Here is a 487,587-nt window from a genome sequence, read left to right on the forward strand (position 1 = left end):
TCCAACTAGCCCATTGAGCTTTTCTGGAAACACAAGCTCTGAGAGGGGAAGAGGAAGCATCAGGGCTGCCTGGAGGAAAACCACAGCGGACTCAGAATGCCTTCACCCCAGATGGCGCATCCACCTCAAGGGCAAGACTTCAGATCGCAGTTTTGGGAGCTCCCAATTATAATCCCAGGCCTCCCACTGATACCATCATCAGTTTGCACACAAAAATGTAGCTCTGGCTTAACTTTAATCTTTACAAGGCTGTTTGTTTCATCTTGTGAGTTTTTTTCTGGACCCCGGGGGCTGGACAGGTCTCCAGGGGCTTGAGAAAATGCCAAGATCCACTCTCTCTCTTAGCGAACGTGCTGCTTGACTTGCTGACGACAATTGTGTTTGTGAGCAGGCACGTAGTCCAGGTAGACCAGACATCAGTCGGAGGCCTGCTCTCCTGCTTCTGAAGCCCCAGCAAGACTTCATTTTCATTTCCCTAAAACAGCAGTGATTCCGTTTTAAATATGTGTGTGTGTGGTATACTGTGTGTGCTCACTCAGTTGTGTCCAACTCTGTGACCCCATGGACTGTAGCCCGCCTCTGTCCATGGGATTCTCCAGGCAAGAACACTGGAGTGGGTGGCCATTTTCCCTACTCCAGGGGCTCTTCCCAACCCAGGGGTGGAAATTATCTCTCCTGGGGCTGTATTAGCAGGTGGATTCTTTACCACTGTGCCACTGTGTGTGTATATGGGAAGCCCCATATACATATGTGTGTGTGCATATTCTTTTTCAGATTCTTTTCCATTATAGGTTATTATAAGATATTGAACATAGTTTTCTGTGCTATACAGAAGGTCCTTGTTTAGCTGTCTTACAAACTCATTCCTTTTTAAAAATGATTATTGAAATATAGTTGATTGACAGTGTTGTGGTAGTTTCAGGTGTACAATAAAGTGATTCAATTATATGTACATATATAATTATATATAATATATAATACATATAATCATTTTTACATTCTTATAAGTTATTATATAATATTAAGTATAGTTCCTTGTACTATACAGTAGGTCCTTGTTGGTTATCTATTATATATAGTAGTTTGTATATGTTAATTTCAAACTCTTAATAATTTATTCTTCCCTCCTTCCTCTTTGGTAACCATAAATTTGTCTTTTATTTTATAAACTCATTCTTAATAAGCAAGAAGCCAAGGCCCAGGAAGGGACTCAGTGAGGACTCTGTTGGCCCCTGTTGGAGAGGCCTCTTGGTTTTCTAGAATGGCAGTAAGCACCCAGCAGCATCTGTCTGGAGGAAATAGAAGCAGTTTCCTGTGATGAGAAAGCCTGGTTCCTGGATAACAAGCAGGTGGTGCACAAGGAATTTGGAAATATATATTCAAATAACAAGAATTTGGTAGTTTTTCCATCTCTGTCTATGAATAAGCAACACATAGTATGAGGGCTATTAGGACCAGCAAGGTGTTCCTTGTGCTCAGGCATAACATCTGGCACAGGCAGGTATTGCGATATTTGTTCAAAAAGGAGAAAAAAGAAGAGTCTGGCTCAGAGCCAGGGAACTGACTGTGGGCGCATAATGATTTACGGAGGAGCAAGCACCCAGGTTTAGCACCCACCCTGGCCTTCCATGGACTCGATAAACAGGGAGGCAGGTGTGTGAGGATGGGGTGCTGGGAGGCAGTGCACCCCCTTTTCTCCTGCTAAGACAGCTGCCCCATTACCTTGCTGACACATTCACTGTCAATGCTGTGAAAAAATAAAACTTGCTTTAGTTCTGAGCACTTTGCAAGGAAGTCGGATGGTAAAGTCCGCAGGTGGATCTGGGTGGGAGCGGGGGGATGTGTGGGGGCCAGGACAACCCGCCTCCCATCCTGACGCCCGCACCGGGCCCTCACCTGTCCAGTAGCCAAACTGGAAGCCCTGCAAGTCCATTCCTTTAGAGCAAATGCTGCCTTCACGTTGCCAGCCCGGTGGGAACTCTGGAGGCCACAAGGCCTGCAGGAAGCTCTTCCTTCTGTGCTGAGAGCACACGGCGTTGCCTGAGTCTTTTTCGTGTTGAAAAGATAGATTCCAGGGAATTCCTTGGCAGTCCAGTGGTTAGGACTCGGTGCTTTCACTGCCGAGGCAAGGGTTCAGCCCCTGGTCAGGAAAATACGATCTTTCAAATCTGTGTGGCACAGCCCCTAAATAAAAGATAAGATTCCAGAGTTTCACTCCTGGCAATTTTCAAGCAGGACCTATTTCATGAAGGTGTCCCTGGTGATTCTGATGGGCTGCCTCATTTGGAAACTGGCCCCTAAAAAGCCCCATAGAATTCACTGCCTTCTTTTGCTAGATGGGAATGTGAGGGTGACAGCTGGCCTGGGACACCTGAGACCATCTGCACCCAGTGGCTCCTGAACCCTGATTCGGGAGGCCCCCTCCTCTTCATCCGGGAGGCCTCCCACCACACCATCTGCCTCCTTCCAGCTGCACCTCAGGCTTTCCCAGATCCTGGTGACTTTGCCAGCTCCAGACTTCAGACGTCATTAGTTATTCTCAGTTCTGGAAAGTCAGCACACCCATTATCCGTAGGAAGAGCTGGTTACATCAGGAGGTGTTTTTTTTGGCGAGGGGGTTCCAGTGGGAATCGATAGTTGCACACATAAAACTGGTTCTACTTCCTCTCGGGTCTGGAAGCTCTTTTGTTCCACACCCAGAGAAGACTGGATGAGCCAATCCTCCCCTGAAGTTTCTGAGGTGCTTCCGATTGCCTTTGTTGTCAACAACAGTAACACTAAGAAGCAACGTGCAGATGTTCAGCAGCAGACAGGTGTGGTTCACTGTCATGTGAAGCAAAAGCAAGTCCCCTTGAATCAAGGACCTTGTGAACCCATCTTGGAGGATAGGAAGACTGTAGGGCTCTCTGGACGGCTCAGCTCTCTCCAGCCAGATCAGAGAGGCCAGACTTTGGTACCAGGCAGACCAAACGTGGTCAGTGAGACCCTCCCCCTCCAACTCCATTGCCGTGGGATGCGGGAACTCTCCATCAATGCAGGAGTCCCTCCAACTCAGGTGTCAGGGGGCTACCCTGGTAGGTGAGAGGCCGTTCTGGGTGTCACTGTGCAAAGGTGGTTTCTATGCCCTCAGTCCAAATGTCAGAGCTTGGTTACCAAAGCCTGAGGGGAGCCCATGGGTTATGACTTAAATGATACCCTTACTGTGTTTGTATCCAGAGAGGGACACTGTCCGACACTCAATTCTGGAAAAGAAGTCAGAGGCATTGCAGAGCATCCAGGAGGATGATTGCAAAGATGGGGAGGAAGTTGAGAGCATCCACTGACATCCATTTCTGAGGTTCGCCCTTCTAGGTAAGGGAAGAAGGGCTGAGTGGAGATGAGACAGGAGGTTCTATACTAGAGACTTTTCTTGATTGTAGAATTACTACCAGAGTGCTGTAATCAATATCCTATGATAAACCATAAAGGAAGAGAATTATAAAAGAAGAGTATGTATATAACTGAATCACCTTGCTGTATAGCTGTAATTAACACAACGTTGTAAATCAACTATAGTGCAATTTTCAAAATGCATTAGAAAAAAAAGAATCACAACCAACCTTGTGTGTCTTCAAAGTGCTCTGAAGCACGATTCAGTCTATCTGACTGGGGCTGATCCAGCTCCCCTCATGGCCCTGATGGTTCTGCAGGCTGCTGCGGGCACAGGGGTGGGCATCCCCGCATCACACCCGGGCCGGGGAGGGGCTCGTTCAGGCCCTGCCCTCCTGGCACTGAGGACCCAGCTCCAGTGTCCACAGCTGGGACCACCTCTCGGAAGGGTCCCCGAAACCAGCTCAGCCCCACAGAGTCTAGCTTGATCCTCAGCCAGTGGGGCCCAGAGCGGGTGCTCCTGCATCTCTGCCCCAGGTCTCATGCTCCGAGGTGTGATCAACGCCTGACGCAAACAACTCCTGCCTCCGGGAAGAGGCCGACCACGCGGCCCGTGAGGCAGAAGTGCCCTGGAGACCAGCAGACAAGGACGGGACCCAGCCGGCTGCTGCCAAGGTCAGGTGCCAGGGAGAGAACAGGGGCAAGTGTGGGGAATTCCGGGCCACGTGCCACCCCCGACCACCACGTGAGCTCCGCTAACCGAATAATCAGGATGCAAACCTGCCGCGGGAACACAGGGAGGATTTCTCCCCGGCCTGTCCCTCCAAACCCCTGCCCTTTCTCAGAAACAAATACTGCTTCCATTTGATGGCTTTCTGTTAGTCTCCAGGCTTTCCCCTCTATTTACATATGTGGATACACACACACGTAGATTTTCTTTTTCTTTTACTCGACACTAATGTGCTTAAATCTGAAGTTTGTCCCTGAAAAGACCCTGACCCATGCTTTCTCAGGCAAAGTATGTTAATGATCCCGCAGAAAGCAGTGAGGGATGCAGGCCCTCCTGACCTGGCCCCAAACTATAAACAAGGCCTTGAGTCTGTTTTCAGACTCAGCAGAATGGAATGGAAATAGCAGCCTTGGACCCACATGAAGAGGTAAACCGAGATAAGTTCAAAATTGTCGAAAAGATGTTTATCAGGAACAGCAGTAATTACATCAGGGCGCACAAACTGTAGAAGCCATAAGTGAGTCAGTAAAAGGTGTGGGGTAGGCTGTGTTTATGGCCAGGAAATGTAAAGAAGGGAGAGTAAGTTAGTCTATTAAAATAAAAATCAGTTAATAAAGTACAGAGACCAGCCCTGAAAGTTCCCTGAGCAGACAGAACCAGCCCAGGCAGCAAACAAAGCTCAGATTAGCCTAACCCAGTTCATTTCTTTTTCTCACCTCTGGAACCATAAGCAAACTTTCCAAGCCTGGTATGAGGCAACCTCTGACCAAGGCCCTCTCATTTAAGAAAACTGTATTATTATCACTTTTCTGTAAACCGGGCATTTACAGAAACTCTGTTTCTTAGTCCTGAAGTTTTATTTTTCTGCGGGCACATGCATGAGATTTTCCATTTTATATCTTCCGGTTCCATTTCAGATTGAAATCCTTTCACAAACGTGGGCTGCGGCATTTAGAGAGGGGCCATCGTTGGGGTGCCAAGAGGTTGGGGAGCTCTCAGGAGTTGAGTCCAGGGAGTTCTGGGGTCCTAGGAGACAGAGAGTTAACCGAGGTGCAGACAGGTGTATTAGTCAGGACGTCTGCTGTAATGAAACACCCAGGCTGGGAGCTTGAAGGACAGAAGCTCCTGTCTCCTGGTTCTGGAGGCGGCCTTCTCGCCATGTGCTCATGTGGCAAAGAGAGCAATGAATCTCTTCCTCTGCTTATAAGACTACCCGTCCTACAGGGATGGGGCCTTGTGACTTCTTTTCAGCCTTAATTACCTCCTTAAAGGCCCCACCTCCAAACACAGGGCTTCAACATGGGAATCTGGGGGACACCATTCAGTCCATGGCAGCACTCATTTCATTCATTTCCTCCAGCAACTGGTCATCTATACCGGACACCAGACTCTCCTGGGAGGGGAGATGATGGGGGTCTTCATGCGGCCTCTCCCTCAGACCTCACTGACGTCGGGGGACAGCCAGCATGCAAGAACTCGACAGGAAGGAGGTTGTAAAAGGGGCAGCCCAGAAGTACCAGCCACTTTTAGGGCGAGGGGAGGTCAGGGAGGACTTCTCAGAGGAGGTGGCTGGGAAACAAGAGAGAGGCTCCCCCACGGGAGCCGCCAGCCCCCCGGGAGCAGGGCGCCTTCACTCCTGCGGCGCGCAGCCCATGGTGGTTGGGTCACAAGCATCACTGAAATGCACTCAAGTGCGTCTCTGATGCAGAGTGCTCCACGCTCAGCATTCATGCAGGGCAGTGGGCTGGCCTGGGGCCCGTGAGCCGTCAGTGCAAGTGGCTGCTCTTACTCTCGGGAGCGCCGCACACATCAGGTGCACTGCCAATCCCTCCCCTGATCTGTGTAAACACCACAGACGCCAGCTGTCCCGACCTGATGGGCTCTGTCTGCATCTCCCTGCTTCACAGATGGGGCAAGTCCAGCCAAGAGGTTGTCCCGGCCATGGTGCCAGGCCCTGCAGCTCCACAGAGGAAGCGGGAGGGAGACGCGAGGGCTGGGCCTCCCGGGAGCCTGGAGCCCTGCCGCTGATGAGGAAGGGAACCACCGGCTGGAGGCTCACGTCTCTGTCCTCTTTCTTCTCGTCCAGTCACCTCCCCCCTCTCTTTATGCTCCCAGCTCTCCACCTTTAGTCACGTTCTGGGCTCACATTCTGCATCTCGGGAAACCCAAACCAAGACAGACACTCCTTCTGCGGAAATGTTTATGCAACTCACCACCATTTCCCCAAATCACCTCTTCCTCCAGGTTATGGTACCTTGGTCCTGGACGGAGCCAGGAATCTAGCTCAATCTGTCTCCTTCCGTGTCTGGGGAACTTTTCCTTCTTAACATCCCTTCAATCCATGTCTCCTTTCTTCCCCCCTTCACGACCTTAGTTAGGACCCTCATTGCTCCACCAGCTCCTCCCTTGTCCTCCCTAGTCCAGTCTTGTCTTTCTCCACCCACACTTCCCTGAGATGGTTTCTAACAAGGCAACTGGCTTGTGTATTTCTCCTGATTCAAATCTTCCAAAATCTCCCTATCGCCTAAGGAGGAAACCAAAGCCAAACTCACACACACTCCCTCAGAAACCAGCCTTGTTCGGGGGTCCTCACTTGCTGCCAATCAGACCACCTAGCGAGTGCCATGGTAACAGCCTGTCTGCTCTTCCATCTCCTCAACTAGACTTTGCAGGAAACCAACATAAATCTTGTTCCTCACTGCACCCCAAGACTCTAAACATCACCTAGCACATAACAGGAACCAAATATACACACTTAATCAGTGAGTGAAAGGATAAATGAATACGATGAACTCTCTGTTCCTTCCCCTAAATTTTGCTGGGCACTTAAAACCGCTCTGAAAAATTTGTCTTGACCAAAGGAAAAAAAAAATGTTTAAGTGACAGAAGAAGCTCATGGATTATAAAAGATTTGAGAGACATTTTGATTTAAAAAAAGCAACACCAGCCAGAAACTAGAAAGACTAGTATTAGTCAACCTTGGGGCGGAAGAAAATTCCATCCCTAAAGGCTGGAGGAAAGGCAACAGCCGGGCTTTTGTGAGGGACGAGGGTGAAGTCTTGGGCACCGCATGGAGAGCGCAGCTCAGCTAAAGGCCTGGCTCAGTGCCCCCGGGGCCACCTCTCCGGCTCCCGGAGCCTCTGGCGGGAGGGGTTCCAGCGTGCACTCCCGTCCCAGAAACTCCCTCTGAGCGGCTCCGGGGACCCAGAGCAGAGCAGGCGGGAGGAGCCGCCTCCAGGCCTGCAGGCCGAGCTCCAGATCCAGCTGCAGCCGGAGGGAGATGCGCGTCCACGTGACTCCCCGACGACTCAGGGCTTGACGAGAAGGGTTATTTATTAGAATCTCTCCCTGGCCGTTGGACGCCGCCCTTCACGTCCGTGTGTGCGGTTGTGCAATCCTCCAGCCCTATAAAGGCGGTGACCCTGCCGCCTCTGGAGCCTCTGGAGCCTGGCCTCCCCTGAGCCTCCCTCTCAGGGCCTACGGCCACCCGCCGCCACCATGAGGGTCCTCCGCCTGCTGCTGCTGGCCCTCTGCCTGCTCCTCTCCCAGCTGGGCCCAGGTGAGCCGGGACCCTGCAGCACCCAGGGCTGGACCCCGGGGCCGCGTCTGAGGTTGGCCGCCTCTGCGACCCGAGGCCGGGGCAGCAGGAAGGCCTCCCCGGGGCTGAGTGGGCTGTCTGGGGCAGATGGCGCGGGGCGGTCCGACCCAGGGGTCCAGGCCATCCTGAGTGCCTGCCTAGAGCCTCCTGGGGCTGGTTCTCCCGGGAGCCTGAGGGCAGCTGAATGGCAGGAGGGCCGGACTCCCTTCTCTCTCTCCTCTCTCCCTCAGGGCTCCCTCCCCTTTGCCCTTGGCGGGGATGTCGGGTGCCAGGCAGCCCCCACACCCCCAGCCCCGTCTCTCTCTTGGGCATCCAGAAAGTATCCTCTGTGAAGGGGACCCCTACTCCATCTGCAAGATGCCCCCTTACCCCTGAGAGGTGCAGCGTCCCAGCCAGCCCAGAGGTGCACCCTGTCTCTCGCCAGGTCCCAGGGTGGGTCATCCCGGGTGTTCTCCTGCAAGCAGGTGCCACCTGCCCTGCCCACAAGACCAGTTCAGCCGGAGTCTTTGACTCATCTGCGTGCAGGCACTCAGGGATCCACCTTCCTTGAGAAATCCGCTCACATCCTCCAGGGTGGGCCCATTCCCCAGTGCACCGCAGGGGAGCTCTGTGTCAGGCCCAGGGATGCCAGTTCCTCGGGGTCAAAGCAGCAATGCCCCTGGTGTAAGAGAAGGCGAGCCCCTGCCTTCCAGAAGAATCAAGAACACAGTTTATCCCAGCCCCGCCACTCACTCCCAGGTCATCTCCAGCAAGTCACCTCTTCTGGCTTTTAGTTTCCTCTTTGGCAGAGTGAGTGGGCTGTGGCCGAGGGCTCTAAGAGCGTTAAAGCTCTGGAATTCTCTGCAAGCCCCGCTGTGCTTTCCTCCGGGCCGGCACGTCGTTGTGCAGTTGTGCCTCATTTACTCCAGGGGTTCCTCGGGGTTCCCCTCGGCCAGCTGGGTTCAGAAGTATTCCAATGCAGAGTTTTAATGTCTCCAGTCGGGGCCCTTAAGAGAGGCAGAGGAATCCGTGCAGTCACTGTCCTGCTCTGGTATCATACTCACAGCACGTGTGTTCATGAGCAGCCGTACAAAGTCTCTTACCACAGCTCAGCTCACACTCAAAATGTTTGAAAGCCACTATATTAACATGAAGAGCTGTTTTCAGTTGGTGACGTCTAAGTAGGATTACAAGCATCTCATCCAAAGCCTCAAAAAAGAGTGTTCCCAGGGACACGCAGGAGGAACTGAACTTACTAATCACTCCTTACAGAAATGGCAGCTGATATGATGGAGCGCCCAGTGTAAACTGGACTGGCTTAGGTACTGCCCTTGGACGACAGGCAAGCCCTGTCTGCACAGAAGCAGCAGTAAAGAGGGCCTCAGGATGGGGACCCTCCGGACTGCTCGCCGAGCCCAACTCCTCTTCTAGAAGGGGCGGAGTGGGGTCCTCCCCACCTCTGGGCTGGAGCTAGGGGGGCCCTGAGCTGCGGGGTCCCTGCAGGTTGAGCACCCGCTCTGAGCCCTGAGATGCTCACACCTGGAAGGGGGGCTGCAGGGATGGGCAAGCTCAACACCACATTTTCTGGGGGATGTCGAAACGTCTGGAGGAGAGGAAGAGCCCAGGTGTTTTCTGGGTCAGAACACACCGGTGTCCCCAGCCTGTGTCCCAGGGCCGAGGTGCCCCGCACACAGGCGCCAGCTGGGGTGTTTCCCCTCCTTGTGGTTGCGTCCTCACTGCTGTGTGCTGGTTGTTGCGGCCGCTGCAGCCGCCCCTGTAATACCCGCCCTGCCAGCAGGCTGCCCTGACGCCTGGGGCTAGTGCAGGGTGGGAGGCGGCACTGCTCAGCCACCCCGAGCCCCCACAGGGTCAGTTTGCTCCTTTTCTGGAAAAGCCCTCAGACCGGGTCGTTTCACAGGTGGGGAATCGAGGCCCGGGGGAACCAGCGCTTTGTGGTCACTGCAGGAGATCCTAAGACTCGGTGTTCTCTTGAGCAGTTTTCATCCTGGTCAGAGAAAAGGGCCTGTGTCGCGCCCACTATTAGCTTACATGGATGGTCTTTGTGTGAACATGGAATGCTGTCATGATGGCAAGGGCACCCAGGTCCCTGCAGAAGCTGGACGGGAGCCCAGCAGAGGTGCTGAGAAAGGCTGAGGCTGTGTCCTCACTGTTCAAGGAGTATCCAGCTAAGAGCTGCTGCAGGCAGGCATTGCCCCGGGATCAGGGGACGCGTCGGGGAACAGCCCCGGAATCCAAGACCGCACATTTGAGAAGCAGAGCACAAGAAAGCCGATTACATAATTCCTTAGCTAATGACAATTATGCTGTGAAATGCTGTTAAGGGCACAATGCTAGGGGGACACATGACGATGAGAGCTGATGGGGTCTCGAGGAGCCAGGAAGGCTTTGTTGAGGAAGCTGAGAAGTGAGGGAATGATGAAAGTCATCTTCAAGTTCATGGAATTTTCAAAAATAATATTTCTTTTAACTCTCTCCCAATTAAAAGTCGGGATATGTCACACACAAAAAATAAGATTTTTATCTTCTTTTCTTAAAAAAGTTGTAAAATTTTATTTAACTTTTAATTTTATATTGGAGTATACTTGATTAAAAATGTGATATGTTCAAGTGTGCAGCAACATAATTCAGTTGTAAATATACATGTATCTACTCTTTTTCAAAATCTTTTCCAGTTTAGGTTGTTACATAATATTGAGCAGAGTTCCCTGTGCTATTCAGTAGGTCCTTTTGGTTGCATTCTCAGTGACTTCAGTCAAAATCTGTCTCTGTGACTCCATGGGGTGTAACTCGCCAGTCTCTGTCCATGGGATTCTCCAGGCAAGAATACTAGAGTAGGTTGCCATGCCCTCCTCCAGATCTTCTTGACCCAGGGGTTGAACCCACATTTCCTGTGTCTCCTGTATTGCAGGCAGATCCTTTACGTGCTAAGCCACCAGGGAAGCCCTTTTGGTTATCCACATCAAATATAGCAGTGTGTACATGTTATCTTCTCTTAAAGACACAACAGATGTGGCAGATTCCTGCATGGCAACCGTGAGCTGCAGCTAAAGAGTGGCTTTGCCTCCACACGGGATGCACTCCTCAGGACACCGCAGACCCCACCGGTCCCTACTGCCTCACCTCAGCTCATTTCACAGAGCTGTGTTATCTGCCTGGCTGTGGTGGGAATCTGGATTTTCAGCCCCAACTTAACTAAACCAGTGAAAGTGAAACTGTTGGGAGTCATTTTTAGCCGGGGGTGTTTCTGAAGAGCTCTGGTACCAAAGTTCTTTATATCTTGGCCCAGAGAAGAATTCAATAAGAGGCAAAGTGATAGAAGTGATTTATTAGAATATGACATTTGTGAGGTTTAAAAGTGGGCAGGCAATGGGGTGCTGCTTTATAAACAATGGAAAAGTGGGGAGGGGGAGAAAATCTTCTTTGAGTTTCTTAGGTGGACATCATGCTTCCAACATTGCTCCTCCTCCAGGTTGAGCAAGGGAGTTTTCTCATCCCTTCCGGGTCAAGCTAGGTCCACAAATGAGTTTTATCATGTGTGTAGACAGCATGTTCTGGGGGTCTTTAACTTACTGAGCTCGCTGGGCAGGATGTGGGTCTCATGCCACCGTTGTTTACTGTTTTGAGGCATGTCTGATGCCTCTGTTGCACAGTTTTGTTGCTAAGCAAGCCTGCTTGGTTTTGTGGTTAAACAAACCTGCTCTCTCAAGTGATCATTAACTTCCAGGGGTCTCCCATATTTTTCTACTTTCAATCCCCTAGTGGGATTAACTATTTAATCACCTATTTTGTCTCTTCACTCTGCCTCTATCAAAATGAGAGAGGGGCAAGGACAAACCACATGGGAAGGATAGCTGGTATGAATGCCCAGGACGTAGGCAAAGCCGCTCAGTTGTGTCCGACTCTTTGTGACCCCGTGGACTGTAGCCTGCCAGGCTCCTCCATCCATAGGATTTCCCAGGCAAGAATACTGGAGTAGGATGTCATTTCCTTCTCCAGGGGATCTTCCCCCACCCAGGGGTTGAACCCTGGTCTCCTGCATTGCAGGCAGACTCTTTACCATCTGAGCAACCAGGGGATCCCCTTGAAAGCCCAGACGTCCAGATAAAAAAAGAAAAAACAGAGCTGTCACTCTTACTTTAGTCCTCCCAGCTCCGCAATGGGGAGGAAGAATCATTACCCCATTCTGTGGCTTAATAACTTGGCTAAAGTCACATGATCGGTAACAGAGCAGGGACTCAAACGCAGGCCATCAGCTCCAACACCGCAGGGCTGTCAAGGCACAGAGAGTGCCGGGACCGGGGTAAGGGGTCAGGAGAGGAGCCAGAGATGTAGGGGAGCGCAGGTCAGTCAGGCCTGAAGAGCAGGAGACCCCATCTGTGTTCAGGCGGGCCCCAGAGGCTTCCAAACCAGACAGTCACAGACTCAAACGTGGCTTCTTCTTTGTAAGGATCTATTAATTCCTTTTGGCTGTGCTGGGTCTTCGTTGATGTGAGGACCTTCTCTAGTTATGCAGCGGGGGCTGCTCCTTGCTGCGTGTGCAGGCTTCTTGTTGTAGTGGCTTCTCTTGTTGGGGATGAGCATGGGCTTTCTGGAATATAGGCTTCAGTAGTTGCGGATCCCACACTCCAGAGCACAAGCTTAGTAGTTGTGGCACGTGGGGCTCAGTTGCTCTGAGGCATGTGGGATCTTCCTGGGCCGGGGATCAAACCCATGTGTCTCTTGCATTGCAAGGCAGATTCTTAACCACTGGACCACCAGCGATGCCCCACACACGGCTCCTTTAAGTGATTTGTCTCCTGGGTGTGGAGGCTGGTCAGAGGAGAGGCCCTGTAATCTGGAGTAGTTTTTTATATATTCTGCATAGGAGCCCTGTGTCAGCTGTAAGCATGACAAATATCTTCCCTCACCTTGTGCCTTAGTTTTTCACTCTCTGAATTTTCCACATTATTTTAAGGGGGTTAAGTGTGTTGTATTTTTTCCTTTAGGGTTAGTACTTTGATGCCTTAAGAAATCTTCTTCTAGCCCAAAGGTATGAAGAGTGTTCAGTGTTGTCTTCTGAGGGCTTATTGATTTTCCTTTTACATCTAGGTTTATAATCATCTGGCACTGATTTTTAACATGCACGTATGGTGTGACTAAGGGTAAAGGGTTTATTTTTTCCATTGTGAATATTTAATTGTTCCAGAACCAAGCACGAAAGAGAGACCATTTTCCTCCACTGTTATGCTGAGCCACTGTTGTTCAACTTTCAGTATCTGCATGGATCTCTCTGGGCATCTTCTGCTATTCTATTTATATATTTGTCTGCCCTGTTCCATTGGTATGTTTGTATCCTCACCACCTGGTCTAATTACAGTGGCTCTATAATTAGTCTCAAAATCCAGTAAAGCAAGTTCTCCTGCCTTCTTTTCTAAGACTGCCTTAGCTATTCTTGGTCCTTTGAATTGCCACAAAAGTTTTAGAATCAGCTCATCAAGTTTCACTGAAAGAATCTCCTGGGATTTTCACGGTTTGGGGCTAGCACTGAAGCTTAATTGGGGGAAAATTAACATTTTAAAAATAATTAATCCTCCAGTGCTTAAGCATAGCATTTCTACTTATTTAGGGCCTCTTTAAATTACCAAGAAAAAAAAAAATACTGTATTCTTTACAGATAGAGATATTGGACATTATTTTTTAGATTTGAAACCAGGCATGTTTTATGCTCTTCTATAAGGTGTTTTTATTTCTTTTTTTTCCCTATAGATTGCAGAAGTAAAATTCTTTTTTTTTTCTTTTTGTATATTGATCTCATGGACAGCAAATTTGCTAAGCTTTCCTGTTAATTCCTTTTAGCCTGCCTACATATAATCATAATATCTGCAAGTAGAGACAGTTTTATTTCTTCCTTCCAAACCCTTGTACCTTTTGTTTATTTCTTTCTTATCTTATTCCCCTGGCTAGTACTTCAGGTACAGTGTGGAATAATAAGGACAATAGCAGTTATGCTCGTCTGATTGCCAATCTCATGGAATGTTTTCAGTGCTTGACCATTAAGTGTACAGTGTGCTGTAGGCTTCCGTTAGTACTCTTTATCAGATCAAGGAAGTTTCCTCCAGTTCCTTATTTGGTAGGAGTTCTTTCTTTTTTCTTTTTTTTTTGTAATCATGAATCAATGTTGAATTTTTTCCAATATTTTTCTGCATCTTTTAACATAATATAACCATTGACTGATTAAATAATGAGAACATTTAATCTCAATTCCTCTGTCAGTTAGTTAGGAAAAAGTGATACATTTCTTGGAGAATTAAATGCAGCCATAATGGGATGGACATGTACACACTGCTATATATAAAATGGATAACCAACAAGGACCTATTGTATAGCACATGGAACTCTGCCCAGTGTTACACGCCAGCCTGGATGGGAGGAGCATTTGGGAGGGAATGGATACATGTATATGTACGGGTGTGTCCCTTTGCTGTCCACCTGAAATAATCACAACATTGTTAATCAGCTATACTCCAATATAAAATAAAAAGTTTAAATTTGAAAAAAGTAACCATAAAAGTGCTATTTCTCCACCAAAAGAAAGATGACCAGCCTCAGAATCTTGAAAATGAATGAGATCACAGAATCTAGTCTCCTTAATTTTAAATTTGAGAACTGGGGTTCAGAATGTTTGAGTGCTTTGCTAAAAATCACACAGACTCTTTCTAGAATAAGGAACGTAACCAAAGCACTCTGATGAGATATGTTGCTATTCCTTTTTGGCCCTATAATGTACTGAATCTTCAAAGATAATGCCAAAAAATGAGGGCTCGCTAAGGGTGGAGACACCATAACCCACCAGTATTGAGGGGGCTCTTCAGATCCCGTGTTTCATGAGCACACACATCTTGGTGTGAAGCTCTTGCAAGGGAAACCCCTGTGATGTGCTTTGCAAAGGTCTGTCTGTCCTGCTTTCCCCAGAAATCCCTGTGGCCACAAGCCAGGAGTCTGACACGCTTGCTTTTCCCTTCTCACAGGTGCCTGCCATCTGACGATTCTCGGCCAGCGGACTGACAGCTACATATGTGCCAGGAAAGGGGGGACCTGCAACCTGTCGCCCTGCCCACTCTACAACAGGATTGAGGGCACCTGCTACAAGGGCAGGGCCAAGTGCTGCATCCGTTGACTCTGAGATGGGAGCGATGGCAGAGGGGATGAGGAGCCATGTGAAGTATTTGTAACCATTGTTTTAATAAAAGAAGGATTTTGTGAGGCATACGTCCTTGAGCCCAGAATGAGTCTTGTGTCTCCTTTCGGACGAGGTTAAGAAAGTTTGAAGTTTGAAAGGGCAGACAGGCCAGGCAGCAAAACCCACCAAGTCCAGGACTGGGGGATGCTGACGAGGCCGTGAGCCATGCCACCTCCACTCTGATTTATCACCAGATCTACAGGTGAGCGATGCAGGGGGTCCAGGTGAGACCGAGAGCACATGATAAATGACACAGCCTCAGGCCCCCCTCATTCGTAGCAGAAGCTCATCCCAGACCCAGCAATCTCAGCAGCCTGTCCATCTGCTGAGCCCAGAACGGCTGCCCCTTCCCCTCCTTGGGCCGGGACAGTGGGTTGTGGGTTGGTTAACCTTAGCATTTGAGAACTTTCATTAGGAACATAAAACTATCCTGAGTAAGGAGGCCTAAGAGCTGGTTCATGGAGGACCATTTCTAACTCCAGCAGTCACATGATCTACTTACACATCACTTACAGAAGCATTCTCCAGGACCACTGCCCCTTTTGTCATTTCTGCACCATGAGGCCTATAGATACCCACTGATGGGAGAGAGGGTTGCCTTCCCTTTTTTCCCATAAATTTCTTACAACTCCTGATGATACACACACTGTCCTCTCCTTCATCTGGCAAGAGCAAGTCCACATTCCACTTCGATCAATCACAAGCACACATAAAAAGCAGTATAAAAACATAGGGGAATTCCCTGGTGGTCCAGTGGTTAAGGGAGTGGGTAGTATCAACTAAGTCCTCATGGTTTATGAGACAACAGATGGTGTTTAAAGTTGATAAGTGAAAATAAGAGGGGTGAGCATGTCATTCAGAGAAGAAGCAGAGCTGAACGTGAAAAACAGTGAAAGGCAGTGGCTTCCTGTTAAGTACCTTTGAAGAATTTCATTTTCACAAAATACATGTATATTTGTGTAAAATGTATGCAGAGTTTGTATGCAGAACATATATTTTGAAGATGCAAGACATGATTGTTGTCCAATGGAAAAGCCAAAGTCATCTGAACACAACATGACCAGTTCCCCTCCTCAAAGCAGTATCTATGAGATTTGCATCTGTGTTGTTTCCTGCATTGACATTTTGCTGAAGAATGGCCTGTTCCCAGGAGGTACAAGTTGAAGTATTTAGGGCTGGCTGAAATGTCACAAAGCTGGCAACTTCCTCTGTAATCGCTCAAAGCAAATTAAACTTGCAAAGCAATTACAACTTGTGAATCCAGAGGGAAGGTGTACAGGTACACACTGTACTAATCTTGCCTGTGTGTCCATCTGAAGCTTCTCAAGATGAAAGTCAGGTTGGGGGGAGGATGAAGAAAATCATCAGAACCAAGATTTTTGACGTAAGAGAAGATTCATGTAAAATTTAAAGGTTATATGAAAATCCTATAGCCTTAAATTTGAATTGGATGTATTAATATAAAATCCTGACTTTTCCTCTTTTAACAAGTGTGTCTTTCTCAGCCCCAACCCTACAAATGCAGAGACAATGAAGTATCAATGAGTGCCCCTAGCACACAGGCCATGGATGTCTTATAGAAACAGCAGGTTCCAAATACGGAGCATGAGATGGACAAGATGAGTCTGGGATATCTCGTTGTACTAGATAGTAGAGAAGCTACCAAAGGCTGGTGAATGTCTAGAGAACACTGGCTCCAATCTTAGGGGGACCCCGTAGGCTAGGATGGAGCATTTCCCATCCTGGCAGAGAATTATGACTACAACTGGTTAAATATATAAAATATATAAACACATTAAAATACACAGAAATATAACAGTAAATTATATTTTAAACACAAAATATAGAAAAATCCATGAGGTTGTACTGATACTTAAAATATTATTTATACTTGGAGTTTGTTAAGGTGCCAACTTATCACTCTGGAAGTTGGTATATAAGAGAAAAGATTAAGCATTTATTCTGCCCTTCTTGTAGAAACTGTATTTTAGGGTAAACAACCATTCAGTTCAGTTCACTTGCTCAGTCGTGTCCAACTCTTTGCAACCTCATGAACCTCAGCACACCAGGCCTCCCTGTCCTGCAACTCCCAGAGTTTACCCAAACTCATGTCCATTGAGTCGGTGATGCCATCCAAACATCTCATCCTCTGTTGTCCCCTTCTCCTCCTGCCCTCTATCTTTCCCAACATCAGGGTCTTTTCAAATGAGTCAGGTCTTCGCATCAGGTGGCCAAAATACTGGAGTTTCAACTTCAACATCAGTCCTTCCAGTGAACACCCAGGACCGATTTCCCTTAGGATGGCCTGGTTGGATCTCCTTGCAATCCAAGGTACTCTCAAGAGTCTTCTCCAACACCACAGTTCAAAAGCATCAATTCTTCTGTGCTCAGCCCTCTCTATAGTCCAACTCTCACATCCATACATGACCACTGGAAAAACGATAGCCTTGACTAGACGGACCTTTGTTGACAAAGTAATGTCTCTGCTTTTTAATATGCTGTCTAGGTTGGTCATAACTTTCCTTCCAAGGAGTAAGCGTCTTTTAATTTCATGGCTGCAATAAAAAAAAAAACAACCATTATATGAGTGAAATATTTATAGAAAATTCCAGCTAATAAATGAAGAATGGATAATAGAATTGGAAAATCACCATTTTGCACCCCTGATTGAAATCATAGAACTAAAACAATGTCAATGGATGGCTTTAAAACATCCACTGGAAAGCCTGGCAGGAAACTTGATGATAGAAAATTAAGGCTGAGACCAACTAAACTCAATGATCAACCTTGTCCTCACTGCAAGCAACAGGACTAGAGGTTCATGGACTTCCTATTGTGATTCAGAGAAGCGCACAACACCACCCAAGAAATATTCTGGCCAAAAGCATGTCCACTGAAAAAAAATGCACAACCAAAAAGTTGAGAATTATGTATATTCGGCCGGCATTTTTAGGGAGATAGCCTCTCAGATAAAACTGTTTGGAAGAGGAACTGGTGAACCCAGCATATATGCCAGGATATATAGGAGTTTTTGCAATAACAACACATAGAACAAAAGGTTACTGTTAATAAAAGAAAAACAGATATACCCAGTTAAGGAATTTAGCGCTTTTCTATGTATGGCAAGATGCCAGAGTTTGAGCTCACTGAAATCTTTCCTCAGCTCTCTGGAGCCAGGACCCCGTGTTTTCTCATTCTGAGTTTCCTCAAGCTGCACCACTGGGGGTGGGTGCAGTCTGATGGCTACTAGATAGTGGGTATTTCTTGTTTCCTCCCTGAGTTCCCTCAGGGCTCACCAGCAGTTGAACCTGAAACTAATGAAGTTTCTACATCTAACTAACAATTTACAGGAAATGCAAAGGTTAGAGAAACAAGTAAAACAACTGCTCAAGGAAGCAATAAGTCAAAGTCAGAACATGAGATGCTGTACAGGAAAAACAATATTTTTTAAAAAAAAAACAATGGCCTGAGGAGAAAGAAGGATTACCATTATAGAGAGAAAAGAGGCAAAACAACCAACGGGTGGGCCTTTTTTGGATTCTGTATCAAAGAGACCAGTTGCAAGAAAACATTTTTGAGAGGGCCAGATACGTTTGAATATGGACTGGGTAATATCAGAGGCTTCTTATTGACTTGATTAGGGTGCCAGCAATGTGGCAGTTATGCTGGAAGAGAAAGGGCCTCATCAGCTAAAGAAGCTCACTGAAGGGCTGATCAGTGAAATGACACGGTACCCTGGATTTGCTTCAAAACAGTCTAGCAAAAAGAAAAATAAAGGAGAAATGCTCTGTGGTGACCTCAGTAGGAAGGAAATCAAGAAAGAAGGGATACATGTATTCATGCAACTGATTCACTTTGCTCTGCAGTAGAGTAACACAACGTTGTAAAGCCACTACAGTCCAATTAAAAATTAAATGAATACATAAATAAAAATTAAACAATAAACATTTCTCATTTCAGTCAAAAAAAAAAAAAAAAGAAAGAAAGAAAGAAAAGGAAGAGAGAAATAAAGACATGAAAAGTACAGAGCTGAAAAAAGATTTGTATATGTTGAGAAATACCAAAGCTAGGAAATAGGAATATCGGGATTCCTTATGTTTGTGTGTATTTGAAGCCCCTTCAGCCGCAGGCTCACCTCCGCCCCCCAGCCCTGTCCCTCAGGCGCCGTCGTGTGAGGAGGACGCCTCCCCACCCCAGCCCTGTCCCTCAGGCGCCGTCGTGTGAGGAGGACGCCTCCCCACCCCAGCCCTGTCCCTCAGGCGCCGTCGTGTGAGGAGGGCGCCCCGAGCCCCAGGCTCCGCCCCCACCCCCGGGTCCGTCCGGGAACAGGTCCGGACGCGCCCGTCTCACTGGAGCGGAGCGCAGGTCTGCTCGCGAAGCCTGCTCCCTGGCACTAAGTCGTCCTTGTGGGTTTGGGTGTGAGTCTCCGAGTCCTCTCCTGCTCTCTGCTCTTCCCAGTGAACAGCCCGGCTCCACTGGACCAAGAAGAGGAGCAGGAGCTCAGCGCTGCGGGGAAGCGCGCGGTGTGTCGGCGGCTCCGCGCGCACCCCGCCCGGCCCTCCGTGTACAGCGCCCGCCTCTCGCACCTTTCAAAGGAGGACCGCGGGTCTCACGTTCCGCCTGGCGCTCACTCCGCCCTGTCAGTGAGCACCTGCGTCTCACCGTTAACAGTCCGTCTGGCCAGGCTCTTCGCAGACTCGCGTTCAAGAGGAGTCCGGTCCCGCCTGACGCCCGTGACGTGGACCCGCCCGGTCCCTTCTCCGGCGCCGCCTCGTGGCGCGCACGGCAAGGCGGACTCCAGGGCCGCCGGCACTTTCCGGTCCAGGACCTCCTCAGTAGCTGAAAGCCAGTGCTCTGAGTGTTCGAGTCTCCGTTTTCCAACTTGCCAAAACCTCTTGTAGTTCAGGGCCTCGAGGAAACGTATTTCAGACGACTGAGGGACTTGATGGATTCCCAGAGGTCAGGTCTAACGGCCACAGACTTGTCTGGACCGCGTTCCGCCGTCAGGGAGGTCTCCGGGGGGTGTGGTCGTGGGGCGCGTTTCTGTTGAACAAGAGGAGATCCGAGCCTCCCCTCATGGTGGCCCCGCAGGGACCGGTCCCCTGGAACGAGGGCCGAGGGCTGGGGCTGCTCCAGGCGGGACCGCCGGCCTCTCTGGACGGAGCTGAGTGCAGAGATTAGACAGACCAGCAGAAACGCGGCATCCTGGGTGGGGGTGTGGGAAGCCCCTCTCCCGCTGGCCCTTGGCAGCCGGTCGCAGGGAGGAGTGGTGAGATGCTGTAGGAGAAGCAACAAGGCCTGAGGCTCGCAGCCTTAGGCAGTTGGAGCCCACGATTTTCTTAGAGCTGTGTCCCAGCATTGATGTGGGCGCGAAGCTGAGTCCCGCCCTGGCTGGAGGTGAGTCAATTTCCCTGGAGGAAACCCAGTGCCCCAAATATTCCTGGGTTCTGGGAAGAGCACAGACAGAGGCTCCTGTGACAGATGACTGATACTTAACTTTTACAAATTAAACTGCCAGGTAAACTAGCTGAATAAACTATGTCCTGTCCTTTACCCCTACCGGAACAAAGGCACATCCACAGCAACCTGGAGAGCCAAGTGGGACAGAGTCTTAGGACTCCTGAAAGTCCCTCCCGATGGGCCGGGACAGGAGAGCGGATGTCTTGGCTGGCACCCCCTCCCTTTCGTCATACCCTCCAGACCACACATCACCCCAAGGGTCTCCTGCACTCCTTCACAGAGACTGTGCTTTCTTCTTGGTGATCAGTAACTCTGGGGTCACCAGGACCCAGAGAATGATCAACAGGGGAGAAGGGACATGGGTCTGGCCAGAGAGGAGACCACCCCCCCACCACCGCCCCGGCAAACACAGGCCCTGGGAAGGACCCCCCTTGCCTGCACAACTGAGACAGGCAAACTCAACTGAATCTAAAGGTTGAGTCCTGAAAGCTCCCTGGGTTGAGCGGTGGCCCCGAAAGTAGACTAACTAACCCTAATCCAGCTGAGTGGAAACAGATTCCCATGAGAGATGTCTCAGCCCTGCTACTAGTCAACAGAAAAATGTAAGTTCAGGGTGTGTGCATGTGTGTGCGTGCACATGTGTGTATGTGGGTATACAGTTGTGTGAGTGTGGATATACATGCATAGATGTCTCTTGTGTGTGCAGGGGGATGTGTGCGTGTGAATATGTGTGTGTGCGTGTGTGTGTGATGTGGGTATACAGGCACAGATATCTGTGTGTTCCAGGGCTGTGTGTATGTGTGTGTGTGTGTGTGTGTGCATGTGGGTATACAGGCACAAATATCTGTGTGCTCCAGGGGTGTGTGTGCACATGTGTGCACAGGTATGTGTGTGAGTGTGGATATACATGCATAGATGTCTCTTGTGTGTGCAGGGGTGTGTGTGCGTGTGAATATGTGTGTGTGCATGTGTGTGTGTGTGTGTGTGTGTGTGATTTCCTCTCCCAATTCCCGCTTCTTTCCCCCTACTGACCTCTTCAGTCGGCCTGCAGGCTGGTTCTGTGTGAGGCCTCGATCTCGGCCACCTGCAGACTCTTAAAACAAGAGGTTGATAGACATTTCTGCCCATTTTCTGGACCCTGCTGTCTGCAGTCTCTAGAGCAAGTTGAAAAGCCTGTTCAACTGGATCTAGGGGCCTGCAGCAGTCCAGTTCTGTTATTTGAGTCTTTTTTTAAATCCTTTATAGGACTTGACAAAGGATTTTCACCCCTCACCTTTTCTGGTTTATTTCCAAACCGCACTGTGATGTGAACCTAGTGTCCAGATGCTTTCACCCGACGTGGGAGGGGAGGCCTTGGAGTGCAGAGATCCAGGGCAGGCCCGGGGGCCAACCTAGCCCACCCGCAGCCATGCCCCGCTATGGTCCACACATCAGACCTGACCAGAAACATGCTTTGCTGCTTAGAGGAAACTTATCTACAAATCTATAAGCTTACTAAGAGACTTTCTAGCAGATTCCAGGGAGCCAGAGGCATGAACACAGACCTACCCAGACTTCTCCCTCCTGCATTGATCCTTCACCCTCATAGAGGTGAGTCATTCTTCTCTGGATCCAGGAGCATCTGCTTCCTCACATGTGGAGACACCTCACCTGAGCCAGGTGAGGCCCCACAAAAGTGCCCAAAGGAAATATCTTGGGCCCTTTGCCTGCTGCAGCAGTTTTGATCTGCTCCTCTTAGTGGTGAAAAGTGGTCCCATTCTTGCTGGGGTGGAGACTTCAGGGCAGAAATCCCAGGTGTGAGGATGACTGTCATTCCATACAGCAAGCCTGCTACCTTATTATATGAAATGCGAAATTGCAAAGAACGTAAAAAACATGCTCTTGCCTTCAGTGACTTTGCTCTGCCCTTGACAATATAATCCTCCTCTGTGAGCCTGGGCTGAAATCACTTTTCACTTCACTTTAAAACTTGTGCTACCATAATTATCCACCCAAGAAACCGACCTTTCATTCACACATGGTCAAAGGGGAAAAAATACAGTTGCTGGTATTCCTGGAGGCTGTTTAACAATGAATGTAATAGAGAGCTCACCTTCCTCCAGCTCTTTGGAGCTAATAGGTCTGTTTGGCTCTTTGACTGTGGGAAAAGCCTACTGTCAATCTCCTCTGTCACTGTTACCTGTGCGTCCTTGGGACACAAGTTCTCCTGGGAAGGAGAGGCCAGTGAGAACCAGATCGTTCTGGGTCAGAGAAATGGAAAATATATCCTGAGGGGTTTGATGTGAAACTGCACCTTCCCCCAGGCTGAATTTAGAGGTGCACGCTCTAGTTTCATCTAAATAAAGTGGATCTCCCAGGAGGCACTAGTGGTAAAGAACCCGCCTGCCAATGCAGGTGACATAGGACACCCGGGTTTGATCTTTGGGTTCCGAAGATCCCCTGGAGAAGGGCACGGCAATCCACTCCAGCGTTCTTGCCTGGAGAATCCCTATGGACAGAGAAGCCTGGCGGGCTACAGTCCATGGGGTCCAAAAGAGTTGGACATGACTGAAGTGACTTAGCATGAAAAAGTTTCCAACTGCTGCCAGAGGCTTGGTCCTGGAGGCAGGAAGTTTCCAGATGAAGGTGTAGGTGGGTTTGTTTTCTCCTGAGGCCACCATCCTTAGAGTGTAGACACCACTCACCTGCTGCGTCCTTCTCGGCCTGCCCCTCCTCAGGCTCTGGTGTGTCCTGCTTTTCTTCTAAGGGCACCAGTCTGCTGGGATGAGGGACCCACCCTCAGGGGAAAACTTTAACCTAATTAATGTTTTATCTGCCCCTTCCCCATAGACAGCCCCATTCTGGTCGCTTCAATTTTTATTTATTTATTTTTAATTTTTGGCCACACCCTGCAGCATGTGAGATCTTAATTCCCTGACCAAGGATCAAACCTGCTGTCTCTGCATGGGAAAGTGAAATCTTAACCACTAGAACCCCTATCAGGGATGTTGCATTCTGGTCTCTTCAACGTGAGGGATTCAACATACGAATTTGGGGGAGGGGACACAATCCAGTTTATAAAGTTCATTCATTTTATGTGTTTTTTTGGTTTGTTTTTAAACCTGCTCTTATTTTTTATTGATTTTTTAAAAAATAGAAGTACAGTTGACTTACAGGATATTACTTTCAGGTGTACAATTTACTACTTTGATATTTGGATGATGATAATAGATCATGTTGTTGTTCAGTTGCCCAGTCATGTCCGACTCTTTGTGATCCCATGGACTGTAGCACACCAGGCCTCTCTGTCCCTCACCATCTCCCGAAGTTTGCTCAAGTTCAGGTCCATTGCATTGGTGATGCCATCCAGCTGTCCCATCCTCTGACACCCTCTTTTCCTTCTGTCCTCAGTCTTTCCCAGTATCAGGGGCTTTTCCAATGAGTCAGCTATTCGAATCAGATGACCAGAATACTGGAGTTGCAACTTCAGCATTAGTCCTTCCAATGAGTGTTCAGGGTGATTTCCCTTAAATTTGACTGGTTTGATTTCCTTGCTGTTCCAGGAACTCTCAGGAGTCCATAATGGATCATACTCCATATAAAGTAATTATAAAATATTGGCTATATTCCCTATGCTGTGCATTGCATCCCTGTTAGTTATCTGTGTCATCCCTGTTTCATACCTTGATTATCTGTTAGTAGAATCAAGTGTTGATTCTGCTCCTGGAGGCCAGTTTGGAATATTTCAGGAAGCTCCTCAGGAGAGAAATACCATGTGGTACAGCTGGAAACACTTCCCCAAAGAGCATGTCCCCTCAGCATTGTATATTAACAACCACAATGTACTATAATAGACAGTAATAGGAATAATGAAGATTAACGACAATAACAGTAAGGGCGATGATGAATGTGTGGAGGGAGATGTGCTTATTATATTAATGATGGTGATAAACCTATAGCAAAGGGGATTAAGGGACAGGCTTCCCCAAGTGCGTGACAAGGTCATGATATCAGTCCTCAGGGGCAGCAGAGGTCTAGATTTAACAGGGAAATATGTTCTGGGGGAAAAGCCTAGGAGCAGGGAGGGAAAGGAATCCACGTCCACAAGAGGGCATGGGGGCTCTAACCCTATTGCCAGTCATGGAAGGAGGGGCTTCTGGGCACAGAGAGGCCTGGTCCGGGACCCCCACAGGACACCACCAGCTCTCTGGAGTGAGGACAGCTGGCTGGCAGGGCGGCTGCCTCCTGGGACGTGCAGTTCCCAGTTTGGTTTCCCCCTAACCCCCCCACCCCCACCAATCGCAGCTGAATTCCGGCCATCTGCCCTGACTGGGCCTGCGAGGGTCTGACATCAAGACTGCCCACTCTGGCCACAGAGAACGGAGGATGTTGTCCTCAAAACTCTCTGAGCTGCAGGGTGATAGGGACTGTGGAACCACACTCCCTGGGGGACTTTACCAGTCAGCACACGCAGGGGGTGACTCATTAGTAAAGAGCCACCTGTCTCAAGGTGACACCCTCCCTTGCAGGGCTGACCACGGGGATGGAGGTCCGGCCCTGGACATTTTGGTCTGAATAAGGACACACACGAAGGGCCATGTAGGCGCAGTGGTCACTGTGCTTGGCCAGCGCTTGCTGTCGGGCTGAGGTGAAGCCAGGCTTCCTGACTGCATGGATTTCTTCCTCCTCATCCTTTCCCAACATGTTCATCTTGAGATCTCTCCTGAATAAATACCCAGCACATGAAGCTCCATCTCCTCTGCCCTCTGGTATCCAAAACTGTGACAAAAGTGATAAGATTCCAGGGAAAATCAGGCTCACAACAGAAGGAATCACCTTCTGCTCAGGATGGAAATAACATGAAGACTGATGGCATCTCATGAGACTTGAATTTTGATCGGACGTTAGCTTTGCTGGTAAGAATCATGTCTATGAATTAACGGGGACAAAACACAAGATTGAGGTGGGGAGAAATGCTAATAAGCTCTACCCTCAACCTGGATTAAAGAGGGTATGGGAGGGAAACCATTAGAAATAAAAGGAATCCAAATTGTTTGCTTATCTTTTTTTGTTTCATTTAAAATTTTAGGTTGGGTGATGCCATAACATATTTAAATGCTAAGAGGAGGGTTCAGAGAGAAGGAGCAGTTTAAAGTGTATATGGTTGGTTTGCAACTCATACAACTCAATATCAAAAAAACCAAACCAAATAACAATTGAGCAGAGGTCTAAACAGACATTTTTATAAAGAAGAAATACGCTTGGCCACAGGCACATGAAAAGATGTTCAACAATGTTAATCAAAGAAATGGAAGTCCAATCCACAATGAGATTTCACCTCACACCTGTCATGGCTATCATTGGAATCCTATGTCTAGCAGGTGTCGGCTAGAATATGGAGAGAAGGGAACGCTCCTACATTGTTGGTGGGAATGCAAATTGGTGTAGCCACTGTGGAGAGCAGTATGGAGGCTCTTCAGAATACTAAACAGAACTACTGTATGATCCAAAATCCCTCTCCTGAGTAAAATCTGAGAAAAGGAAAACGTGAATTCTAATAGATACATGCACCTCTCATGTTCACATTAGTACTGTTTACAAGAGCTCAGATATGGAAGCACCTAAGTGTCCATCCACAGATGAACCAGTAATACCCTCCAGTCCACCCTTGTTGCTGCAAATGGCAAATTGCTTTTATTTTTATAACTAATATTGCACTGTATATTATGCCAAGTAAAATAACTCAGAAAGACAAATACTGTGTGTTATCATTTATGTGTGTAATTTGAAATAAAATAAAACAGAAACACACAGATAGAGACTACAAAGTAGTGGTTACCACTGGGGAAGGGGAGCTAGGAGGGGCAAGTTAGGGGTTGGAACTTAAGAGGAGCGAACTGCCATGTATAAAATAAATGAGCTGCCAATATATATTACAAAACGCAGTGAATACAGATAATATTTTACAATAACTTTGGTGGGGCATAATCTATAAAATACTGCATCACCATACTACATCTGAAATGAATATCATACTTTACACCAACTATCTTTAAAAACTAGATGAAAATAAAATACAGTGCATACATTTTAATAACATACATTGTGATTGCCAGGAGAAAATAGGGAAAAACACAGGTAGAGAAATAAATTCCCGAGTGAGATGAAAGGCAGTTCCTTTCCTTCCATGTGGGAGATGGCATAAATAATGAATGACCCTACAAGAGTTCTTTAAATCTTGCGGTGGAAAGTGTCCACTCTTAAAATGATCTATTTCATTTAGGAAATGGTCTATACAGAATCTGATGACAAAAAGGGAAAAGGATGAGCCCTTTGGAGATTGAGTGGTAATGGTAAAAGTTTAAAATATTCTTTTTTTTTTAAATTATAGTGGATTTACCTCAATATACTAGCTTCAGATGAAATTTCTTTAATGAACATGGGAGATGGAATTGAAATGCATGAAACAATAGGATTCCCAGGCATTATATGAGGTATAAGCAAAATGTCCTCAGATACAATGAAATACTATGTCCTCTGGTTTAATTTTTTCCATTTGGGAACCAGGAACTTTTAGCTTAAAGAACCATTGCCACACCAGTAATATTTCTACTCCAATATAGAAATCAACTGTGCATGGCATGGAAGTAAAATAAATTACAATAGTTTACTATGTAGGAACATTTTTTGTTGAATTCCCCACTAACCAAGAAATAGAGTATAAAATTGTCTTCCCATTTTCTGTGCACAGTTAATAAATTTTTAACATGTTCTTGAAGGCCCTGTGTGGCCAGTGCTTTAATGAGTCCTGCTCTGCAGTCCAGCAGTAGGTTTTATATGGTCACCTCGTTATTTATCTTTCAAGTGTTCGTCATTCTTCATCTTGCATTTTATTTTTAATTTCTCCCAGAGAATCCCAGCTTCATTTCCTCAGAATCCCAGTGTGTCTGATGTCCTGCTTGTTTTGAAGACACAGTATGGTTCCTGGTGCAGAAAATGCACTCAAAATATTTATGGATGAAGAAGGAAATGATGGATCTTCTCACTGTCCCTGGACAATGTCATTACATCCTTGCTCTTCAACATACCTGAGGGTTATACTTTCCTATTAGTATGGAAAACCTAATCAAATTGAAGAGGGTTCCTGATAGGTGATTGGATTATAGCCTAGATTGGATTATAGGCTGTTATTCAGGTATAAAAGGAAGTCAAACAGGCAGACGGATGCATTTGTTCAGAGAAGAAGCTGGACTGCTTGGGACCTTGAAAGAGAAATCAGCTGCTTGCTGTGGAGTCCTCAGAATCCACTTGGCTTCACCGGCTCATCCCATTTGGGGTTTTGGTGAGTCCTCCAAACTGAGATAGGAGTGTTTCTTTCCTTAAATGTTATGTTTTAACTGTCTCTAGACACTGGTGTCAAATCAGCCTCTTATGGTCTCTGAATCATAGTGTATCAAAATCATCTTTGCCACTCTCATTTCCAACCTTTGTTCACATCCCTGTTTTTCAGCTCTAACACTGTTGTCTTAAATCTATGTAATTATTTCATCTGCCTAACCGAAGATCCTAACCATGTGCTCTCCAATACAGCCCTATGTGGCTGGAACATTTAAATTCATGTAACTGAATAGCTAAATTTCACATCATTGGTAGTGCCATCCAGATTTCAAGTCTTCTGTCATGATACATGTGTGGCACGGAGGTTTCTGTATCATACAACGCTGGTATGGAGCATGCCCTCTGTCTTGGAAAGTTCTACTGGCTGTTGATCTCCATCTGATGTTTTTACTAACTTGTTTCTAATTGCTTCATTTTCTGCCTCTCTGAATTACTCTCCTTTTATGGGTTTCATCAAGCGATTTTCTTCATTTCAATTCTTATGTGACTTGAGATAGATTTTCATGTTGAAATAATTATTTAGAGATGGAATATCTCTTGAAATGTCTCCACTGGTGTGGCTGCCCTTTTGCATATGACTGGGATTTCCTTCGTATCATAGGAATTTACCTGTTCCTCTTATCAGTAGAAGGAAAATTCTAGGAGTGAAAAAGAACATGTCACTTCACTCTGAAATTGTCTTTAAGTCAAAATGAAAGGCAAATCTTGATTAGTTTTCTTGGACAGCCCCTTATGATCCATGGGGTTGCAGAGGTGGACATGACTAAAGTGACTTAGCAAGACGCAAAGACAGTCCATCCCACCTGGTTTCCCCAGGTGCTCCGGATAATCCAATCAGTGATTCAGTCACTCTCTTGAGTGGATTTGGGGGCTTGTGCTTTGTCCTAGACACTTGATTCCTCTCCACAGTTCGCAGAGGCATGGATCCAGGAATTCATTTCTGATAGGAAATGATCCCTAGGCTTTCACTTTGATTGTGAAGGGAGGACTGGAGAGCAGGAGCCTGAGAGCAAATATCTTTAGGGAGATTTCTGTTTCAAGACAGAGGGGATGTGATGAAGGGATCGACTGGATATATGGAGAGGTTCCCCCCATGGGTGAAAAACATGAAGAGAGATTACAGGGAGCTTCTTCTGATTGTTAATGTTAGAGGTCATATGACAGGTAAAACCAGGGAGACCTTTGTTACCCTAAAGGAATTTGATCAGAGGACACTGAGCAAAATTAAATGACAGCTGCTCCTTCCTCTAGTGTAACTCTGTCATCTTAAAGTGTTTGGAATCTCTGGGTGTCATTTGTAAATTGGTAAATAAAGCAATTTCTTCCTAAACCTCAGTTTTTCCATATTTTTGAACATCATTTATCTAGAGAACTGCAACAGTCTATGACAGTAACACTGTGACTCTTGGATTCCGGCTACATTCTGGTTCAGAGGATGTTAAGGACGAGGCTGGCAGGGTGGGTGCCATGGTTTCTCCAGATGGAATAAGTCCTCCTTTTAACTCCATCTAAAATAGGTCCTTGGGTAACTGATATTCATATGCATGGGGGACAGAACTAATGTCAGGTTGAGGGAGAGCTGGAAGGCAATATGAAACACACTGCCAGGGCTGTTGGAGAAGCACTGTGGGTGCATAAGGCAGGAGATGACTGGGGCCTTCCAGAGTGTTTACCTACAGCAGTGAACCACCACCTACCCTGGCGAGAGTCGGGGTCCCCGAGGGCTGGGATCAGGGGGGACACTGAGTGACTCCGGGCGCCATGGGCTGATGAACACAGTCAGTGCCGAGCACGTTCTTATTTGCGGACTCTCTGAACTCTGACTGTGTGTTAGCAACCGCAGCTCTAGCTCCTTACATGGGATCTAGGAGAGAAGCTTCATAGTATTCCCTGGACGCACCACTGGTTTCCGAGTGCTGGGCTGGGGCTACACCCAGGTGAAGGTTGGGGGCTTGAATTCAGGTGGGTCTGGAAGCACAGGAGTAGGGTCTTGTGGCTTCTCCATCCTCAGATTGGCCTGCCTAGTGCTTGGATCGGCTGTGAGTGAGATCCCGAGAAAGGCTCCCGGTGACTGAGCTGTTGAGCATGGAGCCCCTGGTGAGTAGTGATGCTTTCTTCTCCTGAAGCTGCACCCAGTCCCCATCCTTCCTCAGCTCAGCCGCCCACTCTGGACAGCACTAGGACTCTGTCTAAACCAGAACATCCATAGTTTTTTAGGAATTGGTGACATTTAAAGATGTAGCAGTCAACTTCACCCAGGAAGAGTGGAGCCTGCTAGACAAGTCCCAGAAAAACCTGTTCCAAAATGTGATGATGGAAACTGTCACCCACTGGTCTCTGTAGGTGAGTCTGTCAACAGGGACATACCTGCACCTGTGTCCATTCTGTTCACTCACTCACTGAACAAGCTATCCTGAGTCCCACTCCAGCTGCTTCCTGATTCTCCGATAGTCCTCATAATTAAGAGGAAGACATTCCTTTTCATGGCACTTGTCATTACCACAATGAAAGGTTATCTTGGCTAGGTTTCATATCTTTATTGATACTCAGTCTCAACATTCAGAACAGGACTGGGGATTCAATGGATATTTTAATGCATAAATAAAAGGATCAAATATTTAAAAATAATTCTTTTGTTCCAATCACTTCATGAAGGCTTAAGACCAGAGCCCTGTATATGACATAATTTTGATTCTTCCTGTAAGGTGAGTCACTACTGGATCCTGTTTGACAGAAATACTCAGCCCACTGTAGAGTCTTTTGATCTTTCCCATTTGGAAAAGACTGAGGATTCTGTGGCCTCTCTCTGAACTGGTGCTCAGGCATCAGCCCCTAGACAGCTTCACTGTTCTTGCTGCTGCTTTGGGTTTCCTCCTGGTCTGCTGAAGGACCTTCACTGTTCTGTCTGGTGAAGATGTTACCTGCACCGACCTTCAATTATCTCTTTACTGTTTTCACTACCTTACCCATGACTTGAGCACAGCAAAGGGTAATTAGCCCACACTCAAAATCCACGTTTTGTTTTTTAATCAAACAAGCTATCAAATTAGCAAATCAGATGTGATTTCATAGCTGGAACAAGGAAAAGAGCTGTGGAGTGAAGCAGCAGGAGGCCTCCAAGGTCAGAGTCCAGGTGAGCGTCAGGGGCCTGAGCTTCAGGGCAAAACAATTTCAGCCGGTGTGTTAAGTCCGTGGAGACACCAAATGAAAGTCTGATGAAGGCAGACATATATTCCAAAGTGGAAGTGAGGACATTGGGGCATATTCCTCATGTTGTTATCATTCTGGGCCCCTATCATCACAATTCATATTACTTCCTGCCATTTTCTCTTCTTTAAGGAAAAGGGTTCTTGTGGAGTTATTGCACTTAAATTTTCACATAGTGATTCTTGTCCTGATCCTGCCATTTCATGTTTTTTCCACCATTTTCTGACCCAATGTCTCCTGACCACATTACATTTTTATATTTTAATCCTGTTTTTCTTTTCTAATAGACAATGACTTTTAAAATATTTCTTTCAAATACTACATTGAGTATTTCTTTGCTATAAACAGTTTCTCCAACTGAGTGCCAATTTTTGAAACATACTCACATGGACTGTGGTGGTTGTCTACATTTTATTTCCCTAATGCCATTCTAAAATCTATGTTTTTTCCATTCTTTAGGCAGTGAAAGATCCCTTAAACAATAAGAAATGATATTCTTGCAAAGTGTCTACAGAAAGAACATATCCTCTACTATGTCAGTAGTAAGTTTCAGGGGTGGGAACCTCAGTCATCCAAATGAAAGACCCAGCGGTGTGATAAGTTGGTAATTGAGCACAGTTGCCTGTGTGTAAGTTGAGATAAAGTTCTTTCAGAGCAAATTTTTGGATAGCCTGAAATTGGTTAAGTTAATATGAGCTTAAAGCTGTAATGTAAGGAAAAAAGTCAATAGCACAAACATTGTTAATCTCCTAGTCTTTAGAACACACTGAAGTTTAAAAAATTAATCTGGTATCTGGGGCTTGGAAACTATAAAAGAGAATGTTTGTGCTTGAAGGGGAGTAACACAACATGTTTGCAACTAACACAGGAGACATATTACCAGGAGAACTATTACTGGCTGATGCTCTAGGGTGAACATGTAGATGATTAAGTGTCTGCCTGGACATGGGCAAACCGGTAACAGCCTCATATCTCCTTTCCCAAAACAGGTTTCTCACCATCAAGGGGATCCTGCTGGATGCACTAACTTGAGAGATGAATTAGCTTCTAGATCTTCACCTCAACATTCATCAATTCACTTAAGAAGGAAACATGTTAGCAAACAGTGTGGAAAATCATGTAGTCAAGGACCATTTCTTAATGCACAGGGTCCTATTCACACTAGAGGAAAATCATGTGAATGTCCTCTGTGTAGAAAAGTCGTTAATAATTACTTTAACCTCAGATGACACAGGATGATTCACACTGGAGAGAAACCATACAAATGCGGTCTCTGTGGAAACGGCTATTTTCTAAGTTATGATCTTAGAAACCACAACCAGGTCCACACTGGAGAGAAACGATTCAAATGTCATGTGTGTGGGAAACTCTTCAAAGTTCCTACCTGAAACATGAAAAAACACACAGGAGAGAAGCCCTATAAATGTCATCTGTGTGAGAAAAGTTTTCATCGAATCTCTTACCTTAGAAAACACGAGACAATCCATCCCAAAGAGAAGCACTATGAATGTTGTCAGCGTGGGAGTCTTTAGCCAAAGCCCTGGCGTTAGTCAGCACAAGAGAATCCACACTGGAGAGAAACCTCACGTGTGTCTTGTGTGTGGGAAGGCCTTCAGTCAGAGTTCTGAATTGACTCGGCACAAAAGGACCCACACAGGAGAGAAACCCTATCAATGTCAGCGGTGTGGGAATGCCTTCAGTCAACATGCAGACCTGAGAAGGCATGAGAGAACACACACCAGAGAGCAGCCCTATGAGTGTCAGCTCTGTGGGAAGTGCTTTAGTCATGGCTTTTCCCTTAGACGACACGAGGGAACCCAGCACCAGAGAGAAAATCAGGAAGGCCCTCAGTAGACTTTCTCACCTGACATGACACGCTGTTCCTTCCACATTCCACACATGAGGGATGTGGGAGGAAGAGTAGCCATAGTGTTAGTATTTAAACTCACCAAGTTCACACTCACTAAATAACTGTCTGTAATCAATATGGAGATTCCTTCAGGCATCGCACTCCCCGGACCAGACAGGAATCACCTATGGACATGGATCCACATGTGCGCTAACTCTGTAGCTAAGCCTTTAGTCATTGGCCTGACTTCAGGTAACTTAGCAGCTGCTGCTGCTAAGTCGCTTCAGTTGTGTCCGACTCTGTGAGACCCCATGGACTGCAGCCTACCAGGCTCCTCCATCCCTGGGATTCTCCAGGCAAGAATGCTGGAGTGGTTTGCCATTTCCTTCTCCAATGCATGAAAGTGAAAAGTGAAAGTGAAGTTGCTCGGTCATCTCTGACTCTTCACAACCCCATGGACTGCAGCCTACCAGGCTCCTCTGTCCATGGGAGCTTCGAGGCAAGAGTACTGGAGTGGGTTGCCATTGCCTTCTCCGGTAACTTAGCAGAACTCCCTCTAAATACAATATGGGTGTTTTCAGCAACAGCTCCCAACTCTAAAAACCCTAGAGGATGTGAGCAGAGTATGAGAATGCCTAGTTGTTCTTTCATAATTATTGTTCAGTGTGAGCGAACTCCATGTGGAGAACCACTAGGACTTTGATAACTGTCAACAAACATTCAGCCAAGCCCCAGGCTTGATGTGCACAAGAAATTCAGTGAAAAAAAATAAGCACTAAAACAAGAACAAAGACGAAGACCCTTAAGAAATACTAAAGTATGTTGAGCAGCACCAAAGCATACTTCTGAACAATTTATCCTAGAGAAGTGATTTCACTGAAGATTCTGAGAAATTCTTTCTCCATAGAGCAACCCTTTTGGTCCACATGTACTCAGACTATACATGACCGTCAGGGTCATGAAGGAAGGGAAGTCTTCAGTGATCACTTATTTCTCAGTCAACACAAACTTATTACACTGAGGATGCAGCAATCCTAAAATCACAATGGAGTTACAGCTAGATTTAATATCATGAAAAAAAAAAAAATCCTGTGTAGGAGGTGTAGTGTTAGTCGCTCAGTCGTGTGAGACTCTTTGTGACCCCATGGACTGTAGCCCACCAGGCTCCTCTGTCCATGGAATTCTGCAGGCAAGAATAGTGGACTGGGTTGCCATTCCCTTCTTCAGGGGATCTTCCTAACCCAGGGATCAAACCCAGGTCTCCTGCATTACAGGCAGATTCTTTGTGTAGCAGGGCAAGCCCCTAAAAGATTCTTTGTGCAAGCCCCTAAAAAATCCTGTAACACACAGTCAGGTCTCCATGGTGGCTGAGTGGTAAAAAATCCACCTGCAAATGCAGGACACATGGGTTTGATCCCTGGGTCCAGGAAGATCCCCTGGAGAAGGAAATGGCAACCCACTCCAATATTCTTGCCCAGAGAACCCCATGGGAAAAAGAGCTTGGCGGGGGGGAGTACAGTCCATGGGGTTGCAAAGAGTTAGTCACAACCTAGCAGCTGAACAACAACAACAGCAAACATGAGTAGATTATAATTTGGGGAAATACCTATTCATGAAAACGTGGCATAAAACGGAGAACGAAGAGACCTGGCAACATGGAATGTAGAGTTTTGTAAGAAGTTAAAATTTGTGTGTACAATAATAGTTGTAAATATTCAAACAATCGTTTGTGGCTAAAGGAGCTCAGTGTTGCTGTCTGGTTTCTTTGGGCCCCTGTAAACACAGGGACGCAGGTCTGCACTCTGGGAAAGTGGGCAGAGACTCAGCCCCACTCTCTGAGCCCCCCTTTCTCCACTGTTCTTTCCACACAACTCAGCTCCACTCATTTCAACATCTCCCTACCCCATCTACCCCTTCAGGCCCTGGGGGTGATACAGCTCTGATCTTCAGCTCCACTGGCCAGGTTTCCCAGAATGTCATGATCCTGCTCAGGCAAGCTCCTGGGGGGAGTCTCAGAGACATCTGGCCCGACATTATTTGAGGCTCTTCAACCTATGTCTGTAGCGAGAAACCACCAGGGGCTCAAGAGACAGACATCTGATCTTTGCCCTCCCAGACCTCAGAAATCTTTGCTATTTTGTCCCCAGACCTCTGAACTGAGCCAAGTGGATGAAGAATTCCTTCCATGATCATACCGTCTATCTTACTCAGCTGATTCCTGAATTATGCACACAGCAGTCTCAACAGAAACCCAGTCTTGTTACCCTCACATAAGCTCATGGGAAAAATCTGCAAGAATATAAAATACCTAAAACTATCAGCCATCACACAAGCAGGTTTTTAAAATAATTAGTGCAATGTCTTTTTCCAAAGAAAGAAATGAATGTCATCACAAAGCAAATCTCCCCTCTTGTCTATAGGACCTGGAAAGTTATCCTTTGACACACATCCATATTGAACCCATATCTCCATGGAGAGTCTTCCTGGATATCCACTCGGATGAGGTGTGTTCCTGCCAAAGCAGTACAATTCCCCAAGAAGGCCTGAGTCCACTCACAGAAACACACACAAGGATGGTACTGATACCTCACTACTTTTCTTTTTTTCCCCTTACTTATTTACTTAATTTTGGCTATGCTGGGTCTTTTTTGCTATGAGGGCTTTTTCTCTAGTTGCAGCCAGGGCCACTCTCTGGTTGCCGTGTGCAGAGCACAGGCTCTACACTGCATGGACTCACTAGTTGTGTCTCCCAGGCTCTAGAACGCAGGCTCAATAGTGGCACATGGGCTTTGTTGCTCCGTAGCATGTGGGATCTCCCCAGACCAGTGATCGAACCCATGTCTCCTGCATTGGCAGGTGGATTCTTATCCACTGAACTACCAGGGAAACTCCATCATTCGCTTTCAAAATCTCCACAAGGAATTCTGGGGACAGTCAGGTGGTAAAACTGAGTAAGGGTAAGGAGCAACCAATTCTGTTGTCTGTCTATTGTCATGCATTTCATTCCTTTAGTATGGAAGGCTCAACAAGGTCATGTGACCTTGGAGTAGCGTGAAGGTCAGTTTGCAAAGACAACTTTCCCCATGGGCACATCCTCGGCCTCCTGAGTAGCTTCATGTCATCCAGTGAAGTTTGTCCAGCACCCATTTTTCTGAGATTCTACTGACAGATAGGAGGAGTACAGCTGGATTTCAGGTTGGTTTGATATATATGTGGTGTTCAGCTAAACCCCCAGAGAAATGGAACAGCAGTCAAAATATGCAGTGTTGTGGCTTTAGACAGGGGAGTAAAGGTTCTTTAATTTTTTTTAATTTCATCTCTATGTTATACTGAGCTATCATTCAGTTATAATATTAGATGAGTTTTACATTTACAAGTGGATTTCAGCTCCTGCATACCGTACGCCTGCCCAACACCAACATGTTATTTTCCCTCCTTTACTCTCCCGTGACTGTTTACCCTTGGGCCCTCCCACCTGCCAATTCCCCCCTGTATCCGCCACTCAGTTCTGTGTGTCTCTGTGTGTGTTCTTGTGTCATTTATTTAGTTCCTTAATTTTTTTTTTCACTTGTTTTCTTTTTGTTTCTTGGTTTCTTCCTACTTCACACATGAGTAGAGTCAATAGGTGTTTCTCTTCTCTTAATCTGTCTTCAGACATGGAGGGAACAAAGTTGATATATGACTTGGATTGGTCAGGAAAATCTTAACAAGGTAACATGACCTTGGAGCAGTAACAAGTCAGCTAAGTAAGGGAAATTCCACCACAGACCCTCAGCCACCTCCGAGGCTGCATCTCCTCCAGTGAAGGGTGTCCAGCATCCAACATTCTGAGCATCTACTGATAGATGGGAGGTACACAGCTGGATTTCAGGTTGTTTCTTTTTATATGGTGTTCAGCGTATCCCCCAGAGAAAGAGGACATAGACAAAATAGGTACTCATGTGGCTTTATGCACTGTTAAAGTCACTCAGTCATGTCCGACTCTTTGCGATCCCAAGGACTGTACAGTCCATGGAATTCTCCAGGCCAGAATACTGGAGTAGGTAGCCTTTCTCTTCTCCAGGGGATCTTCCCAACCCAGGGATCGAACCCAGGTCTCCTGCATTGCAGGCAGATTCTTTACCAACTGAGTCACAAGGGATGCGCTGAGGCATGGATAATTTAATTTTTAAGTATTTATTTTTCTAGGGTATCATTGGGTTACAATATTATATGTTTTATTTGTATAAAAATAGATTTCAACTCTGGTATGCCATAAAACTGACCAGCACCAAAAACTGAGAAGTTTTTTCTTTTACCATCCTGTGGACCTATTTTACTGCTACCCTCTAATACCTACTGCTCTGTTCTGTGAATGTATGTTTATTTTTGTGTCATTTGCTGTCTCTTAATTTTTTTTACTTATTCACTCTTTTTCTTTGTATTTAGTGTTCCATATTTGAGTGAATTTATAAGAATAGACACTCTTTTCTGAAAGTGTCTAAAAGATGTTATTAGATCAAAGGTGATACTTAACTTTGATTGGATTAATAAAACCTCATCAAGGTCAGGTGATGTTGGAGCAGAATCAAAGGCAGCAGGAAAGGGAAATTACCCCACTGACCCTCCTTAGCCACCTTCAAAGGTGCACAAAGTGTCCAGCACCTAACATTCTGAGCATTAACTGACAGGTAAGAGGTATGTGGCTGAGATTAAAGTTGATTTAAATTTGGTGGTGTGTATCCATCAGAGAAATGGGACAGTAGACAAAATAGGTACCAGTGTGGTCTAGGCAATGGGATATGGATACTTTAATTTTTAAATTTAATTATTTTTGTAGGGTATTATTCAGTGAAAATGTTAGAATAACCTTTATGTGTGCAAAAAATATATTTCAATCCCAGTATACCATAAAATTGGTTAGCACCAACAATTTAGGTGTTTTTGTTACCATCCTGTGGACCCATTTTACTCATCAGCCATCCGCTTGCCACTGTCCTCTGACATGCCCTGCTCTGTTCTGGGCGTGCCCTGAGAATGTTTGCTTTTGTGTCGTTTGCTTTCCTCTTTTTGTTTTTACTTATTTGCTTTTGAAATTTGTGTTTAGTGTTCCACATCCAAGTGAATTCACAAGATATTTCTCTTTTCTAAATGGGTCTTCAAGACACTGATAGATACAGGGCGATTTTTGTTGTTCAGTTGCTAAGTTGTGTCTGACTCTTTGTGACCCCCTGGACTGTAGCCTACATAATGTTGATTGGTTAAGAAAACCTCATCAAAAAAAAAAAAAGGAGAGAAAAAAACCTCATCAAGGTCATGTGTCCTTAGGGTAGTATAAAGTCAGCGGGAAAGGGAAATTTCCCCACTGACCCTCCTCAGCCACCCTGGAAGCTGCATCTCCTCAGCTGGAGCGTCCAGGACTCATGATTCTGAGCATCTTCTGAGAGACTAGAGGCTCACAGCTGAATTTCAGGTTGTGTGGTTTAAATTTGGTTTTCGGCTAGTCCCTCAGGGAAATGGGACAAGAGTAAAATCATGTAGTGATGTGGCTTTAGGTAGCTGGGGATCGATTCTCTAATTTCTTTTGAATTTAGTTTGAATTTTTTCTAATTTTGGTATTATCCCATTATAATTTTAGTGAAGTTTTAGGTGCATAGCCATACATTTCAGCTTCTGTGAACCACACACCTCCTCACACCAAAGAACGCAGTTTTCCTCTGTTACTATTTGCTGCCCCGTTTTGTTTGAGGCTTCTCTTCTGGTTTCCTTTACTCAGGTCTGTGTATCTTTGTATTTGCTATCACGTCAACTTTGTCTTCTTTAAAATTCTTTTTACCTGTTTCCTTTTTGTTTGTCTTTTGTGTTCCACACATGAGTGAAATTGTGAATTATTTCTTTCTCTTAACATGTCTTCAGATGTCACTTGGCTAAGAAACTCTCGACAAGGTCATGCGACCTTGGAGCAGCCTCAGGTCAGCTGGGAAAGGAAAATTCCTCCTTGACTGGTCCTCAGCCAGCTTCAAAGTTGCATCTCCCTCAGTGAGGGCATTACTCCCCCACCTCTCTGATCATCTCCTACAGAGAGGAGGAGCACGGCTGGATTTAGGTCGGCTTTTTAAATCTGGTGTTCAGCATATCGCTTAGAAAAAAAGTTCATAGTAAACTTGGGTAGTGATTTGGCCTGGCAATAGGGTAAGGTGTCTTTAACTTTATAATTTTAATTTTTAAATTGAGTTAATGTTGATGTTAATATTAGATGTTTTATCTGTACTTTCTTTTCTTTGCAATTACAAAGCTAATTTTAAAACTTTGGGGTGAACCCCACAGGAATAAAAAAGACTGGGAAAGGATAACCCCTCACCCTCTGGGAGTGGCCCAAAGAGAGAAGGGTTACCTGAGGGGAAGGAAGCAAAAAAGGGACCGGCTGCAGACGCAGGGCAAGGGGAGCGCCGTCAGTCCCGGGGCCTGTGGGCACGCCTGCAATCCTGTGAGCACTGCAGCAGGAAACTCCAGCGTGGGGGCGCTGGCTTCAGGCACACAGGCAAAGGGCAAGAGGCTTGCACACGAAGCCACAAAGCTACCTGGATTCCTGCTGCCCTTTTGCCTTTGTCAGCTTCTGCTGCATGATCTGCGTGTCCTCTGTTTGGGGGACAATCGCCCCATCAGCTCAGTGCTTTCCCTTAACCAAGTTGCTCTGCTTTTTCATGTTCTTCTGGTGGGCAAGCTCCTGCTGCTTACCTCGCGTGATGATGACTGCAGTGACTCTGCCCTTTTGCACATTATTACATTTCAGCTTTTTGAACCTTTTTCATGCTCACCACCCAGATTTTCCTCTCTCACTGTCACTACACATTTGACCACCGTTACTATCCCGCCTTCTCCCCTGAAGCTTCCTCCCTCAGTTCAGTTCAGTCGCTCAGTCGTGTCTGACTCTTTGCGACCCCATGGGCTGTAGCACGGCAGGCCTCCCTGTCCATCACCAACTCCCGGAGTTTACTCAAACTCATGTCCATTGAGTCGGTGCTGCCATCCAACCATCTCAGGCTCTGTCATCCCCTTCTCCTCCTGCCTTCAGTCTTCCCCAGCATCAGGGTCTTTTCAAGTGAGTCAGTTCTTCCCATCAGGTGGCCAAAGTATTGGAGTTTCAGCTTCAACATCAGTCCTTCCAATGAACACCTAGGACTGATTTCCTTTAAGATGGACTGGTTGGATCTCCTTGCAGTCCAAGGGACTCTTGAGAGTGCAACTCCACAGTTCAAAAGCATCAATTCTTGTGTGCTCAGCTTTCTTTATAGTCTAACTCTAATATCCATACATGACTACTGGAAAAGCCATAGCTTTGACTAGATGGACCTTTGTTGGCAAAGTAATGTCTCTGTTTTTTAATATGCTGTCTAGGTTGGTCATAACTCTTCTTCCAAGGAGCAAGTGTCCTTTAATTTCATGGTTGTAGTCACCATCTGCAGTGATTTTGGAGCCCAAGAAAATAAAGTCTGCCACTGTTTCCATTGTTTCCCCATCTATTTGCCATGAAGTGATGGGACCAGATGCCATGATCTTAGTTTTCTGAATGTTGAGTTTTAAGCCAACTTTTTCACTCTCCTCCTTCTCTTTCATCAAGAGGCTCTTTAGTTCTTCACTTTCTGCCATAAGGGTGGTGTCATCTGCATATACAAGGTTATTCATATTTCTCCCGGCAGCCTTGATTCCAGCTTGTGCTTCATCCAGTCCAGCGTTTCTCATGATGTACTCTTTATATAAGTTAAATAAGCAGGGTGACAATATACAGCCTTAACATACTCCTTTCCCTATTTGGAACCAGTCTGTTGTTCATTGTCCAATTCTAACTGTTACTTCCTGACCTGCATATAGACTTCTCAAGAGGCAGGACAGGTGGCCTGGTATTCCCATCTCTTTCAGAATTTTCCACAGTTTGTTGTGATCCACACAGTCAAAGGCTTTGGCATAGTCAATGAAGCAGAAGTGGATGGTTTTTTTTCTGGAACTCTCTTCCTTTTACGATGATCCAATTGATGTTGGAAGCTTCCTCCCTATTGTCTGCTAACTGTTCTGTGTATCTGTGTGATTGCTTCTGTCTTCTGATTTGTTCATTGATTTGTTGATTTGTTACTTTTTTGTTTGTTCTCACTGTTCTACCCAGGAGTGAAGTCCTTTTGTGTTTGCCTTCAGCCTCTGACTTAATTCATTAGCATCATAACAATAATGTCTCTCCATGTTCTGGAAAATAATAACATCTCAACTTTTTTCATTTTTCTTTTTTCTGGCTGATTAGATTTCCATTGAATATGCATACTATTGAAAGCCAAAAACATTATTTGTTCATCCTTTGTTGAAACATGTATTTCACACTAGCTAGGTAAAAATGAGACGCTGAGGACAAAAGTTTCAGAAAACAGACCCTCAGCCGTGAATCATCTAATCTGGTAGAGAGAAAGATAATTTTAAGTGAATTTGTACTTGAAAATTGCCTTCTCTGATGTCGAATGGGAGAGTCCAGTTTTCAAAATTAATCACACTTATTTTTGATTTTCAAATGCCTATTCCTTAAAATTAAATGTAGCTTTCCCCAAATATTTGTGTACATGTGGGGAGATCTTTTATATCCTAGACTGTGATACATGTAACCCCAGTCTCTAAACTTAGTCTTCTGAGGATGCAAATCCAAATGCATGCTAGTCTGGGTCCTAATCTATGTGTCGGTAATCAGGGGAGAATACAGAAATGTCTGGGCAGTTCAGTTCAGCCGCTTAGTCATGTCTGACTCTTTGGGACCCCATGGACTGCAGCACACCAGGCCTCCCTGTCCATCATCAACTCCCGGAGCTTGCTCAAACTCATGTCCATCGAGTCAGTGATGCCATCCAACCATCTCATCCTCTGTCATCCACTTCTTCTCCTGCCATCAATCTTTCCCAGCATCAAGTCATTTCCAATGAGTCAGGCCAAAGTACTGGAGTTTCAGCTTCAGCATCAGTCCCTCCAGTGAATATTCAGGACTGATTTCCTTTAGGATTGACTGGTTGAATCTCCTAGCAGTCCAAGGGACTCTCAAGAGTCTTCTCCAACACCACAGCTCAAAACCATCAGTTCTTCGGCATTCGCTTTTGTTTATACATGACTACTGGAAAAACCATAGCCTTGACTAGATGGACTTTTGTCAGCAAAGTAATGTCTCTGCTTTTTAATATGCTGTCTAGATTGACCATAGCTTTTCTTCCAAGAAACAAGTGTCTTTTAATTTCACGACTGCAGTCACCATCTGCAGTGATTTTGGAGCCCAAAAAAATAGTCTGTTACTGTTTCCCCATCTATTTGCCATGATCTTAGTTTTCTGAATGTTGAGTTTTAAGCCAACTTTTTCAGTCTCATCTTTCACTTTCATCAAGAGGCTCTTTAGTTCTTCACTTTCTGTGAAGAAAAATATCTGGGCAGGAGAAGTCAAATTGTCAGAAACCTGGTCACAATGTCATGATCCCCATTTAGGGTCAATAGGGCAGGGATGTCTCTGTGTCTCTGCATCAGTATGACAATTTTTTCTTTCTTTTCACAGAGGAAATCCAAAAATTAAGATTGAGGAGAATCTCCAGTAGGTGTGGAAGATGGCTGGTCATTACGGATGGCTGAGAGCCTGCCGACTCTTTCAAGACCAGAAAGTGAGGAAGCAAACCCCGGGACCTGGGAGGCAGATGGCTCTCCCACTGCAGGAGAAAGACTCCACGGTGAGTGGGGGCTTGGACCTCAGGGAATCTGTGGGTAGCATGGACTGCGGAGACAGGGTTTAGACCTAGAATATTCTGGGTCCATAGCTCACTGGTGCATTCCCATCCAAAGATAACTGCCATGGGACCTCATTCCCCAGCAGATCGGGCCATTCAGAGGCTGGGAGGAAATACTTGGGCTCCTTGGGGTTATGTCTGGCCTGGCTTCATCCAGATCTTTCAATGGGGCTCTTACTGCTCACCTTAGACTGCCAGCCCCTCCTCCTCTGATGCTCCTGACGAAGGCTTTGGGGACCACAGTATTGTAAATATCCTGGCCCCTGAGGGACTGTGTCCTTTCACCAGAACCAGCATTCAGCCCTCTCCATCTGTCCTGGGATTCACTTTGGACTCATGCCTGTGGTTTCTGCTGACTAACTGACCTGGTTCTTCTCCACACACAGGTGAAGTGTAAGGACTGTGGAGCCTTTGGACACACAGCAAGGAGCCTCAGGTGCCCCATGAAGCGCTGGCAAGGGGCGCTGGTCCCCCTGCCCTTGGGGTCCAGACTCGGTAAGGAGAACCTGGAAGCACGGAAGCTGCAGGACCCACCGACCCCAGGGACCCCTAACACGGCTGAGAGAGAGGAGGAGGAAAGGCAGAGGTGAGTGACGGGGAGGTGGGACCCAAGGTCTGGGCTGAAATCTGGAGGCAGTTCCTCTCCTTGTCGACACCGTGCTGGGCCATCTCTAGAAAGGACAGGGAAGCTGGGGAGACAAAGACAGGGGCCTCGTCCTCAGGGGCCACACTCGGGCTCACACTATGCCTGAAGTCACTAAGGAGTGTGGGGAACACACACAACTTTGCACCTGACCGGCCCCAAAGCCATAGAGATGGAGAGACGGGACTTCCTGGGAGACCCTGGAGGGGTCTCAGGAGTTGGGGGAGGACATGAGGGTCTGCACAAAGGCAGAGGGGTTCAGGTCTGGTGTCACCCCCAAACTAGGAAAGGGGCTGGGCCACAGCACCGTTGTCCCAACTGTGCCAAGGACACTGGGTTTCTGACACTTGACGTGTTTGTGTTTCAGGAAAGAGGAGCAGCAGAGGAAGCTCCTGCAGCGATTTCCCAGGAGGCCCCGTGGTCGGCAGCCGCAGAGCTGGAAGGAGGAGCCGGAGCCCGGCCACTGCCTGAGGGTCAGTCTCTGCTGGGCCCCCTCTTTAATCCACTGGCCTCAGTCCTTTCTGTGGGAGGAAATGGTTCACATCCTTTCCTGACCAATGTTATCATTTATTTTTCAGATACCATTTTTTGTGGTGCCTTTGATTTTGCATTCTTACTTGCATATCTGGGAAGAAGCTGGCAGGGACATGGAAGTGACTTTATCAGTAGCTTCCATAGCAGAATCCTTTAAGTTAGAACGGGAATCTGTAAATTGTGATTCATCCTCCAAAACTGGCCATGAAAACTCATTTTGCCATCAAGGCGCCTGCAAAACACCAATCTGTGTACAGTCTCGAGAAGAAGGTATACCAAAAACTTGCTTCCCTTTACTTAACAAGAGACATTGTTAGAACATTTCCATTTGCCATTTGATGTATAAATGTATCAAGGTCACATAAGCACCCTGATGTTGAGTATCTTATCATATAAAATTAATTCCTATGAGGTGTTTTACTGGATGGAGAGGAGATTCTCACACCTGGCCTCTCTCTGTGGTCTTCTCCTACAGCACCCAAACATGCCCGTGCTTGTCCACACATCCAAGAGGATATCCCTCCAGGATTCAGGTCACCCAAGAGGGTCACTGACCAGGAAAGATGATGTGAAATCCACCCTCCCCGCAGTGTCTCTCATCAGCAGGAATTTGGTCCAGGCCTCCAAGGGCAGCATCGAGGCTCCAGGCAAGAGATTTGTCCAGACCCCCACCCCGACATGTGTGAACCCCCCAAAGAAACCTAGACTCAGCCCCGTCCAGACACCCCCAGAGAGCACTCCGACAGCAGATCTGGGGGCCTTCCTGAATCTCCCTCCTCCACCCAGCAGCACAGCTGGACATGGACCGAGAGTGGCAGCCCATGTATCCAGGAAGACACCTGCCCAGGGGCAACGCTTTGACCTCCAGCCTCCACCGGACAGATCTCCCTCCAGGAGCGTCTGCGCTGTCTCCGCAGCCCACCCCGCGCCCATCATCCGCGTCCCGGGCCAGCCTCTCAAGATGCTCTTCCTGAGAGAGGGTGAAGGCCGGTGGAGCTGCCGGTACACGGCGCCCCCCTCTCCACAGCCTGCGGAGTGGCCAGCCCCTCCTGCTCAGAGCCCTTCCGTCGACCAGGAGCCCAAGGGACACACTGTCCCCGGGCCCCGGAGCATCCTCTACGATGACCTCCAGGTGTCTTCTTCCTCTGAAGAGAGCGACTGGGACGAAGACACCAGTGGCAACTGAGACTCGTCCTCCAGCCCCAGATGCCCTGACGTGACTGTGACTCTGGCGGGTGGGGTGGGTGTTACAGGGAGCGGCGGTTCCCGATGAAGCAGGACTCCCCGCCCTGGTGGGCGAAACAGCAGGGGGACCGGAGCACCCTGGGGACACAGCTGCCCACTCTGCACTGTCTCCTCATGGAATCCGAGTCTGTCACAAGGCACTTATCAAACTGAGTGTCAAGCTGTCAGCCTAAGTCTATTATAAGCAATTGAGGCAAATTCTTGGAGTAACTTTTAACCATTGTGTAGATAGCAAGTGATGGCAGTATCTGTAGTTGATGGTAGTACCTGTAGTTGATGGTAGTAGTTGTATCTGAACATTTGGAACCTGCCTAAAGGGCCTGACTCTGCTCTGCAGAAGGTCAGCCGCGCCATCCTGAGACGAGACTAGTGGGCTCTGTGGAGTCTTTCACTATAAATCACAGTGGGGAAAATTCCCATGGCTGTGCTTACTATGTTTCATTAAATGTTACTATAAAGCTTTGTTTTAAAAAATTTCTTTCTGTGTTTACTTGTTTTCTTTCTGTGTTTCTGTGTTTTCTTGTTTGCAGAACAAACAAGAAAAATTACACAATCATCTCAAGAGATGTATAAAGATCATTTGGTCATATTCAACATCCTTGTCAGGCAGACCCTGTACCCAGCCCCAACAGGGCCTTCCTTCTGCTCTAAATCAAATCACCAATAGGTCAAGATCCATTTTATATGTATATATAATTACATACTGTTGAATTTAATATGCTAATAGTTTATTAAGATCTTTTTTATTTATGCTCATAAGGAAATTTTTGATTTTGTTATTATGTATTATTTGATTTTGTTATCATGTAATGCTATGCTTAGTTGCTCAGTCATGTGTAACTCTTTTGGACCCCATGGACTGCAGTCCGCCAGGCTCCTCTGTCCATGGGGATTCTCCAGGCAAGAATACTGGAGTGGGTTGTCATGCCCTCCTCCAGGGTATCTTCCCAACCTAGGGATTGAACCCAGGTCTCCTGCACTGCAGGTGAATTCTTTACAGACTGAGCCACTAGGGAAGCCCTATTATGTAACACTGGTATGAAAAACTAGTTGGAATAAGTTGCCACCTTGCTTTTTAATGATAATTTTGGTAGGATTAATATAATGTCTCCCACAAATTTTATAAAATTTACCAATGAAAAAATTTCAATTTTAATAAAGTTTTACCAAATAAAACATTTTGTTTGTGGTTTTTATCTCTAAGCCTTGAAGATCATCTTAATATTATTTTTACTCAAGATAGATCTTGTAATTGGGGGGAAGAGGAGCATGGGAGGACTTTATTAAAAACACAGAATCAGGGCCTCCCAGATCCCCAGGGCCACTTATGCACGTTAAAAACTCACCAGTGTCAGTCCCCTGCATGGAGAATGTGGTCAGCCTGTGTACTGCCTACAGCCACAGGAAGCCCCAGCATCGAGGTGCCCTCTGCCAGCTCTTCCTCCAGAACCCCGGGAGTCCAGACAGCAGGCTTCTGAGTATCTCAGCAAAGGACAAGAAAGTGTCAGTGACTGTTGTTCCTGGACCAACAGGGGGCAGCAGAGGCCACAACGAGTGGTTCTAGAAACTCCCTGACCAACCAGGCACTTATCTACACTTGCTCAGGCTGAGGGTCACCACCCCCTTGCCTCTCAGTGAAGTAAGCGAAAGTCGCTCAGTTGTGTCCAACTCTTTGCGACCCCATGGACTGTATTGTCCATGGAATTCGCCAGGCCAGAATACCGGAGTGGGTAGCCTTTCCTTTCTCCAGGGGATCTTCCCAATCTAGGGACCGAACCCAGGTCTCCTGCATTGCAGGAGGATTCTTTACCAGCTGAGCCACAAGGGAAGCCCAAGAATACTGAAGAGGGTAGCCTATCCCTTCTTCAGTGGACCTTTCTGACTCAGGAATCAAACTGGGGTCTCCTGCATTGCAGGCAGATTCTTTACCAACTGAGCTATCAGGGAAGCCAACTTGCCTCTCAGCACAGTTCTATTTCCAGGTAAGTGTTCTTACCATTTACTTAAGCACTGAGGTTAAAATTATCGGCTACTCATGTGTACCCACTTTCATTATAAATGTCATCATGGCCCCATGCTTTGTCTCTCAAACATTCTTGCTCCTCCCTCTATACACACACATTGTTTTAGTCTGGAACCTAAATTAGCCTCTATTACTGCAAAAGCCTTCTTCCAAATAGATTGCTCTGTCAATTTAATTATTCCCCTGGCCAGCTGTCTTTGAAAAATGGACTCTAACTTGGCACAGATTAAGGTGTGCAATTTACCTTTGTGTGCTGCCTACAGGCACGCACACACACATACACACCTAGATACACACACAGAATGTTGACGTCAGTCATAAAAACCAACCACAAGATTTACTCAGACAAGAGCACTTGGGATACTCTAATGTAAGAGCTAGAAAGGAGCTGAGAGATGATCTAAGGTGACATATTCCACTGAGTATTCCAGAATACACTCCAGAATTGGTACCTGGGAACTGTGTTAAAAATGCAGACATCCAGGCTCCACTGCACCCTACCAAACTAAAACTTCCTAGAGTGGGTCTAGGTGTCTGCATCTTGAAGCAGCTTTCCCAGTTGTTTTCATGCATGATCGAGTGTCTCCTGATCAAGGTGCAGCAGATCTGAATCTATGCAGGTGCTGCTGAGACTCCGGGAAGACGGCTGGAGTCTGCCGATGGCCGGACGTCTAGTGAGGGGCTGGCCTAGAGACTTGGACCTGAACCCTGACCTCCTGCCTCCATGTTCAGAGGTATGTCCATTTCCCTGCCCCACCAGCGTCTGACCTGCTGAGGTTCTGAGAGTAAATGACCACAGGATTCAACTTCCTCCTCAGCCCTGAGGAGCAAAGCCTGGTCTCAGCAACAAGCTCACAGGCTCACTGGCGGCAAGTGTCTGGGAAGCAAACTCACATGCGTGTCCAGAGTACACTGTGAGCAGAGCACCGTGGGCCTTCCGACCCGGAGGGAGAAGGCGACTGACCGTGAGGATGGCCCGTAAAGCCCGGAAGAGCTCACTAACGTCTAGTCGCTGAGGAAGCCAGCCCCGCTCACTGGACCTGAACACAGACGGCTCCTCGCTCAGACCCTTTCATCCGGGGCCAAAGCATTTGTAGCTCGTGTTCCCATTTAACACGGTTTTCTGGTCCAAAGTGCGCGCCCACAGGCTCCCAATGCTCTGAGCGTCCCACGAAAGGAGGATTCTCCGGCTTCCTGCGAAGGCCGCCCTGGGCTCAGAACAGCTCTGCGCGGAGCCCCAATGAGGCGGAGGAGCGCGGACATCCGGCCCCGACGTCCCGCGGGCGCCGGAGCCGCGGGCGGAAGTGGCCTCTGCCTCTTGGAGACGAAGCCAGGCCGTGTCCTCTCTCCAGCATGACCGCTGCTGTCCCCGTGTTCACCGTTCTCTTCTTTATGAGCCACGTTCCACCAGGTAACAACAACAACAACAAAACCTTGCTGACGCCTTGGTAAGAGTAGAGCGCCTGAGACCTTGAGCAGATCCAGTGATCAGAGCAACGTCGCCATCACCTCTGCCTGAGGAGGTGGGAAACCTCCTGGGAAACCTGGAAAGACCCGCAGCCTCCTGACTCAGTCATTCCCCACAGACTGTTAGATAGACAACACAAGGTCAAGGGCGTTTCAAGGGCTTGAAAGACACCCTCCTGGCTCCAGCACTGAAGATGAATTATTTAGGCAAGTTTACTAGCAGTTTCTAGATCTACGTGGCAAAAAAGGGGGCATTATTCTACTAAATTTGGTCTCCAGAACTCCACTACTTTCAGCAAAAATTAGAATCTTAAGATACTTAATATGAGAACTATTCCAAAGCTACAGGTGCCTGGCAGGTGGATAGGTGAAGGGTCTCCTTGAAAGGCCACTCTGAGTCAGTGTGTGTGTGTGTGTGTGTGTGTGTGTGTGTGTGTGTGTGTGTGTGCGCGTGCTTAGTCTGTGTCTGACTCCCGAGAGACCACTAACCCATTGCCCCTTAACACTGCTGGTCTCCTGGCTTGATGATGTCCCCGAAGGCTCCATCCCAACCCTGGGCTTCATCTGTTCTCCTGGTATTAATAGAACTTAAACACAGGGATGAAGATGGCACTGCGGTGGAGTCTATCCACCTGCATGCTGTGTGGTGTGCCAACACCCATCAAAGGGGCAGGCACAGATGTTTATCTCCAGGACGTGTTGATCTAAGGAGGCATGAGCGACTCACTGCTCTACGTCAACAGGACTGTCTTATCTTTTCCTGAGAATTCTGGGTCTCAGCGCTGGGAAGGAGTCCGAAGGTACACAGATGGGTGAATGTGGACAGTCCCCTTATAAGGAGCTGTAATCCCAGCCCTCTCATTCGTCTCAGATCCCTTGTGGAGTGTGGGGCAGTGGGTATATTTCACAGACAGGCAAAGTGCATGTGTGTGTACACAAACACATACAGAGACTGTTACTATTCTGGGAATAGGGGAAAATGCAGATGAAAACCGTGAATGCACAGCCTTACTTAGCACTAATCTGATCCCATAAATTTCCTTCCAAAGCCTGCTCCATCCATCAGATTCTTTGAGGCTTTGGTGCTTTGAGTTCTCATCCCCTGGGACACTTAACACTGTCTTTATTTCAGTCGTGTTTTATTTACCTCTGGCTCTCACTTACCAAACCTCTTCTTCATCCTCGGGCCAACATTCTACTTTGAGAGCTAGTTGACTCTTCCCTGGACTGTCTAGCCACGAAGATGACTGGACCATGATATCTTAGAAGTCAAGGGCCATCATATTTTTTTTTCCTTTGGAAGCCTGCTCCCCAGTAAGGGCCTCCCATTCAGTGGATGCATAACAAATATCAATTAGTGATTGTTTTGTGAACAGTAAAGAGTTAAATTCAATTTAATCCATTTGATTCCTTTGAATTCAATGGACTTCTGTTGAATTGCCACAAATGCCCTACACTGATTTGAAGCTATTCAAGAGTTGGCTTTTGTGTTCTGGAATAGAAAAATCTAGAAGTGCTGGTTTTGAGACCTTTTTTAATGCCAGCAAAGAGTTTCACAAACTGTCTTGGGAAAGGTGCTTTTGTTACATATGGAGACTGCTGAAATGAAGCCGCTTTCGAAACTGAGCCCCTCATTGTGTGTGACCCATTTCCAGAACACTAATATATTAGGACATAAGTCAAATACAAATCAATGTTTTTAACAAGCATATGTGTTCAGCCCTTGAAAGTGAAAGTCACTTAGTTGTGTCTGACTCTTTGTGACCCTATAAACTGTAGCCGGCCAGGCTCCTCTGTCCATGGAATTTTCCAGGCAAGAACACTGGGGTGGGTAGCCAGTCCCTTCTCCAGGGGATCTTCCCAACCCAGGGATTGAACCCAGGTCTCCCGCATTGCAGGCAGATTCTTTACCATCTGAGCTATTAGGGAAGCCCAAGAATAATGGAGTGGGTAGCCTATCCATTAAGAACTCAATGGACACAACGATTCCTGCAGCAGTTTGCAACCTGGAAGAGCAACACCAGGGAGAGAAGCAGTGAGTGCCCCCTCATGATGCAAGAAATGCTGACGTGGGCACTATCTGCACATTACATAGGTAGGAATATCGTTCCCTTCCCCCAGAAATATATCCTGTCTAATAATTTCCTTGTGTACATTATCTTTTGGATCTGTATTTCAGTTCCACTTTTGAAAGATACACAAACACACAGAAAAACAGCTTTCTCTAAAAAGTTTTTTCTACTTTAGAAAAATGAGCAGTATAAGACTCATAACAAATAAAGACTGACTTCTGCCATCAGTGTCAGGAGATGACAGGCAGTGACAAAGACGGGAGGAGCTTTGATGTGTGTGAGCCCCAGAGCAAGGGCAGGGCTGCCCATGAGCAGTCTTTCCTTTCTTAGATGTACTTAATCTTGCCAGATATTACAAGAATGCCCCCAATCCAAATTTTTTGTGTGAAAGCAGATTTTTAAGGGGCTCTCCCAGGTACTCAGTGGTAAAGAATCTGTCTGCCAAACCCTGGGTTTGGAAGATCCCTTGGAGAAGGAAATGGCAACCCACTGCAGTACTCTTGCCTGGGAAATCCCATTGCATGGAGGAGCCTAGCAGGCTGCAGTCCATGGGGTCGCAAAGAACTGGACACAACTTAGCAAGTAAACAACAAACAGATTTTTAAGAAAATCGAGTAACAGTGAAAAATCCATACAAGCTTGTTTCCAGATATTCCTTCACTGCATGTAATTCAATAAAATTTAAGGAAACCAGTAAACAGTAACCATCACCCTCTTCTCTGTGCAGGCAGCGCCAGTTTCAGGGAGGTCTGTGAGCGTCCAAATGGGTCCTGCCAGGAATTCTGCCTCGACTCAGAAATCCATTCTGGGCGATGTCTGGATGGCCGCCCATGCTGCTTGCCCTTGGTGAACGTCCCTGAAGTCGAGCCCACCACACCCATGGTGCGCTGAAGGCCTCCTGAAACTTTTTGTTTGTTTGGATGTTTTATTCTTACTCTCCTGACCTTTCACTCTTGCCTCTCTGTCTTTTGTTCTCACAGGGATTCTTAGTGAGTTCTCAATAAATAAAGAATCAAAATTTGCAAACACAGAACCTGTTCTAAGAATCCTGTGATGTAGCCTCACTTGGCTGTGGTTTGGTTTCCATCTTTTTATCTGGCCTGGATGAGCTCCGGTTGAGGGCAGGAACTTTGTCTCACCTCCTGTTTTCACCTGGCCCTGCAGCCCTCTGCCCTTCATCTGGGGAGACGAATCCCTTTTCCAACTTGGAGAGTGCACCACTTCACTCCACGCAGCCTCATGGGGTCTCCCTTCCTGACAATAGGGCAGCTCACAGGAAATCTTCCCGGACGTCACCAGCAAGCTGAATCACAGACAGAATGACACCCAGATAAAAGACAAGATCTTCTCACACCCTCTTCACAGCCAGTGCTCTGGGTGCCCCTTTCCCCACATTCTCAACAACACTTTTTCTCTTTTATTTTTTGACAATAGCCATCCTAACAGACGGAGAAGAGCCTGGCAGGCTACAATCCATGGGGTCACAAGAGTTGGACACGACTTGGAGACTAAACTACCACTACCATCCTAACATATAGTTAGAATTTTTTTGCATACATGGTGCAAACTTTTAAGATCTACTCCCTTATCAATTTTCAATTATACACTAAAATGTTGTTAACTATACACAGCAGGCTGTCTATTAGCTCTCCAGAACTTATTTACCTTATAACTGGAAGCTTGTACACTTTGACCACCCTCACCCCTTCATCCCACCCCCAACAACCATCAACCTATTTGTGGTTTCTATGAGTTTGGATTTTTTTTTAATTCCACATAAAAATGAGATCATATAGTATTTGTCTTTCTCTGACTTACTTCAGTTAGCATACATTCTCAAAGTTCTTCCATGAAAATTTCCTTCTTATTTTTTTATAACCAAACAATATTCCATTCTGGGACACCTTTTCATTTATTTCTGCCTTCTTCAATTTCCTTTATTATTGTCTTATATTTTCAGTGTATAGATGGTTCAATTCTTTGGCTAAATTTGTTCCTAAGTATTTTATTGTTTTTGATGCTATCACAAATAAAATTGATTTCTTAATTTTTCAGATAGTTCATTTTTAGCATATAGAAATGCAACTAAGTTTTGTATGTTGATTTTGTATCCTGAAACTTTAATTCATTTATTAGTTCTAACAGTCATTTATGGAGTCTTTAGGGTTTTTTATTTTTAAGATCATTTCACCTTAATGAAAACAGAGGGTATTTTAAAAATAAAACTACCATATGATGCAACAAATATTCTTCTGGGTTCTTTTTTTTTTTTGAAGGAAACAGAAACACTAACTCAAAAAGATATCTGTACTCCAGTGTTCATTGCAGCATTATTCACAATAATCAGATATGGAAAACTTAAGTGTCCCTTGATAGATGAATGAGTAAGGAAAATGTGATATATATTAATATATAATGAAATATTATTAAGCTATAAAAACATGACAACATGAATGGACCTTGATGGCATTATGCTATGTGAAATAAGTTAAATATTGTATGATCTCATTTATACATGGACTCCAAAAGAAAAAACAAGCCAAAAAAACAGTGAACAGAGAACAGATTGGTGGTCATTGGAGTGAGGGTGTTGGAGGTGGGTAAAAAGGGTAAAATGGTCAAAAGGTACAAAGCTTCATTATAAAATAAATCCTAGAGATCCAGTGTACAGCATGGTGAATATAATTAATAATACTGTATTGCACACTTGTCCTGCCAGGCATTCTGCCTTGACTCAGAAATTCATTCTGAGTGATGTTCAACACTTCAACACTTGAAAGTTGCTAAGAGACTCAATCTTAAAGTTCTCATTACAAGGAAACAATTTGTAACCATGCTTTGTTGTTCCATGTCCATGTTCCATGTTGTCATGTCCAACTCTTTGTGACCCCATGGACTGCAGTACACCAGGCATTCTGCCTTGACTCAGAAATTCATTCTGAGTGATGTTCAACACTTCAACACTTGAAAGTTGCTAAGAGACTCAATCTTAAAGTTCTCATTACAAGGAAACAATTTGTAACCATGCTTTGTTGTTCCATGTCCATGTTCCATGTTGTCATGTCCAACTCTTTGTGACCCCATGGACTGCAGTACACCAAGCTTCCCTGTCTTTCACTATCTCCCGGAGCTTGCTCACCATGCTTTTTGATGGATGTTAATTAGACTTATGGTGGTGATCACTTCAAAATACATGCGTATATTAAATCATTATGTTGTACATCCAAAATGAATATAATATTGTATGTCAATTATATCTCAATAAAATAATCATTTCTTTTTCAGTAACAACTAAAATATGAGGACCAAAATTCAGTAAGTATATAAAAGTCCTGGACAATACTAACAATCAGCTTAATCTAATTAATATTGTTTAAAACCTTCCCACAACAACAGTAGAATAAACACTCTAAGTGTGCATTTAGAGATGTAAACTGTATTCTGAGCCACAAAATAGTCTTGATAAACACAAAATTATCGAGATCATACAAAATATGCTCAATAACCTTACTAGAATTAAACCAGAAATCAATATTCAGTACTTGGAAAGTTCCCATATATTTGAAAATCAAACAACAAATTCTAGATAAAAATGAATAAGCATGCAACTTGAGTAAAAATAAAAATATGATATAACAAAATGTGTGGAATAAAGCTTACAGTAGCATTTTGAAATAAATTTATAGTATCCAAATGCTTATATAGTCAAAGAAGAGCATATTAAATCTTTACTATTTAAAGCATATTTAATATTTATTAAATAAAGGAGGAGATTAATGTAAATAACAAAAGAAATTAAACAGAAAATCAATAGAAAATAGAAATGAAATCAAAAGCTGGTTCTTTGAAAAGATGAATAAAATTTATGTGTCTTACCATTCTGATCTGAGAGACAGCACACAGTTTACCAATGCCAGCCATGAAAGAAAGTACATTAGATCCTACAGATAGAAGGTGAACAATCAGACATTATTAGGCATAGCTTTACGTACATAAATCCAACAAGATCAATGAAAATGGGTGAATTCTTTGAAAGAAACAAACTACCAAAACCTCACTTAAGCAGAAACAGATAAAAAAGAAGACAAAACAGACTATAGGGACAGAAAGATAAGATGTTGTCAGGGGCTGGGAACAGGAGACGTTGGACACAGAAGAATATGATGGGGATTTTGTAGGTGGTAGAACTGGTCTAGGTATTGATTATGGTGGTGGTTATACAGCTATATGCATGTTTAAAAACTCATAGAAATGAGCTAAATTTTAATGAAAATAATTCTATTGTGAAAGACGTATCTCAATATATTTGATTTAAAAGACAATGCAAATATCAGTTCTGTTGCTTTCTTCAGCTTTTAGAGCTCCCTTTGACTCCTAACAGCTTGTGGCTTCTTTTCCTCAGGCTTGTAATGTCAGGAGAGAATTCACTTATGAGAACCTGCTGCATTCCTCCACCCAGAACACGGCCTTCCTGAGTGACCACGGCTTCTGCCCCCAGAACTTTCCTGTACCTTTGAGACCTGGCACCACCACGGGGTCAGGTGAAAATCTGGAGGAGTTCCAGTCATGCAGAGAAGTCCTCATCATCATCTCTTACAGTCTGAATTATAAAACGGTGGGCCCTGATACTGAGTGATGGAAAAAACCCTGTCTAGCTCTGCTCCTGATGAGATCATATAACCCCAAATTTTACCTGGGTTCATTCAAAGTCAGCTCCCATCTGATAACCCTACAGCCAAACCTTGGCCCTAAGGAGTGGTCCAAAAGTAGAAGAAAAACAACCTGCATGAGGACTTAGATCCTATAAACCAGACCTCTCACCTGGAGATGCTTTTCTCCCCAGCACACAGTTGCCAATGTCTAGAGATACCTTCAGTTGTGACAACCAGAAAGATGCTACCAGCATCTATTAATAGTAGCCAAGAGGCTACCAGCCAAGGATGCTACTAGACATCTTACAATGACAGAAATGACCTTCAAGACAAAGAATTATCTGGCCCAAAATATCAACAGTGCTGAGGTTGAAAAACTCTGCTATAGGCTTTGACACAACGATAAGAACCAGAAACCAGAAGGGGCTAAATATCTTGCCTCAAAAACATGTTGTAGCCTCCCTACAAAAGCCCTAAATAGGTGTGAGGCACCCACCCACTCCCATAACTATCCTTCAGAATGGTGAGCCTTTAATTCATGGACAGGCAGCATAGGAAAGTGGTTCTTAGATACTCCAGCATAACTGATAGCATTTTTCATTCTTACGTATTGCTTCTCTCGTTTTTGCTTCTTTTTCAGGGTCTAACCACCTTCTGGCCCAATTATCATCAGATCCCACTGCCAGAATGAATCTGATTTAGTTCATCCCCAGTTCAATATCCCTCCTTGTATTTCACTCTGGAACATTGTTTCCCTAGGTGACTTAAAATCTAAGAAAAGCAGAATGAGTTTACAACATAATCACTTGAAACATCTGCATGTTGGAAAAAAAAAATCTGACTGCTTGAACTTTCTAACATTGCATCCGCTGTGGCATCACTTCCCCAGAGTCTCTTTGTTCCAGTTGCCCTCTTTGACACCATGCTTCACAGGAACTCGGGGACCAGGAAGGTGCAGATCGCATTTCCCAGACTCCTTTGCCAGTTGACTTCAAGGACGGACTCTCCAGGGAGAGTTAGAGCTTGGAGAAGGGGGATGGACTTCCTCCCTCACTTTTGTTCCTGTCACTGTTGCTATAGCAACAATGGCTTGCATCCAGGAGCAACAGTGGCCTCCTGGGTCCACATTCTCATGGGGCTACAGAACCCATCTCACAATGTCCTCAAACAGGTGTCCGCAACAGCTAGTCGATGCCCCTTTTCACAGACCTGAGGACTGACTCTGAAAGGCCTCCCCTCACGTCTGCAGAGGCACCAGCATGGCTGGGCAGCATGCCCCCTCCTCTGAGGCCTGAGGACCACAGGAGTCCGCCCCTGGCTCCTGGCTTCTTCCATTTTGTTGTCTCACTGAGGGGTGATGTCCACTGCCTGCAGTTGCTTCTGGGTTCCCTCGGCGTTCTCTTTGAACAAATCCTGATGTAAGTCCCCTCTGTAAACCAAAGCCCTACTCTGTTCTGATTGGCTGGATCCTGACTGATAGAACTGCTCCCACTGTTATCTCTCCTGCTGCTGTCACTGATACTATTGCTGCGTCATCCTGGAAATCTAGGTAACAGGTCTCGTCGCCTGCTGAGTCTCTTCAGGCGTGCCCAACTCTTTGTGACGCTATGGACTGTAGCCCACCAGGCTCCTCTGTCCATGGGGTTCTCCTGGTCTAGTTACTTCACAATAAATGAACCAAGAGTAACACAGACATTTCCTGACTCACAATTGGTAGATCAAGTAGGTGAAAAATACCATTAAGACTTTAGAACAGGCTTCCCTGTTAGCTCGGTGGTAAAGAATCTGCCTGCCAGTGCAGGAGACATGGGGTCAATCCCTGATCAGTGAAGATCCCAAATGATGCAGAGCAACTAAGCCCATGGGCCACAACTATTCAGGCTGTGCTCTAGAGCCCAGGAACCACAACTACTGACCCCACTTGCCCCAACTTTAGAAGCCTGAGCACGCTAGAGCTTGCACTCCTCTGAAACAAGAGAAGCCACTGCAATGAGAAACCTGCTCACTGTAACTAGTGAGTAGCCCTTGTTTGCCACAAATAGGGAAAAGCCCACACAGCAACGAAGACTCAGCACAGCCAAAAATAAATAAAAAAAATTAAAAAAGACTAGAGCAACTAAAACAGCAATTTTAAAGGCAAAATGTGCAAACACTTTCAATTCTAGACATTATAAATGTGAAACAGAACTCAATTTCTATTTTCCATGTAACATAAAGAGGAACTGACTATGTCTTCATCGGCTGACTGCTAAAGTCATCAATCCCTTGCTGGGAGGGTCTCCCCATAAGGGAACACAGCAGACAGCTCAGATATCCTGACTCTGGGAAACCCATGGCATCAGCTTCTGCTTTCTCATCTGTTGAGTTTCCACCACACCATGTACTTTTTTCCCTGGAGATTTCCTGTGGAAGACTGTGTTAACTCTCTTTTGGATAGGCTCTACTAACCATGGAAAAACCGCAGGCCCAGGGGACACCATAAAAGGCCACGGACCTGCCCGCCCAGCGATGACCAGCTCGAGCCATGCTGACGCTCCTCCCCTCCAGCTGCTGTTCACCCATTAGGCTCCACCTGCTGCTCTCTGCGCTCTTCTTCTTGATCCTCTTATCCCCAGGTAAGGTGGCGGCTGGTTACCTGGGTCCACAGTTCAGAAAGCTGTTGGGAGGGTCAGACAAGACCCTGGAGTCAGTCTTGCAGATTCATAAACCTCATAGGATGACAATAGGGGAGGACGGTAGAGAGATCATTCCTTCGCTGTTAACCGAATGCTCGATGGCATCACATTCGGCTTTATCCTTACTTTGTAGCTTGCGATGTCTAGGTGAGGCACAGTGACCCATTGGTAGGCAGGTAGATCGGAAAGGATTGAATTCCATCAGCATCTATTGTTATATCTATTCAGTAGGTCAGAAAAAGATGGACAGAGACCTATCGACAGGATTTAGTGCAGAGAATGCATCCTGGGGACTCTGTCCTGTAGGTTTGCCTCCTGAAGGAACTGACAAATCAGCATAATGATGAGCACAACTCTCATTATGGGGGAGGTGTAGCCATGATTATAGATGTAGGACGAACATTTAAAGAATCGGAACTACACATCTTTGGAAAGTGAAAGAAGCACTTATCACTGTATCAGGACTAAGGCATAACCCAGACCTGTCTCATTTAAACTGGCCACTGGGCCACGCTATGTAAATGGCACAGACCCAGGAGAGGGTTTCAGAAAGAGAATTAGAGTCCCCAGTAAGGGGTTACTGAGAAGATCAAGTGCTGGTCCACATTTTAGGAAGGGCTTCTTGTGTTAAACAGTATCGCACAGAATAGGTACCTCAATATAAATCTGGAGGCAATTAGGAGGATAATAGAGTTTGGAATATTAATACATGTGCGATGTGGGAAGAAAATGATTGGGCTGGGAAATGGAGAGACCCTGTGACCTTAGATCCTTAGGGCAAAGAATAAATATAAGACCTTTGAGAGGAGCCCGAAAGACTGTAAGACAAACCACCCACGCCGCTATCTCTGTGTCCTCACTGCCCCTCCCTTGTGGCAGGTCAAGGGAGTTTGGATTTTAGTTAATTAGCTTTCTTTGAGAGCCCAGATCTCTGAGGGACTCTTAAAAATGTGATCTATAAATTCCTGAATGGCTCAGATCGTAAAGAATCTGCAATGTGGGAGACTTAGGTTTGACCCCTGGGTTGGGAAGATCCCCTGGAGGAGGGGATGACAACCCACTCCAGTGTTCTTGCCTGGAGAATCCCATGGACAAAGGTGCCTGGCCGGCTATAGGCCATGGGGTCACAAAGAGTCAGACACGACTGAGTGACTAGGCACACACACATAAATTACTCAGCTTGCTTTCTTTGTCAAGGCAAGAATATATTTATTTGCTCATATGGGTGATTCCCATACCTTTAGTCTGTGAAGGTCCAAATATGTTATTTTTCCATTAACGAGTACTCACAGTGTCTTACCTTCCTGATCGTTCATAATAAATTCATTGCTTGTACTGGGTTTGCCATGTTCTTATGGTCTCAATTGAGAATGTGTTTCTGCAGCCATCCAAAGCTACCACTGTAAACCTCTCCCCTTCTTTATCTCAGTTCCCGGGTTCCAGTCTTAACCAAACAGCAATATGCAAAACCCAGGAGTCAGTCCCCATGTTAGGACTGGTAATCACAGCATTGAACTTCCAGGAAACCCTCCACCTACCAAACTGACCAATACAGAGGGCCCACTGCTCAAGTTTCAGTTCACAGACTGTTTTCCTTCAAGAAGGAAGTATTTTAGGAAATTGACCTATCATTTTCAAGAATAGAAATATTTCAAAGATATTCTTCAGGGTCCGTTTATTTCTACAATAGCAGTCACTTCAGAGCACTGAACCTATAATCTGGGCCAGAGTTTAAATCTTTCTTTCAACCTGATCATATTTGGTTTGTGCCTTTCAGTTATTTCTCAGTTTCTGATGCATTGATGGTACCCTGTGATTTCTGGCACCCCTACAGATTCTGTCAAAATGTTACTTACATCGTTCCCATGGCAACTGGGGAGATACAGAAGGAGGGGAAAAAACTGTAGGCTCAAGTCATCACAGAGTTTCCTTCTTACGACTTATGGCATGGCTCAAAAATTTCAGAACTATATTCATATAGTATTGACTGGACATTCTTCTCTTCTTTATGATTTTCATGGGATTGAAGCTAGTATTTTACTATGAAACATTATCTGGATTTTTGTGTGCAGACAAACTTTAACTTGGTTAAGGCAATACTCTTCCTATTTAAAAAATAATGTTTATCAGATGTCAATGTTGATTTTCTTTTCCATTCTCCCCTTCAAATACATACTTAATTTACTTGATCAAGTGGGTATATTGTCTATGTAATTCTGTTACAGTAAACAGGAACATCACCACCAAATTTTAATCAGAAAATATTGATTTATCATTCTTAGCTAGGAATGGCTTCAACAGGCAAGTATAAAACAATTAACGTGATGATACTAAAAACCGTCTTATTTAATAGACTCCATCCACTATTAAATGGACCTCATATTATTTCTTGAGTGGTAAAATCTTGACACTACGAAAATTCTCAACACACAGGTGAGTCCAAGTGAAGCTATTAACTGTCTGTTTCTTAACTCCAGCTCTAGGTGGATTTTCCACTAGAAGACCAGTTTATTTAGCTCTGCCACTAGAGAGCTACTTAGTAAAATAACTTTTCTTCTGTATAAGTCACCAGGAGGAAATAATGGTCTGGACATAATGACCAATTTTCAGCTTTCTAATACCCTTTGCTTTTTAAAGATATAATTGAAAGGATCATTTAGCATGTCCACAAATTTAAGTTTCCTCTGATATACTCCATGATGAAAATTTCTTTGTCCCTTTAGTTAGGTAGATCATATCTAACTTGGAAAGAAAAAATAAATTCTACTTTCTGAGCTGATTGAAACATGCAGATTGAGAGGTTTTTTATTAGTTTAGAATAAACTGGTATTACATCTGAGTGGTACCAGATGTAGTACCAGATGTGGTACCACTGGGCTTCCCAGGTGGTGCTAGTGGTAAAGAACCTGCCAGCCAGTGCAGGAGATGTAAGAAACATAGGTTTGATCCCTGGGTCAGGAAGATCCCCTGGAGAAGGGAATGGCAACCACTCCAGTATTCTTGCCTGAAGAATCCCATGGACAGAGGAGCCTGGCCCTCCCATAGGGTCACAAATAATCGGACATGACTAAAGTGACTTAGCACACAGCACATCTGAGTATCCACAGAGTTGTTTTTCCTGAAACTTCCCCCATCCCTTATCTAAATGGATTGGAGGAAATAGGAGGTGAAAATGCCAAACATTTTAAAAGAAGAATAAGCACAGAGAAGTTGACGGAAGAAAACTGCAGTATTAACTATATGAGTCTGCAAGCTTCCTATGACCTACAACCCCAGAATGATCTTGATCCCATTTAATCAAGGTCATCTCATTTCTTATCAAACTTATTTTTTCCCAATATGTTCCATCCACATAGGTCGTTCTGTTCTTCAAACAAACTAAACAAAGGACCTTGCTCCCTATACACCTACCATACCTTCACGTGGATAACTACCTGTCTGTTTCATTTTCATCATTCAAATCTCAGTTTAAATGCTATATCCTGAGAAAGCCTTTCTTGGTCCATCTTATCAGCTCCATCTTCCAGACTATATCTGGCTTCTTATTGTATTCTAACCACTTAACACTTTGTGAAATTATCTCGTCATTCTATTTTTGTATGGTAAACTTTTCCTCACTGAATATAAGTTGCTGTGAGGATATGAAACATTTCTGCCATTTTCACTGTTCTATTGCTAGTACAAAGAAAAATGCCTAGTGAATAGAAGACACTCGGCAAATACTGGTTGAAAATCCATATAAAGAAGTAAAATAGTAAGGATATTGTGTATTTAGAATATACATTTTGTCCATCCCTTTGTTGTTTCACTTCAACATTTACCAAAGTTATTTTTGAAGCTTAAAGATATAAGGAAAGGAGGGGAGTCTGTCAGTATTTTGGCTCTTGGGTAAAAAGGAGATAGTGAATGTGATGGAGCAATTGGATGGACATTTTGTCCAGTTTCTTTCCTCCGTGTAGAAATGCTCATGCTAGATCTCATCTAATCTCACACCTAGATTTACAGGTTTTTTTCCCTTCATGGACTAATGATTTTAATGGCTCTTCTTCTGCAGTAAGAAGTGGTATGAGTTCTGCGCGAAACAACTGTCTCAATCTGCAAGGCAATTGCAAAAGAGACACCTGCAGACTAACAGAGGATATAATTGGCTACTGCCAAAGAAGGTGGAAATGCTGTCGCTCCTGGTGGATTCTTTTGCCAGTTCCAACGCCCGCTATCTATTCAGATTATGTAGAACCTATTAAGCCTAAGATAAAATGAAACTTGGAAAAGCATCAAACATGAAACATGTTTGTGTCTGAAAATTTTAGAATATACACATTAAACACTGCTGGCTTTATTATCAACTTCCATCATCCCTTGTCAATAAAAATAAATAACTATATACTGATTTCAAATCAACCCAAATACTACTTCTTTGAAACTCACTTCAATCCAGAAAAATCCTCTTTGAAAGTAAGAAAGATTGATATTGACATACATAAACAACAGTGTGTAAAGTAGCCAGTGGAAAGTTATTATAAAGCACAGGAAGCTCAACTGGGTGCTCTGCGATAACCCTAGATGGGTCGGATGGGGGTGGGGGCGGAGGCTCAAGAAGAAGGGGATGTGTGTATACATAGAGCTGAGTCACTTCATTGTATCGCAGAAACTAACACAACATTGTAAAGCAATTATACGCCAAACAAAGCATAATAAGAAAAAGTAAAGTCTATTTATGTAACAAATTTTCCAAAAAAATTATCTTAGAAAGATAAAAAACTTAACCAACAGTTTGCAAAAATGAAGACATCATTATATATGCAACATAACTGAATAGACACACAGAGAATTCAAAGGAAATTCAAAAGCCGAATATAGAGGAAATCTAGAAACTATCTGGGAGTGGAGGAGATATAAATAGGAAAATGCGAGAAAACTGGAACGAGGCAAGAGAAAATAATTTGGGGTGATAACATAAGGATTGTAACTGCATGGCAGATAACTCGAAAGAGATGAAACCAAAAAGGAGGGAACAAAAAGTTGAAGACCAACAGAAATAAGTATACTAACACATAAAATCTCAATTAACAACTCCCCCCCCCCAAAAGATATTTATGTCCTACTGCAATGAGGAAATATTGTGATCATACAGAGATTCTCAATTATTTTACTCCTCTACACAAATAATTTGCTTTTCTAGAACCTAAACATTTTAGTGTAGAAAACATAGTAACCTCTCTCAGGGTATGCTGTCAATACCCCTTTTAAACAGACTTTTGATGTGTCACAACTTCTGACTACAACTTCATCTTCCTCCCTAGAGTCATACGGTCTCACTTTCCTTTCTTGAATGCTCTTAGGACTTGAGTTCAACAACATACCTCAAAGTTATTCTTAGAAGGAGTCAGTTTTCAGTCATATGGAACACTTTGATGATTAAGGAAGTGTGGTTTGGTAAGTGAAGACTCTCCATCTCTCATCCTATAATGCAGTATTTATGAAATCAACTAATGTTTGACATGGGAGATAAGAATACTCAATGGGAAAACGACAATCTTTCAAACAAATGGTGTTGAAAAAACTGGATAATCACATGGAAAACACTGAAATTGTACCCCTGTCTTATACTACAAATAAAAAAATTAACCTGAAATGAATTAAAGACTTAAACATAAGACCCTATATCATAAAACTCCTAAAAGAAAATAGGGCAAAACTCCTTCACATTTGCCTTGGCAACAAGATTTTTTGGAATATGACACGAAAAGCACCAAGCAAAAATTAACAAGTGAGACTTGATACATCAAACTAAAAAGCTCTGCACTGCAAAAGAAACAATCTACAAAAATGGAAAGGCAATCTACAGAATGAGAGAAAATATTTGCAAACTATATATCAGATATGGGTTAATATATATAAATACATAGGGAACTCATACAACTCAAAAACAGAAACCAAACAACCCAGTTTTTAAAAAATGGACAGAGGAACTGAACAGAAATTTCCCCCAAAAAACATACAAATGACCAACAGGTACATGAAAAGGGTCTCAACATCACTAATTATCAGGAAATGCAAACAAAAACCATAATGAAATATTACCGCACACCTATTACAATGGCTAGCATCAAGAAGACAAGAGCTAACAAGTGTTGGCAAGGATGTGGAAAAAACAGAACGTCTGTGCACTGCTGGTGAAATGTAAAATGATTCAGTCACTATGGGAAACAGCGTGGAGGTTCCTCAATAAAGGAAAAATAGGGGGAAAGGCTGGGAGATGGTCCTCTTAAGCTTTTGGCACAGAATCTTTAGACAATACATGGTGACTGAGGAAATACTGTGCTCTTTGACTCTCCTTTTCTCACCAACCTTGTCATATGGGACAATTATACAAAGGGTTATAACGGATGAGAAAATTTTAGTTTTCAATGTGAACTAAGTGTATTTACCTTTCAGATTCTACTAAGAACATAGTACATTTGTGATATTGGCCTCTCTTTTAAAGAAATAACTTAAGTACAGCTTCTTTTTTCCAGAAATGGACCTTGGGCAATTATTTTCTCCCTCATGTGGAAAAAGAGTCCCTTTGCAACTCAGAGGACTTTGGTAACAAGGACTTTACACTCAATGACCCTTCAAAAGATGCTGGCCAGAGATACTGACCTCTGAGAAACATGAGAGCCCACAGAAAAAGTACAGGATTAGCAATCTGGTCTCCAGTGGTTAGGTTAATTTGTCACCAAATTTAGAGAGCCCAGGGTTTGGAAACATTCCAGCAGAAGCTGTTTTATTTTCTTACTTGCTAAACTTCACTGACTAAAAGGACTCTTGGTCTGCAGAAGTAAATAAAAGGCGCTGTATCCTGCTGTTCCTGATTACTCACTGCTCTACCAGGCATTCAACCATGAGACTCCGTTTATTGCTTTCTGTTCTCCTTCTCTTTGACTCTAATACCAAAAGGTAGGTGGCAAACAACTGTTGAGCTGGGTTTCTTAGGAGACCCACTCGGACACTGAGTTATACCATGGCCATCTTGACTGAGACCCTAACGCACAGTCTCAGGGATACAGAGGTCCAACATGAGTGTCCTCCTTAGAACTGATGGGGTCCAAATTGGGAAGAAAGACAAGGATTTCCACCAACAGAAAACAAGTTCCAAGAGCTCCATGATTACAAAAGGGGGCTCAAATACAGGGGGGAGGGGGAGAAGCCTTGACATTTGACACAAGGATACAAATCAAGTAGCTTTCACAAGGGCCCCCATCTCCAAAAGAGACAGTTGGAATGGCAGCTATTGGGTCAGACTTGGTTAGTGAATCAAAGTGACCTGGAGTCTATTGGCAAAGGAATATTTGTGAAGGGTGCGTTAGGTGTGTAAGACAACTCAACAACAACCACACAAAAAAAGAATTCTATCAAACTATTAAAAACCAACAGGAAGGAAGGGAATTTGGAAAAAGCATGGAAATTTGGGATGAGCTTCAGTGGCAAAATTATAAGTATAATGCAAAATAGGAAGGAAGCATTTTACCAGTCTGAGATACATCCTTGGTGCTCATGATTGAGAAGCTGGAATATTAAAGTGTAGATAAAGGAGAAAGGGAACGTGGTCATCATCAGGCCAGTTTGTTCAGATCCTTGTAAAACTGATAAGACTGTTTTCTCCACTGTTCATGACAGGATATTCCAATCCTTCAAAATGACATCTGTGTTCATTTGGGTAACTCTCCCTCTTCCTTGAATCATCTATTCAGCTCAGTTCAGTTCAGCCACTCAGTCGTGTCTGACTCTTTGTGACCCCATGGACTGCAGCACACCAGGCCTCCGTGTCCATCACCAACTCCTGGAGTTTGATCAAACTCACGTTCATCGAGCTGGTGATGCCATCCAACCATCTCATCCTCTGTCGTCCCCTTCTCCTCCTGCCCTCAATCTTTCCCAGCATCAGGGTCTTTCCCAATGAGTCAGTTGTTCACATCAGGTGGCCAAAGTATTGGAGTTTCAGCTTCAGCATCAGTCCTTCCAATGAATATTCAGGACTGATTTCCTTTAGGATGGACTGGTTGGATCTCCTTGCAGTCCAAGGGACTCTCAAGAGTCTTTTCCAACACCACAGTTCAAAAGAATCAGTTCTTCAGTGTTCAGCCTTCTTTATGGTCCAACTCTCACATCCATACATGACTACTGGAAAAACCACAGCTTTGACTAGACAAACTTTGTTGGCAAAGTAATGTCTCTGCTTTTTAATATGCTGTCTAGGTTGGTCATAGCTTTTCTTTCAAGGAGCAAGTGTCTTTTAATTTCATGGCTTCAGTCATCATCTGCATTGATTTTGGAGCCCCCCAAAATAAAGCCTGTCACTGTTTCCATTGTTTACCCATCTATTTGCCATGAAGTGATGGGAAGAGTCTTCAAATACAATCGAAGATATCCCCTTGTTTGATCTTCGCCTGATCTATGAATATCTTAGGATCTCTGACATACAGTTGTCCCCTCTTAAGGGAGTTCACATAATTCTCATCTTGGCCTCAGTTCTGTCAGAAGATGACACACTTGCAGTGATAGCCACTGTAAAATTATATGATGTTAAGGACTTAAAATTAGAAGGTAATTTAATGCTTAATTCTTTAATTTTACAGATAAGAGAATTTACATCAACCAAAAGAAAAATATTTAACTAAGGTCATGTAGGTAGTGGCAATTGCAGCTGGAAACAAGTGTTTTTAAAATTTTTTTATTTTGAATTGGAGTGTAGCTGATTCTTTCTACTACTTTCTGTTAAAGAGCCTTCGTTCTGTCAGATCTCCCTCAGAAAATCACCTACTTTCTGTCAGAAAGTGTCTTCTTTCTGTCGACTTTCCTCATAAATCACCTCCTTTTTGTAGGAAAGCACATTCATTCTGTCAAGGTACCCCAGAAATTGCCTCATTTCTGTCAAAAAGAACATTCTTTCCATCAGGTTGCCCTCAGAAAACCGCCTTCTTTCTGTCAGGTATCCCTCAGAAATTGCCTCCCTTCTCTCTGAAAGCTCCTTCTTTCTGTCAGGTTTTCCCTCAGAAAATCACCTCCTTTCTGTCACATTTCCCTCAGAAATCACCTCTTTTCTGTCAGAAAGCGTCTTCTTTCTTTCAGGCTTTCTTCAGAAAATGACCTCCTTTCTGTCAGAAAGTGTCTTCTTTCTGTCACATTTCCCTCAGAAATTACCTCCTTTCTGTCAGAAAGCGTCTTCTTTCTGTCAGGCTTTCATCAGAAAAATCACCTCCTTTCTGTCAGCAAGGGTCTTCTTTCTGTCAGGTTTCCCTCAGAAATTGTCTCCTTTCTGTCACAAAATGCCTTCTTTCCATCAGGTTTCCCTCAGAAATCAACTCCTTTCTTTCAGTAAGCGCTTTCTTTCTGTTAGGCTTTCCTCAGAAAATCTCTTCCTTTCTTTCAGGAAGTGTCTTCTTGCTATCAGGTTTCCTTCAAACATCTCCTTTCTGTCACAAAGTGCCTTTTTTTCTGTTACCGTTTTCCTTTGAAATCGCCTCCTTTTTGTCAGAAAGTGTCTTCTTTTTGTCAGTTTTCCTTCAGAAATCACTTCCTGTTTGTCACCAAATGCCTTCTTTCTGTCAGGTTTCTTTATGAAATCTCCTCCTTTCTGTCATGATATGCTTTCTTCTGTCAGGTTTCCCTCTTAAATTGCCTCCTTTCTGTCATGAAATACCTTCTTTTTGTCACATTTTCCTCAGAATTCACCTCTTTTCTTTCAGACTGCCACCTTTTTTCTGTCTGTTTCCCTAAGAAATCTGGTTATAACTGATGGAGATGAAACTACATTGTGTATAAGGAACAGCATGAAGGCCCATAGAAGGGAGTAGTAGTTTGTTTCAGAAAATGCGCATGGGAAATCTGTGATTATGTCAAAGTAAAAGCTGCAGGATGCAATGCTAAATCTGTAGGAATACTTCAAGAATAAGGTAACTTCTTCTAATGGTGTTCCAATGGATAAAAACCTGCCTACCAATGTAGGGGACATGGGTTCAATTGTAGTCCAGGCTGATTCCACATTCCACAGGGAAACTAAGCCTGTGTGCCCAAGTACTGAGCCTGGTACCCTAGAGCCCATGATCCACAAAGAAGAATCCATTGCAATGAGAAATCTGGCAGAGCAATGAAGAGTAGTCCCCACTCCTCATATTATAGAAAGCACAGGCACAGCAACATAGACCCAGTGCCACCAAAATCAAATAAAATAAAATGAGGACAACAAGGACAAGGCCTCTAGACTTTATACTTGGAAGTAGTAATCACCTGCATTGCTATCACCCAGGGGTTTCAGTTTACCCTCAAAGTAGGATCAAGTAAGAGTTTTAAACAGCCTAGAAGAACTATACAGAAAAAAGATCTCAATGACCCAGATAACCATGATGGTGTGATCACTCACCTAGAGCCAGACATCTTAGAGTGCAAAGTCAAGTGGGCCTTAGGAAGCATCACTAGGAACAAAGCTAGTGGAGGTGATCGAATTCCAGCTGACCTATTTCAAATCCTAAAAGATGATGCTGTGAAAGTGCTGCACTCAATATGCCAACAAATCTGGAAAACTCAGCAGTGGCCACAGGACCAGAAAAGCAGTCTTCATTCCAATCCCAAAGAAAGGCAATGCCAAAGAATGTTCAAACTACTGTACAATTTCACTCATCTCGCATGCTAGCAAAGTAATGCTCAAAATTCTCCAAGTTAGGCTTCAATAGTTTGTAAACCGAGAACTTCCAGATGTTCAAGCTAGATTTAGAAAAGGCAGAGAAACCAGAGATCAAATTGCCAACATCTGTTGGATCATCGAAAAAGCAAAAGAATTCCAGAAAAACATCTACTTCTGCTTCATTGACTAGACTAAAGCCTTTGACTGTGTGGATCACAACAAACTGTGGAAAATTCTTCAAGAGACAGGAATACCAGACCACCTGACCTGCCTCTTGAGAAACCTGTATGCAGGTCAAGAAGCAATAGTTAGAACTGGGCATGGAACAACAGACTGGTTCCAAATTTAATTACAAGCTTTTATGGCATGCAAAGCTCAGAATGCAACCCTTCTTTCTAAATAAAGATGCAATCCCATACTCATCAACAAAAAAGGCACCTATTTTGAGTGATTTACTTAGGGTTACAGTAAATCTGTATTCAAGTATACCTCCCCCCGGGCTCCATTTAGAGTGTACGACCGGCATTTGCAGCTCAGTTACCAAATTTAGAAGTCATAAAACATAACTATGCCTAGAATTTGAGGCTTTTGAGTAATGTCACTTCAGAGCTATGCTAATTTTGTAGTGGTTCTGTACCAAGTTGCCACTGATACCATAGCTTAAAACAGCAAAGTGTATTATCTTAGACTTCTGTTGGTTTGAAATCCAATGTGAGTCTCACTGGGCTAAAGTCAAGGTGTTGCCAAAGCCACATTCCTTCTGGAGGCTCCTAGATACCACCCACATTGAGCCTCCTCAATGGTTGCATCTCCCTCTGGCTCTCTTCTGACTCCATCCTATTTTCCACTTAAGGACCCTTGTCCTGACACTGGACCCATCAGGATAATCCAGGATAATCTCTCTATTTTAAGGTCATCTGATGAGTAACCTTAATTTCATCAGCAACCATAATTTCTCTTCCCACAAAACCTAACATATTCACAGGTTCCACAGACTGCACATGGACATCCCTCATGGGTCTCTGCTCTGCCCACTCAGAGCTTTGACTTATGCCTCATTCTATAGAGAAAGAGGAGCCCAGCATTGCCATGCACTCATCACACACACAGTTAACGTAAGTCCTTTAATCTCTAACTCATCAATGAATGTATCTTTATTGGCAATCCATGGTAGGTGCCGTCAGGATATAAGACACTTGAACAAACTAGAGACCCTGACATCCGAGGACTTACATGCTAGTGTTCACCAAGTGTGAACTTGGTATATGAGGAAAGGATGTCAAAGTCAAACAAGAACATTTCTCAAATCTTTACTTGGCAACCCAGCAGAAGAGAATAAAAGCAATCATGGCCATTGTAATAAAAATGTATAAGAACACACCAGCAAATTATGACTGTATAAATAAAGCACAATCATATATTTTGGAGGCGTGATTACATAGCTATTAAGAACAAGGTGTTTAGTCTTTAGATAGAGCTGGTTTCAAGTCTTGACTAAAACTTTGGAATCAAGTAGTTATAAAATCAAGTGTTATAAAAGCCTCAGTTTCCTCTTCAATAAAATGCAAATAATACCTATTATGATGAGTCTTGTATAAAGCATATGTACAGAGCTTAGAGCATAATGTGGCTCCTAAAATGTGTTCAATAATTACAGTAATTACAATCACTAAAAGTTGGAATTTACGGGAGATTATACACCACAAAAACTTATCACTGAACCTGAGTCATAAAATGAAAGTGTAAGAAAGGAATGAATTGTTTTAAAAATGTCTCAATAACCTAAACTCACCCATCTAAAGAGAATCTAGCTGAAAAACTTAACTCCCTGATATTTACACAAATTACATTTAAGACTCCGGGAATAAAAAGGGACTTCTTTCCCCCTATTCTCCACAAAAGAAAATGATAAAAAATGATTTTATCAATCAGAAGTCAATCTTTCTAGATGCTAATGGAGGACATCTTGATATATACAGAATAGCCTTAGCTGGTAAATCATAAAAATAGAGTTATAAGAATGGAATTTCTCCAAGTAACTTTCTGTTCAAATGTGTAAACTCATATTTGACCCCAGAGAGTGTGTGTATGTGTGTGTGTCTCTCAAGAAATATGGTTTCATGATATGTAATAAATCAACAGAAAATTAGGATTTTGTCCCCACTGTCACTTTGTTCTAGTTCTTTCTTCATAAAAGGTTCATAGCTATAAAATTGCTGCTTACATTTTATATGCCCATCCTCATGAAATTACACAATGCAAGGATTCTATCGTGCATGGTCAAGTAAATGATGTTTAGAGAATAATAAAATCATTTGGTGTTGACAGGTAGAGCTCTTCCCCACTGACAGTTTTGTATTGTATTGCAATACAAAATTCTTCTAAACACACTCGAGGGACTTCCAATGCAGGGGGCTTAGGTTCAATCCCTGGTCAGGAAACTAAGATCTATGCAGTATGACCAAAAAATTTAAAAAAATAGTAGTAAGAAAATTAAACATACTCGAGTGGAATGTTTGATCCCTCAGACAAGCACAATCTGCTTTCTTTGTATCCTATTAGAAAGTGAATCTAGCCCATTAAAAGAGTAAAATGGCAGGTCACTCAGGATAAAGCAGCTTTAAAATTATTGCCCAATCCAACACAGACATGTTTTAAAGATTGGGGCAGGTGGGCCAGGAGAAAGGAACTGGGACTGTGGGAAAAGACCTGATGAATGACCCAATGTGAGAAGGACTCAGCGTGTCTCTGTCAGCTTAGGAGACAGAGGACAGGAGCATCAAGCCAAGGAATGTGGTGGTGCATGTGCGTGCGTGAGCACTTAGCCACTCAGTCATGTTCAACTCTTTGTGACCCTGTAGACCATAGCCTGCCAGGCTCCTCTATCCATGGGATTCTCCAGGCAAGAAATACTGGAGTGTGCTGCCATTTCCTTCTCCAGGGGATCTTCCTGATCCAGGGATCAAACCCGTGTCTTCTGCATCGGGAGCCAGGTTCTTTACCACTGAGCCACCTGGGAAGGCCTATGGTGGCCTCTAAAAGATGGTAAAAGGAAGTGGATTTCCTGCCAGAATCTTCAGGAGGAGCACAGCTCTGGCAATACCTTTATATTAGCCCAGCGGGACCTGTGTTGGACTTCTAAACTACACAACACTGAGAGAACAAATGTGTGTTGTTGTTAAGCCCCTAAGTTTGTGGTCATTTGTGAAGGCAGCAACAGAAAACCAAGACAAATATTAACTGAGAGGCTTATGATATCCTGAGGTGAACCATAGAGACAGGGAGATTCAATCCAGTTTATCTAAGCTTTTCAGCAAATATTCATTTCTAGTGAGGTTTGCCAGATAAAATACAGGACTCACAGTTGAATATAAACTTCATATAATCAATGACTATTTTTTAGTAAGAGAATATGCAGTATTTGGTACATATATACAACAAATTGCCCATTATGTCTGCAATTAAAATTTAACCATGTCCTGTAATTTTACTTGCTCAATCTGGCAACCTTATTTTTAATTCACATATGTGGGACATTCCAGCGATTGCCTCTGCTCAACAGAACTGTTTCCTGCCAGCCACACTGAAACCCACTTCTTAACAATTCTCCCCCTGTATTTCAGGTCTAATTTATCATGCACAGCCTGTCTTTCTCTGTGATAATAGGGTTGCTAGCTTCCATCTCTAGTAATGGCATTACTGTCATGAATTGCAAATAAAGGTCTGTGGAGTTTTTGCTAAATGTGGCAGCCCTAGAATCATCTGGAGCCTCATACGCTTTGTCCTTCTTGCATTTCACCCAATTTGAATTTCTCCTCTGCCAAAATACATGACAACCATCAGAACACCGCTTAGAGAGTGATATTCAGGCTCCGACTCTGGGCATAAACATTCTCCCTCTGCTTGTTTTAAATAATTTCATCCCCACTGCAGCTGTTGACTCTGCTTTGCTGATCTGATCCGTTGATTGTCTGATAAAGCCCTTCAGTTTGAACAAATTAGTGTGTCTTTTCCCATAGCACCTTCCTCTGGCTGATAACTTACACTTAGGAAAATTATGACTCATGCAAAACCATACATGTAATAGTCTAATGTGTTCCAAAAGAATCACATATTTCCTTTCAGTGGGTTCTTATATTACCAAAGAATGGGAGGATAGGTTTTCTGTTTCTGTAGTCAGAAAGTGTAAAGTGGTACATGCTCACTTATTACAAATTGAAGAGTTTCTATTCTTATAGAAGTTATTGATGGAAATAATTTGCTCTTTTGAAAGTTAGTCACTCAGTCATGTCCAACTCTGTGACCCCATGGACTGTGGTCCTCCAGGTTCCTCTGTCTATAGAAGTCTCCAGGCAAAAATACTAGAGGGAGTAGCCATTCCCTTATCCAGGGGATCTTCCTGACCCAGGGATTGAATCCAGGTCTCCTGCATTGCACATGGATTCTTTATAGTCTGAGCCATGAGGGAAGCCTGTAACTTTTTTAGCAGGATATAATGAGGAAGGTAGGATGTTAATTCTAAACAAGACTTAGGGGATAATTAATTGTACATTTATGTTAGAGTTACAGCTTTCCATTAATACACTTGGGGTTTATTCTAGGATGTGTGCTTTTTTAATGGTATAAGATATTTAATATAGATTCCTCAGGTAGCCTTATGATTTGTAACAAAATTATTTTTTAATAAATGAATAACGTTCAACCATGAATAATGTTCATTTCTGTTCCATGAGTTTTTGAATGAAAGTGTCGTTGTCTTTTTAGAGTTTGCGGACAGATTCTAAATAATACTTGATAAAACTTTCACTCAACACAGTATAATTTTTTACTATATTGCCTATACAAGAAGTATTATATGCAGTATAATTATAATTCTTACTATATTATGTTTTTCTTTTAAACAATACTAAGGTAAATGGTTAGAGAAGGGCATATCAACCCACTCCAGTATTCTTGCCTGGAAAAACCCGTGGACAGAGGAGCCTGGTGGGTTACAGTCCATAGGTTAGACATGACTGAAGAGACTTAGCACAAGCTTAATGATGGCGATATTATTATAAAAGATAAATCTCTTGCAAACATAAACTGCTCTAAATGTCATTTTGACAAGTGAAGGAAAAAGATTCTAAGACGTTAAGGCTCTTGCCTGTGGATTTATGGTGGATGATAAGGTTAAGGGTTTATTATAGATAACAAAGATGTAAGTTGTATTGATAAAACATAAAACAAAAATAGAAACAATGCAGATTGTACAGCAAGAGAAGAATCATAAAAGGTTGAGAAATGAGGGTAAAGACTTAAATACCATAAAGATAAATATCTTGTTTGAAGTGCCCCCACAACCTTGGCCTGATGCTTTCTAGAAGCCAAACAGCAAAGTGAAATACTGCCACTTGTATTTTTTTTTAAATAAGAATCAATTGACTTGATTACTAATTGCTTGCTTAGGAGAAGCACAGATACTACTGATAGTAATGTTAAGACCCCAATTCCTGCTTGAGCTCTTCATAAAGACAATACCAAATAACACACAAGCCAAATATCTTATAAACTCCAGACAAGAACCAAGTCTAAAACCCAGATCTGTAGATTTTCCACCTCAGTATGTAAGTATGTTAGTTTCGGATTCTTCTCAGCAAAACTGTAGATTCCCTTTACATCATCAGTTTCTTCCACCCTTCGATCAAGATAATATACATGGTTTTTCTAACAATGACAATTTCTTCAGATCATATCTCAAGGTAACTTTTTATTATATGTTAACATAATAAACAAATTTAAAAAATGCTTAATGTTAAAAAAAAGTTTTTTTAATGTTAACCTAGACTGAAAGCTCCCAGATGATGTTGTGTTCCAAGGATGGAATGTAATATAGACAGAAGTCAATCACTTTGATGGATGAGTTACAGACCACTGTTTTAGCTTTAGTATAAATGGAAAGAGGCTTCCCTGGTGGCTCAGATGGTAAAGCGTCTGCCTACAATGCAGGAGACCCGGGTTCAATCCCTGGGTTGGGAAGATCTCCTGGAGAGGGAAATGGCAACCCACTCCAGTACTCTTGCCTGGAAAATCCCATGGAAGGAGGAGCCTGATAGGCTACAGTCCATGGGGTTGCTAAGGGTTGGACACGACTGAGCGACTTCACTTTCATAAATGGAAAGATCTATACTGAGATCCTGGTCTCAGGTTTTTGCATAGATACACATGAAAAGCTGCTGTAATTTGGCAAATGCACTCATTAAGTTTTGGTAAGGATTGCATTTTTAGACAAAAGTGAAGCTGGACAGGTCATAGCACATAGATTCTGTGAATGAGCTTAAATGGGATCCTGTAAAGCTGCCTTAGACAGTGTCCCCCATCTTTATACCAACAGCCTGGTTATCAATCTGCCATACCTCCACGATGGAATTGAATAAGCAGGAAGATACATCATTCCAAAGTGTAAATAAAATGCTTATTATCTTGATCCCAGTTGAGTCATTTTTAAATGCAAAAATTAAATACTTGAAAATACAGGATTCCTTCTAAGCAGGCTATTAGTTGAAATAAAACATCAACCTAGGATTTTCCTCTGCTGCTTCACATAATTTTCCTGCTTTGTACCAAGGAGATCAAACCAGTCAATCCTAAAGGAAATCAGTCCTGAATATTCATCGGAAGGACTGATGCTGAAGCTGAAACTCCAGTACTCTGGCCACCTGATGCGAAGAACTGACTCATTGGAAAAGACCCTGATACTGGGAAAGACTGAAGGCAGGAGGAGAAAGTGATGACAGAGGATGAGATGGTTGGATGGCATCACTGACTCAATGGACATGAGTTTGATCAGGCTCCAGGAGTTGGTGATGGACAGGGAGGCCTGGTGTGCTACAGTCCATGGGGTTGCAAAGAGTCAGACATGACTGAGCGACTGAACTGAACTGAACCTATATTCATGCACAGAGTTAAAATAGGGTTCATACTCTGAGGTATGAATTTTCTGAATAGTCAATGATGGACTAAATTTTATACTATCAAGAACATCACTTGTATTCATTCATTCTATCAGAAAGTGGGTGATTTATTTTAATATCTACAGCCTTTTATTATTTTTTTTAATTTTGAAAAGTATCAACGATCCACAAAAGTAGAGGGAACAGTACAATGAAATGCCATGTATCTATCCATCATCAAGTGACAACCATTAGCAATCTGTGGGCACATCTGTCTCTGCTAAAGCTTTACCTGCTTTCTTTCCCCCACACAATTACTGTGAAGCAAATCTTAAAGACTATGTCTTTCCATTAAGTATTTCAGTATATTTTTTCAAAAAGGTAAGCACTCTTTTCTTAAACACCAAAACAATCAATCCGGTTATGGCACTAAAATATTTCACAGTAATTCCTTAATACTTTCAGATACTCTGTCAGACTCCAACGATCACACCAGTATACAATCTCATTAACGATTTCTCACATGTGCTTTGTTTCAGGGCTTTTGACAAATATTTACTACAAGCTAGTTTGGTTCCAGGTGATGTGTGGCACATTCTAATGTGTTTTATTATATTTATTCCTTCATTGTAATGATCTATCAAGTGCCTAATATATGTCGGGGGAAGTTGAGGATCCTTGGAACACATCAGTAAATAAAACAGACCGAGTCCCCACCTTCTTGGAGCTCATGCTGTAGGACGGTGAGGCAGGAAATAATGAATAAAAGTAATAAAAGTAAATCTGCCCATTGTTAAAAGGGGACAAGTGATTCTGGGGGGGAAAAAACTACAGCTGGCTAAGGGTTATTTGCAAATCGTGGGCAGAGATGCAATTTTAAAAAGCAGGGGAAGGCTGATTGGAAAGGTGTTTTTTGAGGAAAGGCTTAAAGGAGGAAAGTGAATTAACCCTGCAGATATCTGGAGGAAAAGTGTCTAAATCAGAACTAGCTCAAAATCTCTAAGACAGGATAAGATTGGTGTGTTCCAGAAACAAGAAGACTAAAATCTTTGACATTTAATAAAAATAAATGATAAACTGAGGAAAAGGAAAGAGCCACAGGAATGCATGAACAGAATAAACATGACCCACTCTGCTCAGTGACTATGACCAGGGATATTTAGGAAAGCAGAAACAGCGGAATGTTATCTTTTATAGAAAGCTTGAATTACAAACATTCAAAGATGGACACTCAATGTTTAACCTGCTCAGTCTATCAAATCTCTAAAAATGTCAAGTTATTTTTAAAAGGTGGTCTCAGTTTTATATGTATTTAGAATGCATATCACCTTATTTACTGCTGCCTATGTGACATTTTCCTGAACAATCCCATTCACTTGGATAGTTTTGCCTACTTTTTCTATAATACAATGACCACCCACTGTCTATTTTCAGAGGCCCAGACCTTACTCTAGTGCTGTTAGCTTACGGTATGCACCGTGGATTGAATACCTTCATCTGTCCATACTTGGTATCACCAAACATCACCATGACCGTCCCCAATATCAAACGCAGAAATCTGGTCTTCATCTGGCTTCTCTCCTTTTAGCCTCTTGCCAAGTCCAGGAGGTCTCTAAACCCTGCTGACTTCAAGTCCACACACTCCTAGGATGTATATATATTCAAACATTTCAACCACTGAGACCCATGTGGAAGGAAGCGAATTTCCTTTAGCCACATATGGTGTATTACTGTACTGAATATTTGGCTTCCCTGATGGCTCAATGGTAAAGGATCTGCCTGACAATGCAGGAGACACGGGTTTGATCCCTGGGTGGGGAAGATCCCTTGGAGAAGGATCTTCAGAAGAATACTCCAGTATTCTTGCCTGGGAGATCCCATGGACAGAGGAGCCTGACCGGCTGCAGTCCATGGGGGTCACAAAAGAGTTGGACATGATTTAGAGACTAAACAACAATATTGAATATTTATATATGGTAATATATGTTATAGACATAATAAATGTTATATGTGTATATATAGTCATATTATTACATTATGTATTATGATATTGAATATTTATAAATAAGGTAATTTATGTAATATAAGGTAATACGTGCATAATAATGTTCATATGAGGTATGTTCATACCATAAGTATATATATATATGTAATATTTCACACGCTGCTGCTGCTCAGTCACTTCAGTGGTGTCTGACTCTTTGCGACCCTATGAACTGTAGCCTGCCAGGCTCCTCTGTCCATGAAATTATCCAGGTAAAAATACCGGAGTGGGTTGTCATGCCTTCCTCCAGGGGATCTTTCCCACTCAAAGGATTTATGTCTTCTGCTTTGCAGGCGGATTCTTTATTGCTGAGCCACCAGGGAAGCGAAATATTTCACATATTGTGCCCCAATATATTGGCATCAGGAACGCTGCTCTATTTGTAAAATGACACGTGCACCAGGCTCAAACAAAACACGCATCCGGACTGTCTGCAGTGGAGGCTCTGCCCAGCGTGGCGGCGGTCAAAGGCCTGCAGGGTCTTCCGCGGGGCCTTCCCCAGAGCTGCGCGCCCGGCGCAGGGCGGCTCCCCACGCGCCGCCGGCACGAGCTGCGCGAACCTGCACACCCAGACACCGCAGGCGTGGATGCTGACCCCGGCCTCTCCGCCTGACGCCGCCCTTAGCTTCCAGGTCATCAGCCTTCAGCTTCCGGGTCATCAGCCCGCACACCTCCAGAAACACTTTAAGCCAGCTCCCCAGAGATCAGTGACGCTGCTAGTGGTCAGGTCCCCTTGTCCTCAATGCTGCAAGGCAAACCTGCTCAAGGACAGGTGCTGGGATGGAGGCTGTGGGGGCCTGGCTAGAGCCCTGCCCACTGGGGTTAGGGGACGGCGAAGGGCCTACCTGGAGAGCCGGGCCGGCTCTGCGGACACAACTTGGCCGTCAGCCACCCGGGGGCAGCCAGGTGCCCACAGAGCGCGAGGAGCTTGGCGCTGCCCTGGACCGACCTGGGCTGACCTCGGACCGGGCTGGCTGCGTTGGACCAGTCCCCAGGCTGTGGCGGCCGCGCTGCCCCTCAGACAGATAGGCTAAGCTCCTTGGGCCGCGTGAACTCCCTTTGAGGCCCGAGGCAGGGGTTCCAGGGCCCGGCGGCCCGGTGGGGTCTGGTCCTGGAGACCCCGTGCACCACTGATCCCCGGGCGCCTACCTGGGCGGGCCTGAGTTCCCCATCCAGGGCAGCCTGTGCAGTGCGCGCCACCTCGCGGCCGTTCGTGGGCGTGCACCTTCAGCACTTGGCTTCAAGACCCTCTCTGACAAAGAAAGAACAAGGGGGGAAAAAAGGACTGCGTGGCTTAAAACAACACAACATACACTTATTTCTCACAGTTCTAGAAGCTGGGAAGTCCAAGATCAAGGTGCTGGCAGATTCTGGGTCCGATGAGAGCCAACTTGCTGGTTTGTAGAGGGCCATCTTCTTGTATCCCCACCTGGTGGAGAAGGAGAGAACTGGCTCTCTGGCTGATTGTTAAAGGGTTCCACTCTCATGAAGGAATTACTTCCCAAAGGCCCCACCTCCAAACACCATCATATTAGGGATTCAGATCAGTTTAGTTGCTCAGTCCTGTCCGACTCTTTGCGACCCCATGAACCGCAGTACACCAGGCCTCCCTGTCCATCACCAACTCCCAGAGTCCACCCAAACCCATGTCCATTGTGTCGGTGATGCCTTCCAACCATCTCATCCTCTGTCGTCCCCTTCTCCTCCTGCCCCCAATCTTTCCCAGCATCAGGGGCTTTTCAAATGAGCCAGCTCTCCGCATCAGGTAGCCAAACTATTGGAGTTTCAACTTCAACATCAGTCCTTCCAATGAACACCCAGGACTGATCTCCTTTAGGATGGACTGGTTGGATCTCCTTGCAGTCCAAGGGACTCTCAAGAGTCTTCTCCAGCACCACAGTTCAAAAGCATCAGTTCTTCTGCGCTCAGCTTTCTTTATAGTCCAACTCTCACAGACATACATGACTACTGGAAAAACCATAACCTTGACTAGATGGACCTTTGTTGGCAAAGTAATGTCTGCTTTTTAATATGCTATCTAGGTTGGTCATAACTTTCCTTCCAAGGAGCAAGTGTCTTTTAACTTCATGGCTGCAGTCACCATCTGCAGTGATTTTGGAGCCCCCAAAAACAAAGTCTGATACTGTTTACACTGTTTCCCCATCTATTTCCCATGAAGTGATGGGACCGGATGCCATGATCTTAGTTCTCTGAATATTGAGCTTTAAGCCAACTTTTTCACTCTCCTCTTTCACTTTCATCAAGAGGCTTTTTGGTTCCTCTTCACTTTCTACCATAAGGGTGGTGTCATCTGCATATCTGAGGTTATTGATATTTCTCCTGGCAATCTTGATTCCAGTTTGTGCTTCTTCCAGCCCAGCGTTTCTCATGATGTACTCTGCATATAAGTTAAATAAGCAGGGTGACAATATACAGCCTTGACGTACTCCTTTTCCTATTTGGAACCAGTCTGTTGTTCCATGTCCGGTTCTAACTGTTGCTTCCTGACCTACATACAGGTTTCTCAAGAGGCAGATCAGGTGGTCTGGTATTCCCATCTCTTTCAGAATTTTCCACAGTTTGTTGTGATCCACACAGTCGAAGGCTTTGGCATAGTCAATAAAGCAGAAATAGATGTTTTTTCTGGAACTCTCTTGCTTTTTCGATGATCCACCAGGTGTTGGCTATTTGATCTCTGGTTCCTCTGCCTTTTCTAAAACCAGCTTGAATGTCTGGAAGTTCACGGTTCACATATTGCTGAAGCCTGGCTTGGAAAATTTTAAGCATCACTTTACTAGCATGTGAGATGAGTGCAATTGTGCAGTAGTTTGAGCATTCTTTGGCATTAACTTTCTTTTGGGATTGGAATGAAAAGTGACCTTTTCCAGTCCTGTGGCCCCTGCTGAGTTTTCCAGATTTGCTGGCATATTGAGTGCAGCACTTCCACAGCATCATCTTTTAGAATTTGAAATAGCTCAACTGGAATCCCATCACCTCCACTAGCTTTGTTCGTAGTGATGCTTCCTAAGGCCCACCTGACTTCACATTCCAGGATATCCAGCTCTAGATGAGTGGGAGTGATTACACCTTCGTGATTATCTGGGTTGTGAAAATCTTTTTTGTACAGTTCTTCTGTGTATTCTTGCCACATCTTCTTAATATCTTCTGCTTCTGTTAGGTCCCTACCATTTCTGTCCTTTATTGAGCCCATCTTTGCATGAAATGTTACCTTGGTATCTCTAATTTTCTTGAAGAGATCTCTAGTCTTTCTCATTCTATTGTTTTCCTCTATTTCTTCGCGTTGATCGCTGAGGAAGGCTTTCTTATCTCTCCTGGCTATTCTTTGGAACTCTGCATTCAAATGGGTATATCTTTCCTTTTCTCCTTTGCTTTTTGCTTCTCTTCTTTCACAGCTATTTGTAAGGCCTCCTCAGACAACCATTTTGCCTTTTTGCATTTCTTTTCCATGGGGATGGTCTTGATCATTGCCTCCTGTACAATGTCATGAACCTCCATCCATAGTTCATCAGGCACTCTGTCTATCAGATCTAGTCCCTTAAATCTATTTCCCACTTCCACTGTATAGTCATAAGGGATTTGATTTAGGTCATACCTGAACAGTATAGTTGTTTCCCCCACTTTCTTTAGTTTAAGTCTGAATTTGGCAATAAGGAGTTCATGATCTGAGCCACAGTCAGCTCCTGGTCTTGTTTTTGCTGACCCTATAGAGTTTCTCCATCTTTGGCTGCAAAGAATATAATCACTCTGATTTCGGTGTTGACCATCTGGTGATGTCCATGTGGAGAGTCTTCTCTTGTGTTGTTGGAAGAGGGTGTTTGCTATGACCAGTGTGTACTCTTGGCAGAACTCTGTTAGCCTTTGCCCTGCTTCATTCTTTACTCCAAGGCCAAATTTGCCTGTTACTCCAGATGTTTCTTGACTTCCTACTTTTGGAGTCCAGTCCCCTATAATGAAAAGGACATCTTTTTGGGGTGTTAGTAGAACCGTTCAGCTTCAGCTTCTTCAACATTACTGTCCGGGGCATAGACTTGGATTACCGTGCTATTGAATGGTTTGCCTTGGAAACGAACAGAGTTCATTCTGTCGTTTTTGAGGTTGCATCCAAATACTGCATTTCGGACTCTTTTGTTGACTATGATGGCTACTCCATCCAATGGAGAAAATGATATTAGGGATTAGATTTCATTATATGAATTTTGGGGGCACACAGACTTTCAGCCTATAACACTACCAAAGGAAGAACAGCACTGTGGGGCCTGGAGAGGAGGAAGAAAATGTGAAAGTAATTATAGCATGTACCCTAACTTGATTTAGGGCTTCCCAGGTGGTGCTAGTGGTAAAGAACTTGCCTGTCAATACAGGAGATGCAAAAGACGAGGGTTCCATCCTTGGGCTGGGAAGACCCTCTGAAGAATGAAATGGCAACCTACTCCAGTATTCTTGCCTGGAGAATCCCATGGACAGAGGAGCCTGGCGGGCTACAGTCTGTGGGGTCACAAAGAGTGGGACTGACTGAAGTGATTTACCGTGCATGCTCGAACTTGGTGTATCATGGCAGACCAGGGAAGGCAAAATGACAATGAGTTGGATAAAATAAGCAAGTTTAGAGTCAAGGAGGTTGGGCTTGCCACTGCATTTGAAAAGTGGGAGACCAGGAGTTTTAGGAGTGAAGAGTTCGGTTAGTTTCTGAACACAGATAAGAAACAGCTGAAGCTGGCATTTCAGCACATCTTGTGGTAAGAAAATGGAAGAGAAAATGATAGGTGGATCTCTGGTTCCAAGAATATCTACAGAGATGTGTGAGCGCAGTTGCTATGGTTCAGGTAAGACTTGAACTAAGTGTGCGTTCCAACTGCTGCCTGTGTCTGCTTCCTTCTTCCTTGAAATCTGGCTTTTGCCTCCACGAATGACATTGGTCTGGAAAAGATATTTCTTTTGATTTCTGTGCTTGAGTGCTATTAAATCATTTGGGCTATCTGTGTACCCCAGATACGAATGAAAGCTATAAGTATCAAAAATTAAAGGCATAACAAAGATGTTCCATCATATTTATGTAAACTTTGTGTCTCTAAAAAGACACAGACATAATCTAGGTAAAAAATTTGACAGAAAGAAACAAATGTACTATACAAATGATTACTTAGTCGTGGTGAGTGTGATCTTATGAATTCTTTAGGAGATCTTTGATACTTATTTCTGAAATAGATTCTTGATAAGGAAATAAACTATTATCCAAATAACCATTTGCTTGCCTGACATGTTTGACATGCACATCTTTTTATTACATAAGTATGTATTTTTATCTTAACATCAATTATGACTTATTGATTCTGACAGAAATTAATCATCTAGATAGGAAATACTGTCACTCTTAGTGATGGCACCTTGAGCTCCAGCTCTGTAAGTTGGCCATGCATTTAAAAAGCAAAATAAGTAAAGCTAAATAATGCTCTGGTTCCTGGATGAAAATCAGACAAATTTTCCAAACAGTATTTACTGGTATCCCATTTAACTAAGTCACTTCTAGCACTGATAGCAGATAGCAAAGTAATGATTTTTCAGCATTTTAAATTTGAGAACTGAAGCTGTAATCAGGTGCATGAACATTTCAGGTTGCTATGTCTTCTTGTTGAAAATCCACTTTGTCTTATATTTAAACAGTCATGACAGCCTTCTTTTGTTTAGGTTTTCTGGCATCTCTTGCTTGATCATCTTGCTTTTGACTTATCTAAGGCCACCTAGCTGTGTCTTCAGAAATAATATATAGTTATGTCTTGCTTTCTTTTATTTTTTTAATCCAACCTGAAAAGAGTATTCTTTTATTTAGTATCTACTGAATTTGTATTCAATTTGATTACTGATATGATTGGATTTAACCAGCATCTTCCTCTTTGATCTGTTTCATCTATTGTTTTTAAAATTTCTTTTGATTAATTTTTTTGCTAGTACATTTAGTATGTTCTTTTAGAACTCTCATTGTATTATTTTAGTGATTATGTGTCCATAACTTGTAAGAGTACCTTAAATTAGAATTTTATCACTTTCCATAAAATCCAAAATCTTGCCACAATTTAACTATACTCACTCCCTTGGCTTTTCTTTTATTGTTGTTATATAGTTAACTCTGTATCTTGTAAAAACACAAGCATAGTTTTGAACATAGCAATTATTGTTTCTTCAGGGGCTTCCCTGGTGGCTCAGCTGGTAAAGAGTCTGCCCACAGTGCTGAAGACCTGGGTTGATCCCTGGGTTGGGAAGATCCCCTGGAGAAGGGAACGGCTACCCACTCCAGTATTCTGGCCTGGAGAATTCCATGGAGTGTATAGTCCATGGTGTAGCAGAGTGGGACACAACTCAGAGACTTTCACTTTAAGTGGTTATTATTTTTTTCATATTTTCCCATCTATTTTCCCTTTCCAGTGTTCTTTATTTCTGCTTGTAGCTTTGAACTTCTACTTGGAATCATTTAAGTTCTACCTAAATAATTTAATGCTTCATACAGTGCAGTTCTGGACTTCCCAGATAGTGCTAGTGGTAAAGAACCCATCTGCCCGTGAAGGAGGCTTAAGAGACTTGGGTTCATTTCCTGGGTTGGGAAGATCCCCTGGAGGAGGGCGTGCCGACCACTCCAGTATTCTTGCCTGGAGAATCCCATGGACAGAGGAGCCTGGTGGACTGGCTGAAGCACTTAGCACTCGCTCATGCGCGGTGCCCTTCTGTTGGACATGAATTCTCTCAGCTTGTGGCTATCTAGGAAAATAATCATTTTGCCATCGTTTTTGAAAGATACGTTGCTGAGCTAAAATTCTAGGTTGACAAGTTTTCTAAGACTAGTAAACTATTTTATTGTAGTTTTCATTGTTTTAGTGCAAAGGCAACTGGACGTCTTATTGTTGCCTCATATGCCTTTTCATCCCAGCCGTGGTTGGTTTTGAAGTTTTCTCTTTATGTTTGGTTTTCAGCAGTTTGGCTACATGCCTAGATGTGGTTTGTTTGTCTTTATCCTGCCAACAGTGTGGTGAAGTCGTTCAGTGTATGCATTGTATCTCTCATCAGTTTGAAGAAAGTCATACCATCTATCGTTTCCATGTTGTTTTCGTCCCATTTTCTCTCTTCTTTCCTGCTGTTACCCAGTTACACCAAATTAGGCAGTGTGACTGTCCTACAAGTTTTCTACACTCTGCAATCCTTCAAAAAGAAGAAAATAACTGCTACCAGCTTATTTAAAATAAGTGAACTTTCTTACGTAGTATGGCATCTTATAGCATAGCATAGATTAGAAGACACATTTTGTAAATGGAGAAATATCATTTGAAAGTTTCATGTATTTTCAAATTTTCAATCCAAGGGAAAACATTTAGAAATACAATATTGTTGTATAATTCCTTTATAGACAGCTATAAAGTAGATGTTTTTATTTTTTGATTTTGTTATACCTAGTGTTAAATGCATATTACTGGTCCAGTAGGCCATAGTACCATATATTGCAGTTGACTTCATGTGAAAAAAATTCATTTTTCTGGGCATGTTTTTTCCTTCATCCCATAAGCCCAGCCTCACATCAGGGACAGTTTTACTCTTGCGTTTTGAACTCATTAGAGGAGACCACCCACCTCTGTAATGCTATAGAGATTTAATTACTTAACACTCTAGAATCCCCACTTCTGCAGCTTCTCTTTTTGGTAGTCCTGTTACCAACTTGCAGTGCCCTCAGAATCTCCCTTCCTTCCTTAATCAAAGCCCATGTAGAGAAAAATCATAAATCCTCCCCCCCCGCCCCCCCCCCCCCCCCCCCCGCCGATATATTAGAAATCAGAAGTGCTCAAGCATTTTGGCCTTGGAAACTCACTGTACTCCTAAAATTTATCAGGCACCCTAAAGAGGTTTCGTATATGTGGGTTAAATACATTGATACTCACCATCAGAAACTAAAACTGAAAGATTTTTTAAAAATCTTTATTTAGCGGTTAAATTTAAAGTACGACTAATGAACTATTGTGTTTTAGCATCAGCCACACTTTTATGAAAAATAACTTTATTTTATAAAGTTAGAAAAAAGTGACAAGAGTGACACTGTTGTACATTCTTAGCAAATCTCTTTAATGTCTAGCTTAATAGAAGAGAGTGCTATTTTCAGATCTGCGTCTACATTCAGTCTCTTGTGAGTTTATGTCTTCTAGAAGGCTTCTGAGAAAATGGGAATTTTAAAAGGCAAAAAATGTCTTGGTATAATTATGGAAATTTTTTTCACCTTACAGACCCTGAACGAGTCTCATCAACCCTTCAAAGGTCCCTAGAACATGGTTTGAAAACTGCTGATGTAGGTATTAAGATTTGTATGACTGGAAGGTATTTAATTCAGTATACATTCCAATGCCATCACTTTAATGAGGAAACTGGGAACTAGGGGTTGAGAAATTTTTATAAGTTCCCTCAGAGAGTTGATGGCAGAGAAGCAGAACAAAGACCCAAATCTTTTGTTACCTCTGGCGCTCTTTACAGGAAGTAAATGGAATTAAAATAGATTAGATAGAGGCACAGAATATTAACGATGCAACCTCAGGCCTGGGTGGACAGATTGGGAGTTATTTTTGGAGTAGCAATATCTTCAAAATCAAACCAGTGAGACGGTTCCACACTTTCTATCACATCCAATGCCACCCTGTCCTATTTTCTATTGTGATACAAGCATGGAGAAATTCTGGCAGAATAATAATAATGATGATAAAAAACAAACAGCAAAAAGTCTCTTGATGTCTGTTATCACAGATATAAAAAAATCAAACGAGAGCAGGAGTACTCCCCCTACTGGTAGTGAGGCAGGTTGCAGGTCCTTGGCTTGGTCCACTGTTGACTAGTACTTGAACTTTGTTACAGTCTCTCAGTCCTGTCCGACTCTTTGTGACCCCATGGACTATAGCCCGCCAGGCTCCTCTGTCCATGGGACTTTCCAGGCAAGAGTACTGGAGTGGGTTCCCATGCCCTTCTCCAAGGGATCTTCCCGACCCAGGAACCGAACCCAGGTCTTCTGCATTGTAGGCAGATTGTTTACCCTCTGAGCTAATTAGTACAGCAGAGACCAATTGGATCAGGTCTGGATGACCTTCAGTGCCCCCAAGAGACTATGTGCTCTTTCACACCAGTGCCTCAGGATATAACTCACTAGACTGAAAGAGTATGGCTCAGCAGTGGGATCACACGTGGCCTCAGCAAGATGAAGAGAAACCCCATCTGGTACCTTCACTGAGTGGATAGGGATGTTACCCTGCAGAGTCTCTGTCATGTCACATGATAATGTAGCAAAAACTGTGTGCATTTGGGAGGCAGGCTGCTAGAGTTTATATCTAAAATCACTGTTTTTTGGTTTGTTTTTTTTTTTTTTTTACAAATTGAGTGATTAGAGAAACTTTAATTAAATTGTAACCTTAGACCATGCTCTGGAATTAATAAAGAGCAGTCACTGAGGGGGAATTTCAGCTAAGTGGCACAAACACAGAATACATGCCATGGTAGCATACTTTGGGTAAATTTGTTTGATGTAAATACAAGCATGTTTGTATGATACAAAAGTCACAGTGCTTTTCTTTTAATGCCAAAATATCATGCCATCTTGTCATGGTAAGAGCCACAGCAGGTTCTTTCCAATATTTACTAACAATAGTTTGCAATTGCTTCATACCAAGAGATGAAATCCATTCTAAAACTTAGTAAGCAATTATTTGTGGAAGCATTTCCCGCAAAGAAGATGACCAGTTTAAGGGATATTATGCGCTAGTGAAAGTTATGACCAACCTAGATAGCATATTAAAAAGCAGAGATATTACTTTGCCAACAAAGGTCCGTCTGGTCAAGGCTTTGGTTTTTCAGTGGTCATGTATGGATGTGAGAGTTGGACTATAAACAAAGCTGAGCACAGAAGAATTGATGCTTTTGAACTGTGGTGTTGGAGAAGACTCTTGAGAGTCCCTTGGACTGCAAGGAGGTCCAACCAGTCCATCCTAAAGGAGATCAGTCCTGGGTGTTCATTGGAAGGACTGACGCTGAGGCTGAAACTCCAATACTTTGGCCACCTCATGCGAAGAGTTGACTCATTGGAAAAGACCCTGATGCTGGGAAAGATTGAGGGCAGGAGGAGAAGGGGACGACAGAGGATGAGATGGCTGGATGGCATCATCGACTCGATGGGCATGAGTTTGAGTAAACTCTGGGGGTTGGTGATGGACAGGGAGGTCTGGCGTGCTGCGGTTCATGAGGTTGCAAAGAGTCGGACACGACTGAGCGACTGAACTGAACTGAACTGAAAGATTAACATGGCTACCTATTTCAAACAGTGTTGAGGGGAAAAAAGCAAACTATATAAACTTATGTACTGTGTTAAAAGTATACAAATTTGTCTCAAATACCTATTCAAATATGATAATATATAGGAATGATGTAATTCTCTTCATGGTAGCAGTTAATTCTTAGGAAAGCAAGGGGGAACAGGGTTAATTCTGATAAAGACAGTGCATGTAGATAGCCTCCATTACTATGTAATTTTGTTTATATTTTTAAGGAAGAATAATTAGGAAATTCTTAAAGTATCCTCTGTATAATTTTCCAACTAGATGGAATGATTTAAGTATTAATGAAACATGTTATAAATTAATACTGGAATGGCAGTGAACATCAATAACTCACCTCAGTTAACACTGCACCGAAATGTATACATTTAAGTTCTACATCTGGTTGCTATTATCAGGCACAGTACTTCCTTCAGGGACCTTATTTTATTTTTTTAAGATGATAAAGATAGCACATTATGCATTGACAAACCTGGATGATGAAGTTGTGTGTGTTTAGTATAATTATGATTTTCTATTTTAACATAGATGAAAATAAAGATAATACACAAAATTAAAATAATGCATCTAAAAAGTGAAATAAGCTCACACCCACATGAAACCAATGAGTTGTCATCAAACTAACTTGAGGAATATGGATGAACAATGGTGACAGCTATTCTGGGGGCATCCTTTCCAGTAGGGTTGGTGGAGCACACTTGAGGAATATTTTGAGCTCCAGAAGAGTTGAGTTTCAAAGGGATTTGGTTCCAATAGCACCAGATCCTTGTATTTTCTTTTTAAAAAATAGCTAAAATATAGTGTTTTGAAATAGATACAAAGGTACTCCAGCCTATGGAATCCCTATGTATGATTCAGTTGAAACAGTCTCCTAAAAGACTTTGACAATTTTCAGGAAAATGCTGACTTTAGAGGGTTCCAGCAAACCTAATCCCAGTTCACTCAAATTAACAAGTCATCCCATCTCTGAGCTTCAGTTTAGGAATTTTTTTTTTTTTGGCCATATTCCAGTCATCAAGGTATGTGCCTGAGTGTGGTGGTTATGCACTTGGGGAGGCAAAGTGGGTTTGTGGAGAAGACAGAGTAGAAATTTCTAGATTTCCCCTCTCCTACAAACTCTCTGATAGACCTGTAAGTTTCAGATGCCCAGGTGAGCATAAACGCCAGACCTTCAGATCATTACACTCTGAAGTAGGGACCAAAATCTGCATTGCCCCTGGGAGCTGCAGTCTGTGTTTGTCCTCCTTTTTTCTTTTTTTCGCCTCTCACATCTCTGACAGCTTAACTTGGCAGAGTTCATGAATAAGAGCACCAAGCTGATTACTTTGCATTTTCCTGTCACAGAAATGTTGTCTGTGCAGTCACTTGGAAAAAATGAATGTAAATTCCACAAAGGATCAAGTTCGTGCTTAGGAAGCTTTTTGCAAACTTATTAAATTGATGGTTTTTGGAGAGGGACCAAGAAGAGAAGCCTGATGGGGAAAAATTGTCAAGAAAGTGCTCAGTGTAATCTTCTTTCTAGAATAAGGTTTTTACTGTGTATAATGACCAATGGGGAAAAATATACATAAGGCTTAGAGAAATGTAGTAGCAGTAAGTATTAAACTAAAATTATAACATGCAGAAAAGGAGGGAGGGAGGAAGAAAATAAGTTAAAATGCATTTGACAAAACGCGAGCTAAGTCACTTCAGTCATGTCCGACTCTGTGATCCTATGGACTGTAGCCCACCAGGCTCCTCTGTCCATGGGATTCTCCAGGCAAGAATACTGGAGTGGGTTGCCATGCTCTCCTCCAAAACATCTTCCCAACTCAGGGATCGAACTTGTGTCTCTTACATCTCCTACATTGGGAGGTGGGTTCTTTACCATTAGGGCCACCTGGGAAGCCCTTTGCCAATTAGCCACATACATTAATGTATATCCTTAGAAATACAAACTCGCTAAGATGTGATAAATGCCAAATACTCAAAGCAGAAAGGTTCTAAGAACTATTACGGGGCCACCCTTTTGTGTGTATAACATAAACCATTGTGGTCAAGCAGGCAGAGCTGAAAAATGTAGGGAAGCACTCAAAAATGTCAGAAGATTTTATCTCTCAAGAGGCTTATTTCAGATTACAAAAGGTCTAAGTCAGGGAACAGCAAGGCCATTTATAAAGATGTTCTCCATAGGAAATGAAAAGGATGCGCTTTCTTCAGCTTTAGGCAGAATGTGGAGTAAAACTGATCCTGAACTGTACGTTTCCCTTCAGCTTTTCATTCTGTCTAAGTATCTGCAGAAGTTTAACATATAAAGGACCATGATGGGCCATCAAAATAAGCTACATGCGTGTGTCACAGGTGTGAGTGCAAAGCCTGTAAAGAGGAAGCCGTGCAGTTGTGCTTTGTAGCGATGTTTCTGAGAGCCACCAGATGGCAGCATCCGATAACTCTCTGAAAGGGGCTCTGGCTGCCTTTTTTATTTTTCTCTGCGACAGACTTTCTGTTCAGCCATTTTCTCCATCCATAGAGAGAGTAAATGAGAAATTGTATAACATTTTAAATAATCCAGATAAAAAATGTATGAATATCAGCAATTCATTGGATGTAACTATTTTCCAGTCCCAAATTTACGATATGTTAAGCAAAGTTATTAGTAAAAATATCAGCGTGTGTGTGTGTGTGTGTGTGTGTGTGTGTGTGTGTGTGTGTAACGTACATTGCCGTGGTATGAGAAAGAACCACTTCAAACATATTCTTATTCCCTTAAGCTCTTAACAAGTGCTTTGTATCTGCTGCATCATGGGAAAAATGAGGATATCTGATTGTTTCTTTCCTGTTTTCACTCTTTTGTAAATTTAGCCCTTTCTACATTTTGTGTGGTTATTTTCAGATCTCTCAACATTTCTGCAGAGCTAGTACTACCTTGAAGGCTAGAAAAGTCTCTTGCTGATCACATGTGCAGGGTAAAATCAGTGAATTTGTGAATGAATCAATGTGAGGAATTAATTAATTCATCCTAGGGAAATAATTTAAAGAGCAAGTCACATTTCTTAAGCCAGACCACGCGTTTTGAAGAAGGCGTGTTGGAGAATCCGCATCATTAAATTTCTCTGGACTACAGGTATTCTGAGTCTGCAGATGACAACTAAGGATTTACCATTTGCCTTTCCCCTTATGTCGCTTCCTCTCAGCACCTGACTTTAGGGAGTGGAGAGCCAGACAGGAAGCCTCTGTCTTTCTCAACTGTGAGATATAATCCAGTGAGACCCATCAAAGTCCTCTGCTTACAGTCGACAAACGAATATTATACAAAGTCTGTGTATGTGCAGGCGGCAGTTTTGGGGAAAGGGGGGCACAGGACTAGGGAATTTTGACACTCAACAAAGGTCCTAAAGATTAGTTATGCAGTGATTTCCTGCTGAGAACTGGCTACAGTTTGGGCATATTTATCCCTCAGTTCCTTGGGTGAGGTCACTCTTTCAATCCCAATTCTAAAACAAGGTCTCCCCTTTTCTCTGAGAAACTGTAGCTACAGAATGAGATTGTAAAAATCTATTCATTTCGCAGATGTGTATTCAGCCCAGCTCTCTGTGAAGCACTGTGCTAGGTTCCATGGGGGGATACAAAGATGTATTCAAAACAGCCCCTGTTTCAAGAAGCTTAAAATGAATCATCTAATGAAACGACAGCATATTTTAGTCTTAATGTTCAAGAATTCATTAATACTTGAAACTCCTATAGCACAATTAGGAAAAGGACGCCGAATCATCTTGCAAAAAAATCCTCATTGGTATGTTTAACATACAGTGAAATTAAATCTTACCAGCTGACTTTTTATGATAAAGTAATTGAAGTTTTTAGAAGAAAATGACTTGCCTCAGGCTATGGAGTGAGCTGAGATTATATAACCATTCTCACAAGCAAGCTGCTGCCAGTCTGTTCTAACTCCTAGTAAATCATGATTAAAAACACTTTGTTAGGCACCAGGTACAACAGAAAATGGAAATTCTTGGGTACTTTTACATTCCATGTCACTGTTAATATAATAATTCTGGAGTTGGGTTCCTGGGCACTAACTATTTGGCAGGGGAGAATTTATTTCAGTTTATCTCAGAAGGATATGTAGGATTTACCTCTTCTTTTACTTCAAGTTTGTGAAACTGAAGCACTTCCCCACTGTTAGCTGTTTCCCCACCAAATCTATCCACTTTTTAGTAAATACATTAAAGCAGCGGCCCCCAGCTTTTTTGGTACCAGGGACCAGTCTTGGGGCAGACAGTTCCATGAACTGGCAGAGGGGGTTTTGGGGGATGACTCGGGTGCCCTGTGGTTCTCGTGCACTTTATTTCTATTATCATTACATCAGCTCACCTCAGATCATCAGGCACTGGATCCCGGAGGCTGGGGGCCCCCGCAGAGCATAGTGCAGGGGGGGCTCAGGTGTGTCTGTGTGCACCTGGGAACGTTTTCTCCCTCCTGCCACTGAACGGGGGGCCGGCAGGAGCAGAGCCATCACTCAGACAAGAGAACAGATGGGTGAGAACATTCCCGCATACAGCTCTGGGGGGCTGGGTGGAGAACAGATTCCACGCCCATTTAGTTTTCAACCTGCCTTCACATCATGTTTATGATTTTGCGGGGAAAAAAAAAATTTCTAGTTAGGTTAACTGAAGGCTGAATTGAATTACCTCCTAAACTTGCATTCTGACCCAACAATAACTCTTCATGGACCATAAGGAAAAAGAATCCCAGACTCACACGGCCTGTATGTAGACTTCAGTAGACTTGTAGCTTGCAGGTTATTCCTTATTTGTGAATATTTGCAAACATGATATTGACAAGATGATGGAAGAGACCCATTAGTGCTAGAAAAATGACATGTGTATGTGCCCGTGTGTATCTGTCATTTAATAAAATAGAGATGAAAGACTGATGAAAATAAGCAAGAGAAAATATTTGGAAAAATAACTAGCTATCAGTTTGAGGATAAATAACTAACCAATTAGTTACTGAGCCTGCATAACGCACCATACTGAGCAAGGGATTCATTTGAAGACGGTTGAGCCTATGACACTATTCATTTTATCTGTGTGCTTCAGATACTCTCAGACATTTGAAAGGAAAAGTATGTGAAGGAAGGACTAACAATTTTTACTGTAGAGAAATGCTTTGAGATACAGAGATAATATGATTTTTTAAAGTTGGTTATTCACTGAAATTAAAAAACATTTTACATGCTAATGTAACTAACTCATGGACATCCAGTCTTATAGCTCCTATAGGCAGGACCACGGCATGACAAATCAAAGGAATAAGCCCATCTAATCTTTGTACATTCCTCTCAATTTTGCTGTGAACCTAGAACTGCCCTAAAAAAATAAAATAAGGTACACTGTAGGATCTGTACTAAAATGTTGAAAAGAAATTGTCATAAAAGATATTCTTACCTTTTCCTGATCTCTGTGCAAAACATTTATCTTTCACTCTTATGTGCCATCATTGCTGTGGGTATTTGTAAATCCTCTTTATTTTAGCTTGATGAAGTTGCCCTTTATTCTTAGTTTCTTAGTGTTTTGATCACAATGGGTGTTGCACCTTGTTAATTGCTTGCTCTGTATTAGTGAAGATAATTATATGTTCCTTCGTTTAGTGTATGTGTTGATGTGGTGAATTGAAATGTTTAATTTTCAAATGGGAGACAAACCTTGTTTTCCTGAAATAAATCAGAATTGAATTGTTCCTTTTTCTATTTTGCTGGATTCATTTTTGCTCAAACTGTGTTAAGTATTTTTTCATCTCTATTTCTTGAGACATGTTTGTCTCTGTTGTTGTTCTGTTTGTAATGCTGGCATCCTCTTCTGTCAACTGGAAAATTTGCACAAGATTGACATTACTTATTTTTTTAAACAATTACAGTTGTATATTTTCTTTGTGGGACCGTTTTAAACTACAGATTTAATTGCCTCAGTTGACAAAGGACTATTTAAGTTAGTAGCTTCTTAGTAACTTTTGTCTTTCAAGGAATTTGTATGTTTCATCTTTGTTATCAAATTTATTGATGCATAGTTTTTAAAGATACTATCCTTTTATCATTCTACCTTAAGGATCTATAACATTGTCCTCATTTTCTTTCCTGATATTGGTAATTCATACCGTTTACTTTTGGGGTTTTTCTGGATAAATGTTTATCAATTTTATTGAGCTATTCAAAGAACCAACTTTTCAGGTCATTGACTTTTCTCTGTTTTTCTGTTTTATACTTCATTGATTTCTGCATTGTCATTACTGCTTCCTTTTGCTTACTCAAGGCTTGATTTGTCCTCATCTTTATAGTTTCCCAACACAGATTAGTTTTAAGACCTTTCATGTCTTCTAACATAGGGATTTAATGCTATAAGCCCATTTTCACCTGAATTCTACAAGTTTTGATGTGCTGTATTTTCACTACATTCCGTTTAAATATGAACTGAATACAAAATCAAACTTTCTGTTTTGAATTTTTTTTTGACCTATGAGTTATGTAAGAGTGTGCTAATTTATTTCCAAATTTGAAAGACTTCATCAGATACTATTCTATATTGACTCCTAGGTCATTTTGTTGTGGTTACAGATCACATTTTGATGGTTTTTCAATTTATAGCAATGTGTTACTACCCAGAATATAGTTTATCCTTGTGAAAGGTCTGCATGATCTTGATAGGATTAGTAATTTCTGTTGTTGAATCAGGCTTGCTTTGGAGATGTGCTTAGGATTGATCAAAGCAGCCTTTGGTCCAGGGCTAACCGATGCCCCCTGTGGAGCTGATGTTTCTCTCAGGCCTGCGCCCAGTGCTCATTTATTATGAAGTCTTTCTGTTCGGGGATTTTCCCTGCATATGCTTCAAGCAGTGTTTGTTCCATCGCTTTCTGGTCTTTTTCAATCTTCTGGTGGTGCCCTTGTACACATTTGCAGATCAGTAGTCCAAGACGTATGTGCATCCCTCGGCTGACACATGGAGTTTGTCTTTTGTGACGCTCACTCCTCTCAGATGACCTGCTTCACACACTGGGGCCACCTTGTTGGACTCAAAACACCAGTCTGTCTCCTCAACTGATAACTACTGCTTGGCTTCCCCAGCCTGTACCATGGCTTCCAGACCACTAGTTGAGGCAGGTACATGGTGGGCTTGATTTGTTCCTTAATGTCAGGAGTCACAACAAACTGCTGCCTGTGGTCCAGTGTTGGAAAAGTATTCTTTCATTTTTGTCTAGTTTTTTAGTTGTTAATGGCAGGACAAAATTCCCAGGTCCATGTACTTGACTGTGTTTAGTCTTTTTGCAACCTTCTGTTTTTGACCTACATTTGTTTCAAGTTCACATTTCTCACAATTACACCTATCTTTGAAAGAATGACAATTAATTCCATATTTTACAGAAGAGAAAATAAACTTTAGAGAAATCAATAAATGGGCTAGGCATAATATTTTCTTCCTCTTAGGCTGTACCCCACACTGACTCTCTACAACCAGAGTTCTAGGAATTTGAAATCAGGCAGTTGTAGTTTTGAATACAGTACCATCACTTAATAACAAATTAATATCTCTGTTTTCTCATATGCAAAATGGAAATAACAACAAAAACTCTCAGTAGTACCTCATGATAATAAGCATTGATACATACAGAGTTACAATTTGGATGATAAAGATGATGGTTAAAAATTGGTGCTCCCATAACTGGTCTTCATATCAACATTCCATACATATTCTGCATTGCTTCTCTCTCTATATTAAAATTAGTGGTAAAAAAGGGATTGAACTCTAATGTCTTCATTGCTCATTTATGGCTCAACTTAATACATATCTTGTTTTATATTTTATCACCTTGAGCTGTCCAATCTGTCACATGAGTGTGTGATGACTATTTTTGTTCACCATCAGTGAATATTACCGTCAACTTTTATTTGTGCTTAGTTCATCTTCTTAAAATAGTTCATTTCAGTCACTCAGTTGTGTCCAACTCTTTGCGACCCCATGAACCACAGCACGCCAGGCCTCCCTGTCCATCACCAACTCCCGGAGTCCACCCAAACCTATGTCCATTGAGTTGTTGAGGCCATCCAACCATCTCATCCTCTGTCATCCCCTTCTCCTCCTGCCCTCAATCTTTCCCAGCATCAGGGTCTTTTCCAATGAGTCAGCTCTTTTCATGAGGTGGCCAAAGTACTGGAGTTTCAGCTTCAACATCAATCCTTCCAATGAACACCCAGGACTGATCTCCTTTAGGATGGACTGATTGGATCTCCTTGCAGTCCAAGGGACTCTCAAGAGTCTTCTCCAACATCACAGTTCAAAAGCATCAATTCTTCTGTGCTCAGCTTTGTTTATAGTCCAACTCTCACATCCATACATGACCACTGGAAAAACCATAGCCTTGACTAGATGGACCTTTGTTGACAAAGTAATGTCTCTGCTTTTCAATATGCTGTCTAGGTTGGTCATAACTTTCCTTCCAAGGAGTAAGCGTCTTTTAATTTCATGGCTTTAATTACCATCTGCAGTGATTCTGGAGCCCAGAAAATTAAAGTCAGCCACTGTTTCCCCATCTATTTGCCATGAAGTGACGGGACCAGATGCCATGATCTTAGTTTTCTGAATGGTGAGCTTTAAGCCAAGTTTTTCACTCTCCTCTTTCACTTTCATCAAGAAGCTCTTTAGTTCTTCACTTTCTGCCATAAGGGTGGTGTCATCTGCATATCTGAGGTTATTGATATTTCTCCCAGCAATCTTGATTCCAGTTTGTGCTTCATCCAGCCCAGCATGTCTCATGATGTACTCTGCATATAAGTTAAATAAGCAGGGTGACAATATACAGCCTTGACATACTCCTTTCCTGATTTGCAACCAATCTGTTGTTCCATTTCCAGTTCTAACTGTTGCTTCCTGACCTGCATACAGGTTTCTCAAGAGGCAGGTCAGGTGGTCTGGTATTCCCATCTCTTTCAGAATTTTCCACAGTTTGTTGTGATCCACACAGTCAAAGGCTTTGGCATAATCAATAAAGCAGAAATAGATGTTTTTCTGGAACTCTCTTGCTGTTTTGATGATCCACCAGATGTTGGCAATTTGATCTCTGGTCTCTCTGCCTTTTCTAAAACCGACTTGAACATCTGGAAGTTCACGATTCATGTATTGCTGAAGCCTGGCTTGGAGAATTTTAAGCATTACTTTACTAGCGTGTGAGATGAGTGCAATTGTGCGGTAGTTTGAGCATTCTTTGGCATTGCCTTTCTTTGGGATTGGAATGAAAACTGACCTTTTCCAGTCCTGTGGCCACTGCTGAGTTTTCCAAATTTGCTGGCATATTGAGTGCAGCACTTTCACAGCATCATCTTTCAGGATTTGAAATAGCTCAACTGGAATCCCGTCACCTCCACTAGCTTTGTTCGTAGTGATGCTTCCTAAGGCTGCTTGACTTCACATTCCAGGATGTCTGGCTTTAGGTGAGTGATCACATCATCGTGATTATCTGGGTTGTGAAGATCTTTTTTGTACAGTTCTTCTGTGTATTCTTGCCACCTCTTCTTAATATCTTCTGCTTCTGTTAGGTCCCTACCATTTCTGTTCTTTATTAAGCCCATCTTTCTATGAATTGGCTTCAAATTAGCTTTTGCTTGTTGCTTGAGGCTAGTCATTTTGGGATTACATACTTTGATAAAGCCTGATGTAGTTACTATAGTCGCTTTTTATTCATTAAATTGGATTTTATCCTTTCAAAACCAAACTATATAGTAGTTTTGACATAACATTATTTAAGATAACAAGATACTTGCATTGATGTGCAGCGTTTAGCCTCTGCACATATGTCATCCAGAGCCAGAAACCAAGATTTTCTTGTTTTCAAAAAGGCTTGAACATTCAATCTGCTGTTAAATATTTTGTGCCTACTTAATCCTTGTGTAATCCTTGCATAATCCAATTTCTTGAGTTAATTGGTTCATTTATAAATGTTTCCACAGCATTTAAAATTAAGAGCTAATGTATTTCTAAAATAGAATTGCATCCTTCATAAATATAAAATGACTTTATAGTGAAGGTATATTTATATATTGTGGTTCAAGATTTTTCTAGTTTTAATGTAAGCAGGCAGCATTCCGTATTACACAGAACTGGACCAGCTGGGACCTGAGTCCGTCCTGTAGTGAGTTTTGGAGTCTGTAGTGATTTGTTGCAATTTTCTTTCTGGTGAGACCCACGTGTGCACCTTGGAAGCTCATGACGCCCTCGCAGCGACTCCCTCCAGCTTCTCATTCTGTTTCTCTGCACAGTGCTCACCAGTTTCCCCTGGGCTCTCCTCACTTCTCCAGCTTCTAACTGGAGGCTCCTCTGCCTCATTCTGTCTGACGTGTTTCTGTCATTGCCTCTGCATCTGAGGCAGGAGGACAGGAAATTATTTAAAGTGCAATAGATGATCATGCCATCCTCTTAAGACAATAGTCCCTTCATTCTGCGAGAGGGACGCCTCTGTCATGGCTGTCACTCCACTACCCCAGGTTGCTAGGGAGCCGAGGTGTGAGAAAGCAAAGAAAATGAAACTAAATGGGATTTTCTCTTACCTCCTTCCCTGGTGGCTCAGATGGTAAAGAATCTCCCTGCAGTGCAGGAGACTGGGGTTCACTCCCTGAGTTGGGAAGATCCCCTGGAGAAGAGAATGGCTGCCCACTCCGGTATCCTTGCCTGGAGAATCCCATGGACAGAGGAGCCTGGAGGGCTCCAGTCCCTGGGTCGTGAAGAGTTGGACATGACTGAGCAGCTAACATTTATCACTTCCCTTGTGTGTTAGGAGATCCCCACCGTGCTCCTCAAACCAGAGCTTGAGGACTCCCCTGGAGCTTCGTCTTGGTCCATGGTGATGCCACTTCCAAATCTGAGGCTGCATTGAGTCAAGACCAAAGATAATAATTGGGGAAAAAATTAGGTAAAACCACCACTATTTGAGGTAGTTCATATTCTAAGTTAGTTCTTTAATAAGCCTATTACTATTTACTTTTTTTAAAGCTGGACTTTATTTTTTACTGTAGTTGTGGGTTCACAGCAGTATTGAGCAGAAGGCAGAGGCTTCCCACATACCCTCCAACACACAGCATATACCCTCCAACAAGACGGTACATTTGTTCCAACTGAAGAGCTATACTGACATATCATTATCACCCAAACTCTATAGTACATACTAAAGTTCACTTTCAGTGCTGTAAATTCTGTGGGTTTAGAAAAATTTATAGTGATACTGTTTGCCATTTTAATGTAATATGGAGTAGTTTTACTGCCCTAAAAATCTTCTCCACCTAGTAATCCTTCTCCTCACTGACCCGCTAGCAACCACTGATATTTTACACACACACACACACACTCTCTGTCTATATATATATGTGTGTGTGTGTGTGTACACCATAGGATCCTCTCCTCTTCCCAAATATGTTTATTAGCATAATGAAAGCTGAAAGTTGTCACTGAATTCTTCCAGGTAGAAATGTTTCTCTAAAGTTATAAAGCGAAAATTAAGACATACACAAACTGAACAATGATATTTATAGACTACATCTCTTATTAAACATGCACACTGTTAACATGTTTTTAAAGGAAAATAGGTAAGCTAACACAGTTTCAGAAAGCTAGTAGACAAATATTCCCTTGTAGCATATTGTCATTGGCCAAGACAAAGCTCTACCAAAGTGTAGATGCATTCCGATATCTCTGTTGTTATGAAATGGAGACTTAATCATTTTCTTAGGCAGTTTATTTGCCGTCCCAGGATCAATACTTTATATCAGAGAGTGAGCTTACCGCGACAGCGTGACATTTGAGTTGGCTCTCCTTCAAGTGCTATAAAGCACACTAAAGGAAATCAACAAGCCACAGTAAACATCCCCTCAAGTACAATTTTAATTGAAAATAATAAGCCAAAATAGAAATATAACAAAATGATATATTAATTTGCTACCTCAGGTTTGCATCCCAAAGTTAGTTGCAAAATTATCCTAAGACAGGTCATTTAAAGCTACTGATGTCAGTTTCCTAGATATAAATCCTACAAAATAATGGTTCCACAGAAAAGTGATGAAAAATGTCTAAGTACCTTTAAACTGAAACGTGTTCTAAAGTGTTAGATTTGATGACAATGCAGAGACATGCTATATTATTGATCCCAGAGGTTGAGCCATGTAATGAGATGACCAGGAGCAAGCATGAGTTTATTTCAAAGTACAGGATGGTCACAGACCTGCTCTGTCATCGGGTTCTGACAGTGATTCCATAGTGCCATCTTAAAGTATGAAGAATGCGTGCATGCTAAGTCACTTCAGTTGTGTCCAACTCTTTGCGATGCTATTAACTGTAGCCTGCCAGGCTCCTCTGTCCATGGGGTTCTCCAGGCAAGAATACTGGAGTGGGTTGCCATGCCCTCCTCCAGCAGATCCTCCCTACCCAGTCATCGAGCCCGTGACTCCTGTATTGCAGGCAGATTCTTTACTGTTGAGCCACTCAGGAAGCCCATGAAGAATAATAAAGGCTAAAAAAAATAAGCTTTCATTGAAAAGTAGGTTACATTGACATCAGCTTACATGCTAACTCATCTTCCTATTTTAATTCACTCATCACTGGAAATCTTTGTTCCGAGGTTTAAGCTATTTCTTTATCACGAAAAATCTGAAATGATGGGACAACTAAGTACACAAGGTTTTTCAATCCAAAGCCTCAGACTCTCCCAATTTGTCGTTTTTTGGAACTAAAGGCTAAAATACAGGATACTATTTATGCAAACAAAAGTAAAGACATACCCTTTGGTATACACAATCCAGTATTGTGACTGGATCACCTTCAAGTGATTGTAATCATTTGTAAACTCCTTTACAGAATATTATTGTTGAAAGGACCACATGATGAAGGAACTTTTTCCTTCAAAAACCGATACTCTGTTTTTTATGTAAAATAATTGTCATTTCAAACATGACTAATTTTTAAACACTGATTTTACAAAAAAGACTGCAACTGTTTTTTGGGAGGCCAACTGTTTTGCCTTTTAGCACAAGATTATAAATTATAAACACATAAATTTCCCCCATTTTTTTCATGAACAAAATGGGAAAATGGTAAACTGCTAAAATAGTCATTTGGGCAGATGTCTGTGAAATAGTTGTAATAAAGAAACAAGCTGTCATCAGTTTAATCTATTTGGTTATATTGTTCCTTTAATTTTTCTACAGAATGCTACATATTCACAGTGAAATCCTGAGTCCAGCGTCCTGCAGAAGTCACAGGAGCAAAGAAAAGATGACATGATGTTATCCCCTTCATCTACTCCTCACCTCATGTGAATCATAATGACAGAAAACCTGAAATATAATTCAAGGTGGTTTAATAAATTATTATATTTTGGGGGCAATTCATTTAATGTCTCTGAGTTTATTTATAAATGACAAATTTAAAAAAATGATCTCTATAGTCCTTTTCAATCCTCAAATGCAATGATTATAGTGACATAGTTAACCGTTTAAGACATAGTAATGTAATCAGATCTCAAATGTCAGCTACTTCACATACATCATTTTACAAAACGTTTTGAAGTGGGTACTATTTTATTCCGATTTCAGTTTCACAGATATGGCTGCTGAGACAAAAAGAGATGCATGATCACAAGGGCAGAAACAAGATATGAACCCAAAGAGATGTTCTCAAAGGTCTGCATTTTCCTTCTTGTGCCTTTCATTTAGCTTAATTCGATTTTTAATGCAAGGGAGTCATCATGTATCACATACATGAAATGAAGTTGATAGACTGAAGTGTATAGGCTCATTACTTTGGACAAATGTGTGCATCCATATGGCCCCCACCCCAATGAAGATCTGAGTACTTTCATCAACTCAGGAAGTTCCCTCCATAGCTTTTGAAAGAAGTGAGGTGTCTGATGACAGCCCACAAGGAATCCTGCCGCAACACTGTGGATGAGTGAGGAAGCTACAAAGGGGCTCCATCCCAGGCGAGCTTTGAAATGGGTGAGGTCTGCTACGAAGATCCAGAGCCAGATGACCTGGATGGTCTAGATAAACTGTGACTGGACTGCTGACCTGCAGAAACATAATACCTGTTGCTTTAAGCCACTACCATTGGGGTAATTTGTTAGGCAGCAATAGAGAAGGACACAGCGACAACAGGCTTGTAGTGAGATTTGCATTTGCTTTGGGAGACTCAGTGCAGTGTTTGAAGATGCATCCTCCAGACTGGAGGCTGTCAGAGTGAAGGCAACTCTATGGTTGAGCATCTCAATAGTGTTTATTTAAAAGGCAGGAAGAACATGGTGCCCTTAGAGGCCAGGTGGTAAAGAAGCTGCAATCATTTCCATTAGCAAGGACGGAGAGAAGTAGACATGTGAGGCTGGTTTGGACAGTTTTTGTTTTGTATTATGCCCAAATAATTCTGGAATGCTCTTTGTTTTGCCTTGTTCCATCATCGTTGATTGATTTATTTTTGATTTGCTGATCTTTAAAATTGTTTATGTTCATCTGGAGAAAATTTCCAATAGCCAAACCAACTGCCTCCCAGTTGACAGCAGTCAGGGTTCTTTTCTTTCTCTTTCTCAATCCATAAATGTGCTCCAGACATTCTTGTACAACTCTTTTTTTGTGGACTGCCCCCCCCCAAGAAGTTAATTTCTCTTGAATAATATCTAGAAGTAGAGTGTTCATAGTCTAGGCAGATGTATAACATCATAAGTATATTCTTTAAAAATTTTATTTTAATTAAAAATTTTTTTTTTACAATTTTGTGTTAGTTTCTGCCATACAATTATATTCTTATCAGTAATCTATGAGAATTACAGATGCTCTACATTTTCAAAACATAATGTTGAAAATTTTCAATTTTAGCTATTCTAATGAGTGCAAAGTAGTGTCTTATTTTGGAAATGATTTTAATTCCCCTGATGATTAATGATATTGAGCATCTTTCCAGTGCCTATTTGGCCATCTGTACATCTTTTTTAAAATTTATTTTTATTTGGATGATAGTTGTTTACAATGTTGCATGTACATCTTCTTTCTCAAGTTTCAAGTCCTTTGCCCAATTTTATCGGATTTTCCTTTCCTTACTAATTTGTAGGAGTTCTTTGTACATGTTGAATATATTTCCTTTGTCTTTTATCAAATATATGCACAATGAGTACTTTTATCCAGTTTGTATCTTTTGTTTTCATTTCTTTGTCCTTTAATAAGCTAAGGTTTTAAATTTTGATGAGTCTAATCCATTACTGGCTCCTTTAGACTTTCACAACCTGTCTAAAAATTTTGCCTATCCAAGGGTCAAGATGATATTCTTCTCTGTCTTCTTCTAGAAGCTTTATAATTGTAACGTTTATGCTTGGGTCTATAATCCACTTCAGATTCATATTCAAGCATGGACATGGAACAATGGACTGGTTCCAAATTGGGAAAGGAGTACGTCAGGGCTGTATATTGTCACCCTACTTATTTAACTTCTATCCAGAGTACATCATGTGAAACGCCCAGCTGGGTGAAGCACAAGCTAGAATCAAGATTGCCAGGAGAAATATCAATAACCTCAGATATGCAGATGACACCACCCTTATGGCAGAAAGCTAAGAGGAACTAAAGAGCCTCTTGATGAAAGTGAAAGAGGAGAGTGAAAAAGCTGCCTTAAAAGTCAACATTCAGAAAACTAAGATCATGTCATCTGGTCTCATTATTCATGGCAAATAGATGGGGAAACAATGGAAACAGTGACAGACTTTATTTTCTTGGGCTCCAAAATCACTGCAGATGGTGACTGCAGCTGTGAAATTAAAAGACGCTTGCTCCTTGGAAGAAAAGCTATGACCAACCTAGACAACATATTAAAAAGCAGAGACATTACTTTGCCAACAAAGGTCTGTCTAGTCAAAGCTATGGTTTTTCCAGTAGTCATGTATGGATGTGAGAGTTGGACCATAATGAAAGCTGAGTACTGAAGAATTGATGCTTTTGAACTGTGGTGTTGGAGAAGACTCTTGAGAGTCCCTTGGACTGCAAGGAGATCCAACCAGTCCATCCTATAAGGAAATCAGTCCTGAATATTCATTGGAAGGACAGATGCTGAAGCTGAGACTCCAATACTTTGGCCACCTGATGCGAAGGGCTGACTCATTTGAAAAGATCCTGATGCTGGGAAAGAATAAAGGCAGGAGGAGAAGGGGACGACAGAGGGTTAGATGGTTGGATGGCATCACCGACTCGATGGACATGAGTTTGATCAAGCTCCAGGAGTTGGTGATGGACAGGGAGGCCTGGCATACTGCAGTCCACAGGGTCGCAAAGAGTCATATAAGACTGAGTGACTGAACTGAACTGATGATTTTTTTCCATTGGGTTACTACTTTGGCACTTTTGTCAACAATTTGTCATCTATCTATCTATCTATCTATCTATCTATCTATCTATCTATAAGATCCCAACTCCTGTCCATTGGAATATTTGCCCATTTTTACTCCCAAATTAATTTTTATTATGAGAATTTTCAAATAAATCTTGATGTCAAGTGGTATAAGTGCTCCAACTTCATTTTCTGTTTTAAGTGTATTGCAATTATAGATCTATTGCATTTCTAATTTAGAGTTGATTTTAAATTTGTTCTTATTGTTGTTTGCTTGTTTAAAGATTGGAATAAGCCATTAGAGAGTGAAACTGATGATTCAGGAGAGACTCGGGGAGGGAAAATTTGCTGGAGTGATCTTTACCCTTCAGTAGGTGACAGGAAGTGGGATCAGGAAGTGGGATCTAAAATACATCAAGTGTGTCTGGCCTGAAAAACGTGAGCAATTCATCCAAATTGAAAAGAGAAAAAGCAGATATTGATACAGATAGATTAAGAGATTGGTGGTGTGGATTCATGGAGATGTTGTTCTGTTTCTCATTTCTCCCTGAAATAGGAGACCATTTCTAACTGAATGAAAAGAAAGCACTAGAAGTTTGATAAGAGAAAACTGTGATACAGGAACCATCCAGAGGATGTAAAATGCTGAATGCTCTAGGGCAAAAGTCAGTAAATTATGGACCTCAGGCTAAACATGGGCCACCATTTGTCTTTGTAAACAAAGTTTTATTGGAATACAGCTATACCCATTTATCTGGAGAAGGGAATGGCAATCCACTCCAGTATTCTTTCCTGGAGAATTCCATGGACAGAGAAGCCTGGCGGGATACAGTCTATGGGGTCACAAAGAGTTGGACACGACTGAGTGGCTAACACACATGCCCATTTATTGACACATTTCAATTGCTCTTCTTAAATTATAATGTCAGTTAAGAAGGTACCATAGAGAGTTCATGGCCCACACATAAATCCTTAAATATTCACTATGTGATCGTTCACAGAAAAAGTTTCCAACTCCTGTTTTAGGAAAATAGAGTTGATTTCTTGACAACTCCTAGAGCTCACCTAGACTTAAGTGATGTTGGTCAGTCTGAGCATGTGATTTTCTCCAGTCATGATTAGTTATATAGGTTCAGATGTGGACAGAAGATGAATTAAAGCAAGGATGGCATTTTACCCTGTGAGTTTAAGGAAGAGAGAGGGTCAAGGATGCTGAGGGTTTGCCAAGGGAATGGGTACAATAATGGGTCATGCAATATAAGTTAGTTATTGGAGGAGTTGAGGACATACAGGAGTAAAAAGCTGTAAAATCGAGATCAATAGATACATGGTCTCAGTAGAGTAAATAAGCAGGAAAGATAGCAAATAGGAGTTAGAATACAAACAGTTTAGATTATACAGGGTTGACAGTTATTGAAAATGATGAGTTTGGGGATTAAGCAGTGGCAGTGGGTCTCATTTAATCAGGAGAAGGATATTTACATTTGAACTAGCAGCATTTTATACCGACTTGCCTACACTGACTTGGAATAATCTGTCATCTAAAAACCTTGCTTATATGCATAGTACATCATGCAAAATGCCAAGCTGGATGAATTACAAGCTGGAATCAAGATTTCCAGGAGAGATATCAATAACCTCAGATATGCAGATGACACTACCCTTATGGCAGAAAGCTGAGAGGAACTAAAGAGCCCCTTGATGAAAGTGAAAGAGGAGAGTGAAAAAGCTGCCTTAAAAGTCAACATTCAAAAAGATAAGATCATGGCATCCAGTCCTGTCACTTCATGGCAAATCAATGGGGAAACAATGGAAACAGCGACAGACTTTATTTTCTTGGGCTCCAAAATCACTGCAGATGGTGACTGCAGCTATGAAATTAAAAGACGCTTGCTCCTTGGAAGAAAAGCTATGACCAACCTAGACAGCATATTAAAAAGCAGAGACATTACTTTGCCAACAAAGGTCTGTTTAGTCAAAGCTATGGTTTTTCCAGTAGTCATGTATGGATGTGAGAGTTGGATCATAAAGAAGAAGGCTGAGTGCTGAAGAATTGATATTTTCTAACTGAGGTGCAGAAGAAAACTCTTGAGAGTCCCTTGTACTGCAAGAAGATCAAACCAGTCCATCCTAAAGGAAATTAATCCTGAATATTCATTGGAAGGACTGATGCTGAAGTTGAAGCTCCAATACTTTGGCCACCTGATGCGAAGAACTGACTCATTTGAAAAGACCCCGATGCTGGGAAAGATTGAAGGCAGGAGGAGAAGGGGATGACAGAGGATGAGATGGTTGGGTGGCACCACCGATGCAATGGAGATGAGTTTGAGTAAGCTCTGGGAGTTGGTGATGGACAGGGAGGCCTGGCGTACTGCAGTCCATGGGGTCACAAAGAGTCGGACATGACTGAGCAACTGAACTGAACTAAAATATAAGCATATATTTTTACATAGAGAAAAGAACTTTTAATTTTTCAAAGATTAAATTATTTCATAATGATCAGTTTTGAAAAGCATATATCATGAAATTTTTGTTCATGTTGAAGTTCTTTAACATTTAGTTCTTTATTATCTTGTGCTATGCCTAGAAGGGCTTCCCAGGTGGCACAGCGGTAAAAGAATCTGCCTGCCAGTGCAGGAGATGCAGGAGACTTGGTTCCGATCCCTGGGTCTGGAAGATCTCCTGCAAAAGAAAGAGCAATCCACTCCAGTGTTCTTTGGGAAAATTCCATGGACAGAGGAGCCTGGCAGGCTGCAGTCCATGGGGTCGCAAAGAGTTGGACACAAATGAGCACAACAACAACAAAGTTAAGCATCTCATAAATATGGAAAGAATAAGAATTATTATTTCATAAGGTTTGAATAAGGGATAATTTTTTTTATTGTCGTCAAAGTGATTTTTTTAAAAACAAGACATTTTCCCATGATCTACTTATAATTATTGTAGCTATTAGTAATTTAACTTTATGAAATTTCCAAATTGTCATTTACAATTATACATAAATGAAGAATAATATAATTCCTTAGGTTTTATGAAAGTTTAGGTTTTTTAGATAACTATTTTATCATTTGTAAATTGCCATTGCTTGATTTGGCCAGAAGAAATTACATCCAAAACAAATGAAGTCTGGAAAAAAATTTTTTTTTCATTTCATTCGTCTCACCTTGACATTTGGAAGCAAACCAATAAATCATTTTTTCTTTCTTAATTGCATTAGACATTTTTGTTTCTCTACTAGTTTATGAAACACTAAAGAAAACACAAAACAATAAACATTAGGCAAGGAAACAGAATAAACTGGGAATCGTTATCATTTGCTAAATGGAATGGCCTCCACAGCCTCCACTTCACCCTCTCCCCTCTCCCCAGCATTCCCCCACTGTAGGTCACGCACAGACTTTTCATTAAATTGTGAAGCATTAGGTTGGATCAACCAAGGCAATAAGCATCCTAAGGAATTAGCACCGATTGAATTGGAAAGAATGCACACACAGGAAAGAGGAATAAACAAAACAAGAAAGAAAAAAACAAAAACACACTGCAGAAACTAATAATAAGTACACAAAGTACACAAGTGTATTTATTACATTTGCAAGCACTTTGTTCTACATTTCAAAAACGCCACCATCAAGCTGTTGGCACATTTATGTACAAAACAGATTAATTGTAATGCCTGCTACAAAGCACTCTTTGTGAAAATACAAACTCTAATACCAGAAAAAAAAAAAAAGCCAAAAACATCAACATCATTACATAAGTTTAAAAGACAGTTTTAAAAATCATCACAAACTGTTAAGACACAGAACCGAAACACTATAAGATAGAATTTAAAGAAGCCCATTAATACTTTTGCTGAATATCTGTAATACTGCATATATCAGAAAAATGTTGAACCAGTAAGATAACCTAAGTGTAAAAAAAAAGAAGCAAAACCCCAAATTAATTAAATAATACTACAGAATGTATAATCATGCCACAGATAAGCCTAGTAATACACCCCCTACCTACTACAAGAATTGTAAAATTATGGATGATGCACAGCTAGTCATTGTACAAAGATTGTTTCACTCAATAAATTTTATTAGAAATGCACTTACACTGAGAAAAGATTTCACAATGGTCAAATAGTGCACAATACTACCTAGTTTTTATACACTGGCAAGAAAGTCTTGTCAGGCTACATCATTTTAAAAGACACTTTACAGCATTCTTGTAGCATTAGAAATAACCCGAAGAAGAGTTAAGGTTAAAACAAACACCAAATTTGGTCCAATAATACTGATTGTTTTTTTTTTATTCCTTTGATATAGGTACGTCTTATAAATGAATACGAATGAACATTTGGTTAAAATGACTTCCTTGAAATAAAAACACAAGATATCACTACACTTCGAAAGGATACATTGTATAGTGGCCTCTGACCTCACTTTAAAAAACACTACAGGTAAACCAACATAGATTGGAAGGCTGCAAGCAAAGCTATTATATTAATGGAAGCCTTTTCAAATATATCATACACATTGGAGGGATCGTTTACAGAGGTGCAATCCATTAAAATGCTTTAAAGTAGGTAAAACAACTTCGGAGGGGTTAGTGTGCTTATTTTTAATATACCACCTTCATAAAGGTAATTAATGTTCCACATTAGCATATTAAAAGTTCCAATCCAGCCACTGCTTAAGTCACAAAGCAATCATTCGTCAACAGTTCATGGTAGTTATTTCTGTTAAAGTCGTCTCTATACTAAACTTTAAAAGGTAAGCCTGGTGTAACTATCTTAAAAAGGTAACTAGCCATGCATTAGCATCACTGTTTCTACATGCTCACAACAGAAACATGAGTCATCAGAGAGAAATGCTTTTAGGTACATCAAGAAAAAAAAAACAGTGTTAACAAAGATAAGAAGCACTTTTTTTAAACCTACCTTACAAATTTAGAAATTGCACCTTAGATTGATGAAAAGATTAACCAGGGCCTATAGTGACACGGCCACTGATCTTCAGACAGGACTTTTGTGTTTTGAGTCATGATATCATTTCTGTCTATTGTCATAATGTACAGTGGTCCCTTTGAAGGTTACCTGTAGTTAAACTAGTTACTGAAATCAAAACTAAAAAGTATAAAAAGCTACTTTTCTTTTCAAAACATAAGAAAGAATGCAAAAGGTTTAATGTATAACACATGGAAGTGGTTAGAAATCAAACTTCTGCATCTGACAATGTTAGTCTCTTTGATCTTACAGAATTAAGTGAGTTTGAGAAATTAAAAAAAAAAGGCTGGATAGGAGCTTGTAGAAGAGATCTGATTACACCAATTGAACAAATTAGGAAATGAAGTGCTACACAACAAAGACGTGTATTCGGGTAATTCATAAGTCACCCCCCCATGTCATTGATGAGAAGCACTTTCATTTTCTTTTTCAAAAGATTGGATGGTTGGATGGCCCTTAGTTAAACACCAATGCATTTGAGTGATAGAGCTGGAAGGTGGTGTTTATGTGTACGCATTGAGCCGCTCTTTGGAGCGAGTAGAGTGGATATCATGAAGCTCCTGCTCCTCCTTTGATTTGATGTCTTCATACTTCTGCATCCGGCAGGCATCCTTCACATAAGCCCAGTTGGCAGACAGAACCATAAGGTAGTGGACCTAATCAAAGACAAAGATAACTGATGCGGGAAGTCTGTCCCATGTCTTCACTACACCTTGCTATTAGGAAAGAAATGTTCAAATGATATACTTCTGTAGAATATGTTCATTAACAAAATGGGGTGAAGATTTCTGCTGTAATAGAATATAAATAAAATATATTCCCTCCTCACTCCCCCAATGATGACAATATCTTCTTGGCTCACTTTTTTCAGAGTCTCTTTCTTCTTATTCAGCTTGGAGGTATCCAAGGGTCTTAATTCAGTAGTTTAAAGCTTTTGTGTGATGCTTCCTGTCTTTCTGCCCTCACTTACTCAAACTGAAGACTACACATTTTATGGTTACGTATTTATGTTTTCTATTATAGGAAACAGTCTCACATACAGTGGAGTCCAGTGAACTGGGACTAATGAGATGATACACTGCCCAATGTGCAATAGAAAATGGGTTCATGGAAACCCCAACATAAACCTGTGGATTTCATTATGTTAATTTTCCATTCAATGAATTCTGCACTTTACGTTGCGAACTACAAGAGAGCAAGCAATGTGTCATGTGAATCTTGTATTATTTTGTTTAAATTTTTTAAAAATGTTTATTTGTCTGCACTGTTTATTTAGTTGCAGCATGCCAGCTATTCAGTCTTCATTGCACCATGAGAACTCTTAGTTGCAGCAAGTGGGATCTAGTTCCCTGAGTGTGGATGGAACCTGGACCCCCTGCTTTGGGAGAATGGAGTGTTAACCACTGGATCACCAGGGAAGTCCCTGAATCTTGTACATTTATATACATTCATAATAGCTAGAATAGTTCAAGAAGGAAGCTCTCTATTTTTCCTGAGGAATAAAGTATGAAATAATGAAGCTCCTGGTTTTACCTGAATAGACTGAGCAATGAGATCACTTATTTGTTTTTCTTTCTTTGCCTTCCTTGTAGTCTTTGAGAGAGAAAAAGACATTTTCCAGTTGGTGGATTTTGATGGATGAATAGGAAAGAGAAAGTTGTCGAGTATGTAATTTCTCTGAGCCTTAAAGGGTAGCATTATTTCTACTTAAAATAAAGTAATATAGAACAGGAAAAGTTTTTATTGAATTATAGTGATATTCTATATTATGTAAGTTACAGGGATACAGTATAGTGATTCACAATTGCTAAAGCTTATGTTCCATTTATAGTTATTATAAAATATTGGATATATTCCAGTGTTGTACAATATGTCCTTGTAATTTATACATAATAGCTTATATCTCTTAATCCCCTGCCCCTATGTTGCCCCTCTTCCTTCCCTCTCCCCACGGGTACCTACTAGTTTTTTTTTTTTTTTTTTCTGTGAGTCTGTTGCTTTTTTGTATATTCACTAGCTTGTTGTACTTTTTAGATTCCATATATAAGTGATATCATCCAGTAGCTGTCTTTCTCTATCTGACTTATTTCACTTAGCATAATACTCTTCAGGTCCATCTGTGGTGTTGCAAATGGCAAAATTTCCTTCTTTTTTATGGTTGAGTAATATTCCATTGTATATATGGAATATTCCATTGTAACGGAATAGTAATATTCCATTGTATATACACCTCATCTTTTTCCTATTCATCTGTTGATGGACAATGAGGTTGCTTGCATGTCTTGGAAATTGTAAATAATGCTGCTATGAACACTGGGGTTCATCTATCTTTTTGAACTAGTAATTTTTCTTTTCAGATATATACCCAGGAGTGAAGTTGCTGGGTCATATGGTAGTTATATTTTTAGTTTTTTGAAGAACTTGAAAATTTTGATTAGTCAAGATAGGAGCTAGGCTCATTCTAGAAAAGTAGGGATGAACATAAAGAATGCAAAGTAAATTCTAAACAGTGACTACTGTAGTATGTTCGTGTTCAGGCCATCAATAGGCAGTAGAAAGGAATTTTGACAAAATAATTTTGATACAGCAATGCAGTAAAGCAATGAAATTCCTCTCAAATTCTGTATTTTGTTTCATTTGTTTAGAAATTGTAAGCCACATGGAAGTAGGAGCTCTGAATTATATTCTTGCATTTTCATAGTGAAAGCTTAATCACTGTATGTATGTGGATTAAGTAAGGCTTGTACACATAGCCAAATTTGTGTTGTTGTTGTTACTGTGAAAATATCAAGGGCCTTGGAGAGTGCTTATCAAGCAGCTGATACTCAGAATATTTGCCATAGGAAGGAATTTATTCTTAGATGTTTAGAAACTTTCTCTTTGAAATCTGAGAAAAATATGCCCCTTAAATTATTACTAAGAATCTATGAGTGAAATACTGAAAAGAATGTCAACGTTACTCTAGAGACTGGAGTTTCCCAGCAGGTTTTCAGATATTTCACCTGGCCCTAGGTTAATGCAAGCTCCAGGCTTGTTACTGGACCTCAGCAGATGAATCCTGATCACCGAAATCTAGAGATGCTAAGTTGACTACTTTTGTCAGCAGACAGACCTTCCTAACATAATAATAAAAAATAATGGAGTAGTGCTATGCCCTGCTTAGTCGCTCAGTCGTGTCCGACTCTTTGTGACCCTATGGACGGTAGCCTGCTAGGCTCCTGTGTCCATGGTGATTCTCCAGGCAAGGATATGTGAGTGGGTTGCCATATCTCCGCCAGGGGATCTTCCCGACCCAGGGATTGAACCCAGGTGTCCCGCATGCAGGCGGAGTAGAGCACACATGAATCTTAGCCCACATTCTTACAGCCCTTGTCTTAAATTACAGAGGATTTTTAAATACCTTGATATTTAAGAGTGAAATTCATCTCAATTTTCTGATCTCTAATATAGAAATAATTATGGTAGCTGTCTTGTGAGAGTTGGATGAGATATGTTGAGGTTAATGACAGTTGCTATCTTACAAGTACTGATAAAGCATTTGATGGTAACTTCAACCAAGTATATTTTAAAGAAATGTTAGCTAATAGCAGTGCTATGGTAGCTATACTAATACTGGGAACAACAGAAGTAGTTCTATCAGTATTTTCCCTGTTTCCAGAAACATAAACTTGGGATGTCAATCAATATTTAGAAGTTATTAACTTCTTAAGGAACTTATGCTTTGCCTTTATATAGATAGCTAAAAGGATGCTTAGTACTTAAGAAAGTAATCTTCTAAACTCTTGCTGTTTGAAATAAACTTCATTTATAAGTTAATTCCTAAATCTATACAGATTTCTTAAGAAATACATAACATTTAAATTTTCTATCATCTTAAAGTCTTTTGATAATAGAATCACTTTATAGGAAGCATTTTTAGAGTCATTTAAACACTATTTTGTTCAGACAGGTATTTTCACTAATGTGTGCCTGAAGGCATGTGTTTTTACACAGAATTTCACACACACATATGTTGCAAATGCAAACAAATGCTTTATTATGTACTTCTTTTCAGAAAATGATTTGATAGATGTTTTATACATGGGTGTGTATTGCTTGAAGATACACGACCCTAGATTTATCCATTGTGCAGAGATGTGTGTGTGGATGCCAGTGGACATATGTTTCCTGTTGTCTCACAGCTGGGCTATTTGGGATTACGGGATCTGGGATATCACTGCCCAGAACCTATGGATAATTCTATGTTAAGAATATAAGGCCTTTGCTTATTGTTTTATTGTGACCCCTCAATTACTCAGGCAGCGAGATCTTGTTAAACATCTCATATTCTGAAGTGAAATTCTTATGGAGACGTTTATACACCAAATCTACAATGTTGAGCAATTAGCATGATATTGAATTAAAATATCTGAAAATCCACTATTGCCCTGATATGGCTATTTTTGTCAGGTATTTTTGAAAATAGGGTGGTGCTAGTGGTAAAGAACCTGGAGACATGAGAGATGCTGGTTCCATCCCTGGGTCGGGAAGATTCCCTGGAGAGGGGCATGGCAACCCACTCCAGGATTCTCGCCTGTAGAATCCCATGGACAGAGGAGCCCCATCGGTGGGCTACAGTCCCTGGGGTTGCAAAGAGTCAGACACGACTGAAGTGACATGCATACACATCTTTGAGAACAGTTTTTATAAAACAGAGTCAGGTCTTAATACAAATTTATTTATGAAGTCACTGAAAATAACTGGTCCGAAGTGGCTCACCAGCACATTGTCTCTGCTTTCCTGTTTTCAGTCTTTGACGAAAGAAAAGCACTCATTTTTTCCCGAATGTTCCTTTCACCAACACATTGGACAATGTATTGGCACCATAAGGAAAGGAATTAGATAGTTCCAAATTAACTCATCATTTCTGGGTATTGAAGTAGCTATTCCATAGCTGAGGTTACTGGGCACCTTCGAGAGCTCTCTGCTACTTATATTCTAGGACACGGAAATAAGGACTGAGGAATCCGGCTGCAAAAGCTCCTACAACGGGCAGGGTCCTTGTTCATTGTTGCCACTTGGCCTTCCACTAAACAAATGGAACTCGTGGTGAGTTACAAAGAAGAGACTGGATCTGGCAAAATTCAGGTCCTCAAAACTTGGTAAAACCTGACTTTCAGGACTTGTTCTTAATATTTTTTAAGAAAGTTATACACAGAAGACATGACAAGAAACTACTAAGGTTTATGTGAAGAAAAATAAATTAATCCTTTTTTCATAAATGACTCCGTAAAGAGGGAAAAAGTGTAACGTAAGATAAGGAATTGATTAAATTATTCAAATATCCCATTGATGTATATGTAGTATATGCTAAATAAATGATTTTTTTAATGTTATTAGTAGTCTCATATTTAAAATGTTAAGGAATTTACTTATTTTGGTTAGTGTTACCAATATTATGGTTACCAATATTACGAATCCTTCAACTGATTACTAAATGTCAATTCTATTGTAACAAATATCTTTCTTTAGATTAAGCCTTATTTTTCACTTAATTATTTGCCCATTCCCCCCTTCTCTTTTTTTAAATGGTGCTAAAATACATATGATTCCTACAGACTTTGGATATTAGAGGCAAATGATCGTCTCTACAGGCAAAGTGAAAAACCAAGCCTCAGAGCTTTGAGGTCTTACCATAGCAATGACTGCAGCCCCAGCTCCGGCAAGGGCAACAATAAACAAGTGGAAGGTCATGTTCAGCTGCAAAGAAACCAGAGAGAAACAGACATGCATCAGGGTTACAACAGAAGCGTGATAAGGCGTCCGTAGCCTTAGGAGTAAGAACTCGGCGCATCTTTAACAGAAGCGCACCTCACAATATCTTTTCTCCTGCAAGTTGTTTAAATCTTTGCAACTACACCATTTTAGTATAACTTCATGTTAAAGATGAGATCATGATTAAAAATGATGGTTTCCAGTAATATTATAACCACGAAGGCTATGGCATATCTTTTAAAATATAGCCTTATGATTTTTCAACTTTCATTAAAATGATAGTTTCTAGAAAAAATTTTTATCATAAGTTTTTATTGAAATACGCAGAGTATGTCATTCTTATTTATCTTCTCATCCCCCTGCATAACAACATTGCAAGTGAACTTGCCTCTGAAAGAAAAAGGCGGGAATTCGATGTCGCTTTAATTATATATTCAAGTAACAAAATGAAGCTCAAATTCTAACAAAATTAAAGGCTGTAACAACACTCACCTCAGTGGATTCACACATTCTCAGGAAATTCTCAGAGACGGTGCAAATTTTCTTTTCCTCTCCAATTGTCACAATTCCTACAACATTCAGAAAATTACAGTTTAATATTTTACGTATTTTCAGGATCCCAAAGAGAAAAAAAGAAACTTGAGTGGATAAAATATAAGTAAGTTTCCTTTTATGTTATATTGTAATGGAAAAACTCTTCCTCAGCTTTCATGGCTTGACAATAATCATGAAAAATAAAACTAAGAATGGAAGATCAAGACTATTCAAGCCTTAAGCAATTTAAAACATTTTCAGTCTGAATTCAATGGGATCTAGCCACCAGAATCTTCAGATTCAATTGTAGCTACTTCATTGGTTTGGTCCATTAATGTCATGGTGTAGGCATCAGAATTATTTGGATAACTATGCTCCAGATGAAGTCGGGATCTAAAAGTATTCTGCTTATACAAAGCCTCCGTTAGTCTATAAAAGCATATTGCCCAAAGGAACAATTTCTCTCTGCTAATGCTGAAAACAGTGTTATTAGTAAGAAGAAATAAAAAGCTGCAATTTCACTCCTATTTATCCTTGCTCCAGTTGGTTTATGGATCAACTGAATCAGAATCTCCTGACTAGAGATCTCTTCAAGAAAATTAGAGATACCAAGGGAATATTTCATGCAAAGATGGGCACAATAAATGACAGAAATGGTGTGAACCTAACAGAAGCAGAAGATATTAAGAAGAGGTGGCAAGAATACACAGAAGAACTGTACAAAAAAGATCTTCATGAGCCAGATAATCAGGATGGTATGATCACTCACCTAGAGTCAGACATCCTGGAATGCGAAGTCAAGTGGGCCTTAGGAAGCATCACTATGAACAAAGCTAGTGGAGGTGATAGAACTCCAGTTGAGCTATTTCAAATCCTAAAAAATGATGCTGTGAAGGTGCTGCCCTCAATAGACCAGCAAATTTGGAAAACTCAGCAGTGGCCACAGGACTGGAAAAGGTCACTTTTCATTCCAATCCCAAAGAAAGGCAATGCCAAAGAATGTTCAAGCTACTGCACAATTGCACTCATCTCACAAGCTAGTAAAGTGATGCTCAAAATTCTCCAAGCCAGGCTTCAACAGTATGTGAACTTCCAGGTGTTCAAGCTGGATTTAGAAAAGGCAGAGGAACCAGAGATCAAATTGCCAACATCTGCTGGATCATTGAAAAAGCAAGAGAGTTCCAGTAAAAACATCTATTTCTGCTTTATTGACTGTGCCAAAGCCTTGGACTATGTGGATCACAATAAACTGTGGAAAATTCTTAAAGAGATGGGAATACCAGACCACCTGACCTGCCTCCTGAGCAATCTGTATGCAGGTCAAGAAGCAACAGTTAGAACTGGAAATGGAACAACAGATTGGTTCCAAATCAGGAAAGGAGTATGTCAAGGCTGTATACTGTCACCCCGTTTATTTAACTTATATGCAGAGTACATCATGAGAAACGCTGGGCTGGATGAAGTATAAGCTGGAATCAAGATTGCCAGGAGAAATATCAATAACCTCAGATATGTATATGACACCACCCCTGTGAGAGAAAGTGGAGAACTAAAGAGCCTCCTGATGAAAATGAAAGAGGAAAATGAAAAAGTTGGCTTAAAGCTCAACATTCAGAAAACTAAGATCATGGCATCTGGTCCCATCACTTCATGGCAAGTAGATGGGGAAACAATGGGGAAAAGTGGCAGATTTGGGGGGAGGCTCCAAAATCACTGCAGATGGTGACTGCAGCCATGAAAGTAAAAGACACTTGCTCCTTGGAAGAAAAGTTATGACCAACCTAGACAGCACATTAAAAAGCAGACATTACTTTGCCAACAAAGATCTGTCTAGTCAAAGCTCTGGTTTTTCCAGTAGTCATGTATGGATGTGAGAGTTGGACTATAAAGAAAGCTGAGCGCTGAAGAATTGATGTTTTTGAACTGTGGTGTTGGATAAGACTCTTGAGAGTCCCTTGGACAGCAAGGAGATACAACCAGTTCATCCTAAAGGAGATCAGTCCTGGGTGTTCATTGGAAGGACTGATGCTGAAGCTGAAATTCCAATACTCTGGCCACCTGTTGTGAAGAATTAACTCACTGGAAAAACCCTGATGCTGAGAAAGATTGAAGGTGGGAGGAGAAGGGGATAACAGAGGATGAGATTGTTGGATGGCATCACTGACTCAATGGACATGAGTTTGAGTAAACTCCAGGAGTTGGTGATGGGCAGGGAGGCCTGGCATGCTGCAGTCCTTGGGGTCACAAAGAGTTGGGCACGACTGAGTGACTAAACTGAATTGCATCAGAATCTCCTGGGGACTATCACAAATTTGTATCTCTGGATCCACCAGAGGACTATTCTATCAGAGTCTGTGAATGTTTGCCAGGACTATTGCATTTTTAACAAGCACATAGGTGATGCACTGCCACAGACCTCATTTTACAGAAGTGATCAAGTTTATCCTAAAATGGGTCTTTATTTTGTTTTGAGAACTCCTGAAGTGTTAAACACATATATACATGAAAGAAAAAATTCACAACTTCTGGGCAAACTAATACCTCAGCTTTTAGCACTTGCTGCATAGCAATATATGGACATATTATTTAGTTTTAATATGTACACATATTCACACATTCTTAGCTTTGAGGTGCACCATCAACTCTCCGTCTACTGATCTGCCTATACCAACCTGCTTTGCCAATAGTATGGGCAATTATTTCAGTTAAAAAAATCTACTTGCAATATCTTGAATTCAGAGATCCTTCTCTGGGACCTTCCTTTTTTGCCACGGTAAGTCTAAGAGGGGTTAAAAAGAACCTCTGGAAGATGTGTCTAAGAAATCATCATTAGTGAGAAATCTTCCCAGGAAGGCCATCTTTCTCCTGCTGATCTGTTGCAGACTTCGCTCATTCACATGAAACAGCCTGGTTATGCATGCATTTCATTGCCTATTTCTTTATTCGCATTTGCAGCAAAACTTCTAGGAAGTGTTGCTTAGGCTCAGTCTACAATTCCTTTCTTTCCATTTTCACTTAAACCCTTCCAGTCAAATTTCACCCCAATCCTCCATTGAAACTTTCCTTATGAAGATTATTCATGCGCTCCACATTGTTAAAACTGAAGATGAATTCTTAGTTCACCTTCTATTCACCAGTCAGCAGTATTGGAGGCAGCTGATGACTCCTGCAAGGCTTCCCTGGTGGCTCAGTGGTTAAAGAATCTGCCTGCCAATGCAGGAGAAGTGGGTTCAATCCTTGGGTTGGGAAGATTCCCTGGAGAAGGAAATGGCAACCCACTCCAGTATTCTTGCCTGGGAAATCTCATGGACAGAGGAGACTTCCATCCTTCCTGGTCTCTTTATTTGGATTCCAAAATCTACATCCTCCTGTTTTTGCCTTTCTGTTCTCACTGGCTTCTTCCTCTCAGTATCTTTGTTGGTTCCTCCAGTGAGCTAGGATCTCTTTCAGCGGTGCTTCCCAGTGTTCGGTCCTCAGTTATCTGTCTCCTTTGCTGACCTCAGCCATTCTCAGAGCTTTCAACTTTAAACATTATCAAGATTCCTAAATCCATACAGGTGGCCCCATACTTCTCTCCTGAAACCAAGACCCAAATATCCAATTTCTTACCTGACAACTCTATTGAGACTTCTAATAAGCAGCTGAAAAATAACACCGCCGAAACTGAAGTCTGATCTTCTCCCTTGCCTGCCCCACCACTGAGCAAGCTCTTCTGGCTGGCTTTCCCATCTCATTTGATAGCTAATCAACCTTCCCAGTTGCTTAATCAAAAAGATGAATTCCTTCTTGAATCCTTTTTTCCTGTCAACCCCTACATACAACCCATCAGGAAATTCTGTTGCCTCTGTCTGTACGCAGTGTGATCCACAAGTGGGGGGTTGGTTTTTTTCTTTTCTTTTTTTTTTCCATTTATTTTTATTAGTTGGAGGCTAATTACTTTACAATATTGGAATGATTATTGCCATATTACTCAGCCATTGAAAAGAATTCATTTGAATCAGTTTTAATGAGATGAATGAAACTGGAGCCCATTATACAGAGTGAAGTAAGCCAGAAAGATAAAGACAAATACAGTATACTAACGCATATATATGGAATTTAAAAAGATGGTAACGATAACCCTATATGCAAAACAGAAAAAGAGACACAGATGTACAGGACAGACTTTGGGGCTCTGTGGGAGAAGGCGAGGGTGGGATGTTCTGAGAGAACAGCATCGAAACATGTATATTATCAAGGATGAGACAGATCACCAGCCCAGGTTGGATGCATGAGACAAGTGCTCAGGGTTGGTGCACTGGGAAGACCCAGAGGGATGGGATGGGGAGGGAGGTGGGAGGGGATCGGGATGGGGAACACAGGTTTTTTTCTTTTCTCATGTCCTTTGTTTATAACTTGATTGCATATGCACATTAAGGATTCTTATTAAAGACGTATTATTTGGAGGGTAAATAAATGCTATCCAGGCAGTAGATTCTTTGTTAAGAGCAAACAGAAAGCTGTGCAGATGATGTGAAAGGTTGCATGACACCTCTTCACATCACAGAGAAAAGCTAAGCCTGAATAAATCCTGGATGAAAGTGTACGAGGAGAGTGAATAAGTTGGCTTAAAACTCAACATTCAGAAAACTAAGATCATGGCATCTGGTCCCATCACTTCATGGCAAATAGATAGGGAAACAGTGACAGACTTTATTTTTTTGGCCTTCAAAATCACTGCAGATGGTGACTTGCAGCCATGAAATTAAAAGACCCTTGCTCCTTGGAAGAAAAGCTCTGATCAACCTAGACAGCATATTAAAAAGCAGAGACATTACTTTCCCAACAAAAGTCCATCTAGTCAAAGCTACAGTTTTTTCCTGTAGTCATGTATGGATGTGAGAGTTGGACTATAAAGAAAGTTGAGAGCTGAAGAATTGATGCTTTTGAACTGTGGTGTTGGAGAAGACTCTTGAGAGTCCCTTGGACTGCAAGGAGATCAAACCAGTCCATCCTAAAGGAAATCAGTCCTGGGTGTTCATTGGAAGGACTGATGCTGAAGCTGAAATGCCAATACTTTGGCCACATGATGTGAAGAACTGACTTATTTGAAAAGACCCTGATGCTGGGAAAGATTGAAGGTGGGAGGAGAAGGGGACAACAGAGGATGAGATGGTTGGCTGGCATCACCAACTCGATGGACATGAGTTTGATCAAGCTCCAGGAGTTGGTGATGGACAGGGAGGCCTGGTGTGCTGCAGTCCATGGGGTTGCAAAGAGTCAGACATGACTGAGCAACTGAACTGAACTATGCCGTAACAGGGCTAAGGTTCAAAGAGCACCTTTAATCATAGTCATGCTTTACACTTACCAGATGTATGTTCCCTACAATATCTGGGATGTACTGGACTAAAAAAATATATTGCTTATCAGAAATTCAAATTTAACTGGTGTCCTGTAATTTACCTGGCAACCCTCTCTGTGAGACTAGCCACATCTCTTCCAATTTTAATTTTTCAGATTAGAAGAATTAAAGGAAGACATTTTAGTTGGGGGCTGGGATGCTGAAGTTAGGGCTGTGGTTTCCCGAGCAGCTATTTTCCAGTGACCTCCAGCAGTAGGTGCCAAGGCTTCCTTGTGCTTGCTGCTGTTGCTAAGTCGTTCCAGTCGTGTCTGACTCTGGGCGACCCCATAGACGCCAGCCCACCAGGCTCCCCCGTCCCTGGGATTCTCTAGGCAAGAACACTGGAGTGGGTTGCCATTTCCTTCTCCAATGCATGAAAGTGAAAAGTGAAAGTGAAGTCACTCAGTCGTGTCCGACTCTTAGCGACCCTATGGACTGCAGCCTACCAGGTTCCTCCGTCCATGGGATTTTCCAGGCAAGAGTACTGGAGTGGGGTGCCATTGCTTACATGGACATGATTCCAAGGTTAAAACTTTCCCCAGGGAAGACCTGTCCACGTTCCTTCCATCATCTTCTTGCCAAGAACCCCATGTACAGAGCAGATCATCCTGATTTTCATCTGCATCACACAATGGGGGCTGGAACTCCTAACAAGAGTGTAGGTGGACACTGTTTTGGAACATAGGGCTAGCTGGTGATGGACTGGTTCGACCATACCCTGCAGTCTGTCTACAGTCTAACCTCAGAGCCACAGTCTAACCTTGCAATCCCCTCTACTGAACTGTTTCCCACTTGCCTGAAGCACGGGGACACCCGCATTAGAGAAAAACATTTAGAACACTCTATTAGATTTTAAAGGTCTTCCCTGGTGGCTTGGATGGTAAAGAATTCACCTGCAATGCAAGAGACCTGGGTTCGATCCCTGGGTCAGGAAGATCCCCTGGAGAAGGGAATGGCAATCCACTGACAGCTGTGTTGTAGAAAAAAATCAGCTTGAGCACATGACTTTGTATATCTTCTATAAATTCTGTAGTCCCCGTATTATTACAAAGGATGGGATGGAATTCCGAACAGGTTAGGTGAGATTAGACTCAACTTTCCACATTCATAGTTTAGTACTTGTTTCAACAAGTGAGGCAGCTCACTTTGAACCAAAAACAGACTCTGAAACTGGATGGAGTGAAGCTGGTGCGGTCACTTACTAGCTCTGTCACCTTGGACAGGAAATTTAACCTCCTGGGACCTCAGTTTTGTCATTTATAAAGAGGATAACCACAGCATCCACCACAGAGAATTACTGTGAGAACTAAACAGCAAACATATACAAACCATTGTAAGCCCTATACACATAAGAAATTATTATTATTACATGAGGTTTGGCCCTAAATAAAAATAACCCAAGAGGACTACTGACTGATTTAGTATTTTTTGATTGTTTTTTTATTATGAAATGGTAAAGTTTAGTTTTTTCCCCTGTTTCAGAAAACAATGAAGTATCTATTTCTTAGGTGATCTTCATAGCAGACTTCACAGACTATATAGTTTATCAGGGGAGAATGAAAATACTATGCAAAAAACACTACACGGTTCATGTCATAGCGTAACTTGCAATCACTGTGAAATTCCCTTAGTTTGGTTTTAAAACAATGACTTAAACATGAAGATTCTGATACATCTATCTCTTTGGTAGAAGTAATGATGGTTCCAAAGTGGTTTACACTAGTCTGCTCAGTTGCTCAGTCGTTTCCAACCCTTTGCGACTCTTAGGACTGTAGCCTGCCAGGCTCCTGTGTCCATGGGACTTTTCAGGCAGGAATACTGGGGTGGGTTGCTGTTTTCTCTTCCATTACACTATTTTAAAATGAGGCAAACCCAATGTATGACAAAACCCACTGAAAAACAAATAAAATAAAATAAAATGAGGCAAACCGTATGAGGTGCTGTATTTACAGCCAGGGATCCACCTACCAAACTGACGAAGGTCCAGGCAGAGATTCGCTCCCTCCACTAAGGTGGTGTTTCGGCATATGGTCCACAGGTTGAAATACATGTAAACCGGCAGTGAGGTGAATGCCGTGACTCCCAGCCAGGCCAGCATGAAAAGGTATGTCAGCATAATAAACTGCAACAGAGAAAAAGTCGAGACAGAAAACATATTCCTTCAGAAAACATCCTTCCTTCTACTGGGAAGGAGGGATTCTATGTTTAACCTACACAGCTCAATATTTATCACAACTCCAGTAGGTCCTGTCACCAGTAAAGACGCTGAGAGATGGTGAAAATCATGGATCACGAGAAGAAAGGTGCTGGAAAACTGCGTCACAGAGGTTCTGATGGACAAAGGAAGAGTTCGTCCATTTGCATCTTAATGCCTGTTTCATTCATGTATTGATGTCAATAATCTCACCACCCATGTTTTAAACTTTAGAAAACATTAACTGATAAATTTAAGATGTGATCCTGCAGATTGAGTTAAAACTTTGCCAATAGCTTTGTATGACAACTAAATGGGCACAATTTCACATCATAAATATTTAAGCTACTTAATCATGCTTACATTTAACATTCTAAGTACGATGACTCACAGGTCATTTTGGTATATACTGATATGAGTGTGTATTTCTACTCCTCTTTTTTAATGACTTTTGTAAACGTTAAGTCTTAAATCTTCTTTCATGCATATTCATTTTACCTTTGATTGACTGATTGATTTATCAAGCATTGATATGCCACTCATGTACTGTGTCCCCAGCCTAAATGTCACAGTTGTTTAGCAAGAAAGGGAGATGTAGAGCATGCTGGTTAGAGGCACAGATTTCTGAACTGGATTGAATCTAGGCCACTCTTTATGCCTCTTTGTGATTAAGTTAGCAGAGCATGCCTGCTAAACTGATCCGAAATTACAATCACAATTGTAATCCACAGTTACAATCACAGTGTGATTGTCAAGAGGCTGGAATGAGATGACCCGGTGAAAGCACTGAGTGTCAAACCTGGCACCTAAGAAGCCCAGACAAAGTGTTAGTACTCTTTATTCTAGGTAGTGTTATTGTGATTATTACTACTACCACCAAACATATATCTTGCCTGAATGATAGGAATGTATAGAATAAGGAAATTAGGCTTCATTTCCCGTTTGGAGAAAATAAAAAACATGAGAAGTTCTCACGTCTGGGAAAATTATTTAATGAGGGCTTCTGCTGGCAAGAAGAAGGCTCTCGAAAGTCTGGAAACTACCCCAAACTGAAGAAATCTTGTTAATGGAAATCCTGGGAGGAAAAAGCTCTGTTTATTAACATTTTCATTATTCAGAATTGTAGACCTCAACACTAATTTACAATCTCAAGAATAATGAACATGATCCTGCCACTCCAGACGCAGTCCTCTGGAGGGTAATAGCAACTCAGAACCCACAGGAGAGTAATCAGCATGCCTTTGGCTACATTCTACCCTGTTTTCCTTTCTGACCCAGGGGACTTTTTTTTTTTTTCCATTTATTTTTATTAGTTGGAGGCTAATTACTTTACAATATTGTAGTGGTTTTTGCCATACATTGACATGAATCAGCCATGGATTTACATGTGTTCCCCATCCTGATCCCCCCTCCCGCCTCCCTCCCCATCCCATCCCTCTGGGTCTTCCCAGTGCACCAGCCCAGTTCTGATGGTGCTGTTCACTGCAGAATGGGACTTTGAATTTGATGGGTTTACATTCAAACTGGCCTGGAATTCTCTGAACTGTGTTGCTGCTACTTTGCAAGGCAATGGAAGGAGTGAATTCTGAAACCGTATTTGCTATAATGTCACAGCACAGTAATAAAACTGCATTTTATAGAATCAATCTTTGCTGCGAGAACATGTTTTCATGAGGACTAGTGCATTAACTTTTGTTCTAACATACAAAAGACTTTACATCTGAGTTGGAGTACAAAGCAGTTACATTTTTAGGGAGTTCATAATCACTAAAGTATCCATACTAAACATGCTAAAAGTATGTCTATATTCCTACTTTATGTTTTCCCTTAGAATCTGATAATTACTAAGATTGAAAAATTATTTGAATTGATAAAGTGTGATTCTAGGTAAAAATTCTCTATATGTAATAAAATATCCCATGATTATCATCTTATTTCTAGCTTTCCACTGCTAGTAATATGACAGGTATTTTGTTGTCTGAGCATTAAATAAATGAGCTACTCTTTTTTCTAAACTGAGGTATAATTGATATATATCATTATATCAGTTTCAGGTGTACAACATAATGGTTTGATATTTGTATATATTGTGAAACGGTCATTGCAATAAGTCTAGTTAAGATCTGTCACCATAAATTGTTATGAAATATTTCATAAACTATTTATTCATGTGTGGTGTTTATTGCCTTGAACAACAACATGTTTTACTTTCTAAACTAAACAGCAGTGGCCCTGTTTATAGAAAGGAGAGACGGATGGGTCTTATGGAAGTCTGATATATAAAGTGGACTCACTGGCTTTTCCTATTTCAGCCACAGTTTAATGTATCTCTCACTTATATTAAAACACTGACCATTTCCTCCTAATTCACAAAGAAAAATAACTCAGTAAAATTTCTTTGGTTTGGTTTAGATTAGTTAACTTGTCGATCTTGGATGGCAAAAACTGTCATTTTTTAGTGACATTAATGTCATTTAATGCCATTAAATGATAAAGACTGGGTGCCAGATTCATAATTAATACCCAGCAATCTTATTATCACATCATTATTGAGCACCATTGCATCAGAACATGCAAACGACTTTCACAATAGGCACCTTCTTGTTACCACAGTTCTTGTTTCGTTTTTATTTTTATTCAAAATACATTTGTTGAGGGTCTAATACATGTTAGTATTACACTCAACAATCTTGCTGTGAATTCCTTCTTAGTGGCTTAAAATTTTAAAAAATATGTATTGTTGTTTTGATTTCAACCTAGATGTTCTAATTATTGTTTGAAATTTAGAAGGGAAATTGAAATACGGAACTGCAAGAAACAAGGTTTTCTTAGTCTTTGGAAGAAGGTTAAAACAGATGATTACCCCTTGCTGATGCAGCTTTGAGATTACAGTGTATTTAACTTGAGAGTGACTCGTAAAAGGTAATTCATTTTTCATCTGAGTGCCTATGAACTTAAGCTTGATGTCTAAGAAAATCACACTTGGTTGAGCCATAGACTTTCTGGGGGAACTTCAGCAGATATGTACCTGGGTACACATAGTCTGGGTAAAAATAACATCTCAGATGTTAGCTGAACTGATAAAAAAAGAGTCAGCTGACTCTGACTCCAAGAGTCTCTAAGGACTATGTAAACACTGAAAAAGTTAGCCATGTATCAAATTTAATATTATGATATAATGAATAAATTCGGGCATAACGCAGACTCAAACTTCAGTAAAATGAATTAAATGGATCTATCAGTTCAGTTCAGTTCAGTCGCTAAGTCGTGTCTGACTCTTTGAGACCCTATGAACCATAGCACGCCAGGCCTCCCTGTGGGTATATGCAAACATATACCAAACATATACTGTTGGGTTCCACTCAGCACTGTCTATAAAGTCTCTTTCTCATCAATGTTTTACAGCTCAGCTTATAAAAATACTTAAAGTATTTTTTAACTCAGAGCTCCCTCATTTCACAAAAATATGTTTTCAATGACATTTCCTCATTGGGAATGGATTTGTAGAGTATCAGTTCAATCATGTCCCCATTTGAACAGCAAGAGGAAACAGCTGTAGATTTTAAGGCAGAAACATCTCTGGGTTTAGAGATCTGGTCATCCAGCAGTCTTGTTGGGTGAACGTGAGCTGAGGGTCATGGCCTCTGACAGTGGTTTCCAACCGTGGACACACAGTAGTATCATCTGGCAAATCTGAGAAAGAGATCAGGCTTTGCTCATGACAACTGTATCTGAATTTACAATATCTTTGCAGACAATTTTAATGGGCATCTGACATGAAGAACTACTGCTCTATGGGAATCAATAAAGCTCTCATGAGTACATTTGATGTGAAAACTTCTCTGATATTTTCCTTAGCCTCTTCAGGGTACCACACCTGAAGTCAAAAAAAAAAAAAAAAGCACAATTGGAATGATTTGCCAGAAATCCATGCCAATGTCAACAAAATAGCCAAATGTGTAGATGAGTGAGGGACTAATATGAACCAAATTTGAAATCAAGAGTTCGCAGATTCAGCACTATTGAAAATTTGGGCCAGAATATTCTTTGTTATGGATTGTATTGCAACATGTTTAACAACATCCCTGGTCTCTACTCAATAGACAATAGTTACATAACCAAAATTTCTGTGTCCTCTGGGGGGGAGAAGGCAAGGAGTGGGGAAACGGCATGTGGTTGAGAGCCACAGCTCTAATACGAAGCAAACGGACACCTGAATATGCTATCACTAAGAGTGCAAAATGAAACAGCACTAACAATATTGAACTCAGTAGGCTGTGAAAAACATACAGTGTAAAGTTTACTGAAGAAAAAAATTACTCACGTTATAATGTAAATTACTTGAAAATATGCAATCATCATTATTGTCAACGTATGGCCTAAAACTATCTTGGCACAAGTGGTGATCAGAAACTTGCTTTTAAAAAAAACTATTTGCCATGTTTATACCCATTTTATCCATAACTGTCAAGACGTGGAAGCAGCTAAAATGTCCTTCAGTAGCTGAATGGAGAAATAAATTGTGCTACATTCAGACGATGGAATATTATTCAGCTCTAAGAGAAATGACTTATATAAAGCCACAGAAAAACATGGAAGAACCTTAAATGCATATGACTAAGTGAAAAAAGTCTGAAAAGATTACATAACGTATGATTCCAACTATATGACATTCTGGAAAAGGCAAAACTATGGAGACAGTTAGAGGGCAGGTGGCTGCCAAGGGTGGAGAGAGGGGTGCAAACAGGTGGAGCGCAGGATTTTCAGGGCTGTAAAAGTATTCTGTTTTACGCTATAGAGGCAGATATGTGTCAGATACTTGTCTAAACTCACCGCATGTGCAACACCAAGAGTGATGTCTAGGGCAAATTATGGACTTTGGGTGATTATTATGCATCAGTGTCGGGTCATTGATTGTAGCAAATGTACCACCTGATGCAAGATTTTGAGAGTGAAGGAGGCTGTTTATATGTCGGGGTGGGGGATATTTAGGAAATTTCTATTAATATATTTTCTGTTCAATTTTTCTCTGACCCTAAAGTTGCTCTAAAAAATAAAATCTATTAAAAATATACTAATTGTAATGCTCTTCTTTATTACCTTGCATTGGTCTTATGCATTCAACAAATCAAACTAAAATGCTTCAGAATATAGTACAGGATTCATCATGAGTTTGCGGTTGCCCTATCTGACACTTGGATGATTGCAGTATTCTAAACAGTTCATTCTAATTTGCACCCTTCAGGTTACTTATAGAGCTTCTTTCTATTTTCCAAACCCTTGATCAAAATCCTTTACTTTTTAATTCATTAATAATTAAAACATCCCCTGTGTCAACAGTGTGTACTACATAAGGCCTTGGGTATATACTGGTCAACAACGTCTTTCAAAGATTTTAAGCACTCTCTGAACAAACACTGTAAGCCATCCATGTTCATCAATGTGCTCAGCATGTGTGTGCTTATGGAGGCTTTACTTTTTCAAGTGAAAGCAGAATTCAAATCAAATCAAATCAAATTTTATTAGAGATAAAAGCATCGCCAGCCTCCTTTCCAACAAATATTACCATAGAGGAAATTACCCTTTAGTGAATGCTATTTTATTGTCAGTTACTTTGTGAATATCTGAGAAATGGTCTTCTGACCAAGAATCCCAATATAGGCTTAGACATGGGCCTTCCTGGTAGCTCGGTGGTAAAGAACCACCTGTCAATGCAAGAGATGTGAGTTTAATCCCTGGGGGGTGGGACTTGGGGTGGGGAACATCCCTTAGAGAAGAATATGGCAACCCAATCCAGTATTCTTGCCCGGGAAATCTCATGGACATAGGAATCTGGCGGGCTACAATCCATGTGGTCGCAAGAGTTGGACACAACTGAGTGACTAAACCACCACCACAACCAGGCTTATTCATTCCTCAGTGAGCTTTTGATTTTTATATCCTTAATATATATCATCTCCCCATAAAGTAATTAAAAAACATAAACTATGGTTGCTAATCCTAAAATGAGAAAAAGAGATAAAGAAATTGAGTCTCAAAAATGTGGTAAATTTTCATGTTTTGTAAAACATTACTGGTTTACAGGCAAAGTCAGAAAGATGTAATTCCTTTTTTCCCTAAAAGAAATTATAAAATAAAAATCTTTTGTGTGGAGATTATTCCCAGTACAGTGGGCATGAGCCTTCTGATTGGAAAAGACAGGTATCTACTAAACAATAAGTATTGGCCAAAGACTATCTGTAATCCACAGTTATCACTGAATCCCCAATCCAGTAGCCTGTTTAAATTATAACTCTTACATGTATGGAAATATTTGGCACATTAAAATCAATCGAACCAATTTAAAAAAACATATTTCTATTTGCAGTGTCACCTGAACATATAAAATCGAGGTTACTCACAGCAGAAGCAGTTGCTGTGAGTGAATGGATTCAGATGCCACATTAGGATTCACAAAGTCTACGAACTGGAGGATATTTTCTATCCTTAAGGTGAATTTCTAGCTTTATTATAAAATTTGATTAAAAAATCTATATGTGAAAATGACTTCATTTAAACTAGAATATCTTTATAAGCAGAAATTGAAAATTCATTAGTTATAGATATATTTCCTTAGAACTTTTCAGTTTAGTTCAGTACAGCTGCTCATTCGTGTCTGACTCTTTGCGATCCCATGGACTAGAGCACGCCAGTCCTCCCTGTCCATCACCAACTCCCAGAGTTTACTCAAACTCATGTCCATTGAGTCAGTGATGCCACCCAACCATCTCATCCTCTGTTGTCCCCTTCTCTTCCCGCCTTCAATCTTTCCCAAGAACTTTTCAGTGGGCATCAAATTATAAAATTTAACTTTATATTAATTAAATAAAAAACAGGGCTTTAAATATTCTGTAAAAATGAAAACGGAATATTATCCTGCTATGTACAATTAATCTATGATAACTGTATTTTAACATATTTTCCCCCACATTTTATTTTATTTAGTTACTTTGGTTCCACTGCATGGCATGTGGTATCTTAGTTCCCTGATTGGGGATTTTACACTTACCCTCTGCAGCTGAAGCACAGAGTCTTAACCACTGGACCTCTAGGCAAGTCCATCAACAATTTATTCATTCTGTATAACTGAAAGTTTGTGCCCTTTGATCACCGTCTCCCCATTTCCCTACTCTCGGCCCCTGGCAACCACCATTCTACTTTGTGCTTTTATGTGTATAACAGGATTGCTTTTAATAGAACTATTTCATTTGGGAAGACATGAACCAGAGAGTGTTACTTCAGGTCTCTAGCTTCCTTTTTCAACAGTGTATTAAATGTACGAGAAATGATGTGATGAGAAAGCAGTCTCTGTAGTGTTCCTTCCCAAAGTCCAAAGCCCCAGTTCAAATCATGAGAAATACACCAGGCAGATTTCAATTCAGGTGCATTCTATAAAATGCCTAACTGCTACCCCCACAAAACTTTCTAGACCATCAAAAACAAGGAAAGTCTTGGGAAATGCACAGATCAGAGTAGCCTAAGGAGAGATGACTAAACTGTACCATGCTATCTGTACTCCCCGAGTGGGGTACTAGAAGAGAAAAAGAATGTTTGGTTAATAAAAACTAAGGAAACCAGCCTTGGAGGGAAAGTTATGACCAACCTACACAGCATATTAAAAAGCAGAGACATTACTTTGCCAACAAAGGTCCGTCTAGTCAAGGCTATGATTTTTCCAGTGGTCATGTATGGATGTGAGAGTTGGACTACAAAGAAAGCTGAGCGCTGAAGAATTAATGCTTTTGAACTGTGGTGTTGGAGAAGACACTTGAGAGTCCCTTGGACTGCAAGGAGATCCAACCAGTCCATCCTAAAGGAGATCAGTCCTGGGTGTTCATTGGAAGGACTGATGCTGAAGCTGAAACTCCAATACTTTGGCCACTTGATTCGAAGAGCTGGCTCATTGGAAAAGACCCTGATGCTGGGAGGGATTGGGGGCAGGAGGAGAAGGGGATGACAGGGGATGAGATGGCTGGATGGCATGAGTTTAGACTCGATAGACATGAGTTTGAGTAAACTCCGGGAGTTGGTGATGGACAGGGAGCCCTGGAGTGCTGCGGTTCATGGGGTCACAAAGAGTCAGACATGACTGAACAACTGAACTGAACTGAAGGAAACCGAAGCATGGACTTTAGTTAACAGTAATGTTTCTACATAGGCTCACTAGTCGTGACAAATGTACCATGCTAAAGTAAGATGTTAGTAGGGAAAACTGAGTTTGAAACTCTCTGTACCATCTTCATGGTTCTGTACATCTAAAACTATTGTAAAATTAAAAGTTTATTTTTGAAAAAATGCTTTAGGATTTTAAAAATATGTGTGTGCATTAATTACTTAATCATGTCTAACTCTTTGCGACCCCATGGACTGCAGTCCACCAAGCTCCTCCATTTGTGGGATTCTCCAGGCAAGAATACTGGAGTGGGTTGCCATTTCCTTCTCCAGGGGATCTCCCTGACCCAGGGATCGAATCTGGGTCTCCTTCATTGCAGGCAGATTCTTTACCATTTGAGCTATAGGGAAGTCCTTTAAAAATATAAGGAGCATTTCACAAAGCATTTCATGAATGTTATGAAATTATATCCTAGGATGATCTGATATATAGAGAAGTCTAATGAGAATTAAAATGCCACTGAATATACAAATGTAAAAAAGAACAATTTAGCAGAAGAGTATATTTCATGATTTGAATAATCAAAAGAACAAAAATGAACACAAAACAAAACCTTGGCTCAATATTTTTGAGAAGTTATTTTTATTTGAATTCAATTCCAACCACGACCTATGGTGACTGGAGAGGAAGCAGGATAATTCAGACTTTTTTTTTTTTCTTCCAGTTTTTGCTTTCTAGCAGTTTTAAGTATTTTGAATTAAAAATTCCAACACTAAATTTACTTTTTATAAGAAATTTTCCCATTCTGTTAATGTCATCTCTAAGGCTAACCGAAATTTTTTGTTCATTTTTATGCTCGAAACCTGAATAGAACGAGACCATGTTTTCTGTTTTTGCCATAATTTATGTACCAGCACAGTTAATGACTGCATGGTCACACTGAGATTGGTCCACTGTCCTGTATTTACAGTCCAGTTCTGAAACCATAAGTGCATGCATGAGATCTACTTCAGATACTTGCGGCAAATATTTCTAAATATTACCACTATGCTTGAAGCAGTTTATGTTCCCCCATACCCCTTTATGCCCTACTGAGAGAGTGCTAAAGTGTATTGCTATAATCTGAAAAAAAAATGATGTTGCCTTCTTGAGGTTAGATTTAGAATATCCTAGAGAGAGACTAAGCCTTATCTGAGGAACTTGGCAGTCTTGGATCAATGGTATCATTATTTTTTAAAATTCACTTTTGAAGACACTGAATTTAAGAGATAGACTAGAATGCAGAGTTCCTTGATGACAACTTTACTTAGAAACTTACCTTAAGACTCTTTTAGAGGTTGTCATCAAAATTGACTACTGAGTTATTTCACCTTGCACAGAGCATCCTTGTCTTATAAAAAGAGATAATTCATGATTTTGGATAAAAGTCAAGGTTAAAATGAGGACATCTCTGCCATGAAAGAACTTTCCAGTCACCAATGAATGATATCACTAAAATGTAAGGGGCTGGTGAATTATTAAAAACTCTCACAGCCAGATAATTCTCCTATGAAATTAGCCCAAATTAAACATAAATGACAAGGCAAATCTTGATTATGAGGTTAGTGAGGGACCCTGTGCCACAGGCTTGAATGCAAATCTGACTCCACTACCCACCATGTACTCATCTCTTGGTGGCAGATTCATCATCTGTGAAATAAAGGTAATTATTAATATTTACATCACAATAATACTGGTACCTACTCACATAGTTTGGAGGATTAAATATCCTAGTATTTCGTAAAGTCCCATGCATGGCAACTGGCATATATAAGTACCTAACAAACATTTCCTATTATTAATACTGGATTTATTATTAAAACTTAACTTAAAGTTAGGAAAATGAGCCATGAGTCATGAAACGCTCTGTAAAGGTAATTCTACAGAATATGTCTTATGAACACTAGTCTAATATGCTGCAGTCAAAATCTTTAAATATCTGAGGCTAATAGAAAAGATTAAAATAACAAATATAGCTGGTCTTCCTTTTTGACATCCTTGAATTTAACCAATGATGAATGGAAAATATTTTTTAAAATATGCCAGAAAGTTCCAAAAAGCAAAACTTGAATTTGCCACATGCCAGCAACTATTTTATAGCATTTATACTGACAATTACAGAGTTTATATTGTATTAGGTATTATAAGTAATTTAGAGATGATTTAAAGTATACGGAGGGATGTGTGTAAGGTTAAATACAACACTACACTGTTTTATATAAGAGATGCAAGCATCTGTGGGTCTTGGTCTCTATAGGAGTCCTGGGACCAATCCCCTCAGATACAGTGGATGACTGTAAATACACATGCTTCTTTACCTGTAAAATGCGGTAAAAAGTAACGGCTTATTTTTGTTACTTTAAATATTGTGTGTGCTTCCCAGGTGATGCAGTGGTCAAAAATCCACCTGCTAATGCAGGAGATACAAGAAACATGGGTTCAATCCCTGGATTGGGAAGATCCCCTGGAGCAGGAAATGGCAACCCACTCCAGTATTCTTGCCTGGGAAATCCCATGGACAGAGGAGCCTGGTGGGTTACAGTCCATGGGGTCGCAAAGAGTCGGACATGTCTAAGCACACACACACACACACACACACACACACACACACACAATGCAACATAAACACTGTGTGTGGCATACTGTTGCTGTTATAAGACTCTTGCTGTTCGTTATGAGTCAAAATTGTGTTCCTCTGAAATTCATATGATGAATTCCTAACCCCCCGTACCTCAGAATGTAACCTTATTTGGAGACGGGGCCTTTGCAGAGGTAAGCAAACTAAAAATGAGAATGCTAACCCAGTGTGACTGGGGTCTTCAGAAAGGGAAATCTGAGTAGCAGACATGTGGACCGAACACCAGGTAAAGATGAAGGCTGTGGTTGGGGTGATGCTTCTACAAGCTTGGATCGCCAAAGATCACCAGCGCCCACTGGAGCTTAGAGGAACAGAGCTTCCTCATGGCCCTCGGGAGGAACCAGTCTTGCTGACACCTTGATCTTGGACTTGAAGCCTCCAGAAATGTGAGACAATACGTTTTTGCCGTTTAAGCCATTCAGTTCATGGTACTTTGTTACGGCAGCCCTAGCAAATGAATGCATATACTTTAAAATTTTTTATTGTCTTATAGAATACTTAGAGCAGGTAGATTTATGGAAAATAAATATATTAATTTCCAAGGAAAGCATCACATTTAAGAATTCCGTTACTTCAAAGCTGTTGGGCTTAAAATTCTGATGTGTCAGAACTAGCATAGATAAAATTTGAACTCCATATTGCTGTCATAACGAGGAATTTTTAGAACAAGATAACTTAGTGATGGGTGTAACAAGTATCCCAAAATTTCAAGCTGTGAGCCACTGAATAGCTCCAAAGTTTCAACCGAATAAATGTATTTTTTGGTTTAAAAACTTAATGGGGAAGAAATTTAAAGGAAAGAAAATATTTCTATATTTATCAAATTTAAGTTCACATTTAATATATTCAGCAACATTTGACTTGTACTCATGTTGGTGCCATTTACTACTTAATTTAGATAAAAATTGTTACTTAGAAGAGTTAAATAAATTTTCACATGTTTTTAGTAAACTAGTGGTCCTCACCCCTAAAAGTTAATACCATGCTATTGTGTTTTATGTGCCTCACATTTAGAATTTCTAGGGACAGCATTAAAAATCTGAAATAAATTTGAAGTGGTCTTGATGCTGCATGACAGAAGTGCATAATGCAGGTCAAGTTATGTTTTCAAGAGATTCATCAGGAAAAGAGAATAGCATTTAGCATCTCCTATTCAGAGATGCAATGCCTCTTTAAAATAAACTGCATTTATGCATTGGGCACAATTCCATCTTGTGAGCAGAAATCAGTTACTAGTGACCACTTTACATTTTATACAGCATGAAAAAACAGGGGTAGAATAAAACTTTTCTTTCAGCACTAACTCTGAAAGCTAATCCTATAATATTATAATATGGTTGTTTCAAAAAGTTTTTTCCACCTGTTAATATCCCTCAGAATTCCAAATAGAAACTCATCAATATATTTTCAAAAAGACATTTGTAAAGCTAAGGAAGACTGATTAAACAGGCTAACAGGTGAACTCATAAAACAAATAGTAAACTGTAAGATACTATTTACCTACAAATTGGGGGGTGGAAAGCAGCAGAATGGAAACGAGAAAGCAAAAAACCTAAGCAGCAGGACACTGCGACTGATAAAACATTATTATTTTTCCCCTCTGAGTCCATGGAGCCCTGAGTCCTGCAGGGAGCTGGGTGAGCGGCGGGAAGAGAGGCTGGCAGGGCTGTGCCCTGCGCGGTCCGCAGCTGCTGCTGCCCACCTCCGGCGGCGGAGCTGGTCTCTTTCTGCAGGCGCTGGTCCCCCGCCTGGAGCCCGTGCTGGGACAGCCCAGGCCTGACTCAGCGCCCTCCCTGCTGCACTGATGCTTCTGCAAAACCCACAAAGCGCAGCTCTGCTTCTGCCCCGGTTCCGCTCCTCCCTGCGTAGGGGGGTGCTCCTGGAGCGTCTGGGCTCCGGTGTGGGTCCCCGCCGCCTCCCTCTGCGGGAGCCCACGCCGCTGCCGCCACCATTCCGGGCTGGTAAGTGGGACCGGTACTATTATAGAAAAAAATGTGGCTCCTGGGTTTGCTTGAAAAATCCTTATTTGAGATATCTTTGAAATGTTTGAATGGCAAGCAGATAATCATTCATGACACATAGGCGGTTTCTTCCAGGCCCTGCGTGCAATCCTATGCAGAAACTTCACAATCTCAATGAAACAACAGAATCAGTTGCCCTCTTCCTGGCACAAGTTCACTCCTCAATGGTAAAAGTGTGCTCAGAGACCCTTTTTCTCTGTGATTCTAGCGCTTCAGAATGAGGGACTCTTCGAGCTAGACTGCGCTTTAGAGATGATCTAATGTCTTTATGATATAAGAGAGAAAATTGTGCTCTGGAGGAGTTAAGTGATTTGCTAAGACAAAGAGTGGTGTTATAATGATACTGTCCTAATTATAAGAAAAAGTCTATCATTAATTGAACCCCTCATACTCTATTGGCACAGTATTTGTTGCCGCTTAGTGACTTAAGTCATGTCCGACTCTTGCGACCCCATGGACTGTAACCCGCCAGGCGCCTCTGTCCATGAGATTTCTCAGGCAAGAATACTGGAGTGGGTTGCCATTTCCTTCTCCAGGGCATCTTCCTCACCCAGGGGTCAAACTCACGTCTCCTGCATTGGCAGGTGGGTTCTTTACTGCTGAACCACCAGAGAAGCCCTTGGCAGAGGACAAGAGAACCTAAAATCACAATGTCCCTTCTTAATAAAGAAATCCCTTACGTATCACTAAAAATTGGCCCAGTGAATATTCATATCTTACTTATTAATCCAAGATCTTTAACTTACCTTCCTTTGGGTCTGTAATTTGATATTGCCGACCCTAACGCTGAGGTATTACAAAAACCAGTGTTCTCCAAAAGAGCCTTACAAGAAATTATTGCAGAGACAACAACAAATACCCATAACATGGGCAAACTATTTTCTCATGTTATTATCATTGTGGACACTGAGCGAATAATACAACTTTTATGAGCTGGTGGAAAAAACAGTTGGTGTTTTCGAACTTTTCTGTAAGACTGAAATAAATGACACCATCCTTATTAGAGACACCTTACATAATAGGAAATATATGCTGTAATTAAATATATATTCTCATATAATATTAGGAAATAAGAAAAAATATGTTAGTTAAAAATGGAAGCTCCCAAGTTTGTGAAAATTATTCTGCACAAACATATGAAAGTACTTTAAAGCATATTACTCTTAATTTTCATGTCATGTGGTTAAATTTTCTGCACGGCATTATCTCGACTATAAGTTTGATTTACCATTAAATATCAATAAAAATTTAAAACCTAAATAAGTATAATATATGGTAATTCTTACCTTACATCAAAACTAAACAGAAGTTGCAGTTTCCACCCAAATTTACAGTAAAATATAGAAACATATATTTAAGGAGGAGAAACACATTTATCTATAAATTGCAGACGGATTTGTCTATTATTCTAAACATTGTATGGGAAGCCCAGGGTCATTTGGAAAAACAAAATATAAATCAGTCAACAGTTTGCTGCCTCCAGAAGCAAAACGAGTTGTATTGCACATGATTTGAGAATTTGAACCTGAATTTTCACATGTAATAATCTTAAATTAGAAAATAATATCATTAAAGATTTTAAATAGCCATCACAGGAGGGAATGTTACTGTGTTAAAAAAAATATATATATTACTTCCATTTCTGGCAGATGAACACAAACACCAGAGTGCTACTGAAATAAACCCACATGAAGCTCTGAGCGCAGACAGAGAACGTACCCACGCGCTCACGCATCTGCCGCAAGTGGTGATTTTGAAATCCCCGTAGAGATCTTTGATAGCCCCGGTCGTGAAGAAGCCTTCCACCATCAGCAGAATGCCGTACACAAAGAAGGCAGCTGCAATTCCGTAGATGACATACTTGAAGATGTCAATCCTGGAAGGAAAGAACAAGTGATTTAGTTCAGCAACTCTTCACAGCTGATCCACAGCAGCGGACGCCCACGTGCTCAGGGTCCTTTGGAACGAAAGCTATGGAATATTTATGTTCATGATGAAGGCTGGATTTTTAAAACACTTTTCTTTATATGCCTAATGCTTGTACATTTTCTTCTGCCACTTCCAGGATTTGTTGGTTCCTCTTGTTTCTAAGTTTCTTCCTCTTCCACTGCACCACCCCCTCTCCCCTGGTTCACACCAAGGTAGCCCTGGGTGAGCAGTGGATCATACTGGACTTTGCTGAGATGAATTTGATAAGTAGGATAATTACCATATACTTTTAAAAAAATTATGACAAAATAGCAGATACAAAGGTTTAGGTATACAACACTTGAGTTTTTAAGACGTTATGACATTACAAGAGGAAGAAAGCTTTATGGCTAATGATGCATTCGTTTCTGATAAAGTTACAATGTCATATTTTTCTTATAGTCAATTGTAATTATGTTTTATTTCACACTTACTGTGATGGTTTCATCACTAATAGTTTTTGTTGACAATAATGAAAAATTATGGTTTTATAGCTAAGTTATAATTTTGACAATTAAACTTTTAAGGTAGAATCACTAATGGAATATTATGTAATGGGATTAACTGGGCCTGAGCCAAATTATAGAATAATTCCACAGAGAAATGGGAAAGTATTTTTTTCTCTTCTGACAATTGAGTGCCCATGTATTGAAGGGGGAGAGAAATACGTATTGTCTATAAATTGCAGATGGATTTTGTTGTTGTTGTTGTTATTCTAGATATTGTATGGGAACCCCCAAACCCTTTGGAAATTAAAAAATCATAAATTAATCAGTTTTTCTGCCTCTAGAACTAGTAGTTGTGGAGCTATAGTCTGTGGACCCATAGTATGAGGAGCGATATACATATTAGCTGCAGTTCTGTGTTTGTGGTCTTCATATCCATTTGAAAGAGAATTTCTCTTTATTTCACTGGCCAAACTTGATTTTTACTCTCCTCAATAATTAAAGTGAGTGTAACAGATAGGGTGGCAAGAAATGAAGGACAGATGCTGTTGAGTTTATACAAAGGGGGAAAGAGTGAATAGGAAGCTCGCTTACACTGATGGAGCATTAGAAACTGAATGCTATGACAATTTAAAAAAAATATATGTAATAGCATAAATGAACTTGTTGCATGTAAAAATAGCAAGAAGAGTTTGCTAACATTCAGTGTACCAGAGCGATGGTTTAGTGACTGATTCCCACTGTCCGAAAAATCTAAGTATTCCACAATTCTCTTTGTCATGGGCAATGAGGCAGATGACGTGAATTGCATCAGCCTGATGCAATTGCATCATGCGTGTGAAACAATCTGAGGATTTCAACATTCAGATCCCATTTGACATCACTAACACTTTGAAGAGTTTAGTTAAACCAAACTTGTATGGGTTTGTCGATACAATGCTTAGGTTAAAATAACCTATTTTGAAATATATTTTAATTTTTATTTGAGAATGAATTCACACTTAAAAGAAAAGTTGCAGAAAATGAATAGTACAAAAAATCCTGTAAACCCTTGATCTACTTCATGGCATTTTCCCTCATTTACCTTGTGTTTTTCTCTTTTGGGATAATTTTATCTGAATGAGGGAAATTCTCTGAAGTACAATGATCGATCTTAAGAAATAGAATGTTTATAAAATAGACAGCCAGTGGGAATTTGCTATATGAAGCAGGGAGCTCAAACCCAGTGCTCTGTGATAAACTAGAAGGATGGGATGGGATGGAAGGTGGGAGGGAGACTCAAGAAGGAGGGGACATATGTATACCTATGGCTGATTCATGTTGATTCATGGCAGAAACCAAGAGAATATTGTACAGCAATTATCCTCCAATTAAAATGAATTTTAAGAAGAAATATAATGTTGATAGAGTACTTGTGTCAAATCTATAATTTGTATTCTATATACAATTCTATATATAATTTTTATTAACTGGACTGACCCATAGCATTTCCCCCTTGCAACGTGGGATCCAGTCCAGAGGTAAGTACTGCATTCATTTGCCATGTTTCTCCCTAGAGTCCTTTAGCTCAGAACACATCTGCAGCCTGTCTTTGTCTTTGGGACATTAACATTGCTGAGGAATACAACCCACTTCCTCCTTCCTAAATACACTATTCTTCATCTGGGGTTTATCTGATGTATCCTCATGGTTAGATTCGGATTATTCATTCTTGGCTACATACTAGGTAGGTGATAACTCTGTCCATCTGATACTATAAAATTAGTAGTAATGCTGTTTATCATTTAGTTGGTGATATTTGATTTCTGTACTGACTTCTGAGTTCTTCTCAAAACATCCTCTGCCTGTCTCTCATAAGGATATATGGGATTGCTTTTAGTGCCTACCTGAATACTGCAGGATAATTTTCTCTTCCCAAGATCTCTAACTCAAAACCATTTACACCATATAAGGCAAAATTCACTATTTTTGCCACATAAAGTAATATTTATAGGTGTTAGGGATTAGGAAGTTAGTGTATTTAGAATGAAGCATTTGTTTTTTAATGTATTGCAGTAGCCAAGATTGCTTTTTTTCCCTCTTGTAACAACTGTTGCCTGTAAAAACTTTTTCTAGGCATAAAAATATAAGTAACTTTTAGAGATATATGAGCAAAGTAAATATGCCTGTACAGTTCTTTCTGGAGGTACTTCTGATCCCCTCTATTTTTACTGTGAGAAGGATCCATGTGGGCATAAGCAGCAACCTGGGACATGAGAATATGTACGCACCGAAAGGCAAAGCATCTTCCTGGATTCAGAGACTAGAGATCATTTTTACAAAATCTAAAATGTGCACCCTGACAACCTCTTACTGATTGTCTTTATTTCAATCTGTGTGTTATTCCAGTAAAACCACTGTGTTCCCTAAAAGATCCTAAGAAGTAGAATGGGTGCATTTTTCATAATGGAGTAAGCGTCACAGTCCCAAACCCAGGATACCACTCACTGAGGCATTCCAATTCAGTCACAAGAAAACCGTGAATAATCTCTGCTTCTGTTCCACACTGTTTTGGATGGACTAGCCCATCAGAGGTCATCCTGTGTTATATAATCACAAGGTCCTAGTGATCAGTGAACCAGGGGTGCAGGAAAGTCAGGGTCAGATGCAGAGAGAAATCTGAAGACGCTCCACGGCTGGCTTTGAAGAGGGAAGGGGGCCCTGAGCCAAGGATGCAGGTGCCCCTGGAAGCTGGAGCAAGTGAGAACGTGGATTCTCTCCTGGAGCCACCAGATGGAGCGCGGTCCTGCCAATCCCTTGATTTGACCCCATTTCAATAAGCCCAGTGAGATCCATTTCAGACTTCTGACCTCAAGAAATGTTAAAAAACAATAAATGTGTTTTTCTAGTCCACTGGATTTGTTGTAACTTCTTATAGCAGTAATAGGAAGCTACGCTCCACTCTTACAAACATCATTTAAGATAAATCCTTGGGCAGTGTAGGTCATTTCTCTGGGATAAATTCCTAGAAATTTTTACGGTATGTATTGTGAAAATAGTGTCCAGAAAGTTTGTGCCAAAATAAAAATTCATGGATAACTAGTAAGAGGGTCTATTCTCTGTTTCGCAATACTGAGAATTACCATTTAACTTTTCTAATAAACTGATAGTTTAAAAGCAATGGCATTATCATTTTAATTAATTTTCTTGGTTTAGTGGTATGGATAAACATATATTTACAAGCTATTAGTCATTTGTATTCTATAAGAAACATGTTTTTATATTTTGCCAATTATTCTACTAGAATATGTATCCTTTTCTTGAATTTATTCTATTAAATCTAGGAAATCTTGTAAGTGGTAAATATATTTCTCAGCTTTTAAACACCTTTTAACTTTTTATAATACTTTAATGAGTCAAATTTAATTTTTATTATCTCGAATCTATATATTCTTGTAATTTCTTGTATTGTTTACATACTTCTTGCCCCTTAAATTTTAAATCTATACTTAAATCTGTGTGTGTGTGTCAGTTGCTCAGCTGTGTCTGACTCTGTGATCCCTTGGATTGTAGCCCACTAGGCTCCTTTCTCCATGGAATTCTGCAGGCAAGAATACTGGGTGGGTTGCCATTCCTTTCTCCAGGGGATCTTCCTGACCCAGGGATCGAACTTGTGTTTCCTGCATTGCAGGAAGATTATTTACTGTCTGAGCCTCCAGGGAAGCCCCATTTAAATCTGAACTTTTACATATTAGTTTACTCTTAAAGTTTAACTTTAAATCCATCTGAAAAATTTCTGGTAAAAATGTGAGTAGGAACATAATTTTGTATGTACTTATAAGTACTTATAGGTATGTCTGTGCTAACGCCATGTGGTATCAATTATTGCAGCTTCTCAGCTTTCTCTACTTCATTAACCTGATGCATCCTCGAAATCAGCTCAAGTACTAATTACCATTATCTGATTCATATCTGTTGGGTCTAATGTTTCTGAACTGTGGTGTTGGAGAAGAGTCTTGAGAGTCCCTTGGACAGTAAGGAGATCCAACCAGTCCATCCTAAAGGAGATCAGTCCTGAATATTCATTGGAAGGACTGATGCTGAAGCTGAAACTCCAATACTTCGGCCACCTGATGCGAAGAACTGACTCATTTGAAAAGACCCTGATGTTGGGAAAGATTGAAGGTGGGAGGAGAAGGGGGAGACAGAGGACGAGATGGTTTGATGGCATCACCGACTCAATGGGCATGAGTTTGAGTAAACTCTGGGCGTTGGGTGATGGACAGGGAGGCCTGGCGTGCTGCAGTCCATGGGGTTGCAGAGTCAGACACCACTGAATGACTGAACTGAACTGAACTGAGTCTAATGTGGATGGCACTTTGCTAACGTAGCTTTCCTATGTCAGTACAAGAGGAAAAATAATTTATCCTGTTCCACTTTGTGTTCCTAAAGATTAGCACAGTGATTTGCACAGAGTATAACCCTGTATATTTGCTAAATGAATTAATTAAAAAACAAACCAGACTAAAGACTGTCTTGAAAAAAAATGTGAATATTTGAAAAGAGGTACATGGTAGAAGTATAATAAATTCAAGGAGTTTTAAATCTATTTCCATACTTGATATTTGCAATAACCCAAACAGCAAAATAAACACTAATCCTAAAATAACTGTTCTTGAATATAGAAGACTGAGGTTTAGCAAGTGAATATAGATTGTAACGTGTAATAGGTAAATATAGACTTTATTTTCTTGAGCTCCAAAATCACTGTGAACTGTGACTGCAGTCATGAAATTAAAAGATGCTTGCTCATTGGAAGAAAAGCTATGGCAAACCTAGACAGCATATTAAAAAGCAGAAACATTACTTTGCCTACAAAGGTCTGTATAGTCAAAGCTATGGTTTTTCCAGTAGTCATGTATGGATGTGAGTTGGACAATAAAAAAGGCTGAGCACTGAGGAACTGATGTCTTTGAACTGTGGTGCTGAAGAAGATTCTTGAGTTCCTTGGACAGAAAGGAGATCAAACCAGTCAAAGTTCAAGGAAATCAGTCCTGAATATTCATTGGAAGGACTGATGCTGAAACTGAAGCTCCAACACATTGGCCACTTGATACGAAGAGCAGACTCATTAGAAAAGACCCAGATGCTGGGAAAGATTGAGGGCAAGAGGAGAAGGGGACAGAGGATGAGATGGTTGTATGGCATCACTGACTTGATGGGCATGAGTTTGAGCAAGCTCAGGGAAATGGTAAAGGACAGGGAAGCCTGGTGTGCTGCAGTCCATGAGGTTGCAAAGAGTTGGACAGGACTGAGCAACTGAACAACAGAGATTGAAAGCATCTCAGTATTGGAGGTTCATTACTAGCCTTGTCTAAGCACATTCACTGACAGCAAATCACTACATTCTAAGGAGCCCATGTGTTCTTTAGAAAACTCTGACTTCTGAAAACGCTACCACTTCTCAGCCACTATGTGACCTTGGATGTACTGCCTGGTTTAATCATACCCAGGAGTTACTGGTACACATCTTCCCTCTGTGTTTTCATGAACTGTTTGCCAATAGGAAGAGGGTTTGAATTCATTCGCTAGCTTCAAAGGGCTTAGGATAAGGGATTTTAGTTATTTGAAATATGAAAAGAGAGAATTTGAGCACTTGCTTTTATTCCAATCTAAATGGCATTCTTCTCATGCCAAAGATGCATTATTGATTTCACATTTCACTCCCAATATAGGAGATCAAAGGTTAAAGTTCCAAAGTTAGCATATGACCTCTGATTTTTCTGCTGCACCCGCGTATGTGCAACCCTGTGGAACTTTCATCAAGGTTTGTGCTCTATAAAGGTTTGTTGTCTAAATGTCAGCTAAACATGCTGGCAACTGGTTTTCAGTAGATTTATACAGTCAATCATTCTGTGCCACTTATTAAGCTTCTTATTTCTTCCAAACTTCTATAACTAAAAGTTAGCACTTTGGATGTAGCCTAAATATAGAGGATCTGTAGATCTTAAAGACATCTGCGGTAGCTTAAAATAATGCACAGTGAAAACATATTTTGTCCAGTGTAGGCTGAGATAAAACTAAAAAGAAAATGTCAGTATTGTCACATTAAAATATATCTGTGGAATCATTTGCTTAAGGCTCTTTGCAAACCAAAATGTAATAATCCAAAGCATTTTCAGATAGTTTAATTATATTCCAAATGATGAGTATCATTCATAAACTTTCAAGGATCAATTCATGTTATATACCTAATTCAGTGTTAATCAATAAACTGTCTACTACAGGCTTAAAAAATTCAATTTAATGGATACCGCTGAATTTTCAGAATTTGTAAAATAAAGTTACACTGGGAAATACAAGGGGTATAATTTCCTTATTTCTTTTTTCATTATTTTTAAAATTTTCTATTTATTCATTTCCATTTGTCAGTGACATTGACGAAGTTCTAAATTGATGCTTCGGAGTTAGGGGCTATTTTAAAATAATCTACCTTCCTATCTGAGTGTCTAATCAACAGCTACCTCCTTTTAATCATTATGTGTGTGTATGGTTTGGGGGTGGGGCATTATCACACACATGTTTTGTTATGTTTCTTATTTTATGACCAATCTGTCTCCAATCTTAAGTGCCAATATATTTTAGATAAACATGAATTATTTCAATTTTTCCTGAAAATTTTGTTATCATTATGTCCAAGGGGACATGCTTTTCACCCTCCCTAAAAGTATTTTTTCTTCTGTAAAATACTGCCTCGCGTATCTCTAGACCCGTTTATTTAACACACAGCATTGAGCACATACGCTCTCAAAATGAGAGGCGATACCAGAATGACCTACATGGTAAAGACGTCCAGTGTATCTCCAGCAGTCCTGGCCATCTCAAAGTAGGTTTGCAGGATGTTGACAGTTCCAGAAAGTGCTTCATGACCACATCCACAGAACAGGGCGACCCCAGCATACAGCAGGATGGTGGCGATCAGAGAGGCGTAGGGAATGCCGCCCAGGCATTTAATACAGCACTCAAAACACCCTGCAAAAGACCAACAGAAAAAAAAAAATTAGAAATTAATATTCCGTGTTAATCTAATGAAACTTTTTCCCAAAGGAATATGGAGCATATTATGTATTGCATTTATAGATGACATCAGATCAACCACACAAATCCAGTCCTATGGTGTCCTGGAAAGTATAAAAATCAAATTTCTTAACTAGCAACCATCCTCCACAGGCAAGAGAAGGCTTACTTCTGCTGGGGGTTTCCTCTTCTACCCCAAAATTACAGAAGCCCTTCCTCCTTAAATCAGATTTCCATTTTTTTTTTTTTTTTTGGCTGCTCCACAAGGTATGTGGGATCCTAGTTTCCCAACCAGGGATTGAACTCACGCCCCCTGTGTTGGGAGTGCAGAGTCTTAGCCACTGAACCGCTAGGGAAGTCCCAGATTTCCTATAATAATTAATCTTCACTATACATGCATATCATTCTATCTTGACTGTATTGCTCTCAAATTTTACATTTTGGTTTTTATTTCCATGACATTTATTCTTTTCAACTCCCTGGGCCTGTTTCTTTTACACAGTGAGTCAAAACCTGTTAGTTGTGTGTGAATCCAATTTAGTGAACGTTGACCAGCATTTATTAAAAGTGAAAGAAAATGCAGGAAGGCACTGCATGTAGGAAGGCACATTACTTCTGAATCACTTTGAGTTTAGAAAAGAGAGACCTGAATGGGTTAGGGACTCCACCCTTCTGTGTTTTAGGGTGAGGTTATTCTTCTGAATTAATCATTTGTAAAAGAGTGACAATAAAATGGACTCAAATGGTTCTTGTGAGCATTAAATGAGCTAACAGAAAACAGTGCATGACACAGACTAACTAATCAGTAAATGTTACATCTATCATTATTGGATATATCTGTTAACTATTATACAGATTAATTATTATTATGTTGTAATATGGTTTCCAAAAATCGTTTGACCACAGTAATTATTTTTGCTTTTAGAAGTTTCATCATTTTAGTCTTCCATTTTCAAAAGATGGCCTTAAACTAGTCTGAAACATCACTTAACCTTGGTTGTTGATATTCAAAATAAGTATCAGAACTCTCTAGTCAAGTCAGATATGTTCTTCTAAGGCATTAACTAGAAATGCCTAGGTATATATGTTTTGCCACAAGAAATACTGATGAGATACTGTTTCTCAGCCACTGCTGAGAAACGGAAGTTCAGGTTAGATGGGCAGCAAGCACAGAGGAACTCTATCAGTTTCACCTCTGTTCCCCACTGCTTCTCCACACATATCCTATTTCAAAAAGTTCCTCCGACCTATCGTCTTTTGGAAATTTTGGATCAAATTTCCTTCTGTAATGCTGAAACCCCTCTAACTCTCTCCATGTTATTGACTTTTCATCTCTTCAGAAACTAATAACAAATAATATTGGAAAATGGGTTGTTATGTACTGTACTTCATTCATGGGAAGATCTGTGTTGTTTTATCTATAATGTGTATATGTTTATAAGCTACATATGAACCATGCAGTGATTGCAAAGTTCCTGTGTGGGGTAACTTTACATTCAGAGGGGGGCTAGTCTGCGGTTTTAGTGTTCATTGAACTAGCCTCCTTAAGAGAATTATGGATCATCTTATCTGTCCCACGAGAGGTTAAAAAAAGAAGTTTGAACACCTTCCCACTTCCACAGCTCTTGCTAGCACAGGCAAAATTATTTCCTGAACATTCCTCCCCAGACACACATGATACACACAACACGCATGTGCATGCAATCACAACACACATGTGCATGCACACACATATACACACACAATGTGGTTAAGTAGAAAAGGTTAGAACATCTTGCCACCTCCTGTGATAGGAAGAAATTTCACTGGTAGTTGGGTGAGACCAGTGTGTGGAGTATCTGAATGTCACTGAACACAGTTTTGAGCAGAGATTAACAGGGTAGCAAAAAAGAAACAAAAAATCTTTGGACTGTTTAAAAATAAAGAAAAATCCTAAAATTGGTACCAACCCAAAGAAGAGCTACTCAATTTTGGCAAGTGTCCCCAAAAGCCCCATGATCTCAAATCCTTGTCCTTTGTACTTTCTCTCCCGATTTTTCTTGAAGGATCTAAATGTGTGGCATTTCTACTGCAGACACTGAGGTGTCTGATTAAAGTATCCACGAAACCCTTAGGAACAGGAGTCAAATATACAGGAAAGAGTCCAAACACCAAATTCATAGATAGGAATTACCTTTGCTGATCCTACACCTCAAGCTTCTAAGAGAGTAAAGATAAATTGTGACAGTCTCAGGATCAAAGGGAGTGGTAAGTCCACTGGTGGTCACCAGACTGTCATGAGTAACATGGAAACTCTCAATACCATATGCAAAATAGATAGCAAATGGGAATTTGTTACATGACTCAGGAAACTCAAACAGGGGCTCTGTAATAATCTAGAAGGGTGGGATGGGAGGGAGATGGGAGGGAGGTTTGGGAGGCAGGGGACATGGGTGTACCTATGGCTGATTCTTGTTGATGTCTGACAGAAAACAATAAAATTCTATAAAGCAATTATCCTTCAATTAAAAAATAAAGTGGCAAAAAAAGAATTTCTGATTAATTTTGTTACTAATTCCGGTCAGTTTCTGCTTATTTCATGTTTTCTCTGTTGGACCAATTCTAGCCTACAAGCAACCAAGCCTGGTTGCCTAGACTCTATATATATGGTGGGAGGGGAAATGCTCTTTGTGCCATAGTCTGTGTAGTATAAAGTATAAAGTGAAAGTGTGAGTCGCTCAGTCACGTCTGACTCTTTGCGACCCCATGGACTGTAGCCCACCAGGCTCCTCTGTCCATGGAATTCTTCAGGCAAGAACATGGGAGTGGGTAGCCATGTCCTTCTCCAGGGAATCCCCACCCAGGGATCGAATCCAGGTCTCCAGCATTGCAGGCAGATTCTTTACCATCTGAACCACCAGGGAAGCCCAAACATTAAGTATAGCTTTCATTGAAAACTGCCTTTTAAATTTAGGAAAACATGAGAGAAATTTCAATACTGAGTAAGCCCAAATCGACAAGCCTGAGTTAACGGGCATTTCCAGATGAGCTTAAAATCTCCAAATTAAACAAGTATTTCTTTAACTTTCTATTTAAATGCTGTCACTTAAATCCCTCAGACTGACGATACCCTTATGGATAAGTACCAATTCCTCTAAACCTCCTTTACCGTCAGATCAGGTTATGAATTCATTCAGTCCTGTGAAGTGAGAGTCACTCAGTCGTGTTCGACTCTTTGCAACCCCATACACTATACAGGCCATGGAATTCTCTAGGCCAGAATACTGGAGTGGGCAGCCTTTCCCTTCTCCAGGGGATCTTCCCAACCCAGGGATCGAACCCAGGTCTCCCGCACTGCAGGCAAATTCTTTACCAACTGAGCTACTAGGGAAGCCCCATTTTCAGTCCTGATCCTCTGCAAAACTTTTACTCAAAGTAAGAAACTTTTAATGCACATTTTGCACTCGTAATGGGCTGGGTTCTGATCGCCCCACTCTTCTGAGACCTGAGTTGCCTATTGGCTTTTAAAGGCGGCTTTCAGAACTCCCATCTGGGGAAGCAGTGCACCATTTCTGTCCAGCTGCCAGAATCCCACGTAGCTGCTGGCAGGGGAGCTTCTTTCCTCCCACAGAGAGAAGCAGCCTTGGCAGAGCAGCAGAGTTACCATGGCAACTGTGCTCCGGGGCCCAGGAGATGCTCCCAACAATCATCTTCTGAGGCTGAGGATTCTGCTGCCACCATTGCCATGTTTCTTACTGTGCCTCCAATGAGAAAGCACGCTCTTAAATGATACCAGGGAAAGCAGAGTAGGTGGAGGGCTGGCACTGGGGAAAATACCTTTTCTTGAAAACTCTATTAAAACAATAAAATGACTTTCCCAAGGAAACATTTCCAATATTAGATATGATGAAAGTAGGGCCACTGATTCTCAAACAGAGCTGATGGTTGAAATCCTGAACCCAGAATTTACATGCTGTAGACATACCTGTATACACAAACAAGCATTTCTACAAGAAATCTAGTTCCTGTTTTTTGTATTTTCTCATAATGAATTAATGCTATGTTCTTACTGTCACATAGAAGAAGAAATTACTAGACTTTCTTTTCAATACACTCTGAAATATTAGCAACTGTATCAAAATTTCAAAGAAGATAAAAGCTGTATTATATATTAGTCTATAAAAATAGTCTATTTTTTTAAGTGAGACGTATGCTGCTTAATTTTCTTTCATTCAAACATTGTGAAGTAAACACAAGCCTTTTCTCACTCCACAGAGTGCACCAAAATAAAGGGAGAAAAGTCTAAATCAACAAGAAAGAGAACAAGAGAGACAGAAAACTGAGAGAGAGACCAACAAAACGGAGGGCCCTGGAAGGGAGACTGATGTCAGGCTGACGAGAGACTGGCAATGTACTCACTGACTATTTTTTTCCAGCATCATTTACCAAAGAGTTGATTCTTTATCTTCCAACCTACCAGAACACCTTTGTCATTTCCAAGTAGCCACAGAGGTCTGAGTCTCTGCGGGCGGTCTAATTCTGTTCAACCATTGGTCTATCGTCTACTGGTCTGTGCCCCAGCCTTGGAGCTTATCTTGGTTTGTTGTGGAGAAAATTCCCTCAACTTGCTCCTCTTCCTCATGTGTATCATGCCATTGATGGCCCTATTACATTAACATACAAATTTTAGAAACAGTTTGTCTGATTCCACAATTTACCTTATTGGGGTTCAGATGGGTATTTTTATAATGATTGCATGTCTAGAAATTTTGCAAAACCAGTTTTTGATCCTCTGAATTATTTTAGTTCTGTGAATTATTTTGTGTTGATAATTATACCATCTGTGAAATTTTTGAGCTTTCTTTTCATTATTTGTGCCTTTCTACTACTGACCTTTCTCTTGACACAACTCTCTTGTTTGACCATCAAGCATTATGTATGCTATTGGTTGACTGGTTAAAAAGGTATCTTCAGTTTTGAATTCCATAACTGGCTTTTCCCCATCTGTCGAAATAATTTTATGTTTTTCTTTTTATCTGCCATTTCAATATTTTTTTCAATTTTAAATTAAACTTGCATCCTTGAGAAAAACCCAACTGAGTCATACTGTATTTTTTAATATGTTGCTGTATTTGTCATGCTAACATTTTGTTCAATGCTTTTGTATGTATCAGTTCATTCCACAAATAGCTGTCAGGCCCTCACCAGGTGCCAGATACTTTGCGAATTGCTGGTGCTGTGGAAGGAAGTCAAATAAAAAAAAAATTCTGCTCTGGTTCTAGAGGTGGAAGACAGACAAATGAGATGCAGAAGTAATATGTGTAAGAATGTGAAAAGTACAAAGAAAAGCAAAATATGGAAGAGGGGTAGGGAACATTAGAATAATTCAGGGAAGGAATAACTGAGATGACAAATTTTAAAGGATGGGAAGAGGTAAAGGGGCCAGGCAAGAGAGTCTCAGGAGCAGAGGGCTTCAAAGACAGGAAAGGCACATGTGAACGTCCTGAGGAAGGCACCTGAGGATTCAAAGAGTGTCTAAGAAGTCAGTGGTGGTAAAAGAGACTGAAGCTGAAACAAAAGAACATAAGGGGAGATGATATGATGAACGATGTACCGGGTAAGAACAGGGATGCTCATGTTCATGAATGGGACTGACATCTAATTTGTGCTTTCTTGTTTTATAATCAAATTCATACCAGCTTTGTAAGGTGATCTTTTTTCTGCACCCTGAGGTTGTTTGCTTTAGGTTTAGCTGCATAATAAATATTTGGTAAAACCAGCCAGTAACACCATCCAGGGCACTTGCATACTCCATGGAAGAAGGTTAACTACTGATCTAATTCTTTATAGAACTAATCAAGCTTTCTTTTGCTTCTTAAGTTTGTTTGCTAGGTTCAATGTTGTAGGCATTTGCAAACTTAGTGTAGGTTTTCAAACTTTGGATGAAATTTTATGTAACTTGTATAGTATTTTTAACCGATTCATCATCTGCATGTATCTCCTTTTGTTTTCCCTGATGATTTCAGTTCCCTCCCTCCTCCTCTTCTCCCTTCCGTCTTTCAGTCCTTCATCCACACCTTCCTCTCACTCTGCTATTTCTACTCATGGTCCAGTGGCTAGAAAGTCACAGGCCTCCCCCACAGCCACACAGAACCAACAGTGCAATTCTACCACGTATGCACAGGGCAGGGCCCCATAAATACTCAGCCGACAGCCCTAATTGCTAATATAATAAGTAATGTCAGTGGCTTTTAAATACTACTGTCGGGCTTCCCTGGTAGCTCAGACGGTAAAGAATCTGCCTGCAATGTGGGAGACTCAGGTTTGATCTCTGGGTCAGGAAGATCCCCTGGAGAAGGAAATGGCAACCCACTCCAGTATTCTTGCCTGGAAGATTTAATCTCATGGACAGAGGAGCCTGGTGGGCTACAGTCTATGGGGTCGCAAAGAGTGGACACGACTGAGTGACTAACACAGGCGCGCACACACACATTCTTTTCAAATAACCCATTTTGCATGATTACTTTGTTTCCTTAGATTCATTCTTAAGTTTTCCATTTTTACTATCTTCTTATAGTGTGTTCCTGTACATTTCATCATGCCTAGAGAGAATGTGTCTGCTTAGTTGCTCAGTTGTATCAGACTCTGTGACCCCAGGGACTGTAGCCCGCCAGGCTCCTCTGTCCACAGGATTTTTTCGGGCAAGAATACCAGAGTGGGTAGCCATTTCCTTCTACAGGAAATCTTCCCGATCCAGGGATCGAACCTGAGTCTCTTACATCTCCTGCCTTGCAGACAGATTCTTTACCCCCTGAATCAATGGATGCTGAGCTATAAATCTTCAGTCTTTTATCTTTTCTAATATAAACATTTAGGGGGATAAGATGAGTTCAAAATTGTGCTTATGAAGAAGTTTTATACTGTAAGATTATAGCAAACAGAATTTCTAACATTAAGCCTTTGATTAATGACATGATCAATTAAAGTTTTAAAGTGTCCCAGAATATAGCTCAAATAATCATCCAATATTTTTGAAGTGTTAACACTTTATTTAAATATATTTCTGACCAAATAAAGTACAGAGTTAAGGTAAATATTTGAATAATTACAAATCAATGCTTCTTCATTCAGTTCAGTCGCTCAGTTGTGTCCAACTCTTTGCAACCCCATGGACTGCAGCACACCAGTCCTCCCTGTCCATCACCAACTCCCTTCATTACAACTTCACCAACTTCCTTCATTATAGCTTCACCAAGTCCCTTCATTACAACTTCACCAACTTCCTTCGTCACAACTTCAACAACTTCTTTCATTACAAAGGGACAACAAAAGATCTGTAGATATTTGAGGAACACCTCCAACTTGAAAGAAGGAAACAAAATTAAAATAATAATAAAAAATAAATTAAAAAATAAACACAAAAAGAGCTCAGAGAAATGAAAGACAAAGCAGGCAGCTGGTGAAAGTTTAAATGGGTATGTGCATGCACACCCACATATATCCCTATGTTCTCTTAGGATATAATTAAATACATTGTACATGGGCTTCCCCGGTGGCTCAGATGGTAAAGAATCTGTGTGCAATGCGGGAGACCTGGGTTCGATTCCTGGGTTGGGAAGATACCCTGGACGAGGGCATGGCAACCTGGAGAATCCCCATGAACAGAGGAGCCTGGTGGGCTACAGTCCATGGGGTTGCAAAGAGTTGGACACGACTGAGTGACTAAGAAATAAGAGTGGATGCTAAAAATAGGTAACTGCAAAAAAAGCTAAAAGTTCTTATTTAAAAATAGAAGTTTAAAATTTAATGGATGAGCTAAAAGACAAAGAAAAGGAAATCTATCTCAAAGAACGAAAAGGTGAAGATGGAAATTGGAGAGAAAAGATAAGCAACTTAGAAGATCAGATGAGGAAGTCCAATTTTGATATTCAAATGTAATGAGGTCCATCAAGAAGAGCCAAGAAAATGAAGATTAGCAAATTATCAAATACTACAAACAGTTCCTTAGAATCGAAGAACACACGTCTCCAGATGAAAAGGGCTTTTCTTCATGGGCTGGTTTCCTTTCTGGAGCCCTTACTCACAGCCTCATGATACCAAGAAGACAAGTGTCCTGGGGCTGGCTGTGTGCCTCTTCCAGTTACAACAGCTGGGGTCACAGACAATAAGCGTCTTAGACAACACCATCACCAGACAAGAGAAATGGGAAGTTATCCACTAAAGTGAAGGCAGGTGACTTTTCAGAGGACCGTTTCTGAAGACGTTTAACAATTCCATGTGGCCTTAGGATCCTTAAGTGTTTGTGGAGATCTTAGTGACAGGAAGCCAGCCTCGCTTCCTCTTATCCTATTACACAATTCCTTGTCCCCTGGGTAGAAACAGTATAGCCACCATTAAGTCAGACTTGACTGTCCTAGGTTTATTTCACAGGCTCATTCATTGTTTTCCATGCTTTGCTGGCAGCACAGTTACTGAAACTTCTACCAACATACTGTGAATGTTTTTTAAGCACCTACTAGTTCTATGTACTGAGTCTACAAGAGTGAAAGTCACTCAGTCGTGTCCGACTCTTTGCATCCCCATGGACTGTGTAGTCCAGGGGATTCTCCAGGCCAGAATACTGGAGTGGGTAGCTTTCTCCTTCAACAGGGGATCTTCCCAACCCAGGAATTGAACTCAGGTCCCGCATTGCAGGCGGATTCTTTACTAGCTGAGCTACAAGGGAAACCCAAGAATATTGGAGTGGGTAGCCTATCCCTTCTCCAGAGGATCTTCCCGACCCAGGAATCAAACCGGGGTCTCCGGCATTGCAGGCAGATTCTTTACCAACTGAGCTATGAGTGAAGCCCATATGAGGGAGTCTACAAGAGAGACAAGAAATACGACCTCTACCTACCAGTAGTGAGAAATAAGTCCACATACTACTGGGAAATGAAATTCAAAATTTCTAGCACCTTTCTACAAGGTTTTCAAAAAATATTACACCTGAATATTTAGGATTGTTGTGACGTCTTGCATGTCCAACCTGAGCAGCCAGAATCACCATGTTCATCAACCACTAGAAAGAGCGGCAGTGGCCGTGGAGTTCAGTCACTTGAAGGACAGTAGAAAAATGTCCTTGGTGTAAAGTATAGCATACTAGAAAGATGAGCAGTAAGATGAGAGTTCAGAATTGTGCTCGTGAAGAATTTTTTATACTGTAAACTTTACAGCAAACAGAATTTCTAACACTAGACCTTTGGTTAATGACATGATCATGTAAAGTTTTAAAGCATGCTAGAATATACCCCAGATAATCCCCCAATATTATTGAAATGTTATTAACACTTTACTTAAATATATCCCTGGCCTATAAAAAGTACAGAGTTGAGATAAATATTTAAATAATTCAGGATAAAGTGGCATTATAAAGAATATAAACACACACAACAGGTTTTAATGTTAAATACTTTACTCATTGCTACAATACTGTGATTAGATAAATTAATTCCTAACTTTAAAAAGAACATCTCGGAAAAGGAAGAGAATGGGCAGAGTTTGGAAATATTCTTTATACTCTGCTAAGTTGTTGGCTAGGAACCAAAATCACCAGGGATTTTTCTCAAAAACAGAGATCCTAGGATCCCCTCCATTGAAAACACTGCTGTTTTTATCAAGTACTTCAGCTGACTCTGATGTACAGATGTAAGAGCATACGGAAACCATGCAGTATTTTATAAAATCATATTAAATATCTCACATATTCTAAAATGAATTGACAAACCAGATACACATGTAATACAAGGATTAAGAAGGATTTACTCTAGGAATTTTTTTTTTACTCTAGGAATTTTGAACAAATCATTAAACAAAACATGCAGTCTATAACTAAACGACATCAAAAATAATTTTTTTAACTATTCCAAAGCTTCATAAATAGTGCCAAGACTTTTAGTGTACTGCCGGCTGAGTGTCATCTTCACAGTAATACTGTGAAGGGGGTATAATCATTCATTTCTCAAATGATTATTGAGCACTGGTATTGAAAAAGTTTGTGAAAGGCTGTGTATAGTGAATTTTCCAGAAGAATGATGACATTTTCCTTTTAAACATGTTTTTATTATGGACACATTTATAATACTATTTGCAACTCCAGAGTGTAAAAAAAATATCATTAATTACAGAACAATCTGTACTGGTCAACATGACTTAGCAAGAATGTTTTGATTAATTAAGCTCATTTCCCTAAGGCAGAATAATTAATTGTTTAGATAATGATTGCAGCCATACTCTTCTGGCTGTGATAAACAAACCTCAAGGGCGAGGGAACAGTCAGGTAGAGACATGTTTTTGAGATCCAACCAGAGCAATTCCTGGAAGGAAAAAAGTTGAGCCCCCAAACTGGTCTGAGGTCCAGACACCTGTGAGGTATTTGCAGAACACAGTGTGCTTGTATAAATGATGTTTAGAGATCCAGTTAAAACCTTATCTCCTGCTGTAATGAGTGAACCGATCAACATAAACGTCAATTTGGCCATGTCCTCACAATGTTCAGACCTATGTTCAGAATGCCATTAGTTCTGGGGTTGATCCACTGCTGCCATCCCAAAGATGTATTATCTTAGAACAAAAATGTATTACAATTTCTTACAGTTGCATAGGTTTACTGGACTCTGATGGACAGTTTTCACTTGGGATCATTCTACTGCAGCTGAAAGAGGAATGGGGACCGATTGCTTGACTCAGCTGGTTTCTCCACTTGCACTTGGCTAATATGGTGAACCAGGGATTATAAAAATTTTTTTCTAATGTCTCCTGTACAGCACAAAGCAGCTTCTAGAACTGTCCAGAATTTTCAGTGTAACAAGGTGTTCCGTGTTTTGAAATAAAGATGTGTTATAAAATGAAACAGTATGATATTGGGAGATTATTTTTAAGTTTTAAACGGTATATAAGACTTTGTAAAATTACACGTTACATACAGAAGTCTAGAGTCTAGATCAAGTATCATAATATCCTAATATTATATTGTTACTTTAAAAATTATTTGTAGAGTACTTATGCAGTACTATGCTTCCCTGGTGGCTCAGATGGTAAAGCGTCTGCCTACAGTGCAGGAGACACGGGTTCAATCCCTGGGTTGGGAAGATCCCCTGGAGAAGGAAATGGCAACCCACTCCAATACTCTTGCCTGGAAAATTCCATGGACTGAGGAGCCTGGTAGGCTGCAGTCCATGGGATCGCAAAGAGTCGGACACGACTGAGCAACTTCACTTCACTATGCAGTACTATATGCAGAGGACTTATATGCAGAGTACATCATGAGAAATGCTGGGCTAGAGGAAGCATAAGCTGGAACCAAGACTGCCAGGAGAAACATCAATAACCTCAGATATGCAGATGACACCACCCTTATGGCAGACAGTGAAGAAGAACTAAACAGCCTCTTGATGAATGTGAAAGAAGAGAGTGAAAAGGTTGGCTTAAAGTGCAACATTCAGAAAACTAAGATCATGGCATCCGGTCTCAACACTTCATGTCAAATAGACAGGGAAACAGTGGAAACAGTGGCTGACTTTGCTTTTCTGGGCTCAAAAATCACTGCAGATGGTGACTGCAGCCATGAAATTAAAAGACGCTTGCTCCTTGGAAGGAAAGTTATGACCAACCTAGACAGCATATTAAAAAGCTGAGACATTACTTTGCCAACAAAGGCCCATCTAGTCAAGGCTATGGTTTTTCCAGTGGTCATGTATGGATGTGAGAGCTGGACTGTGAAGAAAGCTGAACACAGAAGAATTGATGCTTTTGAACTGTGGTGTTGGAGAAGACTCTTGAGAGTCCCTTGGACTGCAAGGAGATCCAACCAGTCCATCCTAAAGGAGATCAGTCCTGAGTGTTCATTGGAAGGACTGATGTTGAAGCTGAAACTCCAATACTTTGGCCACCTGATGTGAAGAACTGACTCATTTGAAAAGACCCTGATGCTGGGAAAGATTGAAGGTGGGAGAAGGGGATGACAGAGGATGAGATGGCTGGATGGCATCACCAACACAATGGACATGGGTTTGGGTAAACTCCGGGAGTTGATGATGGACAGGGAGGCCTGGCATGCTGTGATTCATGGGGTTGCAAAGAGTTAGACATGACTGAATGACTGGACTGAACTGAACTTTAAAAATAACAATAAGGGAATTTTAAAAATTAATCTTAAAAATGACATTTACTGTTTAAAATTATTTTGGCAAAAAAAAAAATTGTTCCATGTATAAACCATATGACTTAAGAGTATTGATCAGCTTTATTTGAAACTCCAGTGAGAAAAGGCAAAATAGGATCATTTACTAACATAGTCCATGTCATGATCAAACACATGTTTTCTACAGAACTAGAGCATATTTAAAAAATAATTGTGAAATTCGAAGATATTCTTGAAAATAAAAACATATCTTGAAAAGTTAATGGTAATAATTCCAAATTATAAATTAAAGTTGTGAAAGAAAAATTATAAAGCTAAAAAAATACAAATTCTCTTTTTAAACACTGTGAATTACTTATAGAAAGTTTATTTACTCAATTTAGTTTGTAGAAATTCACTGAGACATTTGCAGAGGCAGCCATATTTCTCTAAACATAATGATAGGGTTTTTAATGTAATCTGGTATTTTAAAATTTACACATTTATTCTGAATTTTTTTTTTTCACAAAGGCAGGTATTAACATTTTCTGTTTCAAAGTCCCCTGGTAGCTCAGCTGGTAAAGAATCCGCCTGCAGTGAAGGTGACCCTGGCTCAATCCCTGGGTTGGGAAGATCCCTGGGAAAAGGGCATGGCTACCCACTCCAGTATTCTTGCCTGGAGAAGCCCCTGGACAGAGGAGCCTGCTGGGCTACCATCCATGGGGTCACAGAATTGGACACGACTGAGAGATTGAGGACACACATTTCATAGTTACTAAAACATACACAAATTTGGTATGAGTCAAAATATAAAGTCATCGTCTGAACCATCAAAATGATAATATTTTCAAGTACAATTTCTTACATCACAATGTTACTTCAAAATATATATGGAATAGAGAGCAAAGCAAACCACCTCTGGATAATCACAGTAAGATGTTTTACCGTGAACATTAGCAGAGTTTTTAAAGCAAGTATATTTTTTCCCAATTAGTTGCACGACAAGTCATTGTTTTCAGCCACAAACAACCTGTCATAATTCGTAAGAAGGAAAACTCTGCTTCCACAGTTGAAGCACTATTGAGTATCTAAATTATCTAATGTCTCTTTGGAAAGAGGCAAAATGGCAACATTGCAAAGTAGAAATGTCACTTCTGCAAGTGCTATCTTTTCTCAAGTACCAGAAACTTGAAAAAGCTAAAATATATTTTTAAAATCAACAGAATAATATTCTTCTTTTCTCTCCCTCTCTGGCTTCTTCTCTCATCAGAGGAGCTATGGTTCTCTGCTCTGCTCTCTAAAGACCAGGGAAATACTAGTTCAAAGTCTCCAGTAAATCTTTTTAAATGTTGCAGAAGAAATGTTGATTTTATCTGAGCCAAGCAGAAGCCTGTCATTTTGTTGCTTCTATTACAAGCTGAATGAGCTTTGTGATCACAAAATATACATGCACTGCTTTTTAATTACAGCAATTTTCATCCCTGGCTAATTTGTCCCATGCCACACGTATTTCATGTCCTTTGCTTCTTTTGATTATAACCCAAATGATTCCTAGATACTGGCGGTTGAAAAATAAAGGTTTAGAGACAGATGACTACAAAGCAGCCTTGAACATGGTATAAGGGAAACAGCCTTTAGGTGTTTTTGTATTCTGCTCACCACAGGGCGCATCTTTAAGGGAGCTCAGCCTATGTATGAAAACCTGCACTTCACACAAATCTTTTTATTTCATGTCAGTAATCCTCACAATTTTATGAATACAGACAAAGCTCATTTTCAGTTCCTGCCAGTCATCTCAAGTGGCTGTGGAGTTAAAGTAAGAATTGCTGCCAAAGTAATAGAAGAATGCTCATGGAGAACTGGAAAGGCAGATATATTACACAAAACATTAGATTTTTGTAATCTCTAGTGTATACTCTACACTTTGGTATAGCATGCCTGTGTTGTGGTTTGCAGTGAGCTGACAACGTCTGGTATCAGGGGACTAGGATTTACATATCTTTACACATCCAGGATTTCGTAAAGCTTGGTTCATGCACACAACAAGCGTGGAAAACTCCTGGGACTTATCTTCTATCTCTATTTGGTGGTGTGTTTTTTTCTTGTTTTGATTGCCTATATACTGAAAGGATAAGTCAACTTCAATTTCAACATGTTGTCCATTCAAATTATATTGGAAAAAAAATTAGAGTCACAGCAATAGCATCAAAAGATGCAGTTTAATTCAAGGAAACCTTAGAAGCATATTTCACAATGTAAAGGAAAACAGTCATTTCTGTCTTTGGCCAGGACTGGTCACTGCTGAGATATAATGGAAAGAACCCTGAAGAAAGGAGCAGTAGAAAAGTGGCATTTCTGCTTTTTCTCAGTAAGTAGCAGTTCTCAAACTTACCTAGTGTTTGATTTTGTTTTTTGTTTTTAATAAAGCAGAATCTAATTCTTAAAAACTCGCTTGGGGGGTAGTGTGGGCATACACAACTGGCTTTATTACCCTGAAAGCTGCTCTATGAGCTCACTAGCTTGACGTTTTTCTCTCATCATTGGAAAGTCTAAGGTAGATAATCCTTTTAAGACTCTGTTTACTAAACAAATACATTGTTTGGCCTTAAAACATGGAGAACAATGTTCTGTATTTTTGATAAATACCACTGACACTTCCTGAAGTTTTGACAAGTATATGGGATCAAATTTAGATAACTGAAAGGATTATTTTTATCCAAGATCATCTGTCAATGCTCATGTTAAGACTGAACCTGGAAGTGAGTGAAGGGAACTGGAATGAAAGACATTTAAAATTGTTTAATAAGTGACAGTGAGTAACATATTCCAATGGTCCGGTAATTTTTACTATTTCCTTTGAGCTCTTTTTTTTTTTTTTTTCCCCACACACACTTCCCCCCCCCCCCATCTTTGAGCTCTTAAATGTGACCAAACCCCATGTGATAATTTATGTAATTAAATTATGGATAATGTATAACATGTAAAGATTTCTCTCAACTGGTAAGAATAATATATTTTTTTAAAAAATCCTATTATCATTTTTAGATAATATTATTCTGGGAGAAGAGTTTACAGTAACTTCAGTGATTTACCTGCACAATGAGACTCTAAATGAGACCTATATTTGCTGCCATTTAGTTACACAAACATGATACTTATGCCTAAGATTATTTTCCTTCACTTAAGAAACCACAAGATCTGAAGCATTTCACAAACAGAATTGAATGAGGAAAATCCAGGGGAAATATGTACAGAAGTGACCTTGACCATCTCGTGACCAGGAAGCAAATGCCCGAGGGGCTCGGGCTCCATTTATGTTTGATCCCAAGCGTTCGATGAAAGCAAAGTCATCGTCTGTTGGTCGGGGTTTTCTGCCTCTTTTTTCAGCATTATCATAACTCCCATTTCAACCATATATTTGATTTGTAAACTATAAAGATGTAGCTAACTAATTGGGAGGCCTACCCATTTAAAAACTGAGCAGGTGCTGCAACGCTAAAGAACAAGCAAAAGGGAAGCTTCTGGAGGAGTCTAGCCAGAAGATTGCATTTTTACCAAAGAGTCCTAGAATCTGAGCTGGCAGCCTTATTATATTTACATGAGTTAAAACCTAAATTAAGAGAAAACATGCAACATTCATCTAATAGCTGGTTACTTTTGAAAAATGAAGATGAGTAAGAGGGAGCTGACCTTTATAAAGACATGAGTTACTAAACATCAAATCTATGTCTGGACATACAATAGCTAAACTAACAGAACGTCTATGAGGCCAGATAGTAACACCAATACATTTGGAATTCTAATATTGAAAAAAGCATATTGAAATGTACTATGCAGTATATTTTATATGTGATTTGTTAATGAGTAATACATATGCATGACTGTACCACTGAGAGAGAGCTTGGGGAGGGCGGTCAGATGAGAATAGAAAAACAGGCAGGCCTTGCAGGGGGTGCAGCATATTTCCCTTGGAACAAAGCTAAAAGCCTTACAAAAGGGCTTGCCAGCCGCTGAGGTTCTCCCTCATTATCTCTCCAATCCCTCCCTCTCTCAGCAGCATCTTCCTTCTTGCTGTGAGAAACACCCAGCCTTGGGCATTGCTACAAGCTACACTTTCTCCTGCAAATATTCTTTCCTCGGATATCTGGGCACCCAACTTCCTCACATCCTTAAGTTTTCCCTTAATTTTAATCCCGATTCTCCAATTTACAAACTGTATCCTGCTTTCCCCTATTCATGGCTGTAGACTCCAGAGTCCTATTACCCTGCTCTTCTTTTTCTTATTTCCACGTGACTTTCAACACAATACAAAGTTTACTCCTCAGTACTATCTCTTGCTTGCCTGTATTCTTCTCCTTGGGGCTTCCCTGGGGGCTTAGCAGTAAAGAATCTTCCTGCTGTCAATGCAGGAGACACAAGTTTGATCCCCAGGAGAAGGAAATGGCAACCCACTCCAATGTTCTTGCCAGGGAAATCCCATGAACAGAGGAGCTTAGTGGGCTATAGTCCATGGGGTAGCAAAGAATCGGATCTAACTTAGCAATTACACAACAACAAATTCTCCTTGAAGTGTAGGCTCGTACACAGTTGATCCTCAGTTAACATTTTTTGAATGGGTATTATCTTTTATACACATAGAAGCTTATGCTTGTGACTGCCAAGTAAAAACCTAGAGTTCACAGTCAATACGGAAAATAACAAAAAGAAGTTGCTTAAAAGATAAGTTTCTATCCAATATCCTAACGCATATGTATTTGGAAGTAATATACTTTTATTGGGCAAAGAAAAGATACTTAATATATATTCCTAGTCAAAATACAAAATATAAAAATCAAATCCACATCCATAAAGGTGATAACTTCACATTAAAAACTGCACTATTTATTATATAAACACAAAGAAAAGACTGTACAGGCATTTGACTGGATCTTAGTTTTCCACAATAGTACAAGAGTTCTTACAAAACTCCTAGAAAGTAAAATTATAACATTAGTTGGAGACATTAACAAATTTAGCAATAGGGTCCTTCCACAAAGATAGCACTGCCCAATGCCTACAGCCACCAATCTAATCAATGTGGCTCATACTTCAAGAAACAGAAGTAAGCATAAGATTTAGCTCTCAGTCTCACTCTGTAGAACTCTTCTTCTAATAGCTTAAAAAAACATTCTGTAGAACTCTTCTTCTAATAGCTTAAAAAAACAAAGAAACACATCAAAATAAAAAGCCATAAATAAAAAGTTATGGCTATTATTATTGCAGCCATAAATACTGCACTGTTTACAAAAAAATGGTACAGATATATTTACTATCTAGGACAATGAATTTTAAGCATATGTTCTAAATTATTCGATGGTAGGCAAGACAGAGCTTTTTAAGATTCAGTGGCAAAAAGCCTTGAGTAGGGAGCCAGCAACTTGGCTGCTAAATGAGTTCCACCACAATAGCCTTAAAGTCTCAGGGCAAGTCTCTCAACCTTCCTTCACTGTTATAGGATCCAATGGCTGAATGGTCTCTAAGGTCTCGTTTTGCTTCTAAAATGTTTCTTAAAATATTTTTAAAAAATTCAGTGGGTTTTATTTTCTTCCTCTGATGCTCAGTGGATCCTAACAATGTATTCAGGACACAAGGAGAAAGAGAGTATTTTTAGCCCAGTTATGACTGAGTATCATGTGACGAGAAGGTGTTTCACAGAACCATCCCCACACTCAGGGGGACGCAGGGAGAAATTGCCTCTGGAGGATATAACACTGAGCTTCCCTTCCAGTCTATCTATGATCGCTCATCAAAGAGCACCCGTGGTTCCTTGAGGCTCATTTTTCCAGGAGGTTTTGGGAGGATGAGGGGTGCTGATAAGGCAAGGTGGTCCATTGTTGCCACTGGTTCACCTACCAGACTCTAGGCAGGAAGTGTGTAACATTATAACAGAGTGTAATATTTTGAACTTTAGAGGTCTTTTAAAGAGTAGAGTTTGAAACTGTGTTATAGTGCTAAACCTAGCTCAGTGCTAAAGAATCCACCTGCCAATGCAGGAGATGTGGATTTGATCCCTTGATCAAGAAGATCCCCCAGAGGAGGAAATGGCAACCCACTCCAGTATTCTTGCCTGGGAAATCCCATGGACAGAGGAGCCTGGTAGGCTATACTCCATGGGGTCGCAAAAGGGTCAGACACAATTTAGCAACTAAACAACAAAAAATAAATGTTTTTGCTTTGCAAATACTTGCTGCTACATTTGAAAGCACAAGAAATAATTTAGTATGTTCAGTTCAGTTCAGTTCAGTCACTCAGTCGTGTCCGACTCTTTGCGACCCCATGAATCACAGCACACCAGGCCTCCCTGTCCATCACCAACTCCCAGAGTTTACTCAGACTCATGTCCATCGAGTCAGTGTGATGCCATCCAGCCATCTCATCCTCTGTCGTCCCCTTGTCCTCCTGCCCCCAATCCCTCCTAGCATCAGGGTCTTTTCCAATGAGTCAACTCTTCCCATGAGGTGGCCAAAGTATTGGAGTTTCAGCTTCAGCATCAGTCCTTCCAATGAACACCCAGGACTGAGCTCCTTTAGGATGGACTGGTTGGATCTCCTTGCAGTCCAAGGGACTCTCAAGAGTCTTCGCCAACACCACAGTTCAAAAGCATCAATTTTTCGGCGCTCAGCTTTCTTCACAGTCCAACTCTCACATCCATACATGACCACTGGAAAAACCATTGCCTTGACAAGCAGACCTTTGTTGGCAAAGTAATGTCTCTGCTTTTTAATATGCTATCCGGGTTGGTCAGTATGTTAAAGTCCTACAAAATGTAACATGACTCTATAATGGGAAAGTAAACTCTAATACACATTTTACAAGCCCTAGATATTTATACTTCATAGTTGCACATGTTCTGTCACTTTGTAAGATCCACTCATATTGGGAGAATGAATGTTGGTAATAAAGTATCCATTTTTATATATAAAGCAAGGAATGGTTACTGACAAAGGAGTCCTAATACATTAGCAAAACCGTGAAGTGATTGTCTTTAATAGTCATTCATTGCTTTCATTCAAACAGTTGTGTCTTGGTTTCACTAGATTTTGAGTAATTACTTTAAAATACAGAAATGACTTTAAAGCAGAAATGAGGTTGAAAATCACGACCCACTTGTGCATCCTGAGATTCTAAGTGCTGCCTGCCCGACTGGTAAGTTTATCACTCGAGCTCTTCTTTTTCTGTGGAGGCCTGGCCTTTTCCTCAATTTTTAAATTTGGTAGAAAGAAAAAAAATTCAAAAGAACAAAACATATTTCCTAACAATTCCACCCAATAATAACCACTCTATACATAACAATAACATCTGTCTGTAACTGGATATTTTTGATATACATTCTGTATTATTAATTATCTACATTACATTCTCATCTACATTCTAATACATTCTAATCATATTCAAGGAATGCTTTCATATTTAAAGGTTTGTGTGGTTCTCCAATATAATGTTATATGCTATGCAAATTGTTACATTTCTCCTTATGCAGTCAACATAGAATGAAAGTCTAAAACTTTATTATAATGTATAATGTTGAGGAGTAAGGAGGCATAAGAACAAAACTGGAAAAATGTTACATTAACTTTCTCTAAGAAAAAACATCTCCCCATTAATTCCCAATTCTTAGTACTCAAGAGGGAGAAATGCTCAAATAGAAAATGGATTAATGGCAGAAATTCTACACTACATTTTACATAAGTAAATGAAAACATTACTGAATGACCTTATGCCATCAGTATCATTGACAGATAACTTGCTTGCAATCTGTAACACATACTTTCAAAGAAAACAGGAAGCAATACTAGGCTTCCAAAAAGCAATCCAGCAGATAGAAAAACAAACTGCTACCAAGGCAGTTAGTCTCCTCATATCAGGAAATCTTCAATGTAAAAGAAGAGGCAATAACCTTCCAAAGTTGCAAATGAAAAAAAAAGAAGCTCATTATATTTTTTTTTTTTTTAAGTTTTTCAAAACCATTTTTATTTCCACCCTTTTGTCATATATGCATACCTGTATTCCTAGAAATTACCATTCCATCTAATTATAACATTCCAGGTAGGGCTTGTCTGATAAAAACGTTTCTTAGAAGACTTAAAATTGTAATTAAATTGGAAGAAAACCTTAGAAACCATCTGATCTACACCCTCTTGTTTTCTTTGTTTCTTACAGAAACAGGTTATTATTAGGCCGAGGTCACAAAACCAGTTAGGCTCATTATATTTAATGGGAAAAGAAACACAGCAAAGAGCAAAGTTACCTTGTCTGTAGTCATTCAATATTATAAACTTTTGGTCATGAATCTATGAGAAATATAAGAAATAGGGCGATTTTTGGTCTTTTTAATTAAATAACTCATTTGCCAGAGTATTATGATCCATGGGGAAAATGCTAAACCAATGTGGTCTGGTTTGCTGTGGATCTGTATCTAATAGTTGATTAGACAACCCACTCCCTAGTGATATATGGCCTTCTTGTTACCGACTATCCACTCATTTCTTCTATTAACATCAGTATATAATCACAAAAAAAATGTCTACAGGGTGTGTCTAAGAGTATTTAAAATAATTCCAGATAATATAATTTCGTATATACTTCTCACAGCAACGGAGCAAATCATGGTCCTAGTGACACATTTACTTTTTCATGGTGTCAGTTCTACCTGCCAAATGCAGATAAGGGTGAAAATAAAAACCACTATCACCACCATCTCAACCACTGCTAGAAGTTTCCTAGTTGTGGTGCAGAGACCTACAGTATTCAAAATAACAGTAGGCATGTTTCTTGTATCATTGCTTATATTTTCTCTATGCTCCTTCCAACTTCCCATCCATCTCCTAGCTCTCAGGAGCCCCCCGGGTCTAGCACTTAACTCGGTGTCATGGGCACTATTGGTGCTCTCTTTGTAGGGCATTTGCTCTTAGTCACATGATAGCTCAACTTCCAATATGTAGCCATCTGCATTTTTCCCCAAAAGGTGTCTTCAGTCCCACAAGCATTTGTCTGTCAGTTATGTGAGCATAAGGGAAATTAATGTCCATCTGAGGACCATCCCTATCTAATGATTGACAGGAACCGAGTATAGACATCCTGGTGTCTCTCCTATGGTGAGACGACTCTGCGAAGGTGTCATCTACGCTGGCTCCTAATGTTTCCCCAGCAGGAGGAGGACCCAGCTGTTCAAAGTGATACCTGGCTTGTCACTGCATGCTTTATCAGTGTCCTTTCTCTTCTAAACTTCATTAGCTGCCTCAGTTACCCACTCTTTTAGTTGTATTTCCTTTGCATATCAAACAAATATCAAACCTCAAATCTCTGTATCAGGGCAGTTCCTGGGGGAAAATAAGACAGTGACCAGTAGTTCTAGTACCCAAAAATATCCCAGCTTAATTATTAACAATACCTACATTCATTCCTCAAAGTGTCCCAGTTTGGATGACAAATTGTATGGCCATTCCATTCTAGGGACCACAGAAACCACTGGATTAGAAAAATCTCTTCTTCCTGATGGCAATCACGCCCATTTGCCAACATTTTCACTCTTGACTCTTAATTTTCTCCTATTTTAGAAATGAAAATCCCTTCTCTATTGACAAGTGAGATGATCTCTGTACATATTTAAAGCTAATTACTCCCCCCACCCTGAAATCTACAGATTCTTATACAATCAATATGTTTTTGTTTTTCATGCATATTCAACTTCTTCTACACTGGACTTTCCCACTGACTTCCAAAGATCCTTAAATCTCTTTTTTAGCTTGAAAATAAAATTTCAGAAAGCTCTCCCTTATTTCCACATATTCTGACAGACACCATGTGGCTGCTGTCCTGGATTCCTCCTCCCTCTCGTAGAGAAATGGTTTCTAGCAGCTGCTGACATATTGGCCTCTTTTTGTCATTTCCATCTGCTCAGCAAGCCATCCCTCCAGCTAGGCTTCCCAGTCCATCACTATCCTGAAGCCACTTCCCACGGCTTCCCATCTCCACCAACATACAGGATTCACATCTCCCCTCAACTGACCACCAGTCACCCCTCCCTCGTTCTTGACACTGCTTTTACTTGGATTTCATGATCCAACAGTTGTCTGGCTGCTTAGTTTTCACCCTGCCTTTCTGGCATCTCCTCCTCTATTTCTTTGCCTCTGTCTTCTTCTACCAAGGTTCTCAATCCTGACAGTCTTTGCTGCCACCGTCTCTCTTTTAGATACTGAAAGTATCCTTAATGGGTCTTGCTGCATCCCACTGGCCTATCTTAATCAGAATGCTTTGTTTGGATATAAATTTTATGTCTTTTCTCTGCTTTATAATTCATAAATGACTTACATCTTAGAATAGCATATAATGTTCTTAATTTTTGAATAAGGACAAACTCTTAGCCTGGCTTTCGAAACTCTTCATTCTCTGGTCTCTGCTTAGCTAGATCTTTATCACTTGTGGCAGCTGACATTGGGCTCCTGGAGTTCCTCCCTGACACAGGACCTGAATATACACTGCACTGCCCCAGGGTCTGGAATGCACTCCCAAACACACACACACACACACACACACACACACACACTCTGCACCTTCATTTTTACCTATTTAACTCCTACACACCTATGATCGTTCCACTTAACAGTTACTTCCTGAGACAACCTTCCCTGATCTTCCTGAAAAGGTCATTTCACTCAGAACGTGGTCTCAAGCATATATTTGACTCTTAAGCTACGTCACTATGCACAAGGATAAAGTACAATAGTTTTTTGTTCAATGTCATATTGTGCTTAGCACAAGGCCTGGAAGATATCTGCATGATTTTTCCCTTTACCTCATCTCTGCTCAAAGTGTTATTTTTAGAGTAGTCCCCATCTTTTAAAATCTTATCTAAAACTCCAATTTCCCCATTCCTCAGTATTTTTTCCATAGTAATCATTGCCTTCTAGTATATCTCTAGTATACTATTTAAATTCAATATTCATATGCTTTTAGCATGAAAGATCCACAAGAACTTCTTGCCCACTCTGTTCACTGCTGTAGCTTCAGCACCTAGGACAGTGTCTGGCATAGAGAACATGCTCAGTACCTATTTGTTGATTACACAAAAATCATGATCATTACATTACTCTCGCTTAGCGACTAAAGCAGGAAAAGGAGTCTTAACCCATAACTGCCATGAAGATGAAATATATATTCTTTAAAAATATTATTTTTTTCCATTAATTGCCATTGTAAGCCTGTCATTACACTACAATTGATAAAATTAAATGTTTATCTTTTTTTCATAACAATAAGAAACTGAAGTCAGAACCCAGAGAAAAGGAGCTGAGACTTTATCTACACATGGCACAGACCTGCATACAAAAATAAAGGCACGAGAATCAACAGACATATTTGTAGGACAAACAAAACACATGGAGACCCCGGCAGAGTGTACAGACCGTAGGCATGGAAGCTAGACTTTGATATTTCACTTGGCCTCCTCCATAACCTCTGCAAACCACAGAACATGCACCTCAAACTGCCTTAGCTTTTTTTTCTTTTTTCAGATATAACACAAGATAATGCTGAGTATCTGTGGGACTGGACTAGAAATCAGAAATGAAAAGCATAGCAGAGGTGGGAGCTAACAGACCCAGCTTAAAACTCTAGGCCAGCCACTTCCTAGGAGTATGGGTTTAAACCAGCTCCTTGCCCTTTTACAAAACACCCACCTCTGAGGTCTTTTTGCAAGTACGAAATGTGACAATAAAATATACCTCCCAATTCAGAATACTTTTGAGAATAAGAGAGGGTGCTCTTGATAATTAAACCTAGACAACAGGCAATAATTGAGATTCTTCTGGAAACACTAAGACTATCCTGAAAAATTGGGATACAGGGTCACCTCAATTAAAGGAGACTACATAGCTGGAAAAACCTGGCATCGATCATGTGTCCAACAAATACCTGTCTTAAAAAAGACTCAAGGGAGGGAGGCTCAAGGGGGATGGGACATACGTATATCTACGGCTGACTCATGTTGATGTATGGCAGAAATCAACACAATATTTAAAGCAATTATCCCTCAATTAAAAATAAATAATTTTTTTTAAAAGGGAAAAAAAAGACTCAAATTACCTGTTACAATTGGAACAAATTAATTGCCTAATTTTGAGTAGGTCACTTAATTTTCAAATGCTGTACTGCCCATACCTTTTATAAGGGGACAGGTTTTTTCCATGAGTATTTGTGTGTGCCTGTGTATATGTGTATATGTATATTTACATGTACTCTTTTTCATTAAGGTTTTCCATCTAATCTGAAGCAGCAAGAGATTTTGGAGGATTTACCTTAGTTCCATAAATGACACATTTATATTAATAACAGATAAGAAATATTCTATCCTGTATGTTAAAAACATATAAAGAAAATCTTTTGACATGAAAATATTACCTGTATGCAACTAACTCAAAGATTTAATGCTCCAATTTAAGTAGCTGATACCAGGAAAACTTACTCTTGTTTCTGTATAGTATTCCTTTATATAATGGAAGGTTATCATTAACTGGTCACTGGTCTCAGAAATATAATGAAATAATACTGGGATTTACATATATACAGGAGCTTCAATTTTGAAGAGATGTCCCATCTATTAAGTCAATGGTTACTCAAGAACTTCTATGTTATTATCTACATTTTATAACCCGAAGAAACTCAGCCATGGAGACAGGAACTGATTGGCCTAAGGCCACACAAATTGCAGGATCAGAGCTAAGTTATAAGCCACATCTACTAAGTGTCAGAACCACGTTAAGTTCAGGCAATGTAATGATGAGTGAAACTGACAGGCGACTCTCCTCTTGAAGCTTTTAGCCCAGTGATGAAATGGTTTTTTACTGAAAAACATCACCTCTTTAAGAAAAGTATGCTGCTTCAGAAAAACATAAAAACATTGAGAAATCAAGCTATCTAAACAGTTCATGCTCTTTTTAAAAGTAAAGCTCCATTATCCTTTGTCTTTGCTGTTGTGTTACCTACGTGTGGAGAAATGTCCTTTCATTGACTATTTATTGAATATTTAACTGTCTTTCCTTTAAAAAAGATTTTTTTTTAACATGGATCACTCTTAAAGTCGTTACTGAATTTGTTATAATGTTGCGTCTGTTTTTTTGTGTGTGTGTGTGTTTTGTTTTTTGGCCAGGAGGCATGCAGGATCTTAGCTCCCTGACCAGGGATTGAACTGGCAAAGTCTTAACCACTGGACTGCCAGGGAAGTTCCCCCCCCACCCCGCCCTACAACTTCTTTTTTTTTTTTTTTTTAAAGATTTAACAATCTTAATAGCTTTCTGCAGGAAACAAATGTTTATGGCAAGTCAGCATGTGCTTTTAACTTTACTCATGGGATATCTAAACTCATTCATTTTATCTCTGAGAGACCAGGAGAAGAATAGGATACAAAGACCCAGGTTAGACAATGTCTTATATCTGTGTGTGCATGTGGAGTTCAGTCGCATCCAACTCTTTGCTACCCCATGGGCTATAGCCAGCCAGGCTCCTCTGTCCATGGAATTCTCCAGGCAAGAATACTAGAGTGGGTGGCCATTTCCTTCTCCAGGGTATCTTCCTGACCCAGGGATCGAACCTGGTCTCCTGCATTGCAGGCAGATTCTTCACCATCTGAGCTATAGTTAAAGATTTTTGGCCTGTTTGCATGTTTAAGAATAGTAGGTATACAGAGCACAGACACTTAATTTTGCATAAAAAGTAACCTTAAACTATCTTTAAAATAGTATTTTAATTCCAATTTGAAAACTAGTCTAATTTAGATTAAAATGGTTTCATTCATTATAATAATCATGTTCGATTCTGTGCCACTCTGTGGACAGTAGCCCACCAGGCCCCTCTGTCCATGGGCTTTTCCAGGCAAGAATACTGGAGTGGGTTGCCATGCCCATCTCCAAGGGCTCTTCCCTACCCAGGGATCGAATTCATGTCTCTTACCCACATCTCTTGTCTCCTGCATTGGCAGCCAGGCTCTGTAGACTAGCACTATCTGGGAAACCCCATATTAATGGCATTCCTATTTAAACTTTTGGGCTTCCCTGGCAGCTCTGTGCTAAAGAATCTGCCTGCCAGTGCAGGAGATGCAGGAGACTCGGGTTCCATCCCTGGGTCAGGAAGATCCCCTGGAGGAGGAAACGGCAACCGGCTCCAGTGTTCTTGCTGGGGGAATGCCATGGACAGAGGAGCCTGGAGGGCTACAGTCCATGGGGTCGCAAAGAGTCAGATGCAACTGAGCATATATGTGTGCATTTAAACTTTCATCCTAAACATCTAAATTCATGTCAATGTATGGCAAAAACCACTACAATATTGTAAAGTAATTAGCCTCCAACTAAATAAAAATAAATGAAAAAAAAAAGCCCTAAAGAGTGTGCTGAGTTTGATGTTTTGTCAGACTCAAAATTGTCAAAATTGAACTTTTACCATCTCCTGCAAATTAACTTCCATTATTCCAAGGTAGAAAAATTAAAGTGTATTTTGATTAAATCTATCTCTTTGGTTGCCTGTATTATTTTCTGCCAAGTTTTTTTTTCTTCAACATTTCCTTGCAATTTCCAGTGCTGCCATTATAATTTGTAATTCTTCACTCCTGTTCTGTTTCCTTGCTTTGAGTCATTCTCTTTTCTAATATACTCACAAACAGTCATTAATTAATATGCTTTACCACCATCCATTCATCATTTCCCTATTCAAAAATGTGCAGCAAGTTTCTGTTTTATGTATAATTGTCAATCTTTTTTTGTTGTTGTTGTTAGTTTTCAAGGTTCCTCAACTTACATCAAATTATTTCAAATGTGGTCAGTCAGTCCCTTACTTTACAAAATACTTTAATATTTACCTTATGTAAACTAGTCCTTCTTCTGTTTTGGAATCTCAACTTTTTCTGGAGTTAGATTATACCTTTGAGAATGATTTATTTATAAGAACATTTTCATACTACCTATGCTTTCCAATAAGCCAGTAAGCAATTATTGAATATTTTCTTTAAAAATGTCATGAAACAGTATCTTTATTGAGAACAATGCTTTCTATTCTATATTTCATATGAGTCACTTAGCTCAACCTATAGTAAATTGCCTTCAATGTACAGCCTTCTGGATTTTTCCATTGTTTCAGCATATTTTGAATTAATAGTAACACTTATACTTCCTGGAAAAATGTCTTCCAGAAACACACAGTGTGAAGAGTGAATGTGGGAGTTAAACAGGAAAACCAAAAACAACCGGGTCTAGACTTTAGGAGTTTAAGATCTTTAAGGTCATATAAACAGAAAATTGACTATGGTCATGTTCAGGTTTGGTCCTTAATTCTGTCTGATTTGGGAAACAAGAAGTTGTTATTCCTAATTATTGCTATTAAGTGGTCCATTCTTAGCTTCTCAAAAGGACAAATACTTTCATCAAGCTGTAAATGTATTGGATGCACATAGAATATCACTCTAAGTTTTTCACAAATAAAAATCATGAACCAAAAGAATACAAATTATGGGCCTATATTACAAATAACCATCAGAACTATTTATGAGTCTGAGAGTACAAATGGGCCTGAAAAATAGAGTCATTTAAAAATTGATTTGTATGAAAATATGAATGCAATCACATCCCTTTCTAAACTCAGTCTGGTGGATTTCACCCAAGAGTTTCCTAAGACTAAAAGATTGCTAGCTGACAGAAAGAATTCTTAGAATAAGGCATCTATAAAATGTGAATAAACGAATCTAGAGTCTTGACACATGAGGTTCCACCCACTTATTTTCTCAGATTGACCATCTTGCCATCTAATGATCATTTTCTGGGGCACCAAATAGCAAAAATAACACCAAGTGTGTTTTTTTTCTGTTTGAAAATAATTTAAATGCTTTAATGAAGAAGATACTTTTTTCTCTATAAAAGCGCTTTATGTTGCTGAAATAAAAATAAATTTAAATAATATCTCCAGACAGCTGAACTTATCAATTGCAAACTTCTAGCAAAGCACAGCCTTCAGATTTATTTTTAGCGAGTATTGTTGTTACTAGCATACTTGTATAAAAGCCACTTTTAAAAAGACAGTTATAAATTAGTAGTAATAAGATAAAAACGAGCAAAACTATGCAAATTATTTTAATTACAAGAAAAATTTCATACTATTTTTGTTAGGAGACAGTTCTGGCATTCATTGATTTTGGGGTCAAAAGAATTTTCATAAAATGAAATGTGTTTTCCTTAAAATAAAATTATTATCAAATTCCTAGCTCTATGAAAAAATAGTTACAGACATTATTCAAAATGACACTATCCAGAAACTGACTTCAGAAAGTTAAAAAATTTACTACTAGTTCTATTTAACTGAAGGCATGTTAGTTCCTTTTGCATTTTTGGTATAAATGTGAAAGAGAAAGTGTGATTTTAAGGAGAATATTTTAATAGCTGAAGAGATACATGCCTATTAAAAGCTTATTTATTTCAAATGATGTCTTGATTTTTAAATTTTCATCCAAGAAAAGCATGGAAGGAAAGTTTTAGTCAATATTGAACAGCATTTGTTGAGAACCTGGTGTATACTGAATGCTCAGTTTTGTATAAGACTTTATCCTATTTTAAGATGTTCCTCATCCAGCAAGACACACACAACAGACCCTGATCACTTCTGCTACTGTCTCACGGACTTCACGTCTTCACTCACCTCCAGCCGACATGACCTCCACGGCACTGGATCCCACCCTAACTCATGCCTTTTCACCGGTGTTCCTCTTCCTCAAATACCCGAAATTTCTACCAATCAAGCTCTTTTTCAGATGTGCTCTGCTCACTGGGATGTCCCTAACATCCCCCAAGTAAAACTGTCAGCCCCTTGACTCCTGGGGACCACTTACTCTCCTCCCATTCTTAACTATTTAACTTTTGGGCTATCTGTTTTTAATCACCTACTTCTCTGTCACTTGGGGGTCTCTTCCCATGGCAATGTGAGATGAGGGAAGCAGGGATCCTGTCTTCTTTGTTCACTGCTATTCCCCCGGCAGTACTTGCTTCACAAACGGAACAATTCAATCTTACAGACAGAAGGGAAGCAAGCATTTTTAGAGACAGTGACATTTTCAACGAGCCTCCAAGGAAACCCATCCTGGCTGGTAGCCTGAGACCATGTTTTCTAGGGAGGAAATTATGTGGAATTCAGCCTGCTTTCCTATCCCTGAGGCTGCTTAAAGCAAACTAGAAAAGACTTCTATTGACTATTTTTAACCACATCCACTAAATGGTCTCAAGTTATCACTGACATTGCTTTCGGAAAAGTCTTGACTGTGGGATTCTGTTGCCAATGCCCAAAATAAAAACCATTCTAATATTCTTTCACTCATTTGGTGGCATTTTCCTAACCACCTGGATTACATCTGTGAATGTCACAAAGATCCATGACCCCACAAATCTTACATCCTGGAGTGTGGAAAAGACACAATGAACAATAACCAAGAAAACACAATTTAAAAACACGGAGTAGGTTAAAATGTTACAAGTGTGGTAGCACAGAGAAAACAGCAGAGCAGGATAAGGCTGATCCGACCAGTGAAGGGAGGGGAAGACGGGTCAGGAGCAGCGTTAACAGGGCGGCCAGGGCAGGACAGCAGGCTTCACCGTGCAGGGGAGAGTTAAACAAAAACCGGACACTTGATGGGGGTGGGAGGTGGGAGAGAGTCACCTGTGGATGTTTGGGGAAGAACCGCCAGGGCAGAGAAGCAGCTCCAGCAATGCCTTCAGCAGTTCATTGAAAGAAGAGCCAGGCGGCCACCATTGCTGAACCTGGGAAGCAAGGGAAGGAAGGGCAGGAGGAGATGAGGCCACAGGGCTCAGGGCTGATTGTATGGGACCCCGAAGCCACGACGGGAACACCGGCATTGACTCTGCATCAAGAGAGAAGGGAAGGATGAGATAATCTAGCTTTTTAAGAGGATCGTTTTGGCTGCTCTGTTGAAGTGGAGGCACATCAGACCAGGGAGGTAGCAGCAGCAATGGTGGGGAGAGGTCTGATCCGATGCATTCCAACCCTATCGGAAGGCAGGGTTATAGGGTGTCATCACGGGATGGACGAAAGGACCTAAGAGAAACAGGAGCCGAGGATTTTACTTTGAGCGAACAGAAGGGCGTATTTGCCACCAGCTTGAGATGGGAAGATCTATCACCAGTGGTGGGACAGGGGGTCAGGAAATAGTGGATTCCATTTCAGATGGGTTTGAACTTCTCTTATCTTTAAGATATTCACGTGGAGACCTCAAGTAGGCCATTACACAGATGTGTCTAGAGTTTAGGAGACAGAATCAGTTTGGGAAAACGTGGACAATACAAGAGGCTGGAGAGCCAACTGTGTGGCTTGCTTCCACCTTCATTCTATCACAGGCCTAACTGCGCTCATCTTTCAGCACTGGCCAGGTTATAAGCCTCTGCTATTGGTAATCGAGGTTAGCCTCTGCAACCGTTGATGAGACTAGTGAAAAATAGGTAATCGCTGAGGATCAGGAAGGTAATATTCTTTCCCTGTGAAACATAAATCACAAATTTCATTTGGAGAAACATCTTATTCTGATGGACTTTGAAAATGATTTGAACTTTGTAACTGTGGAATCAAAAATGACAGTTTAGCCTGGATAAATACCAGTGAAAAGATACTTTCTGCCCCCTTGGAGGAGGAGGAGGAAGAAGAGAGTGTAACCTACAAAGAAGGACCTGCTCAGCCTTTGGACTTCATCCAGGTGACCAGGACTTTGTAATCCTGGGCATATGATGCAAGTTGAGTTAATTTAAAAGTTGCTATACAGGTGAATGAAGAGATAGAGCCAAAGCAAAAACAACACCCAGTTGTGGATATGACTGGTGATGGAAGCAAGGTCCAATGCTGTAAAGAGCAATATTGCATAGGAACCTGGAATGTTAGGTCCATGAATCAAGGCAAATTGGAAGTGATCAAACAGGAGATGGCAAGAGTGAACGTCAACATTTTAGGAATCAGTGAACTAAAATGCACTGGAATGGGTGAATTTAACTCAGATGACCATTATATCTACTACTGTGGAAAAGAATCCCTTAGAAAAAATGGAGTAGACATCATCAGTTCAGTTCAGTTCAGTCGTTCAGTCATGTCCGACTCTTTGCGACCCCATGAACGACAGCACACCAGGCCTCCCTGCTCATTACCAACTCCTGGTGTCCACCCAAAAACAAGTCCATTGAGTCGGTGATGCCATCCAACCATCTCATTCTCTGTCATCCCCTTCTCCTCCTGCCCTCAATCTTTCCCAGCATCAGAGTCTTTTCCAATGAGTCAAGTCTTTGCATCAGGTGGCCAAAGTATTGAAGTTTCAGCTTCAACATCAGTCCTTCCAATGAACACCCAGGCCTGATCTCCTTTAGGAAGGACTGGTTGGATCTCCTTGGACTCAAGGGACTCTCAAGAGTCTTCTCCAACACCACAGTTCAAAAGCATCAATTCTTCAGTGCTCAGCTTTCTTTATAGTTCACCTCTCACATCCAGTCAACAAAAAAGTCCAAAATGCAGTACTTGGATGCAATCTCAAAAACGACAAAATGATCTCTGTTTGTTCCCAAAGCAAACCATTCAATATCATGGTAATCCAAGTCCATGCCCCGACAAGTAATGCTAAAGAAGCTGAAGTTGAATGGTTCTATGAAGACCTACAAGACCTTCTAGAATTAACACCCAAAAAAGATGTCCTTTTCATTATAGGGGACTGGAATGCAAAAGTAGGAAGTCAAGAAATACCTGGAGTAACAGGCAAATATGGCCTTGGAGTACAGAATGAAGTAGGGAAAAGGCTAATAGAGTTCTGCCAAGAGAATGTACTGGTCATAGCAAACACCCTCTTCCAACAACACAAGAGAAGACTCTACACATGGACATCACCAGACAGTCAACACTGAAATCAGACTGATTATAATCTTTGCAGCCAAAGGTGGAGAAGCTCTATACAGTCAGCAAAAACAAGACCGGGAGCTGTCTGTGGCTCAGATCATGGACTCCTTATTGCCAAATTCAGACTTAAATTGAAGAAAGTAGGGAAAAACCACTAGACCATTTACGTATGACCTAAATTAAATCCCTTACAATTATACAGTGGAAATGAGAAATAGATTTAAGGGACTAGATCTGATAGACAGAGTGCCTGATGAACTATGGGCAGAGGTTCATGACACTGTACAGGAGAAAGGGATCAAGACCATCCCCAAGGAAAAGAAAGGGAAAAAAATAAAATGGCTGTCTGAGGAGGCCTTACAAATAGCTGAAAAGAAGAGAAGCGAAAAGCAAAGGAGAAAAGGAAAGATATACCCATTTGAATGCAGAGTTTCAAAGAAAAGCAGAGATAAGAAAGCCTTCCTCAGTGATCAGTGCAAAGAAATAGAGGAAAACAACAGAATGGGAAAGGCTAGAGATAGAGATACCAAGGGAACATTTCATGCAAAGATGGGTTCATTAAAGGACAGAAATGGTAGGGGCCTAATAGAAGCAGAAGATATTAAGAAGAGGTGACAAGAAGAACTATACAAAAAAAAAGAACTATACAAAAGAGATCTTCACGACCCAGATAATCACTATGGTGTGATCGCTCACTTAGAATCAGACATCCTGAAATGTGAAGCCAAGTGGGCCTTAGGAAGCATCACTGTGAACAAAGCTAGTGGAGGTGATCGAATTACAGTTGAGCTATTTCAAATTCTAAAAGATGATGCACTCAATATGTCAGCAAATTTGGAAAACTCAGCAGTGACCACAGGACTGGAAAAGGTCAGTTTTCATTCCAATCCCAAAGAAAGGCAATGCCAAAGAATGCTCAAACCACCACACAATTGCACTCATCCTACACACTAGCAAAGTAATGCTCAAAATTCTCCAAGCCAGGCTTTAGCAATACATGAACCACAAACTTCCAGATGTTCAAGCTGGTTTTAGAAAAGGCAGAGGAACCAGAGATCAAATTGCCAACATCTGCTGGATCATCGAAAAAGCAAGAGAGTTCCAGAAAAACATCTACTTCTGCTTTATTGACTATGCCAAAGCCTTTGACTATGTGGATCACAATAAACTGTGGAAAATTCTGAAAGAGATGGGAATACCAGACCACCTGACCTGCCTCTTGAAAAACCTCTATGCAGGTCAGGAAGCAACAGTTAGAACTGGACATGGAACAACAGACTGGTTCCAAATAGGAAAAGGGGTACATCAAGGCTGTATATTGTCACCTGTCTATTTAACTTATATGCAGAGTACATCATGAGAAACGCTTGGCTGGAGGAAGCACAAGCGGGAATCAAGATTGCTGGGAGAAATATCAATAACCTCAGATATGCAGATGACACCACCCTTATGGCAGAAAGTGAAGAAGAACTAAAGAGTCTCTTGATGAAAGTGGAAAAGGAGAGTGAAAAAGTTGGCTTAAAACTCAACATTCAGAAAACTAAAATCATGGCATCTGGTCCCATTGCTTCATGGGAAGTAGAGGGGGAAACAGTGGAAACAGTGGCTGACTTTATTTTTGGGGGCTCCAAAATCACTGCAGATGGTGACTGCAGCCATGAAATTAAAAGACGCTTGATCCGTGGAAGACAAGTTATGGCCAACCTAGACAGCATATTACAAAGCAGAGATGTTACTTTGCCAACAAAAGTCCATCTAGTCAAGGCTATGGTTTTTCCAGTAGTCATGAATGGATGTGATAGTTGGACTATAAAGAAAGCTGAGCACCGAAGAATTGATGCTTTTGAACTGTGGTGTTGGAGAAGACTCTTGAGAGTCCCTTGGACTGCAAGGAGATCCAACCAGTCCATCCTAAAGGAAATCAGTCCTGAATATTCATTGGAAGGACTGATGCTGAAGCTGAAACGTCAATACTTTGGCCACCTGATGTGAAGAACTGACTCATTTGAAAAGCCCCTGATGCTGGGAAAGATTGAAGGTGGGAGAAGGGGACGACAGAGGATGAGATGGCTGGATGGCATCACCAACTCGATGGACATGAATTTGAGTAAACTCTGGGAGTTGGTGATGGACAGGAAGGCCTGGCGTGCTGTAGTCCACGGGGTCGCAAAGAGTTGGACACGACTGAGCGACTGAACTGAACTGAACACAGGCGACCGATTGATAAATAAAAGTCCTTATCACTGGATATGGTATACAGGAAATGCCCAATAAAGATGATCTTTATTTCTGTTTTACAGTGTTCAGAGGCGGCTTGTAGAAATCCATAGCAGTTGGGAACGCTCACCGCTCTGCTCATCTTATAGCCCAAAGCATCTCTCAGTCATCCACCTTCTAACACCAACAGCTCCTGAGAATGCCAGCATGTTTTATTCCCTCACTACCATCTTGCTTTCACAGGGGACATGCACTTGAGAAAATCACCTCCCTATCTTTTCTTGAAAGCACCCCAAACTAACTAAATGCAGACACTGAATCAGCACGCAGAGTCCTAGCAATCCTGTACTCTGCACATTGCCTCTGAAGAGGTTCATGAGAAGGGAGTGAAAATGGCAAAATGGGGCCAGAAGAAATGGGAACACAAAGTGTTCATAGACGGAATGGAGAGTGACCTGAGGGTATTTTTTTTTTTAACCTTAGACAAGTAGTATATAAACACTTTGGTAAACAAAATGTAAAGATAATTTTAAGGAAATTCAGGATTTAAACCAGAGCTGTGTGTACATATTGGTAAAGAATGATGTGTAGTTAAGTCAGAGAAATCCATGAATTTTCATTTCAGATGTATCCTACACGCTACACTCCCACCCTCCCCACACACCATCTGCTATTTGTTTTAGAAATATAAAGTTATAGGTGGGGTGGATATGAAATTGAGTTTTAAAACTCTTAAGAACTCATGGCTTATTTTTAAAGCCTAGTGGTCTGTGCTGTCATAAAAAAAATTAACCATAAAATTGACATAATTTGTGTAGGTGGTCAAATCTTGTTCTAAGACACTAGAGAGCTTTTGGTATAAGTCTAAAGCAAGCATTAAAGAGAGCTGCAGCTGTGCCTGACAAGGTGTTGAATAGAAGGTATTTTATTTTAGTTTTCATTTGACAGGATACATTCCTAATTAGTCTCACTAAATTTGTTGCCTGAATTTAAAAATTGGTATATGTGTTTCTGTTAACTTTGTTCTCTCAAAATTTAAAGTCATGTCATACAGTCAACTAAGGTATATATTTTTGCCAAGAAAATGCAAATTCAATTATAAATAATAAATTAGATGCATGTTGTCAAATATCTATGTGCAGAGGTTTCTTTCAAAAGGTCTCAGGCACAAAATTCTACCTTATTTTACACACACACATACACACATACAGTCTATTCCTAGAAACAAATGTTCTCTCTAAACTTCCATATAACTAATGCCTATAGTTTAATTCTGACAATTCCCAGTTGGAGAACTAATAATAATAACTAAGTATTATTGAAAGGTACTAATTGCATGTATAGAGGAAATTCTTTATATATGAAATGCAAAAGTTGGTAGACTAGCTAAACTGTTCTGAAAATATTGAGCATTTTTTTCTTAGTGAATGTCATTAATGAATCACATTTTTATAAGTAAATGATCCTATAAGATTAAACCTCTAATTCTGGGCAGTAAAACAGAACCATTTAAAAACACTTTGATGAGCTATCAGAAGCCTGAATTACTTGGTGTTTTAAGACACTGTTTCTTAAAACTTTGCTTTTAACACATTCAGTTCAATTCAGTCGCTCAGTTGTGTCCAACTCTTGGCAACCCCATGGACTGCAGCACACCAGGCCTCCCTGTCCATCACTAACTCCCGGAGCTTGCTTAAAATCATGTCCATCAAGTCAGTGATGCCATCCAACCATCTCATCCTCTGACGTCTCATTCTCCTCCTACCCTCAATCTTTCCCAGCATCAGGGTCTTTTCCAATGAGTTAGCTCTTTGCATCTGGAGGCCAAAGTGTTGGAGTATCAGCTTCAGCATCAGTCCTTCCGATGAATATTAAGGACTGATTCTCTTTAGGATTGACTGCTTTGATTTTGCAGTCCAAGGGACTTCTCCAGTCCAGTCCAGTCCCTTTTGCAGTCCAAGAATCTTCTCCAACACCACAGCTCAAAAGTATCAGTTCTTCAGGGCTCAGCTTTCTTTATGGTCCAACTCTCACATCCATACATGACTACTGGGAAAACCATAGCTTTGACTAGATGGACCTTTGTCAGCAAAGTAATATCTCTGCTTTTTAATATGCTGTCTAGGTTTCTCATGGCTTTTCTTCCAAGGAGCAAGCATCTTTTAATTTCATGGCTGCAGTCACCATCTGCAGTGATTTTGGAGCCCAAGAAAATAAAGTCTATCACTGTTTCCATTGTTTCCCCATCTGTTTGCCATGAAGTGATCAGACTGGATGCCATGCTCTTAGTTTTTTGAATGCTGAGTTTCAAGCCAGCTTTTTCACTCTCCTCTTTCACTTTCATAAAGAGCCTCTTTAGTTCTTCTTTCTTTCTGCCATAAGGGTGGTGTCATCTGTATATCTGAGGTTATTGATATTTCTCCTAGCAATCTTGATTCCAGCGTGTGCTTCATCCAGCCCAGCATTTCACCTGATGTACTCTGCATATAAGTAAAATAAGCAGGGTGACTATACAGCCTTGAAGTACTCCTTTCCCAATTTGGAACCAGTCTGTTGTTCCATGTCCAGTTCTAACTGTTGCTTCTTGACCTGCATACAGGTTTTGTAGGAGACAGGTAAGGTGGGTCTGGTATTCCCCTCTGTTTAAGAATTTCCCAGTTTGTCATGATCCACACTGGTAAAGAATCTGCCTGCAATGTGGGAGACCTGGGTTCAATCCCTGGGTTGGGAAGATCCCCTGGAGAAGGGAAAGGCTACCCACTCCAGTATTCTGGCCTGGAGAATTCCATGGACTGTAAAGTCCATGAGGTTGTAAAGTCGGACACAATTGAATAACTTTCACTCACTTATTCACACAGTCAAAGGCTTTAGGGTAGTCAATGAAGCAAAATAGATGTTTTTCTGGAATTCTCTTGCTTTTTCTATGATACAACAGACTTGGCAATTTGATCTCTGATTCTTCTTCCTTTTCTAAATCCAGCTTGAACATCTGGAAGTTCTTGTTTCATATACTGTTGAAGCCTAGCTTGGAGAATTTTCAGCATTACTTTGTTAGCGTGTAAGATGAGTGCAATTGTGAGGTAGTCTGAACATTCTTTGGCATTGCCTTTCTGTGGGATTGGAATGAAAACATATTTTCCAGTCCTGTGGCCATTGGTGAGCTTTCCAAATTTGCTGGCATATTGAGTGCAGCACTTTCACAGCATCATCTTTTAGGATATGAAATAGCTCAGCTGGAATTCCATCACCTCCATTAACTTTGCTTGTAGTGATGCTTCCTAAGGCCCACTTGACTTTGCACTCCAGTATTTATTTAACATGTTAATACAGCTCTAAATATGAAGTGAATTTTTAGAAATTATCAAACTCTTCATATTTTGTTTTCACAAAAAGAGTTTTGCTATTGATCATTTTAGTCTTCAAATGAATGTGAGAATTATCTAAAACTATTACAGAAAATAAGATATAAAGCAAAGTTCTTCAAAAATACCTTTAAAAGTAGTAAATAATGTTTGACTGATAGCTTGCTAAGATAAATATATAGAAAATATTGTCTCTAAAACACAGGGTTTGTTTTTCTTTTGGGTTAACTTAGTTAAATTTTAGGGAGTAAGGAAGGAACAGTTTAGTAAGCTTACATTATCATATCAAACATATTTGTGTTCACCTTATCTAAACAAGAACTCAAAAATTACCAAATGACTGCTGGAAACATACTTTGTTGGGTAATGTATTTGAAGTAAGAATCTTATTAAAATCATTAGTTATAAAATAATAATAATGTACATGGGGAGATGAGTGTCTTAAGACACTCTACTACTACGCATTTTTGGTTGATACCTGGAACCTATTAAAAATTGTGCAGAATCATCATTACATGTAAATTATGAATAGACTTCAAATAATTTATAAATTTCAGTTAAAACCATTAAAAATGAGTTCTTTGGTGGAATCCAGTGTAAAAGACCAGCAAGTGTTATTGCCAACTTCTTCAGCAGAAAAACAACACTAACTTTGTTTTCCCTATGAATGCCTCTGAATAAAAAGAAAAAATTAAAACATCTCAGTATGGAAACATTTGGAGGTGGATGAATTTTGCTTCATATATATATATCTCTCTGCAGAGAGATAAGCAGCTATTAGATTAGGAAAAAAAGCTTCACTTTTATTGTCATTGATTTTACTGTTTTAGTTTTTAGAAGAGTTTATTTCATGTTCATGTTTCTTTCAAAAACTGTCAAATGTAAAGGGCTTCCAAAATAAGCTGAAAGGGTGGCATTTTAAGTAGTGCTACAGAGACCCAGGAAAGGCATTTTAGAAGCAGCCTTCTAAATGTCACCAGCAAATATGAAAGCATGCTCAGATAAATGCATAAAGACCCAGACTGCAAGTTTATTCTAGTTTTCACCGTCAAGAGTTCAACTGCTTAATAAATACTATTGAACTGTCACTCACTACTTTTACTCCCTTTCTTCCCCTAATCCTCAAATTTGAATACAATTTTAACTCTCCAGTTGGAGGTCACCTGATCATTTCACTGAAATGGCTCTCCAAGAGCCCAGTAGCCAGTTATCATCTACATTCCAGATCTATGTGGGAGTGGTGTAGTTGCTAAGTCCTGTCAGACTCTTTGCGAACCCATGGACTGTAGCCCGCCAGGCTCCTCTTTCCATGAGATTTCCCAGGCAAGATTACTGGAGTGGGTTGCTATTTCTTTCTCCAAGGGATCTTAGGGATCCAGGGGTGGAACCTGGGTCTCCTACATTGCAGGCAGATTGTTTACCAACTGAGCCACCAGGGAAGCATTTTTTTCAGTTCCCTCATTGGGAGATTTCCCCACGTACTTTGATGTTGAATGGTGTACATCTGCAATATAAAAATAATTCCCTCTGCTCCTTCTGGGTGGGTTGGTCTGTTCCAGAGGAGCTGTAAATGCTCTATGTATCATGAATTAGATAAATTTGCACAATGTCTCACTTGCTTAAGATGTAAATTAAATACCCAGAAGCATTTATGAAACTGATATACAGAATACATCAATAATACATGGTTTATCGGTGACTTTTTAAATATTCATTTCCCAAAATTGAGTTAAGCTGTCTACTTTTCTCTACATTATTTGATCCTCTTTGCATTGAATAGCTATGTTCACAAAATTCATTATTTTGATTACAAAAGCAGACACAAGAAAATAGACACTTAAATACACTTAGGACTGAGTTACTGGATGTTCAGTTCCAGTTACAAAATGTTTCTTGGAATAATCTTCCTATAGAAAGCAGTCTGAAAGCTAGATAAATATAAAAGCTGTAACAAAAGCATATATGAAAGTCTCTATAAGTAATCGAAGCAGCTAAGATGTAAGGGACCAAGATCCTGGAGAAAAGTGTATCAAGAAAAGCCCTAAATGTGTTGATTTCACAACACAAATGATAGAAGCAGAAGACATGATCTATTTAAAGAGTTAAAGAGGAAAAAGAAAATTTTTTCAAAAACAAAAACAGAAAAAGGGAAAACAAACTATAGGGGTTTTTGTTTTTTTTTCTTTTTATAGTCACAAAAACCTAGAAGGAAAATGATGCCAGAGAGAATCAGGGCAGAGAGAGGGCAAGGCTAAATTTGGGGGTAACTCTAAAAGAATATTAACTGATTTTTAAAAATTAAAGTACTTTTAAGTGTCAATGAAACTACATAAGGAGTGAGGTATGTAGAAACAAAGAGTACAAAGTCTGAAAATCTGTATATGTTTTCTTTAAGGTAGATTCAGATAACTTGAGAATGGCATGTTGTAATTTCTAGGGGAACCAATAAAAGAATTTTAAAAAGGTGTTAATGTTAAAAAAGTAATAAGGGGGAATTTTTAAGAAATATTATTAATATAAAATAAGGCAAAAGGAGAAAAGAATGAACAAAGAGAAGTAAAGACAAATAGAAGGAAAAAATGGTAGATTTAGACATAAATATATTATTAATTCACATAAACAAAAATGAACTAAGTACCACAACTAAAAGACAAAGGTCAGGAAAGAAAATAATATGCTTCTTACAGTTAAAAAATACCCTTTAAATATAAGGACACAGAAAGATGAAAAATAAAAGGGGGAAAAAAAAGGGTATAACACTCAAATACTAAACAAAAACGTCATATGATAATCCTGATATCAGACAAAGTAAACGTTAAGGTAACAGTTATCATTAAAGACAAGGAGGGACATTTCACCTGATTAGAGATTTAATTCAAAAGGAATATAAAATATCCTAAATTTCTATATAACCAATTAAACAGCATTAAATATTGAATGCAATAACTAATTGAGTTAAAAAGGAGAAATAAAGGACAAAATGACAGTTGAAGAGTATAGCAGACATATGTTAGTAACTGAATGAACAATAATGCAAAAAGCCAAGAACAATATACAAGAGATTAACAAAATGATTAACAAATGATTAACCAAACTGACATACACTTAATAGTACAAACACATGCTGTAGGATATAGATTATTATCAAATGCATATGGAACATTTACCAAAATAGGCCACAAAGGGAGCATTAAAGTTTCATTAGATGTCAAAAAAATGGAAGTATATTCTGTTCTCTCACCTAAGTGAAACTGTTACAAATGAAAATTTTTTAAACTAGGGAAAATTTCTAAATATGTCAATTTTAAGCAATATTTTTCCAAATCACTTATGCCAAAGGAGAAATTCTTAAAAATTAGAATGGTATTCTGAAATAAATAATAATGGTAACAGGCATATCTCAAAACCTCTGGTACGTGCTAAATCTCTGTTACAGGGAATTTATGGTCAAAAATACATACATTTTAAAATAAAAAAGTTCTCCAGCCCATGACTGTGCATTTTTATTGCAAAGAACTCTAAATTGTTCAGCATAGTGAAAAGAAAAAGAAGGAAAACTAAGAAAGTTTGCCAGGGCCTCAATGTCTACTTTCACTGTTCCTTTTCTCTAAAGTAAAACCAAAAGCTTTTCCCACACTACAAAGATGAAGACAAGAAATTAATCACCCATGAATTTTGATGAAAAATCAGAAAAGGCATGAAACATCAGATTCTTTGCCACACACACAGTCTTCATGTGCAAAATCTGCTATCCTGACATACACTAAGTGTCTGCCTTTTTGCAACAGCATAACTTGAGACTATAGGCAATGCATTTATCTAGGATACCCATGGCAATTATTCATTAGTCAGCTAATGAATTTCATTGAAAAATGAAGCCTATGAAGAGGGTTTTCTTGGGTCATTTCCTCCATACTGTGTGTCAAGCTGCAGCTGTCCTTGTACTGGGCATGTTTAATGTGCAAATTAGCAAATGACAAAGAGGAAGAACATGAGTTTTGTCAGTCAGCTAGGTGCTAGAAGTACCATTATTAAGAAGAGAAGTCCCTGCCTCAATGGACCTGGAGTAGCTGGCAGGCAGAAGGCAGTCTTCCCTCTAAGATGATGTGATTGTGTAGTTCACAAAATCTTCTTAAAGAGGGAATGCTTGCATTATTGTTATTACATGATACATAGGAATTATTCAAGTAAAGGAAGATAAGATTGGCAGAGAGTGCATAAAATACTTAGGAAACATCACGGTATATAGAGACAAATGCCATCACTGTCGATATAAGCAAAGGGCGGAAAGACAGAATCTGAGTCTGGAGATGTGCGTCACGTGGGGGCAGGGAGAGTTTCTTCATGCTATTTATTCAGAGAGTGACATGGTGAGATTTACATTGGAGAGGGATCTCACTGATTGCTGTGTGGATGGTGAATTTAAGTCGGGGCCAGGCCTGAGGCAAAGAAATTGGGTGTCAGCTTTAACAGCCCGAGTGAGAGACAACTAGAGTTCTTGTTAGGACAGTAGAAACCATAGAAGGAAAAAGGCAACTGGGAGTGGATTTATCACCTGCTGAGTTAAAAGTGTATGTTTTGAGCAGTTCTAGAGAGACAGGCTAAATTTTCCATATAATTAAATGTCCACATCAGCTTCCCTCCCCAAAAGCTTTCATTCAGGTTCAGACATGTACAAGATCTAGATTCATTAAAGAGAGAAAATTAGTATCTGATGGGGAAACTACTAAGAAAAACGAGGAAGAGAATCTAAACAAGACCATTACAGAAACACTTTCTGTAGTCATCTTTGACTGGTTTTTTTAATTCCTTAGTGAGAAAGTATCTGAAGTTGTTTTGTTAATTTCTTACATACAGCTTTGCAAGTCGCCTGTGTGTTAACCTGAATATGTCAGACAATACTATGACCTAATCACTCTCAGTCAACCTGGTGTGGCCTCTTGAAAGATCAGAATTAAAGATTTATATTCTTATAGGTAAGTTTCTGAAATGTGAAACCTATCATAATTAGAATCAAACTTCAGATGCCCAGAACAGACATGTCAGAAACATGATTCCATTTGGAGCATGGACCCTTTTCACACTCATTATTTTTTCCACAAGGACTTTATGTTTATATTCCTAAACCTATACCAGATTATATTTGGTATGAAAAGGTAGAGTTTCTAAGATTAGCTAGATGATAAGTGTATCTTTTGAAACCTTAAATATTACACATCAGAAGAGCTGAAGCTTTACAAAGTGATTTAAGACTAGGCCTATAAACTATTAATATGTATCTAGATTATAAAATACATCAATATCTATAGATATGTAGATTATCAATACACTAACTGAAACAAAATCAGAAAGCCAAACTTATTCTTTTGCCTGATACCAATCAAGTCATTCGGCAAACTGCTAATGGCGCTAGTGGTAAAGCACCTCCCTGCCAATGCAGGAGACAAAGAGACGAGGGTTCGATCCCTGGGCTGGGAAGATCCCCTGGAGAAGGGAATGGCAACCCACTCCAGTATTCTTGGAGAATCCCATGGACAGAGGAGCCTGGTGGGCTACAGTCAATGGGTTGCAAAGAGTCTGACCTGACTGAAGCAACTTAGCACACACACATGCATAACTCGTTAAAATTAAAATAGTCTGGATCATCTCTTATCATGTAGACTGCAGTACTTAAACATATTTTTAAAATAGAAAGAAAGAAACCTAGAACATAGTGTATTTTTCATGCCTTTTGTAGTATTAGTCTAAACTAACTATTAAAGCACCAAATGAGGGAATATGAAGTGGGAGGGTGATCATTTTGTTAAGCCAACAGCTTTCAAACGTATAGTACTGTGTTCTGTAGATCCTTTCTATAATAATTGATGTCTAGAAAAAGTTTTCTCACTCTGCTCAAAGAATGAACAGAGAGTAGAACATTATGTCTTGACTCCCACAACCGCAGAGTTCTACATGACACAAATACTTATGATAAACACATATGTAAAAAGTGATGAGTATCACCAAAGCACAGTTTTGTTTTGTTTTCATTTTTAAGTAAAACATTATGGTTATCTGGACAGGAGTTCTTCTTTTTAAGACATTCTTCTGAAACTATTTTAGGACAATTTCCCCCAACTAATGGGCAAGATGAGCTCTAAGAAGAAGACAGTTGCTCCAGCAGTTTATTCCCTCCACCTCCTTCTGGTCTATCCTCTGGGATCTGCCATTTAACACTTGGTTGACAGGTGAAGTTTTCACAGCCTTAGCCATTTTAGTATGTGTGTAAAGATCAGATCCCATAACCACAGTCCTGTTTAAAATGTCTATGGATGTTTATCCAAAGTACATCTATCTTACTTCTCTGTCGGCCCAATAAACGATTTCTTAGAAATACTGTTGACACAAACAACCAATTGCATTGTAGGCGGTTCTGCAATGCTTCTGATTGAGTCAAGGAGTCTAGTAATCCATCTACCCAGGTCACGTTAATGAATTTGTTTTCATTCATTAGCATTTTACTTGATGACTTCTGTGTATCAGTCACTATGAGCTCAGAAGATCTGGAAAGTAGAATTAGTCATAATCTTTGACACCAATTAGTTTACAGGGAGACAGGAAGGTGCTGGTTAGAAGGTGAGATTAAGGAAAGCTTTTCTAGAACAGACAACTTTGCACTGAGCCTTGAAAGATGAGTTGGTGTTCTGTAGGTGACAGAGAGTAAAAGGAGAAAAGGCTTCAGGATGGAGTGTGTCATCATGGGGCCCAAGGTTGGACACATTAGGAATTTCAAGTTATTCAGATGATTAGGGGTCTAATATGTTCTGGAAGATATGGGAGTTGGATGGGGTGATGAAGGGATCAGTCAAAGAAAGAACAGAGTGTAGAGTTATGTTACAAGATAATGAGAAGTCACTGAAGGAGGCTTTGCAAGAATTTTATGGATGGAGATGCCATGAGAGATAGAAACAAGGGTGAACATTTAAGAGATTAATGATATAGTCCAGTCAGAGATGACAAGATTTGACTTATGACCATGGCAATGGGGAAGGGAAACACGGTCATCTTAAAAGATATTGAGAAGTTAGACTCCACGAAACACTGAGACTGGTACTTCATGTTGAATTTGAAGACAAGAATCTCAAATAACTGACAATGCTTCTCTTGTGCCACTAGGCTATGGTAGAACCATTCACTGAATTGAAAGGATAAAAATTGCAAATGCATTACATAATTTCCAAACCACAGCAGAAGCATGGGGAAATGAGCCGTGTAGCCTGTCCGTAGAAGAAGTGCTGTCCTCGGGGAGGGCGCGGGGCGGGGGACGGAGGTGGAAAGCTGTCAGTCTGATCAAGGCGGTCCTCACTTCTAGCCACTGGAATGACCTGAGGCAACAAATCTACCCTCTCCAAACGCCTTTGTTGTAAATTGTTAGATCAGGATAATATACAAGAGCTACTGTCAGGTTTAAGACACGTATTACTTATTTTAGAACACCCAGCACAAGCCTGAGACATAAAAAACAAAGTGCTTAGCAAATATTCTTTACTTAATTTCCTTTTTAAAAACTGGAAAAGCATAAGAAAACAAAGGCATTTTGCTTTCTCATCAGTAACATCTTTCTGAAAATGAATAACAATTTGTGAGAAGTCAGTACACAGTAATACATTATATGAAAAAAGTCTTTAAAAAAATCTTAAAAAATGCTAGAATCAGTCAAATCTGCTAGCTTCAATAGTTTAATTCCAAGCATGTGATTATTATACACATGAAATATCAAACTGGACAGCACTGTATACATGTGAATTGGTGCTTAAGAGAAACCGGAAAAGGGCATCAGCTGAGCCCCTAGGGAGGAAACAGCAAAACACATCTAGAAATAACCATTTTTGTAGATGCTAAAAAGAACATTGAGAAAACTTCTTGAGATGTATAAAAACAAGGAGCATTTTTTCAGTGATAGCTCCCAGGGTTGGAACAGTATGAAAATCCTGGTTTATAAAAATAAATACGAGATAATGAGCACACCTTCCTGGTCCTCCGCTGGGGCACAGCAGGCAATGCAAATTCCACACATGGGAAACATTCAGTTTACCTCCAGCCTGTAGGAGGCAGCCGGCTTTTTACTTCGCCCTTTAAAAGCCACCAAGACATCAAGTGCTCTTTCCAGTTTCATGTGAATTTATACAAGGTGGTTCATCTCTTCCATTTATAAGCTGATCAAAGGCACAATAACCACTAGACTCTTTGACAGTAGGGAATGGGTTTTGTTTGTAACATATGACACAAAACAGACAGTTATACTATATAAATATTATTGGCCAAAATGAAATCTCTAGCCTATACATTCGGTCACTCACAGTACCCATCAGATACCAGCACAGCAAGAGTGTGGCGGTTCTTCAGGCTCTTCAAGGTATGTGGGTCTCGCTGTTAAGTGTCTGAAGAAAATACCCAGTTATTTAATGCTTGTGGCTACATGCATTTCCTGGAAGTGGTTATCTGCTTCTTGACAGTCATTTCCTCTAGAAAAAGAGTGATTTTGTGACTTTGATGCATGGAAGCAAACAAAATAGAAGATAAAGGAATACAATATGAGAGGAAGACAAGATACTGACTTAATCATAAGTAGATAATTCTTCAAGAAAACCTAGCATTAAAGATAAAAGATCAAGATGATGAGATATCAGATCTTTTAAATAAAAAGTGTAAAATCTTCTCTATACCCATCTTCTCCTTTATGAAAATAGATGGACAAATAATTTTTGTTGTGAATTTTGAGGGTCTTTTATTCTTTCTTGAAAAAGACTTCAAACGTACCCTGGCAGTCTACCTATGCCACTTAAAAAGACAACTAAGTTTACTTACTGACAGATTATGAGTATAAATTGCTATTTGTTTGAATTGAAAATTTATAGACATAAATGAATCTATTAATGATTGTTATCTCATAAATGAACCTCAGGTTTTGGGGAGAATAAAAATGAGACTGCTAATTTTTGTCTGATATATTTTTATAGCTTTTCATATTTTAACATGATTGTGCATTATTTTGTAATAAAAATTTCATTATCTCTAAAATATGAAGAATTTGAATGGAGGGAGATAGCAATTCTCTCAGAAGGAAAGAATTGTATTCTTTGGAATATAACTACAAATATGCTTTATTTTATATAAATCTAAAACATTTTTTCATTAATCAAATTGACCCATGTGTATATTTTTATACCTTCTGACAGTTTCATAAGTAATTCCCAAGAGCAAATTACTGATACTGAATAACAGGTTACTCAGTTCAGATCAGTTGCTCAGTCATGTCTGACTCTTTGGGACCCCATGGACTGCAGCACGCCAGGCTTCCCTGTCCATCACCAACTCCCGAAGCTTACTCAAACTCATGTCCATCGAGTCGGTGATGCCATCCAACCATCTCATCCTTTGCTGTCCTCTTTTCCTCCTGCCCTGAACCTTTCCTAGCATCAGGGTCTTTTCCAATGAGTCAGATCTTTGCATCAGGTGGCCAAAGTATTGGAGTTTCAGCTTCAGCATCAGTCCTTCCAGTGAATATTCAGGACTGAAGGACTGACTTCCTTTAGGATGGACTGGCTGGATCTCCTTGCAGTCCAAGGGACTCTCAAGAGTCTTCTCCAACACCACAGTTCAAAAGCATCAATTCTTTGGTGCTCAGCTTTCTTTATAGTCCAACTCTCACATTCATATGGAACTACTGCAAAAATCAGAGCTTTGACTAGACGGACCTTTGTCGGCAAAGTGATGTCTGTGCTTTTTAATATGCTGTTTGATTTCTCACAGCTTTTCTTCAAAGAAGCAAGTATCTTTTAATTTCATGGCTGCAATCATCATCTGCAGTGATTTTGGAGCCCAAGAAAATAAAGTGTCACTGTTTCCATGGTTTCCCCATCCATTTGCCATGAAGTGATGGGACTGGATGCCATGATCTTAGTGTTTTGAATGTTGAGTTTTAAGTCAACTTTTTCACTCTCCTCTTTCACTTCATCAAGAAGCTCTTTAGTTCCTCTTCACTTTCTGACATTAGGGTGGTGTCGACTGCATATCTGAGGTTATTGATATTTCTCCTGGCAATCTGTATTCCAGCTTGTGCTTCATCCAGCCCAATGTTTCGCATGATGTACTCTGCATGTAAGTTAAATAAGCAGAGTGACAATATACAGCCTTGACGTACTCCTTTTCCTATTTGGAACCAGTCTGTTGTTCCATGTCCAGTTCTAACGGTTGCTTCTTGACCTGCATACAGATTTCTCAGGAGGCAGGTCAGGTGGTCTGGTATTTCCATCTCTTTAAGAATTTTCCACAGCTTGTTGTGATCCACACTGTCAAAAGCTTTGGCATAGTCAATAAAGCAGTTCAGTTCAGTTCAATTGCTCAGTTGTGTCTGAATCTTTGTGACCTCATGAATCGCAGCACGCCAGGGCTCCCTGTCCATCACCAACTCCCGGAGTCTACCCAAACCCATGTCCATTGAGTTGGTGATGCCATCCAACCATCTCATCCTCTGTCATCTCCTTCTCCTCCTGCCCTCAATCCTTCCCAACACCAGGGTCTTTTCCAATGAGTCAACTCTTCGCATGAGGTGGCCAAAGTATTGGATTTTCAGCTTCAGCATCAGTCCTTCCAATGAACACCCAGATCTGATCTCCATCTCTTTGCAGCCCAAGGGACTCTCAAGAGTCTTCTCCAACACCACAGTTCAAAAGCATCAATTCTTCGACGCTCAGCTTTCTACACCATCCAACTCTCACATCCATACATGACCACTGGAAAAACCACAGCCTTGACTAGACAGACCTTTGTTGGCAAAGTAATGTCTCTGCTTTTTAATATGCTATCTAGGTTGGTCATAACTTTCCTTCCAAGAAGTAAGCGTCTTTGAATTTCATGGCTGCAATCACCATCTGCGGTAATTTTGGAGCCCCCCGAAATAAAGTCTGACACTGTTTCCACTGTTTCTTCATCTATTTCCCATGAAGTGATAGGACCAGATGCCATGATCTTAGTTTTCTGAATGTTGAGCTTTAAGCCAACTTTTTCACTCTCCTCCTGCACTTTCATCAAGAGGCTTTTTAGTTCCTCTTCACTTTCTACCATAAGGGTGGTGCAGATGTTTTTCTGGAACTCTCTTGCTTTTTCAATGATCCAACAAATGTTGGCAATTAGAGCTCTGGTTTCTGTACCTTTTCTAAATCCAGGTTAAACATCTGGAAATTCATGGTTCACATACTGTTTAAGCCTGGCTTGGAGAATTTTGAGCATTCGTTTGCTAGCATGTGAGATGTGTGGTAGTTTGAGCATCCTTTGGCATTGCCTTTCATTGGGACTGGAACGAAAACTGACCTTTTCCAAGTCCTGTGGCCACTGCTGAGTTTTCCATATTTGCTGGCATATCGAGTGCAGTACTTTCACAGCATCATCTTTCAGGATTTGAAATAGCTCAACTGGAATTGCTCAACTCAATACAGACCTATCTATAAGATATCTGAGAAAAGTACAAACAAGTAACGGAGCATTCCTTGGGATACTGTTCTCTCTCCTTTACTTTTTCATATTACAGAACTCTGGAGTGCTTCACAAAAACATATTTAGAGACTCTGAGGTTGATGAAATGTGATAAAAGTTTTAAGATTTAAGTTAAGATTCAAAGATAGATTAAAAACTAGAGGACGATTATAGAAAAAGGACATATATTCTCTATACAAATTGATCACATACAGAATATTTGTAAAATTATGGCTCCAGGAGTAGTGAATAATTTAGTCAATAAATGCAGATGAATAGATAGAACATGACAGAGATAGAGATATATATCAAGATACTTGGTTGGGGGTGAAAATATTAAAAAATACTACTCTTAAATTGGGAGATGTTCATCTAGGTATGTTGGGAATGTAAACAGTAACGATGGAAGATCAAAATATACATGTGAGCGTTAAAAATAGTAAAAGCTTATTTTATAGCAGGGTCCTGAATTAAGACAATTTATATGCATTGTTCTTTTGTCAGTCCTTAAGTCATGTCCGAATCTTTGTGAACCCATGGACTGCAGGAGCCACACCTCAATGTCCATCGTCATCCCTGTCATTTATATGCATAAACTCTAGCAAAAACATATTAGGGATATTCATCCTGTCATACTGAATTCAATGACAAAATAACTCAAGGAAAGATGTAAAGAACCATTCAACAATTCAACAAATGCCACACTGAATATGGTTAGACACGAAAACCACACAAATCACCTAAGGGTCCCTTATTACAAACACTAATGTGCTTGCAGACAGCATCAGCTCAGTATATGTGTTGAATGAAAGAAATATGATTACTGTTCTTGGGGGCTTCCCTGGTAGCTCAGCTTGTAAAGAACCCGCCTGCAATGCAGGAGACCCCAGGTTTGATTCCTGGGTTGGGAAGATCTGCTGGAGAAGGGATAGGCTACCCACTCCAGTATTCTTGGGCTTCCCTGGTGGCTCAGCTGGTAAAGAATTCACCTGCAATGCGGGAGACCTGGGTTTGATCCCTGGGTTGGGAAGATCCCCTGGAGAAGAGAAAGGCTACACACTCCAGTATTCTGGCCTGGAGAATTCCATGGACAGTATAGTCCACGGGGCCACAAAGAATCAGACACGACTGGGCAACTTTCACTTCACTAAGATACAGGACCTTCAATGTATATTTCAGATAGGCATTAATTGGTAAAACTTATAATTTTATTTTAATTCTAAGAAAGCAGGAGATTTTTGAGGGAAACCTGACAGAAAGGAGATATCTGACAGAAAAAAGGAGATGTCTGAGGAAAACCTAACAGAAAGAAGGATATTTCTGACTTCTGACAGCAAGAAGGAGATTTCTAAGGGAAAACTGACAGAGAGGAGATTTCTGAAAGAAACCTCACAGAAAGAAAATTTCTGAGGGAAACCTGATGGAAAGAAGATTTCTGATAGAAAGAAGGAGATTTCTGAAGGAACTCTGACAGAAAGAAGGAGATTTCTGACAGAAAGAAGGAAATTTCTCAGGGAAACCTGACAGAAAGAAGATTTCTGAGGGAAACCTGACAAAAATAAGGAGATTTCAGAGGGAAATCTGACAGAAAGAAGAAGATTTCTGAAGGAAATCAGACAGGAAGAAGGAGATTTCTGACACACAGAAGGAGCAGCATTCTGATAGAAAGGAGACTTCTGATGGAAAGATTTCTGACAGAAAGCAGATTTCTGAGGAAAATCTGACAGAAAGAAGGAGAGTTCTGACAAAAAATCTTCACACTTCTATTTAATTTTTATATTTATGTTGGATCATTAAGTCGATGGTAGAGTTCAGACTTTGGATTAAATAACCTGGCAATGTATTATTCTACGATTAATAACATAGTGATAACTTTTAAAATAACTGCAATACTGGAACAATATGTTTCCCTCTCCCAGCAGAAGTTTAAAGATAAGGATTATGTTCCTTAACATTAATTTAACATTTGTACTGTATTAACCTGGTAAATATCATTCAGAATTTCTTAGCTGTCAATAATGAGCTTTATATCCTGATGCGTATCATAGCTTCATAGAGTCTAGTGTTCTCTTAGTGTGCTTTGAATTTCTCATGAGTCTTAGGCTCACCAGACATCTAGTGCATTTGATCAGTTTGCTAGTTTTTAACTGATTCCATTTAATATTATTAACACTACCAAAGAAATACAGCCACAAGCATCTATAACTGGTATTAATAATATATGATATTTTGCTAATATATGATCAGTTTACCATGCTTTTATTTACTCATTCATTTACCTTTCGTTCAGTCACTCAAAAAATATTTACTATATCACTATCATCCCCTCTATTTCATGTATTAATAGCGATGGTGTAAACTCATTATTTGTTGTGCCATTTTGCTGCTCTTTTAGGGATTATTTTTCTATTAATTATGAAATATTTTAAAACTCTCATTGAAATCAATACAGTACATTAATCAGACAAAAATGTAACAAAGGATTCAATGTCCAAATCTAAGTATATATTTCTGGCAGATAAAATGGTAATCATATATACTGTGAAAAGCTGCTAGATTTAAAAAACAAAAGGATTCTGGGGGAAGGAACTCCAGCTGGGGAAAACAAAAAGAGAAGATATGAACATCCTATAGTTGGCCAGAAATAAATACGATTGTTTCTTATTTATGCAGAATAAATTCTGCATAAATGGTGCGGATTGTTTTTTCTTTCCCCACAACCTCCACAGTGTTACCTTAATTCAAATAGTAAGAGCACTAGAAATAAAAGCAAAATAGATTAGCACTTTAAAACAGAGCTGCCCATATACTGAAAGAGAAAGATTTACCAGTAATTACCTAGGACTGGGCTAGTGGGAGGGGAGGTGGGTAGGGAGCCCTGATGGGTAGGAGGCCACTTTCCTGGGTAATGAAAAGGTGCTAAAATTAGACTGTGTTGATGCTTTCAAAACTCTACCTATATGTAAAAACCCAATGAACTGTAATCCTTGGAGAATGTTATGATATATGAATTACATCTCAATAAATCTGCTACCAATTTTTTCATAAACAATCCAATGCTGGACAATTTATTTTGCAGTATTTTTGAAATTTATTTCAGAGCTGTTTCTACTTCCAAAAACACGTGTTGTAAAAAGGAATCTTTCCCTCTGGATGATCATCAGTTGACTCATACGCAGTCAGTTTCCTTCCTTTGATTGCCACCAAGCATTTTTTTCTTTTAAAGATAGGCTATTTTTAATAACCAATTATTTTGACTAATATTATTATAAGTTTTAGGTTTTAAATACAGCATGAGTTACTCAATGACCTATGAAACTTAATTTCACTTTCCACTTAATGATGTGTCAAATTCTTAATATTTGCAATGTGGTCTCATTAAATGTAGTTTATCTAGCGAATAAAATGTAATGATGCAGAATAACCCCAGACTGCTTAACTATAAACTCTTTATTTAACAGTGAAACAGAATATTCTACATGTCTCAGTGATAATTTTTAGGTAATAATGCTGATTTCTTATGGATATAGATATTCTTATAAAAAAGGTAGTTTTTTCCTAAACATTCTATAAATCCAAAGAAAATAACTCCCTTAGAATTTTTCTTCTCTGACAGAAAATTTTTAATTTGAAAAATCCTAAGATCCGGTTAGTCTTAACATAATATAATCAATATCCACATGAAGCTCTGTAGCGGGAATTATTAGAATTGTTTTTGTGCAGTCGCTATGTCATATCTGGCTCTTTGTGACCCCATGGACTACAGAATGCCGGGCTCCCGCAATCTCCACTATCTCCTGGAGTTTGCTCAAATTCATGTCCATTGAGTCAGTAATGTTATCTGACCATCTCATCTTTTGTCACCCCTTTCTCCTGTTGCCTTTAATCTTTCCCAGCATCAGGGTCTTTTCCAATCAGTTGGCTCTTAGCATCAGGTGACCAGCGTGTTAGAATTTCAGTTTCAGCATCAGTCCTTCCAATGAATATTCAGTGTTGATTTCCTTTAGGATTGACTGGCTTGATCTCCTTGCAGTCCAAGGGACTCTCGAAAGTCTTCTCCAGCACCACAATTAGAAAGCATCAATACTTTGGCACTAAGCCTTCATTATTAGAAGTAATCTCCAATAAACACTTTGTATAATTTGGGAAATGCTCTTTTAATCAGTAAATAGTTTATTTGATTTCTTTATGACTGTGGTAAAATGCATATAACATTTAAAATATTTTAAAGTACGCAATTCTATGTATTTAGCATATTCATAATGTTGTGCAACCATCACCACTGTCTAGTTCCAGAATTTTCCATGATCCCTAAAAGAACCTCTATACCCATTAAGCAATAGCTCTCTCTTTCTTACCTCCAGGACTTGACAATGACTTATCTGCTTTCTGTCTCTATGGATTTGCCATTTATATCATATAAATAAAACCACACAATATGTGTCCTTTGTGTTTGCCGCTTGAGCCTTAGTATAATGTTTTCAAGATTCATCCATAGTGTAGCATGCGTCAGTACTTCATTCCTTTGTATGGCTGCATAGTATTCCACCATGTGTATATATCATGTTTTGTTTGTCCATTCGACAGCCTATGGCATTTGGATTGTTTCTACCTTTTGGCTACTATTTTAGCAGTTCATTCTGTTTGCTTTTATAGAATATATAAACACCATGTGATATATTTCTTTCTCAAATACAAATCAAGAAAACATGAATATGAAACCTAGGGAAACATATTTTTTCTCTAAAGAAGAAAAACTTTTGTCCATTAATGACCTCATCCATCACATATCAAACAGAACATGGGCAATTTCAATGAAGGATGAAACCTGCTGAATTTTAAGGATATAATAAAATGCTGAGACTGATAGCCAAGAACCCAGTTTTTATCACCTGGATATCCTGTATACATCTTGTATACATAAATACATGGCTGAATTATTCCAGCTCCACATTAAATTTTCTTTGGCCGTCTTCATTTCCATGAAATGGCAACTCCACTCAGCTAGTCTCAGCCCAAAGCCTGGTGGCCATCCTTAGCACACTCTTCTCTCATTACCAGTGTAAATTCCACCTCCAAATCCTGTATATCTTGGGTACAAAATGGCTTGAACTCCCACTTTTCTTTATTTCCACTGCCATTAACTAGAATTAGTCACCATCACTTGCCATCTGGGCTGTTCCCTCTTGCCTTGACCATCTCAAATTTATTCTTAGCCAAAAAGATCGGAGGGACGCTCCTAAGAATTTAACTAAATTACATCACTCCTCTGCTTTGAACCCTTTGGAAACTGTTACCCCTAAAATAAAATCCGCTCTTTAATACAACCTGTTCATCTCTATAGCTTGGATTCTGACCATAAATTGATCTAATAGCACTCTACCCATTCCTTATTATACCCCATCAACACCAGGCTTTTGTCAGCATCTTCCTGCACCACACTGTTCTATAACTTTGCCTAATGTTGTTTTAATTCTCCTGCCATCACCAACTCTCACTCCTTGCCTAACAACTTCCTAATCACCTTTTAGCCTCTACTCAGATGTCATGTTCTCCAAACCACCTTCCAACACCCCAGTCAAAATTAGAGTGCCTTGATGTTTTTCCTTTGAAATAAACTCACTATTTTTTCCTAGCGTCTAATGTGTTTTATTTATTTATTTTTTTCATGTAATTAGATTTACTTGGCACAATCTAGGCACGTATCTAGGCACAATCATGATGTATTTGTCAGTCTTCTCTGACTCGAATGGAAGATAGCTACTAAAGGATCAAGAAAATCAAGTTATGATAGAGAATGGGACCCACACTTGGCTTTAGACTTGACAGACTTTTGTGATAAAAAAAAAAAGAGAGATGTCATTAAAGGTCGTGATATGAAACTATTTTTTTACTGTACATTTAGCTGGCTGTTTGTTTAATTTCCTATTCCCACAGTAGGTTGTAAAATTATTGGGGGTTTAAATAGTAAGAAAAAATATCTCTCTTTTAAGTAAAACAATCATAACTCAGCTAAGTACATATTATTCTTTGGTTTCTAAAATAGATCATTTATTTAAGATGTTTCAAAAATGTTATAAATTAGCGATTTACCCCCTTTTTCATAGATTTATAGATGAAGAAAACAAAATCCTTGCCAAGGTAAGGATTCTGAAGCATAGCAGGTTGAACTTTGTTTTAAAAGAAATTGCTCATTAAAATTTTAAAATTTGGAAAAATGTGTCTCTATTTGGAAAAAATAATCTGAAGGGATTCAACTCAAATTACATGAGTGACTTCAATTAAAGCAAATCCAAATTACACTAACCAGTTGACTTTTGGTCACTTCATTTTTCCTTCCCTCACTACTCAGTTCTATTTGATTGTCTTTACTATATCAATTTATAAGCTTAATAGAGTTAAATTCATCAGGTACCTCTATTGTTGACATGGTTCTCATCTCACATTATGATTTCCAAAGGAGCGTTAGAATATCAGTGTGTCCACTCACTCTTTACCTCTGAATCTGCCCTTCCAATCACAAAATTTCTCTGCAGTTAATGGACCAAACTAGTTGGCTTTCAGCCATTACCTTTCAGGGAATGGAGAGAAGAAGCAGTCAGAGGCAAAGATGCTGTTCTCCTTTCTTTTCATAATGAATGAGTATGACACAGTTTCTTGAAAGAAAATCTATCAGAACTGTTTAAATATTCTGCAGGCACATCAGTTCTCCTAAAGACACATACCATTCTTCTAAAAGAAGTCAGAGAATTTATAGACATGATCAAGAGCTACAGATGGAACAGGTTTTTGAAAGCCAAGATTCATAATCTGCTCCCCTTTTGGCAACAGAAGGCTACATATGTTGTGTCGAGGTAACACTCCTGTGGGGGGCAGGAAGAGGACTTCTCTGTACTTGAAGATGTCTTGCAATCCAGCCAAAGAAAATGTGTGTTCACTATGTACAGCAAACCTTGGCCCAAACCATAAACCCCTGACTGTGCTGCTTCACAATGAGGACCTGAAAAGATCCTTTACCCAATTCACTGTCTGGTCTCACAAACCAGAAGAAAAACATAGTTTTAAAAAATACATTTTCTCAGAGAGAATATTTTTCACATTTGTTAATTTCTTTTTTTATAGGAGATTTTTCACATTGTGTACTCTTAAATCAAATATGGCGCTACAGCTAAGGCTTCAGCCATTGAATGACACATTTGAGGAGTTTGTAATTTTCTATTTTGTTCATGACACAGACTAGCTTGAAAGTTTGAGTGTGCTGAGGTATGTATATACATCAGACATAGGCTTGGCACCCATGAATTTAGATGTGTGATATTGATACAGAGTGAATGGTTCATTCTAGAACATTCAAAGGTCTCCAAGTTTCTACCACATGGAGAAAATATAGACACACAGATGACATCTAAGATGTCATACACTACAGATACAGAAAAACGGAGGCGTCTGCTTTGAGATTCGAGTGGATATCACAATTTTCAAAAGTTTAGGATTACAACACTTAGTTTGGCATTTTCCAAAATGAACGCTATTTTTATATTCACCCCTACAACTGAGATAAAAATACAACTAAATAGGCACTTCCATTATAAACAACAGCATGCTTCATGTTTATCTCAAAAGTGAAAATCTGTAGTTTAATTATCATCTGATTTTGAATTACTGCTTGATTACAACATAATGCTGCTCAATTTGACAAGTATAATTCTAAGAAAAAGCTTTTACCTGATTAAGGAATGACATGAAATGTGTTGAAGTGCTTTTTAAAAAAGACGCTATTTTTAGACTGAATGTTGTATAAAAGAGTAAAAGTATTCTATAAAGGAAGTATCGTATCAACTTTGTGTCACTTATTAAATACATTGCGACTTCCAGATTTCTTCTCCTGGAAGAAGACATAAACTCTATAGATGTATTAGACATCACATATTGCAAATATAGGAAAAAGAGGCAGTCTGTTGGGGAGATTCAATAGCTACTCCATTTCTTGGTGATTTAGGAGTTACCAGAACAAACAGGACAGAAAAGAAACAAAAAAAACTTTAGTTCTATACAGTGACTAAACTCAAAGAAGATGAGAAAGATACAGTGAAGGTAATGCAAAAAAAAGGGGAAAAATGATCCATTGCCTACAGACTTAATTTGTGACCCAATAAAAGTAGTTTGTGGATTTTTAATTATTATTATACAATATACTCTATTTTACATTGGTTACAAAAGTTGAATTTATATATGTGGGCACCATTTATCATCTTCAATATAAACATTTAGAAGTCAAAATCGACATTTGTGTGTAATGCAAATGAAGAAACTAAGGTACTATTTGAAAGGTAGTTTTTGGAAATATTCACTATATTTCTAAATAATAGAAAGTTAATGCAAAGGTAGTTTCCTAACTGGGATTGCGTATGATCTTGTTTTAAAAGATCTTAGGGCTAAATCTGGACTTTCCAATGAGAGTGTTCAAATGAGTAATGGTGTGAATTTGGATAAACCACATCTTTCTAAGCCTCATATAAAAAAATGGGATATGGATACCAAGGTGGGAGAGAGGGGCTTGGAAGACTGGGACTGAGACATACACACGACTATGGATGAAACATAAGCGATGAGACCCTACTGACATCACAGAGCGCTCTACCCGAGGCTCCACGGGGACTCAGATGGGAAGGGAATCCAGAGAAGAGGGGCTATTCGTACACGTGGCTGATTCAATGTGCTGACAGCAGAAACAGACACAGCAGTGTAAAGCGACTATACCCCAACAAAAATAAATAAAAACATTTAAAAATGGGATGATTTTCCTTACCTTATAGAGTTAAACGAGATAATACATAAAAACTCTTGTTGTAGTATTTATTTCAATTAAGGATAAAGGGCAGCCTGGGTTTGAAGTTGACACAGAGCATAAGGTGCTTAAAAGACAAAGGTGAGTTCACGGATATGGATGGGTGGAAACTTCTCCCCAGCACCTCTGTGCCTCCTGAGGGTTCACTCCACGGTTGGCGATTCACCCAGCCCAGGGTGAAAGCTCAGCCAGATCTGGGAAGCCCCGGGCGGCATGGTGGTCAGCTTTTAGACCATCAGGTATAAGAGGGCTCAGGGTAGCATTTGAGGGTACATCGTTTACTAAATAAATTCTATACTCCCTTATCTTATTTCACATTTGATCATTGGACCTAAAAAGGCCAGGCCATGGATCACATACTTAAGAGTCAATACTGAACTTGCCTGCTAATTGTTTCATTCTGTGATATTTTATATTTTCAGTTTTCCTTCCAGTGTAAAATTAATGTCGAGGAAGAAAGTCAAATTTATACAGTCTCCACAGGTTAGCCATCTCGGCAAAAGGCTGAATTTTATTTCTAAGTGACAACCTGCAAGAAGACTCAAGCAGAAGAATGGTATGGTAAATGTTACAAGATTTTAACACCTTTGGCCTATAACCTTACTATGAGGTTCTGTGAACAAGAAAAGAAGATCTTTTTCATAGTCCTACAACTGCCAGTCTTGCCAGCCTTTAATCTCTTAGCTCTTAATCTCATCTCTCTGCAGCTCTCCAGGGTGACATTTCCAAAATGCTAACTTCCCCATATCACTTACGGTATTAAGGCATTTTCTAAGAGGTTTTCCATGCCTTGAAATGAATTTCAAGCATCTCAGAATGGCTCATAACCTCCATTCTGACGAGGCACTTGCTTAACTGTCCAGCCTCATCTCTCAAACGTGCTTCTTTGCACTTGATACGCTCATAATACTGAGTTACTTTAAATTCTCTTTCTTCAGGATTTTATGTGTGCTATATTGGTGCTGGGAAAACCTTTCCCTTCAACATTTTCCTCTGCCGGTCCTGACTCTGAAGACTGAGTTTTGGCATCCCTACCAAGTCCTGGTCCTTCCCACCTGTCTGAGAGCTTACACGATAGTTCCCACTGCTGCATCTTTAATACCGCTCTTCCTATTGGTTCCTTAGCCATCATCTCCAGACCTGCTCAAGTATGACCTGTATAGACCTTTTAAAATCTCTGCACAAGGATCACCCCTCCTCTTAAGCTTCTGTTCAGTTCACCTTCCCAGGTGACCTTCCCAGGTGAACCACAAGAGGAAAGGCAAGGATATTTGACTCACGAACATCTCCACACACCCTCGGGGCTGTAGACACGATTCCCTTCACATGGGATCAGCATATCTGTCCATCACAACCTATTATAAGTTACTTCAAGTAGGACACTGCTCCTGCACTGTTCCTTAGGAAATGCCAGGTTTTAACTGGGAAGAGAGGGATGAATGCTGAGCAAAAACCACTGTGAAAGAGGCTTTGGTGGAAATCATATCACTAGGAAAGGTTAAAGCACTGGGAGTTATAAAGGATGAAGAACAAGAATGCTGCTTGCTTACAACTGTATATCAGGGGATACGGTGCTCTTTTGCATCCTATCACCAGCTTCCCTGGAAGCTCAGTGGTAAAGAATGTGCCTGCCAATGTAGGAGATGAGGATTCGATCCCTCCGTTGGGAAGATCCCCTGGAGAAGGAAATGGCAACCACTCCAGTATTATTCTCATACTGTTCATGGGGTTCTTAAGGCAAGAATACCAAAGTGGCTTGCCATTCCCTTCTCCAGATGACCATTATATCTACTACTGTGGGAAAGAAGCCCTTAGAAGAAATGGAGTGGCCATCATAGTCAACAAAAGAGTCCGAGATGCAGAACTTGAATGCAATCTCAAAAACGACAGAATGATCTCTGTTCGTTTCCAAGGCAAATCATTCAATATCAAAGTAAACCAAGTCTATGCCCCGACCAGTAATGCTGAAGAAGCTAAAGTTGAATGGTTCTATGAAGACCTACAACACCTTCTAGAACTAACACCCAAAAAAGATGTCCTTTTCGTTATAGAGGACTGGAATGCAAAAATAGGAAGTCAAGAAATACCTGGAGTAACAAGCAAATTTGGCCTTAGAGTACATAATGAAGCAGGGCAAAGGCTAACAGAGTTTTGTCACAAGAACACATTGGTCATGGAAAACACCCTCTTCCAACAACACAAGAGAAGACTCTACACATGGACATCACCAGATGGTCAATACTGAAATCAGATTGATTATATTCTTTGCAGCCAAAGATGGAGAAGCTCTATACAGTCAGCAAAAACAAGACCAGGAGCTGACTGTGGCTCAGATCATGAACTCCTTATTACCAAATTCAGACTTAAATTGAAGCAAGTAGGGAAAACAACCAGACCATTCAGGTATGACCTAAATCAAATCCCTTATGATTATATAGTGGAAGTGACAAATAGATTCAAAGGATTAGATCCAACAGGCAGAGTGCCTGAAGAACTATGGATGTAGGTATGGAGGTTCATGACATTGTATAGGAGGCAGTGATCAAGACCATCCCCAAGAAAAAGAAATGCAAAAAGGCAAAATGGTTTCTGAGGAGGCCTTACAAATAGCTGTGAAAGAAGAGAAGTAAAAGGCAAAGAAGAAAAGGAAAGATATATCCATTTGAATGCAGAGTTCCAAAGAATAGCAGAGAGATAAGAATGCCTTCCTCAGTGATCAGTGCAAACAAATGGAGGAAAACAATAGAATGGGAAAGATTAGAGATCTCTTCAAGAAAATTAGATATACCAAGGGAACATTTCATGCAAAGATGGGCACAATAAAGGACAGAAATGGTATGGACCTAACAGAAGCAGAAGATATTAAGAAGAGGTGGCAAGAATATGCAGAAGAACTATACAAAAAAGATCTCCATGACCCAGATAATCATCATGGTGTGATCATTCACCTAGAGACAGACATCCTGGAATGTGAAATCAAGTGGGCCTTAGGAAGCATCACTCCGAACAAAGGTAGTGGGGGTGATGGAATTCCAGTTGAGCTATTTCAAATCCTAAAAGATGATACTGTGGAAGTGCCACACTATATGCCAGCAAATTTGGGAAACTCAGCAGTGACCACAGGACTGGAAAAGGTAAGTTTTCATTCCAATGCCAAAGAATGCTCAAACTATTGCACAGTTGCACTCATCTCACACGCTAGCAAAGTAATACTCAAAACTCTCCAACCCAGGCTTCAACAGTACATGAACCATGAACTTCCAGATGTCTAAGCTGGTTTTAGAAAAGGCAGAGGAACCAGAGATCAAAATGCCAACATCTGCTGGATGATCGAAAAAGCGAGAGAGTTCCAGAAAAACATCTACTTCTGCTTTATTGACTATGCCAAAGCCTTTGACTATGTGAATCACAATAAACTGTGGAAAATTCTTAAGGAGATGGGAATACCAGACTACTTGACCTGCCTTCTGAGAAATCTGTATGCAGGTCAAGAAGCAACAATTAGAACTGGACATGGAACTACAGATTGGTTCCAAATCGGGAAAGGAGTACATCAAGGCTGTATATTGTCACCCTGCTTATTTAACTTATATGCAGGGTACATCATGAGAAACGCTGGGCTGAATGAAGCACAAGCTGGAATCAAGATTGCTGGGAGAAATATCAACAACCTCATATATGCAGATGACACCACCCTTATGGCAGAAAGCAAAGAAGAACTAAAGAGCTTCTTGATGAAAGTGAAAGAGGAGAGTGAAAAAGTTGGCTTAAAATTCGACATTCAGAAAACTAACATCATGGCATCCAGTCCCATCACTTCATGGCAAATAGATGGGAAAACAATGGAAACAGTGACAGACTATTTTTGGGGGGGCTCCAAAATCACTGCAGATGGTGACTGCAGCCATGAAATTAAAAGACGCTTGCTGCTTGGAAGAAAAGCTATGACCAACATAGACAGCATATTAAAAAGCAGAGACATTACTTGGCCAACAAAAGCCCATCTAGTCAAGGCTGTGGTTTTTCCAGTAGTCATGTATGGATGTGAGAGTTGGACTATAAAGAAAGCTGAGCACCGAAGAATTGATGCTTTTGAACTGTGGTGTTGGAGAAGACTCTTGAGAGTCCCTTGGACTGCAAGGAGATCCAACCAGTCCATCCTAAAGGAAATCAGTCCTGAATATTCATTGGAAGGACAGATGCTAAAGCTAAAGCTCCAATACTTTGGCTACCTGATGCAAAGAACTGACCCATTGGAAAAGACACTGATGCTGCGAAAGATTGAAGGTGGGAGAAGGGGACGACAAAGGATGAGATGGTTGGATGGCATCACCGACTCAACGGATGTGAGTTTGAGCAATATACGGCAGATAGTGAAAGTCAGGGAAGCCTGGTGTGCTGCAGTCCATGGGGTTGAAAAAAGTCGGACACAACTGAACTGAACTGAACTGAACCAGTATTCTTGCCTGGAAAATCCCATGGACAGAGGAGCCTGGCAGTCTACCATTCATGGCAGGCTACAGTTCATGGCAGAGTATAGTCCATGGGGTCACAGAGAGTTGGACATGACTTAGCGACTGAATGACAATCCTATCACCAGTGTCTCACCCAGAAATGAAACAAGGAGATTATAGAAGAAGAAACTTCTGCCAACCCCAAGCCAAATAGCCCCTGTTTAGATGGGCTAAATTTCCTTCCTATCATTGTGCTGAGGTTAAGCACAGGACAATATTCCTAACTGGCTTCTCTCCACTCCCTCTGGGGGAAAGAGGAAAAAAGGAGAAGAAGAGTAGAGATAAAGGGAAGGGAAATAGTACAGAACAGACTGCAGTCTCACATTCTCTTGGGGTTAGCATCCATCTTCCTTTCCTACTGTTATATACTGAAAATGGAAAAGATAAAGAGATTCATCATATAGGAGAAAACACAATTATCTAGTATTTCAAAATCAAATGGAAGCAGAGAAAGTCCAATTACTCTAAAATAATGTGCTTACAGATGGAGGCATCTTGAATTTCCTCTGAACCCCATTGATCAATAAGTCATCCTAGGTCTTGACCAGGTCACTGGAATAAATCAGCATACTAAAAGCTCTTTTATATGGTTATTTAATCAACTGATGCCCTTCTGTTTGTACATCTTCATTCAAAGCCCTTCGTCCTTTTGGTGGAGATTCCATACATCCCTATAGACATTCCCTATCATCTCATACAAGCAAGTGTTTACCAGCCATCTCACACACTGAAAAAGAGCTGAATGGCTTTTCAAGAGATCAGTTTTCTACTTTCAAGGCTTGTTAATCACTACCATCATTGTGTCATGTCAAGGGATAAGATCAGCATATGCCTTTCAGGATTAGTGGGAAAAAAATCTTTATATTCTCATATACTCAAGGCTTTAAAAAGAACAAAAGCCTTGCATTGAAATTAGTATCAGACTCAATGTTGCATCTTCACAATAAATATAGAAAATAGGAGACCCTGTCTGGCATAGACTGATCACCAATTAGAAAAGAAACAAAATCTTAACGTTCAAATTTTTTAAAAAACATTTCTATCTGATACTAAAGAGGACAACTCTCAAGGCAAAGGTTGATTTTGTATTTATCAAACTGTCTTTTCAAATAATAGTAATACTAATCCTAAGCAAAACTAATTTGATACGAAAGATTATATGTAGATTATAACACTTGTGGGGGAAGTGAATGGAATTGTATCATAATGGAATTGTATTAGGATTCCATTGTATTCTGGACTCCATATGAAAGAACTGAAGCCACAATTTTATGTTAATGAATTGAAGGGAAGGAAACTCTGATTGGCTATCACGGTGCACTGTTGGGCAAAAGTGTCTATACCTCAGATTCCTGCAGTTTCCATAGAAACAGGGCAGTGGCTAGCATAAGAGCAATAGTTATCTCTAGACAAAAGACTTGCCTGAGCTTTCATTTCAGTGCATCAAAATCTTAAGAAAAGAAGCCTTTATCTTTAAAAATAGAAAGGAAAATTTTATTATGCTAAATGTCAAAACTCAAATGACATTTCATAAATATCTTTAAAAATAAATCCTTCAACATAAATTAACTGGAATAAACAAAATTCCCTTAATTTTTTCTTTGATCCATATATCAAAACAACGAAACCCAGCTCTATCAAGTTTGTTGCCAACATGGCTCGCAGTTTATGAGCAAAATAGAAAATCCCAGTTGTCTAATGTCCATCAAGGATAATCAAGGTCTGTAGACAGAGTTCTATCAATACCACTGTTTTTAATTTAGATATTTGCTTAATAAATTATGATCCCATTAGCGTGTATGAGGGCTTCCCTGGTGGGTCTGACAGTAAAGAATCTGCCTGCAATGCAGGAGACCTGGGCTCGATCCCTGGGTTGGAAAGATCCCCTGGAGAAGGGAACGGCTACCCACTTCAGTAGTCTTGCTTAGAGAATTTCATGGACAGAGGAGCTTGGCCATCTACAGTCCACAGGGTCACAGAGAGTCGAGATTCAGACATGACTGAGTAACTAACAAGTGTGTATGAAGACATGGGGGGAAGAAATTTGCATTTGTTTATCTCTTCTGCTTTGCCAAAGTCCCTGAAAAGGTCAGCAAATAACCACTGGGTTAATAACACAGTATCTAATATAACTCACCCTGGTAATTAATTAGAAGTATTAATAAACATTCATTTTTTCATATCAAATCTAAATTCTTCAAACAACATGTCATTAGATTCCCCTCCCCACCCAATCTATAATACTAATATTGAAGAATTTGACATATATATTCACAAAATGGGGATATTAATACAGTCAAATAAGAAAGTCAATCTAATTAAAAAAAAAAAAAACTAAAGTCTTTTATTTTGGCATAGAATCCAACAGTACACAGGTTCCAAAGAGAAAATGAAAGCAATCAGGCACTAAACTTTTTAGATAAAGTAATTTAAGTTGTGAGTGAACTTGACAAAAATTTTATACAATGAAGAGTATTACAAGTAATGATAAGATCCTTGTAACAACTAAACAATAGAGCAAAGAATAATTGTTTACATCAACACTGTATCATCAAACTACAAGAAATCAGTAAAAAAAACCTCATGTTACAATTGTGACTGTCTAATAAAGAGCATTTTTAAAGAGCATATAACTGATAAATCAGGCTTTCCTGGTGGCTCAGTGGTAAAGAACCCAGTTGCCAATGCAGGAGCCACAGGTTCAATCCCTGGGTCAGGAAGATCCTGTGGAGAAGGAAATGGCAACCCACTCCAGTATTCTTGCTTGGGAAATCCCATGGACAGAGGAGCCTGGCAGGCTATAGTCCATAGGGTCGCAATATAGTTTGACATAACTTAGTGACTAAACACCAAAACAACAACTGACAAATCACTAAAAAACATTGCAAAATACACTTTCTATCTCTGAAATTATAAAATGATGATGTATAAAAAAACTATGTCCTCGAACAGGCTGAATAAGTAATACGTTGAATTTTATTCATTTATTCATTGTTTTAATTAAGAATGTTCATAAAATAGTTTTTATTTTTAAGGTAACCTGCTGATCCCAAAGTTGTGACCAAGCACCATTTCAATGTAGATACAAAATAAAATCAGGAGGTAAAGGGAGCAGATTTATGCAGTGCAAAATTCTTATTGTCTGTTTTGTATGTGAATGTGTAAAATCTACCAAGATGAGAAGTTTCGCACACATAGATGTTAGGCTAAAACCAATGGAAGCAATTACAGTCAGTCTAGAAATCTGCAAGACCATATAAAATTAGTATCACCAAAATATTTGCAGTTGAGAGAAATATCTGTGTCAAATACAGTATCAACCTCACAAAATTTCAAAAAGTTGAGGAATCTAACCTCAATCATGTACAGAAAACACATCTGAGAAGGATCCTAGACATTTTGTGGCCAACAAAAAACACAAATGAGAAAAAAAAAAACAAAGTATTTCCTCTAAGATTCCTACTTAAAAAATCAATGTAAAATAACAACTATTTCTATAATGGTGTTTCTCCAAAGTTGTGGCCCCAAAAAGAAAGTGAGGAAATCTGATGCTTAGAAATGTATTCAAAATTTTATTAAAATCTCTGGATTTTTCCATTAACCCAAATGTCATTTCAGCCTGCTAGTAATTTTTAATCCTTTCCCACCCACTACCAAATATGTTGTGTTTCAAACTCAAGTGAAAAATATCTGACAATGCAGAGGAAAAAAATGACTCCTTTCTTTCCAAAGTCTTGCCTTCACTACCATTTAAAGGACATATAAAGGACTATCTGGTGAAATTCAAGATACTCAAATTAAAATGGAGAAACACTTCTGATTGTCAAAAACGACACAAATTGTTATAAAGCAAGTCTGGTGTGAAATACATGCCAAAACATAATCGAATGTCTTCAGAAAGTGAATTAAAACCTCATGAAAATAGAGTTGCTTTTTCCTACCATGGATTAGCATGATGTGAAAATCTAGGTTATAAATCTATAAATCAGCCCACTGGGATGAAAGCCCAAAAAGAGAGGTTATATTTTGTTTTGTACAGAATGACACTGAACTAGAATACCAAAGAGGAAACCTTGAGGAAAAATGTAAAAATGTCAAGAGACAGTAATCTATTGACGCTAAATTTGAGGAAATATTCAGATTATTAAAAAAAAAAACCAAGGACACAATATGCCTGGCATCACTATTAATGTGTGGTGTGAGAATCAGCATAAAATGGCAAGGAGTTAAGACAGGAGAGTTGTTTTAAAGGGACAATAAAGGCAATAACACTGAGGAAAGGCTTCTTCAAAAAGAGATCTGTGGCAGGAACCTTAAAAAAACTTTCTTAGATAAAAATTTCAATTCAATATTATACTAATCATTATACTAAGTGTCTATCCTAAAAGTGTCTCCCATTTTTTACTGACTTACCCCCTGTGTTAAGTCAATTTATATGTAAATTCTATGGAGAATTAGGTTAATGTGCCTTTTTCATGTAACTGACAGTAAGAGCAAATGTATCTTTCCACTTGGCTTCCAAACAAAGACCCAGCCAAGCCCTGAAGAGAGGAAGAGAATCTAGAAAAGCAACAGAAACCCAGACTCTGAAAGAGCAAACTGTGCTGATTCATGATGTCAAAAACTTGAGCAGCTGCCAAAAAAGTCAGGTGTGTAAGGGGTCTCTGAGCATCTTTTAACTTAGTCTCTGATATATTCAAACACTGATCTTGGAAGCACGACAAAAAGACAAAGTCTTGGTTGGCAAGAGGAAGAAGCTGCCCTGGAAAATGAATTCCATGAATAGGTGGAGTAAAAATTCCCCCTCTAAATAATATTTAGTTTCACTGTATATTTAATTTCTAACAAAGTTTAATTTTTTCTGTTAAAGGTGACTATTCAGTTTCACACTTACAATATGACTCCCACTTCTAAAAAGATTCAAAGAGTGTGTCGTAAAATGAACTTAAGCAAAGGGGCAAGAAATGACATACCCAAACTTCAAGTTTCTCAACTATAAAACCTTAAAAAGTGGTACCATCTACCTCATTGGTTTGTTGCAAGGCCTGGAAAACAAGAAGGCTCAAGAAGTGCCAGGTAGAATAAGCATTATCACTTTTATTACCAAATTCCACTGTTTAGAGGCCAGAATGTTTAGGCTAACATTGTCCCCTCATCTGGCCTTAATTTTATTTCACAGACCATTCTTCCATTTACCCTGGGACAACAAAGAAAACATTTTTAATTTCTCAAAACTCTTTTTCCTTACCAAACCCGAGCTTTTGTTAAAACTGTTCCTCCTTATGGAATATCATCTCACCCATTTCCACCTTTCAAAGTCTTAACCATCTTTAAACGGTTCACAAAAAACAATCACCTTTACATAGAAATCCCAAACAGAAGGGATATCAGGAAAGTCATATCCAGCCTTGTCAGGTAAAATTTCACACTTAAGACCATCGCCTCCTCCCAATCCCCGCCACTAAACACATGGTCTTCAGAGACATAAATAATGCTTTGTTTATTGTTGCATTCTTGATGATCCTTTGCTAAACAACTTAGCAAATTAATACAACTCAAATGCTGTTATACTCTGCAGTCTACATAAATTCATTACATTTGATTAACCAGCAGAAGAACAAGTAAATAAGAAACAGCACTTTATTATCCCAAAATACTTGCAATTATGGAAATCACAGGTAAGTTGTAAATTACATTATACAACTTAGTATTAATAATTTCTATTCCATTATTTGCATATACCATAAGGAATACAGTCAATTAATAAATAGTTTTCAAAATTAAATAGTTTGTAAGAATTAAGTAGTTATGCTGTTCTCCTTTCTTCTGTTAAGATGTGGTGTTCTTTGAATTACTAAAATACTATTTACATTCACAAAGGAATGTTCAATGATTATCAGTCTAAAATAAACACTTTTTTTGTTCTGAATTCACACAGTGCATAACTGGTAACACTTTGTGTTTGTAATGCATATTTGAAAAAAATATACTGTCCTAAATTATCAGCAACAATCAAACAAAACTCAAAAAGGTAATACTAATTCTAGGTTATTTTCAAAACTTTCTAGTTTAAAAATCATTTATTAAACTTGCTTGTGCCCTTTTTTACTTATTAAAATGAAAACTGCTTTGAATTAACTTTGTATCCTTGCAAAGTAACACTTCTTTCCTTCCTTTGCTATAATAGTCATGTAAAACAAAAGTAAAACAAAACCACAAATTATTAAATAATTAGGCATTGCCTTGACATTCCCATTATTATCTGCATAACAAGCCTTCCTTGAAGTAAAATTTGTTTTAGATTAAGTCATATCAATTTCACCAGTGAAAAAAATTTTTAAGAGTTGATAAAGGAACTGAACAATTGTGAAGTATTCAAGGCAAGTGTCATTTCTTGATTTTAATCAAAAATTTAAAAATTCTTTCTGACTTCCTTATTCTAAAGATGCTATGTAAAAGTCCGAATTTAATAACACAGAAAGAAAACTTGAAACGATGCACAATCTATTAAAGCACATTAAGGCCTAATTATGATTTGTATCAAATTATATGCTTTGATATAACTACAGAAGATGAATGCATATTTTGATCATTAAGGCAGATCTAGTAAATGAAACATGTGGAGATCAATAAAATTTTGTGAACTACATGTGTTGAATATGTTTTGCATTTTAACTTGTAAATAAATTACATTAGGAATTATATGTTGATAAGAATTATTTGCACTGTATTATGGTCCTTCATTTTGCCACATTATCCCATAGAATTTACAGACAAAAATATTGAATAATTATAAAAATAAATTCTGTGGACTAAAAGTTCAAATCTGAGGAGAAAAATCAGGATTTTCTGGGGAGGTTCAGATTCATTCTGTGAATGGAATCAAAAGCATAGCCTTTGAAATATTTATTAATGCTGGTTGGGTGGTTTCAGCACATTCACACATTTTTTGACAGCACTTCCTCTGAGGGGAGAGGTCTGAGTTGAGCTCCTTGAAGATAGGATGGACATAATGAGCCATTTCTAACAAAACCTGTCTGAAAGGGAAGTGGTAGACAGTACAGTATCTTAACCAAGTGACCAAGGATTCCATTTCGTATACTAAGAATACCAACTCTGTGGTTTTCTTCCTCAAAATAAGAAAACATTGGACAAACACAAAATAAGGAAATTTTTTTAAAATACTCTACCAGTACTGTTCGAAAATATCAAGGTCACATAAAACAAGGAAAGATGGAGAACTATTCACCCACTAAGGAAACTAAAGAGACAGGACTAAACTGAGTTTGCTGGACTAGATCCTGGAACATTAAATAGCAACTGTGAATGACATTCAAATATCCAAATAAAGTCTGTAGTTAGTTAGATGGGATTGTATCAATGTTCATTTCTAACTTTTGCCAAGTTATGGAAGCAGTCAGCTAAGCTGGGTGAACCTGCACTGAAACTTTCTGTACCATCTTTGCAATGCTTTGGTAAACTGAAGATTATATCACAATTAAAACACTGAGGAACGAACATATTCCATGAGTGAATAAAATAATCAATGTGAATTGCAATAAACTATGCAAAAACAAAGTATTATATAACTATATGAATATTAAATAGCAACTGTGAATAAGACTCACAGAATAAATGCATATTCAAATCCCTACCATTATCATCACTGTCATCATGATCCCTAAATTTACTGAATGTGTAATACATATATGTGTGTGTGTGTGTAATCACATATGAGAATGATCCATATTGCTAGAGGTGAAGCAGTAACAGGTTGTGACTAAGAGCATATACTCTGGGACTCTGAGTCCTGGTTGCTCCATTTATCATCTATAAATCTAAGTTACCATTTCTTCATGAATCTCTCTCTCCACTTCTAAAATTTAAAAAAAAAAACTAGTAGCACCCACAAGAAGTGGATAGCCAATGATGGTCACTCTTGATTCGTTCCCTCTCCTTTTATGCTGCTTTTCACATTGACGAGTGGGATCTAACTCCCCCCACTTCACCGTGAATCTGGGTGAGCTTTAATAATCCCCCCTCCGATATACAATGTGGCAGAGATGTTCTCAGGTTTCTGAGGCTAGATTCTAAGAATCCTTGTGACTACTGCCTGGATCTCTAACAGTACTTGGTCCTGGGTCGCTCCCTCTCAGAATCCAGCCGCCACACTGAGACGTCCAAGCCACATGCAGAGGCCGTAGGTGTATATATTGACCTCGAGTCTCAGCTAAACTCGCAACCAACAGCCAACATCAACTGAGCACTCTCGGACATTGCAGCCCAGTCAAGACCCCAGATGACAGCAGATTATCTTGCAGCCAATACAACAAGGAGCAGAAGAGTAAATCAGATAACAAACACAACTGTGAAAGAGAAAAATATTATACTATCTTAAACCACTAATTCTCTGGGTAGTATGTTAAGCATCATATTTCCTACCACTGTTTGGAGTTAAAGGAGCTAGGTGCACTTTATCTTAGAATTTTAACTATTGTTAAATAGAATTTTAACTATTGTTAGTTATTATTCTCATGTCTACCACAATTCTCTTAAAAGTGTACCCAGACTGGCAATTCATGTGATTCGCCTTCTCTTCTGCAGAAGGAAAAAAGCAATTCTTTTTTTAGCACTTGCATTCATTCTACTCAGTTTTTGTCAACAGATTTCACATAGACCATTAATATGACTCCACTAAAAGAAATATGCTAGAAATTAACCTTGGAGTTTGAAAAATGCATGCAGACAAATTGGCATTGTATATAATTAACCCATTCATAATTTGGATTAATTCAACAACTAGTTATTGAAGACCTGCCATGAGCCAGTGCTGGTTAGAAAGGATACAGCTATGAACAAGATAAACATGGTCCTCTCTTTGTGAAGTTTGCAGACTCAGTCCGGCAAAAAGGATGGGGAAAAAAAATCACACAAGTAATTATGATAGAGTGCAATATATATTGTGATGCAACAAGAAGAACAAGTTTGAGAAAGCACATCATCAACATATGGTTTCCAGCTTGTGACCCAAGGCACCTACACTGCTGAGCAAACTCACAGGATACCAGTGGATATTTAAAACTGTCAACTGAAAATACCATGACATTTTTTGGACACTGTTGGACTACCATTAATAAGATAACCAGTTAATACATAATGTGCTACGTATTTCTATCAGCCTAGAAACACTACATGTTTCATCAGTTTTCCCTCATATTTTTCCCTTGGATTAATGGAATCTTTCCAATGTGCAGCTTTATCTTGGTCCAGCCTCCATGACTTCCAATCTATAGTCTAATATTCTCCCATCTGTCCTGTACAATACCAGACTCATTTCACCACAACCTCAAACTAATTTCACCAAACTGTGCTTTTCCAACAGAAATATGTAAAACCAAACACACAAAACATGATACACATACATCTTCTTTCTTTGTGTTTAAGAAACAAAATGAAACTTCATTCTTTAAATAGGGATGGGAAAAGGATCCATGGTTGTCTTTCAGGGTTTGTTATGAACCTTTCCAGCTGCACTCTAGATTTTAGCACCTCTCACAACTGACCTCCTTCTTGTTTTATTTTATTTTCTATTTCTCCCACTATCCTGATTCTTCACTCTTCAAATGTATATTCACATCCCTACCATATCAAAGGTCAAACAGCTCAGGAAATAAATGACATCACTTTCATAAGATATGACATGCATGGATGCATGCATGCTAAACCACTTCAGTTGTGTCTGACTCTTTGCAACCCCATGGTCCATAGCCCTCCAGGCTCCTCTGTCCATGGGATTCTCCAGGCAAGAATACTGGAGGGTGTTGCCATGCCCTCCTCCAGGGGATCTTCCCGACCCAAGGATTGAACCTGTGTCTCTTACATCTCCTGTATTGGCAGGCAGGTTCTTTACCATCAGCACCACTTGGGAAGCCCATCTTAAAACTTTAATAATATACTTAACATGGTATGAGTTACAAAGAAATATAGCGGAAAAGGTTTACTCAAGGGTCTCACTGACAATGTAATCTCCAAAGTTACCCTTGACCTTATCTGGTCTTCACAAGCACAGGCTACTGCTGGCCGCTTCTTGTTCGTGACTTCTCTTTGCCTTCCGTCAAAGGCCCCAACACATGCTTTCTGCCCACTTTAGAGCTCTCTTTCCTGTTCCCAGTCTCTTTCTATGATGCTTTCCTGAAGTCTCTATTCTAGTCCCTTCTAGGTCCACAAATACCTTTAGGTTGGTTTAATCAATAACACTATCATCAATGATCACATACAGGTTGATGACTTAAAAGCGCAAAATTTCAACACAGATTTTTCTCCCAAATCTGAGTTTATGCATCAAACTGCTTACTGGACATCACTCATCACATCAGGCAAATAAATTTAACTTATTCAAGACACAACTTTCTGTGAAAAATCTTTTCCTTTTGTTCTTACTTCTGAAAGAAAGATACTTATCAACAATATAAAGCACCATTTTCTAAGCTAAGTTTTAATTCACTGACTATAGGCGCCAGGCAGATGAGGACTCTTGGAGTGTCTTGGAGTGTGTGTGTTCTGATTGCTACAGCCTGAGCAATTCAATTAGAGCTGGCAAAAGTGGGTGCTCATTATACGTTTATTAGGTGATGAATCAATCATCTAATAGGAGATGAAAAAATATAAATATATGCTGCGAAGTTTTAACTGACAAACTTAACATTCCTGTCCACTCGTTTATCCTTTTCCCCCTAGTTTTTCTATTCATAATCTTCTTATCTTTCATTTCAGCTTTTACTTTCCTGCTCATCATTTCTCCATCTCACCCTCCTCCTCCACCCACTTTTTTTGTTCTTTCGAAGATGTTCATTAATGTGAGCTGATCTAGTCAAAGTAACGGGAAGGGGGGAGAGAGGATGGGTCTGAAAGGGAAGGACAAGACAGGGAGAGACCTTTAAAAGGAAGATGAGGGGAAGACCCAGAGGAATCGGGTGGAGAGGGAGGTGGGAGGGGGGATCGGGATGGGGAATACGTGTAAATCTATGGCTGATTCATATCAATGTATGACAAAACCCACTGAAAAAATAAAAAAATAAATAAATTAATTAAAAAAAGGAAGATGAGAAAGGTCTGAGCACAGACTAAAAAGAAGAAACAAAGGAGAATGAAAACAAAGAATGTCAACTGATGTGTCAGAAAAAACAAAAAAGACAAGGAAAGGCAAGACACATGTATTTTCAACCCTGAAATTAAGGAAAATGGTCAATGTTTTTCTCGAAGAAATACCTTTAAATTTGTTAAGATATATTCAGCTCATATTTTGAATGAAATCACAGAAATATAAAATAGAAACACACAGATCACTGAGTTTTTAAAAATACAATATTTTTGAGTCCCAGTACTTGGAAAGATCTAATCAAAACCTCATGAAAATAATACAAGAAAGAAAACACTTGCCTTCAAAACTAGAAAAGTTAAGGAGAGTGCCAATTCTAAAACAAACTGAAGCTAGAATTTATTATCAATCATTGGCTAGCAGAAAATTAAAATTTTACATTTTAATTTATCTGCCAGGGTAATTTCAAGAGTTTATATTGCTTTTCAGAGTTAATATCTAAATACCAATGATGGATAATGTTTAGCCCTGTCCCTCCTTCAATAATTCTTCATGAGCAAATTAGACATTTAAATATAGTGAAAATATGAATATGCCTCTCACAAGTGAAAGAAGCAAAAAATAACACATAAAGTAATAAATTAGAGCAAAAAATAACACATAAAGTAATAAATTAGAGCCCTTAGCTCTGAAAAAGGAGCTATGACAAAGAAAGAAAGGAATTTCAAAATAAAAGAATGTTGCCTTCTCTTGCACTAAATGGACATCTCATGCAACCAGGAAGTTATTATGTTTGACCACAACATGGATGGTAGGGGGATTAGCAGGCATCACGGTGCTATAAAAAGAGCCTGCATTTGAATGAGGCCAGCAGGGTTTTAGGCCTAGTTCTATCATTAATTAGCTCCTTAATCCCACACAGTTAATTTCCTCCTGTAGAGTGAGGATGACCTGTAAATCTCGTCCTCTCAAAAATATTATAATGAATAGTGATTTTCAAAAATTTTCTTCAAAAATAGATTTTTTTATCTTGGCCTATTATAAATTATTTATATTTATATATGATATTTATATTTTCCATTGATTAATCAAAACATCTATACTTGAATTTTTATATAAGCATCCTAATAAAAAAATCAAATTAAAACATACAACCTTCCTTACCTCATATATTGATTGTCAAAACTGAGTTAGAGAAACAGTTTAAATCTGTGCTGTCCATTTTATCTTGTCTTTTAAACTGTATTAGCCAGATCAGAGTAAACTAATTTTTTAAAAAAATCTTGCTAGACAGTCAATTCCTTCTCCTCCTACCACCCTAAATGTTGTCTGTATTAGATATAAAAGAAAATATATGGCAAACAATATGAAGTGTCTTATAAGGCATAATAATTTGCTTTCATTAACTACCTCCAAATTTCTTTTAGGTTAATAGCTATGTATTAGCCAAAGGGGTGGAGTTGAAAAATAGATGAGAAAAAAATGATAGTGAGCCATACCATCCGTCTTTGTCCAATGCTCTGCCTCTCTCGTTAATGATTTATCCTTTCACCATCTCTTCAATCCCTAAATTTGGCTATGGTAATACTGGCCAGCAAAGGCAGTGCCAATCTATGCCATCTGTACATGTCATCTGCCATGTGCTTCATGAAATGGCTTAAAAGGGAAAGAGCTAGATAGAAATGATCATTTACAGCAATTATACTTGTTCTAAAGAATAATAAGTATTTTCTCTAAAAGAGGACTTTGTATTTTAAGGCTATTTCAACCATTTCTTTTTAAAATCCATATAAAATAAAAAATATTTTTGGCAAACATCTAACTGTATTTTTAAAGATCTAGCTTTTTGTACATATTATAAGCTGATCTTATCCATATCATATAAATGAATACAGAATAGCAGAGCAATTCTTAGAATCCTCTGTCCCTTTTGCCATCCTCTGAGCAGGGCTCTCTTCCCACCAAGTTACCATCTGAGGAGCACAGTTTCTCCATTTCTGAGCATGTTTAATCGACCACTGTGGTTGTCATGCCAACCAACGCAGAGAATTCTGAGCTTACATGGGGTATTTCAATACAGTGACCTAATTACTATCTGTAAACAAATTCACCAGCAAAATAAAGGGACTAACACATTAGTAAGATTTATTTCCTGAATCTGAACTGTAGAGATGTTTGCAATAAGACTGTCAACATTTTAAAAAATAATCAGAATGCTATAAGTATCACAACTATGATCCTTTTAATCCTTTGCCTTGGTTATTGTCTTCACGAGTTTCTCTATTAAAAAATGCCTGAAGTCAATATATATTTAGCTTCTCTTTTACGACAAAAGCAAATGCCTTTTGACATTTAGTTATCCTCAATGTAAAGATACCATATTCTCAAAATAGGAAATCACTGAATAGCAAAATTACCTCAATTGTGTATCATAAAATGAAAATTTATGAAGACATGTGTTATGCGATATAATCTTGTTAGCTATTGTTTAAGGAAGTCTTTAGTTCAAAAGCAAGAACAGTAAATTCGAAGGACTGGACGACTTTGCAAAATGATGAAGTCATTAATTGCAAAAAAAAAAAAAGACATATTATTCCTTCTTGTAGAGGAAAAGAAGACCAGCATAAAGGTCACCCTGGGTTGAAAAAATAAATTCAGACTAATCCTTTAGATATAAAACATTCAAAATATTTTACTTTTACTTGACAATTTATTATATTTATGATAGTTTGCTTTTGTTATGTGTGTGTTTATGTGTGTGTATCTGTCTGTATCTGTGTCTGAGAGAGAAATAAAAAAGAAGGGAGAAAATAAATTATTAAAATATGAATGTTCCTATTTTATGGTAAATATTTCTGTATGTTTTGGACAAGAAATCATACTTTAATATAATCATTCTATGTGTAGACTCTATCTAGTACCTAAAAGAATACTGACACTCAGATGAGTTTCTCCTACATAAAACATCAGATGAAAAATGTGCTTATTTTATAAGAAATAAGTAAAGATAAAATAAAATGCATCAATAGAAAATATATTCTACTTCTAGTAAAGCAACAATCTAACAATGTTCTTACATTACCTTTGACATTATCAGGTTTAAAGAGCATGTCTAAAATTCATAGAAGCATAGATATGGAATTCTAGCATATTTCCTTAATATTGAAAATAGGAAATTTAAGGTCATAGAGGTGAAATGGTTTGCCACAGGCCACTCATCCATGCCACCCATTCAGTGGCAGTCACAGAATTTGGAGGTGACTTTATTAGTCCACATGAATTTGTAAAGTTCTTGGGTGTGCTATTATAAATGCTCTTATATGTAGAGAAAAACTAATTTATAAAAGACTAACTTTACTTATGTAAGACTGAACTCAGGAACTGACTGCAATCATCTTAATCCAAGTTAGGAGAAGAGCATCAGTTATCTCTTTCCTGATAGAGATGACACAGAGAATGATGATATTAAGACGCAAGCACTAGTCTCAAACACACAGAAGAAACTTTGAAAATACTTTTTTTATGATAATATAAACTTGACTCTATTCATTCACAATTTTCATCCATTTAGCTTTTCATCCAATTAACCTTCATCTTATAGTTTTTATTTCTTTATCACTCTCTGATTTATGTTATCTCAATTTGGGTATCTTTGGAAACCAATTACCTTCTGGAGTATTTGGGGTTAGATTGCCTTGGTTTAAGACCCAGCTTTACCACTTCCTAGTTGGGTGACCGTGGGAAAATCACTAAACATCTCTGCCTTGGGTTCCTTATCTTTAAAGAGAGAATCATAACATCTAATTGATAGAGTTGACAGGATTGGGTAAATTAAACATAAAGCCCTGGAAACACAGTGCCTAGCAAATAGTGTGACCCTAATAAATGTTAAATTTTGTTATAATTTCTTTTAGATTTACATACGTAAGTCCCTAACAGGAACTAAAATCAAACATTTATCTTGGTCATAGCCCTTCTTTGGAACTTCTACATTCAAGTATTTTTTTTTAAACACTGCAATTACACACAATAACTTAAATGAGAATTCACTTATTCAGTCAGTATTTACTGAATATCAATTGTTATACCACTGTACTCAGAATTTTGAATTCAAAATTAATAATTCGTGGATTTTATTTGGAAGGAAAGTCCAGGAAGTATAACTCAGTGAGCTGAGTGACATGATAGAAACTTACTGGACCTTAAAGAAGTTCATGGCTTGTGATGAATGTGGGCGTCTGGCAAAGCTTCCTGAGAAACACTGGTTGAGCTGTGATTCAAATGGTGGACGAGATTAGCAGGTGAGAAAAAGCATAAAGCAGGAAATCAGGACAGGCCAGAACACATCACAACAGGGCATGCCATGATGAAAGAGTAAGGATTTCTGTGTGTGAAGGAAGAAATCCAAAAACAAGGCTAGTGGGTTGGTTTTCCCAGTGTTATAAAGGGTCTGATATGCCAAAATAAGGATAATGGATTTATTCTTACAGGGAGTGAAAGTAACGCAAGTCTTGAAGACACAGAATTCATGGATATATTTAGTTTGAGAAAAATAATTCTAAGTAAAGCAGATAGAAACTAGAGGAAGAAAAGCATAGTGAAGACAACTGCAACAGCTTAAGGCAAGAACTGACGAAGCCTCAAGACTACAACTGAACAGATACGGATGAGACATCAGAATTAAAAGACATTTCTGAGGAAAAAGCATATGGCGACCAATCTGATGCCGAAGAAAATGTGGAAGAGCTTAGCAGTGACCCTTTGGCTTTCAGGTTTTGACAAACCAGAGTGACGGGAGTCAAGAACAAAGGATGCAGAGTAGATTCAGGAGTAAACGGATTCCTTTCACTCGGGACATGTTGCGTTTGAGGCACAATCTACGGCGTGGCCTCTTACATGGTACCCACAGATCCAGCCCCATAGTATTCACGTCTTTCTGAAATCTCCTTCACTTGAGTAAGGGCTACATTCTTTCATTCACTGATTGGCTACATTTACTGACTTGCTTCTAATGAATAGAATATGGTACAGGTGATGGAATGTTGTTTCAAAGATCACATTATAAAAGCACTGTGGCTCTCAGCTCGCATGATCTCTTCCTTTATCTTTACATCTTTCATTCAGAAGAACCAGCTACCCTGTCAGGAGGCAGACCTATACTGAGAAGGCTGCAGCAAGGTGACGTGTGAGCCACAAAACCAGTGTGCTCTGACAAGTCGAGCCTTCAGATGAGACTGCAGCCATTGGCCAACAGCTGGACTGCAAGCCTCTCAATTCTAAATCCCACGCTGCTTTTCTCATGAGTATACCCTTGATATTCTCATGTCTATTTTATGTGTGGATATTGTTTTAGTTATAGTCTGTATCCATTTCCACATCAAAATCTCCATAATCTAGTTTGCCTTGTTCAGTGACACTTAGAAAAGTGGTTGGCACCACGTAGTTATTCTAATATAATTATCTATGTATAATCACAAAATCTGCAGATTTGATGTGACTTTTAGCAAGGACAGGGAGGCCGTATAACATAAAGGAAAGAAAAAGTAACATATCCTAAAACATTAATAAAAATCGACTTTGATCACCTACGATTTATCAAGTCATTTAGGTGATTTATAAAAGTTATCTCATTAAATAATTTATCAAGTTCCCTGGTGACTCAGATGGTAAAGAATCTGCCTGCAATGTGAGAGACCTGGGTTCGATTCCTGGGTCCAGAAGATCCCCTGGAGAAGGGACTGGCTACCCACTCCAGTATTCTTGCCAGGAGAATTCCATGGACAGAAGAACCTGGTGGGGTACAGTCCAAAGGATCGCAAAGAGTTGGACATGACTGAGCAACTAACACTTTCACTTTCACAGAGATATTGTATTTTCCTATTTTACGAATGATAAAATTAAGACTCTTGATCAGAAGCTAAGTCACTGGACCAAAAACAAAGCCAGTATATGAACAAGTTAAGATTCAAATCCATGTCTGAGCAACTCAGTTCCACCACCTCCCTTCTGACAGTTGAGAGTTTTTCATTACAAACATGTAAAAACTAGAAATATAAGCCATTTGTCCCATTCTATTGCATAAACAAAGCTATTAGGTCATGTTTACCAAAAACAGATCATAATTCAGCAGAGCTATTCACATCTGGGAATTCTGGAAGAGGAGAAGCATAATTCCTAGGGGTAGTACTGATGGAAGACACAGTCTTCAAGCCTTCCATCTATGCAAGCTGTTTGCTGGCTTGTTTTTAAGCCAATGAACCTGTAATAAGTTCCCACAGGCATTTCCTTCCCTAGGGCATACTGAACTTACTCTGAAAGCTGTTCTGATCCAAAACAAGAATTTCAAGAATTTCTATAAGCTTCTAAACAATGTTTTGTGTATGTTAAGCCTATGTCTTCATTATTTTATAGTAAAATAATTACCTTAGGTTCTTAAACATTCTGTTCTCTAAAAAATTACCTAAATTTGACTTCATATTCCATAACAATAAGTAAAAATTGCAATTATTTCATTTCTTTAAGATAATTTATGTACGTTTAATAAGAAAATGCAAAAAAAAAACCACACAAATAAATTATAACACATGGTAATAACTGAGATTTCAAGTCACACTTTTTGCTTTTATTTTGTCAGTAAAACATAACTTGTGATCTTAGTTATAACCAATATTTACCAACAGTGATAACCAACTGACCCAACTAAGTTTAGAGCTGGTCTTCATGGGATCTTTCAGGATCACTGACACAAAATTTCATTTATTTTTGTTAATTAGCTAGTGAGAATGACAATAGCATTAATACCAGCAACAGGTCTTGGCAGCCAGGTATGACATAGAATCATTCTCCTAAATGATTGAACTCTCATGCCCACTGAATACAAGACAACTATTTTATTGGTACACACATAGCATTTTCAGTAACTTTAGGTTTCCTATCTCAGTCAATTTTGCCCATCAACCCATGATTATAATTTTCTCCTACAGTTACTGAACAATCCAGATGGAAAATTGTATATCATCGCACATTTCACAAAACTTTTTGAAGGCTTGCATAACAAGAATTTATGCATGTGATCACAGATTTCAAAAATATGTTTGATTTTCAAAAGCAAAATGTTTGAATTAGTTACCCAGAAAGTTCTAATTTTTAATGACTGCCATTTCTATGTTTTTACGTAGTTACCCAGAAAGTTATTTAAATGACTGCTATTTCCACATTTTTGTCTCAGACTTCAAATCCATGATATCTTTATTTGGATATATATAAATTATAAATCTCTGTTGGGAAATTCACCATGAGTTTTACCCAGTAGAAATAATATACGAGACCAATGGCTCTCTATGTGTAGTCCCATGACTAGCCCCTACCGCATCGCTTGAAAATTGTTGGAAATTCAGATTCTTGGGCCTCGCCCCAGGCTTACTAAATCATAAACTTGAGGTCGAGGGAGGAGGGGCAGCAACCTATATTTTCACACACCCCAAAATAGGTGAGCATCAAGCAAAATAAGACTGAGAACTACTCTGCTAGACTATGGTCCTGCTACACTTACAAAGACACATAACACATAACGTAATAAAGACACATAAATCCCAAAGGCCCCCAAATAGCACATCCATTGCAAAGTACAATTAATAATGATTCTTCTCTTACAAGTTATTCATTGCTAATAGCTTCAGGCAAAATCATCACCTTATCTCTCCCAAAAGCTGCTATGTATCATTTAACAATTTTTAAGGAAACTCAGTTGTTTCAACCTGAGATTATCTTTCAACCAAATGTTCTATGGTAGTGCTCAGTTCACGACTTCAAGGTGAATAAAATTCTGTGTATGACATTTATAATATAGTTACATGGGGGTGCATAAACATTTTCTTTCAGTGCCACTGCATCTAACTAGCAAGACAGAAGCCCTTGGTTCTGGAAAGAAGGGAACTTGAGGAGCACAGTGGATTAACAATCAGTTCATTTCCTTGGAAAAGCAGTTTTACCAAGGGAAATATAGAATGCAATTTTCATGCCACTCCGAAAGAGGTATTCAATATTTTTGTCTGGCAAATCCTCAGCTGTATTCCACATAAAAGAAAATGAAGGAAATTGGAAATCATTGCCAGAGGCTACTTATAAGCAGAAAGTTCAAAGATTTCGATGGCCTTATATATAGTCACTATTTTTTCTTTCTCATTTTGCAAAATGGGAAACAACATTATGCTTTCCCAACCATGCCCTCTAAATAGCTCCATCAGGCTCACTGCCAGCCCCTGAAGACCTTAGGACAGAGTCCACACTTCTCTTTGCTTAGTTCCTGCGGACTCCAGCCAGCTCTCTTCTCTTGACTCTTACAGGCCTCAGGTCTCTTCTGAAATATACATCATTTCTTTTTTGGCACAAACATATACCCATTTCTTTAATGTTTGAATCACTGTCATTTCTTGGCAGTAGCACTCAACAATCTCTTCCAAATAATCCGATGCTGAGTTGATGGTCCTTAAACGTTCCCCTTTCACCCTATATACTACTAGAAATTGCCACAAACCTAAGAATCAGCTGAACACAACTTTGGAACCTCAACTTATAATAAAGACTGATGTTAGCGCAACAAAGTGAAAGTACATACAGTACAGAGATAATATTGACATTTTCATAAATAAAAATAAAATTTTAAATAATGCAGTGAGTGACAGGGTGGGCAGAGTACTATGGATACCTGTGAAAGGCATCTAAGTGTCACCTTAGAAACAGAACATTTTCAAAAATACACAAGCAACCCTTAGTTGAAAGACATGATGAAATACCCTTTCCATAAGGATAGGATTCAAATATATTTTCAGGCTTAGTTCTTTTTTCACTCAGCTTGTTATGGCATGGCTTTTTAAGTGGGATGGATTTTTTTTATAATAAATTCTAAAGAAATTAAGAAAATTTTGTCTCAAATAATGTAATCCTGAGACCACAAAATTTTAAGCTTTAAAGATTTCTAAGTGGTCAGGAAGTGGTTAAATAATTCCAATAACTGTATAACTTGGGGCTTCCTGGGTGGCGCTAGTGGTAAGAGAATCCACTTGCCAATGCAGGAGACATGATAGACATGGGTTCAATCCCTGGGTGGGGAAGAACCCCTGCAGTAGGATGTGGCAACCCACTCCAGTATTCTTGCTTGGAAAATTCCATGGGCGGAGGGGCTTGGCAGCCTACAGTCCGTGGGGCTGCAAAGAGTTGGACACAACTGAGTGAATGAGCACACAACTGTATAACTTGTGATAAATGATTCAATATTTTCACAGAGACTAAAGAAGAATTTCAAATTTTACAAAATGAAAACATAAATAGCTAAAAAGAATATTAAAAATATAAAATAGAATTTAAATTTATAAAACAAAATTTAGAAACAAATCGTACTTGTACCAAAACCTTGGTTAGAGAAGTAAATTGTTTTATTTAATCAATGTATATATGGGTTTCCCTGGTGGCTCCGATGGTAAAAAATCCACCTGCGATGCAGGAGACATGCGTTTGATCTCTGGGTTGGAAAGACTCCCTGGAGAAAGGAATGGCTACCCAATTCCAGTATTCTTGCCTAGAGAATTCCATGAACAAAGGAGCGTGGAGGGCTACAGTCCATGGGGTTGCAAGGAGTCAGACTTGATTGAGTGACTAACATTATCACTTTCAATCAATATATACTAACCTGAGTTGAATTTCATAACATGATTTTTAATATTAATTATACTGAATGCAAAGCACCTAACTTAGGGATGGGACACTCCAACATCTGGGCCAAAACTGGTCCGAAACTATGAGCATCCTGTAGTGAGATGAGAGGCATCCAAGTCTTTTCCATCCATTCTCACTTTTTCTCACAACCACATTTAAAAAATTAACAGATAAAATTCTGTATCTACATAAACTAAAGGGCATTCCATTGTTTTCCAGTGCTGTCCTGCATTATTGGGCACCTGAAGCCTAAACTTTTTAAAAAATTATTATTCAAAATTATTGCTTTCTTATATTTCTAAAGCACAGATAGTAAGACCTCTTCAACGAAAGATTCTGTTTCTTCCACAATAAGCTCTAGTCATGGTAAAGTGAGGAGTATTTCCACACAATATTCTGAGTTACATTCGATATTGAAATGGTACACAATTCTTTATCCCTCAAGGACCACAAACAGTCCTATAAACTTATCTTAGATGATATTAAAAAAAAAAAACTCTCAAAAAATGACATTATCAATTTGTGGGAGCTGAGAGTCCATTGATCATGCCACGTGTATGGAAAATGATCTTTGCAGTTTCATTTAATCCAAAGAAAAACACGGCAGATATTCCACCCAGTCTCTAGAGGAAAGGACATGCCATCTACTCTGAGGCAGGCAGAGTAAATCACAGATCTGGAAGCAGTACGTTGAACAAGTCCCTAAAGTACCAAGCTCACACAACCTCAAAAGTGAAAAAGGTTAGCTTTGAGTTACATATGAATAAACCAATCAAGTTTTTTTGCCAATTTTTGCTTAAAAAGGTAAAAATAGCAAAACAAATTTAATGAGCTCAGAATGATTTTGGAGAAAAAAATACTTGATAAGCTTACTGCATACTCCATGTAGACATGCAAACCATAATCATGTCATATCACATATTATTTTTCTATTTTCTATATAGGAATGATGAACACATTAAAAAATTTCATTAAAAGTAACACACTGATAGTACAGACATATTGAAGTGCCATTTTTTAGAACAAATTGTCTAGTATTAGAAATTCAACATGACCAACCTAATACATCTATAATATAGTCAAATAAGTCATAAATCACCCAGGAGACACTTAAAGTAATTCTTTTAATACCTAAAGACTGAAGCAAAATGAACATACATCAATAAATAGGAGGAAATATGCCAATAATCTGATACAAATGGAATGAAGTGTCTAGTGAATCTGATTTTTTTTTAGTAGAGCATATTAGAAAAAAAAATACACTCTGTGTTTTTAATCTATTTTAAAAACTGTGCATGGGACAGGGGGCAAATAAATAAATAAAGGAAGGGCTTGAGAAAGCTAGGATTAAAGAGTATGGGTAAAAGTATACAGAAAGTGACTTACAGGGAAGGCAAAGAGCCCGGAGCAAACATCATCTGTTCTGGAAACCCGCAAGTTACTGGGGTTATGACAGGTGACTACAAAAATGACTCAGTTCTCTACAGGCTTAAAGTTTATAGAGAGAATCCAAGTATATGGTCTCTGAATTCCAGATCTTACAGCTTACTTACAACTTTCTATTGTGGATGATGGAGTAAAAGGATTGAAAATGTTTTATGTACAGTTATTGCATGAGTAACATTCAAAAGTCATCTTACTGTAAAAGGATGAGTTCTTTTAATTGATGAAAAATTATAATAAAATTTCTAAAGTATTAAATGAATCTGGGTTTAATAACATGGGGCTCTACTGAAGACCTTCAGAACGTCTCAAAGTCTGTTTGCTTTAGTGGACAAATAATTTTCAGTGTCATATCTGAGAGTTCCACAGCTCAGACAATGCTCAATCCTATCTTTTTAAACATTGATTCTAGTAGCAAAATACTGAAAGATGTTTTATCAAAAATATAAACAATTCTTTACTAGCACTGAAAAAGAAATTTTCAGTCTAAAATTCCAAAATTTGTATTTGAATGCTTTTATTATTGGGGGGGGGGTGCTTTTTCTAACTAGACACATTTTTTTTTCTTTGAAATGAAGACTATCTCACTTCATTAAGTTAAAATCCTCCTGGTTCTCTGGATATTTATATAAGATTTTCTTCTAGCTCCTTTTAGAGTTTAGTTTGAATGAAATAATCATTGACTATGAGTGTCCATAAAATCAAAGAATCTTTGAAATTATTACTTAATATATACATGTTGACATTAGATACTTGATATGAAATGCTAAGAACAGTGCACAGAAAATTAAATATTAGCTATTATATTTACTATTTTTCCACAAAAAGTAAATCACGTTAATATAGGCAGTGAGCTATGTTTCAGACGTTCAATCACTAAATTGAAGTGCAAAATTGGCATGGTATAGACTACTACGAATGAAAATGTATATCCACTGATACAGGAAATGTGGAAAGATGTCTCAAAAATGGAAAAAAATTACTAAGCTTTCAAGGAAAGAGATTTGATCAGATACTATTTCTTTATTTGAATTCTTTACTAGAACTTCTCATCAAATAACAATGAAAGAATATAAACAATTATAAGGTTTTTCTTCCACATTTTACATTATTAAGGAAAAACAGCTCATTCATCTTTCAAAGGATCTCTCTAATGGAGAAAATAATTGTTTTTAAAAGAGAAAATATTTATCAAAACACTAAAATTTCTATTATTAATTAGTGGGAAATGATAGCTAGCAAATTTTTAAAATCCTCTCACCTTTACTTGAGAAAAAGCACACATTCTCCATAATAGGAGGCAATGTGAGCAACATGTTTTATCTTCCTAAAACCACTCCCAGGGATCGATTCCACAAAAGGGCTCTCTTTTGTAGAGGTAAGTGTACTATTAAGATTATTACTTCTCTGGTGATAGAAATTTAAGTCCGAAAACATTAAGCAACTTAAACAATGTGCTCAAATGTCTTTCTTTTGAGAATTCTGGTTACGCACAGTAGTAATGCTCTGACGTGTTGACATGTCTTAATACTTGAGGAACACACATCATTTAAAATAGCAGGCTTCCTTCCTTTTCTCTCTGATCTCAGACTGGCTCACATTGTAACTTAATTCCCCAGTGAACTATATACTCAGACCCTAATAAACAAGACTTTCATCTGTGACCAAAGGTAAAATTTCCACTCACAAGCTAAGAGAAACAGCTATCTTCTGTTTTTCTTTCCTTTTATTTTCACAGAGCAAAAAAAGGAAGTTTCTTTCAGATTAAGAAAATCTAAGACAATGGACACCATTTGAGCAGAGAGCACATAGGAAAACATGAATTATTTTTATAATGTCAGCTCATGCACAGCTGTGCCACCTGTTAGTATGGATGCCATCCAAAGGGATTCTGAAAATAAGCCAGGCAGTCTGCCTTCGATGGATGAAAAAGAAAACTGCCAAGCATTTTGCATGCTTGTGGTGGTTGGGGGTGGGGGAGGCAGGGAGGATGCTAAGTGTAGAGGACAACGGAGGCCAAAATCGACAAACCGGAGTCATTTCCTGTATCCTAGGAATCCCACGTGTACCACTGCCTTTGAGATTCAAGAGTAATTAATTTCTAAGAAACAAATTTTAAGATTTTTTTGATGTGAACATTTAAAAGTCTTTATTGAATATTATAATATTGCTTCTATTGCTTATGTTCTAATTTTTTGGCCATGAGGGACATGGGATCTTAGCTTTCTGACCAGGGATTGAACCTGCATCCCCTGCATTGGAAGCTGAAATCTTAACTGCTGGACCACCAGGGAAGTTCCCTCTAAGAACCATTTTGAAGTCATCACTCTACCTACATTCTTCATCAGTATACCATACCCATGTCTCAGTCCAACATACTGTTTTCAGTTTCCTTAAATGTTTAAGATCAAGTTTCAGTTCAATGAGTTAATGACTTGGCTATAATAAGCACCTTCATTTTAAAGTGAGGTCTTTCCTGGTGGCTCAAATGGTAAAGAATCTGCCTACAATGCAGGAAACTCGGGTTCAACCCCTGGGTAGGGAAGATTACCTGGAAAAGGAATTGGCAACCCACTCCAGTATTCTTGCCTGGAGTATTCCATGGACAGATGAGCCTGGCAGGCTACAGTTCATAGGATTGCAACAAGTTGGACACAACTGAGTGACTAACTTTTCCCCCACCATTTTAAAAGATGAATACACCCATTCTAATGATATGGTTGGACTATAAAGAAAGCTGAGCGCCAAAGAATTGATGCTTTTGAACTGTGGGGTTGGAGAAGACTCTTGAGAGTCCCTTGGACTGCAAGGAGATCCAACCAGTCCATCCTAAAGGAGATCAGTCCTGAATATTCATTGGAAGGACTGGTATTGAAACTGAAACTCCAATACTGTGGGCACCTGATGTGAAGAGCTGACTCACTGGAAAAGACCCTGATGCTGGGAAAGATTGAGGGCAGGAGGAGACAGGGATGACAGAGGATGAGATGGTTGGATGGCATCACCATCAATGGACATGACTCAATGGACATGAGTTTGGGTAAACTCCGGGAGCTGGTGACGGACAGGGAGGCCTGGCATGCTGCGGTTCATGAGATCGCAAAGAGTCAGACATGACTAAGTGACTGAACTGAACTGAACTGAATGATATGGTTAAAAACTGACACATATATCCTCTGTCCTAACGTGATGGTGTTGCTTGTGTTACTGAGCATGGGGATCTCAAAGACAAGTAGCACCACAGTTAGAAGAAACCTAATTATCAGCAGAATCGGTGCAAATAAAAGACGACAATTCTATTTACATTCTATTCTAAAACATTAAATCTAAACTACAGAAGTCGCAATAACCAGGACAATGCAGAAGTTCTGGGAATATTTACTAAATTTTATGAGATATATACATAATTTTGCCCCCTGACAGGCATCTTAGAACCACATTTGATAACAACATGAAGTTAATTTCTGAAAGTGCAGCAGACACTAGTAAAGCATAGCTGTCAAATCACAGGACAGTGTTTTCTTATGTTCTTTATAAAATCTGAATCTCTAAACTTCTTCTAGCTTTTGTCCAAAGGCAGAGATGGCATCTGATGATGCTTGTTGAGAATTTTGTCCACTTGGAACTACTGTCTATGCAAGGCAAAACTCCCTTTTTCATGGGTCTACAAGGAGCTGACATCCAAAAAGCAAAAGGAGGCTAATTAATTCCTCCATTTCCATGACTGTTTAAAGCTTTTTGATGCTGTTGTTATTTTCCTAGTTTCAGGTCTATGGATTTCAATGTCAAACCATTGAAGATTCCAATTCTATTAATAAAGCAGACATTTTTGACTCATGCTGGTTCTTTCTCTTGCAATGGTTCTCAAAATATTTTACTACCAATGTTTACTTGGTAAGGTTTAGGGTGAACTAATTAATCAAATTACAAAAATAAAATGATGAGGGAAAAATTCAGCATCACCCAGGATGTGTTTGATAGTAGCAGAAAGTTGATGGTGAAGTATACAATGAGTGTACATTTGGTTCACTCGCCATTTAGCAGGTTAAACTTGGGAAACAGTTCTTAAGATTAAGTCCCTCATCAGATCCTAAAAGGATCTAGACATGTTTTATTTAGAGATCTCTTGATGGCCAACAGAAATTCACATAGATTACCTGGGGGCTGGGCAGCACAGTCACTACATAGACACATGGAGAGATAAAGAGACTCTGCACACACCAAGAATCATCTCCTGATCTCAGGAGAGGAGTCTCATTGACCCAGCCCCTCTTTCTGGAGTCAAAACTTCTAGGTCATAGGTTGCTGGCTCACCTAGGGACTGGTCGCCCTTGGTGAAGCTGTTTCACATCTGGGCAAAAAAAGCCAGAGCTGGTGATAGAGAACAGCCATGATTGCTGTGCTTGGCTGATTCAGGCAGCATTGGGCTCATCTTAAGTGGAATCACCAAGGAGGGGTGTGGCAGGCAGGTCACACTGACATCTAATGCAATGCGGGGTGTATCTGAAAGTCAGACCCTGGCCTCCTCTGTCTGACTGTATCGAACCCCAGCTCTTTCTACATGCTACTCTGAGACTTTGGTCCAGTTAATTAACCTATTTGATTTTTAGTTTTCTCAATATTAATACCAACAAAGGTCATGGTGACGAGTCAATGAGGTAATCTATGTTAAAGTCCCTAGGCCACCGTCTGGCACTGAAATCGCAGGGTAATTTAAGTTGACCAATATCATCTAGTATCACAGAGCTGAAGCCAACTCTCTTCTCATTTATTACAGCGGTGTCTCTTCTCCAGGAAGACGTCTGTCTAAGGAAGGGTTCGGCTCCAAAGTCATCTGGCAAGGCAGAAATAACCCTAGTCAAGAAAAGTTCTGATACAGTAGCTGCAGACAAATACTGTTTGACTCTAGGTAGGAGGTACCTGAAAGTGAAGTGAAAGTGAAAGTTGCTCAGTCGTGTCAGACTCTTTGTGACCCCCTGGACTATACACTCCATGGAGTTTTCCAGGCCAGAATACTGGAGTGGGCAGCCTTTCCCTTCTCCAGGGGATCTTCCCAACCCAGGGATTGAACCCAGGTCTCCCTCATTGCAGGCAGATTCTTTATCATCTGAACCATAAGGGAAGCCCAAGAATACTGGAGTGGGTAGCCTATCCCTTCTCCGGGGATCTTCCCGACCCAGGAATTGAACCCGGGTCTCCTGCATTGCAGGCAAATTCTTTACCAACTGAGCTATGAGGGAAGCCCTAGAACAGTTAAATTCATAGAGTGAGAAAGGACACTGGTAGATGCCAGTGGGTAAGGGGTAGGGAAGGGGAATGGTGACTTAGTGTTTAATGAGTACAGAGTTTCAATATAGGAAAGTAAAAAATATGGAAGATGGATGATGGTGAGAGTTGCACAATAATAATGTACTTAGTACCACTGCAACGTACAGTTAAATATGGTTAAAACAGTATGTTTTAGATGTTATGTGACTTTTACCACAATTAAAAAAAAATTTTAAGTTTTGAAAAGATTTTATCAGCCCATAAATACAGTATATATGCTTTTCTGATGTGTATCCTTTAATGGTGATATATGTGTATACATGTCCATGTAAACTGTATAATTATGAGCAGATGTGTCAAATATAATTGTACAGTGTTGTTAATTATGAGATAGACATTACAACTAAACTGGAAAAAAAAAAAAAAGATCCATGCACTGTCCTTTCACTGAGATACCCCTGTTGGTTTTAGTAAGTTAAGGAGATGCTGATGCCATGTGTTAGCGGTGCTGGGCCAAGGATGAATGAGGCCCATTAAGCAGGGGCCATGTGATGGGTGTTGAGATAAGGAAGCCGGGCTGTTCCCACCGAGTTTGATCTTCTGTGTCCTCAAGTGACCCAGTTTTTCAGGGTCACCAAGGATGGATTCTCAGAGGAAGTCAGTGGTGGACTCTGTTCAGCCAGAGAAGTTGATAGGTATTAATATGCTGCTGGTTAATTATGGTAGAAAAACATGGTGGATAACACTGAGGCTGTTACCTTTTGGGCTGATCAAACATTCCTGGTACACGTAATTTTAAGGCTTTGTTTCATATCATGTTCCTATTCTAAAAGGAAATCAATCAGGTTTTGGCTGTTTGGAACAGTCCTGCCAATATATGAAGATTCCAACTTGCTTGCTCCTCCTGTTCATTGCTCCTTTCTTTTTATCTCTGTATAACCACTCACTTGTTCTAATCATTGATTCATCAGTGACGATCTCTGTGTGTGCGTGATAAGTCACTGCAGTTGTGTCCGACTCTGCGACCCTATGGATTGTAGCCCTCCAGGCTCTCCTATCCACGGGGTTCTCCAGGCAAGAACACGAGTGGGTGGCCATGCCCTCCTCCAGGGGATCTTCCTGACCCAGGGATCAAACTCTCATCTCTTATGTCTCCTACATTGGCAGATGGGTTCTTTACCACTAGCGCCACCTGGGAAGCCCTGACATTCTCTGTGATCTCTCCTAATTCATAATGTGTTCACTAAGGTTATCGACAAAGCCATGGTTAGTCACTTGGTGGGCCATAGAAACACACATTCTCACTAATACACTAACGTTCAGACACCCTCAAATCATTTACTTTTCTTCCCAGAGGACTGGACAAAATGTTCCAGACATAGTTAAATATCTACAAGTTATAAATGTATACCTTTTAAATCTTTGTAAAAAGAAAAACACATGTCTTCATGCACTTTGTTCAACTGTCCATGGTAACTGAAGCCCTTGTTGCTAGATCTGGTGACCATGTATCCTGATTTTTGATGACAGTGGTGCTGGGCTTATGATGGCTGCATGTAAGGGCCAAGTTCAAAGGAGACTCTTTTGTTTTCTTTCTTGTTTTTTTCCCCTCTGATACCAGTAGACTATTGCTTTGATTGAACTTGAGATAAAATAACTGATTTCATTTAGAGGGCATGTTTTACAAAAAACATATTTACTTAAAACAGTAGACTCACTCTCAGCACAGTAAGATACTCACCTTTGGGAGGCTGGCAGACACAGATGGAACAACAGATTAATGACCCACATTTCAGTTTCACATCAAGACAGGGACTCACTGAGCAGAACGGATGGTGAAGTCACCCCCTTATTACTATTCTCCTCCCGAATTGAACACATAGAGTTAAATTAGTGCAAATGTCATAGGATTGCCTTCAGTGCCTTTTATAAAGTAAGTGTAAAAGGGAGGTCTCATTTCGAAGAAAAATACCTTTCTTACAGAAAATCTTTTTAAGTCCTTAAGTATCAACTCTATTCTTTTTCTCCAAACACGTTTATGAAACCACCAACTTTCATGTCACATGGAAGTTGAATTTGGAAGACGACATGACTAAACATTGACATGAATGTAAGTCCTTTAAGTATGTAACAGGAAAGAATAGATTTAAATAGTTACGAAAGGACAGAAAAGCCTCTTTCAAATCCAAGAGAATTCTCTGATATCTGAATTATTATTTTAAAAAATCCAATTTAAGGGAAACAGGATAATGGTTACTTTAAAGTGTTGCCATCGTTTAAGTGGATGGGTCATTAAATCTGTCTACCTGAACTCTTGAAAAATCTCTAATGATTTTTATCTGCTTGTCAAGGAACTCCAACTTAGATTTCATCACATTGCCTCCTGCTCCCACACAAGCAGAAAGAACATTTATATTCAAATATAACAGTCTAACAACAAACTTATATAGGAAAGGTGTCATAAGCATAACTGAAAGGAATGGAAGACTAAAAATGAAGAAAATTAAACCTTCTCTTTCTTCAGTAAGAGAAAAAAAAGAAGCTTAACCACAGATATTTTACTTCTGTATCTCAGTATACTTATAGATCACTATACGACGTTTAATTTTATTGTTTTCCACTACTGTTCCTAAACAAAACAGGCACATCTATGGTGAAAAGAGCCCACTGAGACGGGAGCAGGTGCTCGACCCATCACCCCTGCCCCGACCGCAATGAAGGAATGATTTTCAGTGGTGTTACTGGAGGAAAAAACATCACAACTAATTACATCATTTCTCTTGGTTCCTACATCCACCAAGGCATGCTCAAACATGCTCAGACATACTCAACCTGCTACCACAATCCATGGATTATCTCAAGGTTTCATTTAATGTAATGAATATCATTTCTCTATTTAAAATGATAAACTTCTATTTCCTTAAATAGAATGACTGGCCAAGAAGCAATCTTCCCGTGTGCTATAACAAGGTATTAACATAAGGCATTTTATTCCTAAAATAAGGTAATCAATTGAGAAGCCTTTTATGAAAATTACCAGGAAAATTTGCCATTTCATATCACTGATGAACACTTATGCTATTAGTTCACATAGTAAAGGTAGATGAGGATTTTTTAAAATTTAAAAACATATCATATGATATCTATGTAGATTATTGTGTTTCTGTTACAGAGTATCATTATCAAGTGTGCTAATGTCTAAAATTTGGGTACTGGTTTATTGCCTTTCTCTACTGCTTCTACTGCTTTTATTTATGGAATGTCTCTGGTTATATATATATATGTGAGTACGTGTATGTGTGTGTAAAAAAATCCAGCAAAGCTGAAAGTTTCAAAATAATAAGAAAAAAAAACCCACTGTATTTCCACTCTATTTTATCATGTAAATTAAAATAATGCATTTGTGTACATTCAAAATCAAATTTGATAGCGGAATCTTTTCCATACTGCTCTTAAATATAACCTTTAAGTAGTTTTACCTGTGTTACTGTTTGCATTGTAAGAACACAAGAGTGTTTTCTATAACATTACATAAGCCTTGAAGAGACAGGAGAACGCTGCCAATCCTGGGGTAAAAGCCACAGTTCCCTCCAAAGCTACCCTTGAGACACACACAAATGCTAGAGTGTTGGAATCATTTAAAATTGCTGATATTTGGCCATTTCAACCTTAAAAAAAAAAAAAAAACGACAATTTCACTTTAACTTAAACAGCCAGATATACCTAACAGGCTTAGAAAATGCATCTGAAGATATCCTCGACAATTATTATGCAGAAGTTGGTGACAATCAACTCCACAGAAATGAAAACCTTAACATCAGCATACGCTCTGAAAATTTATGACCCTTTGCTCCATCTTTATTAAAACTCAACTGCATCCACGCAAAGAAAAAACGGATTTTTTTTTTTTTTTTTTTTTTTAACAAAGGTGCACCAATGGAAATAAATACCCTCTCTGTCTTTGTTCTATCAGATGTCCATTCAAAGGTCGTGATTACGGTCACATCGCCAGATTTTTAACTACATCTAGCTCCCAATATTACATTTGTGGCTCACACCAGGAATCCCTTGACCCAGCTCGACAAGCGTGAAAACATGAAATAAATGAAGATTAACAAAGACAGGTCTAAGGGACAGCTTGCACCAACACCGCAATGCCCTCATCACTAATACTCGACTCTGCATCTGGGTACTTGTATCTGAAAGATTTGCAAATAGTGACAACGTTCACACCAGACATGACTGCAAGTGGGGAACAGGCTAAAGGGGAAATAAAAAGAAATGCCTTCCAAGAGAGAAACATTCATTAGCCTTCCTGGCAAGTGTCTAAAGCAAACAAGGAAACTGCAAAATAATGACTTCGTTACAAATAAACCCTTTCGCGCACAGTACCTTTTTGTGTCTGTCCCTCTTCCATATTCTCTTCCATGGCTACCTTTCTTCAGTAGAATCTGGTACACGGAATTAATCAAAAGCTCAATTAGATGGAGGAAAAGCAAGTGATTTCTTTTTTTTTTTTTTCCCTTGGGAAGCTCCCCCAGCAGTGGCTTGGGTAAGTCCTCGGAGCTTAGCTCAGGCTCCCTCGCGCCTCTTGTTTGCTTGGAGACAGGCTGTCAAGTGCAATTTCATTCAAATTACTCTTCCGTGAAGATTATCAATTTTTCTTCTCAAAGCTGCCCATTGTGCACCGCTGTAAGCAGGTATTCAAAGCAAAGAGCCTGAGAATTTTGGGGGGAAATTTGGTCTGAATCCCAGTGGCAGAGACTCTAGGACTGGAAAGGCTTGCTTTGCATTTCAAATGGGGAAAAGAAATTGAGGTTTGTATTGAAATCTGGGCTTTAAATGGGAAGCAGGCTGAGCTGGGAACAGATGGAGGGGTGTCCTCCTAACAGGAAGCAGACCACCAACCCACAATTCCCCCTCTCTGCCACCAGAGTGGGAAAGCCCAGCTCCCCGTGGGTTCTTTATGCTGCAAGCTTGCTCCTCATCCAGTCAGATACCTTGTGAAACTGCGTTTTCCTGTTCCCTCCTCCCCAAGTATCTGGTTAATTTGATTTCAAAGTGCCAAGACAGGATGCAATTATACCATCTCAGGGTTTATCTCTAAGAGGTTATGATGGAGAGAGGACTTGCAAGCTCACAGCTCTCAGATTTAAAAAGATAGAGAAGTATGGTTTTCAAAAGAAGGAGTATAAACCTTTAAGCCTGAAAGATATGCTTAAGTCATTATTTCACTTCAGAGCCACGAGACTCTTAAAGGGAAGGGAGAGAAAGTGAAATGTCTGTAGAAAGAAATCGATGGATGACTTTGTAATCTATCGTGATGATTTTCACCCACAAAAACTGATTTGAAATGGGAATCTCTTGAAAGAGAATTGCTTCAGAGGGTCGTCATTGGGGAAGCAGAAGGAACAAATTCTAGATAAGGAACGACAGGATAAGCAATTTATAATGGGATTCTGCAGTCTGATTTGGAATGCAAATCACAACGCTGCAGTCTGGCAATAAATTAGCATTTGTACTTCAGTCTCCTGAGTGACAGGGCACGATCCCGATCCACCAGTCTCAATACTTCACAAAAAGTAGAGGAAGAAAATAAACAGTACCCCTTTCTAGGGGGCATAAAGCTTCCTAGAAGATAAGGCAGGAAGAAGCCTTGTCTCCGTCTCCATCTTTTAATCAGCAAGCACACAGAGAAACACACATATGTGCGCACACACACAACTAATTCCTTACCTTTCGTGAAAAATAGTTTGCCTTCTAACCATTCACAGAATATGTTTCTCATATTACAGCACATATTTAACATACATTATTTAAAGTGGGTCAGTAACATGTTCCATACCACCCTCGAAACCATGACAAAAGCCACTCTTGAGAAGAAAGGCAATTCTCATACAACATTTCACTTTATTTCTCATTACTACTCCTAAAAGAATGTTTAAGCCTTCTCACTTCCACGATCATTCGCTATTTATTTTCTCTAGTCAAATGATTTTAACCCAAAGGTAAATATAATTCAAATAAATCAAAAACTCATCTCCACTGAATAGGTTTCAATTTGTATTCAAGGGTTCATGAGAGAGCTGCTTGCTCAGGGCACGGACTGAAAGAAGGAAACCATGAGGGAAATCAAAGAGGCAAATCATAGCAGCATTCCTGCTTCCACTTGTCCCCAGGCTGACATAACCTGGCATATAGTCAAAACAGAATGAAGCATCACTTCTCATTAATATTCTCTATTCATTTAATACCACAGGAATCATCAGTGAAACACATCATTAATAGCAACAGCAGTAGAAAGAATAATGCCACTTGAAATTTTCAGAGCACTTTACAATCCACATGACACCCATGCACATGCATAAACCCATTTGCAAAACTAAGAGGGAAAGTGCTGTTTTCGCCCCATTTTATGCTGGAAAAAACTGAGACTCAGGGAGACCCAAGGACTGGGCCAGTGAACAACCAAGTAAGTCTGAGAATCCATGTCAGCAATTCCTCGTCTAATGCTCTGAACCACGGGCAGTTTTATCCCCTCGTGAGTGTCCTCGGAACCTTCACAAGTCAGACTCAGTCCATAGTTTCACCATGTGAACCAACGGAAAGATATGGAAGGGAGACAAAAAGAAAACTGTAAGAAATCTTCACTGGGCAAAGGTAGATGGAAAAGTTACTGTAACTTACTTCCCTTCTGGAAACTTTGCAACAGAGCAACAGACTCCTATAATGATCAACTTTTTTGTCTGCAGTAGACTTTCATGCACAAATCTTTAAAAGAAGACAACAGCAATTTACACCAATTTTTCAAATATACAAAGAAGCACCTCTAATCCGGGCTAAAAAGCCTCTTATGGGGAGAAACAAGCATGCACACAACTTCCTTATGGCAATCACTTCTTAGAGAGTGGAGATTAATTTTTTTATTGTGCTAAAATACATATAACATGAAATGTACCATTTTAACAATAACCTCAGATATGCAGATGACACCACTCTTATGGAAGAAAGTGGAGAGGAACCAAAAAGCCTCTTGATGAAAGAGAAAGAGGAGAGTGAAAAAGTTGGCTTAAAGCTCAACATTCAAAAAACTAAGATCATGGCATCTGGTCCCATCACTTCATGGCAAATAGATAGGGAAACAGTGGAAACAGTGTCAGACTTTATTTTTGGGGTGTCCAAAATCACTGCAGATGGTGATTGCAGCCATGAAATTAAAAGACGCTTACTCCTTGGAAGGAACATTATGACCAACCTAGACAGCATATTAAAAAGCAGAGATATTACTTTGCCAACAAAGGTCCGTCTAGTCAAGGCTATGGTTTTTCCAATGGTCATGTATGGATGTCAGAGTTGGACTATAAAGAAAGCTGAGCACTGAAGAACTGATGCTTTTGAACTGTGGTGTTGGAGAAGATTCTTGAGAGTCCCTTGGACTGCAAGATCCAACCAGTCCATCCTAAAGGGGATCAGTCCTGGGTGTTCATTGGAAGGACTGACGCTAAGGCTGAAACTCCAATCCTTTGGCCACCTCATGCTAAGAGCTGACTCATTGGAAAAGACCCTGATGCTGAGAGGGATTGGGGGCAGGAGGAGAAGGGGACGACAGAGGATGAGATGGTTGGATGGCATCACCGACTCAATGGACATGGGTTTGAGTAAACTCTGGGAGTTGGTGATGGACAGGGAGGCCTGGTGTGTTGTGATTCATGGGGTCGCAAAGAGTCGGACACAACTGAGTGACTGAACTGAACCCTATAGAAGTGGACAGTTTTCTGGCATTAAGCATTAAGCATTAAGCACATTCATGCTGTTGTACAACCACCATCGGCATCCATCTCCAAAACCTTTTCAGCTTCCAAAAGGGAAATTCTGACCCATTAAACACCGTAATTCCTTCCCCCCTGTTTGAGGGCAGGTGAGTTTCTGGGGCTAATTGGTGTGTTTAGAATTATTTTTTAAAGTCTTGTTTTCATTTAAACTAAATCTTTTGAAAAACCAAGTAATTCAAAACTGTTTCAAAAAGAAAAAGAAACATAGTTGTGATTATTGTATTAACCTTATGAATTTGAAAATATACTTCCATGAACCCCTAAGAATTGGCAATTCTCTGTTTTCTAGATTGTTTTTTTAATTTAATTTTTAAATGTCTTTTTTTTTTTTTAACTATCTTGACCACATCGCATAGCATGTGGGATCTTAGTTCCCTAGCCAGGGATGGAAACCCATGCCTCTTGGATTGGGAACATGGAGTCTTAACCACTGGACAACCAGGAAAATCCCTATGTTGCATTTAAGACCTACAAATTGAGATGATGAGACATCTCATCTAACATGCTTTCCATCACATCACATTATGTTTGCCACACTCTATTTTCAGTAGATTAAAACATATAATATTTTATCAATGGGAGTTTAAAAATATGGTACTAAATGTTAAATATGATTTCCCTTTCAAACACTGCCTAAGAAATATTTGTGAAATATATGACATTTTTCCAATGTAAACTAGAAGACACAATTGCTCACTAAATCTAAACCTGTTGTGAGAAGATACTTTGCAAATAGTATATCAGATAAGAGGTTAATATCCAAAATATGTGTAAAACTCATAACTCAACAACAATAACAAAGGAAAAACCAATTTTTAAAATATGGTCAGAGGAGCTGGATTGATGTTTTTCTAATGAAGACATACAGATGGCCAACAAGATGCTTAACATCCCTAATCATCAGGGGAATGCAAATCAAAACCACAGTGAGATATCACCTCACACCTGTCAGACTGGTTATTATCAAAAAGGCAAGAAACAGCAAGTGTTGAGCAGGATGTGAAGAAAGGGGAACTCTTACACACTGTTGGTAAGAATGTAAATTGGTACAGCTACTATGGAAAATAGTAAGAATATTCCTTTTTCTATTCATAAAAAATTATGAATAGAACTAACATATGATGCTTATGAACTGCATATGAACTTACATGCAGAGTACATCATGTGCAATGCCAGGCTGGATGAATCACAAGCTGGAATCAAGATGGGCAGGAAAAATATCAACAACCTCAGATATGCAGATGATATCACTCTAATGGCAGAAAGTGAAGAGGAACTAATGAGCTTTTTGATGAGGGTGAAAGAGGAGAGTGAAAAAGCTGACTTAAAACTGAACATTCAAAGAAATAAGATCCTGGCATCCAATCCCATCACCTCATGGCAAATAGAAGGGGAAAAAGTGGAAACAGTGACATATTTTATTTTCTTGGGCTCCAAATCACTATGGATGGTGACTGCAGCCATGAAATTAAGACACTTGCTCCTTGGAAGGAAAGCTATGACACCTAGACAGCATATTAAAAAGCAGACATAGGACTTTGCCGACAAAGGTCTGTATAGTCAAAGCTATGGTTTTTCCAGTAGTCATGTATGGATGTGAGAGTTGGACCATAAAGAAGGCTGAGCACCAAATAACTGATGCTTTCAAATTGTGGTGCTGAAGAAGATTCCTTAGAGTCCCTTGGACTGCAAGGAGATCAATCCAGTCAATCCTAAAGAAAATCAACCCTGACTATTCATTGGAAAGACTGATGCTGAAGCTGAATCTCCAATACTTTGGTCACCTGATTCAAAGAGCCAACTCATTGGAAAAGACCCCGATGCTGGGGAAGACTGAGGGCAGAAGACAAAAGGGTGACAGAGGATGAGATGGTTGGATGGCATCATCAACTCAATGGACATGAGTTTGAGCAGACTCTGGGAGACAGTGAAGGACAGGGAAGCCTGGCGTGCTGCAGTCCATGGGGTCCACAAGAGTCGGACACGACTAAGTGACTGAACAACAACAATGATCCAAGCAATTTCACTTCTGGGTATTTATCTGAAGAACATGAAAACATGAATTCAAAAACAAACATACACCCCTACATTTATCCTAGCATTATTTACAGTAGCCAAGGTATGTAAAACACCTGAGTGCCCACCAATGGGTGAATGGATGAAGAAAACGTGATACACGTGTACAATTGAAATGCCGTGGCTTAGGAGTTGATGGCAGAATGATACAGATATTTCATAAATGAAACTGTAAAACAAACTGGCAAGTGGAAAATGAGTAATCATATGCCATGTCTCTTTTACCAAGTGCGTGTCACAAGCACTGATTAGTGTAAGGGCAGATAGAAAAATTCAAGAGGAACACTATCTAGACAAAATTAACCCTTTTAAAATAGGAAAAATCTATTATAAGTATTTATTGTAAACCAAAGTTGAGATCCTCAAAGTTACATAACTTTCTCCGGATGACACAGGTTGTGAGCTAAGAAACGGATTTGAATTTCGGTCTTTCTAATTCTACATCCACTCTCACAAGAAGATAAGTCATTCAGTACTTGGTTACCACAGTCATAAGACATGTCATGTCACCATTTCTTCATTTTTGAGTGAAGTGTTCGTGTTAACACTAACGACAATAGTCATAAGTTATACCTTAGCTGAAAGATGGATTTTTTTGCTCCATTCATCTGAATCAAAAGTCAGCAATTCGGAACTCTCAGTTAAGTCCAAGCTTACACATCACACTGGATACTGCAAATGGCAAACCCTTAAAAATAAAAAGCAAAATGGGAATGTGTATGTGTGAGAGAGAGAGAAAGAGAACAACGAAGACAGAGAGGCTAACACAGAGCTTGCAAAGCTCATCAGAAGTGTTGAGTTTTGAAATACTGGTTTTAAATCTTGCTTTGAATGTTCCTGCAGACACAGATGATAGGAAAAATCCTTTGCGAAAGCTGATTACACAACATGGTGCATAAAGATATGATGAGGAAAAATCAGATTCAAGTCATCTCAGCTTTATAATGAGCACTCTGGTCTTTTTGGTTATACATTAGACTGCAAGTCCTTTCATGGCTCAAAAAAATATACTGGCGTCTACTCTTACATTTCTGGAGAGCATCTCGGGTAATCTAAACATTCTTCTTATCTCAGAAAGAGGTTATGCACAGACAGACAACTTCTCTTCAAAATGTCACCTGCTAGTACATACAAATTCAAGACTCAGGCAGGGCACAGCAGGCTTGTCCCAACAGGCACATCAAGATGAAAGACAATTCCTCTCCTCTGTCTAAGAGGGGCAAGTGATTTATGCATTGTTCCTTTTTGGTGAGTTGTACATCTAAGACATATAGGGGGTTCTTAGTCTTGAGCAAGACACCTTTGATCATGATCTACACTCCATGAATTAGAAGTGTAGAAGTGAAAGTTGCTCAGTCATGTCGACTCTTTGCCACCCCATGGTCTATACAGTCCATGGAATTCTCTAGGCCAGAAATCGGGAGTGGGTAGCCTTTCCCTTCCCCAAGGGATCTTCCCCACTCAGGGATCGAACCCAGGTCTCCCGCAATGCAGGTGGATTCTTTACCAGCTGAGCCACAAGGGAAGCCCATGAATACTGGAGTGGGTAGCCTATCCCTTCTCCTGCGATCTTCCGGATCTAGGAATTGAACCAGGGTCTCCTGCATTGCAGGTGGATTCTTTACCAGCTGAGCTATCAGGGAAGCCCTAAGAGCTAAGTCCTTTATGCACCAGAAACAACCAGAAAACTTTCTCCCAAGAGCTGTACTGGCAACGACGTAGGGTCTGTTTGGATGTGATATATAGGGAAGATGGACACACTCAAGCTTTCAAGCACCACAAGAAATTTACATCCTAAAAGTTCCTTTGCTCCATGCGCACAGGTTAAATGAACCCTGGAGAGCACCCCTTGGTTCCAATCTGGTTGTGCAACAGCCACACACAATCCATCCATTTGCGACTATTCTTTAGGTTTGCTGCAGGATGCTCCAGTCATCCCCAGCACCCCACTGCAGATGTCCAAGACAAATGCAAATCTATTTTTAGGATCTGATATTGCAGATATTAAGGGAAAACTGATGTCTTTCCTCCCTCCATTCCAAAGCCTGAATTTCAATATCTTTTGTCTACAACATGTATTTGCCAAGTATCATACATTTTTTCCATTTTTAACATTTCAATACAAATGTTATTTCAATATATATTTCTCCTGCCTGTCATTGAGAGCAGAAGCCATAAGTCACACGTGTTTTCTCTGCAATCTTTCATCCAATGAAGCTGAGGACAGACCTACTTTGAAGTGACAGGCTTCCCAGGGGCCAGGGGGAAACAGTGCAAACAGTGGCTGACTATTTTTCTGGGCCCCAAAATCACTGCATATGGTGACTGCAGCCATGAAATTAAAAGACACCCTTGGAAGGAAAGTTATGACCAACCTAGACAGCATATTAAAAAGCAGAGACATTACTTTGCCAACAAAGGTCCGTCTAGTCAAGGTTATGGTTTTTCCAGTAGTCATGTATGGATGTGAGAGTTGGACTATAAAGAAAGCTGAGCACTGAAGAATTGATGCTTTTGAACTGTGGTGTTGGAGAAGATTCTTGAGAGTCCCTTGGACTGGAAAGAGATCCAACCAGTCCATCCTAAAGGAGATCAGTCCTGGGTGTTCACTGGAAGGACTGATGCTGAAGCTGAAACTCTAATCCTTTGGCCACCTGATGCGAAGAGCTGACTCATTTGAAAAGACCCTGATGCTGGGAGGGATTGGGGGCAGGAGGAGAAGGAGACGACAGAGGATGAGATGGTTGGATGGCATCACCAACTCGATGGACATGGGGTTTGGGTAAACTCCGGGAGTTGGTGATGGACAGGGAGGCCTGGCGTGCTGCGGTTCATGGGGCCACAAAGAGTCGGACAGGACTGAGCTACTGAACTGAACTCAACTGAACTGACTCAGTTTTCTTGTTCAGTTGATAAGTTGTTTTCGACTCTTTTGCAGCCCCATGGATATAGCACACCAGACTCCTCTGTCCTCCACTGCCTCCCAGAATTTGCTCAAATTCATGTCCATTGAGTTGGTGATGCTATCTAACCATCTCATCCTCTGCCATCCCCTTCTCCTTTTGCCTTCAATCTTTCCCAGCATCAGGGTCTTTTCCAATGAGTTGGCTCTTTGCATTAAGGGGCCGCAAGTACTGTAGCTTCAGCTTCAGCATCCAATGACTATTCAGGGTTGATTCCTTTTGGATCAACTGGCTTGATTTCCTTGCTGTCCAAGGGACTCTCAAGAGTCTTCTCCAGCACCACACTTGGAAAGCACCAACTCTTCAGCACTCAGACTTCTTTACAGTGCAATTCTCACATCTGTACATGACTACCAGGAAGGCCATAGCTTTGCCTAAATGGACCTTTGTGGGTAAAGTGATGTCTCTGCTTTTTAGTATACTGTCTAGGTTTGTCATAGCTTTCCTTCCAAAGAGCAAGTGTTTTTTAATTTCATGGCTGCCATTACCATCTGCAAAAGCATTTAATAAATACTTGTGTGGCAGCCACTGTATGTTAGGCACGTTTTTATCTTTCTGATCATTTGCGATCTTGGGAATAACTGGTATCCCTACTGCACAGGTCATAAGACTTAGACTGAGAGAAGCAATTAATTTACAAGGAAACCAGGAATGAGACACAGGCTATCATATGTCCCATTAAAAAAAACCTGCTTTTTAAATAGAATATTCAGGTGACCACTCAGAATTTCTCTGTTGTTAAAAGATTTGTTTCAACACTATGTTGACTTCGATTACATTCACTAAAGAGAGGTAGATACTGACATCTATAAAACTGAAATAGTACACAAAACTGGATCCTAGAAGCAAGTGGTCACAAGTAGCTTCTCTGGATGGTCCAGAGAGAAGAGAATGCAAAACGTCCAATCTGTGCAGTGACATCTAGAATACCTTTGGGAAGTCAACAAAAACAAGTTTCTCATGTCTCAAAAAATACAGCTGCACACCAGTGTTCACTGCAGCAATATTTACAATAGCCAAGATACTGAAGCAACCTAAGTTTCCATCATCAGATGACTGGATCAAGAAGATGTGGTACATACACACAATGGAATGTTACTCACCATTGAAAAGAATGAAATCCTGCCATTGCAACTACATGGATGGACCTAGAGGGTATTATGTTTAGTGAAATAAGTCAGACAAAGACAAATACTGTATTGCTTCACTTACATGTGGAACCTAAAAAACAGAATGAATAAATATGACAAAACAAACACAGAAAAAATAAAAAAGATTTTAAAAATTACCAAAAAAAATTTTTAAATAGAGTTTTTGGAGATTCTTGTCAATGAAGCCATATTATAACCCCCAGGTCCAAATACATCAAATATTGCAACAATAAAATGCAGAGTCTTATTAGTCTAAAACTAATAAGCTCTATTAGTGATTTATTGCAATATTTCTATAGCAGGCATTCTGTCAGGTATTCTTCTCTGAGCTTACCATACCACTACCCACTATATGATTTTGGTCAAGGATGGTCTGTCTCAATTACCTCAAATACAAAATGAATGCATTAACACTTGCCCTGCTCTCTTCTGACTGCACCAAGTTCCAGACACTGTGCTAAGTGTTTTATGTACATCATCTCATTTTATCCCTCCAACATCTTCATAAGATAGGCCTTCATCAGCTGAAGCCACTTAGTAGGTGATAAAAGGAGATGAAAAAGTTCTTCCAACAAACTGTACAAAAATAGTGTAATTATAACCATTGTTAAAAAATAAATATAACCATTGTTAGTAAAGCGTGCTGTATGAAAAATATTAACGCTAGAGTGATATAGAAATTGCAAGTTGACAGCAGCAGATTCGTCCACCTGATACAACTCAGAAAAGCAATGCTAAACATTTAGGGACTATTATATGCCAGTCACAATTCTTAGCATTTGGGGCCATACTTTTGCTCAAGAATCATCAAAATAACCCTCCAAGCACACACTAATGTTATCCCCATTTTACAGATGCAGAAACAGAGGGAGAGAAAGAACTTGCCCCAGGGAACAATGTAAATGGCAGGGCTGGGCAAAGAGACCAGGCAGTCCGATTTCTGAGCCTGTGCTCTTAATTCTAGCACTAAACCACTCCTGTGAAACAGGCTCCAGCAGATGCAAACCAAATAGCTGTTTATTCCCCAGGCTTAGGGAACAAATAGCAGGATTACTTTTCCTCACGTAGATGGCTTTCAGCCATTCTCTGGGCTCACTGAGGTCAGCACGGTGCCCTGGCTGGGCTTGGCTTAGCAGTCAGTTTCCAAGGGCAGCTCTGCCTGCTCTGCACATCCTCCGTGACCTCTTTACAGTTCTGCTTCTCATTTGTAAACTAAGAAACAGAAAGTCTATTCATGGGGGATTTTGCAGGATCCAGTGCATTCAGCACAAATCTTGGCACAGGTGTGGCTGGCACTCGGTACATGTGAGACTCCCTCCTTCCTCGAATGTGACATCAGTTCAAATAATTAACTCTCCCATAAACTGCTTAGAAAAGAAGAGAGCAAGACCTCGGGTTTTGAAGTGTTAGGTTTGAGATGAACTATTACTGTCTTGAGTCATAAGGTAATCCACTTGGCAAAAACAATTTTATCCCGAGTATCTACAAATAGGATTTTTTTTCTTCCTAAAACAGTGTGTAAAGATTTTCTCAGGGGTCAGTAGATTCCCTTTGATAGACTGGGGGATTATTCTGGATTAGCAATCCCTGGGTCAATTCTAGACTTGCCCAGGTCATAGGTCTGCCTAAACCAACTGACCACAAAGCAGAATTGTCTTAGAACTGTTATCAGGAACAGTGGGAAGCATGGTATTAGCTTCCTGCTCATAAACCAAGTTGAAGTAACTAAGAACATGTGACTTTTCATACTATAAACTGTCCAAAGCTTAGTAAAGGGTATATTTTTGTCAAAACCACATTTTAAAACTTTAAGATTTCCTAAAGTAGAAAAGGCTAGGCAGGTGACAATCTTATTATGTTGTTTCAAGACAACAGTTATTCTCTGCAAAGTGGTTCTACTGTTCACAGACCAAATAAAATCCAACAATGATCATGGCAATAATAATAAGAGCAAATGCTCAGATGAGCCCTTTTGATGTGCCAGGCGCTTCTAAGAAAAGGATACGTATTTCCCCCATTTAATCTTCACAATAATTCTATGAGATAGGTAACATTATTATTCTCACCTTGTAGATACCAAAACTGAGGCACAGAGTGGCAGAGTTGAGAGTCAAATCAGGCAGTCTGTCTGCAGGGGCCACACCTGTCCATCCATTTCAAAGAAATGTGTGCACATAAAACAAAGCACTCTTCTTATGGCTGTCGTCGAGGCATGCCACCTGATAGCTCAGTTGGTAAAGAATCTGCCTGCAATGCAGGAGACCCCGGTTCAATTCCTGGGTCAGGGAGATCCCTGGGAGAAGGGATAGGCTACCCACTTCAGTATTCCTGGGCTTCCCCTGTGGCTCAGCTGGTAAAGAATCCTCCCGCAATGCAGAAGACTTGGGTTCGATCCCTGGGTTGGGAAAATCCCCTAGAGAAGGGAAAGGCTACCCACTCCAGTGTTCTGGCCTGAAGAATTCCATGGACTGTGTAGGCCATGGGGTCACAAAGAGTCATACAAGACTGAGCGACTTTTTCACTTTCACTTACCACATTCCTCATCCAGCTCATAAAGGGATCTTCAGTCCCTCATGTTTATATCTTCCCAGCCAACCAAAATCTTTTTGTGTAATAAGTCAAGGCAGGATCATGAAAACAAATAAGTATTTGTAGTCAGGCCTAATTCTGCTTCACATTGTTCCCAGTGGAGAAAGGAAGGTGTACTACTTTCCCATTTAACAAATAGGGAGATTAAGGGACAGAGAGACCTGAAGCAGTGCGCTCCGCGGGCGGCCCTTTGGCACCCAGAAGCCGTGATTCGCTGAGACCCTCTGGCCTTGTCTCGCTAGGCGCCAGCCTCGGACCATGGCGAGGGGCCCCTCCAAGCAGCAGTACTCGGCACAGAAAACCCACAAGCAGTGGTCAGGCCTGAGTGGGACGAGAATGGAGAGAAGAATCTGTCTTACTAAGGCCTTCCTCGGGCCAGTGAGATTTAGGCCACCGTTTTTTTTGAACGGTGAGTAGAGAAACGGGACTAGAAGGCTCCGCGTCCTCCAGAGAAAGCCCACAAGGCGAGGTCTCTGAGCCGCGTGAGGGGAGACAGCCCTCAAGAGAGAGAGGCCGCGAGGGGCCGACACCACAGAAACAGACGCCAGCGGACTCTCGGAGTCGCCCGGGTGCGTTCTGACGACTCAACCGAGAGAGGTGTGGTAAGAGCTACTCAAACACTTGCCAGGTCTTTCATCTGACCATGGTGGCTGGGCTTTCACACGGCAAAGTGAAGAACCTCCTATCAGGAGGTTCCCCAAGGCTCCCTGCCGGCTCCCAGCGCGGCGACCTGGGCGAGGGGCAGGTACAGGCTTCAGCAAAAGGACACAAGGCTCCCCGACCCCCAGGACAGAGCTGTTCAGCCGCTTTTTTCGAGTTTTGTTTTATTCTTGCCTTGTTTGTTCACTCGGGTGATTACAAAAATCTTTCAAAAGCCAGACATGGGGCCGAACTCTCAAGTTCCCCGCCTCAGGGAGGCCGCCCGCGGGGGTGTTCACGGGGCAGGGCTGCACCTCCGGTCTTCACAGGTTGCTTCCCTTCCCCAGCACCTCCGCGCTGAACGCTGGAGTCAACTCACCAGGCTGGTGTGTGGGTCCCACGGCTCTGTTACACCTCTAATCCTGAACGGAATGGAAGAAGCTATCACATTCTCTCACCTACGCACTTTTCCCTTAACAAGAGTTTAAAAGAAAAAAAAAAAAAAAGAAAAACCAACATTTTTTATAAGCTGACGGTGACAAGTGCTGCAAGACTGAACCACAAAAAAAATAATAATTAAATATTAGAATTATGACCATCACTACTATAATAAAACAAGGCATGTCCCTACAGTTTTTTGAAGCAAGCTCTCATGACTTTTTTGCCCCCAAAGAGAGGGAAGAATAAAGAAGCATGAAGGTCATTTGGCTGATGACTTGTCAGTTTAATTCTTTTCGTACCTGAATCCTCCAAATGGGACTGGAAGCCCCCTGACTGGACCTCACGCACCTGCTCTCTCCTCTGCTCTAGCACTTTCTACAGCACTCTGTTCTTCCTTGGTTTTGCTTGTCTCTCCTGGTCAGCATGCCCTCACCACAGGGTCCCACCAGATGTTTGTGTGCTACTGCTGAGAAGAAGGTGTTGTAAATTGTATCTTGTTTTCCTGGATGCTTATGAAAAACTGCCAATTACTGGGAGCTCAGGAAAGCCCACCATGACTACACTGCCCAGATCCCTTTATTATCCTGGAAACACACTGCTATTATATTTCTCCTTAGGAACATATGACTACATAAATAGCACATGAGACTATTGTTGACGAGAATCCATTTAAGTGATTAGGAAGCACAAATTTTATCATATGATGGAAAAAGATAAAGAAACTGAGGAAGAGAGAGGTGAAATAACTTGCCAAGATCACACAGCTTGTTAGGAGTAAATTCAACCCCAACATATCTCTCTGTAGTAATGAATTCTCCAGGGAAGTGGCTGCTGACTCATCAAAGAAAATGGAGGTCTGGTAGGAATTGGATAAATAACAGGAGCAGTGACACTGTTCTGTTCATGTTTCTCATTTTTTTCCTACATAAACTGTACTTATACAACTAACAATAATGTGAGAGTGATATTCATTTTAAATGCTTGACACAGGAGCTGGAGTCTGCTTTTTTTTAAAACTTTATTTAATTTTAATTGAAAGATAATTGCTTTACAGAATTTTGTTGTTTTCTGTCAAACCTCAACATGAATCAGCAGTAGGTATACATATATCTCCTCCCCCTTGAACCTCCCTCTCTGGATTCTGCTTTTTTGTTTTCTTTTTGTTTTTTTTTTTTTTCTTTAAAGAAAATCCTGGTGTATATGTAATGTACACTCCTGGAAAATCTAACACTGCCTTACTCCTAGGTTTTTAAGAAATCTTATTGGGGAAAACATTGAAAGTTGGTCAAGATTGGTGTTTTTATTTAAAGGATAAAGATGCTTGTCCAAAACCAACTTGAAATGATAGGGAATCCATAAAAGGAAAGCACTGCAGATAAACCTACTTGAAAATCTTATTTCCATGACAACAGAAACAGCATTAAAGGGCCAGTACACCTCTGCACTGCTTCGTTGCCAACAGATTCTATCATCAGACACATTTTCAAGAAAAGAAATAATCTTTCACATATATGCTAAATTATAACTATGTATGAACATATAAAAATGCTAGCCCTTTTTAAGAACAGAGATAAAAAGCTGATATCCTTAATAGTAACATATAGACTAGCAGGTTCTCCACTGATGCTGGAAAATGTAGAAATAAAATGCAAGCTATAAACTAACATTGCATACCAAATGAGTTTTTTAGTTTCCATATTTGTCATTAAGTTTATTGCCTTTAAAAAATCCAGTTAATCTGTATTGCCTTAAGATAACACAGAGTGTGCTTGCTCATGAATATATAGGTAGCCAAAATAAATTTTTATTCAGAAAAAATAATATTATTTTATAATATGAGACATACATCATTGTTTCTACGCAGTTTTTCTGAAACATGAGTTTAGTTCTTTTTCGTTTTGCATATAAAAAACATTTGAGAAAATTATGGAAAAATAGCTTTGTTTCTCTAATGTAATAACAATATTTTGTACAGAACTCCTTTTTAAGATAATGTTTCCAAGACTTCCTAAATTTAAAGATTCTTCAAAGGAAAATTTAGCATTAAATTATGTAAAGTAATTTTGAATTTGCAATTTAAAATTATATGTATATTGGATTATAGATTTTAAAGGCATTATGTGATTGAATTTGGTCTTCACAGAAACTTCCAATGTAAAATAGAAAGGTCGGATACCATTATCAACTTATTTTTCATTAATCAGGTATTTGATACTCACAAGCATTACATGCTAAGTGGCCATAAGGAGAATAAACATAATTCTATATATTTCTATGCTAAGCTTTTTCTTTCTATGATGCTACACTCCACACTTAATTTAAAAGACTAAAACTGTCATCATAGTTCAATTTAGTCATACTTTAGTAAGAATGAGTTAATAGTTTTATACAAAAAACAGAACACTCTTAATCTCCAATATTTGCTAACTTAATAAGAATGCTAAGTACTTAGCAACTGATGCAAAATGTGTCTTTGATTTGAGGTTTATCAAAATTATTAACTATGTGCCCATTCTTTATACAATCATGTAGATACAGATGATAGATAGATCTCAATCTTCAAGTAGGAAAGCTTTCCATCTCTAACTCTACAAAGCAAACAGGTCAATCTCTACACCCATGAATTCAAGGAAAATTATTTATGTGCCAAAAATCAAATGCAAAATTCCAAAGATTAAAGTCATGTAACAAAATATAAAGCATGAAGATTATTTCACCTAAAAATAGAGAAGAATTAACAAATGAGAATTTCATTAATAGTTTCTCCACATGTCTTTCCTTTCCACATTCTTTTATTTCCTGCCACAGAAAGTTCTAGAGCTGAATCTGGACCTGGAACCCTACTGAGCAGAGCCCTACCACCAGAGCACGATGCAATGACTTGGAAGGCCCACTGGATTGGACCATTTCATTTGTAATCCTAATTCTACCACTGAAATGCTGAGTGAGTCTCACTGCTGCTAAGTCATTTCAGTCGTGTCCGACTCTGTGCGACCCCATCCCTGGGATTCTCCAGGCAAGAACACTGGAGTGGCTTGCCATTTCCTTCTCCAATGCGTAAAAGTGAAAAGTGAAAGTGAAGTCGCTCAGTCATGTCCAACTCTTCGTGACCCCATGGACTACAGCCTACCAGGCTCCTCCATCCATGGGATTTTCCGGGCAAGAGTACTGGAGTGGGGTGCCATTGCCTTCTCCGGAGTGAGTCTCACAAAACCACTTAAAACTGTTGAGTCTGTTTCAACATACACTTATTCAGGGCTTTCGCAGATCCTACTCTCAAAAAGTTGGAAGCCGGGTCAACTTCATGGATGGGCATCCGTGGGGTCACACAGGACCCCGAACTCAAAAAAGCCAGTACTTGGTTTAGTGATCTGTTGTCACTGTTTAGAAATTGTGTCTTTTTAAATGTAAACTTTTTATTTGGACATAATTGTAGATTCCTATACAGCTGTAAGAAATAATATGTAAAGGTCTTGAATATTAACTCCCTTCTCCCAACGGGAAACATCTCGCAAAAATACAGTACAAATTCCAGAGGGGCATGATGTATTCTGGAGAAAAGGGGAAAAGCCAAAGCTTATTTTTGATTTTATAAATAAAAAATGAGAAGATTAATGCAGAAAAGTCATCGAAACAGAAGGTAGATCTTCAATCTCAACAGGTGCTGCCTACCTGAATCAGACAACTGTGCCCTATCTTAACACAGGAAGTTGCTGTGGTTGCAAAGGATGACCACCAAATCCCACTGAATTTTCTAGCACCATATCAGCGCCTTTGTTTTACAAAGCTTCATTTTGAGCTCAAAAGCAAATGATATTCTTGGAATACTTTTGTTGCCAATATAAACTGTAAAAATAAGAGCCAGAAATCAGTGAATTGCCCTTTGTCGGTTTAAAGCATACTAGAATATATAGAAAAAAGATACAGCAGATAGTTACCATACCAAAATAGTAAGCCAGTAGGAGGCATTAGTTGGCCTAACAGGGGACAAGGAAGAGAATACTCCACTCAATACATAATCGAACAAATGAACTCAAGAATACTTCACTGGAATACAGATTTTCATTCGAAACTATCCACTGGATGATGACCTGCCTTTCTTTTTCTTTTCTTTTTTTTTTAGTATAATTGCTTTACAATGCTATGTTAGTTTCTGCAGTACAAGGAAGTAGATCAGCTATGCGTGCCGAGTCACTCAGTCGTGTCCAACGCTTTGTGACCCCATGGACTGTAGCCTGCAGGCTCCTCTATCCATGGGATTCTCCAGGCAAGAATACTGGAGTGGGTTGCCATGCTGTCCTCCAGGGGATCTTCCCAACCCAGAGATCAAACCCAGGTCTCCCGCATTGCAGGTGGATTCTCTACCACTGGGCCACCAGGGAAGCCATATACCCCCTCCCTCTTGGGCCTCCGCACATCTCCCGGACCCCACCCCTCCAGGTCATCACAGAGCACTGAGCCGAGCTCCCTGCGCTATCCTGCAGCTTCCCACTGGCTGTCTGTTTTACACGTGCTAGTGTGTGCCTGTCAATCCTAATCTCCCAGTTCATCCCAACCCTCTCCCTCCCCACCTCCGTGAACACACGTGTGTTCTCCACGTCTGCGACCCTCCTTTCTTTTGATCCACAAACAGGGTTTCTACATATATATACATATATATATATATGTATGTATATATGTGTGTGTGTGTGTCTATTAAGGCAAACTCCTTTCCTGAAGAAACTCACAGCACGTTTTCTAACCAAGAACAGCATTCTGCAGATGAAATAATAAATTCTTTCATTCTCTCAAGATCATATCTTCATTTCCCTCTGCCTACCTCTTCAATTCCTAGCTTTTTTTAGTTGTCTGTTGGCAAGAAAGTTCACATCTCTTCCTCTTGAATAGTTGTCAACACACCAAGGCTGTCATCTACCGACTCTCTGCCGCCCTGTGCTGAAACAGTGTTTTCTTGAACATTTGCAGTTGTGTATAATGTTGATGACAGCTGGTTTTGTAGTTGTCTTGCCTTCCTAGCTTCAAAGACAGCAGCCGCTAGTGCAAAGAAAAGCCTTTTCTCACATGGACACACTTCCATTTTTTACCTCTGAAAATTCAATGAGTTAAAACTAATAGATGCCTTTTAGGACCCATCAGATGAGTTCTTAACAAGGGGGTCTTCTTTCTCATTTTACATCTTCCTTCTCGTTTTATACTTAAGTTCTAAAACTAACTATCTTACAGACTTTAAAATCAAATATGTTGGAGATTAAGAGGCAAACTAAAGTCGTGATTAGGACCTCTACTAGTCTACCAGATACATGTTATAGCTTAGAGACTAGAGTCAGAAAAAATGTGTATCAAATTCTAGTGCTACCTTGCTCTAGCTGTGGTATATTTGGAAACATCCTATCTTAGCTTCAATTTCCTTACATGTAAAATGAGAATATTAATAATTTACCTACCAAAGAGGAATGTTCTGAAAATTTCAAGAGATAACATACGTAAGATTTTGGACAATGAGTTTCTAGTTCACAGCAATAAATACTGTTATTTACTAACTAATAAACATACAACTTGTATATTGCTATTGTTTTTGCTATTGCTGTAATTATTAAGCAAAGGAGATATTATAATAATTTTAGAGAAAGTAAGAAACTAGTATGAAAATAAATATATACAATTCAGATTCATACTAGGAAAAGTGACAAACCACTCAATTTTAATTTTGGAGTTTTTGTTATTCAACTGATAAAATTAAATGGTATGAGATATTGTTCTATGTATAGAATTCATTAACTTCAAAATTGGTAATTTTATGAGTATTTATAGTATCATAGTATAAAGAATTTTCCTATTCAGAGGTAAGCACTGACAAAGTAAGTAGAGAAACATGATAGAGACAGGGTGTCAAACATTCACGTGAAGCTCGGTTCTTCAGGCACTCTTCAGTTGATTGGGACTTTGTGACTAATTATGGCCAAGTAACTATGATTGTCCAGTCCATCCTAAAGGAGATCAGTCCTGGGTGTTCACTGAAAGTTCAGACTGATGCTGAAGCTGAAACTCCAATACTTTGGCCACCTGATGCCAAGAGCTGACTCATTGGAAAAGACCCTGATGCTGGGAAAGATTGAGGGCAGGAGGAGAAGGGGACGACAGAGGATGAGGTGGCTGGATGGCATCACCAACTCAATGGACATGGGTTTGGGTGGACTCCAGGAATTGGTGATGGACAGGGAGGCCTGGCGTGCTGCGGTTCATGGGGTCGAAAGAGTCGGACACGACTGAGGGACTGAACTGAACTGAACTGGACTATGACTGAACCTACACGTGTCACTTTTAAGCAGAAGCCTAGACAACAGATTTAAGAAACAGAAAAGTGCTTCTACTTTTTTTGATTAATGCAATATTTGGCCCCTGCCCTGAATCACAATGTGAAAATGAGTTACCCTGATGATCCACACTGGATCTGTGCCATTCGCAAAAAATAATCCACTGATGTGTTAAACCACTAAGATTTGCAAATTAATTTGTTATCGCAGCATGATCTAGCCTGCGCTGATTAACACTGGAATGGTTTCACTGACAAAGAGCTGAAAACAATAGCTGCATGGCATTAAGATAGACCCTTGATAACTGCCTTTATCTTTAATATTTGCCAATTTGATAATCTTTCCTTCACTTAACAAACAGATATTGGAACTTGGATATAAGCACTTGTCCTGCCCAAAGTAACTCATTGGTAAAAAAGAGAAGACACATACATTTATAATAAAGCATAGAATCATAGTGACATAAGCTCAGATAAAGTCTTAAATGAATTCTGAGAAAAGAGATACAAGTCCTACTAGAAAATTTCTGGGAAGAGATGCTGAATGGGTTAGTCTGAAAGAATGCGATGCATTCAAACATGTGTGGGTGAGCAAAATATGGGAAGAGCAGTGAGTAGCATTCCAGTATCAGGGACCAGCAGAGAGAGGGACTGGTTGAGTGTAGAAGGAATGAAGGATGCAGATAAATAAATCAATAAAAATTACCATCTCCCCTCATGTACTTCTGGGAAAAATTAGAGGTAATCTAAAATGCTATTGAAGTAAACAGCTGAGAAGAGAGATGGGAAATTTATTCGGTGAGAAAGAAGACAACCTTGAAAGATCTTAATCAGGAGGTGAATATGATTCTATAATCTAAGAACCTTATGCTGCAAAAGGGATGGAAAAGAAACATGACTACTATAGAAAGTTTAGTTTATTATCACTATTATTAATATTCCATATGGAACATAATAAGAAACTAAGGAAAATGGCAAGGGGCTAACATGTAGAATTCAGATGAGATGATGAATTGAAACACTGTTTAGGAATGCACATTCAAAAAGTTCAGGAAAACAAAAATATGAGTATAAAGGTAGTGGGACCAGAAGAGAAACAGATGCGAATCATTAAGGACTGTAATTATAATAAAATATTTAGACATGAAACAAGAGAAACAAATTTGGGATGAGGCAGATTCTGGATATGCTAGCTTTGATATACTAATAGCATTCAGCATTCATATAAATATATATGCATATACATATACAAAACCCAGTATCTCCTACATATATACACATATATATCACATACATATACATATGTGGTGTTGGAGAAGACTCTTGAGAGTCCCTTGGACTGCAAGGAGATCCAACCAGTCCATCCTAAAGGAAATCAGTCCTGAATATTCACTGGAAGGACTGATGTTGAAGCTAAAACTCCAACACTATGGCCACCTCATGCGAAGAGCTGACTCATTGGAAAAGACCTGGATGCTGGGAAAGATTGAGGGCAGGAGGAGAAGGGGGTGACAGAGGATGAGATGGTTGGATGGCATCACCAACTCAATGGACATGAGTTTGGGTAAACTCCGGGAGTTGGTGATGGACAGGGAGGCCTCGCGTGCTGCAGTCCATAGGGTCTCAAAGAGTCGGACATGACTGAGTGACTGAACTGAACTGAACTGAACCTATACATACAGTTCCTCTTTCTCTTCCTATTATTCTCTCAACAATTATTCTTACTCAAAATATCCCTCCCAAGATGTAGTGTATCACTGCAGCCCATTTTCTCCTTTTTTCTGCCCTTCTGCTTTCTAGAGGCTGAACTTTCCAACCTAATACACAAATACTCTTCATGTGCCATGAGAGGAGATACTCTTCGGGTTACACTAAAGAGGGATGAGCACCGAGTCCTCCACCTGGTGTAAAACATGATCATAGATACAGTGGTTTTGGAGGAGGAGGAAACATGAGACCCTCCATTCAGATGGACAGTTTTTTGCAATCACAGGTGGCTAAAGACACAAACAAGTTGTGATTCGCAGGTCCAGTTTATACACTACAGACATTTCATTCACATTCAGGGTCTTATTTGTGTTTAATCATGAATATCAAAAATTTTCTGTCCTGTGTTACCATCTTTCCTCTATTATCCTTTCAGTTCAGTTCAGTCACTCAGTCGTGTCTGACTCTTTGCGACCCCATGAATCACAGCACGCCAGGTGTCCCTGTCCATCACCAACTCCCAGAGTCCACCCAAACTCATGTCCATTTAGTCGGTGATACCATCTAACCATCCCATCCTCTGTCGTCCCCTTCTCCTCCTGCCCCCAATCCCTCCCAGCATCAGGGTCTTTTCCAATGAGTCAACTCTTCGCATCAGGTGGCCAAAGGATTGGAGTTTCAGCTTCAGCATCAGTCCTTCCAATGAACACCCAGGACTGATCTCCTTTAGGATGGACTGGTTGGATCTCCTTGCAGTCCAGGGGACTCTCAAGAGTCTTCTCCAACACCACAGTTCAAAAGCATCAATTCTTCGGCGCTCAGCTTTCTTTATAGTCCAACTATCACATCCATACATGACCACTGGAAAAACCATAGCCTTGACTAGATGGACCTTTGTTGACAAAATAATGTCTCTGCTTTTCAATATGCTATCTAGGTTGGTCATAACTTTCCTTCCAAGGAGTAAGCGTCTTTTAATTTCATGGCTGCAGTCACCATCTGCAGTGATTTTGGAGCTCAAAAAAATAAAGTCAGAAAAAAAAAAAAAAAATAAAGTCAGCCACTGTTTCCACTGTTTTCCCATCTATTTGTCAAGAAGTGATGGGACTGTATGCCATGATCTTAGTTTTCTGAATGTTGAGCTTTAAGCCAATTTTTTCACTCTCCTCTTTCACTTCCATCAAGAGGCCCTTTAGTTCTTCTTCACTTTCTGCCATAAGGGTGGTGTCATCTGCATATCTGAGGTTATTGGTATTTCTCCTGGCAATCTTGATTCCAGCTTGTACTTCCTCCAGCCCAGCGTTTCTCATGATGTACTCTGCATATAAATTAAATAAGCAGGGTGACAATATACAGCCTTGACGGACTCCTTTTCCTATTTGGAACCAGTCTATAGTTCCATGTCCAGTTCTAACTGTTGCTTCCTGACGTGCATACAGGTTTCTCAAGAGGCAGGTCAGGTGGTCTGGTATTCCCATCTTTATAAGAATTTTCCACAGTTTATTGTGATCCACACAGTCAAAGGCTTTGGCACAGTCAATAAAGCAGAAGTAGATGCTTTTCTGGAACTCTCTCGCTTTTTTGATGATTCAGCAGAGGTTGGCAATTTGATCTCTGGTTCCTCTGCCTTTTCTAAAACTGGCTTGAACACCTGGAAGTTCACGGTTCACGTACTGCTGAAGCCTGGCTTGAAGAATGTTGAGCGTTCCTTTCCTAGCGTGTGTGGTGAGTGCAGTCGTGCGGGAGTCTGAGCATCCTTCGGCACTGCCTTTCTTAGGGAAATCCTTCAGCTCTCAGTAAAATCTGTCTCATGCCAAGGACACGTGTCAGCAATGCCTTAAGCAGAAAGAGGGCAGAGGCCACACACAGGTACAGCCACGGCCGGGGGCAGGGGGCAGCCTCAGGAAGTGACTGGATATGAAAAGATCAGTCAGAGCAGGAATTTAAAATAAGAAACAAGGATGCCAAGGAAGCCAGGTCTCAGGAGAGGGTGTTGACCTGCCTACAGTAATTGGAATGGGACCAGCAGTCATCTCATTAGAAGTTAAATAAAGGGAAGAGATCAGAAGGTAAAATCAATATTCCTAGCATTTGGTACTATTCCTGGGACATAACAGATAATCAGTTTATCAGGAATAAACATGCAGATAGGTAGAAATGCAGGAGAACCTGAAGGAGCAAATAGCAAGCAAAAAGATAATGGAAAAAAAGATACTTTTTGGAAGACCTATACCATCAAAATGTACTAGTAAGAAAAGAGATGGACAAGAAAGAAGGGACGATTATAGAGGCAGGCGGAGCACTGGTACAGAGGCTAGTACAATGAGACCAAATATAGACTGGTTTTTAAAAATTTAAGTGTTCTTTCAGGACACAGACTCATCTTCATTTTTTCTCTAATTTGCACTGTATTAGAGTCGGACACGAATGAGCGACTGAACTGAACGGAGAGATGACAAAGAAAAATGGAAACATTCCCTTCCTTGTGTCCTGTCAGAGCTTTATCCCAAACCCTCCCACTCTGAGAGTTCTTAGAGTTCATATTCATAATCTTTCTGCTTTTGAATTAAAAAATGCACTTAGCCTTTAAAAAAAAAAACTTAAGGAACAGAGTGTGGAAAATAATTTCAGAGCACTAATTATGTAACATTCAAGTTTCTCTCCTACTTGTTTAATATTCTGTTGCCTTTGACATATAAAAAGGAAATTCTTTTTTTTTTGCTCTCAGAAAAAAAGCATGAAAGAAAAAAAGCTTTGAAGCTTTAATGAAAATTCATTAATACTAATCAAATAAAATATTTCACAGTCTTACTGCAAGGTGAACATCAGAAAAAGATATGTAGCCTTGTTTCAAACAAGGAATAGATTATGTAAGACCTAGCAGAGTCTGGATCAACACTCAGTAAACACTGTTTTCCCTTTGTTAACATTGGACCCAAATGGGCCATCCAGGTACAGCTGCCATCATATTTCTTCTCAGTTTAACAACCTCTTCTTCACAGTATACAAATCCTATAAAAGTCAGCTTATAGAAAACCACAAGGATAACTGAGCATTACAGGTAACTTGCATTATTTTTCCTTTTTCTCCTTTTTTTAAATTTTATTGAAAGATAATTGATTTATAATGTGTTAGTTTCTGCTGCATGACAAAGTGCCTCAATTATACATTCATATCCATTCTTTTTCGCTTTCTTTTCCATTGCGGCTTATCACAGGATACTGAATATAGTTGCTTGTGCTATATAGTAGGACCATGGCATTTATCCATTCTCTATAAGCTTGCCTTATGTTTCCCCATGATTTATAGTTTAAGGAAAAAATTTCAAACCACTTGGGTACAAAGAGATTAAAGCACTTTAAGACTAATTTACCACTTTTCATCCTTAATAACAAATACATATTTACAATCATTACTTCAGCTCAACTCTTGAGTATGACCAAAATGAGGCTTTGGGGGCACTATATCAAAAAGGATTACTTAATTAAAAAAAAAAAAAACCCTGAAGCTAAGTTTTCAAGAAAGTATTAACAAAAGAAGCTTTTCTTCTTTCCCCCGCTTTTACCTTATCTTACCTAAAAACTTGAGTTGAAGTTTATCACAATGTTAAGGAAGTATTAAATAATAGTGCAGCGCTAATCAGGCAATAATGGGCAAACAGAACAAGCTCTTCTTTTGTTTGTTTTCCTGAGCTTTGCAAATCCTCAGAAACAATGAGATCAAAAAGTAAGAAAATCAGGAAATCTTCATTGCTCTTTACAAAGAATTAATAAGATTACAAGCAGAGTTATTCTATGCTTTTACGTAAGGGGATAGGGTCTAAGGAATTTTTTTTTTTAAGGGAAAGGACAATACCTAACAAACATGAGTGGGGGCAACTTGAGAACTCACATGACTTTACTTCTCAGCAGTACTTTTGTGTGAGGATATTACAGTATTAATATCACTCAGTTACCAAAAATAAAAACTTTAAGCCTTCTTAGCATGTTCAGACAATTGTTGTGAGTCTAAACACTCTTAACTATTTCACTATCAGAATCTTTATGCAATATATTTTATAACTGGTCCATATTAATTTGAACACTAGACACTAATGTTACCTTGAAACGAAAAGCAAGCTCCCAAATGACTTAAGCCAATAAGTTAGATTAAGAAAGAAGGGACTCTCATGAAAGGAAAATAGGATAAACCAGGGAAGCATATTTCTGACTTAGGCATGACAACTGAAAATGTTGCTAAACAGAGTTCTGAGGATCTAATTTTAATTATAAAAGAAGAGATTATTTTGGAAATACGTGTGTGTATCAGCACAAGTTAGCAGAAGGTAAGTAACTCCAGGAGAAAGACCCTGAGACCATCAATTTCAAAAGCAACAATTCAAAAGCAAACCAGAAAAGGAAATAGCAGAAGGGAGGAAACTAAGAAAGTTTTGAAGGTAGTATGAAGAGGTGTCATCCAAAACTTACCAAAGCCTCTTGTACATAAAGATGAGTGAGGTCAGAGCCTACGTGTCATAAAAAGCTGTGTTATCTGATGCCACTGAGAGTTCAAGAGGCAGACATCCCAGGACTTAAGAGGAAGGAAAGTCTTAATGAATGACTAGGGGCTTAGACTGACTAACTAGGATTGGATTTACTCTCAGAGCTGAGACAACCAACGACTGAACACAAGATCTTAAACAAATGATGCTCAAGACCAATGACCTCATGCAACAATAGATGGAGCCTCTGAGAGATGGAATGCAAACGAGGTGAGCTCTGTAACTGCCCAGGTACCACCATGCAAGAACTTCAGAGGTTCCTCTCACGTGCTGAGGAGGGGAAAGCAGGGAGTGCTTGCTGACCTCCCTGGGCTGAGGGCACAGAAAGACCTGGAAGGGCAATGGCCAAAGAGCCAGAGAGGAGAAAGCTGAACAGAGAGGGAAGTCTGGGGACCCCACAGGGTCTGCCATGAGCATCAGCAGCATGCTGCTCAACAAAGATGCGTGAGGAGGCTCCCAGAGGCCAGAAGACGACCCTCGAGAAGACCGAGAGGACCAGCACCACGACGCACGCAGAGCTGGGAAAGGGATTCCTCCACTCCCAGGGAAACTGAACCAGGCATCTTTGGAGAAACGGAAGACTCTAGAACTGGCAGGAAAGATACAGTGTGAGCCTGGAGCATCTTATAGTGCTAGAAAGTCAGAAACTGCTCACAAAAACAAAAATAAATAGAGACTTCCCTGGCCATCCGGTGGTTAAAACTTTGTCTTCCAATGTAGGGGGTGGTGTGGGTTTTCTTCCTGGTCAGACAGCTAAGATCCCACATCCCTCATAGTCAAAAAAACCAGAACATGAACAATAGAAACAGATTCGCAACAAATTCAATAAAGGCTTTAAAGAGAGAGAGAAACAACATGGTTTCCTGGAACAGAAAAAAGAATACCAAGAAAAAAAATCAGAATAGTGTATAGACTTTGATTAATAACAATGTATCAAGGGGACTTCACTGGTGGTCCCTGGCTAAGACTCCATGCTTCCAATGCAGAGGGGCCGGGTTTGACCTCTGGTCAGGGAACTAGACTCTGCATGCTGCAGCTAAAGATTCTGCATGCCGCATCTAAGACCTGCTACATACAAGCAAATAACATTTTTAAAATATAATAATAATGTATCAGTATTGGTTCATCAATTATAACAAATATGGCATACTGATGTGAGAGGTAATTAATCAAAAAACTTGTGAGTAAGCAGTATATGGGAATCCTCAGTACTATCTTTTAAATTTTTCTATAAATCCAAAATTAACACCTAAATTTTAAAGAACATAACTGATTAAATAAATAAAATGTCAACATAGAATGTGACTTTCAGGACACAAAGACAGGTGATAGGAATCCGTATGGGGTGCTCTGGGATTTTTCTGAAGAATATCACAAAACATCAAACTGCTAGGAGCTTGACGCCCAGAGACAAAACCAGCCATGCTGTGTCTCCATGAATTTACAGAAACTATAAGTAATATCTGATGAGCTCTAATGTAAAAAGTAGACAACCTAAAGATAGCTGGAAAAACCCAAATATTTGAAAATTAAGCAATACACTATTAAATGACACATTGGTCAAAGATATTTCATGAGAAATTCTTAAGTGTTTTGACAAAAATGAAAATATAATTTATGGAAATTTGTAGAATTCAGTGAAAGCAGGATTTAGAGGGAAACTTACAACATTAAATTCATATATTTTGTTGTTCATTTGCTCAGCTGTGTCCGACTCTTTGTGACCCCATGGACTGCAGCACGCCAGGCTTCCCTGTCCATCACCATCTCCCAGAGCTTGCTCAAACTTATGTCCATTGAGTTGGTGATGCCATCCAACCATCTCATCCTCTGCCATCCCCTTCTCTTCCTGCCTTCAATCGTTCCCAGCATCAGGGTCTTTTCTAATGAGTCGGCTGTTTGCATCAAGTGGCCAAAGTATATTCAAATTTCAGCTTCAGCATCAATCCTTCCAATGACTATTCAGGACTGATTTCTTTTACAATTGACTGGTTTGATCTCCATGCTGTCCAAGGGGTTCTCAAGAGTCTTCTCCAGCACCACAGTTTAAAAGGATCAATTCTTTGGCACTCAGCTTTCTTTACTGTTCAACTCTCACATCCATACATGACTACTGGAAAAATCATAGCTTTGACTAGATGGGCCTTTGTCAACAAAGTAATGTCTCTGCTTTTTAATATGTTGTCTAGGTTGATCATAGCTTTTCTTTAACAAAAAAAAAAAGACTAGCTTTTCTTTGGGCGAAATCTCTGACTTTGCTCTTATTATTCTAATGGGTCATAGGTAAATGAGGGCTCATATTCTTCCAAATGTCTTTGAGAGGCTGCTACTCCCAGGCTGGTTATAAAACACCAGTGATAATGCTGTGTCCTATAAACTTATTCCACAAACTAACCCAGGAGAGTTCTGACATATTGTCCACATGTTCACTTTCCTAATTTCCATGCTCTTGATCTGATTTCAATATATTCTACTAAATAATTTATCTTGTTCTGTGGGGTTTATTTGCTTTAAATATTTATAGGATATTAAACAGGAACTAGAATGCTTTCTGCTATATATGTTCCACCTTAATTATCCACATTTTTCAGACTTTAAGAAGGGCATCCTGTTTTTTTCTTCTGTTTATAATTAGTTTAAATTTAGCCTACTCAAAGCAGTGTTAGTCACTTAGTTGTGTCTGACTCTTTGTGACCCCAGGAACTGTAGCCTGCCAGGCTCCTCTATCCCTGGGATTCTCCAGGCAAGAATACTGGAGTGGATTGCCATTCCCCTCTCAAAAGGTATCTGTTATCCAAGAAATTGTACATTATAATAGTTTTTCCTAAAACAAAAAATACGTACTCTTCCATTTATTAAGATATATGTGTGAAGTTCTAAGAAACATAAGCCTCCCTAGGACCTTATACTAGTCTACCAGCCGAGAAGAATCTACGGCAAGGTTGTGGTTTAGTAGGATTCAGTTTGGGAGATGAGGGACATGTAACAGTGTATCCTCAAAGGTTCTCATTCCTTTGCCCATGGCACCCTTCAAAGCACAGGATTCCATCTAGAACCCTGGAAACATCCTCTTTTAAATATGAAGAAGTCCTGTTTCTACTACATGATTTCTTGTCTCTCCTAACCTCTCCTCATTTCCATATGTTTTTCTTTGTCAATAAAATTTGCCCTTTCAGCAGGTTTTGTCTCCTTTTTTCTGCCTAGTGATTAAGGGCTCTATGGCTGGACAGCTCAGACATGAACCAATTTCTACCAGCTTGGATCCTGGACAAGTTCCTTGGTCTCTCAAAGCCTTGGTTTCTAGGTTTATAAAATGGAGACTAAATTCTTATTCGAAGCACTTGTTGTAAGGATGAAATAAATACATTCAAGATGCAAACATCTGCAACACAAAAATTAAAAATGTTCAGTAAATGTGAGTCGCTATTATTATCATTTATTATCTTAAGGGTGTTAGCATCATGATTTTAAAGCTTATTTAAAATTATGCATCCTTTTATCTCCATATCTCTTATTTATTTGTCAACTGACGGGTATGTTACCCCAGTCTCTCCTTGTGATTATGGTCACTTTCCCTTTGCCTTAGATAAACAGTTTTAACAAAAATATTGAAATTTTTATCGTCAAAAGAACTCAATTTTACTAACAAAACTGGTTGACTTTCCCCCATCTCTGAATATTTCTTAAGCTCCTTTTTTTACCCTGGTCATTACTTTTGTCTAACTTCTCATGACCTTTATTGGCAAGTAATGATACCAATCCCTACACCAACCCGCACCACCATTTCTTATTTATTTTGATCTTTTCTAACCCAAATATCCTGTCTTTATCTTTCTCCTTATTAGAACATTTTACGTTCAGGATCTTTGGATAAAGGGCTTCCCTTGCGGCTCAGCTGGTAAAGAATCCGCCTGCAACATGGAAGACCTGGGTTCGATCCCTGGGTTGGGAAGTTCCCCTGGAGAAGGGAGAGGCTACCCACTCCAGTATTCTGGCCTGGAGAATTCCATGGATTGTGTAGTCCATGGGGTTGCAAAGAGTCGGACACGACTGAGCGACTCTCACTCATTTCTTTGTGTAAAATACATAACATGGTGATGGCTCTTTCACCTTAGCCCAGTATAATCTATAGTGACCATTTTATATGTGAACATCTGTGATCTACTCACAATTTTTGCTGCAGAAACCAAGCAAAAGTTTTATTTCTTTTTCTCCTCCAGATATTCCCAAAGGAATCATAGACCAATTCATTACTAAAGCTCCACTAACACATTTTTTCCCTGACATGTGCATTCAGAGAAAATGTCTGGCACAATCCAAAGGGAATTTACAATTATGGCACAATTATGGTTTTGAAAGAATAGTCTATGTTCTGTTTTGCTGTTGTTCTCTTATTCTCTTATTTACCTCAACTGGCCCTTCCTGTTTCTCCTGGTAAATTAGTCACGCTAACATGTTGAATTGATAATAAAAGTCTCTCATTTTTACAGATTACACGTGTGCCTATTCACCATGTGGGGGACCCATAGCCCTGAGCTCCGTGCCCCTCTGGGGTGTCTCTGGCCCTCATTCCGTCCCCGGGCCCCAGGCAGCGTCCACCTCCTCTGCTCACCACCGTCTTCAGGCTTACCCTCTTCTCCTCTATTACCAAGCACTTCTTGAAATTGCTACAAAAGCTCCTTTCATTTATTTCTTTCTCTTTGAGGCATCAACCATCTTGGGTTTTGCCCAAGAAGCATTAAAATATTCCTAAAAAGTAGATAGGCTGAATTGCCACACAAATGAAAGTATATAAAACTGAGGCAAAGAGAGAGACTGAAATAGTTCCAAAATTCATACGCTAAAACTCTCTACTTGGCTTTCTTTGAGAATTAGAAGAAGCATATAAATTTCTTCTCTTACAAGGAAATCAGTATTAATACTCTGGTCTTTAAAGTTGCTTTACTATTTGAAGTATGTGGAATAAAAGTTATTCAGTTCTAATTTAGGAAAACAAGGGTTAAAAAGTAAAAATGCCAAAATTTATGTGACAAAAGGTGCCAAAAAGTTAATGTATTTGAAGCAATAAATTAACATGGAGACAGATGGTATAACCTTCCTGCGAAAATAAGATTCTAAAATTCACACTTCTGTGAAACCAAAATGTGATTATCAGAGTTCTCTGTAACAAGTCTTATTAGGATTGATTGAATTATATTCCTCTGGGTTTAGAATTATTGCTAATTAACTCTTATAAAGGACTAAAAAGAAATGGCATGTGTACTGGACAAATAGAAACCAAGTGATTTTATTTAAGGTACTTGGGGGAAGAAGAAGGATAAAATATGAAGGCATATTTAAAAGACTTTTGTTTTTCTGTATATATGTGCATGTGTATGTATGAGTCTGTGCTTTAGCTATTTCCATTAAATGTGTGTGTGTGTATGTGTATACACATAATATGCTGCTTTTCAGATGAAAGGGAGATGCACGTGCCATCCTTAGCTTAATGAGTTAACAATTGCAGTTTTTTTAAAAAAACAATCATTTACCTAGGGCTCCTAATTAAATGTCATATTAAGATTTTTTTAATTAAATTAATGACTTTATCATTTGTAATTTTATGTCTACTGAAAACTTATCTGCAAGTGTGCAACTAGCTTAGTAAAGAAAAAAAGAAAATGGTCACCATAAACATTTTGTATGAGATGTTGTTTAAATTACAATTAAGAACATAATCACATTTTCTGCTATAATAGGAAGCTGTTTACATTTGAAAATGTACATAATTACTACATTTCTTGCTATTCAGTTACATCATTATAATTTCCACAATAATGAGAAAATATTTTCTAGTAAAATTATGAAAAAATATTCTAATGAAAACATGATCAAATTATGAAGCAATTAATTGTAATAAATCAAAGATTTGAAAGATCAACACTGATTTTTCTCATTGATGACTAATAGTCATCAATGAATTAATTTCATTTTTTCCCAAAAAGCACTTAATTCCTAAAATAAAGCTTTAATTTTTAAGAAATAATACAATGTGATATCCCTTGTATCCTTTCAATATGGAAACAGATCCAAATATTTGTAATTCAAAAGGCTCAGTAAATAAAGATAAATACTGCATGATATTACATATGGAATCTGAAAAATACAACAAACTAGTGAATATAACATAAAAGAAGCAGACTCACAGATATACAGAACAAATGTGGTCACCACTGGGGAGGGGGTGGGGAGGGGAAATCAGTGATACAAACTACTGGGTATAAGATAGGCTGAGGGATGTACATACAACATGGGGAACACAGCCAGTATTTTATGACAACCATAAATGGAAAGTGACCTTTAAAACTGAATAAAAATTAAAATTTAAAGAACGAAAGAACAAAAAAGTCAGTAAACACAATTATGTTTGTTTTGAATGTGCTTACATTCATAAAATTTAGTGTGCCTTAACTCATGTTTGATTATCTAACACCTGTCTTTACTGTACTCCACCTTCCTACCTTTCCTCCACTTTCCTTCAATCATGTTAACTTTATTTCATTAACTTTGCAATTATTTTTTGAGTAACTGTCATATAGTAAAAAAAAAAAAAAAGTAATGAAAGAGTCCCATAAACTCCAGAAGCTGACAATCTACAAAAAACTAGAGCAAATATATGAATACCTGGTCTAAAAAGCTAAAGAAAAAATGACATCTTTCATGAAAGAGCTGCAGTGAAATTACAAGAAAACAATAGAGCACCACAGAGCAACACATCTCCATGTGGCTGCAGGTCAGTAAGTGAAGTGAAGTGAAGTCGCTCAGTCGTGTCTGACTCTTTGCAGGTCAGTAAAGGTTGTGGAATAAGAGAAACAGAAGCGATGCCAAGCCTAAGGCTGTGTCACTGATGAACACCCACGTGGAATTTGTTAAGAGAAACAAGACGTTCCAGGAGGAAGACAGAAAACAAGAGGTCAGAGACATGTTAAAAATAGAAAGTAATGCTGTGAAGTCAAAGGAGGAGAAAAGTTTCAGGACAAGACAAGCGGTTGGTTTCATTCGGGGTACAAAGAGGGTGAGGATGGATAAAATGTCTTTCGCATTGGGTCAGGTCTCTGGTGACATGAAACCAGTTCCAAAAGAAAGAGAAGAGGAGATACTGAAGGAGCAAAGCTAGTGGGGATGACTTTTATTTGAAACTTTCACTGAGAAATGGGGCAGATTTGATGGTCCTTAAAGACAAGAAAAATGTTAAAGGCAATATTTTAAAAATAATTTGTAAGTGAGGAGGCCCTTAAAGCTCAAGAGGAAAGAGACAGTGATAATGAGATTGAGTATGACAAAGAAGGTACCAGTGACAAACAGATGCCTCCAGGAAAAAAGTAGATGGGATTGAGACTAAAAGAGCCTCACTTTGAAATACACAGGAAATGGGGGAAGAGGAAAATCCATACAGATGTCCCCAGTGGGCATTCATCTTTCGATCGATCCAGGAGCACGGTCATCTGCCAAGAAGTAGAAGGAAAGGATACTGGATCACTGAGCAATGCTGTTTTCCACACTGCATCCTTTCCTAATTCCCAATACTTCTTTCCGGCTTCAATTTCCTTCTACGGCAGAGCCTGCACCCTGACATTTGTGAATGTGCTGCAACATGAAATCCAGGTGCCTGCTTCCAGGGAAAAGAGCTGAAGAAGCAGATCTTACTTCTCATCACCCCCTCCAGCCAAGAGGAGGCCACGTGTCCTAAGCTCAACCAGATTCACTCCTGGGACACTCCTGGGAACCTCAGTGTAAGACTGGAGACTGGGCAGGGGTACACACTCCCCAGCAGCTGTGCCCACATGTTCCTGCCCAACAACCATTCTCACAGCTGCTGCTTTCTTGCTCCCCAAGCTCCTCAGTCGTGTCCTCTTGAAGGCTGTTTCTCCAGCCTTCCTGCAATTCCATGAGCTTTTGATATCAAGCCAGTACATTTCACTTGACTGAACTTATCCATAAGCAGCTTTATTTCCTGCAACTGGCCCCCACCTCCAACACACACTCAAATGTAACTGGCACAGGAGTTCAAGACGAAAGGGAGAGAGCAAGTAGTCATCACTGTGATCATGAGATAATAAACAGAGAGACAATTCAAAGTGGAAAGATCAGTAGCACTGAGAGTCCAGTTACAATTAAAGGACATAAACTCACAGTTTTACCCTGGCCAAGTATTATATAATGACCTACATGATAACTATTTTCCACATCTTACAATTTTTATAATAAATCAGGTGATGCACTCCAAGATTTAGATGGTCAAGATGCTGGCTACTGGTAAAAGCATTGTGCATGGGTTTCCTAAAGACACCACTGCATTTGCCAAATAAAAATGCAGAAATATCCAGACACAGCAGAATGATTTATGGCACAGTGAATTTTTCAAGGCTCAGCAACCTGTACAAAAGCAGCAGATGATCACTCAAGATTGTTCCAAGTTTCCTTAAATCCTTTTAAGAATGAATGCCTTGGAAGCAGAAATAGCACACTTGTTCTCAAGAGCAGACTCTAAAGAGGATGACCTGTCATTAAGAAATATGACTCCCCTCCGTGTCTTGGAATGATGAAATAAGCAGCAGAAACCTACCAGCAGGTGCAAGAAAAGGAATCCCAGATTTAACTACAAGGGCTGGTTTTATTTCTAATCACCTACTTGACTAGGTAAGTCAGATATCATTTTTTGTCTTTTATTTTCCTCATCTGCAAATTGAGATTTCTGTCAAAAAATTTTCACCCAGCACAAGTCTTCCAGAATCTGTGCTGTGACTTCTCTATGTAGCTTGATTCCCATATGGTACATAAACCTAAAAATAGTCTTACTGTGGGAAGAAACCTAGGAGGAGTGTGGTGACAGTCCCACGAGTTTCAGATGAGCTGTTTTACGAAGTACCTTCTAATAGATTTCTAGAACCCTGACTCTCTTACCAGCATGAGCTACAGAAGTAACAACATGACTCATGCCATGGTCAACATTATAATAAATTCATAAAATAGATCTCAACTAATAAGGACATTTTAAAAACTAAAATTACACTAAGGTATACTGGACTTTATGTCCTCAATTTCTGGGGAGAAAACATGCCAATCTATTTTCAGGTTTTACTTCTGTTCGTGGAGAAGATACACGTCTCTCTGAGAGCTGTTTTCTGAGTACCATGGTAACCACATCCTTGCTGTCAAGGCTGCCCTGTCGGATGCACAATTTAAGACATTTGCAAATGCCACCTAAGATCACGTGAAACAGACCGGAAAGGGTACACTTTCATATGAATGTGGGACCATTGCTGGTGTTATTCAACATGAAATGCCAAGAATGGGGAAGAGGAATGGGATTCAACCAACATAACAACTTTTGCCACGACTCTGAACTACTGCCACGTCTCTCTCTTTTTTTTTTTTTTTCTGTCTATCCTCATCTGTTGTTTGTACCTCTCCTGGTCCTGTACACTGGGGCTGAAGTTTCTCTTTTAAAAAGAGAAGGACCAGAAATGATTAGATTCCAGCTAAGGGGTAAGAAAGGTATAAAAGGACCAACGACGCTGTCCCGATGGGATTCTGCACAGGCAGAGTGTCTCAAGGTCCACTCCTGGAGGCTCTAGAAGCATCACTAGAAGAAGCACACCTTGATGAGTCCTGGCCATCAGGGAAATGAAAGTCAGTGAGTGTCACGTAGCAAATTCAGCACGAAGTGACACCGGCCCTGAGGCGAATGCAGTAGTAGATTGATCCGTGGGCCCCCGTGAGGCAAGGCCACTGTGGTCTCTGCTGGGGAAGAAGTTTGAGCCCTGCTTCAGCTACAGGAGAAGAGGGGTGGTCAGTAATCAGAGTCAATCAACACAAGTGAGTCCAGATGCGGCAGGACAGCAACCCAGCTCCAGGGCTCTCTGCCTTTATGACAAAAAGGCCAGCAATGTTACGTGTGTGTGTGTGTGTATGTGTGCGCGCTCAGTCATGTACAACTCTTGGCGAATCCATGGACTGTAGCCCATCAGGCTCCTTCATCCACGGGATTTTTGAGGCAAGAATACTGGACTGGGTTGCCACTTCTTCCTCCAGGGGATCTTCTCAACCCAGGAATTGAACCCGTGTCTCTTTCGCCTTCTGCATTAGCAGGTGGATTCCTTACCACTAGCGCCACTTGGGAAACCCCAGCAATTTTATTATAGGAGCATTGAAATAGTGGAGGAAATGGCTTTCTTTCCTCTGTTAAATGTTATGTGTAAGAAGTCGGTGTTATTTTTGATGAAAATTTTTGGTTAAAAAATAATGTTCCTTATTATTTAATGTTAGGGAAAAAATCAAGATAATAAGGATAATAATAATATTGAAATAGCTTTTTCTAAACACGCGTCAATCAACAACCAATATATATAAGTTGGAGTCAAAAGAGTTAAAAAATACTTGGTGAAGTAGTTAATTAAAATAACATATCTTATTTTTTTAGATTAATAGTTCATAATACATTTATAAAGAAATATATATTAATGCTTGTAAATAGATGTGTAATTATCATTTCAATACTTAAACATTAATTTATTAGTAGTAATATATTATTATCAATTTAATCAATTAAAATTAGAAACCCTATCACTCATGTTGGGGCTTCCCTAGTAGCTTAACATAAGGAAAGGAGAATATATATTTTCCATTTTGCCAAAGGCAGTATGCTTATTTAATAATAACTATTATCATTTTAGTGACATAATTTGTCTGTAATATTTTCCATGAGGTCTGCTGTGTACTTATCAAAATATTTAAACTCAGCTAACACAATTGGTAATTTAATGCATGAGTGAGCACTGAAATTATTTTATGCTTCTGGATGGTTAATAAAACTATCAGTAAAGAATGATAAGGATTCAATATTAATATCTTGGATTTATATAAAGTGAATTTCATATTAAGTAAAAATTGAGAAGCTCATCCTTTTTCATATTATTTACCCTCCGAGTTTCAACAAACAGTTAAAATTATTCTTCCACAAATTTAAAAAGACTGCTACAGAAACTCATCTTACCATCTTTATAAACTTTGAAAGTTAAAATTTTCCCTTTATACATCTCATCCTCTTTTTGGAATCAGATGTTTTGCTTTATTTTCCTCAATCATGAATTTAAAAATATTAATATATGTATTATGCCCATAAGGAACATCTACCTCCTATTTATACTATGCAAGGAACAAGGCTAAAAAGAATTCACAGGCTGACAGGGAAATAGATTTGTAAAATAAAAAATAATCTGATAAAGGGTAATGAGAGAGGTGTGAGAAACTCACAGTGGTTACACAGAGGGAGATTAACCTTCCACTGGGGAAAGTCAACTTCTCAAACAGGAGAAAACAAGAGGAGAGTCTTGGAAAAATGAGTAGGAGTTCACCAAGCATTCAAAGTGATGAAGGAGCAGCAACAATTCATACAAATGTTAAAAAACTGATGAAACTGCATGATATTAGCAAAGATATTTAAAAGACTCAATTTTTTAATGCATAGAGAAGTAGGTGGGGGAGATCACACTGTGAACAGGAGTCAGAATCTCACCACAGAATTCTACCATCTAAAAGAACTTATATAACTTCTTGAAGCCCATGGAAACCCACAGGATCAAAACATGGGATAATCAATTCAGGATGTTCTGCAACATATTGGTTTGGGACTTTTTGCTCTGAAAACAGGCACATCTAAGCTACTACACTACATTATCACTGTACAACAGAAATATAAAGGCAGTCACACATGTAATTTTAAATTTTCTAGTAGCCACACTTTTAAAAAATACAAATTAGTGAGGAAGTTAATTTCAATAATAAAATTTATTTAATAACCTGATATCCAAAAGAGCCAAATATCATCATTACAAATCTAATCAATATTAGAAATTAAGAAGATATTTCATGTTACGTTTTTTAATTAAGTCTTCATAATCCTCTATATATGTTTCTACCTATATTACATCTCAATTTGGATACTTAATTTTCATCAGAAATACTTGATCTGTACTTACACTTCATAAGGAAGTATATAGGAAAAGTAGATTCACATTTCCAAGTATTCCGAATATACTTAAAAGTTTCCTAATAATTGAACTGGATATCAAAAATCATTTTCCTTTGATTTCTGCAATAATATTAATAAAACTGATTCATATTTGTTAGAATTATAGATTTGGCTTTAAACAAAAGCTTATCAGTCTCAAACCATGTTTCAAAAGTAAACTCTCCAGGATAGGTAAATTAACTTTTGTGTCAACTCAGTGTTAACACCTAATATAGGGATATTGAATGAATTGAAAAGCAATTTTAAATTTATCAATAGTAAAAACATACTACCCCAATTTTTCTTGTTGCCTTTATAGCCAATTTATAATTCTTTTAATTACAATGTTCTACACATTGACTCCTAGTAGAAAAATGTGTAAAATCATCATTGATTTGTATTAGGAAGAATTTTTATTCTGAAAAAAATCCTCACTGCTATCTAGCTAAATCAAAAATATATTTTTACTTTCTTTGGAGGTTCAAATTTAGGTTACGTGTATGCAGTGTGATATTGATGACAAAATGTAAATCACATTGCCATTTTTGTCTCTGATGTTTTAATATTTGGCAAGCATTATTTCTGGTTCAAGAAATTGTGAATGGAGTTAACAGAGCTACAGATTTTATAAAAAATCTTCTATGACTCAACTAGCAAGCATTGGCAAAGAACACAAGATTCTTGAATTCATTGTCTTCTACTTCTTTCAACATTTCCATTCACTAGTGACTATTCAGATCACTTACACATACATTCAGAACCATCTTACAACTGTAACTCTGACTCTTTCACAGAATCTGCTTTAGGAAACTGACCACAAAAATTTTCAAAATGTATCAAACAATGGAACAGAGCAAGAAGCAAAGGTTTAGTCTCTTGAATTAAAATTCCAATAAATCTGATATTAGACTTAAAATATGTCAAGCATCATTTATTGTTAGAGATGTTTTCATATCAAGATGAAACACTTCTTTGACATATGTCAAATAATCAAAAATATCAACTATTGAGTTCAAATGTCATTGTAAGTTTGGAAGCTCTTTGAGACAAAATGGTAAAATCAAAGAGGCAAAACTAAGTGCTGATGAAAATATTGAGCAACTGGAACTCTCCTACGTGTGATAGAAACAATGTCAATTCAAAAACTCTTTTATATTAGGTACTAGATCTGAAAACTAACCAAACTGATCACATGGATCACAGCCTTCTCTAACTCGATGAAACTATGAGCCATGCCATGTAGGGACACCCAAGATGGACGGGTCATGGTAGAGAGTTCTGACAAAACATGATCCACTGGAGAAGGGAATGGAAAACCACTTTATTTTTCTTGCCATGAACAGTATGAAAAGGCAAAAAGATATGACACTGAAAGATGAACTCCCCAGGCTGGTAGGTGCCCAATATGCTACTGGAGAAGAGTGGAGAAATAACTCCACAAAGAATGAGGAGGCTGAGCCAAAGGGAAAACAAGACCCAATTGTGGATGTGACTGGTGATGGAAATAAAGTCCAATTCTGTAAAGAGCAATATTGAGTAGGAACCTGCAATGTTAAGTCCATGAATCAAGGTAAATTGGAAGTGGTCAAATAGGAGATGGCAAGAGTGAACATTGACATTTTAGGAATCAGTGAACTAAAATGGACTGGAATGGGCAGATTTAATTCAAATGACCATTACATGTACTACTGTGGGCAAGAATCCCTTAGAAGAAATGGAGTAGGCCTCATAGTCAACAAAAGAGTCCAAAATGCAGTACTTGGGTACAATCTCAAAAACAACATAATGATCTGCTCATTTCCAAGGCAAATCATTTAATATCACAGTAATCCAAGTCTATGCCCCAACCACTTATGTCTAAGAAGCTGAAGTTGAACAGTTCTATGGTGACCTACAAGACCTTCTAGATCTAACACCCAAAAAAGATGTCCTTTTCATCATAGGGGACTGTAATGCAGAAGTAGGAATTCAAGAAATACCTGGAGCAACAGGCAAGTTTGGATTTGGAGTACAGAATGAAGCAGGGCAAAGTTTTGCCGAGAGTTTTGCCAAGAGAACACACTGGTCATAGCAAACACCCTCTTCCAACAACACAAGAGACAACTCTACACATGGACATCACCAGACGGTCAACACCGAAATCAGATTGATTATAATCTTTGCAGCCGAAGATTGAGGGCTCCATACAGTCAGCAAAAACAAAACCGGGAGCTGTCTGTGGCTCAGATCATGAACTCCTTATTGCCAAATTTAGACTTAAATTGAATAAAGTAGAAAAAACCACTAGACCATTCAGGTCTGACCTAAATCAAATGCCTGACAATTACACAGTGGAAGTGACAAATAGATTCAAAAGACTAGATCTGATAGAGTGCCTGAAGAACTATGGATGGAGGGTCGTAACATTGTATAGGACACAGTGATCAAAACCATCACCAAGAAAAAGAAATGCAAAAGATAAAATGGTGGTCTGAGGAAGGCTTACAAACAGCTGAGAAAAGAAGAGAAGTGAAAGGCAAAGGAGAAAAGGAAAGATATATCCATCTGAATGTAGAGTTCCAAAGAACAGCAAGGAGAGATAAGAAACCCTTCCTCAGTGATCAGTGCAAACAAATAGAAGAAAACAATAGAATGGGAAAGACTAGAGATCTCTTCAAGAAAATCACAGATACTAAGGGAACATTTCTTGCAAAGATGGGCACAATTAAGGACAGAAATGGTATGGACCTATCAGAAGCAGAAGACATTAAGAAGAGGTGGCAAGAATACACAGAAGAACTATACAAAAAAGATCTTCATGATCCAGATAACCACGATGGTGTGATCACTCACCTAGAGCCAGACATTCTGGGGTGTGAAGTCAAGTGGGCCTTAGGAAGCATCACTATGAAGAAAGCTAGTGAAGGTGATGGAATTCCAGGTAAGTTATTTCAAATCCTAAAGATGATGCTGTTAAAGTGCTACACTCAATATGCCAGCAAATTTGAAAAACTCAGCAGTGGCCACAAGACTGGAAAAGGTCAGTTTTCATTCCAATCCCAAAGAAAGGCAATGCCAAAGAATGTTCAAACTACTACACAATTGCACTCATCTCACATGCTAGCAAAGTAATGCTGAAAATTCTCCAAGTGAGGCTCCAACAGAATGTGAACTGAGAACTTCCAGATGTTCAAGTTGGATTTAGAAAAGGCAGAGGAACCAGAGATCTAATTGCTAACATCCTCTGGACCATAGAAAAAGCAAGAGAATTCCAGAAATCATCTACTTCTGCTTCACTGACCACGCTAAAGCCTTTGCTTGTGTGGGTCACAACAAACTGTAGAAAATTCTTAAAGAGATGGGAATACCAGACCACCTTATCTGCTTCCTGAGAAATCTGTATGCAGGTCAAGAAGCAACAGAACTAACAGAAGTTAGAATAGGATATGGAACAATGGACTAGTTCCAAATTGGGTAAGGAGTACGTCAAGGCTGTATATTGTTACCCAGCTTATTTAACTTCTATGCAGAGTACATCATGTGAAATGCCGAGCTGGATGAAGCACAAGCTGGAATCATGATTGCCAGGAGAAATATCAGTAACCTTAGATATGCAGATGACACCACCCTTATGGTAGAAAGTGAAGAGGAACTGAAGAGCCTCTTGATGAAAGTGAAAAAGGAGACTGAAAAATCTGGCTTAAAACTCAACATTCAAAAAACTAAGATCATGGCATCCAGTCCCATCACTTCATGGCAAATAGAGGGGGAAACAATGGAAATAGTGACAGACTTTATTTTCTTGGGCTCCAAAGTCACTGCAGATGGTGACTGCAGCCATAAAATTAAAAGACACTTGCTCATTGAAAGAAAAGCTTTGACCAACCTAGAGAGCATATTAAAAAGCAGAGACTTTACTTTGCCAACAAAGTTCTGTCTAGTCAAAGCTATGGTTTTTCCAGTAGTCATATAAGGACATGAGGGTTGGACCATAAAGAAAGCTGAATGCCAAAGAATTCATGCTTTCGAACTGTGTTGTTGGAGAAGACTCCTGAGAGTCTCTTGGACCTGAAGGAGGTCAAATCAGTCGATCCTAAAGGAAATTACTCCTGAATATTCATTGGAAGGACTGATGCTGAAACTGTAGCTCCAATCCTTTGGCCACCTGATGTGAAGAAGTGACTCACTGAAAAAGACCCTAATGCTGGAAAAGACTGAAGGCAGGAGGAGAAGGGGATGACAGAGAATGAGATGGTTGGGTGGCATCACTGGCTGAATGGACATGAGTTTGAGCAAGCTCTGGGAGTTGGTGATGGACAGGGAGGCCTGGTGTGCTGCAGTCCATGGGGTTGCAAAGAGTCGGACACGACTGAGTGACTGAGCTGAACTGAACAGACTAGATTTGAGAATGTCTAAAGTATGACTCAGCAACTTCACTCACATGGAATACCTGTACGCACAGCAGAAGATGTATACAAAGTGTTCAAAGTAGCCCTTTTCCAGCCCAAAGCCAAACAACCCAAATATCCATTAATGTCAGAAACAGAATGGGGTATAATGATACAATGAAATATCATAAAGCAATGAGAATGAATGAACTACTTCCATAGGCAAAAAAAAAAGGAAGAGACACAAGAAGGTTATTAGGTGATGGAAACCAGATACTGCAGAGTTCCTGCCTAATGAGGACTCATAGGTGTGAACAAACCACTGGCAAGTTTCAAACAATAGAGAAAAGGAAAAGACAGTTTTAGATGGAATAGACTATAACTGTGATAAAACTTTTGAAACAAAACACTAAGAACAATTTAAGTATATTAAAAAATGTTGATGCAACAGACATTTGAAATGTTTCAAGGGAAATAGAAAATTTGAATATCGTTCAGTTCAGTTCCACTCAAGTCACTCATTTTAAAGTATGATTTTTTACATTAGGTCTTTGGTCACATGATGCTTTTGTATGGGCAGGGTACAGAGACATTTGTTTGAAATAGGTGTCTGATTTCATTTTTGGACCATATAGTTAGTCTGTCATCCAGCACATCTTTCCTTCTAAATGATGCTGTTACCTCATTGTTAAGTGAAGTTTCCGAATATACAAGGATTTGTATCCAGGGTCCATATTTTCTTACATTTTTTCAGTTTGTCAATGGCGATATCATCGTGTTTTGGTTATTCCTTGTTCTTCTATTTCTTTAAAACTAATTTACCTGTTTTTGGTACTTTATGTTTCTATATTATCTCAGATTCACCATGCTATGCTCCTAAGGTGCCTTTGGGAATTCAGTGTGAATTGCATTATTTTTTTTAGAATTATGGGGAAAATATTCATCTTTAAAAATCAAGACTTTCTTCCTTGGCAACATGGTATGATATCTGCATTATATTTATAATTCTAATGTTAAAGCATCTTTGCATTCATATGTTAACTCATATGCAAGTATGTCACAGGTATTTATACTTATGTTTTGGCAGCACTACTGAAAAAATTACAATAGCAAATCCACATAATTAAACTGACAGTCCACATATAGACCATTCAGTGTGGCTTATTCATACAATGGGAGCCCATACACACACTAAAAGTTGGGAACCAGACACGTCATTTGTATAAAATTTAAAGAAAATATTGAAATTATGATATAGTAAGCTATATACATATGGATTGTTGTTGTTCAGTAGCTATGTTGTGTCCAGCTCTCTGTAACCCCGAGGATGGATGTAGCCCACCCAGCTCCACCATCCAAGGGGTTTTCCTGGCAAGAACACTAGAGTGGGGTGCCATTTCCTTCTTTAGTACATATGGATACATACACATAAATGTGCAGAGATATACAGATATCTGAAAAAAGAGCCCTTGACATCTGTGACTGGATCTGGTCCTGTCAACTAGGAACCGGCTGGTACTTACCTCTATGGGTTTCACAACACATGGACTTTATGTTCTCCTACTGAACATAAAGAATTTCACAGAATGTCAGCATCAAACAAGACCACACTGTGACCATTAGGGATCAAGAGAAAAAATAAGCCCACTATGAATTCATGTTGCACAAAGGCAAGCCAGGAATATTGACCAAGCATTCCCTATCCCAGCTAATACAATGGACTTGCTTCTTAATCAATTATAGCTTTAGCGTCACCTACTCTCCCCTCCTTTAAGGTAAGATATATTAAGATACCCAGTAATAGAATTATTCCTGCTTCTGAATAGTAAGGAATTGCAATAGTAACGATTCCTGCTTTCTAATTGTTAATAGTAAACCATTCAGAGCAGAGCCCCATTTTCCAATTTTCCAAATCACCTAACCCAATTCCAATCTCAAAGGCCTTTCTAACACCCTCTGAGATTCTGCACACTTCCCTATGATGGTATGCTCCTTCACTGAAAGACACCAACTTATTCAGATGCAGGCATGTTCCTGGTGATCTCTGGACGGCACTGACACATATAAGTAATTAATAGAGAAACATACAAAGGTCTGGTGGCTTAGACGGTAAAGAATCTGCCCGCAATGCAGGAGACCCAGGTTCGAAACCTGGGTCAGGAAGATCCCCTGGAGAAGGGAAAGGCAACTCACTCCAGTATTCTTGCCTAGAGAATCCCATGGACAGAAGAGCCTGGCGGGCTACAGTCCATGGGGTTGCAAAGACTCGGACATGACTGAGCGACTAACATTTAACAACATAAAGAAAAAAACCATTCTAGTTTCAGGACAGTGGTTATTCCTTGGGACAGAATAAGGGGAAAGGGCAGGTGGTGAGAACTTGAGCTACGTTTTGAAGTTATATTGCTCTCTTTTCTCTTTAAAAAATCGTAAAACAGAGAACCAGATTCAGATGGGAATAGCAGAGTCAGAGACGAGTCTGAAGTTTCAACTCATAATTTCAAAGCTCATTTAGATAATTACAGCCTAAATAAAGAATCAAATGAAAAGGCAAGGCTATGATTCATAGCCCTGCAAGCTGTGCTTCGGCAGCGCTGCCAAGAGCAGGGACCAACACGCAGGACTGAAACCTTCGAGGTGGCTTTTCCCCCTTGTTTCACTGCACACTGTCTGAGCTGCCACTGAGAAGGAATGGAATCAGAGGGCTCCTTTGGGAAGTCAGCTACTGTTAAAAACTACCAAGCATGTAACTTTGCCACCTTTTGGTAGCTCAAGCAAACTACAACTTCCCCTCAATAAGAACAAAATTCACAAAATGGCATCTTGTTCATGTGAAATATCCCCCTCTGAGAGATGATGTCCCAGACTTGAATAGGAATTCTAATGTATACCCTTATCCCATTCCAATGGACTGTTACGAGTCTTAAAAATTTCAGATCTAGAAAAAAATGTGCTACTCATTGCTTTCTATCCTTTCCCTGTTTCATTTTTCAGGTCCCAAGGATCATTTAGGCCTCAAAGCTCTCTTCTCTCTGCATGTTCTACCCTCTTCTCACACGTTCCAATCTCTCTCTCCTTCAGTATGTAATTCACGTGCAATTTCATAAATACTCTTGAACAGTCTTACTGGAAGTAATAGGTCACTGGTAAGAAATCCTGTTGCACTTGATTTCTGCTTCACTTGTCTACTTGTTCCTTCTTTCATTCATGTATTCAATAAATACATTTACTCACTTTGTAAGAGGTGCTAAAGAACTAATACTTTTCCACAGTGGCTCTTGCATGTCCTCGATCTCCACAGCTGTGCCCTAACCCCATCCTTGTACATGGCCTTCACCCTGTTCCTTCCCACTCTCTTGATATAACAGAAATGGCCCAAACAATGACAGGAGACGTACCAAGCCAACTCAGACCAACTAGTCTTGCTATTAGGTGAATATCAACTGCGCTCTTTTGTTAAACTTCATTAACTATTCCATCTTTCTTCTGAGCTGTCCTTGCCTGGCACTTTAAAGAAAAGTTTTGTTCATGTTCTGGTTAATCTCCTTCTGTGGATGCTGAGACTCAGATCAGCACTGGGACCCTTCCTCATGCCAGGCACACTGTGGATGTTCTAGAAGCTCCTTGTAACCATGGATGAGCTGTCCTCCTGCTCCTGATCAGTGATCTCGCCCCTCGGCTTGGAAACCCTGCTTAAACTTTTACTCTGCCATCTGTATCGCCCCTGGTAGAAGGCTTTTCTTTCATTTTGTCTCACTACTTAGACAAATGGGATTAGCGGACAGTGGTGGCAGACCCAAGATTCAAAGGCTCCGATTCTCAGATCCTCTAATTTTCAGCCAACTGCCGGGTCATTTCAATGAATCTGTGGGTTGTTGTCCAGCTTCTTAAACTCTGGCTGGGTTTTATCATAGGTAATATTGAATTTGATGGAGCATGCTAAGAGAACGGTATATAAATAAAATAATCATTTCTGAGGTTCCTTAGAAAAAAGGCTTTCACTTAGCTGGTAAAGTATCTGCCTGCAATACAGGAGACCTGGGTTGGATCCCTGGGTTGGGGAGATCCCCTGGAGAAGGGAAAGGCTACCCACTCCAGTATTCTGGCCTGAAGAATTGCATGGGCTGTATAGTCCGTGGGGTCGCAAGGAGTCGGACACTACTGAGCAACTTTCACTTTCACTTTTAGAAAAAAAGGGGGTTAAAAACTGCAAAATTCAATGAGCTACATGTTTTAAATTGTTATGAGGAGGTCTCTAAAACTTGAAATGAGTCCCTTAAAATGACTCATTTGCCTCATGAATCAGTCAGGGCTCAACCCGGAAAACAAAACCAAAAAAACATTCAGTAAGAACTGAAACGAGAGACGTCAGTACAGGGCCAAGATGACGCAGGTGAGGGGCTGTCTGGGAAGTCAGTGGACAGTGAGGGGTCCCCAGGACGAGCAAGAGCTGGAGGTTGATGTGGTCCTGCTGTCAGAGGAAGGATGCTGGGTTCTCAGAGTCCTGGGTCAGCTGAAGTAGCTGAATCTACAATGGGCTTAAATGGCAGGAGCAGCAGCAGCCATATGAGTTGTGAGAGACACTGCTGGGGTCAGAGAAGGAAGAGGATAAACCCAGATTTATGTGGGCGTCAGCATCTCCCACACACTGAGCATGGGAGTGGTGAGGACTGAGCCTTGGTGTGAGCAATCCAGAAACTGGAATGTCTGGGCACTCCCACTGTAACACAGGGCTGAACTACACTCAAACACTGAACAACACTTCTAGCTGCCACTTTGGGTTCTTCTGATGAATTTGCTTCTGCCCAACTGGAAAAATATTACAGAGCCACTCTTTGAAGTGTAAGGTACTTAAGGTCAGGGAGGCATGCAGTGAAGGACCCAAGAGAAAAATGTAGGGCTTGGATACTGCATTTCTGTTCATGGAATGGAACCGTATTGTGCAATATTCATATGTGTGTGCCTTTTCCTGGAGAAGTCTACTAGTCCTGGAAAGCCAGAGACAGGGAAGATCATGACTCTATAAAATATTCCTACATCTCAATAACATAAAGATGAACAGTACATTTTAAAAACAAGCAAAAGGACATGAAGGGATGCTTCACAGAGAAAGATAGACAAATAGATGTGAACACATAAAAAGTGCTCAATATCATTAGTAATCAGGGAAATGCAAACAAAAACTATAAACAACAGAACACTGTTAACTAGGATATGCAACTACCAAACTGCCAGATATTTTTGTTGGGAAATTAATATAGTAAAACTATTATACAAAAAAAAAAAAAAAAGATGAAGACCCAAAGAAGCAGTTAGTCCCAACAGTTTATATACCATTTTAACAAAGAGAAGTAAATTGTGGAGATGAGAAAAAGGAAATAGAGTTAAAGCTTTAAGGGTGGTAAATTGTAGGAAGGTAAATGTATAGGGGGAACTAATAAAAGACAAGGGTTATTGACTAAGGTTTGTTATTCAAATTCCTCTCCTTGTAATCTCTGGGATAACCTGACTCCACCATCCCTAGGGCAAGAGACAGTGGGGTTTGGGTTCATACACAGGGAGACGGATGCCCTGCTGTTAGGCAAACGGTGAGGGTAGAGAACTTTTCTGTCTGTTGCTTCTAACTTGCCTTCAGCTAAAAATAATCCTTCTGCCAAAGTGGCATATTTGGGGGTGTTGTACTTTAATCTCCTTCAGTATATATCTTCTCACATTAAGGAACCATATTCTAAAAGAACTGGTCTTTACGTTACATAAGAATGCTAATGTGAGAAAAATGTCAACTACCAGGCATGCATTACACCGTGAAACTGCAATGCCCTTTTGTCCTTTCATCATTAAGAAGAAAAGAACATTTTAGTGGAGCTTCACAGAAAATGAGCACTTCATTTCTCTCTAAATTAGCCTGACACAGCTGGTGTGGGCTGCATTTCCTTGCCTCTTTGCTTACAAGAAGCATTTGGGAAGTAGAAGGAGTAACGTTTCAGCAGGGACTTCTTTTGGTAATGAAAATTGCAGAACGGCTTCAATAACAGTAAACAATGAAGACCCATTAAGTCATCTCCCTTATTGTGTTTAACACCATCCGATTCAATGAGAGAATCAAGGGCCACAGCTGGATGCAAGAAGCATTGGAATTCAAGCAACTCCCTCCCTGCATCAGTGATAATGTCTAAGAAGTAGCGCGTGAAAGATAAAAAGTCATCACTGAGTTTTGATTGTAGATCAGCAGTCAGTGTAAAGGAAGACTTGCTAGTTCACACGGATTTGTTAAACATAACACGAGTGCTGTCTGGAGGAAGGACAGAGAGCACAAATATTCTTGACTATTTAGCAAAGAGTATTTAAAGATAAATTTATCATTTGCTTTAGAGACAAATGAGATTGTTTAGAGACAATCCTGCAAATCACAGGATCTTTTCATTTTATTAGACAAGTAGATAAAAACCAATCTTAGAAAAAAAAATCTTCAAACTCCAGCGCTCTTATTTTTTCTTTTCTTGTCTCATTATTTTTATAGACTGTAACCATGGTGCTATTTAGAATATAGCTCTGTTCCTTGCATAGCTTCGAAGCTCACAGATCTGAGTTTCACCACCTCCGTGACAGCAGCCCGACTCAGAATCCTTTGAAATCCAGCTTTACCTTTCCTTATTTCATTTCCTTGTAATGCTCATGAGTTCGCTTTGATGCTGCTGACTTAGGGAGACCATCCAACACATCTTCTCCTTCCCGGAGCTATAGGCAATGACACTGCTGTTGACTTGGATGGAAATTTACTCTGATGAGAACCAAATTAAGTGGGGAAATCTCAGCTACAGATGTTTAGGAACATTTTCAACTGTTGAAGTAGATCAAGCGAAAGGCATTTATAGCATCACTAACAGCATATATTGTCTCCCAGCGTCTGCCAATCTATAAGAGCTCATGTAGAGTCAGAGCAGAAACACCACCCACCACAAAGACAGATGACTTGTGATGAGTTCAGTTGAATGGCCAGCATTTCTCCTCAATCATCCTGGACATACTTTGCTTCCCAGTCATCACAGCTGATGAGCTCAGTGGGCGCTTCAAGACTGGTATGTGGCTCGACACCACCCCACCTCTTCCTGGTCGGCCTTACAGAGCACCTGCTGCCTCTTACCTGGTCTTCCTCACCTAATACCACTTGGCTCTGAATTCTGTGTCCCTCCAAAATCTGTGTGTTGAAGTCCTAGCCCCAGTGCAATGGCATCACAAGCAGGGGCCTTTGCTGGATGACTAGGCCAGGCGGGTGGGGCCCTCATGAATGGGATTTGTGTCCTTGCAAAGAGACCCAGAGAGCCGCTGCCTCTTCACCCGTGAGGATGCAGGGAGAGGAAGGCTGCCAGTGGAGAAGTGGGCCCTCACCAGACACCCAGCACCTTGATTCTCAATATGCCAACCTCCAGAACTGTGGGGAATAAATGTCTGTTTTTCCCAGGGCATGGAGTCTAAGGTGTTTTGTTGTGGCAGCACAAACAAAGACGCTCCTCCTCTACCTCTGAGCGTGCATACACACATGCCTAAAGGACTGACTGACACTCCCATAAGAACCCTCTCATTTCATTTCTGCTCTTCTCCCGTCTCGATCCTGACTAAATCCCCTTTGCTTCTCCTTGCCTTTTATTAAATTATTACCAGAGGTATAATTTATTTGAGGGGCCCACCTGTATGGTAGGGTGAACACCTAATTATACAACATCAATCCAAGGAGCTTACAAGCTTTATCTATTGTGATCATCCCCACAACCTAGGAAAGTAGATATTTGTTAAGTTTAGCTCAAAGACAAGAAAAGCAGATGCTCAGAGAGGAAATTCACTGTCTAAGCTGATCTGGAAGGGAACACAGTTATGAATTTTAATTTTTTATTATAATGGTCCTCCTTTTATATATGGCTAACAACCATCTGCTGGTGAAAGTTCCAATATCCTCAATCTACCATAAGACCATAGTGAAAGTAACTAAATGTAGAGTATTTTAATACATCCATTCATGAATGGATTTTTATTAATCTGTTTATCATAAAATAAGTTTACATAATACTATGAACATGAAGGAGAAGGCAATGGCAAACCACTCCAGGGCTCCTGCCTGGTGAGGGAAGAAAAAACAGGAAGGACACAAATTTAAAAGCCATGCAGTAAGTTACATTACACATTTATACAATAAAACACAAATAGGAAAGGAAGAGCGATAAAGAGAAATTCAATACCAAATGAAGTCACCTGGGAAAGATTTAAGAAACTGTGGACACTGTAGAGTTTGCAGTGAATCTTAAAAATTGATGGGATTTGGCTAGGATGACCAGACAAAGAGAAACATTACTCTGAATAACACAGGTTAAACAACACAGTTAATGAGAAACAGCCAAAGTATCTTTAGGGAACAGAGAAAATGACAACAAGACGTTTATGAATCAGAGGAAAAGGAATCAAGTATAACCATTACATTAAACATGAATAACTCACAGGCTATAATGAAAAGCATGTGTATTTTGCCTCCTACTGCACTTTCAAAGTAGTCAGTGTAGCTTCTTATGATCCAATGATGTGCTAGAAAATCACCTTTCTCGGGGGGAAAGTCCTGATTTGTCCCATTTACCAATTTCTGTGCTGTAAATACGCCCACTGTGGCCAATTTCAAGCTACTGATGCTTTACCCGCAGGCTCACATGGTTCCTAAATATTGAATTATCAACCTTCATAAGCCACAAGGTTGATCCCAAATGCTTCTGGCTCCCCCTTCCCTTTGATGAAAATTTGCATTTTTTTCTTGTTTTCTCTGGTTATTGTGAACACCATAAAAAATCCCACAATTTCTTTAAGTTGCAAAACAGTCCAATTTGAAGAATTAAAATGATGAAACCTGAAAGTGAAAGTCGCTCAGTGGTTTCCGACTCTTTGCAACCCCACGGATTATACAGTTCATGGAATTTTCCAGGTCAGAATGCAGGAGTGGGTAGCCTGTCCCTTCTCCAGTGGATCTTCCTACCCCAGGAATCAAACCAGGGTCTCCTGCATTGCAGGCAGATTCTTTACCAACTGAGCTATCAGTGAAGTCCAAGTGAAAGTCATTCAGTCATGTCCAACTCTTTGCAACTCAAAATAGTGGAGTGGGTAGCTGTTCCCTTCTCCAGGGATCTTCCCAACCCAGGGATCGAATCCACATCTTCCACATTGAAAGCAGACTCTTTACCAGCTGAGCCACCAGGGAAGCCCATGTAATAATAAAAGCTTTGAACCTGATTTAAAGCTGGGCAAAGTGCCTTCTCTTTTCCCTCTTAGTGTTACTACTTCTCTGGTTGAGAACTCACTTTCTCAGCCCTCCTACCTGCACTGGACGTGGCTTCTCTGGACATGGCTCCTCTGGCCCAGAGTAACAGGTTGAGTGCAGGAGAGGCTATTACTCACATTACACACCATTACAAACTATTACAGGCTATTACACACATCGAAGGGAATTTTTAAGCTCTGAAGCATCTTCATTTTATACCCCAAAGCGTTCTGTGGTTGATAGACTTTTTCCTGCCTAATAAATCCATACACACAGGGTTTATTTACTATAAGCAATCTTTAGCCAAAGACATCCTGCTAAAAGCATTCCTGATAAAGAGATAATGTCTGTTTCTCTGGGAAACTATCACTCGTCTACAGGAGCCCACTTAGCAAGGAAATGAGACAGGGTCACCTGACTGTTGACCTTGCCTTGGACAGCGGGTAGAGAAAGTCATCTTCCAACTAAACCAAGTGAATGGATCACAGGCAGCTTCTTATGGACTGCCCTCCACAGATCACATTTGTCTAGGGGTCCTAACAGTTAAGATGCCCTCATTTTAACCCCCTAAATTTAACCCACCTAATTTAACCCACCTCCTCCGCTTAGCACTGCCCGTACCTGCACTGCAGGGCCCTGTGGAGGCTGTTGTTGATTGTATGTTGCAAGAAATGAAATATTACCAATAAGTAAGCAAAACAATGAAACATCGGAGCTTGAGATAGCAAATGCATAATCCTAACAAGAACAGGGAAATCCAAAATAGGCTGATAAGATTTTATCTGTCCCTGTATGAAATCATAATAGTGTGGGCAGCTATTAAAAGTCTGCTGAACAGATTATTCTTTTTCATTAATTCTCCTTGATGCAAAATGTATAAAATGCAAGAGGTGGGGAAGGAGAGCCATAATATAATTCAGGACAAACAGGTTAAAAACTCTGAGTTGTTAATATTATATTAGAGTTGATATTACATTAGACTTTATATCTAATAATATTAGAGTGTGGGAGAAATGGGATGGCATTAAAAAATAGGAAAAAATAATCAAGGGAAAAATAATATGAAATGGTTCAAGAAATCTCAACCCAAGAAGAGGAAAGCTTTCAAAGAACACAATACAGACAACAAAGTAGCTTCACAGGTGGGTAATTATTGAGGAATTATGTACTATTATTGTAATGTTTTTAAAAATTGGATCCTTTCCCCCCCCAAGTTCCTTATTTTATGAAACTCAAAACAGCTATCTCATCTTAAAATTCACTGGGAAAAAAAATGCCTTAGTAATAAATCCCACCAGATAAAGTAAATTATAATAATTCTTTTTCTAATATATTATATTCTCAATATGAAGAGTTTCATGGGGGCATAATCTGCATACAGAATTTAAAATCCTGACAACTGAAAATGGAAAAAAAAAAAGAATGAGAGAAAAAAGAGAAACTTTATGATGAAGAGTGTTTTCAGACAAACTTGATAATAACCACATGTACAAGTTCTGAATTTTCTCCAAAAACACTGGACAAACTATAAGGATGTAAACTGGGAATTTGTCAGTTTGTAAGAAAGGGAAAATGTTGCTTAGGTAATGAAGCGGGTGCTAGAAGCAGCAGTTGTTGAGTTATGTGTGGAAGAAGCCCTATGGTGGGGTGCGGGACCAGAATCAAGAAGAAAAATCTTTAAATTGGGGGGGAAAGGAGAGATAATACTGCAGTGGTTTCTGAAGAAACACCTATATATTATATAGGTAATTCTGAGGTGAGTGTTTATTTCTCAGTTGAGACACACTAGTTGATTTATGTGAAAATGATTCTGCAATATCGCTAAAGCAAGAGTTGTAAAAGATAAAAGTACTCTGCAAATGCCATGAGATAGCAAAACTACATATTAGAAAAAAAATTTAAGATTAAACACAAACTGCAAATCATCCAGAATATGCAGGCACAGATTCCATTCAGACTAAGCTAACTTTATATCATAAACATAGTTAAATTAAAACTATCCTCTAAAAAGAACACTTACAATAGACAGCCATGACTAATTTCTTTCCTTCAAAAAAAAAAAAAAAAAGGAATGCCCAAATAGATTATAAATCCATGTGGATAACGAGTCAGGCAATGTAACGGCTTTTAATCTCCAGTCTGTGGATGCCTTCCAAAGCCTGTAAACTGTCTAAGGCGGAAAACAAAATTTCATTTGTACGTGGACAGGAAGACATCAATATTTTAACCAGATTCTCCGAGGGAGTTCATGCCCTGCCCCACCAAAAAGTCAAGGACCATTGTTCCCAATGAAAAGAACAGGATACAAAGATGACTGAATATTCTACAACCTGTGAAGGACCAGGAAATAACTAAATCACCAAGGGGGTCCCAAGAACAGTACTATGTGGACCTAATTTGGGGTCCCAGGGAGTTTAATGGGGCTTCCCAGGTAGTGCTAGTGGTAAAGAACCCAGGTGCCAAAGCAGGAGACATGAGATGCGGGTTTGACCCTGGGCGGAGAAGATCCCCTGGAGGAGGGCATGGCAACCCACTCCATTATTCTTGCCTGGAGAATCCCATGGACAGAGGAGCCTGGTGGGCTACAGTCCATGGGGTCACAAAGAGTTGGAGACAACTGAAATGACTTAGCACGCACACAGTGAGTTTAATACCTTCTGGAAACCCAGTTTTTTATGGAGAAATAGAATGGGACAGATTTTCTGCTACAGAACACATTCAAATATGATCATGATCTATCATCCTGTTTACTATACTAGGTTTCTTAACACTTTCTTCTGTGTTGTTTTTCAATGGGATTTTGCATTTACTTCTTGGCATTTATCATACCAGTAATATTTACATGATAAAATTTTTATAAACCCTTGAGCAAAATCCCTAATTACTAGTCATTTTAAGTCAGCCTAACATAAAATCTAATTGATTAAGACCATCCCTTTTAATTTTCTTTCATTCTTATTTTATTCATTTTTCTCAGTGGAAAGGGATACGGAACTAGCGATTATATATGAAAAACATACATGAGATGGTTAGACAGCATCATCAATTCAATGGACATGAATTTGAGCAAACTCCAGGAGTTATTGGAGAACCAGAGGAGCCTACTCCAGGAGATACTGGAGGACATGGACATAGTCCATGGGGTCACAATCAGTCAGACACAACTTAGTGACTTAACAGCAACATGAAAAACACATTACTGTCCACCAAAATACTGTTGTCCTATAATTTAATCCATGTACTTCTAAGTTCATCTTTATCTTAATATTGCTTTTTTAAAAACTTGTTGTTTTGTATAGGGGTATCACAATAAACTGTGGAAAATTCTGAAAGAGATGGGAATACCAGGCCACCTGACCTGCCTCTTGAGAAGCCTGTATGCAGGTCAGGAAGCAACAGTTAGAACTGGACATGGAACAACAGACTGGTTCCAAATAGGAAAAGGAGTACGTCAAGGCTGTATATTGTCACCCTGCTTATTTAACTTATATGCAGAGTACATCATGAGAAACACTGGGCTGGAAGAAGCACAAGCTGGAATCAAGATTGCCGGGAGAAATATCAATAACCTCAGGTATGCAGATGACACCACCCTTATGGCAGAAAGTGAAGAGGAACTAAAAAGCCTCTTGATGAAAGTGAAAGAGGAGAGTGAAAAAGTTGGCCTAAAGCTTAACATTCAGAAAACTAAGATCATGGCATCTGGTCCCATTACCTCATGGGAAATAGACGGGGATACAGTGGAAACAGTGGCTGACTTTATTTTTTTGGGCCCCAAAGTCACTGCAGATGGTGACTGCAGCCATGAAATTAAAAGACGCTTACTCCTTGGAAGGAAAGTTATGACCAACCTAGATAGCATATTAAAAAGCAGAGATATCACTTTGCCAACAAAGGTCTGTCTAGTCAAGGCTATGGTTTTTCCAGTGGTCATGTATGGATGTGAGAGTTGGACTGTGAAGAAAGCTGAAGGCCAAAAAATTGATGCTTTTGAAGTATGGTGTTGGAGAGGACTCTTGAGAGTCCCTTGGACTGCAAGGAGATCCAACCAGTCCATCCTAAAGGAGATCAGTCCTGGGTGTTCATTGGAAGGACTGATGCTGAAGCTGAAACTCCAATCCTTTGGCCACCTGATGCGAAGAGTTGACTCATTGGAAAAGACCCTGATGCTGGGAGGGATTGGGGGCAGGAGGAGAAGGGGATGACAGAGGATGAGATGGCTGGATGGCATCACCGACTCGATGGGCATGAGTTTGAGTAAACTCCAGGAGTTTGTGATGGACAGGGAGGCCTGGTGTGCTGTGATTCATGGGGTCGCAAAGAGTCGGACACGACTGAGTGACTGAACTGAACTGATAGCCAATTAACAAGGTGGTGATAGTTTCAAGTGAAGAGCAAAAACACTCAGCCATACATATACATGTATCCATTCTCCCCCAAACTCCCCGCTTCCATCCAGGCTGCCACGTAACACTGAGCAGAGTTCTATGTGTTATTCAGTTAAGTCCTTGCTAGTTATCCATTTAAAATACAGCAGTGTGTACAGTTCCATCCCAAACTCCCTAACTACCCCTTTTCCCCATACTTTCCCCCACCAGCAACTATAAGAAACTGTAAGTTCACTGAATTATAATGCAGTCTACAAATGTTATTTATCTAAGGTACTATAATAATAGCACCAGCCACTCAGTCCTTATCCATACCACCACTGATTTTTAAATACCTTTCTCCCAGAAACAAGGGCTAAATCTCTAGCAGTACCTAAGTTAAGCAGATTTAACACATGTTGTCAAAGGCAGTTTTTTATCCATTCAGTTCAGTCGCTCAGTCGTGTCTGACTCTTTGCCACCCCATGGAATGCAGCATTCCAGGGGTCCCTGTCCTTTACCAATTCCCAGAGCTTGCTCAAACTCATGTCCATCAAGTCGGTGATGCCATCCAACCATCTCATCCTCTGTCGTCCCCTTCTCCTCTGCTTTCAATCTTTCCCAGCATCAGGGTCTTTTCCAATGAGTCAGATCTCATCAGGTGGCCAAACATTGGAGTTTCAGCTTCAGCATCAGTCCTTCCCAATGAATATTCACGACTGATCTCCTTTAGGATGGACTGGTTGGATCTCCTTGGAGTCCAAGGGACTCTCAAGAGTCTTCTCCAACACCATAGTTCAAAAGCATCAATTCTTCAGTGCTCAGCTTTCTTTATAGTTCAACTCTCACATTCATACATGACTACTGGAAAAACCATAGCTTTGACTAGATGGACGTTTGTTGGCAAAGTAATGTCTCTGCTTTTTAATATGCTGTCTAGGTTGGTCATAACTTTCCTTCCAAGGAGTAAGCGTCTTTTAATTTCATGGCTGCAGTCACCATCTGCAGTGACTTTGAAGCCAAAGAAAATAAGGTCTGTCACTGTTTCCATTGTTTCCCCATCTATTTGACATGAAGTGATGAGACTGGATGCCATGATCTTAGTTTTCTGAACGTTGAGTTTTAAGCCAACTTTTCCACTCTCCTCTTTCACTTTCATCAAGAGGCTCTTTAGTTCTTCGCTTTCTGTCATAAGGGTGGTGTCATCTGCATATCTGAGGTTATTGATATTTCTCCTGGCAATCTTGATTCCAGCTTGTGCTTCATCCAGCCTGGTACTCCTCATGATGTACTCTGCATAGAAGTCAAATAAGCAGCATAACAATACACAGCCTTGACGTACTCCTTTTTCTATTTGGAACCAGTCTGTTGTTCCATGTCCAGTTCTAACTGTTGCTTCTTGACCTGCATACAGATTTCTGGCATGCAGGTCAAGACCTGCTTCTTGACCTGCATATCAGACCACCTGACCTGCCTGGTATTCCCATCTCAGGTGGCCTGGTATTCCCATCTCTTTAAGAATTTTCCACAGCTTATTGTGATTCACACAGTCAAAGTCTTTGGCGTAATCAATAAAGCAGTAGATGTTTTTCTGGAACTCTTGCTTTTTCTATGATCCGACAGATGTTGGCAATTTTAAAACATGTTGTCCAAGGCAGCCTTTATAGTTACTGACATGTGATAGGGTGAATAATATATATATATACCATACAACTGGAAAGATTATTAAGGTGAGGACGTCCATTCTTTAGCAGAATACTTCACTTCCAAAGGCAGAGAGCCGTGGAAACGTGGAGTGGGAAGAACATGGCATTGAAGCATCCAGGTTCTGGCCATGAGCTGCCTGAGGCCATCAGCTCCCTCACTGAACAGGCAGAAGGAAGCAGGAGCCTGCCACACTCACAGAGGACACAGGAGCAGAGCCTGCTGGGGGGCAGGGAGGTTCCGAGGAGGCTGTTTCCTGCACTTTGCTGTCTCCCTCCCCACCCTGCTCACCTTGCTGCTTCTGAGCTGAGGCCATGGCCACCAGGGAAACACCCACCTTGATGCCACAAGACGATAAGCGCGAGGAGGGACAAAGGTCACAGCTCCCAGCTTGCCGGAGGTTATTTAGGCTTGCCTGGGGGCCGCCACTTTCGTTTTTTCCCTGACTCTCCTCTTTTCAGATAAACTGCCATTATTCCCAACTGCACTCAAATAAGCTAAGATGGGCTGGGCAGCCTTCTTCCTTCCACTTGCTGCTCCTGGCTCAGCCAGGCTAGCCACTCCTGACACAGGCGCAGCAAACGGCCTCTCATTTTAAAAGTCACTTACAGCTAACAAGCGTGGGGGTGCAATGCCAAACCACACGGTCTAGGAAGGAATGTGCCCCCTGATTAAAGGAACGTGCCCCCCTGATTTACTCCCATGATTAAATAGTCTATAACCCGTGAAAGACCAGGAAATTACTAAATCACCAAGAATCCCAAGAACAGTGCCATGTGGACCTAATTTGGGGTCCCTAGGGAGTTTAATAGGGCTTCCCAGGTAGTGCTAGTGGTCAAAAACCCACGGCCCAAAGCAGGAGACATGAGACGCGGGTTTGACCCTGAGTGAAGAAGATCCCCTGAAGGAGGGCATGGCAACCCAGTCCAGTGTTCTTGCCTGGAGAATCCCATGGACAGTGTTTGGAAGTGAAGAGTTAGCTCTCTCTTATCCTGGTTCTCAAGGAATTTATGTATTCCTGCGGAAAAGGCAAACCTCCAGGTCATTCCACCTCAACCCCCTTCCTCTTTCTGATTTCAGCACAAACAACCCCCCAGCAGCTGTTTTATTTTACAGGATGAGCCACTCACACTCCAGAGAGGAATGAACATGGACACAGAAACAACACTCAGTCATTCTCCGCTGAGCCAAGATGCTCTTCTTAATAAAAACACCCAGTAAAAATGGTTCCTCTGATTGAAAACAGCATCAGAAGTTTCCAAACAAAACAAAAGCAGGGCAGTTTAGTTCACAATGAAGATTACCTCCATGTATGTAATCTTTTTATAGAGGTTTTTAGATGAGCTCACATCATCAACAACAAAAAGTATAACATAAACCTCAACTTAAAAACCTTTATAAGCCTATTTTCTGTTATTTTTGAAGAACATTTCAACATGAAGTCATCTTCCTGAAATGCATTCTGGGTAGTACACAGTTTATTTTATGCACCTCACAAGCTAAATTCAGACAATTATACTCAACTTGGTGCGGTTCTTTTGAGTCTCTAACGCTGAACTTTGCTTTGAATTCTTCAGAATAAAAGCTATTCAAATAATTTGAAAACTTCTATCAAGAATCCTGGCACTTTTCCTGCAGATAAAATGGGCATTCCACTCACTCCTCCCACATACCAAACAGTGAAGGCAATACAACAATTTCCCAAACACAGCATTTTTTCCTCTCCATTAATATAATTTTGGCATGATGTATTATTAAACAATTGGGTGTGTGCATGAGTGCTAAGTTGTGTCCAACTCTTTGTGATCCTATGGACTGTAGCTCTCCGGGCCTTTCTGTCCATGGAATTTTCCAGGCAAGAATACTAGAGTGGTTTGCCATTTCCTAATCCAGGGGATCTTTCTGACTCAGAAATAGAACCCATGTCTCTTGTATCTCCTGCATTGGCCTGCGGATTCTTTACCAGCTGAGCTACCAGGAAAGCCCACTAGACAAGTCAATTGATAAATAACTATGTGGTGCCATATATGAGATTTTAAAAACCCATGGCACAGAATATTATAAATTATCCATTACTGTGATGGTATTTAGCTCTTCCCAGCTAATACTTTTTTTAAAATAACAACCTCCAACCAGAAATAACCCAAATGCCTGTCAAAGGGTGACTGGATAAACTGCAAATCCAACTAATGAATTACCATTCAGCATCTAAAAGAAATGGACTTTAAACATCTACAAGGACATGTATGAATCTCAAAAGTTTAATGGTGAGTGAAAGCAGCCAGACACAGAAAGCTATAAATAAATATTTAACTTATATTAAATTCTATAAATTCTGTAAGTTCTATTGCAGACAAAACTAATCCACAGTGGCAAAAGCAGATCACTGACTGCCTGGGGGCAGGGGGGCGGGTGACAAATAGCACAGAACACAATATCATACGTGTCTCCAGGCACATTTACAAATTGTGTCACAAACTTCTCTCTGATGGCCATGTTAGCCATAAAGCGCGGTCCCATTTTTTAGACTGTCACCTAAACTAGCTAACACTGTGTATATTTTTAAAAAAATAATGATAAAATTAAATTATTGTTCAAATCCCCATCTCAAGGTCAAAGGTCACCACTAGGCATAAAATTCCAAGGCGGATATTATTTTTTTATTGTTTATTTATTGTTTGCTATTTTAAGAAGGAATGGTAACCTCTCAGCCCCATGTTGATAACAGTGACTAGCTATGGATCAGAGAGCAAAATGGGTGGGAGAGAGGTCAATGCTGTGGGTCTATGAAGACATTATATATTGGTTTGGAAAAACAAAATTTTTGCCCAATCCAGTATTTGCTTGAATTTTTTAAACAAGTTATTTTTGAAGTGTTGCATTTACAACTAATTTCAGTGAAAATCTAAACAAAGTGAACTATCCTTAAAAAAATAAAAGCATTCAGTTAGCACAAAGCCAAAACTTAAATAGGCCAATTTTCACAATGCAAAACTGCACTTAAATTGACAAATGCCACTGAGATCACAAGCTGAAATCAACAATTAGTTTGATCAGTAAGGTGACTCTCAACAGACCAGTTTAATTTAAAAATTGTTAACCAATTATTTACATACATGTGAGTGACCTCAAGTGAATGGATAACATAGAGTCTGGGTTTCATCTTTTTACTCCTCAGGCTTACTCTCAAATCATTTTATTTTAAAAAATTAAATAATTTAATATGCAAATTTTCTAAGTTTACTCATTAAAATTGTTTTTAAAATACTTGACTTGAAAAAGTCAACCCTGTTTGTTATGATTGCCAACTGACAGTAACTGCATAGAAGTCTAAATTATGTCTGTCACATATGCACTATGGTTTGAATTCAGAAAAAATTCCAAGAAGACCCAACATGGTTCCAGCAAATATAGCTAATGGCACTCAGCTGCTGCAATCCAAAGGAGTAACAAATAATCCTTTTAAAAAATGACAAGCTTGTTTAATAATCTTCATTATGTCTACAATTTCATTTCTGAGTATTTAGAATTGTGAATGATGTAATAATCTGTATTCTTCCTGATGGAAAACCTGTTATCCAAATTAAGAGCTTTTTGTCTCCCTTAACTCAATTCAGCTAATTAACAGACTCATGCTTTCCCAACTGATTTCCATTTGCTGCCAGGCAAGTTAAAAATACCACATAAAAAGCCAATAAATATGTCTTCCCCAATTAACGAGAGGCCCTTCTACCAGTTTAACTGGAAGACTAAATAGTGCACTAATTTCAAAGCTATTTCAGTTAATAACATATACCTATTATACGTGTCCATTAACTGTGATATAAGACTACCAAATGGAAAAAGTCAGAAAAATTCAATTGGAAGTGAAAATTTATTTTGTAATGAACTACCAATGAGCGGATACATATCTGGATGTAGAACCAGAGTAGGACAATTTTAAACAGAAGAAAACGAATCTAGGTTTTGCAACAGGGAAGTTTTCCTGTTTTTAGTCTATATTTCTCTGCTTCAGTCTTAACAGGCAGGAAAACATTTATAGTTTGGCAGTCGTGGGTTTTCCCATAAGCACGAGCGGAACCACAGGGCCTGCTTCCAGGCTGCGAGTATTATTTCTGGGAAGATCACACACGCTTTAAAGATCCCATGCTAGTCAAGGTAGGAACCCAGCAGCAAGTGACTGCCAAACAAGGCCAGATCCATGACGGTGCACGCGTCTCTTTATTATGTTATGATGGAAATATACTTTGTGTGATTACGACCAGTTCTATCAGTGAAATTGAACATGCCTGTCAGACTAGCATTTGTGAAATATGCAGCAGTTTTAGAACCAGAGGAGTCATGAAACACCATACGTTTACTGCTTTAGAAAATGTATATGTCAACCAATGTAAGTATGATTCAAATACATTTGGGAGCATAATCAAAACCCATTTAAAAATTATTTTGAACAATCTAATAGAAAACATTTTCCCATAGGTTTAAGGAGAAGATATATTGTAATTTTGTGAGAAAAAATAAAGCTGTTTTGGTCTGTTTTCCTAAGGCAGAAAAGAGGGAATACACTTGAATTAAGAATGCTAAGAGCATTTTCAAATTATCAACATAAAAGCCCATAAAGTAATGATACTCTAATATCGTTACTGATGATAATTCATTTATATTTTAAAACTGTTACTGAACTGCAAATAATAATAAAAGTGAATAAAATGTCTATAACACTTTTTTAGTATCTGTCCTAACTAGATTGATATAATTATGACACGTAGAAGAGGAGCTAGAATGAATTTTGATGTAAACTGTCCCTTTTTTAAGAAAATATTAATGCTCAAATAGTGATAGCTGGCTCAACTGCTTAGTCAAAACAACTTAATAATTTTGGTTTCTAAATGATGAACATCATTTTAATAATATTTTCTGATTGGAATAGAATACATATTCATTGCTATTAATTAACATTTTAGGGATAACACAAATGATGTCTCACTTGTAATAAACTGTCATCTCTTCCAAACCTTTTGTATCACTTGTTTTAACATCAATCCACTTGACAGAATTATTTTCATCTCAATAAGGATGGCAGAAAATAATAGTTTTAAAATGATGCACAAATGTCTGTTTCAGAATATATGGTATAATAACAAAGCGCCAAAAAACAAGCTGCTTGTGGCCTAAGATATGCAAAGAATTAATTTTTTTGCTGGCATCTACTGTAATTAGAAATGGGTCTGTGCATCATGATTAAACCAGTAACTATGGTAACGAGAGCAGGAAAGCATAAGTGCAGAAAGAGGGAGGCTGAATAAACCAGTGATAAGCTGCTTTTCATCTGTTTATTTTTAGAGTCTTTCTAATAAGCAGATCTATAAAATGCATATTAACCTTATTCTACTTCCTATCATTCGTTGTCAATAGATTAAGACATGTCATTCCTTAAACTGATGCACACATTACCAGGGAGCACCCTGATAACCACGTGCACGCTGCCCCTGTGTTCACGGGGCTGCATGGAGACAGCGACAACAGAAGATTTTAGTAATTCACTTTTTGGTGTCTTAGCCTTCTTGCTATAAATTTATAGCAAAGCCACCTGTTCTTCAGTTGCATGTGGCAACACGCTCACATTAGTAGGGCTCAAACATGAACAGAAGGCAACCAGTAGCTCCATGTCTAGTGCCGGGTCTCAGCAGCTCCCAGGGCAGTCTGGGGGACCGCGGTACACACCTCCCAGCTCCCAGATCTGAAATCCTTGGCCTCTGAGTACATTTTTTAGTCTCAAAACCATGCAGAAATAGGAGGAATATTTAAAGCAGTTTCAAAAGAGAACATCAATCACAACTGATGACAGGTATAAAAAATAAGCCATTTGAGAAGAATTTCTTTTTTATCATTTATTGAGGCTAGAAAAGACTGAGGAAGCCAAGAATGTGAGTGTGAACAGTGATTATCTCTTTATGGAAGATGGAGCAAGATGGAATAGCATAAATTTCAGAAAAACAACCATAATTTATGAAATAGCTTCTTGTACAAGAAACAATGTATCACTAACTAAGCTGTGAGAATCGAGCTGAATTTAATAAAAGACACAGAAATAAAGACATCATGTTCTTTTTTAACGCAATGTGCTCTGCTGTGCTTCAGTCACTTCAGTCATGGTCAACCTCTTTGTGACCCCATGGACCACAGCCCACCAGGCTCCTCTGTCCATAGGGATTCTCTGGGCAAGAATACTGGAGTGGGTTGTCATGCCCTCCTCCAGAGAATCTTCCCGACTCAGGGATAGAACCCGAATCTCATGTCTCCTGCATTGGCAGGTGGGTTCTTTACCACTAGCGCCACCTGGCAAGTCCCTTTTAGCACATTAAGAACTCACTAAACATTTTCCCCACATGACTGAGCGATGTTTTCACTTTAAATTTCATAATTCTGGAAGAGAGCTTCTGTATAAGGAATACAGGCAGGCTTCCCAGGAGTCGGATAGGACTGAAGCGACCGCACATAAAGAATTACAAACTTTTACAGCCCTTATTTCAATGGGAACTAAATTAGGAAGTTCAGTTCAGTTCAGTTCAGGCGCTCAGTCGTGTCCGACTCTTTGCGACCCCATGAATCGCAGCACGCCAGGCCTCCCTGTCCATCACCAACTCCCAGAGTTTACTCAGACTCATGTCCATCGAGTCGGTGATGCCATCCAGCCATCTCATCCTCTGTCGTCTCCTTCTCCTCCTGCCCCCAATCCCTCCCAGCATCAGGGTCTTTTCCAAGTTAAGTGATTTCAAAGGTGAAAAGTCTCAACTAAGATAAGGCACCAAAGACTATTCAACGTTTCAAAAATGCTTTAAGTGACTGGCACCAAAGCATTGATGATAGGGTCATTTTCCATTCAGGTATTCATTGTGTCAACCCAGCTGAGGCATCTGCCAGATGTGAAGCACTGTTCTCGGTTTTGGGATACAAGTATGAATAACAGAGACACATCTCCTGCCTCATGTCACTTCCATTCTGGGTAGGGATACAGACAGGAAACAGGCAAGTTAACTAGATTGTTGTAAGAGCTTTGGGTGGTGTGACAAAGATGAACTGCTAAAAGGCTACTTTGCTAGGCTGGTCAGGGAAGACCTTCTTGAGGCAGGTGAGGTTTCAGGCCATAGGAGCCAGTGATGTGATGAAGAGCATCCCAAGAATAGGGAACGGCAAGGCCAAATGTGCAGCATCCGGGGACATGAGACAACTGCATGTTCGGACCTTGGGGGGCAAAGGGCAGAACAGGATGGTGCCTGGCCAGCAGGGGAGAGCCCACTGGGGACCTGGTTAGCCCATGTTAGGGGCTGGATTCTTAAATGTATCAATCTTCCCAATAAATTGGAAAAAAAATTTTTTTTTTTTTTCCTTTTGAAATCATTTCTTAAAAAGTACCAGTTAGAAAGTCCAAATAGGCTTACTCACCCAGAACTTCTGTTCAGCTTCCTGCAAGGAAGCCAGGATTGTAGCTCCCTGCAATTGCAGTCCAGGATTGCTGTACTGGACACAGAAGAGGAAAGCGGACAACAGCACGTCAGGACCTGTAGCTGAAAGTGTCCCTCGTGGCCCTGCTGAGTGGAGAGGGCTGCCTTCTTTATCGCTTCTTCCAAACCAAAGACGTCTCAACCATCGTCTCCATTCAAATCAATGAAATACCAGAACAGGAGCACAGAATTTTCTTCCTCATTTTCAAAAACTGGCTGCCACAAAATGTTAAAACTCCAACTGGAGAGCCTTTCAAAAATAGCTAACATCTTCTCAATAATTCAGAGTAATTTTTTTTTTTTTTTTCAGTTCTCTTCAGTTTGTTTTCCACTTGTACCATTAGAAACTCCTCGTGTAGTTTCCATAGCAACCACTAGAGGGAGAACATCTCCTGAAGATAGTCATTTAAAAACACCACTTGTTTCCTAAATCTAAAGAACTCCAAAATGATGATGCCTCCCCAAGATGAAAGACTATACAGGCACCTTGCAAATCTCAAATGTATTTTTTAATGAGTCCTGATAATAAGTAATAATATATATTCTGCAAAGAAGGGAATGGCTACCCACTCCAGTATTCTTGCCTGGAGAATTCCATGGACAGAGGAGCCTGGCGGGCTACAGTCCATGGGGTTGTAAAAAGTGGACAAGATTAAAACAACCAACACTTTCATTTCAGAGACTTTTACATTCATTATTGATTTGCTTCTCCAAGTGAATGGCCAAGGGAATAGGTATTACGACCACTTATCTAAAATTTAAAAACGCAAATGATTGAACCGAAGACATACAAGATTTTAATTGAATGATCATATTAGGACTGAGGTCTGAGTATTTTTTTCAAATGCATGATATTGTCTCCTTATCACTTTTTGTTGAGAAAATAGAAAACTTTATAGTCTCAGTTTTCCATCATATTCTAGATTTCTAGATAAATATCTGGAAACACAGGAGACACTTAAATAACTACTGAATGTATGAATGAATTAACATATGAATAAGAGAGTGAATGAATGAAGTTTCACTCTGTTTCTCTGCAGAGCTGTGTGCTAACATAGCACCTAGCAAGAGGACACCTGTTCTCTTTCCAACCACATCTCATTTCCGAGGCAGTAGTTGCAAGGATGCCTAAGGATATTACTTGCAGTTTAATAAGCCCCATGAAGAAGAAGAGAGCTTTGTAATCCTTTCTCCAAGATCATGGAATCCTCATGTCATGGACTGAATGTTAGTGGCGCCCCCAAAATTCCTGTTACTATCCTAACTCCCGTGTGTCATGGTGTTGGAAGGTGGGGCCTTTGGAAAGTGATTAGCTCCTGAGAGAGAAGCCCTCATGAATGGACTAGTGCCCTTAAAAGGAATGAAAGAGGCATGAGAGAGATGTTCTGTTTCTCTTTGCCATGTGAGAATACAAGGTGAAGATGCCCATCTGTGAATCATAATTAGGGCCCTCACCGAGAAATCGAGCATGGTGGCACCCTGACCTCGGGTCTCCAATCTGCTGAACTGCAAGAAAGACCACCCAGTTTATGGTATCTTGTTATGGCAGCTGACAGATACACCTCTTCTTGCTCCACCTTCTCTAGACCGATTTTAGAAAATTTAAACTAGGGAATTTTGATTATTCCACTAAATCTTACACAAAGCATCATTATGACTCAAATACAGAATTCACTCACATGGGTTAACCTCAGATGAAAGAAGAAATAATCAACTAGCAAAAAGAAGACTTAAAACTGTGACCTACCCCTTCCTTTTGCTCAGATGGTAAAGACTCTGCCTGGAATGCAGGAGACCCAGGTTCGATCCCTGGGTTTGGAAGATCCGCTGGAGAAGGGAATGGCAACCCACTGCAGTATTCTTGCCTGGAAAATCCCATGGACAGAGGAGCCTGGCAAGCTACAGTCCATGGAGTCGAAAAGAATTGGACTCGACTGAGCGACTAACACTTTTACTTTCCTTCCTTTTGCAGGAATCTTGAAACATTTGCCACAAAGGTATACTATGGGTCTGTGTCAAATCAAGTAGAATAAAAACATTGATATTATAATAATAAGTAACCAACTGCTATTAGAGTAAGTAAAGGACAGTTATTGAAATCTACTAAAGATCCTTGGGAAAAAAAAAAAAAATTCCCTGAGAAAGACTAGACACTTCTTTTCGAGCAAGAAGGCTGAATCTGGTGGGATGTGTATATGTGGGGATGGGGTGCTGCCTCTTCTCCCGGAGTTAACTTCCTCTGCACAACTAAGCAATCAAGAAACTGGCTCCTAAGAATTCCCTGGAGATCCAGTGGTTAGGACTCCGCACCTCATTACAGAGGGCCCAGGTTTCATTCCCGGCTGGGGAACTCAGACCCTGCAAGCCATGCAGCACAGCCAAAAAGAAAAAAACAAAAAAGACAGTGCCTCCTAAAATGAACAGATAATCCACAGTCTCATATAATTCCAAATACCATAAACGATTTTCAGAAGAAATCCCGAGAAGTGAAAAGTTTTTTAGTGCTTTCCTATAATTTCAATCTGCTTACAATGAAAAAATGAATTAACTTTTTTAATAAGGGGGAAATATTTTTAATTCAAGTTATATAAATTTCATATCTGATCTTAAAATTATCTCTGTTTGGCACATATTTTGTGCAAAAAAAAAAGTTAAGCTGTTTTCTTGTTTAATCTAAGGAGATAAATAATCAAGCGCTACTAGACACAGTCGTACCTAGTACCCCCTGTTTCTTCTTATCAAGAGCTGAGTTTACCAAAGATTCCTTGGAACTGGCAAAGAAACAAGGGCGTCTCCTCTGGCCAGTCCTTCCAGAGCCCGTCACCAGGCTGATTTCAAGTGCACAAAGAAGATAAAGTTGAACTGGTAGGCTTCCTCATATCTGCTCATTCTGCACATTTAGTACATTCCTTGAGTAGCTGGTTTTTAAAAAGATTATTTAAAAGTTATCTGATTTTGTGCATTAAGTTTTCTGGATGATATTTCATGAAATCAAACAGAAAAAGTTCTCGTAGCTCTGTGAGCTCACGTACCATGTTTCTAGTGAATTTTTAAAATCCATGAGTGAAAGGAGACAGTTATTGGTAATCAGTTCATATAACAAGTTCCACTGAATGACAATGATTTTGTTAAAAAAAAAAAAAAAAAAGTCAGAGCCCACTGGGAAAATCTTAAAAGCATACAGAGTTCACCACGAAGAAAAGTAATTCTGTTTACAATGAGTATCAGAGGGGAAAAGATTCAACATATTTTGACAAAGTCAATATATTTGCTTTCTACAGTACTGTGGTATTTTCACAGATCTCTTGTCCATTCAAACTCAGAAACCTAACTTATCATTAGAAAAGAATAAATAAAATTAGATTACCTGGGGGTCTAACAGAGCTCTAATGAGATTTAAGAAATGTTTATATGTATTCAACTTTTATTCACATCATTTTAATCACTTTACAAATTAAATATCATTAAAAGTGCCATTGATATTGAGTCAAAGAAATTCAAGCATATAATAATACTTCCTATATAACTAGGAGGTAATTTTGATATATGAAAATAGGACTATAACACTTGGAGAATTATTCTTAATTTTCAACAAAATGCAAATACTCCAAGTTAAACCATAAATTTCAAACAAAGAAACTGAAAAATAATTTCTGGTCACTGAAATGTGTTTCAGGAGTGAAAAAAATAGCTTCTGGAGCTTTTAGATACAGATCTACTCTCAGGAAAACCTAGGGCACTCTGCTACAGTCAACAGACCAGACAGTGCTCATCAAAGTATTTTTTGCTGTGATTAAGTGGGTGTGTTAGGGGTCGGGGGGGAGGTGGCAGAGGGGGCTGGAATGGGGAGATGAGGGCACAAAACCTTCACTTTAGTTCAGAGAAAAAATACTACTTTAAATGACACATGGTAGTTTTAAATGGCTTTCCCCCGTTGTCTTAAATGATTACCAGCAAGAATCCTATTATTACAGCAAAAATTACCAACCATAAATTCAACTATGTTAATTTCCAAACTATTGAGAATATGTCATATCAGAAAGTTGAGCTCTCAAAATGGAAATATGTACCCATGTCTCCAATAATGTTGAATTTAAAACATGGTGTTTACAAGAAATTTTTTCTTTCCTATGACTATTTAGAAACTTTTTTTTTAATTATTATTTTGGGCTTTTGCTACCGTGAATGCCACCCCTTCCAAAAATCTCTGAGAAAAGAGGTTTTCCTCTCCACCAACTAGAGTTTACTACTCTCATAGGTAAAACATTAATAAATGATGGAAAACCATCTCTCATCTTGCCTACTGATCTCACCATAGGACAAAAACATGTTCCTTTCTCAAGTTGACTCTTTGTCTAACCAAGACTTGGAGCAAGCCATTTTCTATTTTTAACTTTTTTTTTTAATTTATTTTTAACTGAAGAATAATTGCTTTACAATATTGTGTTAGTTTTTGTCATATATTAACATGAATCAGCCGCCCATCCCACCCCTCTGGGTCGTCACAGAGCCCTGGTTTGAGTTTCTTGAGTCATATAGCAAACTTGAGTTTGCTATATGCAATATAGCAATTGCTAATAGCAATTCTCCCACCGGCCCTCTGGTTTACATGCAGTAGCATTTATGTTTCCAAGCTGCTCTCTCCATTCACACCACCCTCTCTCTCCTTCCTTCCTCTTGCCAGTGTCCATTAAGTCATCCTTTTTACGTATATTTGCCTGGAATTTTCAGTAGGACCAGTAAGCGGAAGAATCATGCACCACGAATTCTTTGCTCTTTAGTTACAGTAATTAAAGGCCAGCGACCACAAAAAGGGTGCCGCCAAAGGAAGGCATTGTTATGGCATTAATCAGTTACTTTCCCAATTACTGATTACAACAAGGATCTAAGGTTCTGATTTGTGCAGTCAGTTTAGTCACTCAGTCGTGTCTGATTCTTTGTGACCCATGGACTGCAGCACGCCATCACCAACTCCCAGAGCTTGCTCAAACTCATGTCCATCAAGTCGGTGATGCCATCCAACCATCTCATCCTCTGCCGTCCCCTTCTCCTCCCGCCTTCAATCTTTCCCAGCATCAGGGTCTTTTCAATGAGTCAGTTTTTTGCATCAGGTGGCCAAAGTATTGGAGTTTCAACTTCAGCATCAGTCCTTCCAACGAATATTCAGGACTGATTCCTTTAGGATGAACTGGTTGGATCTCCTTGTAGTCCAAGGGACTCTCAAGAGTCTTCTCCAACACCACAGTTCTAGAGCATCAATTTTTTGGTTCTCAGGTTTCTTTACAGTCCATCTCTCACATCCATACATGACTACTGGGAAAACCATAGCTTTGACTAGATGGACCTGTGCTGGCAAAGTAATGTCTCTGCCTTTTAATATGCTCTGTTACGGTAAGTATTTTTCAAAGAAAAAATTAAAATTCTTCTACTTAAACAACATAAAACTAGAAATATTTAGAAAGTATTAGTTCATTCACCTATCCCACAAACATTTTTGAGTGCCTCTTTTGTGAAAAGTTTTATGAAGTGCCTTTCCAGAGCCCATGAAATCATATAATAATTTAGATGGTGACCCATCTTCTCCACTAATGAGTCCAGTCCTGCTGTAGTACAATGCCCAAAGAAAACAGAAATCCCTTCATCATGCTGCTGCTGCTAAGTCGCTTCAGTCGTGTCCGACTCTGTGCAACCCCATAAATAGTAGCCCACCAGGCTTCCCTGTCCGTGGGATTTTCCAGATGAGAGTACCGGAGCGGGCTGCCATTGCCTTCTCTGCCCCTCATCATGAGAGACAAATAATGGGAAGGTTCTATTTTGACCATGGAATATGGCATGCATTCTAAATATCTACAATCCTAAATTTTATCAGATAAGGAAGGATATTAAGGGCAAGGAGATTTCATTTTCTACCAATCTGTTTCCAGAACTCTATAGTTTCTGCAGCTGAAAAACCTATAAATACACAGTGTTGGAACCTCTGTTATATCATGACAATTTTCCACAGAGAAGTACTCTAAGAGAATAATAATTTGTGCACTAGATGTGAAAATGGCTCAGGAAATAGCACTTTCAGAAATCTAAATTTATATCCATTTTAAAATATATGGTACAAAGGGTTGGGGACAGAGAAAATTCTAACCACAGCAAGAGCAACCAAATGCCTGCAAAGCAGAAATAGAGTAGAAATTTAGTTGATCCTTCCTTTGATTGCCATTATCCTTAGTTAACACAGTAACATCTCTTTCTTTATTACAACGCACTACGCAACTTTGAAGCCTGCAGGTCAACACGGCAGATATATGGTGTATACCACCACGGTGACTCTTAAAAGGGAGTTCACAATGTTAACCCAGCTGGTTTAAAATTATCTTTTTTCAGAGTTGTGATAAACACTGGCAGCAGTGTAAGCTGGGGGATAAAAAAGTGTGCAATTAACTTTCCTTGGCTCATCTTTCCAACCTAGGATGTAAACTGACTCCTCCCAGAGAGGCAGTATAGTCAGGAGCTTCACTAATACGGTAGACTAATTTAGACAGATGATCCTAGGACAGAGAGTTCCTTGGACAGCAGGGAGATCAAACCAGTCAACCTTAAAGGAAATCAACTCTAAATATTCACTGGAAGGACTGATGCTGAATACTTTGGCCACCTGATGCAAAGAGCCAACTCATTGGAAAAGACCCTGATGCTGGGAAAGATTGAGGGCAAGACAAGAAGGGGACGACAGAGGATGAGATGGTTGGATGGCATCACCAACTCAATGGACTGAGTTTGAGCAAACTCCAGGAGATGGAGAAGGACAGGGAAGCCTGACATGCCGCAGTCCATGGAATCTCAAAGAGTCAGACAGGACTTAGTGACTGAACAGCAACAAAAAGTCACAGGTTTACATTTAAATTTTGTAATGAAAATATAGTTGACATATAAAATTAAACTGGTTTCATGTAAATCCATGGCTGATTCATGTCAATATATGGCAAAAACCACTACAATACTGTAATTAGCCCCCGACTAATAAAAATAAATGAAAAAATAAAAAAAGCTGGTTTCAGTGTACAACATAGTGATTCAATATTTGCATACATTATAAAATGATCACCATGATAAGTCTACCGAGTATCTGTCCCCATACAAAGCTATTAAAATATTATTAACCATATTCCTCCTGCTGTAACTCACATCCCTGTAACTTACTTACTTCACACCTCTTAGAGCCTTCAGCTATTTCACTCAATCCCCATCCCTCTTTCCTCTGGCAACCACCAGTCTGTTCTCTGTATCTATGAGGCTGTTTTCATTTTGTCTTGTTTTAAGATTTCACACATAAGTGGAATCAAACAGTACTTGTCTTTCTCTGACTTCTTTCACTTAGCACGATACCCTCCAGGTTGATCCGTGTTGTCACAAAGGGCAAAATTTCCTTCTTTTTTATGGTCTAGTAATATTATGCTATATATGTGTGAAAATACTCTGTGAAAATGGACAAATGCTTCAAATAAGGGTTTACCTCACACTGCCCAGAGAACTGGTTGGTAAACACCACCCCCCCGTGCCCCTGGGGTCACAGACCGGCATGGGCTGGAGCGTGATCGGTCTGAGTGGACCTGACCCACACAAAGCCCAACGCTGAGCCACACAGACTGCATGGGTCCCGTTGAGGACATTGTCAACAAATTTTAAAAACTGTTCTTGGAGAACGCACTGGCCAAAATTCTCCCTTATATATCAGAAAGACACATGTTCTGGCTTGTTTTTATCCTGTGGACCAGGATGTTCACGGATCTGCACCCCTTTTGTATTGGATATTAGAAAAATTAGACACAATTTGCAGGATACAAATTTATAGGATTTAACGATATATACGTATGTGTGTGTGTACGTATACACACCTTGCTTAAGAATCTCACCCAGTTTCACTTCATTTTTCCAAATTAAATTCCTTTTGCTCTGGTTCCACTTTACCATTTTTTAAATCTCATCTTTCTATTTCTTTGTTTACATTTAGAAATTTATGTATCTCTGCAAGGTACCAACATTTTTAAAATAATGTTTGAAATAAATGATTAGGCTGCATAATTTGACTGTCAGATCCAAAATTATTTCTTATTCAAATAAAAAATTTTAATTACTTAGGTACAGATTCCATGAGAGAGGAAGCTATTCCCCAGCTAATCTGTAGACAGAGGTGTTTAATGGATTAGGCTTGGCTGGAAGGTTGATCAAGTCATCCTCTGATGAACCCATTCTAATTTTTAAATATTCAACTGAATAACATATTCTTAAGGAATGTAATGCAATTTTATCCGATTTTATGAAAGCAAAAATACATATGAAACACAGGTGGTGGGGAGAATGAGGACCATTTGGTACAGGTAGCAGAGTGATGGTATTTGCTTATTCTCTAGTATAAATATGAGAATAAAACATTTCATGTATGCTAGTGTGCATATTGTCAGGGGTTACTTCATGATAACTTAGTGGGGAAAACATACAGAAATGACTCAATGGCCTAGACTAAATTAACGCCTACTGAAATATACTTAGTAATTGTTCATATAAATATAGGAAAAAGAGGGAAATGGAAAAAACATACTCTCCACCTGAAAGGCTTGCCAAAAAGACTAGCTTTTACAGAGCATGCAGCTTTGAAATGTTCAGAACTGAATCATCAGGCTTTCAGTAAGTCAGTCAGTTTAGCTGCTCAGTCGTGTCCGACTCTTTGCAACCCCATAGACTGCAGCACGCCAGGCTTCCCTGTCCATCACCAACTTCTGGAGTTTACCCAAACCCATGTCTGTTGAGTCAGTGATACCATCCAACCATCTCATCCTCTGTCGTCCCCTTCTCCTCCTGCCCTCAATCTTTCCCAACATCAGGGTCTTTCCCAGTGAGTCAGTTCTTTGCATCAGGTGGCCAAAGTATTGGAGCTTCAGCTTCAGCATCAGTTCTTCCAATAAATATTCAGGACTAATTTCATTTAGGATGAACTGGTTGGATCTCCTTGCAGTCCAAGGGACTCTCAGGAGTCTTCTCCAACACCACAGTTCAAAAGCATCAATTCTTCAGTGCTCAGCTTTCTTTACAGTCCAACTCTCACATCCATACATGACCACTGGAAAAACCATAGCTTTGACTAGATGGACGTTTGTTGGCAAAGTAATGTCTCTGCTTTTTAACATGCTGTCTAGGTTGATCATAACTTTCCTTCCAAGGAGCAAGCATCTTTTAATTTCATGGCTGCAATCACCTTCCACAGTGATTTTGGAGTCCCTCCCCCCACAAAAAAAGTCTGTCACTGTTTCCATTGTTTCCCCATCTCTTTGCCATGAAGTGATGGGACTGGATGCCATGATCTTAGTTTTCTGAATGTTGAGCTTTACGCCAACTTTTTCACTCTCCTCTCTCACTTTCATCAAGAGGCTCTTTAGTTCTTCTTCACTTTCTGCCATAAGGCTGGTGTCATCTGCATATCTGAGTTTATTGATATTTCTCCCGGCAATCTTGATTCCAGCTTGTGCTTCATCCAGTCTGGCATTTCTCATGATGCACTCTGAGTATAAGTTAAATAAGCAGGGTGACAATATATAGCCTTGACGTACTCCTTTCCCGATTTGGAACCAGTCTGTTGTTCCATGTCCAGTTCTAACTGTTGCTTCTTGACCTGCATACAGATTTCTCAGGAGGCAGGTCAGGTGGTCTGGCATTCCCATCTCTTTGAGACTTCTCCACAGTGTGTTGTGATCCACACAATCAAAGGCTTTGGTGTAGTCAATAAAGCAGAAATAGATGTTTTTCTGGAACTCTCTCGCTTTTTAGATCATCCACCAGATGTTGGCAATTTGATCTCTGGTTCCTCTGCCTTTTCTAAACAGCTTGAACATCTGGAAGTTCACAGTTCACATACTGTTGAAGCCTGGCTTGGAGAATTTTGAGCATTCTTTTGCTAGTGTGTGAGATGACTGCAATTGTGCAGTAGTTTGAGCATTCTTTGGCATTGCCTTTCTTTGGGATTAAAATGAAAACTAACCTTTTCCAGTCCTGTGACCACTGCTGAGTTTCTCAAATTTGCTGGCATATTGAGTGCAGCACTTTCACAGCATCATCTTTCAGGATTTGAAATAGCTCAACTGGAATTCCACCACCTCCACTAGCTTTGCTCGTAGTGATGCTTCCTAAGGCCCACTTGACTTCACATTCCAGGATGTCTGGCTCTAGGTGAGTGATCACACCATCATGATTATCTGGGTCATGAAGATCTTTTTTGTATAGTTCTTCTGTGTATTTTTGCCACCTCTTCTTAATATCTTCTGCTTCTGTTAGGCCCATACCATTTCTGTCTTTCATTGTGCCCATCTTTGCATGAAATGTTTCCTTGGTATCTCTGATTTTCTTGAAGAGATCTCTAATCCTTCCCATTCTATTGTTTTCCCTTAAGGGGGGCCACAAACGAAGATGTAACACACTGAACAGATGAACTTTACCCATCACTAAGCCTCTGATCTGACCATCTGTTTCCATTAACTCTTCTCCAGCCTGTCACCCCAACCTACACCCAGATACTGAGCACAACTTCTGTGCTTCACAGTAAGCTTGGTGCCAAGATAGATGGCAAAGATGCACAACAGGGCACCTGCCCTTAAGGAACTTCATTCATTTATTTTCATTGAACATGTCAGTCCATCAGCCTTGACTTTATACCTGTGTACCTGTGTACACCTTTATACCTATGTACCTAACATACTACAAGATGATCAAGGTGCTCAGAAGAAATAGTGAATTCCTTCCCAGAAATGACCTACAGCCTGGTTGAAAAACCAAATAAAAGAGCTTTTACAACAAACTGAAAACTGTGTGGTCCAGAAGAAGAAGAAGGCTGGACGTGGTGGCCAGACCAAGCTAGGGGAGGGATCAGAGGGAAGTCGGCGTGATGCTAACAATCATAATGACAAAGCTACTCTCTAGCCATTTACTTTGGCTCAGGCATGAAGGTCAGAAATAAGTTTTAGGCTGACTATGTACATAAAGACCCACAGAACTTGTCCAGTAATAGAAAAAGGCAAGGAAGATACTTCTGCTATCTTTTGCGGAGTTCTGCAGAATTCAACAGAGAAGGCAATGGCACCCCACTCCAGTACTCTTGCCTGGAAAATCCCATGGATGGAGGAGCCTGGTAGGCCGCAGTCCATGGGGTCTCAAAGTCAGACACGACTAAGCAACTTCACTTTCACTTTTCACCTTCATGCATTAGAGAAGGAAAAGGCAGCCCACTCCAGTGTTCTTGCCTAGAGAATCCCAGGGATGGCAGAGCCTGGTGGGCTGCTGTCTATGGGGTCGCACAGAGTCGGACACGACTGAAGCCACTTAGCAGCAGAATTCAAGAATCTTAAAAAAGAGTTGTGTCCCAATGCATGTGCATATGTTTGTTGTGCATGGGATGGACGGTAAGTACAAAGGACCTCGGGAAGACAGGAAGCCAAGGGGTAAACACTGCAGAAAGTTTCCAGATCAAAGCATAGAGCAGTTTAGCAGGTCTATTCTGAGATTAACTGTATGAACAAAGTTATGAATATAACAAAGTAGGAAAAAAAAATCACCAACGGGAAGATAAACCTCTACAGAGATTCTTCTACATAGTCTCAAACAGAAAAAGAAAATATTTTGAACAAAATACTGAAGAACACTTGAATAAAAGTACAGAATCACTTTTGGAGTTAAGTCTTAGGGTAACCAAAAATACAAGAAGCAGCTCATGCTTTCAGTAACTGTAACTAACCCAAAGCAAACTGAATTTGTCAGTGTCTTTTCCCTAACACCATATGAAATCTGAAAAACATCAAATAGCATCCCCTTTAAAAATGCAGAACAGAATCAAAACCAAAACTGTTACATGTTGTTATATAAATTTTCTAGATACATAAAATTTAAAGCAATGGGTTACATCTATGTGTTAATTCTCTGCAAAGTCAAAGGAATTTCTTTGTCCTGTGTTGATCTGCACTCAAAACAAATGAAACATAAGGACACAACCTAATTTTTGTTTGTGCCTGCATCTATGAGAACAGCAAGGTAACTTGTGATCCTGGCCTGTGACTACTGACTCTGAATGCTAGATCACTGTGTGTTTTTTCATTTCCTATAAAAAGTGAGTTGAGTCAAACAAAACACTGGAATGGTATCCTTCACATTCAAAGTTCTTTTCAAATGATGGCCACTTAAAGAAATGAATGCCTCCTTAGAGTTAAGGAAACCATTGTTTATTGAAGCAAATTTACTGTTCTACTTTGTAGGATTGGGTTTCAGGTGTAAGAACTGCAGTTGTGCTTAAAAGGTATTTTCAAAGATACTGCCATGGAGAACTATAAAGCAGCTTTCAAGCCCTGTTTCCAAATTCGTTTGCTAAGTGATAGGGCAAAGTGTAAAACAATGGCCGAAACTTTATTCTAAACAGAGATGTTGGTCTTTTTCTTATCCTTTCTTTTCCTGACCAGAAAGACAAGCTTCCAGAGATCCCTGGAGATCTCTGGAGAGCTCTGCCTCTGGTGACTCCGAGTGTATATTAGCAGTCCATTAAAAGCCTGCATCCCGATCATATCTTAAAATGAACTGTGGGGTTATCTGCTTATACTTGCATTGTCTGCTTTGCCACAGCACCAGGGTTCCCGAAAGGAGGCACGGTTTCCACTGGAGGAACGCGCTCTCGTTTCACCCACAGAGCCACAGCCAACGACTGCTCCATCACAATGAACTTCACTTTGGACAAAAAGCCACTGCGATCCACTTGCCTCCTCACTTGTAATGACTAGGATTTGTCTTCGGATCCAATCACAAGCCTGCACGTGAGGTGAAGGAATGAAGAGTGTCCCTGGCATCTGAATACATGCTACATTTGCTTAGAATTTCCAGCTTCAAAAAAGGCTTCCACTTAACCTACTTAACCACCAGAGCCGGACAGTTGCAGTACAGGGTGGCAGAACGCCCCAATCAGCCTACGAAATCAATTCAAGTGTCAAAGAGAGACACTGCTGAAATGAAACACAAAAACAGATAAAATGAACCACTTTGAAAATGTCTGGACAGATGGGGACTGAAGTCCTGGGGAACTCTACATTCACATTCCATACACAGTAATGTCTCCGTCCTCATAGGACATAGTGTAATGGTCCGTATGTGATGGGTGCTCACAGCCCAGCCACCTCCCACACTGGGACAGGATGTGTAGCAGGTTACCTCTGCAGGACTGCCAGTCCATAACCTCTCATGCACCAAGAGATGATCCTCAACACACATGTGCGCGCGCGCACACACACACACACACACGCACACACACACACACCAGGCACATCACATGCGCACAATTCAGTGATTGCTGTAATTATACCAGTTTACTGAACATCATCTAAAAAAACAAGATAAGAGAAAAGGTGAACATCAGATGTTAGTAGAACTGGCGATTTGGGGCCTGGGCTGGTTCATTCACTTCAGACACACGGGGATATGCAATGTCTTTTAAGACTAGACTTGGCTGCCCTGGGTGGCCACAGAATCAGTGATCAAACCTCGGATATATTCCTGCCTCACCACCTCACACACATAGAGTCATACAAAATTAGTGAATTAAAGCAAGAATTCTAGAGCTAACATAGAGGAAACATATACACTACCATACGTAAATCAGACAGCCAGTGGAAATTTGCTATATGATGCAGGGAGCTCAACCCTGGTGCTCTGTGACAATCTGGAGTGGTGGGAAGGAGTGGGAGGTGGAAGGGAACCTCAAGAGGGACGAGATATATGTCTACCCGGGGCCTATTCATGTTGATATATGGCAGAAACCAACATGGTATTGTAGACCAAGTATCCTCCAATTAAAAATAAATAAGTTAAAAAAAAAAATGACCAATCATCCATCCAGGAGAGTTCTAGATGGTTTTAAATGATATTTTTTAAGAATAGTTTTAATGATGGTTTTTAATTTTTGCAGGCTAAAAATGCAAATCCTGAGAGTCTGAGTCGCTGTCCTCTTTAATTACAAATAACATTAATTAGGAAACTACTGCCAGACGTTGTTCTAAGCAATGCATAGACTCAATTTTCTGCAATTATTATAACAATGCTATGAGACAGAAACTATCCACATCCCATTTTAGAGAGGAGAAAACTGAGGAGCCAACAGGTGATTAGATAAATAAATTGTGGTATACCCATACAATGGAATATTATACAGCATTAAAAAGCAACAAGTTATCAAGCGATGAAAAGGAGGAATCTTTCTCTTAGATGCATATAAGTTAAAGAAGTTCATCTGAAAACACTGTATCATTATATGACATTCTGGAAAAGGCAAATGTGTGGAGACAGAAAAAGATCAGTGGTTGCCAGAGGTCTAGGGTGATGAAGGGAGAGATGTATCCATGGAATACGGGGACTGTTACTGTCTGAAACTATTCTGTTTGATGTATAATGGTAGCTACCTGTTTATGCATTTGATAAAACCCAAAGAACATGCAATACAAAGAATGAACTCTAGTGTAAACTCTGGACTTGAGCTGATAATAAAGCATCAATGTTGGCTCATCAATTATAACAAATGTACTACATTAATGCAAAACAGTAACAATTTACCAGAAACCCTGTGTCTGAGGAGGGATGAGGGATAAGTATGAACTCTATACTTTCTGCTCAATTTTTCTATAACCCAAAAACTGCTCTAAAATATGCTTATTAATTTTTTCAATAAATGCAACAGAATAGCACACAGCATTGTTCTGAAGTTGTCTGCCAAGTTGTCTCAGCTGTGCCCAACTCTTTGCGACCCCGTGGACTGCAGCCCACCAGCCTCCTCTGCCCATAGGCTTCTCCAGGCAAGAATATTGGACTGGGTGGCCACGCCCTCCTACAAGGATCTGCCTGACCCAGGGATCAAAGGCTGCGTCTCTTACATCTCCTACATAGGCAGTCAGGTTCATCACTACTAGCGCCACCTGGAAAGCCCTTCTGAAGATGAGCTATCATTAAGTATGAAAAAGAAATCTATAAAATTACTTTTACTCGCAAAGCCAATTCAGCAATAGCTTTCAGATATTATTGTTCTTTACAACACAATGATACTGAAATATTCCACTGTGTCCTTCCTTTTTCCTTGTTTTCCTTTTTCATCAAAGAAAACTTTTCCTACCAAAAAATATTTGGCAAATTCTTTGGAAATAAAAGTCTTCTGCCCCTGTACTTTGCCACCTCATGCTAAACAAGTTTGTTTTCACCGGAAATCTGCTTTGGGGGCTTTTGCAAAAACACACCACGCTTGTGCTTTATAACAGAGAAGGAAACCGAAGGTTGGAGGTCACATTCTAGTTGCAGTGAATACACGGGCCACTTGGCTGCTGAAAGCTTGGCAGTTTTCAGAACTACAATCAGGAGACTCTTGATGGAAAAGAAAACATAAAGAAATCAGGAAAAACGAAGAAAAACGCTAGCAAACAGTAGCAACCGACTCTGCAACATAGTTCCTGGTTGGTTTTTATGTTTGTGGATGTGTGTGTGTGTCTGTGTGTGTTTTCACACATGTATCCACTGAGAAATGTTTATTAAATAGGGAGCTAAAGGAAATGCACACAAAAGCCTCTGGGCATGGTTTCTTTCCACTTTGAAAGAAAAAGCCAATTCGTTCTAAGCTGATTTCTTTTCTTATTCAAATTAGATTTAAAGGGTCATAAGCAGGGTTGTGGAGCTTATCACCATCACAAGTGAAAAACAAGTCCAAGAAAGCCTTATCTTCGAAGTCACAAGAGAACTCCCTTGTGCTGAAATGAAAGGTCACGTTAAAAGGCAGCAATTGTAAGAAACACAAGTTTCTATGTCCTTGGTCACCCTTAATTCAAATGAGCAACCTCTCAGAAGCGTCTTCCGAATGGCAGGTCCACTGCACTACCCCTCTGTCAGCATCAGCTGACACTCACAGCCTTTCCAAGATGCAAGAGCAGGGCATGCAGGACAAAGGAGCCGGCCAGCGCCTGAAGTCACGTCCTGCCGCTGGACCAGCGCGGGGCAGCCCTGGGGAATTCAGCAGGAGTCCCGAACACAATACAGCCTTAGTGAGCAAAGTCAAGGAAACAGACCCCAGAGAGAGACCACTTGCTAGAGAAAGCCTGCTTGTCTTCAGCATCCATTGCCTTCAAGGATTTATCTTCAGGTCAACTTTATAATTCAGAACATGTTCAGGTTTTCTGTGGCCCCAATGTCTCAGCAACTCGGGTTAAAACTGGCCCTGCCCTGCTACCAACTCCGATGAAAACCTGTCCTTCAGGGCTGCATTGAGCTGTTTCCCTATATTTGCTATGAAAACGTGGTTTTTAAAGGAGCCTGCCCTTGCCTTTAGGTTACTACTTATCTAACCCAGATAAGCCTGTTTTCTGAGTCACATTTATTTTCAAAGCTCGACTCAGACAAGGAAATAGAGTAGGTGTCATGCCTAAATAATGTGTAGATATGTGTTTTAAAAATTCATCTCTTCCATATAAAAACGAGGACCAATCACACTCATAAAGACATCCCACAACACCTCTCCCCAATCAACCTCCTCTCCCCTTTATACTTCCCGTCCCAAGAGAGAAAGCAGAACGGGATGCAACTAACAAGAGAACCAAACAGAAAAGGGCTGGAGACGGACAAGGTAATAAAAGAGATAGTACAGGAAAAATAAGGGCCAGAAGCCTCTGACTGAAGCTGTCTTCCCCTTTTTCTAAGGTATTTGACATAGAGCACTTAATGGATTTTTCCAGAAAAATGAAAGTAGGGTAGTGACGGTGCTGAAATCAGCAGTAGGGTATGGCTACAATTTACGGAATGTATCATTTTAGGGGGTTTTGGAAAGAGAAACAAATAGAGATAAAAATTACATCTTGGGGGAAAGTCAGTTCTGAGTTCTCTGGACTTTGGCTGGTGGAAACAGAGTTACTTCCTGGGCACAAAGGGGGCGGGGAGGTGGGCGGAGCCGAGCACCCCCGTTCCCTACTTGAAAAATATTTCCAGTCAGAAGAGAGTCACGTGCGGTGTAACTGACCTAAATTCTCCCTGCTGCTACTATTCATTCTCCCTTCCTTTCACATTATGATTCCCTGCATATGCTTTATTCTCCATCAGTTCATTCAGAGAACCCTAGCTTTGCTCTAAAATTTATTTTAAAAGCCACAATGTTTTTAGATTTGTATCAGATGCAGCTACTAAGCTCTAGAAATTTTGTTTCAAACTTTCTTCAGCCGGAAAGGCATTCACAAACAATACAATATTCCAGTGTATCTTACTGCTACTAATAACAAAACATACAGAGAATCTGCTCAAAAACCATTTTATCTGCATTAAGATGCAAGATCCTTGATGAAGGTTAAGTTCATGCCAGTAATTGTTTCTAGCAAGATCCACAGATAGAAACAACAACAGCAAAAAAAAAAAAAAAAAAAAAATCCTGAACATGGGATTTTAAAATATGAACATATTCACTTGCAAACTGTTTTCCTTTACCAATAATCCTTTTAAATTTTCTTTGAAATCTCTGTTATTGAAAACTGTCAGTTCAAAACTTTTTAAAAATGACATGGGATTTGTTGAAGACAAATCTGGAATCCACACTGCCTAGGCAGAAAAAGGCAAATGAAAAAATATCTCCCTAAAACCTTCCATAATTTAAGAAAGTATAACTGGTGTATGTATGTTTATATATTCTAAGAAATGTGGCCTTTGCATTATTGATACTCAATATAATCCCTGTGCCCAACAACTGCTGAATGGGGAGCTGTGAAAATGAAAACCTCTCGGGTAGAACAGATGTCGCCGTTATTCCCTTTGTTCATCTGGAAGATGAGTATAAATGTTTCCTCACAGCTTTTCTTTACTTATTGGAAGTCTACAGGGACTTGAATCTCAGACTCAAAACCTCTCTCATGTGGTTATTCTATTTCCTTCATAACATATTTTTTGTTCAAACTAGAAAAAAAGTAGAACAGTTCATTACTCTTCCAAAGTGCTTTTATCTTAAGCTGAGACTAAAACCATCTTCAGCTGATTATACATATTTCTCTGGACACTCCAGACACAAGCCTCCCACTCAACATTATCTTCAGAGGCAAGTATGTGGTAGGGTAAATGGTGCTGATCAAGGACGCATCAGAACATCTCAAACAAAACTGTGGCTTCCATCAACCCTGAAAACATCCGTGTTCTCACAAGAGCGGAGCCTTGCCCAAGGATTCACAAAGAGGAACAGAAAATATGGTATCAAAGATAACAGCAGAGAGGCTTCTCCTGTCTCCACTAGGGAGGTCAGACAGTGTGGTTAGAGGCCGAATGACAGCGGGAAGACCCTGCTCTGCCTTTGATCAGCTGCATCACTTTGGGCAAGCCTCATGGCATCAAGCTCTACGCTACAAAATAAGTGCTTTGGGACTAGGATCTTCAAAGAACATTTGTAGCTCTCACAGCTCCAGGGTCTAACTATCCATATTCTATAATCTCATATTTAAAGAGATTGCTCCCTGATAACATAGTGGAAAATAAAAATACAGGATACTTCTGTTATCTTTGTTTCTGGGCATTTTTTCTTTTTTTTAACCTATGCTAATACCTCTGCTTGATTTTTTCTCACTTTTTTTGGTGTGGTTTGGCACACTCCTTTCCATTCTTCAAACCCTTATTCAAAGTTTCCTTCATTGATAATGAAGGGAAAATAAGTCATTCCCTTCTCTATGCTGGGTAGCAGCTACCTCTGTTAATACTGATAATATCATGAGCAATAATATCTATAATCCTTATATATTATTATCTTTGGGTACAGAGGGCAGTAGTTAGTGCTAGGCACAACAGGAATGAATGGGCTAGCACATGACTATCATCTGACTATTAATGCTACCAATACAATGTCTGTGAAGACAAAATGTGTGCATGACAGTGAAGAGCCGCCTCAAAACGATGGTAAAGCACAGAAGCAGACAGGTAAGAAACGTCACAGCAAAATTAATAGGACTTAACTTTATACATAGAGAAGCTTCCAAAGTTAGGTCAAGGATTATAGACATACATACATACAACAGACTTTTCAGTTCAGTTCAGTTCAGTTGCTCAGTCATGTCTGACTCTTTGTGACCCCATGAATTGCTATTACTCAACCATTAAAAAGAATGAAATGAGGCCATTTGTAGCAACAAGGATGCATCTAGAGATTGTCATATTAAGTGAAGTAAGTCAGAGGAGGAGAAACATTATGAAATCCCTTACCTGTGGAATCTGAAATGAAATGATACAAATAAACTTATTTATTTACAAAACAGAACTAGACTCACAAACTCAGAGAACGATCTTATGGTTGCCAGCGGGGAAAGAACATGGGTAAAGGACAGTTAGGGCGTTTGGGATGGACATGTACACACTGCTGTATTTAAAATGGATCATCAACAAGGTTCTACTGTGTAGCACATGGAATGTGGCGGCCTGGATGGGAGGGGAGTCTGGGGGAGAACGGATATGTACGGCTGAGTCCCTTCATTGTTCACCTGAAACTATCACAACATTGTTCACTGGTTATACTCCAACATAAAGTAAAAAGCTTTTTTTTATTTTAAAGAAAGATTAGACAACATTGGGACCACTGAGCCACTGGACACACACTGCCCACTCCAGGTCTTCATACCTAAAGCAATCCAACTTCACCGAAGTTTACCCCACGAGGAAAAGTTTAGTCTTAAAAGAAAAACCTGCAGGATCCAAGAAAGATTTCCCTTCTCATGTAGCCCCAAAATGAATTTCACAGAACCTTAGAATACGGCTTTGCTGCTTGGGCTGCTGTTGTTTTCGGGGCCCATCTCACTGAAGCCACGATTGATGTGATCAAGTCAAAAAAAAAAAAAGAAAGCTTACAAACTATCACAGGAAAGAAAGTGAAAGTGTTAGTTCCTCAGTAGTGTCCAACTCTTTTCGACCCCATGGACTAGAGCCTGCCAGGCTCCTCTGTCCATGGAATTCTCTAGGCAAGAATACTGGAGCTGACTGCCATTGCCTTCTCCAGGGGATCTTCCCGACCCAGGGATTGAACCTGGGTCTCCTGCATCACAAGCAGATTTACCTCTGAGCCACGAGGGAAGTAGATCACAGGAAAAAATAAGTTAATTAAAAGGGTCAAGTAAATAATTAAAATCATTTCCGACTCAATCATACATGCTAATGAGATCGTGGGGCAGGATGAATCAATGAAATTTTCAGTTAATCCCAAACCACAATTAATTGCAATTAAAAAAAAAAAAAATGACTGCTCATTCCTCAGAATGGTGGTTCTGAAAGAACGCTGGGAAGGTCTGATTCAGCTCCTGTGTCCTCCCTCTTGGTGGAAGTGCTAATGAGCCATGGAATGGCTATGAGGAAGCCAGAGATGAAACAGCAAATGTCTCCCAACTGCGCCACACAAGCTCTTACTACTCCTGTTCACGCTGCGTGGCCTCTGCCTTCCGGCATGAAAACCGCCTGCTGAGTAGATCCTTCATTCTGTTTTGTCCCTTTCAGATTCACCCTGCACAACCCTGACCTTGTCAAACTCCTGTTTAAATCCCTCAATGGCTCCATGTTGCTCTCATAATAAAACTGAAATGGACCAACATGACCCGAAGGTCTGTGCCACATGGACCCCACTTCTTCCTCCAGACATGGCTCCCTTCATGCTATCTTTGTATACCAACCTGAACTACACTGAGTTCCCTGAAGTCCACAGTCTCCCAGGTCCCCACCTTCAGCCTTCATATTTATCTAGAATTCTCTGCCCCTCCACGACACATTAGCAGGGGGACAGGCTCTGAGAAGTGGCCACTGGTCCACGATGCTTGCATCTGAGTAAGTCAGTCCAACACAGAACTGAGATAAAATGCCCCCTTGGAGAGATCAGCTAAGATCTTGTTCTCCAAGATCTCTATCAGTAGTGAAAGAACTAACATTTTCAGCTCCATCTCCCAGAGCACTTGTCTTCAATCCAAACTTGAGTGACTAATAAGGGTTATTTTTTACTGGATCCTGTCAAATATTGATGCCTGGGCTGCAATTATCTACTTGTGTTTCTCCCCCATTAATTGATGAATATCTGTGATACCTCTAACCATGTTTACTTCCACCGTCATTATATTTTCAGCTCCTAGAAGACTGCCTGGCACACAGTAGGTACACAATGTCTTTCAATCAATATTTATTTAGTGAGTAAATGAATGAAAAAACAATATCACAACCCAAACTCTTCAGCATTGCATTAATGCCTCTAGAGGTTCAGTTCTTACCAGTTTCTAGCTAACTCTTTAGAAATAGTTAAACTCTTTAACTGCACATGAAAACAAAAGATTTTATTTAGTTAATTTATCACTTGATCTTAGGTTACTGTTTACTTTTATTCAATAAAAAAGATTTATTAGTCAAAGATAAAGTAATATAATTAGAGTCACAGAGTCTTAGTACTTTAATAGTTGTCTATCTGGAAAATGAACTATGCAAAAATAATATTAAATTGATTTCTGTATAAAAGCTGCTGAGGTAATTTAAAATGATTCTGATTCATTCACTGAGGTATTAGAAATAGAAGATGTTTCTTTCCAAAACCATGGTAACAGTTGCTTTGAAGCCCTCACATGCACTAAGAATTAAAACAGGCTATTCACATTTGAAAATTCAGTGATTTAGACTTTTTAATTCAGACTTGTCATCCAATTTTAATAAATCATCTTAAGATACTTTACAGTGCTGCCTTTTACCAGTTTTGGGGTTTTTTACTTAAGTTTCTAACTCACTGTCTGTGGTTTATAATACGACATCTCTCAAACTAGTTTCTTATGTCAAAAACATCCTTTTGTTCACTGCAAGCAATGAAATAAACCAAATGTTGTAGTAGGACATTGCAATTCAGAACCAGAGGTATGTACCACACAAACTCAGTAAGTCAAGTTTACAACAAGGAGCACCAACTGTCATAGGGGCTTGACTGCATATAGATAGAGAGAAGGGTAACGTGGTAGTAAGCTCCACTGGCCGAATCCTGCCACCAGTCAGGGACTAGGCGCTCACACAGAACCCACTGCTGCTCCTCATCATTGTGACCCTAGGAGTAACGCAGAACTGCCACAATGAGAGCTACGGCTCAGAGAACACCAACATGTTACACAAACCGCATAACCAACATGCAGAAGTACCTAGACTTAAAACAAAAACAAACAAAAAAACAGAATTGAATAAAATCAGGAAAATAAAACAAACATGAACTCCTGCATTTCCTAATATGGTTGGATATGAGGACATTTACATAATTAACCACTGCAGACTACCTGGTTCCTTAAAAATCATTAAATCCTCTGCAAACTGAAAGACTAATATGCTTATATATTCATTGAAATCAGTTTTAAATACTAAAATAATATTTCATTCTTTGGATAAATGATTGATAGACAAATCAAAGAAACCGATTTTTAGAACAGCTTGAATAATTAGTGACCAAAATTAATCATATCTGAGACAGAAGAATTCATCAAAGTTACACTTTAGAATATGATATGACTATAAAAAATCAAAATGTGCTAATAATGGAAATTCCAACCATGAATTGAGAAAATTTTCATATCTTCAATATTCCTACATAATAAAAAATATTCACATAAAACCAACTGTTTGGAGTACTTTACTTAGCATTCTCTTGAGAGTTTTCTCAAATGTTATTAAATAAAATAAGCAACTTCAATGCTTTGAATTTAAAATAATAAAAGCCTTATTGCTCTTTAATAATATCTTGGAATGAGGGGTTTAAAATCTGCTTGATGAATGCATTCTATACAGATGGACTTCACATGTTCTGATTTTTAAGATCATCCCTAGACATCTTTTGAGCAGTCTTAATCTTTAGCTTATTCCTAATACTATGTCCTATTCATAAAAGCCATAGCTAATCAGTTTATCCCTAAGAAAACATATGACTACACTGTGCATTGGTTTTGAAAAATAAGCACCAAGAGCTTCCCTGATAGGTCAGTTGGTAAAGAATTCGCCTGCAATGCAGGAGACCGCGGTCCGATTCCTGGGTTGGGAAGATTCGATGGGGAAGGGACAGGCTACCCACTCCAGTATTCTTGGGCTTCCCTTGTGGCTCAGCTGGTAAAGAATCTGCCTGCAATGCAAGAGACCTGGGTTCAACCCCTGGGTTGAGAAGATCCCCTGGAGAAGGGAAAAACCCACTCCAGTATTCTGGCCTGGAGAATTCCATGGACTACAGTCCACGGGGTCGCAAAGAGTCGGACACGACTGAGCAACTTTGACTTTCACTTTCTTTCATCCACAGTTTCCTGTATGATAGACTTTAAAAAATTAAGACTAAAGACTTAGTAAGACAAACTTTCACAGTTTTGTTTATGTGTGTGTATGTCCGCACTCACATATGGTTATAGGTATCGAGTATTATCTCTTAGTCTGACATTGCTAAATTATTTTAATATGTTGTTATTTAGTCACTCAGTCCTGCCTGACTCTTTTGCAATCCCATGGACTGCAGCCTGCCAGGTTCCTCTGTCCATGGATTTCCCAGTCAATAATACTGGAGTGAGTTGCCATTTCCTTCTCCAGGAGATCTTCCTGACCAGGGATCAAACCCATGTCTCCTGCACTGGCAGGCAGATTCTTTACCACTGAGCCACCAGGGAAGCCCTTTATTTTAACAGATTTTTAATAGATTGCATCATTTATTCTTCTGAACTTTAGGTGGTCCAGGGTATTACTATTGTGTCTACAAATAAATAAAATACACTAACTGAAGCTCAGGGAGTTCAGATCACCTTCCCTAAGCAGTGACTCCAGGAGCTGAAAACAGACTTTTCTAAGTCAAAAAATGCAAAAAAGTGCCATGAATTTGCCACGAAAGTTTATTTGTTCAGATTCACTTAGAAATTAATGAACTGGAGAATACAAAATTCTATTCAAGTTGACTTCAAAAGTAAAATAACATAACCTTTTTTCCTCACCATTAACCCATTTGGGAGAAGCTTAAACTTTATATGCCTCTAAAAGAGTCCTTATGTCAGGAGAAATTACAAATATACATGACTTGTAAAATAAGAAAGAAAATTTTCTATTCATATTTTATATCATAGTAGAATTTAATACCAAAAATTAATTACTCACCAAATCTACCTTTCCCTAGAAAAATAAAATAATTATAACTCTTCTCAAGATAGCATGGTCAAGTGCAAAATGTCCTGAGTCTTTGTTGAAAATAAAACCTGAGTATTTGCTGTCATTGTAGCAAGTTCAATGAACTTCTTGTTATTGCTGGATATGTTTATCTTTGTAACCCAAGCAATGGTACCCAACAACTTGGCACTTAATCATTTTAAAATTAAAAGATTAAGTCCACTGAAAGCCTAATTATGAAAGCTGGAAGAAAAAAATAGGGGGAAAAGGAGTGCAAATAATTTCAAGCTTAATACACAAATAAACCTTGGAAAATTCGGAATGCTTAATTAACTCTATGGTGTTGTTCTCCAAGAAAAGAATATATTCATTTTCCCTAGGAAATTAAACTTTTCTGTAGTTAGATATTCAAAGACTAAAGAAACTTAATTGAGATTCTTAGAAGATAGTAAGCAGGACTTGTTGCTATGACTCCAACAACCAGCATGCAGCTTAATCAGCACCCATGGCAATCACTGGGAGGAAATGGCTATTTTAGTTCTTAGTTTTACTTCTAAAGATGCAGGGATCAAAACTGAAATTTGACCTAGAAGCTGTCATGGTTCTAAAGCTGCATGACAAAAGGCTTGGCAAGTGTTAATAAGAATTGGAAAACAACAACCGACAAAGCAGTCAGATTTCTCAAACTTTCAAGACAGTAAAGTGCAGCAGACCAGCCAAGAGCCTAACGGCCAAAGCTTACACCCAGTGTACCATGATGGGCATCCTCACTGCTCTAGTCTGTTGTCAAGGATCAAAGACGCGATGTCTTCTCATACTGAACACCCAATAAACAAACAGTGAGCTATAGCCACTGGGATGGAAGAAGCAAGCCAGTGACCAAGAAAACAGAAGGACCGGCTGGACTTGAGAGCAAACAGCTACCTGCACCTCGATTCTGCCGTCTGCGATGGAACTGAAGGATGAGGGTCAAGTCTGCTGGTGCTTCTGAGCAGTCAGAGGTAGAGACAAGCGGCCCGAACACACCTGCTCCCAGAGCTTCGCCGCATGGAGCTCCACATATGCAGAAAGCCGCAGAGGAAAACGAAAAGACATCCTTACAGATACCCAATTAGTCTCTGGAAATTCACCTACCCAGAACTCTTTAATTATATAGTGTTTCATTTTAACTATGTTGCTTTGGATCAGTCCCTAACACAGAAGATGGGAGAGAACTGAATGAGCCTTTTAACCCCAAGGATATAGTCTTCTTCAAAGATTCAAAGGGAGGGGACATATGTACACCTGTGGCTGATTCACTTTGCTGTGGAGCAGAAACTAACACAACATTGGAAAGCAACTATACTTCAACAAAAATTAATTAAAAATAAAATAAATAACTTTATAAAATAAAAAAGGTTCATCATTTTGAACTTTAAAAGTCAAGGTAAAGCAAAAAAAAAAAAAGGAAAAAACAGAGTGGCAAAAAAAAAAGAAAGGAAATAGAAGAAAGACCCAGAGTTAGGGTGAAATTTAAGGTGTTAAGAAAAAGGATCTTTCTTTGCCTTTCATCTCAAATCATGCACAATAAGTATAAAGACATTAAAAAAGGAGACAATACTGCATAATGCTAAATAATTAGGGATTCAAAAAAATTATTATATCCTCTCATTATCAATACTTAACTATATCACATTCTTTGATATCAAAAGTTTCAAATTTTTAATTTTCAACTCAGTTTGAATAGTGCAATTGTCCATTAAGTTATAATCTGTAATTAAATACATTGAATTATTTCATTCATAATTAAGTGGATGTCCTAACATCTCTGAGTCAAATTTTTATAAATGTCTGATTATATCACACAGTCAATGGGAAATTGGACCTTAAGAGCTTGTTTGAAGGTTCTGTTTCTAAGAAGGGAAGCCAATTGCATACTCTTAGTAAAACACTCTTTCATCCGGAAAGTTTGCCATCTTGCACAGTTTGTAGGGAAAACCATCTGGGTAGCAGGAACTAACAGAGCATTCCTCTGGACAGGTTGACCCACAGAGCAATCCTGAATCCTTGGGTTGACCTAAGTCATACCAGATCATCCCCGTACTTATTGACGTGGGTTATGTGAAGTTTAGTTCATTAGCATTTTCCTGAATTGATAATATTTTCAGTTTGTTTATGTTGGTTCTTGATGGCTTCATCCTCTCTTTCATCAGAACACCACCTTCCGGTTGGTTTTCTAACTGAAAGTTTCTCTTCTCATTATCTCTTCTGATTCCTTCCTTTCTGCTACATCTGTAACTAAATCTGATAATTTCCCTATCACTCCCTGGCTGAAAGGCTACAGCTGCACGATCTTGCATTAGAACCATTTTCTCAATCCTTATATGAAGACTTCCTCCCATCTATGCTGCAGTGATCCAGGTTCTTGGACAAAAAAACATTTGCAAAAGGGTGCTTGGGGCTCTGGGCCATGACTGAATAGAAGGGGAGTAATGATGCTTATGCTGAAGCTGAAGCTCCAATACTTTGGGCACCTGATGTGAAGAATCAACTCCCTGGAAAAGACATTGAGATGCTTGGGAAAGACTGAAGGCAAAAGGAGAAGGGGGTGGCAGAGGATGAGATGGTTAGATAGCATCACTGACCCAGTGGACATGAATTTGAGCAAACTCCTGGAGATAGTGGAGGACAGAGGAGCCTGGTGTGCTACAGTCCATGAGGTCACAAAGAGTTGGACACAACTTAGCAACTAAATGACAGTGATGGGCTAGCGCAGAGGGAAATCAAATGAGGTAGCCAGGGCTCAGAGGACAATGAGTGGGTTTAGAGGTGGAGTACCAGAGTGAGGGGCAGAGGGTAAGATGCTGTGACCAGCAGACCCTGCTTTGCCCACTGCTGGGCCCCATTTTCAGGTGTTCTACATGATTGGAAGCCCTTGGGTGCACAATGGGAATCACACTCTCCAGAGCTGTGGATTATTACTGATGCCATAGCAAGACTGGTTTTAATTTAGACACTCAGCAAATCCCACTTAACAACAAAATCCAGGGGTGAGTTATGAGAACCTGCATCAAGGGAGGGTGGGGAGGGTGGGGAGGCTGGAAATGACTAATCCCAAAAGGGTCGAACACTCTCATAAGCTCTGGGGGTACATCACAGAAGAGCTGACGACGTGTTCTGCAAAGGAACGGGAGTGGCAGGAAGTCAGTCAGTCAGCTGCAGCGGTCAGTCAGAAAGCCAAGCAGACAAACAGCCTGAACATCAAAGAGACAGACTTCCATGAGGGTGGCACTCCATGTCCCAGTCCAGAGGTCATGGGGCGGGGAGGGGGGGGGTGCGTGGAAAAATGCACAGCAGAGAGCTGGAGGGGGAGCAGACTCAGGTGGGCCCCGAGCACACTCAGCCCACCTCCGTGGCGCTGGCCACACCTCCACCCCTCCTTCTGACAGAATTACACAAGCCCAGATTCCCTTCACGGTCCCTCACTCAAAAAACCTCCCTGGATGAATGCAGCCTCCAGGGGTCTCTCCCATTCTAGACTGATGGCTTTAGCAATTATTGCATTAGTCTGCTGCTGCTGCTGCTAAGTCATTTCAGTCATGTCCGGCTCTGTGCAACCCCATAGACGGCAGCCCACCAGGCTCCTCTGTCCCTGCGATTCTCCAGGCAAGAACACTGGAGTGGGTCGCCAGTTCCTTCTCCTTACATTGGTCTAGATTTCCATTATCTAATTTTCTCAAATTCTCAGCTGGTTTTCTTTGCATGTGAGTTTCGTATCTCCCAATTAATATACAAGTACTTTTGGAGCAGACATGAGAATCTGGGCTTTATGCATCTTTTGCTGTCATGATGTGTAGAAGGGCGGGCATGTTTGGTCAAATCAATATTAAAACACACTTAAGAGGCTGCTTGTTTTGGAAGGAGTACTCTTTTCAGTTTTTTACTTTCTTAAATTTTTTTCAGTTTTGATGAGGTATAATTGACAAACTTGTAAATATATATATATATATACACACATAAAATATTTAACACGGTGATATAGGTATACATTGCAAATGATGGCCATGACTAAGTTAATTAACACATCCATCACCTCACAAAGTTACTTCATTTTCCATGGTGAGAAGCTTAAGATCTACCCCCTAATAACTTCACATATACAATATACAGTATTATTTTACTATGGAAGTGTTGGTGGCCTTAGGTACAATGATTCTGTGACAATGATGATTTTAATATGAGGCAATGAGGTTGCTGTCATTCGGTCGCCAAATCGTGTCCAACTGTTTGCAATTCCATGGACTGCAGCACTCCAGGCTTCCCTGCCCCTCACCATCTCCCAGAGTTTGCCCAAGTTCATGTCCACTGAATTGGTGATGCCATCCAACCATCTCATCCTCTGTCACCTCCTTCTCCTCCTGCCCTCAATCTTTCCCAGCATCAGGGTCTTTTCCAAGGAGTCGCATCAGGTGGCCAAAGTATTGGAGCTTCAGTTCAGTATCAGTCTTTCCAATGAATATTAAAGGTTGATTTCTTTTAAGACGGACTTGTTTGATCTCCTTGCTGTTCAAGGGACTCTCTAGCACCACAGTTCGAAAGCATCAACTCTTCATCACTCAGCCTTCTTTATGGTCCAGCTCTCATATCGTACATGACTACTAGAAAGACCATAGCCTAGACTATACAAACCTTTGTCAGCAAAGTGATGTCTTTGCTTTTTAATACACTGTCTAGGTTTGTCATAGCTTTTCTGCCAAAAAGCAATCTTCTAATTATCATTGGTATTTTTAAATTGTTTTTACCTCCTTTAAGTTTAGTTGTCACTTTACCTACCCCCCAGTTAAACAGGATGTATGTATCATGTTATATAAAAGGAATCCTATTAAGGTAATGCTGAGAAATAGTTGAAACTAAATAATAACACTAAGTAGTGATTGCTGCTTCATTTATACCTAAGGGACCAATGACTTAAAAATTGTGCACTTATATTAATAGTTGCTCTGGATTTTTCTTCTTTAGAGACTTCTCACCCTAAGTTTAATTTCTCATCTATAATTAACAAAATTATATTCTTCTTTGTAAATTTTTCTTTAGGAAGGAAAGAATCTGTAAAACAGTGACAATAATGGATCTTTGTCACACATATATGTAGCATCTCATTGTGAATTTTTGTCCTTTTTGTCCTATTTCCTATAAAAACTGAAACAGGACTGCAGAAAACTCCCTTAGTATCCAACATTTGTCATTTGTGCTTCAAATCTAGATTGAAGTAGATAGCTGACTTACCTCAGTAACAGAAAATGTCTATTAAAATAAATATATTACTATGTATCATTAGATTGGCCAAAAAGTGCATTCAGGTTTTCCCATAAGATGGTTAAGGATAAAATGCATGTGAGATGATAGCAGGAAGTGAAGCTGGAGAGGACCAATGGACCAATAAGAACTGTGCTTGCATGGGTCCTTGGATCATCACATGGGGTGATTTGGGAGGAGACCAATTCGGGGAAGTAACTGGCAGTGAAAAAACCACCAACATCCAGGCTGGAGCAGGTGAGGACCCAGGACGAGACAGTGTGGGCATTCAGAAGTGTGATGACACCCGGTCAGCAAGGCCAGGTACACTGGAGTCATCAAGAAAAATAAAGAGAAGGAAGCGGGCAGAGGAAGAGAGGAGGGAACCAGTCAGACTCAGGAAGGAGGAATTCCATCTTGCAGGCATTGAGACTGAAGCCCCAGAGGGGCAGGTGGGTGGACACCGCGGACACTTGCGCACACAGAGCCAGATTTATGTGCACATAAGTAACGCTTGAGACCCTGAGACAGGAAACCATCAGTAATTTTCTGGGGAAGAGTTACCGCAAACTAGAGCACACCATCCCATCAACAGGCTAAGGTGTGACTGGTACGATGGACAGAGGAGCTCAACAGAGACTTAGGCTAAGTCTCAGCAAGGCCCCGGTGAGGAGAAGCAGCGTCACGGAGCTCAGATAGCCTGATGGGGGACGGAGGCTTCTGGAAGAGCCAGTTCTCCAGGCGTGTCCCAGGCTTCATCCTCAACACTGGCTGAACCTCATGAGAGAACTGCAGGTCCACCTCTCAAGCCCAAAGCTTCTGATCTCAAATCTTGGCAGTGGGACCCAGAAATCGGTACTTAGCATATTCTCCAAATTATTGTATTCAGACAATAACCTTAGAGACTCTAGAACAACATGTCTTACAGAAACAGCCAGAGATATTGATTTTGCTATCATTATATAGTTTGGGTGTATCTCAAATATTGTAGAGAAAGTAGTGAGTGAGTATTCTGATGGGTTGTCTTAACAAACTAAAGAATTAACTCCATGTCATCTTACCTTCTGAACTCCTCAGGCACTATTCCAGTTCTGTTGGTTATATAGGTCAGGCCTTTATTTCTTGTTGAGATGTTCTGTCTGTCCATCATGTCATGAGTACCGAGCACAGAGCATGTGGCTTCGTATTATCTATCTCATTCCCTCATCTCTTGTCAAACAGTCGAAAATAGAATGACCTCAAATCAGTCAGGTTGCAGCCATCAGAATCAAATTCTTTTTTAAGATCTCTAAGTTTCTAGGTTGAAACTAATTCTGTTCTTGACTTTAAACCCATCTCATTTACCCTAATTTTTCTTTGTTTTTCAATCATCTAAGGAGAAAGACCTATATTTTTGTAACCATAAATGTCAGCTCTCTCTCTAATTAAAAATAGTAAAATGAGACTTACACTTAAAGTTTTAATAAACTGAATGTTACATATTTAATTTAGAAACATATCTTTAAAAAAAAAGGTATAGTTAAGACTACACTTATTTTTAGTTGCACCATACCAACTGTGTATTTCATACAGTCAACACATTCTTGAAAAATAAAGCAATCTTCTGAACTGTTGACTATAAAACACTTAGTTTAGTGTGACAAGAAGATATTGAATAAAGGATTTATACATTTCAATTTATGACAAACTCAAACTTAGGTAAACTAAACAGTAATTTACAATAGCCTTAGAAACTTCTAGTTGAAATTAAAATAAGAAATACCAGCTGATTGTATTTGAAATTATTCTGAGCAGAGCTTACCCCAGGATTTCACTAACACACTTCCACCCAGGCATGAACTTCCACACTCAAATGTTTTCCTGTGAAACTTCAGTGTGACTATCTGGACGTCTTTACAGTTCTCACGAAAGTATCAACCCTTTATCATACGTGTTTCAGAAATTTGCTGCATGATACAGGGAACTCAAACCTGGTGTTCTGTGACAGTCTGATGGGGTGGGAAGTGGGAGGGAGATTCAGGAGGGAGGAGGTATATGTATACCTATGGCCGATTCATGATGATACATGGTAGAAATCAACATAATATTGTAAAGCAATTATCCTCCAATTAAAAAATTTTTTTTAATTTTAATAAAATATTAAATTTTCAGAGGTAAACCTGATGATGTCTATATAGTAAAACACATTTACCAGGCATCTCTTAGGAATGAGCTCAAGTAGCTGGCTACCACACTTCCTTCTCTCCTTGAACAGGCATGCTCCTCCCTTGAATCTCCCTTGAACCACTGAATCCTCAATGATTTCTGTGAGCAGTAGCATGCAGCAGAGGTGGTGCTCTGGGACCTACGAGGTTCTAGGTTATAAGTGGCCTTGCAGCTTCTGCCTAGGTTTTTCCCTAGAACACTTTTCTAAGGATGTACCCTCTTGGAACCCAGCCACCATGCTGCAAAAAGTCCAAGCCACTTGCAGGCAGTCCCACCTGAACTCCCAGCCAGTAGCCAGCATCCACCGTCAGCTACAGGTGGGAGGCACTTTAAGCGAACAGCCCAATCAAGTCTTCAGATGCCTGACCCCCAGCATATACTGAACTGCAAGGCAGGAGACCTCAAATAAGAACTGCTCGGCAGTAAAGTCCACAGAACCATAAGAGATAATAACAAACTGTTTTAATTCACTAGTTATAAGGATACATGGTATGCAGCAAAGATAATCAAAATATTAATTTATCTTTCTCTGCTCAGCATCAAACTTTTATAATATTCTAAGGCATATAACATACTAGGGGGCTTCCCAGGTGGTTCAGTTCAGCCCAGTTCAGTCACTCAGTCCTGTCCGACTCTTTGTGACCCCATGGACTGCAGCACGCCAGGCCTCCCTGTCCATCACCAACTTTCAGAGTTTACTCAAACCCATGTCCATCGCATCGGTGATGCCATCCGACCATCTCATCCTCTGTCATCCCTTTCTCCTCCCACCGTCAATCTTTCCCAGCATCAGGGTCTTTTCCAATGAGTTGGTTCTTCGCATCAGATGGCCAAAGTATTGGAGTCCCAGGTGGCGCTAGTGGTAAAGAACCCACCTGGCAGTGCAGGAGACATAAGAGACACAGGTTCAATCCCCGGGTTGGGAAGATCCCCTGGAGGAGGGCAACCCACTCCAGAATTCTTGCCTGGGAAGAATGGACAGAGGAGCCTGCAGTCCTCTGGGCTCCTCTGGCAGGCTACAGTCCATAGGGTCGCAAAGAGTTTGCCATGACTGAAGCGACTAAGCACAGAAAAGTACATAATACACTAGAGGCCAACTGACCCTTCAAAAGTTTCAACTAGTAGTAAAGCATCTTTAAAATATTCTTGGTTTGCTTCAAGAAAATAGTTCAAGCTTATCTTTTTACATGTTTTTATTAATTATTAATAATTATTATTAAATCAAGATCTGAGCTACACAAATGTATAGAATCACGCATGACCCTTCATCAAACAAAAGAGAAAACAGGATCCCCAGTGCCTGCATAATCCACCTAAAGATTATCATTTGCTTCTCCGACTTCAAATCCTGGCTCTCTGAACCTTGTTCATAACTACCTCTAGGGGGTCATACTTTCCTGAAAAAAAAAAAATGTATGAATTCGAGATGATACCATGTGTCATTATTCTTGGCTTAAATTTGCAAATAATTTTCAGATCCTTAACCAAGATCCTTTTTACTGAAACTGAATGACATCAAAAGATTTCCATCTGATGTTCTCCTCTTGTCAAAATTTGTGGACTCCTAGATCTAACACTGAATGTTAAAGATGTCACACTTCACTGTTCTAATTTCAGGGCACTGATACGTGTTATGTGGTTGATATTTCTCTTCCTGCAGATAGTGTTTATCCTCCTTCCCTTTCCCTCAACCAGCCCTCCATATACCTACCTGTTCACCTCCAAACAGGTAATTTATTACATAGATTTACCACTCACCAAAGGTTGATGACCTTCTAACCTTTATTTTCCTTCTTATTCTTGTGCTCTGATTAATTTCTGACTATATGTTTCCAATTTACTAACATATGTGTTAACATGTTTAGCCATCACCATTTAATTAACATCTCAAAAATGAAATTTATCTTCTGTCCAAAGCATCTGGAAAATAAACCATCTGTTTTATCCTTTAAAAATCCTATCAAGGGACCTACTATATCCCCAATCCTCAAGATTTCAAATCTACAGAAAATGCTTCTTATTCATCCTCCTTTTTATCACTTAATTTCCTAATTTTAGGCTTTTCATTAGAAATACCATTCATCCCTCTTTCTTTCTCCATTTCCACTAGTGCTACTATTTCACTGCGACTGGTTCTCTCCTAATTTATCTTTTATCGTAAACAACACTGCTCAATTCGTCTTCTTGAAACACTAATTTCACTACAATTCCTCTCTACTCAAGAATATTCCATGATTTCCTTTTTCCTATTATATACATTCTAAATTCCTCTGGTTGCTTTGGAAGGCCATCCAAAATCAAGTCTCATCCTGCCAATCCATTCTGTCAATCCATGTCTTATTGCTCCCTAAAATTCTTTCAGCCCTGCTCAGGGATCCATTATTCTATCTGGAACACCTGTCTCCTTCCCAAATCCTTCACATCCCTTCAAATATCACCAGGTTCAGAGCCACTCCCTCCATGAAACATTCCATAATATATTCTGTATAATGTTCAACCCCACTTTTGAAATACAACAAAGAGCACTGAGGGATGTGATGAGAGGAGAAATTTAAAATACTCCCTACCTGTCTCACACCGGAGCCTGCAATTTCATAACTAGTGGCTGTGCAGGTTCAAGTCAACCTTTCAGCTAAAAAATAAATTCTCCAAAAAAAATAAATAAATTCTCCTAGCGATGAGTTAGTCCCACATTTTTTCAGTATGAAATGTTTCATCATATCCTTTGTGCAGAGCAAAACTTGGGGGTAGAGAAGAAGTCAGCTGCATACCTTGATAAGCTGAAGACATCACTGAGAAAATAAAATAAAAGGAGGAAGCAAGGGATACCAAAATCTCAATCTGCCTACTTAGCAAATAATGTGGTTTTTTTTTTTTTTTCTTGAGAAATAGCCTTGTGCATTATAAATATGATAACTATCAATTATTCAGAATATTTTGATTAACCAATTACTTTCATTCTTCCATGATGCTAGAGCATGGATTTCTTCTTCTGAATCAAGCAAGAATTGATGGCTATATTCACTCCCACAGCACCATCTTCCTTCCTTGAAATGATACTTTTCAGTTGTAATGACACCAGGAAAAGATGGACTTATCCTGCTGGCACAGTCAGGCATTCAGCTACACTGCTTTCCCTCTTATCCCAGCAATTTGGATGCCAATGCTAAATCCTCACCCCCCTACTACCTCTAAATAAAAGAAGTGCTAAGTAATGAAGTTCTGTGCTTTTCACAAGTGAATTAAAAGATGAGGAGAGAGATGACCTTAAGTGACCAAGTGTTTTCTCTCTCTAGTTTCTGGACAGATTTCCTTCCTTCCTTCCCTCATGCTGCCCGCCCCTCCTTCCAGGGCCTTTGCTATGTGTGGACCGCGTGTCTGGGTCTCTGTCCTGAGCTCTGGCCTCAGATCCTCACTCCCAGGCCACCCACTCCTCCTTTCCCCTGCCGCCCCACCCACTAGGTTCTCACCTGCTTCCTCAACCCACTCTCTCCTACTAGCCATCTGACAGCTCCTTGAGCTTCTAGTGACCTCAATCACAATAAGAAAAGGCAGTCCATTCATGGCAGAAAAAGGAACAGACAAATTTCAACTGTCAGTTTACAGGTAGGATAGAGAAGTTCTAAGAATCAGAGACCAAACTCGGTCTGATCAGAGGGGTTCAGGGGCTAACCCCACCTCCTCTCCAGGAGAACCCTCTCCTATAACCTGAGATCCTGTCTAATTTGTTGAGGTAAAAGCCAAGACCTACGATCTTCATTATAGTTTGGAAATGCAAGCTGGGGAAATAATTAACTTCAAAATTATGTGCACCTTACCCTTGGATAGATAGTCCACTCAAGCCTAAGGTCGCTCTTCCTGGAGACTTTATGCAGTATACAAAACAGCATCTTAAATGCTTTCAGTGAAGTGAATAGATTACTTCACTGAAAGTCAATTATGTTGGCTTTTCCATTTATGAGAGCTTTCCCCTCTATGTGTTATTCTAACAAGAGTTTATATGACCATGGACAACAAGAGAAAGAAAGCCTGAAACACATTCTGCCATGCTTGGTAAAAAAAGAAAAAAGTGCTTTATCTTTCCCTTTTAAATGGAACATTTTCCTTCTGTTTCAGAAAACTTTTTAAAGACAGCTCATGCTGCAGATCATTTGCAAGACTAGTTTATTCACAGGCCCTTAAAAATGGGACTTTTTAAAACTTTTCCAGAGTCATGCAACAGGCTATGAATGTCTTGACCACAATTAACATTCATAGGCAAAAATGTCCTCAGCTTTCTCTGTCCTCCTTTCTTCCAAGTTGGCCAGCGTCTATAAACCCCACCGATTAGCAGTCAGAGCACCCCCTACCCCTCGAGCCTGTGGGAACTTAGGAATTTCCACCCGAGCACGTCAATCCCCAAGGCCTCCTTCACTCTGGAAGAAATCCTCACAACAAAGGACAAGGGAGAGGCCGGAGGAGGGGCGTAATGGACTTGGCCGAGAAGAAACGGGAACACAGGCACTGCAGGGTCAGTCCGGGCTGCCGGCCGGTCCCTAATCAGGAACCACGAAAAGCGGCCGCGCCGGCGGCTCCTTGGACCGCGCCTGCGGGATGCGTGGTTCCAGCCCTCCGCCCCCCGCGCGCGGCTCCGAGCTCTGCTCCCGGGACGCCACCTCCTCGGGCACCGGTCCCCGCACCGGGTCCCCCCACCCCCGCCACTCACATCCAGGTGCCGCCCCTAAACTCCAAAGCGGAAGGGGGCGCGGGGGGCACTCGGTCTAGAAACTTGAGCGGAGCGGCGCGCGCGCACCCCAGCGCCCTGGGACCTGGACCGAGTCGCGCCCCCCTCCCACTGGCCCGTCTCACCCCGAAGCAGGTCAGCCTTCAGCCTCAACTTGCAGCCTTTTGCGCAACGATGGCACTCGGTGGAGGCGGAGGCTGGAAAGTGTCCCTCCTCGCCCTGCCCCGGCGCCTTCCCGCACGCAAACCGGACCGAGTGGAAGTTGCACGAAGTCCCCACTCCCCGCGCCCCGTCTCGGCTTCCTCCTGGGGCGCACGTGGGGATAGCCCCCCAGCCTCGAACTCTGCACCCCCCCCCGTGACGCCTACGTGCGGCGACCCCTCTGGAGCGCGGTCCTCCCCCGGCGCCCACCTCCGAGGGCCACCCCGTTCCCCCGCCTGGCTCCCGGAGAAAAGTCCACAGACTGCTGCGGGGAGGTGTGCAATCCCAGGCCGGCCGGCCGACACCCGCTTTCTTCCCGAGGCCGAGCCCCGGGGCGCCCCGCGGGCTGCACACTCACCCATGGCGCCGCGTCCCGCTGCCCGGCGGCCCCTCCAAGCGCTGGCGGCCGACGCAGCGCGGGCCCGAGAGCTCCGCGCGCCTCTCCTGCTCCGCGCGCCTCGCGAGTGACAGCCTCGCCCCTCCCAGCGGAGCCGGCTCCCGGGGCTCCTGGCACCCGGCGGCCGCGCAGACCCCTCCCTCTTCCCACCTGCTCCGCGGACAACTGGCTGTGGCCTCGCGGTTCCCGCCGCTCCCCTCCCCGGCCCCGTTTCCCGTCCTGATCACGTCCACTTGGCCGGCCACTTGCAGACACCTCCCCCGGAACACGTTGAATACACATTACACACGCGCCCCGTCTCAGGGCACACGGATGACCTGGTAGCCAAGATCATAACCCCTAACCTGGAAACCCAAAACAGGAAAGCTGATTCCAGAGGAGTTTGATAAGATGATTTCCCTAAATATCTTCTCTTGCTTTCAATATACCAGTTTTTCCCTTAATAACAATGTTAAGGTAACAGGAAGAGAAAGTTCTCCCATAAATGTGTCTCTCTCTTCTTTCTTCTATGTTACATATGTTTGTTTCTGTAACCTGGCAAGGCTGTAAAGTCCCTCCCTGCCACACACACATCACAATATGCACAAGTCACCTGGAAAATAAATGACTTAGTGCAAGAAGCAGTGATGGTGCTGGAAAAGCACTGGGCTTCCCAACTGGAAGGACTAGGTGGTGATTCCTGCTCTACCACTAATACACGGCGACTCAGTTTCCTAATTTGTAAAATGAAAGATCTGGAAAAAGTGATCTCTAAGGTCCCTTCAAGCTAAAAAAAAAAAAAAAAATTATGTAATTCTTCGGGTTATTGGCCTAGTTCTTACAGGATCCATGGTGGAGAGTTATTTCAGTAAGTCAGTCCCCGAAGTGTCTTAAGCTACTTTTTCATACAGGACACACCCTAAAATACACAAATCTATGCCATAAACAAGCAGAAGAATGAAATAAAGTACATGGTTACTAACCTCTAGGAACATTGCTAAATAATGGAGAAGACAATATGAAAAATAATTAAGAGCATGTTTGGCAGAAAAACATGAAGAAATGCTGAGCACATCGTTAACATGGCATAGAAATGTTTGCACAGCTATTCTTCAGGTAATGAAAGAGACACACTCCTGGAAGGATATTGCAAATGCATTTCAGTTAAATGGAAATAGAAAGTTGTTCTTATGGGTGGGGAAAGGAAGTAGTCAATAAAAGTTAAAAGTGTGCAATATCCCATTGAGAAATGCATCACCCTTCTGGAAACTGACTAACATGAACTATGACTGCAGCAAAGAATAAACTTATACTGGATCTATGAAAGATAAATGATGAATGTTTGGAGATTAATTCATAAGTACAGCTTTTGGGGATAACCATGATGGTGTGGTCACTCACCTAGAGCCAGACAACCTGGTGTGTGAAGTCAAGAGGACCTTAGGAAGCATCACTATGAACAAAGCTATTGAAGGTTATGGAATTCCAGTTGAACTATTTCAAATCCTAAAAGATGATGCTGTTAAAGTGCTGCACTCAATATGGTAGCAAATTTGAAAACCTCAGCAGTGGCCACAGGACTGGAAAAGGTCAGTTTTCATTCTACTCCCAAAGATAGGCAATGTCAAAGAATGTTCAAACTACCACACAATTGCACTCATTTCACATGTTAGCAAGGTAACAGTCAAAATCCCTCAAGCTAGGCTTCAACATTACATGGAACCAGAACTTCCAGATGTTCAAGTTGGATTTAGAAAAGGCAGAGGAACCAGAGACCAAATTGCCAACATCTGTTGGATCATAGGAAAAGCAAGGGAAATCTAGGAAAACATTGATTTTTGCCTCATTGACTACACTAAAGCCTTTGACTATGTGGATTTTCCACAACAAACTGTGGAAAATTCTTAAGGAGATGGGAATACCAGACCACCTGACCTGCCTCCTGAGAAATCTGTATGCAGGTCAAGAACCGACAATTAGAACCGGACATGGAACAATTGACAGGTTCCAAATAGGAAAAGGAGTACGGCAAGGCTGTATATTGTCACCTGCTTATTTAACTTATATGTAGAGCACATCATGAGAAATGCTGGGCTAGATGAATCACAAGCTGGAATGAAGATTGCCAGGAGAAATATCAATAACCTCAGACATGCAGAAGACAGCATCCTAGTGGCAGAAAGCAAAGAGGAACTAAAGAGCCTCTTGATGAAGGTGAAAGGAGAGAGTGAAAAAGTTAGCTTAAAACTCAAGATTCAAAAAACTAAGATCCTGGCATCTGGTCCCATCACTTCATGGCAAATAAATGGGGGGGGAGGGAATGGAAACAGTGATAGACTTCATTTCCTTGGGCTCCAAAATCACTGCAGATGATGACTGCAGCCAAGAAATTAAAAGATGCTTACTCCTTGGAAGAAAAGCTATGACAAACCTAGACTGCATTTTAAAAATCAGAGACATCACTTTGCTGACAAAGCCAAAGTTACAGCTTTTCCAGTAGTTCCGTATGGATGTGAGAGTTGGACCATAAAGAAGTCTGAGCACTGATGAATTGATGCTTTAAAACTGTGGTGCTGGAGAAGACTCTTGAGAGTCTTTTGGACTGCAAGGAGATCAAACCAGTCAATCCTAAAGAAAATCAGCCTTGAATATTCATTGGAAGGACAGACGCCGAAGCTCCAATACTTTGGCCACCTGATGCGAAGACCCTCATGCTGGGAAAGATTTAGGGCAGGAGAAGAAGAGGGCAAGAGAGGACACGATGGTTGGGTGGCATCACTGACTCAACTGACATAAGTTTGAGCAAATTCAGGGAGAACAGCGAAGCCTGGCATGCTGCGGTCCAGAGGGTCGCAAAGAGGCAGACACGACTGAGGTGACTTCGCATATAGTACCTATATTATATATCCTGTTAGTCTTGTCTCTGTGGAGCCCTGACTAATACAATTCACCAACTAACTGGTCATCATAAAGGGATCAAAACACAGTAACAGATAAAAGTTGCCAATGACCAATAAATGTTTATGGATAACATTGGCACATTTTGATTGTCCTCAAAGTTAAAAATTTTTTCATATTTACTGTCTTTCTTCCCAGAGTTGCAAAACAAATTTTAAGATATTTTAAAGAATGTTTGACATTGATCTAAATGAAAAATTAGGAAATATGGCCATGATCCATAATTTTATCCAAGAGTGATAGGTGACGTAGTACATTGTAAATTAACACATGTACACGTTATATAAATAAGCACAACCAACGCCATTTTACAAATTCACACAAAAATGTTTAAGAAATCACTGAGGCCCTTTAAAAAGTAAAGTGTGAAAGGCAGAAGTTAGAATGATTTGTGTGACAGAAAACGTAGATCCTGCACACAAAATAAGCTCATTAAACAACATGCCATTCTACATGCCCCAAAGGATATGGGAAAAGTTAAGAAATTTCATTTTCAATCTGTTGTGAAATGTGGTCCAGTTACCAGAAGCAAATGAGACGTAATTTTTTCCACCAATGAAGCAGTTTTGTATGTGGTTCAATTTACTCTAGATATCATAAAGATAAAAATGACTTGAAAATATTTTTCTAGTGTGAACAAAACTATATTTCTCTTCCAGACTCATAGTACTTTGGCATTGTTTTGTCGTTTCTTTGTGTTCAGATTATTTTCTCATACAGGGCAGTACCGAGTACTGAGCAGAGTTCCATGTGCTACACAATATGTCCTTATTAGTTACCTAGTTTACATACAGTAGCGTGTATAGTATGTATGTGTCAATACCAACCTCCCAATTTATCCCTCCTTCCTCTTTCTCCTCTGCAACCATAAATTAGTTTTCTACATCTATGACTCTACTTTTCTGCTTCTGTTTCGTAAATAAAATTAAAAAAAAAACTTTCAGAATCCCCAGAAAGAAATCAACATATCTGTAGCACTATAAATTATTTCAGGACCTTGGAAACACAACAGTTAAAATACAATTAAAATGAGATCTACTCTTAATGTAGAAGAAACAGACACTCCTTGCGTATCTAACACTCCTGCTGTGAGCTATACACTGGGGAGGTTTGTTGTGTGTGTGGCCGTGGAGCCAGCCTTCAAAGCCCCATTTAAGCCACATCACCCCAGTCACACCTTGTATATTTCTTTAATGAAGATAAGCACTTTCTAGTTACTTTATTCCTTTGCTTCTTTGGAGAATCCTCGTATTATGTTTTTACTGCAACATTTCAATTATGATACTATCTTTTGTGTTGATAGAACCTAAATATGGTTTAAATTTATCCTGAGTCCTTTCACCTAGGTAATCAGGGCAAGGAGTGACATATGTATTAGAACATCCAAGTCTTATCAGGATGGATCTCCTGGAAAGGTCAGATCAACCATAAATAATAGTCACGTATTGTAGTACCTACTATGTGCGGCAGAAAGTGAAAAAGAGCTAAAGAGCCTCTTGATGAAAGTGAAAGAGGAGAGTGAAAAAGTTGGCTTAAAGCTCAACATTCAGAAAACTAAGATCATGGCATACAGTCCCATGACTTCATGGCAAATAGATGGGGAAACAGTGGAAACAGTGGCTGACTTTATTTTTCTGGGCTCCAAAATCACTGCAGATGGTGACTGCAGCCATGCATTTAAAAGACGCTTACTCCTTGGAAGGAAAGTTATGACCAACCTAGACAGCATATTGAAAAGCAGAGACATTATTTTGTCTACAAAGGTCCATCTAGTCAAGGCTATGGTTTTTCAAGTGGTCATGTATGGATGTGAGAGTTGGACTATAAAGAAAGCTGAGTGCAGAAGAATTGATGCTTTTGAACTGTGGTGTTGGAGAAGACTCTTGAAGAGTCCCTTGGACTGCAAGGAGATCCAACCAGTCCATCCTAAAGGAGATCAGTCCTGGGTGTTCATTGGAAGGACTAATGTTGAAGCTGAAACTCCAATACTTTGGCCACCTCATGAGAAGAGTTGACTCATTTGAAAAGACCCTGATGTTGGGAAAGACTGAAGGCAGGAGGAGAAGGGGATGACAGAGAATGAGATGGTTGGATGGGATCACCAACTCAATGGACATGAGTTTGGGTGAACTCCAGGAGTTGGTGATGGACAGGGAGGCCTGGCGTGCTGCAGTCCATGGGGTTGCAAAGAGTCGGACACGACTGAGTGACTGAACTGAACTGAACTATGTGCTAGGTCCTTTGCATAAAGATCACATATGTAGGTCTTCCAAGGACTCTGAATTCAGTGTATTATTACTACTAATTTACAATTAATAAATTGAATTTATTTATTACAGTTTATTAGTTGTAATAAATTTCTACATGTTTCTACATTTCTAAATTCTGCTAATTTCTACATGTGGAAGCCAAGTCAGAGCATTTGTCACATAGCACAGTGAGGCTCAGATCCTCCAGTGACTCACAGGTCTGGAGAGACCAATCAGTGGCATTCTTAGCCGAGTTCCAAGGACAAGATCCAAACACGACGGTGAAGTCTGAATTAAGAAAAGGCCTAATTCAGAGACCTAATATCTGAAACCACCAAATAGCATGAGTAGCTTTTGATTCTGTAAACTGGATGGTGAACATCTGGACCAGAGTTGAAAATGACAACAGCATTTCAGAGCAGCATGGGATGTCAGAAACCGTCTGATTTATAACATACGATTCCCCCACCAACATTTCATCTTCTATTCTGAGGCCAAATTTATCATCCAAAAAACGTGAATCTGGTTATGTAATTTTCTGATTTAAGATTCTTTACCTAAATGTTAAAATAAGACAAATATTGTACAGTTAATTTTTACTGGAGTATAGTTTATTTACAATGTTGTGTTAGTTGCAGGTGTATAGCAAAGTCAGTCGGTTATACATAAATCTACTCTTTTTTAGATTCTGTTCCCATTAAGGTCATTACAGAGCATTGCATAGAGTTCCCTGTGCTATACAGTAGGTCCTTATTACTAATAAGGCATTACTGAAATAGATAAAAGTTATCTATTTTATAAACAGTAGTATGTGTATGTCAATCCCAAGGAACCTATTTGCAAAATAGAAATTGAGTCACAGATGCAGAAACCAAGCTTATGGTTACCAAGGGGAAAAGAGTGGGGAGAGGGACAAATCAGAAAATTAAGAAAACATTTCCAACAGCATAGAGGGGATGTGGTGCTGTGGCGGCCTTCCGCTCGGCTCTCCAGTCTCAGCTCTCGAGGTGGTCATTCCTCGCGTCAGTCCTCATGCTAACCCTGCACATCACTCTATATGCAAGCAGGCTCAGTGGCTTCCCTAGTTTCAGTCGTGTCTGACTCATTGCGACCCCATGAACTGTGGCCCACCAGGCTCCTCTGTCCATGGGATTCTCCAGGCAAGAATACTGGAATGGACTGCCACGCCCTCCTCCAGGGGATCTTGCCGATCCAGGGATCAAACCCACATCTCTTTCGTCTCCTGCACGGGCAAGCGAATTCTTTACCACTGGGCCACCAGGGAAGCCATCACTGTTAAGGTTCCTATAATTTGCCATGTTTTCTCTCTTCTCAGACCTTTGAATATGCTATCCCTTTGGCTTAAAACAACTCTTTCTCCCAACAAGTCTCCTCTCCTACTTTGCTCTGTAAATATCTACTGTCTGGATTTTGCAGCTTGGATACAGGGGCTGTTCATGGCCTGGAGACTTGGACACACCATCTAAATGCTCCAAGCACAGCCTGTCTTCCCATGACAGGAACTGTAGTTTCATTTCAAACTGCCTGGGTCTCTTAAACTACAGGCTCTGGGAGGGCAGGAACCAGGGTTCTTCTCAGCACTGTGTGCCCAGCATTAGGCATACTGCTTGATGCATAGGTGCTCAACATTTTAACAGAAATTTTACATACACACATACACACACATACAATCTCTATCACAGACATACAAGATATTTTGATTTGATGATCTCCCATCCTCCAGCTTTTGTATAGGAAAACACTGCTGCCCAGAAATCTTAAGTAATTTACTTTAATTCATGTTTTATTAGTGCTTTATGAGCACAAATCTCAGTCCACAAAATCCAATACACAGAAAAAGTTTTATTTTCTAAAAGTTAATTTGGCAGCAACTTAAATTTAAATTCCCTTAGAATGGATGGCAGGCCACTTGACCTTGAGGGGCCCAAAGCGTCTCCCCACAAGAGTACTGCAGAACCCCTGGGGTCTTAGTGTGTTATTTTCAGAGCCTGGACTCGGGCTCTCACCGTCCCATTCTCCGTGAGTCCTGCCAGCCAGCCCGCCCTGCAGCAGCCATGCCCACGCTTGGCTGTGGTTTCTTTGGAGAAAGAGGTAGCACTGGAGCTGAGTCCCGCCTCACAGGACTGTCACCTCTTCTGAGCCTGGCCACCTCCTCCGGCACACGGCAACACCAGATCCTAACTGAAGTCTCCTCCACCCACTCCCAAGCTCCACCTGACAAAATCTGCTTTTGAATATTGGAAAAAGCCCTTTTCTCTCCATATTTCTCTCGGAGGAATTCTTTCTTCTCACTCTCTTCTCTCAAGGCATTTAAACGTTGGGCTATAAAAGTCAAGAAGGGAACAGAACTGCAGACAATTTTAGCTTTCTACTTTTGTGAGTTGGGACCCTTCCGGTCCAGTGAATTCACAGGCATTTTACACACAGAGAAATGAATTGTGTCACAACGCTGAGAAAACCCAGGTGGAGCTCTGGCCTCCAGCGAGCTAGATCCAGGACTCAGTTATATCATCAGGGCCTGGTTTTCCTCCAACCTGGGTCTCTACTCCTTGCTTGAATCTATTCTCTGATGACTCTATGTTATTTCTGGTTACCGTCACCATTTTAACTTCAAGACCACTAAGGAAGAGAATGAGGTTCTCTATCTCAGAATGACCAAGAAAGCAAACTTTATTGCACCCGCCTGACTGATGAGATCACAATTTCACTCCTGACCTCAGTGGTCCACGTAATACGATGCACTCAATGACCTAAACCCAAGTCCCCTGCATTACACTTGAGCTAGATACGGGACTTCCCCCAAAGCATTTGGATTGAGAGTTGGCAGAATACTTTCCTGAGGGGAAAATGGATATGATTACTGAAAAATGGGAGAAATAAATCCGAGCAGGATTGAAAAATAATGTACCTTTCTTACAGATAGTTTCCAATATAAGCTGCCAACAACTCCTCACCTCCCTGCATGCACATGACATTAATTCCATGAAGATGTGGAGCTCCCTTCCTGCTGAACCAGGCTGCCCTTGCCCAGTAGAATGTGACCTGCCCAATAAATGCAGCACTCTGCCGGTCTGGGGACTAGCCCTTCACAGGTCTGGAGACTTTGACATTTGCTGTCTTAGATCCTTGAGCTTCATGGTAAGAAGTCCAGATGTCTTGAAAGAAAAAGGGGCCAAGGCAGGGGTGAAATTAGGCAGCAAGTGGGGAGAGAAAGAGGCGACTCCGCCGAGGGCTGGTACTAAGGCCCCAGACGCGTGAAAGTGACGTTCTTGGATCACCTCACACAACACAGGTATCAGCTTAACGCAGTCAAACCAGTGACTCCAGCCAAACCCTCATGGAGAGGAGAACCACCCAGTCAATGAGATACAGTCAATCACAGCTGTTTCAAACTACTGCATTTTGGGGCCGACTGCTTACACATCAAAAGGGAACTGATGAACTGATACATCTTTACCTGCTACAGATAAATTACAGGGAGACAAGGAAGCACAGAACTGTCACTGGCTTGAAGGGGAAGGGGAGACTGGAAAGGACTTTACTGTTTATCAGCCTTCCCTACTTGGAAGCACTCTGGTCTCTGGCTCTGAATTCAGGGCTCTTCTCATTAGGATTCACCACCAACCTTACAAGTGTTCCCTACTGTTCAGACAGGCATGTTGTTGCTGAGCATGGATCAGTCTGGATGAAAAGGTGCCTAAGCAATTTAGACTCTGGCCAGAGAATAGACTGGAGAGCAGGCAGGAAGAAGCAATCATTAAAAAAAAAAAAAAATGACTCTAGTGGAAGAAACACTGTAAAAATGATTTGATCATTTGTACCAACAGCAGCAAACAGCTATTTTTTTTTCTTTTTTTTTCCTTTTTTTTTTCTTTCTTTTCTCTTTTTTTTTTTTTCCAGCAAACAGCTATTATCATAAGCTAGTTCATCTATTTCACAGCAAAAAACAGGATCAAAAGAAGCCTTGAGGCTATAGTGCCCTCTCATCATTACTTTTTAAGATTATTAAGATAATATGGCTCATGCAAATAATTACTTATTACAAGAAGGAAAGGATCTATAAAGCCTGTGCTTTTTACCAAATGACCTCGGCAACTTCTACAGATCTCTTAGATAAAACTGGGAGAAGGAAACGGCAACCCACTCCAGTATTCTTGCCTGGAGAATTCCATGAGCAGAGGTGCCTGGCAGGCTACAGTCCATGGGGTCGCAAAGAGTCAGACACGATTGAGTGGCTAATGCTAGATAAAACTAGCAGTGGGGAAAAAAAAATGAGAACGTACAAATCCACTAAGAAAATAATTAAATGATGAGAGGATAAAAACAATTATAGAATATATCTTATTTCTGATTAAAGCAGCACTATTATGGAACTAGAGAATCACCATTTGGCAACCCTTATAGTCATAACTGATTTCAAAAGAATCATTAGCAGAAGCTAAGACTAAATCTGGTGGATAAAAAGTAAATCTGATGAACAACAGGAATTTTATGTTCCTAACTCACAAATTACCTCGTGTAATATGCTTATTTATTACAATGAAAAATATAACTTTATGTGGGGAAAACGGGTAGACACCACTGTAATGAAGTCATTAAAGTCAACAGCATTAGTAGGACAAATGACATCTTGAGCTTCCTGATACAATGGATGCACAGGAAACACCACACACTTCCACAATATTCTTGCCAAAAATGCAGAATGTACATCCAATCATGGACTGTGTCCCATTAAAGCAAGCAGAAGCACAGCCTACGAAATGACTGGCCTATATTGTCCAGAATTATCAAGGTTATGAAAACAAAGACAGACTGAGGAGCTTTCAGAGTAAAGCAGAGCAAGACAGAACAACAGGGGGGAACCTGACCCGGGATTTCTTCTCCTTTACATCCTTTATAGATATTATTGGGACAACTGGCAACATGTGAATAACGTCTGTAGTTTAGATCATAATACCAATATTAAGTTTCTATTTGATAATTCTACTTTGATTAAAAAGAGAATATCTTTGCTTTCAGGAAATATTTACTGAAAAATTTAAGACTAAAAGAGCATCAAGTCTGATACTTACTTTCAAAAAATGAAAAAATATATATACAAGAGAGGGTGTGTGTGTGTGTATATATATATAATATATTTGAGAAGGAAAAAGCAATACAGCAAAATAGAAGTAGCAAATGTTAACACGGGAATCTGGATAAAAGAAATCCTTTTCAATATTCTTGCAGCCCTCCTACAAGTCTGAAATTATGTCAAAATAAGAAGTGAAAAAGTGTAAAGCACTGCTTTTTATCATTTTCTCTCAAGCACTGCCAGCATTATGATCTTCTTAGAAATATGTTCAGTTAAAAGTTCAAAAATTTTTAACACAGTCCTATTTAATCAAAGAATATTAACAAGAAAAATAGTTCTTCTCTGATATTGAAGATGTATAGCATGGTTTACTCTGTTTGTATGGCCTTGTGTATAAGCACCAGGTAGCCTTAGCTAGACAATATCAAGAACATTAGTAATCTATATTTGGTATGCATATTTTAAAGGGCATAATATATATGCCTAATAATATTTTAGGCTGTTAGAAAGGTTTAAGATTGATTTAACATCAATAGAAAAGTGAGAGAAGAATCTCTCACTGCCTTGAAATTCTGGTTCAATTTAATAAAGCAAAAATAGCAGCAAAGTTGCATTCAGACACCTGTGAGTGACACATGGCGGCTATTACCATCCTATTTCCACTTTGTGAAAATAGGTAACTAGGCCGTTTACTTTTGAAAAGACAATCTACAGTGTGATTTCTTTTCATGAAAACTCTTCTGTGCAAGGACTTATACATTGTGTATGGCTGCTCAGTGTTTCAGAGGACGGACTGTAGGCTAATGAAAAACTGACCATCCATTCAGTCATTTAAGACACATATGTTGTTCACCTACTGCTGCCTACAAGACATCCTGTTCAAGATGCTATAGGTATGGCAGTAATCAATATAGGCAAAGACCCTGCCTTTTTCTAGGGGGCATGCAGTGATGGATGGATCAGTAGAAAGAAAGATGAGAGAGAGAGAGATGAATAGATTTCAGGTGTGGCGGATTGGTCTAAGGAGGACAAAAGTAGAAAGAGGATAGAAAGTATCAGGGAAAGAATTGATGTTTATCCTATGTAGTCAGGAAGGACTGTCTAATGAGGTAACGTTTAATCAGAGATCTGAAGGAAGCAAAGGAGAAACACACATAGAAATCTGGGAGAACTGTATGGAAAGGCAGAGGACACACCAAATGTGAAAGCTAGAACTTAGAGACTCAATTTTAAATTTACGATCTTGTTAGGCTCTCCCTACTGATAACTAAGAAAAACACGGGGCCCAAGGGCATGACTTTCCCCGCTCTGCGATTCCAGCGCAGCCCCATAAAGCTGGTCTGCAGCGTCATTACAGAGCTCTTCCGCCACGTACTTAATGTCTGAGGAGAAACTTCATTTGAAGTGTATTTCATTCTGAATGGAAAAGAAAATAAAAGACCTTAAAAGAAAAACCCGCCTCTCATGTGATTGTGGCTGAGAGAGCATCCCCACCAGAGGTCAGCCTAACCACACGAACGCACTGTGGGACTTGACACAAGCTCCATTTTCGTGAAATTGTGACTTAAATCTCTCCTTTCCTTCTTGTTTTGCAAAAGCATAATTGAAATGCTAAGCCTTTGCACCCGCTGTGTTGTCTTTGTTGCCATAGCTGGCTCCTGGTGATAAATTCTGCTGCCGTCTAGGTTTGCCTGGGACTCCAGGGGGTTCTTGGGGAAACTGGACCTGTGGCTTTCAGTGCTGGAACCGGGGAGGTCCTGGGCAAACCGGGAGGAGGTGGTCCTCCACCGTGTGTGTGTGTGTGTGTGTGTGTATGTGTGTGTACACGTGCGCACGTTAGTTGCTCTATGCGACCCTGTGGACTGTAGCCCACCAGGCTCCTCTGTCCATGGAATTTTCCACCCAAGAATACTGGCGTGGATAGCCATTCTCTTTGCCACGGGATCTTCCCTACCCAGAGATCGAACCCAGGTTTCTTGTATTGCAGGCAGATTCTCTATGGTCTGGGCCATCAGGGAAGCCCCACTATGGTCACTCCTAAACATTTGTGTTGAGCAAAACTTCTTTTTTTTTTTTTAAATTTTGAAGCAGCTTAGCAACACAAAGTTCTGATTAGAAGGTCTAGGAAGTTGAATTTTAAATAAACTTCTTGGTAGTTTTGCTACAAGTAGACTTTGCTTTAAGAAACACTGATTTTAAGATTTTGTATTTAAGTTCTCTGAAAAGGAGGGTATGTGATGTTAGCTCAAGAACATAAACACACACTGATTGAGCAGAACAATATACTACAATGACTTCATTTTATCTTCCCCTTAAAAAATTACTTTTACTTGGCAATAACAAATAATTAATCCTCTATTAAATTGAGTTATATATAAAGGTAAGTATTTTGTCCTCCCATTTGAAATAAAAAATAGTACTTCAGAACTGATATTATCTCACCTATAACCATAATAGTGAAATAATGTTTAGCCAGAAATAATGTTTCAACAGCTATCCAGACACCTCCTCCCCCAGTCAAGTTGATCCAGACAATGAAGTATCACATGCATCACATAAATCTGGTACACTAACTGGTTATCCTGGACCCTTCAGAAATCTAGTCTTAACACTGATGCCCCAAAGATACATGTTGTCCAAAGCCAAACACGCTGGAGCACAAGGCTGTAGGTGAATGTGATGGGCTGAGAGGCCTGATTGCTGATGGGTCACCTGGAAAGATGCTGACCTCTCTGACCAGAAGCAGGACTAGAGAGGAAGACCTTGTGCTGGAAGCTAAAGTCTTCAACAAACCAGGGAACAGAGAGGAAGACAGACGTATAAAAGCTAGACAGACATATAAATGGAGGGCAAAGTCTTCAAAAAAATGCAAGCACTTTTATTCACATCACTGTCTCCTCTGAGCAAAAAAGAACTCCAGAAGGTCAAGGATCAGTCTTTCCTTTACAGTAACTAAGATTCTAAGGATTGGGGTCGGGACAGGAAAGCAAGGAGAAAACGAGGACTCCCAGAGGTGAGTCAGCAAGGATGCTAGGCATGTGCTCATATGAACCCTGGAGCAGAGTCAGTGGAGAATTTTTAGTCCTTTTAGTTATATGAAATAAATTAGATCTGCATTTTTTTTTAATCGCGGAGATAGAATTGAAGTGTTTTATGGTTCCTAATATTCTTAGATGCCCTTTCACTTCATTAAAACATTTACGAAATAATACAATTTTTGACATGACAGTCATGATGAACATGGAAACCCAATGTCAAAGGAGCAGCATTTACTAATAAGTCTCAGGCAGTGAAAAGGTTTGGAATATCTTATTTATGTTGCTGCACTTGCTTGTTCACAACAATAATTGTGTTTCTTTTCATGTTTCACTGCTCTGTGAACTGAGCTTTTTCTCTTGTTAAAGCACAGAAGAGGGATGGAGGAGTTACAGGCTCAGGGCTTACAGAAATGTATTCATGGGTGAAATTGTAAATTTCCAGTAAACATACATATCTTTCAATCCAGAGAGTGGATTTTCAGGGCTGAATAAGCAACAAAGTTGTATCTGATTGTTGCTTGGAGTGAAACTTAACGAGTGAGCAAACAGGACCAGGAGAAGAAACTAGGAATGGAGCCTGGCCGGAGGGAACTTGCATTGCCTCCCAGACAGAAGAGGGATCAACTGCCTCGCTGTCTAAGGGTACAGTAGTGCCACCTAGTGGCGACTCAAAATTGTCACTTAGACATTATTAGAAAAATTAGCATTGCCCTGTTAAAACAGTCTATACGCTCTTCCAGATAATGTCAGAAACTCCGTACCTTAACCAAAGAAAAAATCACCAGGATTTTTCACTATTCAGAGGTTAACACTTGTCCCATTATAATCATAACACGCTCCATCTGTTACTGCCACAAAAATAATCTCAGCTATGAACAACGGTAAATATGACAATAAAGATTTGGGAAAAACATTGGCGAGTAGATAGACTAAGATGCTCTTTTGGAGCCTTGAAAGCTATTAGATAATCCTAGTTTACAATTGTGCCAATGCGTATGCTATTTTAAGCTAAGCCTTAAATACTACTTCATTTCTACTCATTCCTTGAGATTATCTTTTTTCCCCTGTGAAGCTGCACGTGGTGTTTGTTAGGAATCAGTCATGTTGATTAAATTTAAAGTCTACAGCTCTTCACCTCAATGAGTACACTATGGAGCCAAAGCTAGATCCCCAAATATCACCAGCACAGCTGTTGAAAGGCCAGTGGAAATTCACGCACTGAGTATCACGCATCCTTCTGACGGTCCAGTTTGAATCCAATCCTACTCATCATTTTGAGCTGCTTTACTCTTCTAAATTGCAGGTAACAGATAATGTAAATACTGTTCCGTCTGATAAAGTTTCAATTAACTTGCTCCTCTTTCCCCACAAAGACAATTTTTGCTTGCATTTGAAATTCATTTCAATATTCCTTTACACATCATATGCATTTGTGAAGTTTTGAAATTTTTTTGAACTGGTTATAACATCTACCTGGTTCCTTCCTATACAGGTAAAATGCCTGTAACTGGTGAAATGGCATGTGATTGAACAACATACTTTTCAAAATTTAATTGTGTTTTCATGAACGAGAGGGAAAAATCCATTTGTATACCAAAAGAAATGATACTAAAATGCTCAGGCGATTAAAGCATTTGAGAATACTTACAAATTAATCCCTAAGGATCTTGCCTCATGATCACTCTCTAAGTTTCAACATGAAAATAAAGCGTTATGCAACACAAAGTCTTGAAAAGCTAATTATAAGCATCTTCTTAAGTATTAATTTATCAACCATAAATTAAAAATTCTGAACATTCATTTCACAGAACAATTTAAGTAAGTGGCAAATATTAGATGTCCACTAACCTGCTTAATCAAACCCTGGGAGATGGTGATGGACGGGGAAGCCTGGGATGCTGCGGTCCATGGGGTCTCAAAGAGTTGAACACAGCTTGGTGACTGGACAACAACAACAACAAGAAACGCGCTTAATAGACATGTAAGACTGACTTGCTTATTTACTGAATTACTTTGGCCACACTTTCCTTTTGAGAAAAAAATTTTTTCAGTATAACTCCTCCAGAACAGAATGTGGATCCATTGCTTTCTTACTCCTCTTTCACCTCTAAAAAGTCCAAAACTATAATACAGTTGTGGAGCCAGAGTGACACAGAGCAGGGGTCCCCAACATCCAGGTCATGTACCTCCTATTAGATCAGTGGCAGCATTAGATTAGAAATAAAGTATACAGTTAATATAATGCACTTGAATCAACCTGAAACCATTCCCTTCACCCTAAGTCTGTGGAAAAATTGTCTTTCTCAAAATCAGACCCTGGCGACAAAAAAGGTTCATAGGGACAAAGGAGTATAGAAAAACAACATGCCAAAAAAAAAAAAAAAAAAAGGACATACTTATTATTAAACTGTTTTGCTCCTTATTTTAGGCCATAAAATCAATCAATTTATAAATCTGGCATCTGGAAAAACACAATGCAACATATATTGTGTTCATATTTCATAAAATATATATTTAAGATTTTTCTTTTTCTTTCTTTCAGCAAGATCGCTATGATTAGAAACACAGTGACTCAGAAGTCATTCTCTCAGGTTTAATTTTACGACTGCTCTCAGAAAACACAGCCAAAGGAAATTTGGCCATGCGCTGAACAAGGTTTTTAAATGCTAGATTTTAACTTCTTGCTGATGATCTTAAGCATTTTAAAAACAAGTGAGAAATGACTATCCTCTTCAACCTGGTGTCACTAAAATACTAAAATTGTGGATTAAAGATAAATTGTTGGCAGTCATCCCTAGAACAAAACGCTTTGTCTTAGGGGCCCAAAGCCTCCCGAGATGTTTTCAGCAAATTGCTTCATGCGGGACTCTCATTCATAGCAACAACATCTTGTCTTGTTTTCACAGCAAAACAATCCAAGGCATGTGTTCCCTAGCCAAAAGGCTGCATCTTGCTTTAGTTTCACTCAGCGTAGCCTGTTGCGCTGTCTCAGTCTATCATATACAGTTCTTCAAGGCTCTTTAAAAAGCTTGGATAACTTCTATTTCAATACATAGGCAGTTTTATATACATATAAAACACATTTATATGTATATAAAACACATTTATATGTATATAAAAACACATTTATATGTATATAAAACACATATACAGGAATAGAATGCCCATATTAGAGAATTTTAGAATTAGTGCGTTATAACATGTATCTCAGGCTTCCCAGGTGGTAAAGAATCTGCCTGCCAATGCAAGAGGCATAAGAGACGCAGGGTCAATCCCTGGGTCAGGAAGAACCCCTGGAGGAGGGCAACCCACTTCAGTATTCTTGCCTGGAGAATCCCCATGGACAGAGGATACTGGGGGCTACAGTCCATAGGGTCACAAAGAGTCAGATATGACTAAAGCAACTTAGCACGCATGCACGTACAATACCTATCTCAGATAAAATTTGTCTGTATCTTACACCAAAAAATGTTTCCGTTTGGAATATAATAAGTTGAAAACATATTATTATTTAAGAGGAGCGGGGTAAAATTAAGGGTATAAACTCAGGTGGATGTCCAAATAAACAAGAATAATTTTGCCTATGTTGCTATTGTGCTTAGTCGTTCAGTCATGTCCGACTCTTTGAGACCCCATGGACTACAGCCTGTCAGGCTTCTCTGTCCATGGGATTCTCCAGGCAAGAATACTGAAGTGGGTTGCCATGCCCTCCTCCAGAGGATCTTCCCAACCCAGGGATCAAACCCAGGTCTCCTGCATTGCAGGCGGATTCTTTACTGACTGAGCCACCAGGGAAGCCCCAATATTCACTGCAAATATACATTCAAATAGAATCTTCCATTTAAAATAAAAAATGTATTCACATAATTTTCTTTCTCTCTAGCTGGAGACAATTAGTCAAGTGCCAAAGTTAAACAATTACTACTGAGAGAAACGCTGGGCTGGAGGAAGCACAAGTTGGAATCAAGATTGCTGGGAGAAATATCAATAACCTCAGATATGCAGATGACACCACCCTTATGGCAGAAAGTGAAGAGGAACTAAAGAGCCTGTTGATGAAAGTGAAAGAGGAGAGTGAAAAAGTTGGCTTAAAGCTTAACATTCAGAAAACTAAGATCATGGCATCTGGTCCCATCAGCTCATGGGAAATAGATGGGAGACAGTGGACACAGTGTCAGACTTTATCTTTTTGGGCTCCAAAATCACTGCAGATGGTGACTGCAGCCATGAATTTAAAAGATGCTTACTCCTTGGAAGGAAAGTTATGACCAACCTAGATAGCATATTAAAAAGCAGAGACATTACTTTGCCAACAAAGGTCCGTCTGGTCAAGGCTATGGTTTTTCCAGTGGTCATGTATGGATGTGAGAGTTGGACTGTGAAGAAAGCTGAGCGCCGAAAAATTGATGCTTTTGAACTGTGATGCTGGAGAAGACTCTTGAAAGTCCCTTGGACTGCAAGAAGATCCAACCAGTCCATCCTGAAGGAGATAAGTCCTGGTGTTCATTGGAAGGATTGATGCTGAAGCTGAAACTCCAATACTTTGGCCACCTCATGCAAAGAGTTGACTCTTTGGAAAAGACCCTGATGCTGGGAGGGATTGGGGGCAGGAGGAGAAGGGGACGACAGAGGATGAGATGGCTGGATGGCATCACTGACTTGATGGGCATGAGTTTGAGTAGACTTCGGGGGTTTGTGATAGACAGGGAGGCCTGGCGTGCTGCAACTCATGGGGTCGCAAAGAGTCGGACATGACTGAGCGACTGAACTGAACTAACTGACTGACTGAGAGAAAATTGACATACTATAAAAGAGTGGTTTTGGCAAGACACAGTAGTGGTGGATTCTGAGCACAGTACCTGGGGTCATCTGTCTTTGGTGTTTCCCACAGCTGGAGATGAGTGGCACATTTTCAAGCCTATGATAGATAAATAGAAAGACAAATCAATGGGTGCGTAGACTGATGGCTTTAGAAACACCGAGAATCATAATGCACACTGTGTCACAGTTTTAGACACATTTAAGAACTTTTTTAGGGCTTTCCTGGTGGCTCAGTTGGTAAAGAATCCGCTTGCAATGCAGGAGACCTGGGTTTGATTCCTGGGTCAGGAAGGTCCCCTGGAGAAGGAAATGGCTACCCACTCCAGTATTCTTGCCTGGAGAATTCCATGGACAGAGGAGCCTGGTGGGATACAGTCCATGGGGTCACCAAGAGTTGGACACGGCTTAGGGGCTAATCCACCACCAAGTACTTTTTAGTGACATGCTAATGAATATTTAACAACAAGTTCTCTGAATAAAACAATGTGTACATATACAGGTACACAAGTTAATTACAGATTTTTCTGAGATAAAGGCTGTGTTGCATGCAATTTACACATAATAATACAATATTTTTATTTTACATTCCGTGTAGCTAATTGATTTTCACGTAATTCTTTCATAATTTTTGCCAAACTCTTATATTTGTAGCTAAATCACAGTTGCAATAGGCAAATAAACATTGCTTTAGAACTGATTGATATTTTCCTGTTAATGAGTCAAAAGCAAAACAAAGAAGGCTTCTTGTCATTGACTTTACCAAGTTCTTTGCAGTATTGGATAATAGTTTTTGAATTTTAGAAGGAGAATGCCTCAATTTTTTGTGCTATTCTATTGTGATAATGACAGACACATTCCAGTTTACAGTTGAATTGCATTATTAATATTATCGCCATCATTTCCTGAAGTTCATACCAGAGATTGACAAATAACCTGTAGGTCAAATATAGCTTGTTTTTGTAAATAAGTTTATGGGGGACATGGCCACACCTATTTATTTAAGTCTTATCTGATTGCTTTCAACACAATTGAGTAGTTGAGATGGAGGCTGCATGGTTCTCAAAGCCTAAAATATCTACCATATGGCTCTTTTCAGAAACAATTTTTTGACTCTGGAAATAAACCAACACTTACCAAGAGGACTTTCTGTGACAATGAAGAAGATGATGAAGATGCCCTTTATATGTGCTGTTTAATACAGAAGTCACTTAACTACACTGGCTATTTTATTTATTTATTTGTAATTGACAGATAATTGCTTTAAAGTATTGCAATGGTTTCTAGCAAACATCACTGCCTACTGAGCACTTGAAATGGGCCTACTGCAACTGAGGAACAATACTTTTCATTCTTTTTAAATTTTAACTAATTAAAAAGTCCACATGTTGCTAGTGGCTACTTTAATAGACAGCACAGGTCTAGACAGTCAACAGAACCATGAATCCTGCCCTGATTTGCATCATTTGCTGATTTGGGAGTTGTAAACACACTGATTTTGGCCAATTTCAAGTACAATATCCCATCATGGAATGATGTACCAGGAAGAAATATTATACAGTATTATAATATTACATATTATATATATTATATAGTATTTTCCATGCAGGCATAGACATAAATAGGCATAATAGACATAAATAACCTCAATAGATTAGACACAGATAAAATAATAAAAATAATTAGAAAGTGATGAGTTTTGAGTATTTGTTTTTAGTTAACACTTTAAAATTATAAATTTATATCATTAATTTTAATAAGAGCTGTGTACAACAATGGGTTTCTAAAACCCTGAAAACCGTGACAACTGTCTGTCTCAAGCCAGTGCCATCTGGCTTCAGTCAGTGTTTTTACACACAGGAAGCTTCTAAGTAGTTCAGTCTCTACAGTTTGATCAGTTTTTTTCTTTGTCATGTTTATGTCTATTTTCTTACTATTTTTTACATTAAAAATAGTATGAGAAGGCTTTTCACTTAGGTGAAACTAAAGCCCTTTAATATAAATTTTCCTAAAATTTAAGTTAAGGAATTTCTTCACATTAATTTAGAATATTGACTAAAAATGCACTTGCCACAGTAAATGGCCTTGAAAACCTTTCCAAAGCCAATACTCTCATAGAACATGTTTAGCCATTAAGACATACTGGCTGGAATCAATAGATTCCCTAAATTACTCTGCTAGTTAAGACCCAATGACTGCCCTGAAACTGTCAGTCAGTCTGAATGACTGACAGCTTTTTGGATTGTGAGAAGAGAGCATTGCATTAAATATTTGTTGAATAAAAGAATGAAAACCACCGTAAAAAGATGTTTTCCTTAGAAATTAGGTTATACTATTTCTTTGAGTTCTGGATCTAATTATACCTATGACTGTTTAAACCTCTCTTTCAAGACTTACAAACAAAATCATAGGAAAGGGAGAAGAGTACTGAGTAGGGTGTCTGGGATCATGATATCAGTTCTGCTACTATTAATAATATAGCTGTAGGATCTTGACAAATTCTAATATTTTCCAGGCCCCATGACCTTCATCTCTAAATTCTGAGTGCACAACCAGATAATTTCTCATGTCCCATTTGGTTTCCGATTTTTAACTGGAGAGCTGAAACAATTATGAACAAATTATTTAGATGTAAAATATATTTTTATTCAACCAATGGACCAAGCTAGTCATTGTGTCTTTTTTGACAACTTCTTCTCTTTGTGCTTATTGTTGACACTGTAGCAAGCAAATATCTGTCATAAATGAAAATGACAGTCTGTTTTCCCAGAAATGTTTCTTTCCATCTCCCCTCTTTAGCATTCTTATTTTCATGGTCTTAATTCAGGCCATCTGTATCTTTTCCCTAATTCATCATGCTTTTCATTTCTCTGCACCCTTCAGTTCAGTTCAGTTCAGTTGCTCAGTCGTGTCCGACTCTTTGCGACCCCATGAATTGCAGCACGCCAGGCCTCCCTGTCCATCACCAACTCCCAGAGTTTACTCAAACTCATGTCCATTGAGTCGGTGATGCCATCCAGCCATCTCATCCTCTGTCGTCCCCTTCTCCTCCTGCCCCCAATCCCTCCCAGCATCAGGGTCTATTCCAATGAGTCAACTCTTTGCATGAGGTGGCCAAAGTTACTACCCTCATTTCGAAGGTAATTTTTCTCAAGGAAACGCTCTGGTTTTAGAGGTTAAGGTCTAACCTAATTTGGGTGTTCAATGTCTTTTCAATGTAGTTTTCCAATTTTCTCAGTTTAATCTTTTACCAATTTCTCTCTCCCCTCCTATCTTTACATATCTACCTTCACCTCCTCCAGAGAATGCAAACAAGCCAAAATTAGTTACATCAGTCAGGCTTTTACCCATTTTGTTTTTGGCCATGCTGTTCCTGCTGCACAGTATGTTCAGTCATTTTTTCCAACAGGTAAAGTCTATTTGGTTCTTAAATTCCTGTCCAAAATATCACTTATTGAAAGTTTCTCTGAAAACAATGAAAAAAAACTTTCTCCTTCCTTCATCTGAAATTATCTCACAGAACTTTTACATAACCCCATTTTAGGACTTAACACATCAAATATACTTAGGCATTGTCCTCTATTTTCTCTGGTAGAGTATGTGCTTATTTATTTGTTTATCCATCCATTGAGCCAACATTTATTGAAGATCTGCTATTTGTTAGAATGAAGGGAACAGACCGGTAAGAACTGATTCTAGCTTTTGAAAAGCTTGTCTATGTGGAGAGGTAACTTTTAAGCCAATTTTAATTTGTAAAATAGAATGTTAAGTGCCGTGGTAGGTAACAGACTACGCAGAATACTTTGGAAGAAAAAAGTCTATGGCATAAGAGGGTCAGGATTAAGTCTAGGGAATGAATGTCCCTGGTTGCTTGGTTGGAGTAAACCATTAATTTATTAACTATTCAGAGTCTGACATATAGTGAAAACTCAATGTGTTATTAAACACACTTCATTCCGAGTATCTGAAGGCTTATTTTCTCCTGTGTGTTTGATAAAGGACATTAGCAATGAAGAGATTTCAGAGATACTAAGAAGGAAATGTAAATGACAGTACCATTTCCATTCAACCAGATTGCACTAGGAAAATGTTAAATGGCAACCCACTGCAGTATTCTTGCCTGGAAAATCCCACAGACTGAGGATCCTGGTAGGCTACAGTCCATGGAGTCGCAAAGAGTCGGACACGACTGAGCGACTTCACTTCCCTTCAAATTAATTACACACAAACCCACTAAGAGTGACAAATAGCTTTCATAGGGGTCCTGCACAGAGCTTCTTGAGCCTAATCAGACAACAACGAAGTGCCAAAGAGACAGTATTCTGTATTCACATTCCGGGTGATGGATTCAACTCACAGCCTCTGAAGGAGGCTCAGCTCAAGGAAGCCCAGGCTCTTCAAGGAGGTGAGGCGACTTATTCATGGCATATTTGACTCATTTTCCTAGAAGGTGAAGGCTCCATATGTATTATGAGAAGACTATGTGTGTTAGGAGAAGGCAATGGTAACCCACTCCCGTACCCTTGCCTGGAAAATCCCATGGACGGAGGAGCCTGGTGGGCTGCCGTCCATGGGGGTCGCACAGAGTCGGACGCGACTGAACCGACTTAGCAGCAGCAGCAGCTATGTGTGTTAGGGGGTGAGAACGCCGGTGGCTCACTGCTTCTTCCCCCACTTTCAGCCTCACCACAAACTCCAGGAATCCGGTCTTCAGAGCCGACTCTGGGTTGCCAGGTAACCACCTCCAGGAGCCTGGTCTCCGGGAGTCAGCAGCCCCCGCCGCGCCCCCGGCCCTCCAATCAGCGGCCGGCGTGCGGGTCACGTGGGGCCCGGCCCGCGGCGCCCGCCTCCCCGGCCCTCGGAGCCCGCCCCGCCCCGGAGCCCGCCCCGCCCCGGAGCCCGCCCCGCCCCGGAGCCCGCCCCGCCCCGGAGCCCGCGGCTCCCGAGAGGAGGGCGCGGCGGGGCGGGTCCGGGCGCCGCGCTCGCGCAGCCGCCGCGCGGGCCTCGGCACCTTGCGCCGTCCGCCGCCTCCGTGGTCGCCGCCTCTGCCAGGTAAGCAGCGGCAGGCCGCCGGGCGAGGGGCCCGGGAGGGCGCGGGCTGCAGGGGAGCAGCCGTCGGACAGCGTGGCGTCGCGGGAGGGGCGCGGGGCCGTGCGCGCGCTCTGCAGGGCTTCGCGCGCGTTGATGCCCCGGGAGTCGGCACCGCTCACCAGGTGTGAGTCTCTTGAACAGCCCCTGCCAAGGCTGCTTGTCTTGATTTCATGTTTTAAGCTGGTTCGGTCTGTGTGCATCTAGCTCTAGATTGGAGCTCTCATGGCTGTGTCCGCGGGCACTTGTGTAAGCTCCCCTTTGAGGATGTCTTCATATACAGGTTGTACCAAGAAGTCTTTGAGTCGGAAGGAAATGTGTTTTAGAAAAATAGCATTGAATGTCAGAGGCATAGGATGTCTTAAGTAAATCATAAAATATAATCTTTCCTGTTTTTCAGAAAGTAACAAATTTCTGAAACTTTTTACTGTATTAAAAATATAGTTTATATACATATAAATGACTTTTTCTTTACTATATTAATTAAAAGCATTTGATTTGAATGAAATTTAGTGATAACTTGGGTCATGTATCAAAAATAAATCACACTTCTTTGTAACTTTCATATAAACACATATGTATATATATTTATTTATTTAAAAGTCTCCAACAGTGATTTAAAGAGAGAGATTACATTTCTAAGTCTGTCAATGTCTGAGTCTTTCAGAAGTACCCTTCAGAAAAACTCATCATTCTTTTAAAATAATTATTGATGTACTTAAAACTTTTGTTATCCACTAGTCACATAATAATTTTATATATCAGAAAGACAGATTAGTTTAGAAAATGATGTTTTTAAATTTCTCTGCTCTCAGTAGATGGACTACCAGGGCTAAAGTGTTTTTGTTGTTTTCTATACTCTACCTTGAAACCCTTAACCTGGATAAGGATGAGGCACAGCAGTTTTTATATTACTCAGAAAAGAGTAGGAACAGTTTTATTTATTTATTTTTGTTTGTTTCTTTTGCCCAAATAGATACTAGAAGTCCAACATGAGTGATGAGATTGTCACTATTAGTAAAATATGTGCAAATTCTCAAGACTACCTGATTTTACTTGCCTAAATGCTATAGTGAAGACTAAAATGAAATTCAGTTTCAAAAGATTCACATTTTTTCCCTGCATTCCAGAATTTATTTGAAGTCAGACCTAATAAACAAGAAAGGTAACAGTTTACCAGATTGCTGAATAATATGTTTACCCAGCCATTCATGGCAATGATGTGTATACAAACATTGCTACTACTTTATGCAGTTGCTGAATTATCTCTGCTTCTATTTTGTACATCTATTCCATTTAGCTTTTAAAATGAAGTCATGTATGTTGTTTCTAGTGTTTCTTCAGGAACAGAAATCTTACTGAGAAGATTTTAATCCATGGAAAATCATATTAGGAGATCGAGAGGGATTTCTTAATAACTTACTAACTGAAACGTATATTAGACTAAATGGCTGGCATTTTTCAACATCCAAGACCATGTGATGTTCTGTGACAGTCACATGAAGGTTATTCTCTCATTGTTGATGAGACTATTCCTTGGAGATTTATGAGCAAGAAGTTAGATATGGATACCTGGAGAGAATCTGAGAAATTCCCCAAAGAATTTACTCTGCAGAGAAACAAACCCTAAAGGAAAACCTTTCTCTTCCTTGAGGTTACTTAAATGTTCAAGAAGAACTTGTAACTTCAGTTATAAAAATTGGTAGAAAAATACAGTGATCAACTTTGGTCAATGCCATTGTATAGTGAAAGAAAAAAAAAAATCCCTTCATGATTGACTTGAAAAATTTCTAAGATTCTTGTGGTAAAACATGGGCTGTTGCATGAGGAGACAAGATTCAGGCTGGTGTTACTTGATCTCAGTGACTAGAGAGATAGAACTTGAAATAGGCTAGACTTTGTGAACAACAAAAAAAGGCAACCTGAAGTTGGAGCCACAGGTGGCACATGCATCTAGATGTCACATTATCAGCTACTTGAGTGAGGTAATCTTTTTAGAAAATAATGATAAAAGTCTTGCTTTCTATTACTTTACATGTACTAACAACATTGATTTTAGTAGCCTGATTATCTCCTAAAGCACTGGAATTCTATATTCTAATTCAAGAAATACACATGTCACAGAAACAGGAATACAAATCTTACACAATAAGATCATAGGAGATAATTCATCAGTGTTATTTGCTATTAGAGGGATAAATGATAATTGTCATGTTCAGAAAGGCTCTTATCAGAAGATGCAAGAAATATTTTTCCGTGCTTTTATGAGGATGCTACAACATTCAGAATTTGGTTTCTAAATTTGAATGCCCAGACACGGATAACTTATAAAAGAGGTCTTAAATAATTTTCCTTATGCCCAGATTCTTGTTTTCTTCCAAACTGTTTAAGTTAGGAGCATGGGCCAGTATCCCATACAGACTCATTTGTAATTACGTTTAATAAGTTCAGTTTCATATCTCATACACACACAAAAAAACTTGCTTTGAAATTGGAAAGTAGAAAATAGCTCTCATTATTGAGCACTCATATTTGATGTACTGTTGGAAAAACTTCATTTTCCAGTATCACATCTCCATGTGGAGTCCTGAAAAATTGAATAGTTGGTTAAGAAGTTGTTGTTTAGTTGCTAAGTTGTGCCTGACTCTTTGCAAACCCATGGACTGTAGCCGGCCAGGCTCCTCTGTCCATGGGATTTTCCAGACAAGAATACTGGAGTAGTTTGTTATTTCCTTCTCTAAGGGATCTTCCCAGCCCAGGGATCGAACCTGCATCTCTTGTGTCTCGTATGTTGGCGGGTGGATTCTTTACCACTGAGCCACCTGCAAAATCCCTTAATAAGGAATAAGCAGTACTTAACTTTGACCCCATTAAGATAAAACATTTTGCATAAGTCTTAATGAAAGGAGTCATACACATTTTATTTTTAAGGTAAACATGGTAGCAGGTTTGGAGGGGTCACTTCTGAATGTAAGCTAGAAGCTTTCTTAGAGACCAGTCAAATTAGCACCATTATTTTGTAGATGGGGTCACTCAGCACATAAAAATTAAGTTGCTCAAAACTGGGAAAATTTCGAGGGGGAGCTGGTCTACCATCTCAGGCTCTAACACTCAGCACTGTGCTGCTCCCCAAAGAGGTATAAAAATATATCACCAACTTCATTTTCTCTTTTATTTCAAGTATTTCATAAGTTTGACTAAGATTTAGATAATTTTTGTACCCTTAAATGATTATTGTACATAATGAACAAATTATATGTGTTTGGTCTCCTCATATAGAAAGTTTGCTTAAAATATTAGTTAAAAAGTGTTTTCCCCTAATCTGTAGAATTTTTTGATCTAATCATTAATATGATTTAAGTTTTTCTTCAAAGTCTTCTGTGACTGGGGAGGGGTCCAGTTGTCTTATAAATTCCTTATCCTAATGTACCCCAGTGAGATTTGAGTGTATGTAGCCATCACATCTACAATTGAGTGATAGAAATGAGAAGCTTCTGGAGGTTATATCTGAAGCCTGGATTATGTTTATCATTGGGTGAGATTTTGAAGCTGGACGCATTTATTTTCTAGACTCTCTGCCCTTTTGGTATCAGAGGCCATCTAGAATGGTGATACTGGGCATGTAGTTTAGACCAGCAGCGGCAGCATCTCTTGGGAACTTGTCAGAAATGCACATCTCCAGGCTGTGGCCCTACTAAGTCAGATATCAGAGACAGCCCCCAGAATCAGTGTTCACAGGAGTCTTAAGTGATTGTCATTCAAAGTAGCACTTGAGAAGTATTTTGGAAGGTACATCATGCCCTTGGACCTGACCTCCTCTAGGGCTGGTGGTGTTCACAGTGACTCCACTGTTAAGACTTTCCTTGAACTACTAAGTAATTGAATTCATTCCTGAAAATACAGTTGTGCGTATGTTTCATAAACATCTATTTTTCAATAGTAGCTTTCGGAACATAATATCTCACTTTCATCATTAATGACAGTGGTTTATCTTTGTGGGGATTTTATGTCGGCTAAGAGTCTAGTTTTTGACAGGTGGCCTATTGACTGGATTAGCAGTCTGTCTCATGTAAGTATCAGCCCTGCCTGAGCTGATACAACTCTTCACTTCCTAAATGTTAGGATTTATTTCTGGCCTCCTATCAATGTAAGGATGCACATATTAAAAATGCAATTTTGGATTTAGTGACTATGTATGAGCGATTTCTTTTCATCTTAAAGCTTGAAAGCTTTTAATCCATTTGATTTCCTTTGATGGTTTTTCTCAATACATGCCAAAAATAAATTTTAATACCTTTGACCAGAACGTAAAAATTTCAGTGTAACTGACTATTTCTGCCAAATGAGTACCCTGATTCTCACAGACAGATAAGCATAAAGGCCCACCCTACTTTAAAATCTCATATACAAAATCCAGGTTACAAAGCAGATTAACTAGAAGGGGGACAGGAATCCTCAGGTTTACAGAATGATTCCTGCCATAGCTTCTCAGATCTTCCTTCGTGAGAAATGAGCATGTTTATAAAAATACTTATTTTTGCAATACCGTATTTCTTGGTGGTGCAGTGGTAAAGAATCTGCCTTCCAATGCAGAAGATGTAGGAGATACAGGTTCAATCCCTGGGTTGGGAAGATCCCCTGGAGAAGGAAGTGTCAGCCTGCACTCTTACTCTTGGCTGAAGAATTCCATGGACAGAGGAGCCTGGCAGGCTACAGTCAGTGGGGTTGCAAAGAGTCAGACGTGACTTAGCACACAGACACATTATAAAAATAATCCTGTATCTTTTTGTGATGAGTATTTACATGTTTACTTTCATAATGTCTCTTTCAGTGAAATATTTACCTCTTCTTGGTTTATGGGTGAAAGTACGTTATTTCACTCCTCTATTTCTCTTTGGCTGAGCTTCTCAAAATGGTTAATTGAAGTATATAAGTGACCCTTGTTCAAGAAAAGTGGATTAGGCCTCTGATCAAACTAAAACTCGTTTCTTCATTGCAGCTCAAGACATTCTGTAATCCTTGAAGCAACCTGGAAAGTCTAATTTCATTCATAATCATTGACTTTGGTGGTTAAATGTAGGAAAATATAAAAATAAATATCTAGATGAACAATAGATTAAGTATATAGATGGATGATGAAGTAACTGCATTCACATTGCCACATCTCTGAATCAGTGTCTTGGTCTTCTTGGTATTACATGTAATTCTGTGTTTGGCTGATCAAGTGGGAATTCATAGTGGTATAGTGGTCATTCTGAGTCCAAACTACAACAACCATAATGGCCTTGTTCTTTTCTATTTGCCATCTAATCCCGGATTTTAACGTAGGTTAATACTGTACTTGTGACCTATTTTATCATCTAAGCTTTTAAGAACATCAGGATTTGACATATGTTGGCAATGCTTAGATATAATGTGGTTGCCCTGCCAAGCACATGAAAGGTAAGTTTAGGAATGATTGAAATTGAAGAGATTAATCTTGGCCAGTAGAAGATAGCAGAGGCAATTTATCTGCTAAATATCTTTACTGTTGAGCTGAGCAAGTAGTTCTCAAGCTGTTCTGTGGTATATAGCTTATCTGGGAACGATGCTAAAAAAGCAGGTTTCCAGACTCCATCCTAAGATTCTGATCTACTAGCTTTAGAGTGTGATCTAGGAACCTACATTTTTAGCAGGTTTCTCAGTTAATTGTGATGCAAGCGACCTGAGAATCACACTTCAAGTTGCACCAATTTTGAGATCTTTAAAATTATATTTATCCTTGATAATCTGTGGGTGTACCTATCAGTGAGAATAGTGATCATTTAGAATTATGTATACTAGACAGAGGAAGATCTCAAGTTGGTGGGTTGATGGCTGCTTGAAAAAAAATAAACCTTCCAGTTTTTTTTTTTTTTTTTTTTTTTTTTTACAATTTCCAAATGTTTTCTAATGAGCACAGATTGACTCTGTGTTCATTAGAATTTTTTGCATAACTCTGAGCATACAGTGTATTTAGATTTTAAAAACTAATTTTAACATGCTTTTAGGGTTTTTATATTAATACAGGCAATAAATTTCTATTAAAAAACTTACAAAATTCTGAAGAGGACAAAGAGGATTTCAAGAAAACTACCTTGAATTTCTGCATCGTGGTATATCTGTGACCCTGACTTTTGAATCCACATTTTTGTATATTTTGATTGACTATTCAGACTCTCTCTCAAGCCTGCCAGGAACGCTCTTGTCTCAGAGTCTCTGATTTTGCTGCTTTCCCAGCAGAGACTTTCATATTCTGTCTTCTCTTCTCCTTTAGATCTTGCTCAGCATTACTGCAGTGGGGCCTCCTTGCGCCAACTTTTGAAAGTTTATGGTGTCAGCTCATCTCCAGAAGCTGTCTTGCTCTTTCCCTGCGTTCTTTTTCTCCAAGCCACACACTACCTTGTAATAGTCACCATTTACGTATTTGTTTTGCTCATTCTGATTTCCTCCTTAAGAATATCAACTATGGAAGGGCAGGAGTCATGCCTATTGTACAGGGTCCTCTATCTTCTGTGCCTGCCTGGCACCTGCTTGGTGCTCAATACGTATTTGTGGAATGAGTGGATGGGTTGAAAAATGATTATTAGAATTTTGGGAAATGTAAATAAGTCCAAGGACTAATACATTTCCTACTATTAAGTTCAGTTCAGTCGCTCAGTCGTGTCCAACTCTTTGCAGCCCCATGAACCACAGCACGCCAGGCCTCCCTATCCATCACCGACTCCCGGAGTCCACCCAAACCCATGTCCATTGAGTTGGTGATGCCATCCAACCATCTCATCCTCTGTTGTCCCCTTCTCCTCCTGCCCTCAATCTTTCCCAGCATCAGGGTCTTTTCCAACGAGTCAGCTCTTCGCATCAGGTGGCCAAAGTATTGGAGTTTCAGCTTCAGTATCAGTACTTCCAATGAATACCCAGGACTGATTTCCTTTAGGATGGACTGGTTGGATCTCCTTGCAGTCCAAGGGACTCTCAAGAGTCTTCTCAAGCACCACAGTTCGAAAGTATCAATTCTTTGGCGCTCAGCTTTCTTTATGGTCCACCTCTCACATCCATACATGACTACTGGAAAAACCATAGCCTTGACTAGACAGACCTTTTCTGACAAAGTAATGTGTCTGCTTTTCAATATGCTGTCTAGGTTGGTCATAACTTTCCTTCTAAGGAGTAAGCATCTTTTAATTTCTTGGCTGCAGTCACCATTTGCAGTGATTTTGGAGCCCCGAAAAATAAAGTCAGCCACTGTTTGCTCATCTATTTGACATGAAATGACGGGACCGGATGCCATGATCTTAGTTTTCTGAATGTTGAGCTTTAAGCCAACTTTTTCACTCTCCTCTTTTACTTTCATCAAGAGGCTCTTTAGTTCTTCTTCACTTTCTGCCATAAGGGTGGTGTCATCTGCATATCTGAGGTTATTGATATTTCTCCCAGCAATCTTGATTCCAGCTTGTGCTTCCTCCAGCCCAGCATTTCTTATGATGCATTTAAGTTAAATGAGCAGGGTGACAGTATACAGCCTTGACGTACTCCTTTTCCTATTTGGAACCAGTTTGTTGTCCCATGTCCAGTTCTAACTGTTGCTTCCTGACCTGCATACAGGTTTCTCAAGAGGCAGGTCAGGTGGTCTGGTATTCCCATCTCTTTCAGAATTTTTCACAGTTTATTGTGATCCACACAGTCAAAGTCTTTGGCATAGTCAATAAAGCAGAAATAGATGTTTTTCTGGAACTCTCTTGCTTTTTCGATGATCCAGGGATGTTGGCAATTTGATCTCTGGTTCCTCTGCCTTTTCTAAAACCAGCTTGAACATCTGGAAATTCGTGGTTCATGTATTGCTGAAGCCTGGCTTGGAGAATTTTCAGCATTACTTGACTAGCATGTGAGATGAGTACAATTGTGCAGTAGTCTGAGCATTCCTTAGTATTGCCTTTCTTTGGGATTGAAATGAAAATTAACCTTTTCCAGTCCTGTGGCCACTGCTGAGTTTTCCAAATTTGCTGGCATATTGAGTGCAGCATTTTCACAGCATCATCTTTTAGGATTTGAAATAGCTCAACTGGAATTCCATCACCTCCACTAGCTTTGTTCGTAGTCATGATTCCTAAGGCCCACTTGACTTCACACTCCCAGATGTCTGGCTCTAGGTGAGTGTGAGTGATCACACCATTGTGATTATCTGGGTCGTGAAGATCTTTTTTGTACAATTCTTCTGTGTATTCTTGCCACCTCTTCTTAACATCTTCTGCTTCTGTTAGGTCCATATCATTTCTGTCCTTTATTGAGCCCATCTTTGCATGAAATGTTCCCTTGATATTGCGAATTTTCTTGACGAGATCTGTAGTCTTTTTCATTCTGTTGTTTTCCTTTATTTCTTTGCATTGATCACTGAGGAAGGCTTTCTTATCTCTCCTTGCTATTCTTTGGAACTTTGCATTCAGATGGGTATATCTTTCCTTCTCCTTTGCTTTTCACTTCGCTTCTTTTCACAGCTTCTTGGGGTGTAGCTATTTAATATCTTGGAAGGTCTGGTCAAAGCATGAAATGCTGGGATGGGAGCTGTGTGTCTCTACAGATCTCTGCAAGCATTTAGGAGCCAGCTGGGGGAGATTGCTCAGGGAACACTCCTGTGGAATAGTGGGAGTTAAGGTCTCAGAGGATCTATTATGGGCATGGCATTAATAGGCATCCACTGTGTACCGATCATGGCCAAGTCATCAGACTCTGTTGATTTTCCTGTGGACCCAAATACACATCCTTACTGTAGCCCATCTCATTCCCCTGCCCCTTGTTGAGTAGACTCTCGTCTTCACATTTTTCCTGTTTTGAGATTATTCCTGTGACAGCCTTCCTCACCTGCTTGTCCCTGATACTGCTTCTAAAAGTCCTTGTGAGTTAAAGAAGTATTAGTACATGTCTCTGAGAGAGGCTTAACACATTGTGAAATATAATGACTGGGGCCCATAAAGGGGCAGAAAACTCCAGGGGGAAATGAAAAGATAAATGATAATGTCCAAGTGATGGTAGAAAATATAGCCCAGTTATCCAATACCTACCTACTTGTGGACAAGTTCATTTCAGTTTATTTTCCTCTCTTAGTTTTGTTAGTACTAGAAAGCACTGCTGTGGATTTTTAGTATATAATTTCTCTTTATTTAGATTATATACCTGATTATATACCTGAAATGTGCACTTTACTGTTGTGTAGCAGCAAATTTGCACGTTAGCATAAAGAGCATAAAAGAAACACCGTGAGCATCCTAGGTATTCCCCCTTGTGGCTCCTGTCTGTCATGCCTGCATTTTTTCCCTGAAGAAAACTCTCTGATAACTTCTAACAGCATAGATTCACCTTGCTTGTTTTTAAACTTTTATGAATAAAATCCTGTGATATTTATGTGTGACTTTCAGTCCAGTTACATCATGTGGTTCATTCATTTCATTGTGTGTGGTTCATTTTAATTAGCATATGTGACTCTCCTGTGATTTTTAATCTCCGTGACTGGGGGGAATCTGGTTTTGCAGAGAGGTCTGTGTGTCTCCCTGTCTTCCTCCCTCCTTGAGGCAGCCGGACTCCACTTGGCCCCTGCGGCGGGTGCTGAGTGAGAGACCCTTTGGCCCCTCTTCGGTGAGGGAGCCGGGTTTGTCTTGGCTCAGGATGGGAGCCTGTGGCATTTTCCTGCTCCCGCCTCAGGCGGGGCAGGGCTGGTAGCTCTTCTTCCTTCTCCCCGCTCTGGGGTTTGGGGAGAGGGCATCTGTCCCTCCCTAGAGGCACGTGAAGTTTGCGTTTCCGCCCTCCTCGTCGTCCCTGGGAGGGAGGGTATGTGTCTCTTCTCTGAAGGATTCCTGGCTGAGGAGTTGTGCTTCGTTTGAGAGGAGGATTCAGAAACCTAGGCCGAGTTCCCCGCCTGCCGGCTCCCAGCGGCCGAGTGCTTCCTGCGTGCCCTCCCCGCTGGGGATGAGGTCTGACCTGCGCCCCTCTTTCTCCTGAGCACCCGCTTGAGGCCTGAGGCAATCTTGCGGGCGAGAGCAGCTCAGCTCTTTCAGGGACCTGCAGTTCTAAACTGATTTTCTGGTCACAGCAGCCGTGAAGCCTTGACCATGACAGTGTTACCGACCCCTTCCTGCCCGCCTTGGTGGCTTCCCCTCTTGCCCACACCTCGTCACGGGGGAGCCCTTAGTCGCTTCAGTCTCTCCGGTGGCTGGGCTCCTCCCTCTTCAGAATTCCCCTGTGTGCTCTGCACCCTGTTAGGTGAGGTGCTTAACTTTTTGACCCACGTGGGTAATTGGCAGTCAGCTAACTCGCTTTCCTCTCAACGGTGCCAGCAGGTGGAAATACGGGATCGGCCTTGTCATTGTGTTGCCGGAAGGCGGACCCCTTCCAGGGCCCGAAACCGGGCTCTTGTCTAACACCCGGAAATGAATTGTCCGAGGAGACACATGGGCTGACAAAGCAAGAGATTTTATTTGGGAAAGGCGCCCGGGTGGAGAGCAGGAGGGTAAGGGAACCCAGGAGGACTGCTCTGCCTCATGGCTTGCAGTCTTGGGTTTTATGGTGATGGGATTAGTTTCAGGTTGCCCTTAGCCAATCATTCTGGCTCAGAGTCCTTCCTGGTGGCGCACGCCTTGTTCAGCCAAGATGGATGCCAGAGAGAAGGATTCTGGGAGATGATCGGACAGGTGGTGTCTCCTTTTGACCTTTCCCGAACTCTTCTGGTTGGTGGAGGCTTATTAGTTCCCTGTTCCTTACCAGGACCTCCTGTCCTAAAACAACTCGTGCAAATGGTTACTATGGTGCCCGCCAGGGCTGGTTGGTTTCAATTGCTGTGCTTCCCCTAACAATTGTACCCTTGTAACCTGGGGGCTTTGTTCTAGTTTTATATCCTGCTCCTGATGTTTAGAATGGAACACATTTTCTGTTTCTTGTTGTTTTGTGTTTTCTTCTGGATTCCTTACTTTTTAACTTGATTACTTTTAGAAATAATTTACCTATTTCTTGCAAAAGTTAAATCCAAGATGCTTTTTAGACTGAAAACTGAAAGCCTAACAAAATATTTGACATAGCATTCGCTAGTACTATACAACATAATTATTATGTGATCTATTTCTTATTTGACTATAGGCTTGCGTGTTCTGGTTAACATTATTTTTACAGATACTGTTATTTCTAAATCATTAAAGCTGTTGCAGCTGAAATGTGTTTGTACTTCTAGCTTCTCATGCTGAGCAACATTTCACGAGACAGAGTTTGGTAAACCCGTTTGGTTGAAACGCATTGTTATTACTTTAGGTGCCGACTGTTCTGATGCTGGTTTCCAATTGCCTTGATTAAAGTAGAAACATTCTATGGCTTGGATGACTTACATTTCACATTGGTTTGAGCAAGATGATTGGTATGAAGGACTGCAAAGAGTAAGATACATTTATGTTGTATTTATAATTTTGTTTTTTTGTTTTTTTTGCTTCTCATGCAGCTGTATTTCTATGTCGTTTATATTGTGGACATTTTTGCACTGCAGTATTCTGAGGATAAATAAGATACTTATTTGATAGATTGAACAGCAGAGGTAAAAAGATAACATATAAGGATAGTCATCATTATAAATTGAAGAAAGGTTTTTTTTTCTATCCTGTTTTCAGATGAATTCTTAATATTTTCAGATTGTCATTAGGCTTTAAAGATAAAATAGAATTCTTTCTAATGAGATTAATGGATGAAAATAGAAATAATTTCAAGAAAGTCTGTTTACTTAAGGAAAAACATTTCATGATAGAAGTGTGCTAATACCATGTATTATAATAATATTGTAAAAGAAAATGAAAAAAAATGTTCTGAAGAAGAGTGCATGTTCCATTTGATAAATTTTTAGGCAATTAATTATGTTTCAAAGGGATTTGCATTGTTACTATGGCAACTTTTGCATTGCATAGCTATTCTGATCTGTTATTGCAATGGCAGAAAACTGCCATTTTATTAGATACCTTATCAACATGGATTTAGTTTAGAATAACATAGGATTTCTCTTTGATTATGTTCACCTTTTAAATGAAAGATCCCTTGATTGTTTAAATGAAGGCGATTTGTGGATTTTACTTTTCATTCATGAGTGGAACAAAAGAGACAGAATATCTTCATGTAGTTTTAGCAGCTTTTCCCCACTGTGGTTTGTGGGCAGTGTTAGCACTCAGTCGTGTCCGACTCTTTTGCGACCCCATGGACTGTAGCCCACCAGGCTCCTCTGTGCATGGAATTCTCCAGGCAAGAACACTGGAGTGGGTTGCCATTTCCTTCTCCAGTGGTTTGAGGGCATATATTACTAAAGTTACACAGTACTGAATTGTTCTTTCTCCTTACTTCTTCAGGGTGCTTTCCTAATCACATCAATCAAAGATATTTTCTCAGTATTTTACGTCTTTTAATTTATCTTTTTAGTTGTAAATCCTCAGCAGTTTAAGCCTCTTGGGTTTTTTGGTTGCAGATTTCTTTTTCAGCTGTGAAACAAGCTGGTAAACATCTCGGGAGGCAGTAAATATCTAACTCTGAAGAATAATCCTCGTGTTGTGGATTCTAAAGCATTCTTCATAAGGGAGGCTGAGAGTCAGTGGGTAGCTTACTATCCTGAATTCCAGCCTTACCCATAAATGATAAAAATGTTTCAGAGTGTGAGTTTAATAGCAGTATTTGAAGTTGCACTGGACACACGCACATACCCACCCACCAGGACACGCAAACACACAAACATACACACAGTATAACTCTAGCGTCCTTTTTTTGTGTTGTGTATTTTAAATGTAATAACAGTGCATTTCGGATGTTCAGACAGAAGGCTCTTTTTCAAGTGTAGACTGTGTATTCTTCTGTGGAAAAAAAAGGGGATAATAGTCTAATTGTGGGGGTGGGGGAGTGTGGCTGATTTTTTTTAATTTTTTTACTAAAATTATGTGTTCTTTTATAGTGATTTTTAAGGCAGCTCATGGAGTTTTTGTGAAGATTCAAAATCTTTCTCTCCACCATAACTCCAGTCTGCCCTTTAATACACTGTTGGCCTTTATTAGTGAATTTCTTGTTCTGAGACATCTTAAAAGAATAACCTGTTCTTATACATAGATGTAGTTCAACCCTCAAATTGCCATATCCTTTTCATGAGTTTGAGCTTTTCTTGGGTCAAGTTTTAATCTGTTCTTATACAGACTTAGATGACAATGAAACATCGTACTCTAAATAATGAAAATTGAAACATGGTTATTTAATTTCTTCTAAAATTCCACCGTATGATTTTTCAGATGATATGTATGTGCATATATACCCTATATAATGAGCATTCAGTATGCCATATTTTTCCATAGTTGTTTTTTTAATGTTTACTGGAAAAGATAAGTTGGTTTTTAAGTAAAAAAATTATAATTTAGAAATGAGTGTTTGAGAAATCACATACAAATATGAGTTTTATCTTAACATCACTAAATTGACCTTTATACTTTGATATAAAATATCAAAGATATTTATATATTTGACATAAAATATAGCTTTTGATAGGAAATATGTATGATATAAATATATATTCAATGTCAAATATATATTTGGTATAAATATATTTGATATGAAATATGGAAATATATGACATAATATATATGTCAAAATATATTTGATGTGAATATATATTCAATGTCAAATGTATGTATTTGGTATAAATATATTTGATATAAGATAGCAAATATATTTGACTTGCTGTATAAATTTAATACAATTAATATTTATAGCATATGTATATATTTCTACAAACACGGCACATGTATATGCACTGGGTTTTAACTTAGTTTTATAACTATTTTTGGCAGTGTTGTAACTCTGAAAGTGAAAGTGAAGTCGCTCAGTTGTGTCCATGGGATTTTCCTCCAGCTGAATTTAAATTTCATGGTTATGTTATATAGTAATCTTGCCTGTGCAGAGATGAGCTTTATTGTTATACAAATCTATTTCAGGTATATTCTTATAACTTGTGTTTTTGCATTTTAGACACTTAACCCTTCAGTGTAATTACAATGTATGTGTCGTGTGTTTCATCCAAGACTGAAACAAAAAATAGAATTTAGGTTGAAAAAATAAAAAATAGTATTTCTGCAGGTTTGCAGTTGCCAGACTGCTAACATTGTCAGTTGCTTGTGAGGTGACAGTGCTCAGGCTTTCCTCCTGACTCCTTTGGAAACCCGCATTATCCGCGATCTGCACGCTTATTACTTTATCTTTACAGTATATGTTTTGTTTCTAGGCCACAAAGACGGCGTCTTCTGAAACAGCAGCTGTTTAGGATGGACATGGAAATACTTAGGTGGTTCACATAAAAATGAAACATACTCTTAAGTACAGATAAAAAGAGTACATAATATTTATCAGACATATAAAATTACATGTCACATACATTTGAAATATATTGGATTACCTATATGTGTGATGTGTTTCGTAGGATTTATATTTAAAATATGAATGTGTGTTTTGAAATGGGCCTTCAGTTGAATGTTTTCTATTTTCAGTGATCCAGAATAACTAACTGTCTAACCTTTCATGCTGACCATGATATCAAAAGCTTCTGGACACTTTGTCTCTTCAGCAGTTGTAGATATCACTTTATAAAAGTGATAAATATATGTATATATATATAATGATACTTTTGAAAAGTAACAAAGAAGTTTCAAATACTAGCAGTTTAAATACATAATTTAGATTTGTAGATGTGATAATATTCATATCTTTAATAATGCATGATTTTTAGTATCTCATTCAAAAACCCTGATTTTTTTAAAAAAGCTGCCATTTTGCTTTTTCCGTTTATTATTTTAATGGCTGGTTTGGAAAAGTTCTTCAACTCTGAATTCTAAAGGATTTAAGTTGTTGGACTATAATAAGACCTGTAAAAGCTGCCCAGGAACATACCACAGCAGACCCAATTGTATGAAAATATTGAAATGTTTATATTACCTGAATTTAGGAACTAAAAAGAAGTAAATCAAGATACATGATAAAGTAAAAATATATTAGCATGGATTTAGAAGTTTATTCTTTTTAAATAAAGAGTTAGCGGAAAGACTTAATAGTTTCTAGTTTGGCACATGAGGAGCTCAGAAGTCCTCACTGTGGCCTAAAACAAAACAAAACAATGAGAACTGAAAAATCCACAACTCCTTCTTAGATTCCTAAGAGATTTGAAGTCACCAGGCCAACTGCTGCTCCCAAATTGGAGAGACAGGCTTATGGGGAGAATCGCAGTGCGCCAGGGCAGAAACCCACCTGCAGAAACCTCCGTGGGAACCAGGGTCAGGGTGGAGAACCTCAGCGGTAATTGGTGACTTGCTGGAGGCTCGTATATGAAGTCTCAGAGTGAAAAACTCCCGGGAGACCCAGTAAGAAGGAGGCCTCCAGGCTTGTCTGAGTTTTGCCTTTTCAGTAAATAATCAAAGTTTTCACAGTAAATATCAAAGAAAGAATCCTGCATGCTTCTGGCAAGGGGAGAGGAAAAGCAATTGTTTTGAAATATGTCAGAGCATCCTTCTTCTTAACAAGGCTGCTCTGTTTTACCAGAGCCTGATCTGCAGAGATTATGTCTGCACCCAACCTGTCTGGGAGAAGGGCAAGAACCAGCCCCTGCTAACCATCCTGCCCCACCTAGGGGAAGAAAATCTCCGAGAGTACTGGTGAAATTCCCACTCCACGGGCATGGACTTGTTGGAAGACAGAGAACTAGTTGTAATCGTGGACTGCACAGTCATCTTAACATCACAACACTGAAAACCTGTTTCTGGCCACAGTTCTTTTAGGCAGTGACATCGTGTCTTCCTGTCAACAAAAAATTACACGCACACTAAAAGGCAAAAAAAGAAAAAGCACAGTTGAAAGAGATTAACTAAGGATCGGCACCAAAGTCAGATACGGCAGGGATGTTCATCTGTGTCCAGCTATTATAGTTGGAGACCTTAATACTGCTCTGTCAGAACAGATCTAATAGACACAAAATTAGTAGAGACATAGTTGAACTCAACACCACCTTCAAGCAACTGGATGTAATTTGATGTCTGTCAGCTATTTCATCTATCACCAGCAAATTACACATTCATGTCAAACTTACATGGGAGATTGACAGAATAGACCATGTTCTGGACCAAAATCACACCTTAACATATTTAAAAGTATAGAAATAATAGTGTCTGAGACAATGGAACTAAACTAGATATCAGTAACAGAGAGCTGGAAAGTCCCCAAGTACTTAGAGATTAGACAACACTGTTCTAAATAACATAAGGATCAAAGAAGAACTCTCAGGAGAAATTAAAAATCATTTTGAACTAAGTGAAACTGAAAGTACAACTTAACGAAATTTATGGGAGGCAGGCAAAGGAGTGCTTGGAGGGAAATCTATTGCATTGAATGCATTTATTAGAAAAAAAAGGAAGCTCCAAAATCAATCATCTCAGCTTCTGCCTTAGAAGACTAGAAAAGGAAGAACAAATTGAATCCAAAGTAAGCAGAATATAAGAAATAATTAGAGCAGAAAATAAAAGGGTGAGAGACTTGAAAAGACATCTCACTGAAGATGATAGATGACATGCAAGCTTATGGAAAGATGTCCAACATTACAGATTGCAGATTAAAGCAACAATAAAAGGCTGCTACATGCCTGTTAGACTGGCCCATCTAAACCAATGACACCACTAACTTTGGTGAGAAGTTGAAGAGAAGGTGAAGTAGCAGGAACTCTCATTTTTGTCTGTTGGGAATGCAAAATGGTGCGGACAGTCTTAATGTTTCTTTTCCAAATATAAACTCAAAATTTATTTACACACAAACCTTACATCCCAAGGATAAACTATAAAAGCCTATTTAATTCACATGTAGTTGAAATAATGTATATTTTCAGTGAAAAGTAATATTGCTGTAACATTGTGAAAGGGGAAAAAGTGTGTATTTTTTTTTTTTATTTATCAAGAATGCTCGGTGTCATTAGGGGAGGAAGAAACCAGGTATTTGTAGCAGTCTCTTATACTTGTAAGCTCTCAAAAGCACAATTTTTTTATCATGCTAATGTTCACTGCAGATTATTTACTTTTTTGGGAAATGTATCACTAGTTCCACTCAGATAAGGGAATTTAATAGGGTGAAGAAAGAAAAAATTGGAGTGGAAAAAAGAGATCTTTTCAGGAAGTGGAACTACGAAATAGAAGAGATATAAAGAAGAAAGTAGTTTTTTAAATAAATGAGAGTTAACATAACTGACTCTGGGATTTACTCTAAAATCCTCTGCCCTGCCATTTGAATGATGTATATTCTGTAATTTCCACTTTCCTTCTGTCCCCTCTTCACAGTGAAGACTACTGGTAACCCAGCTTGTGTTCCTGCCTTCTGTACCTCAGATAGTGTTTGTAAGGATGCTAAAGGCAATGGGAAACTCAAGTTCTGAGACAGAGAATACTCCCAGTATTGTGTTGGCTCACAGTGTTTTACATTTGAACTTGCTGCCTTGAATGAATTGTATGAATGAATGTATTTAAAAATTGGTACATTTACATGAAATTCTGGGCATTTCTGTCTCTTTGGGAAGGGTCAGTGGTACTAGACCCTTTGGATAGGAATGTGCACTTTACGTTTCGCTCTGACCCCTATCACTGCTGGTGGGATTCCCAGCCCGCGATCAAATGTCATTAGTCATTTATTTTATAATCTCACTTCCCTAATAGAAATGACCTGCCTTGATGTCTGTTGCTATTTGGAGATTTCAGCTCCCATTCTTTGAAAGCATACACTGAAATTAATAGTGCTAGTGGAAAATTTTTTCAGGGCGTAGAGATAAGGATTTAGGAACATAGAAAACAATGAAGAGGCGATTTATTGAATAATGGAGATGACCAGCCTTCCTCTGAATTTGCTTTTCAAGGTGAACATGTCCCAGGTAAGGCAGGTGGGACTGCTGGCCGCTGGGTGTCAGCCGTGGAACAGAGATGTGTGCGCTGCCAGTGGGGACAGGTTTGCATACTGTGCTACCCTGGCCATCTATGTTTATCAGGTAAAAGAATGCTGACTCTTTTCAATTTTCCATTTTCTCAGGTAAGATTAATATTTAAGTTTGAAAAGCTGGTGAAATGCTATTAAAGTCTGCAGTTTCGTTAATAAAAATATTTAATTAACTCTTGATTTGCAATTCCTGAGTTCAGTTTTCTGCATTGTGCTCAAGAGCCCATGAGGGTAATTTTAAAGTCAGAGACGACCACTGACATGCAGAATGACTTCTTCATGCACTTGTATTTATAGACTCTTCCACCGAGTGGCTTTTATAGCAGTTTTTTCTATTAGATACTTTGCATCTGCATTATCTACCATTGGTAACCTAAATCACTTACTACTTTAAAACTTATAAACCTGTTCATCCCTACATGTACAGAAAATGCATTTATATCTTTAAACAGGCTTATGGTGTTGGGTGTAGGCGACTATGTTAGCAGTTAAGATTTTACTGCAAGTATATGATTAAAGAAAGACTGGTGGCATTAATAGATAATATAATAATCATTTGAAAAAGTATCATATAACACTGTGAGAGGTTCGTTATGTGTTCAAGGGAAAAACCAGGTTCGACAAAATGACAAATACAGTATATAACAGTATTTCATAAACATGTTAAAAATGATAGATGAATTGATCTACTAATTAATGGCACAATTACAAAGGAAATAGGGAAATTAGGCTATTCATTTTGTCCACTTGCATGTAAAAACAACATAATGCCCTTTCCAAGAAGCAATAACATAAAACAGGTCCAAATGATACCATTGCTCTGCAAACCTCGCATATCTTAATAGTGCAATAATGAGCTGTTGGCTTACTTAACGTACATTTTTTATTCAAATACAAGTTAAAAACTGCAGAAAAATTATTTCAAGACCAAGGTATTTTTCCCTCATAAATAGATAGGGCTACAGAAAATATAATAAATCTCTGAATTATGCATACTTAAATGTACATTTATTTTTACTTGTTTTAAAATTAATATGTTTAATGTCAGTCCTCTCTTTTTTTTTTTTTCCCCAGGAATGGTCCTCTGTTTTTCTGTTTTTTTTTTTTTTTTCATTTATTTTTATTAGTTGGAGGCTAATTACTTTACAATATTGTAGTGGTTGGGATTTTGTTCCATTGAATACATTTGAATTCACTTGAAAGTAGACCAAAGCTTGAATTGTATTCATATCTTGTTATTAGGTACACTCATTTTCGTGTGTGCAGCTTTTAAAAAATAATGTGATTGTTAATGGAAAGTGTATTACCTAAAAAGAAGCACTGATATGTTTTATTTATATTTTTTTTAGTTGGATCACCATTATAATGAATTCAAACTCCACGCAATTATGTCTGAACATAAGAAAACAATCACAGCTCTCTCTTGGTGTCCACATAATCCTGATCTGTTTGCAAGTGGCAGTGCTGATAATTTAGTGATCATTTGGAATGTTGCAGAACAAAAAGTCATTGCTAAACTTGACAATACGAAAGGTATATCTCTTAACTGGGATTTACTTCATTGAATGAAATATTTTTATTTCAATAAGCAAAATATTACACTTCCATAAGCTCAGGTTTTAAAGTAGTGTTTTCTAAGCTTTCTAATGAAAGTCTATGTAAGAAACACATTTCATGTCATGATTCATGGTTGTGTGTGTGCATGCTTACAAACCAAAACACAGTTTCATGAAATAATCAGACAGTACACTGATCGATTAAAAAACATAATCAACACCAGATAATTTGTTTAAATATAACATTAAAATTCAAAAATAAATATCAAAACAATATTTAGAGACAGTTTTCTCAGTGAGACAATTATAAGAGATTAATAATTAACCTTTGTATGTTGTCTTTTAGTTTTAAAAGGGGTTATATATACATCAGTGTATTTTCTTGCCCTAACATTCATGTGAGACAGGTGGTCAGCTCGTTTTAGTCAGATCCATTTTATAGATGAAGAAACGGGCTTAGGTAACATGACTCATTTAATTTAAGGCAAAACTAAAATTTAAGTCTAAACTCCTGATAAGACTGTAGTTGTAGCATTAACTTTGGTTTGGTATTAAATGCGTATAGTAGCATTTAACTTTTCGTACATTTAATCCTTATGCCTGCAATGCAAGAGACCTGGATTTGACCCCTGGGTTGGGAAGATCCCCTGGAGGAGGAAATGGCAACCCACTCCAGTATTCTTGTTTGGAAAATCCCACAGAGGAGCCTGGTGGTCTACAGTCAGTGGGGTCGCAAAGAGTCGGACGCAACTGAGAGAATAACACTTAACCCCAATTTATATTTAATATCCTTTAAAGCAGAAATTGTATCCCATACTAACTTGTACACCTGGATCACCTAAACTAGGTCTTATGCACAAAAAAAAAACTCACTGTACGTTTTCATTGCTTACAGTAAGAATTCATTGCTTTAATATTGGGTTGGCCAAAAAGTTTGTTCCAGTTAGAAAAATCCAAATGAACTTTGGGGGCAACCCAATATATAGTTTCCTGAAAGAAAGAAAGAACTCGTAAGTTTCCTTGAGTATGTGAAGCATATGAGCATATGAGTAGTTTTAAACCAGAAACTAGGTATACTTTTTCATCATAGACGTACTCTCCGCATGTTCCTTGTAGTCTTTAGGGTTGCTTTATAAATTAAATTCCCAAGTAAGAGGTAATTTTTTTTTAAATAATGAACATAACCTTGTATTTTAGTTGTCTTGAAAGCATAGGATGCAGATAATATTGAATGGCATGATCTTATGCCACATCTCTCTATTGTGTATCTGTATTGAATTTATTCCAGGAACACCTGCCTCTCTTAGCTGGTGCTGGAATGCTGGTGATGCTGTGGCGTTTGCTTCCCACAGAGGCCCGCTGTTCATCTGGACCATCTCAGGACCAGACAGTGGGGTGACTGTGCACAAAGATGCTCACAGCTTCCTGTCTGATATCTGCATATTCAGATGGCATACACAGAAAAAGGGGAAAGTTGCCTTTGGTCATATTGATGGAAGTCTGTCAATTTTTCAACCAGGTAAGAATTTTCTTTTAGTCAGATGTCTTTGATTTTATTTTTCTTATTAATATATGTAATTTCATATTTACATGACATAGAAAGTTAACAGTATTTCAGTTTTTAAATAATAGTTGTGCTTGGGCTTCCCAGGTGGCTCAGTGGTTAAGAATCCATCTGCAAATGCAGGAGATGGAGATTTGGTCCCTGGGTCGGGAAGATCCCCTAGAGAAAGAAGTGGCAACCTGCTCCAATATTCTTGCCTGGGGAATCATACGGACAGAGTTGCCTGGCGGGCTGCGGTCCATGGGGTTGCAAAAAGGTGGACACGACTGAGCACACACACACAGCACAATAGTTTGCAAATATTATCCAGTACTATGCTGATTCCAAGTAACTATTAGAAGTAAATTTTATTTGTAAGACATTTTAGTACATTTCACCATCTCTTAGGGACACAATTCAACCTGTAACAACCCCATACAGATTCCTTGACTTCATTATTCTGTAGGATGTTTAGCAATTAACTTGCACAGAACGTTAGTATAGCCCTGTGGTGTGTTTTCCTTACATATGCGAGAGCTAATGGGTCATGAAGGAAGCCCTACTTTTCAGTTCTGACGCTGCATTCTGAATTGTGAGTTTGAAACTCTGAGACCATTAGCACCAACAGCATCAGGTCTTGTCCTGAGGGGTGGTCACCCTTCCCTTCTGAGTGACTGTCACCACAGATGGTTGTTTCTGTCCTCTGGGTTTTCAGAGCAGACTGTGATCTCAACCTCTCTGCTGTCCTGCTTTTATCTCTCTTGGAAGAAATAAATAATCATGGAGGACTGCCCACAATAGTGCAGTTCATCCATCATTTGGAAGCAGTGATTTTTAAACCCCGCTTAGTATGTTTGTGAATTTCTTTGTGTGTGTTGGGCAGGGGTGGGGTGGGACATCTTGGCAGGTGGTCCAGCTGAGGCTTCAAGCCTTCTGATCGCTTTCAGTCTGAAAAGCACCACTTTATTCTGTATTGGACTTCATGTAAAAATTCTCCTATTACCATATGACCCAGCAATCCCACTTCTGGGCATACACACCGAGGAAACCAGATCTGAAAGAGACACGTGCACCCCAATGTTCATCGCAGCACTGTTTATAATAGCCAGGACATGGAAGCAACCTAGATGCCCATCAGCAGACAAATGTATAAGGGAGCTGTGGTATATATACACCATGGAATATTACTCAGCCATTAAAAAGAATTCATTTGAATCAGTTCTAATGAGATGGATGAAACTGGAGCCCATTATACTGAATGAAGTAAGCCAGAAAGATAAAGACCAATACAGTATACTAACGCATATATATGGAATTTAGAAAGATGGTAACGATAACCCTATATGCAAAACAGAAAAAGAGACACAGATGTACAGAACAGACTTTTGGACTCTGTGGGAGAAGGCGAGGGTGGGATGTTTTGAGAGAACAGCATCGAAACATGTATATTATCAAGGGTGAAACAGATCACCAGCCCAGGTTGGATGCATGAGACAAGTGCTCGGGGCTGGTGCACTGGGAAGATCCAGAGGGATCGGGATGCGGAACACATGTAAATCCATGGCTGATTCATGTCAATGTATGGCAAAAACCACTACAATATTGTAAAGTAATTAGCCTCCAACTAATAAAAATAAATGGAAAAAAAATTCTCATATTAATAGGGGATTCTAGGGCCAAAAGAGGGAGAAGGCAATGGTACCCCACTCCAGTACTCTTGGCTGGAAAATCCCATGGATGGAGGAGCCTGGTGGGCTGCAGTCCATGGGGTTGCTAAGAGTCGGACACTTCTGAGTGTCTTCACTTTCACTTTCCACTTTCCTGCATCGGAGAAGGAAATGGCAACCCATTCTAGTGTTCTTGCCTGGAGAATCCCAGGGACGGGGGAGCCTGGTGGGCTGCTGTCTGTGGGGTCGCACAGAGTCAGACACGACTGAAGCGACTTAGCAGCAGCAGCAGGACCAAAAGAAGTGGAAAACTACTGCTTTAGCTATTTCAGGTTATATCCTTAGACAAAACCAGATCATTAGAAAATCTGTTTTCAAACTTCATGGTAGAAATGTTTTAATTAAATTGACTTTGGTATTATTCCAGGGATATGCACTAATCAAATTTTCATTGTTCCCTTTTGGAAATGTTGATGGCATAGTACCTACGTAATATTGCTTTTATAATCTGATATGCTGGAGGACAGTATGTAATGATGACGTTGCAGGAGGAGCTATGGTATCTTTCAATTATCGTATTTTTTGAGTAAGCACTTCTTTTAAAGTTTATGATACTTAGGAATAATTGGTACTTCTGTTAAGGTTGTGATCTCTAAACTTAGCTGTTTCACTGCCTTTCTGTTGCACACGAGAGGAACATTTAATTGCAGTTCCCATGGGGTATGTCAGCAAAAGCCTTTTTTTCGTTATCACCAGTGTGTATATAATTTGGAAGAAATAAGAGGATTGTTTGCTGGTCCTTTTCTTCACTTAACTTCATTTGTTTCATCTCCCTGTTTTTCTGGCTGCCTGTTTGTTCTGATAGCCAGGAGTGAATTACGGTGTGGCAAATGATAGTATGAATGAGGACAGATGACTGTAAATACTGGGATGCTGTTTATCACACACCCACTTCGAGGCAATTAACTCATTTACTGTTAAAAAAAAAAAAAGACCTCTGGTATCGTCGTGTTCTCTACCATAGAATAAAAAAGTGAGCACACAGATATTCAGTATCTTGGGACTAGGATTTGGACCCAGGCAGCGGTCCAGAGCCTGTGCTTTCAATCAGAACACAATCTTCTTGCTGTTGGTGACCACCTCCCTACCCCTTTGCTATTGTAACTTAATGAAATTGTAATTGTTGACAAGATCATGTGGATTATTTTTCCACTTTTTTTTCCTAACAGCTTCTCAGTAGCAAATAGAAAGAGATCCAGGATACTGGGGATTGCCTAAGCAAAGCCGTTCTGTCCAGCGGCATCCTTGGTTGTTTGGTTGCTAAGTCGTGTCTGACTCTTTGCAACCCCATGGATTGCAGTCTCCCTGTCATCCTTCGGACAAACTCTTAATTCCCCTGCATCCACGTGTCAGTTATGACTTCCACATAGAAATGCCAGACCTGTATTCTCAGGACTCTCGGGATCAGTGGTCTGCAAAGAGGAAGTTCAAATGATCTCAGTCGTTAGTCTTATTTTGGAAATTTTGTTGAAAATCATGTTCCTTCCATTTGAATAGGTAATAAAAGTCAGAAGCATGTGCTGAGACCCGAATCTCTTGAAGGGACAGACGAAGAGGATCCCGTGTCAGCCCTGGAGTGGGACCCGCTCTCTACTGACTATCTGCTCGTGGCTAATTTGCATCATGGACTTCGCCTGGTGGATTCCGAGTCACTTTGTTGCATCACGACGTTCAGTTTGCCCAGTGCCGCGGCGTCCGTGCAGTGTCTGGCCTGGGTTCCCAGTGCTCCTGGGATGTTCGTAACTGGAGGTAACTTTGCCTCGTTCCCCAGAGCTTCACATATGTGCATGTTCTTTAATTGAGTCAGGGAAATTGTACTCTTTCATTGACTGATTTTGTGTAAGACATTAATATCTCAAATATTATCATTTTTTACAGTAAATACCAAGTTTACTTTTATTTCTGTTGTGTATTATTAACATAATGACAAATAAAAATGAAAAGAAGGCTCAGTTTTCCAGGTTTCTGGTAAAAATCATAATATGTCACGTATGTACACATGTGTGTGCATGTCTGGGTTTGTGTATATACAAAAGGGAACAGCAGTTCAGTCTCAGACATGGCTGGATGACCATAAAGGTACTGGCTAGAAAAACAAGTTATATGAATGAGAAGTCGCTTAGCTTCACTGATAGTTTTGAGTCATGTTTTCCTAATTATAAGACAGTCAGCAAAGCTAAGAAGTGATGGAGGATGGGAAGATGAGGAATTTAAAATAGTCATTAGGAGTTAACTATGTGAGTGACTTACCACTCACATAGGTTCAGAGAGACCGAGTACTTTCAGTATTTCAGCAAATACTGCCCATATTTGCTAAGTCTAAAATAAAAGACAAAAGAGTCTTTATCCTTTCAACAGCTTTAAAAGAAGTCTTTATTTTTTAAGTACTTTAACTACACATGGAAGTAGACAGATTCTTTTATATATGTTAATTGACTTATATAATATATATTATATATTATATAATTATATATATTATATATATATATCATGCACATGATATAATTAATGATAGACATGGGAATTGTATTTTTATGTATTATTATTACTGTCCTTATTATTGAGATGAAATTCACATATTATAAAAATCACCAAGTTAAAGCTTACAGTTTAGTGGTTCCTGTGTTCACAGCGTTGTACAACTGTTACCTCCATTTACCTCCAGAATCTTTCCTCATCCCCCTGGTAGACTCTGTACCCATCAACAGTCAGTCTCCATGACCCCCAACGCACTCCCTAGTCACACATGTATGTACATTAGCCACTCATCTGCTTTCTGTCTCTGTGATTTGCGTATTCTAGATTCACAGAAATTGAATCATTCAGTGTGTGGCCTTTTATGTCTGGCTTCTCTGATTTAACATCAGGTTTTCAGGATTCATCCATGATGTAGTGTGGATGAGTCCTCATTCCTTTATACAGATGGATAATGTTCCATTGTATGGATATGCCAAATTTTGCTCCTCTGTTAATCGGTTGATAGACAGATGGTTTCCACTTTTGTGCTGTTACGAATGATGCTTCTGTGAACTTGTGTGTGCGGGCTTTATGTAGACATGTGTGTAATTCAGTTGGGTGTGTATGCAGGAGAGCAGTTGTTGGGTCATATGGTAATTCTGCATTTAATCAGTTGAGGAACTGCCAGTCTTGTTTCTGGAGTAACTTATTAAGGTGGGAATTTTGGAAGCCGGGAGTTTTCTAGTTACTCTTCAGGCATATCAGCTAGTCCTTGTTTGGCTGCAGGTGAGCATGGACGCAGTTTACAAACGTTTCAGAAGAGGAGGGATTGTTAATGGCAGGGGTAGAAAGTCTGTGACTGGCTTTCCTAGAGCACGTTGTCACTGGGTGCTTTTTTGTGATAAAATTGTCATAACTGTCTTTTCTGGGTGAAGCTGCAAAAGCAAGCAGCCTCTTAGCTTAGAAGGGAATTTGGAACAGAAAAAAAATAACAAAACCTGCCAAAAATTTAAGGGATGAGTATCATTTCAGCTGCTTCTTTGTATTATTATAGAATATTGTGTGAAGAATGTCAGTAAGTGGTGTTAAAAATCTGGCAAGTTGAAATTTTGTTATTACTTTTACATCTCAGCATTTTATGTTTCAAATAAAATGTACTAAGAATGCTTTTCTTTTGATCTGACTAGATTCCCAAGTGGGTGTTTTACGCATTTGGAATGTTTCTAGAACAACACCTGTTGATAATTTTAAATTAAAGAAAACAGGATTTCACTGCTTACATGTACTGAATTCTCCTCCAAGGAAAAAATGTAAGTAAAAATGTTAAAATTTAATATTTAAAAATATCATATTTGCTGCTATCAAATAAAATCATATAATGATATAAATATAACAAATACTGGATGCTACTGAAAAGCAAATTTTTAAAAACTGCCCTTGATAATAACGTGTGCTAAAGATACCAACAAAGCCACGCATTATCTAATATTGCTAAATTGAAAATATTTAGAGCAAAATTACATTTTTAAATGTTATTGAATGAGGATATTAAAATAATATTAAATTGTCTACATGGGGAAAATGAAACGATGATACTGGTGAAAATAAGAAATAGAGTGATAGGGTTAAGTAAATTTGCTGTGAATCAAAAAGAAAATATACTGGGAAATATTTATCTGTATTCCAGTGTGTAATTAATATAGATTGACCTAGTAATTTATAGTGGTGTCATTATTTTAAATTATATTTACAAGAGCATATTTACATTCTAAGGGAGAGCTTTTTTGAAAGAAGACAAAATATGTGATAATCCAGTGATACCTGTATCAGATCTGACCTACAGAATTTTAAGATAATAAATTTGTACTGTTTAAGCTGCAAAAAAAAAGAATATACAGAAAATGACTAAGCAAGGAGACTTTTATGCAAAGTTGGGGAAATGAAAGTCTATGAAAAGTAAACGTTGACAAAGAAGAAATTAAGATGCACATGTATGTCAGACAGTTTGATTGTTAATATAGGTGCTAAATTAAGTGAAAGTCACACAAAGTGTCTGACTCTTTGTGACCCCATGGACTATACAGTCCATGGAATTCTGCAGGCCAGAATACTGGAGTGGGTAGCCTTTCCCTCCTCCAGGGGATCTTCCTAACCCAGGGATCGAACCCAGGTCTTCCGCATTGCAGGCAGATTCTTTACCAGCTGAGCCACAAGATAAAGTGAATCATAAATAATCTCAAAAATAGTTATTTTCATTGGATTGAAAATTTATGGAAGAGGGTTATTAGTTTTAAAAGAAAAAACTTCACATGTATGTTTGCATGTGTAGAGGAAGCAATAAGCTTTTATATCGGCATTTTGAAAGAAAACTCTGATTCCAAAATAATCATGCTGTGTTTTAATTTATGGGGCAGTAAGAAACTAAATATTCACCACATACTGTGATTCCTCACACTAATTTTTATTCATCTTGTGCACCCTATACACCTCTTTTCAAAATACTGTCCCATTTTGTATATATATGTGTGTGTGTATGCATAGGCAGTTCTGCAAAAGTACACCTGTGGCAGAAAATCTGATCATTGCTTATTAAGAGTTTGCTGATACAAATTCTGGATAAAAGAAAACGAAGGAGCATCTATATAAATTAGGTCCTTTGACTTCATTCCAGCATGTGGGAAGCCACTGGCATTAGGGTTGATTATTTTCTTTCCTAGTTTCAAACCAGTCCCCAACCAAAAATCATTACACGTCCTCCACCAGTGAAGCAGTCCCACCCCCGACTCTGACGCAGAATCAAGCGTTCTCTCTTCCTCCTGGTCACGCTGTATGCTGTTTCTTGGATGGTGGCGTTGGACTTTATGATATGGGAGCCAAGAAGTGGGATTTTCTTAGGGACTTGGTATGTCTGTGGTTTTTCTTTCTATTTATAATGCAATACTTATTTTGTGTATAAAGTGATATTTACTTTTACTTATGTATTAATATTGTTCTCAGATTATTTTTGTAGAGAGCCATACATTAGGAATTTATTTTGGTTGACTGAAACTTTTTAGAAAGATGTCTAGAACTATTAAAAGTATTTAATTGTAAATATTGTAAACATTAAGTTTCTTTAATTAGTACTTTCTGCTTAGCTTATCAGGACTATTCTGCACTTGGCAGTGTTCCCATTATTGTTTAGGCCATGTTACCCCTATGTGTAGTATCAGAAAATCATGTGGTTGCACTGTGTTTTGGAAGCAAAATGAGAAATAGAATGTTCTTTCAGGACGAAGGAGAAAGTCCATCTCTGCCAGTTACTCCAAGCTTTCTTGTTCTCATTCATGAAATGAACAAGGTTGGATTAAGCATTTTCTAAGGTTCATTTCTGTTATTGAGTCATAATAATTCTGTGAGTCTACAAACTTCTGTTGTTATGATCATAAAGCCTCTGTGTCAAATAGAATACAACCCTGCTGAGAACTCACATTTTGCCTGGTTTTCTTCTGTGTTTTTTTATGCTGCGTTCCTAGGGTCATGTGGAAACTATTTTTGACTGCAAATTCAAGCCTGACAACCCCAATCTTTTAGCAACAGCTTCATTTGACGGCACCATAAAAGTCTGGGATATAAACACGTTGACTGCGGTATACACTTCCCCGGGGAATGAAGGGGTCATTTATTCCCTTTCATGGGCTCCAGGTAAGAACCTTTTTATTAAAATCGGGAGTACAGTGGAACGACTCTCATAACTTTTATGTTCATCTGCATTATCTTCTGTCCTTCAGTGCTGTCTTGCTCCAAATGATTGTGGAGGCAAATTAGTATCAACATATGTGTTGGTACAGTTTGGGGGGGATTTAGAATAAACTCCCTAAACAGGCACCTTGATTTCTGGGCCTTTCTGTATGGTGTAGTCACATAGAAAAGCCACAGTAAATCAGGGTGAAACTGACCCATCTCATTTTAGCTGCATTTGTATAGATCTGCCTGTAAAGTGTTAGTCGCTCAGTCGTGTCTGACCCCATGAGCCATAGCCCACCAGGCTCCGCAGTCCCTGGAATTCTCCAGGCAAGAATACTGAAGTGAGTTGCCATTCCCTTCTCCAGGGGATCTTCTCGACCCGGGGATCGAACCCAGGTTTCCCGCATTGCAGGCAGATTCTTTACTGTCTGAGCCACAAGGGAAGCCCTGTAAAGGTGTAATGTATTTTACATGATGGAAGTTTTCCTTAATATTTTCATGTGAATCAAACATATAAAAATACAATATTTTTTTTCTAAAAATTATGCTACCTGTCTTTCCCTGGTGCATCTGTTTTGTGAACAAGAATGATCATCAGTTTGATTATGAGCATGTGATTTTGTATAAACTCCACTTTTGTAATACTGAAGAATTTTATGCGATACAAAGGTCTTTTCTTGGACTCAGTATGATGGAACCTTTATACTTTCCTATCCTTAAAAAGAGAAGAGATGTCCTATGAAACCGCTGGCATTTTCTCCCAAAACATTAAATTTTCCTGTAATGAATAACTTTACAAACTAAACTGAGTTTTTCACTTTAAAAAGTATGTAGAATGTTTTACTTATTTGTTCTAATACTAATATATGAATTAAAAACTGACTTATAGCCAGTATATAGCTTATTTTTTAGCTTATCTCCTCATTCACATAAATTTTTAGCCCTGAATATATATATATATTGTTTTTAAAGGGTTTGATGTCTTCAGACTTCTATTTTCTTTTCCCTATTTTTAGAGAAGAATCACAGGAAAATTTTTAGAGGTGCAAATAAATGTGAAAACTTTTCCCCAGTAATTTTAGAGCCCCAACAGGGTAGCAGAATGAAAATCCTAGAAAAACTGGTGAAGACTATTTTTTAAAGTACTTACAGTCATTTATCACAAAATAATTCCTCTATATTTTTTCTCCTAGGTAGCAGGTAATAGCTGTTTTGTTTCTTCTAATGGAGAAAACCTCTTCTTTGATTGCCTTGTAACAAATTCAGAATCATCAACAAAATCAGTAATTTGATTTTCATAGATTTTTTTTTCTTAAAAATAAAGAGCATTATGTTTTTGATGGAGAAAATGAATTTTTTCATGTGTCTTGCTTACAGAAATATTTACTTTCCTAACCATTAATAGATTACTAAAATTGTTAGATGGTCAGAAAAATGTAAATGCTGACTGGATATGTAATAATACTGAGGAATTATTGATAGTTTTTCTATTTGTGATTATACTAGTTTGATCACATTAATATAAGAGATCCTGTATTTTAGACATCTGTCCTCAAGTGTTTATTGATGAAAGAACACAATGTTAGAGCTTTACTCCAAAAAATCCAGTAGGAGGCTATAGACGAAAATAAGATTGACCATACTTTAATAATTGTTGAACTTGTATGATATATTTATGCACTATACTTTCTGTCTGTACTTGCATGCAATTAATAATTTTCATTATTTAAAAAAAAAACTTGAAGCACTTTGCAAACTCGTCTTTTTCAAAAATTACATTTTTAAAAAGAATTGCGTTTGTGGCAAACATTTCATATAATGTCTAACAAATTGTTTCCCAAGGTGATTTAAATTGTATTGCCGGAGCAACTTCCCGAAACGGTGCTTTTATTTGGGATATTAAAAAGGGCAAAATGGTACAACGATTTAATGAGGTAGGATGTATTTATTGCTAGCTAAATAATATAATGTCTTATATGGCCTCATGTATTTTCAGTGCTTTTCTCTCTTAATTTAATAGTTAATCAGCAGGTGGCATTATATTCTCTTAATTAGAAGAAAATCCAAGAGGACATGCATATGCTAAAATGAATTCTGAAAAATGTAGCTAAGATGCAGTTACTCACCTAAAGTTGCATTAGCGGTTCAAAGGAATTTTAAGCCATCTTCCACAAAATTGTCCAGGCAAATATTCAAAAGTTAGAAAAAGACTAAGCTCAGAATGTGTCCCAAATCACAGTCCCAATTTTGTCACTTGTTAGCTCTTAACATAGAATCATTTTATTGCCTTGAGCCTGAATGTTCACCTATAAGATGGTAAAGTTGAATGTTTTAGTTCTGAGTCTCAAATTTCATTTTTCCATAACACGTTGTAAAAACTCCGTCTCTCCTCTTTGCAGTGTCACAGATTGTACTCTTCCTTCTGCTTGGAGTTGAATTGTCCTTCCATTTTTTCCCTCTGTTCTGTTAATATTTGCAAAATATATGTGATCTTGTTGACAACACGTTAGCTGTGAAGGGAGGAGAATAATGAACAGTGTCTAGGATTGTCCCTCGATTTCCTGAAATTTCATTCAAGTGGTTACAGTGATTACTGAACTTAAATTGTGGCTGGTGTTAAGGGGAGACTAAAGTGACTTTTTCTCTGGAGCTTTAAGGCTGTTTTACTAAGGTGGTCTTCTGTTTGCTATTTTTAACTTTTTTTGGGCGTCCACCTTTATAAAGATGGACACAGGAATGGAGGTGGTCTTTATACTCATTCAGTTGAAGAACTTGGGATCCTCCATTGGCTGAGTTCATCCTCATGAACTCAGTGCACTTAGGGGTCAGTAATGTCTTGCATTTTATTTTGTGAGGCCCACATAACAGTTAATTGAAGTCAGCAGTGTTAATTTTTCCCACATTTATTATCCTAAATTTAAGCAGTTTTGATACTGGTCCTATCTATGCTACTGGATGCTGGGAAAGCCGTGAATGACATAAGAGACATCCTGGATGCTTGGGGCTGGCTGTGGGGTCAGATTGGGGCTGCCTAGTGCTAATGAGAAGGTCTCATCTGTGACCTAGGTCACAAGACACCAAGATGCTGGGAGACTTGAAAATTAGTTGATTACACCCATTACCTAGTTGATGAGTGACATTCCTGTGTATAGATTATATTCTTTGTGTTTTTAAAAGTTCTAAGCATACCAGCTGTGATTATATTCCTTTACCCTTCTCCAGTCCAAGAGTACAGATAAATGTAGAGTACAGGCAAACATAGAGTGATCTGTTACAATAATAACCTTAAGCCTTCCTTCTTTTATAAAAATAAAATTTTGAAATTTAGAAGAACAATCAATAACAGTTGCTTGCAGTATCTCTTACACTGTAGTTTTAATAGCATTGGGTTTAAAAATGATAGCTATCTTCATCATTATGGGAAAGATGGGCTTTCCTAGAAAAAGGTATAAAACTGAGCTTAATTCTACAGATGACTGACAGACTTTGGGTCTTTATCAGTGTCCCCCAAAAGGAAATAGAGCCACCCAGTTTATGTCTTAAAACAGTCGTTTTGTTTCTTAAGTGTGATAGCTTTATGCATTCATAAAGTATATATTCAGCTTTCTGTTGTTCACAATAATGTCTCTGTAGCATCCTCTAGAGCAAGTTCCTAATAGAAAAGTAGTATTAGAAGAAGTAAATAAATAAGAGAAAAAAGGGGTGAATTATTTCTTATTGATAGGTATTTTGCATTTTTTGAAGCATGGAAAAAATGGGATATTCTGCATTGCCTGGAGTCATAAAGATTCCAAAAGAATAGCAACCTGCAGTGGTGATGGTTACTGGTAAGTACTGTGTATGAAATCACACTGTTTATAAAATATGCATTTGATAATATCAGTGTCTCATGTTAGCACCTGTATTAAAATATTTGATAAGATTCTGTTTGTACAGCTCTGCCAGCTATCATAAATACTATTTATGGTGGCTTCCCAGGTGGCCCTAGTGGTAAAAAGCTTGCCTGCCAGTGCAGCAGATGAGACCCAGGTTCGATCCCTGAGTTAGGAAGATCCCCTGGAGGAGGAAATGGCAACCCACTCCAGTATTCTTGCCTGGAAAATCCCATGGACAGAGGAGCCTGGCAGGCTACAGTCCGTGGAGTCTCAAAGAGTCAGACGCGACTGAAACGATTTAGCAGCTCCATGTGTAGGCACATGCACTGCTGTGATATATCAGTAATAAATAACAATGCAGTGATGTTTAAAAATAAACCAGTAATTGCTTTCTAGATGTAAAACTGCTCAAATTATAACTAAATTCTGTGACTTGCCTCAAAGCAACTTAAAGTACTTTCAGAGTCTAATCCTCATCACGTTTTGAGGAAGGGGTATTTCATTTCCCAAGTGACTCAAGAGATATCAAGTGCTCTAGAAACTAGTTCACAGTATATTTTATTCCTGTAAAAAGGATAAAAAGGCTTTGCAAGGAGGAATAAGGTCATGCTGTAGGAAATTTCTAACTAACTTCTCTGACCGTGTGTTTCAGGAATATGTGAGTCCCAGGGAAAAGTAATTTTCCAAGAAACATATGTAAGGGAAGAATTGACCTTGAGTTTAAAAAAGAAGTTTTTAATCCAGTGGTACTACCATATAACTATAGGTATTGTCATCTTTAACATGTGGTATAGGAATTTATTGTTGTTGAGAAATAGTTTATCTCCTCTTGGATTTTGCTACACCCTGCCCCATCTTCTCACCCTCACTTTTTAACTTCATTGGAAAATACAGAAGTTGTGGAAACCAAAGATCTATACCAGGAAGCTAAAATTTTCAGAAACAACAGTATTAGGAATTTTTCCCTTGAAAAATGACTATTTGCTGATTGATACATACCAAAATACGAAATACGTACCTAAGAGTTTTTTTATTAGGGGATATGTAGTTAGCTTTACCACGTATTTTCAGGGCAATAACTTACTTGGTAAATACCACAGTCAATCACTAAACATTTCTGAGTGTAGGTTACCACCACTCCCTAGTAGCCTCAAAAGTTTTGGTGGGCCTAGAAAGATCCCCTGGGGAAGAGAACGGCTGCCCACTCCAGTATTTTTGACTGGCGAATTCCATGAACAGTAGAGCCTGGTGGACTATAGTCCACGGGTTCGCAAAAAGTCAGACAAGACTGAACGACTATCACATTCACTTTCACATAACAGGGATATTTTAAAAGGGTCTTTTCCAAAGACTTTTCAAACTTTGCAGTATGTTAATTTACACACAGCTTTGTGTTCCTAATGGAATTAATAGCCCTTGTATTATGGTAATAATATAGAAGGATATTGTGTGCTCAGTCATGTCCAACTCTTTGCAACCGCATGGACTGTGACCCACCAGGCTCCTCTGTCCATGGAATTTTCCAGGCAAGAATGCTGGATAGGTTGCCATTTCCTACTCCAACAGTAGAGTATTAAGCTTCCTTTATTTTTGCATTGAAAGTGTATGAAGTGTGTTTGGAGAGAAGGGGTCCTCCAGATTTCTAGTTGTATCCCTTAAAAATGTGCCATGAAAATGTTAGAATAACTTGCATGTCTTGGACTTGGTGTAATAACACATATAACCAACTCTGTAAATAAGTTGTTTTAAACATAAATTTTCAACTGTTAAACTGAAAAATCTAATGCTTATGTTTTAAGATATATGTATTATACTATGTATTTCCTAAATAAATATAAGAAAATATGTTCTAAATAACAAAGTATCTCCTTTAAATAGGTTTCATTGGGTTGCCATAATTAATACTATGTGATGTAAACATACTTATCATATTTATAATATCATTTACATGGTCCTTTTAAATGTTCCCTATGCTCTGCAGACAAGGTCTCTATCCTAAAACATTTTGTTTAAATTACACAGTTTTGGCTTTCTTCCTTTGAATAATGTATTTAGAATGTCGTAGTTTTCTATTAACATGTTATACTTAATTTCAGTATAATTCGAACAATTGATGGCAAAATACTACACAAATATAGACATCCAGCTGCAGTATTTGGTTGTGATTGGAGCCAAAACAACAAGTAAGTATTTTTCCCTGAAATAAGTAATAAACACTTTGAAAAATTTTGAATAACCATAAAGTTTGATGTTATTCTCATAAGTAATATTCATCACTCTTTTTAGGTGATATTCCCCTTACCTCATCTTGTAACTGCATGTTTAACTATCTATTTTTATTCCATGAAGTTTTTACATGATTTAGGAATATTGATTCCTACTTTCAGACAACTTGCTGCTGCTTTAGGGAAAAGCATACAGCTTACTAATGAAAATGGAAGTCGGTCCCGTCTGTGTGTGGCTTCTGAGAGATATGGCCCTTGCTCCAAACCCTCTTAGGAATCTCTGCAGTGGTATTGTCCCCATGACTTCCCATTGCCTCCACCTAATGCAAATGCCATGACATGGGGTGATTTCCCAAGATGTGGAGCTTAGAATGGTTTTGAAAGGTCAGCCTTGCTTAAGAGCCTGGTATTTGCCATGTAAAGATCAGCTTAAATTTAAAAATTAATCCACATCAAACCTCCACTAAAATTGATCCTTTAAGCCCCTGCACTTCCAAGAATCTTGTGTTTCACACCTCTCTTTGACAGGATATAAATTACATTTATATGCCATCAAATATGTGGGATCAATTATATCCTGTCAAATATATGGGAGACAGTGAAGGACAGGGAAGCTTGGCATGCTCCACTCCATGGGATTGCAAAGAGTTGGACGTGACTGAGCGGCTGAACAACAACAAATTGTATTTGAAAAGTCAAATTTTCTTTAAATATGGTGAAAATAATATGATTTATGCTTTTAAAATATACATATCAGATATTCACACCTTATTGCACTGGGTTCTGAATCAAATCACTGTTGCGCAGTGTTTTCCATCTCGGCTGCCTGAAAGTGCCAGCAACAAACTGCTGAAACCCAGATGCTTGTTCTCCTTTTTTAGACCTTATCATCCCTCAGCTGTCACTTCCAGTCAACCATCAACTCCTGTCATAGCCTCCGTCTGATTATTCTTTTCCTAATCACCCCCCAGCCACTGAGCCAGTGACGTTTGTCTGTTTGGGGACCGCTGCAGAAGCCTTCTAAGTCAGTTTCAGAGTTCACACCTGTTGTCACCACTTCCTCTCTCTGTGTTCTCCAGGTGGCTGCCAGACTGAGCGTAGAGAAATGCAGATGTGAGCACAGCTTTCTGTTGCTTAAATCTCCCAGCAGTTTCCCATTGATCCTGGGATAACATGCAGAGTCCTAGCCAGGCAGTCCGTGTATAAGCCAGCTCCTCTGTGCCTTATTATCGCATCCCAGGCCTTGCTACCTCTGCTTCTTCAATCTGGCCACAGTGGCTTTCCACTTCTTGAACCAGCCAGCTCATTTTTGCCGCAGGGCTTTTGCTCCTGTTTTCACCTGCATCGAGGATTCTACTTCCCACCCCACCTGACCCGGTCCGCCCTGACCTGGGCATACAGAACTTTTCCCTGTCTCTCCGCTCAGGAACCACTTCTGCAGAAAAGTCTTCCTGAGTCCCAGCTTAGGTAAATTTCCCCTGTAGTATCGTGCACCTTAGGACACTTAACATCAGAAAATTAAGTTTTAGTTGTGAGTTGGCTACCTCTCCCTGAGATCAGCAGCGGTTCTCTACTTTTCACAGTATATTCTGAGCAAAACACTGTGCTTCTAGCCCTCACTATACCTTAAAAAAAGTAGATGTGTAGTAAATACTTGTTGAACATACAAATTAGTAGAATTACCTTGTATCTGATCAACAGAACAGTTCCACATTCTTATTTCGCTCTTTTTTAGGGTTAATAAGAATTTAAGAATTTGACCATTCAGGGGGAATAAAGATAGGAATGCAGTATGTTTTGTTGGTTAAGAAAGCTTAAAAAAAAAAAAGAATCCTTTATACTTAACTATTATGTTTATTGGTAAGCCTGTCTAATAAATTTCATTTTTCATTTTGACATTTTTGTTTTTAAAAATCTTTTCTAAATGTTCTAATTTCTGTATTTATATTCCACTTAGTGTCTTAGGAGATAAGTGAAAAACATCTTGAACTTATAAAAGTTTATTCATATTCCTGAATTTATAATTTGGATAGCTGGTGTGTACAGTTTTTGAATTTTTTTCATTTCTAAGATTTTATATCTGTGTATCTGCATATATATAAAATATACTGCTATGTACATGTAACTATTTGTATTATGCAAGATATATTTTCCTACATAGAGAAACAAGTCTGTTTATCAGTGAGCCTTGGGTGCATGTAATCTATACATTTACAGACCAACCAGCATGCTAGTTTAAAGATTTCTGTATTTTGACATGTAAGCTTTAATAAATATAGGTATTATAACTGATATGACAAAAATCAGCAGTTCGAAGTTTGGAGAAGGTTTTGATGACAATTGGGTCCAAAATGTGTAGCTTCCCCTCTTTAGCTTTGGGCCTGGGGACTGTCTCTATGATTGTTAGTGTTCTTGGAGAGACTGTTGTGTCTGGCTCATGATTCCACAGGTCTGTCTAGTGCTTGAATTCCGCTGGGAACAGTACTCCAGGCATGACCACTCGGGTACAGATAGTTGCTTAGCTTGTCTCACTCTCTTAAGAATAATGAGCAATGATCATTAAAAGATCATACCCACATATTATATTGCCAAAGGATTCTTCTGGATCCAACAGTTAAGCATCTCAAGTTGGGGAAACCACCAGAGAGATTTGGAAAACAGGACTGGTGACTGGCTTACTGTCAGATGAGTCGACCCTGGTCTTTGGGGAGTTTCCTAGTACACTTCTGGGGGAAACACTGCTATTTGTACCAGTACCACAAAAAAAATCTACTAGCAGTCAGGGCATGAGGTAATTAATAACTTGCCTACCAGCAGTTCAGCAAATCTCAATCACTGACCATTTGAGACCCTTTTCAAGTTCCAATAGTTGCAAAATACAAAAGTCTGAGCAATATTCAATTTATGAATCTGGGCATCTTGAAAAAAAAACAGAGAAGTAAATATACCATTATCTCTCATCTGAGGGAAATAAAAAATTTACCTGATTAAAAGGGAAGCTTGAGAAACTGCACTAGAGCAGTTTCTATAAATGATGTTTTTACTTACATCGGTTTGTAGTGTAATTTCATGAAGGGAGCAGAGCATTCTGGTTTTAGAAATTAGTACGGTGTACATTTAAAAACTATCAGTAACAGGTATTATCAACCCTGTCATTTTTTTAATGGGCCATTGATGATGTTTCAGAGACATGATAGCCACAGGCTGTGAAGACAAAAATGTTCGTGTCTATTACGTGGCCACCAGCTCGGACCAACCACTGAAGGTGTTCAGCGGGCACACGGAGAAAGTGTTCCATGTGAGATGGTCTCCTCTGAGGGAGGGGACTCTCTGCAGCGGCTCTGATGATGGGTGTGTACTTTTGGATTCTTGTTTCTAGTCCTGAAACTCAAAAGCTTGCGATTTTCTAGAAGTGTGCATATTTATATTATCCAACTTGTATGTGGAACTATTCTAAATATGTACTTAATAGGTAGGCAGTTAACAAGTATCTAATTGCATACGTCTAAAGAGTGTTCCTTACTTACTGTCATATTCATGCTTTCTATATCCTTATTTGGGCTTCCGTGGTCGCTCAGACGGTAAAGAATCCGCCTGCAATGTGAGAGACCTGGGTTCATTCCCTGGGGTGGGAAGATCCCCTGGAGGAGGTTCTTGTGCTTGCTGTAGCTGCTTATTTCTATCTTACTAAGAACAAAGTTAACAGAAATGAAAATTGCAGAAGGGTCTGTTGGGGAAAATGTCTGAAACAGTAAATCCTTTTAAAATATAGAGAAGAGTTTATTTTTAATAATGTTCTCATATTTAGTATGTACTCTGTTTTCATTAAGAATGGAGTAAAAGATGATTATATGTGTTAAAGTGAAGAGAGGATATTTTAGAAATGAGAATGATTTAACATTCTTTTCTGAGTTTGTGAAAGTTTCTGAAATTTTGTCTGTATTTTATATCAGACATATTTGCATAGTACAGTTTGGGCTATTTGAATAAGACATAAATTGAGATAAGAAAAGTCTTACTTTGTCCTAGTAAAAGTTGTAATAGTAACCACATTATCCTGTCCTAGTATAAAAGAGAAGAAGAAAAGTCTTTTTATATAAAGTGGAAAGAGATATGCCTTAAATAAAAGTATATGATGTATATATATATATATAATGGTGTAATATAACCTTTGGAGTATTAATATTTTTATATTTTCAGGTTGATATAAATCTGTAACTAAAAGATAATCATGAGTTACCCAAGCAGAGTTGGCATCTGGAGGTTTTAAATTGATTTTGAGTTAAAATTTTACTTCAGTAATATTTGTATTCTACAGTCAGTAAACTCCAGTAATATTATGAATCCATTTGTATTTAAATTTTGTACTTGATCTTAGAGTGATTCCACAGACTAAGACACTTACTTTGCTGACATAAACATGAACGGTTTACTGTGTTGATAAAAGCATAGAGCTCTGTAATGACCTAGAGGGGTGGGATGGGGGCCCTGGGAGGCTCAAGAGGGAGGATATATGTATATCTGTAGCTGGTTCACTTTGTTGTACAACAGAAGCTAACACAACATTGTAAAGTCATTATCCTCCAATAAAGCCTTTTTTAAGAAGCATAGATAGGAATTGATTTTTCAAATAATATCCATCATCATATATGCTGTATTTTCATGATACAAATAATCTGAATGCATTTAAATGATCGTACACATGTTGTTAGTCATATTTTTTCTTTGGCTTTACCTGCTCTCGATAATTTAAGAAAGCAATTTTTTCAGACATATAAACTGTGAAATCATATATGTAGTATCAGTAGTAAATGACCAGCAAAAGTAAAGAAGAAATATTTTAATAGGCTGGCTCCAGCCGAACTAATTATTCATTCTTTGCACTGTGGAGAATCAACATATCTTGAAACATAAACTGCTTTTTCAGTATGCTAAGAAATAATCACTAACAATATGTGCTCCATTAAAAATATATTGACCCTTTAGATAAATTATAACTTGAATGGTATTATATGCATAATATTCTGTTTTCAGTTCTGTTCGAATCTGGGATTACACTCAAGATGCATGCATAAATATTCTTAGTGGACACACGGCGCCTGTGAGGGGACTGATGTGGAATCCTGAGATCCCATACCTGCTAATATCTGGCAGCTGGGACTGTACTATAAAAGTGTGGGACACACGAGAAGGAATATGTTTGGATACTGTGTGTGATCATGGTGCAGATGTGTACGGTAAAGTGTTTTTCATGTACTTCTAAATTTTGCTGTATTAATGATTCAGTTTCTGAGGAATACAGTGTTTTTGAAGAAATCTTGCAGTATTTCATTTTGAAATAAGACTTACCTTATTGGAAAGTGTGCATTCAAGAAGTTTACTGTTTCAGTAGCAGAATACACAGAATAAAATAGAAAGCATCCCCAGAAATGATCAGAAGATAGCTATTGTTAGCTCTGTGGTGTCTCTGTCTCTGCAGAGAGGCAGACACCCCCCGCACACACACCCTTGGGTTTTTCTCACTTAGCATCACCCCAACAGTAAGTTGTAAAACAGGACATCAGTCATAACTTAGTTATGACTTACCTAGCCATTCTTTTACCTCTGCTCTTGGATATTTAAGGCAGTGTTTTATTTTTTAATATAGTACAAAGTTTTGTAGTATAAATGAGTTGGGAAAGGAAAATCAGATTTCTTATCTTTCGCACATCACTTAGCTCACATGTGTGGCACCCAAACATTGATGGGGTTAGGTAGTTGAATTATGAATGCAAAATGATGATTCAGGGAAGCTAACCATAACTAACCCACTGCAGTACTCTTGCCTGAAGGATCCCATGGACGGAGGAGCCTGGCAGGCTACAGTCCATGGGGTCATGGAAGAGTCGGACGTGATTGAGTGACTGTACACACACAGAACCCTAATCTAGTCATTTGTAACCGTGTGCTTGGCCCCAGTGGCCTTTTGGTTACTGCAGTGCAGGCCTGAGGACGGGAGAGAGCCCCATTTGTGGACGTTCTAAAGTGAAGGTTCTCAAATCTTCCTTTATCTTGTAGTGAGAACAGCCAGCCATTAACTCACAGATCACTGTGTATTCCATTGATATGACTGCCAGTTTGCTGATAGAGCAGCTAAAATGTAACTTCAACATTGTCATCCAGGACCATCTGCTTTCTTATAATTATTCAACTCTGTATTCCTGTCTATAGAAGATACTTAGTACTTTTTTGTTTTAAACATCCTTGTATCATTTACAGCCAAGACAGAAATGTTATTTAGAACATTTCTTCATAACTTCAGCTCTGAGGAAGTAGGGCTTCCCTGGGGTTTCAGAAGGTAGAAGAATCTGCCTGCCATGCAGGAGACCTGAGTTCCATCTTGGGGTCGGGAAGATCTGGAGGAGAGAATGGCAACCCACTCCAGTATTCTTGCCTGGAGAATCCCAGGGACAGAGGAGCCCTGCAGGCTACTGTCCATGGGGTCACAAAGAGTCAGATACAGCTGAGCGACGAACACTCCTCACACTTCGAAGGTACACGTAAATAAAAGTTTTTCGGTGCTTCCTTTAGTAAATGGCTTTATTTCTCCCTCCAGGTCTCACATGCCACCCACGCCGCCCCTTCACAGTGGCCTCCTGCTCCCGGGACTCCACAGTGAGACTCTGGTCACTAACGCCATTAATCACTCCTTTACAAATAAATATTCTGGCAGACCGATCCTGGGAAGAAATCATCGGGAACACAGGTGTTGAAACTCTGCATGTATTAGACCTTCTTTCTAAATACGATTTGATAAGCACTCTTTTCTCATTAGGTTGTATCCCTTCTCCAGATTCTGCCATAGAGCGGGGCACGCCCCCGCTGCTGTGTGGCAAAGTGTCAAGAGATATCAAACAGGAGATAGAGAAACTAAGTGGAAACCTTCGCGTGAAAAAACTCAGATGGTTTTCAGAATGTTTATCCGTAAGTATTGTAGGAATGAAATGTGAAAATTTCCTCTTTAGCCAAAACAAGTTATGACGACTTGCTGTCATTAAGTTCACATGTTTACTTGTATTGTCTCAGTGTAAGAATGCAAATGGAAACCAGAAACTCTAAATAAGGTAGGAATCTCCCTCGTGGTCCAGTGATTAAGACTACATGTCCCAATACAGGGGTCCAGCTTCGATCCCTAGGCAGGGAACTGACATCCTGCATGCCACATGGTGTGTGGTCAAAAACACAAATAAAAATAGAGACACAAATTTCTTTAAGAAAATCAACAGTAAGGAAAATACTGTTTTGTTAATTTTTCAAGTTTTATATGCCTGCATTATATTTTTAAAGATGCAAAATGCTCTGAAGTTTTTACTTCATTATTATGTCTTTGGGTGTCCTGTATCAACTTTTCAGCCTCCAGGTGGCAGTGATAATTTATGGACCTTAGTTGCAGTGATAAAAGGGCAAGATGATAGCTTACTCCCTCAGAACTACTGCAAAGGAATAATGCACCTGAAACATCTGATTAAATTCAGAACGGTAAGTAGCATATGCAGTTGTGCTGTGCTAAAACAAAAATTACTTTTGCCTTTTTGTCATTAAAATATGAAAATTATTTTAATGTATATAATTAGAGTGGGTAGACTAAAATAAATGAATATTGAAGAGAGAAATCTTCAATAAAAATTGATCATGATAGTATGAATTGTTTGAGAACAGACTAAGGCAGTCGTGGTTTTCACAGATTGAATCTCATGAAATTCTTCAAACGTCACTTGGAAGACCCTTGAAATGCTTTACCTTTACACTATTACCAGATGATCATATGTGTGATTTTTGTCTCAGAGGCCTGCCAGGCTGTCTTCTGGGATATGTTTCATTAAAAATGATCACATCTTATCCTTTAATGGATTTCAGTACACCTTATACATGAAGTGATATGCAGTGCCAATAGCAAACAGTCCTGGGACAAGAAAGAAGAAAAAGCTTTTATATTTGAAGTATCAGTGGTTGACTTAACTGTTAGACCATGGGGAGATTCGTGCCAGGGGTGTGGATTCAATGCTGTAAGAAACAGTCATTTCCATATAGAAGCACCTCTGTGATTCAGTCAGTTCACTTCAGTCGCTCAGTCGTGTCTGACTCTTTGCGACCCCATGGACTGCAGCACGCCAGGCCTCCCTGTCCATCACCAATTCCCGGAGTTTACCCAAACTCATATGTCCATTGAGTCAGTGATGCCATCCAACCATCTCGTCCTCTTTCGTCCCCTTCTCCTCCTGCTTTCAGTCTGTCCCAGCATCAGGGTCTTTTCCAGTGAGGCAGTTCTTCCCATCAGGTGGCCAAAATACTGGAGTTTCAGCTTCAGCATCAGTCTTTCCAATGAACACCCAGGACTGATCTCCTTTAGGATGGACTGGTTGGATCTCCTTGCAGTCCAAGGGACTCTTCAAGAGTCTTCTCCAACACCACAGTTCGAAAGCATCAATTGTTTAGTCCCCAGCTTTCTTCACTGTCCAACTCTCACATCCATACATGACCACTGGAAAAACCATAGCCTTGACTAGACAGACCTTTGTTGGCAAAGTAATGTTTCTTCTTTGATTATAAACACCTAATTACTATAACAGTTACCTTTGACAGTATAGAAGCCAATGAGAGTGAGCCAGTAATTTTTAGGTTTTTATTAAAGTCCTTTATATATATTTTTTCCACCAGTCATATACTACTTTATCATTTACTACCTTTTGACCTCTGGGTTTCTGGTGAGTTTTAAGAAAAATCAGATTCAGCCTCTTCCCACCAGCACCAGCCACATCTGGACCCCACTCTCTACCATAACAAAATATTACATTTAAAGAAGTATTATACTTTATGGGCAAAAAGCAGTGGTTTTTAAAAAATATTTAATTTCCAGCTCTGTATGTTTATGAAGTGTGTATCCCTATGATGCTTTTATAATCATCTATTATCACTGGCTCTTGCATAATGAAATTTAGGAAATTTCGTTTTCTTCTTACCCAGTCTGAAGCCCAAGAACTCACCACAGTGAAGATGTCTAAGTTTGGTGGTGGCATTGGTGTCCCTACCAAAGAGGAAAGACTGAAAGAAGCTGCCCAGATACACTTGTGGCTGGGACAGATTCAGAGATACTGTGAGCTGATGGTTGAACTTGGAGAGGTAATGGGCTGTTAAAGCAAAATCAAAGGAGTTTAATGCAGTATTCTTAGTTAAATACTCAATTTCAGGCTTGTCTTTCTCCAGGTCTGATTGGTCCTCTGCTCACCTGATAACAAGGGTGTGCCTCAGAGCAGGAGTTATTGCAGAGAGATCCTGGGCGAGCAGTGTCAGCGTTGTTGTTAACACATGCATCGTTAGACATGCATTTCCCACCCAGACAACAGGATCGGGAGCTCCAGGGATGGAGCCCAACACGGGGGCTTTTCTAAGCAAGCCCTGGGGAAAGAAGTGGCAGCCCAGTCCAGTATTCTTGCCGGGGAAATCCCATGGACAGAGGAGCCTGGCGGGCTACAGCCCATGAGGTTGCAAGAGTCAGACATGATGGAATGTATGCGCACATGCAAGCACATGCGTACACACACACACACACACACACACGCCACCACCACCCCCCCCCCCCCGCCCCCAGCTTCTCCTCACACAGGCTCGCCTTTGAGAACCACTGCCTAAGCCTGGAATCTCTGATTCCTAAAAAAATCTGTGTTGGCTAATTTGCTTCCAGTGGACTCCCCTAACACTGTCTGTCCATCCCACGCTGGCCCAGAGAAGCATCTTCTCTGAGGGTCAGCTGCTGAAGAGTGCTTCTCCGGCATGTCCCAATCCTTAGGGAGCACAGAGTTAGCAAAACAGAGTTCTCCAAAAAGGTTAGGATGGATCCATCCTGTTAAAATTGAGAACGGTGGGTGCCTTCTGGAGGTGGGTAGTGACTGAAGCAGAGCCAAGCAGAGGTGTGGCTCCTGTCCCGCCATCTGAGAGTGGCTTTCCTGAGTGTATTCAGCTTAAAAACTTACATTGTAGATGTGAGTTTATTTAAAATAAATGTCTGTTAAGAGACCACACACTCCAAATGGATCTGTTTCTGCTTTTCTCCCGTTCTAGTGGGACAAAGCCTTGTCAGTTGCACCAAGTGTGTCTGTGAAATACTGGAAGAAGCTGATGCAGAGGTGAGGCAGACCATCTGTGCCCAGATGGACATTTAACATTTTGTTAAAATAGAAACAACATGTACATATGCTAGTAGCCCTTGAGATTTTTGACTTTTCCGTTGTTTTAAATGATAACTGAATTTTGTATCTCCTGATACAATAAATTGAACAAATCGGTTATAAGTCATTTTGGCATTTTGGGATTTGACCTAATGTCTGATAAGAACAGTGGTGGAAGGCAAGTTTCCCCCTGTTGATGGAGGAAAGTACGGGTCAGTCGACGTGCTTACCGCTTAACATGTTGCAGTTGAAAAGTATGGATATCAAGTACTGCTGATAGTCAAGATGTTTTACTACTGAACAGGGTTACCTGGAGGTCCTTGACTGGAATGCAGTAAATGAGATTTTTTTCTGAGGTGTATTGGTTTACTGGTCCTCTGCCGTAACAGAGGACCACAGAGTGTTTCAAACCACAGAAACATGTCCTCTCCCGATTCTGGAGGTTCTGAAGGCTAGAAATCCGCTATCAAGTTGTTGGCAGGGTTGCTTTCTCTTGGAGGTTTTGAGAAGGAATCAGGTCCACTCTTCTCCCCTGGCTTCAAGTGGTTACAATCCTTGGCACTTCTGCGGTCCCCCTGTCTTCACGTGCATGATCCCGCATGTGTCTCTGGGTCCACATTTCCCCCTTTTAAACGAGGATACCAGTCATATCAGATTTAAAGTTTACCCTAATCTAGCATAACCCTATCTTAATTAACTATTTCAGCGAAGACCCAATTTCCAAATAAAGTCATGTTCACTTTAAAGAATCTGCCTGCAATGCAGTAGATACAGGTTCTGTCTCTGGGTCGGGAAGATCCCTTGGAGGAGGGCATGGCAACCCACTCCAGTATTCTTGCCTGGGAAATCCCATGGACAGAGGAGCCTGGTGGGCTGCAGTCCATGGAGTCGCGCAGAATCGGACACGACTAAACAGACTAAGTACACGCACATGTGGGTTAGGGCTTCCACAGATCTTTTGATGGCGGTGAGGGGAACTCAGTCCAACCCATAACGTAAGACTGTTCTCTATCCTGTTCTAGTCATTCATTCCACAAATATTTAGTCCTCACTACGTGCCAGTTACTGACGAGTATTGTTTACTAAGTAATTACCTTGTTTCTGGCATTAAAAATGAAGCATTTGGTTTTCATTTCATGGTTTAGAAAAAATTCATCTGTGACTCACATGTACCAATAAAATGAATCATAGACTAAGCCTGAAATCCAGGGGGATTAACACATTAACCAAGGGAAAGGGAACCGTTTCCATCAACTACTCGCCCCAAATAAGTGAAGCAATAGGCTGGCTCCAGCCCTCAGACTGCAGGCTCCTTATCCTAAGCTCTAAGAATCCTGAGTGATTCTCAGTTCATGTACCCTCACTGAACAATTGTAAAGTCCTTGCTCCCACTGAGACCTTAATAAAGTCGAGTTAACAGAGGATATTTATGTCACAAAACAATTTTGTTTCAACCCGCCTGATTTTCTCTGCTCCTTAGTTCACGTGGTGGCCAGAAAATCATCTCCCTTCAACTCCCAAGTTTATGTTTTATGGATTCAGCCATTCGCAGAGATTGATAGGCAGTCTCTCAGTCCAACTTACAAATCTCCAGGAAGAGAGTGTTGTTTCTTAACAGCTGTAAGAGGGAAGTCAGAGTCAGATGGTGAAAGCCTTGTTGTTGGGAAAAACGCCAGGAACTGGAGACTGGTAACAGTGATCCGTTAGTAGCTCAGTCATGTCCAACTCTGCAAACCTGTGGCTATAGCCCGCCAGGCTCCTCTGTGCATGGGATTCTCCAGGCAAGAATACTGGAGTGGGTTGACATTTCCTTCTCCAGGGGATCTTGCCGACTCAGGGATCGAACCCAGGTCTCCTGTGTTGCAGGCAGATTCTTTACCATCTGAGCCACCCGGGAAGGCAGACCATATGAAAAGTGTCTACTGTACCCACCCAGAGATTGGCAATTGAAATGTAGTTTAATGCAAATGCCAGCATAGATTAAATATGCCAGATTAGTTTTCAACAAAACTAAGGTTAAACATTAAGAGTGGGGTTAATGAGGTTGGTTGTTGAGAAAGTGGGACCAAAAACAGGAAAAGAGAGACAGACAGACAGTGATGGATACAGAGAGAGAGAAAGAGACAGTCAGACACGTGTATATCCTCCATAATCTCCAAACTCAGGTCCCCTCTCCTCCTCAAATATCTGGAACATTATTTTTCTTTAAACTACCCTGCTGGACTAACTGGTCAAATCCCAGTTAGTGCTGGAGGCACTAACAGTGTTTTACATTTTACTGTCAATGTCTGTGTTCTTGAATTATCCTTTTTAATGATTTTAGGCTACTTGCATTAGAGTTTCTCCATTCATTGCAGTGCCATGAAGACATTTAAAATTCTCTGTCTTTAATAAAGTAGACACTAATCCAGTTGAGAGTAGATATTCCATCATACATGTGTAGGTAACAACTTATTTTCAGAAAGATATATTCCTCACTTTAGTAGATAAGCTATATTGATTTAAGACCTGTTCAGTGCATTTAAAATAGGAAAATCTACAATGTTTTATGGAAGAAACAAGTGCCTATAGTATTGCTTCAGAAAACTTTTATCCTCCAATAATGATGTGATTATAAAGCTAAGTCTTTGGGAATGCTGATCAAATTTTAGATATTTTCAGCATTTCAGAAAATCTGAGTCCAGCTGAGAACCTTGAAATTAGTGTTTCGTAAAAAACATTGTTGTTACTTTATTAGGAGAGCTGATCAGTTAATCCAGGAAGATAAGGATGACGTCGTTCCGTACTGCATAGCCGTTGGTGATGTGAAAAAATTAGTCCATTTTTTTATGTCAAGAGGTCAGCTTAAAGAAGCTCTGCTTGTTGCACAGGTAAAAACATGTAACTTGAGTGGGCTACCCAGCTTTGTGGGGGCATGTTTGGGAGGGGGGTGGTCGTGTTCAAGTGATTGATAAGGTCATAGGTGCCTTGACTTCTGCCCGTATCCTGGCCTTCTTTCTTGGACATTTCCACCACCCTGCCTTTTGCTCTGATCACAGGGAGTTTCTTTTAGATCTTTAAACACACAAGCATCTCTGAATTCTGATTGGGTCTGTTTTGCTGAACATTGTATACACTTGAACAACTCTTTGAAGGAAACTTGATGCTTCATGTTGATAGAGTGTAATTTATGGGTTTGTTTGTTTGTTTTCCAAATTCTAAGGGTATCTCCAAATTGTAGTATAAGTTTCAAGCATGGTTTGAATATACTTTGTTCAAAATAATATTCTTAAGTTGGTCTGTTATCAACAGCTAAAGATTAACCAAAGATCGCATTAAATTCCAGGCTGCTTGTGAGGGGAATATGCAGACCTTCCATGTTTCGACACCCAAAGGACCTTCTTTTTCTGATGATATCTACAAGGAAGACTTTAACGAGTGAGCGACTCATCCTTCACTTGGAGTCAATATTTTTTGTGGCTTGTTTCCCTTTAGAGGCTTTTGAGGTCATCCTTCCTTGTACACAGACCACTTGACTGTCCCTGTCCTCAGCTGCATTTCTCACTGCAGTCTTTCATCACAGCATCTGCCCCTGGATGAGGAGGGAAAAGTCAGGCATGTAGACACAGCCTGCACACATCTTACATAGCTTTCAGAAAAGCAAACTGCATTTCAGTACAGTAATTGCTTATAAAGCACCTAAATCCTTGAAACTCTGATCAAACCTGCTGGGGAGGAGAGGCAGTGAAAATAAAATCTGCTGTTTGTGAATGTTTCACCATAGACTCAGTGTGTATAGCATCTCCCCGACATCACTCACAATCCAGGACCCCTGTGTTAGCATCTAGAATAACATCCGGGCCTCTTACACATACACGCTAGTATATGTAAATCAGATAACTGATAAGGACCCACTGTATAGCACAGGGAACTTTACTCGATACTCGTGTAATGACCTGTACGGGGAAAGAATCTTAAGGAGGAGGGGGTGTATGTATGTGTCACTGATTCACTTTGCTGAACTATACAATGTTATAAATCAACAGTAATCCAGTAAACTTTTTTTTTTTAAATCTTAAAAAAGAAATCAAAATACTTATTTTTTAAAAGGAATAGAAATTAGGCTTCTCCAGCCTTTTGACCTTTTTCAAATCTAATAATCTGCCTTTCTCTGTGTCTTCTCTTTGCTCCTATCATTGCTCCAGAAAATAGGATATTTAAATTTTTAGGACACTCATCAAGTGAAAAATGATCACAAAATGTTAAGCATATTAAGACTGACATATTCCTTCCTGGTCCTTTGCTGCTCTCCCCTGCCATTTCGAAACTTGGCATTTAATGATGTTAGCAACATACACTATCCCTGTTCCCATCTCCACATAAATTTTCAACCTGTAATTCCTTTCATGTTAATTGCCCCCATAGCTGAGGCATAAATTATTCAGTGTAGGATAAGAAATTCTTAAAATTAGGCTTTTCTGAAAAGAGGAAAAATTGGGAGAGGGAGGTGGTTCGTCAGCTCATCTACTAAGAAAGGCTGCTTTCCTGATATTTACCCCCAAATCGATCTCTATACCTAAACCAGGGATATACAATTAAATCGTGTTTGATCCCTTAATCAGCTTATTATAAAAGAGCATCCATTCACTTTCATGACGGAGTCCATGTGTTTATATTGAGTATGTGCGCTTTCTCTTCCTAGACTGCTGCAGGAAGCCTGCAGAGAGCTGGCAGAATGGTATTTTCAGGATGGCCGAGCAGTTCTAGCCGCCTGTTGCCACCTGGCTGTGGACAATATCGAGGTACATTTCAAGGTGGCTCATGTGTGTCATGATGTTTGAGGGGGAAAAATATGGTCTTTCTGTGTAAGACCTGGTTTTGCATGCTTTCCAAGCCTGAGCGACTCCATACCCAATAAACACAGATTAACTCTGCAGATTATGAAATCTTTTATTCACCTATTTCTAAATTTTTATCACAAGATACATATTTGTGACAACCTCACTCTAAGTTTTTATCATATATGAGAAGCACTAGGGTGGTGAAGGCAAAAATCACTGGCCTGGAACTCAGAATATCTGACTTTTGAAAGCAGTTGTTTTTATAAACAGTTTAGTATGTTCTTCGCAAGTTATGTTTTTAAGCTATTTTTCATTCAATCCACTAATGTCATGGGAAAACCATTAAATAAAGATATCGATTCTATTTTGCATGTATCCTTAGATATATTGACCTTAAGGGATAATTGATAATCACTGTACACTATTGAGGAAGATTCTAAGAATTTACTTTTTTTCTGAGGGACTGAAGGACATGTTAAGGCGATTGTTTACAGACTGTTGTTAATTAATTCCAAAAATGTAAGCAAAGGTTCGAAAGTCTTAAATTATAAAAGTTACTCTATATCCAGCTTTTCCACCTGGAAATTGTCGTTGCCCTTGCCTAAGTACCCTATGGGCTTTCCTGGTGGCTCAGATGGTAAAGAATCTGCCTGCAATTTGGGGGACCTGGGTTCAATCCCTGGGTTGGGAAGATCCCCTGGAGAAGGGACAAGAACATTATAGAAATATTACACTCAACTATTTTACAAGAATAATCGGCTGTAGGTTAATACAACTTGATCTGCTTTGTGAGCTTGGCGGGGAATGATGATCCTGCCAATCACCTGTGAAACTGAAGACGTTATTTTCTCATTGAGCAAGCTGGCTATGGCGTACCTGATTCGTGGAAATGAGCTGGAGCTGGCTGTCTGTGTGGGCACCGTGCTGGGAGAACCTGCAGCACCCGCAACCCACTATGCCCTGGAGTTACTGGCGAGGAAGTGCATGATGATCCCAGCGTGGTGAGCGTTCTTCTTTTCTAATTGGGAGCGTGATGGCTCCACAGTATTATGTTATTAATAGTTTCTGCTGTACCCGGAAGTGAATCGGCTACATGCATACGTGCATCCTCTCCCCTTGGACCCCCATCCCACCACCCCCAACTCACCTCCCCTCTAGGTCACCACAGAGCCCCGAGCGGAGCTCCTCCCTGTGTTACATAGAAGCTTCCTACTCACTGTTTTATGCATGGAAGTGTATGTACATCAGTGCCACTCTTTCCTTCCCCGCTGTGTCCCCAAGTCCATTCTCTGTGTCTTCGTCTCTATTCCTGCCCTGGAAATAGGTTCATCTCTGTCATTTTTCTACATTCCATATATATGCATTAAAATATGTGATGTTTGTTATTCTCTTTCTAACTTACTTCAACTGTGTATGACAGACTAGATCCAACCACATCACCACAAATGACCTGATTTCACTCCTTTTTATGTCTGAGTAATATTCCATTATATATATATATATATACACATATATATGTATATATATATATGTATGTATGTATGTGGTGAGCATTTCTAAAGTTAAAGAATAGTTTCATAGTGATGAAATGCATTTTTAAATATAAGTTGCATGTGATGTTTTAAAAATGCAATATTGCAATTTTAAATGTCTCCTTTTTAAATAAAAGATAAGATTGTGAAGGAAGTGGTGCTACGAATATGAATTAATAGTAAGAACTACTGCGAGCATATAATGAAATCTACCATCACTTATTCTGAAGTAACCCAGTTCTAATTCGTGATATTTCAAGCACATAAAGCATCATTAAACAATAGACATGCACTTCCTCAGATTATCAGGACCGCACATTCCCACATTGGAAATTCTACATATCTACGCTCATTCTTGCTGGATCTTGTGTATTAGTTGGAGGTTTAGAAAATAAAGTCTCTTTTCTAATGGAGAGTAATAGCAAAGATGGTATGACTATACACTTGTAATCAACTTGGGTGATGCTTTAAGACAACAGCCTCCAACCTTTTGGCACCAGGGGCCAGTTTCATGGAAGACAATTTTTCTACACACTGGAAGTAGGGAGATGGTTTTGGGATGATTGAAGCAACTACATTTATTATGTACTTTATTTCTATTATTATTAATCAGCTGCACCTCACATCATCAGGCATTAGATCCCAGAGGTTGGGGAGCTCTGCTGTTAAGAGTTAAACCTGGGAAAGACCCGGGGAGGCTGGAGCTCAGAGCAGTTCCCCCTCATATCTCAGAGCCTGGTTCCTAGGGTGGACCATGCCTCATTGGAGACGATGCTTCATTGATGACCGAGACAGTACTGTCCCTCAACAGGGACTTGTTGAATAAAGATGATTTTAGGCTTCTGTCTTCTCTTTCCCCAAAATACTTAGAACCTTGAGAAGTTTTAAATGAGCTTGCTCATCAGGACTTCACTTCTCTGCACTGTCTGCACACACACCCCCAGTCTGAACAGTGGATGATGCAGACGCCACTGCTGAACAGTGGAGGACGATGATGGTGACAATCACAGCTAACAACACTGCTGTCCCTGCATATGCAATTCACTGAATGCCCAACAGTAGCATAAATTTACTGAGACTTACTGGTCTCAGTAAATTTTATGACCAAAACTACAAGTTACATAAATTGGCTTTATAGTTTGTACTCTTAGCTACTATCTTAGTGTAAAATACGACAGACTGGGTGGCCTACAAACAAGAGAAATTTATTATTCACAGTTCTGGAGAGAGAGAAGTTCAAGATAAACTGGCAGATTTGGTGTCTGGTAAGAGCGGGCTTGCTGGTTCATACCGGCTGTTTTTGCTGTGCTCACGTGGAAAAAAGGGTTAGGAAACTCCCCGTGGCCTCCTTTGTCAGGACACTAACCCCTTTCCTCAGGGCCCTGCCTTCATGACCCTGCAACCTACCAAAGACTCTGCCTCCTAATACCATCACATTGGGGGTTAGATGTCAACTTAGGACTCCTGGGGAAACACAGACATTCAGCTGACTACAGACGTCAGAAAGAGAGCAGTGCTTCCCACTCTTCTTTCCTGTTGGGTCTGGGGGCTTCAGAGTGAATCGATAATCTTAGAGTTACTCTAAAATTGACGCGTATCTCACAGTGACATAAGAGCTCCCTCCCCCCGTAGAACTGAGTGGTACCCCACTCTCAGCATCAGATGCGAATGTATCTTAACACTGACTGTCCCTCCTGAGGACCCAGTCCCCTACTGCCTCAGACCCAACCGGAAGTGTGAGGTCTAATTCAGACAGCTTACCCACAAAGGTAACTGACTCTATGCTAGAAGTCATCATCTCATTCAAATAAAATGTGACTACTTCTTTCTAAACACTGAAAAAGGAGCAAACCATAAATAGATAATAAGTTTTGAAGAGGATTAGAGATCTTTCAACTGAGCATGCACATCCTAGGTTGCGTGCATGCCTAGTTGTTCAGTTGTGTCTGACTCTTTGCAACCCCATGGCCTGTAGCCCACCATGGGATTCTCTGTCCATGGGATTCTCCACACAAGAATACTGGAGTGGGCTGCCATGCGCTCCTCCAGGCAATCTTCCTGCCCCATGGACTGAATTCATGTCTCCTGTGGCGCCTGCATTGCAGGCAGTCTTTACTGCTGAGCCACAGGGGATGCTTTTAATAGAAAGCAAACTTCTGTTTCTTCTTAACTCCCTACAAGAGCCCTTCCTTTATGCAGCCATAGGTATGTATACCAGAAACCAGGATCAAGTGCATACGCTGAAATACGTGGATCAGGCTTATCTCCAGGTGAAGTGTATAATCCTCAGCTATTAGTAGAGCTCCACAAATTTAAAACACAGTAATTAAGATAGCTGCATTATCTTAAGAGAATATGCTTTCATAAACCAAGAACACTTCTTTTTTGCTTTTACACTTGTGAAAGTTCGCCTTTTCTTGGCTTTCATCACATATTCATGATATTCAAATTTATTTTCTTTTAAGCTTTCCATCCGTTGGATACAGGTATTATCTAGTTTTCCTTCGTGCCCTTTGGTTTCTGTAATCTACATCTAGAGGAGTTTCATAATTACTTAGAAAATCAGTACTCTATGTAAATAGGAAGGCACGGGAGACTCTCCTTTCTTTGAAAGAGTTCTAAAACGTTGTTTCTCAGTTTTTTCCTCATTGAAGTTTCCCCTTTTGTCATGTGAATAGGAATCTGGCGGCTGACCTTCTCCTCATGACTCCGGACAGTGAACTACAGTTAGTGAGACTCTGCGCTTTCTACCCAGGGTGTACGGAAGAGAGAAACGACCTTCATGAGAAGGTATGCTGGCAATCCTCAGTGTTCGCGTTTGGAATGTCATGCTGTGATCTCATTAGTGTTAGGTTTGGTCAGATAGAAATTCTTGCAGAGAAACAAACAGATGATCCTTTCAGGATCCTCTTATAAAGACAGCAAAAATTACAACAGCAACATAAAGCATTGATTGAATTTCTGCTGTATTTTGGGGGCTGTTCTAAATTTTCACATCTGTCGGCTATTGACTCAACTCTCACAAAACCCTGAAAAAGCAGGGGATACTGTTCCTAATTTATAAAGAAAGTGAACTCAGAGAAGGTAGGGAACTTGCCATAATTGGTTAATGTTGATGTGAAAACGTCAACACATCTAACTGCCCATTGCAAGCCCTTTGCATCTTAAGGTACCCTCACCTAGGGGGTCCCATGGACAGAGAAGCCTGGCCGGGTATGGTCCATGGAGTCGCAGAGAGTGGGAAACAGCTGAAGCGACTTAGCATGCACACATGCATGCTAACTTTTAAAAAACAGTTTAGGATCTTGAAAAGAATTACTGAAGTATAATGAAATTTGCATGCTTATTCTAAAGTGCTTTTTATAAATGCTCCATTACAGAATATAGGAATCTATCAAGATTACATACAAAAGTGATCAAAATATTCAGCAACAGGGAGATTGTATTAATTACAGTACATTTCTATATGTCAGTGCTACTAATCTGTTAAAAAATGATGAAGTTCTGTTTTTATTGATGGATGGCTATAGAACATTAAAATAAAAAGCAGATGATTAAACCGTGTACACACCATGTGATTTTCATTTTGAAAATCATCTGTGAGCATAGTTTCATAACAGTGTTCACCTGCTCTTTTTATCATACATTCTAAAAGGGTATAATTGGACTCTTGGATCAGACTTCATTAATAACTCTTTAGAAAGACTAGTTATATGTGTAAAGGTGTTAATATCTGGAGAATTTCACAAGACTAAAAATCCATATGTGTGTGTGTGTGTGTGTTTATATATATATATTCAGCCACAACGCACAGCTTGGGGGATCTCAGTTCCCCAACCAGGGATTGAACCCAGGGCCACAGTACTAAATGCCTGGAATCCACTAGGCCACCAAGCAACTCCTCTAAAAATTATATTTAAATACTAAGTTATATAGCTTTGAGAATTGTAAGATAGGGTAAGAATTGCAGGAATGATCAGCCTGCTCTTAGCACATTCTGTGTCAGAATGCAATTTCTGTGGGGCCGGTTCTTTAACTCCCTCTGCTCTCAGAGCATTAGCAAAGTGAAGAAACGTTTCTTCTGTCTAACCAGGCACTTAGTAGTTGCTCAGCAAATAACTGGCTTTCAGGGAATACAGGTGGGGAGTGTCAGATGAAGTGTCACGTACACATGAGCACTTGTAATTTAGTTTGTAAATTTTTTGAGAGATTGAGGGATCTAAAATATTCCTTTTGGGACTTCCCTGGTGATCCAGTGGCCAAGACTCCATGCTCCCAAAACAGGAGGCCTGGGCTTGATCCCTGGTCAGGGAACTAGATCCCACAGGCCACAGCTGAGACCTGGCGCAGCCAAATAAGGCAATATTTTTTTTTTATTCCATTTAGTTAATTTTTAAACAGCAAAAAATATGAAACTATTGAATAAATGCATTAATAAATAAACAATATTAGTAACTTAAAGTGAAAGTGAAGTCGCTCAGTCGTGTCCAACTCTTTGCGACCCCATGGACTGTAGCCTACCAGGTTCCTCTGTCCATGGGATTTTCCAGGCAAGGATACTGGAGTGGGTTGCCATTTCCTTCTCCAGGAGATCTTCCCGACCCAGGGATTGAACCTGGGTCTCCCACATTGTAGGCAGATGCATTACTGTCTGAGCCACCAGGGAAGTCTTAAGGAGATTTTAAAAAAAGAGAAGGGATGAGAGTGACAGGTCTCAAAGGAGACGTCTGACCTTGTGGATGAACCACATCACCTCCCATCACGACACAGTTGTTTCTGCAGCAGAAGCTGCATCAGTGTTTGCAAAGATTAGAGAGACAGGGCAGTAAGCTATGTAGCCTCGCTTAGAAGCAAACTAACACACTCTTACACCTGTGCTTAAAAAATCGTGAACACATCAAAAGTTTACATAAAAGGTAAATTAATCCCCACCCACGTTTTGGAAGCAGAACTTCCAGGAAGGAGGAGTAGATTCTCAGTTTTAACAGAAAAATTATTTGAAAAGATTATTTGAAAAACCGTTGCTTTTCATTCTACAGTAATATAATTTTATAGGCTGAAATCTCCACTTCGTGACATTTCAGAATGTCAAAGCTAAAAAAAAAAAAAAGCTATAAAGAGCTTGTCCTTTTTTTGCCTTCCTGCTCAAAATAAAATTGCTGTGTCTCAAGGTCAAGTGAAAGTTAGTTACCGTGTAGAGGACACATAAGCATTACCTTTTGTGTTTTCTACATTTAATATAATTTTTGACACTGGTGAGTATATTTGTTCTAAAATAACTAATTTCAGTATTCCTGCTAAATGACATTTGTGGGTACTAATCCCATTATCACAATCAGGACAATTTTCTTCCACCTTTTTTGTTGGGTGTTTGTGTGTTTAAAAGTATTGACTCATTAGATAATATCATATTTATTGTTATTAGATCTTAATGATATTAACACAAATATATGCTCCCAGTACAGATTATTTCATTTGCATCCATTTTCAGCAACTTTAATTAGAGAACATACCAGGTATATTGGAAATACTTAGCACTTATATTAATACTATTGCTTTTATTCCTATAAATATTAGTAGCATTGTCATGAAACCAATTCTTTTCTAGTGCAAGCTACCCACAGTAGAAGAATGTATGCAGTTAGCTGAGACAGCCCATGCCGATGGCAAAATATTTGAAACTATAAAGTATTACTTGCTAAGTCAAGAACCTGAAAAAGCCCTTCCGATTGGTATTGACTTCATCAAAGGTATGTATTTAGTTGGTAGTATAATTTAAAATCTACTATTTTATTTGGTATTTTCATTTGTATTGATTTTTTAAAAAGGCTTAAAAAAAAGTACTAGCCATCCTGAATTTAAAAAAGAAAGAGATTGCTGGTGGTTTGGTATCGGGACCTGACTGGGATCTAGAAAATAAAGAGGTAGTTAGCATTGACCAGAAAAGAATCAATCACACAAGTTAAAATTTGAGTGAACAAGTTTTAATCCTTTTATTTAGAGACTCCGGTTTTATTTTGCCAGAACACATCAGTAGTTCAGATTGGACTTTGGACACCATTTACCCCGTTCTTGACCTGTTGAGTTATATTCGTACTGAAAAATTGGTCTTGCATACATGTACTGAGTGAGTACTTTTTCCCCAAAATGTGTAACCAAACTTATGCAATGTTTCAAAATGGCTGTATTGTTTTTGGTGTTCAGATGAAGAAATAAGATCTCTTGGACAGATAGGTGCACATGTAGAAAAATTACATTTTGTTTTATCCTTAATAGAGAGGTCACTTTGAAACCTAAGATAGATCTTACTGGCCCCATTTCCTAATACCGTGTGTGTGTGTGTGTGTGTGTGTGTGTGTGTGTGTACACAAAGACACATGCAGACACACCTCGTTCAAACAGGGCTACTTCAGAGCTTTGGGGTCATTTTGCACCACATGTCCCCAGTGGTCTGTGTAGTGGTCATAGCTCTTAAAAATCCATGTATACAAAGCAGACTAGGGTGGGCAAAGACACGAAAGTGCTAGAAAGTAAAAGAATAGACACCGTCCTCGAATTCAGGTATCATTTAAGGGCATTATTACCCATGTAGCTGAAGGCCCGAGAACCGTGTATATTTCTTATAAAGGCTCTAGGCTGTTTCTGTTGCGACGCCACACGGGAAAACTGCTGCAGCTGCCTGTGACTCTGGTAGAAGTCGCAGGAGCAGACGGGAGAGAGAAAAACAAGAAGGCAAGAGTCCCATATTATTTAAAGACTTTTATTGTAAAATACAATTTGTATTATTCTGTTCATGTCTGAATAGGAGCTAACTGATGAATAAAAACATCTTTACATTTAGAAAATTTTCTAAGCATAATTTGCTATAAATGTTACTCATCAAAATGAGACACAAGTTCAGTAACTAAATAAGAGCAATGTTCTGTACCTCAAATTATAGAATTTTTAAAAATAAATACATTCTCTTCTAGAGCTCGAAATGAGTTGCTGATATTATGTGGGTACGTTGGCGCGTTACTGGCTATCAGAAGGCAATATCAAAGCATCGTTCCAGCACTGTATGAGTTCACGAGGTAAAAGCAGTTTCTCTCCAAATAAGTCAGTAGAGAAGTAAGTGAGACGGTTAGCGTCTGAAGTGCACTGTAGAGGCAGCAAATACATTTTGCACATGTTCATTTATTTACTAAGCATATGCTTCATAATAAAGCATCAGTAAAGTGATGCAAATTAACAGTGAGTGAAAGTGAAAGTATTAGTCACTCAGTCATGTCCAGCTCTTTGCGACCCCATGGACTGTATCCCGCCAGGCTCCTCTGCCCATAGGATTCTCCAGGCAAGAGTACTGGAGCGGGTTGCCATTGCCTTCTCCAGGGGATCATTCAGACCCAGGGATCAAACCTGGGTCCTCCTGCATTGCAGGCAGATTTCTTTACCATCTGGGCAGATTCCATCAAGGATCTGGATTCTTCCTTTCTTTCAAATCTGACATCTTTGGCTTCCTTCCTCCTGCCTGAGTGACCCAGAGTTACCAGCTAGCTTCTTGCCCTCTGTGTATCGTGGCCGCATTTGAAGTGGGAAGGGGAGGTGAGGGTGACCGCATGGAGACCGCAGAGAGCAGGAGCTTCTGATTTTGGAAGGAAAGTCTTCCTTCGTGCTGTGCGCCTGCAACCCACTGGCCAGGACTGTGTAATCCTCTTTTAAAGGAAGATGAGAAACTGTATTTCAGCTTGCCCATCACCACAGTAGAAAAGTGCAAAGTAGAGAGGTTGGTCACTGGCAGGTACTCCCTATTTCATATTCTATATTCAAATACAACCTACCTGCCAAACTCCTGTGTTTTCAGGACAGCATGCTGAACTCAACCATCGTGCATAAAACTTGTCGTACTCAAAAATAAAACTCAGTGCCTTCCCCACAAAAAAAAACCATCTCCAGAGCAGGTGACTCCTAAAGGTGTGGAGAGTCCATGGTGAAGCAGTTTCTCTGAGTTTCCTTCCTGTGGGCACAGGGTTCTGAGAGAAGCAGAGCTCTCTCCTTCCTGATTGCCCCTCTCGTCGAGGTGGAGGGCTGTGTGACCGTGGGCCTGCGCCTGGAGCTCTCGGAAGAATCTCTGATGTCAGGGCACTCCAGGGAAAATCTATGTCAGCAGCGTAGCCACAGATGGAAAGCAACTTTCAACAATATTAAGATATAAGGGAATTTCTCTGAGCGTTACTCAGCATTGCTCATCCTATCATCCAGCATTTATTGAAATATGTTTGACTTGCCAGAGAGTTACAGACACAGACACACACACAGACCCACACACGCGCGCGTGCACACATATATTTACATATACACATAGATACGTGAACAACAGTGGTTATATCTAAAATTGCAATTGTTTAAAATTCATTTGCTTTTTTGCTGTCTTCATCGTGGATGTCAGATGTTAATTTACTTCTGGCATGTTTCAGTCAGCTGTTAAAACGGCGGAACGTGTCAGTGCCTTTAAAAATTGAGCACCTTTCTGAGGAACTGGACGCATGGAGAGCTTGCACACAGATTGTCAACCCGTGAGTGAATATAACCTCTGATATAAAAATTGAATACACAATGTGTTGCTTGATATTGTAGACAGACTTGTAAATTGTTGTCTCATTATTTATTTTGGCAGGAGAATGAATCTTGGGTTGTTTAGCACACACTCAGTAATAATTTATAACACTCCTGCCTTTTTCAAGTCCTTCCTTTTACTATAAATTTAGTCTAAATTAATTTGCCATCACTTACAAAGGACTAAATTATCATTGGGGAGTTTTTAATCTGAGCCTTGACAATCCTGTGATTCTACAAAAATAAAAATGGAATATCTGTTGGAAATATAGATCATCAGAAGACTCTCCATATACACCCCCTTCTGATTCACAAAGACTGGTTTATGCAACTTTACTGAAGAGGCTAAAGGAAGAACGACTCAGAGGAATTGTTGGACCAGATTATGTGACTGGGTCGAATCTTCCCAGTCATTCCGACATTCACATCTCTTGTCTTACGGGATTGAAAATCCAGGTACAGCCTAATGTCAAGTGTAAATTATGCATGCCCATCATTTTTGTTTTTTCATTACTTTTTGAAATGAGAAAATAATCTGAATAAAAGTGTAGGAAACCTGAGGCCCAGTGAGAAAATACTGCCCTTAATAAGCGTTTGTATTTGATATAAGTGGTTTCTCTCTCCTTAAAATTAATCCAGACATAGTCATTGTACTTTTTATTATAAAAACAATTCATATAATATATACACTTAGTAACAAATGGCGTGTATACTTAGTAACAAATGTTTTAAAGACAGATCATTTCCTTAGGGAAATTAAATAAGGGAGACAAAGCAACAGTCAACACAGTTACACATTGTTCTCTCAGTAGGTTAAATGTAACTTTATAGTCTCCATTGGTATTTTCTAAACACACAGCAATTAAAAACTGATAGATGTATAATAAATCTACATATTATGCATATTCTTACATTGACTTAGTGAACTTCTCAGTGATTAAAAATTACGGGGCTCTATCATGAGGGATGGCTAATTCCCAAGAAATGGCCCCTCGTGTGCAATCAAAGTAACAATGCTGAATAATGCCAGGCCTGCCCGTGTGGCCCAGGGGTGCCTTCATTACCAGAAAATAGAGAAGCTTTCATCATTCAGAGCCAGGAGCAGTTGTAGGTGTCCCCAAGAAGTAAACAAGCTGAATCCCCATGAAGTGCTACTGGAGACCAGATGGGACCAAAAGAATGCCATCTCCCAGGCATCATCACATGTCACCAAGCGGATTCTTGTATTTCTAATGTAACGTCGCTAATTACATCTCTAACACCAATGTGCCACATCAGTGGAGAAAGGTATTTGGGGGGGATAACTAGTCAGATGTTTTGCTACCAATGAAAAGTCTAACTGCAGCTTGACTTGACACTGAAATTAAGTCTTCAGAACACACCAGTATATTCCAAACCACAGACAGGATGCCAGGTAGGATATGTGCGTACTATCCACTAATGTTCAGAGATTGAGAACAAGAGCAGTAAATTCAGTAATTTATAATTAATAGCAAAACCCCTCTTGCAGCTTTTCGACTGCATCCTCAGTGCCACTAACTGCCCTGCGTGTACCACTTCTAGTGCTTGACAGACTTCCTATTTCTTCCTCCTCTTCAGGGCTTTTTCTCCTTCTGAGACAATCTACTCCCCAGGCTGTCTAACCTCTCTGCACCCAAACCCACCTTAAGCAAGGATCTGCTAATTATCTGACATACACTCAGGCACAAATGACTGATTCAGGGGGAGTTCTACCCCTCTGGGATATTTCTGTTCCTGCAGAAAATTAATGTGTCTTGGTTAAATCTGAAATTTCAAGTACCCTGTGAATAGGAAACTGTCTACTGCATATAAATGGATTCTTGAATATCTGAAAATAATTTGCTAACAACAAGGTCTTATGATTTGAAGTGTTAGTGGCTCAGTCATGTCTGACTCTTTGCAACCCCATAGACTGTAGCCTACCAGGCTCATCTGTCCATAGAATTCACCAGGCAAAGAATACTGGTGTGGGTTGCCATTCCTGTTTTCCAGGAGACTTCCCAACCAAGGGGTCGAACACAGGTCTCCCTCATTGCAGGCAGCTTCTTTACCATCTGAGCTGCCAGGGAAGCCCCTCATCATTTGAAATCAGGGTCCAAAGCCTGATAACTTTGTAACATAATGAAGAAATTAAGTTTTTATTGCACTTTTGTGTTTCTGAAATCATGCTTTTTCTTCTAGGAGCCGGGAGATACAGATTGAAAGGTTTTTTTGGATTTAGTTCTTCAGAACTACCCTTGATATACAAAATAGCTGATGTAACTAAATTATAGATAGGCTTATAAATCACAGAATTGACATGACTCTATATTAAATATACACATATATAGCAGTGTATTTTTCATCTTCTGGAGAGCAAGTTGAGTTTCTAGTTTAAATAATTTACCCAGCTATATTGATGTAGGCTATATGATGAAAAGGGTGAAGTATATTAAAGTCTATTATTAGGCATGTATGCCTTTATAAATGTTAACTTTGTAGTAATTAATAGATTAACAATATCTATTGTCATTGACAGCACTGTTGTAATTAAAGAATTCAGATGAGAAAGCCAAATTACATTTTGAAAGACATCAGGGCATTTAAAAATGTTTCTCTATTTGGTAGCAATTCAAAAAATCTAGTATTTCTCCTATTTTTAAATTTCATATCAGCATTGCCTAAATATCACCAGTGATTTTTTTGATGACAGTGATTCTGTGTCTGGAAGTTTAAAAACATACTGCAAATTCATAATCTCATCCTCTCTTCCTGTAACTCCCACTGTGCAGGGTCCTGTATTTTTCCTTGAAGATGGGAAATCCACCATCTCCTTGAATGATGCTCTCATGTGGGCAAAAGTGAATCCATTCTCACCTCTGGGGACTGGAATACGACTCAACCCATTTTGATGGAAGGTTTTTCTCCATGCTTAATTGTTTTTTTTAAGACCTTTTGTGAGTTACTATTACCTTAACCTCTGTTGTCCAAAAGGCAGAGGTCTGGAGGAGGAGAGGGGCGTGGAGGGCTCACAGTTGATTTTAATCATTAACTTCAACAAATAAAATATTTATATAATTTCAAGGAAAAAATAGGTGTCTGTCTCCTTTATAAAATATAATAGCCATATTTGGGAGGAAGGTAATATTCAAATTATAAAGGACTGACAAATATAAAAGAGCATAGAAACTTTTCCCAAAGCATAAAAGGTACCAACCATTCTAGTGTTAAAACATTGAAAGGTATAAAATAGTACACCTATAAATAGTGCTTGACATACAGTAGATACCTAATGAATATTTGAATGACCGAATATCTCCCAAGTCTTGAAATGTAAGGTACATACAGCTGATCTTCAAGTTAACTAGCACCGATATTGTCCTCTACAAAATGCATGGTAAACCACTAGTTTTAGTTCATGTTTAATCAAAGTTTTCAGTTATAAATTTAATATACATCAATAAATGGGTATGCAGTCAAAATACTTTTGAGTTTTAGTTTTTTAAAAAGAAAACATTCCCAGGTTTTGTACCTGAAACTTAAATGTCCAGTTACAAAAGGAATGAGTTATATAAGCATGAAAAGAATTGAGGGATAAAAAACAAATGAAGTGAAATATATGTGAAAATTTACTTGATAATTGACTCTTTTAAAAGATATAAATACTAATTTTGATAATTTAATATTCACAATCTCTAATCATTTTATATTAACTCTATAATTATAATAAACATGATTTATTGGAAGTTAGACCATGAATGCTTTTGCAGGAGATTGAACACAGAATCAAGAGAAGAAACTTACTGTTTACCCACATCTAATTCTTTGCATGTTTCTCCAGCTGAGTTTCAGGAGACTTGTCTCTAAAAAGTCTTTCCTAAGGGACTACATTTTATGGTTTAAAAGACTATTCTCAACATTTTCTAAACTTGTTCCCAAGAAGTCATCTATTTTATCAGGACTCCCTTTAAATTTCTTTTACTAAATATTATCTGTTCAGAAAGATAAAGTTAACCAAGAAAGTCTCTGGATGTTGAAATTCTCATGAAACTGTGTAAGCCTTCAAAAATGCAGAAAAATGAATAGAGTTTTGTTGGAAATTGACAAACATATCATGAGATTCAGCCTTAGTAATACTCATCTTGGAAGTCAAATGACACTATTAATGAGATAGCATAAAAAACATGAATAATTCCACTTAATGAAAATTTTCCAAATAATTTAAGATTACCAAGAATATAGGAAGTATACTTAGAATATCAAACTGCTTTTGTTTCCCTTTGATAAAAATATGGGGCTTGGAAGCAAGCAGGAAGGGTTTTTCAATCAAACTAAATGGTTTGCTAAACACCAGAATGAGGTTCCAAGTGAAGCATGATTTTCCTTCCAGTATCAACAGGAAAGATACATATTTTTAAAAAATAGCTTAAGTAAAGCTATTTCTAGAGGTGGGCAAGATTTTCAATGGACTAATGTGTAATAGTAATATTCAGAAAAAATTGTATTGATGAGCATGACATGTAAATAAATGATACCAGGCAAACTAGTAGTGTAACTATTTGCTAGTGAGGAAAACATTACCAAGTAGATTTACAATTCCTACAAAAGTTATGAGAGAATTCTTACTCATCGGGGTGAAATATATTTAACTGTACCTTTAAACTTATTTTTGCTCATTTTGGACTAACGAAGGGGCTTCCCAGGTGGCTTCTTGGTAAAGAATCTTCCTGCCATTGCAGGAGCGCAGGATATGCGGGTTTAATCGCTGGATCGGGAAGATTCCCTGGAGAAGGAAATGGCAACCCACTCCAGTATTCTTGCCTGGAGAATCCTGTGGACAGAGGAGCCTGGCAGGCTACGGTCCGTGGGGTTGCAAAGAGTCAGACATGACTGAGGGACTAAGCATAAACATGCATACTAATAAACCGATTTTGTGTTTTCAACAGTACCAGGCAGGCACAGGTGTTGAATAAATGGTTGTTGAATTGAATTTTTAAAAAATATGTTCTTCAGCCCAACTATGGATAAGACACACTTTAATATTGAAATATATCCAAGTGTAGACGATTGTATCCTATTAGGGTGGCAAGAGGTGGTAACATCACTTCTTCAAAGCCATTAGACAGGTTTTTCTTCTGGTTCCTTTTCCACATTTCTGGGAGGCTTCATACCGTCAAAACAATGTTCTCCAGTTTGCTTAACCTCAGTTTCTTTAGGTGGATTGACACTATTACCTGTATTTGGTGGGATATTTAAATAAAATTAAGATCCACTGTGGTTATTAAATATGTACACAACCATCAATGTTTCTAATGTACCAACCATACACAGAATAATTAGCAAGAGGCTGGGCACAAGTTAGTCTAAAATCTCAAGTAAACAGAACATTTACAGCATGCATTATAGTAGTTGGAAATACAAAACCGGAATACCAGTGCCTCCAGAAGTCATCTGCAGAGCCTAAAAATACCCAGGGCTTATTGGGTGCATCTGATACTGAATATGACTACTATTTTTAAGTGTTGCTTCAGAAAGCAGGTGAGGCAACAGTGATTTTAATAGTGCTTAGATCTGCAAACACAGAAATTCAGAATTAGGTTTCTAGAATTCTGTGCTGAGGTATCCAAGCTGGCCACTCAGACTCTTCAGCTGATTTGGTTCAAATAGGATGGGCCAGAGATAACTGAGAGACCTGCATTTTCTTGGCCCATTGTTGTGGTTGATGCTAGATTTAGGTAAACAAAGGAACTTAAGTGTTTAAAAAAAAAAAAAAGTAACCTTTTTTTATAATTAATTTTTACCACCCCCATCAATATATTAAGAGAAACTTCAGATGAACAGCTTGTGATTTCAGTACCAATCAGTGCCAAGTGCGGTCTTAGGTGGTAAAATAGGGTTAAATTCCTTCAGTCGAGGGTTGTTGCCTCTCCTGTTAACTTTCAAGTTCTGTCAGCTTACCCAAGGTAATCACTCTGCTCTTATCAGAAATGAAACGGCACCCAACTCACAAATACGGAGGTAAATGATGTTAAAGCCCAGGAAAAGGGGCTCTCATCCGTATAATTACCAAAGTCAGGTCCACACCATTTATTAATTCCTGTTGTGCATCGGTTGAGAGAGTCCAACGATCTACAATAGGCTGGAGAGAAGGAAAGAGATAAAAGCTCGTGGCTTGGCATCCTGCTCTGCCCGGCCCCGTGAGGGCGCCCGTCGGCCATTTTGAAAAGGAGAAGGCAAGGCCGCGGAAACGAGGGAATCGGGACCGAGAGCGCAAGATGGCGGACGAGTTCTTTACAGCAGTTCGTCCTTATTAAACACGGAAGGGCAAGAGGCCACGCTACGAGGAGTCCCCATCTGAAGTAACGATAGCATTCAGTTTTTCGAAAAACTCACCTGTAAGTCTCGAAAGTTTCCTGAAAAGACAACAGAAATGAAGAATACTCTTCAGCAACTCAGCTATCAGTAGGCAACTTTTTGTTTGTTTTTAAAGCGTGACACCTGACATGTTTGTTATACAGGCAGAAAGCCTCGCTTTGGCTCACTCCCACCGCTGCTCTCTCATCCCCAGTCAGGTCCTTTGAGCCCCATTACAGGGACGGAGGCAGGTGGGTGAAGAGAGAACCCACTGCAGTCTCCTCCCTGCCCGCCACAGCCCTCCCCACGCCAGCCCGCGGGCTTCCGGCGCCCACCCTGCTGGAGCGCTTGCTGCAAACATCCCTGATGGAAGGAGACTGAGGCCGGCTGAAGGGGAGGACGTGTTCTCAGAACCTAAAGGTGAAACTATGAACTGCTCTTCTTTCCCTCATAGAAGCATTGGACTTCACTTCTGTTAGATTCCGTGGTGATGTATTTTGAGCCACTGGCTGTCCTGAGGTCTCAATGTCAAAAAGTGTGCTCTGGGGAACAGTTGCCATAACTGTTAGTTGCTCTGCGGCTGCTGCCGGTAAGTCACTTCAGTCGTGTCCGACTCTGTGCGACCCCTTGGACGGCAGCCCACCAGGCTCCTCTGTCCCTGGGATTCTCCAGGCAAGAACACTGGAGTGGGTTGCCATTTCCTTCTCCAGTGCATGAAACTGAAAGTGAAGTTGCTCAGTCATGCCCAACTCTTTGTGACCCCATGAACCGCAGCCCACCAGGCTCCTCTGTCCATGAGATTTTCCAGGCAAGGATACTGGAGTAGGGTGCCATTTCCTTCTCCAGGCGATCTTCCCCATCTAGGGATCAAACCCGGGTCTCCTGCACTGCAGGCAGATTCTTTACCGACTGAGCTATCAAGCCATGGCAAAACAAAACTAAGTAATAGTGATGCATGATCAAATTGTTGTTGTTAAGTTGCTAAGTCATGTCCAACTCCTTTGTGACCCCACAGACTGTAGCCCACCAGGCTCCTCTGTCCATGGGATTCTCCCAGCAAGAATGCTGGAGTGGGTTGCCATTTCCTTCTCCAGGGGATCTTCCGGACTCAGGGATGGAACCCATGTCTCCTGCATTGCAGGCAGATTCTTTATTGCTGAGCCACCAGGGAAGCCCCATGTGATCAGATAGAGTTTGAAAAACACTTCATTCTATGTACTTTTCCCTTTTTAAATTCATAATGCATATTAGCATATGAAAGGTTCTGAGAAGTCATTAAAAAAAAAAATCAGTTGACACTGCTTTCCCAGAGCTAATAAGTAAAGAACTTCCACCCCATCTTGCCCAAGAAATCCCTCTTCACACTTTAGGCAGCCTGCTCTGTAGAGAGTCCACGGATAGTTTCCATCAAGGGCATGACAATAAATATTATATTTCAAGCTTTGAGTAGGGTTTTCAGATAAAAATGGGTCACTCGGTTAAATCTGAATTTCTGATACATAGTGAATATTTTTTTTTAGCAAAAGTATGTCCTCAACATGTCTTAAAGAGTATTGGTTGTATTGCCCTCATCTTTTTATTTGCTAAGTGTGGGATCCTACGTTGTGAGCCAGTCTCTGTGGCCAGTACCAGGCCTGCTGCTTTAGATGAGAAGCAGCTACAGACAAGGCACAAAGGCACAGGCATGGCTGTGTCCCAGCACAGCTTTCCTCATCAACATGGAAACTGGAATTCCATCGCATTTTCATGTGTCAGGAGATACCGTTTTTCTTTTGATATGTGTCCAACCATTTGAAGATGTCAAAGCCGTTCTTCACTTGCAGGCTATACAAAATTGTCAGGCAGAGACTGACATTAGCCCGTGGTTTGGCTACAGTTTGCTGTGGTATACAGTGTTTTCTGAATTCACAGGATTTAAACTTGTGGCTTTTTGTAGAACAACTGATTGGAAAGCCTAGGTGTGCAGGTTGTCTGCATCTGCCTTAGGATTGATTCATCATCCAGCTGCTAGAGAACTAAGTTTTGAGCTCTGCCACTGCGCTTCCCCTGTTTCAGACTCACTTTTTAAAGTAGAAATCAGGACTGGGATGGCTCGTTTGGAAGAAGGTGGGGGCACCCTGGCTTGGGGGTTTCCCCTGTTTTGACTGGTTCTTAGCCCTCGACGTGCTCATGCTTGCACCACCTACAGAAAATCACAGCACATCAACCTCCTGCGCAGTTCTAGACTGAATGCCTAGACCAACATTTCTACTATTTTAAAAAATTTAAATGAACAAAATAAAAGAAAAACATCAATTTTAACAAGTAAAAAAAAAAACTTCCAAAAAACTTACAAGACACAGGAGCGGCTCTTTCCTTTGAAATGACTGAATTGCTTTTGTTCCCAGATGCTTTGGCAGGACGGTGATCAAGAGTAGATTCTCCCACTGTTGGTTTGACTGCAAACCATTCTATAAAATACAAACAAAACATTTTTTCTTAAAAATTCATTATGACTATTGTCAAAATAAGACACTGCAATTTTCATTTAAGCAGATTATTTAGACATCAGGGATTCCTTGGTAGCTCAAACGGTAAAGAGTCTGTCTGCAATACGGGAGACCCGGGTTCGATCCCTGGGTCAGGAAAATCCCCTGGAGAAGGAAATGGCCACCCACCCCAGTATTCTTGCCTGGAAAATCCCATGGACGGAGGAGCCTGGCAGGCTACAGTCCACAGGGTCACAGAGAGTCAGACAGGACTGAGTGACTTCACTTTCACTTTCACTTTTGTATCATATTCCTGAGAGTGGTGTGAATACATAGGTTAATAGCCCTCTCCACCATGGTTCACATCTCTGATGCACAGAATAGTTGCTTCAAAAAAGTTACTTTAAAGACACTATCCCTGTGTTCCTATTAGTCTTTTGATAAGCTTTTATTCAATAATAATATACATACAGAAAAATGAACAAATGGTATTGTTACAGTTTGATGAATTTTCAGAGTGAATACATACCTGGGTTGCCATCAGCTTGATGCAGAAGCAGTATAGTACCAGCACCCCCAAACCCCCTCATGTCTCTCTGTTATTGTTATTTAGTCACTAAGTCATGTCTGACCCTTTGTGACCCCATGGACTGTAACCTGCCAGGTTCCTCTGTCCATGGGATTTCTTAGGCAAGAATACTGGAGTGGGTGGCCATTTACTTCTCCAGGGGATCTTCCTGACCCAGGGATCGAACCCTTGTTGGCAGGCGGATTCTTTACCATTGAGCCACCAGGGACGCTCCAGAACTCTAAAAAGAAAACTGTCTTGACATCTATCATCATAGGTTAGCTTTACATGTTTTTATATTTCATATAGATAAAATCATACAGTATCTTTCATTTTGCAATTATTTTTATACTGTAAAAATGGTGACAAAATTATTTTCCATGTTTCTGTGTTTCTTACTAATTCTATCAACTGCAGCACTTGGGCATCAGTTTCACTGTGCTTCTAAAGACCACTTACTCCTCTGAGCTCACCCTCACGGAGGCTAGAAGATATGTCTGAGGTCATTTCTACTCATCAGCTGTGCCCCATGTGCGCTAAATACCACTCTGGACAGTCATATTGCACAGAACTGTTACAATCACTTTGGCTGCTTAAAATCAGCAGTCTCAAAAATCAACACTGATGATAAAAGAATTCTGTTCAATAATCTGAAGGGTTGAGGTGTCCATGGCTAAAGAGAAATTGTGTTCCAAAGCAAACAGGGATGCAGGTCAGCTTTGCACTAAAATGGACTTTTAAATTGAAGATTAAATGGAATGGATGTGTTTTGTTCCAGAAATTCCTACCAGAACCAATAAGTAGAAGTAATAGTAAGACAGATTAAATGTAAGCAAACATTAGGGACAAAAAATGATGCTTGATTTTCTGGTGTTAAAAAAATAACAACAAAACTAAAATGCTGAACAACAAAAGAACTTAAGTAGGGGGACTTCTCTGGTAGTCCAGTGGTTAAGAATCTGCCCTTCTATTACAGGGAGCACGGATTCAATCCCTGGTGGAGGAATTAAGATCTTGCATGTCTGTGCAGTGTGGCCAAAAATAAATAAATAAAAATAAAAGGGAGAAATAGCATCAACTTTTTAAAAAAGAGAACTTAAGTGGGACACGGGGCTGGCAGGGAGTGGGTAGTGTTCTAAGGTCCTTACAGTTTGAGGAAGAGAATAAATATATTACACTTAGACTAAGATACATATGCATGTTAAAATTTCTATGGTAGCACTAGAAAGAGTATAAATTTGTGATTTTCCAAATTAGTAGCGGGGTCTTTGGAAAAAAGTTCAGTCCTAAAGAAGAAAATAAAATAGGTAAGACAAAAAATAAGAAATAGAAAATGTTAAAAGCACAAAATGATATGATAGATATAATGCATATATGACTGAATTAATAAAAGTCACAACAGATGAAATTACAACAGTCCATGAATCGGGGACAGTGGCAGGCTTTTCTTTCACTTGCGCTCAAGTAGAGCCTTGTTAAGCTTGGAAGAACCCAGTTGACTACGTCCAAGGAAAACTTACTTGGGTTCAGTTTTCTGCTCAATTTCCTTTGCAACATTTGTAAAAGGAAGAGGAACTCTACTTTAAGTTCATTGTTAAGTTTGCTGGGATTGCCTATTAGTTCTGATAGCCTAATGTTATCTTTAATAGACTTTGAAGCTGTCGACCTAGGGACCAGGGGCAACTGCATCTGGTAACTGTAGTCTGTGAAATTCACGAGGTCATCCTGGATACTTTTAATTCTGGAAAAATAAAATAAAATATTGTTGACAAATGCCATTTTGGTAATAAGATTTATATTATCAAAAGTTTAATATTAAATTATATTACTAGAAAATTCCAGATAACTCACTCTCGATGTGTTAACAAGGTATACACCTCCTGTATCAGTATTTCAGGTACTCCAGCTTTACAGTGAATTGTTCCGTGGATTAGTTCTTTAGGTAATTTAAGTTTTTTTCTTGCCAGGAACTTTAATGGTGGAAAGAGAATACTTTCATCATAAGAAGTTCTAAAAAAGTCTCCAATTACTGTGAATTCACTTTAGTCTCCATTTAATCCTCAACTAATAGTTTGAGGTTTAATGTGATAATTATTAAAAGGTATTATTACTCAGCAAGAAAATCAACTATTATATCCCACTCCCAATTTGAAGTGAGTATGCCAAGTTTCATAGGTCTCTTGACATAAACCTTAGTAACCTTCTTTTCAATACAAGGAAACAAGCTACTAACCCAGCACATGGCCACACACGCATATACAGAGAAATCCAAGATCTCAGGAATACACCTCTTCAAACAAACTTCTCAACAGTTAAAAGTGTCAGTGATTGCCAATTTACCTTTTCCAACTGTGCCCAGTTATCCAACTTGACTTTTAAAGAAGTTCCATTTTCAAAGGATGACAATTTAAGGTCCCAGGGGTAATATGTAGTGAATATTTCTGCTATCAAGAAGCCATTTGAAAAATCCCTGTTCCATAGCGATAAGGAAATGAAATAAAGTGCAGTTACTTATGCAGTTTGTATTTATAGTTAATTAATACCACTTAAATATTCTATACTGACAGCAGCTAACTTATGGAGCTTTCTTGGATCACTGATCTAAGGAAGCCTGCTATGGAATAGCATTTGGGTAAGACTAGGCGCACCAAAGCTGGTGGCATTCCTTTTATGAAGCCAAAACCATTATTTTGTATTGAACATGCATTTTAACAAGATCCCCATGTGATACCTGTATCCACTGAAAAGTTCAGGCATCTTTCTTAAGGAAAACTGAAATTAATAAGCCAGAGTCATTGCCTACAAAGTCATTATTTTTCTGGAATTTAGTTTGCATTCCCAGAAAAAATATTAACTGCCAGTTATGTTCAGCAAGTGAAATTAAAAGATGCTTGCTTCTTGAAAGAAAACCTGTGACAAACCTAGACAGCATTCTTTGTTAAAAAGCAGAGACCTCATTGTGACAAAGGCCCGTAGAGTCAAAGCTGTGTTTTTTCCAGTAGTCATGTACAGCTGTGAGAGTTGGACCATAAAGAAGGCTCAGCGCCAAAAAATTGATGCTTTGAACTGTGGTGCTCGAGAGGACTCTTGAGAGTCCTTTGGACTGCAAGGAGATCCAACCAGTCTATCCTAAAGAAAATCAACTCTGGATACTCATTGGAAGGAGTGATGCTGAAGATGAAGCTCCACTTCTTTGGTCATCTGATGCAAAGAGCCAACTCATTGGAAAAGACCCTGATGCTGGGAAAGATTAAGGGCAAGAGGAGAAGGGGACAAAGGAGGATGAGATCATTGGATAACATAACCAATTCAGTGGACATGAGTTTGAGCAAACTCCAGGAGCTAGAGAAGGACAGGGAAGCCTGGAATGCTCCACCCCACAGGGTGGCAAAGAGTCAGACATGTGTTAGCGACCGAACAACAGCAGTGTTTAGCGAGGCTGCGGTTAGACAGCAACTTTTTTCAGTCCCTGACAACTCTCAAACTAGATTGCAAGATCTAACAGAAAGTAAACTGATCCTCACTAATATAAATCTCCAATGTCCCTGAAGAAAGCGCCTGGACTTTTTTTTTTTTAGTTACCAAATTATTCTCTATTGGCTTAAGTCTAAGTAATGATTGATTGAGTGAAATGCTCCATCCTGTTTTTTTAGGTCATCTCCCTAAGAGAGCAAGGAGTGTGTGAGTGTGTGTGTATTTTGTGTGTGTGTGTGTATGTGAGTGTGTGTATATGAATGTGTGAGTGTGTGTGTATATGAATGTATGAGTGTGAGTGTGTGTGTGTGTGTGTGGTAAGTGGGCGGAGGCGGGGGCAGTCCCTGGAAAGAGCCCCTGAACGGATCTCCAGGCTGCTCTGCTGGGCCCTCAGCGCCCGCTAGGCGTCCGGGGGCCGGACCTCTTCAGCACCTGCTGATGTTCCTGGGGAAGAAGGTGAGATCGAGGCCCTGGAGCCAGCGCAGAACCGACCGAGACAGGCGGGAGCTCTTCGGGGGATGAGGATAGACCAGACACTTCTTAGGCTTCCCTCCATTGGGAGCTGCTTGACATGGGAAAATTGACCGTGACTTGGAGCGGGCTGCCGCCGGCTGTGTCAAACGCCCTTCTCCAGGGCCGGCGGCAGCCATGTCTGGGTTTCTATGGCAGCACCGGTGTGGGGCGGGGCCTAGTGGGGGCGGGGACTCAGCGCCAACGCCCCGCCTCACGGGTCCTCCAGCTTGGGGTCCTGCCACCCTGGGTTGGTGCACGCGCATCCCTGGTCCCACTGGGAAAGGACTCGGTTCCAGGAGCTTAAACCTTGGGCGGAGCTTTCAATCTCCGTTTTACCCTTTAAGAAGTAACCGATTTAGAACACTCAGTCCCATCCGGCTTCCCCTTAGAAACCGACATTTTGAATGTTGTGGTTTCTGTAGTCAAGCATTTTGAGGAGGTTGAAGACGTTTCAGAAGACAAAGACTGTTTTTGTTTGGAAAATGGAAACAATACAGGTTTTGTTCCAAACTGCCAATGGAAAAAAATCTTCAAAATTAAGATGAATTAATGTCTACAAAATTTAGTGTACCTATTTCCTTAATTATTACATTGTGTTCATAAAAATCGCATAATATTTGAAGCTAATTTGTAAATTAGATCATCACACTTCACAAGGATGCCCCAGTGTGCATGATTCATTCATTCATTGGACAACTATTTAGTGAATCCTTACTAGGCCCTGAGCTAGTCACTTGAGATTTATCAGTGAAAGATAAAAAAAGATTGCAGACCAGGCACAATTATAAATTAAATATTTGCACATCAGAGTTATTAACATCTTTTAAAAACTTTTACAGTAAAAGGTAAAAATCAATGTGGTTCTTAGATACATCTTATTATGCAAGACAAAATATGGCATAGACTTGAGAGTAAAGCTATATAGTATTTCACCGAATGTTTATTCAGTACATGTTTATTAATATAGTAAACCAATGTGAGTCTGTATATGGTGAAAAAGCAAACCAGAAATGGAGTTATATAAGTGTTTTTTCTTTGCCCAATATGTTTTTCATGGATAATTGTTTTGTTCAGTGAACTTTTTGAGGAGTTATTGTTCTGTTCTTTGCTGTGCACTAGATCATCACTATTCAATATGGTAGCCACTAGCCCCATGTGGCTGTTTGGATTTAAATATTAACAAATTAAAATAAAATAAAGTGAGTAACAGTGGCTACATTTCAACTTCTCAGTAGCCACATGGGACTGGCTAGTGGCCACCACTTGGTACAGCGTAGACACCACGCTGTCATTGCAGGAAGTTCCATTGGGTAGGTTATTTATAGAAGGTACAGAGATATAAATATCTGAAAAGCTCTACCATGGTAAAAATATATTAGTATCAGGGAGGAAGCAAATAATTTGGCCTGAGGGAGTGTAGGAGCCCTCTCAGAGGAGGTGACCTTTGATGTGACTTTATTATAAGGCAGTATTTTGAATCGGTTAAGACACAGGCTTTGGAGCACCATCCCTATCTTTTATTAGTTATGAGACTTATTATGTGATGAGTTATTTATTTTTGTTTGTAAAAGATGGAAATAGGATATGCCTCACAGGGCTGTGTTGGATTAAATCAATAAGTTAAATGAGTGAAGAGCCTGGATCAGTGTGCACATATCATAAGGGCTCAGTACGTTTAAATATTTCTGAGATGATCATGAAAATCTGTGGAATGAGGAGGAAAGGGGATGGCTTCACACGGAGTTACTAATGTGAGCAGAAGCAGATGATATCATCTATGATAACCTCAGATACGCAGGTGACGCCACCCTTAAGGCAGAAAGTGAGGAGGGACTAAAGAACCACTTGATGAAAGTGAAAGAGGAGCGTGAAAAAGCTGGCTTAAAACTCAACATTCAGAAAACGAAGATCATGGCATCCGGTCCCATCACTTCATGGCAAATAGATGGGGAAACAATGGAAACAGTGAGAGACTATTTTCTTGGGCTCCAAAATCACTGCAGCTGGGCAGCCATGAAATTAAAAGATGCTTGCTCCTTGGAACAAGTTGTGACCAACCTAGACAGCATATTAAAAAGCAGAGACATTACTTTGTCAACAAAAGTCTGTCTAGTCAAAGTTATGGTTTTTCCAGTAGTCATGTATGGATGTGAGAGTTGGACTATAAAAAAAACTGAGCACCGGAGAATTGATGCTTTTGAACTGTGGTGTTGGAGAAGACTCTTGAGAGTCCCTTGGACTGCAAGCAGATCCAACCAGCCCATCCTAAAGGAGATCAGTCCTGAATATCCATTGGAAGGACTGATGCTGAAGTTGAAACTCCAATACTTTGGCCACCTCATGCGAAGAGCTGACTCACTGGAAAAGACCCTGATGCTGGGAGGGATTGAAGGCGAGAGGAGAAGGGGATAACAGAGGATGAGATGGTTGGATGGCATCCCTGACTCAATGGACATGGGTTTGAGCAAAGTCTGGGAGTTGGTGATGGACAGGGAGGCCTGGAGTGCTGCAGTCCATGGGGTCGCAAAGAGTCAGACGACTGAGTGACAACTGAACTGAATGTAGTGTTTCCTTTGCTGAGCTGTATTAAATTCTACCACTAGGGGGAACTAGAGAGAGAGAGAGAGACCTGGAGGCCAGAGGAAGGGAGCAAGGCTGTTTGGATGAAGGTCACCAGGGCAACAAAGCTTCCCTAGGCAGCGGCAGCTGGGGTCAGTTTGCAGTTTCTGTCCCCACTCCTGGAGCAGGTTTCATCGTAGTCTCTTACAGGTTTCAGTGACCACTGAGAAGGGCTGACGCTCAGAAGTCTGAGCCCCATATTCTACACTCAGATCCCTGCTCGAAGTTCCTCAGGAATCAGCACCCGCTGTGTTCTCTGCCCCTTCAAAAAGCCAGTCTCTAGGGCTTTCCCTCCAAGTTCAAGGCTCTCAGAACTGCTGCTGCTGCTGCTGCTAAGCCGCTTCAGTCGTGTCCGACCTGTCTGTGCGACCCCATAGACGGCAGCCCACTAGGCTCCCCCGTCCCTGGGATTCTCCAGGCAAGAACACTGGAGTGGGCTGCCATTTCTTTCTCCACTCAGAAGTCCTGCTCCTTTCCTTTGCCCTCCCTCTTGCACTAGAGGTCTGGCGACAACAGAGGACGAGATGGTTGGGTGGCATCACCGACTCAATGGACATGAGTTTGAACAAGCTCCGGGAGGCGGTGAAGGACAGGAAAGCCTGGCGTGCTGCCGTCCATGGAGTCCAAAGAGTCGTGATATGACTGAGCAATGAACAGCAGCAATAACTAGAGGTCTATCTCTGTTAATTTAATCATCTCATTTTAATTGTTTAGCTCTTCATGATCCATTTAACCATTTCTTGATGTTAAGTTATTGTTGAATTCATGAAGCTACTTCTGTTTCCCCGATGAACGATGCCTGGAGTGTGGTCTCCCTCTACCACGGACTCATCTCCATCTCACGAAGGCAGCTGAAGAACCTGCTACTCCTATTCATCAGATCCATGGTATCACGAATAAAGTGGGCCAGCCGGATGTCCTGGGGGATGTTAAGATACTCAAAAACTTCTGCTGATCTTGTGGCAGAAAGCCAGAAAATTGATTTGACCTAAAGCAGGATGATGAACTTGCCCTACTGCTCCTGCTGAAGAAAGCAAGCCACTTTCTGTGGTTCTTGCAGATTGTTACAGAGGAGAGAAAGTATCAGATCAATAGCAGGATAACAGTTGTTAGGGACTGTGGCGGTTTATTCCAGTAAAGAGCCCTCAAACAGAAAAGCAGCTGTGACTGAAGTTACCTCCTGATGAAGTTCAGAAACCTGCAGTCATCCTCCAAGTCCCAGCCAACTTCCCACATAAGCCAAACAGCTAAGTCAATAACTGTTGTTGACCTCTCACATGTCAAAAGAAAATTCACAGAGCTTACTTGATATGAGTATTTTCTTGATCAAGAAGCAAACTTGTCAGAGTTGCAGCAGAAGGAGCTTAGAAGCTGACTTTCAGCAATTATAGTGCAGTTTACAAAGTGTGTTTGAGTGCAGTCAGCCCTCGGACCCATGGCTTCCATAACTGTGGATTTAACCTGGCTCAGATAGAAAAATGTTAGAAAACACAATTCCAGAAAGTTCGGAAAGGCAAAACTTGAATTTTCCTCCTGCCAGCAACTATTTACACAGCATTTGCATTGTATTAGGTATAATAAGTAATCTAGAGATGAGTTAATGTATACAGCAGGGTGTGCGTAGCTTAGGTTTTAGTTAAGTGACAGTGGGAATTTGGTCTGGGGGGATTTTCAAGCTGTGGTCTCAGTTTTGATTTCTCTACACCACACCTCTCTTCCACTGTGAAGGCGACGGGGCCCAGACAGTGGGAACCGACTGTGTTCTGCTCAGCCAGGGCCACCTGTGCTATTCTGGGCGTAACCAGTCCCCCACTGCACCCCATCTGCTTCTCCCCACAGGGAGGGGAAGTCTCCGTCTCCCGAGTCATACAGAAGGATCTCTTGATTCTCCTCCTGAGCCCTCCAACCTGGACTGTGTCCATATTGAAGTGACATTTGAAAAAGCACCTCAGGTTATCCCTCTGGTTCTTTTAATGGGACAAGAATTACCTGAGAAAGCTCCACGTGACTTACCTGTGGAGTCCTATCCCCAGGTCACAGGTGCGAGGCCTTGCACCAAGGCCTCAGACGTGGAGCCCAGAGCCAAGGTCACCCCTGGAACTGACTGAGCCCCATTGTAACTGCTGCCAACACCCCCTGATCCTTACCAGCCAGCTTCCTGACCTCAAATTAGGTAAAAATGCCCACCGTGGCCCCTTAACCAGTCACCTAATGCCACCCTTCCAGCAGGAATATTCTCTGTCTTGAGGCTATAAAATTTGGCTGCTAGCCTGTGAAAAGCATCAACCGGGAGGTCGGCCAGCTGTGCTCACAGCACCCACATTATCTCTGCTCTTTGGTTCTTAAACTCATTCCTTTCTGCAACATTCTGTGTCTAAAAATTCCTTTCCAATCCGTGCTCGGACTGCAACATCACCCAAAGATGAAAACGTGTCTCCACATGGATGTTAGTCACTGGAGTATTTATAGTGTCACAGCAGAATCGGAACAGAATCGGAATAAAACTGTGGGGCCCACTGTTGAAAAATTAAGCATTTCAAGATGACCATTAAGCCAAGCATGGGATGCTCTGAGTGTGGGACCCTGGAACAGGGTCGAACCCAATGTTCCTAAAGTTGGCATATGTGGCTGGGTTGACCATGTAATTTTCCTCCCATGCACAACTCAAGAAGTTTGTGAGGTTCCTTTTAATACCTTCAGGTTTTTGTTTTTTTTTTTTAAGGAGACTATAACAGAGTCCAAAATTACTGCTTCCCTTCCCCCAGACTGAGACCATCAAATTGAGTCCTTCTTTTCAAAGTCATTTAGTGCCTAAGGCCTTATGCCTTCCTGTACATAATGGATATGGATCTGCATAATAATTTGAAACATAAAAATGTAAAATGCTGACTTCACTTTGAGAGGGAGGCCTTAAAAATTATGAGCTAGTTAGGAGAATGCTTCTGTTCCTCCTTTGAATTGTTTTTGAATTGTCCTGTCCCTGAGAATTAATATTTGTCCTTGGGAAGTGTAGAACTGTGTGTGTTTGTGTTTAACTTACCCTCTGGGCGGTGCTAGGTCCAGACTGGACAGATCCAGAGCTGAGGCCCATCCCCCATGTTCTGTGGGTCAGTCACTGCCCTGGGGGAAGGGGACCAGTGATGACGGAACCCCTCCTCCTCCTTATAATGGGGGAGGGGGGGTTGGCAGTATGAGGGGCAGCTATTGGAAGCCTGAATCCTGGCCCCAGACGGAACTGCCTTCACTCTCAGTAGTCCTGGGTTCCCTGAAGTCCAGGGTCTGAGAGATGGTGTCAAGTCCCAAATGCTAGCTTGTCCCTTTTGAGGAAGGGACAAGCTAAGAATCCTGCCTTGGGCACAAGAATGAATGATATGGAGAGATGGAGTCACCATTCTCCTCTGCCAAAAAAAAAAAACAACAAACAAACCCAAACTCTTTAAAAAAAATCCCTGGTGTAGGGTGTTAGTTCCGTCTTGTCTCTGGTGCAGAAGGATCAGAAGCAGGGTTTTCTGCACGCCTTTATTCCTTGGTCTAGAGCAGGATGCTGGTACCACGTCGCCCTGTCCTCCAGCCCAGCCTCAGCTCCCCCCTGGGGAAGAAACCCTGTTCCTCCTTCTGCACGTTTCATAGATTATCTGCCTGCACGCCTCACCCTGATGAGGCAAGATTTTGACAAGGGATGAGCCGGGGAGGTGGATCTTCCCGACCCAGGAATTGAACCTGGGTCTCCTGCCTTGCAGGCAGATTCTTTACCCACTGAGCTATCAGGGAAGCCCTGAGGGGGGAAAACGGTCTTCCTGTGATGGAGCTGTCCCGAAAGCAAACATCCTGACTCATTGCGTCTCCCACCCCGCATCCAGCAAAGCCTCTTCTGGTTGTTACCAGGGCCTGTGCCCCCCTGAAGCACAGCCTTCCTCTCCTCGAGCCTTTGGGAACCTTCATGGTCTGAGGGGTGAATCGCTGGCATGACCCATTTGTGTTGGGACTCAGAAACACTAAACTCTCCTGTTTCTAGCAGGCGGACCTAATCCACTTCACTTAGCGATTCCAGTGGATGTTTCATTTTATATATTTAGGTCATTTATATTCCTCGAAGGGCACCCCTTTTTTTTGTTGAAGCCCTAGAGCAGATAGAGAGGTAACAAGGCCTGAATTTTCTGAACAAAATTTGCTCCCCAAAAAAGACTGAGAATGATTGTTAAGGCTTTTAAGAGAGAGGGCAAACCTTAAACCAATTATAAATAAGAAAGTAGAGAACTTAGAGTAAAAAGGTGGGAATAACCAAGGGAGTGGATCATTTGTTTAAATTGTTGGTGGTAAATGGAGAACCAGTCACCTGGGTTCAGGGCTGTCTAAGGAAACACAGTGGATACTCTTAGACCTTTTCAGAAGAGGCCATCCTTTCACACTATGTTTCTATTTACTGTTTTCTGAACATCTGTACTCTGTGGTTACAACAATAATAGACATTAAGTATTTTTTCCTACAAAAATAAATGTGTTCAGCACAGCGCATTACTCCAGCATTTATTTCACCATATGTCGTTAATCTCATGTCAAACACAGATGGTCCCCAACCTACTGGTTTCTCGACTTTAGGATGGCCTGAAAAGCATGTGCCTTTCGGTAGAAATCATACTTTGAGGGTTGCATTTGGGTCTCTGTCCCAGGCCAGTGGTCGCCTGTCCCACCAGATTTCTCGATGCTGGGCAGGACCCGCCGCTCCCAGGCAGTCCCCTGACCACAGAGCCGAGCAGCTGATACACGTGTCGCCGTCCTAGACCCAGACAACTGCCTGCTTTTCACTGGCAGTACAATATTCGGTCAACTGCATGGGATCATCAACGCTTTATTATAAACTAGGTTTCGTGTTTGATGATTTTGCCCAACTGTAGGCTAATGCACGTGATCTGAGCACATTTAAGGTGGGCCAAGCTGAGCGCTGATGCTCCGTGAGGAGGTGTATTAAATGCATTTTCAACATATGATATTTTCAACTTATGATGGGTTGATCAGGAGGCAACCCCATACTAAGTATGGTATAGGACTATCTGTAGTATTTTTTTATTTTGCCTTTGTAGAATTTTGTCCTTGGACCTTTACACATATATGTAAAAAGATTTTGATTAGAGGAACTTCACGGTGTCAGTTGGCATTATGCTATACTTACTGCTCCTGATACAATGATTTGAAAACCAGTGGTAAATAAGACTAGGACAATTGAATCATATTATCCATTACCTTCCATTATAAAATCAAATACTAATTAGAACAGAAAAAAAAACTGGTTTATTCCAGGGATAAACATCACACTTTAATATAGTAACATACATATGATATGTTTAAATTAGAACAGTTCTTTGATACGATAATCATACTCAAGCTAATATACAAGGTACCAGCACTCTAAAACTTTCCAGGTGTCAATTTTTATTTTAATATTTGATATTTGCTTCTCTTACTGACATAAGACCAATTAAGAGGGATGCCTTGTACCCTAAGATGACTTCTTGCTCAGGAAAAATACTAGTAGACACTGTTTTACTGAAAAGCAATTTTAATATGTGATTATGTTTAATAGGGTTATTCTATAATAAAAAAGGTTAAATGCATATTATTCTGAGGCTATTACAAATTTATTAAACTGAGATATTTTGTAAAACAGACAAATTTAAAAGTCTCTAGCCACATAGAAGACATTTTTTTAAACAAACATGCCACAACCTTATTTTGACTTTTGAAAATCTAGAATGATTCTTAAAAAATGTAGTCTTAATGACTTTGGGGTTATATACAATAATAGTTTATTTCCCATAGGTCTCTGGCAGTCAGTCAAGAATTAAGTAAAAAGGAAAAGCCCCTGGCTATCAAAATGCTTTATCAAAATTTGATAAATTTATAGGACTCATCCAAGTATTTTCTTCTACTTTACACAGTGTTATAAGTATCTTATTATCTTATAAATTCAAATAGTTTAAACTACAAAGTAGACACAGAGAGGTTTTTTTAAATGTTTAATTTTATTTTTTAAATTACTTTTTATATTGCAGTCAAATACATTAAGCAGAAGAGAATAAACCCCCACAGAGGAAACCTTCTTATGTACAGCATCCCTTTACAGTATAGTCTATGCTGAGGCCGGAAGAATTAGAAACACCACAATGAAGGTCCACAGATGGGGACATTTCCTAAGGTTTCTATGTTTGCTAAGTAATACCCTTTTTCCTTTTTTTTGAAAACCCCACATTTTAAGGCACTTGTTATCTTCCACTTTCTACAGCCTTGGGCCCCCCTGATTCCTAGAGTGTGACCCAGGGCCTCTTTATCAACTAGATATGAAGTTCATTTTCCTGGTCCAAGTCTCACCAGCTCCTGGCAGCCTCTGAATGGAGGAGGCTGGGGTGATACATGTAAAAGCACAGAAGAGAGACCCTGAGAGACCACTCATGAGTAGGAAAGGGTCTTCAAATACACTGAGCAGGTGTGTGATGCTCCAGACTTCTCAGGGTTAGAGAGCTGTAGTGATCATTCTAGTCCTGCCAGCTTCTGAAACAGGTTTACCTAAGGCAGTGAAGTGATCGCTGGGACCTTTGCAGGAAAGGGGCAATTTGTCTTTTCTTTACTCAATTGATCATTATAATGATAAGTAAACAATTAACATAGTGGGTTTCCTGAATGACAGTCATGTTTATTTCAAAAAAAAAAAATATATGAGCTGCTCTTTTCTAAACCATACTCATATTTTGTATTAATATCAACAATACAGAAATAATCAATTACAGAGGCCAAAACTTAAAAGCATAAACATTAATTGAAGAATATAGACCTTCAAAAATATATGAATACTTTTAGTAAGGGTTCACATAGATACTTTAAACATATTGTAGTCCAAAAACAGTAAAAATGCATAAAACAGACTATGAACTAGTACACTTTAACTAAAATTGCTATTTCACTTCTTCCTGGGTGTTCTCATATCTCTACCATCTCTTTAACACGTTTTAATATGAAATATACACTATGCAGATGAAATAGAAATTTCTGATTTTCAGACGTTTAGAATTATTTTACTCCCTTATCGATACTGTAAGAAATTCTGCAACAACGTTGGCAGCTGGAGCTGTGGGATAAGGTGTAACCTTGGTCTACCGATGTAGTTTCTGATACAGAGTCTGCAGAGCTGGCATAGAGAGCTTGGGGTGGCTGTAAGAAACGTGCAAGTATTTGTTCATTAAAATCAAAATGGATTTTTCTGGGTTGTAAGACACATGAAATCAAACCACACAAAAAACCGACAGAGCTTTGCAATAAATTAGGGCAGTATGACCATCGTGTGTTGTACATGCTCAGTCTTGTCTGACTCTTTGCGACCCCATGGACTGTAGCTCGCCAAGTTCCTCTGTCCATGGAATTTCCAGGCAAGAACACTGGAGTGGGTTGCCATTTCCTCCTCCAGGGGATCTTCACAACCCAGGGACCGAACACAGCAATGTAAGCATATACTTTACCACTACATCACCTGGGAAACTCATTAACATAGGGAAATTTATATAAGCATATGTATTGCTTTTATTTGTAAGACTTTATTATAATTGAGATATAATCCATGCATGTTCTTTAAAATACTTTAATCTTTGGGCTTATGAAATTATTGTTGTTTATAAAGCCTCATAAACAAGGCTTTTTGCTTTTTGAAGGAGACATAAATCTCCTGCTTTATGAAGGACATATAAATCAACAGCTCCAAGAAGTGTTATGCACTAAAGGGGGAATTTAAAAAAAATTATTTTTCTCAAATTAGGTTAACTATTTAAGCCGAAGCAAATTTTACTCTAGTGTCTAGACCAGGCTTTAGAATTTCCGTTTCAGAACAAAAATACTTCATGATTATGTTTCTATAACACCCTGTAGATGATGCATATCCTTATAAAATGGGGCATATTTCAAGATATATATTAAGAAATATATATTTAAACAGAATCAACATATTGTTTACTGTCAAAAAATAATATATTTAACTTAAGGAATACAGAATTTAGGGAAGATGAGAACAAAGAAAAAATCCTCATGATACCTTCTTTATGGATGCAACCCAGTTAAAAAGTTATCTTCTTTCAACAAATATTCCAAATGTTATGCCACTGTTATTTTACATGCCAACAAAAAGTCTTCTAATTTCATCTATTTCAAGCCCTTCAAAATGTTTTTAATGCCCTCGTAGATTCTTCTTACCTTCATGCTGAAGCAATAATCTTTCCACCAAACTATTAGAAGTCGCCACATCGACAGGTCTCAGAAGATCTGTGTTTTTGGCATTGATGTCTGCTCCAAATTCTAGCAGTAAGTTTACAATTTCCGTACAGGACTGTTGAGCAGCAGCGTGTAATGGAGTATCCCAATATTTGCCTTTTTGTACATCAGCGCCTACACGGAAATGAGGAATGATGGTTTGTGAGAAGAATCACCTGCCTCAGCAAGTGGAGGCAGATGTGTCAGCCACAAAGAGGACCTCAATTCTCTACGATGAGCTACTTCTTTGTATGCAATATATATGCACATGCAGATCTCATAAATATGCTTCATACATACATGTATTAAATCTTAAAATGCAATACACCTGGGTGGAGAGTTCACACTTCCCTTAGGTCCTCTAATATTTTCCTCTATGCTTGAAAAATCTCATAATTATTTTTTTTTTAATTTTACACAATTCCCAAAGTAATCATATTAACTAGTATTTACAGTGCACAATTAGGTTGACATAATCATTTTTCTCACAATGGATCATTCTTAGGATTATTTAAGAGCTTATTGTTCTTATTCTTTTCATTTATTTTAAGGCAGTAGAGCTGTTTGGTTTCTTGGAAAACTTATGACTGTAGATATGTGAGCTCTTTGGGTAAAATGTATACAGATTTGTCCCCCTCTCACTCAGACAGTTTAATTCAATAAGTATATAAAGGCGCTGAGCCTTTTAAATAGAAGAGCACATTATATTTCTGCATGCAAAGTAAGTTTTTTAAATGCTTATATTAAAATATCCTTACATGTTAAATTACCTATTACACAGTTATTTTATCTTGGTGCAAACCCCTGGCACATGGTGGTCATTTGACACACGTGCAATGAATATGTGCTGTTTAATATTGTAAAGAATAATGATCCCATTTTCCAATACATAAAAAGTTATAACACCAAGACAGGCCTGTTAACAAAAATCCATTAAGTCCTTCTCAGCTCTGCTTTCTGACACCATCAATAAAACCGATGATGTTTATAAGAAGCAGCACATTTCATGAGTCCCTCTATGGCCCTCCTGATACTCTCAAGTTTCAGTAAATGTATTTGTTTTCAATATTTTAAAATCGAATATAAAAGATTTAGTGAAAAAATTATATTCCATAACAAAGTCTCCACAGAGAAAGCATAAATTTCATTGGTTACACCAGTTTTATGGGAGATCAGAGCCTGCAAATAACAACCAATCCACAATTACTAACAATACTGCTTCAGCTTCTTTTTTTTTTTTTTTTTTTTGCCCAATATAAAATATTGGGAAGAGAACAACATTGCAAGCAAAATAAAGAAGGTTGTAAAGAATAAATTCTTCTGGTTATACAAATTTATGGGTGAACAGTGCCAGAAAATAACAATCTGCCAGCCATTATTAGCAGAACTCATGTTTAAGACTCTTACTAGGTATAAAGAGAAAGAAATAGTGGATGCAGACTCTGCTTGAAGAAGTCTATAATTTAGCCAAGATGAAGTGAGTAACACATAATAGGATTACTAAAAATATACATGACTTCCCTGGTGGCTCAGATGGTAAAGAATCTGCCTGCAGTGTGCAAGACCCAAGTTCCATCCCTGAGTCGGGAAGATCCCCTGGAGAAGGGAGTAGCAACCCACTCCAGTATTCTTGCTTGGGAAATCCCATGGACAGAGGAGCCTGGAGGGCTACAGTCCATGGGGTCACAAAAAGTCGGACAGGACTGAGTGACTAACACTTTCACTTTCATATATCAGAGTCTGAATGAGTGTCATAAACAATAAAAACTACAGAAATCCATTTACTCATTTTATGTATATTTTGAGCACCTGTCACATGAGAGGCACTGAGCTAGAGGGAAGAGTTGATGGAAAAAAAGATCTAATTCATATCTTAAAAGGGCTCGCAGTCCTAGAGTAGAAGATACCACATGGTCTCAGAAGATTATGAATAGTTTCTTAGGGGCTGAAGCTGAACTTTAAGGAATTGGCTTATTTCAAGAAAGTGAAAGGGTATTAAGTCTTTTTGGGTAAATTACAAAGTGGGGCAAAGTCTTGAAAGACAAGGTTACCTAAGCAGTTATAATCCCTAATGTTTCTTTTGATAGGTTTGTTCACAAAGATAGAGATCTTTGGCACCATTATATCCAACCTTGAGGATTTTAATTTTATGACCTTTTATAGGTAGGACTTTTGGAGTTTTGAGGTCAAGTGGAGTTACCACAAATGTGCTTCTTTTTATGGATTTTAGAGTTATAGGTGAGGATGCTTAGAATAAGAACATTTTTATCCATAAGGTGTAATTTTTAAAGAAGCTTATTTAGAAAAGTCAACACGAAGCTGAAGAACCGCTTGTGTGTACAGACAGAATGGATGATGGGGTATAGAAAATTACCAGCGTAAAGAAGCTTCCGGACGCAATGGAACTGCTGGGACATGCAAGCTACATACAGAGGGGTTCCCAGATGGGGAATGTCTTGGTCAACATCTACACCCCAGGATATCAGGATTTCCAGACATTCGTGGTGACCTGCCAACACAAAGTACAGGTGAGCTTGAGTCTCCTGAACCCCCACCTCCAACACACAGCGGCCCCCCGGCCTCTCCCTGCAGCCTTATTCACTATGCCTGCGGCCGAAGGGACTTTCTCCCCTTGTCACTTCACCCAGCCACAGTCACCTTTGCTGGCCGCCTCATGCGTAGGGGAAGGAAGGCAGGACTCCAGCTGGGGTTTGGCGCCATATTCCAGGAGCAGTTCTGTGCAGCTGGTGCTGCCTTGTGAACATGCGTTGAATAAGGGGGTCACGCCGTCTATGGTGATCGCGTTTACCTAAACCAAACCAGAGCTCTGAGGATGAGAGTCACAGAACCACTCGCCATTCGCTGTCAGCCATTCAAAACAGGTACACGTGTGGAAACAGACATTAACTGAGAAGGAGTGTGCAGTAAACGTAACAAAGCCTATTTAAGCTCACACACACATCCGTAAGCGGAGCTTGAAAATGCTAAGGGGTAAATAGAAATATGAAGTGGTGGATAATCCACAGGAGTGGGCATGAAACTAGTGGAATTCTGGGGGAAAAAAAACTCTAGAATCAAATACACAGAAATGAATTAAATGATTAGGTACTTGGTAGATAGGGGGCAAAAGGTACAAATGTAATAGTGATGAAGCCACTTTGCTGGTTGGCAACTGAAATTGGAAATCCTATTTCTGAGAATTTATCTAAAAAAATAAATTCAAAAGATGAGCAAACATTATAGCTTAAAGATGTTCGTCTATTGTTATTTAGAATCGCAAAAGCAGGAAATAGCCTAAGGGATACTCCATACCCTGCAGTGTGCTACACATTCTTTTTTTTTTTAGCTTTTATTTATTTTATTTTTTTTAATATTTTTATTATTATTATTATTTTTTGTCATACTGTTGGTGGGAATGCAAACTAGTACAGCCGCTATGGAAAACAGTGTGGAGATTTCTTAAAAAACTGGAAATACACATTCTTTTACAAAGATTGGAAGTCGTGCTTGGAGTGCTAACAGGCAATTTGAGAGCTTTCTTTTTGCTCTATTTTTGAAAACTACTAAGAAGGCAAGAGAAGCAAAATGAGGACTTTGCCTGCTTCTCTCAGGCAGCCCATGTGGGATGGGGAATGCATTCCGAGGGTACTTACGTTGGCTCCAGCTTGCAGAAGTGTCCTGGCACAGGCCACGTGATCTCCAAGGCAGGCTTCATGTAATGGCGTGACATGGTCTATGGTCACTGCGTTGACATTATAACCCTAAATATGACATCAATAATTTTGAAACGTGGGCAGAAAGTCAGAGGAAAATCCCCTGTGTAACTGTCATTAGAAGGTGATAGCAAAGACCAGAACATCTCAGGAAAATTGGGTTTCAGATTAGCAGGCACGACCAGTTCAAACACCCAGAGCCACGCAGCTGTGAGATCCCCTGAATCAAACTGTTGTAACCATCATACTGCATCCCACACAGCCTTAAGTGGTTTGTCCGACAGATTCTGAGCCACCTTGACATATTTGGGGCAGCCCGCTCTGAGCCGCATCAACTAGATTACATGCTGGTGGTTAACAAGTCTCAATACAGAGTCAGTTAGATGTGAGTTTGAAGTGCCATAATGCAGTATTTTTTTAAATTCGGATTAACAAGTCTCAATATAGAGTCAGTTAGATGTGAGTTTGAAGTGCCATAATGCAGTATTTTTTAAATTCGGATTGCTACTCTAACCTCTAAATATATTGGTGCGATTAAATGAGATGATACATGCAAAGCAATAATGATTAAAATGCCCAGCATACAGAAAATGTCTTATTTTATTATTCAATCAAAATTAAGTAAAACCTAAATATTTTTATTCCAAATAAACTAGTGATATCAGTCTAAAATATTTAACTGTTGCTAGGGAAAAAGGTTCCTTGCCTTCCTGCTATATTTGATAATTCACTCTACGGACAATCATACTACCACCATCACAGGAAGATTTTTGTGGCCAAAGGCCCATAACATCTTACAGGTTACCATGATCTATAACAACACCAGGAAGGACATGAAGAATCTTAAAATGAAGGCAAGAAAATAAATATCATCCCAAATCTTTGCTACCAGCGAGTGGCAATTTTTAAAGATCCCTTGAATCACCCTGTCAGAGGTTTCAAATTGGCCAGTCTGCAGCCAGACCTGGAGAACTGATTACCAGCCACTGCCTATGTGGGTGACCGATGACAGAAGCCTCTGCAAGGGTCCTGGCTCCATCTCACAAGGGCTCCGGACACAGTCTCTGACCCTTTTAGCTGGCCTGTCTGTGGACATGCGCTTACAAATCTCCTAAGACTCTTCTCCTCTCCAAGAACTGCGTGACCTTTTCAGAGGGGTTGCCCCTCAGCAGTTAGTGATGGTTTTGCAGATTTTATTGTATATTTCATCAAGTGATGAGCGAACCACATAGTCAGCAGATTATCCCAGAACTGGAAGGCCCTAAGGAGTGTCTTGTTCTGCAACCTCAGTTCACAGGTGAGTAAAAGGAAGCTCTGACAGGCTGTGGTTCACCTCAAGTGCCAGCCTGGAGTCCAGGTGACAGGAGCCCAGGGCAGTGTTACTTAAAGTGGGTAACACAACATTTCCTCCCCTTGTAGTCCTTTGAGAAAACTCCTGTCTCCCTGATTCTGAGAAGCACCAGGGCAAGGACTTCCGGATCTGGGTGTGCATTCATATCCCACTGGCCAAGCCAGAGTCCTTTAAAAGGACTCTGTGCTTTATTTTTCCCTCCGGTGAGTCTGATATCAGAGAGGTGTAAAAATGACTGTTTTGTGGCTTTCATAGGCAAACCCCCATAACTTACTACAGATTATCATAATGTAAAAAGCATTGTTACAGCATCTGGCCTGATTATCCTTTCTTGGATATTTTATGACCAAACTAAGCCTACAATTAGCTACATACCACTGTACCGATGTAAGCATATTTAAAATGTGTGAGAAATTTGAAATACTAAGACATAAGACTATACCAACATAAGACTATAAAACACGTTTCAAAAGATAAATGAGAAACTATGGATTTGGCTAACAATATGAGTTAAAATAAAAAGCCAGTAAAAGTTATTAAGCAATTTTGTTGTTTTTGAGTTGATTACTATTGATAATGAATGCTGTATGCTCAGGGAACAGAGACAAATTTTAAACTATAGGTTATATCATAAACTTATGTATTATAATATATTACATTATAAAAGTATATGTTATATTTTACCTGTGATAACAATGTCCTCAGAGCTAGAAGACGACCTTGACTGGCTGCTTCATGTAGTGGTGACCGATCTGCCCAGGAACCTTCCAGAAAAGAAAGAAAACGAAAATCTATGAGTTAGAGCAAACCCTCATGGTGGTTCTTGTTGTCAACTCTTTTCCGACCCCATGGAAATGCAACCCACTCCAGTATTTTTGTCTGGAGAATCCCATGGACAGAGGAACCTGGCAGGCTACAGTCCATGAGGTCTCAAAGAGTCGGACTCAAAGGAGCGTGCACGCACCTGGCACCAACTCTTTGAGGTATGTATCGTTATTATTTCTGTTTTAAAGTTGAGGAAGTGAAAGCTCTAGAAGAAATGAAAACATTTAAAGAGTCACATACTCTAATTCCAGAACTGAATTGTTACAACTCAATTGCCATTGTTTTGCCTTTCCACCCAGCATTATTTCCTGCTTATCCAAAAAATTAATAAGCCCAACATCCAATTCTTTGAATTATCAACTGAACAAAGAGTTATCTTTTATTAGTTTTGGGGTATTGTTTCTTTCCAGGATGCAACACTCCCATATCATATTAAAAACAGAATTGAATTAGTGTACCCCAATAACTATTTGTTAATAGGGCAAATCTGGCAGGAAAATAATAATCTATAAGAATTGAAGCCTTATGTTCTCACAAAATAAAATGCTAAAGTCATCATCATAAGTAAGTCTTTGGGGGGAACAGTTATGTTTCAAGTTCCATCTATGAAGATAAAATTCAATGCTTTCAAAATCATATGCAGTTGTTTATCATTAAACAACTTGACTACAGAGCACAACTCTGGAGGACTTCAGAACATATATCAGTTTTCATGGTGAATGTTTAAATAAGCAAATTATTAACTTTCCAAACAGATTCTATGTGTAAAACCACTATGTTCATTTATTCAACACAGCAGGAGTAAACTAACAAGGTTTTAAGTAATCAATGTTTAAATAAATGTTTGAATTTAAATATTCATTTATAATATTTATAATGATTTATAATGCTCCCTCCTATATAATGGGTTAATAAATTTTATTATCCTTACTTTATCGCTGAACACTTATGCTGAATTATATGAGGTTGATCTGTTATCACCGCCCATTCTTCCACCGTCACTGGGTAATGTGGCAATTAACCAGATGTGGGCACTCAGAACAGTCTACAGAAATGGCCTTTTGGATTCATTTTGGACTTATTTCTTTCTAGTAAACTATTAAGACTGTAAGGGGCAGAAAAATTAATAATACTTACAACTGAGGGGTACTAGATATTCCTATTTTACATACAATTTATCCATCAAAATGATTTCATTAGTCTTCTGGACCATTCAGCATTGCTTGCTGTTGTTCACAAAAGACAGAAAAAATGGAAAAGCATCATTCAGAAAATAGGCCACATCAGGGCCAAAATAAAGAAATGTAAGTGTTTACTGAATTTACCACCCATCACAGCCCCCTATTCTCCTCCAAGATGGTCACAGAGCTTTCTGTCCCCATTGCCATTTTTTTTTTATCACCAAGCCTCAAGTCCTTTACGGAAAAAAAAAAAAACAAAAAACTGAAGCCAGAGTTTTGTATGTGCATTTGCTATTATCTCTATTCATAGGAACTCCACTGGCATGAGAAGGGAATTAAATGTCTCACAGTCTGCAGGAGAGTGTGGGTGGTGGTCAGTGAGAAACCCACTGGGAATATATGGTGTGGGAGAGGGCTCCCTTGGCCTGAAAGGCAGGGGCCAGTCTTCTGAGAGCCGCTGCCCCGTTAACTAATATTTTCCTGGGTGAACTCAGCTCTGCTTACCTGCCCAGGAGCCCTGCTGCTTGTGGCCTAAAAGCAGTGGGGTGGGCTAGAGGAGGAGGAGGTGAGAGAAATGGAGACCAGGAGAAAGAGAGAGATGAGATGCAGGTTGGAGCCCAGAAGGGTCATGGAGGAAAAAGACAGAGCGACTGGGCAGGCCTGGCCTTGAATACCAGATTAGGGTGGTGGCCTTTAGGGGGGACCTAAACTCTCTGCAGGTCAATCTGCTCATAAAATAGGAAAAATACTACCTGTGAGACAGGATTGAGAGCAGGCTGGAAAGGAGCATGCTAAGTGCATGCCTGCCACGTAAATGCACAAATAATACCTTGCATTCTTTGTTAAATATGAACTGATACATTCAGGAGGTTTTTAATATGAATTTAAAGGAACAATTCTTCTCCAAAATTAGGGAAACTCAAGCCATAAGTAACAGCATCTATTGACCAAAATGATTTTCAGTGCTATCAGCTTAATTAAATAAACCATATAAAGCAATTGAATGATTCATAAATGTATTTAAGCCAATGATCAACACTGTTGCTATCTTTTTCTTTCCTAAGTAAGCTCTGAGAAATAAAGTCATAGCAATCCATTACAGGAGTAATTTATAGTACATGCTGGCGAGTCAATGAAAAAAAGTTTTTGTTTTGAATTCTGCTTACTTAACTCCCAAGCAACCCAACCTGGTCTGCTTCCTTATAATTCCTTAGATGAATTTCTATAATTAATCTGGTAACATGTGAGAATCAGTGGATCCATCACGCTCCAGTTTCTGTTTTGAACTAAACCTTCACCCCTCCCTGCTTCTCCCTTTCAAACATCTGAAAATCAGCAACTGCAAATTTCTATTCAGATATATTCAATATTAAATATCTTACCTTTCAATACAGATATGCTTTACAGTATAAAGATTTATAAGCTTTCTCAAGACCAGACAAAAAATAAACATCTTCACTTACAACTTTTTAAACTCTACAATCTTGTTAGACTTTACATTGGGTATCTAAGATTTAAAAAATAAAAGTTCAGTTGAGCTTCTTAGGATAAATTATTCAATGTGAAAATGTTTTACAAAAAGTCTGTAACTTTCACCAGCTAATCTAATGCTCACTGCTTCGGTCTCCCTGCAGCCACACGGGAGGCGAGTGCCTATATTTAGAAATAACACCGGTTCCAGGGCATCTGGTATATAATTTACAGGGAGCAAGCCTGTCGTATTCTGTAAACAACCACCTTACCAGAGCAAAAACATTCACGTTCTCAGATATTTACGGGTCCGTAAGGGTCTATAACATACCTAAATCACCATCTCCCCACGGCACTTCAAGCCAGCCACTGTTGAGGTAAATCCGACTCATATCTTTTTTTTTTTTGATCAGCATTGAAAAAAAAAAAAAGTTACTTGCCATGTATGTGTTAGCTCTGTTCAGCCATTTTATGGAGCTCTAAGCTCCTTGTAACATGACCTTTCACCTCCAAAAAGAAAAACAGCTTTTGGAAAATCATATTTCTTTTCAGAATTGCCTCTTATTATTGCTCACTGCTCTTTGGGAAACTGACTGTTCCCAATTCATTTCCCACCCCCCTCCTTACAGTATGTGCTCTGAAATGAAATAAAAGTGTTACACTTGGATCTCTGCCCAGGGTTATGATGAAACCATTTTATTTTTCAGAAAGTCTTTGCTTTCTCCCCATCCTAGTCGCATCAGCAGATGTGGAAGCAGGACTCATCAGAGAGCAGATTTAGGAGCGGTGCAGGGGGCTCTCTCTGTTTGGGTTACACTGGATTCTCCTCAGTGGTCCCAAACAGGAATGTCAGGACGGTCATCTCAAACAGGAGATGACAAGGAGAGATGAAAAGCAATGACATCTTCATGTATGAATCAGAGAGCAAAATGCTAATACACTTTACAGACTGCAGGTCTTAAATCAACAATCCTTGTGATGGATGTGGATTTACTGTGAAGTTGAGAACCTGGAACTTCCATGGCCACTTTTTAAAACTATGCAATTTCATGTTATTTGTCTTAAAGAAGATCCAAAGATGTGGCGAAGCTTCAGACTCAAGGACATCTAACTCATCCCTATCCACAGGTTTATAAAATACTTTTAAAATCACTGGGGATTTACTGATCCTTACTGAGTACTTTTCTGATGAGCAGATTAATAGAGCCACACAGATCCTTGAGGATGTGGTCGATTAAGGAAGTAACATATTGCCAAAACCAGTCTCTTCAAAGACTGAGACCATCCTTGGCTTTCCACTCAGATTATGTCCTTGTTGTTTATTTCCTGAACAAAATGCTAGTCCGGATCTGAGACCACCAGAGCGAGCTGTACCTTGGGAACTTTAGGTACATGTGCAGACTTGCACGGACCTGCCACTTGTTCTGATTGATTTCCTGCTCATGATCTAGCAGCCCTCAGTTTTCTTACAAGAATACAGGGTATGGGCCGTAACAGAAAAAAAAAAAAAAAAAAAGACACCCACACAGATAAACGAAAGCATTGGTGCAGTTTGTCTCAAGCAATAGGACTAAATTTGTAACGAAGTAAAGATAGTAGTTCTCCTGTGAATATCCAAAATCAAGGGAGAAAGACTATTTAACACATTTCATAAAAACCAGTGACCATTGCTGTTGTGGACAGAGCCTGCTGGACTTCATCACAGAGACCTGAGCTCAGAGGCCAGCACAGATGGACTCTTGAGCCTCAGTTTTCTCAGCTTTAAAGGGAAGGATAACTCTGTTTCCATCATAGGATTGTAGTGATCGCGAATGTACTTAGCACATTTGTACTAAACGCATTTGAAATATGACAATACAATCCAAATTCCATTTTAAACAAATACCTCTGTACGTCTGTCCTATGAGCTTTTCACTGCATCTTCTATACAGGAAATACAGTAATTTATTTAAGATAACAAAACTTTAGCTCATCTTATTCCTCTTACATGTATCTGTAGGAGATATAAATGGACAGGGAACGGTCAAAATTCAGAGACAGTGGTCACATCCACACAGAGAGCTCTTCAATCAATACCTCTATGCCTGGCCTTTTCTATGAATTTTTGTGACACATTACAAAATTTAATTCTGGACATTCCTGTAGATATTTTGCTGACATCTCAAGACATCTCTAAAAGAAAAGTCATCACCTTTCTCTCAAAACCAACTATTCTTTTTGCTTCTCCATTGTTTTAAGACAGGGTTACCATCCCTTCTGTCACCTGGCACTAATAATATGATCTTAAATTTAAGCACAGCAGTTTAAAGGAAAGCTTCATATGTGTTGACTATTTCTTGTGCTTTTTGCAGGGAGGCAGTTATTATTAAACAAATTACTTCTCTTTAGTCTTTTATTTTTTGTGGATCTGCATCTCAAGCTCAGTCCTTGCCTCATCTACATTCATTCTTGGGAGGATCTCTTCTAGTCCCACTGATGTAAATATTATCCACATGTTGATCACCCCAAATTTGTATCTTCAGACCAGCTCTGCCCTCTAAATTCAAGATGTGTATTTCCAACTGACTCTTCACCTTTTCCACTTGGCTGTCTAAGCAGACCATGCAACTGAACACACCGAAGACTGAGCTCTGCCTGTGATCCTCCCAGGTCTCCTTCCTATCAGTAAATGGCAACTCCACCATCCAGGACCAACAGCCTTCGTGTATTCCTGAATTTCTGTTTCTCATACCCCACAGTCAAACACTGGTAGGTCCTTTTGCTTCGCCCATTCAAATATAATCCAGCTTCCACTATTGTCTCATAACGTCCACGGCTACTACCCTAGTCACGAGCCACCATCATGGCCGCCTGACCTAATGCAAATGCCTCCTGACAGGTCTGTGTGTTTCCACCCATGTGCTTCCAACAGTCTATCCAAAACACGAGGATCCTTGTAAAGTGAGAAACATTCCAATGGCTTTCTTTCTCCCCCAGAGTAAAATCCAAGGAATTTCTGACCAGTGTGACCAGTTCCACCCGTTTCCTACACCTGCGGTCCTCGTTCAGCCATGCTAAACATCTGGGCTTCTGTGCCCTCTGCCTGTGGGGTTTCTTTCTGGGAGACACACACATGGCTTATGGCCAACTTTTATTCTCCACTGGAATCGCCTCATATGGGAGCTCTTCTGTGACCATCTTTTATGAGACCATCTTACCCCTACGACAGTACTCTTTCTGTCTCATTTCCCTGATCTGTTTTTCTTCGTAGAACTTATTACTGCTGCAGTGGAAGATCTTAGACAGTGGGACATGCTACATTTTGCCCACTGCATATCCCAAATACCTACCACATCAATAATGTCTATTGGTGGATGAATAAATGCTTGTTGATTTGTTAAATTGTTTTCTTTGTAGTCACCTGCTTTTTTAATCCATGCTAATTTGTTCTTAACCTTTATTGATCACCAAATTGTTAAAAAGTAATGCAAAAGAAATGTATGTTGGGCTGGGTAGTTGGGGTGGGGGAAAAAATCAGATTGCTTTCTCAGTCTATTAAGGAAATCAGTATTTTATCCTATTTAAAAATACATTTGCATGTTTTACAAATTTATAACAATTTCTAAACAATATCCATCAGACCCCAACCATTCTATAGTAAATGCAACTTTTACATTGTAGGGGAATAGGGGGTTATTTTTATCTCTAAATCTGCACTTCCAACATTAAGTCTATCATCAACCATATTGATGTTTTACAAAAGTGAACACTTGTTCTTTTAAAAAATAATCCCCTTGCACAGTTCCTTTTTGGCACTGTGCTCATTCTCCTCCATGGCTTTCATATTTTTATGATTAAAATTAAGAGCTCTATGCCAGGGCACTTAAAGGAAGTGCTTCTGTTCATTTTCTAGCCTCCTACCCTATGGTTCCATTTAAATGTTTTGAAATTCTCATATTTAATTGCTTGGAAATAGTCTTTTCCTGCTCCAAAGCAGCTTTCCTGGCTCCCACACCAACTTAGGAATACCTGCTGAGCCAGAAAGGTAAGCAACGCAGGGAGTTTACCCAGGTGTTTAATACACAGTCCTAAGAATGAGTCTGCAGGGGCATTTTTCAGACTCTCTAAGGTGAAGGACACAGTGCAGCCCTTGGCCATGCCATACATTTCCAGGTCAGAGTCCACATTTGGAAAGCACCCACAGCTTCAAGTTAGTACTTGCAAAGACAATATCGTTTATTTTCGGACACCAACAGACTTGCAATGGCCGCTCTACTAACCTTGACTGGTCAGAATACCCCAGCTAGCTTTTCGCTTAGAAGAACATTCTTCTACACTCGCTAGCCTTCTTTTCGGGAGGGTCTGCTTAATGCAGTTCCCTTCAACAGAAGCACCGTCTGCGGGCATAGTGGGGTTGGCGTTTCTGCCTGGACAGCCAGGGTCACGAGGCAAGGGTTCCAGCCAGCAGCAAGGTCAGCAGCTGGATTTCTAACTACTTTCTTTCCTTCCCTTCGTGCTTTCACAGAGATTCCTGTGTGCTCCCTGGAGGAGGGCCTCCACGTTGAACTCTGTGCAGAAACACGGGGAGCAGGGCTGGCAGGGGTGGGGGCTGGGCCGGGAAGGCAGTAGCTTTTCTATTTTTAAAGTGGAGACCCAGCTGTCACCAGAAGTATTTACTATCTGCGTGACACAGAAAGCAAAAATGTGCAAAAAAAGAGTCACCTTTCCTAGTCAGAAACAGAATAGAAATGTGCTCTCTCTTGCAAGCATGAAAGCCTGGGTGAAATCTCTACAGATCCATCCAATGTAAAATCGCCTGTTGATAACAGCAGTAAACAGCCTTGCAGCCAGAAAGCTCGGTCGTGATGGGTGACCAGCAAGCTTTTCTCCTCCATCCTCAGAAATAAATAGTGTGTGCATTAGGGTCAGCTGGTAGCGAGCTCATGTTCTCATCTTGTAAGGATCTAAGTTTAGAATTGGCTTCTGTACAAAATCACAGTCTTCCTATTTATATAGGCATAGTTCCCTATTGTGATTTTTTTTTTTTTTTTCTGGAGGTCATTTCTAGACCAAAAGACGTCAGAAGTCAATTTAAGTACAGCTGAGATCTTTCACCCTAAAAGGCAGAGTAAGGAGCAGCTGGACAGAAGAGAGGAAAAAAGTGAACATGTGCCTGGTATTTTTTTGTTGGCATGTAAAGCTGAACAAGGAGCATGGTCCACGACTGAGTCAAGAGCAGTGGCTGAACCATCACAGGGTGCCAGGGATTAACTGAGCTGGTGATCCTGTTACACGGATGGGTCTAGATGAAAAATGGTTACAGATTCCATTATCTCTATTTTTCACCCACTATTATTAGGTTCTACTTTCTGCCGATATAACAGGAAAAAAATTGTTGGGGTACTACTTTCTCATAACAAGCTGGATAAGAGAAAAAAAAACATCTCATGAGTAAGATTATTTCCCCTGTTAAGACTTGCTGCCACATTGCATTGCCAATATTTACTTCAAAGTTATCGTGAATGAATACCAAGAATATCTTTTCCTTATCTCGGATTAACTTCTAATCCTTGGAACTATGTGACCTGGAGCAAATAGCATGATGATACCTCAGTTTCCTTTTCTATAAAATGAGGAGCTTGGAGGAGATGGTTCCTTTCTGGCTCCAACATTCTTTGATTCAGAGTCTAGGACTGATATAAAAGGGCAAGGTGGTTATGTGAGCTCTGGGCATATTATATCACTACACAAGAGGCCAGACATTTCCAATAAAACTGGAACTTGGGATCAGCTTAGCTGAGGCTATTTGTATGGGGGAGACATTCCTAGGTGGTGAGAAAACCTTAGGGTGGTCTAGAAAGGGGCTTTTTGAGTCCAGCGTGATTACAGGAGGCAGTTGTCACAAACCACTAGTTCTTCACCACAGGCTGGTACCCATAAACAGAGTTCAAGGATCTAAACAAGATGAACAGTAAAAGTAAATACTGATCTTTGTTTCTAAAAACAAACTTCCATTTTAAGCTTTTGACATTTCGGCTTTGCACTTTTCTTTTGTTATTGTAAAATAAATATAGAATCCTTTATTATAAGAACTGGGGCAGCTTTTGGTCTTAACAATTTTGGACTTCTGGTTTTATAAGGATCTATTTCTATGTCTGTCTCCCCTATGAGGCTGTGAACTCTGAGTACGTACATATGTCATTCGACAAGTCCACCACTGCAGCTCTTATAAGGGGTAATCAAAAAAAATGCTAGTTTAAAAGAGTAATTCGAATACAGAATTCCCAAGAAGCCTCAAGAGGGCTTTTTATAGTCCATAGTGGGAAATAAGCAAATTTCCAGTGCAATGGGGGAAAAAGTCACTGGATTTGACTATAACCACATACTTAGTTAGGTGAGATGTGCATGGCTTGCAAATACCTATAATAATTCACATAAATAATTAGGTGGACAAAGAAGATCACAATTACTTCTTCCAAAAACTTTACATATATCAAAAGGATAAGTAATTTTTTAAAGCGACTCTATAGAATTGAAGGGAAATGTTTCAGTTAATTTGCTGGAGAAAATAAAGGATGGAAGATTGAACTGATTGTGCACAGCTGTATGATTTCATTAAAATATGCACAGTGAAGGGAATATGTTTGAGACATCATCATTGAAATGCTGGGTATCTATGATCGTATGAATAAGAATGCACTGTGAAATCTCCAGACATAGCATCTTCCCAAGTGTAAATAAAAAAGTGGATTAGATAAACCACAGGATATTTTCAGGCTCTGAGTAGGCAGATGTTTTAAAGCAAAGCAGGATTAGATAAAACATTAAGGAAAAATAAGAAGAATTATACTTCATAGCTCATATTGGTCTCTGAACATGTCTCAGAAAAAGTATCTGAGATAGACTATAGGTGGGAGATGGCATTATATTACTACCCAAGAAGACTAAAATGAAATTTTACACCTTGTAGGAAGGATGTGGGAAGTGAACCAGGTCAATTCTCTTCCCAGGAGTCATTCCACCCCTGTTTTAACAATGCTAGTGTATCTGAAAACACCAGGACCTATGTTTGGTCTGGTTACCAGTCCTCAGTGATAAACGGACAATTAAAGTTGAAAAATCAAACTAGTCAATCCTAAAGGAAATCAACCATGAATATTCATTGGAAGGACTGATGCTGAAGCTCTGATACTTTGGCTACCTGATGCAAAGAACTGACTCACTGGAAAAGACCCCAATGCTGGGAGAGATTGAGGGCGAGAGAAGAGGGCAGCAGAAGATGAGATGGTTGGATGGCATCATTAACTCAGTGTACATGAGTTTGAGCAAACTCCAGGAGATAGAGAAGGACAGGGAAGCCTGATGGGCTGCGGTCCACTGGGCTGCAAGTACTTGGACATGACTTAGTGACTGAACAACAAAGTTGAAAAATCTTCACAGGAGGACACTGAAAATCATCAGAAAGATGGAGGGGCTTCTGCAGGAGAGAAATCTTATTACTTTTAGATACTTCAAAATAAAAAGTTGAAATCTAAGAGGGATTATGGTAGAAATCTATATAATCATATAAGTCACAGTTAAGTGTACAGACTTTTTCAAGACATTCTGAAACACTAGGAAGTTGGATCAGGTTCTGACAGTTTTAAAACCTGTATCTAGGGCACAAAGGTAAACTCATTCTTTTGTTTAAGTTTACACAGTTACAAACTTCAGGAGCTCGCTACTCCAGAATGGTGGTATAAATACCACATAACTAATGAATGAGCAGCCAACAGGTAAAGATTTCTGAGGGTGTATTCCTGAGCTGGGGGACTTAGATCATTGGAGTTCCTCCACCGGCAGGAAAGGAAGACTAAGATGAACAGACTCCTGTGTGGATTGGGGTTGACACCTTCCCTCCTTATAACTACAAAATATTTCAAACACATATGCCATCCATCACCCAGGTTCATAGTTAACCAATTCATGGTTAGTCTTGTTTCACCTACAGTCCACCCCTGTCCCTCCCCATCTCTATTCTTATGATTATTTTGAAGCAAACCTCATCATGTCTTGCCACCTACAAATATTTCAGTATGTATCTTGCCTCTTGAGAAACCGGTATGCAGGTCAGGAAGCAACAGTTAGAACTAGACATGGAACAACAGACTGATTCCAAATAGGAAAAGGAGTACATCAAGGCTGTATATTGTCACCCTGCTTATTTAACTTATATGCAGAGTACATCATGAGAAATGCTGGGCTGGATGAAGCACAAGTTGGAATCAAGATTGCTGGGAGAAATATCAATAACCTCAGATATGCAGATGACACCACCCTTATGGCAGAAAGTGAAGAGGAACTAAAAAGCCTCTTGATGAAAGTGAGAGGAGAGTGAAAAAGTTGGCTTAAAACTTAACATTCAGAAAACTAAGATCATGGCATCTGGTCCCATCACCTCATGGGAAATAGATGGGGAAACAGTGGAAACAGTGTCAGACTTTATTTTGGGGGGCTCCAAAATTACTGCAGATGGTGACTGCAGCCATGAAATTAAAAGACACTTACTCCTTGGAAGAAAAGTGATGACCAACCTAGACAGCATATTAAAAAGCAGAGACATTACTTTGCCAACAAAAGTCTGTCTGGTCAAGGCTCTGGTTTTTCAGTGGTCATGTATGGATGTGAGAGTTGGACTGTGAAGAAAGCTGAGCGCTGAAAAATTGATGCTTTTAAACCGTGGTGTTGGAGAAGATGCTTGAGAGTCCCTTGGACTGCAAGGAGATCCAACCAGTTCATCCTAAAGGAGATCAGTCCTGGGTGTTCATTGGAAGGACTGATGCTGAAGCTGCAACTCCAATACTTTGGCCACCTCATGCGAAAAGTTCACTCATTGGAAAAGACCCTAATGCTGGGAGGGATTGGGGGCAGGAGAAGGGGACGACAGAGGATGAGATGGCTGGATGGCATCACTGACTCGATGGACATGGGTTTGGGTAGACTCCGGGAGTTGGTGATGGACAGGGAGGCCTGGCGTGCTGCAATTCATGGGGTCGCGAAGTGTCGGACACAACTGAACTGAACTGAACTGAACTGATCTTTAAAAGATGCAGGCTCTTTGTAGTCACAACTACTATATCATAATCTCACAAAAACACTATTTCCAATATATCAGCTTCTACAGGTCAGCAGTTCTTATTTTCTAAGGAGCCATCCAGTTCATAAGCTGCCCTCATGCCTAAATTGATTAAATCCTTTATCTTGGGGCAAAACTCTGTAGTCTCTCCCTTTTCTAAATGTCTTAAAAAATGTAAAATTCCTATTCTTAAAAAAAAAAAAAAAAAGAATGCCTGTTTTCTCTAAGGTACCAAGGGTTCACTAACTACAGGACACTATTATCACACTATGATCACTTAAATCATCACCAAAATACAGCAGAGTCTCCTTTACCTGTTAGCGTCAAATTTCCACCCTTGCAAAGTCGCATCTGGAAAAGGCCATTATTCAGTTCTTGGCAGCTGCCTTGCTGTGGGCTTCGTTACAAAGCTACGTGTACATGTAAGTCTTCAGCGTCATTGCTGAGCCCCATTCTTGCTCCATTTTACTTTTCAGTGTTTTTTCTAAACATGAATACCTACATCTAATGGCTTAGTGATGGGGATAAGGGCAGATGGGGTCTGAAGGTAAACTTGATCAAAGACTCTTGGGAAAAATAGAGGGAATTGTTACCTAATAGTCAATCCTTGTTTCAAGGGTCATCCACCTCTTATATAAAGGTTGCTGGGAAACCTACAGTGACATCTTGTGGTCCATGACAGCTCCTGTCTTAGTTGGAATTGAGTGCTGAGGAGAGGCCAGAGGGGTCGGAAAAAAATCCCAATTACCAAAAATATAATTGGTGTCATTATAAAACACAGCAGTGCCTAGATACTGTGGTGAATGATACTTTCTGAGTTTGAGTGCATAAGAGTTTGAGAGTAAATATTATATAAGAAGGACTTCCCAATTTTGCCAACTTTGGGGGCTACGATTAAAAAACTTTAAGCATAATTAAAAATTCCAATTAAATATAGTTTGAAATAGTAATATATATGCACGCATAAAACATCTTTTCATGGTAGATCCTGAAACAAGATGGTAAATGGCTTCTATTGAGGAAAATATACCTGTCTCCATTGTCTAGGGAACTAAGCAAGGAGGAATCATTCTCCCTCAGCTGTTCTTACAGGTGATTTCCACCAAACTCGAATGCTTGTTGTTATTGAGAGCTAAAAATTTTGAAAACATCTTGTAAAACATTATAGGTGAAATATCAGCAAAACAAAGCTAGCATGAGAAATAATTTCTCTAAGAAATCTCTTATAATAAGGTTTCCTGTTTTTAAATAACATCATGGCCCATAAACAGAGCAGAAAGATAATGTCCTATTAGGAGATTCAACCTTGCTTTTGCAGAAGCAAAGCTTCCAGAGGTATCTTCCAAAGCTTCCAGAGCTGCCAGAGGTATCTTGGAATGATTCTGAAGCAGGTAGCTAAGGTAACACCAAACAAAAATGTCACAGGTAGCAGGCACTGGCTCCATGAGATGAGAGGGGCTAGTCTCTCGGTTTCTCTACTGTCAAGGTTCACTTATTAGAAATATTTCTGTTATTACCTATGATGCTTGGTAGAAGTCACTGATAAAATCATCTACTCTTGCAGATGGAAGTTTAAAGACTAGTGGTTATATTTATATTGTGATTTTTGGACTGTTTAGGATCTTCATTTCCCAAAAAATTCAGCTTTGATAAGTTGTGCTTTTAAGAAAATGGTCTATCCCATCCAAATAGTCAAAATTGTTGGCATTAAGTTGTTATGTAACAACCACTTATTGAAAAATTTCAGTAACATCTGCTATTATGGTCTCTCTAATTCCATCTGTTGTTTATTTGTAGCTCTCTTCCGACAGAGGTATGCTAATCTTAGTTTTTCAACAGAATATCTTTTAGTTTTGCTTATAGTTTGTTTATAAAAAGTTACTTTATTCATTTCTCTGGGCAGCTTTATCATTTTCTTCCCTTAGTCTCTGGAAGTAGATTGTGTTGTTCTTTTCATAATTTTGATTACTTGACCTATGAGTTGCTTAAAGATGTTTTCTCAGTCTCCGAACATAATGAGCTTTTTGTTTTTCTAAGTGCATTCTGTTACTGATTTCTGCATTAATTTCACTGAGAGCAATGTGTCTGTTCTCTATCAGAGGTCAGCACATTGTCGCTCCTGGCCCAAGTCTGGCCCACCATCTGTTTTGGTAAATAAAGTGTTATTGGAACAGAATCAAATCCATTCTATGGCACAATCATCTGTGTTTACTCTGACACTGTAACTGCAGAGCTGAGACTGCTTGGCATAACAGTAACTAAAATATCTATTCTCTGATCCTCCGCAGAAGTTTCCCAATCTCTGGCCTATATAATATTAGACATTTGAAATTTCTTGAGATATGCTTTATTATCCTTTGTATACTCAATTTTTGTAAATATTCAAAATATACATGAAAAGAATGTGAATGTAGAGTTCCATTTCTTAGTAAGATCTCTGTTTTAAATTTCTCCTATAGCTGTAGAAACTAATATTGCATGGTTCAGATGTGGAGAAAGTTCACAGACAGACAGGCATGATAGATCCTAAACTTACGCAGAGTGGGCCCTGTAGCAACTGTAAATCATAGAATATATGGCTGACCTTCCACTAAATGATGTGAATACAATTAGGCATCCACTTAGGAAAAACTAGACTTACATCATTCCAAAAATCAATTCCAAGTGGATAATTGGAAAGGAAAGCTTTAAGAAGAGAATAGAGGAAAATACTTTCATTATCTTGAAATACAGCAAGATTTCTTAAAAATTAATTACAACAAATTATTAACCAAAATGGAAAAGATTTCTAAATTTGACTTTTAAAATTAAGAGCTCCTGTTCACCAAAAGAAAAACCTACAACAAGTGAAAAGTCAAGCCATGAAGATACTTACAAAGAGCTTCTTCACACTGTCTTCATTTTCTATCTAATTGTTAGAATATAAAAACAACTTCTAAAAATCCATGAAAAAAGGAGCAGACAACATAATCAAGTGGATAGCAAAATATTTGGCAGGCACATCACAAAAGAGAAGTGCAGATGGCTAATAAACATGAAAATGGCAATACTAGAGAAATGAAAATTAAACCTATGTGCTCACTAGATTGGCAAAAATTAAGAATATTGGCAATGCCAAATATTAACAATAATAGGAAGCACCACAAATTTATATGGTGCTGGTTTCACTACAGACACAACTATGTTGGAAAACACTGTAACACTATCTAAAAAAAGCCAAAGATATTCATGTTGTTTGACCTGGCAATTCCCGTCCTAGAGCCATACCAACTGATTAGTGCTGGACATTTATAGCAATATCACTCTTAATTACCCTAAACTGGGAATAGAATTTATAGCATTGAACATGAATAAACTTCACATACATACAGATAAATCTTCCTATCATACTGTTCAGTGAAAAAAAAGCAAGTCATGAAAGAATATTTAGAGAATGATTTGATTTACATAAAATTTTAAATCAGGCCAAACCAAACCTTATCAATTTAGGATGCACTCAGAGGAGTGAAAACTATAAAGGTAAGAAAACGATTACAGTCAAAGTTAGTCACTCTCTCTTTGGGGACAGGGAGATGTTGTGGTTACAAAGTTTCACTTGGAGGGCTTCTGGGGTCCTGAGCACGCTCTAATTCTTGACTTGCTTGGTGGTTCCATGGGGTTCTGCTTTGGTGTTTTATTAAATTCTATAAATGAGTTCCCTGATAGCTCGGTTGGTAAAGAATCTGCCTGTAATGCAGGAGACCCCAGTTTAATTCCTGGGTCAGGAAGATCCACTGGAGATGGGATAGGCTACCCACTCCAGTATTCTTGGGCTTCCCTTGTGGCTTAGCTGGTAAAGAATCTGCCTGCAATGTGGGAGACCTGGGTTCGATCCCTGGGTTGGGAAGATCCCCTGGAGGAGGGAAAGGCTACCCACTCCAGTATTCTGGCCTGGAGAATTCCATTGACTTGTATAGTCCATGGGGTCGCAAAGAGTCGGACACGACTGAGCGACTTTCACTTTCACTTCATAAATGAGTTCTATTCATTTTTTATTTGATATAGTTTACCTTTTGATCAAGAAGATGCCAATTAACAAAGAGAGGCTAGCCAAAATAGGTTGTAATATTGAGGGGGTGGTGGTGGTTGCTGCTTAGTTGCTAAGTCATGTCCGATTCTTTCGAAACCCCATGGACTGTAGCCCACCAGGCTCCTCTGTCCGTGGGATTTCCCAGGCAAGAATACTGGAGTGGACTGTCACTTCCTTCTCCAGGGGATCTTCTTGACCAGGGGTTGAACCCGCATCTCCTGCATTGTAGGCAGATTCTTTACCATTGAGACATGGGGGAGCTGGAGGAGGAGGTTAACAGAAAACAGAACCCCAGTAAGAGACAGGAAGGTACTTGGTTCTTCTCACCCTGGTACCTGGTGTCCTTTACGCTAGAGGCCTCCTCTCCACCCCCCCGCCCCCTCCGGCAGCCTAAACCTGCTAAGTACCTGCCCTATGACTGAGAGGGCCTCAGATCCTCTCTTAGGCATGCAGACAGGTTACCATTCACCTCCAGGGGACACATAGAGATGGCCCAGGAACTTTCTCTTAGCACAGAAAGTGCGCACCGTGGGAGGAGGGAGCAGAGCTCCAGAGAGGCTGACAGCAGAACTGTCAATCACGCGGGCATCAAACGCCCTTGGGTGACAGTCAGAGAGAATCAGTGAGAACGTGTCTGCAAGAGCAAACAGCTGGGTCTACTGCTATAAAATCAGGTAGTTCATGTTACTCAGTGACCCACAGCAGTTGTTCTGAACAGCTCACTTGAGAACATTCTCCGTGCTCTGGAATAAGGCAGGTGAGGTTATGGGGGTGATAAATCCATAGAGAGTAGCTTGGGTTCTGAGTGCTAAAAGCTTCTCTGGTACAAAAAGGATTCAGCAGAAGTCAACATAACGTGAAAGAAACACTCTGTGTTTCAGAGCCACCAGTGGACTTCAGATACCATCAACTTCCTCCACTCACAAACGGCTTCAAAAGCCCCGTGAGTTTAGCAGAGCCACCTCGAGTGCGTTTGCAAAGCATGGGCTCTTTCTTCAAACAGTCCCACTGCCACTCCACCAGCTTTATGGTTTGAACTTCCAGACTGACACACACATACACACCCAGAGTCAATGGCTTAAAAATAAAAGGTCCAAAACCCACCCACCCATCTTGCCTAACTCCTCCCTTCTGCAGATAAAGAAGCTGAAGTTGCGAGAGGGTAGGGGGTATCCTCAGAGTCACCTGGAGTGTCACCAGCAAAGCAGGACTGAAAAGGAGACTGTCTGCTCCCTGCGTGAGTTTTCCCAACCTGCAGTGTTGCTCCTGAACCACAGGACAAATCAAACCCAGGCAACTTAAAATAAGCAAGGCAGAACAAGACCTAATTACCAATAGCACCTAGATCCTCATGTTCTTGTCAAGATTCAAAGAGTTTATGACTATACCTGAATATTCATTGGAAGGACTGATGCTGAAGCTCCGATACTTTGGCCACCTGACGCGAAGATCCAACTCACTGGAAAAGACTCTGATGCTGGGAAAGATTGAGGGCAGGAGGAGAAGGGGGCGACAGAGAATGAGATGGTTGGATGGCATCACCAACTCAATGGACATGAGTTTGAGCAAGCTCTGGGAGATGGTGAAGGACAGGAAAGGCTGGCGTGCAGTCTATGGGGTTGCAAAGAGGTGGACACCACTGAGTCACTGAACAACAACATAACTGTGCCTGTTTAGAACAGCCCCTGGTGGTGGCCAAGAAGTGGGGTAAGTGTTTACTGTTCTCATGAAATGACACTTTCTCATCCTTTCCTTCTCTTCACCCAGTTTGTTAACACACTGTTCCGGCGCTACTAAACATCAGCGTGAAGTTTCTAAAAGGCCACAAACCCATACAAGGAATGCAACCAGCAACCTGTGCTCTCCAGTCGGAGGACAACAGCTGCTGGGAGGAAAATCTGATATGCATCCGGACAAGAGCTTAATGCAAGAACAATTTTACACATAATCCACTCCTCCCCGTAGTTCTAGCCACAAATAGTTTCATCACCACTAACCACGTGCTCATGGCGGGTTTAGAGGCTGGCAGTAGCTGAGGAACTTTATCTTGACATTTTTCATGAAAATTGAAGAACGGGTACATTGACACGTGTTTCTGCCGTGTTGAATATACTCGCAGAAGCAGGTCTTAGAGCAGAAAGCATAGAATGTCGAGGGTCCCAAGTGTTCTGGCCTCAACTCCAACTTTGCCAGGCAGGGAGACATCCCAGACACCCGGGCAGAGCGGTCTGGTGTCCCAAGGCGTCTGTCCTTGCCCATCCACCTCCAAACAGGAGGCCACCCCACGCTGGAGGCTGGGACTCTGTCTTGTCCTTTTGTTGCCTTAACCACGGAGAAGGGAGCTCCTGACACTGACACAGATCATTCCTCCTACTGGAATCCTCTTGCTGCCTGTGCCTGAAGCCAGTCGGGTGCCTAGGCAAAAGCAAGATTTTTTAAACATTTATTTTTATCATTCCTACCACTGTGCTAATCAAAAAAAGCGAAAGTTGCTCAATCGTGTCTGACTCTTTGCGGCCTCATGGACTGTACAGCCCTTGGAGTTCTCCAGACCAGAATACTGGAGTGGGTAAGCCTTTCCCTTCTCCAGGGGATCCTCCCAGCCCAGGGATCGAACCCAGGTCTTCCCATTAATACAGATACTAAAGAATTTGGGACCTGGGAGTAACATACAGGGGTTTCCCAGGTGGCTCAGGGGTAAAGAATCTGCCTGCCAATGCAGGAGATGCAAGAGGCGCAGGTTCAATCCCTGGGTTGAAAAGATCCCCTGGAGAAGGAAATGGCAACCCATTCCAGTATTCTGGCCTGGAGAACTCCATGGACAGAGAAGACTGGCGGGTTATAGTCGACGGCGTTACACAGAGTTGGACACAACTGAACACACACACACACACACACACACACACACACACACACTGACATACAGACTGGCCTGAAGGGGAAGAACTGAAACCTGGAGGACTTGTCCCAGCAGGTATTGATTCAAAGTTTTACATCTGCCAAATCCCTTCCTGCAGCATCCAAGACCCGACGACTTCCTGGTCTGTTTTACAGACGGAAAGAGCGATCCCCTGTCGGTTCAGTTCTGGTATCTGGTTTCTGGTATGTTTTCTATTGACAACACAAGCTTTGAAGCACCATGTTCACTTTTAAATGAACGGAGAAAAAAAATGTTTAATAACATTTGAAGCTTGGCTCAGAAAGTTTAAAAGATTAAGAATAAAAATGCCTTTGCTTAAAGCGAGAAATCAAAAGGTAAATAAGTAGCGTTCTTCTCCAAAAGGCAAGAGGTTTTTGAGTTCCTACGAGGTGAAGAAGCTACTTGAATATATTAACAAACATTAACTGATCCCAGTAAACAAAATACACATAAAGGATTTGTTTTATTTGGGGAGGAAGTCTAATGCCAACTCATGAGGTTAGAAGAAAACAGGGAAAAGGGACAATAAGTCTGATTAAGAAAAAAAGAGGAGTGGGTTAAAGTTAAAGTTAAATCATTATAGATTTAACTTCTGGACAGGATGGATTTCCTGCCTTCGTTTGTTCTCCTAGAATCTCCGGATTAAGATTCACTCAGTGAGCACAGAGGCCATCCCACTGGCCGAGGCAGGATTAGAGCAGGTGATGCCTTACAAACAACGGAGCGTGATACCATCCAGTAGTTGGCAGAGGACCGTATGTATGGAAAGTCTTTGTGGATTACACCAAAAGCACGACATTATCATCAGAAAGGGTGGGGTAGGTTTTATATGCAACATATGAAGCAAAACTGTGCACATACTCTGGAATATATACATTTGATTGGTATTTTGCCAAGTTCCAAACAGCTTTTAAAGCTTCTGCATGAGTGCTAAGTCACTTCAGTCATGCCCAGCTCTCTGGGACCTTATGCACCGTAGCCCGTCAGGCTCCTTGGTCCATGGAATTCTTCAGTAAGAATACTGGAGTGGGTTGCCATGTCCTCCTCCGGGGGATCTTCCTGACCCAGGGATTGAACCTGCATCTATTAGTCTCCTGCATTGCAGGCAGGTCCTTTACCATCAGATCCACCTGAGAAGCCTCTAAAAGTTCCTATGTTCAAGAGCATTGCTGCTGGACTATTATGACTCTGTTGTTACAACAGAGAACTGGATTTCCATCATCTCATAAGACAAATGGCCAGTATTCTATCAGAAGCATGACTCCCTAAGTGTCTGTGAAGACTGGGCTAGCCTGAGCTCCCTTCTGATAATCTGGGAGAGTCGTCATACGCTGCTGTAGTCTCAGAAATGCTACTCTCCAGTTTGTGAAGTGGCTGTAAGGCACAGATTTGAGAAAGTTCTTTTTCCATCAACATATTCCAGCCAAGTGTTTGGTAGCAAAGCTGGTTTCTGACTTGAGCTTCATTCACCCTGATCGCAGACACTGCACAAGGACGCTAGCCCCTGAGACCTACCAACCAGCAGGCTTAACATTCCTGCTGTTTGCATCATCACTTTGTTCCCATTTACAATATACAGTTTAATGCTCTCATTCTGAAGAGAGAAGACTCGGTCACTATTTGTGGTTCATTTTCTGAGCAGAGGCTTAGTCACCTTCATACCATCCTTGCAGCAGCCTGATAAAGAAGCAACGGTTCTAGAGTGGGACGAACTCAGAGAGTAGTGCCGAAATGTAGGCACTAGCGTTTGTCAAACAGACAGCCAGTGGGAAGGTGCTATATGACTCAGTGAGCTCAGCCTGGTCTCTGACAACCTGGGGGGTGGGGTGGGGTGGGAGGTGGGAGGGAGGTTCAAGAGGGAGGGAAAACTTGTATACCGATGGCCGATTCATATTGATGTACTTCAGAAAATAACACAACATCATAAAGTAATTATCCTCCAATTAAAAATAAATACTTAAAAAAAATTAAAAAAGAAGCAACAGTTCCTTAAAAGCTCTTGAAGGGGTATTTTGCAAACATGCGTCCAGGTTTCCAGATAATTTAAATACTGATAGACTTTGAAAGTAGTCAATGATTCTATGAAATAATTCTGCACCCTCTTCCCAAATATAGTCCACTCATTTTTAAAAAGGTTTACTTTTCTCTTTCCTCATAAGAAAAACAAAAAAACAAAAAATCTTTTTGTAAGACCTGTCCAGTGAAAAGCTGTTTTGCTGGCTTCCTAGAGAGACCAGCTGGTAGAAAATAAGCAGAGAAAATAAAGGGGAAAAGCCAACTTCCTAAACAGGCTGACTCAGCTCTTCGCTGTTAGTGTTGACATGATTGGTTTGTTTGTTCGTTTGGGTTTTTTTTTTTTTTTTGTCTTCCCTATTCAGCTGCCAGGAATTAAGAGAAAAAATAAAAGCGTGAGAAGGACAGTTCGGTGGAGGAAGGGTTTTGCGATGTTGGAGGTTCAGAAGCGTCAGCCCCCCCTCTGGGGGCTGCCATAACAGGGCAGAAGAAGTGTGCTGTTGTATATCACGGCCACACACCACTACACACTCTTAGAACCCTTCCAGAAGAGCCTTGGAACCCTTCCGGAAGAGCCCTAGAACCCTTCCAGAAGAGCCTTGGAACCCTTCCAGAAGAGCCCTAGAACCCTCCCGGAAGAGCCTTAGAGCCCTCCCTCAAGAGCCTTAGAACCTTTCCGGAAGAGCCTTAGAACCCTCCAGGAAGAGCCTTAGAATCCTTCCAGAAGAACCTGGCTTCCTACAATATATTCACAATCAGGTATTTGACCAGGATTGCCCAGGAAAACGTTTCTGTCCAAAGAATTTTTGTCAAGAGGAGTCTCTTAGACAGGGTAATAAGATGGTAGGAAAAAATGTCTGCAAGTTATTGAAAACTGTGAACTAGCCCGCCCACACCACAGCATCCCCTCCAGGTCCTCGCCATTCTCACCGACCTGCTGACACCTGGGCTAAGATCCCACGTGACAGCTCAGACTGTCCTGCTTTTTCTGTAGAGCCTGTCAGAGAAAAATATCTGAACAAGAATAGCTTGAGTCCTGAAGGCACATAACCAAATTCTCATTTTTGCTTGTAGTTGGGGGAAGTTCTACATATTCAATACTTTAAAAAATTAAAAAAAAAAAAACATTTATCTATTTATCTGGCAGTGATGAGTCAGTTGCAGTACCTGGGATCCTGGCGGCATGCAGAGGTTAAGACTCTGCGCTCCCAAAACAAGGGGCCCAGGTTTGATCCCTGGTCAGGGAACTAGATCCCACATGCCGCAGTGAAACACTTTCTAAATAGTTAATATTCTGTTTGGAAAGGGCCAGTGGACAAATCCCATGGATGACACAGACACCTTACAAGCTAGAGGCTTGGCATGCTGCAGTCCATGGGGTCGCAAAGAGTTGGACACGACTTAGTGACTCAACAATAAGAACAAAATCACTATGCTCTCTGCAATATGATTTATGCAAAGCTCAGGAAGCCCAAATTATAATTTCCTTCTCCAGAACAGCAGCAACTTTCCCCTAAATATTGAGCTTACTTAGACAGAAGCCCTCTCTTTCCTGGAATGTCATACCAATTAGATATGCAAGCATGGTTTCAGGGTTTAATATTCAATATACAGGAGTGATTCTCTCCAAATCAATAAGGTCTTGTTCTGCTCCTTCCTTTCAGTAACGGTAAGGATACATAAAACTTCATTCCTCTACTAGATTTTACTGGATGAGCAAGTTCATCCTAACTGCAAGGAACAGAGAGAGAGAGAAAAGCTCAGAACTCATGGACTGTAGCCTGCTAGGCTCCTCTGTCCGTGGAATTTTCCAGGCAAGAATACTGGAGTGGGTTGCCATATCCTTCTCCAGGGGACCTTCCCAACCCAGGGACTGAACCTACATCTCCTGCATTGGCAGCCGGATTCTTTACCGCTGAGCCATCAGGGAAGCCCGTGAGGGTCTATGTACTTGCACAGTAAGAGAACTGGTACAGTTTCCTGTCCAAATTCCCCATCCTGGACTGTGGCTCAAGAGGGAAATAAGACACAAAGCTTTCAGTGCAGAAACTCCTTTGGCACATCATTTCATCCCCTAGATTACTTACGACTTTGACTTGATGGATGATGGGGATCGTCATTTCTCTAGTGAAGGAGGCAGAATTTGGAAAACAGAAGGGCTCATCAATCTTCTCAGTGGTTAATCAAGGATGTGTTTGGTTGTTTCTGAGGGATTCACTCAGAGAGTCATCATGACTTATATGCTCATTATTTAACTGCTATCCTGTCTCGGGATGCTGAGAACTCTTTAGAAGATCATCTGTTAGCACTCTGACGGCTGACTACCTTCTTCAATAGACTCACAAGGACCGCTGCAGCGTTAGATGGGAAAGAACAGATTTTCAGTGTACCAGCCTTAACTTTAACTGCATCCTTGTCAGTTTTCATTTAAATCAAGCTGCACACTTGATGACGGAGATGCACTGATGTTTCTATTTAAGAACATCAATGGCGTTTCCATATTAAATGTCAGTTTGTGCTCTGCCCATAGCTTAAGACCGTAAGCCTTCTGGAAAGAGTGTATGTATTTCTGAATGTTTCTATTTTGCTCAGTAGGGATGATGGTGACATGGAAATTTTATCTTCTCTGATGGAGAGAGGATGCCTTCGTGCCATTGGACATAGTTATGCCCATTCCTGGCGGGCCCCAAATGTTTTCTGTTGTTCTAATCCCTAGGAAAGAATGTTGAATGGATACTCAGTTATGACTCATTTTATAGAGTGGTTAGGGTCTGCAAAGATGTGTGTTAACTCACATCATATTTTAAGTAAAATGGGACAGTTTAAACATTGAAGAAAAGTCCCTCCTGAAGTCCAACATCTGAAGATTCATAAAAGTCAAGCGGCTCTATTCATGAAGGAAAAGGGGCCATGGGAACCTGTCCCCTCACATTACCCTAGCCTCTCAGTCCTTCAGGCTCTTCTAAAAATCTTCTAAATCTTCTTAGGGGACTGATTTTAAAAATCTTGTCCCCCAGTTGTCCATGAAGAATTACAGGATTGAGAAAAGAGACCATTCTAATACATGTCCTCCTCAACCTACATGTCACAGGATATGCTTGTTTAACTACAGGCCACCTGGAAGTGCTAACAACTGAACGGTTTTTAGACTCCTTAAGCCTCTCCTCCCATGACCTGATATTCTTGGGGCATTTCCACTCTGAAAAGCCAATGGTCTGCTTTGTAGCATTGCTGTGAGAAGGTTGGAAAGAATGAATGATTTGTTCTTTGTGCAGCTGGTGTGGAAGAAATGCCAAAAGTTCTTCATAGGCTGTGAGTGGACACTTTCTTCCTTTAAGAAACTATTTGATGGTGGTTTTGGAAGAAGAGGCATTCCAAATAACCCCCCTTGCTTTCAATGGCATGGCCCGTCTGTCACCGGGGATCAACTTTCCTCTCTCTTCCCCAGGTTAGAAAAATGAGCTTCCCGTGCTGAGATGTAGCAGGAGTCCAGGAACTTCCGTGGGTCCACCCTGAGGATGTGCAGAGCAGATTCGGCACCCAGGAGGTATTCGACCTTCACCGAGAAATAGTTCACGGAACACACGTAATGACATGTTGATTGGTTACACCTGGGATTTTACAGAAGTACGCATGGTGGTGCTGGTTTCCCTCATGAGTCGGGGGCTCTTTCTTGCAGGCTGAATCCAGTAAATGCATTAGAAAACTTGTAATAGAACTTTTGACTTTCGGACATGCAATCTGAGGACGCATGTATTTTTCACTTTGGCACCAACCATCTGACTCTGTCTTTTAGCAAATATTTATCCTTCAGCCTCTGCCCCCATGAACCAGGCTTGCTCAGTTCCACATCTAAAAGTTCTCTCTTTTTTTTTTCTTTACATGCAGCTTGGTTCCATCACTACTTCTACATAATCAGGTATGTTCTGCTTTTGAAGTTTTTCCTGCAGAAAAACTCCACCTTCTTTAGGATCTGATACTCTCAATGGACTTCCTTAGGGAACATTCATTGCAGAACTTAACTGTGTTCAATGTAGCACCTTATGAATTTCCTATGTGATTGCTGTTTGCTGGTTTTACATGTACAAACTATGGCTCCACTGACCCAAGTTTCCTATGACACAAAAGTAACTCATACACTATATGTGTTAAATACATGTATGTACATCCACATGTATGCACACATATATATGCACACACATATATATGCATATATCTATATGCACATAGCACATAATACGGTGCTGGGAGCAGAGTAGGTATTCAAGTGTTTACTGAACTGAATTAAATTCAAAATTGTATCAGTTATGTCAATTAATAAGAAAAGTAGCTTATTTTCATAATTTACCATCCTCTAAAAGACAGTGCAAATTGAAAAGCAGAAGGTCTAGATGGAGTATTATTCTTTAACTATAGTTATTATATAAATTTTTTAGAGGTGACTATAACCATGCCACCTATATACAAAATTCATTTTTAAATTGTTCACCAACATACTTTTCATTCTTCAAAAGGCTTAAGGGATAAGCAATGAGCACACTGGCTCTTGTCTAAAACATTTCTTTTGGCAAGAAAACTGTGTACCTACAGGTAAAGATTTAGGCAGGAGATATACGAGCTAGAGGGCTTCCTTGGTGGGGAAGGAAGATGGTAAGGAATCTGCTTGCAATGTGGGAGACCTGGAATCAATCCCTGGGTTGGGAAAATCCCCTGAAGAAGGAAATGGCAACCCACTCCAGTATTCTTGCCTAGAGAATTCCATGGACAGAGAAGCCTGGTGGGCTACAGTCCATGGGGTTGCAAAGAGTCGGACATGATTGAGCAACTAACATACACACATATGAGTTAGAGGTAATAATAGGTTGAGAGATGAAAAGGTGAATGGGGAGGGGCGATGGGGAACTGGGAAGTTCTGGAGCATGATGAATGAGGACATATGCGTGATGATGGAGAGAAGATGCCTGTGGTTAGCACAGCTTTTATTTACCTGACGAACCCGGGCAGAACCTTCTCTCCACACTCTCTCCTCTGTGCTCCCCAAGCACCCCTTCAACCGTGCAATCAGCACTCACCATGCTCCAGATTACTTGGTCATCTGTTTGTCTCTCTCACTAGACTATACACACCTTTAGGAGACAGACAGTGATGTGTTTGTATATTTCATCCTTGATGCCGAGCACTGTGCCTTTGATACAGAATACACAAAAGTAAAAGGTATGGAAGAATATTCCTAGGAAACCAGTCTCCTCCTAAGCAATAATGAGCTATGCTTCATTCTTTAATTCCAAAAATCTAAGCATTTCTCCAAATACAGAGGAAGAGGAACAATATTAACACATTAAAATATGACAAAGCCTTTTGCACCCTGGAAACTTTGTTCTCAGATTCCTGTTTAAATTCACAGTCTTATATTCATCCCTTCCAAAAAAAGAGCTCTGGCATTTCCAAAAAAAATAGTAGAAATGTGGGCAAAACGAAAGTCTCTTAAAAACCTTTTTGGTAGCAATTTTGATTATCATGTCATGTTTCTTGCCATATAAGAACTGTTCCATTTATTCCAGCTATTCTTATCTGGCAATTTTTCCATTAAGTATAGAAAATGTGTCCCCAGACTCTCACATCTTCAAGGTATTTTTATACTTTTATACAATAAGCACTATAAAAGAACTGAGCCTACAGGTTGACTTGACATTTTTCAATGCTGAGATTCTGAGAAATATTCCCAACATAACTAACCTCACAATCAATACAGGAGCACCGAAACCCACAGGAAACAAGCTGTTCCTGGGGAACAGGTATAATGGGCATGCCTGTTGCCCTTGCTCGCACCAGCCGTAAAGTTAAGTCTCTTAAGCTGTTTTTAAACCTGGGATGGATTCTACTGATGGAGAAAAAAGTTACATCATACAAAGTTCTAGCTGCTTTTCCTACCCAGGTTCCAATGTTCTCCAAAATGATTAGTCGAGTCCATTGACTCGACTCAGAGCGCACGTTTACCCTATATCCTATTTCCAAGTGTCAACAATAGACTCACTGGGAAAAAAAAAACAAAACTGCATGCTTAATGGCAACCCTGAAACCAAATTTCTGAAAGCTCAAGCACAAATATTCTACCAGACGATTTCTCATACATTCTATATTCTATATCAAGCCTCAACCATGAGAGGAGTGCTAAGGAGGCTGGGTGCCACGAGATTGTTTTTCAGGCAGCCTCATGGAGTCATTACCTCGATGAATTTTCCACACTCTGAAATTTGGTCCACGGCCTTGCAGGCTTGGAAACCTGATCTGTCGGCAAAGCTGGAGCAAAGTCACATCTCGGAGGTGGACTTACAACTCAAAGAGCCCAGAGCACTAAAGAGTGATGTCAAGATGCAAACATATTAATTTACTGCGAGAACCATAAATGTCAGATGGACTGAAACCCTCCCAGGGCAAGCCAGCACATTCTCTCTCTCTGTGGACAGAGGCAGAGGGGGAGCCAAGTCATAACCAGAAGGTTACTTGGTGATGAAAAAGTGAAACAAAGGAAATAAACAGTAAATAAATCAAAGACAAGACAGGAATTCAGAGTCTAACACTACGATTTCCCGACTCACCCTGACATTTCACACTAGAAGAGGTGACCCATCAGACTTTCCAGGCAGCTGAGGACCCAGCTCTCTGGGGTGGCATTACCTGGGTACTGCAGACCCACCTGGGTGGCTAATTAGTCCTTCTTCTGATTGACAGACTTTTCCTTTAGGTATGTCACCATCTAATTCTGGGAGACCCTAAGGTAACCACTACTCTCTCTGCTGGTGTATTTAAAGGTATCATCAAGTTCATTCATTTCTTCTTCTTTTTGCTTATTTTTTGTTGTCATTCTTTTCTTTCCATTCAGACCACCACCATCAGAAAATCTAGGGCCTCATCTCCTGATGGTGGGGTCTAACTGATCTGCCAACTTCAACCCGTCCCCTTACCCAACTCCAAAGATCACTACTGTATAAATTGACCTTAAATTAGCGTTTTATATGTTTTCCAAACTTCCCTCATACCAGACACTCCCAGTGACTCCTACTGCTGTCAAAGTTAAGTTCAAATTGATTAGCCTGCTATTCAAATTCTTTCATATCTGTGCCCAATTTATTATCATTTTTTTTCTGTTGCATGAACCTTCAACTCCAGGCAAATCTACTGTCTCTTAACATCATATGTGCACCCTAACTCCTGCCTCTGCTCCCTCCTGGGTTCCTGGGAGTCAACTCAAGATCTTCATCCTCCATGAAAATATCTCTGAAGGTCCAAATCTGAAACTGACCTTCCATTCTTTAGGCTCATTTGGTATTTAGTGTATTTGGGAAGTAATTATACATCATCCCGAAGGACAGGGGAGCCTGACGTGCTGTAGTCCATGGGGTCTCAAAGAGTCAGACACACTTTAGTGACTTAACAACAGACATCTCCTCAATTAGAATAACCTGCTTACAGTTGGGAACAGTACATTTTGCTTTTTTTTATATCCTATTTCTTCAATGCCTTGATACCAGGGTGCTCAATAAACACGTACTTAGAACTGACCTTGTCTACATGTAGGTTAAAATACTGAACTCTCCTAAGAGCCTAATATAAAACTTGAAAGGTAGACCCTTAGCTGTTTCTCCAGGTGTCTGTGGGTTGTCAGTTGCACATGCTTCTTCCACACCTTTGGAGGGATTTCATAAAATCGGCATTCTCCCCCACATCTCACTTGCTCTCTGTACTGTCTGATGTAACAGTTGGAGACACCTTTCAACTCCCGTTAGTTTCACTGAATCAGCCTCAAAGTAAAGTGCTGGCTTTAAAAATAGACTAGACCTCAGATATGTGGAGACTGTCATTAGGACATTTAACAGCAAAAACCATATGGGAAAATAGTTACATAGAAAAGCCTAACAGGTCCCTCCAATATGATGGTGGAGTTGATAAAAGGGTGAAAAGTCAGATTTCCATGGCTTATTGGAATAGCAAAAGGATCAAGAAGGAAACAATCTTAAACAATTTTAGTTACCATGTTGCTTTTTGGTATTCTTGCCCCGATCCTCCAGCCTGATTGGAAAGTGCATTAAGAAAGATCACCCAGTATTTGTCTAAGACAATGAGCTGATTTGCAACAGTATCCGGGAAGACAGAGTTTCTTTTATTTCCTACCAAAGAACTATTGCTCACTGGGAGGACATCCAGACTGTTGTCAACAGGGTCTTCCGTGATTATGAAAGATATGAAAATACACACACCATCTCATATTTCATGGAATTTGGCAGCTCCCCATCAGAAATGTTGGGGAACAATCTGGCTAAGTCTTGAAAGTAGGAACGAGAAATCTAACTCAGAGTGGAACGAAGGTGATAATCTTTCCTAGGAAGGAGGAAATTGCTAGATTAAGCAAAGATAATTAAGCCTGATTGGTTAATTATAAAAACATAAACACAATAAAAATAGTTTAATCATAGTAAATAAAAGAAAAACCTATATTAAAACAGAGTATAATTTCTTCCTAGGCAAGGAATAATTAATTCTTAGAGGTAGACCAAGAGTTTGTAAGGTTCCCGACTGTCCTCCTAATATTAAATAAAATTGGAGACTGATTATTCTTACACTGAATACAAATTATAATATATTGTATTGGTCAATATATATGTGAATGCAAACTATAGAAAGTGAGTATCTTGTTAAATAGGTACAAAATTAAAAACAACATATAACAGATGTGAAAATTTGATGTTCCCCATTTATGTTCCCAGAAAAAATATTTTCTATTAGGCAGTGTTAATTTCTTTCTCTCCTTTTTGGAATATAGTCCCACAGTTCTAATATATCTTAACACAAACTCATCAAAACAGATAGGAACATGGGAGCCATTTTCCAGCTTCCCGGGGGCTTCCCAGCATGAACAGACTGAAATCAGGCTAAAGAAGGAACAAGTGTTTCTTTTATTTGTAAATAAGTTCAAAAGGAGATTTCAAAGCTTCCTCTAAAACCCTTGTCAATTCACCAAAAATGTTGGATTTCTAGCCAATATTTCAGTTCTTGTGTACGACAGTTCTCATAACACGTAGACGGGATTTGATTATGAAGTAATGAGTTACGGGCTGCCCGTGACCGTAAACTTCATCACCTTATGCCTGCATCATCTATTTAGTCTTATATCTAAAAGCACGAGGTTTACTTTAAAATCTAATCTCGTATGCTTGCTGGTTTTTAAAACACAATATTTCCTTTACCCACATGGTATATACGGCATTTAAACAGTTACCCTACTCTGAGCTGGTGGGTGAAAGATCAAATGTTGCCTGTTTCCTCTAGAGCCCACCTTCCTCGTCTGGGTTTCATCCTGGCATTTAGATTTTCCTCACTTTGAACGAACACATAACTTTCTCACTTTGCATAAGAACGATCTTCCTTGGGGGGAAAATGTATTTCTTATGTACCACATACACCAAAAAATATTTTCTACCTTTGTTCAATTTTACATATACCTACAGAGTCACCTAGAGTTTTAAAATAAGTTATTCCACAATTTAAAAAATATAGAAAAGCAGATACAAGCTTTCTATTCTAAGCATTCTTTAAAAAAATACATTCTCTAATTATGTGGTATTATATTTTGATTTCAAAAATTTAAATTACTTTAGAGGTATTTGGGGCTCTAAAATGTGCATGCTTGCCTGATGATTTTCAAACCAGAAATAATCAAAAGACTTTAAGAAACTGAAATGTCACCTTGAAGCCCACCATAAGAATTGCTTTTGTTGTACAAAATACCAGTCCGATAGAATGAAAATTGCTTTACAGCCTTTCAAGTCTATGGTTAAAATGATTGTTACTCACTTAATTTCATACTTCAATTTCTTTTAAGAAATATAGATGGATGTACTTGGCTGCATACACACAACATTTGTTCATTCCTGTCCTTTGTTCATGTTCCTGTCCTTTTGTAATCAATTTCTTACAAATTGAGCCAAGCGACAAAAATTCCATCAGGAAAACCCATGCCACACATCTTAGTATTTTCCACAGTGTGCTTTACTTTATAATGAAGTGGCTAATCTCAGGCAAATAAAAACTGTGAAAAACAAACAAAACCTTCAAATCTTCTCCTGTAACGATCATTTTACATATTCCTAAAGATTTGATTTAAAACAAATCATAAAAACTCTGGTATATTAAGGACAATTGAAGTGAAACCAGTAGTTGAACCCTGTAAAAGTATGGCTTGGCAAGTGAAACGTTAAAAGTTTAAAAATATTTATGAATAAGAAAACATCTTAGAATATGTTCCCATTAGATTATTTTGCAACCATACCTCAATTTGATTAAACCCCAAAACGTAATTTTATTTTCGTTTTTTTTTTTCCTGAGGCCAGGAAGTGACTTAAATATTTTCCATGATGAGAAGTTGGCAAAACAGTCACTTTGAATCAGTCCCTAGAGGAGGAAACCTGGGATGTTTTCTTGGGTTGTGGATGAAACATAAAGTCGGCGTGAAACCAGAGCGCAGGCCGGACACATACCTTGTCCTTGGGTTACTCCGTAAAACTCGGCCGCTATCCGAGCCGCTTCCTTGCGGTTGCCTTTCACTATGTAGAAGTGGCTGAGGATGGCCAGGCTGATTTTCACAAAGAGCTTGAAGCAGAAAAGGGAGAGGATGGTGAAGTAGACGTTGGAGAGCTGCTGGGCGAACGGCCGGTTTTCCTCCACCACCGACATTGCTGCGCAGGCCGGGCCGCCGGGCCGGGTCAGATCCAAGTCCTGAAAGTGCTTGGCTCCGGTCCGGGATGCTCCTGAACAGCTGGTCCTGAGGAAAGAAAATATCAGCTGGTGGCGATGCCTCCAGCTCAAAATATTTATACTGTCCATAAAAGTGCCTCGCACACGCCTATTGGTCTGACAATATTCCGGGGGAGCGCCGGCAACACGTGCCGGGCTCTGAGACGCCTGACTTTCCGAGCCGGGTATAAGATGACGCCGCATCTCCCCGCTCTGAGTTTCAAAATCCAGGTATTGACGTTAATGTACAGAGTGTTTCCTTCTTGTTGTCTGTTGTTTAGCCGCTCAGTCATGTCGGACTTTGGCAACCCCATGACGGACTTTA

At 40.0% G+C, this 487,587-nt stretch overlaps 6 protein-coding genes, 1 long non-coding RNA gene and 1 other non-coding gene across 15 annotated transcripts; 4 read left to right on the forward strand and 4 right to left on the reverse strand.

The window, feature by feature from the left end:
- Positions 1-16,727: 16,727 nt before the first annotated feature.
- On the reverse strand, positions 16,728-19,760 carry LOC133050588 (uncharacterized). Its single transcript, XR_009691647.1, has 2 exons — positions 19,503-19,760; positions 16,728-17,471 (listed from the first exon to the last, which is right to left on the reverse strand). It is a non-coding gene; the product is annotated as an uncharacterized LOC133050588 (long non-coding RNA).
- A 22,648-nt stretch (positions 19,761-42,408) lies between these two features.
- On the forward strand, positions 42,409-44,948 carry LOC133050396 (putative protein FAM90A24P). The gene is made up of 4 exons (XM_061134545.1): positions 42,409-42,528; positions 42,972-43,171; positions 43,596-43,701; positions 44,238-44,948. The coding sequence occupies exons 1-4, from the start codon at positions 42,409-42,411 to the stop codon at positions 44,946-44,948; spliced, it is 1,137 nt and encodes a 378-aa protein (XP_060990528.1).
- Positions 44,949-57,745: 12,797 nt separating this feature from the next.
- Positions 57,746-62,156, forward strand: LOC133050487 (beta-defensin 109-like). The gene is made up of 2 exons (XM_061134683.1): positions 57,746-57,836; positions 61,951-62,156. Exons 1-2 carry the CDS (start codon positions 57,746-57,748, stop codon positions 62,154-62,156), a joined length of 297 nt encoding a protein of 98 aa, XP_060990666.1.
- Positions 62,157-74,508: 12,352 nt separating this feature from the next.
- On the forward strand, positions 74,509-74,580 carry TRNAC-ACA (transfer RNA cysteine (anticodon ACA)). Its single transcript has one exon. It is a non-coding gene; the product is annotated as a tRNA-Cys (tRNA).
- A 33,251-nt stretch (positions 74,581-107,831) lies between these two features.
- On the reverse strand, positions 107,832-364,943 carry GPM6A (glycoprotein M6A). Of its 5 annotated transcripts, XM_061134614.1 has the most exons (9): positions 364,869-364,943; positions 360,223-360,281; positions 357,212-357,304; positions 145,216-145,408; positions 137,703-137,859; positions 122,908-123,061; positions 115,515-115,591; positions 114,942-115,007; positions 107,832-109,924 (listed from the first exon to the last, which is right to left on the reverse strand). In XM_061134614.1, exons 4-9 carry the CDS (start codon positions 145,254-145,256, stop codon positions 109,772-109,774), a joined length of 648 nt encoding a protein of 215 aa, XP_060990597.1. In that variant the 5' UTR covers positions 145,257-145,408; positions 357,212-357,304; positions 360,223-360,281; positions 364,869-364,943; the 3' UTR covers positions 107,832-109,771. The 5 variants fall into 5 exon arrangements, with proteins under 5 accessions (XP_060990597.1, XP_060990600.1, XP_060990596.1 ...); XM_061134617.1 differs by lacking the exons at positions 357,212-357,304; positions 360,223-360,281; positions 364,869-364,943 and adding an exon at positions 342,195-342,212; XM_061134613.1 differs by lacking the exons at positions 357,212-357,304; positions 360,223-360,281; positions 364,869-364,943 and adding an exon at positions 342,006-342,112.
- A 217-nt stretch (positions 364,944-365,160) lies between these two features.
- WDR17 (WD repeat domain 17) lies at positions 365,161-428,637 on the forward strand. Of its 3 annotated transcripts, XM_061134579.1 has the most exons (30): positions 365,168-365,233; positions 376,580-376,701; positions 383,214-383,342; positions 384,640-384,823; positions 386,135-386,365; positions 389,614-389,865; positions 391,761-391,883; positions 393,291-393,475; positions 394,089-394,257; positions 396,142-396,233; positions 398,044-398,126; positions 400,271-400,357; positions 403,586-403,750; positions 405,434-405,636; positions 406,995-407,144; positions 407,232-407,362; positions 407,792-407,917; positions 409,403-409,558; positions 410,498-410,562; positions 413,342-413,474; positions 413,930-414,021; positions 415,286-415,385; positions 416,286-416,425; positions 419,635-419,746; positions 422,565-422,706; positions 422,981-423,083; positions 423,928-424,029; positions 425,413-425,511; positions 425,824-426,007; positions 428,344-428,637. In XM_061134579.1, exons 2-30 carry the CDS (start codon positions 376,636-376,638, stop codon positions 428,461-428,463), a joined length of 3,924 nt encoding a protein of 1,307 aa, XP_060990562.1. In that variant the 5' UTR covers positions 365,168-365,233; positions 376,580-376,635; the 3' UTR covers positions 428,464-428,637. The 3 variants fall into 3 exon arrangements, with proteins under 3 accessions (XP_060990564.1, XP_060990563.1, XP_060990562.1); XM_061134580.1 differs by lacking the exon at positions 376,580-376,701 and having other exon boundaries at positions 365,165-365,233; XM_061134581.1 differs by lacking the exons at positions 425,413-425,511; positions 425,824-426,007; positions 428,344-428,637 and having other exon boundaries at positions 365,161-365,233; positions 422,958-423,083.
- A 1,924-nt stretch (positions 428,638-430,561) lies between these two features.
- SPATA4 (spermatogenesis associated 4) lies at positions 430,562-439,111 on the reverse strand. Its single transcript, XM_061134892.1, has 9 exons — positions 438,848-439,111; positions 437,282-437,411; positions 436,793-436,911; positions 436,462-436,682; positions 434,239-434,355; positions 433,967-434,087; positions 431,945-431,964; positions 431,619-431,690; positions 430,562-430,785 (listed from the first exon to the last, which is right to left on the reverse strand). The coding sequence occupies exons 1-9, from the start codon at positions 439,063-439,065 to the stop codon at positions 430,670-430,672; spliced, it is 1,134 nt and encodes a 377-aa protein (XP_060990875.1). The 5' UTR covers positions 439,066-439,111; the 3' UTR covers positions 430,562-430,669.
- A 9,095-nt stretch (positions 439,112-448,206) lies between these two features.
- ASB5 (ankyrin repeat and SOCS box containing 5) lies at positions 448,207-487,217 on the reverse strand. 2 transcript variants are annotated; one of them, XM_061134623.1, is made up of 7 exons: positions 487,007-487,217; positions 455,584-455,663; positions 453,489-453,596; positions 452,494-452,644; positions 452,210-452,344; positions 449,779-449,970; positions 448,207-448,749 (listed from the first exon to the last, which is right to left on the reverse strand). In XM_061134623.1, the coding sequence occupies exons 1-7, from the start codon at positions 487,200-487,202 to the stop codon at positions 448,622-448,624; spliced, it is 990 nt and encodes a 329-aa protein (XP_060990606.1). In that variant the 5' UTR covers positions 487,203-487,217; the 3' UTR covers positions 448,207-448,621. The 2 variants fall into 2 exon arrangements, with proteins under 2 accessions (XP_060990606.1, XP_060990605.1); XM_061134622.1 differs by lacking the exon at positions 487,007-487,217 and adding an exon at positions 455,765-455,874.
- Positions 487,218-487,587: the final 370 nt, after the last annotated feature.

This window comes from Dama dama, chromosome 32, assembly GCF_033118175.1.
Source record: "Dama dama isolate Ldn47 chromosome 32, ASM3311817v1, whole genome shotgun sequence".
Taxonomy (NCBI): domain Eukaryota; kingdom Metazoa; phylum Chordata; class Mammalia; order Artiodactyla; family Cervidae; genus Dama; species Dama dama.

What these genes read in the sequence shown, in the direction of transcription:
- ASB5 (XM_061134623.1), bottom strand. Translation starts at nt 487,202, where the DNA reads ATGTCGGTGGTGGAGGAAAACCGGCCGTTCGCCCAGCAGCTCTCCAAC. An exon ending in GCATGAGGCGGCCAGCAAAG is followed by an intron (nt 452,345 to 452,493) that starts GTGACTGTGGCT and finishes TTGTGTTGGCAG; the next exon opens with GTCACCACGAATGTCTGGAA. An exon ending in ATTATTGCTTCAGCATGAAG is followed by an intron (nt 448,750 to 449,778) that starts GTAAGAAGAATC and finishes CGTTTCTTACAG; the next exon opens with CCACCCCAAGCTCTCTATGC.
- SPATA4 (XM_061134892.1), bottom strand. Translation starts at nt 439,065, where the DNA reads ATGGCTGCCGCCGGCCCTGGAGAAGGGCGTTTGACACAGCCGGCGGCA. An exon ending in ACTGGGCACAGTTGGAAAAG is followed by an intron (nt 436,912 to 437,281) that starts GTAAATTGGCAA and finishes CCACCATTAAAG; the next exon opens with TTCCTGGCAAGAAAAAAACT. An exon ending in GAAACTTTCGAGACTTACAG is followed by an intron (nt 431,691 to 431,944) that starts GTGAGTTTTTCG and finishes CCTTCTCTCCAG; the next exon opens with CCTATTGTAGATCGTTGGAC.
- LOC133050396 (XM_061134545.1), top strand. Translation starts at nt 42,409, where the DNA reads ATGGCTGGTCATTACGGATGGCTGAGAGCCTGCCGACTCTTTCAAGAC. An exon ending in TGCAGGAGAAAGACTCCACG is followed by an intron (nt 42,529 to 42,971) that starts GTGAGTGGGGGC and finishes CTCCACACACAG; the next exon opens with GTGAAGTGTAAGGACTGTGG. An exon ending in GAGGAGGAGGAAAGGCAGAG is followed by an intron (nt 43,172 to 43,595) that starts GTGAGTGACGGG and finishes TTTGTGTTTCAG; the next exon opens with GAAAGAGGAGCAGCAGAGGA.
- LOC133050487 (XM_061134683.1), top strand. Translation starts at nt 57,746, where the DNA reads ATGCTGACGCTCCTCCCCTCCAGCTGCTGTTCACCCATTAGGCTCCAC. An exon ending in CTTGATCCTCTTATCCCCAG is followed by an intron (nt 57,837 to 61,950) that starts GTAAGGTGGCGG and finishes CTTCTTCTGCAG; the next exon opens with TAAGAAGTGGTATGAGTTCT.
- GPM6A (XM_061134613.1), bottom strand. An exon ending in GCAGATGCGTGAGCGCGTGG is followed by an intron (nt 123,062 to 137,702) that starts GTACGTTCTCTG and finishes TCTCTGTTGCAG; the next exon opens with TTTATTATGCTGACATACCT. An exon ending in GAATGTGTGAATCCACTGAG is followed by an intron (nt 115,008 to 115,514) that starts GTGAGTGTTGTT and finishes GTTTCTTTGCAG; the next exon opens with CTGAACATGACCTTCCACTT.
- WDR17 (XM_061134579.1), top strand. Translation starts at nt 376,636, where the DNA reads ATGGCTTGGATGACTTACATTTCACATTGGTTTGAGCAAGATGATTGG. An exon ending in TTCCCTTTCATGGGCTCCAG is followed by an intron (nt 394,258 to 396,141) that starts GTAAGAACCTTT and finishes TTGTTTCCCAAG; the next exon opens with GTGATTTAAATTGTATTGCC. An exon ending in GCACTGTATGAGTTCACGAG is followed by an intron (nt 424,030 to 425,412) that starts GTAAAAGCAGTT and finishes GGCATGTTTCAG; the next exon opens with TCAGCTGTTAAAACGGCGGA.